At 34.8% G+C, this 492,218-nt stretch overlaps 2 protein-coding genes across 2 annotated transcripts; both read left to right on the forward strand.

Annotated features, from left to right (window-relative positions):
- Positions 1-73,228: 73,228 nt before the first annotated feature.
- On the forward strand, positions 73,229-73,660 carry LOC148944229 (hepatoma-derived growth factor-like). The gene has a single exon (XM_089099870.1). The coding sequence runs from the start codon at positions 73,229-73,231 to the stop codon at positions 73,658-73,660; it is 432 nt and encodes a 143-aa protein (XP_088955996.1).
- A 3,326-nt stretch (positions 73,661-76,986) lies between these two features.
- LOC148944230 (uncharacterized) lies at positions 76,987-481,306 on the forward strand. Its single transcript, XM_089099872.1, has 6 exons — positions 76,987-77,020; positions 203,669-203,765; positions 243,966-244,377; positions 248,714-249,093; positions 281,197-281,498; positions 480,788-481,306. The coding sequence occupies exons 2-6, from the start codon at positions 203,708-203,710 to the stop codon at positions 481,304-481,306; spliced, it is 1,671 nt and encodes a 556-aa protein (XP_088955998.1). The 5' UTR covers positions 76,987-77,020; positions 203,669-203,707.
- The last annotated feature ends 10,912 nt before the right edge of the window (positions 481,307-492,218 follow it).

A 492,218-nucleotide genomic window follows, 5' to 3' on the forward strand; every position in this document is an offset into this window, starting at 1 on the left:
GCAACTAGCCCCCAACCACTCCACGCCCTTTTTTCGCCTAACCCATCTGATAAGAACTTTGAGATGAGATGAGATAAGATGGGTTTTATTTACAACTAATAGTAACATCATACTTAGCAGGCACTTACCACATTTTTAAATAATATTATCAACAAAACATAGAAAATTGTAGGAACGTGTGACGCTTTATTAAGTCACTATTGTGGCTTGAGCAGCGTCACACAATCTTTCATCATAAACCAAACTGAGATAGCCAATTTTTTAGAAAATAGTTCAAAGATCATCTGACAAAAACTCCGGGGTCGACACCCCCACCCCCTGGCCCAAGGGCAGGCGCTGTAAATTATGCCCTGGGGGAATATATGGGTCTTATGGAAGGGATGCTCGTAAAAGCTTCAGAGAGGGATCATTTGATTGGAAACTGAAAGTTCTAGTTCAGTTTTTGAGGGTCAAAAGAGATTGGAGAGCAACTATCCCCCCCACTCCACGCCCCCTTTTCCCCAAATGCATCCGATAACAATTTTGAGATAGCTATTTTGTTAAAAATAGTTCAAAAGTCAGATAAAAAAAACATGCACGGAGGCAGGTGTTGTAAGCTATGCACTGGGGGCATGAAAGATGAAAGATCTTAAGCCGAACTCATGAAAGGGATGCTCGTATAAATTTCAGAGAGGGCTCAATTGTTTGGAAACTGAAAGTTCGGGTTCACTTTTTAAGAGTCAAAAGAGATCTAAGGGCCACTAGCCCCCCCCCCTACGCTTTTTTTCCAAACCCATCCGAAGAAAATTTTGAGATAGCCATTTTGTTAAAAATAGTTCAAAGGTCAGATAAGAAAAACTCCTGTGTCGATGCAACCCCCCAGGGCCCGGGGGTGTGGTTAAGTGGGTTTATGGTTGTTGTTAATTAATATTATAGTATCATCCAGCTGTTACTAGCTGGTATATCGTAGGTTTAGGTTGGAATCTTATTACCCTTATTTAGAGGGGATACAATTATGGTCTTAAGGTAAAATAAAGTAGGCTTTGACCTTTTTAATTTGGCAAACCGAATGGGATTATTCGAGAGACTTAAATAAGATTCTAGAGAGGCTGGCTATAACATAATACTTTTATTTATGCAACATACGATATAATGTTCTGCAGTATAAAACAGCTGGGACTAATTGTCCCAGAGAAATAAACCATTATAAGACTACTATGATAATATAATAAGACGCTTAAACACTTATGATTTTTCCAAGGTATTCCCAAAATATAATTCTGACCAGAGGTCAGTCCGATATAAAATTAGTATTTCCTCCCCGTTCCCATAAAATGTATCTTTATACCGTATATCAACCACATCTTCTCGGGCCCAATGACGCATATAGCAAGGAAGTAGTGATTTCTCAGTTTCCTTTTCAAACCGGCACATACCAGGATGTGCTATGTATCTTAATACAAAGTGGTATTTTAAAACTTTGTATTTTGCGTCATAATATTTTGACTAAAATCTAATTTTGACTTAATTAGTCAGCTTTACTACTATACTTCCCACCTTGATAAGAGTTGTCCCCAACTCTAAATATTTTACTTTTAAAACAACAAATTTTAAGCATTTTGCACATGCTTCTAATGCTGCCATTATTTATGGGCCATTCGGTGCATATAACCTTAATGGATTTCTTTAGGGTTATGTTTTATGGCCAAATGTTATGCCATGTCTGACTTTCCAAGGATATCAATTTTTGGAATTTATCCTCTTTATTCTGTTTTCTCTCTTTTTCTTTTTGTTTTGAAAACTATAATAATCTCTTTTCACACCCTTTCTAATATGCATCTTCTCTTTTAGTTTGACCCAAAATAGCTTAAGCATTTATATCAGTGGTTTTACTTAAAACAAATTTAAAGATATATTTGAAACTATATGCTTGATTTGAGTTAAAATTTAATTCCCATTATTAATCTAATTCTTGGATAATGTGGTTGATTTAATATTTATCGTCCGGGATTAGGAGTGCTTTGGATAATCATTACATAAATATTTTTAGCAACCACATATTTCACATAACACAACATATTACATTTTCTTTAACTTAATGAATGTCATTTAGGCTATAAGCCATCGGCATATACATCTTAAGCTTTGAATATTACTGATTTAAATTCACTTGTCAGTCCACAAACTGGATACTAAATTCGCACTAGTTACTGCATGTTGCTGATCTAATTGCACGTCTGATTTACTGATTGATGTCCATTGAGGTCAACGTTTGACATCGGTGAAACAAAATGAACCAACAGTTTGTTTGAAGTGCATCATAATTTGGTTGAGTTCGGCAAAATAAATGAACAAAAAGTTGGTTGTAAAAAAATAGGTCTGTGGTCTAAAGACAAATTTTAGATATCAAATAAAGCATAAACGTTTGTATACATAAGAGAAAAAACAACAAAAAAACACACGATTGTGTAGATTTTTTTGTTAAGCGAGAGTCTATCTTAATAGCCCAATAACTGTTGCACATTAAAATTACCATTAACTATTAAAAGGATTTATATATTGACCAGAAGTCACAAAAGTACCTTGTTAACTGATTATAAAGCATTAATATAGTATACTTCTTAAACAATACAAAAAGCAAGACTTAAAAAAAAAATACTAAGCATATTAATTCAATATATTTATATTGATAATTTAAAATGACATAAGTTATGTTTTTACATAGCCTAATTGTTTAAAAACAACCAATGAATACATACCCTTACAATTTAAAATTCAAAATAAAGTTTATTCTTCGTACAAATCTAATTAGACATATAATCAGATCAATCACTAAGCGGAACTACCCCACAGACATCCTTTATTTCCTATTTCTCTTATACAAGGCTTTTTCCGAAGAGCGGTGTGATTACAGCTCTTAGGGGCTATTCACTCTTTTTGTAACGTGATTTTACAAAGGTAAATGTTGTATTTGCTATTTATATAGGAAGAAGAAATCTACCCCAACAAATTGATTTATACATTATCACAGAGAACTGTGATTAGACAATATTTAAGGGCTTAGCAACATCTCTTACAACATAACTTGGTTATTACATTAAATTTATTACAAACACTAATAAAACTACTAATAATACACTTACTACTTGCTAAATACTAGATACTGTATTTTTTTTTCATTTTACAATTCTTGATTGAGCCTTTTTTCCATTTTTTCCATTGTACACAATTCTTTGATTCGACACAGTTCGAGCAAAGCTGCTCGAATTTTAGCTAATTCTAGTGCCGCTAAAATCAAAGTCCATTTGCTTTCCGCTTTTGATCAAGTAAATTGTTTTTTTTTAATTTTGCAACCTTATTTAGTCTTCTCAACCCAGTTTTCCGGCAAGCCACCAGCTGTGGTGAAGTGGGGTTAAGTTTGTTGTAAATTAATGTTATAGTGCCACCCAGCTGTTACCAGCTGGTATATCGTAGGTTAAGATTCAAACCTTATTACTCTCTTTATAGTGGAAATAATAATGGTCCTAAGGTAAAAAATAAGCTTTTGTAAGTGCCTTAGGCTTTGACCTGACTAATTTGGCAAACCGACTGGGATTATTCGAGAGAATTAAATAAATTTGTAGAGAGGTTGGCTATAACATAATACTTTTATTCATGCAACACACGATACAATGTTTGGCAATATAAAACCGCCGGGACTAATTGTCCCAGAGAATCAACAATTCTAAGAATACTATGATAATATAATAAGACACTTAAACACTTGTGATTTTTCAAAGGTATTCCCAATATATAAGTGTGACCAAAGGTCAGTCCGAGATAAAATTTGTATCTTCTCCCCGTTTCCATAATATTTATCTTTTATACCGTATATCAACCACAGTTTATCGGGCCCACTGACGCACATAGCAAGGAAGTAGTGATTTCTCAATTTCCTTTTCAAATCGACACATACCATAATGTGCTCGTTATCTTAATAAAAAGTGGTATTTCAAAACTTTGTATATTACATTTTAATATTTTTACTAAAATCTAATTTTGATTTAATTAGTCAGCTTCACTACAGGGGCAGGCGTTGAAAGTACTGCTCTGGGGGCATATATGGTTCTTATAAAAGGGATGCTCGTATAAACTTCGGAGAGGACTCATTTGATTGGAAATTGAAATTTCTCGTTCACTTTTTCAGAGTCAAAGGGATTGGAGGCTAACTAGCCTCCCCTACCCACGCCCTATTTTCCTCAAACCCACCTGACTAATTTATACCTGACTAATTTGGCGAACGACTGGGATTATTCGAGAGAATTAAATAAGATTGTTGAGAGGTTGGCTATAACATAACACTTTTATTTATGCAACACACGATACAATGTCTGGCAATATAAAACCGCCGGAACTAATTGTCCCAGAGAATCAACAATTCTAAGAATATTATGATAATATAATAAGACACTTAAACACTTGTGATTTTCCAAAGGTATTCCCAAAATATAATTGTGACCAGAGGTTAGTCCGACATGAAATTAGTATCTCCTCCCCGTTTCCATAAAGAGCTACTGAGCTTCCGCATTTTTTTCTTACTTATAAGGTTACTTATCTCTTTTTTCACATTTATCTTCTCAAGTAATTTAATTACAAATTTTTATATCTTTGTCTTCCCTTTGCTTTTGATGCTACAAAACTAACCTAGTATTTGAATTAGCTTTAAAAAAGGTAATTCTATTGCTTATTACGTCATAAAATGCCATATTTTCGAAGCACCTCTACTCTTAAGAACTCGGAAGTGGCAGCTTCTAACCTACAATTGTTCGGACCATAATTTATGTGTTTTCTTTGCTCAAATGTAGCAGTGTTATTCTCGAACGATAATTATATAGCCTGTACCTGTAGTAAGGCTGAATTAGAACCTTATTTACTACTATTATGCCTGAAATCGTTCAGTTTCTACCAATGTTTCCACGGTCCAGTTAGATTTTTGTTCACGTAGCCTATTGTCTTTTATTTTATTTTTTTAATTTGTGGTACAAATCCTTTATTATTTAGTGAAATACTGCACTACTACATTAAATTTATTACAAACACTAATAAAACTACTAATAATACACTTACTTCTACTTGCTACATACTAGATACTGTATTTTTTTCATTTTACAGTTCTTGATTGAGCCTTTGATTCGACACAGTTCGGGCAAAGCTGCTCGAATTTTAGCTAATTCGAGTGCCGCTAAAATCAAAGTCCATTTGCTTTCCACTTTTGATCAAGTAAATTGTTTTTTTTTTTTTTATTTGCCACCCTATTTAGTCTTCTCAACCCAGTTTTCCGGCAAGCCACCAGCTGTGGTGAAGTGGGGTTAAGTTTGTTGTAAATTAATGTTATAGTGCCACCCAGCTGTTACCAGCTGGTATATCGGTGGTTAAGATTGAAACCTTATTACTCCCTTTATAGGGGAAATAATAATGATCCTAAGGTAAAAAATAAGCTTTTGTAGCGTGCCTTAGGCTTTGACCTGACTAATTTGGCAAACCAACTCGGATAAGTCCAAAAACTTAAAGAAGATTTTAGAGAGGTTGGCTATAACATAATACCTTTATTTATGCAACACACGATACAATGTCTGGCAAAAAAAACCGCCAGGACTAATTTTCCCAGAGAACCAACAATTATAAGACTACTATGATAATATAATAAGACACTTAAACACTTGTGATTTTTCAAAGGTATTCCCAAAATATAATTGTGACCAGAGGTCAGTCCGACATAAAATTAGTATCTCCTCCCCGGTTCCATAATATTTATCTTTTATACCGTACATAAACCACATTTTATCGGGCCAACTGACGCACATCGCAAGGAAGTAGTGATTTCTCAATTTCCTATTCAAATCGACATATACCATAATTTGCTCGTTATCTTAATAAAAAGTGGTATTTCAAACTTTGTATTTTGCGTCTTAATATTTTTACCAAAATCTAATTTTGATTTAATTAGTCAGCTTCACTACAGGGGCAGGCGTTGAAAGTAATGCTCTGGGGGCATATATGGTTCTTATAAAAGGGATGCTCGTATAAACTTCGGAGAAGACTCATTTGATTGGAAATTGAAATTTCTCGTTCACTTTTTCAGAGTCAAAGGGATCGGAGGGTAACTAGCCTCCCCTCTCCACGCCCTATTTTGCTCAAACCCACCTGACTAATTTTGACCTGACTAATTTGGCAAACGACTGGGATTATTCGAGAGAATTAAATAAGATTGTTGAGAGGTTGGCTATAACATAATACTTTTTTGTATGCAACACACGATACAATGTCTGGCAATATAAAACCACCAGGACTAATTGTCCCAGAGAATCAACAATTCTAAGAATATTATGATAATATAATAAGACACTTAAACACTTGTGATTTTCCAAAGGTATTCCCAAAATATAATTGTGACCAGAGGTCAGTCCGACATAAAATTAGTATCTCCTGCCCGTTTCCATAAAGAGCTACTGAGCTTCCACATTTTTTTCTTACTTATAAGGTTACTTATCTCTTTTTTCACATTTATCTCCTCAAGTAATTTAATTACAAATTTTTATATCTTTGTCTTCCCTTTACTTTTGATGCTACAAAACTAACCTAGTATTTGAATTAGCTTTAAAAAATGTATTTCTATTGCTTATGACGTCATAAAATGCCACATTTTCGAAGCACCTCTACTCCTAAGAACTCGGAAGTGGCAGCTTCTAACCTACAATTGTTCGGACCATAATTTATGTGTTTTCTTTGCACAAATGTAGCAGTGTTATTCTCGAACGATAAGTATATAACCTGTACCTGTAGTAAGGCTGAATTAGAACCTTATTTACTACTATTATGCCTGAAATCGTTCAGTTTCTACCAATGTTTCCACGGTCCAGTTAGATTTTCGTTTACGTAGCCTATTGTCTTTTATTTTATTTTTTTAATTTATGGTACAAATCCTTTATTATTGAGTGATATACTGCACGACTACATTAAATTTATTACAAACACTAATAAAACTACTAATAATACACTTACTTCTACTTGCTACATACTAGATACTGTATTTTTTTTTCATTTTACAGTTCTTGATTGAACCTTTTTCCATTGTACACAATTCTTTGATTCGACACAGTTCGAGCAAAGCTGCTCGAATTTTAGCTAATTAGAGTGCCGCTAAAAGCAAAGTCCATTTGCTTTCCACTTTTGATCAAGTAAATTGTTTTTTTTTTTAATTTGCAACCTTATTTAGTCTTCTCAACCCAGTTTTCCGGCAAGCCACCAGCTGTGGTGAAGTGGGATTAAGTTTGTTGTAAATTAATGTTATAGTGCCACCCAGCTGTTACCAGCTGGTATATCGTAGGTTAAGATTGAAACCTTATTATTCCCTTTATAGGGGAAATAATAATGGTCCTAAGGTAAAAAATAAGCTTTTGTAGCGTGCCTTAGGCTTTGACCTGACTAATTTGGCAAACCGACTGGGATTATTCGAGAGAATTAAATAAAATTGTGGAGAGGTTTGCTATAACATAATACTTTTATTTATGCAACACACGATAAAATGTCTGGTAATATAAAACCGCCGGGACTAATTATCCCGGAGAATCAACAATTCTAAGAATAGTATGATAATATAATAAGACACTTAAACACTTGTGATTTTTCAAAGGTATTCCCAAAATATAATTGTGACCAGAGGTCAGTCCGACATAAAATTAGTATCTCCTCCCCGGTTCCATAATCTTTATCTTTTATACCGTACATAAACCACATTTTATCGGGCCAACTGACGCACATCGCAAGGAAGTAGTGATTTCTCAATTTCCTATTCAAATTGACATATACCATAATTTGCTCTTTATCTTAATAAAAAGTGGTATTTCAAATTTTGTATTTTGCGTCTTAATATTTTTACCAAAATCTAATTTTGATTTAATTAGCCAGCTTCACAACAGGGGCAGGCGTTGAAAGTAATGCTCTGGGGGCATATATGGTTCTTATAAAAGGGATGCTCGTATAAACTTCGGAGAGGACTCATTTGATTGGAAATTGAAATTTCTCATTCACTTTTTCAGAGTCAAAGGGATCGGAGGGTAACTAGCCTCCCCTCTCCACGCCCTATTTTGCTCAAACCCACCTGACTAATTTTGACCTGAGTAATTTGGCGAACCGACTGGGATTATTCGAGAGAATTAAATAAAATTGTAGAGAGGTTGGCTATAATATAATACTTTCATGTATGCAACACACGATACAATGTCTGGCAATATAAAACCGCCAGGACTAATTGTCCCGGAGAATCAACAATTCTAAGAATAGTATGATAATATAATAAGACACTTAAACACTTGTGATTTTCCAAAGGTATTCCCAAAATATAATTGTGACCAGAGGTCAGTCCGACATAAAATTAGTATCTCCTGCCCGTTTCCATAAAGAGCTACTGAGCTTCCACATTTTTTCTTACTTATAAGGTTACTTATCTCTTTTTTCACATTTATCTCCTCAAGTAATTTAATTACAAATTTTTATATCTTTGTCTTCCCTTTACTTTTGATGCTACAAAACTAACCTAGTATTTGAATTAGCTTTAAAAAATGTAATTCTATTGCTTATGACGTCATAAAATGCCACATTTTCGAAGCACCTCTACTCCTAAGAACTCGGAAGTGGCAGCTTCTAACCTACAATTGTTCGGACCATAATTTATGTGTTTTCTTTGCACAAATGTAGCAGTGTTATTCTCGAACGATAAGTATATAACCTGTACCTGTAGTAAGGCTGAATTAGAACCTTATTTACTACTATTATGCCTGAAATCGTTCAGTTTCTACCAATGTTTCCACGGTCCAGTTAGATTTTCGTTTACGTAGCCTATTGTCTTTTATTTTATTTTTTTAATTTATGGTACAAATCCTTTATTATTTAGTGATATACTGCACTACTACATTAAATTTATTACAAACACTAATAAAACTACTAATAATACACTTACTTCTACTTGCTACATACTAGATACTGTATTTTTTTTTCATTTTACAGTTCTTGATTGAACCTTTTTCCATTGTACACAATTCTTTGATTCGACACAGTTCGAGCAAAGCTGCTCGAATTTTAGCTAATTGGAGTGCCGCTAAAAGCAAAGTCCATTTGCTTTCCACTTTTGATCAAGTAAATTGTTTTTTTTTTTAATTTGCAACCTTATTTAGTCTTCTCAACCCAGTTTTCCGGCAAGCCACCAGCTGTGGTGAAGTGGGATTAAGTTTGTTGTAAATTAATGTTATAGTGCCACCCAGCTGTTACCAGCTGGTATATTGTAGGTTAAGATTGAAACCTTATTACTCCCTTTATAGGGGAAATAATAATGATCCTAAGGTAAAAAATAAGCTTTTGTAGCGTGCCTTAGGCTTTGACCTGACTAATTTGGCAAACCGACTGGGATTATTCGAGAGAATTAAATAAAATTGTAGAGAGGTTGGCTATAACATAATACTTTTATTTATGCAACACACGATACAATGTCTGGCAATATAAAACCGCCGGGACTAATTATCCCGGAGAATCAACAATTCTAAGAATAGTATGATAATATAATAAGACACTTAAACACTTGTGATTTTTCAAAGGTATTCCCAAAATATAATTGTGACCAGAGGTCAGTCCGACATAAAATTAGTATCTCCTCCCCGGTTCCATAATATTTATCTTTTATACCGTACATAAACCACATTTTATCTGGCCAACTGACGCACATCGCAAGGAAGTAGTGATTTCTCAATTTCCTATTCAAATTGACATATACCATAATTTGCTCTTTATCTTAATAAATTGTGGTATTTCAAATTTTGTATTTTGCGTCTTAATATTTTTACCAAAATCTAATTTTGATTTAATTAGCCAGCTTCACAACAGGGGCAGGCGTTGAAAGTAATGCTCTGGGGGCATATATGGTTCTTATAAAAGGGATGCTCGTATAAACTTCGGAGAGGACTCATTTGATTGGAAATTGAAATTTCTCATTCACTTTTTCAGAGTCAAAGGGATCGGAGGGTAACTAGCCTCCCCTCTCCACGCCCTATTTTGCTCAAACCCACCTGACTAATTTTGACCTGAGTAATTTGGCGAACCGACTGGGATTATTCGAGAGAATTAAATAAAATTGTAGAGAGGTTGGCTATAATATAATACTTTCATGTATGCAACACACGATACAATGTCTGGCAATATAAAACCGCCAGGACTAATTGTCCCGGAGAATCAACAATTCTAAGACTAGTATAATAATATAATAAGACACTTAAACACTTGCGATTTTACCAAGGTATTCCCATAATATATTTCTGACAAAAGGTCAGTCCGACATAAAATTAGTATCTCCTGCCCGTTTCCATAAAGAGCTACTGAGCTTCCACATTTTTTCTTACTTATAAGGTTACTTATCTCTTTTTTCACATTTATCTCCTCAAGTAATTTAATTACAAATTTTTATATCTTTGTCTTCCCTTTACTTTTGATGCTACAAAACTAACCTAGTATTTGAATTAGCTTTAAAAAATGTAATTCTATTGCTTATGACGTCATAAAATGCCACATTTTCGAAGCACCTCTACTCCTAAGAACTCGGAAGTGGCAGCTTCTAACCTACAATTGTTCGGACCATAATTTATGTGTTTTCTTTGCACAAATGTAGCAGTGTTATTCTCGAACGATAAGTATATAACCTGTACCTGTAGTAAGGCTGAATTAGAACCTTATTTACTACTATTATGCCTGAAATCGTTCAGTTTCTACCAATGTTTCCACGGTCCAGTTAGATTTTCGTTTACGTAGCCTATTGTCTTTTATTTTATTTTTTTAATTTATGGTACAAATCCTTTATTATTTAGTGATATACTGCACTACTACATTAAATTTATTACAAACACTAATAAAACTACTAATAATACACTTACTTCTACTTGCTACATACTAGATACTGTATTTTTTTTTTCATTTTACAGTTCTTGATTGAACCTTTTTCCATTGTACACAATTCTTTGATTCGACACAGTTCGAGCAAAGCTGCTCGAATTTTAGCTAATTGGAGTGCCGCTAAAAGCAAAGTCCATTTGCTTTCCACTTTTGATCAAGTAAATTGTTTTTTTTTTTAATTTGCAACCTTATTTAGTCTTCTCAACCCAGTTTTCCGGCAAGCCACCAGCTGTGGTGAAGTGGGATTAAGTTTGTTGTAAATTAATGTTATAGTGCCACCCAGCTGTTACCAGCTGGTATATCGTAGGTTAAGATCGAAACCTTATTACTCCCTTTATAGGGGAAATAATAATGATCCTAAGGTAAAAAATAAGCTTTTGTAGCGTGCCTTAGGCTTTGACCTGACTAATTTGGCAAACCGACTGGGATTATTCGAGAGAATTAAATAAAATTGTAGAGAGGTTGGCTATAACATAATACTTTTATTTATGCAACACACGATAAAATGTCTGGTAATATAAAACCGCCGGGACTAATTATCCCGGAGAATCAACAATTCTAAGAATAGTATGATAATATAATAAGACACTTAAACACTTGTGATTTTTCAAAGGTATTCCCAAAATATAATTGTGACCAGAGGTCAGTCCGACATAAAATTAGTATCTCCTTCCCGGTTCCATAATATTTATCTTTTATACCGTACATAAACCATATTTTATCGGGCCAACTGACGCACACCGCAAGGAAGTAGTGATTTCTCAATTTCCTATTCAAATTGACATATACCATAATTTGCTCTTTATCTTAATAAATTGTGGTATTTCAAATTTTGTATTTTGCGTCTTAATATTTTTACCAAAATCTAATTTTGATTTAATTAGCCAGCTTCACAACAGGGGCAGGCGTTGAAAGTAATGCTCTGGGGGCATATATGGTTCTTATAAAAGGGATGCTCGTATAAACTTCGGAGAGGACTCATTTGATTGGAAATTGAAATTTCTCATTCACTTTTTCAGAGTCAAAGGGATCGGAGGGTAACTAGCCTCCCCTCTCCACGCCCTATTTTGCTCAAACCCACCTGACTAATTTTGACCTGAGTAATTTGGCAAACCGACTGGGATTATTCGAGAGAATTAAATAAAATTGTAGAGAGGTTGGCTATAATATAATACTTTCATGTATGCAACACACGATACAATGTCTGGCAATATAAAACCGCCAGGACTAATTGTCCCGGAGAATCAACAATTCTAAGAATAGTATGATAATATAATAAGACACTTAAACACTTGTGATTTTCCAAAGGTATTCCCAAAATATAATTGTGACCAGAGGTCAGTCCGACATAAAATTAGTATCTCCTGCCCGTTTCCATAAAGAGCTACTGAGCTTCCACATTTTTTCTTACTTATAAGGTTACTTATCTCTTTTTTCACATTTATCTCCTCAAGTAATTTAATTACAAATTTTTATATCTTTGTCTTCCCTTTACTTTTGATGCTACAAAACTAACCTAGTATTTGAATTAGCTTTAAAAAATGTAATTCTATTGCTTATGACGTCATAAAATGCCACATTTTCGAAGCACCTCTACTCCTAAGAACTCGGAAGTGGCAGCTTCTAACCTACAATTGTTCGGACCATAATTTATGTGTTTTCTTTGCACAAATGTAGCAGTGTTATTCTCGAACGATAAGTATATAACCTGTACCTGTAGTAAGGCTGAATTAGAACCTTATTTACTACTATTATGCCTGAAATCGTTCAGTTTCTACCAATGTTTCCACGGTCCAGTTAGATTTTCGTTTACGTAGCCTATTGTCTTTTATTTTATTTTTTTAATTTATGGTACAAATCCTTTATTATTTAGTGATATACTGCACTACTACATTAAATTTATTACAAACACTAATAAAACTACTAATAATACACTTACTTCTACTTGCTACATACTAGATACTGTATTTTTTTTTTCATTTTACAGTTCTTGATTGAACCTTTTTATATTGTACACAATTCTTTGATTCGACACAGTTCGAGCAAAGCTGCTCGAATTTTAGCTAATTGGAGTGCCGCTAAAAGCAAAGTCCATTTGCTTTCCACTTTTGATCAAGTAAATTGTTTTTTTTTTAATTTGCAACCTTATTTAGTCTTCTCAACCCAGTTTTCCGGCAAGCCACCAGCTGTGGTGAAGTGGGATTAAGTTTGTTGTAAATTAATGTTATAGTGCCACCCAGCTGTTACCAGCTGGTATATCGTAGGTTAAGATCGAAACCTTATTACTCCCTTTATAGGGGAAATAATAATGGTCCTAAGGTAAAAAATAAGCTTTTGTAGCGTGCCTTAGGCTTTGACCTGACTAATTTGGCAAACCGACTGGGATTATTCGAGAGAATTAAATAAAATTGTAGAGAGGTTGGCTATAACATAATACTTTTATTTATGCAACACACGATAAAATGTCTGGTAATATAAAACCGCCGGGACTAATTATCCCGGAGAATCAACAATTCTAAGAATAGTATGATAATATAATAAGACACTTAAACACTTGTGATTTTTCAAAGGTATTCCCAAAATATAATGGTGACCAGAGGTCAGTCCGACATAAAATTAGTATCTCCTCCCCGGTTCCATAATATTTATCTTTTATACCGTACATAAACCACATTTTATCGGGCCAACTGACGCACATCGCAAGGAAGTAGTGATTTCTCAATTTCCTATTCAAATTGACATATACCATAATTTGCTCTTTATCTTAATAAAAAGTGGTATTTCAAATTTTGTATTTTGCGTCTTAATATTTTTACCAAAATCTAATTTTGATTTAATTAGCCAGCTTCACAACAGGGGCAGGCGTTGAAAGTAATGCTCTGGGGGCATATATGGTTCATATAAAAGGGATGTTCGTATAAACTTCGGAGAGGACTCATTTGATTGGAAATTGAAATTTCTCATTCACTTTTTCAGAGTCAAAGGGATCGGAGGGTAACTAGCCTCCCCTCTCCACGCCCTATTTTGCTCAAACCCACCTGACTAATTTTGACCTGAGTAATTTGGCGAACCGACTGGGATTATTCGAGAGAATTAAATAAGATTGTAGTGAGGTTGGCTATAACATAATACTTTTATTTATGCAACACACGATACAATGTCTGGCAATATAAAACCGCCGGGACTAATTGTCCCAGAGAATCAACAATTCTAAGAATATTATGATAATATAATAAGACACTTAAACACTTGTGATTTTCCAAAGGTATTCCCGAAATATAATTGTGACCAGAGGTCAGTCCGACATAAAATTAGTATCTCCTCCCCGTTCCCATAAAATTTTATCTTTTATACCGTATATCAACCACAGTTTATCGGGCCCACTGACGCACATAGCAAGGAAGTAGTGATTTCTCAATTTCCTTTTCAAATCGACACATACCATAATGTGCTCGTTATCTTAATAAAAAGTGGTATTTCAAAACTTTGTATATTGCGTCGTAATATTTTTACTACAATCTAATTCTGATTTAATTAGTCAGCTTCACTACAGGGGCAGGCGTTGAAAATAATGCTCTGGGGGCATATATGGTTCTTATACAAGGGATGCTCGTATAAACTTTGGAGAGGACTCATTTGATTGGAAATTGAAATTTCTCGTTCACTTTTTCAGAGTCAAAGGTATTGGAGGGTAACTAGCCTCCCCTCTCCACGCTCTATTTTCCTCAAACCCATTTGATATAAACTTTGAGAGAACCATTTTTTTCAAAATAGTTCAAAGATCATACAACGAAAACTCTTGGATTGACACAATCCTTCAGGGCCCGTGATAGGCATTGTAAGTTATGCCTGGGGGGCATATATAGCTGTTATAGAAGGGATGCTCGTATAAACTTCAGAGAGTGCTCATTTGATTGGAAATTGAAAGTTCAAGTTAAGTTTTTAAAAGTTAAAGTAGATCAAAGGGCAACTATCCCCCCACACCTCTTTCCCCCAAATGTATCCGATGATAATTTTGAGATAGCCATACTATTAAAAATAGTTCAAGATAAAAAACTTCGGTGGTGACACAACTCCCCTGGGCCTGGGGGCAGGCATTGCAAATTATGCCCCGGGGGCATATATGGTTCTTATGGAAGGGATGCTCGTATAAACTTCAAAAAGGACACTAAAACTTTCAATTTCAATTCAAATAATCCCCATCTAAATTTATACGACCACTCAGTCCATAGAAACATTACATGCCCTGAGGGCATAACTTACAACCCTTGCCCCAGGGCTTTGGGAGGCATGTCAACCCAGGAGGCGTAGTTATATATTCTTTACACTATTTTGAACAAAATAACCTTCTCAAAATGTCGACCATGAACGTTTGGGTGAAAGAGGGCGTCGGCGAGGGGGGAGGGCTAGTTGTCCTTCTATCAATTTTGACTATAAAAATTGTCAAATTTTGACAATCCAATAAGTCTCCTCTATAATTTATACTACCTAACATGCAACCCTTGCCCCCTGGCTCTGAGGGGTTGTGTTAACCCAAGAGGCCTTGTTATATGATTTGGCTATCTCAGAATTTCCATCGAATACATTTGACGAAAAGAGGACCCGGGTAGGGGGCTACTTGCCCTCCGATTACTTTTGAATATGAAAAAGAGCACCAAAACTTCTGATTTTCGATCAAATGAGCAGCTCCGGATTTTACACGACCACCCCTTCCATAAAGAAAACCTTATTGTAGTAGTAGTAGTAGTAGTAATATGCAAATATTGCATTTTTGGTCAATTGATTATTTCCCTTTTCATTTCCTGGAAGTTCTTAATTAATATGCTCAGTTATTTCTGAGTTATACCGTTTTGACAAACCGTTTATACAGAAACGTATACTGATTTAGTTCAGCAATACCTCCAACATTCTCTAAAAGGCTCATGTGAATGCCCTTCGTTTTTTTGGAGAGTAAAGGTCAAGCATGCCAACATTTCTCAGTAACATACACTATATGCCAACAATGGATTAATTACCTAACTTACAACCCCGAGGGCTGTGGGGAGGGGGTTGACATCCCATAAAAAGTAATTACATTTCAACAATGTGAACAAAATAGATTTCTTATAATTTTGAGCTGCATGCACCTAGTGGCTTTTGATTTAGTTCAAGTTTCCCCTCAATATTCTTTCAAATTTTCCCCTTCACGGACTTAGCCTTAGTAGTACTAGTACCATAATAGTAGTAGTGGTAGTAGGAGAAGTAGTAGCAACAGTAATGTTGTATTAGTAGTAGTAGTAACAGAAATAGCAACTGTATTTTTAACAGTAGTAGCATGTACATGGTGCCTCCAAGGTCATCTTTGAACACCGTTTATCTTAGATCTTTAATTTCCTTCAAATGACACATATAAATTCATAGACTATTTGAATTACCATTATTCCCTTTCTTAACCTTATTGACCTTTTGGCTATTAGAATCTTCCCCTCATTTTGCTCCAGAAATTTAGCTTTGATATGGCAAGCAGATCCAAAAATATTGCTGATGTGCCCTTTCGACCCCCTTTTGACGCCCTTTTCATCTTAATTTTCTCAGCCTTACAAGTAGTTGCAATTGAAGTCGTAATTGGAGTAGTTTAGTAGCAGTAGTAATAATAGTAGCAGTAGCAGTAAAAGTAGCATTGGTAGCAGTGTTAGTAGTAGCATGTGCATATTATATGGTGATCAGTCGATCACCCCCTTCAAGTATTCTCTGAAAACTTCAATTTAATATACATCGGTTCCTTTAACCTTTAAGCATTCTCTGAAAGCTCCAATTGAATAGTAGCAGTAAAAGTAGGAGCGGTAGTAGCGTTAGTAGTAGCCTGCACATATTATCTTTTAGTCAACTGTTCTCCCCCTTCAAATATTCTCTGAAAGTTCCAATTTAATACCCGCATCGGTTCTTGAGATACAACCTTCTGACAATCAGCATGCACGCAGTGTGTTTTTATTTAGTTCAAATTCCACCTCAATATTCTTTCAAATTTCAATTTCAAACGCGTAGCCTTAATTGTACTAGTATAAAAGTAGTAGTGGGAGCAGTAGTAGCAGTAACATTGTTGTATTAGTGGTAGTAACAGCAGTAGTAGCAGTAATATTAGCAGTAGCAGCAAGTACGTGTTGCCTTATGGTCAGTTAAACATCCCACTCATGATGCTCCAGAAGTTTAATCTTGACATGGTAAGACGTTCCAAGAATTTTGTTTAAACGCCTGAATTAGTTTGGTTCAATTTTTCCCACAACGGTTCCTCATATGTTCATTTCAATAGATTCAGCCTTGGCAGTACTCACTTTAGGAGCAGTAGGTTTAGCTGTGGTACTGGTAGTAATAGTAGCATCAGTAATAGTGGAGGTAGTTGTAGTAGTAGCAATAGCGTGCAAATATTGCTTTTTGGTCAATTGATTTTCTCTCTTATCGTTTCCTGAAAGTTCTAAATTAATTTGCTCAATCATTACTATGTTACGCCATTTTGACAAACCATATACACATAACGTGTTTTGATTTGGTTCAATACTACCCCATCAATTTTCTGAAAGACTCACCTGAATGCCCTTTGTCTTTTTTGAGAGTTAAGGTCAAACATGGATACCTTTCTCAATAGCATATACTATAGAAAAGCGTAAAGGTCATAAGCTTTTATTTCCCAAAGACACTTCATACGGAAGGGGTCGTCACATAAACTTCAAAGGGGGCTCATTCTATTGGAAATAAAGATTCCTAGCGCCCTTTTTAAGAGTAAAAAGTGATTGGAGGGCAACCAGCCCTCCCCCACATCATTCTTTTCCCAAATGTATCCGATAAAAATTTTGAGGTAGCCATTTTGTTTAAAATAGTTCAAAGATCATATAACAAAAACTCCAGTATCGACAGAGGTATTAGCTGGATTTCTGTGAGCAGCAAATTACTTAGTAAGATGATACTTCTTAGACTTAGAGACGCCGTCGACAAAATTTTAAGAGACGGACAGTGTGTTTATTTGGACGGGGAGAGGATACGTTGACCAAATTCTCCCTCTTAGATTAATAATTACCTGAATCATCAGACCCCTTTAGTTTTCAGTTTTATAAATTATGAGCAAATGTTTAATTCAGCAGATGAAAGAGCTTCAGCAAAGGTTCTTTCCTTGTATGGTATACCAGTTAAATAAATAAAAGGGGTTAGTGCTATGAACGAGGATGAACGTAGGAAGTGAGGTAAGTAACTGGTTTCGTATTTAACCACAAGTTAAACAGGACTGTGTCCTGTCCCTATTTCCATTGACTATTTAGATGAACTTTGTCCTAAGGAAAACAGCAAAGGCTATTGGCAAGCAAGGAATCGAACGGAAAAGGAAGACTCTCCTAGACTTGGATTATGCTGATGATTTGAATGGCCTAGATGAAAATTATTAACAAAATGAATTTTTTTAATCTTTCGGGACTTCAAGGGCGCAAGCATAAACTTTAAAATTAATGTTAAGGAAACTAAGTCACTTAAACTGTGAGAGTGAAGAGATGATGATGGGTATCGAGAAGATCGATCAAATTCATAGCTTGGATAGGTTTACTTACCAAGGTAGTCTTATAAGTGATGATGGTAGATGCAGTGAAAATGTTAAACGTAAATAAACAAGACCCATAGTTTTTACAATTGAAAAAGGCTTGGAGAATGAAAAGATAAGTATCTGAACCTGGATTAGAATTTTGAAAGCTACAGTGATGTTAGTGGTCAAACATGGTTTTGAAACGTGGGTCTCCGAAAGGAGGATTGGTTATATGTTTTCAGAAGAATTGTATACGGATTCCTTTGGGTAGCTGTCTGACTGACCGTATTTCTAACAATAACCTATATAACATATATATCTAACAATTTCTAACAATAACATTTCTAACAATAACCTAAAAAATGTGGTTCTATCCTGCTTTCTAGAGCTATAGTTAGAGAAAGGCTGAGATGCTAAGCTACTTTTTGTGGATGAAAAATTAGCAAAGATCCTCCTTTTCAGCCAACCATCTAGAGCCAAACAAAAAAGTCGTTCCCAAATAGGATAGGAGGAGGCTGTAAGGAACAATTTAAGGGAAATTAGAATTGGAAGGTCCCTTAAATTGTTGGAAAGCCTCCCTCTTAACAATTTAAGAGGGAGGCTTTGAACATATCGGGATGGAGATAGGTCGTTCGTGGCTATTTTAACCTTAGGCGGTTTGGTATTTCAGTAAATCGTTAGTATTAGTAGTAGTAGTAGTAGTATTAGCGGTATGCTTCTATGGACTTGTGTAAATGAACGGAGATGAGAAATTTATCCCCCCCCATACCTGTTTTGTCTATATTTCCCTAAAAGTTCCTTTAAGGTTAATACCCCCTCAATCTATTCCACAACACCCATAGCCAGTACTTCCACATCGCCCATAGCCAGTACTTCCACAACACTCATAGATAGTACTTTAACAACACCCATAGCAAAGATTTCCATGAAACACCCTGGTTTGTGCAACGATCTGGTTTCTTAAACGCCCTGGAAGACATGCCCTCTGGATTCCAGAGCGCCCTGGATTCCACAACATATCTAACCGTCATTACACGTCAGCCGGCAGGTGTTACATCATGGGAGTGTTCACATTTTGGTAAACACACCCCTGGATACCCGTGACAACCCTGTGTTAAATGGTCAGCGGGTGTTACGACAATGTTTACTTTTGGGAAAACACACCCCTGGATTCCCAAAACAGCCCTGTTTTAAATGGTCAGCAGGTGTTAGTTAAGTCAAAGGAGGGAAACTAAGAGATGCAGGTGTTAGTTAAGTCAATGTTTAAATTTGGTTGCTACATAATTGGGGTTGAGAGTCTTGCATGACTCAAAAGGTGTTATATTATAGGGAATTTTAAACTACGTAATTGGAGTTGAGGCTATTTCTATCGTACGTAGATTTATCTGGAATAACTTAATGACGGCGCACACACAGGTGTTACGCAATGACAGCGCACACATGGGTGTTACGTAATGGCAGTGCCAAGGCCGTAACCACGATATTTTTTTCGGAGGGGGTTAAACGCAATTTTTTTTTTTTTTTTGGGGGGGGAGGGTTTAAACAAAAAACCTCAAAAAAGGATAGGAAATTTGTTTATATCCATTTTTGATACGTTTTTACAAGTCAGACATGTCGGAGGGGATTCAAACCCCCCTAACCCCCCCTCTGGGTACGGCCTTGGGCAGTGCACACGTGAGTGTTACGTAATTAGAGCGCCCGCGTGAGTGTCAGATATTATTTTTTGAGATTTTATTTTCTTTCAATGCATTTTTCTTCGACATGTATGAGGCGTTTTTTTTATTTCAAGGTGTTTTTTTTTTCTTTACAGAATTTTTTCTTTAGTTATTACGTAATGGGGGATGTTTAAGGATAACAAATTCTAACGTACCCTATTTCTTCAGAGCTCATAGGGAACCTCTGCTTTTAACTGAGCACGGCACACTCGTAGGTCTTACATAATGAGAGCACCAGGCAGAGGAATTTTATTAAGACATTATTTTCTATGACATTTAAAGATATTAATTAAAAAAAAAACTTCCAAAAAATGAGTGTTTCAATGAAAAGTAAAGGCCATTTTAAACTTAAATTCAGCAGATACAAATACCTTTTAAAATTCAAACTCAAAACGACCAGAAATTACTATTAAAGAATAAATGAAACCCAAAACGAACAGAAAGTAAATAAACAATCATAGCAAAAAAAGACAAAATGTAATTGTACAGTCGAATACATAGATCTTAAAGCGAGTGGTGTATAGGTTGAGTATAAAAACCCAACATACAACGAAAAAAATATTTTGCAATTGATGTATATGTGGAGCTCAACATAGACACACGGAAGATGTGCAATCAACGCAAAGCAGCACGCCATATATATTGATGTACATGGGCAAATAAATCTTAAAATGAGTGAAACTTAAATTGAATATGCAAATCAAGCTTGAAACGAACAACAATCACCACAAACAAGAGTTTGGGTATAACCTCATTCTCTCACTGTAAAAGTCTAAAACCTACTGCGTCATTGGCGCTTTACTGAAAACCAATTTTATGACAAATATTTTCTTGTGTACTTAATATTGAAAATAAACATTAAAATTATAGTAATATTTTGAACTGATTAGCTTTCAGCAGCTAATATCATTATACATAAAATATTCAGTTTAATTTGTTAGCTCTTTTTAAAATTGTTAAAGACAAATATAGTTTCCCTACAAACAATCATTTGGATACTGCCTCCTTTCCTAACTGTGACTAAAAGCCAAAAGCCTTCTGTGTCATTGGCGCTTAACAAGGGGCTGTCGCCTCCTCAACGCCTCGCTCTTTACGCTAAAGTTTTTTATTGTTTTAAAAATAGAGTTGTGAGAAAGTCAAACTTTAGCGTAAAGAGCGAGGCGTTGAGGAGGCGACAGCCCCTTTCATATAAGGAATAATTTCTGTTCGTTTTAATTTTTAACGTCGTTCCTTACTTTCATTAAAAAAAAACTTGTTTTTTTATTTAATTTTTGAACGTTTTTGAGTTAATACAGATTTTGATCTTGGCTCACCGTAAATGAATAATTAAAACAAAATTTGCTTATTAATTTTACTTTTATTTGGTTAAATGGCTTTCTCGAAACTTGTTTTATTTTATTTACAAACGGTATTATTAGTAATAAATATACGTAAATTACGAATTAACTTACGTAACGAAATTCTATATTCATATATTTTTAATACGTATATTAGGGGGTTTGCTCCCTAGTCAATGCCTTGCTCTTTAAGCTAAAGTTCGAATTTTGTTCCAATTCTTTAAAAATGACCGCTTAATCACAAAGGCCGTTAATTAGAATAAATAGCTCTTATGAAAGTACTAAAAAATCTTTGGCTTAAAGAGACAGGTATTGACTAGGGGGTGAACCCAATCATATATGTAATATTTTTTGTTCGTTTTAAGTTTTGATGTTGCTGCTGTTACAGTTGAAAAACTTGTTTTTTTTCTATTTAATTTCTGACCTTTTTTTGAATAACGCTGGGAAATCCGGCGTCCCCTTCATAGCAACGTCCCTTCCCCCATGAAAACTTCCTTCATGGAAAGATCTTCCCATATAACCTCCGACCCAACCCCCCCCCCCCCCCACACTACCAGAAAAAATCCCCCCTGAAAACGTCTGTATAATTCCCAATAACCAATTCTATATGTTAACATTGGGTAAAGTTCATAACTTTCAGCCCTCCCCCGGAAACTTCGGGGGATTAACTCATCTTAAAAGACATAATTATCATATTTTCAACCATGCTGAACAAAATAGCCATCTCAAAATTTTGATCGGGGGACTCTGGGCAAAAATAAGCGTGGGAGGCCCGGTTGCCCTCCATTTTTTCGGTCAATAAAAAAGAGCTATGGAAACTTTTATCTCCATTACGCTGCGTAATCTCACGATATACTTTGCTAGTTTGGTTGTTATGAACACCCCTGGAAAAAAAAACAAAAAAAAAAAACAAATAGAAAAGCATCCGTGTTATTTCTTCTGGCAAAAAATATAAACTTCCAAATTTTTGTAGATAGGAGCTTTAAATCTCTAAAGTAGGGTTCTCTGATACGCTGAATATGATGGTGTGATTTTCATTAAGGTTCTATAACTTTTAGGGGGTCCTTCCCCCTTTTTTTGGAAATCAGCCAAATTTTCTCAAGCGCTTAACTTTTGATGGGTAGGACTAAACTTGATGAAACTTATATATTTGAAATCAGCATTAAAATCTGATTCTTTTGATGTATCTATTGGTATCAAAATTCCGTTTTTTAGAGTACCGGTTACCATTGAGCCGGGTCCCTTCTTACTTACAGTTCGTTACCACGAACTGTTTGAAACGGATTATATTACAAACACTTCCTTTTCCAGTTCTTACAGCATTGAAAATAAAAATACAGTTACAGTGAAATAATTTCTTAAACTGATGGATCTTTCAACAATTAATATCATTATGCATCAAATATTTAATTTGATGTTGTTTATACTTTCCAAAACTGTTCAAGACGCATATAGTTTTCAGTAAAGCACCAATGGTGCAGTAGGTTTTAGAATATTACAGTGAGAGAAGGAGGTCAGACGCAAATTCTTGTTTGTGGTGATTTTTGTTCGTTTTAAGCTTGATTTGCATATTCAATTTAAGTTTCACTCGTTTTAAGATTTATTTATTAATTTACATAAAAATGTATTGTATGTTTGTTTGCATTGATTGTTTATTTAATTTCTATTCGTTTTAAGTTTCATTTATACTTCAAGAGGCAAATATTTTTTTTTTTTTAAGCTTGATTTTCATATTCAATCTAAGCATTACTCGCTTAAGATCTATTTATTCATTTATATTATTACTTGTTGTATGTTTTTGCTATGATTGCTTATTTAATTTCGGTTTGTTTGGGTTTCATTTATTCTTTAATAGTAATTTCTGGTCGTTTTGAGTTTGAATTTTAAAAGGTATTTGTATCTGCTGAGCTTAAGTTTAAAATGACCTTTACTTTTAATAAAAAACTCATTTTTCGCAAAGTTTTTTGTTTTAATTAATTTTTGTTCATTTTTGATTGCAAAAAATTTCAAGTTTTTAAAAATTGCTTATTGCAAAATCAAACTTGAAAAATAAAAATAAAATATTCATCAAAGTATCAAAATTGATCAAAGTAACAATATCAAAGTGAAAAAATGGGTCTGTGTCAACCTCGGACTTTTTATTATCTGATGGTTGAACTGTTTTTAACAAAATTGCTATCTCAAAATTTTTATCTGATGGGTTTGGGGAAAAAAGACGTGGGGGGACTACATTAAGCTTCGGTCTCTTTTGACTCATTAAAAGTGAACTAGAACTTTCTATTTTCAATCAAATGAGCCCTCTCTGCAGTTTATACGAGTATCCCTTCTATAAGAACCATATTTACCCCCAGAGTATAACTTACAACGCCTGTCCCTTAGCCCTGGGGGGTTTTGTAGACCCTGGAGTTTTAATATCTGATGGTTGAACTATTTTCAAGAAAATGGTCACCTGAAACTTTTATCAGATGGGTTTGTCCATCCGATACCCCAAAAGACGCGGAGGGCGGGAGGGGCTAGTTGCCCTCTGATCTTTTTTCACTCTGAGAAAATGAACTACAACTTTTAATTTCCATCCAAATGAACCCTCTCTGAAGTTTATACTAGCACACCTTCCATAAGAACCATATATGCCCCAAAGTAATACTTACAACGCCTGCCCCGGCCCTGGGGGGGATTTCGACACAGAAGCTTTTTCTCATCTGACCTTTGGACTATTTTTAACGAAATGACCATACATAAAGGAGTTTTGTTATCTGATCTTTGAACTATTTTTAATAAAATGGCTACCTCAAATTGGGGGGGGGGGCAGGTGCCCTCTGATGACTTTTGACTCTTAAAAAGGGCACTAGAACTCTCGATTTCCAAACGAATGAGCCCTCTTTAGAGTTTATACGACGACCCCATCTATATGAAGTGCCTCTGTGATAAAATAAATGGAGTGGGGGAGGGGGATGCTAGCTGCCCTCCAATCACTTTTGACTCTTAAAAAGTGAATTACAACTTTTAATTTCCAATAAAATGAGCCCTCTAGGAAGTTTATACGAGCATCCCTTCCATAACAGCCATTTATGCCCCCAAGGTATAACTTACAACGCCTACCCCCGGGTCCCTGGGGGCTGTGTCGAAACCGGGGTTTTCGTTATCAGAACTCTGAACTATTTTTAACAAAATGTCTATCTCAAAATTTTTATCTGATGCATTTAGGGCGTGGAGGAGGGAGGATAGTTGCCCTCCGATTTCTTTTGAATCTTAAAAAGTGAACAAGAACTTTTAGTTTCCAATCGAATAAGCCCTCTCCAAAGTTTATACAAGCATCCTTTCCATAAGAACTATATATGCCCCTAGAGCATTACTCATAACGCCTGCCTCCGGGCACTGGCGGATTCCGTCGTCACAGGAATTTTTCTTATCTGACCTTTGAACTATTTTTAATGGAATGGGTAATATAAAAATTTTATCGGATGGGCTTGTGGAAAAAAGGGTGTGTGTGGGGGGGGGGGGGGCTAGCTGCCCTCGGATATCTTTTGACTCCTAAAAATTGAACTAGAACTTTCAATTTCCAATCAAATGAGCCCCCTCTAAAGTTTATTAAAGCATCCCTTTGATAAGAACCATATACGCCCCCCGGACAACACTTACAACACCTATTCCCCGGGCTCTGGGGGGCATTTTTGTTAAATAATTTTTTACAATTTCCAAAACACTGGCTATCTCAAAAGTTTTAGCGGACAGATTTGGGGAAAAAGAGCCTGAGGGGTAGGGGGCTAGTTTAACTCTCTTGACTCTTAAAAAGTGAACTAGAATTTTCGATTTCCAATCAAATGAGCCCTCTATGAGTTTGTACGAGCATCCCTTTCATAACAACCATACATGCCCTTAGGGCATAACTTAGAATGCCTTCCCCTGTGCCCTGGGGGGATCTATTGACACCATATTTTTTCTTATCCGACCTTTGAACTATTTTTAACAAAATATATATCTCAAAATTTTCATCAGAGGGGTTTTGAAAAAGAAGGCGTGGGGGGGGGGGGGGGCAAGCTGCCCATGGATCTCTTTTGACTATAAAAAAGTGAGCTCGAATTTTCAATATCCAATCAAATGAGCCCTCTTAGAAGTTTATACGAGCATCCCTTTCATACGAACAACATATGCCCCATGGCATAATTTACAACGCCTGCCTTCGGGCCTGGGGGGGTTGTGACGACACCTGAGTTTTTGTTATCTGACTTTTGAGCAATTTTTAACTTAATGGCTATCTCAAAATTTTTATTGGAAGCATGCGGGTAAAAAGGGGCGTGGGATGGGGGCTAGTTGCCCTCCAATCTCTTTTGACTTTAAAAAACTGAACTAGAAATTTCAATATCTAGTCAAATGAGCCATCTCTGAATTAGATTAGAATATTGAAAGCTACAGTGATGCTAGTGGTCAAACATGGTTTTGAAACGTGGGTCTCCGAAAGGAGAAATGGTTATATGTTTTCAGAAGAATTGCATACGGATTCCTTTGGGTAGCTGTCTGACTGACCATATTTCAAACAATAACCTATACAAAAAATGTGGTTCTATCCTGCTTACTAGAGCTATAATTAGAGAAAGGCTGAGATGCTAAGCTACGTTTTGTGGATGAACAAATTGCAAAGATCCTCCTTTTCAGCCAACCATCCAGAGCCAAACAAAACAAGTCGTTCCCAGATAGGATAGGAGGAGGTTGTAAGGAACAATTTAAGGGAAATTAGAACTCGAAGGTGTTAAAAGGGAGGCTTTGAACATATCGGGATGGAGAAAGGTCGTGCGTTGCTATTTTAACCTTAGGCGGTTTGGTATTTCAGTAAATCGTTAGTAGTAGTAGTAGTAGTAGTATTAGTAGTAGTAGTAGTAGTGGGATACTTCTAAGGCTTTGTCTAAATGAAAGGAGATGAGAAATTTATCCCACCCCCATACCTGTTTTTTCTATATTTCCCTAAAAGTTCCTTTAAGGTTACTAGTATCCCCTCAATATATTCCACAACCTCCATAGCCAATACTTCCACATCACACCCTGGTTTACACAACACCCATAGGAAGGATTTGTGCAATGACCTGGTTTCTTAAACGCCCTGGAAGACATGCCCTTTGGATTCCAGAGTGCCCTGGATTCCACAACATATCTAACCGTCATTCCACGTCAGCCGGCAGGTGTTACGTCATGTGAGTGTTCACATTTTGGTAAATGCACCCCTGGATTCCCGTGACAACCGTGTGTTAAATGGTCAGTGGGTGTTACGTCAATGTTTACTTTTGGAAAAACACACCCCTGGATTCCCGAAACGGCCCTGTGTTAAATGGTCAGCAGGTGTTAGTTAAGTCAAAGGGGGAAAACTAAGAGATGCAGGTGTTAGTTAAGTCAATGTTTACATTTGGTTGCTACGTAACTGGGGTTGAGGGTTTTGCGTGAATCAAAAGGTGTTATATCATAGGGAATTTTAAACTACGTAATAGGAGTTGAGGCTATTGCTATCGTACTTGGATTTATCTGGAAGAACTTAATGACGGCGCACACACAGGTGTTACGCAATGATAGCGCACACGTGGGTGTTACGTAATGGCAGTGCCAAGGCCGTACCCAGGATATTTTTTCGGAGGGGGTTTAGCTCAAATTGTTTTTTTTTGGGGGGGGGGGGGTTAAACAAAAACCTTAAAAAAAGGATAAGAAATTTGTTTATATCCATTTTTGTTACGTTTTTACAAGTCAGACAAACATTTCGGAGGGGGTTCAAACCCCGCTAACCCCCGCTTTGGTTACGGCCCTGGGCAGTACACACGTGAGTGTTACGTAATCAGAATGCCCGCGTGAGTGTTAGATAATATTTTTTGAGATTTTATTTTCTTTCAATGCATTTGTTTTCGACACGAATGAAGTGTTTTTTTTCTTTCAAGGTGTTTATTTTCTTTCCAGACTTTTTTGTTCAGTTCTTACTTAATGGGGGATGTTTAGGGATGAAGAATTCTAAAGTAACCTATTTCTTCAGAGCTCATGGGGAACCTCCGCTTTTAACTATGCACGGTACACTCGTAGGTCTTACTTAGTGATAGCACCAGGCAGAGGAATTTTATTAAGACATTATTTTCTATTACATTTCAAGATATTAATAAAAAAAAACTTTTCGAAAAATGACTTTTTCAAAGAAAAGTAAAGGCATTTTAAACTTAAGCTCAGGAGATAGGACATAACTTAGAACGCCTTCCCCTGTGCCCTGGGGGATTCTATTGACACAAGATTTTTTTCTTATCCGACCTTTGAACTATTTTTAACAAAATGTATATCTCAAAATTTTCATCAGATGGGTTTTGAAAAAGAAGATGTGGGCGGGGCGTTAGCTGCCCTTGGATCTATTTTGACTATTAAAAGGTGAGCTAGAACTTTCAATATCCAATCAAATGAACCCTTTCTGAAGTTTATACGAGCATCCCTTTCATACGAACAATATATGCCCCAGGGCATAACTTACAACGCCTGCCCCCGGGCCCTGGGAGTTGTGACGACACCTGCATTTTTGTTATCTGACTTTTTAGCAATTTTTAACTTAATAGCTGTCTCAAAATTTTTATTGAATGCGTTTGGGGAAAAAGGGGCGTGGGGCGGGGGCTAGTTGCCCTCCAATCTCTTTTGACTCTAAAAAACTGAACTAGAAATTCCAATATCAAATCAAATGAGCCGTCTCTGAATTTTTTACGAGCATCCCTTCAATACGAACCATATATTCCCCCAAAGCCTAACTTACAACACCTGCTCTCGGGGCCTGGTGGCTGTTTTTGCCCCTAAGTTTTCGTTATATAGTATTTTAACTATTTAAAAAAAAGCTATCTCAACGTTTTTATCGGATGGGTTTGAGGTAAAAAGGGCTTGGACGGGGGGTGGGGGAGGGGCTAGGTGCCCTCCAATCTCTTTTGACTCTTAAAAAGTGTAACTTCCAATCAAATGATCCTTCTTTGAAGTTAATACGAGCATCCATTCCATAAAACACATATATGGCCTCAGGGCATAACTTACAACGCCTACCCCCGGGGGGTGGGTTGTGTCGACACCGGAATTTTTGTTATATGATCTTTGAGGTATTTTAAACAAAAAAGTTATCTTAAAATTTTTATTGGATGCATTGGGGTGAAAGGGTTTGGGGGGGGGGAGCTTGTTACCATCCAATCTCTTTTGACGCTTAAAAAGTGAACTAGAACTTTCAATTCCCAATCAAATGAGCCCTCTCTGAAGTTTATACGAACATTCCTTCCATAAGAACCATATATGCCCCCAGGGCATAACTTGTAACCCTTGCCCCTGAAGACTGTGGGGTAAGTGTCCTGCTCAAACATATAATTTCAAGAACTTTCAACTCCGTTGAACAAAATGGCTGTATCAAAATTTTAATTGGATGTGTCTGGGGAAATGGTGGGCGTGGAAGGGGTGTCAGTTGCCTTAGAATCACTTTCGACTACAACCCTTGTAGTCGAAAGTGATTTGACTAGAAATACTTACATAACTTACAACCCTTGACCTGAGGGGTGTAAGGGAGTTGTCATCCTCAAAGACCTAATTTTCAGAACTTAAAACTACGTTTAGTAAAATGGCTGTCTAAAAATTTTGATTAGGTGTGTTTGGGAGAAATTTGGGGGTGAGAGGGGGGTTAGTTGCCCTCCAATCACTTTCGACTATTAAAAAGGGCACTAGTCCTTTGAATTTTAAATCGAATGAGCCTTTTTTGAAGTTTCTACGACAACGCCTTCTATAAAAACTTTATATGCCCCCAGGGCATAACTTAAAACCCTTGCCCTGAGGGTTGTGGGGGAGTGTCCTCCTCTAAAACATATTTTCTATCTGGAAATCAACTATGCTGTACAGAATGGCTATTTCAAAATTTGGAGGACACACACGTTGAATGTTACACAATACTTTTCGAGACTTAATTTTTTTTTCGATGTATTTCCTCAGAGGACCATTATATTCTAAAGATTTTTGCCCTCATTAGGACTCGAAAGTTCATTTCTATCCAATGGATAGAAATGACCATCATATCTACATGTCCAATGGACTTAACCGAGAGGATTTGCAATTTATTTATAATATCCTGTTTCGGCTAATACTTTCTAGGAAATCACGTAAGGATAGCCCCCTTTTCATGCACGCTAGAATTACGATTGTGTGTTTCCTATAGCTGCAATAATTGACATGCAGAGCGGGAAAATCGATTACTAGAAATTTGCAGTCACCTGACCATTTAGAAATAAGGGCGAGAGGGGTTACAAGACGCTTAAATTGTGTAAATGTTTACACATTGAACATTCCCCCTGGAATGTGGAATCTAAAAAGACACAGACCATTATAGATGCACAATTTATTGATAAAAAGCGTTATAAAATTATGAAATCGCAGAAAAAGCAGTTAAAAACAACACAAATGTGAAAAACAAATAATGAAAAAAAGGCTTACAAAAAGGATAAAATATACGCAAAAACATGCGTGAATTAAAGAAAGATGGCACTCCTAGCAATCATTTCCTGAGGAAGTGGGGTGGATACTGGAGGAAATTTTAAGCCCTATATTGAGGTATTTCTGAGAGCTTTAAATGATAATATAGCGTTTCCTTGGGGGCAAGAATATACACGACCAACTGAGAAATGCACATTTGAATATTATTTTCTCTACAAAGTACATATAATCTCGTTAGAGGTAAATTTCGACCCTATTGAGAGCTTTTTTATTTTCCTTTGTTTTTGTTTTGTAAAAATTGACTGCATGGCGGCACCCTGCGACACCCGTCATAATCATTTAAGCGTTTTCTAACGTTTAAATACCCACAATGGAAATATTCTCTATTGCTATCAGTTTTCAACAATTCCAAACCCATGTCAAACTATGACTGGTCCAGGAAACCCTCTAACACCTCCTCATCAAGAAACTTTCAGACATTTCTGGTCAAAAATTATGCATTCAACCCATTGATTCTAGTTTTTCGCGAACCAACCCTTTCATGATGCTCCTCAAAATACCTCAAACCACCGTGTCATTATGCTACTGTCCCTCTTTCCTTTACGTGGCACCCACCATCATCCCTAGGACGTTTTCAACCTTATCCTATGAAATATAAACTCCGAGGTGCCATTTTGATGTTATATTGTAACGTTCCGTGCCAATTCCTAATCTAAGACATTCAATGGCTAACATGTGACACCCTCTGGCGTACATTATCACACTTAAAGTTTTTACAGCTACTTTTCCTGCAAATATATCCGTTTAAATATGGGGTGTTGTTAGAGTTTTTGTGGTTTATAGCAAGTATTATGTGTTCTACGCTAAGTATTTTTCACTCTGTTCGAACTATTTTAGAATCATGTAAAGTGTTTTTTGCATTTTGTAATTTCTTATTTTGTAAGAATTATTTTGGATTATGTTTGAAGTTTTGTATTTTATAAGAAGTATTTGGGGTGCTGTTAGAATTTTGTGTTTTGTAGCAAGTATTTTGTGTCCTTGAACAAAAGTTTTTCGCTTTGTTATAACTATTAAATGATTCTGTAACGTATTTTTGTATTTAGTAGGAATAATTTCTGTTTTGTACGAGTTATTTTGGATTAGGTTTGAAATTTTTGTATGTGATAAGAAATATTTGGGGTGTTGTTGTAATTTTTGTTTTTTAGAAAATATTTTTGGTTCTGCAGCAACTATTTTCGTTCTGTTAAATTTATTTTAGAATTGTGTAAAGTATTTTTTGAATTTTGTAAGAGTTATTTTTGTTTTGTAGGAATTATTCGGGATTATATATGAACTTTTCGTATTCCATAAGAAGTATTTAGGGTGTTGTTAAAATTTTTGTGTTTTGTAACAAGTATTTTGTGTTCTGCAGCAGCTATTTTTCATTATGTTAGAACTATTTTGTAATTGTGTAAAGTATTTTTATATTTTGTAATAATAATTTGTTGTTTTGTAGGAATGATTTTGGATTATGTTTGAAGTTTTCGTATTCAAGAAAAATTATTTGGGGTGTTGTTAGAATTTTTGTGTTTTGTAGCTAGTATTTTGTGTTTAAGATCAACAATTTTTCATTCTGCTAGAATTATTTAGAATTATTTAAAGAATTTTTGTATCTGTAAGAGTTATTTTTGTTTTGTTGGAATTATTTGGATTATGTTTGAACTTTTTTGTATTCATTAAGAAGTATTTGGGATGTTGTTAGAATTGTATGTGTTTTGTAGCAAGTATTTTGTGTTCTGCAGCAACTATTTCTCGGTAAGATTTGTTTTAGAATCGTGTAAAGTATTTTTTGTATTTTGTAAGAGTTATTTCTGTTTTATAGGAATTATTTTGGATTATGTATGAACTTTTCGCATTCTCCGATAGCCATTTGGGGTATCGTTAAAATTGTTTGTTTTTAAAACGTTATTTTGTCCTCTTCAGTAGCTATTTTTCATTCTGTTAGAACTATTTTAGAATTGTGAAAAGTATTTTGATATTTTGTAAGAATAATTTTTTGTTTTGTAGGAATTATTTTGAATTATGTTTGAAGTTTTTCATTCTAGAAAAAGTACTGTGTTTTTTAGAACTTTGTGTTCTTTAGGAAGAATTTTGTGTTCAAGGCCAATAGTTTTTTATTCTGTTAGAATTATTTAGAATGGTTTAAAGTATTTTTTGTACTTGTAAGAGTTATTTCTGTTTTGTAGGAATTATTGTGATTATATTTGAAATTTTTGTACTCTATTAGAAGTATTTGGGGTGATGTTAGAATTTTTGTGTTTTGTAGCAAGTATTTTGTGTTCTGCAGCAACTATTTTTTGTTCGGTTAGAACTATTTTTTAATCCTGTAAAGTATTTTTTTTCATATTGTAGAGCTATTTCTGTTTTGTATGTGTTTTGTAGCAGGTATTTTGTCTTCTGCAGCAGCTATTTTTCATTCTGTTAGAACTATTTTAGAATTGTGTAAAGTATTTTTATATTTTGTAAGAATAATTTTTCGTTTTGTAGGAATAATTTTGGATTATGTTTGAAGTTTTTCATTCTAGAAAAAGTACTGTGTTTTTTAGAACTTTGTGTTCTTTAGGAAGAATTTTGTGTTCAAGGCCAATAGTTTTTCATTCTGTTAGAATTATTTAGAATGGTTTAAAGTATTTTTTGTACCTGTAAGAGTTATTTCTGTTTTGTAGGAATTATTGTGATTATATTTGAAATTTTTCGTACTCTATTAGAAGTATTTGGGGTGATGTTAGAATTTCTGTGTTTTGTAGCAAGTATTTTGTGTTCTGCAGCAACTATTTCTGGTTCGGTTAGAACTATTTTTTAATCCTGTAAAGTATTTTTTTTCATATTGTAGAGCTATTTCTGTTTTGTATGAGATATTTTGGATTATGTTTGATCTTTTTGTATTCAATAAGAAGTATTTTGTATTACGCAAGGAGAATTTTGCGTTTAGTAAGAACAATCTCTGATCTTTTAGTGTACTTTTGTTTTTTAGGAATTATTTAGAATGTATTTTCGTTTTTTAAGAAGTCATTCGTCTTGTAAGAATTATTTTTGCTTCGTAAGAAGAATTTATGATTTCTTTGGTTTCATTTTTATTTTATAAGAATTTATTTGTTTTGTAACAAGTATTTTGTATTTTGTAAGAAGATTTTGTGATCTTTTAGGATACATTTTTGTTTTGTAAGAATCATTTTTGTTTTGTAACAAGTATTTTGTATTTTGTAATAAAAATTGTGATTTCTTAAGATGTTGACCGCAAAGTGCCATAGGGGTGGTACATTTGGTTACACTGGCCGTAATTAGCAGTTCCCATCAGAAGAGGCACTATTAATGGTTTTTTGTCAAGTTTAAACGATCGATTCTAGTGTGAACGGATATTTTTGGAGGGGAAGTAACTGAAAATACTTTAGGTGTGATAATACACGCCAGAGGGTGTAACATGCTAGCCATTGAATGTCCTAAACAAGGAATTGGCACAGAACATTTTAATATAACAATAAAATGGCAAGTTTCCCGTGTTCAAATAAGAAATAGTGGTCATTTTTAGTTTATGAAGCTTTTTTTGGGGGGAGAGGAATGCTTGAAAAACCCTTAAGCGTGATAATGTGCACCAGAGAGGTGCCATTTGCCATTCATAGATTACCACGGAGGCAGCCACATACAAAACCTTGGAATTGGCGGAACTTGCAGTGAAATTGGCAGAATCGGAATTGTGGAATCAGGGTAGAAGTGAGGATTCTGGAACTGACGCAACCAGAGCTGGATTTCGGGTTGGGGTTGGAGGGGCATAGATGGAGCTGGAGTCGGTTGAACAGAGGTGGAAGCCAGCAGAATTGTAGGTTGAACCGTTGTAACCGGGGGTCAGAAGCGGGGAAAGTGGAATTGGTTAACACCCAATTAGAAAAAAATATCTTGAAATATCTTAGGGATGATAAGGTGATGTCAAAGGGGGCCAGAGAGCAGTAATAGTGTGTAGAAGTTGGGAATTGTTGGAAAATTATAGCAATAAAAAATATATCCATTGGGGTATTCAAGCGTTAGAAAAACGCTCAAATGATGATGACGGATATCGCATGGGTGCCACCAAGTAGTCAATTTTTATAAAACCACTGAAAATAAGGAGGAGGCTCATTCAAGAAATGTTTTAAATTCAAAGTGGCGTGAATTGCCTTGGAATATCACATTCTAACAATGAAATGCTAAGTCCGTTTGTTAAAATAAAACTAGTGTTAAATTTAGATTTATATGTTTACTTTTCATAGGAAAAGGTTGAAAATTTTCTAGGGGTGATGACGGATGCCACGTGGATGGTAGGCGGTGGGTGGGGGGGGGGGTGAGTAATGGCATTGCGGTGTGAGGTGTTTTGAGGAGCATATTGAAACGGTTGGCTCGTGAAAAACTTAAATCAATCGGTTGAATGCATAATTTTTAACAAGAAATGTCTGAAAATGTCTTGAGGGTGATGAGGAAGTGTTATAGAGTTTCATGGACCAGACAGAGTGTGGCATAGGTTGGGCATTGTCGGAAAATAATATCAATAGAAAATAAATCCATTAGGGTGTTCAAACGTTAGAAAACGCTTAAATGATGATGACGGGTGTCGGAAGGTGCCACCATGCAGCTAATTTTTATAAAAAACAATGAAAATAAAACAATTGAACTATCACATTCTAGCAATGAAATGCCAAGTCCTGCTGTTCAAATAAAAAAGCTCTCAATAGGGTTTAAAGATTTACCTCTAACAAGATTATGTGTAATTTGAAGAGAAAATAATATTCAAATGTGCCCTTCTCAGCTGGGGATGCATAGTCTCGCCCCCAAAGAAACGCTGTATATTCATCAAAAGCTCAACAAATACCTCAATATAGGGCTTAAAGATACCTCTTATATCAACACCGTTCCGTCTGGAAATGAGTACTAGGCGCCCAAACAAAAAATGAGCAAAAATAAAATCAAATAATCTACTAAGCGTAAAACTACCACAAATCAGCATCAATAATTAAATGAAACCCTAAACAAGCAGAAATTACAATAAATAACTGAGTCAAACTAAAAAAAAAGGTGAAATTAACATAAGTTGGACTCAAAACTCCTATGCCTTCCAAAGGCCAGAACATAATTTTCACTTTACTGAAAAAAAATATGAATGTTTTTACTTTCATAAGTTTAATAAATCAAATAATATTAACATTTTGATTACTAAATATCACCATATGTATATTAAACTGTATATGCACATTCATTTGTGTTATCTATCATCCTCAAAGACCTAATTTCCAGAGCTTTCCAGCTATTTTGCTCTACTACGTTGAGCAAAATAGCTATCTGAAAATTTTGATTTGATGTGTTTGGGGGAATGGTGGGCGTGAAAGGGGAATTAGTTACCCTCCAATCACTTTCGACTATTAAAAAGAGAACTAGCCCTTTCAATTTCCAATTGAATGAGCCCATTTTGAAGCTTTTACGACAACTCTATCTATAAAAACCTTATGTGCCCCCAGTGCATAACTTACCACCTTTGCCCTGGGGGCTTTTGGGGGTTTGTCATCCTTAAATACATAATTTCAAGAACTTTCAACTACGTTGAACAAAATGGCTATCTCTAAACGTTGATTGAATATTTTTGGAAAATGGGGGGCGTGAGAGGGGGGGGGGGGTTAAATACTCTCCACTAACTTTCAACTATTATAAAGGACAATTTCAATTTCCAATTAAATTAATACTTTTTGAAATTTATACAACAACTTTCTATATAAACCTTATATGCCCCCAGGGCATAAATTACAACCCTTGCACTGAGGGCTTTGAGGGGGTTATCATCACTAAAAGACCTAATTTCCAGAACCTTTAACTACGTTGAAAAAATGGATAGCTCAAAATGTGGATTGGAGGTGTCTGGGAAAATGGTGGGCGTGAGAGGGGGGCTAATTGCCCTTCAATCACTTTCGACTATTAAAAAGGGCACTAGCCCTTTCAATTTCCAATTGAATGAGTCCTCTTTTAAGTTTCTACAACATCGGTTTCTATTAAAACCTTATATGCCCCCAGGGCATAACTTACCGCCCTTACCCTTAGAGCTACGGGGGGGGGGAGGAGTTGTCATCATTAAAAACCTAATTTCCAAAACTTTTAACTACGTTGAATAAAATGGATATTTAAAAATTTTGATGGATGTGTTTGGGGAAAAAGTGGGTGGAAGAGGGGGGTTAGATGCCTTCAAATCACTTTTGACTATTAAAAAGGTCACTAGCCATTTGAATTTCCAATTGAATGAGCCCTTTTTGAAGTTTCTACGGCAACCCTATCTACAAAAACCTTATATGCCCCCAGGGCATAACTTACAACCTTTGTCCTGGGGGTTCTGTTTTTTTTCATCCTTAAATAAATTATTTCCAGAACTTTCAACTACGTTGAACAAAATGGCTATCTCTAAACTTTGATTGAATGTTTTTGGGGAAATGGTGGGCGTGAGAGGGGGTTAATTACTCTCCACTCACTTTTGACTATTAGAAAGGGCAATTTCAATTTCCAATCAAATTATCCTTTTTTGAAATTTATCAAACAACTTTCTATATAAAACTTATATGCCTCCAGGGCAGAAATTACAACCCTTGCACTGAGGGCTCATTTCATTCTAAAAGACCTAGTTTCCAGAACTTTCAACTAAGTTAAAAAAATGGATAGCTCAAAATGTTGATTGGATGTGTCTGGAAAATGGTGGGCGTGAGAGGGGGGTTAACTGCCCTTCAATCACTTTCGACTATTAAAAAGGGCTCTAGCCCTTTCAATTTCCAATTGAAAGAGCCTTTTTGAAGTTTCTACAACATCGCTTCCTATAAAAACCTTATATGCCACGAGGGCATAACTTACAACCCTTGCCCTGAGGGCTACGTGGGGAGGGGGGTTGTCATCATTAAAAACCTAATTTCTAAAACTTAACTAAGTTGAATAAAATGGATATCTAAAAATTTTGATTGGATGTGTTTGGGGAAAAGGTGGGCGGGAGAGGGGGGTTAGTTTTCCTCAAATCACTTTTGACTATTAAAAAGGGCACTAGCCCTTTGAATTTCCAATCAAATGAGACCTTTTTCAAGATTCTACGACAAAGATTTCAATGAAAACCTTATACGCCCTCAGGGCATAGCTTATACCCCTTGCCCTGAAGACTGTGGGGGGAGTGTCCTGCTCAAAAGTCTAATTTTCTGAACTTTAAATTGCGTGGAACAAAATGGCTATCTCAAAATTTTGATTGGATGTGTTTGAGAAAATTGTAGGCGTGAAAGGGTTGTTAGTTGCCTTCCAATCCCTGTCGACCATTAAAAAGAGCACTAGCCATTTCAACTTTCAATCGAATGAGCCCTTTTTAAAGTTTCTACGACAACGCGTTCTATAAAAACCTTATGTGCCGCCAGGACATAATTTACAACCCTTGCCCAGAGAGCTGTGGGGGGGGGGGGGTGTCATCCTCAAAGACCTAATTTCTAGAACTTAAAGCTACGTTAAACAAAATGGCTATCTCATAATTTTGATTGGATGTGTTTGGGGGAAAGGTGGGCGTCAAACGGGTGTTAGTTGCCCTCCAATCACCTTTGGCTATTTAAAAGTGCACTATCCATTTGAATTTCCAATCGAATGAGCTTTTTTTGAAGTTTCTCCAACAACACTTTCTATAAAAACCTTACATGCCCCCAGGGCATAACTTACATCCCTTGTAATGAGGGCGCGGGGGAATATCCTCCTCAAAAATATAATTTCTAAATGGAAATCAACTAAGCTGCACAAAATGGCTATCTCAAAATTTTGATTGGATGTGTTTCGGGAAATGGTGGGCATAGAAGGGGTGTTAGTTGCTTTCCAATCACTTTCGACTATTAAAATGGGTACAAGTCACCTCAATTTCCAGTTGAATGAGCCTTTTTCGAAGTTTCTACGACAACTTCTTCGATACGAAGTGATTTGGTCTAAGGGAAAAAATTATAAATAATACATTGTGCCAACATCGTTCTTATATGCCCCCAGGGCATAAATTAAAACCCTTGCCCCGAGTGTTGGGGGGGGGACTGTCCTCCTCAAAAACATATTTTCTATCTGGAAATCAACTACGCTGAATAAAATGGCTATCTCCAAATTGTGATTGGATGTGTTTGGGGAAACGGTGGGCGTGGAAGGGGTGTTAGTTCCCTTCCAATCCCTTTCGACTATTAAAGAGAGCACTAGCCATTTCAATTTCCAATCGAATGAGCCATTTTTAAAGTTTCTACGACAACGCGTTCTATAAAAACCTTATATACCCCCAGCCCATAACTTACAACCCTTGCCCGGAGGGCTGGGGGGGGGAGGATATCATCCTCAAAGACATAATTTCCAGAACTTAAAGCTAAGTTGAACAAAATGGCTATCTCATAATTTTGATTGGATGTGTTTGGGGGAAAGGTGCGCGTGAGACGGGTGTCAGTTGCCCTCCAATCACTTTCGGCTATTAAAAAGCGCACTATCCATTTGAATTTCCAATCGAATGAGCTTTTTTTGAAGTTTCTACTACAACGCTTTCTATAAAAACCTTACATGCCCCCAGGACATAACTTAAATCCCTTGCCCTGAGGGCGCAGGGGGAGTGTCCTCCTCAAAAATATAATTTCTAAATGGAAATCAACTACGCTGAACAAAATGACTATCTCAAAATTTATATTGGATATGTTTTGGGAAATGGTGGGCATGGAAGGGGTGTTAGTTGCCTTCCAATCACTTTCGACTATTAAAATGGGTACAAACCACTTCAATTTCCAATTGAATTAGCCCTTTTCGAAGTTTCTACGACAACTTCTTCGATACGAAGTGATTTGGTCTAAGGGAAAAAATGATAAATAAGACATTGTGCCAACATCGTTCTTATATGCTCCCAGGGCATAAATTAAAGCCCTTGCCCTGAGGGTTGCGGGGGACTGTCCTCCTCAAAAATATATTTTCTATCTTGAAACCAACTACGCTGAACAAAATGGTTATATACAAATTTTGATTGGATGTGTTTGGGGAAATGGTGGGCGTGGAAGGGCTGTTAGTTGCCTTCCAATCACTTTCGACTATTAAAAAGAGCACAAGCCACTCCAATTTCCAATCGAATGAGACCTTTTCGAAGTTTCTACGACAACTCCTTCAATACGAAGTGTCCTGGTCCAAAACCAAGAAAAAAATAATAATACATTGTGTCAACATCGTTCTTTACTTAGACAGCGCTATTGCGCTGCCTATGATAATGACCAGGTGATAACAAATTTCTAGTAATCGATTTCCCCTCTCTGCATGTCAATTATTGCATGTCAAGCTCTTCACTTCCATTCACTCTTATTTTTAGCGACTTAGTCCTCTTAAAATTAAGTTTCAAGCCTATTCCTGAAACTAGAACGCTCAAAAAATCTAAAAATTCATTCCTTTTGCTAGCATTTTCATCTAGGATGCTTAAATTATACGCATAATCTAAGTCTGGGAGAAACTTAGTTTTTTTTTAATATTGTAACATTCTAAATTGCCATTTTAAGACTCATTAATCAATAACTTTATTATTAATCCGGCTTAGAACCATACAGCAAGGAGTCCGTGGGACCTCCTATTGAATCGAGGTGTTGTGCAATCCTTGGTCCATCTTGGTCACAACATGGTTTTGCACTAGGCGATGCTCTTTTATTGACAAGAACCGAAATTCTGCATGACTATCTCAAGCTTATTACTGCCAACTCATTATATATTCATGCTTCAAAATATTATACTACTATGGGGAGCCAATCGATAATGGAAAAATTAGCTAGGAGGTTTTTTCCACCCGAAAAACCCACAAAAATATACCAAACCCAGGAGAACTATCCATAAATCAGAATCCACTGCAAATACTCTGTCGTTTACTAGACTGTAATTTCCTCGAGGGCACGCTGTCATACAGTTTTGGTTAAAACAACTTGTGAAAGGTCCACCCTGATGCCACGCAAGTAGGATTACCCTGTTGAGGATAGGGACGGAAAAAAGAACTTGTGACGGAGAAGAGAACCCAAACAATCTCACAGCACCTAAACAGGCCCAACCTTTTATATCTAGCCTATCCTTGTCAGTGCTTTCGTCACGGAACTGAAACAGAAATAACATTGAGCAGTCAGTTCAAACCTCACAAACAGGAATTATCTCGACCAGGATCGTCCAAGCCTTTCCTAAGCCTTGGTTATACTCCCTAAGCCTTCTAAAGGCCAATAACGCTTTCCTGAAAACAACTTGGGTTTCGACGATGGTGTTTTTATTTGTTATAAAATCAACAACAATACGACAAAAATTTCTAGCACATGGCTAATCTATGCTTACAAATTATAGACGTAAAATTAATACCCTTTTCTCTCTCTCTAAACACCTAAATTACGTCTATTTCATCTATACTCCATTAAAAACGATATATGTTTAGAAAAGTGTGATTTTATTTGTCAAAACATCTATAACAATAACAGAAAATAATAAATAATAATGAAAAGAGCTAAAAAAAAAGTAGACTTAGTGTTTACTAAATAATAATATTCATTACTAGAAGTCTTTGCAATCTTGGATGAAATATCTTATTTTTTATTTTCTATAAAGAGAAAATGTTCAAAATATTATTTGTTTTCAGTTACGTGCAAATGACGCTCTGGTCTTTGGATGGAGTAGGATGCAACCATACTCTTGTTTGTGGTAATCTTGATTCGTTTCAGTCTTTAATGGATTAGTAATTGTAATTTGTTTTCGTTTTGGGTCTTGTTGGATACCACAGATGTCATGCATTTTTTTTACCGCATAAATATCCTTTCTTCTTTTGCATAAACTCAGTCCAGCTTTTTTCCATTATTCTTTTAATAATACTACTACTAACAACTCACCGCAGCACCAAGCTGCCTGAGGCCAACACAGCTACGCATGCTCCACCTCCATCCCAATCTATTCAAAGCCTCCCTTTTTACACCCGCTCACGAAGTTCCCATTTCCTTTAAATCTTTCTTTATGACGTCCTCTCACCCCAGACGAGGACGACCTGCTTTCCGTTTAGCCCTAGACGGTTGGCCAAAAAGAACAATTTTCGGCAATCTGTCATTCTTCATCCGTACAACGTGCCCTAGCTACCTCAACCTTTCTTTCATTATAGCCCTAGAGAGCAGTATTGAACCACATTTTTCGTATAGCCTATTGTTTGAAATACGGTCAGTCAGCCGGGTACCCAGAACAATCTTTAAGGAATTTCTCTGGAAAACATCTAGCAAATCTTCATCCGCTTTTCTGAGCGTCCATGCTTCAGAGCCATATTTGACCACTGTCATCACTGTAGCTTCTAATCACACTACATAAATTATGTATATGTTTACTTGGATTATATTGCGTAGCAGGGGGTTTTGTTGCGCTATCTACTTCCAGTTATTTAGTATTGATGTTCCGTAGATAGATAGGTACACAGTATATAAATAATAGACAGTATGATCGTTCCCTATCTCACCCCTTATAAAAACCCGGACCGAGGTGCGTGTGCTTCAGAGAACGTAAAAACATAAGCTACATTAGATCTTTTCACGGGTAGACAAGTCAGATTTCTCTTGAACGCGAAACTTGGGTTCAACGTTGGAACGCTAAATTTTAAAGAATCTAATTTTAAATTAATTTATTCCAATACATATATGAAAACCGGTAATTAGTAGTGTAATGTTATTATTAGATGTTTTAGAAATTACAAGTAGGTTTCGAAGTCTCGAGTTGGTTTCAAAGGCATTTTGAGAAAGTTTTTGCCAAAATACGTGTTCCAGGGTAATCGGACCGATGATGGCAGATCAAATGAGAGGCAGATCAATATATATATATATATATATATATATATATATATATATATATATATATATATATATATATATATATATATATATATATATATATATATATATATATATATATATATATATATATATATATATATATATATATATATATATATAACTTATATAGACCTATATAAACTTATATAGACCTAGTCAATGAGTTATATATATTTATAAGTAGTAGGTTAAATATGTCACTGAGTTATATATTTCTATATATAACTCATATAGGCCTAGTCAGTGGGTTATATATATTTATAAGTAGTAGGTTAAATATGTCACTGAGTTATATATTTCTGTATATAACTTATATAGGCCTAGTCAGTGAGTTATATATATTTATAAGTAGTAGGTTAAATATGTCACTGAGTTATATATTTCTGTATATAACTTATATAGACCTAGTCAGTGAGTTATATATATATATATATTTATAAGTAGTAGCTTAAATTTGTCAGGGAGTAATATATTTCTGTATATAACTTATATATTCAGTGAGTTATACATATTTATAATTAGTAGGTTAAACATGTCAGTGAGTTATATATTTCTGTATATAACTTATATATTCAGTGATTTATACATATTTATAAGTAGTTTGCGTGTTTGGGTACCTCCATAGGAGGCACGGACCAAGGGGGGACCTTGTCCCTCGGGGTCCATAAAAGAATCTGGGTCACCCTCGCCCGGGGTCATAAATACAGGCGGAGGAGGAAGAAGGCCCCTCAAATGTACGCTCAAAAGGACCCAATGGTTTGTCCACAAGTCCCATGAGTTGCAAACCTTCTCCCAGTAATGGTTTATATTGCATGGTGATGCAGAACACCATCGCGGGAGGATCCTCTATAGGAGGACAACTGTGACAGGGCGTAAAATCCAGACCTATGGACAACGGCCTCTGCAAAGGGTTGCCTCGACCTTTTTGGGGTACCTGCAAGACTGGGGACCTTGCGAATAACTCTATTCCCACTTGAGGAGTGGAGCCCCTCGAGGAAATTATAGCCTAGTAAACGACACAGCATTCTCACGGGATTCTGACTAATGGACAATTCTTCTGGGCTTGGTATATTTTGATGGGCGTCTTTGGGCTGAAAAACCTCTTCCTAACTAATTTATCTATTATGGGTTACCTCCCCGTAGTAGCATAATATTTGTAGGCATGAATATATAATGAGTCGGAGGTAATAGGCTTGAGATTGTCTGTGCAGGATTTCGACTCTTGTTGATAGAACAGCATCGCCAAGTGCTGAGAACCATGTTGTGACCAAGATGGGCCCAGGATTGCACAAAGCCTCCATTCATAGAGGTCCCAGGGACTTCTTGCTGTACTGTTCTAAGCCGGCTTAAGCACTTCGGTGTAGAATTGAGAAGATATGTGATCCCCCGTCCTGCGCTGGTATCCGGGATCATTGCTTTTCCTGAGGCGAAAATAATTTCAATGATTTAAAGAACATGAATATTGGAACTTGGAATGTTACGACATTAAAAAATGACTATCGTATCGTCATTTTGACTGACGAATTCAGACGATTCGAGCTGGATTTATTGGGAATTTCAGAAACTCATATCCCAGGGGTAGGAAGCATGAAATTAGGTGATATAGAATTTGTTTACTCAGGCAGGAAGGATGGGGGACGTAGACAGGTAGTAGGGCTCATGATGAATAAGGAAGCTGCTAAGTCTTGTTTAGGCTGGAAATGAATTGATAATAAAATAGTAATCGCTCATTTTATGACTAAAAGTACAGGGTTTCGGTTATAGTAGTATATGCCCCTGTAGAACCGACCGACAGAGATACTAGGGACTCAGATGAATTTTACTTACAGTTACAGGAGCAAATAGACAGGGTCCCGGGTAGAAATATGACGTTATTACTGGGAGATTTTAATGCCCAGGTTGGTAGAAATAGGGATAGATGGTATCCCAGCCTAGGTAAATTTGGTGTAGGAAAAGAAAACAGTAATGGGTACAGACTGTTGCAATTTTGTAGGTATAACAATCTAGTTATAACCAATACGGTGTTTGGTCATAAAATGGCTCATAAGTTAACATGGTATTCACGTGATGGTAAGACAGCAAACCTTATTGATTATGTTATAGTAAACCAAAGACTGGCAGGATCAATACAAGATAATAGGGTATATAGGAGTGCTGTTATTGATGTTAAAAGTAAAGATCACCATCTAGTAGTGTCAAGAGTTAATTTAAAGCTGAAATATCGGAAGGTTAACTACCTCCCGAGAAGTTATGATGTTGGTAGACTCCAGGATGAGAATTTGAGAGAAACTTTCCAGGAACAGTTGATTACTAAACTTGAGAGTATAAAATTTGATAATGTGGAAGATAGTTGGAATAATTTAAAAAAAAATAATTTGTGAAGTTGCTGAAGGTGTTTCAGGGAAGAAAGCTTGAACTGCAGCTAAGAATATTAGTGAAAAAGCTTCATGTTTAATAGAAAGGAGAAAGGACTTGTACAAGAATTATCTGAGTGATAGATCGTATGAAAACAAAAGAAATGTAAAGAGAGTGGAGAAAGCATTAAAATATGAAGTAAGGAGGTGTGAAGTGGAGGTCATGGATAAAATTGCCGAGGATCTGGAAGATGCAGCTAGACGGCATAATGGTAAAATATTGTACTGGCAAGTTAACAAACTGAGAGGGAGTAGTCAATCCGGACTTGTCCCAGTTAAAGATAGGAATGGGGTCGCAATTAGCGAGAGATAAGGAAAAAACTAAAGAGAGATGGGCGGAACACTTTGAGAACTTGCTTAACCGAGATAGAGTTGCAGGAAAAAATATAGAGGAAAATGAAAAAGTTTGTGATACTTTGGATGTGAAAGAAGATTTGTTTTGTAAGGAGGAATTAGGAACAGTACTAAAAGGATTAAAGAAAAATAAGGCTCCAGGTACTGATAGGGTGGTAAATGAGTTTCTTAAATATGGTGGCGCTGAGGTTAGAAATAAGTTATTGAAGATTATAAATATGATTTTTGAAAAAGGGGAAGTACCTAACGATTTTAGGAAAACCTAAATTAAGCCACTTTATAAGAAAGGTGATAAAAGTAAGTGTGGTAATTATGGAGGCATTAGTCTGGTCTCTGTAGGTAGTAAATTACTTAGCAATATGATACTTTTTAGACTGAAAGATGCCGTAGACAAAGTTTTAAGAGAAGAACAGTGCGGTTTTAGGAAAGTTAGAGGATTTGTCGACCCAATTTTCACTCTTAGGCTAATAATTGAAAAGTACCTGACTTTTCAAACAACGTTGGTCTTCAGTTTTATAGATCATGAGCAAGCGTTCGATTCTGTTGATAGAAGAGCTTTAGTAAATGTTTTATCCTTGTATGGTATACCAGACAAATACATTAAGGTGATTAGTGCTATGTACGAGAATAACACTGCTACGGTTAAGGTAGGAGATGAGATTAGCAGCTGGTTTTGTATTAAATCAGGAGTTAAGCAGGGCTGTGTTCTATCTCCCTTTATATGGATTATTTTGATGGACTTTGTTTTAAGGAGCACAGGAAAGGCAATGGGAGACCAAGGAATCAAATGGGGAGGAAAAAGTCTCCTGGACTTGGATTATGCTGATGATTTAAGCATCCTAGATGAAAGTGTGAGCAAAATGAATGAAGTTTTAGAGGTTTTGCGAGTTCAGGGTGCTAGAATTGGTTTGAAAAGTAATGCTAGGAAGACTAAGTCACTAAGGCTAGGAATAAGTGAACATGAAAAGGTGACGTTGGGTAATGATAAGATTGATCAGGTGGGCAGCTTCACTTACCTTGGTAGTATTATTAGTAAAGATGGTGGGAGCAGTGAAGATGTTAAAAATAGAATAGCCAAGGCTCAGGGTGTTTTTTCACAGTTAAAAAAAGTCTGGAAGAATAGGAAGATAAGTCTGCTAACCAAGATTAGAATATTAGAAGCTACAGTGATGACAGTGGTCAAATACGGCTCTGAAGCATGGACGCTCCAAAAAGTGGATGAAGATTTGCTAGATGTTTTTCAGAGAAATTGCTTAAGGATTGTTCTGGGTACACGGCTAACTGACCATATTTCAAACAATAGGCTGTACGAAATGTGTGGTTCAATACCACTCTCTAGGGCTATAACGAAAGAAAGGTTGAGGTGGTTAGAGCGAGTTGTCTGAATGAAGGATGGCATATTGCCGAAGATCGCTCTTTTTAGTTAACCATCTAAGGCTGAGCAGAAAGCAGGTCGTCCCCGTTTGGGATGGAAGGACATCATAAAGAAAGATTTAAAGGAAATGGGAACGTCGTGGGCGGGTGTAAAAAGGGAGGCTTTGAATAGATTGGGGTGGAGGAGGATCGTGCGTAGCTGTGTTGGCCTCAGGCGGCTTGGTGCTGCGGTGAGTTATTAGTAGTAGTAGTAGTATATAAAGTTTTTACAGAAAGCGTTTTCATAGAAACTTCAAAAAGGGCACATTCGATTGAAAATTGAAATGGCTAGTGCCCTTTTTAATAGTCGAAAGTTATTGGAAGGCAACTAACACCCTTCCCAGCCCACCATTTCCCCAAAAATATTCAATCAAAATTTTGAGATAGCCATTTTGTTCCACGCAGTGTAAAGTTCAGGATATTATACCTTTGAGCAGGACACTCCCCCTTCAGTCTTCAGGGCAAGGGTTATAAGTTATGCCCTAGGGGCATATAAGGCTTTGATTGAAATGTTTGTGTTAGAAACTTGAAAATGAGCTCATTCGATTGGAAATTTAAAGTGCTAGTGAGTAGAAAGCTATCTTATACTCCGAACAGCACACCAAATATGGGCATAGAGTCATTAGGGAGAACACGTGGTTAATGGGGTCAATGATCTAAAGTCAGTCGTTAATCAAATTGTTTCCGGGCAAAGTTTAATAATGTCTGACAGGTACTGTCAATCATTAATCAAATTGTTTCCAGGCGAAGTTTAATAATGTTTGACAGGTGATGTCAAGATTGATTGATATGTCACGAAAGGGGAATTAATTTGTTGTTTTTAAAGGGAATTATTGATTCAAGAAAGGGGAATTAATTTGTTGTTTCTAAGGGGAAGGTGGGGAAGAGATATATTGATTGCGTAATCGAAGGGAGAGTATTCCCGAGAAATTGATTACATAATCGGTAGAACCCTATAAGGAGCTCGTGACAGGAATCCATTTATGGGCATAGAATGACGTAATCAACTAGGACAAATGGATTTCTGAGAAATTGATTACATAATCGGTAGAACCCTATCAGAAGGTCATGACGGGAATCCATTTATGGGCATAGAATGACTTAATCAACTAGGAAAAATTGATTTCGCAGAAATTGATTGCATAATCGGTAGAACTATATCAGAAGGTCATGACGGGAATTCATTTATGGGCATAGAATGACGTAATCGACTAAGACAATTGGATTTCCGAGAAATTGATTACATAATCGGTATAACCCTATCAGAAGGTCATGACGGGAATTCATTTATGGGCATATATTGAAGTAATCTAATATGACAAATGTATTTCTGAGAAATTTTTTACATAATCGGTAGAACCCTATCAGAAGGTCATGACGGGAATTCATTTATGGGCATAGAATGACGTAATCGACTAAGACAAGCAAGTTACTTTCTTAATGTCACTCCTAAATCCATTTTCTAACTTGAAGTACTTATCCTTTTCACACACGACAATACTTGACAGCTTTTTGGATACCTCAACACCAATAAATACTTTTCAAAGACCATTTAAGAGCAAGTGACTTTCTTAATGTCCCTCCTAAACCCATTTACCAACTTGAAGTACTTATGTTTTTCACCCACAACTATACTTTACGGCTTTTTGGATACCTCGACATCAAGAAATATTTTTCAAAGACCATTTCAGAGCAAGTTACATTCTTAATGTCCCTCATAAACCCATTTTCCAAATTCAAGTACTTATATTTTTCACTCACAACTATACTTTACAGCTTTTTGGATACCTCAACACCAAGAAATACCTTTCAAAGACCATTGCAGAGCAAGTTACTTTCTTAATGTTCCTCCTAAACCTATTTTGCAACTTGAAGTACATATCTATTTCACTCACAACTATACTTTACAGCTTTTTGAGTGTACAAACACCAAGAAATAATTTAAAAAGACCATTTAATAGCAAGTTACTTTCTTAATGTACCTCCTGAACCCATTTTTCAACTTGAAGTACTTATCTTTTTCATCCAAAACTATACTTTACAGCTTTTGGATACCTCAACACCAAGAAATACTTTTCAAAAACCATTTCAGAGCAAGTTACATTCTTAATGTCCCTCCTAAACCCATTTTCCAACTTGAAGTACTTATCTTTTTCACCCAAAACTATACTTTACAGCTTTTTGGATACCTCAACACCGAGAAATACCTTTCAAAGACCATTTCAGAGCAAGTTACTTTCTTAATGTCCCTCCTAAACCCCATTTTCCAACTTGAAGTACTTATCTTTTTAACTCACAACTATACTTTACAGCTTTTTTGATACCTCAACACCAAGAAATACTTTTCAAAGACCATTTCAGAGCAAGTTACTTTCTTAATGTCCCTCCTACACCCATTTTGCAACTTGAAGTACTTATCTTTTTCACCCACAACTATACTTTACAGCTTTTTGGATACCTCAACACCAAGAAATACCTTTCAAAAGGCATTTCAGAGCAATTTACTTTCTTAATGTCCCTCGTAAACCCATTTTCCAACTTGAAGTACTTATCTTTTTCAGCCACAACTATACTTTACAGCTTTTTGGATACCTCAACACCAAGAAATACCTTTCAAAGACCATTTCAGAGCAAGTTACTTTCTTAATGTCCCTCCTAAACCCATTTTGCAACTTGAAGTACTTATATTTTTTACCCACAACTATACTTTACAGCTTTTTGGATACCTCAACACCAAGAAATACATTTCAAAGACCATTTCAGAGCAAGTTACTTTCTTAATGTCCCTCCTAAACCCATTTTCCAACTTGAAGTACTTATCTTTTTCACACACAACTATACTTTACAGCTTTTTGGATACCTAAACACCAAGAAATACATTTCAAAGACTATTTCAGAGCAAGTTACTTTATTAATGTCCCTCGTAAACCCATTTTGCAACTTGAAGTACCTATGTTTTTCTCCCAATTCCATTATGGGCAGCTTTTTGGTTTACATTTCACAAAGAAATACTTTCATACACCTTGACATTTCACTCTACTGAATCAACGAACCACTTCAATCCATTTTCCTACATTAAGTACTTATCTTAATCACCCACGAATCTACTTTACAGCGTGTTGAATACCTCAAAACCAAGAAATACTTTTCAAACACCATTTCAGAGCAAGTTACTTTCTTAATGTCCCTCCTAAACCCATTTTCCAACTTGAAGTACTTATCTTTTTCACCCACAACTATACTTTACAGCTTTTTGAATACTCCAACCCCAAGCAATACTTTTCAAAGGCATTTCAGAACAAGTTCTTTTCTTAATATGCTTCTTAAACCAATTTTACAAATTCTAAATTTTTCCATAGTAGATAGAAAATGCTATATCATAGCTGTGAATATTTTCTCGAAAGATAAGCAGTTCTATTTCAATTTTAAATTTTCTCAATGAAGTGAAGAAAAGTTCAAATTTAAAGTTCAATTCTAAGTTTTTCGGTGGAAGATGGAAAAATTAATACCATACTTGTGAATATTTTCACGGAAGATAAAGATTTCTAGTTCAATTTGAAATTATCCCAACGAAGTGAAGAAAAGTTCAAGTTCTCTACTGAATTTTACCAAAGAACATATTTAAATTCTAATTTCTCCAGAGAAAATCAAAATCTTCCACTTAAGTTATTTATTTCACAAAGAAATAAAGAAATCTAAAGTTCAATTATAAATTTTTCAATGGAAGATAGAAAAAGTGATACCATAATTGTGAATATTTTCAAGGAAGATAAAAAGTTATAGTTCAATTTAAAATTTTCTCAACGAAGTCAAGGAAAGTTCAAGTTCATTCTGAATTTTCTCAATGAAAAAGAAATTAGTCATTGATCATTTCTATTTTTCCAAATAATATACAAATTTTCCACTTTAGTTCAGATCTGTCTCGAAGAGATGAAAAATTTAAAATACTGTTCCAAATTTTTCACAGAAGATAAAAAAGTTTAAGTTCTCTTCTGAACTTTACCAAAGAACACACTTCAATTCTAATTTCTCCAGAGAAAACAAAAATCTTCCACTTCAGTTCTTTATTTCACAGACATAAAGAAATTTAAAGTTCAATTCTAAATTTTTCTGTGGGAGATAGAAAAAGTAATTCCATGCTTGTGAATATTTTCATGGAAGATGAAAAGTTCTATTTCAATTAAAAATTTTCTCAACGAAGTGAAGAAAAGTTCAACTTCTCTACTGAATTTTACCAAAGAACACAATTCAATTCTAATTTATCCAGAGAAAATAAAAATCTTCCACTTAAGTTCTTTATTTTACAAAGACATAAAGAAATTTAAAGTTCAATTCGAAATTTTTCAGTGGAAGATAGAAAAAGTAATACCATACTTGTGAATATTTTCCCGGAAGATAAAAAGTTCTAGTTCAATTAAAAATTTTCTCAACGAAGTGAAGAAAAATTCAAGTTCTCTTCTGAATTTTACGAAAGAACACAATTCAATTCTAATTTCACCAGAGAAAATAAAAATCTTCCACTTCAGTTGTTTATTTCACAAAGACATAAAGAAATTTAAAGTTCAATTCTAAATTTTTCGGTGGAACATAGAAAAAGTAATACCATACTTGTGAATATTTTCATGGAAGATAAAAAGTTCTAGTTCAATTTAAAATTTTCTCAACGAAGTGAAGAAAAGTTCAAGTTCTCTACTGAATTTTACCAAAGAACACAAGTCAATTCTAATTTCTCCAGAGAAAACAAAAATCTTCCACTTAAGTTCTTTATTTCACAAAGACATAAAGAAATTTAGAGTTCAAATTAAATTTTTCGGTGGAAGATAGAAAAAGTAATACCATACTTGTGAATATTTTCCCGGAAGATAAAAAGTTCTAGTTCAATTTAAAATTTTCTCAACGAAGTGAAGAAGAATTCAAGTTCTCTTCTGAATTTTACCAAAGAACACAATTCAATTCTAATTACACCAGAGAAAATAAAAATCTTCCACTTAAGTTCTTTATTTCACAAAGACATAAAGAAATTTAAAGTTAAATTCTAAATTTTTCGGTGGAAGATAGAAAAAATAATACCATACTTTTGAATATTTTCTCGAAGAGATGAAAAATTTAAAATACTGTTCCAAATTTTTCACAGAAGATAGAAAAGTTAAAGTTCTCTTTTGAATTTTACCAAAGAACACAATTCAATTCTAATTTCACCAGAGATAATAAAAATCTTCCACTTAAGTTCTTTATTTCACAAAGACATAAAGATATTTAAAGTTCAATTCTAAATTTTTCGGTGGAAGATAGAAAAAGTAATACCATACTTGTGAATATTTTCCCGGAAGATAAAAAGTTCTAGTTCAATTTAAAATTTTCGCAACGAAGTGAAGAAAAATTAAAGTTCTCTTCTGAATTTTACCAAAGAACACAATTCAATTCTAATTTCACCAGAGAAAATAAAAATCTTCCACTTCAGTTCTTTATTTCACAAAAACATAAAGAAATTTAAAGTTCAATTCTAAATTTTTCGGTGGAAGATAGAAAAAGTAATACCATTCTTGTGAATATTTTCTCGAAGAGATGACAAATTTAAAATACTGTTCCAAATTTTTCACAGAAGATAAAAAAGTTCAAGTGCTCTTCTGAACTTTACCAAAGAACACACTTCAATTCTAATTTCTCCAGAGAAAACAAAAATTTTCCACTTAAGTTCTTTATTTCACAAAGACATAAAGAAATTTAAAGTTCAATTCTAAATTTTTCGGTGGAAGATAGAAAAATTAATACCATACTTGTGAATATTTTCACGGAAGATAAAAAGTTCTAGATCAATTTAAAATTTTCTCAACGAAGTGAAGAAAAGTTCAAGATCTCTACTGAATTTTACCAAAGAACACAATTCAATTCTAATTTCTCCAGAGAAAATAAAAATCTTCCACTTAAGTTCTTTATTTCCAAGACATAAAAAAATTTAAAGTTCAATTCTAAATTTTTCAGTGGAAGATAGAAAAAGTAATACCATACTTGTGAATATTTTCTCGGAAGATAAAAAGTTCTAGTTCAATTTACAATTTTCTCAACGAAGTGAAGAAAACTTCAAGTTTTCTTCTGAATTTTACTATAGAACACAATTCAATTCTAATTTCACCAGAGAAAATAAAAATTTTCCACTTCAGTTCTTTATTTCACAAGGACATAAAGAAATTTAAAGTTCAATTCTAAATTTTTTGGTGGAAGATAGAAAAAGTAATACAATACTTGTGAATATTTTCACGGAAGATAAAAAGTTATAGTTCAATTTAAAATTTTCTCAACGAAGTGAAGAAAAGTTCAAGTTCTCTTCAGAACTTTACCAAGGAACACACTTCAATTCTAATTTCTCCAGAGCAAATAAAAATCTTCCACTTCAGTTTTAAGTTCCCCAATGAAATAAAGAAATTTAAAGTTCTATTCTAAATTTTTAGATGAAAGATAGAAAAAGTAATACTATGATTGTGATTATTTTCCATGAAGATCAAAAGTTTCAATTTATTTATAATTTTTCTTAAATTCAGTTCTGATTTTTCTCAAAGAGAGGAAAAATTTAAAGTTCTGTTCCAAACTTTTCATAGAAGATAGAAAAAATTATACATTGATTGTGAATATTCAACATGAAGATAAGGAACTCCACTTTAATTCAGAGTTTTCTCGAAGAAGTGCAAAATGTTCAAGTTCTCTTCTGAATTTTCTTAAAGAAGAGAAAAAAGTTAGCTCAATTCTGAACTTTACCAATGAAAATGAAAAAACCTTCCACTTCAGTTCATAATTTCTCAAAGACATAAAAAATTTAAAGTTCAGTTCTAAATTTTTCTGTAGAAGATAGGAAAAGTTATGCTATGATTGTGATTATTTTCCAGTGAAGATAAAAAGTTTCATTTTAATTCTAATTTTCTTAAATTCAGTTCCGATTTTTTGCAAAGAGAGGGAAAATTTAAAGTTCTGTTCCAAATTTTTCATAGAAGATAGAAAAAGATATACATTGATTTTGAATCTTCGACATGAAGATAAGGTGCATCACTTTAATTCTGAGTTTTCTCGAAGAAGTGCAAAATGTTCAAGTTCTCTTCTGAATTTTCTTAAAGAAGTGCAAAAAGTTAGCTAAATTCTGAATTTTACCAATGAAAATGAAAAAAGCTTCCACTTCAGTTCTTAATTCCTCAAAAACATAAAAAATTCAAAGTTCTCTTCTAATTTTTACAAGAAAATAAAAAGGTTCCACTTCAGTTCTGTTTTTTTCTCAAAGAGATAAAAATTTAAAGTTCTATTCTAATTTTAAATTAAATTTTAGCTCCATTGTCTTATGGATTTACCCCTCAAATTTTTAAATTAGAAAATGAGTGACTCGTTCTATTATTAAAGACAATCGTTCAAACTCGTTAATCTAACCTCCAAAAAAATAGGTTAGTTTAGGTATAAATAAATATTAATAAATAAATAGAAACATTTCTACATGTTTAAGTTAGGTTAGGTTAGGTTAACTTATCATGAGCACTCATGATAAGTTAACCTAACCTTCTCCGGTGAGTATGGGTAGGTTAGGTTAGGCTAGATTAAGTTAGGTTAGGTTAGGTTAAGTTAGGTTAGGTTAGCCTACGTACGCTTCACTTAGGTTAGCTTAGGTTAGGTGAGAGACAGGCAAAAAGTTAGGTGTATGATTCGGTTAGGTTAGATTAAGATACGATAGGATAAGTTAGGTTAGGATAGGTCAGCCTCCCTACGCGCGCGTCCTTAGTCTCACCTAGCCTAACCTAACTTAACCTAACCTAACTTAATCTAACCTAACCTAACCTAACCATACTCACCGGAAAAGGTTAGGTTAACTTATCATGAGCGCTCATGATAAGTTAATCTAACTTAACCTAACTTAAACATTTATAAATGTTTCTATTTATTTATTAATATTTATTTATACCTAAACTAACCTATTGTTTTGGAGGTTAGATGAACGAGTTTGAACGATTGTCTTTAATAATAGAACGAGTCACTCATTTTCTAATTTAAAAATTTGAGGGGTAAATCCATAAGACAATGGAGCTAAAATTTAATTTAAAATTAGAATAGAACTTTAAATTTTTATCTCTTTGAGAAAAAAACAGAACTGAAGTGGAACCTTTTTATTTTCTTGGAAAAATTAGAAGAGAACTTTGAATTTTTTATGTCTTTGAGAAATTAAGAACTGAAGTGGAAGCTTTTTTCATTTTCATTGGTAAAATTCAGAATTGAGCTAACTTTTTTCTCTTCTTTAAGAAAATTCAGAAGAGAACTTGAACATTTTGCACTTCTTCAAGAAAACTCAGAACTAAAGTGACGCACCTTATCTTCTTGTCGAAGATTCAAAATCAATGTATATCTTTTTCTATCTTCTATGAAAAATTTGGAACAGAACTTTAAATTTTTCCTCTCTTTGCAAAAAATCGGAACTGAATTTAAGAAAATTAGAATTAAAGTGAAACTTTTATCTTCACTGGAAAATAATCACAATCATAGCATAACTTTTCCTATCTTCTACAGAAAAATTTAGAACTGAACTTTAAATTTTTTATGTCTTTGAGAAATTATGAACTGAAGTGGAAGGTTTTTTCATTTTCATTTGTAAAATTCAGAATTGAGCTAACTTTTTTCACTTGTTTAAGAAAATTCAGAAGAGAACTTGAACATTTTGCACTTCTTCGAGAAAAGTCTTAATTAAAGTGGAGTTCCTTATCTTCATGTTGAATATTCACAATCAATGTATAATTTTTTCTATCTTCTATGAAAAGTTTGGAACAGAACTTTAAATTTTTCCTCTCTTTGAGAAAAATCAGAACTGAATTTAAGAAAAATTATAAATAAAGTGAAACTTTTGATCTTCATGGAAAATAATCACAATCATAGTATTACTTTTTCTATCTTTCATCTAAAAATTTAGAATAGAACTTTAAATTTCTTTATTTCATTGGGGAACTTAAAACTGAAGTGGAAGATTTTTATTTTCTCTGGAGAAATTAGAATTGAAGTGTGTTCCTTGGTAAAGTTCTGAAGAGAACTTGAACTTTTCTTCACTTCGTTGAGAAAGTTTTAAATTGAACTATAACTTTATATCTTCCGTGAAAATATTCACAAGTATGGTATTACTTTTTCCATCTTCCACCAAAAAATTTAGAATTGAACTTTAAATTTCTTTATGTCCTTGTGAAATAAAGAACTGAAGTGGAAGAATTTTATTTTCTCTGGTGAAATTAGAATTGAATTGTGTTCTATAGTAAAATTCAGAAGAGAACTTTAACTTTTCTTCACTTCGTTGAGAAAATTGTAAATTGAACTAGAACTTTTTATCTTCCGAGAAAATATTCACAAGTATGGTATTACTTTTTCTATCTTCCACCGAAAAATTTAGAATTGAACTTTAAATTTTTTTATGTCTTGGAAATAAAGAACCTAAGTGGAGGATTTTTATTGTCTCTGTAGAAATTAGACTTGAATTGTGTTCTTTGGTAAAATTCAGTAGAGAAATTGAACTTTTCTTCACTTCGCTGAGAAAATTTTAAATTGAACAATAACTTTTCATCTTACAAAAAAATAATCAAAAGTATGGTATTACTTTTTCTATCTTCCGCCGAAAAATTTAGAATTGAACTTTAAATTTCTTTATGTCTTTGTGAAATAAAGAACTTAAGTGGAAGATTTTTGTTTTCTCTGGAGAAATTAGAATTGAATTGTGTTCTTTGGTAAAATTCAGTAGAGAACTTGAACTTTTCTTCACTTCATTGAGAAAATTTTAAATTGAACTAGAACTTTTTATCTTCCGTGAAAATATTCACAAGTATGGTATTACTTTTTCTATCTTCCACCGAAAAATTTAGAATTGAACTTTAAATTTCTTTGTCTTTGTGAAATAAAGAACTTAAGTGGAAGATTTTTGTTTTCTCTGGAGAAATTAGAATTGAAGTGTGTTCTTTGGTAAAGTTCAGAAGACAACTTGAACTTTTTTATATTCTGTGAAAAATTTGGAACAGTATTTTATATTTTTCATCTATTCGAGAAAATATTCACAAGTATGGTATTACTTTTTCTATCTTCCACCGAAAAATTTAGAATTGAACTTTAAATTTCTTTATGTCTTTGTGAAATAAAGAACTGAAGTGGAAGATTTTTATTTTCTCTGGTGAAATTAGAATTGAATTGTGTTCTTTGGTAAAATTCAGAAGAGAACTTTAATTTTTCTTCACTTCGTTGAGAAAATTTTAAATTGAACTAGAACTTTTTATCTTCCGGGAAAATATTCACAAGTATGGTATTACTTTTTCTATCTTCCACCGAAAAATTTAGAATTGAACTTTAAATTTCTTTATGTCTTTGTGAAATAAGGAACTGAAGTGGAATATTTTTATTTTCTCTGGTGAAATTAGAATTGAATTGTGTTCTTTGGTAAAATTCAAAAGAGAACTTTAACTTTTTTATCTTCAGTGAAAAATTTGGAGCAGTATTTTAAATTTTTCATCTCTTCGAGAAAATATTCAAAAGTATGGTATTATTTTTTCTATCTTCCACCGAAAAATTTAGAATTGAACTTTAAATTTCTTTATGTCTATGTGAAATAAAGAACTTAAGTGGAAGATTTTTATTTTCTCTGGTGTAATTAGAATTGAATTGTGTTATTTGGTAAAATTCAGAAGAGAACTTGAATTCTTCTTCACTTCGTTGAGAAAATTTTAAATTGAACTAGAACTTTTTATCTTCCGGGAAAATATTCACAAGTATGGTATTACTTTTTCTATCTTCCACCGAAAAATTTAATTTGAACTCTAAATTTCTTTATGTATTTGTGAAATAAAGAACTTAAGTGGAAGATTTTTGTTTTCTCTGGAGAAATTAGAATTGAATTGTGTTCTTTGGTGAAGTTCAGAAGAAAACTTGAACTTTTCTTCACTTCATTGAGAAAATTTTAAATTTAACTAGAAATTTTTATCTTCCATGAAAATATTCACAAGTATGGTATTACTTTTTCTATGTTCCACCGAAAAATTTAGAATTGAACTTTAAATTTCTTTATGTCTTTGTGAAATAAAGAACTGAAGTGGAAGATTTTTATTTTCTCTGGTGAAATTAGAATTGAATTGTGTTCTTTGCCAATGAAAATGAAAAAACCTTCCCCTTCAGTTCATAATTTCTCAAAGACATAAAAAATTTAAAGTTCAGTTCTAAATTTTTCTGTAGAAGATAGGAAAAGTTATGCTATGATTGTGATTATTTTCCAGTGAAGATAAAAGTTTCACTTTAATTCTAATTTTCTTAAATTCAGTTCCGATTTTTTGCAAAGAGAGGAAAAATTTAAAGTTCTGTTCCAAATTTTTCATAGAAGATAGAAAAAGATATACATTGATTTTGAATCTTCGACAAGAAGATAAGGTGCGTCACTTTAATTCTGAGTTTGCTCGAAGAAGTGCAAAATGTTCAAGTTCTCTTCTGAATTTTCTTAAAGAAGTTAAAAAAGATAGTTCAATTCTGAATGTTACCAATGAAAATGAAAAAAGCTTCTACATCAGTTCTTAATTTCTCAAAGACATAAAAAATTTAAAGTTCTCTTCTAATTTTTCCAAGAAAATAAAAAGGTTCCACTTCAGTTCTGTTTTTTTCTCAAAGAGATAAAAATTTAAAGTTCTATTCTAATTTTAAATTAAATTTTAGCTCCATTGTCTTATGGATTTACCCCTCAAATTTTTAAATTAGAAAATGAGTGACTCGTTCTATTATTAAAGACAATCGTTCAAACTCGTTCATCTAACCTCCAAAACAATAGGTTAGTTTAGGTATAAATAAATATTAATAAATAAATAGAAACATTTCTAAATGTTTAAGTTAGGTTAGGTTAGGTTAACTTATCATGAGCGCTCATGATAAGTTAACCTAACCTTTTCTGGCGAGTATGGTTAGGTTAGGTTAGGCTAGATTAAGTTAGGTTAGGTTAGGTTAAGTTAGGTTAGGTTAGCCTACGTACGCTTCACTTAGGTTAGCTTTGGTTAGGTGTGAGACAGTCAAAAAGTTAGGTGTATGATTAGGTTAGGTTAGATTAAGTTAGGTTAGGCTAAGTTAGGTTAGGCTAGGTTTGCCTACGATCGCGCGCGTTCGTAGGCTAACCTAGCCTAACCTAACTTAACCTAACCTAACTTAATCTAACCTAACTTAATCTAACCTAACCTAATCATACACCTAACTTTTTGCCTGTCTCTCACCTAACCAAAGCTAACCTAAGTGAAGCGTACGTGGGCTAACCTAAACTAACTTAACCTAACCTAATCTAACTTAATCTAGCCTAACCTGACCTAACCATACTCACCGGAAAAGGTTAGGTTAACTTATCATGAGTGTTCATGATAAGTTAACCTAAACTAACCTAACATAAAAATTTAGAAATGTTTCTATTTATTTATTAATATTTATTTATACCTAACCTAACTTATGGTTTTGGAGGTTAGATGAACGAGTTTGAACGATTGTCTTTAATAATAGAACGAGTCACTCATTTTCTAATTTAAAAATTTGAGGGGTAAATCCTTAAGACAATGGAGCTAAAATTTAATTTAAAATTAGAATAGAACTTTAAATTTTTATCTCTTTGAGAAAAAAACAGAACTGAAGTGGAACCTTTTTATTTTCTTGGAAAAATTAGAAGAGAACTTTGAATTTTTTATGTCTTTGAGAAATTAAGAACTGAAGCGGAAGCTTTTTTCATTTTCATTGTTAAAATTCAGAATTGAGCTAACTTTTTTCACTTTTTTAAGAAAATTCAGAAGAGAACTTGAACATTTTGCACTTCTTCGAGAAAACTCAGAATTAAAGTGATGCACCTTATCTTCATGTCGAAGATTCAAAATCAATGTATATCTTTTTCTATCTTCTATGAAAAATTTGGAACTTAACTTTAAATTTTTCGTCTCTTTGCAAAAAATTTGAACTGAATATAAGGAAATTAGAATTAAAGTGTAACTTTTTATCTTCACTGGAAAATAATCACAATCATAGTATAACTTTTCCTATCTTCTACAGAAAAATTTAGAACTGAACTTTAATTTTTTATGTCTTTGAGAAATTATGAACTGAAGTGGAAGGTTTTTTCATTTTCATTGGTAAATTTCATAATTGAGCTAACTTTTTTCTCTTCTTTAAGAAAATTCAGACGAGAAATTGAACATTTTGCACTTCTTCTAGAAAACTCTGAATTAAAGTGGAGTTCCTTATCTTCATGTTGAATATTCACAATCAATGTATAACTTTTTCTATCTTCTATGAAAAGTTTGGAACAGAACTTTAAATTTTTCCTCTCTTTGAGAAAAATCAGAACTGAATTTAAGAAAAATTATAAATAAAGTGAAACTTTTGATCTTCATGGAAAATAAGCACAATCATAGTATTACTTTTTCTATCTTTCATCTAAAAATTTAGAATAAAACTTTAAATTTCTTTATTTCATTGGGGAACTTAAAACTGAAGTGGAAGATTTTTATTTTCTCTGGAGAAATTAGAATTGAAGTGTGTTCCTTGGTAAAGTTCTGAAGAGAACTTGAACTTTTCTTCACTTCGTTGAGAAAATTTTAAATTGAAATATAACTTTTTATCTTCCGTGAAAATATTCACAAGTATGGTATTACTTTTTCTATCTTCCACCGAAAAATTTAGAATTGAACTGTAAATTTCTTTATGTCCTTGTGAAATAATGAACTGAAATGGAAGATTTTTATTTTATCTGGTGAAATTAGAATTGATTTGTGTTCTTTAGTAAAATTCAGAAGAAACAATGAACTTTTCTTCACTTCGTTGAGAAAATTGTAAATTGAACTAGAACTTTTTATCTTCCGAGAAAATATTCACAAGTATGGTATTACTTTTTCTATCTTCCACCGAAAAATTTAGAATTGAACTTTAAATTTTTTTATGTCTTGGAAATAAAGAACTTAAGTGGAAGATTTTTATTTTCTCTGGAGAAATTAGAATTGAAATGTGTTCTTTGGTAAAATTCAGTAGAGAACTTGAACTTTTCTTCACTTCACTGAGAAAATTTTAAATTGAACTAGAACTTTTTATCTTCCGTGAAAATATTCACAAGTATGGTAATAATTTTTCTATCTCCTGCCGAAAAATTTAGAATTGAACTTTAAATTTCTGTATGTCATTGTAAAATAAAGAACTGAATGGAAGATTTTAGTTTTCTCTAGAGAAATTAGAATTGAAGTATGTTCTTTGGTAAATTTCAGTAGAGAACTTGAACTTTTCTTCACTTCATTGAGAAAATTTTAAATTGAACTAGAACTTTTTATCTTCCGTGAAAATATTCACAAGTATGGTATTAATTTTTCTATCTTCCACCGAAAAATTTAGAATTGAACTTTAAATGTCTTTATGTCTTTGTGAAATAAAAGAACTTAAGTGGAAGATTTTTGTTTTCTCTGGAGAAATTAGAATTGAAGTGTGTTCTTTGGTAAAGTTCAGAAGACAACTTGAACTTTTTTATATTCTGTGAAAAATTTTGAACAGTATTTTAAATTTTTTATCTCTTCTAGAAAATATTAACAAGTATGGTATTACTTTATCGATCTTTAATCGAAAAATTTAGAATAGAACTTAAAATTTTTGTAGGTCTTTGTGAAATAAAGAAGTGAAGTAGAGGATTTTTGTTTTCTCTGTAGAAATTAGAATTGAATTGTGTTCTTTCGTAAAATTCAGAGGAAAACTTTAATTTTTCTTCACTTCGTTGCGAAAATTTTAAATTGAACTAGAACTTTTTATCTTCCGTGAAAATATTCACAAGTATGGTATTACTTTTTTTATCTTCCACCGAAAAATTTAGAATTGAACTTAAAATTTCTTTATGTCTTTGTGAAATAAAGAACTTAAGTGGAAGATTTTTGTTTTCTGTGGTGAAATTAGAATTGAATTGTGTTCTTTGGTAAAATTCAGAAGAGAACTTTAACTTTTTTATCTTCTGTGAAAAATTTGGAACAGTATTTTAAATTTTTCATCTCTTCGAGAAAATATTCACAAGTATGGTATTATTTTTTCTATCTTCCACGGAAAAATTTAGAATTGAACTTTAAATTTCTTTATGTCTTTGTGAAATAAAGAACTTAAGTGGAAGATTTTTATTTTATCTGGTGTAATTAGAATTGAATTGTGTTCTTTGGTAAAATTCAGAAGAGTAATTGAATTCTTCTTCACTTCGTTGACAAAATTTTTAATTGAACTAGAGCCTTTTATCGTCCGTAAAAATATTCACAAGTATGGCATTACTTTTTCTATCTTCCACCGAAAAATTTCGAATTGAACTCTAAATTTATTTATGTCTTTGTGAAATAATTAACATAAGTATAAGATTTTTATTTTCTCTGGAGAAATTAGAATTGAATTGTGTTCTTTGGTAAAATTAAGTAGAGAACTTGAACTTTTCTTCACTTCGTTGAGAAAATTTTAAATTGAACTAGAAATTTTTATCTTCCATGAAAATATTCACAAGTATGGTATTACTTTTTCTATCTTCCACCGAAAAATTTAGAATTGAACTTTAAATTTCTTTATGTCTTTGTGAAATAAAGAACTGAAGTGGAAGATTTTTATTTTCTCTGGTGAAATTAGAATTGAGTTGTGTTCTTTGGTAAAATTCAGAAGAGAACTTGAATTTTTCTTCACTTCGTTGAGAAAATTTTTAATTGAACTAGAACTTTTTATCTTCCGGGAAAATATTCACAAGTATGGTATTACTTTTTCTATCTTCCACTGAAAAATTTCGAATTGAACTTTAAATTTCTTTATGTCTTTGTAAAATAAAGAACTTAAGTGGAAAATTTTTATTTTCTCTGGATAAATTAGAATTGAATTGTGTTCTTTTGTAAAATTCAGTAGAGAACTTGAACTTTTCTTCACTTCGTTGAGAAAATTTAAAATTGAACAAGAACTTTTTATCTTCCGGGAAAATATTCACAAGTATGTTATTACTTTTTCTATCTTCCATCGAAAAATTTAGAATTGAACTCTAAATTTCTTTTTGTCTGTGAAATAAAGAACTGAAGTGGAAGATTTTTGTTTTCTCTGGAGAAATTAGAATTGAAGTGTGTTCTTTGGTAAAGTTCAGAAGAGAACTTGAACTTTTTATCTTCTGTGAAAAGTTAGGAACAGTATTTTAAATTTTTCATCTCTTCGAGACAGATCTGAACTAAAGTGGAAAATTTTTATATTATTTGGAAAAATAGAAATGATCAATGACTAATTTCTTTTTCATTGAGAAAATTCAGAAGAGAACTTGAACTTTCCTTGACTTCGTTGAGAAAAGTTTAAATTGAACTAGAACTTTTTATCTTCCGTGAAAATATTCACAAGTATGGTATTACTTTTTCTATCTTCCACCGAAAAATTTAGAATTGAACTTTAAATTTCTTTATGTCTTTGTGAAATAAAGAACTTAAGTGGAAGATTTTTATTTTCTCTGTAGAAATTAGAATTGAATTGTGTTCTTTGGTAAAATTCAGTAGGGAACTTGAACTTTTCTTCACTTCGTTGAGAAAATTTTAAATTGAACTAGAACTTTTTATCTTCAGTGAAAATATTCACAAGTATGGTATTACTTTTTACATCTTCCACCGAAAAATTTAGAATTGAACTTTAAATTTGAACTTTTCTTCACTTCATTCAGAAAATTTAAAATTGAAGTAGAACTGCTTATCTTTCGGGAAAATATTCACAGCTATGATATAGAATTTTCTATCTACTATGGAAAAATTTCGAATTTGTAAAATTAGCTTAAGAAGCCTATTAAGAAAAGAACTTGTTGTGAAATACCTTTGAAAAGTATTGCTTGATGCTGGGCATCCAAAAAGCTGTACATTATAGTTGTGGGTAAAATAGATAGTGCATCAAATTTGAAAATGGGCTTAGGGGGGATATTATGAAAGTAAATTGCTCTGAAATGTTCTTTTAAAAGTATGTCTTGGTGTTGAGGTATCCAAAAAGCTGTAAAGTATAGTTGTGGGTGAAAAAGATAAGTACATGAAGTTGGAAAATGAGGGTAGGAGGGCAATTAAGAAAGTACCTATCTCTGACCTAGTCTATGAACAGTATGTCTTGGTGTTGAGGTATTCTAAAAGCTGTAATGTATAGTTGTGTGTGAAAAAGATAAGTACTTCAAGTTGCAAAATGGGTTTAGGAGGGACATTAAGAAAGTAATTTGCTCTAAAATGGTCTTTGAAAAGTATTTCTTGGTGTTGAGGTATCCAAAAAGCTGTAAAATATAGTTATGGGTGAAAAAGATAAGTACTTCAAGTTGGAAAATGGGTTTAGGAGAGATATTAAAAAAGTAACTTGCTCTGAAATGGTCCTTGAAAGGTATTTCTTGGTGTTGAGGTATCCAAAAAGCTGTAAAGTATAGTTGTGGGTGAAAAAGATAAGTAGTTCAAGTTGGAAAATGGGTTTAGGAGGGACATTAAGAAAGTAACTTGCTCTGAAATGCCTTTTGAAAGGTATTTCTTGGTGTTGAGGTATCCAAAAAGCTGTAAAGTATAGTTGTGGGTGAAAAAGATAAGTACTTCTAGTTGGAACCTGGGAGTAGGAGGGACATTAAGAAAGTAACTTGCTCTGAAATGGTCTTTGAAAAGTATTTCTTGGTGTTGAGGTATCCAAAAAGCTGTAAAGTATAGTTGTGGGTTAAAAAGATAAGTACTTCAAGTTGGAAAATGGGGTTTATGAGGGACATTAATAAAGTAACTTGCTCTGAAATGGTCTTTGAAAGGTATTTCTTGGTGTTGAGGTAACCGAAAGGCTGTGAAGTATTGTTGTGGGTGAAAAAGATAAGTACTTCAAGTTGGAAAATGGGCTTAGAAGGGACATTAAGACAGTTACTTGCTCTAAAATGGTCATTTAAAAGTATTTCTTGGTGTTTATGTAATCAAAAGCTGTAAATTATAGTTTTGGGTGAAAAAAATAATTACTTCAAGTTGTAAAATGGGTTTAGGAGGAACATTAAGAAAGTAACTTGCTCTGAAATGGTCTTTGAAATGTATTTCTTGGTGTTGCGACACTCAAAAAGCTGTAAAGTATAGTTGTGGGTGAGAAAGATAAGTACTTCATGTTGCAAAATGTGTTTAGGAGGAACATTAAGAAAGTAACTTGCTATGAAATGGTCTTTGAAAGGTATTTCTTGGTGTTGAGCTATCCAAAAAGCTGTAAAGTATAGTTGTGTGTGAAAAAGATAAGTACTTCAAGTTGCAAAATGGGCTTACGAGGGACATTAAGAAAGTAACTTGCTTGTCTTAGTCGATTACGTCATTCTATGCCCATAAATGAATTCCCGTCATGACCTTCTGATAGGGTTCTACCGATTATGTAATAAATTTCTCAGAAATCAATTTGTCCTATTTGATTACGTCAGTATATTCCAATAAATTGATTTCCGTCAGGACCTCCTGATAGGGTTCTACCGATTATTTAATCAATTTCTCAGAAATCCAATTGTCTTAGTCGATTACGTCATTCTATGCCCATAAATGAATTCCCGTCATGACCTTCTGATAGCGTTCTACCGATTATGTAATCAATTTCTCAGAAATCCATTTGTCCTAGTTGATTACGTCATTCTATGCCCATAAATGAATTCCCGTCATGACCTTCTGATAGGGTTCTACCGATTATGTAATCAATTTCTCAGAAATATGTTTGTATTAGTTGATTACGTCATTCTATGCCCATAAATGGATTCCCGTCACGAGCTCCTTATAGGGTTCTACCGATTATGTAGTCAATTTCTCGGGAATTCTCTCCCTTCGATTACGCAATCAATATATCTCTTCCCCACCTTCCCCTTAGAAACAACAAATTAATTCCCCTTTCTTGAATCAATAATTCCCTTTAAAAACAACAAATTAATTCCCCTTTCGTGACATATCAATCAATCTTGACATCACCTGTCAAACATTATTAAACTTCGCCTGGAAACAATTTGATTAATGATTGACAGTACCTGTCAGACATTATTAAACTTTGCCCGGAAACAATTTGATTAACGACTGACTTTAGATCATTGACCCCATTAACCACGTGTTCTCCCTAATGACTCTATGCCCATATTTGGTGTGCTGTTCGGAGTATAAGATAGCTTTCTACTCTAGTGCCCTTTTTAATAGTTGTAAGTGATTTGAGGGCCACTAACCCCCCCCCCTCTCATGCCCACCTTTTCCCCAAACACATCCAATCGAAATTTTTAGATAGCCATTTTATTACACGCAGTTTAAAGTTCAGGAAATTATACCTTTGAGCATGACACTCCCCCCATAGTCTTCAGGGCAAAGATTATAAGTTATGCCCTGGGGGCATATAAGTTTTTTTGAAATATGTGCCATAACAGCTTGAAAAAGGGATTATTCGATTGGAAATTCAAGGGCTAGTACCCTTTCTAATATCTGAAAGAGATTTGAAGGCAACTAACCCCCCTCTCACGCATACATTTTACCCAACCTCATCCAATCAAAATTTTGAAACGGTCATTTTGCTACACGTAATTGAATGTTTTAGAATTTAGGTCTTTAAGGATGACAACCCCTCCCCCCCCCCCAACCATCAGTGCAAGGGTTGTAAGTTATGCCCTGGGGACACGTAAGGTTTTTATAGAAAGCGATGTTGTAAAAAATCAAAAACGGCTTATTAATTTGGAAATTGAAAGGACTTTTGCCCTTTTAATAGTCGAAAGTGATTGAAGGGCAACTAACCCCCCTCTCACACCCACCAATTCCCCAAACACATCCAATCAAAATTTTGAGATATTCATTTGTTCAACTAAGTCGAAAGTTCTGGAAATTAGGTCTTTTAGGATGATAACCCCCTCAGAGCCCTCAGTGCAAGGGTTGTAGGTAATGCCCTGGGGGCATATAAGGTTTATGTAGAAAGTTGTTGTGGAAACTTCAAAAAGGGCTTATTTGTTTGGAGATCAAAATTGCCCTTTTTAATAGTCGAAGGTGAGTGGAGAGTAATTGACTCCCCTCCCACGTCCACCATTTCCCCAAACACATTCAATCAAAGTTTAGAGATAGCCATTTTGTTCAACGTAGTTGAAAGTTCTGCAAATTATGTATTTAAGGATGACAAACCCCCCAGAGCCCCCAGGGCAAAGGTTGTAAGTTATTCCCTGGGAGCGTATAAGGTTTTTATAGTTAGAGTTGTCGTAAAACTTCAAAAGGGGCTCATTCAATTGGGGATTGAGAGGGATAGTGCCCTTTTTAATAGTCGAAAGTGATTGGAGGGTAACTAACCACCCTCTCACGCGCACAATTCCCCTAAACACATCCAATAAACATTTTCAGATAGCCATTGTGTTCAACGTACTAGAAAGTTCTTGAAATTAGGTCTTTGAGGGTGACAACCCTCCCAGCCCTCAGGGTAAGATTTGTAAGTTATGCCCTGGGGGCATAAAAGGTTTTTATTGAAAGGATTGTCGTGGAAACTTCAAAAGAGCTCATTTGATTGGAAATTAAAAGGGCTAGTCTCTTTTTTAATAGTTGAAAGTGATGGGAGAGCGACTATTGCCCCTCTTATGCCCATCCTTTTCTCAAACACATCCAATCAAAATTTTGAGATAGCCATTTTGTTTAACGTAGTTGAAAGTTCTGGAAATTATGTCTTAGAGGATGACAACCACTCTCACAGCCCTTAGGGCAAGGGTTGTAATTTATGCCCTGGGGGCATATTAGGTGTTTATAGAAAGTGTTGTCGTAGAAACTCAAAACGGGCTCATTCGATTGGAAATCGAAAGGCATAGTGTCCTTTTTAATAGTCGAAAGTGATTGGAAGGTTTGAAATTTTTATAGTAAAGATCAATATGGGTATAATGTATGATTTTTTGTTGTTGTTGTTGTTGTTTAGACCAGGGCACTTCATATCGAAGGAGTTGTCGTAGGAAGTTCGAAAAGGGCTCATTCGATTGAAAATAGAAACGGCTGATGCCCTTTTTAATAGTCGAAAGTGATTGGAGGGCAACTAATCCCCCTCCCACGTCCACCCTCTCATTTGCCTTTATGTTTAAAAACTAAATGTTGTCTTGAGATTAAATCAAAATGCACTGTGTTAATGCTAATTCACAATAAGACATCTCCGCAGTGTCCCAAGAACGACTGAGTTTATGATGTTCAAACCTTTGGGGTTACTTCTGCTAATAAAATTTAACCATGTCAAACTCGCGTTAAGTGTATACCAGCTATCACAGACATTAAGCAGATTTTTTTTTGCGAAAGGTATCAAGTTTTACATTTCAGGCCAACTAGAGGAGGTGTGAAAATAAATTTAACAGTACTATTTTTGTCCAGATTTTTAAAAGGGTGCATTTTGTTAAAAATTGCTGAAAGTTTTTCTCCAGCATACAAATAGCAGACCAAACTATAAAGTCTTAAAAAAAAACAAAAGATTTAAAGTATTATTTTCTTTTTCCCTGAAAATACTGTGTCAATATAAAACGAACAGAAATTAATTTAAATTTTTTTTTCCCACAAAATAAGTTTTTCAAAGAAAAGTAAAGAACTCGATTAAACCAAAAATGAGCAAAAATAAAATCAAATATTATACCAAGCGTGAAACTACCGCAAATCAGCATCGATAAATAAATGAAACCCAAAACGAACAAAAATTACAATAAATGACCGAGTCCAACTCAAAACGAGCAGAATTTAACATAAGTTGGGCTCAAAACCACTGTGCCTTCCCAAGGCCAGAACATAATTTGCACAGTTTAATATACATATACTGATATTTAGTAATCAAAATGTTAATATTATTTGATTTATTAAAGTTATAAATGTAAGAAAATTTATATTTTTTTCAGTAAAGTGCAAATTATGTTCTGGCATTGGGAAGGCATAGGGGTTTTGAGTCCAACTTATGTTAATTTCTGCTCGTTTTGAGTTGGACTATCAGTTAAGTCAACTTACACCAATCAGTTAAGTCTATTGTACATAAATGATAGATTAAGTCCTAGTTTGTATATAAATTGAGTCATACCTGTGAGATGGGACAGTTACAAACCACTTCGCCGGCTCACCAAGTTTATTTTTGCTTTCGCAATTACGAATAATACAATTTCGAACCATTTGTCAGTGACTGATAAACACATACTAACATTTTAAACCCGCTAATGAAAGAGTAAGTGGGAGGAGCTGTTTGTACGCACCGAGAATGAAGACCAGAAATAATCTGCGGTGCACTTATTGTTAATTATTTTTATACAGTGCTTCTAATATTCTAGTCTTGGTTTGAGATTTATCTTCCTATTTTTCCAAACTTTTTTTAACTGTGAAAAAACACCCTGAGCCATTGCTATTCTACTTTTAACATCTTCACTGCTCCCACCATCTTTACTAATAATACTACCAAGGTAAGTGAAGCTTCTCACCTGATCAATCTTTCCATTACCCAACGTTACCTTTTCATCTTCACTCATTCCTAGCCTTAGTGACTTAGTCTTCTTGACATTAATTTTCAAACCTATTCTAGCATACTGAAATCGCAGAACCTCTAAAACTTCATTCATTTCGCTCACACTTTCATCTAGGATGCTTAAATCATCAGCATAATCTAACTCCAGAAAACTTTTTCTTCCCGTTTGATTCCGTGGTCTCCCATTGCCTTTCCTGTCCTCCTTAATACAAAGTCCATCAAAATAATCCATATAAAGGGGGATAGAACACAACCCTGCATAAATCTTGATTTAATACGAAACCAGCTGCTAACCTCATTACCTACCTTAACCGCAGCAATGTTATTCTCGTACATAGCACTAATCACTTTAGTGTATTTGTCTGGTATACCATAGAAAGCTGAAACCTTTACTATAGCTCTTCTATCAACAGAATCAAACGCTTGCTCATAATCTGTAAAACTGAGGACCAAAGGTGTATGAAAACTCAGGCACTTCTCAATTACTAGTCTAAGAGTGAAAATTTTGTCGACCCATCCTCTACCTTTTCTAAAACTGAACTGAACTTCTCTTAAAACTTTGTCTACGGCATCTCTCATTCTAAAAAGTATCATATTACTAAGTAATTTACTACCTACAGAGACCAGACTAATGACTAAATAATTACCACTCTCACTTTCATCACCTTTCTTATAAAGTGACTTAATTAAGGTTTTCCTAAAATTTTTAGGTACTTCCCCTTTTTCAAAAAATCATATTCATAATCTTCAGTAACTTATTTCTAACCTCATAGCCACCATATTTAAGGAACACTTTTACCACCCTATCAGCACCGGGAGCCTTATGATTGTTTAATCCTTTTAGTATTGTCGCTAATTTCCCCTCACAAAACAAATCTTCCTTCACATCCAAGGTATCACAAACTTTTTCATTTTGTTCTATATCTTTTCCTGCAACTCTATCTCGGTAAAGCAAATTCTCAAAATGTTTGCGCCATCTCTCCTTACTGTTTTCCTTATCGCTAATTGCGGTCCCATTCCTATCTTTAACTGGGCCATGTCCGGATTGCCTACTCTCTCTCAATTTGTTAACATGCCAGTACCATATTTTACTATTATGCCGTCTAGCTGCATCTTTCAGATACTCGACAATTTTATCCATGGCCTCCACTTTACACCTCCTTTGTTCATATTTTAATGCTTTATCCTTTTTCTTTACATTCCTTTTGTTATCACATCATCTATCACTCAGATAATTCTTGTACAAGTCCTATCTCCTTTTTATTGAACATAAAGCTTTTTCACTAATATTCTTAGCTGCAGTTCTAGCTTTCTTCCCTAAGATACCTTCAGCAACTTTACAAATTATTTTTCTAAAACTATTCCAACCATCTTCCACATTATCAAATTTCAAACTCTCAACCTTAGTATTCAACTGTTACTGGAAAGTTTCTCTCAAATTCTCATCCTGGAGTCTGCCAGTATCATAACTTCCCGGGAGGTAGTTACCCTTCCGATATTTCAGCTTCAAATTAAACCTTGACACTACTAGATGGTGATCTTAACTTTTAATATCAAGAACGGAAGTCCTATATACCTTAGTATCTTGTATTGATCCTGCCCGTCTTCAGTTTAGTATAACATAATCAATAAGGTTTTGCTGTCTTACCATCACGTGAATACCATGTTACCTTATGAGCCCTTCTATGGCCAAATACCTTGTTGACTAGAACTAGATTGCAATGTCACCGGAATTCCAAAATCGTATATCCGTTACTGTTTTCTTTTTCTACACCAAATTTGTCGAGGATAGGATACAATCTCTCACTACTCCTACCGATCTGAACGTTAAAATCTCCCAGTAAAAACATCATATTTCTACCTTGGACCCTGTCTATTTGCTCCTGTAACTGTAAATAAAATTCATCTGAGTCACTAGTATCTACGTCAGTCGGTTTTACAGGGGCGTGTACTACTATAACTGATACCCTGAACTTTCTAGTCATAAAATGAACAATTAGCATTCTATTATTAATACCTTCCCAGACTAAAAAGACTTAACAGCTTCCTTATTCATCATGATCCCTACTCCCTGTCTATGTATCCCATCCTTCCTGCCCGAGTAAACAAATTCTATATCACCTAATTTCAAGCTTCCTACCCCTGGGATATAACTTTCTGAAACTCCTAATTAGTTCCTTTCGAATCGTCTAAGTTCATCAGTCAAAATGTCGATACGGTTGTCATTTTTTAACGTCATAACATTCCAAGTTCCAGTTTTCATGTTCTTTTAATAATTGAAATTGTTTTGGCCTCAGGAAAAGCAGTGATCCCGGATACCAGTGCAGGACGGGGATCACATATCTTCTCAAGTCTTTACCGAAGTATTTAAGCTGGCTTAGAACCGGACAGCAAGAAGTCCCTGGAACCTCCATGATGGGGGCTTTGTGCAATCCTGCGCCTATCTTGGTCACAACATGGTTTTCAGCACTTGGTGATGCTCTTCTATCAACACGAGTTAATATCCTGCACAGAAAATCTCAAGCCTAATACCTCTGACTCGTTATATATTCATGACTACAGATATTATTCTACTACAGGGAGGCAACCCATAAAAGATAAATTAGCAAGGAAGAGGTTTTTCAGCCCGAAGACGACCGTCAAAACATACCAAGCCCAGAAGAATTGTCCATTAGTCAGAATCCCGTGTGAATATTATGTCGTTTACTAGGCTATAATTTTCTTGAGGGGCGCCACTCCTCAAGTGGAAATAGAGTTGACCGCGAAGTCCCCAGTCTCGCAGGTACCCCGAAGGGGTCGAGGCAGCCCTTTGCAGAGGCCGTTGTCCATAGATATGGATCTTACGCCCTGCCGCAGTTGTCCTCCTGTATAGGATCCTCCCGCGATGGTGTTCTGCATCACCATACAATTTAACCCATTACTGGGAGAAGGTTTGTAGCTCATGGGACTTGTGGACAAACCAGTGGGCCCTGTTGAGTGTACATTTGAGGGGCCTTCTTCCTCCTCCACCTGTATTTATGACCCCGGGCGAGGGTGCTCCAGTTTCTATTATGAACCCCTAGGGACAAGGCCCCCTCTTGGTCCGTGCCTCCTATGGAGGTACCGTACATATCTGTAGAGCATTCCCCTATTGCCACCTGGGGACATGTTGAATCGCCTGAGGGAGGCCAGGAACATAAGAATGAAATTAATTAAAAATATTGTGTTTCCTTTAAACATGGAGAATGATATAGTCTTCTGTATGACTTTTTAAACATCAAATTATTATAGAGAAGTATGAATAAAGTTATACAGAAGACTTTTTGGTTTTCTTATTTCTTATTTAATCTTTCATGTTAGACAGAAAACCAAATTGCTAATAAGAGATTTGCGAACGCCCTGCGGCACCCATATTACAGGCTTAGTCTAAAAATATTCCCTGGAATGAATGGAGATTGTACATTAGTTTCTAGCCTCTTTCCCTTCTAAATACACCTCTATATTTATCTGAAGGCTCACAGAAGCTAAGTAATTCATGCATACAAATGTACTTTTTGTAGCTTCAGACGCACCACACCTTGCACACACAAATATTCACCAACCCCCTACCTTAAAGATTATGAATAAGCAGACACACCTGTGCCCGATTTCATGAAACCTCAAATGAACCACCGTGGTTCAATATAATATTATAATAACCGTATATATTAACGATGTATTTTGTATAGACTATGTACACCATTAAAAGTAATTGCGTCATCGCGCGGCATTACTGCCTCTTAAACATGGAAGCTACCTACAAGGCCGTTCCCAGAGGGGGGGTTAGGGGGGTTGGAACTCCTCCCCCCCCGAAATGTTTGTTTGACTCGTAAAAGCGTAACGAAAATGGATTTAAACAAATTTTGTATGCGATTTTTGAGTTTTTTTTTGTGTACGCCCCCCCCCCCTAAAAAAAATCTTTGAGTAAAACCCCCTCCAAAAAAAATCCTGGGTACGGCCTTGGCTACCCATATAACTCTTTGTTAATTTTAAATCGATTGGCTATCTCAGAATTTTGCATCGGTAGCTTTTTTCCCTCTTTCGGGTAAAGATAGCCTTTGTTGCCCGAACATGGTGGAATATACCACTTTGCTATGGTGCAATTTTTTTTGCTACTGGAACATCTTTCTTTTTTTTTATTGAAAAGGGCACTTTCTAACCTCCCCTATTGAAAGGGCATTTTATTATATGGACAGTTTATGGGCACTGAAAGGGCATTTTATCAATAAAGGGCATTTTATTATATGGGCATTTTATGGGAATTGAAAGGGCATTTTATTGAAAGGGCATTTTCTAAGTTCCCCTATTGAAAGGGCATTTTATTATATGTGCATTTTATGGGAACTGAAACTGGATTACAGTAATGAACTGGATTTCAGTACTGATCTGGATTTCAAAGCGTGAACACATAATTGAACTGGTTTCTTTGAGCTTGAAAATATAATTAACTCAGTGATTACGGAAGTGTAACAATACTTTAAAGGATTAAAGTCACAAGTGACTTTTTAATTCTTTGGATATCACTGACGGACAATTTTGATTTTGAATTACTAAATTTTATGAAATTCACTTCACGATCCACTGGGCCACCATTCCAACAAAGGTGATCGCCACTGCTTCCGTGGGCCTGCCCGCGTTAAGATAAGTTTCTTTTTGGATCATTGTTTTCAAAATGGTGGACTTCAAGAAAGGGGATTTAGCTTTGGCGTATTTCAAGGGATATCCACTTTGGCCAGTTCATATTGTAAATGTTATTAAGTCAAAAGAATCTATACTTAAGTTTACCGTTTTTTGCTACGGATCTCATGATTTTCATGTATTGATAGCTGAGAATGTTGTATCTTTTGAAGATAATTATGCCGACGCCTCAAAGCAAACACAGAAGGGCTTAATTCATGCCTTTCGGGAAAACGAGAGCAATCCAGACATTAACCTTGAATTTGTCAGGAAAAGAGATCGGAAAGTATCGAGTAAAACGGCTAATGTTTCAAACGATGCCTCAGGTCTCCACAATCAACTTGTTTCCACACAAGCTGAGGTGGGCGAAATTCGTACTGACATTGTAAAAGTCATTGAAAAAAAAGGTTCAAGAAAACGTTGCTGAATCAGCCGGCACAAAACAACAAAACTTCGTTGAGACGGAACTGATTGTTTCGCATAATTACGACTCAATCACCCTTGAGTATAGTGGGAAGTTCCAAAAATGGAGAGTGGAGTAATGGAGAACCCTAATAAAAGAAAGCAACTTCATCTATTGACTGCAACAACCATACACTCTAAGGAGGAAGGGCCCTTAGAAGACTGGGTGTTTTCCAGGTGAATCGGGCTCAGAAAGTATTTTATAGGGATGTGCGAGGAGGCCGATTTGTCGGAAAATTTCAGTTCGTACTTCAAATGAATAAAGGTGAAATAAAATAACAGTTCCAGCTAATATTCTCACCGGTTTATATGGATTCGTCCTATATTCATATGGAGAGGAGCCTTCAGCTCAATATTTCAAAAGTATGGGGCTACCAAGGACAGCTAGTGATTATGAAAGAATGCTCAAATTTATTCCAAAGCGATCTAAAAGAATTCAAAAGAATAATTAACTGGAAAATGATTGACTTTATAACCCTTGTAAACGATTCAACTAAGATACTCGAGAAACATAGCCAAGTCATGAATATACCAGTTGACTAGACAAGAAAAACACGATATTTGGAATACAAAAAAAATAACATTTTGTGCTAGGGGCAGACCGGTCCGTGCAAGTCAAACACACCTTAAAATGTCTAGTAAACTATATAATTTGCAACACCGAGTTTTTGCAAAATTGAAAATTTTCTGTATTGACCTCTGACAGCAGCAGTGTTTACTGTGTAGAGTTAAGTTCTTAACAAATATTATATTAAAGAAAAAAGACCGAAAATGAACTTTTTTGCTTCAGAAACTAATTGGACTTGGCTTACTGACATGGAGTCTAGTGACTTCATGTTACTAGACTCCAAATGTGAATAAAATTACATATACGCCGTGGAACAACCGGCTGAAAAAAAAAGCTGAATAAGGATACTTAAGGGGATTTCAGCGCCACAGTAATGGTGACGAAAATTGGAGGAGAATATGGAAAGGAGACCCACAAAAGCTTCCCATGCGAACAAGTGATTTTCCTTGTTGCTCAAGATTGGGGACAGTAATACCCAGGGTTTTCGGCTATAGAGATTTCAATGGTGCAGTTTTCATTTCAATTTAACCCATTTTTGTGGGGTATCAGACTAAGTTTCCATTATTTTTTTTTCATAATAAAATTTTACCATTAAGATCAATAGAAATCAGTGGCAGATCCACGGGGCGAGGGGCGCGCCCCCTAACGTAGTCTAAAGTAGTGTAGTTTACTTAATCAACGCAAGTTTGCGTTAATTAAACTTGCTTCTAACGCAAGTTTATCGGATCAACCTATTTTGCACCCCTATGAATATGAATCTAACATTGATTTAAAACATATCAAAATATTTTTAAAAATTGAAACAATTGCGTTAGATTCATATTTTTTAAAACATATTTTTTGGGGCCGGTATATGGATGACATAATTTCAGTATGGGAGGGGGAGGAGGAATTAAAAGAATTTTGGAACATCTTTATTGTTTGGGGGGGATTTAAAGTCTACAGTTGAACTAGAAGAGAATAGGAAACTTCCTTTTCTTGATGTTCTTCTTTTGAAAAAATGAAAATGGTGTGGATTTTAAAATTTACAGAAAACCGACAAATTACAATAGATTTTTGTCTTATAGTTCCGGTCACGCTCGCCAAGTAAAAATTGGTTTGATCATTTCTGTAACTGACCGGATCTTTAGTATTTGCTCTCCAAAATTTTTTGAGGAGGAATTGTCTTTTCTAAGGAAAATAATAATAAGCAACATGTATCCAGAGTGGTTAATTAACCAGACTTTTTCAAAAAGAAGAAAAAAGTTTCTAGAAATTTCTAAGGAAGTCTTGGAGACAACTCGGCAGAAGGATGTTTTTTGTTCCTTGCCATATGTACCCGGGCTAAGTGAAAAACTTAAAAGAATTTTACAGAGTAATGGTCTAAGGGTAGCTTTCAAGAGTAATAATGCTTTGGGTAGTTTTCTAAATTCTGGGAAGGATCTAACTTCATTAGGGCAACAAAGTGGGGTTTATCAGATCCCATGTACTTGCGGAAGCTAATATGTGGGACGTATTAACCAGAGTTTGGAAATTATGTCACTATAGTATAAAAATTCTTTTTCTTCGGCTTTAAAGCAATACTCTTAAGTTTAAAAACTTTACGTCAGCTATTACAAAACACATCTTCAACTTTACAGGCCATTTTATTTTGTTCGAGAATCCTTCTTTGATTTCTAGGGATCGGAGTTTAAAGCAAGATTTTCGTGAGACTCTTGAAATAAAGAAAAGAAAATCTTATTCAAGAATATTGCTCTGAATCGGGATACAGGTGAATTCGGGCTGAAATCTATCTAGGATAATCTATTAAAATCTGACAGAGTAAAGTTCAATTCACCCAATGTCATTGACCTTTGCCCAAATGTTATATCATTGAACGCTAATAAACCGAATCCAAGAAGGTCAAAGAGGCTAGCTTCCGCCTTCGCTTTGAAAAGAATTAGAGAATTAAACAATATGTAGTTTTATTTTATTTCGTATATAAACTTTTGTTTTAAATTTTTTTAGTTTAATTTTACAATGAACGCTAATACTACTGATGACGGTCACTGTATATTTGACCGAAATATCTGGTATTTTTTGTGAATTTCTATGCACTGTCTATTAAAAAGGATTTTATCCCTATTTTGAACTTTAATTTTATATAATAGTTTAGAAACAAAATTTTGGCTGTATATATGCACATTAGGGGGGTGGGGGGGGGGGGTAAAGCATACCATATACTAAATACGTAGCCTAACCTAACCCAGGTACCTTTTTTTGCCCCTTCAACCCCAAAAAACTAAAGTTTAAACATTTTTCACGGAGTGAGCAATACTTCACAAGACAGCGGAAACCTGTTTTTCATTAGGATTTCTTTAGATTTTAGATTCGGTTCTTCGTGTGTTTACTGGATTCTTAACAAGTACCCATATTTCTCTGCAGAAGTGTCCTCGCAAATATCAGTTCTCATATTGTTATTACATTTTGGTTATTTAATTTTTCATCAAACTAGAGAGTTGTAATCTCTAGCTTGTGTTATTCACATCATCGATTGTTAACGCAAGTGTTCATCCTAAATCTACTTCCTGACCAATAATAACAAAACTACATCATAAAACCGCAAAATTAATTTCTAACAGTTATATAAAGAAAGAATCCGGTATTAATCAAGTTTCTTGATAAGAAGAATCACAAACCTGTTTCTTTTTTTGTTTCAAGAACCTATTCAAAGAAAACATTCATTGTCTATTGAGATTGGATGGGTTCAATATTAAAATTGGATAAAATATTGCTTTGGTAAGAAAAAGAGCCGCAAGTGCAAATTCTTCTTTTTAGGTTAAATCTAAAAAAGACCTCGGTACTTCCTTGTTAGTTAGGACACACTCAAGAATTGAAGTTACGTTAATCACAATGAAATATACCTAAGTATGATAAAAATATAATACTTTAGAAACAAACTTTTCTAAAGTTTTTGGGCTATATATTTGCACATTCAGGGGGGTGGGGGGCGGAGGTGCGGTGAAAGTATAGAAGGTCTGCATACCTAATGTGTTAGGTACAATTATTCTACATATTATGAAGTAAGAATTGTTGGACCGGCTATACTTTACCCCCACCTCCCCTAATCTGCAGATGTATAGCTCAAATTTGTTTCTAAAGTATTGATATTTAATTGAAATATAGCTACAATGCAGTTTTCCACGGTTCCATTTTAACTGATCCACCGTGTAACTGAACCCCAAGCAACTGATCCCCTGTAACTGAGCCACCGTACAACTGAACCACCGAGCAACTGAACCACCATGCAACTGTACCATCGTGAAACTGAACCACCGTGCAACTGAACCCCCGTGCAGCTGAACCTCCGTGCAACGCAAACCTCGTGCTACTGAACCTTCATGCAAAGGAACCCCCTTTAACTGAACCCTCGTGCAACTCAACCCCCGTGCAACTCAACCCCATGCAAATCAACCCCATTTAACTAAACCCCCGTGTAACTGAACCACCGTGTAACTGACCCACCGTACAACTGAACCACGGTGCAACTGAACCACCGTCTAACTGAACCACCGTGCAACTGAACCACCGTGCAACTGAACCACCATGCAACTGAACCCTCGTGTAACTGAACCCTCGTACAATTCAACCACCGTACTCACATTGGGTAAAACACAAGTTAGAATCTTTACACAGTTACACACGCTCCTCCTCCATCACAATCGTTGGAAAACTTTCTTTTAAAACCCTCCCAAGAGGTTCTTATTTCCCTTAAATATTTCCTTATGACATCTGTCAACTTCATTAGCTGATAACCTGGTTTTCGTTTAGGGTACTTGTCCATTATTCAGAAAACTCCTAAGTTGATTCAATTTACAGATATACGGGTTGAAGCAAGTGAGACGCTTGGGGGATAGATAGGATAAATATAGTTCGTGCAATATATTTTCATATTAGGGGGGTGGGGGTTAAATATAACGGTGGTGCATGGAAAATGTAACTTAACCTAACCAAAATACCAACTCTATATATTAAATATTTCATTAAAACAAAACTACAACATGGTTTTGATAAATGTTTCGTTATTCATATTATTGACTTACAAATAAAGTAAACATACCATTCGATGCCTTTTTTTATGCTCTTTCCAAATATAATAATCATTTTTGTCGGAAATGAATTTTACCCCCACCTATATATATATATATATATATATATATATATATATATATATATATATACCAATTCAGGGTATATATTTGCACATTAGGGGGGTGGGGGGAAAGTTTTAACGTACCTCTCATTTACATCAGAAACAAAATTTACCCCCACCCCCCCCCTAATGTGCAAATATATACCCTGAATTGGTATATATATAGGGTTGGGTGTAAAATTCAGTATTCATCGGCCATTCAAAGCGATAACATCTATAAGTTTAAAACAGTTAATACACAATACAGTGCGCAAGGACGGGGAGAAGTTAGCCACGCCCCCTAGCATAGTAGCGTCTCCGGAATCCGGATAAAGATTCATTTCTTTGACAACTGAGGAAGAGAGTACTACAAAGCTGTTTCCCGGGCTGAAGCGGGAGTAGGGAATCAGGTATTACTCCGGAACCTACATAATTTATTCATGGATTATTGATCCACTAACGGGTCAATGATACCATTTTCAAGGTCAGTCAGGGGCTGTTTCTAAGTGTATTGATCCGGGACGAAGTTTGCGCATGCGCACTGAACACTAAAAGGGCAATGTATTGATCCGCTAATGGGACAGGATCACGTGTCTCTTTCTAGGCCAATCAGGGGATGTTTCTATGTGTATTGATCCACTAGAGGGGACAGGATTTCTGAAAAATTGATTATGTGATAATAGGGGCAATGTATTGATACGATAACGGGAACAGGATTGCAGTGAATATAAGGAAGGATTTTTGCTATAGTTGTTATTAGTGTGTGAATAGAATTCAAGGAGTGAGAACAGTTTGACTTTACTCATTAGGATATATTTGTAATAATAATGAGTGGAATGTTTATACTATTAGAAGTTGATAGTGGAGTTGGTAGCAATGATACAAGAGCACCAAACATTGCGGTGGAAATCACGAGAGGCTCACGACTTTGTCTGGAATGGATGAAGTATATGCAAGATATGTGATATCTTTGAGCAAATTTAAAATGGAGGATCAATTATGCTTTGCTGCAAAATTTGATATAGCACATATGAATAGATTTCAAAGTGCTTTAAGTGCAATAGTGAAGCATATCGAGGACAATAAGCTGTATCGCTTATTGTACATGTGTAATATTATTGTTGTAATTCTGCAATAAAATTGTTTTGAAATCGAAAATGTCCCTTTCTTTTTGTTATAATAAGTAGAATGATTCATGGTCAGTCTAGAGTCAGCGGTGAGAGTGATAGGATTGAAAAATGAATATATTTGAGAAAGAGAGAGTTAGATCGAATATTGTGATTATGGAAAAACATTTGATTCTGGATGATGATTTTCTCCAGTTATCCCTTCAATGGAAGATATTTTCACAGGGAACACTTGACAATATAATGAAAACTGATTCTCCCCCATAGGACTATTGTATGAAACTTTGTCGATGTGACTCAAATGCTTATACTCAATTTATTGATATATTAATCGAAAGAAAGCAGAATAATATCGGGGATATACTTTTGAAAACATTGCCATAGATTCAATGTAGATGGCTCCCCCATCGAAAGCGGTAGCGTCACGGAGTTACTCCTCTCCCATTCCCCACTGAATTTATCGAACGAGGATCAGTTTCTTTTTAACTGTGAGAGAGTTGACATCGAAAACCAAAAATGTTCTATACATGTCCACTATGCATGTACACTCTTGGCAATTGGTCATAATGTAAGAATTGTACAATTATTGATGACTATAATGAAAAGTATAAATTATGCAATCCTTGTAAATTGCATAGAGGATATGCAGCACAAATTAGAGGATGTAATTCATGTCTTGAAGAGATTTGTGTATCTCACCCTAGAGGGCATCTATGCTCCAATTGTCATTATGACAAATGTGATCAGTGGGAGAATACTTACCCCGGTATGAATGGAAAGAACCCCAAACGTGATTTTAGTTTATTTCTACGAGATTGGTATCGTCGGGGATTTAAACTATTTTGGGAGGAAGATTCTGGTCTACGACTCGACTGTTGGGGTAACAAGACAATTTGGTTTCTACGTTATCGTTGTGACGACACTGCCTATTATAACTATGAACATAGTAATTTTTATTTGGCAGTTACAGAATGTGATTCACCATTTGAAAACACTGTATGTGATATTGCTTCAAATAGACAAATTGAAACACGTGAATTTCACAATATGAATGCAAATAGTATAATTGACTATACAAAGAGATATGGCAAGAGTGAAGTTACATTCTACTGTAGAAAATGTGACCCTGACTTTGCAGCCAATCAAGATCAATATACAGTGAATCTAATTGATTTACCAGCATTAGTGGTTCACGACAGTTGCCTATACACAGAAGAAGAAATCTAAAGTGAAGAATAAAGACATTGTTGTATATACATTTTTCATTTATTAATAAACAAATTCGCATACACTTTTTATGCAATATTATACAGGTCTGAGAGGATATTTTCCACCATAAAGTCGTTCAGACGTGGATTGTCTACATAAATGTTGAGAAACTGCTTGTAAGTATAGCCGCGACATCTGAACACGTAATATAGTAACGCATGAAAGCCACAGCTTTTAGTCGTCAGATCCTGCACTCTCTTCTGAATTTGAATAATAGTTTTCCCACTGCTCTCAATATAGTTGCTGATGCGTGAAGTGTAGAATGTATAGGGTAGGCCAAGAGGATCAAAAAATTCAATCGTCTTCATTGTTTGAAAGATGTACAACCAATAGCTGGTATTCACAGTTAACAGACTGCTATTAATAATAAGTAGGGCACTTTTTACGCCTTGAAATTTCCCAAGAGATTCTACGGACAAACAGTTTGATCTTTATTTGTACGTTGAGGGGTCCATATTAAATAAATTAATTATTTGACTGACATGATGACCAACTGCCAAGAGTGTACATGCATAGTGGACATGTATAGAAAACTTTTTTTGGTTTCCGATGTCAACTCTCTCACAGATAAAAAAAAACTCATTTATTCAGTAGGGGGAATGGTGAGAGGAGTAACTCTGTGACGCTACCTCTTTCGAAGGGAGAGCCATCTACATTGAATCTTTGGTAATATTTTCAAAAGTACATCCATGATATTATTCTTCTTTGTTCCAATTAATATATCAATGAATTGAGTATAAGTATTTGAGTCACATTGACAAAGTTTCATACAATAGTCCAATGGGGGAGAATCAGTTTTTATTATATTGTCAAGTGTTCCCTGTGAGAGTATCTTACGTTGAACGGGTAACTCGAGAAAATCGTCATCCAGAATCAAATGTTTTTCCATAATCACAAGATTCGATCTAATTCTCTTTTTCTCAAATTTATTCATTTTTCAATCCTATCACTCTCACTGCTGACTCTAAACTGCCCATGAAACATTCTACTTAATCTAACAAATGGAGTACATTTTCGATTTCGAAACAATTTTATTGTATAATTACAATAATAATATTACACATGTACAATTAGCGATACAACTTATTGTCCTTGATATGCTTCACTATTGCACTTAAAGCACTTTGAAGTCTATTCACATGCGCTATATCAAATTTTGCAGCAAAGCATAATTGATCCTCCATTTTAAATTTGCTCAAAGATATCACATATCTTGCATATACTTCATCCCATTCTAGACAAAGTTGTGATCCTCTCGTGATTTCCACCACAATGTTTGGTGCTCTTGTAGCGAATGCGCAAACTTCGTCCCGGATCAATACACTTAGAAACAGCCCCTGATTGACCTTGAAAATGGTGTCATTGACCCGTTTGTGGATCAATAATCCAGGAATAAATTATGTAGGTTCCGGAGTAATACCTTATTCCCTACTAGCGGGACGCAACGAACAAACTCTAATGCCGGAGAATATTGCTGGCACAGAATAAGGTAGGCAATCTTAATTATCTTGAATAAGGAAGCAGAAATAGAGGGGAACCAGAATCAGCCACCTCAACTTCCGGATGCGTCAGATCCCGACGCTATTCTCAGTCTATGCGTGAAATAAATTTCAAACTGGATTTGATCCCACAGCTTTCAAACAGCCTATCCGGTATAGAGGCAAAAATGAATAATTTTAGTAAACAGCTAGATACTACAAAATCAGAAATTTCAAACGATCTAGCGGAAATGAGGAACAGACTCAGGGAGTCTGCACTGAAAATTGACTCATTGGAGGCAGAAATAAAGCGTTATAACCTCGTGTTTTCCAATTCCCCTACGACTGGTCCATCCCAGTCGAGTTTGAAGGATGAGCTTTGCAAGTTTCTTAGCTGGTGCCTCCCGAACCTACAGCTTTCTCTGAGGGACATAAAGGATGCTTTCCGCCTGAGATCAGGCTCTGTAATAGTTAAGTGGCACGACTTGGAAATACAAAATGCGGTTTTCAGGAAAAGTTTTGGATTGAAACAGAACGGCGTAGGGGCTGCTCCGGACTACACTACGTATCAACGCGACGCTAGAAAAATTTTAAGCCAGTGCTGTCCCAAGCCCTTGTAAAAGGTCAAAATGCGCGGCTCAAAGGCGATAGGCTTATCATTGAAGGTGAAAGGTACACATACGACCGTGAATGTCAAAAAGTAAAAGAAATGACGATAAGCCACCCAATTAGGCCCCCTAATCCAGCACAAAGTAACTCAGAGATCAGGGGTATAAATGCCACTAATGTGAATGAAAATAACCAGAGCTCAGTCCAGATTTGCCCTTCAGATCAGTCGGACTGTTCTGGTAATGAAGGTGACATTAACACGATAGTTGAAAGAAACAGCAACTTGTCGAAAACAATAGGAACAGGGAAAGGTCGTAAAAGTAGCGAGATTAGCCCCGTCGATAATACTTACAGTCACACCACTAGAAATGTACGGCAAAGAAATGAGGAGCCATTGACAAGCCGGGTTACTGAAGGGAATTGGCCACCAATTTACAGACAAAACACACGCCCGTTCAGGCAGCCACAGAAAAATCAGCCTTGGCAGTACAGGGGTATTAATAGGCCCAGGGGCGAAGATTATTACCGGTTAGCTTCCCCCCTCCCCCGAGTGATTACGGAGCCCAATAGCATCGACAAGGCCAAACCCTGAAGTTTGTATCTTGGAATGTAAAGGGTATAAAAAAATAAGTTCGGTTCTGCAGAAAGGGATTCGTCAAATTTTGAATTTGTAGTATTAATAGAAACCTGGTATTGTCCTAGGAAAAGTCCAAAAGTAAGAGGTTTTAATGTGAAAAGTGTATTCCGAGGGTTAGCTATAAACAATCGTTATTTTGGAGGCCTTGCAGTGTTGATAAAAGATGAGTCTTTCGAAAGTTATACAAAGCTGAAAAGTAAATCAGAAAATGTTATTTGGATTCGATTAGAATGTTTGGATGGACTGTGTATTGTAAAAGGATCGATTTATATTCTGCCTCAAAATAGCTTGTACCGAAATGAAGATACGTGGAATTTGTTGGTAAAAGAAATAGATGAAAAAAGAGCTCATTTTGAAAATGATAGATTGATATTAATGGGTGATTGTAATACTTATACTAGTGATGAAGTTGAATTTAAAGATGTGTTAATTCCAGGTATTCCGTCAGCAGTCCCAGCCGTCTACATGATTCCCAGAGCTAGCAGGGATGAAAAAAGAAGAATAAATCAATGGGGAAGAAGGTTGCTGACACTCTGCGCAGAATCGAGTTTGATGGTTGGAAATGGAAGATTTGGAAAGGATAAAAATCGGGGAGAGTTTACCTGCGTATCTGGGGCTAAAGCAAGTTTAATTGATTATGTTTTGGTGGATATTCGCTGGGATCCGAATTACCTTAATGTGGATGTCCTTAAGCTAGTAGGATCGGACCATCTACCGGAATTTTTAGAAATTAGATCAAGGAGTGCTCCCCATAAGAGGGATATTTCAAGTGAAAGTCGTATTTATAATAAAAATGTTAGACCTCAGATACCTAGGGAATTGTCTACAGAGGAAAATGTTAAATTAAGTGAAGCGTTTTCACAGGATGATACAGCTACAAGGCTAAATGATTTAGAGAAGATAAGTAACCAAGATAGTTTGATAGAAGAGTTCACGGAGATTTTACATGAAATAGCAGGTCCAATTCTAGGGAATATAGGAGACTTTAATGCTTTAGAATATTTTGATGAGGATTGTAGAATAAAAAAATTAGAATTGATAAAAGAATTGCATATTTTGAGGGAAGAGGAAAAAGAGGAAAATAGGCTTCGACCAGTAACAAGGTTTAAAAATGTTCGCCGGGAGTAAAAACGCCTTTTAAAACAGAAGAAGAGACTGGCTATTTAAAAAGGTAAGGAGGAGCTGATCCAGTTTTATGAAAAGAGCGATATGCGGTCTTGCGGTCTGGAGAAAAAAAAAAAAGGGGCCTCCATAGCTCAGCTAAAAGTACCTGACCCGAAAACATGGCCTACATACTACAACGACGCGGTTCAGGAAGACTATTCGTTTGACTGCTGGTTCAGCGACGAATTATCGAATACAGAGAATGAGATCAGTCTCCCACTGAAAGAACACGATTATGATCTGATAAAACCCGCATCGGAAGAAGAAATCGAAGAATGCATGAGCGCCATGGAAGGTGGATCAGCACATGGTAGCGATGGAGTCCCAACAAAGAACCTGAAACAATTCCAACTTTTATATATGCCCATCTTCTTGACTATCTTCAACTCAGTTCTGGCTTCTGGAGAATGGCCCTCGCCGCGGAAAACATCATTGATTTTGCCGCTATTCAAAAAGGGAGACCCAGCGGATCACAGTCATTATCGACCGATATCTTTAGTACCTAGTCTTAGCAAAATATTAGAAAGAATCTAGTCTTAGCAAAATATTAGAAAGAATACTAGATGCTAGATTAGCTCATTGGTTAGAAAAATATAGGGTTTTGAAGGAGGAGGAGGCAGGATTTCGAGATGGATATAATGCTATTGATAGGGTCTTAGTCCTAGAGGCGCTTGTAGAGAAATATTCAAAAGGGAAGAATAGGTTGTACGTTGCATTTTTAGATCTAGAAAAGGCCTTCAACAGTATTGATAGGATTTTCCAGTGCTTAGAACTGTTAAAGGTAGGCTTACCAAGACTTTTCGTTTGGATATTAGCTGATATGTATAGATAGACATTTGGTATAGTTAAAGTTTTAGGGAAGGGATTATCGTCGCCGTTTGAAATTAGAAAAGGAGTAAAACAGGGCAGTAGTATTTCGCCTAGGTTGTTCACGTTGTATATAAATGATATTGTAAACCATTTTAAAAAGGTATGGGCCCCTACGATGTCACTAGGGAGCCTGACGTAATCTCTGTTGCTTTTTGCTGATGATGCAGTGTTGATAGGCAAGTCACCAGAGGAGCTCCAAATCTTATTGAGTATATTGGAAGAATATTTAGATAGAAAGAAACTAGTGTTGAATATCAAAATGACTGAGATTGTGGTTTTTAGAGGAATTCGTGTGAATAATGATGATCAAAAAGTAGAATTTTATTATAAAGGTGAAAAAGTAAAAGAGAGCCAAAATTTTTAATATTTGGGGGTAACACTTTCAGCAAAAGGAGGATGGAAAGATCATGTAAAAGAGATGATTAAGAGAGGGAAAGCAGTTTCAGCTGCCATTTTACGCAATTCAAGGCTTTCAAGTATAAAAGATCTAAAAATGCATAAATATGTTTTTAATTCTGAAATTTTATCAACTATCCATTACGGAGCTGAACTCTGGGGGCATGACCCGGCACCACAATTGGAATCAATTCAGCTGCAACACATTAAAAGATTAATTGGTCTTCACGTAACGACCCACAATAAGACAATAAAAGGTGACCTAGGAATATTTTCGCTGAGAATGAGTAGATTAACACAGATGATCCGTTACTGGCAGTAGGGACCTATCAGGAGGTCCCACTTACACATAATCTATTCAAGGATTATTGATCCACTAACGGGTCAATGACCCCTTTTTCAAGGTCGATTTATTTGGCTCCGGGACGAAGTTTGCACATGTGCATTGAATTCTAACGGGGCAAGGATTATTGATCCACAAAGGGGGACATATTTCTGAGAAATTGATTTCATAATCGAATAGAACAAGAGGGGAACTAGATTTCTGAGAAATTGATTTGCATAATTGGTCGGGAATTATTGAACCGCGAAAGAGGAAGTAAGAAACATTATGGCTTCTTTGATCTTTAAATCTGAGGGATAAATGGTCTTTAGTGACAGAGATAAATTGATATTATATTTTTAAATATGGCTTCTCAGGTCTTTAGGCTTAGCGATAAATTAATATTCTATCGAAGCCTTAATAGAGTAACCAAGAACACCTTAGAGATGAAGAGATAACGCGGGAATTTTTTCCTGGGAATTTCAAACGTGACAGCGCAGGGATGCCAAAACAAAAGGAACACACATAAATTACGTTTAGAGATGATTTAGGCGAAACAATTTGAGAGATTTAGAAGATGATTTAGGCGAAACAGTTTGAGACATTTTAGAAGATGATTTAGGCGAAACAGTTTGAGACATTTTAGAAGATGATTTTAGAAGATGATTTAGAAGATGATTTCGGGTGAAACTCTGTGGTCATTATAATACACAAGTTCCATTTGAAAAGTGTTGTAAGGTCCCCTACCCCAACCCCAGAGGGTCCCCATCTCCCTGGGCCCCAAAGAGCCCCCCTCCCAATTTTTTGATACTTTTTTTTGTGCACTTGAGACAAAGAAAAGCCCCCACATTTGAAAAGGCTTTTTGGCACCCCCCGAATATATCTTTTCAGAACAAGTTCCTTACGTAATGTCCATCCTAAACCAATTTTACAAGTTGAAGTACTCATCTTTTTCACCACAACTTTACCTTACGACTTTTTGCAAACCCCAACACCAAGTAATACGCTTAAAAAAGCTCTATTATATCGTTACAAAACTAGTTCTTTACATAATGTTCATACTAAATCAATTTTACAAGCAGAAGTGCTCATCTTTTTCACCACAACTTTACTTTAAGACTCCTTAAATACCCCAACATCAAGCAATACGTTTCAAAAGGTTTTATTATATCTTTTCAGAACAAGTTCTTTACGTAATGTCCTTCCTAAACCAAATTTACAAGTTGAAGTACTCATCTTTTTCACCACTTAGAGTGGCGCGCCACGCTAAGTGAACCTAAATGAACTTAACGTGAATGTATTTACTTGAAAAAGAGGGTGGGATTGTAGGTTGGCTGCAGGTGCCCGGGTGAAGGAAAAATCAGTTGTGTCGCCATCTATACCTTAATTGGAATAGATGGTAGCACTTGCTTTAGTAAAAAATTCTTTTCTTTGAGAAAATTCAGAAGAGAACTTTTCTTCACTTCGTTGTGAAAACTCAGAATTAAAGTGGAACCTTTTCTCTTTTCTTTGAAAACATTCAGAAGAGAACTTGAACTTTCCTTCACTTCTTTGAGAAAATATAGAATTAAAGCAGAAACTTTTCTGTTCTTGGAGGAAAAATTCAGAATCAATGTATCTAAGGCAAAATTTAGAACAGAACTTTAAATTTTTACTCTCTTAGAGAAAAACCAGAACTGATCTGTAACGTATTTCTTTTTCATTGAGATAATTCTGAAGAGAACTTGAACTTTTCTTCAATTCATTGAGAAAATTAGAATTAAAGTGACACTTTTTATTTTCATTGAAAATATACACAATGATAGTATAACTTTTCCTATCTTCTATGGAAAAATTTAGAACAGAACTTTAAATTTTTTATGCCTTTTGAGAAATTAAGAACTGAAGTGGAAGCTTTTTTTCATTTTCTTTGGTAAAATTCAGAAGTGAGTTAACTTTTTCTCTTCTTTAAGAAAATTCAGAAGAGAACTTGAAAATATTGCACTTCTTCGAGAAAACTCAGAATTAAAGTGCTAATCCCCGTGCAAAATCATTGCAAAATCCTCCCCACTCGGAGGTTTTTTATTTTCTTTGGAGAAAATAGAATTGGACTATAACTTTTTTCTTTTCTTTGAGAAAATTCAGAAGAGAACTTGAACTTTTCTTCACTTCGTTATGAAAACTCAGAATTAAAGTGGAACCTTTTCTCTTTTCTTTGAAAACATTCAGAAGAGAACTTGAGCTTTTCTTCACTTCTTTGAGAAAATATAGAATTAAAGCAGAACCTTTTCTCTTCTTGTAGGAAAAATTCAGAATCGAAGTATCTACGGTAAAATTTAGAACAGAACTTTAAATTTTTCATCTCTTTGATAAAAACAAGAACTTATATGTAACTTACTTCTTTTTCATTGAGAAAATTCTGAAGAGAACTTGAACTTTTCTTCACTTCATTGAGAAAATTTTAATTAAAGTGGAACTTTTTATTTTCATTGAAAATATACACAATCATAGCATAACTTTTCCTATCTTCTATGGAAAAATTTAGAACAAAACTTTAAATTTTTCATCTCTTTGAGAAAAACCAGAACTGACCTATAACTTATTTCTTTTTCATTGAGAAAATTCTGATGAGAACTTGAACTTTTCCTCACTTCATTGAGAAAATTAAAATTAAAGTGAAACTTTTTATATTCATTGTAAATATACACAATGATAGTATAACTTTTCCTATCTTCTATGGAAAAATTTAGAACAGAACTTTAAATTTTTTATGACTTTTGAGAAATTAAGAACTGAAGTGGAAGTTTTTTCTCGTTATCTTTGGTAAAATTCAGAACTGAGTTAACTTTTTCTCTTCTTTAAGAAAATTCAGAAGAGAACCTGAACATTTGGCACTTCTTCGAGAAAACTCAGAATTAAAGTGTAGCTCCTTATCGTTATGGTGAATATTCACGTTCAAAGTATAACTTTTTTCTATCTTCTAAGAAAAATTTGGAAGAGAACTTTAAATTTTTCATCTCTTTGAGAAAAACCAGAACTAATCTGTAACTTATTTCTTTTTCATTGAGAAAATTCTTAAGAGAACTTGAACTTTTCTTCACTTCATTGAGAAAATTAGAATTAAAGTGAAACTTTTTATTTTCATTGAAAATATACAGAATCATAGTATAACTTTTCCTATCTTCTGTGAAAAATTTAGAACAGAACTTTAAATTTTTATGCTTTTTGAGAAATTAAGAACATAAGTGGAAGCTTTTTTCATTTTCGTTGGTAAAATTCAGAATTGAGTTAACTTTTTCTCTTCTTTAAGAAAATTCAGAAGAGAACTTGAACATTTTTCACTTCTTCGAGAAAACTCAGAATTAAAGTGTAGCTCCTTATCGTCATGGTGAATATTCACGATCAAAGTATAACTTTTTTCTATCTTCTAAGAAAATTTTGGAAGAGAACTTTAAATTTTTCATCTCCTTGAGAAAAATCGGAATTAAAATTAAGAAAATTTAGAATTAAAAATGAAACTGTTTATCTTCATGGAAAATATTCACAATCATAGTATAACTTTTCCTATCTTCTTGGAGGAAAAATTCAGAATCGAAGTATTTACGGCAAAATTTAGAAGTAAACTTTAAATTTTTCATCTCTTTGAGAAAAACCAGAACTGATATGTAACTTATTTCTTTTTCATTGAGAAAATTCGGAAGAGAACTTGAAATTTTCTTCACTTTTTTGAGAAAATTAGAATTAAAGTGAAACTTTTTATTTTCATTGTAAATATACACAATCATAGTATAACTTTTCCTATCTTTTATGGATAAACTTAGAACAGAACTTTAAATTTTTTATGCCTTTTGAGAAATTAAGAACTGAAGTGGAAGCCTTTTTTCATTTTCTGCGATAAATTTCAGAAATTAGTTAACTTTTTCTCTTCTTTAAGAAAATTCAGAAGAGAACTTAAACATTTTGCGCTTCCTCGAGAAAATTCAGAATTAAAGTTTAACTCCTTATCTTCATGGTGAATATTCACGATCAAAGTATAACTTTTTTCTATCTTCTAAGAAAAATTTGGAAGAGAACTTTAAATTTTTCCTCTCTTTGAGAAAAACCAGAACTGATTTCTTTTTCATTGAGAAAATTCTGAAGAGAAATTGAACTTTTCTTCACTTCATTGAGAAAATTATAATTAAAGTGAAACTTTTTATTTTCATTGAAAATATACACAATGGTAGTATAACTTTTCCTATCTTCTATGGAAAAATTTAGAACGGAACTTTAAATTTTGTATGCCTTTTGAGAAAATAAAGAACTGAAGTGGAAGCTTCTTTCATTTTCTTTGGTAAAATTCAGAATTGAGTTAACTTTTTCTCTTCTTTAAGAAAATTCATAAGAGAACTTGAACATTTTGCACTTATTCGAGAAAAATCAGAATTAAAGTGTAGCTCCTTATCGTCATGGTGAATATTCAAGATCAAAGTATAACTTTTTTCTATCTTCTAGGAAAATTTTGGAAGAGAACTTTAAATTTTTCTTCTCTTTGAGAAAAATCGGAATTAAAATTAAGAAAATTTAGAATTAAAAATGAAACTTTTTACCTTCATGGAAAATATTGACAATCATAGTATAACTTTTCCTATCTTCTATGGAAAAATTTAGAACGTAACTTAAATTTTTTATGTCTTTAATTTTCTTAATTTCTTAAAATTAAGAAAATTTAGAATTAAAAATGAAACTTTTTACCTTCATGGAAAATATTGACAATCATAACTGACAAACATGACAAATCTGAATGTTTTCTTTGAAAACATTCAGAAGAGAACTTGTACTTTTCTTCACTTCTTTGAGAAAATATAGAATTAAAGCAGAACCTTTTCTCTTCTTGGAGAAAAAATTCAGAATAAAAGTATTTACGGTAAAATTTATAAGTAAACTTTAAATTTTTCATCTCTTTGAGAAAAACCAGAACTGATATGTAACTTATTTCTTTTTCATTGAGAAAATTCTGAAGAGAATTTGAACTTTTCTTCACTTTATTGAGAAAATTAGAATTAAAGTGAAACTTTTTATTTTCATTGTAAATATACACAATCATAGTATAATTTATTCAATCTTCTATGGAAAAATTTAGGACAGAACTTTAAATTTTTCATGCCTTTTGAGAAATTAAACATTGAAGTGGAAGCTTTTTTTCATTTTCTTTGGTAAAACTCAGAATTGAGTTAACTTTCTCTCTTCCTTAAGAAAATTCAGAAGAGAACTTGAACATTTTGCACTTCTTTGAGAAAACTCAGAATTAAAGTGTAGCTTCTTATCGTCATGGTGAATATTCGCGATCAAAAGTAAATTTCAAAAAGTAAATTTGGTAAATTTCAGAATTGTGCTAAATTTTTCTCTTCTTTAGGAAAATTCAGAAGAGAACTTAAATATTTTGCACTTCTTCAGTTAAAGTGTAGCTCCTTATCGTAATGGCGAATATTCACGATTAAAGTATAACTTTTTTCTATCTTCTATGAAAGATTTGGAACAGAACTTGAACTTTTCTTCACTTCTTTGAGAAAATATGTAATTCAAGCTGAACTTTTTCTCTTCTTGTAGGAAAAATTGAGAATCGATGTATCTGGGGAAAATTTAGAACAGAAATTAAAATTTTTCATCTCATTGAGAAAAATCTGAAGTGAAATTATAAAAATTTAGAATTAGAGTGCAAATTTCTATCTTATTGGAAAATATACACAATCATAGTATAACTTTTCCTATCTTCCACGGAAAAATTTAGAGCAGAACTTTAAATTTTTCATCTCTTTGAGAAAAACCAGAACTGATCTCTAACTTATTTCTTTTTCATTGAGAAAATTCTGAAGAGAACTTGAACTTTTCTTCACTTCCTTGAGAAAATTAGAATTAAAGTAGAACTTTTTATTTTCATTGTAAATATATACAATCATAGTATAACTTTTCCTATCTTCTATGAAAAAAATTAGAACAGAACTTTAAATTTTTAATGCCTTTTGAGAAATTAAAAACTGAAGTGGAAGCTTTTTTTCATTTTCTTTGGTAAAATTCAGAATTGAGTTAACTTTTTCTCTTCTTTAAGAAAATTCAGAAGAGAACTTGAACATTTTGCACTTCTTCGAGAAAACTCAGAAATAAAGTGCTAATCACCGTGCAAAATCCTTCCACTCGGAGATTTTTAATTTTCTTTGGAGCAAATAGAATTTGACTATAACTTTTTTATTTTCTTTGAGAAAATTCACAAGAGAACTTGAACTTTTCTTCACTTCGTTGTGAAAACTCAAAATTAAAGTGGAACCTTTTCTCTTTTCTTTGAAAACATTCAGAAGAGAACTTGAACTTTTCTTCACTTCTTTGAGAAAATATAGAATTAAAGCAGAAACTTTTTTCTTCTTGGAGGAAAAATTCAGAATCAAAGTATTTACGGTAAAATTTATAAGTAAACTTTAAATTTTTCATCTCTTTGAGAAAAACCAGAACTGATATGTAACTTATTTCTTTTTCATTGAGAAAATTCTGAAGAGAATTTGAACTTTTCTTCACTTTTTTGAGAAAATTAGAATTAAAGTGAAACTTTTTATTTTCATTGTAAATATACACAATCATAGTATAACTTTTACTATCTTTTATGGAAAAAATTTAGAACAGAACTTTAAATTTTTTATGCCTTTTGAGAAATTAAGAACTGAAGCGGAAGCTTTTTTTAATTTTCTTTGATAAAATTCAGAATTGAGTTAACTTTCTCTCTTCTTTAAGAAAATTTAGAAGAGAACTTGAACATTTTGCACTTCTTTGAGAAAATTCAGAATTAAAGTGTAGCTTCTTATCGTCATGGTGAATATTCACGATCAAAAGTATAACTTTTTTCTATCTTCTAAGAAAAATTTGGAAGAGAACTTTAAATTTTTCATCTCTTTGAGAAAAACCAGAACTGATCTGTAACTTATTTCTTTTTCATTGAGAAAATTCTGAAGAGAGCTTGAACTTTTCTTCACTTCATTGAGAAAATTAGAATTAAAGTGAAACTTTTTATTTTCATTGAAAATATACACAATCATAGTATAACTTTTCCTATCTTCTATGGAAAAATTTAGAACAGAACTTTAAATTTTTTATGCCTTTTGCGAGATTGAGAACTGAAGTGGAAGCTTTTTCATTTTCTTTGGTAAATTTCAGAATTGTGCTAAATTTTTTTCTTCTTTAGGAAAATTCAGAAGAGAACTTAAATATTTTGCACTTCTTCGAGAAAACTCAGAGTTAAAGTGTAGCTCCTTATCGTAATGGAGAATATTCACGATTAAAGTATAACTTTTTTCTATCTTCTATGAAAGATTTGGAACAGAACTTGAACTTTTCTTCACTTCTTTGAGAAAATATGTAATTCAAGCTGAACTTTTTCTCTTCTTGTAGGAAAAATTCAGAATCGATGTATCTAGGGTAAAATTTAGAACAGAACTTAAAATTTTTCATCTCATTGAGAAAAATCCGAAGTGAAATTATAAAAATTTAGAATTAGAGTGCAAATTTCTATCTTATTGGAAAATATACACAATCATAGTATAACTTTTCCTATCTTCCACGGAAAAATTTAGAGCAGAACTTTAAATTTTTAATCTCTTTGAGAAAAACCAGAACTGATCTGTAACTTATTTCTTTTTCATTGAGAAAATTCTGAAGAGAACTTGAACTTTTCTTCACTTCATTGAGAAAATTAGAATTAAAGTAGAACTTTTTATTTTCATTGTAAATATACACAATCATAGTATAACTTTTCCTATCTTCTATGAAAAAAATTAGAACAGAACTTTAAATTTTTAATGCCTTTTGAGAAATTAAAAACTGAAGTGGAAGCTTTTTTTCATTTTCTTTGGTAAAATTCAGAATTGAGTTAAATTTTTCTCTTCTTTAAAAAAATTCAGAAGAGAACTTGAACATTTTGCACTTCTTCGAGAAAACTCAGAAATAAAGTGCTAATCACCGTGCAAAATCCTTCCACTCGGAGATTTTTATTTTCTTTGGAGAAAATAGAATTTGACTATAACTTTTTTCTTTTCATTGAGAAAATTCAGAAGAGAACTTGAACTTTTCTTCACTTCGTTATGAAAACTCAGAATTAAAGTGGAACCTTTTCTCTTTTCTTTGAAAACATTCAGAAGAGAACTTGTACTTTTCTTCACTTCTTTGAGAAAATATAGAATTAAAGCAGAACCTTTTCTCTTCTTGGAGAAAAAATTCAGAATCAAAGTATTTACGGTAAAATTTATAAGTAAACTTTAAATTTTTCATCTCTTTGAGAAAAACCAGAACTGATATGTAACTTATTTCTTTTTCATTGAGAAAATTCTGAAGAGAATTTGAACTTTTCTTCACTTTATTGAGAAAATTAGAATTAAAGTGAAACTTTTTATTTTCATTGTAAATATACACAATCATAGTATAATTTATTCTATCTTCTATTGAAAAATTTAGGACAGAACTTTAAATTTTTTATGCCTTTTGAGAAATTAAGCACTGAAGTGGAAGCTTTTTTTCATTTTCTTTGTTAAAACTCAGAATTGAGTTAACTTTTTCTCTTCTTTAAGAAAATTTAGAAGAGAACTTGAACATTTTGCACTTCTTTGAGAAAATTCAGAATTAAAGTGTAGCTTCTTATCGTCATGGTGAATATTCACGATCAAAAGTATAACTTTTTTCTATCTTCTAAGAAAAATTTGGAAGAGAACTTTAAATTTTTCCTCTCTTGGAGAAAAACCAGAACTGATCTGTAACTTATTTCTTTTTCATTGAGAAAATTCTGAAGAGAACTTGAACTTTTCTTCACTTCATTGAGAAAATTAGAATTAAAGTGAAACTTTTTATTTTCATTGAAAATATACACAATCATAGTATAACTTTTCCTATCTTCTATGGAAAAATTTAGAACAGAACTTTAAATTTTTTATGCCTTTTGAGAGATTAAGAATTGAAGTGGAAGCTTTTTCACTTTCTTTGGTAAATTTCAGAATTGTGCTAAATTTTTCTCTTCTTTAGGAAAATTCAGAAGAGAACTTAATTATTTTGCACTTCTTCGAGAAAACTCAGAGTTAAAGTGTAGCTCCTTATCGTAATGGAGAATATTCACGATTAAAGTATAAATTTTTTCTATCTTCTACGAAAGATTTGGAACAGAACTTGAAGTTTTCTTCACTTCTTTGAGAAAATATGTAATTCAAGCTGAACTGTTTCTCTTCTTGTAGGAAAAATTCAGAATTGATGTATCTACGGTAAAACTTAGAACAGAACTTAAAATTTTTCACCTCTTTGAGAAAAATCCGAAGTGAAATTATAAAAATTTAGAATTAGAGTGAAAATTTCTATCTTATTGGAAAATATACACAATCATAGTATAACTTTTCCTATCTTCCACGGAAAAATTTAGAGCAGAACTTTAAATTTTTAATCTCTTTGAGAAAAACCAGAACTGATCTGTAACTTATTTCTTTTTCATTGAGAAAATTCTGAAGAGAACTTGAACTTTTCTTCACTTCATTGAGAAAATTAGAACTAAAGTAGAACTTTTTATTTTCATTGTAAATATACACAATCATAGTATAAGTTTTCCTATCTTCTATGAAAAAAATTAGAACAGAACTTTAAATTTTTAATGCCTTTTGAGAAATTAAAAACTGAAGTGGAAGCTTTTTTTCATTTTCTTTGGTAAAATTCAGAATTGAGTTAACTTTTTCTCTTCTTTAAGAAAATTCAGAAGAGAACTTGAACATTTTGCAATTCTTCGAGAAAACTCAGAAATAAAGTGCTAATCACCGTGCAAAATCCTTCCACTCGGAGATTTTTATTTTCTTTGGAGAAAATAGAATTTGACTATAACTTTTTTCTTTTCATTGAGAAAATTCAGAAGAGAACTTGAACTTTTTTTCACTTCGTTATGAAAACTCAGAATTAAAGTGGAATCTTTTCTCTTTTCTTTGAAAACATTCAGAAGAGAACTTGAACTTTTCTTCACTTCTTTGAGAAAATATAGAATTAAAGCAGAACCTTTTTTCTTCTTGGAGGAAAAATTCAGAATCAAAGTATTTACGGTAAAATTTATAAGTAAACTTTAAATTTTTCATCTCTTTGAGAAAAACCAGAACTGATCTGTAACTTATTTCTTTTTCATTGAGAAAATTCTGAAGAGAACTTGAACTTTTCTTCAATTCATTGCGAAAATTAGAATTAAAGTGAAACTTTTTATTTTCATTGTAAATATGCACAATCTTAGTATAACTTATTCAATCGGCTATGGAAAAATTTAGGACAGAAATTTTAAGTTTTCATGCCTTTTGGGAAATTATGCAGTGGTGGGAGCTTTTTTTCATTTTCTTCGGTAAATCTCAGAATTGAGTTAACTATTTCTCTTCCTTAAGAAAATTTAGAAGAGAACTTGAACATTTTGCACTTCTTTGAGAAAATTCAGAATTAAAGTGTAGCTTCTTATCGTCATGGTGAATATTCGCGATCAAAAGTATAACTTTTTTCTATCTTCTAAGAAAAATTTGGAAGAGAACTTTAAATTTTTCATCTCTTTGAGAAAAACCAGAACTGATCTGTAACTTATTTCTTTTTCTTTGAGAAAATTCAGAAGAGAACTTGAACTTTTCTTCACTTCATTGAGAAAATTTAGAATTAATGTAAAATTTTTATTTTCATTGAAAATATACACAATCATAGTATAACTTTTCCTATCTTCTATTGAAAAATTTAGAACAGAACTTTAAATTTTTTATGCCTTTTGAGAGATTGAGAATTGAAGTGGAAGCTTTTTCACTTTCTTTGGTAAATTTCAGAATTGTGCTAAATTTTTCTCTTCTTTAGGAAAATTCAGAAGAGAACTTAAATATTTTGCACTCCTTCGAGAAAACTCAGAGTTAAAGTGTAGCTCCTTATCGTAATGGAGAATATTCACGATTAAAGTATAACTTTTTTCTATCTTCTAAGAAAAATTTGGAACAGAACTTGAAGTTTTCTTCACTTCTTTGAGAAAGTATGTAATTAAAGCTGAACTTTTTCTCTTCTTGTTGGAAAAATTCAGAATCGATGTATCTAGGGTAAAATTTAGAACAGAACTTTAAATTTTTCATCTCATTGAGAAAAATCTGAAGTGAAATTATAAAAATTTAGAATTAGAGTGAAACTTTTTATCTTATTGGAAAATATACACAATCATAGTATAACTTTTCCTATCTTCCACGGAAAAAGTTAGAGCAGAACTTTAAATTTTTCATCTCTTTGAGAAAAACCAGAACTGATCTGTAGCTTATTTCTTTTTCATTGAGAAAATTCTGAAGAGAACTTGAACTTTTCTTCACTTCATTGAGAAAATTAGAATTAAAGTAGAACTTTTTATTTTCATTGTAAATATACACAATCATAGTATAACTTTTCCAATCTTCTATGGAAAAATTTAGAACAGAACTTTAAATTTTTCATGCCTTTTGAGAAATTAAAAATTGATGTGGAAGCTTCTTTCATTTTCTTTGGCAAAATTCAGAATTGAGTTAACTTTTTCTCTTCTTTAAGAAAATTCAGAAGAGAGCTTGAACATTTTGCACTTCTTCGAGAAAACTCAGAATTAAGGTGTTAATCACCGTGCAAAATCCTTCCACTCGGAGATTTTTAATTTTCTTTGGAGCAAATAGAATTTGACTATAACTTTTTTCTTTTCATTGAGAAAATTCAGAAGAGAACTTGAACTTTTCTTCACTTCGTTATGAAAACTCAAAATTAAAGTGGAACCTTTTCTCTTTTCTTTGAAAACATTCAGAAGAGAACTTGAACTTTTCTTCACTTCTTTGAGAAAATATAGAATTAAAGCAGAACCTTTTCTCTTCTTGGAGGAAAAATTCAGAATCGAAGTATTTACGGTAAAATTTAGAAGTAAACTTTAAATTTTTCATCTCTTTGAGAAAAACCAGAACTGATCTTTAACTTTTTTCTTTTTCATTGAGAAAATTCTGAAGAGAATTTGAACTTTTCTTCACTTCTTTGAGAAAATTAGAATTAAAGTGAAACTTTTTATTTTCATTGAAAATATAAACAATCATAGTATAACTTTTACTATCTTCTATGGAAAATTTAGAACAGAACTTTAAATTTTTTATGCCTTTTGAGAAATTAAGATCTGAAGTGGAAGCTTTTTTTGATTTTCTTTGATAAAATTCAGAATTGAGTTAACTTTTTCTCTTCTTTAAGAAAATTCAGAAGAGAACTTGAACATTTTGCACTTCTTTGAGAAAAATCAGAATTAAAGTGTAGCTTCTTATCGTCATGGGGAATATTCACGATCAAAGTATAACTTTTTTCTATCTTCTAAGAAAAATTTGGAAGAGAACTTTAAATTTTTCATCTCTTTGAGATAAACTAGAACTGATCTATAACTTATTTCTTTTTCATTGAGAAAATTCTGAAGAGAACTTGAACTTTTCTTCACTTCATTGAGAAAATAAGAATTAAAGTGAAACTTTTTATTTTCATTGAAAATATACACGATCATAGTATAACTTTTCCTATCTTCTATGGAAAAATTTAGAACAGAAATTTAAATTTTTTATGCCTTTTGAGAAATTAAGAACTGAAGTGGAAGCTTTTTCATTTTCTTTGGTAAAATTCAGAATTGAGTTAACTTTTTCTCTTCTTTAAGAAAATTCATAAGAGAACTTGAACATTTTGCACTTCTTCGAGAAAACTCAGAATTAAAGTGTAGCTCCTTATCGTCATGGTGAATATTCACGATCAAAGTATAACTTTTTTCTATCTTCTAAGAAAATTTGGAAGAGAACTTTAAATTTTTCATCTCTTTGAAAAAAATTGGAATTAAAATTAAGAAAATTTAGAATTAAAAATGAAACTTTTTATCTTCATGGAAAATATTCACAATCATAGTATAACTTTTCCTATCTTCTGTGGAAAAATTTAGAAAAGAACTTAAAATTTTTTATGTGTTTGAGAAATTAAGAACTGAAGTGGAAGCTTTTTCATTTTCTTTGGTAAATTTTTAGAATTGTGCTAGATTTTTCTCTTATTTAAGAAAATTCAGAAGAGAGCTTAAACATTTTGCATTTCTTCGAGAAAACTCAGAATTAAAACGTAGCTCCTTATCGTCATATTGAATATTCACGATCAAAGTATAACTTTGTTCTATCTTCTAAGAAAAATTTGAAAGAGAACTTTAAATTTTTCATCTCTTTGAGAAAATCGGAATTAAAATTAAGAAAATTTAGAATTAATAATGAAATTTTTTAGCTTCATGGAAAATATTCACAATCATAGTATAACTTTTCCTATCTTCTTTGGAAAAATTTAGAACAAAACTTAAAATTTTTTATGTATTTGAGAAATTTAGAACTGAATTTGAAGCTTTTTCATTTTCTTTGGTAAATTTCAAAATTGTGCTAAATTTTTCTCTTCTTTAAGAAAATTCAGAAGAGAACTTAAACATTTTGCACTTCTTCGAGAAAACTCAGAATTAAAGTGTAGCTCCTTATCGTCATGGCGAATATTCACGATTAAAGTATAACTTTTTTCTAACTTCTACAAAAAATTTGGATCAGAACTTGAAGTTTTCTTCACTTCTTTGAAAAAATGTGTAATTAAAGCTGAACTTTTTCTCTTCTTGTGGGAAAAATTCAGAATCGATGTATCTAGGGTAAAACTTAGAACAGAACTTTAAATTTTTCATCTCTTTGAGAAAAATCTGAAGTGAAATTATAAAAATTTAGAATTAGAGTGAAACTTTTTATCTTCATGGAAAAAATACACAATCATAGTATAACTTTTCCTATCTTCCACGGAAAAATTTAGAACAGAACTTTAAATTTTATGTCATTTGAGAAATTAAGAACTGAAGTGTACCCTTTTTATTACTTGAAAAAATAGAATTGATCTGTAAGTTCTTTGGTAATTCCGAATTGAGCTAACTTTTCACAATCAATGTATAACTTTTTCTATCTTCTATGAATAATGTTGGGGTGTGCAAAAAGTCGTAAAGTAAAGATGTGGGTGAAAGGGATGAATACTTCAACTTGTAAAATAGGTTTAGGAGGGACATTAGGTAAAGAACTTTTCTGAAAAGATATAATAAAGCCTTTAAAAAGTATTGGTTGGTGTTGGGGTATGCAAAAAGCCGTAAAGTAAAGTTGTGGGTGAAAAAGATAAGTACTTCAACTTGTAAAATTGGTTTAGGAGAGACATTACGTAAAGAACTTGTTCTGAAAAGATATAATAAAGCCTTTTGAAAAGTATTGCTTGGTGTTGGAGTATGCAAAAAGCCGTAAAGTAAAGTTGTTGGTGAAAAAGATGAGTACTTCAAGTTGTAAAATTGGTTTAGGAAGGAAATTACGTAAAGAACTTGTTCTGAAAAGATATAATAAAGCCTTTTGAAAAGTATTGCTTGGTGTTGGGGTATGCAAAAAGTCGTAAAAGTAAAGTTGTGGGTGAAAAAGATGAGCACTTCAAGTTGTAAAATTGGTTTAAGAAGGACATTACGTAAGGAAATTTGTTCTGAAAAGATATAATAAAGCCTTTTGAAAGTATTGCTTGGTGTTGGGGTATGCAAAAAGTCATAAAGTAAAGTTATGGATGAAAAGGATGATTACTTCAAGTTGTAAAATTGGTTTATGAAGGACATTACATAAAGAACTTGCTCTGAAAGATACAATAAAGCCTTTTGAAAAGTATTGCTTGATGTTGGCGTATGCAAAAAGTCGTAAAGTAAAGTTGTGCTGAAAAAGATGAGTACTTCCACTTGTAAAATTGGTTTAGGATGGAAATTAAGAATAGAACTTGTTCTGAAAAGATAAAATTAAGCCTTTTGAAAAGTATTGCTAGATGTTGGGGTATGCAAAAGTTATAAAGTAGAGTGGTAGGTGGTAAGAATGAGAACTTCAACTTGTAAAATTGGTTTAGGAAGGACATTATGTAAAGAAATTGTTCAGATAAGATATAATAAAGCCTTTTGAAAAGTATTGCTTGCTGTTGGGGTAGGCAAAAAGTCGTAAAGTAAAGTTGTGGTAGAAAGGATGAGAACTTCTGCTTGTAAAATTTGGTTATGAAGGTCATTACGTAAGAATCTAGTTCTGAAAAGATATGACAAAGCCATTTGTAAAGTATTACTATTAGTTGGTGTATGCAAAGATACATAAAGTAGATCTTTGGTTGAAACGGATGATAACTTTAACTTGTAAAAGTGGCTTAGGAGGTACATTAAGTAGAAAACTTGTTCTGAAAAGATATAATAAAGACTTTTGAAAAGTATTGCTTGATGCTGGGGTATGCAAAAAGCCGTAAAGTAAAGTTTTGGGTGAGAAAGATGAGTACTTCAAGTTGTAAAAATGATTTAGGAAGGACATTATGTAAAGAACTTGTTCTGAAAAGATATAATAAAGCCTTTTGAAAAGTATTGCTTGATGCTTGGCTGTGCAAAAAGTCGTAAAGTAAAGTTGTGGTGAAAATATGAGTACTTCAACTTGTAAAATTGATTTTGGAAGGACATTACGTAAAGAACTTGTTCTGAAAAGATTAATAAAGCCTTTTGAAGAGTATTACTTGATGTTGGGGTATTCAAAAAGTCGTAAAGTAAAGTTGTGGTGAAAAGGATGAGTACTTCAAGTTGTAAAAAATTATCTTAGGAGGGACATTACGTAATAAACTTGTTCAGAAAAGATATAATCATCCATTTTCGAAGGTATAGCTTGACGTTGGGGTTTACAAAAATCTATAAAGTAAAGTTTTGTGGGAAATAAATGAGCACATAAACTTGTAAAATAGGTTAAGGAAGGACACTATATAAAGATCTGGCTCTGATAAGATATAGTAATGCCTTTTGAAAAGTAATGCTTGATGTTGGGGTGTGCAAAAAGTCGTAAAGTAAAGTTGTGGTGAAAAAGATGAGTACTTCAACTTGTAAAATTGGTTTAGGATGGAAATTACGTAAAGAACTTTTTCTGAAAAGATATAATAAAGCCTTTTGAAAAGTATTGCTTGGTGTTGGGGTGTGCAAAAAGGCGTAAAGTAAAGTTGGGGTGAAACAGATGAGTACTTCAACTTGTAAAATTGGTTTAAGAAGGACATTATAAAAAGAACTTGTTCTTAAAAGATATAATACAGCCTTTTGAAAAGTAATGCTTGATGTTGCGATTTGCAAAGAGCCATAAAGTAAAATTATGGTAAAAAGCATGCGTATTTCAACTTGTAAAATTGGTTTAGGATGGACATTACGTAAGGAACTTGTTCTGAAAAGATATATTCGGGGGGTGCCAAAAAGCCTTTTCAAATGTGGGGGCCCTTCTGTGTCTCAAGTGCAAAAAAAAAAGTATTAAAAAAAGTGAGAGGGCTCTTTGGAGGCCCGGGGGGCCTTTGGGGGCCGGGGGGCCTTTGGGGGCCCGGGGCCTTTGGAGCCTTGGGGGGATTTTGGAGGCCCGGGGGGCCCATTGGGGGCTCGGGGGGATGGGGGCCCTCTTGGGTTGGGGTAGGGGACCCTACAACACTGTTCAAATGGAACTTGTGTATTATAACGACCACAGAGTTTCACCCCAAATCATCTTCTAAATCATCTGCTAAAATCATCTTCTAAAATGTCTCAAACTGTTTTGCCTAAATCACCTTCTATAATGTCTCAAACTGTTTCGCCTAAATCATCTCTGAACGTAATTTCTGCGTGTTCCTTTTGTTTTGGCATCCCTGCCCTGTCACATTTGAAATTCCCAGGAAAAAATTCCCGCGTTAATCTCTTCATCTCTAAGGTGTTCTAGGTTACTCTATTAAGGCTCCGATAGAATATTAATTTATCGCTAAGCCTAAAGACCTGAGAAGCCATATTTAAAAATAGAATATCAATTTATCTCTGTCACTAAAGACCATTTATCCTTCAGACGTAAAGATCAAAGAAGCCATAATGTTTCTTAATTCCTCTTTCGTGGATCAATAATTTCCCGCCGATTACGCAAATCAATTTCTGAGAAATCTAGTTCCCCTCCTGTCCTAGTTGATTATGCAATCAATTTCTCAGAAATCTGTCCCCTTCGTGGATCAATATTCCTTGCCCCGTTAGAATTCAATGCGCATGTGCAAACTTCGCCCCGGAGTCATTACACCTAGAAACAACAAATAAATCGACCTTGAAAAAGGGGTCATTGACCCGTTAGTGGATCAATAATCCTTGAATAAATTATGTGTAAGTGGGACCTCCTGATAGGTCCCTACTACTACTGGCTAAAAGTTCTAAGTCTGCCAGAAGATAGGTTAGCAAAAGCAGCTTATGTGGAGATGCTACGGCCGAAACATAAAAGATCATGGCCGTATCAGATGGCAAATAAAAAACGTTTTAGATGGATTAGGATTATCCAAATTTGGAATGAGGGGCTAGGACCCTCAGATCAGGGTGAGCCGTTTTCGGCTATGATTGTAGAAAGGATTAAAGACCAGGAAGTCCAAATGTGGACCCAGGCAGTTAAAACATCTGAAACATTGAAGTTTTATTCCCAAGTAAAAGAGATATTTGGATTTGAATATTATTTTAAATTAGGATTACCGGGGGAGACATTGAGGACTTGGTTTTGGATCCGAGCAAATTGCCTGCCACTAAAAAATAGAAAAAGAGTATTTGAAAGAAAAAGGGTGGCCCCAGATGCAGTTGCGGAGTACTCTTGCCCCAGATGTAACCTAGGTATTGAGGATGTGGCCCATGTTCTCGCCGAGTGCTAGCAACTTTCTCTATCAAGGGAAAAGTATTTCGAGGGTAGTAACTTGGAGTTCCCGGGGATCCTGAGAACGATTGTAAAAAGAACAATCAGGCAGTTATGTAAATGAAGCGTTGACATCAATGAGTGAAACTTGATATTTATGTTATTTTTCTTGTGGAGTGTAATTAAGAATACTGTTCTGTATGGCCTGTTTTTTGGCTTATAATAAATTATTATTATTATTATTAATATGAATAACGAAAAATTTACCGTAGTTTTTCCCTTGAGCCTAACTTAATTGTCTCCGAATACAGACTGGCTAGTGTCTGATCTTGCAGATCCAAATTCTTGGTGTTTTCTGAATAATGCACAAGAACCTCGTTTGGTCCTAGATGGTTGGCAAACAAGGACAATCTTTGGCAATCCTTCAACTGCAACACGTGTCCTAGCCCTTACATTCTTTCTATCATTACAGCCCTAGAAAGTGAGATTGAACCACATTTTGTATAGCTCTAGAATAGCCCTACAACTTTTAACTTTATATATAATTAGCTCCTTTAAAAGTTTCAAGAATATTTCTAGCTATTAATTAAAAAAAAAAACTTTCCTAAAAATAAGTTTTTCAAGAAAAATAAAAGCCATTTTAAACTGAAGCTCAGCAGATACAAATACCTGTTAATATTCAAACTCAAAACGACCAAAAATTACTATTAAAAAATAAATGAAACCCAAAACGAACAGAAATTAAATAAACAATCATAGCAAAAAACATACAACCAGTAAATATAAATGAATAAATAGATATTAAAGCGAGTAAGGCTTAGATTGAATATGAAAATCAAGCTTAAAACGAAAAAAAATATTTTGCTATTGAAATATAAATGAAACTTAAAACGAACAAAAATTAAATAAACAATCACTGCAAACAAACATACAATAGACATTAATGTAAATTAATAAATAAATCTTAAAACGAGTGAAACCTAAATTGAATATGCCAATCAAGCTTGAAACGAACAAAAATCACTACAAACAAGAGTTTGGGTATAACCTCCTTCTCTCACTGTAAAAGTCTAAAACCTACTACGTCATTGGCGCTTTACTGAAAACTAATTCTATGGCAAATATTTTCTTTTTTACATAATATTGAAAATAAACAATAAAATTATAGTAACATTTTGAACTGATAAGTTTTCAGCCATGGATATCATTATACACCAAATATTCAGTTTAATTTATTAGCTCTTTTTAAAGTTGTTCAAGACGAATATAGTTTCACTGCAAACAAGTGTTTGGATACTGCCTCCTTCCTTAACTGTAAATAAAACCAAAAGCTAACTGCATCATTGGCGCTTAACTGAAAACAAATTTTATTACAAATATTTTCTTTTCCAGTTCTTACAGCATTGAAAATAAACATAAAATTACAGTGAAATAAATTCTTGAACTTATGGATCTTTCAACAATTAATATCATTATACATCAAATATTCAATTTGATGTTGTTTATACTTTCCAAGACTGTTCAAGATGCAAATATTTTTCAGTAAAGCGCCAATGACGCAGTAGGCTTTAGACTATCTCAAAATTTTTATTGGATGTATTTGGGGGGAAAGGGGCGTGGTGGGGGGGGGGCGATTCGCCTTACGATGTCTTTTGACTCTCAAAAACGGAGCAGGACTTTCAGTTTTCGATCAAATTAGTCCCATCCGAGGTTTATATACGGATACTTTCCATAACAGCCACATATTCACCCAGTACATAACTTAAACCATCTGCCTTCGGGCCCTGGCAGGCTGTGTCGACCCTGGAGTTTTCGTTATGTGGTCTTTGAACTATTTTTAAAAAAAGGCTATGTCAAAGCTCTTATCGGATGGGTTCGATAAAAAAAAGGGCGTGGAGTGGGGGGAGGGGGGCTAGGTGCCCTCCAATCTCTTTTGACTCTTAAAAAGTTAACTAGAACTTTCAATTTCCAATCAAATGAGCCCTCTTTGAAGTTAATACGAGCATCCCTTCCATAAGACCCATATATGCCCCCAGGGCATATCTTATAACGCATTCCCCCGGGCCCTGGGGGGTTGTGTCGACACCCAAAATTTTGTTATATGATCTTCGAACTATTTTTAACAAAATAGCTATCTCAAAATTTTTTATTGGATGTATTTGGCAACAAATGGTTTCGGGGGGGGGGGCGGAGCCGGTTACCCTCCGATATCTTTTGAGGTTTAAAAAGCGAACTAGAACTTTCAATTTACAATTAAAAGAGCCCTCTCTGAAATTTAACCGAGCATTCCATCTATAGGGCCCATATATGCCCCAAGGGCATAACTTAAAACCCTTTCCCTGAAAACTGTGGCAGGTGTGTCCTGCGCAAACATATAATTTGTAGAACTTTTAACTACGTTGAACAAAATGGCTATATCAAAATGTTGATTGGATGTGTTTGGGAAAATTGTGGGCGTGGAAGGGGTATTAGTTGCCTTCCAATCACTTTCGACTATTAAAAAGGGCACTATCCCTCTCAATCCCCAATTGAATGAGCCCCTTTTGAAGTTTTTACGGGAATGCTTTCTATAAAAACCTTATATGCCCCCACGGCATAATTTACAACCCTTGCTCGGAGGGCTGGGGGGGGGCGGATTGTTATCCTCAAAGACCTAATTTCCTGAATTTTCAACTACATTGAACAAAATGGGAATCTCAAAATTTTGATTGGATGTGTTTGGGGAAAAGGTGGGCGTGAGAGGGGGAGGTTGGTTGCCCTCCAATCACTTTCGTCTATTAAAAAGGGCACCAGGCCTTTGAATTTCCAATCAAATGAATCCTTTTTGAAGTTTCTATGACAAAGCTTTCTATAAAAACATGTAATTCCCTAAGGGTATGACTTACAACCCGTGTTCTAAGGTCTGTGGGGGAGTGTCCTACCCAAAAACACAATTTACGTTTGAACATCTAATGTGTTGAACAAAATGGCTATGTCAAAATTTTGATTGGATGTGTTTGGGGAACTGGTGCGCGTGAGTAGGGACCTATCATGAGCTCTTGACGGGGCTCCATTTATGGGCATAGAATCCCTCGAGGGGAGAGGATTTCCGAGAAATTGATTGCGTAACCTAACCTAACCTCATGAGCTCGTGACGGGACTCCATATATGGGCATAGAGTCCCTTGAGGGGAGACGATTTCTGAGAAATTAATTGCGTAAACTAACCTAACTTCATGAGCTCGTGACGGGAATCCATATATGGGCATAGAATCCCTCCAGGGAAGAGGATTTCCGAGAAATTGATTGCGTAACCTAACCTAACCTCATGAGCTCGTGACGGGACTCCATATATGGGCATAGAATCCCTCGAGGGGAGAGGATTTCCAAGAAATTGATTGCATCCCTCGAGGGGAGAGGATTTCCGAGGAATTGATTGCATCCCTCGAGGGGAGAGGATTTCTTAGAAATTGATTGCGTAACCTAACCTAACCTCATGAGCTCGTGACTGGATTCCATATATGTGCATAGAATCCTTCGAGGGGAAAGGAGTTCCAAGAAATTTATTGCATAACCTAACCTAACCTCAACAATTCGTGACGGGACTCCATCTATCGGCATAGAATCCATCCAGGGGAGAGGATTTCCGAGAAATTGATTGCGTAACCTAACCTAACCTCATAAGCTCGTAACGGGACTCCATATCTGGGCTTTAAATCCCTCGCGGGGAGAGGATTTCCGAGAAATTGATTGCGTAACCTAACCTAACCTCATCAGCTCGTGACAGGACTCCATATATGGGCATAGAATACTGACGGGACTCCATATATGGGCATTGAATATTGACGAGACTCCATATATGGGTATAGAATACTGACGGAACTCCATATATGGGCATAGAATACTGACGGGACTCCATATATGGGCAGAGAATACTGACGGGACTCCATATATGGGCATAGAAAACTGACGGGACTCCATATATGGGCATAGAATACTGACGGGACTCCATATATGGGCATAGAATACTGACAGGACATAATTTATTCAAGGATTATCGATCGAGTCTAATGAGGTCAAGGTCGATTTATTTGTTGTTTTCAAGTGTATTGTCTCCGGGTGAAGTTTGCACATGCGCATTGACGGTGGGGAGAATGTTATGATCTAGGACTCGAGGGGGAAGTGAATTTCCGAGAACTTGATTTACATAATCGGTGGGGAGAATGTATTGATTCACGAAAGGGAATTAGAAATGACATCACATGTTTTCTAGGAATTATGCGGGAGTCTAAAAAGATAGAAATTCTATTTTTAAATACGACTTCTCAGGTCATTAGACTTAGCGATAAATTGATATTCTATCGAAACCATAATAATGTAACCAAGAACATCTTAGAGATGAAGAGATTAACGCGGGAAATGGTTTCCTAGGAAATTCAAATGTGACAGCGCAGGGATGCCAAAACAAAAGGAACACATAGAAATTACTTAAGGGGATTATTTGGGCGAAACCGTTTTAGACATTTTAGGGAATTATTTGGGCGAAGCAGTTAGAGACATTTTAGAAGATGATTTTAGAAGATGATTTAGAAGATGATTTGGCGTGAAACTGTGGTCGTTATAATACACAAGTTCCATTTGAACAGTGTTGTGAGGTCCTCTACACCAACCCTAAAGGGCCCCGACCCCCCTACCCCAACCCCGAAGAAACCCCCCGGCCATCAAAGGCCCCCGAGCACCCAAAGACCCCCCCTCCCCGGGCCCCCAAAGGCCCCCGGGCCCCCATTTTTTAATATTTTTTATGTGCATTTGACACATAGAAGGGCCCCCACATTTCAAAAGGCTTTATTATATCTTTTCAGAACAAGTTCTTTACGTAATGTCCCTCTTAAATCCCCTTTACAAGTTAAAGTACTCATCGTTTTCCACACAGCTTTACTTTAAGGCTTTTTGAATACCCCAATGCCAAGCAATACTTTTCAAAATGCTTTTTTAATATTATTTCAGAACATGTTCTTTACGTAATGTACCTCCTAAGCCAATTTTACAACTTGAAGTACTCATCCTTTTCAACCACAACTCTACTTTATGGCTTTTTGAATATCCCATCACCAAGCAATACTTTCAAAAGGCTTGCTTAGCACTAACAAACCTTCTCATCAAAGTAATGACATTTTACCTTAATACTAACATACTTATACTGAACACACACAAATTTCTCTTAGAAATAATATTTTTCATCAGTGATAACACTTTTTCTGTTCGAACTAGCAAGTTTTCTACCAAAGATACCAAATATTTTTTTAGAAGTAAAATTTTTTGATTTTGATAACAACTTTTCTGTCAGAAGTAGCAAGTTCTGTTTAACACTAACAAACCTTCTCATGAAAGTAAAGACATTTTACCTTAATACTAACATACTTTTACTGAACACACACAAATTTGTCTTAGAAATAATATTTTTCATCAGTGATAATACTTTTTCTGTTCGAACTAGCAAGTTTTCTACCAAAGATACAAAATTTTTTCTTATAAGTAACATTTTTTTTATTGTGATAAAATTTTTTCTGTCAGAAGTAGCAAGTTCTGCTTAACTCTAACAACCTTCTCATCAAAGTAATGACATTTTACCTCAATACTAACATACTTTTACTGAACACACACAAATTTATCTTATAAATAATATTTTTCATCAGTAATAACACTTTTTCTGGTCGAACTAGCAAGTTTTCTACCAAAGATACCAAATTTTTTTTACAAGTAAAATTTTTTGATTTTGATAACAACTTTTCTGTCAGAAGTAGCAAGTTCTGTTTAACACTAACAAACCTTCTCATCAAAGTAACGACATTTTACCTTAATAGTAACATTCTTTTACCGAACACAAACAAATTTATCTAAGAAATAATATTTTTCATCAGTGATAACACTTTTTCTGTTCGAACTAGCAAGTTTTCTACCAAAGCTACCAAATTTTTTCTTAGAAGTAACATTTTTTTGACTGTGATAACAGCTTTTCTGTCAGAAGTAGCAAGTTCTGCTTAACACTAACAAACCTTCTCATCAAAGTCAAAGTAACGACATTTTACTTGAATACTAACTTACTTTTACTGAACAAACACAAATTATTCGTATAAATAATATTTTTCATTAGTGATAACACTTTCTCTGTTCAAACTAGCAAGTTTTCTGTCAAAGACACAAAATTTTTTCTTAGAAGTAAAATTTTTTGACTGTGATAACAACTTTTCTGACAGAAGTAGCATGTTTTGATTAACACTAACAAACCTTCACATCAAAGTAACGACATTTTACCTTAAAACTAACATAATTTTACTGAACACACACACAAATTTATTTTAGAAATAATATTTTTATCAGTGATAAAACTCTTTCTGTTCGACCTAGCAACTTTTCTTCCAAAGATACAAAATTTTTTCATAGAATTAACATTTTTTTTATTTTGATAACAACTTTTCTGTCAGAAGTAGCAAGTTTTGCTTAACACTAACAAACCCTCTCATCAAAGTAACGACATTTTACCTTAATGCTATCATACTTTTACTGAACACACACAAATTTCTCTTAGAAATAATATTTTTCATCAGTGATAACACTTTTTCTGTTCGAACTAGCAACTTTTCTACCAAAGATACCAAATTTTTTCTTAGAATTAACATTTTTTTTTATTGTGGTAACAACTTTTCTGTCAGAAGTAGCAAGTTTTGCTTAACACTAACAAACCTTCACATCAAAGTAATTACATTTTACCTTAATACTAACATACTTTTACTGAACACACGCAAAATTCTCTTAGAAATATTACTTTTCATTAGTGATAACACTTTTTCTGTTCGAACTAGCAAGTTTTCTACCAAAGATACCAAATTTTTTCTTAGAAGTAACACTTTATGATTTTGATAACAACTTTTCTGTCAGAAGTAGAAAGTTCTGTTTAACACTAACAAACCATCTCATCAAAGTAACGACATTTTACCTTAATAGTAACATACTTTTACTGAACAAACACTAATTTCTCTTAGAAATACTATTTTTCATCAGCGATAACACTTTCTCTGTTTGTACTACCAAGATTTATAGCAAAGCTACCAAATTTTTTATTTTAGGTAACATTTTTTTGACTGTAATAATAGCTGTTCTGACAGAAGTAGCAGGTTCCGTTTAACACTAACAAACATTCTCATCAAAGTAAAAGTAACGACATTTTACCTTAATACTAACTTACTTTTACTGAACACACACAAATTTCTCTTAGAAATAATATTTTTCATCAGTGATAACACTTTCTCTGTTCGAACTAGCAAGTTTTCTGTCAAAGATACCAAATTTATTTTTAGAAGTAACATTTTTTTTATTGTGATAACAACTTTTCTGTCAGAAGTAGCAAGTTTTGCTTAACACTAACAAACCTTCACATCAAAGTAACGACATTTTACTTGAATACTAACTTACTTTTACTGAACACACACAAGTTTCTCTTAGAAATAATATTTTTCATCAGTGATAACACTTTCTCTGTTCGAACTAGCAAGTTTTCTGTCAAAGACACCAAATTTTTTCTTAGAAGTAACATTTTTTTACTGTGATAACAACTTTTTTGACAGAAGTAGCATGTTTTGATTAACACTAACAAACCTTCACATCAAAGTAACGACATTTTACCTTAAAAATAACATACTTTTACTGAACACACACAAAGTTCTCTTAGAAATAATATTTTTCATTAGTGATAATACTTTTTCTGTTTGAACTAGCAAGTTTTCTACCAAACATACCACATTTTTTCTTAGAAGTAAAATTTTTTTTTATTGTTATAACAACTTTTCTGTCAGAAGTAGTAAACTTTGCCTAACATTAACAAATTTTCTCATCAAAGTAACGACATTTTACCTTAATACTAACATACTTTTACTGAACACACACAAATTTCTCTTAGAAATAATATTTTTCATCAGTGATAAAACTTTTTCTGTTCGAACTAGAATGTTTTCTACCAAAGATACCAAATTTTTTCTTAGAAGTAACATTTTTTGATTGTGATAACAACTTCTCTGTCAGAACTAGCAAGTTCTGCTTAACACTAACAAACCTTCTCATCAAAGTAACGACATTTTACTTTAATAACAACATACTTTTAATGAACACACACAAATTTCTCTTAGAAATAATATTTTTCATCAGTGATAACACTTTTTCTGTTCGAACTAGCAAGTTTTCTGCCAAAAATACCAAATCTTTCACTTCAGTTCAGGTTTTTTTCCAAATAGATGAAAAAATTTATGTTAATACCTAACTATTTTCGAAGAAGATCGAGAATTTCAACCTCAATACTTAATTTTACCAAAGAACATAATTTCATTCTAATTCCCCCAGAATGGGTGCAAAATCCTTAACTATAGTTGTAAGATCAATAAGGAATAAGGAAAATTAAAATTCTGTTCTAAATTTTTCATTAGTAGATAGAAAAAGCTATACCATAGTTGCGAATATTTGCTATGCAGATAAAAAGTTGTACTTCCATTTTAAATTTTCTCAATGAAGTGAAAATTAGTTCAACTTCGACTCTGAATTTTCTCAATGAAAAGAAATGAGTTATTGATCAATTCTATTTTTCCAAAATAATATATAAAAATTTTCCACTTCAATTCAGATCTTTCTCAAAGAGATGAAAAAAATTAAAATACTGTTCCAAATCGTTCATAGAAAATAGAAAAGTTCAAGTTCTCTTCTGAATTTTACCAAAGAACACATTTCAATTCTAATTTCACCAGAGAAAATGAAAAGCTTCCACTTCAATTCTTATTTCCCCAAAGTCACAAAAATTAAAGTTCCAATTCTAAATTTTACCGTAGAAGATAGAAAAATGTTTACCTTAGATGCGAATAATTACATTGAAGATACAAAGTTCCATTTTGATTCAGAATTTTCTCAAGGAAGAGAAATAAGCTATTATTCAATTATATTTTTCAAAAGAATATAAAAATTTTCCACTTCACTTCAGATTTTTCCCAAAGAGATAAAAAATTTAAAATAATGTTCCAAATTTTTCATAGAAGATAGAAAAGTTCAAGTTCTCTTCTGAATTTCACCAACGAACACAATTCAATTCTAATTTCTCCAGAGAAAATAAGAATTTTCCACTTCAGTTTTACATTCACCAAGACATAAAGAAATTTAAAGTTCTATTCTAAAATTTTCTCTAGTAGATAGAAAAAGCTACACCATAGTTGTGAATATTTTCCCGGAAGAAGAAAAGTTCAACTTCGATTCTGAATTTTCTCAATGAAAAAGAAATAAGTTATTGATCAATTCTATTTTCCCAAAATAACATTAAAATTTTTTACTTCACTTCAGATTTTTCTCAAAGAGATGAAAAAATTTAAAATACTGTTCCAAATTTTTTATAGAAGATAGAAAAGTTCAAGTTCTCTTCTGAATTTCACCAAAGAACACAATTCAATTCTATTTTCTCCAGAGAAAATAAAAAGCTTCCACTTCAGTTTTAATTTCACCAAGACATATCAAATTTAAAGTTGAGTTTTAAATTTTTCCGTAGAAGATAGGAAAAGTTAATACTATGATTGTGATTATTTTCTATGAAGATAAAAAGATTCACTTTAATTCAAAATTTTATTACATTCAGTTCAAACCTTCATTAAAGAGATGAAAAAATTTAGAAATTCTGTTCCAAATATTTTCCCGGAAGAAGAAAAGTTCAACTTCGATTCTGAATTTTCTCAATGAAAATAAAATAAGTTATTGATCAATTCTATTTTCCCAAAATAATATAAAAATTTTCCAGTTCAGTTCAGATTTTTCTTAAAGAGATGAAAAAATTTAAAATACTGTTCCAAATTTTTCATAGAAGATAGAAAAGTTCAAGTTCTCTTCTGAATTTTACCAAAGAACACAATTCAATTCTAATTGCTCCAGAGAAAAGAAAAAGCTTCCACTTCAGTTTTAAGTTCACCAAGACATAAAAAGTTTAAAGTTCAGTTCTAAATTTTTCCGTAGAAGATAGGAAAAGTTATACTATGATTGTGATTATTTTCCATGAAGATAAAAAGTTTCACTTTAATTCTGAATTTTCTTAAATTCAGTTCCAACTTTTCACAAATAGATGAAAAAATTTAAAGTTCTGTTCCAAATTTTTCATAGAAGATAGGAAAAGTTATACTTTGATCGTGAATATTCAAGTTCTCTTCTGAATTTAACCAGAGAACACAATTCAATTCTAATTTCTCCAGAGAAAATAAAAAGCTTCCACTTCAGTTTTAAGTTCACCAAGATATAAAAATTTAAAGTTCAGTTCTAAGTTTTTCCGTAGAAGATAGGAAAAGTTATAGTATGATCGTGATTATTTTCCATGAAGATAAAAAGTTTCACTTTAATTCTAAATTTTCTTAAATTCAGTTCCGACTTTTCTCAAAGAGATGAAAAAATTTAAAGTTATGTTCAAAATTTTTCATAGAAGATAGGAAAAGTTATACTTTGATTGTGAATATTCTTCATGAAGATATGGAGCTCCACTTTAATTCTGAGTTTTCTCGAAGAAGTGCAAAATGTTCAAGTTCTCTTCTGAATTTTCTTAGAGAAGAGACAAAAGTTAGCTCAATTCTGAAATTTACCAATGAAAATGAAAAAGCTTCCATTTCAGTTCTTAATTTCTCAAAGACATAAAAAATTTAAAGTTCAGTTCTAAATTTTTCCGTAGAAGATAGGAATGGTTATACTATGATTGTGATTATTTTCCATGAAGATAAAAAGTTTCACTTTATTTCTAATTTTTCTTAAATTCAGTTCGTTCATCTAACCACCAAAAACAATAGGTTAGGTTAGGTTAGGTTATGTATAAATAAATATTAATAAATAATTAGAAACGTTTCTCCATGTTTAAGTTAAGTTAGGTTAGGTTAACTTATCATGAGCGCTCATGATAAGCTCATGATAAGGAAAATTTCTATATTATTTTGGGAAAATAGAATTGATCAATAACTTATTTCTTTTTCGGTGAGAAAATTCAGAATCATAGTTGAACTTTTCTTCTTCCGTTAAAATATTTACAACTATGGTATAGCTTTTTCTATCTACTAGGGAAAACTTTCGAATAAAACTTTAAATTTCTTTATGTCTTGGTGAATGTAAAACTGAAGTGGAAAATTTTTATTATCTCTAGAGAAATTAGAATTGAATTGTGTTCTTTGGTAAAATTCAGAAGAGAACTTGAACTTTTATATCTTTTATGAAAAATTTGGAATATTATTTTAATTTTTGTCATCTCTTTGGGAAAAATCTGAAGTGAAGTGGAAAATTTTTATATTATTTGAAAAAATAGAATTATACAATAACTTATTTCTTTTCATTGAGAAAATTTATAATCAAAGTGGAACTTTTTATTTTCAAGGTAAGTATTCATATCTAAGGTATAACTTTTTCTATCTTCTACGGTAAAATTTAGAATTTGAACTTTAATTTTTGTGTCTTTTGGGAAATAAGAACTGAAGTGGAAGCTTTTAATTTTCTCTGGTGAAATTAGAATTGAAATGTGTTCTTTGGTAAAATTCAGAATAGAACTTGAACTTTTCTATCTTCTATGAAAAATTTGGAACAGTATTTTAAATTTTTTCATCTCTTTGAGAAAGATCTGAATTGAAGTGGAAAATTTTAATATTATTTTGGAAAAATGGAATAGATCAATAACTTATTTCTTTTCATTGAGAGGTTTCAGAATCAAAGTTAAACTTTTCTTCACTTCATTGAGAAAATTTAAAATTGAAGTAGAACTTTTTATCTTCATAGCAAATATTCACAACTATGGTATATCTTTTTCAATCTACTACGGAAAAATTTAGAACAAAATCTTAAATTTCTTTATGTCTTGTTGAACGTACAACTGGAGTGGAAGATCTTTCCATTTTTTCCGGAGAAATTAGAATTTAATTGTGTTCTTTGGTAAAATTCAGAAGTGAACTTGAACTTTTCTATCTTCTATGAAAAATTTGGAACATTATTTTAAATTCTTTCATCTCTTTGAGAAAATCTTAACTGAAGTGGAAAATTTGGTATCTTTGGTAGAAAACTTGCTAGTTTGAACAGAAAAAGTGTTATCACTGATGAAACATATTATTTCTAAGATAAATTTGTGAGTATTCAGTCAAAATTATGTTAGTATTAAGGTAAAAGGTCGTTACTTTGATGAGAAGGTTTGTTAGTGTTAAGCAGAACTTGCTACTTCTGACAGAAAAGTTGTTATCACAATCAAAAAATGTTACTTCTAAGAAAAAATTTGGTATCTTTGGTAGAAAATTGCTAGTTCAAACAGAAAAAGTGTTATCACTGATGAAAAATATTATTTCTAAGAGAAATATGTGTGTGTTCAGTAAAAGTATGTTAGTATTAAGGTAAAATTTCATTACTTTGATAAGAAGGTTTGTTAGTGTTAAGCAGAACTTGCTACTTCTGACAGAAAAGTTGTTATCACAATAAAAAAATGTTACTTCTAAAAAAAATTTTGTATCTTTGGAAGAAAAGTTGCTATTTCGAACAGAAAAAGTGTTATCACTGATGAAAAACATTATTTCTAAGATAAATTTGTGTGTGTTCAGTAGAAGTATGTTCGCTTTAAGTTAAAATGTGATTACTTTGATGAGAAGATTTGTTAGTGTTAAGCAGAACTTGCTACTTCTGACAGAAAAGTTGTTATCATAATAAAAAAAATTTTACTTATAAGAAAAAATTTGGTATCTTTGGTAGAAAACTTGCTAGTTCGAACAGAAAAAGTGTTGTCACTGATGAAAAATATTATTTCTAAGAGAAATTTGTGTGTTCAGTAAAAGTATGTTAGTATTAAGGTAAAATATCATTACTTTGATGAGAAGGTTTGTTATTGTTAAGCAGAACTTGCTACTTCTGACAGAAAAGTTGTTATAACAATAAAAAAATGTTAGTTCTACGATAAAATTTGGTATCTTTGGTAGAAAACTTGCTAGTTCGAACAGAAAAAGTGTTATCACTGATAAAAAATATTATTTCTAAGAGACCTTTGTGTGTGTTCAGTAAAAGTATGTTAGTTTTAAGGTAGAGTGTCGTTAATTTGATGTGAAGGTTTGTTAGTGTTAAGCAAAACTTGCTACTTATGTCAGAAAAGTTGTTATAACAGACAAAAATTTTAATTATAAGAAAAAATTTTGTATCTTTGACAGAAAAATTGCTAGTTCGAACAGAGAAAGTGTTATCACTGATGAAAAATATTGTTTCTAAGAGGAATTTGTGTGTGTTCAGTAAAAGTATGTTAGTATTAAGGTAAAACGTCATTACTTTGATGAGAAGGTTTGTTAGTTTTAAGCAGAACTTGCTACTTCTGACAGAAAAGTTGTTATCACAATAAACAAATGTTACTTCTACGAAAAAATTTGGTATCTTTGGTAGAAAACTTGCTAGTTCGAACAGAAAAAGTGTTATCACTGATGAAAAATATTATTTCTAAGAGAAGTTTGTGTGTGTTCAGTAAAAGTATGTTAGTATTAATGTAAAATGTTGTTACTTTGATGAGAAGGTTTGTTAGCGTTAAGCAGAACTTGCTACTTCTGAGAGAAAAGTTGTTATCCCAATCAAAAAAATGTTAATTCTAAGAAAAAATTTGGTATCTTTGGTAGAAAACTTGCTAGTTCGAACAGAAAAAGTTTTATCACTTATGAAAAATATTATTTCTAAGATAAATTTGTGTGTGTTTAGTAAAAGAATGTTAATATTAAGATAAAATTTCATTACTTTGATGAGAAGGTTTGTTAGTGTTAAGCAGAACTTGGTACTTCTGACAGAAAATTTGTTATCCCAATAAAAAAAAGTTGATTCTAAGAAAAAATTTGGTATCTTTGGTAGAAAACTTGCTACTTCGAACAGAAAAAGTGATATCACTGATGAAAAATATTATTTCTAAGATAAATTTGTGTGTGTTCAGTAAAAGTATGTTAGTATTAAGGTAAAATGTTGTTACTTTGATGAGAAGGTTTGTTAGTGTTAAGCAGAACTTGCTACTTCTGACCAGGGCCGTATCCAGGATTTTTATTCAGGGGGGGTTTTACTAATTTTTGACTTTTTTTTTGGGGGGGGGTTTACTAATTTTTGACTCAGTTTTCGACTAATTTTACTGCTTTTTACCTTGGTTTTACTAGTTTTCGACTTATTTTCGAGTCGGTCAAAAATTTCGGGGGGGGGGGGGGTTCAAACCGGGTAACTCCCCCCCCCTAGATATGGCCTTGCTTCTGACAAAAAAGTTGTTATCACAAAAAACAAACGTTACTTCTACGAAAAAATTTGGTATCTTTGGTAGAAAACTTGCTAGTTCGAACAGAAAAAGTGTTATCACTGATGAAAAATATTATTTCTAAGAGAAATTTGTGTTTGTTCCGTAAAAGTATGTTAGTATTAAGGTAAAATGTTGTTACTTTGATGAGAAAGTTTGTTAGAGTTAAGCAAAACTTGCTACTTCTGACAGAAAAGTTGTTATAACAGTAAAAAAATGTTACTTCTAAGAAAAAATTTGGTATCTTTGGTAGAAAACTTGCTAGTTTGAACAGAAAAGGTGTTATCACTGATGAAAAATATTATTTCTAAGAGAAAAATGTGTGTGTTCAGTAAAAGTTAGTTAGTTTTAAGATAAAATTTCGTTACTTTGATGAGAAGGTTTGTTAGTGTTAAGTAGAACTTGCTACTTCTGACAGAAAAGTTGTTATCACAATAAGAAAATGTTACTTCTAAAAAAAATTTGGTATCTTTGGTAGAAAAGTTGCTAGTTCGAACAGATAAAGTGTTATCACTGATGAAAAATATTATTTCTAAGATAAATTTGTGTGTGTGTGTTCAGTAAAAGTATGTTAGTATTAAGGTATAATGCCGTTACTTGATGAAAAGATTTGTTAGTGTTAAGCAAAACTTGCTACTTCTGACAGAAAAGTTGTTATCACAATCAAAAAAATGTTACTTCTAAGAAAAAATTTGGTATCTTTGGTAGAAAACTTGCTAGTTCGAACAGAAAAAGTGTTGTCACTGATGAAAAATATTATTTCTAAGAGAAATTTGTGTGTTCAGTAAAAGTATGTTAGTATTAAGGTAAAATATCATTACTTTGATGAGAAGGTTTGTTATTGTTAAGCAGAACTTGCTACTTCTGACAGAAAAGTTGTTATAACAATAAAAAAATGTTACTTCTACGATAAAATTTGGTATCTTTGGTAGAAAACTTGCTAGTTCGAACAGAAAAAGTGTTTTCACTGATAAAAAATATTATTTCTAAGAGACATTTGTGTGTGTTCAGTAAAAGTATGTTAGTTTTAAGGTAGAGTGTCGTTAATTTGATGTGAATGTTTGTTAGTGTTAATCAAAACTTTCTAATTATGTCAGAAAAGTTGTTATAACAGTCAAAAATTTTACTTCTAAGAAAAAATTTTGTATCTTTGACAGAAAACTTGCTAGTTCAAAAAGAGAAAGTGTTATCACTGATGAAAAATATTATTTCTAAGAGGAATTTGTGTGTGTTCAGTAAAAGTATGTTAGTATTAAGGTAAACCGTCATTACTTTGATGAGAAGGTTTGTTAGTTTTAAGCAGAACTTGCTACTTCTGACAGAAAAGTTGTTATCACAATAAACAAATGTTACTTCTACGAAAAAATTTTGTATCTTTGGTAGAAAACTTGCTAGTTCGAACAGAAAAAGTGTTATCACTGATGAAAAATATTATTTCTAAGATAAATTTGTGTGTGTTCCGTAAAAGTATGTTAGTATTAAGGTAAAATGTCGTTACTTTGATGAGAAGGTTTGTTAGTGTTAAGCAGAAATTGCTACTTCTGACAGAAAAGTTGTTATCACAGTCATAAAAAATGTTACTTCTAAAAAAAAATTTGGTATCTTTGGTAGAAAACTTGCTAGTTCGAACAGAAAAAGTGTTATCACTGATTAAAAATATTGTTTCTAAGATAAATTTGTATTTGTTTAGTAAAAGAATGTTAGTATAAAGGTAAAATTTCATTACTTTGATGAGAAGGTTTGTTAGTGTTAATTAGAACTTGGTACTTCTGACAGAAAAGTTGTTATCACAATAACAAATGTTAATTCTAAGAAAAAATTTGGTATCTTTGGTAGAAAACTTGCTACTTCGAACAGAAAAAGTGATGTCACTGATGAAAAATATTATTTCTAAGATAAATTTGTGTGTGTTCAGTAAAAGTATGTTAGTATTAAGGTAAAATGTTGTTACTTTGATGAGAAGGTTTGTTAGTGTTAAGCAGAACTTGCTACTTCTGACCAGGGCCGTATCCAGGATTTTTATTCAGGGGGGTTTTTACTAATTTTTGACTTTTTTTTGGGGGGGGGGGTTTACTAATTTTTGACTCAGTTTTCGACTAATTTTACTGCTTTTTACCTTGGTTTTACTAGTTTTCGACTTATTTTCGAGTCGGTCAAAAATTTCGGGGGGGGGGGTTCAAACCGGGTAACTCCCCCCCCCTAGATATGGCCTTGCTTCTGACAAAAAAGTTGTTATCACAATAAACAAACGTTACTTCTACGAAAAAATTTGGTATCTTTGGTAGAAAACTTGCTAGTTCAAACAGAAAAAGTGTTATCACTGATAAAATATTTTATCTACAATTGGTATTTGTGTGTTTTCCGTAAAAGTATTTGTGTTTAACGATATGGTTTTAGTAAGGTGATAAGAAGAGTCTTTTGTGCTAAGTAAATGATCGTACTTCTGTTAAAAAAATTTTTATCAAAATAAAAAAATTTCACTTCACAGAAAATAATTTATATATTTGGTAGAAAAGTTGCTAGTTTGAACAGAAAAACTGTTATCACTGATGAAAAATAATATTTATAAGATGAATTTGTGTGTTCAGTAAAAGTCTCTTATAATTAAGTTAAAATGTCGTTACTTTGATGAAAACGTTTGTTAGTGTGAATTAGAACTTGCTACTTCTGACAGAAAAGTTGCTATCCCAATCAAAAAATGTTACTTCTAACACAAAATTTGGTATCTTTGGTAGAAAACTTGCTAGTTCGAACAGAAAAAGTGTTATTACTGATGATAAATATTATTTCTAAGATACATTTGTGTGTGTTCAGTAAAAGTATGTTAGTATTAAGGTAAAATATTGTTACTTTGATGAGAAGGTTTGTTAGTGTTAAGCAGAACTTGCTACTTCTGACCAGGGCCGTATCCATGATTTTTATTCAGGGGGGGTTTTACTAATTTTTGACTTTTTTTTTGGAGTGGGGGGGTTTACTAATTTTTGACTCAGTTTTCAACTAATTTTACTGCTTTTTACCTTGGTTTTACTAATTTTCGACTTATTTTCGAGTCGGTCAAAAATTTCGGGGGGGGGGGGGGGGTCAAAACCTGTAACCCCCCCCCCCTGGATACGGCCTTGCATCTGACAGAAAAGTTGTTATCACAGTAAAAAAATGTTACTTCTAAGAAAAAATTTGGTATCTTTGGTAGAAAACTTGCTAGTTCGAACAGAAAAAGTGTTATCACTGATGAAAAATCTAATTTATATGATAAATTTTTGTGTTTTCAGTAAAAGTATGTTAGTATTAAGGTAAATGTCATTTTTTGATCAGAAGGTTTGTTAGTGTTAAGCAGAACTTGCTACTTCTGACAGAAAAGTTGTTATCACAATAAAAAAAATGTTACTTCTAAGAAAGAATTTGGTGTCTTTGGTAAAAAACTTGCTAGTTCGAACAGAAAAAGTGTCATCACTGATGAAAAATATTATTTCTAAGATAAATTTGTGTGTGTTCAGTAAAAGTATGTTACTATTAAGGTAAAATGTCGTTACTTTGATGAGAAGATTTGTTAGTGTTAAGCAGAACTTGCTACTTCTGGCAGAAAATTTGTTATCAAAATAATTAAAATGTTACTTCTAAGAAAAAATTTGGTATCTTTGGTAGAAAACTTGCTAGTTCGAACAGACAGAGTGTTATCACTGATGAAATATATTATTTCTAAGAGAAATTTGTGTGTGTTCAGTAAAAGTATGTTAGTATTAAGGTAAAACGTCATTACTTTGATGAGAAGGTTTGTTAGTGTTAAGCAGAACTTGCTACTTCTGACAGAAAAATTGTTATCACAATAAAAAAATGTTACTTCTAAGAAAAAATTTGGTATCTTTGGTAGAAAACTTGCTAGTTCGAGCAGAAAAAGTGTTATCACTGATGAAATATATTATTTCTAATAGGAATTTGTGTGTGTTCATTAAAAGTATGTTAGTTTTAAGATTAAATGTAGTTGTTTTGATGAGAAGGTTTGTTAATGTTAGGCAGAACTTGCTACTTCTGACAGAAAAGTTGTTATCACAATCAAAAAATGTTACTTATAAGACCACATGTGATATCTTTGGTAGAAAACTTGCTAGTTCGAACAGAAAAAGTGTTATCACTGATGAAAAATATTATTTCTAAGAGAAATATGTGTGTGTTCAGTAAAAGTGTGTTAGTAGAAAGGTAAAATGTCATTACTTTGATAAGACGGTTTGTTAGTATTAAGCAGAACTTGCTACTTCTGACAGAAAAGTTGTTATCACAATCAAAAATTGTTACTTCTAAAAAAAATTTGGTATCTTTGGTAGACAACTTGTTAGTTCGAACAGAACAAGTGTTATCACTGATGAAAAATATTATTTCTAAGATAAATTTTTGTGTGTTCATTAGAAGTATATTAGTATTAAGGTAAAATGTCGTTACTTTGATGAGAAGGTTTGTTAGTGTTAGGCAGAACTTGCTACTTCTGACAGAAAAGTTGTTATCACAGTAAAGAAATGTTACTTCTAAGAAAAAATTTTGTATCTTTGGTATAAAACTTGCCAGTTCGACCAGAAAAAGTGTTATCATTGATGAAAAATATTATTTCTAAGAGAAATTTGTGTTTGTTCAGTAAAAGTCTGTTAATGTTAAAGTAAAATGTCATTACTTTGATGAGAAGGTTTGTTAGTGTTAAGCAGAACTTGCTACTTCTGACAGAAAAGTTGTTATAACAATAAAAAAATGTTACTTCTAAGATAAAATTTGGTATCTTTGGTAGAAAACTTGCTAGTTCGAACAGAAAAAGTGTTATCACTGATAAAAAATATTATTTCTAAGAGACATTTGTGTGTGTTCAGTAAAAGTATGTTAGTTTTAAGGTAGAGTGTCGTTAATTTGATGTGAAGGTTTGTTAGTGTTAAGCAAAACTTGCTACTTCTGTCAGAAAAGTTGTTATCACAGTAAAAAATGTTACTTCTAAGAAAAAATTTGGTATCTTTGACAGAAAACTTGCTAGTTCGAACAGAGAAAGTGTTATCACTGATGAAAAATATTATTTCTAAGAGGAATTTGTGTGTGTTCAGTAAAAGTATGTTAGTATTAAGGTAAAACGTCATTACTTTGATGAGAAGGTTTGTTAGTTTTAAGCAGAACTTGCTACTTCTGACAGAAAAGTTGTTATCACAATAAACAAATGTTACTTCTAAGATAAAATTTGGTATCTTTGGTAGAAAACTTGCTAGTTTGAACAGAAAAAGTGTTATAACTGTTAAAAAATATTACTTCTAAGATAAATTTGTGTGTGTTCCGTAAAATTATGTGAGTATTAAGGTAAAATGTCGTTACTTTGATGAGAAGGTTTGTTAGCGTTAAATAGAACTTGCTACTTCTGACAGAAAAGTTGTTATCACAATCAAAAAAAGTTACTTCTAAAAAAAAATTTGGTATCTTTGGTAGAAAACTTGCTAGTTCGAACATAAAAAGTGTTATAACTTATGAAAAATATTATTTCTAAGTTAAATTTGTGTTAGTTCAGTAAAAGAATGTTAGTATAAAGATAAAATTTCATTACTTTGATGAGAAGGTTTGTTAGTGTTAAGCAGAACTTGCTACTTCTGACAGAAAAGTTGTTATCACAATAAAAAAAAGTTGCTTCTAAAAAAAAAATTTGGTATCTTTGGTAGAAAACTTGCTAGTTCGAACAGAAAAAGTGTTATCACTGATGAAAAATATTATTTCTAAGATAAATTTGTGTGTGTTCAGTAAAAGTATGTTAGTATTAAGGTAAAATGTTGTTACTTTGATGAGAAGGTTTGTTAGTGTTAAGCAAAACTTGCTACTTCTGACCAGGGCCGTATCCAGGATTTTTATTCAGGGGGTGTTTTACTAATTTTTGACTTTTTTTGGGGGGGGGGGGTTTACTAATTTTTGACTCAGTTTTCGACTAATTTTACTGCTTTTTACCTTGGTTTTACTAGTTTTCGACTTATTTTCGAGTCGGTCAAAAATTTCGGGGGGGGGGGGGTTCAAACCGGGTAACTCCCCCCCTAGATATGGCCTTGCTTCTGACAAAAAAGTTGTTATCACAATAAACAAACGTTACTTCTACGAAAAAATTTGGTATCTTTGGTAGAAAACTTGCTAGTTCGAACAGAAAAAGTGTTATCACGGATGAAAAATATTATTTCTAAGATAAATTTGTGTGTGTTCCGTAAAAGTATGTTAGTATTAAGGTAAAATGTCATTACTTTGATGAGAAGGTTTGTTAGTATTAAGCAGAACTTGCTACTTCTGACAGAAAAGTTGTTATCACAGCAAAAAAATGTTACTTCTAAGAAAAAATTTGGTATCTTTGGTAAAAAACTTGCTAGTTCAAACAGAAAAAGTGTTATCACTGATGAAAAATATTATTTCTAAGAGAAATTTTTGTGTGTTCAGTAAAAGTATGTTAGTATTAAGGTAAAAAGTCATTACCTTGATGAGAAGGTTTGTTAGTGTTAAGCAGAACTTGCTACTTCTGACAGAAAAGTTGTTATCACAATAAAAAATGTTAATTCTAAGAAAAAATTTGGTATCTTTGGTAGAAAACTTGCTAGTTCGAACAGAAAAAGTGTTATCACTGATGAAAAATATTATTTCTAAGATAAATTTGTGTGTGTTCAGTAAAAGTATGTTAGTATTAAGGTAAAATGTCGTTACTTTGATGAGAAGGTTTGTTAGTGTTAAGCAGAACTTGCTACTTCTGACCAGGGCCGTATCCATGATTTTTATTCAGGGGGGGTTTTACTAATTTTTGACTTTTTTTGGGGGGGGGGGGTTTACTAATTTTTGACTCAGTTTTCAACTAATTTTACTGTTTTTTACCTTGGTTTTACTAATTTTCGACTTATTTTCGAGTCGGTCAAAAATTTCGGGGGGGGGGGGGGTTCAAAAACGGTAAACCCCCCCCTGGATACGGCCTTGCATCTGACAGAAACGTTGTTATAAAAATAAAAAAATGTTACTTCTAAGAAAAAATTTGGTATCTTTGGTAGAAAACTTGCTAGTTCGAATAGAAAAAGTGTTATCACTGATGAAAAATATTATTTCTAAGAGAAATTTTTGTGTGTTCAGTAAAAGTATGTTAGTATTAAGGTAAATGTCATTTTTTTGATCAGAAGGTTTGTTAGTGTTAAGCAGAACTTGCTACTTCTGACAGAAAAGTTGTTATCACAATAAAAAAAATGTTACTTCTAAGAAAGAATTTGGTGTCTTTGGTAAAAAACTTGCTAGTTCGAACAGAAAAAGTGTCATCACTGATGAAAAATATTATTTCTAAGATAAATTTGTGTGTGTTCAGTAAAAGTATGTTACTATTAAGGTAAAATGTCGTTACTTTGATGAGAAGATTTGTGAGTGTTAAGCAGAACTTGCTACTTCTGGCAGAAAAGTTGTTATCAAAATAATTAAAATGTTACTTCTAAGAAAAAATTGGGTATCTTTGGTAGAAAACTTGCTAGTTCGAACAGAAAAAGTGTTATCACTGATGAAAAATATTATTTCTAAGAAAAATTTGTGTGTGTTCAGTAAAAGTATGTTAGTATTAAGGTAAAACGTCATTACTTTGATGAGAAGGTTTGTTAGTGTTAAGCAGAACTTGCTACTTCTGACAGAAAAATTGTTATCACAATAAAAAAATGTTACTTCTACGAAAAAATTTGGTATCTTTGGTAGAAAACTTGCTAGTTCGAGCAGAAAAAGTGTTATCACTGATGAAATATATTATTTCTAAGATGAATTTGTGTGTGTTCAGTAAAAGTATGTTAGTATTAAGGTAAAATTTCGTAATTTGATGTGAAGGTGTGTTAGTGTTAAGAAGAACTTGCAACTTTCGACAGAAAAGTTGTTATCTAAGTCAAAAAATTTTACTCCTAAAAAAAAATTAAATATCTTTGGTAGAAAACTTGCTAATTCAAACAGAAAAAGTGTTATCACTGATGAAAAATATTATTTCTAAGAAAAATTTGTGTGTGTTCAGTAAAAGTATGTTAGTATTAAGGTAAAACGTCATTACTTTGATGAGAAGGTTTGTTAGTGTTAAGCAGAACTTGCTACTTTTGACAGAAAAGTTTTTATCACAATAAAAAAAATGTTACTTCTACGAAAAAATTTGGTATCTTTGGCTGAAAACTTGCTAGTTCGAACAGAAAAGTGTTATCACTGATGAAAAATATTATTTCTAAGAGAAATTTTTTAGTGTTAAGCAAGCCTTTTGAAAGTATTGCTTGGTGATGGGATATTCAAAAAGCCATAAAGTAGAGTTGTGGGTGAAAAGGATGAGTACTTTAAGTTGTAAAATTGGTTTAGGAGGGACATTACGTAAAGAACTTGTTGTGAAACAATATAAAAAAGCCTTTTGAAAAGTATTGCTTGGCGTTGGAGTATTCAAAAAGCCTTAAAGTAAAGTTGTGCGGAAAACGATGAGTACTTCAACCTGTATAGGGGATTTAAGAGGAACATTACGTAAGGAACTTGTTCTGAAAAGATATAATAAAGCCTTTTGAAATGTGGGGGCCCTTCTATGTGTCAAGTGCACATAAAAATATTAAGAAATGGAGGCTTGGGGGCCTTTTGGGGCCCGGGGAGCGGGGGGGCCTTTAGGGGCTCTGGGGCCTTTGATGGCCGTGGGGTTCCTTCGGGATTGGGGTAGGGGGGTCGGGGCCCTTTGGAGCTGGGGTAGAGGACCTAAAAAAACTATTCAAATGAAACTTGTGTATTATAAAGACCACAGAGTTTCACCCCAAATCATCTTCTAAATCATCTTCTAAAATCACCTTCTAAAATGTCTCTAACTGTTTCGCCCAAATAATTCCCTAAAATGTCTGAAACGGTTTCACCCAAATAATCCCCTAAAGTAATTTCTGTGTGTTCCTTTTGTGTTGGCATCCCTGCGCTGTCACATTTGAAATTCCTAGTAAACCATTTCCCGCGTTAATCTCTTCATCTCTAAGATGTTCTTGGTTACACTATTATGGTTTCGATAGAATATCAATATATCGCTAAGTCTAATGACCTGAGAAGTCATATTTAAAAATAGAATTTCTACCTCTTTAGACTCCCGCATAATTCCTAGGAAACATGTGATGTCATTTACAATTTCCTTTCGTGAGTCAATACATTTTCCCTAGCGATTATTTAAATCAAGTTCTCGGAAATTCACTTCCCCCTTGAGTCCTAGATCAAAACATTCTCCCCACCGTCAATGCGCTTGTGCAGACTTCGCCCGGAGACAATACACTTGAAAACAACAAATAAATCGACCTTGACCTCATTAGACTCGATCGATAATCCTTAAATAAATTATGTCCTATCAGTATTTTATGACCATATATTGCGCCACGTCAGTATTTTTTTTCAATATATTGAATTCCATTAGGTTTTTATGCCACTATATAGAAATACGTCAGGATTATATGATCATATATGTTCTCACGTAAGTAAACAATGCACATATATTTAGTCACGTAAGTATTCTATGCCCATATATGGAGTCCCGTCAGTATTCTATGCCCATATATGGAGTCCCATCAGTATTCTATGCCCATATATGGAGTCCCGTCACGAGCTCATGAGGTTATCTTAGGTTACGCAATCAATTTCTCGGAAATCCTCTCCCCTCGAGGGATTCTATGCCCATATATGGAGTCCCGTCACGAGCTCATGAGGTTAGGTTAGGTTACGCAATCAATATCTCGGAAATCCTATCACCTCGAGGGATTACATGCCGATATATGGAGTCCCGTCACGAACTCATGATGTTATTCCACAATCAATTTCTCGAAAGTCCTCTCCCCTCGATGGATTCAATGCCCATATATGGAGTCCCGTCACGAGCTCATGAGGTTAGGTTAGGTTACGCAATCAATTTGTCTGAAATCCTCTCCCCTCGAGGGATTCTATGCCCATATATGGAGTTCCGTCACGAGCTCACGATAGGTCCCTACTTGCGTGGAAGGAATGTTAGTTGCCTTCCAAGCACTTTTGACCCTTAAAAAGGGCACTAGAACTCTCGATTTCCAATCTAATGAGCCCCCTTTGATGTTTCTACGACGAACCCTTCCATATGAAGTGCCTCTGGGGGAAAAAATAATACATAATAAATAATAAAACATTGGAGCCGTATGGCCTTTACTATAGGCCACGCTATAGCGTAGCCTCTGATATATACGATATCGCAGTACATGCAAATTAGCTGGAACCCACGCAAGAAGTGGAGTTTGGTTAATGCTAATGAAATAAAACAAAATAGGATGAAAATATAATAGTTTTAAAACATATTTCAGCTATATATTTGCACCGTAGGGGGGGGGGATAAAGCATAGCACACATTAAATACGCAACCTAACCTAGGTACCTTTTCCCCCCTAAACCCCAAAAATTTTAAGTATTGTAAATGCACTGACAAACCACGGTCTGCAATCCAATTCTCTATTGAAAGAAACCCGTTTGACTAGTTTTTTTTAAGTATCTTCCCTATATAATATATCGCGTGTGTTCCAGCTATTTGACAAGTACCGACAACGCTTATATGCCCTTTCGAAAACTTGCGTGCAAATGATATTTTTGTTTAACTAAAACATCCTCTAAACGTTCCTTAAAAGTATCATTTTAATACCCTTAGCGTTATTAGTTACAGTAATCGTAGTAGTATATTAGTAGCATATACATGGAGCCTTCTGGCTAGTTCGAAGTCTCCCACCCACAATTTATCCTGAAAGGTCTAACTTATTAATGGAAGCCATTCTTGAGATATTGCTGTGTAACCCTTTTGAGAATGTGCATAACCATAGTCAGTTTGATTCAGTTTAATATCTGCCGAAATATTCCTTGACAGCTTCACCTTAATACCCTTAGCTTGTGCATTAGCAGTAGTAGAATTAGTAGCAGTATGCAGATAGCACCTTTTATTTTCTTCAACACACCAAACTGTCCTTAGGATATTGCTGATGCGCCATTTGGCAACCTTTATACACATGGCGTGATGTGATTCAGTTCACCTTCCACCCTCAATATTCCCTGAAAATTCCACCTTCACACCGTTCTTTACCGTTAGGTACAGCTGTAATGGTAGTCACAGCAATAGCATTAGTAGTAGTATTCATAGTAATAGCACTAGTGTTAGTAGCAGCAGTAGTATTAACATATTGCCTTTTGTTCAGCTGACGGTTCCTCTCATCAAGTTGTAGAAGTCTCAACTTAATACAATTAGCTGTTGCTATCCCATTGCCGATACATTCTTTTGATAACCTATATGTTCATGTAGTTGCTTAATTTTCATCTTAATACTTTTAGCTTACAAGTGGTTGCAATAGAAGTAACAGTCGAACTAGTAGTAGTAGGAGTTGTTGTAGTTATAGTAGTACTAAGTGTAATTAAAATAGTAATAGCATTAGCAGTAGCGTGTACAGGGCCGGATTTAAAGCTTTGACGCTCAAAAACCAAGCGTTTTTGCCGCTCCGTTTTTGCAAGATTTTCGGGGTTATTCCCAAAAATTCGGGCCTCATGGGAGCAATTAACAGAACACAACTAATGGGCGTAAAGTGATGAAAGAGAGGGGTAATACCGAACTCTCAGCTACCATTCTTGGGAGACATCTGACAGTTTATAAGTGACCATGGAAATCCTGTGTTGCTTTAAAGTCGCTTTTCTGTGAATACGCAGCGTGGCGGCAGAGTACACCTGGCGTCGATAAATCACATCCGTCCAGTTTTTGTCAGGAAAAAATTACTCACTGATAATTAATTACATCCCTTGGCATTATGCGCCCCTAGGTCCGGGCCTAGGGACCTAGTGGTAAGTCCAGGCCTGAGCGCGCACATATTTCCTTTTGGTGAATTGACTTTCCCTTTAAGCACTCTGAAAGTTCCAACTTAATACACAAATCCCTTTTTGAGATACGCCACTTTGAAAATCTGTATGCACATAGTGTCTTTTGATTTAGTTCAGGTTCCACCTCAAATGCCCCATTCTGTCAAATTTTCAACTTGATCTGCATAGCATTAATAGTGCTAATTTAATAGTAGCAGAGGTAGTAGTAGTAATAATAGTGTTGAATTAGTAGTAGTAGCAGCAGTAGTAGCAGCAGTATTAATAGTAGCAGTAGCAGGTAGATGCCCCAGAAGTTTCATCTTGATACGCTAAGCTGTTCCAGAAAAAATTGCCGATACACCTGTATCAGCAATGTGTTTACTATTGCAAGTTACCAATTGTTAAAATTTAAGGTTTTTTATAGAAGGGATGGTCGTAAAAACTTTGAAGGAGACTCATTCGATTGGAAATTGAAAGTTCAATTTTGAAGAATCAAAGGTAATCAGAGGACAATCAGCCTGTCCCTCTTAACCGACATTCCCCCCCCCCAAATACATCCGATCAAAATAAAAATAAATATTCTGTTCAAAATAGTCTGAAAGTCAAATAACCATCCCTTTGGGGTTTACAACCCCACTAGCAGCATCTGGGGCAAGGGCTGTAAGTTAGGCTAGTTGCTCATTGCTAACACATAAGGTTTTTGTATTAAAACAAATGTATGAACTTTGGAGGGGGGGGGAGGGCTCATTCGATTGGAAATCAAAATTTCCAGTGAACTTTTTCAGAGTTAAAAGTGATCGGAAGGCTTCCACCTCACCCTATTTTTCCCCAGTTACATTCAATCTGAATTTTGGGACGGCCATTTTATTTAAAACAGTTCAAAGGTTAAATAACTATACCATAGTTAAATAACTATGGTTCATAACCCTCAGCCTCTGGTGCAAGGGCTGTAAGTTATACAAGTTGCCTATTGTTAGCCTATTAGTTTTTTTTATCAAGAAAAGATGACAAGTTTGATCCTATAAATAAATAAAAAACATGCAGCATTAAGGTCAAACCTCAGGGAAATGTCAAGAAGAATGCCAAACACAATCAGAAAGCATTAATTCCTTTATTGGTTGTGAAAAGGAAATACCAGGAATATTTACAATGGCTGATGGTATCAGCTGTCACATTGTTTGGAAAATACTTAGAAACCTCTTCAACTAAATCAAGAGGGACTATGTGCATCCAGTTTTAAAAGACGTTGTATCTGCAATGTGTTGAGAACAGCTAAGGGTACAAACCTGAGGATATGAAGTTAAAACTTTCAGGGCAAGTTGAAGGAATGTTGGGAAAAAAGGCTGGAGTACAACCAGTCCCCCTCCCATATCCATTTTAGTTGCAATCTCCTAAAGGATATGTGATCAAAATTAATTATCTAGATTCACAAAGGTGAAATATTTTCAAAACAAATGTTTATTACTTAGCGTCCAAAAGGTCTGATTATCTGAAAAACAGAGTAATAAATCAGCTTTAATGGTTTGTGACATCAGATCTTCTTTTTCTTTTGCAAAAATAAAACAAAGCTTTTTCATGAATACTTTTGACAGGCGTTTATATCATGAATTTAAGAAACAAACAATTTCAACAAGGTAGAACATGTAGCAATTCTAACTTGTGTTTTACCCAATAATATTGCTTAATACGAGAATATTGCTTAATGCTCGAATATTGCTTAATGCTCGTATTTTTAGAAAACTGAGAATCTGAGTTCAGTGTTTCAGTTGCACAGTTTTTCAGTTACACGAGGGTTCAGTTACGCGATGGTTCAGTTACACGGTGGTTCAGTTGCACGGTGGTTCAGTTGCACGGTGGTTCAGTTGCACGGGGGTTCAGTTACATGGGGGTATAGTTACCTGGGGATTTTGTTACATGGGGGTTCAGTTAAATGGGGTTGAGTTGCACGAGGGTTCAGTTGCACGAGGGTTTAGCTAAATGGGGCTCAGTTGCCCGGTGGTCCAGTTACACGAGGATTCAGTTGCAAGGGGTTCAGTTATGCGGGGGTTCATTTGCACGGTGGTTCAGTTACACGGTGGTTCAGTTACACGGTGGTTCAGTTACACGGTGGTTCAACTATAGGGGTTCAGTTACACGGTGGTTCAGTTACACGCACACGGTCTTCCACCGAGCCAAAGCTAATTTTCTGGTATAAAGACCATTAAAATCGGTAATTGTTTGATCTTCGCAATACAAATTCTCGAGTGTTTACTAGCTAACAAGGAAGTACCAAAACCTCTTTTCATGAAATTAAAGAGTAGCATTTAAAACGCGAAACGGAAATAAATTATCTTTTTTATATCAGAGCTATTTGTGAAGTTTAACTTTAATTAAGGTGAAAAAATATTTTAGAGTACATAAACGCGACCAGTCGATTTTTGCCAATTTACTTTCGCCAATTTTTTATTTTTATTTTTGCCGATTATTTTTTTTGCCGATTTACCTTCAAACCATTATGCTTGAAAGTTCTGTTATTGTTTAAAACAAATGCAGATAAATAATCCATTGCCCTCTTGAAGTATTCTTTGTTAGTAGGGAGCTATAATGACTTCCGGGAAGAGATTTAATGTCCTTGGTAAAAAGCCGGGAAGAGATGAGGGGAACTAGATTTCTGAGGAATTGATTTGCATAATCGGCGGAGAATTATTGATCCACGAAAGGGGAATTAAAAAACATTATGGCTTCATTGATCTTTAGGTCTGAGAGATATCATGTCTTTAGTGACAGAGATAAATTAATATTCTATTTTTAAATATGGCTTCTCTGATCTTTAGGCTTATTCATAAATTCTGGAATTAATTTTCTATCGAAACCTTAATAGTGTAGCTACGAACACCTATGAGATGAAGACAGATTGAATATATTTTACGCGGGAAAATGGTTTCCTAGGAATTCCAAATGTGACAGCGCAGGGATGCCGAAACAAAGGAACACGCAGAAATTTCTTTTAGGGGATTATTTGAGCGAAACAGTTTGAGACATTTTAGAAGATGATTTGGCCGAAACAGTTTGAGACATTTTAGAAGATGATTTGGGGTGAAATTCTGTGGTCGTTATAATTCACAAGTTCCATTTGAACAGTGTTGTAAGGTCCCCTACCCCAACCCCAAAGGGCCCGTTCCCCCCGAGCCCCCAAGGCCCCAAAAGGGCCCCGGGCCCCCGCGGCCCCCCTCCCCCGGGGCCCCCAAAGGTCCCACTGGCCCTCGGGCCCCCAACCCATTTTCTTAATACTTTTTTTGCGCAGTTGAGACACAGAAGGGCCCCCACATTTCAAAAGGCTTTATTATATCTTTTCAGAACAAGTTCTTTTCTTAATGTCCCTCCTAAACCCATTTTTCAAAGGCATTTCAGAACAAGTACTTTTCTTAATGTCCCTCCTAAACCCATTTTACAAGTTGAAGTATCCCATCCTTTTCACTCACAACTTTACTTTACAGCTTTTTGGATGCTCAAACACCAAGAAATAGTTTTCAAAAGGCATTTCATATCAAGTTCATTTCTTAATGTCCCGCCTAAACCCATTTTACAAGTTGAAGTACCCATCCTTTTCACCCCCAACTTTACTTTACAGCTTTTTGAATGCCCCAACACCAAGCAATACTTTTCAAAGGCATTTCAGAACAAGTACTTTTCTTAGTGTCCTTCCTAAACCCATGTTACAAGTTGAAGTACCCCTCCTTTTCACCCCCAACTTTACTTTTCAGCTTTTTGAATACCCCAACACCTAGCAATACTTTGCAAAAGGCATTTCAGAGCAAGTTCTTTACTTAATGTCCATCCTAAACCCATTTTACAAGTTGAAGTACCCACCCTTTTTACCCACAGCTTTACTTTACAGCTTTTTGAATGCCCCAACACCAAGCAATACTTTTCAAAAGGTATTTCAGAACAAGTTCTTTTCCTAGTGTCCCTCCTAAACCCATTTTACAAGTTGAAGTATCCCATCCTTTTCACCCCCAACTTTCCTTTACAGCTTTTTGGATGCTCCAACACCAAGCAATACTTTTCAAAAGGCATTTCATAACAAGTTCTTTCCTTAATGTCCCTCATAAACCCATTTTACAAGTTGAAGTATCCCATCATTTTCACCAACAACTTTACTTTACAGCTTTTTGAATGCTCCAACACCAAGCAATAATTTTCAAAAGACATTTCATAACAAGTTCTTTTCTTAATGCCTCCCTAAACCCCTTTTACAAGTTGAAGTACCCATCCTTTTCACCATAACTTTGCTTCACAGCTTTTGAATGCCCCAACACCATGCAATATTTTTCAAAAGGCATTTCAGAACAAGTTCTTTTCTTAATGTCTCTGAAACCCATTTTACAAGTTGAAGTACCCATCCTTTTCACCCACAACTTTACTTTACAGATTTTTGAATGCCCCAACACCAAGCAATACTTTTCAAAGGCATTTCAGATACCAGAAAAAATTCCCCCTGAAAACGTCTGTATACTTCCCAATAACCAATACTATATGTTAACTTTGGGTAAAGTTTATAACTTTCAGCTCTCCCCCTGCCGGCTTCGAGGGATTAAGTCATGCTAAAAGACCTAGTTATAACATTTTCGACCATGCTGAACAAAATGGCTATCTCAAAATTTTGATCGGGTGACTTTGGGAAAAAAATGAGTGTGGGAGGGGCCTAGTTGCCCTCCATTTTTTTGGTCACTTAAAAAGGGCACTAGAACTTTTAATTTCCGTTCCAATGAGCCCCTCCCACGATATTCTAGGACCACTGGGTCGATACAATCACCCCTAGGGGAAAAAAAATAAATAAACACGCATCCGTGATCTTTCTTCTGGCAAAAAATGGAAAATTCCACACTTTTGTAAATAGGAGCTTGAAACCTCTACAGTACGGTTCTCTGATACGCTGAATATGATGGTGTGATTTTCATTAAGTTCTAAGTTATTAAGTTCTCATTAAGTTGTATATTTGAAATCAGAATTAAAATCTGATTCTTTTGATGTATCTATTGGTTTCAAAATTCCCGTTTTTTAGAGTTTCGGGTACTATTGAGCCGGGTCGCTCCTTACTTACAGTTCGTTACCATGAACTGTTTGATCTTTTTCGTAGAAACTTGAAAAAGGGCTCATTCGATTTAAAATTCAAAGGGCTAGAACCCTTTTAATAGTCGAAAGTGGTTTGAGGGCAGCTAATCCCCCTCACGCCCACCTTTTCCCCAAACACATCCAATCAAAATTTTTAGATAGCCATTTTGTTCAACGCAGTTGAAAGTATTGGAAATTACGTCTTTCAGGATGACAACCCCCCCCTCCAGAGCCCTCAGGGCAAGGGTTGTAAGTTATGCCCTGGGGGCCTACAATGTTTATATAGAAAGTTGTTGTATAGATCATAGGCAGCGAAATCACGCTGCCTAAGTAAAGAACGGGGCGCTCGAGACCGAGACAAGAAACGGGGACTAAGTAAAGAGGAGGACACTCCCCACAACCCGGGAAGAACGATATTGGCAAAATGTATTATTTATTAAATTTTTCCTTTAAAGCAGGGCACTTCGTATCGAAGAAGTTGTCGTAGAAACTTTGAAATGGCTCATTTGTGCCGTTTTTATTAGTCGAAAGTGATTGGAAGGCGACTAACACCCCTTCCACGCCCACCATTTCCCGAAACACATCCAATGAAAAGTTTGAGATAGCCATTTTTTTCAGCGTAGTTGATTTCAAGATAGAAATTATGTTTTTGAGGTGGGTCCCTCACAGCCCTTAGGGCAAGGGTTGTAAAATATGCCCCAGGGGGCATATAAGGTTTTTTATAGAAGGCATTGTCGCAGAAACTTCAAAAAAGGCTCACTCGATTTGAAATTCAAAAGGCTAGTGCCCTTTTTAATATACGAAAGTGATTAGGGGCAAATATCCCGCCTCTCACGCACACCTTTTCCCAAAACACAGCTAATCAAAACTTTGAGATAGCCATTTTATTCAACGTAGTTTTAAGTTCTGGAAATTAGGTCTTTGAGGATGACAACCCCCCCCCCCCCAGTGCCCTAAGGGAAAGGGTTGTAAATTATGCCCTGGGGGCATATAAAGTTTTTATATAACGCGTTGTCGTAGAAACTTCAAAAAAGGCTCTTTCGATTGGAAATTGAAATGGTTAGTGCCCTTTTTAATAGTCGAAAGTTATTGGAAAGCAGCTAACACCCCTTAATTAGGTCTTTTATTATGGTAACCCCTTCAGAGCCCTCAGTGCAACGGTTGTAAGTTATGCCCCTTGGGCATATAAATTTTATATAGAAAGCTGTTATAGAAATCTCAAAAAGCGCTCATTTGATTGGAAATATAAATTACCCTTTTTAATAATCGAAAGTGAGTGGAGAGTAATTAACCCCTCTCTCACGCCCACAATTTCCCCAAAAACATTCAATCAAAGTTTAAAGATAGCCATTTTGTTCGACGTAGTTGAAAGTTCTGGAAATTATGTATTTAAGGATGACAAAAGTAGAAGTGGGGGTGCTACTCCGAACAGGGCTCCTTATATGGGCATAGAATACGGACAGGGCTCCTAATATGGGCATAGCCTCCCTAGGGAGAATGATTGCATAATCGGTCAATGACCTCTTTTTCCAAGGTCGATTTATTTGATGTTTCTATGTGTAATAACTCCGGAACGAAGTTGGCACATGTGCATTGAATTCTAACGGGAACAATGTTGTTGATCTAGGACTCGAGGGGGAAGTGAATTCCCGAGAACTTGATTGCGTAATCGATCGTGAATGTCATGGTGTCCAGAAATAGAATTTGCTGTTGTTGCTCTAGGCAATGTTATGAGTTTCCCGGAAACAGTTAGATCACATTTTTCCTTCTCAGCCAATCAGCGAGTCGGTTACATCCTCCTTCTCAACCAATCAGAGGCCTGCTTACACATAATTTTCCCCATTACATAACAATTCGCCCTTGAGATTTCGTATATAACGGACATGCAATGTGATTAAATTATCAGAAAGTATTGTGACACAATGGATAGAACACATGTAATTATTGATGAGCTTGAAGCCTTGGCAACTTCAATTTACCATGTAAGTTCTGTTTTCATTATTTTTATTTTCAAATAAAATTGTTTTCCGTGGTTACCCTCTCCTTTCTTCGAGTAAACCCCCCCCCCACATACAATACAAACACCTCTTTACAATCTTTATACTCACTAGGAAAACATAAAATATATTCTTTTACCCTCAAAACCTAACCCCATCCCCCATTGTTTTACAACCAAAATTCTAGCAAAAAGAAATAATTTTCTTTCAAAAAATTATAGCCTTTCTCTATTGTGATTTAAAGTGTCTACTGACTTCCGTCACTGTTGTTATTAACCCGCTCTGGTTTTGACATAATGCTCCAGCGCGAGGCCTAAAATTAGCTGTCACGCTTTTTAAAGTACTTCCTGTAAAAGGTTTCACAGATCAAAATGGGATGTTTTTCTCCTGTCAAATTAAAACGGTTTCATGCAGACAATTGCAATTTATTAAGCGCAGGCATATACAATCTTTTTTTGGAGAACTGGTGAAATCTCGTTATTTTCAAATTAAGATCTAACACTATATTGAGGACATTGGCGAAAGAGGGTGGGGGCCATGCCTCAATTCTATTGCCATCATTTCAAAATGAAAAACAAAACTGTTTCTTTGCGTTTGGGCAGTAAGAGGATCGAGGGTTTCTAAGAAAAAAAGCTTTATTATGTGTACATTTACATCCAAGATTGTAATTTAGGCCTATAAGCTGCTAGGCTAACAATCTTTTTTCTATTTTAAAGACCTATAGACGTGAAACATTTAAAACTTTTTCTCAGCATGGTAAATATAACGTCATTTCCTGCAAATTTTACCTCTTGCTGTACTTTTGGCGTAGAGGTGCTTTCTTAGTGATAAATGCATTTCTATAAAAAATTACATGGATGAGGGTACTAATTTTCTTTCTGTAAAAAAGGGGCAAATTATTTTGATATTCTCCTGTCAAATTAAAACGGTTTCTTGCAGACAATTGCAATTTATTAAGCGCAGGCATATACAATCTCTTTTTGGAGAACCGGTGAAATCTCGTTATTTTCAAATTAAGATCTAACAATATATTTAGGACATTGTCGAAAGGGGGAGGGGGCCATGCCTCAATTCTATTGCCATCATTTTAAAATGAAAAACAAAACTGTTTCTTCGCTTTTGGGCAGTAAGAGAACCGAGGGTTTCTAAGAAAAAAAGATAGCTTTATTATGTGTACATTTACATCCAAGATTGTAATTTAGGCCTATAAGCTGCTAGGCTAACAATCTTTTTTCTATTTTAAAGACCTATAGACGGGAAACATTAAAAAAATTTTCTCAGCATGGTAAAAATAGGGGCATTTCTTACAAATTTTACCTATTGCTGTGCTTTTGGTGTAGGGGTGCTTTCTTAGTGATAAATGCTTTTCTAGAAAAAATTATATGGATGAGGGTACTAACTTTCTTTCTGTAAAAAGGGGGAAATTATTTTGATACTAATTTTTTCTCTTCTTTTTAAGACAAATTATGAAGAATGTATGGCGCCGCCGCCCGCTAAGAAAGCGAGAGTGGACGAGACAAGACCATCCATTATTAAGTACGCTGGCTTGACCCCAAAACATGTGCAATCATCTGTACAAGAATGTAATGCCGCCGGCCCGTCCGCCTTCCATCATACGTTGCCTGGGCCTTCAAGAGCTACCCCACTTATGCAAGGTCAGGAAGTGGCCCTCCAGCATGCACTACCTGGTCCTTCGGACACCCAAGTGCAGCCGGGATATGCAAATGTAAGCATTTTTTCCTACCTATCTATTTCTTCCATTGTTTTTTTCTTTTTCAATCCCAATATAAACATATCTCAGTGGGATATTAACCCTCACCCCCAACCATTGTTTTAAATTTCTCTCCCTCGGAGAAATCTAATTGTAATTTTTTGCATAGAAATCACTCTTTTCTAATCTTTGCTATCACTTCGATATCACATAAATGAATATTGTTAGGTAATTTCTATTAATAATCACCTCCTTTGAAAGTCAAAATGCTATTTTTTATTAACACTACTATTTTATATGCATTCACCCATCTCTCATCGCCAATATCTCATAAGCGACTATTTTTCATGGGTAATTTCTAGTCAATTAATGCTCACCATTTGAAACTCAAAATCCCCTATTTTTCACAATTGAATATCACAAAGTTTTAAGAGAAGGAACTGCGAGATTATTCACATTTATCTATTTGTCACATATGGACCCCATAATTTATGCAAGGATATTTTAAAATAGCCTTCAATCTTAAAAACCCTTACCAATATTTTAGTGATGGGGAAATATTGTTGACGATATACTGAGTTAACGGTTTACAGCATTTAATTGTACTGTTTTCTCGTCTGAAGTTCGGTCTTGGAAACCGGAACACTCACGCGGCGGCTTACAATAATTGTGAGCTAATGAAGAGTTCACCGAACCTGCAGAACGGAATTAGAGAGAAACTTGGACTTATGCAGTCTAAGCGAATATTTCAACTTTTGGCGGGCATTATGTAAATGGTCGGGGGGCGCGGGGCCGGTGGGTCCCGGAAGTGCCGGGGGGGCAAGGTTAGGGAAGCGCCGGGGGATGCGCCACGGGTCAGGGAAGGGCCACAGGGATGCGCCACGAGTCAGGGAAGCGTTGGGGGAAGCGCCACGATGACTGGCTCGGGGGGGGGTTTAATAGTGGAAATTGGGAAGGGGTGGAGTTGTTTGAACAAAATCAAATTGTCAATTCTATGTAAAGCGGCGTTTTAGATTGTAAATATCTTATATTAAGTTGGAAATTGGAACTTTCAGAATATCGACAGTTGTGGGGAACAGTTAATTAACTAAATGCTACTGTGTACATACTGCTACTACTACTACTACTAAATACGTTTTTAAAAATATATCAATAATAATCGAAATTTTAAATAGTAGGGGATGAGTGGAACACTTTGAAAATCAGCTATTTTTCATTTATAGACTGCCCTGTTTCCATACTCACCATCCACCCCCTGCTCGTCAGTTGGAGACGGAGAGGAAGCACATGTGGAGTCCCCCAACAATTTAACATGGGATGATAGCATTGAAGTACCTTTTAACATTGATGAGTTTTTAGATTATTTTTTTAATTTAGATAATAGCGCAGTTGAGCAGGGGGACTTGAGCCAAAATACCTTGAAATTTTTGGATGATTCTACCCGGGAATTAACAGGGAATCCACCACCACCAACCTCCGATCCCGTCATGACTCCACTTTGAACAACTGACGTGGAGCCTGCCACCGATTTGGCTGAACAAGTGGGGAGAGGGGTAAATCTCCAAGAGGGGGAGGAGGGTACAACTCTTCCCGATTTTCAACTGTCCAACATAATATTAAATAATATAGTTGTTTTCACAGCAACGGTTGGGGATCCTTTTGATTCACTAATGGTTGGGAAATTTGTTTATGACCCTGTAGAAATTTTGCATGCATATGTAAACAAAATCCGTGCACTTCCGGAGAATCAAATTCAATTGTGGGGGAGGGAATCAATTAAGGTCTCCATTGTTTTAAAAGTGTTTTATTTGAATGAGGGAAAAAGCGAAGTTTACTATCATTTTATACATTCCGAGATGCGTTTGGTTTATTCAAATTTGAAAAATTTTGGGGGTGTTTTCATGGATTGGGTCGATCAAATTATAACGCATCTAGAGAACTTTAATGAAAATGGGAGTGGCTCTCTAGTTCTTTTTGTCGAAAATTTAAGTGTTAATATTTGTAAATTTAAGAAAGATTTTATTTTAAGAGGGGGGCATAGGGACACGGGGACAGTTTTAAATTATAATCCAGATCTAGTAGCTTGTAAAGGTGTCCAGTGGATCTGTTTTGAAACAGATCATATGTTTTTTCGGTATGCTTTTCTCAGATCAGCATTCGAGCCTCTAGCTCTTGACACTAGTATAAAGTATTTAAACACTTGGGCAATGGATAGGAAGGATGGGTCCCCTTTTCCCATTGCAGATTTCTCATGCTTGGAGGGACACTATCCAGTCACGCTTCGATCCATTGACATTTTTGAAAGGGCTAATGCCCACTTAAATATCGGCGTTACTGTGGTACAATACGAAGCAGAATTTGAAGATGGAACTCACTCTAAAAAGAAGGGGGTGGTCTTCCCTGTAAGGAGCCCGTCAGTTGATTTGGTTAAACACTGGGTTTGGTTGCTTTACACGCCACCTAGTCAACCGAACACAATCGGTCATTTTAACCCTATCACTGACATTAGTAGAGTTCTGGGGGGTGGTAAGCATAGGGGGAACCGTTTCGACGGTCGAAAATACCTGACAAAAGTCTGTGGTTATAAGAAACTGCGGAGTCACACGAAGAATTTCGACAAGTACTAATATTTGACAGGGGACATGGTTTCGGGGGATGAGGCCGATTTCTAATATAAAGAATTTCAGAATACACTCCTCCACTGTAACACAATATCTATGGACTGTGAGGCTAAGCTGGAGGTGGTTAACGACCCACAATTTCCAAACCGAGTCAAAGAACATCAGGCTATTGCAGTGTCCTACGCCCACGCGCAAAGAGACAATTCTAACACCATGCGGTTGTTAGAAATAGTTGAAACATTGGATGAGGATGAGTGCATGGTCAAGGCACTGACTAAACTGATTGGCAATGCTAATGGTGCTATTTCTAGTTTGATAAATACCAATTATCCATTGGTGCTGTGTGAAGAGTATTGTATCGCGTTTGAAAATAAAAAAAGAGTTGGGGTTTTTCAGGTATTGTCTGCATAGGAGTATAAGGGGACTAATGGGAAACGGGGGGGCAGGGGGAAAGTCAGAGATCATAATCCCTGTTGGCAGGAAATATCATCGGGGGGTAGTACTTTTAGGGGGGTTGCGCATCAATCGTGTAATTTAAATGTTAGCCAGCAGTTTTTTATACCTGTTTTTATTCATAATTCCAATTATGTTTTAAAATTTATTTTACCGGCACTGGCACGTTTGCATAGGGTGGGAGGGGGAGTAGATTGTCCATGGGTAAATAGTTCATTTACCCACAACATTATTCCCAAATCAGCTGAGAAGTTGTTGCTTCTCAAACTGAAATGGCAGGCAGTGGATAATGGGCATATGTGCTATAATAAAATCAGGTTTTTATATTCCTTTAGTTTTTTCCCCAAGGAATTGAGTCAATTGATTCAAGTGCAAAAAAGCGACAATTTTGATAGCTTTCCCTTGCTTAAACAGCACTTTCCAGACAGTGAAATGTATGACATGTTGACCTGCAAAGGTATATACGCATACGACTATTACTGTTCTGGCGCACGCGTAAGTGAGGAGAAACTACCTCCAATTGAAGCTTTTTACAATTCACTGACCAACAATGAATGCACAGCCGAGGAGTATGAGTTTGCCAAGAAGGTGTGGTCCAAGGGGGATTGTAAAAATGAGTGGAATTATTGTACACTTTACTTGGCCAGTGACGTTTTAACTCTGTTAGATATAATCTGTAAGAACACAGACCAGATCTATTCAGAGTTCGGGTAAGATATACGCTATTATTTTTCTACACCCAATTTAGGAATGGATTTAATTTTAAAAATTAGCAGGGAGGAAATATGCATAATCACAGACATTGATCTGCACATTTTTTTAGTGCTTTCAACGAGGGGTGGGTATGTTTTTCATGGGGACTACGTCTTATCAACCGATCCGAGTGGACAAAGCAGCAGTGTAAATTCAAATGCAGTGTTCTTGGACATGAAGTCATTGTACCCCTCGGCAATGTCCAACTACTCTTTGCCGTGTGGGAACTATCAATGGCTTGAGAATCCTTGTGAGTTCCCCGACATTACAATCGTCGAGGACAATGGGCCACAAGGATGGTTCTTTGAAGTTGACGGGCACATTCCGCTGGCGCTTCACGACTCAGTCAAAGATTTTGTCTTTCCCTGTATCAGTCGGCCAGTGAGAAGGGACTCTCTGAGCCCCTCCATTCGTTTATTGGTTGAGGAGATGGGGATGCACTGGACTCCCTCCAAACAGAAACTGATTGCTGATTTGGACCCTAAGGAGAATATCGTTGTTCACCATGTGCTTTTGCACTGGATGGTGAGAAATGGTTTCAAGATCACAAAAATACACAGGGTCCTGCAGTTCAATCAGCGACCTTACTTGAAAGCGTTTATCGACACCTTTGTCAATAAACGCTCTAAGACAAATTCAAAGGAGGACAAGGAAATGTATAAGCTCATCCTAAATTCAGCGTTTGGCAAAATGTGTGAAAGCGTTCGTAATAGATCTCGCTGCGACGTTGTGACTGACCCTCTAGAGTGTGCACGAATTATTGCCGATCCCAATTTTACATCGTTCACGAGCATAGAGACTGGCATGGTTCTTCTACACAGGCGAAAGCGAAATGTAGTACTGAACAAGAATATAGCTGGCGGCAGTTCAGTACTGGAAATTTCAAAAAAGCTCATGTTGTCGTTCTTTTACAATGTGTGCAAGGTGCAATGGCCACGGGAGGGGGAGGTTCAAGTTTACTATGGTGATACAGATTATCTGCTGTTAAAGGTAAATGGGCCTGAATTGGATTTATTTGGTGATTTGCAAAAGGGGGTGCACATCAGCTCGCGGATGGATTTCACCAACTGGACTCCATCTCTCTACCGCGAGCTGTTGAAACATCAAGCCCCCAACCAATTATTAATGTTAAAATCAGAGACGGGGAGTGATTTGATATCCCGGGGGGTGTTCCCAGGTCCCAAAGTCTATCGCGCGGACACACACCTTGGGGAAGACATGAAGGCATGTAAAGGGGTGCCTACACATGTTGTAAAGAGTAATTTCCAACTGAGCTTGTATAGAGACTGTTTCGAAAGTAGCCTAGTGCCGAGAGCACAAGTGCTTGCAATTCGCTCTCTACAGAATAGAAATTATGCTGTAAGAGTGGAAAAGAATGTTACGTCACGTATATCAGACATGGCATATGTTTTCGAAGATGTTTTGAGCGTTGTAACTTATAGCCACGCTCGTATTTCGGATAGGTTGAACTACGTTGACTATCATACGAATCTACGTCCTGCTACATTAAAATCACCTGACTAACCACCACTCACCCTGTTCATAAATTAACTAATCCCAATCTCACTACCTTAACCTAACCACTGACCCAACTCACCCCTCCACTAGCCTGCAGTGACGACAACTATTCTTTTTCCACCGCCGCTCCCGGGGGGAGGGGGGGGGTCCCTTCCCGCAGCCGGCCGGCCTGCGGCCCCGCGTTCCCCGGGGGGGGACACCACCTTTAAATTCAATGTAATGTTCAACTGTTCTCGTTCGTGTTCCCGGGTGTATTTTTTATTGTTGTATAGAAAGTGTTATTGTACAGAAAAGTGTTGTACAAAAAGTGCTGTAGATGGACAGAAAAGTGTTGTACAGAAAAGTGCTGTATAGAAAAGTGTTTTCTTAAAGACAGAAAGTGCTGCTGATGGACAGAAAAATGTTTTATATTGTACATAAAGTGTTATCATTGCAGTTCATGTTGAAAAAATAGAGTTTTCATGTTGACCAGAGAAATTTTGTCAACTGTTCTTGTTGAACAAGTGTTATTATTTTTATCGTTGTGCAGTTCATGTTGACTGCAAATATTTGTTTTCATGCAGTGTCGAAATAAATGCTGCCATGAAATATTGTTTTTTTGTTGTTCTTGAATAGATAGATCCATGGGGAAAATTACTACTTATTCATTGAGCACATATGATTTACAGTTAGTTGTAGTCCGACTGTTGTCCCCAACAGCAGCATGTATCAATTTAAAAAACGCTTCAGATCATTTCTGTGTGGTCCCTCAATGTCGGGGAAAACAACGCTTTTAGCTAAAATAATTCAAAATTGCGATAAAATATTTTTGCAAAAACTAAAAAAAATCTACTATTTCTATAGTATTTGGGAGGAGTCCTATGATGAAATAAAAGCTATTACCACAACCATACCAATACAATTCATACGAGGAATTGATGTTTTCAATAGTATTGAATCGAACTCGTGGTTGATTATTGATGATTTGGCTGAATCCATTGAACAGTTCTCACAGGAAATGTTACAACTGTTCACTGTTCGCTCCCACCATGAACACATGTCCATAACTCTAGTTCTACACAATCTGTTTCATCAAAGCAGATGTATGCAAGCCCTTGCATCGAATTGCTCTGTTTATATTATCTATCGAGTCGTCCGGGTTTCGCGCTCACGACGAAATATAAAAAAGACGAAATACACCGGTACCCCAAACATTATATTTTAAGCGTAAACTCAAGCGACAAGCAAGCCCAACGGGTACATTTTGCTGGATCTTAATCAGAGCACGCCCGAGGATGTACATGTAGTCACCGACATTTTCGACAATGAAATTACAGTATATTTTCTGGTGAACAGTAGAAAAGACTATCAGTCACCATTATGACACTGAAGAAACTACATGAACAACGGTATCTCTTTTCCGTTTTAAGCACTTCAAAACAATTGCTTCGGAAGTCTGTACTCAAACATGGTATTGACAATGATTTAATTAATCTAATAACTGAACTTTTTATAAATTTAACCGCTGGCAATTGTCAACTGCCAGAAGGTGTTAGAAAACATACAAAGCAATATCGTTCCAGTTTACGCGCCTTGGCTTTAAAAAACAAGGTAAAAAAATTAAAAACAACACGACTCCTTCAGGCGGGCGGTAGCTTTTTCACACTTTTACTACCAATAATTGCAGGACTTGTAAACAGTTTTCTCTAGGGAGAGAATGGCAAAACCCTATAAATTGACACCATTTGAACTTGTCCTCTCGCCCATCGAACATTTTGAAGACAATCTAAGCAAATTCATTAACGACGAGAATATTGCCGATGACAAAAACTGCTTTTACTTCAAGATGCATTGCGACGTTTGGACAAACATAAACCTTATCGTGAGAGACCCACCGTCGCCGATCCCTCTAAACAGGAAACATCTCCTCAAGAGTCTGCAGCATCATCAAAGGAGAAATAATTGAACTCAAGTGTATTGAAAATTGGAAACCTAGTGCCACTAACCTATCGAGAACAGAGTAAATGAGTATTATCTCATGAGTCTTATCTCATGTTTGAAACTGACAATCAAGTTCAAGTCAGGAGCACAGGAAAACAAATTATAATTCAGGGAAAAAGTTATAATCTAGTTGATTTAATTTATGATATGGTGACGAATCGTAAAGGACTCATATCCTTTGACAATAATCGATACACCTTTCTCTGTGTATAAAACTTTCCCAAAAGTCTTATTGGCAATAGGCAAATTATAAACAAACTAAGAGAATATAGTCCACCAACATCACCATTTAAAAAAAGAAGAAGATTCAATATATGAAGATACAAGCAGCATCATTGATTTTAAAACACCAGTGGCTGCTAGTCCAAAGCGAAAACGAAGTGATTCGCCCACCAGTATGCAAAAGGGGAGTTGACATTACACTACGTATTTACCCTCAAAATGGTTGAAGTTCCGAAAGGTTTCTATAAAAATATTGGTGAGGTAGGGCGTTTAAGTTACCCCAAAACGCTTTCCAAAGCTGTCCCCGGCACCACATTGAAAAAAGCAAAAGAGTATCTAGAGAATGAACCGAGTTAAACACTGCATCGGAATCACAGGCTTCGCGGCAACCAATATCGACAAACTAATGGCTTTTTCCCTCTGCATATAATGCAAACGGATCTTTTATCTCTAGAAACAATTCAACATCGTCAAAATGCCCCCTACCAACATATTCTGGTGGCAATCAGTGTCTTTAGTTGCTATGCATATGCCATTCAAATGCGATCAAAGAGAGGCGTTGAAGTTGCTCGGGTCATTGAAAGTATTCTAGACCAGGATTCATATAAAAAAATTTAAATGGATCGCGTTAGTGAATTTGCTAATCCCCATTTGCAAAAGGTTCTTTTCAAATATAATACAACACTTTATCATAGTCACAGCCCGATAAAGGCTGCATTGGCTGAACGATTAATAAGAACGATTCGTTTATTAATTTCAAGATATTGTACCCTGAAAAATACACCGGCTTTTATTCATGATTTACATAAAATCATGTTGATTTATAATCAACGACCCCATCGAACTCTGTCCAACTCAACACCAACGGATTTTCACTATAGTGAAAATACATTTTATACCTTTCTAATGAAATACTCCAATGGTGAAAAAGAGAAAAAAAAAGAAGAAATTAAATGTTGGTGATACTGTTCGAATTAATAGAACCACCAAAATTTTTGAAAAAGGAAAGTATTTATGGAGCACCGAACTTTTTAAAGTGTCCAAAATCCTTGACACCGAGACCACGATACATGGACTGCGAGACACCAAAGATGATGAGATTCTCGGCGGTTTTATGAATATGAACTGCAAAAAGTTAGAAACACTAGTGAAATTTATCAAATTGAAAAGATATTAAAGAGTCGTACACACCCTCACAAGAGACAGGTACTTGTTAGCTAGATAGGATACAACTCAGATTTTGATTTTTGGGTCAGTGCTGAAGATATTGACAATGCTCAATGATTTCTATATAACTTTTATGTCCAATTTTTCTGATCCTCTCTATAATGACTTGAATAGAACAAGTAATTTTTGGACGAAACTCTCCCCCACCATCAAATTCGATGACGGAAAGTATGAAGTGGCTCTTGTCGACTGTATTCTCAAAAACACCTATGACATCCTGAGAAAGGATCTTAAATATGAAATAAAAACTAGACACTATGATTGGCCGCCGCCCCCAACAAGTGATCAAGAACAAATTCAAAAAATCAATTGGATGGATTATCCATATATTGAATTACCCTACGAGGAACTCACCTGTATGAATGATTTATGTCGTTCTATTAATAAAAGAATTTCCGCTCGTAAAAAAGGAGCTTTTCATTTCAACTATTCAAAGGAGGAGGGCAAGATCTACATTAGTTCACCTATTGCCAGTGAAAAGGTTATTCTCAACGACAATCTAAAGGATGTTCTTTGATTTAACCTCAATATAATTAATGGCAAAAGTACCGGAAACACTAATTTCATTTTTTCTGACAACCCGCCTTCCTTCAGCACTGACAATTGTATATTTCTCTACGCTTCATTTGTGGAAACATCTCGGGTTGGTAATTCAAATGTTCCCGTCCTACGAGTTCTTGAACGAAAAACCAATCAAGAACATGTTAACCACTACAATATAAAGCATCTTCAGTATATTCCCGTAAACACTTCCTATTTGGAACTCTGTCAGTTAACATTAAGAACCGAATTAGGTGATCCCATAGCAATTTCAAAAGGTTTAGCAGTGATTACATGCCATTTTCGACCCATCGTTCAAAAGCAAGATGTCTAATAAAAAAGTGGTATTCACTTGTCCTGATATTGACTGCTATGTTAATACTCTTGGCCCGAGACAACAGGGCAATGGAATGGACTATTACAAAGGATGCTCGTCAATGTCTGGCTATGGTCTTGGCAGTTAGTTTGCGAAGCTGTTTCGCTCTTCACTAACACTGGCTAGAAGATATCTTGTACCGGCTGCAACAGATTTTGCATCCTCTACACTATACGATTAGGGCTCTGGCAAGGATTTTAAAAAAGTGCTTCGGAAAATCTTAGGTCCAGTGCGCGAACCCTTGGTAAGAGATTAAAACAAAATGGTAAAGGCTTAAAAAGGTCAAGAAACAACGCATCACTCATCAGTCTCCACTCAGGTCGGAAACGAAAGACATCCCTTTTATCAAAGAAAAGAAGAAAAAAGCCAATATGTGGTGTAACCAGCAGTCACAGGAAGAAGAAAGTTGTTAGATCAAATATATAGTCCGTCAACTAAACGGACAGACAGACTATCTCATGACGATATCAATAAGATAACTGTCACTGATTCTATAGTCAATACCTAATATATTTTGGTTTGATTCTAGCTTTTAGCCACTTAACAATTCTATACACACAGACAAATCTATGACCAGCTCCCTTTTCAATTATATTACAAAGTAAACTACTTTTTGGACATGTCTTCAACATTTATAGATTTACAAATGAAAGTTCGGAAATCCGATAATACAATGCCAATTCGGGCCGATGGGATATCCTATGAAAATTGTATATTACATAATTTATTTCGTCAAATTAGTGTCTACATCAATGGCACGCTGGTGAGAACGAGCACCACACTCTCAAATTATGCAAGCTAAATGCAATTCATGCTGATGACACCCAAGTCATTTAAGTAATTGAGAGACATCTCCATTTGTCATAAATAGATTACCAATACTAATAGTACAGATGCACTTAAAAATGTTGCAACTAGTGAATTATATCTAGTTGGAGAATTATATCATGGAATATTTTATATACCCCAATGGCTGCCGCCCAATGTTAAAATGGATATAAAACTAACGCTTGCATCCCTCCAATTTCATATTGAGAAAAGAACTTGCTGCCAATCCCGATATAAGTCTTTCCCTCACCTCAGCAATACTACATGTTCGCAAAGAACAGGTCATGAGTTCTGTTACTTTGGCCTTGGAAAAACTGAGAGCCAATGGCAACAATATTAAACTACTTGTTCCTCATACAATCACCAATCAGCGTCATATTGCAATGGGCTCACGCACCTTCACCGATTCATCCTTTATCAATGGTGAAATCCCGTCAAAACTAGCGTTGGTTTATTTGTAAAAAGCGCCAGTGCAATTGGATCGTGGCCAAGAAGTAAACATAACTCCGAGAGGTCCTGGCTTTCATCAAGAGTTTGTACAGTGGTCGTCATCCCACTCAACACCATATCCTTTGAGCGAACCTATATAACTTTTTATAAGATGGCAATGCGCACATGAGACCACGATACGCATGTAATCGGCCCTGGACCACAAGACGATATAGTCGATCTGTAACATGGTAGCGTTGTTTTGGATTTGTTTGTCAAACATGATACGAGCACAGTCCGTACAGGGAGTATGCGTTTAGAGTGTACATTTGCCAACCCATTGGCTGAGAGTATTGCACTAATCTCACTAAATCAATATGAAACCTATTGGGAAATCACTCCCGATGGCAGTGTTCTACTAGACTTGACACCATGAACACCAGTCAAATAATCAATGTATTTAATATGGACCCCTACATGTCCCAGTACAAATCCTAGTGTCTGCCCTCGGACTGTCTAATAAAAATTCAAAGTGTCAACAAGACCTTGATTATTGTTAATAGCAGTCCGTCGACTGTGCTGACGGGTCATTGGTTGTGCATCTTTCAAACAATGAATACGATTGAATTTTTTGATACTATTTGTCTACACTAAACATTATTCACACCACACATCATCAACTATATTGATAGCAGTGGGAAAACTATTATTCAAAATCGGAAGAGGGTGCAGGATCTAACGACTAAAAGCTGTGGCTTCCATGCGCTACTATATTTTGTGTTCCGATGTCGCGGCTATACTTAAAAGCAGTTTCTCCACATTTATGTTGACAATCCACGTCTGAAAGACTTTCTAGTGGAAAATATCCTCTCAGACCTATATAGTATTGATTTCAGTGCCCTAAGAGTAAAGTGCTTAAAAATTTTTTGTGAATTTGTTTATTAATAAAATGCATATATATATATACAACAATGTCTTTAAATCTTCACTTTAGATTTCTTCATCTTCGATGTATAGGCAACTGTCGTGAGCCACTAATGCTGGTAAATCATTTGGATCCACTGTATATTGATCTTGATTTACTGCAAAGTCAAGGTCACATTTTCTGCAGTACAATGTAACTTCACTCTTGTCATATCTCTTTGTATAGTCAATGATACTATTTACGTTCATATTATGAAATTCACGAGCTTATATTTGTCTATTTGAAGCAATATCACAAACAGTGTTTTCAAGTGGTGAATCACAGTAGGTCATAGCCAAATAAAAATCAGTTATCTTACAGTCATAGTAGTTGGTGACATCACAATGATGACGTAGAAACCAGATTGTCTTGTTACCCCAACAGTTGAATCGTAGACCAGATTCCTCTTCCCAGAATAATTTAAATCCACGACGATACCAATCTCGTAGAAATAAACTAAAATCACGTTTGAGATTCTTTCCAATTATTGCGGTGTAAGTATTCTCCCACTTATCAAATTTATCATTGAAACCATTGGAACACATGTGTCTTCTAGGGTGAGAGTCACACACCTCTTCAAGATGCGAATCACATCCTTTAATTTGTAGTGCATAACCTCTATGTAATTTACAAGGATTAAATAATATATACTTTTCACTATAGTCTTCAATAATTGTACAATTCTCACATGGATTCCAACTGCCAAGAGTGTACATGCACAATGGACATATATAGAACATTTTTCGGTTTCCGATGTCAACTCACTCACAGCTAAAACGAAACTGATCCTCTTCGATCGAAAATTCAATGAGAGGGGAATGGGGGAGAGAGGAGTAGCTTTGTGACGTTAGCTCTTTCGAATGATGGGTGAGCCATCTACATTGAATCCATTGGCAATGTTTTCAAAAGTATATCCACAATATGATTCTGCGTTGTTCCAATTAATATATCAATAAATTGACTATAAGCACTTGAGTCACATTTTAAAAGTTTCATACAATAGTCCAAGGGGGGAGAATCACTCCTCATTATATTGTCAAGTGTTACCTGACAAGAGAATATCCTGCGTTTAAGAGATAACTCGAGAAAATCATCATCCAAAATCAAATGTTTTTCCATAAACTCTAGATTTGATCTAATTCTCTCTTTCTCAAATTTATTCATTTTTCAATCCTTTCACTCCGACTGCTGACTCTAGACTGACCCTGATTCTTTAGCCCTAACCAGAAAATAAAGAGAACATTTTCGATTTCTAAAGGATTTTATTGAATAATTAAAACAAAATCAATAATAGAGAGCATGTAAAATTAGTGATACTGTTTATTGTCTTCGATATGTTTCACCAATGCACTTAAAGCACATTAAAGTCTATTCACATGTGCTATATCAACTTTAGCGGCAAAACATAATTGATCCTCCATTTTAAATTTGCTCAAGGATATCACATATGTTGCATATACTGCATCCCATTCCAGACAAAGACGTGATCCTTTTGTAATTTCCACCGCAATGCTTGGTGCTCTTGTACCATTATCATCAACTCCACTATCAACTTCTAATAGGGTAAACATTCCACTCATCGCCATCACAAATATATATCCAAATGAGTAAAGTCAAACTGTTCTTCTTCTCACTCCTTGAATTCTATTCACAGACTAATAAAACTATAGCAAAAATCCTTTCTTTATATTCACTCCACCGCTAATATGTAAACAAAGCCCTCTGATTGGCTGAGAAGGAAAAATGTGATCTAACTGTTTCCGGGAAACTCATAACATTGCCGAGAGCAACAACAACAAATACTATTTCTGGACACCATGACATTCGCGACCGATTACGCAATCAAGTTCTCGGAAATTCACTTCCCCCTCGAGTCCTAGATCAACAACATTGTTCCCGTTAGAATTCAATGAACATGTGCAACCTTCGTTCCGGAGTTATTACACATAGAAACATCAAATAAATCGACATTGGAAAAAGAGGTCATTGACCGATTATGCAATCATTCTCCCTAGGGAGGCTATGCCCATATTAGGTGCCCTGTCCGTATTCTATGCCCATATAAGGAGCCCTGTTCGGAGTAGCACCCCCACTTCACTGACAAACCCTTCAGAACCCCAAGGGCAAAGGTTGTAAGTTCTGCCCTGGGGGCATATAAGGTTTTTATAGATAGACTTGTAGTAAAACTTCAAAAGGAGCTCATTCGATTCGAAATTAATTAGTTTGACTCTGTCTCACAACTTTCTTTTTTAAAACAATAAAAAACTTTAGCGTAAAGAGCGAGGCGCTGAGGAGGGGACAGCCCCTTTCATATACGGAATAATTTCTGTTCGTTTTAAGTTTTAATGTCGCTCCTCACTTTCAGTTTAAAAAACTTGTTTTTTTATTTAATTTCAATAAAAACCTTATTTGCCCCCAGAACATAACTTATAATCCTTGCCCTGAGGCTTGTGGGGGAGTGTCCTCCTCAAAAATATATTTTCTATCTTGAAATTAACTACGCTGAACAAAATGGATATCTCAAAACTTTTATTGGATGTGTTTGGGGGAATGATTGGCGTGAGGGGGGGGGGGGTGTTAGTTGCCCTCCAATCACTCTCGACTATTAAAAAGGGCACTAGCCCTTTGAATTTCCAATCGAATGAGCTTTTTGGAAGTTTCTACGACAACGCCTCTTTTAAAAACCTTATATGCCCCCAGGGCATAACTTAAAACCCTTGCACTGAGAGTTTCGGGAGCGTCCTCCTCAAAACATATTTTCTAGTTAGAAATCAACTATGCTGAATAAAATGGCTATCTCAAAATTTCGATTAGATGTGTTTGGGGGAATGGTGGGCATTGGGGGGGAGCTACTTTTGAAGTTTCTAAGCTTTCAATAAAAACCTTATATGCCCTCAGGGCATAACTTACAACCCTTGCCCTGAGGGATGTGGTGGTGGGGGGGGGGGGTGTCTTCCTTAAAGACCTAATTTCCAAAACTTTCACCTTCGTTGAATAAAATGGCTATCTAAAATATTGATTGGATTTGTTTGGAGAAAAGATGGGCGTGAGAGTTAGTTGCTCTCAAATAACTGTCGACTATGAAAAAGGGCATTAGCCCTTTGAATTTCCAATCGAATAAGTTCTTTTTCAAGTTTATACGACAAAGATTTCAATAAAAACCTTATATACCCCAAGGCATAACTTATAACCCTTGCCCTGAAGACTCTGGGGGGAGTAACCTGCTGAAAGGTATAATTTCCTGAACTTTGAACTGCGTGGAACAATATGGCTATCTCAAAATCTTTATTGGATATTTTTGGGGAAAAGGTGGGCGTGGAAGGGGCGTTAGTTGCTATCCAATCACTTTCGACAATTAAAAAGGGCACTATCCATTTCAATTTCCAATCGAATGAGCCTTTTTTGAAGTTTCTACGACAACGCTTTATATAAAAACCTTATATGCCCCCTTGGCATAATTTACAACCCTTTCCCTTAAGGCTGTGGTGTTGGTGGGGGGGGGGGTTGTCATCCTCAAAGGCCTAATTTCCAGAATTAAAAAATAAGTTGAATAAAATGGCTATCTCAAAGTTTTGATTAGATGCGATTTGGGAAAAGGTGTGCGTGAGAGGCGAGATAGTTGCCCCTAATCACTTTCGACTATTAAAAAGGGCACTAGCCTTTCGAATTTCAAATCGAGTGAGCGTTTTTTGAAGTTTCTGCGACAATGCCTTCTATAAAAAATATGCCCCCCGGGGCATATTTTACAACCCTTGCCCTAAGGGCTATGGGGGACTGTCCTCAAAAACATAATTTCTATCTGGAAATAAACTACGCTGAACAAAATGGCTATCTCAAAATTTTCATTGGATTAGTTTCGGGAAAATGGTGGGCGTGGAAGGGGTGTTAGTCGCCTTCCAATTACTTTAGACTAATAAAAATGGCACAAATGAGCCCTTTTCAAAGTTTCTACGACAACTTCTTCGATACGAAGTGCCCTCCTCTAAAGGAAAAAATTAATAAATAATACATTTTGCCAACATCGATCTTCCCGGGTTGTGGGGAGTGTCCTCCTCTTTACTTAGTCCCCGTTTCTTGTCTTGGTCTCGAGCCTCCCCGTTCTTTACTTAGGCAGCGTGATCTTGCTGCCTATGATTATACAACAACTTTTTATATAGCCCATGTATGCCCCCAGGGCATAACTTACAACCCTTGCACTGAGGGCTCTGAGGGGGCTATCATCCTAAAAGACCTAATTTCCAGAAAGTTAAACTACGTTGAACAATAGGGATATCTCAAAATTTTGATTGGATGTGTTTGGGAAAATGGTGGGCGTGAGAGGGGCGTTAGTCGCCATCCAATCACTTCCAACTGTTAAAACAGGCACTAGCCCTTTCAATGTCCAATTGAATGAGAACTTTCGAAGTTTCTACGACAACGCTTTCAATAAAAGTTTTATATGCCCCCAGGGCATAACTTACACCCCTTGCCCTGGGGGCTCTGGGGGGAGGGGCTGTCATCCTTAAAGACCTAATTTCCAAAACGTTCAACTACGTTGAACAAAATGGCTATCTAAAAATTTTGATTGGATATGTTTGGGGAAAAGGTGGGCGTGAGGGGGATTAGTTGCCTTCAAATCACTTTCGACTATTAAAAGGGTACTAGCCCTTTGAATTTTAAATCGAATAAGCCCTTTTTCAAGTTTCTACGACAAAGATTTCAATAAAAACCTTATTTGCCCCCAGGACAAAACTTATAATCCTTGCCCTGAGGGCTGTGGGGGAGTGTTCTCCTCAAAACTAAATTTTCTATCTGGAAATCAACTACACTGAACAAAATGGCTATTTCAAAACTTTAATTGGATGTGTTTGGAGGAATGATTGGCGTGAGGGGGGGGGGGGTTAGTTGCCCTTCAATAACTTTCGACTATTAAAAAGGGCACTAGCCCTTTGAATTTCCAATCAAATGAGCATTTTTTGAAGTTTCTACGACAACGCCTGTTTTAAAAACCTTATATACCCCCAGGGCATAACTTAAATCCCTTGCTCTGAGGGTTTCTGGAGCGTCCTCCTCAAAAACATATTTTCTAGTTAGAAATTAACTATAATGAATTAGATGGCTATCTAAAAATTTTGATTAGACGTGTTTGGGGAATGGTGGGCATTGGGGGTGGGGCTACTTGCCCTCCAATCACTTTCGACTATTAAAAAGGGCACTAGCCCTTAAAATTTCCAATCGAATGAGCCTGTTTTGAAGTTTATACGACAACGCCTTCTGTAAAAACCTTATATGCTTCCTGGGCATAATTTAAAACCCTTGCCCTGAGGGTTGTGGGGGGAGTGTCCTCCTCAAAAACATATTTTCTATCTGGAAATCAACTACGCTGAACAAAATGGCTATCTCAAAATTTTAATTGGATGTGTTTGGGGGAGTGATGGGCATAGGGGGGTTACTTGCCCTCCAATCACTTTCGACTATTAAAAAGGGCACTAGCCCTTTGAATATCCAATCGAATAAGTTCTTTTTCAAGTTTATACGACGAAGATTTCAATAAAAACCTTATATGCCCCAAGGCATAACTTATAACCCTTGCTATGAAGACTTTGGTGGGGAGTAACAGTAGACTAGTACCTACCATTTCTGTAGAAGCTATACGAATTACCATGTTATTCTATAGAAGCTCTACACCTTTTCAAAGAGAGTGAGTATCCTCTCACATGGCCTTATACTTCTATAGAAGCTATACGAATTACCATGTTATTCTATGTTCCTTCCATTGTTATTCTATGGGAACCTCTACACATGATTAAACACGTTATGAAACTATGTGCTATTTGCTTATGTCCCGTTGGTACCATTCCAAACGAGTGGGATTCCCCGCCTGTTCCTAAACATTGCAAAAAAGATAACAATATGAACGGGGATTCCCCGTACAAATTTGTTTCAACTCCAAGTTTTTTTTTTTCAACCAGAGTGTTTTTGTTTACAAGTTTTAATTGTTTTGAAACAATTCTTTTTTCGTTCAAAATGTCCATTTTCCAATCGTGCGTTTAAAAATGTGCTGTCATAAAACCATTTGTGTTTAACCTGTTACCAAAGAGGGGATGATTTCAAAACAACATTTGGCATACACCTTATCTGAAAAACAAACGGAAACATGTCATTCCAAACGCAGTTTGTTTTCTTGCCAAATTAGACAGATATTTTTTAATTGTATTTGATGAAATCAAATCGATTTCACAGATGATTAAGAGGCGTTTATAAAAAATATATGACAGGGAAGGAGGGGGCAATGTATCAATTCTAACATGGTTTTTCTTTGCTTGGGACCCGTTAAAAACGAAATTTTTTTGTTAAATAAGTAATTCTAGTATCTTTTAAAAGAGCTTTAAGGAGTTTGAGAGAGACTCTGTTCCCTGAGTCCGTGTGGTTAGAGGAGGAATCTTTGTGCAGACTAATTTTCTCTTCTGTAAAAAAAAAGCTTTATAGTTTAGTTTTTACGGAAATGGCATATTTTCGTTCCAAAGCTTGGCTTTTTCAGGGCTTGAGTTGCACGGAAGTTGAGTTTCACGAGGGTTCAGTTGCACGGGGGGTTCAGTTACTTGCGGATTCAGTTACACGGGGTTTAGTTAAATGTGGTTGAGTTGCATAGTCTCGTTGGAAAAAATTGGAGTTCATACTTAAACAGTTCTATTAAGAGCTATTGCTATGGAAATGGCTTATTTTTGAATCGAAACTATGCTTTTCTGACTGAAGATACACATTTGAATCAGAAAATGTGAAAATGTACACAATTGAAACAGAGAAGTGTGTTTTGACGATATTTTCTATAATTTCGTCTGAAAAATAGGAGTTCACGCTTAAAAAGTTCTAAACAGCTATTTTTATGGAAATGGTTCATTTTTGAACCAAAACTACGCTTTTCTGACTGAAGATACACATTTGAATCAGAAAAAGTGAAAATGTACACAACTGAAACAGAGAAGTGTGTTTTGACTGTATTTTCTATAATTTCGTCTGAAAAATAGGAGTTCACACTTAAAAAGTTCTATTAAGAGCTATTTTTATGAAAATGGTTCATTTTTGAACCAAAACTACGCTTTTCTGACTGAAGATATACATTATAATCAGATAAATGTGCTTTGATAGTATTTTCTATAGTGTCATAGGAAAATATTGTAGTTCATGCTTAAACAGTTCTATTGCGAAGTATTTCTACGGAAATTATACGTTTTTGAGACGAAAATACGCTCTTCTGACTAAAGATATAAATTATAATCAGAGAAATGTGTTTTGATAGTATTTTCTATATTTTCGGTGGAAAAAATTGGAGTTCATACTTAAAAGGTTCTATTAAGAGCTATTTTTATGGAAATGGTTCATTTTTGAACTAAAACTACGCTTTTCTGACTGAAGATATACATTATAATCAGAGAATTGTGTATTGATAGTATTTTCTATAGTCTCGCTGGAAAAAATTGGAGTTCATACTTAAACAGTTCTATTAAGAGCTATTGCTATGGAAATGGCTAATTTTTGAATCGAAACTACGCTTTTCTGACTGAAGATACACATTTGAATCAGAAAAATTGAAAATGTACACAGCTGAAACAGAGAAGTGTTCTTACAGAAACTAGTGTTTACGTTCAAAAAAGCTTTATAGTTTAGTTTTTACGGAAATGGCTTATTTCGTTCCAAAGCTGCGCTTTTTCATAACCAAAGGTTCACATCTGACCCAGCGAAATGTATTTTCTTTAATTTTCTTACAAAAACTAGTGTTTACGGTCAAAAAATCTTTATACTTTAGTTTTTACGGGAATGGCTTATTTTCGTTCCAAAGCTGCGTTTTTTCATAACCAAAGGTTCACATCTGACCCAGCAAAATGTATTTTCTATAATTTTCTCACAGTCTTATTCTTTGTGTGTTTTTTTTTGTTTACTTGGTGATCATTCAAAAAGTGAGGATTTTTGTTAAATAAGTAATTCTTGTACCTTTTAAAATAGCTTTACGGGGTTTGAGAGACTCTGAAAGGGGTAATTAGTGATTGAATAATTTTTTAACGTGAAATCTCTGAATAAAATATTTTTGGAGAAATTATTTAAAAGGTATAGTTTATTTATTCTAAAGATAATGACTTATGCCTCAACAGCAAATCATTTTAATACTTTTCCACAGGGGGATTTCCACTAGGTATGTTAAGATTCAAGCTAATTCTTGTAGGCTACCTTTTAAAATAGCTTTACGGGGGGGGGGGGGGGAGGGAGAGACACACAACACTCTGCTCATAAATTTGACATCGTGTCTGATATTTTTCTGAAGGACTTTAGACTACTGTAATTATTTAAAAGGTATTGTTTATTTATTCTAAAGATAATGACTTAGGCCTCAACGGCAAATCATTTTAATACTTTTCCACAGGGGGATTTCCACTAGGTATGTTAAGATTCAAGCTAATTCTTGTAGGCTACCTTTTAGAATAGCTTTACGGGGATTGAGGGTGTCGTCTTATTCTGTGTGTTTTTTTTTGTTTACTTGGTGGTCATTCAAAAAGCGAGGATTTTTGTTAAAAAAGTAATTCTTGTACCTTTCAAAATAGCTTTATGGGGTTTGAGAGACTGTGAAAGGGGTAATTAGTGATTGAATAATTTTTTAATGTGAAATCTCTGAATAAAATATTTTTGGAGAAATTATTTAAAAGGTATAGTTTATTTATTCTAAAGATAATGACTTAGGCCTCAACCGCAAATCATTTTAATACTTTTCCACAGGGGGATTTCCACTAGGTATGTTAAGATTCAAGCTAATTCTTGTAGGCCACCTTTTAAAACAGCTTTACGGGGGGGGAGGGAGATACACACTACACTCTGCTCATAAATTTGACATCGTGTCTTCTGAAAGACTTTAGACTACTGTAATTATTTAAAAGGTATTGTTTATTTATTCTAAAGATAATGACTTAGGCCTCAACGGCAAATAATTTTAATACTTTTCCACAGGGGGATTTCCACTAGGTATGTTAAGATTCAAGCTAATTCTTGTAGGCTACCTTTTAAAATAGCTTTACGGGGTTTGAGGGTGTCGTCTTATTCTGTGTGTGTTTTTTTTTGTTTACTTGGTGATCATTCAAAAAGCGAGGATTTTTGTTAAATAAGTAATTCTTGTAACTTTTAAAATAGCTTTACGGGGTTTGAGAGACTCTGAAAGGGGTAATTAGTGATTGGATAATTTTTTAACGTGAAATCTCTGAATAAAATATTTTTGGAGAAATTATTTAAAAGGTATAGTTTATTTATTATAAAGATAATGACTTATGCCTCAACCGCAAATCATTTTAATACTTTTCCACAGGGGGATTTCCACTAGGTATGTTAAGATTCAAGCTAATTCTTGTAGGCTACCTTTTAAAATAGCTTTACGGGGGGGGGAGGAGGAGATACACACTACACTCTGCTCATAAATTTGACATCGTGTCTGAGCTTTTTCTGAAAGACTTTAGACTACTGTAATTATTAAAAAGGTATTGTTTATTTATTCTAAAGATAATGACTTAGAATGCTAATACCTAAAAGATGACGATTGGATGTATCAGTAGGTAATGTGTTACCTGCAACAGTAGCAAGGAGTTGTCTTTATGTTGGCATTCTCTTTGAGTGCAATTATCTCCGGAGATCTCAATCTCGCATATCCACCATTTGTACAATGGAATCTTTTCGGTATTCCAAAAAAATTTAATTCCTTACTGTCATGACAATGCATGCATACATTTCCAATAGTGCTACCACTTGTACTTGTTTCATAGTTTAAATACTTCTCCTTGTTGGCATTCAATGCTACAATAACATTGTCATGTGAACATACTTTATTAAAATGTTCCATCTTCACTTTTTTTTAAAGATATGACTCATGTGTTTATCGTTCCACTGCGTAAAAAATACTGATTTAATGCATGCAATAAACTAGGTAGTGTCGATAACCGGCCATAGAGTACCAGTGGGAAAGCCGCATCGTTTCTCTGAAAAATCCTCGCTTTTTGAATGACCACCAAGTAAACAAAAAAAACAAAAACAAAACACACAGAATAAGGCGACACCCTCAAACCCCGTAAGGCTATTTTAAATGGTAGCCTACAAGAATTAGCTTGAATCTTAACATACCTAGTGGAAATCCCCCTGTGGAAAAGTATTAAAATGATTTGCCGTTGAGGCCTAAGTCATTATCTTTAGAATAAATAAACTATACCTTTTAAATAATTACAGAAGTCTAAAGTCTTTCAGAAAAAGCTCAGAAACGATGTCAAATTTATGAGCAGAGTGTAGTGTGTATCTCCCTCCCCCCCCGTAAGGCTATTTTAAAAGGTAGCCTACAAGACTTAGCTTGAATCTTAACATACCTAGTGGAAATCCCCCTGTGGAAAAGTATTAAAATGATTTGCTGTTGAGGCCTGAGTCATTATCTTTAGAATAAATAAACTATACCTTTTAAATAATTTCTCCAAAAATATTTTATTCAGAGATTTCACGTTAAAAAATTATTCAATCACTAATTACCCCTTTCAGAGTCTCTCAAACCCCGTAAAGCTATTTTAAAAGGTACAAGAAATACTTATTTAACAAAAATCCTCGCTTTTTGAATGATCACCAATTAAACAAAAACAAAAAAAACACACAGAATAAGACGACACCCTCAAACCCCGTAAAGCTATTTTAAAAGGTAGCCTACAAGAATTAGCTTGAATCTTAACATACCTAGTGGAAATCCCCCTGTGGAAAAGTATTAAAATGATTTGCGGTTGAGGGCTATGTCAGTATCTTTAGAATAAATAAACTATACCTTTTAAATAATTTCTCCAAAAATATTTTATTCAGAGATTTCACGTTAAAAAATTATTCAATCACTAATTGCCCCTTTCAGAGTCTCTCAAACCCCGTAAAGCTATTTTAAAAGGTACAAGAATTACTTTTTTAACAAAATTCCTCGCTTTTTGAATGACCACCAAGTAAACAAAAAAAACACACAGAATAAGACGACACCCTCAAACCCCGTAAAGCTATTTTAAAAGGTAGCCTACAAGAATTAGCTTGAATCTTAAAATACCTAGTGGAAATCCCCCTATGGAAAAGTATTAAAATGATTTGCCGTTGAGGCCTAAGTCATTATCTTTAGAATAAATAAACAATACCTTTTAAATAATTACAGTAGTCTAAAGTCTTTCAGGAAAAGCTCAGACACGATGTCAAATTTATGAGCAGAGTGTAGTGGGTATCTCCCTCCCCCCCGTAAAGCTATTTTAAAAGGTAACCTACAAGAATTAGCTTGAATCTTAACATACCTAGTAGAAATCCCCCTGTGGAAAAGTATTAAAATGATTTGCGGTTGAGGCCTAAGTCATTATCTTTAGAATAAATAAACTATACCTTTTAAATAATTTCTCCAAAAATATTTTATTCAGAGATTTCACGTTAAAAAATTATTCAATCACTAATTGCCCCTTTCAGAGTCTCTCAAACCCCGTAAAGCTATTTTAAAAGGTACAAGAATTACTTTTTTAACAAAAATCCTCGCTTTTTGAATGACCACCAAGTAAACAAAAAAAACACACATAATAAGACGTCACCCTCAAACCCCGTAAAGCTATTTTAAAAGGTAACCTACAAGAATTAGCTTGAATCTTAAAATACCTAGTGGAAATCCCCCTGTGGAAAAGTATTAAAATGATTTGCCGTTGAGGCCTAAGTCATTATCTTTAGAATAAATAAACAATGCCTTTTAAATAATTACAGTAGTCTAAAGTGTTTCAGAAAAAGCTCAGACACGATGTCAAATTTATGAGCAGAGTGTAGTGTGTATCTCCCTCCCCCCCGTAAAGCTATTTTAAATGGTAGCCTACAAGAATTAGCTTGAATCTTAACATACCTAGTGGAAATCCCCCTGTGGAAAAGTATTAAAATGATTTGCTGTTGAGGCATAAGTCATTATCTTTAGAATAAATAAACTATACCTTTTAAATAATTTCTCCAAAAATATTTTATTCAGAGATTTCATGTTAAAAAATTATTTAATCACTAATTACCCCTTTCAGAGTCTCTCAAACCCCGTAAAGCTATTTTAAAAGGTACAAGAATTACTTATTTAACAAAAATCCTCGCTTTTTGAATGATCACCAAGTAAACAAAAAAAAACACAAAGAATAAGACTGTGAGAAAATTATGGAAAATACATTTCGCTGGGTCAGATGTGAACCTTTGGTTATGAAAAAGCGCAGCTTTGGAACGAAAATAAGCCATTCCCGTAAAAACTAAACTATAAAGCTTTTTTGAACGTAAACACTAGTTTTTGCAAGAACACTTCTCTGTTTCAGCTGTGTATATTTTCACTTTTTCTGAGTCAAATGTGTATCTTCATTCAGAAAAGCGTAGTTTTGATTCAAAAATGAGCCATTTCCATAGCAATAGCTCTTAATAGAACTGTTTAAGTATGAACTCCAATTTTTTCCAACGAAAATATAGAAAATACTATCAATACACAATTTTCTGACTATAATGTATATCTTCAGTCAGAAAAGCGTAGTTTTTGTTCAAAAATAAACCATTTCCATAAAAATAGCTCTTAATAGAACTTTTTAAGTATGAACTCCAATTTTTTCCAACGAAAATATAGAATATACTATCAAAACACATTTCTCTGATTATAATGTATACCTTCAGTCAGAAAAGCGTAGTTTTGGTTCAAAAATGAATCATTTCCATAGCAATAGCTCTTAATAGATCTGTTTAAGTATGAACTCCAATCTTTTCCAATGAGACTATAGAAAATACTATCAAAACACATTTCTCTGATTATAATGTATATCTTCAGTCAGAAAAGCGTAGTTTTGGTTCAAAAATGAACCATTTCCATAAAAATATCTCTTAATAGAACTTTTTAAGTGTGAACTCCTATTTTTCAGACGAAATTATAGAAAATACGGTCAAAACACACTTCTCTGTTTCAGTTGTGTACATTTTCACTTTTTCCGAGTCAAATGTGTATCTTCAGTCAGAAAAGCGTAGTTTTGGTTCAAAAATGAACCATTTCCATAAAAATAGCTCTTAATAGAACTTTTTAAGCGTGAACTCCTATTTTTCAGACGAAATTATAGAAAATATCGCCAAAACACACTTCTCTGTTTCAATTGTGTACATTTTCACATTTTCTGATTCAAATGTGTATCTTCAGTCAGAAAAGCATAGTTTCGATTCAAAAATGAGCCATTTCCATAGCAATAGCTCTTAATAGAACTGTTTAATTATGAACTCCAATTTTTTCCAACGAGACTATGCAACTCAACCACATTTAACTAAACCCCGTGTAACTGAATCCGCATGTAACCGAACCCCCGTGCAACTGAACCCTCGTGCAACTGAACCCTCGTGCAACTCAACTCCCGTGCAACTCAAGCCCTGAAAAAGCCAAGCTTAGGAACGAAAATATGCCATTTCTGTAAAACTAAACTATAAAGTTTTTTTTTTTTTACAGAAGAGAAAATTAGTCTACACAAAGAATCCTCCTCTAACCACACGGAATCAGGGAACAGAGTCTCTCTCAAACTCCGTAAAGCTCTTTTAAAAGATACAAGAATTACTTATTTAACACGAAAATTTAGTTTTTAACAGGTACCAAGTAAAGAAAAACAGTATTAGAATTGATACATTGCCCCCCCCCCCCTTCTCTGTCATATATTTTTATAAAAGCCTCTTACGTATCTGTGAAATCAATTTGATCACATCAAATACAATAGAAAACTATCTGTCTACTTTAGCCAGAAAACAAACTGCGTTTAGAAATACATGTGTCCGTTCGTTTATTTTCTTAATCCAAATAACGAGTATACCAAATGTTGTTTTGAAATCATTCCCTCTTTTGTAACAGGTTAAACACAAATGGTTTTATTACAGCACATTTTAAACACACGATTGGAAAATGGACATTTTTGAACGAAAAAAGAATTGTTTCCAAACAATTAAAACTTGTAAACATAGCTGTGGAGGAGAGATTTAATTTACATAATAGAAAAAAACATACTTAGCCATTTCTAGCGAATATACTGATCATACTTTGAAGTTTTGTATTGCTGGAGGGGAGGGGGGCTAAGGCCCCTTAAAATTTGAATTTACTACTAAAATACCATTTATCTGGAAATAAATTCAGTAAACTATACTCACATTGAAAATAGAAACATCCATTGTTTCAGAGTTAATAAAATCCAGTGTACTATGCTCGATATGTTAAAACATAATGAAAATAATTCCAATGCATGAACATTTTATATGGGGTTTCAATGACGAATTGGTAAGCAGTTCTCTGATTGGCTGCCTAAAAAACAGGTGTCAGCTCGAAAAAAAAAAATCTGGTTTAAAAAAAAAACTTGGAGTTGAAAAAAATTTGTGGGGGGAATCCTCGTTCATATTGTCATCTTTTTTGCAATGTTTAGGAACAGGCGGGGAATCCCCACTCGTTTGGAATGGTACCAACGGGACATAAGCAAATAGCACATAGTTTCATAACGTGTTTAATCATGTGTAGAGGTTCCCATAGAATAACAATGGAAGGAACATAGAATAGCATGGTAATTCGTATAGCTTCCATAGAAGTATAAGGCCATGAGAGAGGATACTCACTCTCTTTGAAAAGGTGTAGAGCTTCTATAGAATAACATGGTAATTCGTATAGCTTCTATAGGAATGGTAGGTACTAGTCTACTAGTAACCTGCTGAAAGGTATAATTTCCTGAACTTTGAACTGCGTGGAACAATATGGATATCTCAAAATCTTTATTGGATGTGTTTGGGGAAAGGTGGGCGTGGAAGGGGCGTTAGTTGCTTTCCAATAACTTTTGACTATTAAAAAGGGCACTAACCATTTCAATTTTTGAATCTCAGCATTGAATCTCAGCAGCGTGGGTTTTGGAAACTTTTTATTTTAAGCTGGAAAAAGGATTTTTAGTGGAAAGACTCAATGATAAAGGTTCTCCCGTTGGATAATATAAGAACAAGGATCATTATACATATTTTAAAATGTTCATTTAGCTCTTGCCGAGACAAGACGTGATGTGAATTGCCTGCCTAGATAAACCGCTTTAAAGCGGACTATGAGTGCTGCAAGCGATAATGACAGGTATGTTTATTCGCCTGTTTTGAACTCTATCCAAGTGAATTTTGAAGCGGGAATTGGTGACGATATCATCGTGAGTCATGCGGTGGATTTTTTCGAGTATTCGGCTGTTTCAACTGCAAAGATTGAACTTTAGTCAGCTACAGTTCCAGATGACTGTTGTCCTAAGCACGTTGGCAATAAAGCAATTAAAAAGAATATCAGAGATATGATTTATTTAATCCGAAAATGTGATTCTGAGAACATAACTATTCCTATTTATGTGATCCGACTTCCAACCGAAGTTCCTACTATACCGGCTTAGCATATTCATGCTTAGCTACCAAGATTAATAAAATTGGCCGAACTATAGAAGTTATTGATTCTAAGCTCACAAATTATGATATGAAATTCCCGGCATTACCTACTGTCCCCGCGAATGATAATCTAGCCACAGTTGTTATCTCGAATGTGCCTAAGGTTTTGAATAACCCAGCAAAACATAGAGAGGTGATTGACAAGATCTCTGGTCATGAGGCAATTAGTAACATATGGTCGTCTAACGATAAACTTGTTGTAAGAATCGATAATGTGACCATGAATGATTTTTGCAAGGCTGTGCCCTCAGTTTTAGCGAACTCTAAAGCCAAACTTATCGAAAAGAAATATTTTGGTCTATTAAAGGGTACAGACACTGACTATGATATCCCTAGCCTTAATGAATACCCTGGAGTCTCTGACGTAACAGGGCTTGGAACTTCCCATGTACTCAGAATTTCGTTTTTAGATGTTGCAGCTAAAATCAATACCATTAAAACTGGATTGAAAGTTGATTCTGAAGTGTAGCACATTTTTGAGTATTTTTAGATCCCGCGTTGTTGCCATAGATGCCGTTCTCCTGACCACGTAGTTGCCAATGGCAGAAGCCAAGTCGTGAAATGCTCCCGATGCTCCGATCCCCACGAATCATCAAAGGACTCTCCCTGTCAGTTGTCCCCTAAATGCGCTAACTGTGGTGGAGACCATGTGTCATATAGTTTGCGATGTCCCAAGTTGCGTGCTATTGCTACCAAAGGTATTGCCAAATGATATCTTTGCCTATCTCTATTTGTTCTTTTAATATTAATGGGACCAAAGATAAGGACATTTGTATTGATAACCTTCTTGATACATTTGATGTAGTCCTTTTTTCAAGAACATTTATTGCCGGCTGTGAGCGTAAATTTCCTTCGACGTAGCCCCGGCCACATTGTTTTTTCTGCAAATGCCCGAAGAACTCGTGGTCGTCCCTCCGGTGGGTTGGCTTGCGTGCTGAATCGGAAACTCTCTTCCCTTTCCCCACAGTGTTACGGATCTGATGATATTTATTTAGCCGTCAGGATTGGTGATCTTGTACTAGTCAATGTTTATTTGGCGTATAATAAGAATAATCTTGCGTCATTCACCCATTTTGCTAAAGCGTGCAAGAAATTGAAAAATTTGGTATCGGGTATTGAGAAACTTGGTTATGATTGGCTACTAATGGGTGACATGAACTATGATATGACAATGTCCTCTCCCCGATCCGATTCACTGCTCGAGTGCCTCCCCCTTGGTTTCTGGATTCTGACAAAAGATCTTCCATTTACTTACATACATGCCAGCGGCTCCGGGTCTAACCTTGACCACTGTGTATGCTCTGCTGGTGTTACAACTTCAACTGTCCACGTTGATGAAGATGAAAGAGATTATGACCACATACCCATATCTCTGTGTGTGTCAGTCACATCTAAACTAGTAATAAATGCTCCCCAATCCGTAGAAAAAAAGTGGTTTCAACGGCGAAATTGGAATCGTTGTGATTGGCCTCTATATGTGGCCACGCTTGCAAGCCTGCTGAGTACCATTAATGTGCCTTATAACCTCCTCTGTTGCGGAGTTACCTCACCCAGTGCTCGTTTGCAATTGAATACGTATTATCATCAAATTATTTTATGTTTGAAAAAAACCGAACAAGTAGCTGTCCCAATTGAACGTATTCGGTCCAACACGCAAAAGTTTGCTTGGAATTATGACCCTCTTTTGAAAAAAGTGAAAAATCAGGCCAAGCTATGGTTACGTATTTGGATTGCTTGTGGGCGTCCCTCTCGTGGTACTGTTTTTGATATTAAACGTAAAACGAAAACGGCTTATAAAAGACAACTGCGGTCCGTCCGTGAAGCTGGAGTTAATTTTCCAAACAGTTCGAAAGAGTGGAAGTTTGTGACGAATTCTTCTATGTTTACTGATTATAAGAGTGATAATATTCCGCAATCAGCTTGGATCCAACATTATTCTAATATTTTTTCCCGTGTTAATTTCGCTGTACATAGCCGATATTCCCAACTCCTTGCTAAGTGCCTTCCCGAAAAAATGCAACAAAAGCACGTCCCTCCTGTGTCAGCTGAAATAATTACTGATTCGATCAGGCGGCTGAAGTCTCAGTCTATTGATATTGATGGTATAAGTGTTTTTCATTTACGGACAGATTCTCGGGAACTTGTAAAACATTTGCAGCTACTTTTTCAAATGTGTCTTTGCTGTTCTTTAGTGCCTGATAGTTTCCTATGTGGTACTGTTACCTCAATTGTAAAGAGAGGAAAAGACGTAAATAAATGTGATTCTTACAGGCCTATTACTGTCGCCTGCAATATTAGCAAACTTTTTGAATATGTGCTTCTTCCTTATATTATTGATTTTGTGAATTATGATGCTAATCAGTTTGGATTTAGAAAGGGGATTTCTTGTCAACATGCACATCGGGTGCTGGCTCTCCTTTTTAAGGATGCACAAACGAAAGGTCAATCATTACATATATGTGCTTTAGACATATCTAAAGTTTTCGACAGTGTTGTGCACCCTCAGGCTTTTTATTCTTTACATCAGCTTGGTATAAACCAATCGATTATTTCTCTGCTACATTTTTGGTATTCGAATTCATATGTGAGATTGAAATCGAATGGATGTGCTTTTGGAAATATTCCTGTTAAATGCGGGGTTAGGCAAGGAGGAGTTCTTTTGCCTCATATTTTTAATGCTTGCATTTCGAGTGTGATTAATAAGATTCCCTCCAATTGTTTTTTTGGTTTTTAGGAAGTGTCTTATTTAGCATATGCTGATGACCTCCTCCTGATTAGTCGTTCCAAAAGGAGGCTTGAACGGAATGTTAGCATGGTTGGATCTATGCTTAGTGAAATAGGCCTATCATTAAATACTTCGAAATGTGAATATTAACTCTTCAACGCTGTTAATTCCCCTGCTACTCCCCTTGTTTGCATCAGCTTTATGGTACCTAGTGTCCCTGTTATCAAATGGCTTTGTATTTCCATATGTGAATTCGTAGGAAGCATCCGGCGTAAATTTATTTGTGATTCAAAGGATGAGCTTAAAGCTTGTTACGCGAAAATATTTGCAAACCGTGGACGTTTTAATAGGCATGGTCTTGCTAAACTCTACTGTAGTTTCTGTGACCATGCGATTTTATCCGCTTCTGGGCTGTATCCGATTTTTACTAAGCATGATCTGAAACAAATGAAGGTTAATTATTTTAGATACTGTAAGTTCCTATTGTATTTGCCGCTTGCTGTGCGCAATAGGCGCCTTGTTGGTCGTTATGGTGCAACAACAATTCTGTCCTCGCTTGAAACGGTGCAAGCGAAGATCCGTCAGGATGCTAGTTTTCGGTTGGGCCCACATCACAGTCTTATCCGTTTTTTTTATTAGTGATTATATTTGTGGTTAGATTGTCGTTGTTCTTTTTCTTTTTTTGTTTGTATTACTCCACTATTTTACATTTATTGTACAGTGGGTTAAAAATAAAATAAATAAATATAAATAATTTCCAATCGAAAGAGCCTTTTTTGAAGTTTCTACGACAACGCGTTATATAAAAACCTTATATGCCCCCTGGGCATAATTTACAACCCCTTCCCTGAGGGCTGTGGGGGGGGAGGGGGGTTTGTCATCCTCAAAGGCCTAATTTCCTGAATTTAAAACTACGTTGAATAAAATGGCTATCTCAAAGTTTTGATTAGATGTGTTTGGGGAAAAGGTGTGCGTAAGAGGCCGGTTAGTTACCCTAATCACTTTCGACTATTAAAAAGGGCACTAGCCTTTTGAATTTCAAATCGAGTGAGCCTTTTTTGAAGTTTCTGCGACAACGCCTTCTATAAAAAACCTTATATGCCCCCCGGGGCATATTTTACAACCCTTGTCCTAAGGGCTGTGGCAGACTGTCCTCAAAAACTTAATTTCTATCTGGAAATAAACTACGTTGAACAAAATGGCTATCTCAAAATTTTCATTGGATGTGTTTCGGGAAATGGTGGGCGTGGAAGGGGTGTTAGTCGCCTTCCAATCACTTTCGAATGATAAAAACGGCACAAATGAGCCCTTTTCAAAGTTTTTACGACAACTTCTTCGATACGAAGTGCCCTGCTCTAAAGGAAAAAATTAATAAATAATAAATTTAACCAAAATCGTTCTTCCCGGGCTGTGGGGAGTGTCCTTCTCTTTACTTAGTCCCCGTTTCTTGTCTCGGTCTTGAGCGTCCCCGTTCTTTACTTAGGCAGCTTGATCTCGCTGCCTATGATTTATACAACAACTTTCTGTATAAACCTTGTATGCCCCCAGGGCATAACTTACAACCCTTGAACTGAGGGCTCTGGGTTATCATACTAAAAGACCTAATTTCCAGAACGTTCAACTACGTTGCACAATATGGATATCTCAAAATTTTGATTGGATGTGTTTGAGAAAATGGTGGGCGTGAGAGGGGCGTTAGTCGCTATCCGATCACTTTCAACTATTAGAAAAGGCACTAGCCCTTTTAATTTTCAATTGAATGAGCCCTTTTGAAGTTTCTACGACAACGCTTTCAATAAAAGCTTTATATGTCCCCAGGGCATGTATTTGATTGGATATGTTTGGGGAAAAGGTGGGCGTGAGGGGGATTAGTTGCCCTCAAATCACTTTCGACTATTAAAAGGGTACTAGCCCTTTGAATTTTAAATCGAATAAGCCCTTTTTCAAGTTTCTACGACAAAGATTTCAATAAAAATCTTATATGCCCCCAGGGCATAACTTATAATCCTTGCCCTGAGGGTTGTGGGGGAGTGTACTCCTCAAAAATATATTTTCTATCTGGAAATCAGCTACGCTGAATAAAATGGCTATCTCAAAACTTTTATTGGATGTGTTTGGGGGAATGATTGGCTGGGGGGGGGGGGTTAGTTGCCCTCCAATCACTTTCGACTATTAAAAAGGGCACTAGCCCTTTGAATTTCCAATCGAAAGAGTTTTTTTTAAGTTTCTACGACAACGCCTACTTTAAAAATCTTATTTGCCCCCCAGGGCATAACTTAAAACCCTTGCCCTGAGGGCTGTGGGGGAGTGTCCTCCTCAAAAACATATTTTCTATGCGGAAATCAACTACGCTGAACAAAATGACTATCTCAAAATTTTGATTGGAAGTGTTTGGGGGAATGATAGGCGTGGGAGGGGGCTATTTGCCCTTCAATCACTTTCAACTATTAAAAGGACCCTAGCCTTTTGAATTTCCAATTGAGTGAGCCTTTTTTGACGTTTCTACGAAAACACCTTCTATAAAAACCTTATATGCCCCCAGGGCATAACTTAAAACCCTTGCCCTGAGGGTTTCGGGAGTGTCCTCCTCAAAAACATATTTTCTAGTTAGATATCAACTATGCTGAATAAAATGGCTATCTAAAAATTTTGATTAGATTTGTTTGGGGGAATGGTGGGCATTAGGGGGGGGGCTACTTGCCCTCCAATCACTTTCGACTATTAAAAAAGGCACTAGCCCTTTGAATTTCCAATCGAATGAGCCTGTTTTGAAGTTTCTACGACAAATCCTTCTGTAAAAACCTTATATGCCCCCTGGGCATAACTTGAAACCCTTGCCCTGAGGGTTGTGGGGGGAGTGTCCTCCTCAAAAACATATTTTCTATCTGGAGATCAACTACGCTGAACAAAATGGCTGCCTCAAAATTTTGATTGGATGTGTTTGGGGGAATGATGGGCGTGGGGGGGGGGGGGGCTAGATGCCCTCCAATTGCTTTCGACTATTAGAAAGGGCACTAGAACTCTCAATTTCCAATCGAATGAGCCCCTTTTGAAGTTTCTACGACGACCCCTTCCATATGAAGTGCTCTGCTCTAAAGGAAAAAAAAATAATAAATAGTACATTGTGCCAACATCTTTCTTATATGCCCTCTGGGCATAACTTAAAACCCTTGCCCCGAGGGTTGTGGGGGAGTGTCCTCCTCAAAAATATATTTTCTATCTGGGAATTAACTACGCTGAAAAAAAATGACTATCTCAAAATTTTGATTGGATGTGTTTGGGGAAATGATGGGTGTGGGGGGGGGGAAGCTAGTTGCCCTCCAATCACTTTCGACTATTAAAATGGGCACTATCCACTCCAATTTCCAATCGAGTGAGCCCTTTTTGAAGTTTCTACGACAACTCCAACGATACGAAGTGCCTGGGTATGGAGAAAAAAAAAACACATTGTGCCCACATCGTTCTTTACTTAGGCAGCGCTAGCGCGCTGCCTATGATTCTATCTAGTTTCGGTGTCATATTATTTATTGACGGTGATTTGTGGTCATTTTATGCTTTATAAATTACTTGATTTAATTTATGCTCATTTTTTGTTTAGGGGAGCTTTCCTTTTCTTGGAAAATTTATATTGTGGAAAATGTTTTTTGGATTAATTACTATTAAAGAATAAATTAAACCCAAAACGAGCAGAAATTAAATAAACAGTCAAAGCGAACAAGCATACAACAGATACTAATATCAATGAATAAATAACTCTTAAAACAAGTAAAACTCAAATTGAGTATACAAATAAAACTTAAATTATTAAAGTATAAACGAAACCCAGAACGAATAGAAATTAAATGAGCTATCATAGCAAACAAACACAGAACATGTACTAATATAAATGAATAAATAAATCTTAAAACGAATAAAACTTAAATTGAATGTACAAATCAAGATTAAAACGAACAAAAATAAGTCTAAAATAAGTGAATCGCTACTGCCCCCTCCCCTAGCTGTAAAAGTCTAAAACCTACTGTATCATTGGCCCTTTACTGGAACCGAAATATATTACAAATATTTTCTTTTGTGCTTATTATCACATTAAACATAAAATAAATATTACAGTGAAATAAAATCTTGAAATGATGAGATTTCAGTAATTAATATCATTACATATCAAACAGTCAGTTTAATTTTATTAGTTGTTTCCATGACAATCAAGAAACTGGTTGTTTTCACTACAAAAGGAGTTTGGCTACTGCCCCTTTCCCAAGCTGTAAAAATCTAAGGCCTACCGCGTTATTTACACTTTATGATAACAAATTATATTAAAAGTATTTTCTTTTGTACTTACTGCAACATTGAAAATTAAAATAAAAATCTCAGTGAAATAAAATCTTGAACTGATCAGCTTTACGCAATTAATATTATTATCTGTCAAATATTCAATTTAATTTTATTAGTTCTTTCAAAGACTATTCAAGAGACATATAGTTTTCGGTAAAGTGCCAACGACGCAGCAGGTTTTGGACTTTTACAGTTAGGGAAGGAGACAGTAGCCATACTCTTGTTTGTAGTGATTTTTCTTCGTTTTAAGCTTGGTCTGCATGTTCAGTTTAAGTTTTATTCGTTTTAAGGTTAATTCATTCTGTATGTTTGTTTGCTATGATTGTTTATTTAATTTCCGTTCGTTTTGGGTTTGATTTATAATTTAACAGTAAAAGAATTTGTTTGTTATAAGCTTTATTCCCATATTTGATCTAAGTTTTACTCGTTTTAATATTTATTTATTAATTTATATTACCACCTATTGTATGTTAGTTTGCTATGAAAGTTCATTTAATTTCGATTCGTTTTGGGATTCATTTATTCCTTAACAGTAGTCTCTGGCCGCTTCGCCTTTCAAAATCAACTTTTATCAACATCAAAGATTTACCAAAGTTTCAAAACTAGCATCAAAGTAACAATATGAAGGTAACAGAGTATAAAAGAAAAGAGAATATCAAACTAAGCAAATTTCCAAAGTAAAAATAAGCAAATTGCATAACTTACATACCTTTTCCCATAAATGAAAGTTGTCCGGTAAATCAGTAAATCAAAGTATCAAAGTAAACCAGCTATCAAAGTAACATTAAGCAACTTGCATAACAGGATTTAAGGAGCAGGGGCATGATATATTCTGCAACAGCCCTCCCAGGATTTCCACAGCAGCCCTATGAACGTCACAACATCCCTGGCAAGATTCCTTCGGGAGCCATATCCCTTTCCATAGGATTTCCACAACAGCCCTCTGACGTCAAAATATCCCTGGCAAGATTCCCGCGAGAGCCCTCTCCCGGATTCCTATGACAGCTTTCTGATGTCACAACATCCCCTGACAAGATTCATATCACAGTCCTGGCACGATTCCTATGAGAGCCCTGTTTCCAGCTGGCAAGATTCCCACCCCTGGCAGGCTTCCCAGAATTTCAGGTGCTCTGACACAATTATGCTTCAGTATAATTAATCGGAGTGTGGTCGGGATAATACCCAAGGAGTAATAAATGATGTTACTAGCACCTGTGCAACGTGGTCAGCTGGCAAGATTCCCATCCCTGGCAAGATTTTCAGATTTCCAGTATTTTTTTTTTAATGATTAATCGGAGTGTGGTTGGGATAATACACAAGTAGTGATAATAAGGGTTACAAGTCAATTTGTTCTAATATAGGGACCACAGCTAGCGAGATCCCCACGACAAACCCCCCTGAACTCCATTGACGTCTCACGACCTACCCCGTTTTAAATGGTCAGATGTAAGGTGCTTGACCCAATTTTATATAACCTTGCGAGAGGACCCATAGAGAATCCCGGCTTGTAACTAAACGACAGCACACACCTTAAGTGAGGTCACCTAATGACAGCACAACCATCAGTATCACATAATACCTTTTTTGGCATTATATTTTTCACCCGAAACGTTCAAAGCGTTTTTTCTTTTAACCTAATGGCGGCACACACTTTATGTAATGACGGCACTCATCTTACACTATGTCAACGCACAAGTTGCGTAAAGACAGCGCAACCATCGCTGTCACATAATACATCTTTAGTATTTTCTTTTCTTTCTTTCTTTCAAAACGTTTCTTTTTCTATTTTTTTAGTTCTTTATCCTCGCTAGGACTTGAAAGGTCAATTTTCTTCCAATGGGTCAACGCCTCAAGTAAGAGGACTAATAAGCCATTTCCTGTAATCTGTCCAACTCATTACTTTCAAGAAATAACACATATCCTTGACGTCACAAGACACACCTCTGTTTATTCCATGACACATCTGGCAGGAATCTGAGCTCGTGCCAGCCTTCTCCTGGTCAGGTTTAATATCGATGATGCAAAACACGCGAAGGGTATATTTATTTTTAGACAAAATGACTCTAAATTATTTTCTAGCAATAAAGACGAAGGGAATCTTAAATTATGTAAACACTTTAGTCGTGCTAAACAATAAGTCTTGAAAACACAAACACTGTAAACAAAAGTTTTATTATTTTATACAAATTAACAACAATATTAAAACAATGAAAAAAGTAGTAAAAAAATACAACAAACAAAAAATAAAAGGTAAAAAAGGATTATCGTAACATATGCAAAAAAAGAACCGTGTATTATAGAAAGTCAAAGATCCTAGCATGCAATACCAGGGGATATGGCTGACGTTATTTGCACATTTATGCCCTATTAAGAACTTTTTAACGAAAATGCATTGTTTCTTTGAGTGGGATGTTAGATTTCACACCATCGTGACAATACGCCCCATCTTCCCCCTAGCAATCATTTCCACAGGGCGCGTTGAATTAATGTTAAGTTTAAGCCATATTAAGAGCTTTTAAGGAAAATACTCCAGTTTACTTTGAGCTAAACTTATGAATATTTCACAATATCCTGACCATACACCTCGCCCCCTAGCAATCCTTTCCAGAGGGTGCGTTGATATTAGAGTAAAATCTAAGCCATATTAAGAGCTTTTTAGCAAAAATGCATTGTGTCTTAGACTAGGATGTTAGATTTCAGTCCCCCTCTGCTGAAAAATTTCTTTAACGCCCCCATCCTATCTTTTACGCTGTAAAAACATTTTACTCGAAGGCAATTCACGCCACTCTGGCAAACTATGGATGACACCCTTTGAAACTCTCAAGATTCCAAGGAGATTTACTGTTATATTCAAAATAATAGAAATGCTTTTAAATCCAATGATTTATGTTTTAGCAATCCACCCTTAAATTATACAAATCGGTTATAAATTACAAATTTATTTAAAAGAACCTTTAAAGCAGGACTATGAAATTGGACTTTTAGTAATGTTTCGCTGAGTGGAGTCAGAGTTGGAGTCGGTATATTGAAAATGTCTTGAGTTAGAGTCGAAATCCGTCATAAATTGCAAATTTAGCCAAAAGTATCTTTTGGAAGAGGGCTCTGAAGTTGGAGCTTTAGTAATTTTTGCTGAATGGAGGTGGCATTGGACTTGACACATTAAAAATGTCTGGAACTAGAGTCAAATCGGTTATGAATTGCAAATGAAGTTCAAGGAACCTTTAAAACAGGACTCTGAAGTAAGTGTTTTACGCCATCTCCCCACCTCCCTAGCAATAATTTCCAGAGGGCAGGATTGATATTAGATGCAACTTTTTAGGCATTGTTGAGATAATTCCGAGAGCCCTTAACGAAAATACAGCGTTTCTTTGAGTGCAAGCTAGATTTTCACCCCCTCCCCCTCCAGGGTAAAAATTCTTTAATGCCTCCAGCCCTAACTTTTAAGCTTTAGAACATTTTAAGCCACAGTGACATTACTTGACTGCCCCCCTGACATCACATCATCATCTCCAAGACATTTTTCAGACATTTCTTGTTAAAAATTATGCTTCAATTGGGTGATTCAAGTTTTTGCAAAGATAGTTTATCATAATCACCTCCAAAACATAACACAATACCGTTGCATTACACACCTCCCCTCCATCATTCAGGTGGCACAAACCTCTTATGACTCCCCCTCCACCTAGGTCTTTTAAACCTTTTCCGAGAGAAAATAAGCTCATGAATCTAAATGAAACACCGTTTTTACTTCAAAAGTGGAACTCGGCATTTCATTGCTAGAGTATGATACTCCAAGCAATTAAAATCAGAATGCCACACTATTGCCCCCCAAGACATTTTTTCAGATATTTCTTGTTAAAAAATTATACTTAAATCGAGTGATTAAAGTTTTTGGGATCCTAGACTTTCATAATAACCACCAAAACACTCCACATCATCGTAAAATTACACGCCTGACCCCTAACTCCACGTGACATTGAACAGTGGAAATCGCCATGCAATTCACTCCACACAACCACACTGTTACTTCCCTGCAACACCTTGCGACACCCATCATCAAGATTTTAAGCGTCCTCTAGAGTTTGAACACCCTCAATGGATATATATACTATTGTTATTATTTTTGAAGGATTCCCAGTCCTCTGCCACACTATTACTGCTCTGCGGCACCCTCTGCAATCTCTTCATTATTTCGAAGACATTTTGCAGACATTTCTTATCAAAAATTATAGCAAGTTTTTCTTAACAGTAAAATTTTTTTGTGTAGAAGATAGAAAATCTATACTTCAATCCTGAATTTTCTCCGGAGTTGATAGTGTACCCAAAAAATGGTGGAAACAAGACAAAATAATGCAATAAAATATTTTTATTGAAATAATTGCGTGTTGAATATCATAATAAAAAATGAACACCTTAAATCTACTCATAAAATACCTCATCGTGTTTTGTCATGAGACGTCAAAAATTTCCATTTTTATTCTGAGGGGGGAGGGTATACACAACTTTCAACAACCTCATTATACATTTTATTGTCAATAATACCGGCTTCATGAACTGCATCTGTTGGTAAGCCCATAATGGTAACAGTAACGTTTGCTGATGCTTTGTTTTCATCAATCATCTTTAATTTCCTTGGTGGTATAATCTGTCAATGCCCTTTTTTAATTTACTTACAGTTTCATTGTCCATTACGGCATTATTTTTGCATAGGTCAAAGTTTTGACACTTGGTTATGATATGACTTATGATACAGTTACAACGATATGTATCTCTTCTTCTTGTATTTTTTGAATGGTAATACCTGAAAGATGACGATAGGATCTATCAACAGGTAATGTATTACCAGGGACGTCGTTTGGGGGTGTCAAGAGGGGGCAGCTGCCCCCAATAATGTGGAGAAAAAACATTATATATCCCATGACATTTGACTATCCAGATATGGAACCCTCTTGCTCCCCACCCCCAGTAAAAATGCTGGTGAATCGCCCCTGTGTATTACCACAAGCAGTAGTAAGAAGTTGACCTTCGTTGTCAACTATAAGTTTTAGAGTAGTATTCTATTTGAGCACTATCATCTCTGGAAATGATACTCTCGCTTATCCACCATTTTGACCAATTCCCCTCCATGTTCCATCAATTCTAAGATTTTTTTGCGGCTGCCTCAATTGTAATCCATGGCTGGTCATCAAGTATATATACTTTATTATATTGTTTCGATCAGTATCACTTGTAAATGGGAAGGATACACATCTAAAACCTACTTTAAAAAAAAATGAAGATAAAATATTCTAAGAAGACGTATTTACATGATAAAGTTATTGTTACATTGAATGCCGATAATAAGAAATATTTGAATTATGAAACAAGTGCTAGTTGCGATCTTATTGGAATTGTATGCGTGCGTTGTCATGACACTAAGGAGTTAAATTTCTTTGGAAGACCGAAGAAATACATAATTACTGACGGTGGATATGCAAGAGTGACGTTTCCAGAGATGATAGTGCTCAAAGAGAATGCTAGTCTAAAAATTCTAGTTGACCACGAAGGGTAACTTCATGCTTATACATCTGGTAACACTTTACCTTCTGATGAACCTTATCGTCATATTTCAGGTTCAAGCATTCAAAAGAATACAAGAAGAAGACAGGCCTACTCTCCTATCAATATAATAAACTATGACATATCCAGATGTCAGAACTGTGACCTTTGCACAAAATAATATCGTAATAGACAATGAAACTGCAAGTAAAATAAAAAAAAACACTTCACGCATTATCCACCTGAAGATTAAAAATGGTTTGATGAAAAAACTCCATGCAAACACGTCACTAGCACCATCATGGAAAAGATGAAGGTGGAGTATTTCAATAAAGCCTGCCCACATAATAAAGTTATTTTAGCATTGAATGCTAGCAAAGAGAAATATTTGAATTATGAAACAAGTGTTAATGACGATCTTATTCGAAATGTATGCGTGCGCCGTCATGACACTAAGCAGTTAAATTCCTTTGGAGTACCCAAGAATTTCTACTGTCAAAATGGTGGATATGCGAGAGTATCATTTCCAGAGATGATAGTGCTCAAAGAGAATGTTAGTCTAAAACTTTTAGTTTACAACGAAGGTCGACTTCTTGCTACTGCTTGTGGTAATACATTACCTGTTGATAGATCCTATCGTCATCTTTCAGGTATTACCAATCAAAAGAATACAAGTAGAAGTCATATATATCTTTGTAACCGTATCCTAAGTCATATTACATGCAAGTTTCAAAACTGTGACCTATGCAAAAATAATGTCGTAATAGACAATGAAACTACAAGTAAAATAAAATGGGGATTGACAGGTAATATGACCAAAGAGATTAAAGATGAATGATGAAAAACAAAGAATCAGCAAACGTTACTGTTACCACCATGGGTTAACCTACAGATGCAGTTCATGAAGCCGGTATTATTGACAATAAAATGTATGACGAGGTTGTTAAAGGTTGTGTATCCCCCCCCCCCAAAAAAACAAGAAATCTTTGACATCTCATATGAAAAAATGTTAGTGGTGTTTATTTTTTATGATGATATTCAACACGCAATTATTTCAATAAAAATATTTTATTGCATTAATTTGTCTTGCTTCCACTATTTTTAGGGTACGCTATCAACTCCGGAGGATTTTCAGAATCGAAGTATAACAATTTCTGTTTTCTACGCAAAAATTTCTTGGTGTTATGAAAAAATTGCTACTTCTGACAGAAAACGTGTTAGCATGAACAGAAAATTGTTACTTCTAAGAGAAATTTGTCACGTTTGACGGAAAGCTTGCTGCTTTTAGAAAAAAATTGTTACTATTAAAAATAACTGTTGCTTCCAAGATTAATTTGATAGTATTAAGCCAAACTGTGTTAGTATTAAGGAAAAAGTTGTTACTTCTAAGAAAAAATTTGTTAGTGTTAAGAAAAACTTGCTACTTCTAACAAATTTTTTTTTTAAATTTAACAGAAATTGTTACTTCTAAGAGAAATTTGTTATTTATGACGGAAAAATTGCTGCTATTAGAAAAAATTCCTATTAGGGAAATAAATCTGTTACTTCCATGATAAATTTGATTGTATTGAGTAAAACCTTTGTTTGTATTAAGAAATAACTTGTTGCTTCTGAGGAAATAAAGTCCCGTTGTTCAACAAAAGTATAGTGTTAAATTTAGATTCATAAGCTTATTTTTGAAGTGAAAAGGTTGAAAATATCCTAAGGGTTTTTTGGAGGTGTGTCATAGGGATGGTTGGCATGTAATGGCTTGGTAGTGTGGGAGTATTTTGAAGGTTATGATGATGGGCTTGCCTCGTAAAAAACTTGGATCAAAGGGTTGAACGTATAATTTTTAACTAGAAGTGTTTGAAAAATGTCTTGGGAATAGTGATGTGATGTCAGAAGGGTTTGTAGAGTAGTCATAGCGTGACACGCTGCCGAGATTGGCTTGAAGTTTCATGTTCTGGTAATGAATTGCATGACAGGTATGTAATCTCGTGGTGGGGGTGGGAATGTGTCTTTCGGAAGTTATTATGAAAGACTAGGCTTGCGAAGACTCAAATCAATGGATTGAAAGCCTCATTTTAACAATAAATGCCTGAAAAATGTCTTAAGTGGCACATAGCCGAGAATCCTTTGAAAATAATAGCAATAGAAAATATATCCATTTAGGGTGTTCAAACGCTAGAAGACGCTTAAAATGTTAATGGCGGGTGTCGCAAGGTATTGCAGGGCAGTGAGAGCGTTTTAGTGTGGCGTGAATTGCTTGGAGTTTTACATTCTGGTAGTGAAATGAAGAGTTCCACTGTTCAACGTCACGTGGATGGTAGGGGGCAGGCATTTAATTTCACGATGGTGTGGAGTTTTTTGGTGGTTATCACGAAAGTCCAGGATCACAAAAACTTGAATGACCCGATTGAAGTAGAATTTTTTAACAAGAAATATCTGAAAAAATGTCTTTGGGGGTGATCGGGTGATGTCAGACGGGTGCCACAGAGCAGTATTAGTTTGATGTTGTGGCTTAAATTTCTTGGAGTATTATACTCTAGCATTGAAATGACGAGTTTGACTCTTCAAGTAAAAACAGTGTTTAATTTAGATTCATGAGCTTATTTTCACTGGAGAAAGGTTGAAAATGTTCTAAGGGGGGGGGGATGATGAGGGGTTAGTGCCGCGTGGATGATGGAGGGGTAGGTGTGTAATGCCACGGTGTTGTGGTGTGTTTTGGAGGTTATTATGATAAGCTTGCCTTGCAAAAACTTGAATCACCCGATTAAAACATACTTTTTTAACAAGAAATATCTGAAATATGTCTCGGAAGTGATGAAGTGATGTCAGGGGGCAGTCAAGTAGTGTTAATGTGATGTGAATTGCTTGGTGTATCATGTTATTCATCTTAAAAGCTAGGGTGGGGCATTAAATAATTTTACCGTAGAGGGGGGGAGGGAGAATCTAACTGGCACTCAAAGAAACACTATATTTTTTAAGGGCTCTGGCAAATACCTCAACAATGCCTAAAACGTTTGAACTAACATCAATCTTGCCCTCTGGAATGATTGCTATGGAGGTGGAGGGCAGGTGTAAAATTCCAACTTCAGAGTCCTGTTCTAATGGTTCTTTTAACTTCATTTGTAATTTATAACCGATTTGATTCTAGCTCCAGACATTTCTAATATGTCGAGTCCAATTCTGCCTCCATTCAGCAAAAAGTAATAAAACCCCACCTTCAGTGCCCCCCTTCTAAAAATTTCTTTTGACCATATTTGCAATTTATAACCGATTTTGAACCTAACTCCAGACATTTTCAATAAACCGACTCCAACTCCAACTCCATTAAGCAAAAATTACTAAAACTCCCACTTCAGATTCGCGTTCTACAAGGTTCCTTTAACTACATATGTAATTTATAACCGACTTCGACTCTAAATCCAGATGTTTTTAATACACTGAGTTCAACTCTGATTCCATTCAGAGTCCTGTTTTAAAGGTTTTTAACTAGATTTGTAATTTATAACCAAGTTGTACCATTTTTAGGGTGGATTACTAGAACATAAATCATTGGATCTAAAAGCATATTTTTATTGTGAAAACATCTGTAAATGTCCTTGGAATAATGAGAGTTCCAGAGGGTGTCGTATGCCATCCATAGTTTGCCAGGGTAGCGTGTACTGCCTTGGAGTAATATGTTTTTACTTCTTAAGTGTTAGGGTGGAGGTGTCAAAGGACTGTTTTGGCAGAGGGGAAATAAAATCTAACATTCCAGTCTAAGAAACGATGCATTTTGGTTAAAAAGCTCTTAATACGGCTTAAATTCAACTATAATATCAACGCACCCTCTGGAAATGCATCGTTTTCTTCCCGCTAAACTCATGAATATTTCATAATATCCTGACAGTATACCTCACCCCCTCCTCTCTAGCATTTTCCTTAAAAGCTCTTAATATGGCTTAAATTTAATTGTAATATTACCGCGCCCTCTGGAAAGGATTTCTAGGGGAAGGTTTTGGCGTATTGTCACGATGGTGCGAAATCTAACATCCCACTTATAGAAACGATCCATTTTCGTTAAAAAGCTTTAATAGGGCTTGAAATTGCATGTAATATCAGCCATATCTCCAGGTATTGCATGCTATGATCCCCGACATTCAATAATACACGGTTTTTTTTTTGATTATATTACGATAATGATTTTCTTACCTTTTGTGTTTTGTTTGTTGTGTTTTCTAACGGCCTTTTCCATTGTTTTAATATTTTTATAAATTTGTTTGAAATAATAAACTTTTATTTACAGTGTCAGTGTTTACAAGATATATTTTTTTTAGCACGACTATGGTGTTTACATAATTAAAACACCCCTTCCTTCTTTATTGCTAGAATATAATTTAGAGTAATTTTGTCTAAAAATAATTAATCCTTCTGCGCGTTTTGCATCATCGATGTTATACTTGGCCAGAAGAAGACGACAAGAGCTTGGAATCCTGCCAGATGTTTCACGGAATAGAAAGAGGTGTGTCTTGCGTCGTCAAGGAAATGTGTTGTTTCTAGAAAGTATTGAGTAGGACAGATTACGGGGAATGGCTTTTTCGTCCTCTTGCTTGAGGCGTTGACCCATTGGAAGAAAATTGACCTTTCAAGTCCTAGCGAGGACAAAGAACTAAATGAATAGAAAAAGAAACGCTTTGAAAGAAAGAAAAAAAATAAAATGCTAAAGAAATATTATGTGACAGTGAGGGTTGTGCCATCATTGTGTAACTTACGCGCCGACACTGCGTAATATGAGCGCCGTAATTACATAAAGTTTGTGCCACCATTAGGTTAAAAGAAAAAAAACCGCTTTAAACGTTTATGGTGAAAAATAAAATATAAAAAAGGTATTACGTGACGGTGATGGTTGCGCTGTCATTACCTGACCTCACATAAAGTGTAAGCTGTCGTTGAGGTGTAAGTTACTTGCGGGAATTTCCCATGGGTCCTGTCGCAAGGTTACATAAAATTGGGTCAAGCACATTACACCTGACCGTTTGAAACGGGTTAAGTTGTGTAACGTCATTGGAGTGCAGGGGGATGTGTTATGGAGATCTCACCTGCTGGATTCCCTATATTAGAACACATGGGCTAGTAACCCTTAATTATCACTACTTGTGTATTATCCCGACCACACTCTGATTAATCATATAAAAAAAATACTAGAATTCCTGGAAGCCTGCCAGGGGTGGGAATCTTGCCAGCTGACCGAATTGCAGGGGTGTTAATAACCTCATTTAATACTACTTGTGTATTATCCTGGCCACACTTCAATTACATATACTGAAATATAATTGCGTCATAGCCACTGGAATTCTGGGATGCCTGCCAGGGGTGGGAATCTTGCCAGCTGGAAACTGGGCTCTCATGTAAATGTTGCAGGGCTGTCATAGGAATCCTGCCAGGGATGTCGTGACATCAGAGGGCTGTCATAGGAATCCAGGGGAGGGCTCTGGCGAGAATCTTGCTAGGGATGTTCTGACATCAGAGGGTTGTTGCGGAAATCCTTTGGTAAAGGGATAGGGCTCCCGTAGGAATCTTGCCAGAGGTTTTATGATGTCAGAGGGCTGTTTTGGAAATCTGAAGAGGGCTGTTGCAGAATATATTTTGCCCCTACTACTTACTTACCCCGGGGCTAGGGGGATTTCAACGCCGGAAGCAGAGTTATTTGGCCTTTGGACTATTATAAACAAAATGACTACCTTAAAATGTTGACCAGTTACTTTTGGGAAAAAGGGAGGGGCTGGTTGCCCATGGATAACTTTTGACTATTGAAAAAAGAACCAGAACCTTAAATTTCCTATCGAATGAGTCCCCTCCAAAGTTAATGCGAAAACCCTTTCCACATACACCTTATTTATTAACAAAGGGCAACATGCTTAACTTCTGGCCCTTGCCCTGAAATCTGGGGGTTATCAAGCCCCAAGCCGTAGTTATGTGATATTTCGGCTATCTTAAAAAAATGGCAATCTAAAAATTTTGATCGGATGTATTTGAGAATAGAAAACATGGGGGGGGGGGAAGGACTAATTGCCCGCTGATCATTTTTGACTCTCAAAAATAGCACCAGAGGTTCCGATTTTTAATCGAACGAACCCTTCATCCCTTCCATAGGAAATGCCTCTAGGAAAAAACAAAACAAAAATTGAGAAAATCTATGTGTCAGAGTGATACTAGTGATACTTTTACCAGAATCTTCATAAACTTCATCACTGCCTTGGATTCGGCCCCCCGTAATGCAAAATGGGAAGCAATGAAAGAGGATTCCTGTACTGGGGAAGACTATTTGTTTGCTCAGGGCATACTATGCTGGAACAAAGGCTCGATTCAGAGTCGAGAGCGAGGTATTAGATCTGGTCCTGGTCGAGGAGGGTGTACGTCAAGGCTATGATCTCTGAACAACTTTGTTCAACAACATCATGGACTGGATCCTCATGGTCCTGGACAAGTTAAAAGGTGTTGCAGCAATCCCGATTTCCTCTGTCACGGATCTTTACTATGCTGACAACGAGGACATGCTTGCTAAATCTGGTACAAAAGCCAAGGCTATCATTAATTACGTGGCAGACAAGGCATTCTTGACTGGCATCCAAATAAGTCTAACAAAAACAACAACCATGCGAATGGCTGGGATGGATATAACTCCTGTGACCCAAAGCTGTAATCAGATCGAACGCATCCAGTCACTCAAATGCTTTGATCCAATCGCAAATCTTCTGCAGAGATCCGGAGCCTCATAGCGTCAGCCCGAAACGTCTTCCTTCATCTACGGAAGGCTCTCTAGAAGTAGAGTGAAATTCCGACACAGTGGAAGCTCCAAGTGTATGAAGCTATGGCTCTCTTTGCTCTCCTCTATAGATGTAGAACGTGGTACTGACAGCAGCCGAAGCATTTATCTTGAATTCACTCAACCACAACTGCCTGTGTTATATCCTGGGCATTCGCCTCTCAGATAAAATCTTGAACGACGGAGTCAGAAGAAGATGTTGGATCGCCCACTTGTCTCTGATATTGTCAAACAGAGGAGACCGAGAGGGTTTGGCCACAGAAGAAGCAGACCAGATGACAATATAAGGATAAGCTGCCTCAAATGCCTATCATTACCGGCATGGTTGAAGAGAACAGGAGGCCACAAGAAGACATGACTTGCGACAGTGAAGTTTCATCTGGAGGCAACCGCAGGTTTCAAAAAATACGGTTGTCGTTGGGATGGTCAGTAGCTGAAGATCATAGAGCCTGCCATTCTGAGCAAAACCTCTAGAAGGAGACATGTTGTCGGCTGCGGGGTGTTGAAGTGAGCCTGGATGGGGCTTGAATGTATAACAAGCACAAGTAAGAAAGTAAGATTCTATCGGTCAGATTCCAATATGACTGATACTGAACACTTTTTAGTCATAAAATGAGAAAAAAATATATTATATTATTGATACCTAATAAGTCCATTTTATGAGTAATAAAATCCTAAAAAGTCCAGTTCAAAGCAAATGTCAATACAATAGATGTTTTTTAATGTTGTAATATTCCAAGCTGCCATTTTCATATATTTTGAGTCATTGAAATTATTATTAAGCCAGCTTAGAACCAGACAGTTAGAAAATACTGGGGTTTCCAATTGAATTGAGGATGTGTGCAATCCTGAGCCTATCTTGGTCACAACGCGGGTTAACACATTCGGTGATGCTCTTTTATCGACAGAAGCTGAAATTCTGCATAGGAAGTCACAGGATTATTACCTCCGACTCATTATACATTTATGCTTCAATAATTCTGCTGTTATGGGAAGAAAACCTATAGTAGATGTTTTAGCTAGGAAGAGGTTTATAAAAAAAAACCACGAAAACAGGCCACACCCAGAGGGATTATCCATTAATAAAAATTAAGTCCAACAACCATGTCGTTCACCTATAAAGTGATCAAATACGTTTTGAAAGTATGATTGAGATTCTATATCGCAACCAGATGGGTTTTTGAGGCACTTTCATCATAACGTGTTTTTTTAAAGCAAAAACTAGAAATTGTCAAATTGCGTAATCAAAGAATGGTCTCATTCTAGAAATACCGGTTTACAGCTAGTTATAATCATTTTTTTAACCAAAAACTAGAAATTGTCAGACGGGTTTCTGAGACAACACCTATTTTTTGGACAATTGCCTTAACTCGAGACTAGTTTCTTAGGAATGTCTCATTGCTAATTACAAAATCGGATGCTACACTCAGAATTGTTTGATTGACATATGCTGTTAAAAGCTAACTCTATTTGCAAAAAGGGATAAGGGATTCGCGAATTGGACTGTACGGACAATCTTATTCGAATAATAAGGGGAAAAACAGAGCTAGATAGCATTTTCGAATTGGATCATATGAATGTGGAGAAAAAGGGTTAAACTGATTAGCAGTTGAGGTAACCCCGAAGGGCTTGTTAACTCAATCTATGAAAATGGCTAACGATGATAGGACATTGTGAGTTGACCTAGCTTTACCTTTCCGATGTGTTCTGTATAATACACAAGTGGTGTTTGAACAGGTTGTCAATTTAAAATAGGGTCTAACGTTCTAGTAAACTAAAAATTTGATACTAAGAGAGATGTAGATGGGAAGAAAAGAATTTTAATAATGAGAATTCAGAACAATCCATAGAAATCCTTGCAAATCAAGTAGTTAGGTGTATGTGAGTACGAACCGTCAATGATCATAAGCACCAACGACCCTAACCACCAGAGACCTCAACCCCCAAAGGTCCCCTATCCCCAAACTCCAAGGGGGCCACCTCCCCTTCGGCTTTTGCCCCCCCCCACCCATTTTTTTATACTTTTTTTTAAGTTTTTTTTAACTTTTTTATTATTTTTTTAACATGGTATTTTTTTCAACCTTTTTTTTACATTTATTAGAATTATATGTACCATACTTAAAAAAAAAAAAATCACATTTAATATTTTTCAAATTCAAAATGAGAGTGATATAGAAATGTTAGTCGCAACTTTTACTATTAGAAAAATATTGTTTGTAGTAGCACTTTCTTCATTGGACTAATTTTTTTTTTGGACTTCAAAATTATTCAACTTTTTTTTCACGTATCTTAAAATGACATGAAATATGCTTACGGCTCTAAAAAATGTAATCTATGCTTATTCAGAGACACGATACAGCTTTCCCACTGGTACTCTATGTCCAGTTATCGACACTACCTAGTTTACTGGATGTATTAAATCAGTATTTTTTACACAGTGGAACAATAAACACAACTCATATCTCTAAGAAGTGAAGATGAAGCATTTTAAGAAAATATAACCACATGATAGTGTTATTTTAGCATTGAATGCTGACAAGAAGAAGTATTTAAACCATGAAATAAGTAAAAGTGGTAGCACCATCGGAAATATATGCGTGCATTGTCATGACAGTAAGGAATTAAATTTCTTTGGAGTACGAAAAAAATTCAACTCTTATGATGGTGGTTATGCGAGATTGAGATCTCCGGAGATGATTGCACTTAAAGAGAATGCCAACGTAAAAATAATAGTTGATGAAGAAGGGCATCTTATTGCTAGTGCTTGTGGTAATTTGTTACCCAGTGTTAAACCATATCGTCAGCTTTCGGGTATTAGCATTCGAATTAAATCAAAGACGAAAAAAGGCCTACTCTTCTACCAATATCATAAGCCATATCTTGTCTACGTGTTGGAACTATTACCTATATAATATTTGTGTGATAATACACAGTGAAGTTGCCAGAAAAATAAGAAGGGTATTGGCAGAAAATATCACTAAGGAATATAAAGATTAATCGATAAAAAACAAAGTACCAGCAAACATTACTGCTATTGATCAAACAGTCAATGAACCAAGTAATACCAAAGACAAAAAGCATATTGAGCCTGTCGATGACACACCTGTAAAAATTGTGTATGACTCAAAATGGAATAATGAATATTCTACTGATTATGAACTAAGAGAAGACAACAGCTATAGAATCAAGAGAAAACATGGTGAACCATTTTATGGAACAGATTCAAAATGTCCAAAGTTGTAAAATTGATATTAATAATGTATAATAATAATATATTTTTTGTATTAATATTCTACATGACATTATTTCATTAAAAATATGTTATGATTACATTGTTATGTTTTCATTATTTTTAGACTAAGCCAGCATATCAAACGTTTAGAATGTCTATTAAAACATTGGAGATGTAAGAAAAGGAATTTGCATACATCATATGTCGGATAGATAGGTTAACATAGAGAAGATCTAAGTATAAGAATGAATAAATTCTCTATCAACATCTTTTAACAGATACTTGGGATAGCTTTGACGGAATCTAAGTATTAGAGTGAATAAATTCTTTATCAATGTCTTTTGACAGATACGTTTGACAACACTGACATAATCTAAGTATCAAATTGAACAAATTCCTTACTAAAATGCTTTACCAATATCATTTGCCAGGCACATCAGATAACATTGACAAAATTTATCTATTAGAATGAATAAATTTTTCATCATCAGCCATTGTTGGATTTGTCATCACGAAAAAATTGTAAGTAAGTAAGTAACCAACTCATTCTTTAATTTGCCTCTTGGATACACAATATAAAAATTATAAAAAAAATAATTGCAATTTCCAGACTTCATTTGCATGAAATAGATACCAAGAGTTCTATGACTCCTCCCCACAATGAATTCTAAGGGTTATATGACTCCTCTCCACAATAAATTCAGATGTGAATTCACAATGAATTTAGAGTGGCACGCCACTCTAATTGAACCTAGATCAACCCAACTTTTTGGATATCTCTCTCACTATGACTGTGCGTCTGAGCGAGAGTTTGCCTATCTCAATGCCTGTAATTGTTGGTTTGAAAGGTAGAATCTATACATAAATTTGTGTTTTCTTCTCTCTCACTTCTTATCCGTTTTGGTCTGGGCTGGTGTTTTTCTGTCTCAAAACCTGTGTTTGTTGGTTTTTATGTCTAAATCAATATCTTTGCATTTGTTTTTTTGTCTCTTTCACTCTCTGGGCCTATGTGTCTGGGTGGATTTTTGCTTATCTCAGTGTCTGTCTTTGTCGGTTTGTATGTGAGAATCCATTTATTTATTAGTGTTTTTGTCTCTCTCACTTCCTCTGCTCATGTGTCTGGGTGGATGTTTGCCTATCTCAATGCCTGTGATTGTTGCTTTTTATGTCAGAATCCTTAAATTTATATGTATTTTTGTCTCTCTCACTTCGTCTGCTTATGTGTCTGGGCGGATGTTTGCCTATCTCAATGCCTGTCTTTGTCGGTTTGTATGTCAGAATCCATATATTTATATGTGTTTTTGTCTCCCTCACTTCCTCTGCTTTTGTGTCTGGGGGGGTGTTTGCCTATCTCAATACCTGTCTCTGTCGGTTTGTATGTCTGAATCAATATATTTGCATGTGTTTTTGTCTCTCTCACTCTCCTTGCCTATGTGTCTGGGTGGATGTTTGCTTATCTCAGTGGCTGTCTTTGTCGATTTGTATGTCAGAATCTATATATTTATATGTGTTTTAGTCTCTTTCACTTCCTCTGCTTATGTGTCTGGTCTGGTGTTTGCTTAGCTCAGTACTTGTCTCTGTCGGTTTGTATGCTTTAATCCTTACATTTATACGTGTTTTTGTCTCTCTCACTTCCTCTGCTTATGTGTCTGGGCGGATGTTTGCCTATCTCAATGCCTGTCTTAGTCGGTTTGTATGTCAGAATCCTTACATTTATGTGTGTTTTTGTCTCCCTCACTTCCTTTGCTTATGTGTCTGGGTGGGTCTTTGCCTATCTCAATACCTTTCTCTGTCGGTTTGTATGCCTGAATCCATATATTTATATGTGTTTTTGTATTCCTGCGGGATTCAAGAAAGAATTTGCTACTTACTTACAATTTTTTCGTAATTTCTTGAATGGAATTTCTGCATTGTGTATCCAAGTGGTGAGTTCAAGAAAGAAATTGTTACTTACAATTTCTTCATAATTTAATGAAATGAATGGAACTATTCTAAAGAAAAAAGACGGGTTAAGCTTAAAGATATTTATTGCTTAAACACATTAATAGATTTTTTGAGAAAAAACAGACATTTACATAAAAATAGTACTTAAAGTTCACCGTGTCTTATGCATTTATTGCGATCAGGTATTTCCTTAGGTATCCACTGCGCGAAGAACCTAACCTCGTCTTCAGGACGGCGATAAGCCCATTCAAATTTAGGAAACTTAAATTCTTATAGATTAAAAGTGGAATCCTAGGGTCACACTTTTAAATTAAAACTTTATCTGTAGGTACATTACCCTTTACATAGAGTGCTTCAACCCCGAAAAAGGTGCAAATCTCACCTTTCCTTCCTGACTTCCTCCTGAAAATTTCTCAGTTCCTGACCACTATTATTAATTGGCGTAATCACTCTATTGTAGAATCCCAGTCTGTTTATATAACGTAGTGTAGTACTCCACAAGCTTTTATCATACTCAAACATATTGTAGTTCACTATCCACTGATAACAGTCAATTTCTTCAAATTCCATCGACAATAATAAAAATGCACATTCATATATAACACCACAAGATGATTTTTTGAACCGATTAATTCTGTGTCATACAGTCCTATCATCTCGGAAGCTATTAATGTAGTTGTTACGTAGAGAAGTACTTCATCAATTTTTTATACCTTCGCTCAAGGTTGAATGGAGTTATGGCTCGGGGGATGAGTCCTAAAGCATTCTGAATTCATTGTGGAGAGGAGTCATAAAAGCCTTAGTAAACTATGTAGAGTCGATAAACAGACATAGATTACCATTGTGAAAGCCGCATCGTGTCTCTGAGCAAGCATAGAGTACAATTGCTAGAGCCATAAGCATATTTCATGTCACTTTAAGATACGTGAAAAAAACCTTGAATAATTTCGAAGTAAAAAAAAAATTTCGTCCAATAAAAAAAAGTGCTTCTACAAACAATATTTTTCTAATAGTAAAAGTTGTGACTAACATTTCTATATCACTCTTATTTTGAATTTGGAAAATATTAAATTTAATTTTTTTATGTTTTAATTATGTTATATGTCATTCTAAGAGATGTAAAAAAAAAAGTTGAAAAAATATATGTTAAAAAATAATAAAAAAAGTTTAAAAAAAAACTTAAAAAAAACTATAAAAAAATGGGGAGGGGGGGGCAAAAAGTTGGAGGGGAGGTGGCCCTCTTGGAGTTTGGGGATCGGGGACCTTTGGGGTTTGAGGTCTCTGGTGGTTAGGGTCGTTGCTGCTTATTATCCTTGACGCTTCGTACTCACATACACCTTACTACTTGATTTGCAAGGATTTCTATGGATTGTTCTGAATTTTATTTTTAAAATTCTTTTCTTCCCATCTACATCTCTCTTAGTATCAACTTTATAGTATACTATAACGTTAGACCCTATTTTAAATTGACAACACTGTTCAAACACCACTTATATATTATACAGAACACATCGGAGAGGAAAAGCTAGGTCAACTCACCATGTCATTCTATCATCGTTAGCCATTTCCATAGATTGATGTTGTCCCAAATCTATAGCAAATTGTCTGAGTTAACAAACCCTTCGGGGCTACCTTAACTGCCAATCAGTTTAACCCTTTTTCTGCACCTTCATATGATTCAATTCGCAAATATTATCTAGCTCTGTTTTTTCCCCTATTATTCAAATAAGATCGTTCGTATAGTCCAATTCACGAATCCCTTATCCCTTTTTGCAAATAAAAAGAGTTAGCTTTTAATAGCAGATGTCAGTCAAACAATTTTGAGTTTAGCATCCGATTTTGTAATTAGCAACGAGACATTCCTAAGAAACTAGTCTCGAGTTAAGGCAATTGTCCAAAAAATAGGTGTTGCCTCAGAAACCCGTCTGACAATTTCTAGTTTTTTGTTTAAAAAAAATGATTATAACTAGCTGTAAACCAGTATTTCTAGAATGAGACCATTCTTTGATTACGCAATTTGACCATTTCTAGTTTTTGCTTTAAAAAAGACACGTTATGATGAAAGTTCCACAAAAACCCGTCTGGTTGCGTTATACAATCTCAATCTACTTTCAAAACGTCTTTGATCACTTTATAGGTATATAATATAAAAGGATTGGTCGCTTTTTGCAATGTGCACGTTAAACTGCACTGTATATTCATACCTCAGGTGTAAGTTTCCATGTAAGTTTCATTTCAATAGGACTATCACTACCTCTAGCTATCTAGACCTTTCTCTCATTGTAGCCCTAATAGAACTGAACCACTTTTTTCGTACAGCTTGCAGTTTGAGGCACAGTCAGTCAGTGTGGTAGCCAAAACCACCCGTAAGCAGTTTCTCTGGAAAACATCTAGTAAATCCTCCCCCGTTTTCTGGATTGCCCTTGTTTCAGAACCATTCTTTACCATTTTCATTATACCGTGGCTTCCACTATTCTAATCTATATTATATTTTTATCTCTTATTTTTTTCAATCTATCACTCAATTTATTGTCAATATATACAAAGAAACACAATTTAAGCTGTGGCCCAGCAAAAGGGTCTTTGGCAAGTGTATTTAGGGGATACAACTACAGAGCTAAATCAACACATAAATAAAAAAAAAACAAAAAAAACACTCAAATGAAAACTGTCATCAAAAGCAGGCCACGAGAGATCCTGCACATAAAGCAAACGACACTCACAACAAAAATTTCCAACCCGGCTTAGAGACATCCATCCTAATAGTTTAATATTGTCTAAATGTAAGTTGAATTTTTAATGAATTTGGCACAATCTTCTTCTTCTTTCAACTGCGAGAAGAAGCAAAATTGAAGAAATCAAGGCTTTGAATGAACCCTGTTAATAAACCCTCTAAGTCAATGAAGCGGAAACTATGTGCGACCCAGAAGTAATTATTTTATTTTGTATAAGTATAGTTTGTTTTAATTGCAATACTTTAGTTTGTCTTCTGTTGACGATCACTGATGTATGCGGTCTAAATATCCAGAACTTTTTGTATCTGTTTTTCACTGTCTAATAAAAGTTCTTATCCCTATTTGAACTTTTATTTGTTGGTCATAGAAAGGCAGTGTCGTATTCTAAGAAAATACCTGCATCGTGTAATCTTGAGTACACGATTTCTGGCCTCGGCCTCGATTTCTCGCCAGTTCCTGACTAGCCATTTGGTGCAACTTACGGTTTTTGGATCCAAATTGAGCACATGATTTCTTATTCTCAGCAAATGGGGAGCAATTTTCTCTGAAGAAGTGTCCCCGCAAATGTTGGTTCATATATCGGTTGTCCATTTAGGCTCTTTAATTTTCACCAAACTAGAGAGTTGTGATGAAGGCCAAGACATCTTTGGTTTTTTGACCCTATTTTGCTAACAGAAATGTTCATCCTAGACCTCTTCCAGAGCAACAATGGCAAAAACCACATCATAAAACAGCAAATTAATTTCTAAGTGTTATAAGAAAAGAATACGGTTAACCAAGTATCTTGATAAGAAGAATTGCAAACCTGTTTCTAATTTTGTTCCAAGAACCTAATCAAAGAAAATATTCACTTCCTATTGAGATTGGATAGGTTCAACTTAAAATTTGATAAAATTTTGCTTTGGCAAGAAAAAGAGCCTCAAGTGCGAATTGTTCATTTTAGGTCAAATCTAAAAAAAAATCTTCTCATGAAAGTAAAGAGCAGCATTAAACTCGAAAGAGTCCAAAAATTTGGCCTGTGAATGACTACGAGTATTTTTTTTGTTATTTATACATTTATTTTTTTTTGCCAATTTCCGGAAAGTTATATTGTTGTACAAATGTTATATATGTACAAATGCGGATAAATTTGCCTTCATGAGGCATTCTTTGATGAAGCCTTGATGGAAAAAAAAGGTTAGCGTAAACAATTGGGAAGATTGAGAGCGTAGCAGAGTTGCGTCGTTCGTATGGGGGAAGGCGATTGTCCGCCAATAATTTGGATAAAAAAATATAATTTATTAAGTAACTTTAAAACTGTTGTTTGTTTTAAGTTTAATTATTTCTGTCTGTTTGTATGTCCGAATCTATGTATTTGTACGTTTTTGTGTCTCTCAGTCTCTTTACCTGTTTGTTTAGGTGGGTATTTGTTTGTAAGTGTCTTTCTTTGTTGCTTTGCATGTCTGAATTTATCTGTTTGTATGCGTTTTGTCTCTCTCACTCTCTGTGCCTGTGTGTCTGGGCGGAATTTGCTTGTCACAGTGTCTGTCCTTGTCTGTTTGCATGTCTGAATTGTGTATTTGCACGTGTTTTGTCTCTCTCACTGTCTAAGGTTGTGCGTCTGGGCGGGTTTTTGCTTGTCCCAGGGTCTGTCTTTGTCTGTTTGTATGTCTAAACATATATGTTTTTATCTTTTTGTCTCTCTCACTCTTTGTGCCAGTGTGTCTGGGCTGGTGTTTGCTTGTCCCAGTCTCTGTCTTGGTCTCTTTCTATACCTGAATCTATGTGTTTGTATTTGTCTGTGTCTGTTTGTATGTCTGAATCTATGTATTTTTGTGTGTTTTGTCTCTCAGTCTCTTTACCTGTTTGTTTGGGCGGGTATTTTTTTGTGCCAGTGCCTGTCTTTATTGGTTTGCATGTCCTAAATTATATGTTTGTATGCGTTATTGTCTCTCTCACTCTCCTAGCCTGTGTGTCTTGGCGGATTTTGCTTGTCAGAGTGTCTGTCCTTGTCTATTTGCGTATCTAAATTGTGTATTTGTATGTGTTTTGTCTCTCTCACAGTCAAAGGCTATGTGTCTGGGCGGGTGTTTGCTTGTCCCAGTGCCTGTATACGCCTTCGTGTCTCTCACTTTTTGTGCCTGCGTGGCTGAGTGGGTGTTTGCTTGTCCCAGGGTTTGTCTTTGTCTGTTTGTACGTCTGAATTGAAAAAATAATCCGTGACGTTTTTTTTAAACTAAAAAGGGCTTTTTTTCTTCGAGACTTTGTTTTTAGCTTGGAGACGTTTTGTTTTCTTTTCGACGATATTTTTTAATTCGTGACGTCTTTTTTTACTTTGAGAAGTTTTTTTTATTCGAGACGGTTTTTCCCTTTGTGACGTTAAGGTTTTTCTTGGAGACATTTTTGTTTTTCTTGCGACGTTTTTTTGCTTTGTAATGTTTTTGTGACATTTTGTTTATAGTTTAAAAGTTTTTTTCTTCTTGAATCATTCTAAGACATGAAAAAATAGTTTGAAAAAACTTAAGTTCTAAAACTTTTGTTCTTTGCTACGTTTTTTCCTTCGAGACTTTGCTGTTTTACTTTTAGACATTTTGTTTTATTGCGACGTGGTTTTTTGCTTTGTGACGTTTTCTTATTTGTGACATTTTAATTTTGGCTTAGACTTTTTTCTTCGCGAATCATTTTAAGACGTGAAAAAGTTTGAAAAAACTTCAGTTCAAAAAAAATTAAATGTTCGGAATAAAAAACAAGTAAGATTTGCCTCAAGGGCTAAGCTCGCAAACCATTCAAAGGCATCTTTTATGCACTTTGTAGTTTCTGTATAGATAAGATAAGATAAGATAAGATTTATTCAAAAAATGAACTATCACTAGCATTTTAAGGCCAAATTCGCATTCTGAGTCAACTAACATAAAATAACACACAAAAAAAACAAAAAACAAAACAAATCAAGTCAAATAAAAAGATAAAAATTCTGAGGTCAGGTAAAAGATAAAAAATATGAAGTAAAAAATAAGTTCGAACATGAAATTAAAATAAAAATTTATGAAACACTTGCTACACTGGCAATACAAGAAATTGGTTAGGTACAAATTAGAAACTATTAATTGTGTCAGTTATAGCTAAAGATAAGATAAAGATAAGAAAGTAAAAAAAAAAAGAAACTATTGGACATTTTATTCAATTTTCCTGTAATAAAGGGGATAAAAGTTTTTTCATATCTCGAAGTAACGCAGTGAATGGGGGACAAAACAGGGATGGGATCAGAAACAGCTCGAGGTGGCCGTAATCTGGATGGGGAGTGACATTTGGGGAAAATACTTGCCGTCCGAGGGTTTGTTATGGCATTTTTGCAAAACGGAGGCACAAATTATTTCTTCGTCTCTCGAGGGTGTCTAGGTTTGAAATATTTAAAAAATACAAATAAGGTATCTTGACCTCTTTAAAAATAATTTTTAGAGCTCTCTTTTGGACATTTTCAATTTTTTTTGTTGCTTGATTAGAGAGACCAGGGTGCCACACAGGACAAGCGTACTCTAATAAGGGACGCACAAAAGAAATGTATACTTGTAGTAAATGTGATTGGGGGCAACTGAATTTATTTAAAAGTTTAAGGAGGGAAAGCGAGGAGTTTGCTTGTCGTAGGATATTATTTATATGGGCATCCCATTTCAAATTAGAAGAAATTGTAACACCAAGGAGTTTAAGAGATGTGACAGAGGTTTCAGGAAGTACAGGAGCAAGAAAAAGGGGAGGGGATTTAAGGAAACTTACTGAGACTATTGCGGATTTAGAAGGGTTAACAGTCATGTCAAGGGACGAGGCCTCACAGGCAATATCTTGGAGTATGCCCATTGGGTTGCCATTGGGTTGCAAAAGATGTTTTTATGACATATCTCTAAAACTGTCAAGTCATCGACAAATTTCCATCTATTGTCATAAAGGGTTGAAAGGCTATTAATCATAAGTGAAAAAAGAAGAGGGCCTAGAATAGTCCTCTGAGGAATGCCATTAAATATGGGGAGATGATCTGAGAAATAATTTAGATATTTAACTGCTTGAGATCTATTAGAAAGAAAAGAGGCAACGAGCTTAACAAGGAAAGTTTCAATGTGGAATTCATTTGTAAGTTTATCTATGAGTAAATTGTGGTTAATCAAATCAAAGGCTTTTTGAAGATCAATAGAAATTAGATTAAGCCAAGTGTTGGGTTTTTCAAGTAATTTACCCATGGTATCAACAAGATGAATCAGATAATGAGAGGTTGACGTGGATTTAAGATTACCAAACTGTCTAAGATCAATGAGGGGGAGAACTTTCATCTTAGGCCAGTCTGCGAGAAAACTTTCATACAATTTTGAAAAAATCGAGGTGAGGGTAATAGGACGAATGCCGTCAAAACCAGGCTTGCCATTTTTCTTTTTAATTGGGGTAATAAAGCCTTGTTTCCAATATTGAGGGAACTGTCCAGATTTGGTAATTTCATTAAACAGGGTGGATAGGGGTTTTGAGAGGTAATCACTGAAAGATTTAATCAGAGGAACAGGAATATCTAAAGGGCAAATGCTTGATTGTTTTAGTTTTTCAATTTTTTTTACAACATCAAGTGGAGAAATATTTGGGAGTGAAAAAGGAACAGGAATATCTGGAAATTCGTAAGATAGTGGTGGGAGACTGTGGACAATAGAAGCCAAAAACTTATTGAGGTTATTAGCTGTGGTCTTTGGAGGTTCATTTATATTAAAATTTAGTTGTTCTTGACTCTTGCCGGTAAGTTTTTTAATTTCGGAGTACCAGTTCTTTGGTTTATCATGGCACAAGTCTTTAATTTTATTTTTATAATAGGCTCGGGCAGCTTTTCTAATTTGACTTTTTAATTCCTTTCTTAACTTATTTTCTTCAGCAAAATTACCCCTCTTAAATAAGCTTATTTTCGGACGAATTAATGTTTTTATGTGATTATTTATGTAAGGTTTATCACTGGAGCACTTTCTGATTTTTTTTTTTCCGGGAAACATAATGAATAGGAATCAATTAGTTTTTTGTGAAAAATCAAAATTTTGTCATCAAGGTTATTAGATTTATAAAGGTCTGACCAACTTTCACTGGTCAGCCATGATCCAAAAGAAAAAAGTCCTGCGTCACTGAGGGGACGGCAAACCCCAATGGAGGTAGTAAAGCAATGTTCAATGGCTGAGGAGGGAGAAAAAAGAAGACAATAGTGGTAACTGCCTCCTAGTGGTGGCAGTGCTTGCGGGGAGTTGTAATACTTACTCATGTTTGAACAAATAAGATCGAGAGAGGTGTTACCTTTTGTTGTAGATATTTTAACCAGTTGTTTAATATTAAGAGAGGTGCAGATAGAGTCTATCCTCAGGTCGTTCGCATCGCCAAGTAAGCAAATACCAGCTTTCGGATACTTTGATAACACAAAGTCAGCACTTGTAAGAAATTGTTAAATAAATTTACATTTCTGGTCAATACTTTGGTTAGGGGAATGATAAAAAACAGCGGTTACAATTAAATTGAAAGGGCGGGGAAGTACTTTTGGTCAAAGGCTCAGCCATAGAATTTCATCATAATCTGATAAGTTGGGGGTGGGGATGAGTTTAGGTTGGAGGTTATCTCGGATAAAAAATAATATACCACCCCCTTTTTTCCCGAGAGGGTGATCGGGAGAGTGAAGTTTTATAAACTGAGTATAATTGCTAATTTTTAGGAAATCTGGGTTCTGGGACTGAACCTCTGTCACAGCAATAATATTAATTTTATGAATTTCATAGATACCCTCAAGTTCAGTAATTTTGTCAAAATTCAGGCTCTCAGCATTGGTGAGTAGGAAAGTTGGAAATTTAAACCGAGTTGGGTATTGGGATTTTTTTTCAATTCGGGATGGAGTTATTTGGGGTTGAAGCTTATGAGAAGGGTGTTGTGGATAAGGGTGTGGTTTTGAGGCATTATTAAAAGGCGGGACTGGACCGGGTTTGAGAGAAAAGGAGGACATCGAACAAATTATGGGAATATTATTAAGTTGGGATGGAACTACGGTGGAATTCGTCTTACTATTTGAAGTTTTAGAAATTTTGCATGGATGTGTTACCTGTGGAACATTCTGCCTGCTTACTCTTAAACCAGAGTCATACTGGTAGGGTAGCCAGGGGGGATAAAGCGCAAGGGAGGTGAGATAGGTTTCCTGGTGATCTGGGAATAAGTCAAATTGGGAGTGATCTTTTTATGGGGGTTGGGGGTGGGGGCAAGATGATGCTGAGGGAGTGAGGTAAGGTGGGGGGTGTCTGAGAGGGGAGGGGTTGGGTTTGTTTCGGCAAATAACGGGTGGAGTCCAGAACCGGTTGGTAACTTCTTGGACGCACGGAGAAAAACGGAGTCGAAAGGAAGGGGTTTTTTGGGAGGAAAATGAATAAGGGGGGGGGGGAGGTTTGGGGATGGTCCCAATTGAGTAAAGTGATTGTGGGGGTTGGACTGACTGGGCAGGCGTAAGTACATGGGGCGGAGGATTGTTTCGAGGGATGGGTTTTCGGCGTCGCCCTAAAAAACGTTGGTTTTGTGGCCCAGTTTTGTGGAACCTACTACGACTCTTAATGGGCAATTTGATATGATGTTTTGCACAGCCAAAGCATCTTCCACTTGAAAAGCGTTTGCAGATATCAACATGGGGGTATTTGCAAAAATTATTCATACAACGGCTAAAAACATGAAACTTTCAAATGTGTAGATATTTACAATTACTAGACATACATCTACTGTCTAAAAATCTAAAGCACACATTCGGTTGATTACACTTAAGATCACTGAACTCATTTTTTTGAATATATGATTGCATTGGGTGATAATTTCCGCTTGTAAGTTCGACATCATTGTCAATCTTTAAAGATGTGTCATTACCACTAGATTTCAAGAATAAATTATCTTCAGTTAAAGCAAGGTCAGAAGGATTAGTTTGCGTAACCTTTTTAATCCCTTGAAAAAATTCTGACGAAGGAAGTTCACTAGCTTCCTTAAACATTGCTTTTTTTCGTTCCCTGAAAGTCCAGGTTCAAAAATATTTCACGAATTGAATTATAAGCTTAGAGACCCACTAGTAGGGAAGGGAGTTTTTTTTAAACTAAAGATGGTATATGATATACAAACACATACAACTCAATGGCATAGCAAGTGCATGAAACCTATCGCTTAGAATGTATTTGTAAGAAAATAATAATATCATCGACATGTTGGTTTAGATGGCTACGGCAGCGTAAGGAATCTCAGGCCCTACATTCAATTCCTACACAGGCCAAATAATTCTTGATTTTAATTGTTAATTCCGAAGGGGATATGCGAGGGGTTTCTGTCTGTATATTTCTATGAACAATTTTTTAGCATCGACTTATTCAAGAAAACAATTCTAAGCCCCCTTCACCCCCCCCCCCCCCAAAAAAAAAAAATTAATGTTCGCAATCAAAAATAAGTAAGATTAGCCTCAATGGCTAAGCTTGCAAACCATTCAAAGGCATCTTTTATGCACTATTCAGTTTTGATATTACTCTTTATCGTCCCCTTAGGGTCCATGTTCAAAAATATTGCAAGAATTGAATAAAAAGATCCAAGAACAACTAGTAGGGAAGGGAGTTTTTTAAAACTAAAGATGATACATGATATCGTTCGAAAAAAATTAAAATGTTTGGAATCAAAAATAAGTAAGATTCACCTCAAGGGCTAAACTCGCAAACCATTCAAAGGCATCTTTTATGCACTTTGTAGTTTCTGTATTGCTTTTTTTCGTTCCCTGAAAGTCCAGGTTCAAAAATATTTCACGAATTGAATTATAAGCTTAGAGAACCACTAGTAGGGAAGGGAGTTTTTTCAAACTAAAGATGATATATGATAGGCAAACTCATACAATTCAATGACATAGCAAATGCATGAAACCTATTGCTTAGAATGTATTTGTAAGAAAATAATAATATCAATGACATGTTGGTTCCGATGGCTACAGAATCGTAAGAAATCCTAGGCCCTACATTCGATTCCTACACCAGAAAAATAATTCATGATTTCAGTGGGCACGATCAGACCTATTTATAGCTTACTATTGATTTCATTTAATTGTGAATTCATAAGGTGATATGCAAAGATTTCTGTAAATATATTTCTATGAACAATATTTTACCATTGAATTATTCCAAAAACAAATAATTCTAAGCCCAAGCCAAAAAATAATTCTAAGCCCCCCCCCCAAAAAAAAATCGAAATGTTCGGAAACAAAAATAAGTAAGAATTGCCTCAAGGGCTACGCTCACAAACCATTGAAAGGCATCTTTTATGCACCTTTTAGTTTTGATATTGTTCTTTCATCATTATGCAACTAACACTCAAAACCATAGAAATCAGTAAGAGCTCACCAGAGTGCCTTAGGGATATCAAGACTACACAAGCCAAATGATCCTGAAATTATCAGAAAATCCCTAGCGATCATCTTAGATCATTATGCAATCTGTTTCACAATTTTTCGGATACTTTCAGAGTTCATTGATCCTTAAAAGGGCCTTAGAGCTATATCATTGCGCAACTAAAGTTCGTTTAACCTCAATAGAGGATGGCTTTGATAAAGTTCGTTCAACCTCAGCTAGTCAAAATTTATGAAATCATCAGAAAATATTTAGCGAATATCTTAGATCATTATGCAATCTGTCTCACAATTGTCCAGGTTTTTTCAGAGTTCATTGCTCCTTAAACGTGCCATAGAGCTATATCATTGATCAACTAAAGTTCGTTCAATCTCAATAGAGGATGGCTTTGATAAAGTTCGTTCAACTTCAACTCTTCAAATATTTCTGAAATCATCAGAAAATCTTTAGCGAACGTAGTAAATCATTGTGCAATCTGTTTCACAATTGACCGGGTTTGTTCAGAGTTCATTCCTCCTTAAAAGACCCATAGACCTATATCATTGCGCAACTAAAGTTCGTTCAACCTCAATAGAGGATGGCTTTGATAAAGTTCGTTCAATCTCAACTAGTCAAATATTTCTGAAATCATCAGAAAATCTTTATCATACATCTTAGATCATTATGACATCTGTGTCACAATTGTCCGGATTTGTTCAGAGTTCATTGCTCCTTAGAAGTACCTTAAGACCTATATCATTGCGCAACTAAAGTTCATTGCTCCTCAAAACCGCCTTAGGGCTGTATCATTGCGCAACTAAAGTTCGTTCAAAAGGTGTATAGGCCCCATAGAAATGGAACCTATATAAAAGGGGCTATTTACTCCCTTTGAAAAGGTGTATAGGTCCTATGGAAATGGAACCTATATGCAAGGGGCTGTTCACTCTCTTTGAAAAGGTGTACAGGTCCCATAGAAATAAAAACTATATGCCAGGGGCTACTCACTCTCTTTGAAAACGTGTAGAGCTTCTATATAAATGGAGTCTATATGCCAGGGGATACTCACTCCCTCTTAAAAGGTGTAGACCTTAAAAGGTCTATAGTAGTGAATCAAGAGCACCTTAGAACTATATCATTGTCCAACTAACACTCAAAACCAGAGAAATCTGTAAGAGTTCACAAGAGTGCTTTAGGAACATCAAGACTACATCAGTCATATATTTCTGATATCATCAGAAAAGCTTTAGCGAACATCTTAGATCATTATTCAATCTGTTTCACAGTTGTTCGGGTTTGTTCAGAGTTCATTGCTCCTTAAAAGCAACTTAGAGCTATATCACAGCACAACTAAAGTTCGTTCAACCTCAACAGAGGATGGTCTTGCTAAAGTTCGTTCAGTCTCCAGAGTACCCTATGGGATGACCTTGATGAAGTTCGTTCAACCTCAAGAGTGCCCTAAGGGAGGGACTTTATAAAGTTCATGGATCCTCAAGAGTGCCCTAGGGAAGGGCATTTCAACCTTCTTCAAGATATTAAACCAGTAAGGAAGAAAAGAGCAGTGTCTATAGGGCCAAGAAAAGTATAAGGTCACATTCTACTGGTACCACGCTTATTCAGATTTTGACTTCCCAAAGCTTTTACTGTGAATTAATTATAAAATCTTTGTTTTCAGTAATTATTCTCGGACAAAATAAGAAATATCTGGACTGGAATGAATGTAGAATCAACAACACAAATGCTGCTTCTACTATTTTTTACCGTACTTGCAGGTAGGCACAATTTTGAATTTGAGTGGCTATGTAAATTTGATTGCGGACTTAACAACTATCAAAAGGAATTTTTTGTAATTTGTTTTTGTCACAAATTTGTTTGTCTAACTTAACCGATGATACAAGAAAAGGTCAACAAGAGTTTTCGTTACAAGAAAGCATTAAATGTAAGTTCTACTTCTGATCCCGTTAAAACTTTCCCATGCACATACACTGGTTTGCTATCATAGCCAGGGCAATAACAGTGCCTAAGTCATGAGCAGAGTGGCTAAAAATATTACTTTTTTTTCTCCTTGTTTAACCATGCCGCTTCGCATGGAATACTTTTTCATAAACTTTAGAGGGAGTAATTCGACTGGAAATAGAAAGTTCTAGTGCTCCGTCTAGTGAAAAGTGATGGGAGAGCAAAAATCCCCTACGCTCTCTTCAGCTGCCCTACCCCAGAAGATTTACGATGAAAATTGTAGAATAACAATTTTCTTCAAAATAGTCAAAAAGCGCAATAGCAATATGCCTCTGGGCATGATATGACCCCCAAAGCCCCTGGGTTAAAAGGTTGTATGCTATGTGAGTTGCCCATTGTTTAGATATAGGTTAAGATATTGGGAAACGGGGTAAGATTATTCCAGAGTTTCAAAAAAGGCTGAATATGAAGGCGCAACTTTCGGGAAATGCTGTGGGGGGCAGTTGAACTAAATAAAAAAAACTAAGGGAGTATCCAAAGGGAGCATCTGCAAAATATCAGAAACAGTTAATCGTATCAGAGGCAACGCTATAGCGTTCTATAGTATTGGTCATACGGCTCTAATGTATTATTATTTATTATTTTTTTTCTCAGAGGCACTTCTTACCGAAGGGATTGTCGGATAAACTTCGGAAAGGTCGCATTCGATTGGAAATCGGGAGTTCTAGTTCCATTTTTATGGGTCAAAAGTGATTGGATGGCAACTAATACCCCTTCCACGCCCACCATTTCCCCAAACATATCCAATCAAAAGTTTGATATTTTCATTTTGTCTACGTAGTTGATTTCCAGATAGAAATTATGCTTTTGAGGAGGACACTCCCCCACATCCCTCAGGGTAAGGGTTGTAAGTTCTTCCCGGGAGAATATAAGCTTCTTATAGAAAGTTTTGCCGTAAAAACCTTAAAAAGGGCTCATTCGATTGGAAATTCAAATGGCTAGTGCCCTTTTTAATAGTCAAAAGTAAAAGGCATGCAAACTAGCTCCCGAATGGACTTTACCAATTGGGACGAGTCCATTTACCCGGAGCTAGTGAAGCGTCAGGCCCCAAATCAGTTATTAATGTTAAACTCAGAGACGGGAAGTGACTTGATTTCTAGTGGTGTGCTTGCAGGTCCAAAGGTGTACTGTGTGCAAACACACAACGAGGTAATCCAAAAAGTCTGCAAGGGGGTGCCTAGACACTACGTGAATAAGAATTTCGCCATGAATGTATATAGAAACTGTGTGGAAAATAGTATAGTTCCAAGGGCGGAATTCATGGCTATTTGCTCTTTAAAATTTATAAACCACACAGTTTTAGTTGATAAAATAGCCATGTGTCCCGTTTCGGATAAAGTCTATATGTGTGCGGATGGTGTGAAGGTCCTACCCCACGGACATTATCTAACTTCTGACCGAAGTGTATGTCGAGATTATAGACATCGCCTTGGTCGGGAAAAAAATTCAATAGTAAATGGTTGGGTGGTGGGATTCTTTTTAATAGATATATTTTCCCAACTCAGCATTCGTTTTTTCCCCCAACTCTGCAGTAGTTTTTTATAGCAACGTAGAGTCATTTTTTTGTAAATAGAAAAGTGTTCAAATTGTTTTTTGGCCCCGCGCCCGCGCCGGCCGGGGGGGTAGCAGCCTTCGTCTGGAGGCCGCCAGTGGCCGCCATGCCCTTCCGGGGGCTGGGAGGGGGGGGGGCAGCCCTTTTTCGAATTGTGATAGGTGCTTTTTTTAGTGCCTTGTTTTGAATGTATTACATGATAGTGACTTTTTCATGTTTTTTATGTGTGTGTATGTGCATTAATAGAAAATTTAGTATTTTTTGTAGTGATGTTTTTTATTCTGTAAATAAAAAACATGTGTCATTCTTAAAAAAAACGTTTTCATGTTCTCGAATCTGATTAGGGAAATTACTATTATTATTTATTGAAGGGAATGATACAATCTACAGTCAGTTGTGTTTTGACATCGATTCAAGTGGGGACTATGTATCAATTTAAAACTCCATTTAGATCGTTTCTTTGTGGGATAACAATGTCTGGCAAAACGACACTTTTAACAAACATAAATCAAAATCGTGATAACATTTTTTTAGAAAATCCAACAAAAATTTACTATTGCTACAGTATTTGGCAAGAATCCTATGATAGAGTAAAAACTATTGCCCCAGACACGAAATTCATACATGGACTTGACATTTTCAACAGTATTGAATCAAACTCTTGGTTTATTATTGACGATTTGTCTGAGTCCATTGAAGAATGGTCTCAGGAGATGATACAATTGTTCATTGTCCGATCTCATCATCAACGGATCTCCGTAACCCTAGTTCTACACAGTCTCTTTCAGCAGAGAAAGTGTAAGAGAACACTTGCTTTGAACTGCACCTACTATATCATCTACAGGGTTGCTCTTGATTCCAGTTCCCTCATAACCTTAAGCAGACAGGTGTATCCGGGTGAACCAAAATTCCTACTCTCGGCCTACAATCAGGCTACCAACAAACCCTACGGATATATTCTATTGGACCTGAATCAGAACACAACCGAGGATCTGCGTGTAGTCACCGATATTTTTGACAATAAACTTACCGTATATCTGCTAGTGAACAGTAAAAAAGTTACTTGTAATCTTGACACTGAAGAAACTACATGATCATCAACATTTATTCACCGTCCTGGGTAATTAAAAACTACGACTTAGGAAGGCCATACTCAAACATGGTTTCGACAGAGAATTCATTGATCTAATAGCTGAACTTTGTTTATATCTAACTGAAGGCAATGTTCAACTGACAGAAGGTGTTAAGCAACATATACAAAGCAACATCGTTCCCTTGTACGCTCCCTATAATCAGCAGCAAGCAAAAATAAAATAAACGATTTAAAAAAAAAAACGACTTCTTCAAGCGGGCGGTAACTTCTTTACACTTTTACTGCCAATCGTTGCAGGGCTTGTAAACAGTTTTTTCTAGAGCGAGAATGTCCAAACCCTATAAATTGACTCCAATTGAACTCGCCCTTTCGCCAAAGAAACATTTCGAGGACAATCTCAATAAATTCATTAATAATGAGACAATTGCCGACGATGAAAAATTAGTTCTGCTTCAAAATGCACTTCGCCGAGTCGACAAACATAAACCCTATCGTGAGAGACCGCTCAAAGTAAATGTCATTGATCGCAATAAGGAAATGACTCCATCATCATCAACATCATCATCATCACCATCAACGATAATACCAAATAATAAGAAGATTTGTCTAAAGTTATGAAAAGTATTGCAGATCTAATGCCACATTCATATCGCGAACAGTGTAAAAGACTCTTGACATATCTCAATGACAGTGAACATGTTCAAATTGATGGCAATGGGAATCAAGTTGTAAAGGCGAGACCTATATTCTACTAGAGTTATTATCAGATTTGGTTAAGAATCGTATAAGACTTGTTTGATTTGACAGCCATCTGCAAAAATTTTCAAACTCATCAAACTTCCCCAAAACCTTTATTGTAAATAAACATATTAAAGGAATTTAGTCAAATATCTAACGATGTTTTTAAATTATTTTCGGAAATACTAGCCCGCCAAGTGGAAATGATTTGAAAGAAGTTCTTAATGGTGGAGTCAAGAAACAAAGTCTGTAACTTCCATAATTTCCCTTGCCCTATCTTACTAGCACGCGGATGAGAAGTTGGAACTTCACTATGTACTTACGTTAAAAATGGTTGAAGTATTTAAACTTGCTTAGGAGAATATTGTTGCAGTGGAAAGTTTAAATTCATCCACCATACATGCTCAAGTCACTGAACTTGAAAAGAATCGGGAGGCAGAGCATCTACAGAGTGAATCAAGTTACACTCTACATCGTAATCGTAGAGTTCGTAATCGTAATCGTAATCGTAGAGGTAATCACTATCGAAAAACTAAAGCCTTTTTCCCATTACAAATACTACAAGCAGGTTTTTTGACTCTGGATGTGATTCAACGGCGTCACAATCACCCATACAAGTACATTCTACTTGCAATCAGTGTTTTTAGTCGCTATGCTTATGCCATTCCATTCTAGTCAAAGAGAGGCGGTGAAGTTGCTAAAGCTCTTGAAATCATCCTTGAACAGGATTGCTATATAAATATTCAAACGGATCGGGGTAGTGAATTTGTTAATCCTCATGTAAATAAGGTTCTACTGAAACATAATACAATCCTCTATCATAGTCATAGTCCAATAAAGGTAGCATTGGCCGAACGGTTGATCAGAACTATTCGACTTTTAATTTCTAGATATTTCACTTTAAAAAATACTGCTACTTTTATTCATGATTTGAATAAAATCATTTTGATTTACAATCAACGTCCATATCGATCACTGTCCAACTCAACCCCACAAGAAGTTCATCAGGATGTAATACACTTGACACTTTTCTTGAACAGTATTCTAGTGGTGGTGGTGGTGGTAATAAGAAGAAAAACAAAAAGTTCAATGCTGGTGATACTGTTTGAATCAATCGAACTGCTAATGTTTTTGAAAACGGTAATTACTTATGGTCCACTGAACTTTTTAAAGTCTCCAAACTCTTGGACACTACATCCATAACGTATCGTCTACGGGACATGAAAGATGATAAGATTCTTGGCGGCTTTTATGATTATGAATTACAGAAAGTTAAAAACACATAAATCTATCAGATTGAAAAGATATAAAGACTCGTACTCACAGGGGCATGGAACAGTTGCTTGTTCGTTGGCTAGGATACAACTCTGATTTTGATTCTTGGATCAGTGTTGAAGATATTGACAATGCCCAATGATTTTTATGTAACGTTTATGTCCAATGTCTCCGATCCTCTCTAAAATGATTTGAATGAAACAAGTTATTTTTGGACCAAACTCTCCCCCACCATCAAATTCAATGATGGAAAATATGAAGTTGCTCTTGTCGACTGCATTCTCAAAGATACATATGATATTCTGAGAAAAAATATCACATGTATGGGGTAAAAGTTATACCATTCGATTGGTCACTCTTTGTCGAGTATGAATGGGTTGAAGCACTTAAATCTAGTAAATATCCCAATGTCAGATTGATATATAAAGAATATGGTACTATGACGGATTTGTGTCGTGCAATCAATAGAAAAATCTCATATAGTAGGAATGGTACATTCCATTTTAATTATTCAATGGAACACGATAGGATATACATTATCTCTCCTGTTGACACTGAAATGATTCATCTCAATGATAATCTGAGAGATGTTCTTGGCTTTAAACAGAATATGATCAATGGGAAAAACGCAGAAACTGTTAGCGGGATGTATAAAGTTATTTTTGCTGATTATCCACCTGGTCTTGCCTCGGACTCACGCATATTTGCTTATGCATCCTTTGTGGAAACATCGAGAGTTGGTAATTCAAATGTCCCCCTCCTACGTGTTCTTGAACGAAAAACAACCCATGAACATGTTCATTAATACATGATAAAGCATCTTCATTATGTAACTGTAAGTACTTCGTATCTGGACCTGTGTCAGTTAACACTAAGAAGTGAATTAGGTGATCCTTGAGCAATAACAAAAGGTTTGGCCGTGATTACATGTCATTTTCGACCCACTCGGCAACAACAAAATGGCTAATTGAAAAAATATATTTGTATATCATGATATTGATTGCTATGTTACTGCTCTCCAACCAAGACAATTGGGTCATGGAATGGACTATTATAAAGGCTGTTCGTCAATGTCGGGATATGGTCTTGGCGGTTGGTTTGCTAAGCTGTTTTGCTCTGCGATACCGCTGGCTAAAAAATATATTGTGCCGGTTGCTGCAGATTTTGCATCCTCTACGCTACACGATTGGGGGGATGGTAAAGATTTTAAGGAAAGTGTTACAAAAAATCTCTGGTCGAGTGCACGATCCCTTGGCGAGCGATTGAAATCTCGACAAAGTGGAAAAGGTTTTAAAAAGAGGAGAAACATCTCTTCACTCATCAGTCTCTACTCAGGTCAGAAGCGAAAGACATCATCATCACTCTTGTCAAAGAAAACTAAGAATAAGAAAAAGAAACCAAGAAGAAAAATTGTTAGATCGAAAAGGGATTTCTTTTCCTAGATGGTATATCTACTGCACAAGGAATCTCATCCCAGTGTCACCACATCTCTAAATCTTTTCAATGCAGAAAGTGTGGATGTCAGTGTAAAACACGGGTACTATGAACAATTCTATTCACAGCAACCCCTCTCTGAAAACTACATTTTCAAATTTATTCCAATGAAGACTACTTCTTAGATTTATCATCCGCATTTATTGATTTAGAAGTTGTGGTGAGGAAACAGTCTGACAATTTACCTCCCTCCAGCGTCGATGGCCTATCCTATTAAAATGGTATACTACACAAATTATTTAAACAAATATGTGTCTACATAAATGGAACATTGGTGAGCACTAGCAACAATATATCAAACTATGCTAGTTACATACAATTTATGTTGATTACTCCAATGGCCTCTAAGAAATTGAGAGGTCTGCCAATGGGCTATGACTATAGATCAAATGTTGATACTGACGGTGAACTCACTTGGGCAGTGAGCAAGGAGTATCATTTAGTTGGTAGACTCAATCATGAAATATTTAATATATCCCAATAGATGCCCCCCAATCTTAAAACTGATATAAAGTTACAACTTGCATCGTCCAATTTCATAGTGAGAGAAACACTTGATGCAGCACCCGATGCCAATGTCAATCTCACCTCGGCAAAACTTCATGTGCGAAAACAACAGGTTATGAGTTCTGTTGCTTTGGCAATTGAAAAAGGATGAGCCTATGAGAATAATATTAAATTGCTCGTTCCTCAGACAATGACCATGTAGTGCCATATTGTCACTGGATCAAGTACCTACGCCGATTCTTCATTTATCTATGTTGAAATTCCTTCGAAACTTGCCTTGGCTTTTGTAAAAAGTGCCAGTGCCATAGGATCATGGACAAGTTCACCACATGAATTTAAACTATCTGAACTTTTTCCTCTTGTATGTAAAGTAAATGGAATTCCTCTCTACAATTTATCCTTTGAAAAATCCTTTAGGACCCTATATGAATTGACAATGAAATCCCTAGGTCGAGATTCTCAACTATATGAGAACGGTATTACCGATTCAATGTTCGCAAAAAGTCTTGGTATCATTGTTTTGGACTTGTCTGGTACTCAAGATATGAGTATTGTCCGAACGGGTACTGTACGTTTAGAGTGTACCTTTGACAAACCGTTGACAGAGAGTGTAACATTAACCTCACTTAATCAATTTGAAACCTATTGGGAAATTACCCCCGACGGTAGTCTTCTATTAGACTTGGCACCATGAACACCAATAAAATAATCGATGTATTTAACATGGTTCCTTTTATGTCCAAATACAAATCCTATTGTATACCCTCAGATTTCCTTGATTATATTCATACTGTTAACAAAACCATTATCATTGTTAATAGTAGTCCATCGACTGTGCAGACGGGTCATTGGCTATGCATCTATCTAACAGCGAAGAATATAGAATTTTTTATCCTCTTGGTCTACCATATGTATTCTACACACCACACATCAAAAACTACCTTGAAGGAAGTAGGAAAACAATTATTCGAAATCGGATGCGAAAACAAGATTTATCAATCAAAAGCTGTGGTTTTCATGCGTTACTTTATTTCATTTTTCGATGTCGTGATTATACTTTCAGTGAATTTCTCAACATTTATGCACAGAGTCCACGTTTGAATGACTTTCTAGTAGAAAATACGCTCTCAGACCAGTACAGTATTGATTTCAGTGCCCTAAAAATAAAGTGTTTAAAAAATGTATGTGAATTTGTTTATTAATAAAATATATATGCACTATAAAAAAGTCTTTTCTCTTCATTTGTTTAGATCTCTTCTTCTTCTTCTTCATAGTCATTTAGATTGTCATCATCAAATTCGTCGTCGACAACGATTAGTAGTGGCAGATCATTTGGATTCAACTTGTACTGATCCTGTTGTGCAAAGTCAGGGTCACATTTTCCACAATATATTGTAACTTCATTTTTATTAAATCTTCTTGTGAAAACAATGATACTATTACGATTCATATTGAAAAATTCACCTGTTTCTACCTGATTTTTTGAAGTAATGTTGCAAACAATATTCTCATATGATGAATCACTTTCTGTCACAATCAAATAAAAATCATTAGGTTTATAATCATGGCTAGCATTGTCCTCACAATCATGACACAGGAACCACTCTATTGAAACTTTTGCATTTGAGACACGCTCCAGATTCTTCCTTTCAAAATATTTTAAAGCCACGTCGACACGAATCTCTTAAAAATAAACTAGATTCATGAGTAGGGTTTTTCCAATCATACCAGGGTAAGTATTGTCCCACGGGTCGCACTTATCATAATGACAATTGGAGCATAGATACCCATTACGATGAGAGTCACAAGTCTCTTCAACACAAGTATTACAGTCCTTAATTTGTACAGCATATCCTTTATGCAATTTACATGGATTGCATACTCTATACTTTTCATTACAGTCATCAACTGTAGTACAGTTCTCACATGATGACCAGCTGCCCAATGTATATAAACATAATGAGCATGAATGATACATTTTTTCGATGTTGTCCGTCTCACTGCCAAAAAAAAACTGACTCAAAATCAATAAAAAAATAACATTGTCTTCTAGGAGGAAGAGGAGGAGGAGGAGGATTAATCGAGTATCGTCACAAAACTTATATCCTACTGTTTTAAAGAATGAATTTCCAGGTAGTGGTTAAAAGCAGAATCACAATGTCATTTTGCTTCCTTTCAATTAATATATGCATAAATTGAGTAAATGCGTTTGATTCACAACGCATAAGCTTCATACAATAGTCCAAAGCTGGGGAATCAGTTCCCATTATACTGTTAAGCATTTCTAGAGAAAATATTTTCCGTTGAAGAGATAATTCCAGAAAGTCATCATCTAACACTTAACATTTTTCCAATTTGACTAGATTCCGTAAGATCTTCTGTTTCTCAAATCCAATCATTCTTGATACTCCCACTACCAACTATAAACTAAAATAACAATTGCAAGTTTCTACATTGTGCACAATCTCAATACTTTTTGGACACCACCACCCACCATAGAGAGAGAGAGAAAGTGGAGTAAACGATCATCTAGAGTGTCTAATCAAAAAAAGCATTATAAAAAAGATTTTTATGGACAGAAATGTAATAAAAGAATATATTTTCACTCTCTTTGCGTTAGGCGAGTCAATCCATTTTCCTCAATGTGCTTCATAATAGCATTCAATCCATGCTGTAGTCGTGATAAATACATTATATTCACTTTTGTGGCAAAGCATAATTGTTTATCTCACTTAAATTTACTCACTGATATAACGTATCTGCCAAACATCTCATCCCACTCAAATGTTAGTCGGGAATCCTTTCCAATTTCAACTGCTACATTGGGGGCCCTTGTCTTCACAACATCACTGTCATTTCCTTCGAGGTTTAATAGTGTGGAATTACTCATTCTTATGATATTTAAATGTTTATTTCTCCAATTTGAAATAATGTAAACTAGTAAGATTCAACTAATTTACTGTGATAAAAACTCAGTATCCGGCTTTTTATGTCCACGCTCAATGTCAGGGTAAAAGCGTCATGTCCTATAATCATGCTACAATGAAGAATCATCTCCAACATTAAAACATCCATAACAGCCTGAAAAACTATTAAATACCTTATATCCATACAATAAAACATCCATACAAAAAAAACATTAAGTAAAACACCAACCTTATCACAAAACCAGGAAAAAAAACCATCAATGCATAAAAACAATCACGACTTTTAACAGAAAACATGATATTTAACACCAGTACAATGAGCAATAAAAATCCATAAACATAAAACATCCATAAACCTGTCTTCTCTCTTTAATTGATATATTAATGTCCTATCTGTCTGCTGCCTTTAATTGACACTATAAAGGAGTACTGTCACTATAAAGGAGGAGGACACTATAAAGGAGTACTATAAAGGACTGCTTGTATGGCGGGGGGACTGTCTGCTTGTAAGCATTTTAGCTACACTACTCTTATTGTATGTTTTTTGCTATGATTGTTGATTTAATTTCTGTTCGTTTAGGGTTTCATTTATTCTGTAATAGTAATTTCTGGTCGTTTTGAGTTGGAATTTTAACAGATATTCGTATCTGCTGAGCTTAAGTTTAAAATGGCCTTTACTTTTCTTTGAAACGCTTATTTTTCGATTTTTTTTTTTTTTTTAATAATTAAGTTGAATTTGTCATAGTATGACATTATGTGTATCCACGTTGTCAAAATGGTATGCCTGCAACATTTCAAAAACCGCTATTCGCATTAAGTTGAAACCTTCAGTGCGTGATGAGATAAATCAAAACACAGCATATTCGTAATGGTTGTCAAAAATATATACCTGCTAAATCTTAGCAACATCTAAGGATAATGAGTTGAAACTACTGATACATTTTGATCAAACAGTTCGTGCTAACGAACTGTTAGTAAGGAGCGACCCGGCTCAATAGTAACTGAAACTCTAAAAGACGGGATTTTGATACCAATAGATACATCAAAAGTATCAGGTTTCAAATATATAAGTTTCATCAAGTTTATTCCTACCCATCAAAAGTTACGCGCCTGAGAAAATTTGGCTGATTTTCAAAAAAGGGGGAAGGACCCCCTAAATGCTATAGAACCTTAATAAAAATCACACCATCAGATTCAGTCCATCAGAGAACCCTACTATAGAGGTTTCAAGCTTCAATATGCAAAAATGTGGAATTTTGTATTTTTTGCCAGAAGAAAGATCACGGATGCGGGTTTATTTGTTTTTTGTTTGTTCTTTTTCCCAGGGGTGATCGTATCGACCCAGTTGTCCTAGAATTACGTGGGAAGGCTTATTGGAACGGAAATAAAAGTTTCTTGTGCCCTTTTTGAGTGACCATGAAAATGGAGGGCACCTAGGCCCCCTCCCACGCTCATTATTTTCCCAAAGTCACCCGATCAAAATTTTGAGATAGCCATTTTGTTCAGCATGGTCAAAAATATGATAACTATGTCAAACGAAACTCAGAGAGGAGAGAAAGTTTAACTATGTCTATGTCTTTTCTATCTTTTCTAACTATGTCTATCTTTACATGAAGGAAGTTTTTATGTGGGAAGGAACATTGCTCTGAAGGGGGCGATGGATTTCCCAGCATTATTTAAAAAAAGATCAGAAATTAAAAAAAAAAAACAAGTTTTTCAACTGAAAGTATGGAGCAACATCAAAACTTAAAACGAACAGAAAATATTACGTATATGATTGGGTTCGCCCCCTAGTCAATATCTCGCTCTTTAATCTAAAGATTTTTTAGTACTTTCATAAAAGGTATTTATTCTAATTAACGGCCTTTGTGATTAAGGGGTAATTTTTAAAGAATTGGAACAAAATTCGAACTTAAGCGTAAAGAGCGAGGTATTGACTAGGGGGCGAACCCCCTAAAATACGTATTAAAAATATATGAATATAGAAATGCGTTACGTAAGTTAATTCGTAAGTTACGTATATTTATTACTAATGAAAACGTTCGTAAATAAAATTAAACAACGTTCGAGAAACCCATTTAATCAAATAAAAGTAAAATTAATATGCAAATTTGGTGTTGATTATCCATGTACGATGAGCCAAAATCCAATCCCACATTAATTCAAAACCGTTCAAAAATAAAAAAAACAAGTTTTTTTAACTGAAAGTAAGGAGCGATGTTAAAACTTAAAACGAACAGAAATTATTCCGTATATGAAAGGGGCTGTCCCCTCCTCAACGCCTCGCTCTTTATGCTAAGGTTTGACTCTCCCACAACTCTATTTTTTTAAACAATAAAAAAACTTTAGCGTAAAGAGCGAGGCGTTGAGGATGGGACATCCCCTTTCATATACGGAATAATTTCTGTTCGTTTTAAGTTTTAATGTCGCTCCTTACTTTCAGTTAAAAAAACTTGTTTTTTTTTAATTTAATTTTATACATCAATACAGACCATATGCTTGCAGGTTGTCAAAACCGTAGCATATTAGGATTGGCTAAGGATACAAAGCTGAAATTTCAGGGAATATTGAGGTGGATATGGAACTAAATCATAAGACACTCTGTGCGTCCAGGTTGTCAAAACGACATATTTGCTCTCAGGAACTCCTAAGGATATTAAGTAGAATTTTTTTGGAGAATCGTGAGGAGGGTACTGAAAAAACTAAAAGAAACTATGTGATTTAAGGTAGTAAAAAGGCCGATCAACAGTATCTCAGGAACAGATGATGGTATTATATTGAAACTTTTGGAGCTATTACTAATAATACCGCTGGTGCTACTACTACCGTGGAACCAAATCAAAAGGATTCTCGGGAGTTGAATAGGATATTAACTTTCATTTTTCAGAGAAAGGTGAGTGCGGTGCAAAACTAAATAAAATGTCACTATGTAAATCCAAACTTGTCACAAGGACGTACTTGTGATTTGTTAGGAACGGCTAAGGGTATTAAACTAACTTTCCAGGAATGTTGATCGGGATTTTAATTATATATGAATATTGAAAGGGTTTGTTGGAAATATGTGTGGAATAGCTACAGCCAATTAGGTGAAACTTTCAGGGCAAAATAGGGTGTATGTTGAACTAAACCAAAACTAACTAGATGCTATCCCGTTGTCAATAAGCCATATAAGCAAAATGTCAGGAATTTCCAAGGGTTTTAAGTTGAAACTTTTAGGGAAGCTACGACCACCAATACTACTTTTACTACAACTAATATTACCACATCCCTACTTCTACTACTATTAATGCTATTACTTCTACAACAATGACTACTGCTACTACTACTATTGCTACTGCTGCTGCGACTATCTATGGCTACAACTGTGACTATTTACGACTGTGACCGCTTGCGTCTGGGACTAATTATGCCTGACCAATTGCGATTCCAACTTCTTGTAACTATGACTTTAGCCAATTTGACTGTGATTGTGAATGCTTTGAACTGCTATTGCGACTTCATGTGAATGGGACTGCGACAACTTCTTACATCTGCAGGTACTGGCGACTGCAATTTCTACTGCTTGTAACTGTAACTATGAAAACGTGACACAGAGACTGTGACCAATAGTGCCTGTATTTTCGACTACTTAGAACGGTGAGTACGACTACTTGCGAGTGTGAATACTTGTGACTGAAAAAAAAAACTATCTAAGGGGAAGGGGGTTTTGTGATTAATCAAAGAGTAAATTTAATGCCCAAATTTTCTTAATCTCCATGAGCCATTTACTGCTTAGGTGACAGAAATACGTTTGAGCTTTCCAAATATTACTTATATGACAAGCCCGATTACCTGTCCTTAGCTTTTCACGAGGTGTAAATGACGTCAGAGGTTGGTAGGATTACTACTTGAAACGGCCTGGATCATTTGTTGGATAAGTTACACCTGCTAGCCCTGGGAAATGCAGGATAGCTTAAGATGAGTGACGTTACCTTTTAACAAAAATTTAATCTTTTCAGAAATTGTAAAAATACTTAAAATTATGCGCAGAGAAAAAAAGGGACAGTAATTTTGAAATAAGGTACAGCTTCGGGGTTTCTAAATAAGCAATGTTCACAGTGGAGTACACGTGATTAATATTGTTATTCGCCTATTTTTCAATAGTGTTTCAAATGACAAGTTGCCGGATAAGTATTTACTGTTATCTTTTACAGAATACGTCTGTAAAAATTAATATCCAGCGGATAAGTCAGATATGGGATGCTTAAACCCATTCCAGAGAAGTATAAAAAAGAGTAGGGGAGGGAGGGAGGGGTTAATATATCATCTCCCTTCATTTAGACCAGCGGTTCCCAAATAATTTTTGGCCATGCCCACCTAGGAATTTCTTGAGCCCACCTTTTGATATCTACATTTTGTTATTCAAAATTGTGTGTGTATTCAAGTGAAGGAAGCTTAAAAGGCCATTCGTTTGGTTTCTTTTTAAGGGTCGTCCAAATAGACATATTTTAAACTAATGATAAATATTGACAAAATGTTTTATACAATGTATGACTTCATTACAGGATTATCATGCTTTATAAATGTATGTGAATGTGACGCCATTCGCATATTTTTTTTTAAATTAAGGCTCTAAAGTGTAATCAGGCAAAGGGTGTGCATCTTGCCCACCAACCATCAAAATAGTGCCATGCCCCACCGGTAGGGTCTGCTCCACGTTGGGAATCACAGATTTAGACTAAGCCCGAATAAGGGTGCTGCTGGGTAATGGCTTCCTTCTTATTACAGAAAAACGTTTCTTACATTTATTTAAAGTTTCATTTACCTAAAATGGTTCGGTTTACGTTTCAAAGGATTATATACTACTGCTAGTACAACTAACAAGTTGGTCCTGCGCCAAACCGCCTGAGGCCAACACCACTGCACAGGTTCCTTCTCCATCCCAATCTATAAAAAGCTTCCCTCTTTCATCCTCCCAAGAAGTCCTAATTTCCTTAAGTCCTCTTATATGACCTATTCCCATCTTATCCGTGGACGGTCTGCTGTTCGTTTGGTTCTAGATAGTTAGCCGTAAAGAACGACGACTGGCAGTCTGTCCTCTTTCCTCTACAGACGTGTCCTAACAATCTCAATCTTTCTTTCATTATAGCCCTAGAAAGCGTGATAGAAACACATTATTTTTACAGCTTACCTTGAAATGCGGTCATTCACATAGATAAGCAAAAAACTAGAACATGGGCAGTTCCTTCGGAATACATCTAGAAAATTCTTTTCCGTCTTTCAAAGTGCCTACGTTTCGGACCATACTTGACAACTGTCATAACTGTAGTTTCCAATATTATTATCTTGGTTCGTAGACTTACCTTCCTATTCTTCCAAACTTAAAAACGCCATGAGACTTGACTATTCTGCTTTTAACATCTTCACTGCGTCCACCAACTTTGCTGATAATACTACTGAAGTATATGACACTATCTACTTGATCGATCTTCTTGTAAACAAACATCACTTCTTGATCTTTAATTATCCCCAGTCCAACAGACTAGTTTTTACACCTATTCTTGCACCTTGCACTTTCAAAACCAACGAAAAAGCATTTACTTTCCTATCATGTCCTTCTGGGATTTTCAAATCATCAGCATAATCTAAGTCTAGGGAAGTTTTATCTTCCCGTTTGATTCCATGCTGTCCCACAACCTTTGCAGTATTCCTTAGAATCGAGTCCGTCAAAATGATCCAGGTAGATGCTATATAATTCAGTGTCCATTAAAATGGACACTGAAATTAAACTGGAACAAATTCCAGTCTCTTAAAGAAATACAGTGCATAAAAATTCAGGCAATTCAGGCAATTTGTTCCGCCTTGACACAACACTTTGATCACCTTAACTTTCTTCCCTTTCACTCAAAAGAACCTAAAAATCCCAAGTCGATCATCTAGGCCATTCTTGAGATACTAGTGATGTGATACTTTTATAAAAGGGCGCTCAAAAAATAGTCCCAGTACCGAACCAAAATGTGCAATCATACCTGTAGCTCATTATTCACAAAAACCAAATATTAATTTTCCCCGTTTTCCAAATGACCACAACTATCTTAAACAAATCATAAATATCTGAACGTTATACCAGAAATAATCCATAAGCCAGAAAGAGTAGTCTCAAATGATTTTCTATTAATAGAAAACTGACTGAGGGTTAGATTCTCCCTGTAAACGAGAACCCTGAGTACTTTTATTCCTGACAATCTTCGCAAAATGCTGTCATTTAGTGGCACATCATTTAGTAGTATAAGTATGTAATGGAGTTTACTTAGCCATTTCTATTGGCTTTAATTCCAGAGTTTAATTTAAGCTGCTAGATAATCTTCCTACTAATTAAAGATCTAGCCTCTCGGACAGCAAGTTCACGGCTGCATATACTCAGCTAAGCCGTTTCGTGAAGAATTCTAGGAATAAAAAGTTCTATTAATAGGGGACTTCAACTCTGACCTACTTAATACCGAATCTGAAAGGACTCAAATCATTATAGGTTCCCTTCCTGATCAATTAAATGTCGTTGATAAGGACAAAACTTACACATTTATCAGTGTTGCCAACACCGTCTCAAATCTTGACCATGTGTTAACGAACTTCCCGGTGAGTGACGAAGTAAAAGTTGCAGCTGAGGGTTCATACTCTGACCATTTGCCTTTGTCATTGATAATAACACTGGACAGTCCAAAGTTGTTCTGTCCGTGCAAATCCCAATGGAGAGTATACAGTGACTGGAAGTAAGTGTCGAATGATCTCTTTGCGGACACTTCTGGCGATATCCTGAGTAAAATAAAAGTTCCCTTCCATCTGTTGCAGAGAAATGCAAACTCGTATTGCAGTGAAAGTGAAATACGTCTGCAGATAAACATGTGCTGTGCAGAAATATCGCATGCTCTGAGTATCACGGAGAGTAGCAGTTCCTGTGAAGCGTATCCATAACAGATCGCAGGTGAAAGGGTGGTCTAGAAATCTGGAGCTAGCGGTGGCTTGTGCGTCAGCGAAGCTGTGGCTGAAAGTTTGGTATGATAGCGGGAAGCCACGGAGTGGAATAGTGAATGAGATTCGAATCCATACTAAACGAAAGTTCAATAAAACGTTAGATGCCCACCGTGCAACCCTCAAAGAAAATTTTGTGCAAAAGCTCAGTAAGAATCCGAACCTTATTTGGTCGATTCGGTTTAAGCCTGAAGAAGCTAAGCCTACGTCTAATATTTCTGCTAATCAGTGGAGTGCTTACTTTGAGTCCGAGTTCAAAGCGACTGATCCGGTTCTGCAGTCTAATTACGAGAATGAGCTGGTTTCTATACTTACCGACACCTTCAACGATTTCTCAGTGTCACCGGTCTTAATTTGATAGGCCGTTAAAAAGGTGAAAAAGGTATACTCAAAAGGCTGCGATAGTATTTGTGCTCTACATATCTCTTTAAAAGGTTATGTTCTTTACCATCACATTGCCCTTCTGTTTCAGATGATTTTGACACAAAGGATAGTCCCGAGTTGCTTTAGTCTGGGTATGGTCATCCCGATATTAAAGAATCACAGATTTAGACTAAGCCCGAATAAGGGTGCTGCTGGGTAATGGCTTCCTTCTTATTACAGAAAAACGTTTCTTACATTTATTTAAAGTTTCATTTACCTAAAATGGTTCGGTTTACGTTTCAAAGGATTATATACTACTGCTAGTACAACTAACAAGTTGGTCCTGCGCCAAACCGCCTGAGGCCAACACCACTGCACAGGTTCCTCCTCCATCCCAATCTATAAAAAGCTTCCCTCTTTCATCCTCCCAAGAAGTCCTAATTTCCTTAAGTCCTCTTATATGACCTATTCCCATCTTATCCGTGGACGGTCTGCTGTTCGTTTGGTTCTAGATAGTTAGCAGTAAAGAACGACGACTGGCAGTCTGTCCTCTTTCCTCTACAGACGTGTCCTAACAATCTCAATCTTTCTTTCATTATAGCCCTAGAAAGCGTGATAGAAACACATTATTTTTACAGCTTACCTTGAAATGCGGTCATTCACATAGATAAGCAAAAAACTAGAACATGGGCAGTTCCTTCGGAATACATCTAGAAAATTCTTTTCCGTCTTTCAAAGTGCCTACGTTTCGGACCATACTTGACAACTGTCATAACTGTAGTTTCCAATATTATTATCTTGGTTCGTAGACTTATCTTCCTATTCTTCCAAACTTAAAAACGCCATGAGACTTGACTATTCTGCTTTTAACATCTTCACTGCGTCCACCAACTTTGCTGATAATACTACTGAAGTATATGACACTATCTACTTGATCGATCTTCTTGTAAACAAACATCACTTCTTGATCTTTAATTATCCCCAGTCCAACAAACTAGTTTTTAGACCTATTCTTGCACCTTGCACTTTCAAAACCAACGAAAAAGCATTTACTTTCCTATCATGTCCTTCTGGGATTTTCAAATCATCAGCATAATCTAAGTCTAGGGAAGTTTTATCTTCCCGTTTGATTCCATGCTGTCCCACAACCTTTGCAGTATTCCTTAGAATCGAGTCCGTCAAAATGATCCAGGTAGATGCTATATAATTCAGTGTCCGTTAAAATGATCCATACAGATGATCTTTATAAGTCAGTAGATACAGTTAAGCGGAGATAGAGCGTAATCCTGTTTAACTCCTGATTCAATCTGATCCAGGTATTAACCTCGTTTGCCATCTGCTGAATGAAATGATTTTTCCTAATATATAATATTCAGGACTAAATCAATGTGACGAACCTGTAATTGATTCAGACATCTAATCTTTTGTGCTGTTCTCAACTATTAACTAAAGAGTGAAAATCTGGTTGCCGCATCCCTTCCCTCCCTTAAGGCCGCACTGTTTTTCTCTTGAAATTTTATACAGAGAATCTTCAAGTCTAAAAAGTATCATAAAATTTACCTCGTACAGAAACCAAGACAAGAACACAAGAACAACAAAAAATATTTTCACTCTGCAAAAAAAAATAAATAATAATTTCACACATAGTAGAAAACATATTTTAACTAACCTAATGCGCACTTTAATACACTATAACACATAAAACTCAAATTTTAAAAATATACAATGCTAAATTACTCTAACTTGGCCTAATACCATTCAAAAGAAAGTCAGCTATTTTGTCAGATCACTTAATAACCGATAGGTCATCCGTCTTTTCACTAATTTCAAAAACACCGTACCACCTAGAAATATAACTAAATATGTAGAAAATCGAAAAAGACAGAACAGATTTGTTTGCATTCAGTTGCAGAGAAAAATCGCTAAACTGTTGTAATAAAAATACACGGGGCGCAAAGAATGAAGTAAAAAGCCTACCCAAAATCCTTTTATCAAATTGTCCCTTAATTTTAGCAATTAAACTGTAAGATTTTTTTCATTTTTTCCTTTAGAGCATTTATAATAGGTGTCCTTGTGGCTTTAGTAGACCCACCAAACAGAAGACTAAGGTACTTAAGTAAAACGGAGGCACACATTTTGGCAGGGCCAATTTGAATAATAATATTTGGAGGTTGTTGGAAACCAAAAACAAGGAATTCAACACACCATTCACAGCAGCCACATCAGTCATAGGTTAACAGCAGTCTTTAGTGCCTGAAGGTCGTCAGATATAAGGAGAATGTCATCGGTGCTGAAAAGGTGACTTGTATTTAACTATGTATGCATGGTAACTATGTAAGACTCAATAAGGTAAGGGGGAATATAACACGTAGTAACCTAAATAGCCCGTGAGGACTCAACACAGAACCCTGTTTTACTCTAGGACGGACACAAATGGGATTATTGGTCTTGCCGCCTAGCTTTACGCGAAACAATACGCCCTGGTACCAGTTCCAAAGGCAAGAACATATGAAAGGGTTACTCAAAGCAGCCATAATAGAGGCGTAAAACTAAAGGCATTCCCAAGAACCATGAGGGATTGTTTATTAAGTTATACTCTGTCGTTTTCGCAACACTTAATCTACATATATCAAGGTCTTCCAGGAAGTTATGACGTTGATGGTCGACTTCAGGATGAGAATTTGAGATAAAGTATCCAGGAAAAATTGACTATTAAACTAGAGATTCTAAAATTGAACGATATAGAAGATGAATGGAATAATTTTAGGAAAATAGTTTGTAAAGTAACAGATGATGCCTTGGGGAGGAATGTTATAACCACATCTAGGAATATTAGTGAAAATGCTTCAGTTTAGTCGAAAAGAGGAGGGGCATATACAAGAAGTATTTCAGTAATAGATCAGAAGAGAAAATAAAAAAGGAGGATTAGGAAAGAAGAAAAAGTATTAAAATATGAATTAAACAGCTGGGAAATGTAGACCAAAGGACAAAAGATCTTGAAGATTTAGCCAGGCAGCATAATAATAAAATATTGTATTTGCAGGTTAAAAATTTGAGAGGAAATAGTCATTCGGGACTTTCCCCTGTTAAAGAAAGGGACGTGCTTTAATTAATGATAAGTAAGGAGTAAGAGAGAGATGGGCAGGCCTTACTGAGAATGTACTAAACGTCGAAAAAGTTACGGGAACTGATATACAAAAGAATAATAAAGTTTGTGATACTTTAGAAGTGAAGGAGGATTTATTTTGCGATGCTGAATTGGAGAGAGTAATAAAAGGATTTAAAAAAAAAGTCCCAGTGTTGGTAGTTTGGTAAATATGTGTGTTTTATTTTAAATAAGGTGGTTGTGAAGCTAGAAGAGTATGACCATAATTTTTTGAAGAGGAGGAAATTAATTTTTTGAAGAAGAGGACTTAGGAATTTTTAGGAAATCAGTAGAAATGCATATTTACATACAGACGGGACAAGATCTTTGACCCCCAACGAGGTAGAATAAAGGAGGGACAAGATGACAGCCAATCAGAGGCATAAAATCTGTGTACGAACAAGACCACATCCTCTTTCTAGGCTATTAACGGGAGTCGAAAATACTAACTAGACAAGATTATACGCCTATTTCTAAAGAGATAGAAATTTTATTTTAATAAGTATTCATTTCCTTTAGGCTTAGAGATAAATCCCAAAATTGTTATTATTTCGAAGCCTGGACTCTAAAGGGATAGAACTTCTATTTTAATAAGGTTTCATTCCCTTTAGGATGAGAGATAAATTCTGGAATTATTATTTGGAAGCATAATAGTGTAACTAGGACATCTTAGATAATTTTCAGAAAATTCAAACGAGATACAATGAGATTAAGACAGATTGAACATATTTAACGCGGGAATTGTTTCCTGGGAGTTTTAAATGTGTCAATGCATGGTTGCCAAAACAAAGGAACATTCAGAAATTACTTTTAGGGGTTATTCGGGCGAAACAGGTTAAGACACTTTAGGGGATTATTTGGGTGAAACAGATTGAGATATTTTAGAGGTTTTAGAGGACTATTTGGGTGAAACAGATTGAGATGGATTATGAGAGATTAAGAAAGATTGAGAGATTAAGAAATTAAGACAGATTGAGAGAAATGAAAAGAATGTTGGACAAATTTAGTAACTGGATTTAGTGATTTGATGAGTTTGGGCTTATAAATAACGCCTAAAATGCCTTATTTTTCTACTAATGTAAATTTAGGCTAATGACATGCCTTTTTGAATATTCTCGTTTATTTGATTGAAACTTTTTAATAGTAATAAGAATGGGGGTATTATTTTCCTCCACTAGGTTTAGTTTCTGAGAGCTGTTAAGGAAGTTTGGTATAGGTAAATCATATATTATTGAGATATCTTTAGCGAGGAAATATATATTTTAGAGAATACAGCTCAGAGGTCTAAAGCAGCATGTTAAGCTTTCTTATGGTATTTGAAGCATATTTAGAATTGATACATATAAGTAATATTTAAGATAATTCTTCGCATATATTTTAATTTGTTTATTTCTGTTACAAGTAGTCGTTTTTTTTAATTTATTTTATTAAGGCATCTGAAACATATTTAAAATAGAGACATGTAAGTAATGTTTAAGATAATTCTTCGCATATATTTAATTTTTTTTTTTAAGTAGTCGTTTGTTTTTAATTTATTTTATTAAGGTATCTGAAGCATCTTTAGAATAGATACATGTAGATAATATTTAAGATAATTCTTTGAATATATTTTAATTTATTTATTTTTGCTACAAGTAGAATTGTTTTTAATTTTCTTGTATTCTGGTATCTGAAAGCATCTCTAGAATAGATAAAGTTAAGTAATATTTGAGATAATTCTTCATATTTATATTTTAATGTATTTATTTTGTTACAAGTAATGTTTTTTTTGTTTATTTTTATAAAGGTATCTAAAGTATCTTTAGAATAGATACATGTAAGGATTATTTAATATAATTCTTAGTACACACACAGCCACACAGACGAACATACACAGACACACAAACAAATACACAGACACACGCACAGACAAACACACACACACACACAAACATAGACACACACACAGACACTAGGCATTGTGACATACAAACACGAACCAAGACACATATGCAAAGAGAGCGAGAGAGACTAAAACACATAATAATACATAGATTCTGACATACAAACATCCAAACTGACATATTAACCCAGACACGTAGGCAAAGACAGTTAGAGAGACATAAAAATACGCAAATATATCGATTCAGACATACAAACTGACAGAGACAGTCACTGTGAAATGCAAACATCAGCCCATATACATATGCAAAGTTAGGGAGAGAGACAAAAAAACACATACAAACCAATGATTACGACATAAAAACATACAAACTGATACAGCAACCCAGACAAACAGGCAAAGAGAGTGAGAAACACATACAGATGCATAGATTCAGAAAACTCCCGACTAGACACACAGGCAAGGAGAGTGAGAGACAAAAAATGTCTACAAATACATAGATTCAGAACACCCGCCCAGACAAACAGGCAAAGAGAGGGAGAGAGACAAAAACACATACACATATATAGATTCAGACATACAAACCAACAGAGACAGGCACTGTGACATGCAAACATCAGCCCTGACACATAGGCAAAGAGAGTGGAAGAGACAAAAACACATACAAAGACAAAGATTCCGCCATAAAAAACATAAAAACTAACACACCAACCCAGACAAACAGACTAAGAGAGTGAGAAACACATACAAATACATAGATTCGGACATACAAACCGACAAAGACAGGCAGTTGGGCAAGCAAACACCCGCTCAGACACACATACAAAGAGAGTAAGAGACAAAATGCATACAGACACATAAATTTAGACATACAAACCGAGAAGGACAAGCATTGGGATATGCAAACACCCACCCAGACAAACAGGTGTAAGGTTGTCCCTACTATCAGGGCTAATAATTTTGGCAGCGTGTTACAAACTGAAGCTTTGCGTAAGAAATCGGTACTCAGAATTCAGTGACAACTGATTTTTATTACAAAAGAAGATAAAAGAAAAATATTCTAATTCTGATTATATTGAATATTTCTAGACCTCTTCTAGGTCTAATGTCTATGGTCTACTTGTTCAATCCACCAATGTTACCGAAAAGAAAAAGATTAAGTTAATTCTAGGCTATTGAATGTTTCTACTTAAAAGAGTTATACTTGAATAGTTAGTCAAGGCTTGAGTTCTGGGGTATTAAAATCCTTTAGTTCAAACTATTGCTGAGCCAAGCTCGGAATAACTGTACCTGATTTTATTCTAATTTACATTAACCCTTTTTTCTTGAAAAAAGTTGTGTGTTCCTTGGACCTTTAGTAAGCTTTAACCTTAGCAATGAAAACTCTCAATTGAAAATATCTGGACATAAAGGTCTGGAAATTCTTAAACTGACAATATTATTCCCTTTTCCCCTAACCTATCTGTATAATTATCGAGGCCACCTTTGAATAAACATGCAGTACGGGTTTAACGAAATGAAAGAATCATTAAAAAGGGAACAGTGTTCTCCGACGTATAAACGTCTGAAGATTGCACAGAGGGGGGGGGGGGCAAGTAAGGTTGTTGTCCGATAATTCCAATTTTCGGATATAAGGTCTTTATACAGTCAAGCTAAGTTCCAAGGAACTCTAGGCTGAAAAAGGGGAGCACAAAGGGTTCTTCTAACGTTTACTCCTTGGTTAAGGTTTCTTTCCTCTTTGAACCCTCAATTATTCAAATTTTAAATTTCTGGGAAGAAATTTAATTTAGCTTATTTTAACCTTAAAATGCTGTTTTGTCCAAATGGCTCAAGCCTTGTCTAAGCGGAAATTTTCTTCTTATTTCAATTTTATCTTCCAACTTTTATCTCCAAGTGACAGAAATCCTTAGAGGTTTTCTTCTTATTTTAATTTTATCTTCAAACTTTTATCTCCAAGGGGAATTCAGACAAACAGTGGTGTTCTACCTTAATTACAAAGTAAAATACTTACTCGCTGTTAATTCCGAAAAAGACTACCTTGTTTCCGAGGCAAAACTACCCCGATTTGTCTCCCATCCGTAAGTTATATTCCTTTTGCTACTTGATCCGTTTAGCAACCTTCCCTCTCTCTTAGCCAATCAACCACTTTTTGTTAAAAAGTAGTTTCTTTTCCAGTCTTTCAAGGCCTTGCTTTCCTTTTTGTTTTATAACCAAACTGGTCTAAATTAGGTCTTTAAATATTTGTCACAGGCTCATAGTTCGTTTGATTCTTGTGAAGAGGAGTGTCACTACAAGATTTATGGCTAGCTACGAAAAGAGCAGTTATTTTCAAATTCAAGGTATTTTGAAATTTTCGCTATATTTCTTATCCAAGAAGCGAAAGGGAATTCCAAGCTATAATAATACTGAGGTACGAAATTTACACAAAATAAGGCCTCCTTACACAGGAAAGATTGTGAGAAACACACACAAATACATAGATTCAGACATACAAACCAGCAAAGACTAGCAATGGGCAAGCAAATATCGGTCCAGACACGCAGGCAATGAGTGTGAGAGACAAAATGTATACAAACACGTAGATTCAGACGTACAAACCGAGAAAGACAAGCTTTAGAATAAGCAAAAACCCATCCAGACACACAGACAAAGAGAGTGAGAGAGACAAAAATGCATACAAACACATAGATTCAGACACACAAATCCTGAAAGACAGACATTGGGATAAGCAAACACTCACCCAAACACATAGGCAAAGAGAGTGAGAGAGACAGAAACACATACAAATATATAGATTCAGATATATAAACCAACAGAGACAAGTACTGTAACATGCAAACACCACCCCAGGCACATAGGCAGGGAGAGTGAGAGAGACAAAACAAATGCAAATATATAGATTAATACATACAAACCGACAGAAACAGGCACTGTGACATGCAAACACCAGCCCTGACACATAGGCAAAGAGAGTGGGAGGGACAAAAACACACAGAAATACATAATTTCCGACATACAAACTAAGACACCAACCCAGACAAACAGACAAAGAATTTGAAAAACACATGCAAATACATAAATTCAGACATACAAACCGACAAAGACAGGTAGTGGGACAAAAAAACACCCGCTCAGACACACAGGCAAAGAGATTAAGAGACAAAAAATGCATACGAACACATAGATACAAACCAACAAAGACAACCCAGTCAAACAATATAAACTGACAAAGACAGGTAGTGTGACAAGCGAGTACCCGCCCAAACACACAGGCTTAGAGAGTGAGAGAGACAAAAACACATACAAACACATAAGCTCAGACAAACAAACCGACAAAGACAGGCACTGGGACAAGCAAACACCAACCCAGACACACATGCGTAGAGAGTGAGAGAGACAAATACATAAACATATAAATAGATTTATAAATAGAAACCGACAGAGACAGGCACTTGGGCAAGCAACCACCTGTCAAGACTCATACCACCCAGACAGACAGACCTGGAGAGTGATAGAGCCAAAACATATACGAACAGAGAGAGTAATATATACAAACCGACAAAGAAAGACAGTGGAACTAGCAAACACCCACCCAGACATACACGTAATGAGAATAAGAGACACAAAAACACACACAAATATATAGATTCTGATATACAAACCGACAGGATTTATACACACAAACCAACAAAGGCAGGTAATGGAACAAGCAAAGACCCGCCCAGACATACAGGCAAAGAGAATAAGAGAGACAAAAGACACATACAAATAAATAAATTCAGATATACAAACCGACAAAGACAGGCAATGGGACAAGCACGTACCCCACCCAGACTCACAGGCATAGAGAGTGAGAGAGACAAAAACATATACAAACACATAAACTTAGACATACAAACCGACAAAGACAGGCACTAGGACATACAAGCACCAACCCAGAAACTCAGGGCTAGAGATTGAAAGAGACAAAAAAAGATATACAAACAAATATATCTATACATACAAACCAATAAAGATATGCCCTAGGACAAGAAACCACCTGTCCAGGCACATAAGATTAAAGAGACGAAAATATATACAAACACATAGATTCAGACATATAAAACAACAAAGACAGACAGTGGAAAAAGCAAATCCCCGCCCAGACACACAAGCAAAAAGAGTGAGAGACACATACAAATACATAGATTCAGATATACAAACCGTGAAAGACAGGCTCTTCAGACTTACAAGCGAACAAAGACAAACACTGGGACTTGCAAACCCCAACCCTGAAAAACAGACAAAGAGAGTTTCAAACACATACAAATACATAGATTCAGACATACAAACTGAGAAAGACAGGCAGTGGGATAAGCAAACACCCGCCCAAACACACAAGCAAAAAGAGTGAGAGACACATACAAATACATAGATTCAGATATACAAACCGAGAAAGACATGCCCTGGGATAAGCAATCACCTGCCCGCACACACTGGCAAAGAGAATTAGAAACACATACAAATACGTAGATTCAGACACACAAGGCGAGAAAGACATGCACTGGAATAACAAAACCCTCGCCCAGACACACAAGCAAAAGGAGTGAGAGACGTACACAAATACATAGATTCACACATACAAACCGAGAAAGACAGACACTTCAGACTTACAAAGCATCAAAGACAAACAATGGGTCATGCAAACGCCTACCCAGACAAACAGACAAACAGAGGGTAAAACACATACAAATACATAGATCCAGACATACAAACCGAGAAAGAAAGGCAGTGGGACACGTAAACACACACCCAAAGAAACAAGCAAAGAGAGTGAGAGACACATACAAATACAAAGATTCAGAAATACAAACTGACAAAGACAGGCACAAGGACAAGCAAACACCTGCACAGATACACACAGGCAAAGAGAGTGAGAGAGATAAAAAAACACATACAAATATGTAGATTCAGAAATATAAACAAACAGAGACAGGCAATGTAACAGGCAAACACCTGCATAGACACATAGACAAAGATAGTGAGAGGGACAAAAAATGCATACAAACACATAGATTCAGGCATACAAACCCTGAAAGACAGACATTGGGATAAGCAAACACTTACCGAGACACATAGGCAAAGAGAGTGAAAGTGACAAAAACACATACAAATATATAGATTCAGATATATAAACCGACAGAGACAGGTACTGTAACACGCAAACACCAGCCCAGGCACATAGGCAGGGAGAGTGAGTGAAACAAAAACACATGCAAATATATAGATTAATACATACAAACCGACAGAGACAGGCACTTTGACATGCAAATACAGTCCTGACACATAGGCAAAGAGAGTGGGAGGCACAAAAACACCTAGAAATACATAGGTTCCTACATACAAACATACAAACAGACAAGGAATGTGAAAAACACATACATATACATAGATTCAGACATACAAACCGAGAAAGACAGGTAGTGGGACAAACAAACACCCGCTCAGACACAAATGCAAAGAGATTTAGAGACAAACAATGCATACGAACACATAAATTCAGACATACAACCCGAGAAAGACATGCATTGGGATAAGCTAACACCAGCCCAGACACACAGGCAAAAAGAGGGAGAGACACATACAAATAAATATATTCAGACACACAATCAGAGAAAGACAGGCACTTTAGACACACAAACCAACAAAGACAACCCATTCAAACAATATAAACTGACAAAAACAGGTACTTGGACAAGCGAGTACCCACCCAAACACACAGGCTTAGAGAGTGAGAGAGACAAAAACACATACAAATACATAAACTCAGACATATAAACCGACAAAGAAAAACCATCGAAGACATGCACTGGGACAGGCAAGTACCCACCCAGACACATAGACAAAGAGAGTGAGAGAGACAAAAAATGCATACAAACACATAGATTCAGACATACAAACCCTGAAAGACAGACATTGGGATAAGCAAACACTCACCCAGACACATAGACAAAGAGAGTGAGAGAGACAAAAATATATACAAACAAATAGATTCAGATATACAAACCGACAGAGACAGGCACTGTAACATGTAAACACCAGCCCAGGCACATAGGCAGAGAGAGTGAGAGAGACAAAAACACATACAAACACATAAACTCCGACATTCAAACCGACAAAGACAGACACTGGGACAAGCAAGCACCCACCCAGACATACATGCTTAGAGAGTGAGAGAGACAAAAATATAAACAAAAAAATAGATTTATACATAGAAACCGATAAAGACGGGCACTGGGACAAGAAACCACATGTCAAGACACGTACCACCCAGACACAGAGACCTAGAGAGTGAGAGAGACAAAAGCAAATACAAACAGAGAGATTTATATATACAAACACATAAAGACAGGGAGTGGAACTAACAAACACCCGCCCAGATATACACACAGAGTGAATAAGAGACACAAAAACACATACATAAGCATTTGTTCAAAATTAAAAACTGACAGTATTTATACATAAAAACCAACTAAGACAGGCAAGGCAACAAACTAACACGCGCCCAGACATACACGCAAAGAGAATAAGAGAGACAAAAATAAAACACATGCAAATATATTGATTCAGATATACAAACCGATAAAGATAGGCAAAGGGACAAGCAAGTACACCGTCCAGACACACAGCCTTAGAGATTTAGAGAGACAAAAGCACATAGAAAAACATAAACTAAGACACACAAACAGACAAAGACAGGCACTGGGACATACAAGCACCAACCCAGACACTCAGGGCTAGAGATTGAGAGAGACAAAAAAAGATATACAAACAAATATATCTATACATACCAACCGATAATGATATGCCCTAAGACAAGCAACCGCCTGTCCAGACACATAGGATTAAAGAGACGAAATATATACAAACACATAGATTCAGACATATAAACTAACAAAGACAGACAGTGGAAAAAGCAAACCCTCGCCCAGACACACAAGCAAAAAGAGTGAGAGACACTTACAAATACATAGATTCAGACATACAAACCGTGAAAATCAGGCACTTCAGACATACAGACCAACAAAGACAGACAGTGGGACAAGCAAGTACACGCCCAGACACACAAGCAAAAAGAGTAAGAGACACACACAAAATACATAGATTCAGACATACAAACCGAGAAAGACAGGCACGTCAGACTTACAAGCCAACAAAGAAAAACACTGGGACTTGCAAACACCAACCCTGACAAACAGAAAAAGACAGTTTCAAACACATACAAATACATAGATTCAGACATACAAACTGAGAAAGACAGGCAGTGGGAAAAGCAAACACCCGCCCAAACACACAAGCAAAAAGAGTGAGAGACACATACAAATACATAGATTCTGACATACAAACCAAGAAAGACAGGCACTGTGCCTTTCTGTTTAAGCAAACACCTGCCCGCACACACTGGCAATGAGAGTGAGAAACACATACAAATACATAGATTCAGACATACAAACAGAGAAAGACAGGTACTTTAGACATAAAAAACCAACAAAGACAGACAGTGGGATAAGCAAACACCCGCCCAGAAACACAAGCAAAAAGAATAAGAGACAAATACAAACATATAGATTCAAACATACAAACCGAGAAAGAAATGAAACGCAGATATACAATCCATAAAAGACAAACACTCAGACTTGAAAACAATCACCCAGACACATAGACAAAGAGAATGAGAGAGACAAACAAATACATAGATTCAGAAATACAAACCGAGAAAGACAGGCAGTGGGACAAGCAAACACACGCCCAAAAACACAAGCAAAAAGAGTGAGAGACACATACAAATAAAAAGACTCAGACATACAAACCTAGAAAGACAGACACTGGGATAAGCAAACACCCACCCAGACACACACAGGCAAAGAGAGTGAGAAACACATACAAATAAATAGATTTAGACATACAAACTGAGAAAGACATGCACTGGGATAAACAAACACCCGTCCAGACACACAGTCAAAGAGGGTGAGAGACACATACAAATACATGTATTCAGACATACAAACCGAGAATGACAGGCGCTTCAAACACGCAAACCATCAATGCCAGACAGTGGGACAAGCAAACACCCGCCCAGATACACAAGCAAAAAGAGTTAGAGACATACAAAAACATAGATTCAGACATACAAACCGAGAAAGACAGGCACTTCAAACATATTAACCAACAAAGACAAACAATACGACTTGCAAACTCCAACCCTGACAAACAGATAAAGAGAGTGAGAGACACACACAAATACATGGATTCAGATATACAAACCAAAAAAGACAGGCAGTGGAACAAGCAAACACCATCCCAGACATATACACAAAGAGAAAAAGGGAAACAAAAACACATACAAATATATAGATTCATATATACAAACCGACAAAGAAAGGCACAGGGACATGCCAGTACCCAGTCAGACACACAGACTTAGAGAGTTAGAGACACATACAAAAATATGGATTCAGACATACAAACCGAAAGGCACTGTGACATGCAAACACCCACCCAGAAACATAGGCAAAGAAAGTGAGAAACACATACAAATACACAGATGCAGACATACAAATATACAAAGCCATGCACTGGGAACATGGAAACACCGATCCCAATTTAAGTTCATTTAGGTTCACTTATCGTGGGGCCACGATAAGTGAACCTAAATGAACCTAACTTGGGAACGGTGTTTCTTGGTTTGTATGTGTGAATCTGTATATTTGTATGTGTCTCTCACTCTTTTTGCTTGTGTGTTTGGGCGGGTGTTTACTTATTCCAGTGCATTTCTTTCTCAGTTTGTATGTCTGAATCTACGTATTTGTATGCGTTTCTCACTCTCTTTGACAGAGCGTGCGGGCAGGTGTTTGCCTATCCCAGTGTCTGTCTTTCTCGGTTTGTATGTCTGAATCTATTTATTTGGATGTGTCTCTCACTCTTTTTACTTGTGTCTTTGGGTGGGTGTTTGCTTGTCCCAGTGCCTGTCTTTCTCGGTTGCTATGTTTGAATCTATGTATTTGTATGTGTTTGATACTCTCTTTGTCTGTTTGTCAGGGTTGGTGTTTGCAACTCCCAGTGTTTGTCTTTGTTGGTTTGTAAGTCTGAAGTGTCTGTCTTTCTCGGTTTGTATGTCTGAATATTTGTATTTGTTTTTGTCTCTTACTCTTTTTGCTTGCTTGTTTGGGTGAGTGTTTGCTTGTCCCACTGTCTGTCTTTGTTGGTCTGTATGTCTGAAGGGCCGGATTTTCACGGTTTGTATGTCTGAATCTATGTATTTGTAAGTGTATCTCACTCTTTTTGCTTGTGTGTCTGGGCGAGGGTTTGCTTTTTCCACTGTCTGTCTTTGTTAGTTTCTATGTATTTGTATATGTTTTCGTCTCTTTAATCCTATGTGTCTGGACAGGCGGTTGCTTGTCTTAGGGCATATCATTATCGGTTGGTATGTATAGATATATTTGTTTGTATATCTTTTTTTGTCTCTCTCAATCTCTAGGCCTGTGTGTCGGGGTTGGTACTTGTATGTCCTAGTGCCTGCCTTCGTCGGTTTGTATGTCTGAGTTTATGTGTTTGTATATGTTATTGTCTCTCTCACTCTCTATGTCTGTGTGTCTGGGCGGTGTACTTGCATATCCCTGTGCCTGTCTTTGTCGGTTTGTATATCTGAATATATATATATATTTGTATGTGTTTTTTTTTGTCTCTCTTATTCTCTTTGCGTTTATGTCTGGGCCGGTGTTCGCTTGTTCCACTTTCTGTCTTTGTTGGTTTGTGTGTATAAATCTTGTCGGTTTGTATATCAGAATCTATATATTTGTATGTGTTTTTGTCTCTCTGTGGATGTCTGGGTGGGTGTTGGCTTGTTCCACTGCTTGTCTTTGTCGGATTGTATGTACAACTCTGTTTTTTGTATATGTTTTTGTCTCTCTCACTCTCTAGGTCTGTGTGTCTGGGTGGTATGTGTCTTGAAAGGTGGTTGCTTATCCCAGTGCCTGTGTTTAACAGTTTGTATTTATAAATCTATTTGTATGTTACTGTTTTTGTCTCTCTCACTCTCTGCGCATATGTGTCTGGGTGGGTGCTTACTTGTCCCAGTGTCTGCCTTTGTCGGTTTGTATGTCGGAGTTTATGTGTTTGTATGTGTTTTTGTCTCTCTCACTCTCCCTGCATATGTGTCTGGGCTGGTGTTTGCACTCTCTAAGCCTGTGTGTTTGGGTGGGTACTCGCTTGTCACAGTGTCTGTCTTTGTCAGTTTATATTGTTTGAATGGGTTGTATTTGTTGGTTTGTGTGTCTAAAGTGCCTATCTTTCTCTGATTGTGTGTCTGAATATATTTATTTGTATGTATCTCTCCCTCTTTTTGCCTCTGTGTCAGGGCTGGTATTAGCTTATCCCAATGCATGTCTTTCTCGGGTTGTATGTCTGAATTTATGTGTTCGTATGCATTTTTTGTCTCTTAATCTCTTTGCATGTGCATCTCAGCGGGTGTTTGTTTGTCCCACTGCCTGTCTTTGTCGGTTTGTATGTCTGAATTTATGTATTTGTATGTGTTTTGCACATTCTTTGTCTGTTTGTTCGGGTTGGTTTGTTAGTTTGTATTTTTGTATGTCGGAATCTATGTATTTCTGTGTGTTTTTGTCCATCCCATTCTCTTTGTCTATGTGTCAGGGCTGGTGTTTGCATGTCACAGTGCCTGTTTCTGTCAGTCTGTATGTCTTTGTCTATATATTTGTATGTGTTTTTGTCTCTCTTACTCTTCCTGCCTATGTGCCTGGGCTGGTGTTTGCATGTTATAGTGCCTGTCTCTGTCGGTTTTGTATATCTGAATATATATATTTTTGTTTTTTTTTGTCTTTCTTACTTTCTTTGCATATGTGTCTGGGTCTTTGCTTATCCCAATGTCTGTCTTTCAGGGTTTGTATGTCTGAATCTATGTGTTCGTATGCATTTTTTGTCTCTCTCACTCTTTTTGTCTATGTGTCTAGGCAGGTGTTTACCTGCTACATTGCCTGTCTCTGTTGGATTGTATTTCTGAATCTATATATTTTTATGTGTTTTTTGTCCTTATCACTCTCTTTATCTCTGTGTCTGGGTGGGAGTTTGCTTATCATAATGCTTGTCTTTCTTGGTTTGTATGTCCGAACCTATGTTTTTGTATACATTTTGTCTCTCACTCTCATTGCCTGCGTGTTTAGACGGATGTTTGCTTGTCCCATTGCCTGTGTTTGCTGGTTTGTATGTCTGAAAATATATATTTGTGTGTGTTTCTCACTATCTTGCCTGTTTGTCTGGGTGGGTGTTTGCATATCCCAATGCTTGTCCTTCTCGGCTTGTATGTCTAAATTTATGTGTTTGTATGCATTTTTTGTCTCTTACTCTCTTTGTATATGTGTCTGAGCGGGTGTTTGCTTGCCCAACTGCCTGTCTTTGTCGGTTTGTATGTCTGAATCTATGTATTTGTATGTGTTTCTCACTCTTTTAGTCTGTTTGTCTGGGTTGGTGTGTTAGTTTGTATGTTTTTATGGCGGAATCTATGTCTTTGTATGTGTTTTTGTCTCTTCCACTCTCTTTGCCTATGTGTCAGGGCTGATGTTTGCATGTCACAGTGCCTGTCTCTGTTGGTTTGTATGTCTGAATCTATATATGTGTATGTGTTTTTGTCTCTCTCACTCCGTTTGCCTGTTTGTCTGGGCGGGTGTTCTGAATCTATGTGTTTTTATGCATTTTTTGTCTCTCACTCTCTTTGCCTGTGTGTCTAGGTGGGTGTTTTCTGAATCTATGCATCTCTATGTGCTAGTTTGAATGTTTGTATGTCGAAATCTATGTGTTTGATGTATTTTTTTGTCCCTATCCCTCTCTTTGCATATGTGTCTGGGCTGATGTTTACATGTCACAGTGCCTGTCTATGTCGGTTAGAATGTCTAAATCTATATATTTATATTTTTTTTGTCTCTCTCACTCTCTTTGCCTATGTGTTTGGGTTGATATGTCAGTTTGGATGTTTGTATGTTGGAATCTATGTATTTGTATGTGTTTTTGTCTCTCTCACTCTCTTTGCATATGTATCTGGGCTGGTGTTTGCATGTCGAAGTGCCTAGTGTCTGTGTGTGTCTATGTTTGTGTGTGTGTGTGTGTTTTATGTTTGTGTCTGTGTATGTTCGTCTTTGTGGCTATGTTTTTGCGAAGAATTATCTTAAATAATACTTAAATGCATCTATTCTAAAGACACTTCAGATGCCTGGGTGAGTGTTTGCTTATCCCAATGTCTTTCTTTCAGGGTATGTATGTCTGAATCTATGTGTCTGTATGCATTTTTTGTCTCTCTCACTCTCTTTGTCTATGTGTCTGGGTGGGTACTTGCCTGTCCCAGTGCATGTTTGCCTGTCACTTGTCTCTTGCGGGTGTCTTAATCTATGTGTTCGTATGCATTTTTTGTCTCTTAATCTCTTTGCATGTGTGTCTGAGCGGGTGTTTGTTTGTCCCACTGCCTGTCTTTGTCGGTTTGTATGTCTGAATCTATGTATTTGTATGTGTTTTTCACATTCTCTGTCTGTTTGTCTGGGTTGGTGTGGTAGTTTTTATTTTTGTATGTCGTAATCTATGTATTTCTATGTGTTTTTGTCCCTCCTATTCTCTTCGCCTATGTGTCAGGGCTGGTGTTTGCATGTCACAGTGCCTTTCTCTGTCGGTCTGCATGGCTTAGTCTATATATTTGTATGTTTTTTTGTCTATATTTGTATGTGTTTTTGTCTCTCTCACTCTTCCTGCCTTTGTGCCTGGGTTGGTGTTTGCATATTATAGTGCCTCTCTCTATCGGTTTGTATATCTGAATCTATATATTTGTATGTGTTTTGTCTCTCTCACTTTCTTTGCCTATGTGTCTGGGTCTTTGCTTATCCCAATGTCTGTCTTTCAGGGTTTGTATGTCTGAATCTATGTGTTTGTATGCATATTTTGTTTCTCTCACTCTCTTTGTCTATGTGTCTAGGCAGGTGTTTGCCTGTTACATTGCCTGTCTCTGTTGGATTTCATTTCTGAATTTATATATTTCTATGTGTTTTTTGTCTCTATCGCTCTCTTTGGTATGATTCTCCTATACCAATTTTCCTTAACAGCTCTCCGAAACTATACCTTGTTGAGGAAAATAGTACCCCAATTTTTATTATTATTAAACAGTTTCGATCAAATAAACGAGAATATTCAAAAAAAGTCATGTCGTTAGACGAAATTTACATTAGGAGAAAAATAAGGTCTTTTAGGCGTTATTTATAAGCCCAAACTCACTAAATCACTAAATCCAGTTACTAAATTTGTCCAACATTCTCTTCATTTCTCTCAATATCTCTTAATCTCTCAATCTCTCTTAATCTCTCAACCTCTCTTAATCTGTCAACCTCTCTTAATCTCTCAATCTCTCTTAATCTCTCTCAATCCCTCTCAATCTGTTTCGCCCAAATCATCCCCTAAAATGTCTCAATCTATTTCGCCCAAGTAATCCCTTAAAAGTGACTTCTGAATGTTCCTTCGTTTTGGCAACCATGCATTGACACATTTAAAATCCCTAGGAAACAATTCCCGCGTTAAATATGTTCAATCCGTCTTCATCTCATTGTATCTCGTTTGAGTCTATTAAAATTATCTAAGATGTCCTAGTTACACTATTAAGGCTTCAAAATAATAATTCCAGAATTTATCTCTCATCCTAAAGGGAACGAAACCTTATTAAAATAGAATTTCTATCTCTTTAGAGCCCAGGCTTCGAAATAATAACAATTCCGGAATTTATCTCTAAGTCTAAAGGATGAAACCTTATTAAAATAAAATTTCTATCTCTTTAGAAATAGGCTTATAATCTTGTATAGTTAGTATTTCCGACTCCCGTGATTGGCCTAGAAAGAGGATGTGGTCTTGTTTGTACACAGATTGTACTCCTCTGATTGGCTGTCATCTTCTCCCCCCTGTATTCTACCTCGTGGGGGGTCAATGGTCTTGTCCCGTCTGTATGTAAATAAGCATTTCTACTGAAATCTTACTTTGGCCCGTCTATAAGAAGGTTAATAAGTGTGACTATGGTAATTATAGAGGCATTAGTTTGGTTTCTGTAGAAAGTAGATTCCTAAGCATGTTTATACTTTTTAGAATAAAAGATGCTGTAGACACTTTTTAAATAGCCTTGCAATAAAACAATTTTCTATTAACCTTGGTACTTTTCCTCTGAACAAATTCCAGTCTCTTAAAGAAAGACAGTGCATAAAAATTCAGGCAATTCAGGCAATTTGTTCCGCCTTGACACAACACTTTGATCACCTTAACTTTCTTCCCTTTCACTCAAAAGAACCTAAAAATCCCAAGTCGATCATCTAGGCCATTCTTGAGATACTAGTGATGTGATACTTTTATAAAAGGGCGCTCAAAAAATAGTCCCATTACCGAACCAAAATGTGCAATCATACCTGTAGCTCATTATTCACAAAAACCAAATATTAATTTTCCCCGTTTTCCAAATGACCACAACTATCTTAAACAAATCATAAATATCTTAACGTTATACCAGAAATAATCCATAAGCCAGAAAGAGTAGTCTCAAATGATTTTCTATTAATAGAAAACTGACTGAGGGTTAGATTCTCCCTGTAAACGAGAACCCTGAGTACTTTTATTCCTGACAATCTTCGCAAAATACTGTCATTTAGTGGCACATCATTTAGTAGTATAAGTATGTAATGGAGTTTACTTAGCCATTTCTATTGGCTTTAATTCCAGAGTTTAATTTAAGCTGCTAGATAATCTTCCTACTAATTAAAGATCTAGCCTCTCGGACAGCAAGTTCACGGCTGCATGTACTCAGCTAAGCCGTTTCGTGAAGAATTCTAGGAATAAAAAGTTCTATTAATAGGGGACTTCAACTCTGACCTACTTAATACCGAATCTGAAAGGACTCAAATCGTTATAGGTTCCCTTCCTGATCAGTTAAATGTCGTTGATAAGGACAAAACTTACACATTTATCAGTGTTGCCAACACCGTCTCAAATCTTGACCATGTGTTAACGAACTTCCCGGTGAGTGACGAAGTAAAAGTTGCAGCTGAGGGTTCATACTCTGACCATTTGCCTTTGTCATTGATAATAACACTGGACAGTCCAAAGTTGTTCTGTCCGTGCAAATCCCAATGGAGAGTATACAGTGACTGGAAGTAAGTGTCGAATGATCTCTTTGCGGACACTTCTGGCGATATCCTGAGTAAAATAAAAGTTCCCTTCCATCTGTTGCAGAGAAATGCAAACTCGTATTGCAGTGAAAGTGAAATACGTCTGCAGATAAACATGTGCTGTGCAGAAATATCGCATGCTCTGAGTATCACGGAGAGTAGCAGTTCCTGTGAAGCGTATCCGTAATAGATCGCAGGTGAAAGGGTGGTCTAGAGATCTGGAGCTAGCGGTGGCTTGTGCGTCAGCGAAGCTATGGCTGAAAGTTTTGCATGATAGCGGGAAGCCACGAAGTGGAATAGTGGACGAGATTCGAATCCATACGAAGCGAAAGTTCAATAAAGCGTTAGATGCCCACCGTGCAACCCTCAAAGAAAATTTTGTGCAAAAGCTCAGTAAGAATCCGAACCTTATTTGGTCGATTCGGTTTAAGCCTGAAGAAGCTAAGCCTACGTCTAATATTTCTGCTAATCAGTGGAGTGCTTACTTTGAGTCCGAGTTCAAAGCGACTGATCCGGTTCTGCAGTCTAATTACGAGAATGAGCTGGTTTCTATACTTACCGACACCTTCAACGATTTCTCAGTGTCACCGGTCTTAATTTGATAGGCCGTTAAAAAGCTGAAAAAGGTATACTCAAAAGGCTGTGATAGTATTTGTGCTCTACATATCTCTTTAGGAGGTTATGTTCTTTACCATCACATTGCCCTTCTGTTTCAGATGATTTTGACACAAGGGATAGTCCCGAGTTGCTTTAGTCTGGGTATGGTTATCCCGATATTAAAGAAGGGGAAGCCAGCCGAACAGCCTTCTTCGTATCGGCCAGTAATGATATCTTCAGTATTTTGTAAACTATTCGAGATTGTTTTGTTTGATGAGATTTATGATAAGTGTGAGATGCTTCCACACCAGTTTGGTTTTCGAAAAGGCCTTGGGTGCAGCCATGTACTTTATCTTCTTGCTAACATATTACTTGATGCTCATCTCTCGCGAGAAACTTTGATATTAGGTCAATATGATGTCAGGAGAGCTTTTGACTCTGGAATTCATGCCCAGATTTTGGTTGAGCTGTGTAAGCGAGGCGTGCGTTCTTCTATTGTAAGGTCACTACATGATATGTATAGGAACCTCAAGGTTCGTGTTCGTTTGCAAGATGGTGACCTTAGTGGAGAGATATCCGTACATAAGGGAATTAAGCAAGGGGCTATAACGTCTCCTACTTTGTGTAATAACAGTGTTAATGATGCACAACAGGTTATCTCTCCGAGTTATATTTGCAAGCATATTGACTTGTCACTTCTGGGTTTTGCAGATGATCTTTTAAATCTGTCTCGGTTGCTTTCTTCATTAGAAAATAATTTCTCGCGTCTTGAAAAAATTTATGCTGATATTGGTTTGCAGTTTAATGTAGAAAAGTCTACTGTTTTGTTTTTTAATTGCCCTGAAGATAATGCTACAGTCAGGCTTAGTGGAATTACCGTAACACCGTCTAGTCACATTACATACCTTGGCCTGCCGATTGGTCGTAATCTTCGAGAGACCCAGTCTTTGCTTATTGAACACCTTTCTAAAAAAAAGTCCGCATTGCCTATGCGGGTGTTGTCACTAGCCGTCGCAACTCAAGCCGCAAATATTTGGCTCGTCTTTATAATCCAGTAGCTTTGCCTCATGTCTTGTACCTGTCTCCTTTTTGGAAGCTCCTGAGTGCACGAAACAAGAAAGACATATGGTCGGTATTTTTCAAGTATGCCCGATATCTTCTTCAAGTACCACCTTTTGTTAGAAACTGCCATATTGTTGCGAAATATGGAATTATTGACCCTCTGAGGTAATTCAGAATTACGTGAAAAAACTAGAGCTTCTGGATCACGAGTGGGCCCACCTTCTCAAATAGTTATATTATTATGTAGTTCTTTCTGTTTGTATTTGTTTTTCTTGCCAGTTTTGCTTTTTTTCTTTCTCTGCTCTGTCTTTTTCTGTTGATTGTAAGACAGGTTATTAATAAAATTCATTCATTCATTCATAATATTTAAAACTATTTAATTAATTTGTCCTAAGCCAAACATGAGGGAATAGCCATGTAATAGTTTAAGATAAACTAAAGTATATAGTTATTTTTTTTTACATATTTCAACTATGAAGTAATGTCGTTGTACAAATTATCAATATTTTTTTAATTTCCGCATTAAAAATTTCAATAAAACAAGGTGATGGTAATGCAAATTTACTTATTGGGTATAAACCTTGCTTTTTTCTAGCAATAATTTTCACATTAGCCAGTCTGTTTGTTTATTAGGTCACCATCCATTCTTGACTAAAATATTTTAGTATTAAAATAATTTGTAAATTTATAATTGATAGTTTTAAAGGCCAACTGACGTAGGACGACGACGAACTTCGTCATTATAAAAATCTTTTAAGTTTTTCAAGTTAAGCTAGGTCAGTGTCAGGCAAAAAAGTGTGCTCTGCAAATTGTGTGGCCTCAAGTCACAAAAATGTAAAGGGGAAGAAATATGTTTTTCTAAATCTTGAGAGGGAAAATTATGTTGTTTTATTTAATTTTTTTCAACAAAAATACATCAATAAAAGAGTTTTTCAAAGAAACGAAAAAAAAAAGTTGTTTTTTTTCATAATTTTAGAGAAAGGGGAGGCTTATAGTTTTTTTTAATACTGTTGTTGTTAATTCGGCAGTTTTCTTAAGAAGGCTTGTAAGCTCAAATACTTGAATAACTCTAATATTTTACAGTTTTTGGTGGTGACGGCACCGTTGCCCAAGTCACACCTTCAATCTATATTAGTCCTTTTATTGCTGGAGGTGAAGAAACAGACATTCGCATTTATCCTTTTACGGTATCGATCCAATACAAAATGCGCCATAGATGCGGTGGTGTAATCATTAATAAGAATGTGGTGCTAACCGCTGCGCATTGTATTGACGATGATATGACTGCAGACACCAATGGTTGGGAAGTAGTTGCAGGTAGAAGTAATTTGCTGAATAATGAAGAAGGCCAAAGACTGAAAGTACAAAGCACAAAAATCCATCCTGATTACACATACAATAAAACCGTACTTCTGAATGATATTGGATTGATTTGGCTCAAACGGCGTTTTGTGTGGTCAGATTCTGTTCAGCCTGCAAATCTATCACAGACATGGTAAGTTGATTATAATCGTTAAGAGATCAGTTAATGGAAACTATCTTCTAAGAAGATTGTTTACTCCATATTGGTTGATTGCTTGTTGGTAATCTATTTATAATTACCAGAAAATCAAGATCATCAAGAATGTTCTGTTCGATAATTTGTAGTTTAAAATTTTCACTGGCTAAAATCTTTTCTTCTGCACTCGTTCTTTTTCAACGGTCAACAATTTTTTGTGGCTTTGAGCGTCTTAAATCCCATGAAGGCTTTGTCTGTGACAAGCGCTCTTGCTCACTTTTAGAACACTTCGGAAAAAAAATATATTGAAAGAACGGCTTCAGTCAGAAGTAACGAAAAAAAAGAACAAGGAAGAAAAAGACAATTAATCCTGGCAATGAATGGCAGCACAAAATACCAGAAAAAAAGGCAACAGAAAAAAAACTAACTTTTCCCCAGACTTTTACCATGGTTGTGACTAGGTTAGATTTGGACAAAATCTAGCGTAGCCGTAATCATGCAAGGGTTATGCTCAGATGATGGAGGGGGAGTTCCGCCGTCTTGCCATTGTACAAAAAACAACTCATAGAATCGCATAAATAAATATACTCCAGGTGTATTAAAGTTAGAAAGTTGTTATTGTTTTGTTTTGATCAGAAGAGAGAATGAACTACAGTGTTACTAAATATAATTTATTCAATCGCTAAATCGTAATATTAAGAAATTTACAGGATGTACGAAGAAAGAGCAAAAATTTAAATTTTCTACATTTAGCTTTAATTTAGTTTCGCCCAGGAAGAGCTAAATATAAAATGACTGGCTAATTTTACGAGAAATAATTTAAAGAAGAAAGGAAAAAAGAGAAAAAAAACGTCACTGAATGACATAGAATATGAAAACTGTCTTTGTTCTAAACATTCATTTATCAACGGCTGGGTGTTGTGGTTGATATTTCCAAAAATATGTGAGTTATATTGAAAAAATAAGAAATTATCTACAGGGAAATTCTGGGAGGATGTCAGGGTCCCTTTATTTGAAACTGTCTTTTTGTGTTAGAAAGGACTGACGTCTTAGCAAAAATGCATTAAATCCCTTCGGAGCATGACGTTTAATACACCCGTAAATTTATAAGAACAACCTTACCTGTTCATTAACTATTGCAGCTATGGAAGGGGGTTCTACCCACCGCTCCTTCAGCTATCATAATTAGTTACAAATACTAGAAAAAAAGGAAATTTATTTATGTTATATTCTATTTTTCTGCCTCTGTACTATATGCTCACATTCAGTTTAGGTCACTGAAAAGAAGTGAAATGATAGTTTTTTACTGCTATAGTTTTTTACTGATAGTTTTTACTAATTTTGCTCCTAATTTGATTTGCTTCCTAGCAAAGAAGTCTGAGATTTGAATAATAAAACTGAAATATACTAGCTTGGGAATTTCTAAATTCTATTATACATTCAAGTAAAATTATCGTCTGTACTAATTGAACATCTCTACCTGTCTTCAAAACATCTTGGATAAAGAAGTAAAACATAATTTCAAGTTATTTCGTGGCGAAAAAACTCGATTTAGCTATGGTTTTCTCCTTTTCTCTTTTCCTCCTTTAACCTAGTCATGCAAATGCTCCCGTAGCTAGTTTGTGATTGGGGAGTATTTTCTTATTTCCCAGAAGGGCCGGGTACAGGATAGTTTTTGTGGAGCCGGGGGTTATCCTAAAAAAAAAATTACGTGAACTTTCTTTAACGGTAGACCGTGCAGACCTTTCAGTTCGGCCCTTGCGAACGAGGACGGGTCCACTAAGCATACTGTTGTATCTTTAAGGGGTGTCTTTTTTCTTTCTGTTTTTTTTTTTGTCTTTTCTTTTTTTGCAGCAAGGCATTAGAAAACTAAGTTTTTGTAGTCATAGCCTAATATATTTACAGAACCGACCAAGAATTTGGTCAAGTAAAATACGTACCTACAAAAAAAAAAAAAAAAAATCTAAACGGTGACTTTTCCTCCCGGCAAAAACATCTATAAACTTTTCAGGACAGATATCAATGTCTCTATGGATGGCAAGCAATAGTAAACCACTCAGCCCTTGTTGTTCAATTGAATTTCTTAGCCAGGTTTTCAGCCTATTAAGCGTAGAAGCTTCTTTCCTGAGAAGCAGTACTAAGAGGTAGTATGGCAAGGACAGTCAAAAGAAGAGAAATATTTGGGAAAAAGTCGGAGTTGGATTTGCGAATGTAAGATGGAGCCCAAGGAGGCCCTTCTGTGATCAAAATTTTTCCAATTTGATTTTCCAAAGTTCAGCTTTTTCCTTCAAGCAGTCGAGCTAGAGAAGAATATCACCATATGAGTCAAGCAAAGACTCCCGTTTCACGGTTTTAGGATCAAGAGATACAACCTTCGGAGGAACAAGGATACTAAGAAGAGACAGCACATTTTTTAATGCGCTACTTCCAATTCGAGATGATGTGATCTAGAAAAGGAATAAACAGAGAGGTTCTATAGTAAGCGAGTAGTTCAGGAGCGTCAAGATGATACTTCTTACTCTCTTTTGTTCTTGGGCGAGTCATCTCAATCCCTAAAGTGATTGCAAAAGACTGGGTATTGTTGAAAACAGCAGTAAAGGCAAGGGCATTATCATGACACTTTTTAAGTTTCTGAATTGCGGTTTCCGTCCAGAGCTTCAAAAAACAAAAAATTGGACGATAAAGCCCTTTAAAACAGATCACTGAATCGTGGCGCTCGACCCATCTTGTTGCGCAGAGTCTAGTCAGGTTCAGTTTTTGTGAATCCAAGAATACTTCATTAATCTTTTCTTTTGGATTTCAGGTTCTGAGTGGTGAAGAACCGTAGAAATTGCAAATTTGAGATAGGGTTCCAAAAAAATGCTTAAGATTCTTAACAATTCTGAAAAATGGTAAAATAGAGCAAACAGACAAAATGACAAGATAAAGACTATGTGCGACACAGTGTACGTAAAGTGGCTGCAGATACTGTTGGCGTGTACCGACCTGAACTTCCCTCAGATAGCCGTTCATCACTGCCATGCCATCATAGTCCTGGTCTACCTTTTTGTTTAGGTTAACCCCAAGGCTGTGAAAAAAATGCAGAATTGACGCAGCGAGGCCTAGACCAGTCAGAGCTGTAGCTGAAACAAAACCTAGAAAATCCTCGTAAAGATTTCCAGCAGAGATGTAGCGAAACCAAACAGATAGTTGCTCCATATTGGAAATGTCTGCCGTTGCGTCAGCTCGTACTGAAAAGAAAGAGCTTGCGTTTACTTTTTTGACGATGGAATGTTGAAGTATTTATCCACAAGCAGCAATCATACCATTCTGAATAATTAGAGAAACAAATCTGAAATTTGCTGCTGAAGAAGGAAGGTGTTTTGCTAAGCTTGTATCACCACTCCTTGCCCTTAATCGTAAAAGTACTCAGAAATTCTCATCATTCTGAGATAGCACTGGCTTTGCAACTGAAATTGGCGCCGGGATCATTCGTACTCCGAAGGCCAAGCTGTTGCCCTCTGCAAAATATCATTGTTTCAGCAATCTACATCAATTTTTGACGATTCTCTTTAATCTGGGCTGCCCTTGCTGATTCTATCTGGTTAATGATATAATCCTGTCTTTTCTCCGCAGCAACAACAAAGTTGTCTGCGGTTCCATTAAAGTTTTTATGAAATTGTGTGGTATTTAATTGCATCCTTTCAATCTCTGAAGGGTTTTCAGATAAGTCCACCTAAGCCCTCAGGGTTACCTTTGCCTTCTGTTTCGGACGAAAAAAAATAAAATCGACAAAAAAAATCACCGTTCTTAGATGGAGAATAAAATTAGCCAGATGAAAAAAATTAGCCAGACAAACTGAAACTGAAACTTTCTTTCCTAGATACAGTAAAACTGTGTGAAACGGATGTAGCCCAAGAGCTCTGTAGCAGGCGAAGTCTGGACGCTGGGTCGAGTTGGGACAATTTGTTTAAAAACCATCCAATGTCGTTTATAGCCAAAGAAGACTGTCGGTTAATGCGCTGTGAAGCGACTGAATCGAGTGGGCTGGAATCTGAATCAGGTTCAGAAGAATCAGTAGTCATTTCCATGACATTACGTGCAGGGGCAAATGAACGATCTGCAGATGATTTGCAAACTTTATCATTAGAAATACTTAAACTTGTTCACCTGGGTGCAAAAAACTAAGTTATATTACATTTTCGTTTCATTCTTCAAATCACTCTTCACTTAACAAAGTCAGAAACCCCCCGAACCCAACATCTGTATACGGCCCTGGTTCCCTGTCATAAAATTAAAATGACAAAACCTTATTGCCAAATCAAAAATAAGAAATCATCATTTTCCTTTTCAGGAACATCGACTTAAGACCCTTCGTATCATATTTTGCTTCATTTGTTGTTACAACAATTGGCTGGGGCCGACTTCAAGATAATGGTGCTTTACCTGGCTTACTGCATCATGTTAATCAAACTATAAACATCGGAGACGATTGCTTCAACACCTTGCAAAGTGAAGAAGCTAGGTCTTCTTATGGTTCGATTATGTTCTGCACAAACAACAAGGGGAAGGAGGCTTGTGAGGGTGACAGTGGAGGACCAGTGGTTTATAATGACGAAGTTATTGGAATAGTTTCCCATGGGTATGGTGAAGAAAAGGGATGTGAGCATGTAGTTGGGTGGAAAATAAAAGTTGCCACTTACTACAGCTGGATAGAGGAAGAACTGAAGCAAGGTGACATTTTATAGATTCTTTTCGGTATAAATTAAAAGGCTTTTAATAATCATCAAATCAAAATTCTTACCACGCCCCTATATCCTTGATATGTTAATTTTGCAGGCTTATGATAGCTGGTTTTAACAAGTCAAAAACTCAAAATTTTCAGCAGACTCTAAAGCCCTGCAGTAGCGCAATTTCGTCAAAACCTCCGATGGTGGGGGGGAGTGCAAAGTTGGAGCCAATATTCCCAAATCAAGTGAAAATGGCAGTGAAAACAGAAAAATGAGCCATATCATAGGCAGAGCAATAGCGCTGCCTAAGTAAAGAGCGATGTGTGCACAATGTGTTATTTATTTTTGGGGTTCTTTGTTTCAGACAAGGGCATTTCGTATCAAAAGAGTTGTCATAAAAATTTCTAAAAGGACTAATTCACTTGGAAATTGGAAGGGCTTGTGCCCTTTTTAAAGCCGAAATTGATTGTAAGGCACCTAACACCCCTTCCATGCCCACCGTTTGCCCAAACACATCCAATGAAAATTTTGAGATAGCCATTTTGTTCAACGTAGTTGGAAGATCTGGAAATTATGTCTTTCAGGAGGACACTCCCCCCACAGCCCTCAGGGCAAGGGTTTTAAGTTATTCCCTGGGGGCATATAAGGTTTTTATAGAAAGCGTCGTCATACAAACTTCAAAAAGGGCTCATTCGATTGGAAATTGAAATGGTTAGTGTCCTTTTTAATAGTTGAAAGTAATTGGAGGGCATCTAGCCCCCCTCTCACACCCACGATTTCCCCAAACACATCCAATATAAATTTTGAGATTTTTTAACGTAGTTGAATTTTCTCAAATTTCAAATTTCAAATTTGTGGGCAAAGTGAGCCAATTGGCAAAAATGTAAAGAGGAGGACCTGAGCTTTTTTTAATTTTTATTTAATGAAAATAGCGTTTTTATAGAGGTATCGCCAGTTTCTCTTACATTTTAATTTTTGTCAAAAATTACTAGTAAATAGTTCAAGACAGTAAGAAATTAGTAGCCGACTTACTAGTAGGCTGCTGTAGCCACTAATCTTCGACTTGTTTTATTTTAAAGGATTTGAGTCTTTATCGTAGTGAAAAGGGACACAAGATAAGTTTGTTTTAAAGCAATATTAATGCAAATAGCAAATTTTATTTATGAAAAAGGACAAAAAATAAGCTATAAAAATAGCAATTAGAATTTCATCGAGTTTTCAAAATCTTTTTCTGAGTTTAGCCATCTTTAATTTCAAGCTTGAAATGAAGAGTTCTGGCCTAGTTTACTTAAGTTCATTTTAACCATAGAAGAACGGCTTAGAATTGTTGATGAGTCCTCAACGGAAAAATGAACACAAAACAGATATTTTTGTTTAAAAAAAAAGACAAGATAAATTGTTCTAAAATAAGATTAATAACTGATAATTTTGTCTTGCTTTGCATGCGAATTGGCAGGCAAAGTATGCCAATTCGCAAAATATAAAAATATGATCGATATCAGCAAATTAACGGCAGAAAAACAAGCGGAGAGAGACATGGGCTTTTGAGTTTCATCATAGTGAAAAAGGACACAAAGCAAAATAAGTTTATTTAAATTAATATTAATAGAAATAGCAAATTTTGTTTATGAAAAAGAGACAAAAATAAGCTATAAAATAGCAATTAGTATTTCATCGAGTTTTCAAAAGCTTTTTCTTATAATTTTTATAATTATAACTTTTATTGTAGCTATTAAGCGATTATGTTGAGGAATTTATATTTTTGGATATACTATATTACTGAAAGATTAATACAATCTTAAGACTGTAAAAAATTGATAGTTGAGCATTTAATTTCAATCTGAATAGTGTACAAAGAATATTCCGCTTTGTTGCTACTTTTGTTGTCCTTTCTGGTAACGGGGAATGCTGACTTAGTTTACTCAGGTCGATGGCTCCTCGAATAGGCTCTTTTATGGGCTCCCTTTCAGGTATAGGTTCCGTAGAGTAGCATTCCAGTCCGTTTTCACGCAGTTTAATGCTTTATTTTTTCGTTCTTTCGTTACTTTCAAGGTAAGTAAAGTTTTTCCATCTTAAATTGAAAGAAGACTTTGAAAAAAAGATCTATCCATGTATAAAAAAAGACAAGATAAGTATTCTAAAACAAGATTATTAACTAATAATTAAAATATCACTTTGCATGCAAATTTGTAGGCAAAGCAAGCCAATTGACAAAAATGCAAAGAGGAGGAGCTTTTCTTTTCTTTTGTTTTTATTTAATAAAAATAGTGTTTTTTAAGAGATACCGCTAGTTTGATATAGCCATTTCGTTAAGCATATTTGAAAGGTTCCAAAACTATATCTTTAGATTTAATATGACCCACCCAGGCCCTGAGAATAGGTCTGGGGATGAAAGTATGCTAGGGGAATTTGTCAAGGATAATAAGGACAATGCACGATCTATTAAAATCAGTTTCTTGAAAACCAAGACACCTAATGGGTGACGGAATGCATTGAGCTTATAAAAGTTGGGCTACATATTTGTACATTAGGGGGGAGGGTTGGTGTAAGGTTATTTTACTTTACCCCCAAACCCCCTAAGGTGGAAATATACTGCCCAAATTATATTATTATAATATAATATAGTTATATTATTAAAAATAAACAAAAGTATTATATTTTCGTCAGATTTTGGCATATTCCTCTAGGACTAACGTAACTTTACTTCTTGGGTGTGTTGCGTATTAACAATTAACAAGTACCTCTTTTTTTTATTAAAGAATCAATAAGACCAATGCTCATCGAAATTTGTGAAGGGTGGGATAAATTTTTTCCATGAAAATATAAAAGGGTTATATTTAAAATCGTCGCTGGTGTCCCAGTAATTACACCAGATCAAATAGGGTAAAAAGAAACCAGTTTTTTATATTTTTTTGAAGAAAAAACTTATTCTTAAATCGACAAGGAAAAAAATTAAAAAGAAAAAGCAAATATTTCGATTAGATGACCGATAACCAATTTTCGGTGATTGGGGTATAAGCCAATGGTAGCAATTCCGGAAAATACAGCGAGGAAGCAATGATTTTGTTATATTGTCTGCATAAAGATGCAAAAAGGCATTTTTCAAGATTACAAGGGTAATTTTCGCTTGAGAAAAAACAAAACGTCAATCTAAAGATATTTTTCCACATCTAGGGGGGTGATTTTCCCTTCCTGTAGATGCGCCTGTATGTTAAAGAAAATTCATAATTGCATAATTGCATTTTCATAGATTGCATAATGATATAAAATGTTCGCTTAGCATTTTCCGATGATTTCAGAAATATTTAACCGGTGGAACTCTTCCATGGCTGATTTTCTCTGGTTTTGAGTGTTAGTGTGTCTTAACTCTCATAATAAGTATTTAAAAAAAATTATGGTTGGGCTACCAAACATTAAACCTCGCTAGGCTCTCAAGACAGATTGTCAACAATATAAGTAGAAGCCCCATTATGGATACGACAGGTCCACCTTTCCTCAATTTGTTGCCAATGTTCTAGAAATAAATACATGCGTTATCATAATTAAGATGACTGGGCCACATACCCCCCCCCCCCCATTAAAAACGTCTCAAAGTTAACAAAACGTCTCAAAACGTCACACGTCACAAAAACGTCTCAAAGTTAAAAAACCTCACATATCACCTTATGAATTAAATGATCTAAGATATTTGCTTAGCATTTTCCGATAATTTCAGAAATATTTAACCGGCAGAACTCTTGCATAACTGATTTTTTCTGGCTTTAAGTGTTATTCTGTCTTAACTCTCATAACAGCTATTAAAAAAATTATAATTGGGCTACAAGACAGACAACTTCACTCGGGTCTCTAAACAGATTGTCATGAATATTAGTAGTACACCCTTTTATGGATACAACAGGTCCAACCTTCCTTAATTTTTTTTGTGACTGTTATAGAAATGAATATATGCATTATTATAATTAATATGACTTGGCCCCATACCCCCTTCCCACTTAAAAAAACGTCACAAAAAAAGTCTCAAGGCTATAAAACCTCATATATCACCTTATGAATTAACAATTAAATGATAGGCTCTCTAGACAGATTGTCATGAAATTTAGTAGTGCACCCATTATACATTTGAGAGATTCACCCTTCCTCAATTTTTTTATGAATATTCAAAAAATGAATACATGCATTATTGTAGTTGACTTGACTTGGTCTGCATCTCGAAGAAGGTTCTCGGAATATTTCTCTAGCCAAGGCAAGATTTCAAGTGGGGCCCTATCCTTATCTCAAGCGAATGTTTTGATTGCGTAATGATCTAAGATTTTCGCTATGTATTTTCTGATGATGTTAAAAATACTAGTAGTATGGTGTTAATACGATTAACGACCTAAATAGAGCATTACTTTCACGACACACATAGGGCATTACTTTAACGACACACATAGGGCATTACTTTAATGACACACATAGGGAATTACTTTCACGACACACATAGGACATTACTTTAACGATACACACAGGACATTACTTTAACGAATTATCATTCCTTTGTATCCTCTCTCTGCTTTTAATAAGATCCATAACATTGTCCTGGAAACAATTATTCTCAAGGAAAGATTGTTTTTAGTTTAACGACACACATATGACATCATTCGTAGGGCAAATTTTTATCTCAAGTTCTGTGATGTGGATTCTAGAAATTTTTCTCTAGCAAATCCGAAATTTCAATTGGGGCCCTATCCTTATCTCAAGCGAATGTTTTGTTATAAAAGAATGGACGAGGACATAGTATCATAATGAACATGACAGGGAGGGCCCGAGTTCCGATTCTATGGCTCCCTCCAGACTCCCAACCCTTTCCCTCTAGGGCAACACCTTGGAGGGGGTAGGTATGTGGGGCTGGACATATTTCAAAGTGTATCCTATGTTCTATCTATTTTAGACTCTAGTACACTACTTGTGAGCCTGGTAGTATTGTTTGCGTTTGACTGTATTTTGATCAATTCCCCCTTAACGTGTCTCTAACTCTAAAAAGAATCCGTTTATTTTCTCTCTCTTAGACTTTGGTAAAAACTTTATCGACCTATTTCAGACTTTAGTACAGTGCTTGTGAACTTGGTAGTAGCGTCTTTGTTTGAAAATTCTTATCGTTGCATCTCTAACTTTTGAAACGTCTCAAAGTCAAAACAAAAACGTCACGAAAAATACGTCTCAAAGTTAAAAAAAAGTCTCGAAGTTAAAACAAAACATCACGAAGAAATAAAAACGTCTCGAAGTAAAAAAAATATCTCGAAGTTAAAAAAGAAACATCACGAAGATAAAAAAAATATCTTGAAGAAAAAAATGTCACAAAGAAAAACTAACGTCTCGAAGTTAAAAAAAAGTCTCGAAAACAAATATCTCGAAGTAAAAAAAAATATCACAAAGAAAAAACATTTATAAGTTAAAATAAATGCCATGAAGAACTTTATTTCTAATGAGCTCAATAATACCAATAACAAAATACATATTGAACGTTGACTGAAATCATGCTAAAAGTTGTCTAAGGCCCAGAAACGGAATAAGTGTCATGTCAAAAGAAAACATGATTAATCATTTTATGGATCGAATTAAAAACATTCAATTTGTTATGATGATATTAATAAACATATAATATTTTACAAGCTAAGTTGCGTAAAATTTACATAACAATTTCCACGCTTCACTTGCATGCAATAAATACCGAGAGTATTATGACTACTCTCCGCATTGAAGTCTGCGGGTTTTATGATTCCTCCCCGCAATGAATTCAGATGGTTTTACGACTCCTCCCCTTAAAAATTGGAGAAAGAAACCAGCTGAGTAAATATTGGAGTCAATGAACTCTTTCACAATTAATTTCTCTGACGCTGAATGTTAGTTGCACAATGATTAAACCTCTAGGAACTTGGATTCTGTGGGAGTCAATGGACTACTGCTTTCGCTATTGTGAATCAAGTCTTTTCAATCTTGATCAAAGGAAAAAAGTTTGATTGAGCTGTTTTAGTTGTGCAATGAACTGCTAAATTTCTTTTGTAAAAAAACCCTTTTAACCTTAAGCAAGGGAATAAATGTTTGATGGAGTATTTCTCTGCTTAAATAACGTCTCAAAGTTAAAACATCCTGAAGAAATAAAAACGTCTCGAAGTAGAAAAACATCTCAAAGTTGAAACAAAATGTCTCGAACTTAAAAAAGAGACATCATGAATAAAGAAAACTTCTCTAAGCAAAAAAAAATCGTCACAAAGAAATAATAACGTCTCGAAGCTAAAAAACATCTTTAAAAAAACCGTCTCGAAGAAAAACACGACTCGAAGTAAAAAACAATTAAAGATAAAACAAAAATAATCATGAAGAAATAAACACGTCTCGAAATAAAAAAAATATCTAGAAGAAAAAAACATCTCGAAATAAAAAACATCTCAAAGTTAAGAAACGTAATTAAGAAATAAAAATGTCTCAAAGTAAAAAAAACCTCGAAGAAAAAAATTTATTGATGTTAAAACATAAACGTCTCGGAGTTTAAAAATATCTAGAAGTTGAAAAAACGTCACAAATAAAAAAAACTTTTCGAAGCTAAAAAAAATGTCATGAAGAACTTTATTTCTAATGAGCTCAATAAAACCACTGAAGAAACACATATTGAACATGTGACTGAAACTATGCTAAAACGGTGTGACCTGGAAATAGTATAAGTGTCTTGTCAAGAGAAAACATGATGAATCATTTTATGGAACGCATTAATAACATTCAATTTTTAAATGATATTAACAAACATGCAATATTTTACAAGCTAAGTTGCGTAACGATTTCCAAGCTTCATTTTCATGCAATTGATACCGACTGTTTTATGACTCCACCCCGGAATGAATTTTATGGGTTTTATGGCTCCTCCCCGCAATGAACTCAGATGCTTTTAAGACTCCTCTCCCTAGCCATAGCAAGAAAAAACCAGCTGTGTAACAAGTGGAGTCAATGAAAACTTGCACAATCGATTTTTCTGGCCTTGAATGTTAGTTGCACAATGATTTAACCCTAAAGAAATTGGATTCTTTGTGGGTTAATGAGCTACTACTTTCTCTATTGCAAAACAAGTCTTTTTAACAATGAGCAAAGGAATAAAAGTTTGATGATGTACTTCTAATTGCACAATGAACTACTACTTTTCCTATTGCGAAAGAAGTATTTATAACCTCAAGCAAAAGCATAAGAGTTTGATGAAGTACTTCTCTGCTTAAGTACTGCCTTAATAGCTTCCAAGATGATTGGACTATATGACACATAATTTAGTAGTCTGGAAAAATCCTCTTTTGGTGTTATTTTTGAAAATGCATTTTTGTTATTGTCTATGGAACTCGAAGAAATTGACCGTTAGCATTGGAAAGTGAACTATAATATGTTTGAGTATGATAAAAGGTCGTGGTGTATTACATCAAGCTATATGAATAGACTGGGATTCTATGACAGAATGATTAAAGCTCCTAATATATATGCTAAAAAACTGAGCATTATTCAGGAAGAAGTCAGAGAAATATGCAATTTATTGGGTTTGAAGCACTGTAAGTAAAGGGTAATGTACCTACAGATAAGGTTTTAATTCAAAACTGTGACCCTAAAATTCTAATTTTAAATTTAGAAGAACTTTAAATGTCCTAAATTTGAAGGGGCTTATCACCTTCCCGAAAATGAGGTTAGGTTCTTCGCTCAGTGGATACCGAGGGACATACCTGGTTGTAATAAGTGTATAAGTAAAATACACAGTAAAACATATTCTATATCATGGGATCCATGTCTGTGGATGTTTAACAGTGAACTTTAAGTATTGTTTTTATAAAAATATGCGTTTTTTCAAAAACCTCATTTTTTAATATGTAGAATCAATAAATATCTTTAAGCTTAAACCATTTTTATTCTTTCGGAAAGTTCTAGCTCATAAGTACAATCCTACTCTAGGTATACCCCCCCCCCCCCACTTCACCAGGAGTCTGAAATAGATGAACAGGATATTTTCTTGACTTCCAAAGCCTGAGAGGCGCGAATTGAATTTTTCTCAAAAACTCAGAGAAATTTCAAGGGGAATTTTCAGGGTTTTATATATATTTCAGGAGTACCCACTGTCATTTTTGCAGCATGTTTCAAAGAGTCTGTTACCAAAAGTAATGGCTCTGCGAGTTTCAAACTAAGCTATGATGAATGAAAATATTGAAATAAAAATATATTTTTATTTCGACTGTAGCATCTGTAAAGGCGGTTATCATCATTTCATCAATTTTTATGTATCTAATGCAGACAATTTTGAACACGTGGATAGAGGAAATCCTAAAGAAAATCTGGAAGAGATAAGGACAAAAATATTGAAAGAAATAGAAACAACTAGAATGGAGCGACACTCTGTTTTGTATTGGTCAAGTAAGAAATAAGTGGAAGAAAGGATACCCTTACCGCCCCCAAAAAACTTGAAAGCATAACAAAAGTCTTGGAAAAGGAGGTACAGTATACTAAAAAGGGACCATGAAGAGCAAAATAAAAGATCAAGAAAAGTAGAGTCCCCCTACGGGAATTTTTCACGTTCTTTGAGAAATGACAGAGAAGCTTCATATAACAGAATTAGGGCACACACAAATTGATCATCGTTGTAATTATTGGTGACCATGAATAATTTTCGTTTTGTTTTTATGTGGGTTATACATTGGAAGCATAAACAGTTACATCTTTATTTATTACGATGAAATATTTCAAGAACGTTTGTGTTTATGATAAAGTTATCGTAGCATTGAATGTTGACAAGTATTGAATGTTAACAAGGACAAATATTTGAACTACGAAACAGTTACTTATGGTAACATTATTGGAAACGTATGTTTGCGTTGTCATGACAGTGAGAGATTAGATTCCTTCAGTGTATTTAAAAAATTAACATTTATGATGGTGGATATTCCAGAGTAACATTTCCAGAGATGATAATACTCAAAGAGAAAGCAAGTCAGAAACTAATAGTTGATGACGAGGGGCAACTTCTTGCATGTGTTTCTGATAACACATTACCTGTTGGTAGATCCCATTGCTATCTTTCTGGTATTAGCTTTCAAGCGAAGAAAAAAGGAAAAAGAAGAGAAAGAAGAGTCTACTGCTTCAACGATACTATAAACGATATCCAGCCTACATGTCGAAACTGTTACCTTATGTAAAAGTAGGGTTATAATAGACAATATAATCGCAAGTAAAAAAAGAATGGCATTAGTATAAAATGTCACCAAGAAAATGAAAGACAATTCAACGAAAAGCAAAGCATAAGTGAATGTTAAGAGTAAAGTAAAAACATGATGTATTATTTTTGGAGTGAATTCAAAACATTCAAATTTTTATTACGATATTAATAACATGTAGTATTGTATGTGCCATTATTTCAATAAAAAATATTTCATTGAATAACTTTCTTAAGTTCCAATATTTTTAGGATACACCAGCAACTCCATGACTTAGAATATCTATTCAAAAGTCAAAGATGCAAGAACAGGAATTTTCAGGCACATATACTACTATCAGACACACTTCAAATATTTCATTTACGGCCATCTATTCATTTATGCTCATAGATGGCAATATTGTTTTACTAACCCAAGTGCTGCCATCTACTTCGATTTAAATATAGATGGCAGGACAACATATTTTGTACCTTCACTCGGACACCTGCAGCAAACCTTTAATCATACCCTTTTTTCAAATAGCTCCATTCGAGTTATGTTTATTTAGGTTCACTTAGCGTAGCACGCCAAGCTAACTTAACTGCCAGCAACTCCATCATTTGGAATATCTATTCGAATGTCAGAGATACAGGAGGAATTTTAAGACACAGACACTACTATCAGGCGCACTTCAAATATTTTATTTGCTGCCATCTATTCATTTAAAGTAATAGATGGAAATATTTTTTTTCTAACCCAAGTGCTGCCATCTATTTCAAGTTAAATATAGATGACAGCACGACTTGTTTTTTACTTTCACCTGGGTACCTGCAGCCAACCTACAATCACACCATTTTTCAAATAACTGCATTCAAGTTAAGTTCATTTAGGTTCACTTAAGGTAGCGCTTCACGCTTCTAGTATTTTAGGTTGGCTGCAGGTAACCGGGTGAAGGTAAAAAACTTTCATATCCACCGTCATAAGTGTTGAATTTTTTGATACTCCAAAGGAATTTAATCTCTCACTGTCATGATATCGTACATATACGGTTCCAATAGTTTTACCACTAGTCCTAGTTTTATAGTTCAAATATCTGTCTTGTCAACATTCAATACTACGACAACTTTGTCATGAACACACACGTTCTTTAAATATTTCATCGTAACTTTACAAAAAGATGTAACTGTTTATGCTTCAAATGTACGAATAATTCTGTTAGAAAAAATATTATAAACTACTTATTTTCAATGACCAACCATAGAGTACCACAGGGAGCACCCACATAAAAAATAAAACAAAAAGAAATCATGTTCACGAATGATTACAACGATGATGAATTGTTGTATGGCTGATGAATTGTTTTCTTTTATATGAAGCTTCTCTATCATTTCTCAAAGAACGTGAAGAATTCCTGGACGGGGACTCTACTTTTCTTAATCTTTTATTTTTCTCTTCATGATCTCTTTCTATTATACTGTACCTCCTTTTCCAAGACTTTTGTTGCACTTTCGAGTTTTCTTGTTGCTGTAAGGATATCCTTTCTTCCATTAGTTTGTTTCTTGACCAATCTAAAACTGAGTTTCTATCCATTCTAGTTGTTTTCATTTCATTCAATATTTGGGCCCTCATCTCTTCCAGGTTCTCCTTATGATTTCCACTGTCGACGTGTTCTAAATTGGTCACAGTAGAATAATAAGAATTGGTAAAATCAAGATGACGGCCTTTACAAATGCTACTAGTAAACAGATATTTTTATTTCAATATTTTCATTCATCATAGCTTAGTATGAAACTTTCAGATCAATTGCTTCTGGTAGCAAACTCTTTGAAATATGTTGCTAAAATGACAGTGGGTTGTCCTGAAATATAGATAAAACCCTGAAAATTCCAATTGAAATTTCTCTGACTTAAAAAAAAATTCATTTCACGCCTATTGGGCTTTGGACGACAAAAAATATCCTGTTCATCTATCTCAGACTCCTAGTGAAGGAGGGGGTATACCTAGAATAGGATTTTACTTATGAACCAGAACTATTCTAAAGAATGAAGACGGGTTAAGTTTAAAGATGTTTATTGCCTATACGTATTAAAAAGAATTTTTTGTAATTACATATTTACATAAAAATAATGCTTAAATTCACTGTTAAACATCCACAAACGAGGATCCCATGATATAGAATAGTTTTTACCGTGTCTTATGCACTTAATGCGATCAGGTATGTCCCTCGGTATACACTGCGCAAAGAACCTAACCTTGTTTTCGGGACGGTAATAAGTCCCATCAAATTTAGGACATTTAAATTCTTCTAAATTAAAAAGTGGAATTATACAGTCACAGTTTTGAATAAACCTTGTCTGTAGATACATTACCCTTAACGTAGAGTGCGTAACCCCGTAATGATTTCATATTTCTCTGACTTTTTCCTGAACAGTTCTCAGTTCTTTACCGTTTTTATTATGTGGTGTAATTACTCTGTCATAAAATCTCAGTCTGTTCATATGGCGTAATGTAGTATTCCACAAGCTTTTATCACACTCAAACACATTATAGCTCACTTTCTAAGGATAACAGTCAATATCTTCGAGTTCAATAGACATGAAACAAAAAAACACATTCAAATATAAAACTACAAGATGATTTTTTCAAACCAATAAATTCTGTGTCATATAGTACTATCATCTTGGAAGCTATTAATGCAGTATTGAAGCAGAGAAGTACATCTTCAAACTCTTATACCTTTGCTGAAGGTTAAAAAAACGTGTTTTTCAATAGCGAAAGTAGTATTTCATGGCGCAACTTGAAGTATTCCATCAAACTTTTATTCCTTTGCTCAAGGTTAAAAAGACTTGTCTCGCAATGGCAAAAGTAGTAGTTCATTAGTACCCACAGAATCCAGGCGCTTTAGGTTTAAATTATTGCGCAACTAAAATTCAAGGCCAGAGAAATCAATTGTACAAGTGTTTACTGACACTGCTGGTTTCTTTTACCTATGGCTAAGGGGAGGAGTCGTAAAACCATCTGGATTCATTGCGTAGAGAAGTCCTAAGACTCTCGGTATCAATTGCCTGCAATTGAAGCTTGGAAATTGTTACGCAACTTTTACGCAATTTAGCTTGTAAAATATTAAATGTTTGTTAATGCCATCATAAAAATTGAATGTTTTGAATACGTTCCATAAAATAATTCATCGTATTTTCTCTTGACATGACACTTATTCCGTTTCCGGGTCATACACAACTTTTAGCATGGTTTCAGTCACATGTTCAATATGTATTTTGTCAGTTGTATTTATTAAGGTCATTAGAAATAAAATTCTTCATGACTTTTTTTTTAACTTCGAAATGTTTTTTTCTTACCTATTTTTTTTAACTTCAAGATGCTTTTTTTACTCTGACACGTTTTTTAACTTCAAGACGTTTTTTCTTCGATATAATTTTTTTACTTCGAGACATTTTCATTTCTTTATGACGTTTTTTGTTTTAACTTTGAGATGTTTTTTTTTACTTCGAGACGGTTTTTTCTTCGAGACGTTTTTTAACTCAGGGAAGTTGTTTTTCTTTGTGACGTTTTTTTGCTTCGAGATTTTTTTTTTATTAGTGACGTTTCTTCGTTAACTTCGAGACGTCTTTTGCTTTAACTTCGAAATGCTTTAATTACTTCGAGCCGTTTTTATTTCTTCGTTACGTTTTTTTTAACTTCAAGACGTTATTTAAGCAGAAAGGTACTTCATCAAACCTGTATACCTTTGCTCAAGGTTAAAAAGACTTGTTTTGCAATAGCGAAAGTAGTAGTTCATTGATCCCCACAGAATCCAAGTTCTCTAAATTAAATTTTTGTTCAACTAACATTCAGGGCCAGAAAAATCGATTATGCAAGATTTCATGGACTCCAACGGTTACGCATCTGGTTTATTTTTCCTATTACTAGGAGGAAGAATCGTAAAACAATCTGAATTTACTGCGGGGAGGAGTCATACGACCTGTAGAATTCATGTTGGAGAGGATTCATAAGACTCTCGGTATTTATTGGATGCAAATGAAGCTTGGAAATGGTTACGAAACTTTTACTCAACTCAGCTTGTAAAATATTACATGTTTGTTAATAGCATCATAAAAAATTGAATATTTTTAATTAGTTCCATAAAATGATTCATTATGTTTTCTCTTAACATGATTCTTATTCCGTTTCAGGGTCATACACAACTTTCAGCACGGTTTCAGTCACATATTCAATATATGTTTTGTCATTGGTGTTATTGAGCTCATTAGAAATAAAGTTCTTCTTGACATTTTTTTAACTTCGAAATGTGTTTTTCTTTGTGACATTTTTTTAATTTCGAGATATTCTTTTTTATTCAAGACGTTTTTAACTTCGAGACATTGTTTTTCCTTGTATTTTTTTTTCTTGGAGACTTTTTTCTTCGTGATGTTTCTTTTTTAAGTTCAAGACGTCTTGTTTTAACTTGAGATGTTTTTATTACTTTGAGACGTGTCTATCTTCGTGACGTTTTGCTTTATCTTCGAGACGTTTTTTTACTTCAAGAGAATTTTTAGATTCGAGAAGTTTTTTTATTCGTGAAGTTTTTGTTTTAACTTTGAGACGCTTTCAAAAGTTGGAAATGCAAGAGCAGGAATTTTCAAACACAGACACTACTACCAGGTTCACAAGTCGTGTCCTAATGTTTAGACACAAGATAATCTTTTCACCAAAGTCTAAGAGAGAGAGAGATGAAACGGATGTTCTTTAGAGTTAGAGACACATTAAGGGGGAATTGGTTAAAATTCAGTCACCCGCAGAAAATACTACCAGGCTCACAAGTGGTGTACTAGAGTCCAAAACAGATGGAACATAGGGGACAATTTGAAACATGTCCAGCCCCACACAACTACCTCCTCACAGGTGTTGCCCTGGAGGGTATGGGCTGGGAGTCAAGGGGGCCATGGAATGGGAATTTGAGGCCCTCCCTCTCTTGTTTATTATGATACTATGTTCTTGTAAAAGTTTCAGGTTTCAAGAAAAATTTATAAAGTTTAAAGAATATTTCTGGCTATTAATTAAAAAAAAACTTTCCGAAAAAGAAGTTTTTCAAGAAAAGTAAAGGCCATTTTAAACTTAAGCTCAGCAGATACAAATACCTGTTAAAATTCAAACTCAAAACCACCAAAAATGACTATTAAAGAATAAACGAAACCCAAAACGAACAGAAATTAAATCAACAATCATAGCAAAAAGCATACAATAAGCAATAATATAAATGAATAAATAGATCTTAAAGCAAGTAATGCTTAGATTGAATAAGACAATCAAGCTTAAAACGAAAAAAGATATTTTGCTATTGAAGCATAAATGAAACTTTTATTGATGCATAAATTAAATAAACAATCAATGCAAACAAATAAACAATAGATATTAATTTAAATGAATAAATAAATCTCAAAACGAGTGAAACCTAAATTGAATATGCAAATCAAGCTTGAAACGTATGACTTGGAATATTTTTGTAGTATTTTGTCGTAGTTTATCTCGTCAGTGTTACATTCTGTTGATGTTTCAAAGTGCATTTTGTAATTTTTTCCTTAAAATGTATGACTTGGATTATATTATCCATAAATTACTATTAAAGAATAGATGAAACCCAAAACAAACAGAAATTAAATAAACAATCATAGCAAAAAAATACAACAAGTAACAATATAAGTGAATAAATAGATCTTAAAGCGAGTAATGCTAAAATTGAATATGAAAATCAAGCTTAAAAAGGAAAAAAATATTTTACTATTGACGTATAAAAGAAACTTAAAACGAACAGACATTAAATAAACAATCAATGCAAACAAATAAACAATAGATATCAATGTAAATGAATTAATACATCTTAAAACGAGTGAAAATTAAATTGAATAAGCAAATCAATCTTGAAAGGATCAAAAATCATTACAAACAAGAGTTCGGGCATCGCCTCCTTCTCTCACTGTAAAGTCTAAAACCTACTGCGTCATTGTCGCTTTTCTGAAAACTATATGCGTCTTGAACAGTCTTGGAAAGTAATAACAGCATCAAAATGAATATTTAATATATAATAATATTAGTTTTTGAAAGATCAATCAGTTCAATAATTTATTTCACTCTAATTTTATTTTTATTTTCAATGCAGAAAGAATTGGAAAAGAAAATATTTGTAATATAATTCGTTTTCAGTGAAGCGCCAATAACGCAGTAAGCTTTTGGGTTTTATATACTGTTAAGGAAGAGGGAAGTATCCATATTTTTATTTGTAGTGAAACTATATTCATATTGAACATTTTTAGAAAGAACTAATAAATTAAACTGAATATATGATGTATAATGATATTGATTGCTGAAAGCTGATCAGTTGAAAATTTTACTATAATTTTAATGTTTATTTTCAATATTAAGTACAAAAGAAAATAATTGTAATAAAATCGGTTTTCAATCAAGCGCCAGTGACGCAATAGGTTTTAGACTTTTACAGTGAGAGAAAGAGGCGATACCCTAACTCTTTTTTGTAGTGATCTTTGTTCATTTCAAGCTTGATTTGCATGTTCAATTTAAATTTCACTCGTTTTAAGATTTATTTATTCATTTACATTAATATCTATTGTATGTTTATTTCAATTGATTGTTTATTTAATTTCTGTTCGTTTTAAGTTTCATTTGTACTTCAATAGCAAAATATTTTTTCGTTTTAAGCTTAATTTTCATATTAAATCTAGTATTTCTTGCCATAATATATATTTATTCATTTATATTATTACTTGTTGTATGTTTTTCCCTGTAATTGTTAATTTAATTTCTTTTCGTTTTGGGTTTCATTTATTCTTTAATAGTAATTTCTGGTCGTTTTGAGTTTGAATTTTGACAGGTTTTTGTATCTGCTGAGCTTAAGTTTAAAATGGCCTTTACTTTTCTTTGAAAAACTTATATTTCGGAAAGTTTTTTTTAATTTAAAGCTAAAAAGACACCAGCTTTGGTACCTACAAAATTTATTGATAAAAGCGTTATAAAAAAGTGAAATCAAAGAAAAAGCAGTTAAAAACACGACAAAACATGAAAAAACTTTAAATTAAGTTAACTACTTTTCAATAAGGTTCTTTCAGGTTAGGTTAGCGTGGTCGGCCACGCAACCTTACCTTAAGGAACCTAATTCAAAAGTATTTAACTTAATATAACCTAACCTATTCAGATATGCTGCACTTTGAAACATCAACAGAGGTAACACTGACAAGATAAACCACGACAAAACATTAAAAAAAATATTCCAGAACACATGTTTTAACAAAACAATTCCAAAATGTACTTTGAAAAATCAACAGAATTTAACAGTGAAAAGATAAACCACGACACAACAGTACAAAAATATTCCAAGTCATAGGTTTAAGCTAAAAAATTCCAAAATGTACTTTCAAAGATCAACAGAATGTAACACTGACAAGATAAACCACGACACAACACTGCAAAAAATATTCCAAGTCATACGTTTCAACGAAAAAAATCCAAAATATACAGTGAAACATCAACAGAATGTAGGCCTGACATGATAAATCATTACACAACACAACAAAAATATTCCAAATCGTACGTTTCAACCAAAAAATTCCCAAATGTACTTTGAAAGATCAACAGAATCAGAGAAAAACAAATACATCAGAGAAAAACAAAACACTGAGAAGATAATCCATTACATAACACTATACAAATATTCCAATTCACACGTTTCCATGAAAAAATTCCAAAATACACTTTAAAACATCAACAGAATGTAACACTGACAAGATAAACCACGACGAAACATTACAAGAACAATTCAAGTCATACGTTTCAACGAGAAAATTCCTAAGTGCACTTTGAAACTATAAATGAAATAATAATTGATGAACGAAAAAATTCCTAAACGCACTTTGAAACTATAAATCAAATAATATTAACATTTTGATTACTAAATATCAGTATATGTATATTAAACTGACAATTCATATTCATTGTTATTTTTTTCAGTAAAGTGCAAATTTTGTTCTGGCCTTGGGAAGGCATAGGGGTTTTGAGCCCTACTCATGTTAATTTCTGCTTGTTTTGAGTTTGACTCGGTTATTTATCTTAATTTCTGTTCGTTTTGGGTTTCATTTATTTATCGATACTGATTTGTGGTAGTGTCACGTTCTGTAGATTATTTTACTGCATTTTTTCACATTTTTGGTGTAATGGGCTTCTTCATTTTTCTTTGAAAATCTTATTTTGTGGGAAAAGCTTTTTATTTAATTGCTGTTTGTTTTGTATTGAGATAGTCTTTTCAGGGAAATAGAAAATGATACTTTAAATCTTTTCTTTTTTGAAAGACTTTATAGTCTGGCCTGCTGTTTGTATCCCAGAGAAAAATTTTCAGCCATTTTCAACAACATACACCCTTTTAAAAATCTGGACACAAATAGTAGTGTTTAATTTAGTTTCATACCTCCTCTAGTTGACCTGAAATACAAAACTTTATACTATTCGTAAAAAAATCTGTTTATTTTCTTTCTTCGCTTGGATACACTTACGCTATTTTGATTTGGTTAAATTTTAAAAGCAGAAGTAGCCCCAAAAGTTTGAACATAAGAGCGGAAGTAGCCCCGAAAGTTTGAACATAATACCCTTAGTCTTTCTTGGGATACGGCTGAGATGCCTTATTAGGAATTAGAACTAACACTGTGCATTTTAATTTAATCTTAAGGAAACATTTAGTTTTTAAACATGACGGGTAAATGTAAGGGTGGGCATGGGAGGGGGAATAGTTGCTCTCCAATCCCTTTTGACTATTAAAAGGGGCATTAATCCTTTCTATTTTTCAAGCGAATGAGCCCTTTTCGACACTTTGAAACAAAAAAAGTACGTAAGACTGACCAGATAAACCACGAAAGATCATTACGTGGTGGGGTGTTCTGTGGAGCATCATGAATGGCTTGGGTTGTGATAAGGTTGAATCAATGAGATGAACCAAAAACTTTAACAAAAAAATGTGTGAAAAATGTCTTAGGACTGAAGATTTGATGTCAGAGGGTGCCAAAGAGTAGTAATAGAGTGGCGCTGTGATGTGAAATGGTTGGAGTATCACGCTCTAGTAAGGAAAAGGTGACTCCACTCTGTTCAAAAACATAGGGTTTAAATAGATTCATTAGTTTATTTTCGGAGAGAAACGGTGGAAAATTTCTTAAGGGGCGGAGGGATGGTGTCTTTTGGATGACGGATGGGGCAGGCACGTAAAGCTATGATGGTGTGGAGTGCTTTGTGGGGGCATCATGATAGGCTTGATTTGCAAAAACTTGAATCACGGGATTTAAAGGCATAGTTTATTTATGAAATGACTGAAACTGTCTTAGGATTGATCATGTGATGTCAGAAGGTGCCATAGAGAAGTGATAGTGTGGTTCTGTTGCACGAATTTTTTGGAATATCAAGCTCTAGCAAAGAAAAGGTGACTTCTCTCTGTTCAAAAAATATACTGTTTAATTAGATTCACTGTCTTATTTTCGGAGTGAAACGGTTGAAGATTTCTTAGGGGATGGAGGACTGGTGCCGTGTGGATGACAGATGGGGGCAGGTGCGTAAAGCTTTGACGGTGTGGAGTACTTTGTGGGGGCATCATGATAGGCTTGGGTTTTGAAAACTTGAATCACGGGATTTAAATGCGTAATTTTCATTATGAAATGACTTAAAATGTCTTAGGAAGGATGATGGGATGTCCGAGGTTGCCACAAAGCAGTGATTGTGGGGTTCTGTGGCACGAACTGGTTGGATTATCACGCTCTAGCAAATGAAAAGCTGACTTCTCTCTGTTCAAAAACATACTCTTTAATCAGATTCATGAGCTTATTTTCGGAGTGAAACGGTTGAAAATATCTTAGGGGTGATGGTGCCAGTTTGATAATGGATGGGGCAGGCGCGTATAGCTCTGATGGTGTGGAGTGCTTTGTGGGGACATCATGATAGGCTTGGGTTGCAAAAACTTGAATCAAGGGATTTAAAGGCATAATTTTTATTATGAAATGACTGAAAAACGTCTTAGGAATGATGATGTGATGTCAGAGGGTGCCATAGAAAGTTGATGGTGTGGTTTTGTGGCGCAAATTGGTTGGAGAATCACGCTCTAGTAAAGAACAGGTGACTTCTCTCTGTTCAAAAATATACTGTTTAATTTAGATTCATGAGCTGATTTCTGGAGTGAAATCGTTGAAAATGTCCTAGGGTGGGGGGATGAAGGTGGTGCCACGTGTAAGACGGATGGGGCAGGCGCGTAAAGCTGTGATGGTCTGGAGTGCTTTGTTGGGCATCATGATAGGCTTGGGTTGCAAAAACTTGAATCACCGTATTTAAAGGCATAATTTTTGTTATGAAAATATCTGTAGATGCATTTGGAATAACGAGAGTACCTGAGGGTACTTTATTCCATCCATGGTTTGCCAGGGTGGAATGCATTGCCTTAGACTAGTACACTGTAGAGCTTAAGGATAAGGTAGTAGGTATCAAATGAATTTGTCGGTAGAGGGGGAGTGAAATCTATCATCCCTGTCTAAGAAACGATGCATATCGTTAAAAAAAGCTCTTAAAATAGCATAAATTTAACTCTAATATCAAGTCTTGCCCTCTGGAAATGATTGCTAGGGAGGTGGAGGGGCACCCATATGTTGTCATGGTGGTATGAAATATTCATAGGCTTGGCTCAAAGAAACGATGTATTTTCATTAAAGCTCTCAGAAATAATAAATCATGATGTAATAGGTGTAATAGGGCTTAAATTTAGCTCTAAAATCAACCCTGTCCTCTGGAGCTGCTGGCTGCTAATGCACATACCTTTATTTAATTCACGCATATTTTGCTTATATTTTAGTCTGTATCAGGTTTTTTCATGTTTTGTCATGTTTTTAACTGCCCTTTCTGTGAATTCATTGTCTTATAGCGTTTTTATCAATAAATTTTGTATGTACAAAAGTCTGTGTCTTCTTAGCTTTATTAATCTAGGACAATTCTTCAATAGATAATTATTTACATAATGAAAAATCTAACAGCAAAACCACGTAATATCTGCGTGTCTAGATCGCATTTGTGCGGAAAACTGTCAGGTGCATTTAATAATACAGGAATCAATAGGACTGGGGATGATTGTGCTCTCATGCGGAAAGGGTTGAAAATCATTTAATCGATTGGGGATTGTTATTTCATGGTAATGGATATCATGTGAAAACTATTTCTTGGAACAGAATAAAGGGAATGGGAGTTTAGTCGTGTTGCTTGGAGCGCTTTCCCAATCGTAGAAAATTGACCTTTCTACTCATTTCATGAGTACTCATTCAGTCTCTGACCAGTTCACATCTTAAAATAAAAAGTACATTTCATGGATTAATTTTTTGCTTGTGGATAAACCTGGGCACGGAGCCAATTGATTTTGCGTAAGAAATTATTAAGCTAAAATCTGATTACACAAGTGGGTTGTATCTGATTACGGCTTAAGGATTATTTATGGAATGTGGCTTTGGATTAGTATTCAGCTCTATTATCATCTGAATCGTGCATTGAAATACTTGGACTTCTCGCAATTACTTGAAATTATTTGCAAATTACTGGATTAGTTGGCCCACTCAAAGATAAGTAATTATTTATTTTCAGTGCTAAGCTCATGTCAAAATTCAAGCCTTTTGACATTGTTCTCGCTAGTTTCAAAAGTTACCCCCCTTGGCCAGCAATTGTTTTGCAGTCAAAAAGTGGTGCTAAAGGATTATGGATATATACAGTTTTTTGCTACGGCGACCATTCTGAGCACCAAGTTTCAGAGTCTAATTTGAAATTACTTTCGGATAACCCTAGTGTTCGCAAAAGAACGGAAAAAGATGTTGGTAAAGCATTGACCGAATTAGATTCGTGTCCAGACATTTATAAATCGTCATCACCTACTTATCTAGCATTAAACCCAGCGAGCGTTATTGCAGAAGACTCACTGGCACCTAGCCTAATCCTGCAAAAAATAGCTTTTACTCAGGATGAATTAAATCGGACACAAGTGAATCTTACAGCTGAGATTTCCCGTCAAGTTAAGGCTAAACTATCAGACCCTGATACAGCAAATCAAGCAATTGATATTATAGTAAAAAAAATTCATGATGCTATTTCCATTGATTACAACCCAAAATTCCAAGAAATAGAAAAATCACTCAAAGGACTATTTGCAATGGTTAAAAGTTTAGAAAGTAGGATTTTGTCATTGGAATCGAAAGTGGATGATTTTGAACAAGAAAAGATGTTGGATTGCTTAGTGATGAATGGAGTAAGGCAGAGGCCTGGAAATGACCTAAAGAAAGAAGTATCGGTTATCATTAAAGACAAGATGCTGGTCCCTGGTTTTGAAGTTAATAATATTTTAAATGTTTATCGATTTAGTTTGAATGACTCTAACGATCAATATAAAGTGTCTCCAGTGCTAATACGCTTCGAAAATGTGGAATTAGCTCGAGTTGTTTTCAAAGAAAAGACTAGACTAGCAAAGAGTGGAATATTTTTATCAGAATCGCTAACAAAAAAGCGTCATGAAATTTTAAATGCGGCAAGAGATTGCTTCGGTAAATTTAATGTATGGACTGACCGCGGGCAAATTTTGGCCAAACCCCCGGGTCAATAAATTATACGAAATTTTCGATCATTCGCGGTTTTTGGTTATATTTTTTTTTTTTTTTTTTTTTTTTTTTTTTTTTTTTGTGCATGTATATTTTATGATTTAATGCCATATCTAAAATCGATTGTCTTTTTTTACTGGCAAATTAGAAACGCCCCCAGTTGTAGGACGACTTTCTGAGCTTGAAAATAACCCGTTAGATGTTTTAAGCATTATCAATAATTCTATCGGACATGTCAACAGTGATTTGGTCACAGTGAACCACACAGTAATAAGTAAATATGTTTCTAGTCTGAGGGAGGCTGTCAAGCGGGATGGATATTTTTCAGTGCTCCAGTTGAATATCCAGGGTCTTTGTTCTTCAATTCACCATCTAAAACAGATTGTTTCTGATGGGCTACCTGACGTTGTTGGTTTATGCGAGACTTTTTTAGAGTCTAAAAATGATATGCTTTTGGATTTGCAAGGTTATAAAATGGAACGACTGAATCGACAAAAGATGGCGAAGGGTTGTCTTGCTTTGTATATTTCTAATAATCTCCCATATTCTCTTAGAATGGATTTATCCAGAAATATCGAAGGTGTCTTTGAGTCACTTTTCGTAGATATTAAATGTGGAGGTAAGGATTTAATTGTTGGTATTATTTATCGATCTCCTAGTGGCTCTATTCAACTGTTTCTACACACCCTTAATGATCTACTGGATACCATCCTAAGACAGTCGACTGAATTAATTATTATGGGAGATTTTAATATAAAATTGATGGATATAAAGTCTTCTGTATCTTTGGATTTTCTGTCGTCCATGCTTGCCACAGGTACTTTACCTTCTGTATGTATCCCATCTCCCATAAAAGAGAGTACGTAATCTCTGATTGACAATATTTTCTGTACGGCCACCTTGATCCAAAATTATGTTTTAGTGAGCGACATTTCCGATCATTTCCCTGTTTACTCTAGATAATGTTTTGATAAAGTGACTATTGAGAGGACTTGTGAGTCTGGTAAGAGGCCTTTTAGGTTTGGTGAAGTGGAATTGATGCTTCTTAGGTCAAGATTGGCAGAAATTTCTTGGGGTGGTTTTGAGAATGATTCTGATTTTTGTAATTTATTTGATACTTTTTATGAGTCTATTAAAGACGCTGTTCTTGATATTTGCTCTGTTTCACCTTCTAATCGTAAGTCTAAGAATGCTTTTCCTCTAAATCCTTGGATGACCCCTGGTCTCCTTATGAGTTGTAGGAGTAAAAATAAGCTCTGGAGGGCCTTTAAGTCTGCTAGCCCCTCAGTGACAGCTATTTACTTTCAGCGATTTAAAATTTATAGGAATATTTACAATTCTGTATGTCGAAATGTCAAGTCCCAGTATTATTTTAATTGTTTTTCAGATTGTGGAAAAGATATACGAAAAACATGGCAGGTTATAACTTCTGTACTTAGGCCCTCTTTTCAATCTCCATCAGCCCCTTCTTTTTTGGATCTTGATGGCAAAATCATCGAAGGTGAACTGAATGTTCAAGATGCATTTACTTTATATTTTGCGAATATTGGTAATACGACTGCTTCGGCTGTTGGTTCTTCTCCTTCAGGATCCAACTTCAGGTCATATCTTGGGCCACCTTGTATGAAGTCAATGTTTTTGGAACCAGCGACGGAGAAAGAAATAGCTAACATTGTTATGGGATTGAAAAATTGTTCGTCGTCTGGCCCTGATAATATTCCTACTAAAGTAATTAAGTTCATACTTCCTTCCATTATTTATCCCTTAACAAAACTTATTAACGTCTCCTTTCAGCATGGTATTTTCCCGAGTAGTCTCAAGCGTGCTCGAGTCATCATATTATATAAGGGGGGACACGAAATGATCCAGCCAACTATCGGCCAATTTCTTTGTTGTCTGTGTTTAGCAAAATATTTGAGAAGGCGATGCTTTCTCGTCTTAATAATTTTCTTACTTCTAAAGATTTTTTTCACAATTTTCAATTTGGTTTTCGAGCACATCATTCGACTGAGCATGCTTGTGTAGTTTTACTGAATTATCTTCATTCTGCCATAGATTCCCATTTGATTCCTGCTGCTTTGTTTCTGGATGTTCGTAAAGCCTTTGATTCTTTAACCCACAGTGTTCTTCTATTTAAACTTTCTCATTTTGGCGTAAGGGGTAGTGCGTTTGATTGGTTCAAGTCTTTCTTGTATGGTAGAATAAAATCTGTAGATAAACTTTTTTGCTCACCCGCAAGGGTTGACCAGGAGGTCCCTCAATGGTCAGTTTTAGGGCTGGCAATGTTTTTAATTTATAGAAATGACCTAATTTTTTGCAGTTGGAAATAAAAATTCTCTTTATTGCTGTCATCTATGTCATCCAACAGTCTCCCTTACCCACAACTATAGTTTGCGTACCTCGGATTCTCTTATTACTTTTGCCGATGATACCACCCTTATTACTTCTGGGAGAACAGAGGATGAGGTTCGTACAAAGTTAGTGGACCTCTTTGAGAGAGTTTCAATTTGGTTTGATGCTAACTCTCTTGCCTTAAATGTTTCTAAAACTAGTTTTTTAGTTTTTTCTCGTATATCCCAGGCTTGCCCTCAATTATCTGACATTCATATAACCAAAGGCTTTATTAGTAGACCAAATCATGGCCATGTCCGTTTCCTAGGAATCCTCCTAGATGAAAATTTATCTCTTGAACACCATATTGATTTGATTAAAATGAAGGTATGCAGAAACCTCGGTATTCTAAGAAAACTCAAACATATTTTTCCAGGACCAATTCTAAGAATCCTATTTCATAGCTTAATTCATTCTTATGTTTCCTATTGTTCAGTCATATGGATGTCTACTTTCCCTTCTTTTCTCAAACCGCTTTCGAATACTTATGCTAAAGCTATAAATCTTATCCAGGATGTAAATCGTTCGGCAACTAAACCGTTACTTGATATTAAAAAACTTTATATTCTTTCCTGTGCGTCTTTCGCTTTTCTTCAGCTCCATGGTGATATCCCTAGGCCCCTTAGATTTACGTCTTCTTTTGTATCTGATCGGTCAAATAATCAGCTCCGTATTTCTCTAAATTTCCAGATTCCGCATACACCAGCAATAAGATCCGATTTTAATCCTCTTATTGTTTGTCATTTGACATGGAACACTCTTACCGATTCGGCTCGAGAATGCCACTCGTTTGGCACCTTCAAAAGACTAGTAAAAAAATATTTGTTTTCATGTGATTAATTTTCTTTACTTTTGCCTGCTGCCAATATTTTTTTTCATTTAATTTTTTTTATTTTTTTTTTATATATATATAGATGTTGTGATTCAATGTGGTTTGATAAATCTCATTTAGTGAACTCTCCTTTTTTTTATAGATGTTGTGATTCACTGTAGTTTGATAAAGCTTATTTAGTGAACTCTCCTTTTTTTTTTTTTTTTTTTTTTTTTTTTTTTTTTTTTTATTAAGCAAATGCTTTACATGTTAAAAGTTAAAATGCTTATGTTTATACGTTTAAATATTATTGTTATGTTTATATTGTTTAAATCTTAAGCGTTTAAATGTTTAATGTTTATTTGATCTTTTCATAATCCCCCTCCTACAGGCCATGGAGCCTTTGTGGGGATTTGTAGATTGTTATGTAATTATTTTACTGTTATATGGAAAATAAATCTATCTATCTAAAAAAAAAAAAAAAAAAAAAAAGTCCTAGCGAGGACAAAGAACTAAATGAAAGAAAAAAGAAACGCTTTTGAAGAAAGAAAAAATAAAATGCTTTGAAAGTTTCGGGCAAAAAAATGCCAAGAAATGTATTAAGTGACAGGGATGCACGCCGTCATTACATAAAAATTGTGTGCTGACCTTACATAAAGTGTGCGCCGTCATTAATTTAAAAAAGAGAACAAAAAATACTTTCAACATTACGGGTGAAAAAGAAAATCTCAAAAAAAGGTGTTATGTGACAGTGATGCGCGCCGTCATTGTATGACATCACATAAGGTGTTTGCCGTGCTCGGTTACAAGCGGGGATTCCCCATGGGTTCTGACGTTAGGTTACATGGAATTGTGTCATCCACATTAGACTGGAGTGTTTGAAACAGGGTGTGTTATGACGTCATTGAAGTCCAGACGGGTGTGTCAGGGGAATATTCTCAACTGTCTGCGCTTTAATTGAACCGGTGACCGGAATCGATAAAAATGGGCAAGGGTGTTTCGTGACGTCAGGGGGCTGCGTTTAGAATCCCATGTTATTATCCCTATGGATGTTGCACAAATCCCATCTTAATTTCCCTATGGTTGCGTTTAAAACCCCATCTTAATTTTGGCGATCGCATTAAACAGGTGCGAGGGATTAGGAGCTCCCCTATCTGACTTCCTATTTGACTCGTGTAAATCCCTTGTTAATTTCCTATCTGACCTGCAGAAATCCCATGTTAATCTACTATGGACTTATTTGAAGCGCAATGGTGTGTTCCCTTTAATAGAACCCGCGACCACATTACACAGGTGCTAGTACCCCTATTATTACTTCTTGTCTATTATACCGACCACACTCCAATTAAAAATACTGAAACACTTAGGAGTCGTACCAACTATGTTTGCGATAAAAAAATGGGCGAGGGTGTTTCGTGTGAGGTCAGAGGCCTCCGTTTATAAGGAACTAGGAGCTATACTTGTACACCCCATATCTGACTTCCAGAAATACAATGTTAATCAGCTATCTGACCGCTTGTATTCCGGGGGACTGCTTGTATTCCGGGGTACTCACTGCTTGAATAAATCAGGCCTATACTACTCTCCGTATATGAGGGTAAATTACCCGTCTTCAGACTCTATAATTTGCGCTAAAATTTTATAGTATTATCTTAGAAGCATTAATGAGTGCACTTGTGAGTAGAAGACAAGGGATCCATCAAAAGATATTTGCGTGTCTAGCTGACCCAATTGTACCATATTACATAAAAACAGGTTTCACTTCTCTGAAAACTAAAGTCACACTGTAAAAGTAGGTTTGACCTTTCTGAAAACACCTATTCTCATTATGTACTAGTCATTTGATTCATTTCCTACTTTATCTCCGTCTACAAATTATGTGTAAAAATAGGTTTTTCATCTGGAATCATCTACACCATTATGTACTACAGTTTTTCCTTGTCTGAGAACACTCCCCCATAGTATAATATATTGCTTTCCCTATCTGAAACCCCAATCTTTACTTTTTAATCGCCACCCATCATTTTTCTTTTCTGTTCCAGTCTGGTTTTATTTTTTAAATTATGTTAAACAACAATCCCAGTTACAATCACGGTAAACCTGTGCACACTCATGCTGCACTCAAACCATCTTCTTTTTGTCTTTCTTTTCAAGTCTATTTTAATTTTTGATGGTATCTCATTCTCCCAAGAGCTCCATTGCATTTATGGATATTCCTTTTAAACTCTAGTCTTCCTATTTTTTTATCTTTTCTATTAACTCTTTTCTAAATCTTAATAATATCGGTGCTTGTTAATTAAACGAAACACACTCAAGAATTACGCTTGGATAAGATCTCAGAAAACCGGTTTTATAGCAATAACGGCAAGTGACGGGTGATAGAATGCATTAGAGATGAATAATTTGGACTACATATTCGCACATTAGGGGGGGGGGTAGGTTGGGTTATGTTAGGTTATGGGCGATATCCAAATACATTACCTCCCATCCCCCTAATATGCAAATATATAGCCCAAAATATATTATTGTATAAACTAAAGGTCAAATGAAGGTTATATTTCATTTGGATTAACCTAGCTTCACTTCTTGGGTGTGTTTCATTTAATTAGCAAGTACCATACTATCTTATCAAAGCACCTATTAAAGTTCGCTATGAACCTTAATCATATCTTTTAAATTCATCACTCTTATTTTCCTCTTGTTTTAACTTTCTTTTAAACTGTAATTCCACTTTTTAAATAGTAGTGAGAGAAAGTCCTAATTAAATGTGCGATAGATCTCTGTACGCTCCTGTTTTCGTCCAATTATTTTCCAAAGATTGTATTTTCTTTTCAACTCTAATTTTCAATAATATCTACATCTAATCCTGTTAAAGAGCTCTAGCGCAACTATTCGCTTTTGCCCCCCCCCGCCTACCGTCAACTTCCTCCTATGATTTTTATTTTTTCTTTTGAATCTAATTTTATCTTTCCTTCGAACTTAATTTTTTTTTCAAATAGAAGAAAGAACTAATGCTGTTAGCAAGATCAATTGAACCTAATTCAACACGCCCAAATATGAACAACTTATCCATATTCCTAATCGCAAATGAATCAGTAGAAGAAATTCAACATGCCAAACACCAAATTCGTTATATTCAACTAACTATAGGAAACTCGAAATGAACTGAAAATTGAAAAGAGCAGGTCCTCAGCCCGATAAATACACCACAAAAAAAGGCAAACTGAAAAAATTATAACATGACATTAAAAGCAAAATTTCAAAGTGTAAGTTTAAAATGCAAAGAAAGTAAAGAAATGCGAGAGTAACTCAATATGTTAGAAATTAAAACCGCTTGACTCAATATAGGAAGCTCAATACATTTCGTCGGGAAACCAGCATAGACAACAGAAAACAGTAAGTACTCAAGCACATTAGCCCATAGCAGACAAGATAACTTAGGCAAAAATACACAACGAACAGGATAACTAAACAAACCCAACTAAGCCCAGAAAAACTGAGAAAAAGTCAACATGCTAATAAATAAATAAAAAAAATAAGCTCAGCAAATCAGCAACTCAATCCACACTACTCAAAAACTCAAATTTCATACAGACAATACGGGAGACTCAGCACAAATAACTGAGAATAGCAAATACTCGCCTAAGTTAACCAAACAGAGACAAAACACAACAAGACAGCCTAGACACAACTAAACTATAAAAAAATTCAACACGCATAGAGAGCTAAGAAACAAAAAATAAACTCAATACATTAGAAATTACACTCTCTCAATTTAATAAGGAAAACTTAACATAGGAAATTGGGAAACTTAGCAGAGACAAGTGAAAAAAATAAGTACTTGAGCTTATTCAGCCTGCCACATTTAGACAACCTAGGTAAAATCATAAAACAAAAAGTACATCTTAAAATAGCTAACTAATCTAGAAAAATTTGAGAAAAAAGTCGAAACCACAAAAATAAATAAATAGGGAATTGAGCCCACTCATCTCTAACAGAAGATACTCTAAACATATCTTTATTGGGTCAATTTATTACAAGATACACAAACAGCAAGAAATTTTCCACGGTTAAAAATTCCACAGTTCGACAACTCTAAAAACCTATAAAGACTTTCAATAATTTTTTCGAAGTCAACATTCCTCATGCTTTAAGCTTCTAAAACATGACAACTAGAACCCTTCATTAAAGAAACTTATCAATTCTCACAGCTTCAAAATTCTTACATTTTAATTGTCTTATGTTCAACTACTAAAAGACTTTATATTTCAAGAAACTTGCCCAATATCAAAATTTCACAATCCTTAAAATAAAAATTTGTACAATTCGTTTACTCACAGATTTCACCGTTCAAGACAATCACAAACTTTCGAAAATCCACGTTTATTACACTATTGAAATCTTCAATGCAAAAACTTAAAGCTTTCACGTTTTTCTTGAAATCTACTAAATTTCACAATTCCACATTTCCAAGAATGTAGATTTAGAGATATTACAAATTTACGATTCTAACACTTTCACATTCGTCAATTTGGCAACTCAAAAAGTTGCCTATATCTAGTATATAAATATATATATATATATATATATATATATATATATATATATATATATATATATATATATATATATATATATATATATATATATATATATATATATATATATATATATATATATATATATATATATATATATATATATATATATATATATATATATATATGTATATATATATATAGTATACATCTAGCAGTCTCCTTCAAGAAACTCACCGACTTTCAGAACTTAACATTTCTTATGCAGTAGTTCCATAATTCATCAACACAAAGATTTCATTATTTAAGACAGTCCCCAAATTTTACAAGTTCAAACTTCTTAGACTTTGAAATTGTAAAATTCGACAACTCAAGGATTCCTGTTTTTCAAGAAACTGTACCGTACAATGTAAAATTTGAAGAGAGAATATTATTCAAATATGCGCTTCTCAACTGGATGGGGGGGCATAGTCTTGGTCCCAAAGAAATGTGATATTTTCCTTTAAACTCTCAATAGGACCTAAGAAATTACCTCTAGCGATTTTATGTGAAATTTAAAGAGAAAATACTATTCAAATGTGTGCTTGTCAACCAGAGGGGGGGGGAGCATAGTCTTGAAACCCCAAAGAAACGCGGAATTTTGTTAAAGACCTCATAAGGAATAAATAATAAAGTATTATGAATGATACGGCTTAAATTTACCTCTGATATACCTTTCTTTAAATCACTCATGTTTTGCTTTTAGTTTAGCCTATATAAGGCGTTCGTACGTTTTGTTTCTCCCTTGCATAGTCTTGTCTGAAAAAACACTGTATTTTCGCTAAAGGCTCTTAATATGGCTTAAATTAGCTTTAATGTCAACCCTACCCTGTAAATGATTGCTAGGAGTCCCATCTTTCTTTAATTGACGCATGTTTTGTTTTTCCTTTGTCTTGTTTTTAACTACATTTTTTCGTGTTTTGATAAAGCTTGTCAATTTGTTTTAATAATAAATTTTGTATTTACAATGGTCAGCGTCTTTTTTATATTCTTTGTTCCAGGACAAATCATCAATATGTCAACGTTTACACTGTTAAAGCGTCTTGTAGCCCCTCTTTCGCCTTTATTACTAAAAATACATTGAGAGCAACCCGCAATATTATCTGGTATCACTCCCTAAAAAGCATTACTTAATGAACAGACGTAATGTCTAGTAATTGATTTTCCCCGTCTGCGTGTCAATTATTGTTCTTGCAGGAAACACGCAATCATGATTCTAGCATGCACGAAAAAGGAGATTCTTTTTGCGTGGAATTCGTTATTTCCCATAATGTATTCCTCGGAACAGAATATTGGAAAGGGTTTCATGGACGAGTTGATCAAGGCTGAGTTCTATTGGATGGAAATTGGTCTTTCGAGTCCTAATGAAGACAAAAAATCGTTAGAATATAATGATCCTTTGAGAAAAAATGCATTGAAAGAAAAATAAAGTCTCAAAAAAAAGTATTATGCAACAATCACCATGTTTGTTCTTCTCAGTTAAAAGCAGGGGGACACCCCTTGGGTCTGAAGAAACAGTTTGCGTGAGAATGCGTCATCTATAAACACTCCTCATTACGAAAGAACTACAGAAAGAAAGCCTTGAAAGAAAGAAAAAAATGTCTTGAAAGAAAGAAAAAACCTCCTTGGAAAAATCTCTTAGAAAACATCGCGGGATGTCTTCAAGTGTATTGAAATGTCTTAATAAAATTACTCTGCCTGATGTTGTCATTACGTAAGAGCCCACGTATGCGCTACCATTCAGTTATTCCCAATAAATCTACTAAGTGACACGTGATTGTGTGATTCCCTATTACATAGCAACCGAATGCAAACATTGTCATTACACATGTTGAGTCACACAAGATTGCGTCATCCTCTATTACATAGCAACTCAATGTAAACATCGATGTAACACCTGCTGGCTCCCATGGAATGGCCTAAGACCTACACCTCTTAAAAGCCTCAAAAAAAATTGCCAGGATCGGAATTCGAATGGAGTGGGCTCATGTGGGCCCTGGAGCCCCCCCCCCCCACCTTTACTTGGGTGCTAAAATGCTAATACATTCCTGATTGATGATGTGAGAGAAACTTTCCAGTTAAAAAAAATTCTCAGGCTATTTAAGTTTGCTGGTTAGCCTTGAACTTAATGAATTTTACGTATTTAGAATCACTATAAAAAGCTTATCGTTTGGATGTATAAACATTGTCAAAACTTTTTCTTCTAGAGTTAGGGTTGCTATTGATACGACTCAATCCTTACCAACAAGTTGTTACCACACTGTTTGGATTTTATTTGAGTCTCTATTCCCGATACTCGTTTTTCACTAGTGACTTGGATTTACTTTCTGAGCTCGATAAGCTATGTCAGAAGCTTACCCTTTTGTACAAAAGTAAGATTGAAACTAGCTGGATTTGTTCACTAATACTTTGCATATAATGAATGTTTTTAATCTCTAGAGCAAATGGAATAAGTAACCAAAGACTGTTTTATTCTAGGTCCGTCCGCTGAGAAGAAGAGAATTTTCTGTTATTATGGAAGTTGGTCCATGTACAGAAATACCTTGGGAAAACTGGATATTGAAAATATAGATCCGTTTCTTTGTACAGATATCATTTATACATTTGCTGGATTAGACTCAAACAACAAGATTTTTAGTTTAAACAATGATATTGACCTCTATGATAACGGAGGAAAAGGTGGATTTAAACGTTTCACATCATTGAAAGAATCAAACCCTCTGCTGAAAACATGGATATCAATTGGAGGATGGGAGGAAGGATCTTCAAAATACTCCAAGGTAAAGGACAACAATACAAACATAAATATGCAAAACTTCAGCCTTTTATATTTTGTTCTCAGGTTCCTTACAATATTACTTTTGTTGAATTCTGCTACTACTGACTATATCGTCCAATAGGCACGTTTTAGCGTCTTAGCAAAATATTAATAATTGTGATCCCAGTTCTGATAAGGGTTTGAAATTAAGTGATTATTTATCTTTCAAGATGAAGAAATGTGTTTCGAGGAAGAAGATTCCTGTGGAGTTGAGTAAGCAAACTAACCATACAGAAGGAAAATTATATAATCTATTAAGAAAGATTCCTTAATTTCTCTCTTAGTTAATCATATGCCCGCATGATTAACATGAATCCTGTGCCAGCATTCCTGTGCCAACCTAAAAGAGTCTTCTAGAACTTGGAAGAAATGAATCTTGATCTCATTCTATTTCAAGATAGTGTTTTCAATATACAAGTTTTCAATATATTTCAATATTTTCAATGTTTTCAATATATTTCAATATTTCAAGATAGTCTATTTCAAATTTTAACCAGGCAAAATGAATCTATACTGCTCCTGTTTTTATTAGATTAATTTAAAAAAATTCCCACAATAACATTAACATTTTGATTACTAAATATCAGTCTATGTATATTAAACTGACAATGCACATTCATTTGTATTTTTTCAGTAAAGTGCCAACTATGTTCTGGCCTTGGGAAGGCATAGGGGTTTTGAGCCCATCTTATGTTAATTTCTGCTTGTTTTGAGTTTGACTCGGTTATTTCTTGTAATTTCTGTTCGTTTTGGGTCTCATTTAATTATCAATGCTGATATGCGGTAGTTTAACGCTTGGTAGATTATTTGATTTGATTTTTGCTCATTTTTGGTTTAATGCAGTTCTTTACTTTTCTTTGAAAAATTTATTTTGTGGAAAAACTTTTTTAATTAATTTCCGTTCGTTTTTTATGAGATAGTCTTTTCAGGGAAAAAGAAAATAACACTTTAAATCTTTTCGTTTTTTAAGACTTTATAGTTGGGCCTGCTATATGTGTGCCGGAGAAAAATTTTCAGCGATTTTTAACAACATACACCCTTTTAAAAATCTGGAAACAAATAGTAATATTTAATTTAGTTTCATACCTCCTCTAGTATACCTGAAATAGAAAACTTGATACCATTCGCCAAAAAAATCTGTTTAATTTCTCTGATAGCTTGGATACACTTACAATATTTTGATTTGGTTAAATTTTAAGAGCAGAAGTATCCCCTAAAGCTTGAATATAATACCCTCAGTCGTTCTTGGGATACTGCTGAGATGCCTTATTGGGGATTAGCATTAACCCTGTGCATTTTGATTTAATCTTAAGGCATCATTTAGTTTTTAAACATAATGGGCAAATAGGAGGATGGGGCTGGGAGAGGGATTAGTTGCCCTCCAATCACTTTCGACTAATAGAAAGGGTATTATCCCTTTCTATTTTCAATCGAATGAGCCCTTTTTGACGTTCCTACGACAACTTCTTCGATACGAAGTGCCCTTGTCAGTAGGAACCTATCATGAGCTACTGGGCTTACATAATTTATGCTCGGTTTGATGGTTTTCCTCACTGAGAATGTTTTTTCATGGTTTTTCTCACTGAGGATAATTTATTCATGGTTTATTGATCCACGAAGGGGAGAGAATTTCTGAGAAATTGATTTGCATAATCGAGGGGAACTAGATTTTTGAGAAATTGATTACATAATCGACATAATCGAATTGATTGATTACATAACTAAGAAACAATATGTTGTTTCTAAGCGTATTGATCGAGTCTAACGGGACAAGATCACGTGTCTCTTTCTAGCCCAATCAGGGAGTTGCGTTAGGTTTCCCATTACATCAAAATTCACCCTTGAGATTTTGTATATAATGGAGATGCGTTGAGGTTAAATTATCATCTAGTCTCAAGCCACCATGGATAGAGCATTAAATATTGATGAGTTGGAAACTTTGGCTACATCGATTTATAATGTGAGTTCTGTTTTGTAATTTTTCTTACTTTATTTCCGAATAAAATCATGTTACATAGTCCCCCTCCAGTATATTCAAATTCAGGGTATACCCCCCCCCCCCAATACAGAATCCACTATGCTTTGTTTATAGTCGATAGAAAGCGTAAAATACGCTCTTTTTTACCATGTAAAAACCCCCCACCCAACCCCGTGAACGATTTTAATTCTTTCATTGGAAATAACTCTCTTTTTTGATAAATTCATGCCTTCTGTATCCTAGCTAAAAGTGTCAACTGACTTCTGTCAACCCTTAGCCATTAATATGCTGATTCCATTTAAGCCGTAAAGATTTAAATAGGGTTAAATATCGCATCCTGTCAACACACATCCGCTATGTAGGATACCAGAGAATTAAGCATTACGATTGTTTCACAGAAAGACACTTTTTTTTCCAGTCGAATTAGTGATACAGTAAATCTTATAAATCGCAAGGGGGAAAGGTGACAGTTACGATAAATATTTTAATATGGAAAATTTATCTTCCATTTTGAGTACTCAGTGTTTATATGGAGGAGGGGGAAGGGGCAGTGCATCGCTTCTAGCAGCTTCGTTGTAAGGTGAAAAAAAACTGCCCCCCCCCGGTGAACTGGAAAGAGAGGGATTCATTGTGCAAACATGTACCCCCTTTTGACAAGCTAACTAATTTAGCATTTCCTATATATATATATATATATATATATATATATATATATATATATATATATATATATATATATATATATATATATATATATATATATATATATATATATATATATATATATATATATATATATATATATATATATATATATATATATATATATATATATATATATATATATATATATATATATATATATATATATATATAACCCTGAAGTTTAGTGTTTGGTTAGCTTTGAATTATACCATATTTATGGATGGCTATTTTGAGATCTATATTTTAAATCATTGGCCTGGATTTGATGCAGCTGTTGACCCTAAAGAATAATGCTAGTTTTTTTAATTTTTTTTCTAAATGGTAAAAATAGGATTTCAATGTTTTTTTGGGTTTATTTCTCACATGTTATGTATTTAATTTTTTCTCTAAATGGCAAAAATAGGATTTCTATGCTTTTCGGGTTTATTTCCAAATCGGAATGTATTTAATTTTTTTCCTTAGTTGTAAACGTAGGAGAATTTCTAACTGTCACAGATTTATACTTTTTGCTTTGGTGAAAAGGGGGGAGGGGCTTCTTTGAGACAAATGCTTTCTAGACAAAATTATGCCTGACAATAAATTCTTTTTTTCTTCTCTAACAGGGGATAATTTTTTTCTAAATGGTAAAAATAGGATTTCAATGTTTTTTGGGTTTATTTCTCACATATTATGTATTTAATTTTTTCTCTAAATGGCAAAAAAAGGATTTCTATGCTTTTCGGGTTTATTTTTCATAAGTTGCGTATTTAATTTTTTCTCTAAATGGTAAAAATAGGAGCATTTCTAAATATCGCAAATGTTTACTTTTTGCTTTGCTGAAAAGGGGGGGTATTAATATCTTTTCTTCCATAACAGGGAGACATTATTCTATACTAAATTTTCTCTTCTTTTTAAGGACAGTTTTGAGAAATGCGCACCTCCCCCTGAAAAGAGAGCTAAGGCTAATGGCGCTACTCCAATGCAACAACTGGAGATAGCTGGCCCATCGAGAACCACCCACATCCATTCCGAACCAGCGCTGCCTGCCCAAGCTTCATCTGCGCAGGCAACAATACAGCTAGGCCAAGAACCAAAAAGATAGTGGATGGCTGCTTTCAATGCCGCAGCACCGCCTATACAAGATTGTGAGCTTGCCCTCCAACATGTGTTACCCGAATTTTCAAGACCAATCTCGTCTATTCAAGGTCATGAGGTTTCCCTGCAGCACGCGCGACCAGGACCTTCGGGCGCCAATATACAGTCAGAATTGAGAAGTTTTGGCATTTTTTCCTCTATTTTCTACACGGTTATAAAAAAATATCTACCTATTTCTTCCAACTTTTTAAGGCCTTTCTTTTCGCCATTTTTTCAACACAGTAAAAATATGTCAGAGATATTAAAAGGCATTTTTCTCCCAAAGGATATATAATGTTCCCCGTTTGAATCATGTCAAGTGCATGCATTCACCCTGCTAAATTAGGTTAGTGAACCCAAAAAGGACACTATATTCTTGTAATAGTAGGGTTAGGTAATTTCTATTACGATATAAACGAAAGGTTAATCTTGCCTCTACAAATTTCTTAAAAAGCAACTTTCCATCGAAATGAGTTGTGTATCATGAAAGGGGTAGGCTATCCATTTCAAATCATGTTTTTTTCCAAAGCAGATAAAGAGTATTAATATGAAATTTTGTTGGAGGGATTGTTTGAACAAAATCATAACCTACTATGTAATGTTTAAGATTGTAAACATCTTATATTAAGGTGGAACTTTCAGGATATATAAAGTTGTGAATTAAGCAAATGCTACTAAGCACATGTAAATAATAATCCAATTTTAAAAATAGGGTGATTTAGACACTTTGAAAATAAGGTATTTTCTTGTATAGATTGCATTGGTTCCATATTCCTTGTAGCCGTCCTCATCAGTTGGAAAAGACACATCAACGGCGTTTTGCAACAATTCACCATTCAGTGAATGGCAGGGTATTGGTAATGAAATACCTGTCACTAGCGATGATTTTTTAAGTAATTATTCTAGTGTATATAGTAGCAAAGTTGAGCAGAGAGATTTGCCTTTGCTAAGTCCAAACACTATGCAGCTTTTAGAGTATTTTACCAATGAATTAACAGGGAACCCTCCCCCTCAGATTACACGAATATAGTTCAAACAAATGAAATGACTTCTCACAATCCTATTGTTGAACAAAGTGGGTCTGGGGGTGGTGATAATATACAAGAGGGGGAGGAGGGTGACAATACCCAATTTACGAGACTTCCCGAAATCCAGCGGTCAAATTCAATATTAAATACAATAGTCGTCTACAATGCGCCTGTTGGGGATCCATTTAATTCGCTTATGGGGGGTAATTTAGTATTTGACCCTATAGATATTGTCCATATATATTTAGATAAAATTCGTGCACTCTTAGAAAACCAGATTCAATTGTGGGGGGGTAGGGAGGTTATTAAGGTTTCAATTATTTTAAAGGTATTTTATTTAAATGAGGGTAAAAGTGAGGTTTATGACCATTATGTACATACCGAGATGCTAGTGGTCTATCCGCATTTAGAAAATTACGAAAAAGTTTTTATGGAATGAATAGGCCATATTATTAAGCATCTCGAAAATTATAACGAGAATGGGAGTGGATCTGTGGTTCTTTTTATTAAAAAATTAAGTGTTAATATTTGTAAAGTTAAAAAAGATTTTATTTTAAGAGGGGGTGGGGCGTGGGAGAGGGCTATAGTTTTAAAATATAATCCAGATTTAGAGGGTTGCAAAGGCGTTCAGCGAATCTGTTTTGAAACAGGTCAAAAATGTTTCATGTATGCTTTCCTCATGTCAGCTTTCCGACCTTTGAAATATGAAGCCAGAAAGAAAAATTTAGAATACTGGGCTGTACATGGGAAAATAGGGTCCGATTTCCCACTGTAGATTTCACTTGTTTAGTGGGAAAATACCCAGTAACGCTAAGATCTATAGATATTTTTGAAAGGGCCAATGCCCATTTAAATATCGGCGTTACTGTGGTCCAGTATGAAACTGAATTTCAAGATGGGGCTCGCTCTAATAAAAAGGGGGTGTTATTCCCAGTAAGGGGCCCGTCAATTCAAGTGGTGAAGCACTGGGTTTGGTTGCTGTACACACCACCTAGTGAACCCAATGCAATTGGCCATTCCAATCCTATTACAAATATCAGTAGACTTCTGGGGGAGGGTAAGACTAGGGGGACATGTTTCTAATGTCCGACATCCCTGTCTAGATTTTTGGACTGAGTTAAAGTTTCAAAATCATATTAAGCACTGTGCACGGCATGGTTATCAGTCAGTGGAAACAGTTTGAGGTGGTAGGGCCATTTTAAGTTTTAAAAGTTTCCGAATTACCCTCCTACAAAGCAATAAAATCTCTTAGGATTGTGAAACAAAGCTAGTGGAAGTGAACGATCCTCGATTTCCGAATCGATTCAAAAAACATCGAGGCATAGCGGTTTCCTATGCCCATGCGCAAAGAGACAGTTCTAACACTGTGCACCTGTTAGAAATAGTCGAAACGTTGGATGAGGACGAGTGCATGATCAAGGCACTGACCAAATTAATTGGCACTGCAAATGACGCTATTTCTCGTTTGAGAAATACCCATTACCCAATGTTGTTGTCTGCAGAGGATTGTCCCGAGATTAAAAATTAAAAAAATATGCTGGGTTTGTCAGGGAGAATTTGAAGAGGGGACTAAGGGGAAAGGGACTAGGGGGAAAAGTTGGGGGAAGGAGAAAGTCAGAGATCATAAACACTTGTGGCAGGAAATATCATCAGGGGGTAGTAATTTTAGAGGGGTCGCACATCAATCGTGTAATGTGAATGTAAGCCAGCAGTTTTTTATACCGATTTTCATTCACAACACAAATTATGATTTAAAATTCATTTTACCGGCTTTGGCATGTATGCACAGGGAGGGAGGGGTAGTAGATAGTCCATGGGTAAACAATTCATTTACCTGTAAGATTCTCCCCAAATCAGCCGAGAAGTTGGTGGTTGTCGAGCTGAAATGGCAGGTAGTGAATAATGGGCATACGTGTTGGAATAAAATCAGGTTTTTAGATTCTTTTAGTTTTTCCCCATGGCATTGAGTCAATTGATTCAAGTGCAGAAAAGCGACAATTTTTATAGTTTTCCTCTGCTTAAACAGCACTTTCCAGACAGTGAAATGTATGACCTACTGACTTGTAAAGATGTATATGCATACGACTATTACTGTTCAGGCGCTCGGTTAGGCGTGGAGAAACTACCTCAAATTGAAGCTTTCTATGATTCACTCACCAACAGTAAATGCACTGCCGAGGAATACGAATTTGCCAAGACGGTCTGGACTAAGGGTAATTGTAAAAATGGGTGGAATTATTGTAGACTGTACTGGGCCAGTGACGTTTTAACTCTATTAGATATTGTCTGTAAAAACACAGACCAAATTTATTCAGAGTTTGGACTAGATATAGGCTATTATTTTTCCACATCACATTTGGTGATGGACTTGATTTTAAAAATTAGTAGGGAATAAATTGGGTTGATCACTGATGTGGATAAACACCTTTTTGTAGAAAGATCAATGAGGGGTGGGTATATTTTTCATGGAGATCGCGTTTTGACAACAAATCCAAGTGGGCAAGACTTTGGTGTAAAGTCAAATGCAGTTTCCCTTGACATGAACTCGTTATATCCATCCAGCAATATCTCACTACTCTTTGCCGTGTGGAAACTATAAATGGCTTGAGAATCCTTTTGAGATCCCCGACATTCACACCGTCGAGGACAATGGGCCACAAGGATGGTTCTTTGAAATTGACGGACACATTCCATTGGCGCTTCATGATTCAGTCAAAGATTTTGTTTTCCCCTTTATCAATCGACCAGTGACAAAGGACTCACTGATCCCATACAATCGATCATTGGTTGATGATATGGGGATGCACTGGACCCCCTCCAAGCAGAAACTGATTGCAGATTTAGACCCTAAACAAAATATTGTTGTTCACCATGTGCTTTTGCGCTGGATGGTGAACAATGGTTTCAAGATCACCAGAATACATAGGGTCCTGCAATTCAGTCAAAAACCTTATTTAAAGACGTTGATACCTTTGTCGATAAATGCTCTCAGGCAAAAAGTAAAGTGGAAAAGGAAATGTACAAGCTCATTTAAAATTCAGCGTTTGGCAAAATGTGTTAAAGCGTACGAAACAGATCTCATTGTGACGTCGTGACTGACCCCCAAGAATGTGCACGACTTATGGCAGACCCCAATTTTACATCGTTCACAAGCATAGAGGCAAGCCTGGTTCTTCTACACAGGAAAAAGAGAAATGTGGTACTGAATAAGAATACAGCGGGAGGTAGTCCAGAACTTGAAATTTCCAAAAAGCTCATGTTGTCCTTTTTTTACAATGTGTGCAAGGTACAATGGCCAAGGGAGGGGGAGGTTCAACTTTATTATGGGGATACAGATTCTCTGCTGTTTAAAGTAAAACCGAGGATTTATAGGGGGATTTAGAAAATGGGGAACACATCAGCTTGCGGATGGCTTTCACTAACTGAAATGCATCCCTCTACCCCGAGTTTGTGAAACGTCAGGCCCCCAATCAGCTACTCATGTTAAAATCAGAGACGGGGAGTGATTTGATATCCAATAGGGTGTTCCCAAGTCCTAAAGTTTATTGCGTAGAAACTCACAACAAAGATGTAAAACAGGCGCGTAAAGGGGTGCCGAAACATTTTGTAAAGAACAATTTCAAAACGAGTGTCTACAGAACCTGTGTAGAGAGTATCCTATTGCCGAGAGCACAAGTGCTTGCAATTCGCTCTCTGCAGTATAAAACTTATACTGTTAGAGTTGAAAAGAATGCAATGTCTTGTATATCCGACAAAGTCTTTGTGCTCAATAATGGTGTAAATGTACTCCCCCACGGCCACTATCAAATTTCAGACCGGGTTGAATGTGTAGACCATCGCAACCAACTCGGTCTGGATAAATTAAATTAACCTAACCACACCTGATAAATTAAATTAACCTAACCCAACCTAACCCAACCTCACCTGATAAATTAACTTAAATACTCAAACCTAACCTAACATGATAAAATAACTTATATGCTCCAACCTAACCTAACCTTTCATTAATTAACTTAAATGCTCAAACCTAACCTGCTATAGCAGCGACGACGACTATTGTATTGTGTTTCGACCCGCGATTCCCGGGGGAGTTAGGGGGTCCCGCCCGCGGCCGGCCTTCGGCCCGTGGCTGGGTATGTTTAGGCCCGCGGCTTAGGGATGGAGGGTATCTTTTAAGTTCATGGTGTTCAACTGTGCTATTTTAAGTGTCTTTTTATGTGAATAAGTGTTATTGTTGTACAAATAGTTCTATTGTACAAAAAAATGTGTGTGTGTACAAAAAGTGTTGTTCTTGATGGACAAAAAGTGTTTTTTATGACAATAAATGTTATTGTAAAAATAGTGTGTATGTTGTTCTTGTTGAACAAAAAGTGTTTTTTATAATAAATATTGTTCTTGTTCTTGTTGAACAAGTGTTTTGTTCAATAAATGTTCTTGTTGAACAAGTGTTGTTGTTGTTGCTATACAAAAAAAGTGTTTTTGTTAATAAATGGTGTTTTATGTTGAACAGAAAAGTGTTTTTATGATAATAAATGAATGAAATATTGTTTTTTTGTTCTTGTTAACGTAGATAGATTTATGGGAAAATTATTATTATTACTTATTAATTGGACAAGTATGGTTTACAGTTAGTTGTAGTCTGACTATTGTCAACTGCAGTATGTACCAATTTAAAACACCATTCAGGTCGTTTCTGTGTGGCCCATAAATGTCTGGGAAAACGACACTTTTAGCTAAAATAATTCAAAATTGTAATAAAATTTTTCTGGAAAAACCAAAGAAAATTTATTATTGCTATAGTATTCGGCAAGAGTCCTACGATCAAATAAAAGCTATTGCCACATCCATACCAATATAATTCACACGGGGACTTGATGTTTTCAATAGTATTGAACCAAATTCATGGCTGATTATTGATGAGTTGGCTGAATCCATTGAACAGTTCTCTCAGGAAATGCTTTAGCTGTTTACCGTTCGCTCTCATCATGAACACATTTCCATAACCCTAGTTCTACACAATCTGTTTCATCAGAACAAATGTATGAGAACCCTTGCTTTGAATTGCACCATCTATATTATCTACCGAGTTGTTCGTGATTCTAGCTCGCTAATAATTCTCAATAAGCAAATATATCCAGGGCCTCCAAAATTTCTGCTGTCAGCGTACACTCAGGCAACAAATAAGCCCTACGGGTACATTTTGCTAGATCTTAATCAGAGCAAACCCGAGGATCTACGTTTATTAACAGATATTTTCGACAAAGAAATTACTGTATATCTTCCATTGCGCCGTAGATAAGGCTAATAGTTATCATCATGACATTGAAAAAACAACGTGAACAATGGCGTTTATCTACCGTTACAGGCACTTCAAAACCTTAACTCAGGAAGGCCATTATCAAATTCGGGTTTCACAATGATTTCATTAATCTAATATCTGAACTTTGGTTAAATTTAACCGAGGGTAATGTACACTTGCCAGAAGGGGTTAGACAACAGACAAAGCAACATCGTTCCACACTACATGCCTTGGCGTGCAAAAACAAGGGAAAAATTTTCAAAAGAAAACGTCTCCTTAAAGAAGGCGGTAGGTTTATCAAACTGTTACTGCCAATGATTGCAGAACTTGTAAATAGTTTTCTCTAGATGGCTAAGCCCTATAAATTGACACCATTTGAACTTGTCCTCTCACCCGTGGAACATTTTGAAGACAATCTATGAAAATTCGTTAATGAAGAGAATATTACCGATGATAAAAAGCTAGTTTTACTTCAAGATGCTTTGCGACGTGTGAAAAAATATAGACCTTATCGTGAGAGATCCACCGCCACCATCACAGATCCCCCTAAACAGGAAACATCTCATCAAGATTCTGCACAATCAAAGGAGAAGGAATTGAATTCCATAGTGACATCAATTTGAAACCTATTGTCAATGACCAATCGAGTGCAGAGTAAAAGAGGATTAGCATATCTCATGCCGGAAAGTGGTGGTGATCATCAAGTTCAAGTCGATAGCACAGGGAAACGAATTTTAATTCAGGGAAAAGTTATAATCTAGTTGGTTCAATTTGTGATATGGTGACGAATCGTAAAGGACTTTTTTCGGTTGACAATAATCTATACACCCTTCTAAATGCATCAAACTTCCCAAAAAGTCTTATTGGCAATAAGCAAATTCTAAAGAAAGTAAGAGAATATTTTCCTCCAACAACGCCAACACCACCATCTAAAAAATAAGAAGATTCAATCTTAGAAAATACTAGCGGCAGCAGCAGCAGCAGCAATGATTTGATAACACCAACGATGACGGCTAGTCAAAAGCGAAGACGGATTGATTCACACTCCAGTGTGCAAAAGGGGAGTGAACATTACACTAAGTGTTTGCCTTCAAAATGGTTGAAGTTCTAAAGCATGTCTATGAAAATATTGATGAAGTGGGAAGTCTAAGTTCCCCCACAACGCTTTCTAAAGTTGCCTCTAACATAGATGGTAGCACATTAAAAAAGGCAAAAGAGTATCTAGAAAATGAACCGAGTTACACACTGCATCGGAATCGCAGGCTTCGTGGTAAACAATATCGACAACCTAAAGCCTTCTTTCCTCTGCCTATAGTGCAAACTGGTCTTTTAGTTTTAGACAAGATTCAACGGCGTCACAATGTACCTTAAAAATAGATTCTAGTGGTAATCAGTGTCTTTATTAACTATGCTTATACCATTCCTTTGTGGTAATATAGAGTCATTGAAGTTGCGCATGCTTTAGAAAGTTTTCTTGAACAGGATTGCTATAGAAAAATTCAATCGGATCGCGGTAGCGAACTTGTTAATCCTAATGTGCAAAAGGTTCTATTGAAATATAATACAACGCTATATCATAGTCACAGCCCGATAAAGGCAGCATTGGATGAAAGATTGATAAGAACGATTTGTCTATTAATTTCAAGATATTGCACACTGAAAAATACTGCTGCTTTTATTCATGATTTAGATAAAATCATAGAAATATACAACCATCGACCCCATCGATTCCAGTCCAACTCAAGCCCTCGGGGCATTCATTGCAGTGAAAATATTTGATGCTTTTCTTAAAACAATATTCCAGTGAAAAAGAAAAAAATGTTTAAGAAGAAATTCAATGTTGGTTCGAATTAATAGAACTACCAATATTTTCGAAAAGGGGAATTATTTATGGAGCATTGAACTTTTTAAAGTGTCCAAAATCCTAGACACTACACCCGCGACATATCGAATGCGAGACACCAAAGATGATGAGATTCTCGGCAGTTTTTATGAATATGAACTACAAAAAACTAGAAACACTAGTGAAATTTATCAAATTGAAAAGATATTAAAGAGTCATACTCGTAGGGGCAAGAGACAGTTGCTTGTTCGCTGGCTAGGATACAACTCTGATTTTGATTCTTGGGTCAGTGTTGAAGATATTAACAATGCCCAAGGATTTCTATGTGACTTTCAAGTCCAATGTTTCTGATCCTCTCTACAATGACTTGAATAGAACAAGTGATTTTTGGACGAAACTCTCTCCCACCATCAAATTCGATGATGGAAAGTATATAGTGGCTCTTGTCGTCTGTATTCTCAAAAATAAATATGACATCCTCAGAAAGGATCGTAAACATGATATAAAAATTAGATCCTATGACTGTCCACGACCCCCAGGTGATCAAGAACAAATTAAAAAGATCAATTGGATGGATTATCCATATTTTCAATTACCTTGCGCAGAACTCACCTGTATGAATGATTTACGTCATTCTATTAATAAATTAATTTTCGCTCGTAAAAAAGGAGTTTTTCATTTCAACTATTCAAAGGAGGAGGGAAAGATCTACATTATTTCACCCATTGCTGATGAAAATGTTATTCTCAATGATAATCTAAAGGATGTTCTTGGCTTTAAGCTCAATATAATCAATGGTAAACGTGTTGGAAACACTAATTTTATTTTTGCTGACTATCCGCCTGCCTTCTCCACAGACACTTGTATATTTCTCTACGCTTCATTTGTGGAAACATCCCGGGTTGGCAATAGCAATGTTCCCTTCCTACGAGTTCTTGAACGAAAAACCAATCAAGAACATATTCACTATTACAATATAAAGCATCTTCAGTATATCCCCGTAAACACTTCCTATTTGGAACTCTGTCAGTTAACAATAAGAACTGAATTAAGTGATCCCCTGGCAATATCAAAAGGTTTGGCTTTGATTACATGCCATTTTCGACCCATCGTTCAACAACAAGATGTCTAATAGAAAAGTGGTAATCATTTGTCCTGATATTGATTGCTATGTTAATATTCTTGGCCCAAGATAACTTGGCAATGGAATGGACTATTACAAAGGTCGATCGTCAATTTCTGGCTATGGTTTTGGCAGTTGGTCTGCTATTCTGTTTCGCTCTGCACTTCCTCTGGCTAGAAAATATATTGTACCGGCTGCGACCGATTTTTCCTCCTATACACTATACGATTGGTGGGATGGCAAAGATTTTAAAAAAAGTGCTTCGGAAAATCTTAGGTCCAGTGCGCGAACCCTTGGCGAGAGATTAAAACAAAATCGAAAAAGTTTAAAAAGGTCGAGAAACCAATTCTTGCCAATTCTTGCCGATGGAATATCCTATGAAAATTGTATATTACATAATTTATTTCGTCAAATCTGTGTCTACATCAATGGCACACTGGTGAGCACAAGCAACAATCTCTAAAATTATACAAGCTATATGCAATTCATGCTGATGACACACAAGTCATACAAGGAATTGAGGGGCATCTCCAATGTATATTAATATATTACTAATACTAATAGTACAGATGCACTTAAAAATGCTACAACTAGTGAATTACATATAGTTGGAAAAATATATCCTGAAATATTTAATATACCCCAATGGCTACCACCCAATATTAAAGTGGATATAAAATTGACGCTTGCACCATCCAATTTCATTTTACAAAAAGAACTTGCTGTGAATCCTGATGTAACTCTCTCCCTCACCTCGGCAATACTACATGTACGCAAACAACAGGTTATGAGTTCTGTTGCTTTGGCAGTGGAAAAACTGAGATCCAGTGGAAATAATATTAAACTACATGTTCCTCATACGATCACCAATCACGTCATATTGCCACCGGGTCACACACCTTCACCGACTCATCCCTTATCAATGGCGAAACTCCGTCAAAATAGGCCTTGGAATTTGTAAAAAGCGCTAGTGCAATAGGATCGTGGACTGGATGCCCACATAAATTTGAAATGTTTGGGCTTTCATCTCTTGTCTGCAAAGTAAATGGAATCCCACTCTATTATCTACCTTTTGATAAATCTTATAGAACATTGTATGAGTTGACCATGCAAACCCTAGATCATGATTCACAACTATTTGAAAATGGTATAACCGAAGAAATGTTTGCTAAAACACATGGTATCATTGTATTGGATTTGTCTGGCACCCAGGATATGAGTATAGCACGTATGGGGAGTGTGCGTTTAGAGTGTACATTTGCCAACCCATTAGCTGAGAGTATTGCACTAATCTCACTAAATCAATTTGAAACCTATTTGGAAATCACTCCCGAAGCCAGTGTTCTATTAGACTTTGCACCATGAACACCAGTCAAATAATCAATGTATTTAATATGGACCCCACATGTCCAAATACAGATCCTATTGTCTGCCCTCGGACTTTCTTGGAAAAATTCAAAGCGCCAACAATACCCTAATCATTGTTAATAGCAGTCCATCGACTGTGAATACTGGCCATTGGTTGTGCATCTTTCAAACAGCAAAGAATATAGCATTTTTTGATCCTCTTGGTCTACCCTAAACATTCTACACTCCACACATCAGCAACTATATTGAGAGCAGTGGGAAAACTATTATTCAAAATCAGAAGAGAGTGCAGGATCTGACGACTAAAAGCTGTGGCTTCCATGCACTACTATATTTTGTGTTCCGATGTCACGGCTATACTTACAAGCAGTTTCTCAACATTTATGTAGAAAATTCACGTCTGAATTTATGGTGGAAAATATCCTCTCAGACCTTTATAATATTGATTTTAGTGCCCTACGAGTAAAGTGCTTAAAAAATGTATGTGAATTTGTTTATTAATAAAATGTACATACAACAATGTCTTTATTCTTCACTTTAGATTTCTTCTTCTTCGGTGCATAGGCAACTGTCGTGAACCACTAATGTCGGTAGATCATTTGGATTCACTGTATATTGATCTTGATTGGTTGCAAAGTCAGGGTCACATTTTCTACAGTATAATGTAACTTCACTCTTGTCATATCTCTTTGTATGATACTATTTGCATTCATATTATGAAATTCACGTGTTTTAATCGGTCTATTTGAAGCAATATTACATACAGTGTTTTCAGATGGTGAATCACATTCGGTAACTGCCAAATAAAAATCACTAGGTTTATAGTCATAATAGTCAGTGTCGTCACAACGATGACGTAGAAACCAAATTGTCTTGTTACCCCAACAGTTGAATCGTAGACCAGATTCTTCCTTCCAAAATAATTTAAATCCACGACGATACCAATCTCGTAGAAATAAACTAAAATCACGTCTGTGGTTCTTTCCATTCATACCGGGGTAAGTATTCTCACACTGATCACATTTGTCATAGTGACAATTGGAGCATAGATATCCTCTAGGGTGAGAGTCACAAATCTCTTCAAGACATGAATTACATCCTTTAATTTGTACTGCCAAGAGTATATGTCCAACTGCCAAGAGTATACATGCATAGCGGACATATATAGAATTTTTTTTTGGTTTCTGTTGTCAACTCTCTCACAGCTAAAACGAAACTGATCCTCGTTCGATACATTCAGAGGGAGGAATGGGAGAGGAGTAACTCTGTGACGCTACTTCTTTCAAATGGGGGGAGCCATCTACAATGTTTTCAAAAGTATATCGACGATATAATTCTGCTTTGTTCCAATTAATATATCAATAAATTGAGTATAAGCATTTGAGTCACATTGTAAAAGTTTCATACAATAGTCCAATGAGGGAGAATTAGTTTTCATTATATTGTCAAGTGTCCCCTGTGAGAATATTTTTCGTTGAAGGGATAGCTCGAGAAAATCATCATCCAAAATTAAATTTTTTTCCATAATCACAAGAATTGATCTAATTCTGTCTTTCTCAAATTTATTCATTTTTTAATCCTATCACTCTGACTGCCGACTCTAGACTGACCGTGATTCGTTAGCCTAACATTCTAACAAAAAAAGAGAACATTTTCGATTTCGAAACTATTTTATTGTATAATTACAGCAATAATATTATACATGTACAATTGGCGATAGAGCTTATTATCTTCGATATGCTTCACTAATGCACTTAAAGCAGTTTGAAGTCTATTCACATGCGTTATATCAACTTTTGCATCGAAGAATAATTGATCCTCAATTTTAAATTTGCTCAAAGATATCACATATCTTGCATGTACTTCATCTCATTCCAGACAAAGCCGTGATCCTATCGTGATCTTCACCGCAATGTTTGGGGTTCTTGTATCATTGCTACCAACTATACTATCAACTTCTAATAGTGTAAACATTCCACTCATTATTACAAATATATCCTAATGAGTAAAGTCAAACTGTTCTCACTCCTTGATTTCTATTCTCAAACTAATAACAACTATAGCAAAATTTTTTTCCTTATATTCACTGCAATCCTGTCCTATTAATATTTCCGACTCCCCGATTGGCTTAGAAAGAGACACGGGATCTTGTTCCCGTTAGCGGATCAATAGACTTGGAAACAACAAACAAATTGACCTTGAAAGAGATGTCATTGACCCTGTCCCGTTAGGCAAGATCAATAATTCCCCGCCGATTATGTAAATCAATTTCTCAGAGATCTAGTTCCCCTCGATTATGAAAATCAATTTCTCAGAAATTCTCTCCCCTTCGTGGATCAATAAACCATGAATAAATTATCCTCAGTGAGAAAAACCATGAAAAAACATTCTCAGTGAGAAAACCCATTAAACCTTGCATAAATTATGTAAGCCCAGTAGCTCAGGATAGGTTCCTAATCTTGGCTTAAAAAAATATATATATATACATTGTACCTACATCGATCTTTACTATAAAGTTTACTATACAGGGGTTTCGGACAAGGCGATTCTAATGGTGTACTTTTGAATTTGATCTGACTCCTTTTTTAGGAACTATGGGTTTTTATATTTCTTAACATTGGACGCGATCGTCTCTTACTAGGTTGCTAGCTACCGCTGCAACCCAGATTTACTATACAGGGGTTTTGGACAAGGCGGTTCTAATGGTGTACTTTTGAATTTGATCTGACTCCTTTTTTAGGAACTATGGGTTTTTATATTTCTTAACATTGGACGTGATCGTCTCTTACTAGGTTGCTAGCTACCGCTGCAACCTGGATTTCTTAACATTGGACGTGATCGTTTCTTCCTACCGTAATTTAATGCAATATTGTCGAAAGAACGTGTATAAATATTGCATTCACTTATTACGTCACTTATGGTTATCTTTTAATGTATTATTACAAACAGGAAAAAGCCTACGGCTTTTTCTTCTTTGGAATAGTAAGAGACGAACCTCAAAGAATCAGACAGCTAACTAAGTCCAATATAAGCAATGGTTTGTTCTTCTAATGATCATCTTTTAATTTGGCGTTTCTTACTAGGTTGCTAGCTACCACTGCAACCCGGATTATGTAATTAATAGGTTGCTAGCTACCGCTGCAACCTACATATTCTTATTTCTGCTACTATGGGCTAAGGTTCGTTCTTTACTGTAAAACTAGCAAAACAGTTTTTAAGTCTGATGAAGATTTAACTGATGTGTCAAAAGTAAGGTTGCAAGTCGACGATTTTGTTTTGGCCTTATTATAATTGGTATTGTGAAATAATAATATGCATATGGTTCTTAAATCATACTTCTTTATGGTCTAATATGGTCTTACTCTTACTAGGTTGCTAGCTACCGCTGCAACCCGGATCTTCTTTGGATTAGTAAGAGACGACTCTCAAAGAATCAGGCAGCTAACTAAGTCCAATGTATGCAATGGTTTGTTCTTTTAATGATCGTATTTTAAAATAACTTTGCCACAAACTGTTTGATTGCTTTCAAAAATCAAATATCTTTGAAAAGACTGCAGTATGAAAAGACATCAAAACTGTAGTTTATATTGGAAAAATTTATTCTTGTTTTAAAAATAATTTGTTTAAGTTACAAAAGATTTTTAACCCCATTAATTTCCTTTAAAATGAGCCATTGAACAACTCTCAATTATGTTCCAGTGCCAAGTTATCTGTGGAAAAGAAAAAAAAAGAAAATAAACATGCCGTTTAGGCAGAATGCTGTAATAGCTGCCACTTTTCTTGATTTTCAAGGAAATATATTTCCCTTGATTTTCAAACCAAGTGGCAGAAAGTTTCCTATACAGGTATTTCGAACAAGGCGGTTCTAATGGTGTACTTTTTGTTTTGATTTTACTCTTTTCTTAGTAGTTATGGGTTTTTATATTTCTTAACATTGGACGTGATCGTTTCTTACTAGGTTGCTAGTTACAACTGCAACCCGGATTAGATTCATAAATTATATTACAGCTAAAGCTGCAACCATGATACTATAATCACTCCACATGTTAACTTTAAATAAAACTTTACCAGCCTATAATATAGTTAAGTTGCCTATGCAAGCTAGTAAATTCTTTATTGTAATAGCTCTGGATACAAAAGAAAAAAAAATATCCCATTTAGGCAGAATGTTGTAGTAGCTGCCACTTTTCTTGATTTTCAGGCCAATATATTTTCCTTCCTGTTCAAGCCAAGGGACAGAAAGTTTACTATACAGGGTTTTCAGACAAGGCGGTTCTAATGGTGTACTTTTTGTTTTGATCTGAATCCTTTTTTAGGAACTAGGGGTTTTTATATTTCTTAACATTGGACGTGATCGTCTCTTACTAGGTTGCTAGCTACCGCTGCAACCCGGATTGTTTTGATCTGACTTTTTTTTAGGAGTTATGGGTTTTTATATTTCTTAACATTGGACGTGATCGTCTCTTACTAGGTTGCTAGCTACCGCTGCAACCCGGATTAAAAATTATTATCATATCTTATATGCAACTTAGATTTTATAAATCGTCGATAGTCTAATGGTATGCATGCCTACTTGCTACCTGGGAGAAGAGGTTCGATTCCCCTTCGGGGAGAACTTTTAATTTCTTGAATTAAAAGCACTATCTTTTCATTTTAAAATTTAAAAAAGAAACTTGTTTATTTACATTCTAGCTAAAATAATGAAGATAATATGAATGAACCACAGGGTTCAGTTTCTTTGGGCTTGAGTTTGTTTTTTAACTATAAATACAAACAGGAAAAAGCCTACGGCTTTTTTTCTTTTAAATAGTAAGAGACGAAACTCAAACAATCAAGTAGCTAACTAAGTCCAATGTATGGAATGGTTTGTTATTTCAGTGATCGTCTTTTAATGTATTTTTGACAAAATTAGGCAAAATGCAGTAGCTACCACTTGTCTTGATTGTCAGGCCAATATATTTCCATTGCTGGTCAACCCAAATGACAGAAAGTTTCCTATACAGGGGTTTCAGACATGGCGGTTCTAATGGTGTACTTTTTTGTTTTGATCTGACCTTTTTTTAGGAGTTATGGGTTTTTATATATCTTAACATTGGACGTGATTGTCTCTTACTAGGTTGCTAGCTCCCGCTGCAACCCGGAAAAAAGTGACTAGATGTGGCAATTTCCTTTAAAATGAGCCATTATACAGCTCTCAATGATTTTCCAATGCCCAGCTAGCTGAAAAGAAAAATCAAACGGAAAGAAAAAAAGCTGCCGTATGTGGAGAATATCGTGGTTAAAGTGAATTTTCTAGTTTTTAATGCTAATATATTTTCCTTGTTATTCAAGCCAAGAGACGGTAAGATTGCTATAAAGAGGTTTTTACTGTAAATTTCCCTTGTATCACTTAGAATAAATAGCACTTGTTATCACCAGCGTTGCTATCAAAAAGTTATGTACAAACATCAAATATCTTTGAAAAGACTGCAGGATGAAAAGACATAAAAAATGCAGTTTTTAATTGAAAAATTTATTTTCTCTTGGAAATAATTTATTTTAGTTACAAAATATTTTTAACCCAATTAAGTTCCTTTAAAATGAGCCATTGAACAACTCTCTACGATGTTCCAGTACCAAGCTATCTGTGGAAAAGAAGAAAAAAATATCCCGTTTAGGCAGAATGTTGTAGTAGCTGCCACGTTTCTTGATTTTCAAGCCAATATAATTCCCTTGCTGTTCAAGCCAAGGGACAGAAAGTATCCTATACAGGGGTTTCGGACAAGGTGGTTCAAATGGTGTACTTTTTGTTTTGACCTGACTCTTTTTTTAGGAGTTAGGGGTTTTTATATTTCTTAACATTGGACGTGATCGTCTCTTACTAGGTTGCTAGCTACCGCTGCAACCCGGACTATTTAAATATATATTATTATCAAACCTGATTAGAAACAGGAAAAAACCTACGGATTTTTCTTCTTTGAAATAGTAAGAGACGAACATCAAACAATCAAGTAGCTAACTAAGTCCAATGTATGCAATGGTTTGTTATTTCAATGATCGTCATTTAATGTAACAGCAACCCGGATCAATTAACATTAACATGGGTTACAGGCCGTTCTTTACTATAACTAGGCTTACAATTTGTTCTTTAACATAAACTTCATTATTTGGATATTTTAATATATCCTATATGGTCTAGAGGTTGGGATAGCTCTCACCCAGTAGGCTTGAGTTCAATTTCTGTATGGGAAATTTTTACTTATATTGATTTCTTAAGGAACATAATTAAAATGTCTTAATATAATAAAAATAATTTGTTTTAATTACAAAAGGTTTTTAACCCCATTAATTTCCTTTAAAATGAGCTATTGAAAAACTCTCTACGATGTTTCAGTGCCATGCTATCTGTTGAATTACTAACCAATACTATAATTAAGTGGCGTATAAAATTTAGTATAGGAAAGAGGAGGTCGTTCTTTATTATAATTCGTTCTTTATTGTAATTAAAATGAGCTATTATACAGCTCTCTATGATTTTCCAGTGCCCAGCTAGCTGAGGAGGAAAATCAAGCGGAAAGAAAAAAATATCCCGTTTGTGGAGAATAACTTGGTAAAAGTCAATTTTCTTGATTTTCAAGCCAATATATTTTCTTTGTTATTCAAGCCAAAGGGCGATAAGTTTCTTTTATAGAGGTTTCGGACAAGGCGGTTCTAATGGTGTACTTTTTGTTTTGATCTGACTCTTTTTTTAGGAGTTGAGGGGTTTTATATTTCTTAACATTGGAGGTGATCGTCTCTTACTAGGTTGCTAGCTACCGCTGCAACCCGGATTTGAGTTCATAACACTGTGTGGTAACGATTAATCTTAAATGATAAAAACTTGATGAAACTTTTATATTTAAAGTTTATTATATACATTTGGTTATCACGAACTGTTTGATTATAATTAACCAGAACAATTCCTTATATAATTTTTTTTGTATTAAAGAAATTATTATCATGTCTTTTATGTAACTTTTATATGATAAGTCTTCAATAGTCTAATGTTAAGCATACCCACTTGTCATTTGGAAAAACAGGGTTCGATTCCCCGTCGGGGAGAACTTTTAGTATGTTGAATAAAAAGCATTATCTTTTACATTTCAAATTTAAAAAAGAAACTCGTTTTAGTTACATCCAGGCTAAATTAATGAAGATACTATAAATGAACCACAAGGTTCAGTTTCTCTGGGCTTGAGTTCGTTCTTTACTATGTTATTATTACTAACCTTTAGTCTCCTTAGGGATCTTTCTATTCCTTCTTTACTTTAAACATATCGATCCTTTATGGATTGCTCGCTACCACCGCAACCCGGATACCAGTTACTATGGGCTATAGTTCGTCCTTTAATGTAATCATGCGGAAGACCTGGGTTCGATTCCCCGTCAGAAAGTTTTTTTAATATATTGAATTTAAAGTAGTATCTCTTAAATTTACAATTTAAAAAAGAAACTCAGTTTCCCTACCTCTTAGCTAAATATAACAATTTTAATATAAATTAATAAAGGCAAGAGGTCGTTCTTTATTATAATTATTTTCCAGTTAACATTGGCTAGATGTCGTTCTTTATTATAATTCAACCCAATATATTTCCCATTTTCGTAAAAAAAAACTGATTCTATTGTAAAGATAATTTGTTTTAATTACAAAAATTTTCAACCTCATTAATTTCCTTTAAAACGAGCCATTGAACAACTCTCTACGATGTTCCAGTACTAAGCTATCTGTGAAATTACTACCATATACTATAATTAAGTGGCGTATAAAATTTAGCATAGACAAGAGGTCGTTCTTTATTATAAACTTTGTTATTCAACCCAAAGAGTGATAAGTTTCCTTAATAAGGGTTTTGTACAAGGTGGTTCTAATGGTGTAATTTTTGTTTTGATCTGACTCTTTTCTCAGGAGTTAGGGGTTTTTATATTTCTTAACATTGGACGTGATCGTCTCTACTAGGTTGTTAGCTACCGCTGCAACCCGGATTTTGTTTTGATCTGACTCCTTTTTTAGGAGCTATGGGTTATTATATTTCTTAACATTGAACGTGATCGTCTCTTACTAGGTTGCTAGCTACCGCTGCAACCCGGATTAAAAAATTATTATCATATATTATATATAACTTTTATTTTATAAGTCTTAGATAGTCTAATGGTAAGCATGCCCACTTGTTACTTGGGAGAAGGGGGTTCGATTCCCCGTAGAGGAGAACTTTTAATATGTTGAATTAAAAGCACTATCTTTTCAGTTTAAAATTTAAAAAAGAAACTTGTCTATTTACATTCTAGCTAAAATAATGAAGATAATATGAATGAACCACGGGGTTCAGTTTCCTTGGACCTGAGTTCGTTTTTTAACTATAAATGCAAACAGGAAAAAGCCTGCGGCTTTTTCTTCTTTTAAATAGTAAGAGACGAAACTCAAACAATCAAGTAGCTAACTAAGTCCAATGTATGGAATGGTTTGTTATTTCAGTGATCGTCTTTTAATGTAACAAAATTAAATTAGTTACTATCGCCTAGCGTTTGTTCTTTACCATATCGTAACAGTTTGTTTTACAATAATAATTAATTTGTTAATTACAAAAGGTTTCTATATACAGCAGTTTCCTTTAACATGAACCATTACACAGGTCTTTATTATACTTAAGTTTCTATGGGTTCAGTTCATTCCTTATTGTAATTACAAAAAATTGCCTAAACGTTTTATGCTATATCATTACGAACAGGAAAAAGCCTACGGCTTTTTCTTCTTTGAAATAGTGAGAGACGAACCACAAGTAACTACCCCTGGAACCACCATATATCAGTTACTATGCATGAGCGATCGTTCTTTACAGTAATTTTGGTGGAAAAATAATTTATTCTCTTTTAGAAATAATTTATTTTAGTTGCTATAGATTTTTGACCCAATTAATTTGCTTTAAAATGAGCTATTGAACAACTCTCTACGATGTTCCAGTGCCAAGCCATCTGTGGAAAAGAAAGAAAAAAGAAAAAAAAGAAAAAAATATCCTGTTTAGGCAGAATATTGCAATAGCTTCCACTTTTCTTGATTTTTAAGCCAGTATATATCCCTTGCTTTTGGAACCAAGGGACTAAAATTTTTCTACACTGGGATTTCGGACAAGGTGGTTCCAATGGTGTACTTTTTGTTTTGACCTGACTCCTCGGTTAGGAACTATGGGTTTTTATATTTCTTAACATTGGACGTGATCGTTTCTTACTAGGTTGCTAGCTACCGCTGCAACCCGGAGTTGCTAGCTACCGCTGCAACCCGGATTTCTTGATTTTCAAGCCAATATATTTCCCTTGCTGTTCAAGCCAAGGGACAGAAAGTTTCCTATAAAGGGATTATAGACAAGGCGGTTTTAATGGTATACTTTTTGTTTTGATCTGACTCCTTTTTTTAGGAACTATGGTTTTTTATATTTCTTAACATTGGACGTGATTGTCTCTTACTAGGTTGCTAGCCACTTTTCTTGATTTTCAAGCCAATATATTTACCTTGCTGTTCAAGCCAAGGAACAGAAAGTTTGCTATACAGGGGTTTCGGATAAGGCGGTTCTAATGGTGTACTTTTTGTTTTGATCTGACTCCTTTTTTAGGAGCTATGGGTTTTTATATTTCTTAACATTGGACGTGATCGTCTCTTACTAGGTTCCTAGCTACCGCTGCAACCCGGATTACTGAGTTCGTTCTTTAAGTTATCATATACTGTTGTATTATTGACTCTTTATTATGAATAAGATCTGTTTGATTTAATACTTCAGTTACTATGGGTTACAGTTCGTTCCGTATTGTAATTACGAAAAACTGGATTTTGGTACAAATGATCGTGTTTACTACAAAAGCTGTCATCTAGTAATAGACAAACACGACTATTAGTAACCTAACAAAATAGCGCAAACCTCCTAAAAATGGTGTCTAATCAAAGCAAAATTACAGAAAGTTGTTAATAATTAAAGATTTATAATACGTCAGGTTGGCCGAGAGGTTAAGGCGCCAGATTTAAGATCTGGTACTGAATGGGATCGTGGGTTCAAACCCCACACCTGAAAAAATTTTTTACTAAGGCTTACTAATCTGGTAAAGGAAATTTCTAAGGCGACAAGTTGAATCTAGCAGTAAAAATATTCTATGACTGAATACGTAAAAAAAAACAAATAGGAAAAGGCCTATGGCTTTTTCTTATTTGGGATAGTGAGAGATGAAATTAAGAGAGTCAGGCAGTTAGCTTAGTCTAATATGTGCCATGGCCATGATACTGATGAAAATTACATAATCCCTATTTATGTTTCACTTAACATGGGCGAGATGTCGTCACTTAATAAATTAATATAGTAACCATTAATTCATTTACTATGGGCTACGGTTCGTTCCTTAATTTAACTCTTTTAGAAATAATTTATTTTAGTTACTATAGATTTTCAACCCAATTAATTTCCTTTAAAATGAGCTATTGAACAACCCTCTACGATGTTCCAGTGCCAAGCTATCTCTGGATACAAAAAAAGAAAAAAAAAGAAAAAAAAAAAGAAAAAAATATCCCGTTTAGGCAGAATGTTGTAGTAGCTGCCACTTTTCTTGATTTTCAAGCCAATATATTTCCCTTGCTGTTCAAGCCAAGGGACAGAAATTTTACTATGCAGGGGTTTCGGACAAGGCGGTTCTAATGGTGTACTTTTTGTTTCGATCTGACTCTTTTTTTAAGAACTATGGGTTTTTATATTTCTTAACATTGGACGTGATCGTCTCTTACTAGGTTGCTAGCTACCGCTGCAACCCGGATCTGTGGAAAAGAAGAAGAAGAAAGAAAGAAAAAAATATCTTGTTTGTGGAGAATAACGTGGTTAAAGTCAAATTTCTTGATTTTCAAGCCAATATATTTTCTTTGTTATTCAAGCCAAAGGGCGGTAAGTTTCCTTTATAGTGGTTTGGGACAAGGCGGTTCTAATGGTGTACTTTTAGTTTTGATATGACTCTTTTTATAGGAGTTAGGGGTTTTTATATTTCTTAACATTGGATGTGATCGTCTCTTACTAAGGTGCTAGCTACCACTGCAACCCGGATTATTCTATATCATTACAAACAGGAAACAGCCTACGGCTGTTTCCTCTTTGAAATAGTAAGAGACGAACCTCAAGTAGCTACCCCTGGAACCACCATATATTAGTTACTATGGATGAGAGATCGCTCTTTACTGTATTCCTTTAAAATGAGCTATTGAACAACTCTCTACGATGTTCCAGTGCCAAGCTATCTGTGGAAAAGAAGAAAAAAGAAAAAAAATATGCCGTTTGTGGAGAATAACGTTGTTAAAGTCAATTTTCTTGATTTTCAAGCCAATATATTTCCCTTGCTGTTCAAGCCAAATGACATAAAGTTTCCTATACAGGGGTTTCGGACAAGGCAGTTCTAATGGTGTACTTTTGGTTTTGATCTGACTCCTGTTTTAGGAGCTATGGGTTTTTATATTTTTAACATTGGACTTGATCGTCTCTTACTAGGTTGCTAGCTACCGCTGCAACCCGGATTTTTAGGAGCTGTGGGTTTTTATATTTCTTAACATAGGACGTGATCGCATCTTACTAGGTTGCTAGCTACCGCTGCAACCCGGATATAAGTGAGAGTTCCTCTTTTCTATTATAATACGGTGCAACCTGGATCTTCAGTTACTACAGGCTACAGATCGGTCTTTACTGTAATTTTAGAAATAATTTATTTTAGTTACTAGTAGATTTTTAACCCAATTAATTTCCTTTAAAATGAGCCATTGAACAACTCTCTATGATATTCCAGTGCCAAGCTATCTCTGGAAAAGAAGAAAAAAAGAAAAAAAATATCCCGTTTAGGCAGAATGTTGTAGTAGCTGCCACTTTTCTTGATTTTCAAGCCAATATATTTCCCTTGCTGTTCAAGCCAAAGGGCGGTAAGTTTCCTTTCAAGGGGTTTCGGACAAGGCGGTTCTAATGGTGTACTTTTAAATTTGATCTGACTCCTTTCTTAGGAACTATGGGTTTTTACATTTCTTAACATTGGACGTGATCGTCTCTTACTAGGTTGCTAGCTACCGCTGCAACCCGTATTACCATTGAGCCGGGTCGCTCCTTACTTACAGTTCGTTACCACGAAGTGTTTGATTACTAACTTTTAGTTTCCTTATGGTTTTTTTTTATTCATTTTTTAGTTTAAACCATATCGATCCTTTATGTAAACTATGATGACGTTCATTATTTATCTAGTAGGGTTTCAGACAAGGTATTTCTAATGATGTACTTTTGTTTTGATCTGACTCTATTTTTAGGAGTTTTGGGTTTTTATATTTCTTAGCATTGGACTGATCGTCTCTTACTAGGTTGCTAGCTACTGCTGCAACCCAAATTCACATGTATATTTATTTATGAGAGGCAGCCTGGCCGAGTGGTCCAAGGCACTGGTGTTAGCCACCAGTCTCTTCAGAGGCGTGGATTCAATTCTTACCGCTGGTATACGATTATGTTTGAAAGACTGCAGTGTGAAAAGACATCAAAATGCAGTTTTTGGTGGAAAAAATTATTCTCTTTTAGAAATAATTTATTTTAGTTACTATAGATTTTTAACCCAATTAATTTCATTTAAATTGAGCTATTGAACAACCCTCTACGATGTTCTAGTGCCAAGCTATCTCTGGATACAAAAGAAAAAAAAAAGAAAAAAAAAGAAAAAAATATCCAGTTTAGGCAGAATGTTGTAGTAGCTGCCACTTTTCTTGATTTTCAAGCCAATATATTTCCCTTGCTGTTCAAGCCAAGGGACATAAATTTTACTATGCAGGGGTTTCGGACAAGGCTGTTCTAATGGTGTACTTTTTGTTTTGATCTGACTCTTTTTTTAAGAACTATGGGTTTTTATATTTCTTAACATTGGACGTGATCGTCTCTTACTAGGTTGCTAGCTACCACTGCAACCCGGATGCTAGCTACCACTGCAACCCGGATTACCACGAAATGTTTGATCCTTGGTGTATCAGCATAAAAATCCAATTCTTTTGATGTAACTATTGATATTAAAATTTTTTGTTAGAGTTTCAGTTACTATTGAGACTAGTCACTCTTACTATACAGTTCGCTACCACGAACTGTTTGAAAAGCAACCCGAATAGTATAGAACAAACCGCAGCCCTTAGTAACAATATAGGATGTAAACCTGATTATCGGTCCTTTATGTAAGTTACTAGCTACCGCTCCAACCTGGATAATAAACTGATTACAAACAGGAAAAAGCCTACGGCTTTTTCTTCTTTGAAATAGTAAGAGACGAACCTAAAACAATCAAGTAGCTAACTAATTCCAATGAATGCAATTGCTTGTTATTCCAGTGATCGTCTTTTAATGTAATTCTTGGTCTAATCTGATCCCTTCTTTGTTTGATGTTAAATTACCAACAGGAAAAAGCCTATAGCTTTTTCTTAATTCGAATAGTAAGAGACGACCTGGCTACAAACTATGATTATGATATCGTTGATCAATCTTTAACATGAAATGACCTTTACTGTAATGGTTTGTTCGTTCTTTACTGTATAGTATAGGCAAGAGGTCGTTCTTTATTATAACTTTCCTTATATACTAATTATGACGTCACTCTATTCACGTCATAGCTCTAATATAAAACTATGATGACGTTCATTATTTATCTAGTAGGGTTTCAGACAAGGTATTTCTAATGATGTACTTTTGTTTTGATCTGACTCTATTTTTAGGAGTTTTGGGTTTTTATATTTCTTAGCATTGGACTGATCGTCTATTACTAGGTTGCTAGCTACTGCTGCAACCCAAATTCACATATATATTTATTTATGAGAGGCAGCCTGGCCGAGTGGTCCAAGGCACTGGTGTTAGCCACCAGTCTCTTCAGAGGCGTGGGTTCAATTCTTACCGCTGGTATACGATTATGTTTGAAAGACTGCAGTGTGAAAAGACATCAAAAATGCAGTTTTTGGTGGAAAAATTTATTCTCTTTTAGAAATAATTTATTTTAGTTACTATAGATTTTTAACCCAATTAATTTCCTTTAAAATGCGCTATTGAACAACCCTTTACGATGTTCCAGTGCCAAGCTATCTGTGGAAAAGAAAAAAGAAAAAAAAAGAAAAAAAAAAAGAAAAAAATATCCCGTTTAGGCAGAATGTTGTAGTAGCTGCCACTTTTCTTGATTTTCAAGCCAATATATTTCCCTTGCTGTTCAAGCCAAGGGACAGAAATTTTACTATGCAGGGGTTTCGGACAAGGCGGTTCTAATGGTGTACTTTTTGTTTTGATCTGACTCTTTTTTTAAGAACTATGGGTTTTTATATTTCTTAACATTGGACGTGATCGTCTCTTACTAGGTTGCTAGCTACCGCTGCAACCCGGATGGAAATTACATAATCCCTATTTATGTTTCAGTTAACATGGGCTAAGTGTCGTTCTTTATTGTAAAACTTTTAATATGTTGAATTAAAAGCACTATCTTTTCAATTTAAAATTTAAAAAAGAAACTTATTTATTTACATTCTAGCTAAAATAATGATGATAATATGAATGAACCACAAGGTTCAGTTTCTTTGGACTTGAGTTCGTTTTTTAACTATAAATACAAACAGGAAAAAGCCTTTGGCTTTTTCTTCTTTTAAATAGTAATAGACGAAACTCAAACAATCAAGTAGCTAACTAAGTCCAATGTATGGAATGGTTTGTTATTTCAGTGATTTACTAACCTATACTATAGTTAAGTGGCCTATATAATTTAATATAGGCAAGAGGTCGTTCTTTATTATAACTGCAACCCAAATTCACATATATATCTATTTATGAGAGGCAGCTTGGCCGAGTGGTCCAAGGCACTGGTGTTAGCCACCAGTCTCTTCGGAGGCGTGGGTTCAAATCTTACCGCTGGTATACGATTATGTTTGAAAGACTGCAGTGTGAAGAGACATCAAAAATGCAGTTTTTGGTGGAAAAATTTATTCTCTTTTATAAATAATATATTTTAGTTACTATAGATTTTTACCCCAATTAATTTCCTTTAAAATGAGCTATTGAACAACCCTCTACGATGTTCCAGTGCCAAGCTATCTCTGGATACAAAAGAAAAAAAGAAAAAAAAATATCCCGTTTAGGCAGAATGTTGTAGTAGCTGCCACTTTTCTTGATTTTCAAGCCAATATATTTCCCTTGCTGTTCAAGCCAAGGGACAGAAAGTTTCCTATACAGGGGTTTCGGACAAGGCGGTTCTAATGGTGTACTTTTTGTTTTGATCTGACTCCTTCGTTAGGAACTATGGGTTTTTATATTTCTTAACATTGGACGTGATCGTCTCTTACTAGGTTGCTAGCTACCGCTGCAACCCGGATAACCTCTGATTGGCTAAGAAGGAGACACGTGATCCTGTTTCCTATTCCTGGATCTTAACATTCGCCCCGAGCGTGCACTTGACCAAAACAACAACAACAAATCAATTGATCTTGAACGAAGTGTCATTGACCCTGTCCCCGTTAGACTCAATAATCCAGAAAACATCCATCAAAGTGAGAAAATTCCTGTTTTTTCATTCTCACTTACAAAAACCATAAAACATCCATAAATTGATGTTGACATTCGTTAAAAACATTAAATAAATTGACCAACACACATAACTGTCCAAAAAATATCCATAAAAGTGAGAAAATTCCTGTTTTTTCAAGTGAGAAAAATCCTGTTTTTTCATTCTCAGTGAGAAAACCATCTCCCTAGGGACTCTATGCCCATATATGGAGCCCCATCACGAGTATAAGATAGCTTTCTACTTTGACTTTTCTTATATACTAATTATGACGTCACGGCGTAATGATTTTATTTCATGACGTCATGGCGCAATGGTATTATTTCATGACGTCTTCAGATTCAACAATATAATTTCGCGTTTTTCTATTCACGTCATAGCTCTAATATAAAACTATGATGACATTCATTATTTATCTAGTAGGGTTTCAGACAAGGTAGTTCTAATGATGTACTTTTGTTTTGATCTGACTCTATTTTTAGGAGTTTGGGGTTTTTATATTTCTTAGCATTGGACTGATCGTCTCTTACTAGGTTGCTAGCTACCGCTGCAACCCGGATAACCTCTGATTGGCTAAGAAGGAGACACGTGATCCTGTTTCCTATTCCTGGATCTTAACATTCGCCCCGAGCGTGCACTTGACCAAAACAACAACAACAAATCAATTGATCTTGAACGAAGTGTCATTGACCCTGTCCCCATTAGACTCAATAATCCAGAAAACATCCATCAAAGTGAGAAAATTCCTGTTTTTTCATTCTCACTGAGAAAAACCATAAAACATCCATAAATTGATGTTGTCATTCATGAAAAACATTAAATAAATTGATCAACACACATAACTTTCCAAGAAATATCCATCAAAGTGAGAAAAATCCTGTTTTTTTCAACTGAGAAAAATCATGTTTTTTTAATTGTCAGTGAGAAAACCATCTCCCTAGGGACTCTATGCCCATATATGGAGCCCCATCACGAGTATAAGATAGCTTTCTACTTTGACTTTTCTTATATACTAATTATGACGTCACGGCGTAATGATTTTATTTCATGACGTCATGGCGCAATGGTATTATTTCATGACGTCTTCAGATTCAACAATATAATTTCGCGTTTTTCTATTCACGTCATAGCTCTAATATAAAACTATGACGACATTCATTATTTATCTAGTAGGGTTTCAGACAAGGTAGTTCTAATGATGTACTTTTGTTTTGATCTGACTCTATTTTTAGGAGTTTGGGGTTTTTATATATCTTAGCATTGGACTGATCGTCTCTTACTAGGTTGCTAGCTACTGCTGCGACCCAAATTCACATATATATTTATTTATGAGAGGCAGCCTGGCCGAGTGGTCCAAGGCACTGGTGTTGGCCGCCAGTCTCTTCGGAGGCGTGGGTTCAAATCTTACCGCTGGTATACGATTATGTTTGAAAGACTGCAGTGTGAAAAGACATCAAAAATGCAGTTTTTGGTGGAAAAATTTATTCTCTTTTAGAAATAATTTATTTTAGTTACTATAGATTTTTAACCCAATTAATTTCCTTTAAAATGAGCCATTGAACAACTCTCTACGATGTTCCAGTGCCAAGCTATCTCTGGATACAAAAGAAAAAAAGAAAAAAAAAATATCCCGTTTAGGCAGAATGTTGTAGTAGCTGCCACTTTTCTTGATTTTCAAGCCAATATATTCCCCTCGCTGTTCAAGGCCAGATACAGAAAGTTTCCTCTATAGGGGGTTCGGACAAGGCGGTTCTAATGGTGTACTTTTTGTTTTGATCTGACTCCTTTGTTAGGAACTATGGGTTTTTATATTTCTTAACATTGGACGTGATCGTCTCTTACTAGGTTGCTAGCTACCGCTGCAACCCGGATTAAAAAATAACTTTCTTGTCTTATATGTAACTTTTATTTCTTAAGTCTTCGATAGTCTAATGGTAAGGATACCCACTTATCACGTAGGAGAACGTGGTTCGATTCCCCGTCGGGTAGAACTTTTAGTGTGTTGAATTAAAAGCAATATCTTTCAAATTTAAAATTTAAAAAAGAAACTCGTTTTATATACATCCTAGCTAAAATAATGAAGATGATATTAATGTTACTATAATCTTTTAGAAATAATTTATTTTAGTTACAAAAAGTTTTTAACCCAATTAATTTCCTTTAAAATGAGCTATTGAACAACCCTCTACGATGTTCCAGTGCCAAGCTATCTCTGGAAACAAAGAAAAAAAGAAAAAAAGAAAAAAATATCCCGTTTAGGAAGAATGTTGTAGTAGCTGCCACTTTACTTGATTTTCAAGCCAATATATTTCCCTTTCTGTTCAAGCCAAGGGACAGACAGTTTCCTATACAGGGGTTTCGGACAAGGCGGTTCTAATGGTGTACTTTTTGTTTTGATCTGACTCCTTTTTAGGAACTATGGGTTTTTATATTTCTTAACATTGGACGTGATTGTCTCTTACTAGGTTGCTAGCTACTGCTGCAACCCGGATGCTGCAACCCAAATTCACATATATATTTATTTATGAGAGGCAGCCTGGCCGAGTGGTCCAAGGCACTGGTGTTAGCCACCACTCTCTTCGGAGGCGTGGGTTCAAATCTTACCGCTGGTATACGATTATGTTTGAAAGACTGCAGTGTGAAAAGACATCAAAAATGCAGTTTTTGGTGGAAAAATTCATTCTCTTTTAGAAATAATTTATTTTAGTTACTATAGATTTTTAACCCAATTAATTTCCTTTAAAATGAGCTATTGAACAACTATCTACGATGTTCCAGTGCCAGGCTATCTCTGGATACAAAAAAAAGAAAAGAGAAAAAATATCCCGTTTGTGGAGAATAACGTGGTTAAAGTCAATTTTCTTGATTTTCAAGCCAATATATTTCCCTTGCTGTTCAAGCCAAGGGACAGAAAGTTTCCTATACAGGGGTTTCGGACAAGGCGGTTCTAATGGTGTACTTTTTGTTTTGATCTGACTCCTTTGTTAGGAACTATGGGTTTTTATATTTCTTAACATTGGACGTGATCGTCTCTTACTAGGTTGCTAGCTACCGCTGCAACCCGGACAAGCCAAGTGACAGAAAGTTTCCCATTTAGGGGTTTTGGACAAGGCGGTTCTAATGGTGTACTTTTTCTTTTGATCTGACTCCTTTTTTAGGAGCTATAGGTTTTTATATTTCTTAACATTGGACGGGATCGTCTCTTACTAGGCTGCTAGCTACCGCTACAACCCGGATCAAGAAAAAACAGGAAAAAACTTATGGTTTTTTCTTAGATGGAATAGCAAGAGAGGATGCTCTTACTATCTTAACTTTTAGTTACTATTTGCCGTGGTTTGTTCTTTAATAGGTTGCGGCTATATCCGATTAAACTTACATAGTTCCCATTATAATGAGATGTATCGAACCTCTATGTATCAAATTGTTAATTTTACAACTTTACCAAATGACGTTGCGGTGTCAGGGGCTATCACGATCGGCCGTTAACCGAATGGTTGGTGGTTCAAGGCCACCCGGGGTCAATTTCTTTAAATTGTAATTCAGCTATTATTAAAACCATGATACGGATGATACTTACAAAAAAACCATTTACAGTATCGATCCTTTATGTAACTATAATTAAGTGGCGTATAAAATTTAGTATAGGCAAGAGGTCGTTCTTTATTATAAAACAATCAAGTATCTAACTAAGTTCAATGTCAGCAACGGCTTGTTATTCCACTGATCGTTTTTTATTGTACATGTCTATAATCTTCATCATTGTGATAACACATCTTGCTGTTTTCTTTTGCTCTCTCAATTATTACTTCTCGATAGGCCTGGTCGGTTGAATACCTTTGTTTTGCTCTCTCAATTTTTACTTCTCGATACGCCTGGTCGGTTGAATACCTTTGCTTTTCTCTTTTCAAGATACTAGCTCTGTTGTTTGTGTAGTACTCTTTCTTCAAATTGCGTATAGCTTGCTTCGATCTAACCATTATTCTAATCAAGAATGAGAGAATTTTCAGTTTTGACTTTCCTTATATACTAATTATGACGTCACTCTATTCACGTCATAGCTCTAATATAAAACTATGATGACGTTCATTATTTATCTAGTAGGGTTTCAGACAAGGTATTTCTAATGATGTACTTTTGTTTTGATCTGACTCTATTTTTAGGAGTTTTGGGTTTTTATATTTCTTAGCATTGGACTGATCGTCTATTACTAGGTTGCTAGCTACTGCTGCAACCCAAATTCACATATATATTTATTTATGAGAGGCAGCCTGGCCGAGTGGTCCAAGGCACTGGTGTTAGCCACCAGTCTCTTCAGAGGCGTGGGTTCAATTCTTACCGCTGGTATACGATTATGTTTGAAAGACTGCAGTGTGAAAAGACATCAAAAATGCAGTTTTTGGTGGAAAAATTTATTCTCTTTTAGAAATAATTTATTTTAGTTACTATAGATTTTTAACCCAATTAATTTCCTTTAAAATGCGCTATTGAACAACCCTTTATGATGTTCCAGTGCCAAGCTATCTGTGGAAAAGAAAAAAGAAAAAAAAAGAAAAAAAAAAAGAAAAAAATATCCCGTTTAGGCAGAATGTTGTAGTAGCTGCCACTTTTCTTGATTTTCAAGCCAATATATTTCCCTTGCTGTTCAAGCCAAGGGACAGAAATTTTACTATGCAGGGGTTTCGGACAAGGCGGTTCTAATGGTGTACTTTTTGTTTTGATCTGACGCTTTTTTTAAGAACTATGGGTTTTTATATTTCTTAACATTGGACGTGATCGTCTCTTACTAGGTTGCTAGCTACCGCTGCAACCCGGATGGGTTCAAATCTTACCGCTGGTATACGATTATGTTTGAAAGACTGCAGTGTGAAAAGACATCAAAAATGCAGTTTTTGGTGGAAAAATTTATTCTCTTTTAGAAATAATTTATTTTAGTTACTATAGATTTTTAACCCAATTAATTTCCTTTAAAATGAGCTATTGAACAACCCTCTACGATGTTCCAGTGCCAAGCTATCTGTGGAAAAGAAAAAAAAAGAAAAGAGAAAAAAATATCCCGTTTGGGGAGAATAACGTGGTTAAAGTCAATTTTCTTGATTTTCAAGCCAATATATTTCACTTGCTGTTCAAGCCAAGGGACAGAAAGTTTCTTATACAGGGGTTTCGGACAAGGCGGTTCTAATGTTGTACTTTTTGTTTTGATCTGACTCCTTTGTTAGGAACTATGGGTTTTTATATTTCTTAACATTGGACGTGATCGTCTCTTACTAGGTTGCTAGCTACCGCTGCAACCCGGATATTTTTTAGCAGTTAAGGGTTTTTATATATCTTAACATTGGACGTGATCGTCTCTTAATAGGTTGCTAGGTACCACTGCAACCCGGATGATGTGAAATTACAAACAGGAAAAAGCCTATTGCTTTTTCTTGATTGGAATAGTAAGAGACGACCTGGCTACAAACTTTGATCATGGCATCATTGATCAATCTTTATCATGAAATGTTCTTTGCTGTAATGGTTTGTTCTTTACTAGGTATCAGCCGTCTCTACAGCCATGATACTGATGGAAATTACATAATCCCTATTTATGTTTCATTTAAAATGGGCTAGGTGTCGTTCTTTATTGTAATTTTTTTGTTAAAACCCCCAAAACATTACTGCATTTTAAATAATAATGGATAATTATATAAAATGAAACCGTATTGACAAACACCATTTATGATGAACTATATCGTTTCTTTATGTAAATGCTAGCTACCGCTGCAACCCTGCTTCGTTCTTTATTATAATTTTGTTTTGATCTGATTCATTTTTTAGGAGTTATGGGTTTTATATTTCTTAACATTGGACGTGATCGTCTCTTACTAGGTTGCTAGCTACCGCTGCAACCCGGATTACAAACCGGAAAAAGCCTACGGGTTTTTCTTCTTTGAAATAGTAAGAGACGAACCTCAAACGATCAAGTATCTAACTAAGTCCAATGCATGCAATAACTTTTAATTCCAATGATCGTCTTTTAACGTAACACATCAGTTACTATGGGAGAGAGATCGTTCTTTATTGTAAATCAGAAGAGAACTTGAACATTTTGCACTTCTTCGAGAAAACTCAGAAATTAAGTGGAGCTCCTTATCTTCATGTCGAATATTCACAATCAATGTATAACTTTTTCTATCTTCTATGAAAAATTTGGAACAGAACTTTAAATTTTTCATCTCTTTGTGAAAAATCGGAACTGAATTTAAGAAAATTTTAATTAAAGTGGACATTTTTATCTTCACTGGAACGTAGCCGGCTTTCAGCCCCTTGGCCCCGGGGGTATAGAGTCAGCATGTCAGAGAACACACTTTCAGGTTCATCATGTCGGAGAACCCTAAAAGGTCAACCCTAGAAGGGTAAGTTAACTCTAAAAGGTTAAAGAATCTCTTGGAAAATTACACTTTCAGATTCAGCATGTCGGAGAACACAGAGACCCCCAAGCCCCCGTCGCTCCTTACTTTAAGTTAAAAAAAATAGTTTTTTAATTAATCTATTAAAGGCCCGAACACTTTAGGTTCTGCATAAATACTTTTACAGAATTTATTTAGTGAAATCATAAGAGATAATGAAAGAAAAAAAGTACATAAGAAAAAAATTGTCAGGTGTGGGGTTCGAACCCACGACCCCGTATGGGGACCAGATCTTGAGTCTAGCACCTTAACCACTCGGCCAACCTGACTTGTAAACAATTTTTGATCATATTCATATTGTAATTCAGTTTCATTGGTAAAATTCAGAATTGAGCTAACTTTTTTCTCTTCTTTAAGAAAAAACCCTTTGGATACGTCCTTGAATGTTATTAATTTACTTTAAAATGATCCATTGAACAACTGTCTACGATGTTCCAGTGCTGAGCTATCTATGGAATATAAATTTTAAAATACAACCTTACCACGAACTATTTGATTGCTTCAAAAATCAAATGTCTTTGAAAATACAGCAGTATGGAAAGACATCAAAAATACAATTTTTAGTGGAAAAATTTATCCTGTTTTAAAATAATTTGTTTTAGTTACAAAAAGTTTTTAACCCAATTAATTTCCTTTAAAATGAGCCATTGAACAACTTTCTACGATGTTCCAGTGCCAAGCTATCTCAGGAAACAAAGGAAAGAAAGAAAAAAATATCCCGTTTAGGCTGAATGTTGTAGTAGCTGCCACTTTTGTTTGTTATCCGGGTTGCAGCGATTTTCAAGCCAATATATTTCCCTTGCTGTTCAAGCCAAATGACAGAAAGTTTCCTATACAGGGGCTTCGAACAAGGCGGTTCTAATGGTGTATTTTTTGTTTTGATCTGACTACTTTCTTAGGAGCTATGGGTTTTTTTATTTCTTAACATTGGAGGTGATCGTCTCTTACTAGGTTGCTAGCTACCGCTGCAACCCGGATTCCCAAAACTTCATGGTAATATCCAAAAGAAATGTTGCATATTTAGTTAAAAGCTTCCAAGGTATGGACCGGCAACTATGGAACAGTTTACAGATGTAATGGGAAATCTTATACATCACTGTGAATATACGGAGGCATAATTGTCCTTTACTTAGTTTCAGCTTAAATTCGATGATCGAGCCTTTATTTAATTAATATATTGACTCTAAATGTAACTGTACTAGCCTATACTATAGTTAAGTGGCCTATAAAATTTAAGATAGGCAAGATGTCGTTCTTTATTATACTCTCTACGATGTTCCAGTGCCAAGCTATCTCTGGAAACAAAAGAAAGAAAGAAATATCCCGTTTGTGCAGAATACCGTGGTTAAAGTCAATTTTCCTGATTTTCAAGCCAGTTTATTTTCTTTGTTATTCAAGCCAAAGGGTGGTAAGTTTCCTTTATAGGGGTTTCGGACAAGGCGGTTCTAATGGTGTACTTCTCGTTTTTATCTGACTATTTTTTTTAGGAGTTAGGGGTTTTATATTTCTTAACATTGGACTTGATCGTCTCTTACTAGGTTGCTAGCTACCGCTGCAACCCGGATCTAAACAAAACTTCTATCAATGACTACTACACGCCACTGCAACCCGGATACCGCTACAATCTCGATAGCTTGTAGCTACCCCTGGAACCACCATATATCAGTTACTATGGGCGAGAGATCGTTCTTTACAGTACTGATAACAAACAGGAAAATATTACAAACAGGAAAAAGCTTACGGCTTTTTCTTCTTTGAAATAGTAAGAGACGAACCTCAAACGATCAAGTAGCTATCTAAGTCCAATGCATGCAATAACTTTTTATTCCACTGATCGTCTTTTAATGTAACTTATCAGTTACTATGGGAGAGAGGTAGTTCTTTACTGTAATATTTTTAGGAGTTTTGGGTTTTTATATTTCTTAGCATTGGACTGATCGTCTATTACTAGGTTGCTAGCTACTGCTGCAACCCAAATTCACATATATATTTATTTATGAGAGGCAGCCTGGCCGAGTGGTCCAAGGCACTGGTGTTAGCCACCAGTCTCTTCAGAGGCGTTGGTTCAATTCTTACCGCTGGTATACGACTATGTTTGAAAGACTGCAGTGTGAAAAGACATCAAAAATGCAGTTTTTGGTGGAAAAATTTATTCTCTTTTAGAAATAATTTATTTTAGTTACTATAGATTTTTAACCCAATTAATTTCCTTTAAAATGCGCTATTGAACAACCCTTTACGATGTTCCAGTGCCTAGCTATCTGTGGAAAAGAAAAAAGAAAAAAAAAAGAAAAAAAAAAGAAAAAATATCCCGTTTAGGCAGAATGTTGTAGTAGCTGCCACTTTTCTTGATTTTCAAGCCAATATATTTCCCTTGCTGTTCAAGCCAAGGTACAGAAATTTTACTATGCAGGGGTTTCGGACAAGGCGGTTCTAATGGTGTACTTTTTGTTTTGATCTGACTCTTTTTTTAAGAACTATGGGTTTTTATATTTCTGAACATTGGACGTGATCGTCTCTTACTAGGTTGCTAGCTACCGCTGCAACCCGGATAACTACCACTGCAACCCGCATTACAAACAGGAAAAAGCCTACGGCTCTTTCTTCTTTGAAATAGTAAGAGACGAACCTCAAAAACTTAAGTCTCTAGCTAAGTCCAATGTATGTAATGGTTTGTTATTGTAATGATCTTCTTTTAATGTAATTTCATGAGAAATATGATTCTATTTTAAAAATAATTTGTTTTATAAATGCAAAAGGTTTTTAACCCCATTAAATCTCCTTTAAAATGAGCCATTAAACAACTCTCTACGATGTTCCAGTGCCAAGCTATCTGTGGAATTACTAAACTATGCTATAATCAAGTAGCGTATAAAATTTAGTATAGGCAAGAGGTCGTTCTTTATTACAAACTTCTCGATACGCCTGGTCGGTTGAATACCTTTGTTTTGCTCTCTCAATTTTTACTTCTCGATGCGCCTGGTCGGTTGAATATTTTTGCTTTTCTCTTTTCAAGACACTATCTCTGTTGTTTGTGTAGTACTGTTTTTTCAAATTGCGTATAGCTTGTTTCGATCTAACCATTATTCTAATCAAGACTGAGAAAATTTACATCTTTGTTGTTCTTAAGTAGTAATTATGACGTCACAGCGTAATGATTTTATTGACGTCATAGCGCAATGATATTATTTCATGACGTCTTCAGAAACAACAATATAATTTCGTGTTTTTCTATTCACGTCATAGCTCTAATCTAATATAAAGCTATGACGACATTCATTATTTATCTAGTAGGGTTTCAGACAAGGTAGTTTCAATGATGTACTTTCGTTTTGATCTTACTCTATTTTTAGGAGTTTTGTTATATTTCTTAGCATGGGACTGATTGTCTCTTACTAGGTTGCTAGCTACTGCTGCAACCCAAATTCACATATATATTTATTTATGAGAGGCAGCCTGGCCGAGTGGTCCAAGACACTGGTGTTAGCCACCAGTCTCTTCGGAGGCGTGGGTTCAAATCTTACCGCTGGTATACGATTATGTTTGAAAGACTGCAGTGTGAAAAGACATCAAAAATGCAGTTTTTGGTGGAAAAATTTATTCTCTTTTAGAAAAAATTTATTTTAGTTACTATAGATTTGTAACCCAATAATTTCCTTTAAAATGAGCTATTGAACAACCCTCTACGATGTTCCAGTGCCAAGCTATATGTGGAAAAGAAAAAAAAAAGAAAAAAGAAAAAAATATCCCGTTTGGGGAGAATAACGTGGTTAAAGTCAATTTTCTTGATTTTCAAGCCAATATATTTCCCTTGCTGTTCAAGCCAAGGGACAGAAAGTTTCCTATACAGGGGTTTTGGACAAGGCGGTTCCAATGGTGTACTTTTTGTTTTAATCTGACTCCTTTGTTAGGAACTATGGGTTTTTATATTTCTTAACATTGGACGTGATCGTCTCTTACTAGGTTGCTAGCTACCGCTGCAACCCGGATTTGAAAAATAGTAAGAGACGAACCTCAAACAATCAAGTAGCTAACTAATTCCAATGTATACAATTGTCGTCTTTTAATGTATTTTTATTGGAAAATTTTAATATATTGACCTTAAATGTAACTGTACTAGCCTATGCTACAGTTAAGTGGCCTATAAAATTTAGTATAGGCAAGAGGTCGTTCCTTATTAAATTCTTCTTTTAAATAGTAAGAGACGAACCTCAAGGAATCAGGCAGCTAAGTAAGTCCAATATAAGAAATTGTTTGTTCTTCGAATGATCATCTTTTAATTTGGCGTTTCTTACTAGGTTGCTAGCTACCACTTAAACCCAGATTATGTAATAGGTTGCTAGCTACCGCTGCAACCTAGATATTCTTATTTCTGCTACTATGGGCTAAGGTTCGTTCTTTCATGTAAAATCTGACTCCTTTGCTAGGAACTCTGGGTTTTTATATTTCTTAACATTGGACGTGATCGTCTCTTACTAGGTTTCTAGCTACCGCTGCAACCCGGATTATATTTCTTAACATTGGACGTGATCGTCTCTTACTAGGTTGCTAGCTACCGCTTCAACCAGGATAACCTATACTATAATTAAGTGGCGTATAAAATTTAGTATAGGCAAGAGGTCGTTCTTTATTATAAAATTTGTTATTCTAGCAAAAGAGCGGTAAGTTTCCTCTATAGGGGTTTTAGACAAGGCGGTTTTAATGGTGTACTTTTTGTTTTGATCTGAATCTTTTTTTAGAATTTAGGGGTTTTTATATTTCTTAACATTGGACGTGATCATCTCTTACTAGGTTGCTAGCTATCGCTGCAATCTGGACTTTACTATAACTACTGCTTGAACCCGGATTATAAATTACAAACAGGAAAAAGCCTACGGCTTTTTCTTCTTTGGAATAGCAAGAGACGATCCTCAAATAATCAACCAACTAACTAGGTTTATAATTTGTTCTTTGACATAAACTTCATTAATCGTCTATTTTAATATATCCTATATGGTCTAGAGGTCGGGATAATTCTCACCCAGTTGTCTTGAGTTCAATTTCCGTATGGGAAATTTTTTACTTATGATGATTTCTTATGATAATTTCTTGATGATTTTTTACTTATGATGATTTCTTATGATGATAACATAATTAAAATTTCTTAATGTAATAAAAATAATTTGTTTTAATTACAAAAGGTTTTTAACCCCATTAATTTCCTTTAAAATTAGTCATTGAACAACTCTCTAGGATGTTCCAGTGCCAAGCTATCTGTTCAACTACTACCTATACTATAATTATGTGGCGTATAAAATTTAGTATAGGCAAGAGGTCGTTCTTTATTATAATTTTTTTTTACTGCTTCCCTCAAGAAATGTGTTCGGATCTATTATTTCCTTGTTAAAAATGTGGTAGGTCTAAAACTTAAAAAAGAAAAGAAAATAAGGGAGCTCTAACTGACGAAATAGATCGATGAAACGCCCATTTAAATTCCTTGCATCGGTAAATATTTCAGCAGAGTATAAGTAGTAAGTACCCTACCATTTTGCGTACGCCCCCGTACAAACAGGTTTTTCTGGTAGTCCTATTCTACAGGTCATTACACCTTTCAAAGAGATGGGTTTTCTATTGTGACATCGATTTTTTGGAAGTCAAACTCATGGATACATGTTTATTTTTTTTTTTAAACTGGCATTTTTTCAATGAAGTCCATAGCACTTTGCAGAAACCCGTGAATGTAGGACTGAAAGTCCAATTACTAATCAACTTAGTGTGACCGAAATTTTTGATCTGGTTAAGTGGATATAATCTGATTTGGTTTGTTATTGCGAGAGGATTACTCAATTTACATCTTAGTGTTAACTGAGCAATGACTAAAGGAACATTTGAAGGTGGAGAAAAAAAGGGGTAATTAGCGATTGGATAATTTTAGCAAGAAATGACCGAAAAGTGTTTTGGTTTGCACAGTGTTGTCAATTTTAAATAGTTTAGAAATAAAAAAATTAACAAGAAATGGCTGAAAAGTGTTTTGAGGGGTTCAGTTGCACGAGGGTTCAGTTAAAGGGGATATAGTTGCACGGGGGTTTCGGTTATACAGGGGTTCAGTTACAAGAGGGATTCAGTTGCACGGGGGTTGAGTTAAATGGGAATTGAGTTCCACGAGAGTAGTGCTTTGTCGTGGTTTAGCCGTGAGGTCCCTTACCACAACTCCAAAGGGATCCGATCCCCCCCCCCACCCCAACCCCGAAGGAACCCCCCGGTCCTAAAAGGTTCTCTAGGCTTCCAAAGGGGCCGTGGTTTACCTTGTAACTTTTACATTCTCTTGATTTTCAAAGTTCCGTTTGAAGGACTCTGTTGTTTTACGGGGGTTCAGTTAAAGGGGATACTGTTGCACGGGGGTTTGGGTTATACAGGGGTTCAGTTACAAGGGGGATTCAGTTGCACGGGGGTTGAGTTAAATGGGAATTGAGTTCCACGAGAGTAGTGCTTTGTCATGGTTTAGCCGTGAGGTCCCTTACCACAACCCCAAAGGGCTCCGATCCCCCCACCCCAACCCCGAAGGAACACCCCCGTCCTCAAAGGTTCTCTATGCTCCCAAAGGGGCCGTGGTTTACCTTGTAACATTTACATTCTCTTGATTTTAAAAGTTCCGTTTGAAGGGCTCTGTTGTTTTAAGCCAGTGTGATTTTTTCTTTACATGGTGTTCGTTCAAAAAAGCGAGAATTTCTGTTAAATAAATAATTCTTATATTTTTTCCGTTCAATTGAAGGCGAGGATTTCTGTTAAATAAATAATTGTTATACCATTTAAAATGACGTTACGGGGTTTGAGGGGGCTCTATTGTTTTAAGCCGTTTGATTTTTTCTTTACATGGTATTCGTTCAAAAAGCGAGGATATTCCGTGTGATTTTTTTGGGAAGTTTAATGAAATTATTACTTACCGAGAGTTCAATGACTCCCCCCCCCTCAATGACTTCCAGGGGTTTTATGACTCTTCCTCACACTGAATTCAGATGGTTTTAGGTCTCATACCCCTAGCCAGAACTCCATTCAACCTTGAGCGAAGATATAAAAGTTCGATGAAGTATTTTTCTGCTTAACAACTACATTAATAACTTCCAAGATGATAGCTTTTTGTACATAACTTAAAATGTCAAAATATGCTTACAGTTCTAATAATTGCGCTCTGTGATTGGTCAGAGACACGATGTGACTTTCCCACTGGTATTTTATGACCGGTTATTGACACTACCTAATCTATTGCATGTATTAAATCAGTATTTTTCCACCTGCCCAACGAGCTGAAGAACAATATGTTCATCGTAAATAAGGCCAGAAACACTTAGTGCAATAGCCCTACTAGCGATATTCTAGATACTGAGCAAAATAATTCAAAAATTGAATTGAATTTATCAAGGTGCACTCCATAACTGCAAGTCCACTCTTGTTTTCGCTAGGGTCGAAAAAAAATTGAGATTAATTAATTTAATTAAATTATTTAATTACTGAAATTAATTTAAATTAATTTCAGTAATGAACATTATAATTTGAATCTAGTGCTAGAAACTACTAGCCAGAACTAGCACTTTCTACTAGCCCGTACAGGTCTGGGTTATTCTTGTCTTCTCAAGAATACATTGCTACTAGTTACGAATATCAAATGGAAAGCTGAACTGGCTTTGCTAGCAAATTCTCATGACCAAAGATCAATCTTTTCAACTTTTCCTTACTCCGGAAGTTTATTTCTGCGTAGAAAAATAAGATAGGGCGACTTGTCTCAATAGTAGCCGAAACTCTAAAAAACGGAATTTTAATATCAATAGATGCATCAAAAGAATTGGATTTTTATGCTGATTTTAAATATATAAGTTTCATCAAGTTTACTCACATTCATCACAAGTTACGGGCCTGAAAAAACGTGCCTTATTTTCCAAAAAAAGGAAAAACACCCCCAAAAAGAATCTTAAGGAAAATCACACCATCAGATTCAGCGTATCAGATATCCTTACTGTACATCGTTCAAGCTCCTATCTGCAAAAATTTGGAATGTTGTATTTTTTTCCAGAAGAAAGATTACGGATGTGTGTTTTTTTGCCCCTTTATTTTCTTTTTCCCAGGGGTGATTGTATTGACCCAGAGGTCCTAAAATTTTGCAAGAGGGCTTATTTGAACAGAAATAAAAGTTCTAGTGATTTTTCGATCAAAAACAAAAATTAAATAGATTCACCTTTTACAAAAAAAACTGCATTTAAGATGTCTTTTCATATTTTCAAAGATATTTGATTTTTTAAGCAATCATAACCATATATGAAGTAATAAGTGACGTGACGTAAGATCTAACACCGATTGTGTACTAATAACAATATATGACATAATGAGTGACGTTACATAAAAATTGAAAAAATCAATTTTTATTTTATTTTTAGTTCAGAATTGATAAAGTTATAAACTGCAAAAACATTTATGGTATATGAGCAATAATTTTAATCTTGTAATTTAAAATCGAAAAATACCTGAAAATTTTTAAATTAGTTTCTTTTACAAGCCACTTTAATAAGCATTTTACTTTAACAAGCAAAGTTACTTCAACAATCATCTACGACAATATGATTAAACGTATTATTATTGGAAGTTTCGTCGCATTTTCCGGCATATCTATTTGGTGGGGTGTTAGAAAATATGGAAATTCAAAAGCAGATTCAAGAGAAAAAAGGAACTCTCATACTAATGAAAAGGGTGAAGTCAAGCAATGTTATGATAAGACATTATGCTCTGAAATTCTGGTGATGCCCGGGAATCCTGTTGCGGATTCAACTGTGCCTGTTTCAAAGAACTCAATTCCCTTGACAGTAGAAGAAAATGAAGAAAAGGAAGGAATGATGATTGTGGCTAAGGAATCTTCTAGCCAAGTATTGAGCTCTGACATTCTGGTGATGCCCGGGAATCCTGTTGCAGATTCAACTGTGCCTGTTTCAAGGAACTCAATTCCCTTGACAGTAGAAGAAAATGAAGAAAAGGAAGGAACGATGAATGTGGCTAAGGAATCTTCTAGCCAAGTATTAAGCTCTGACAGTCTGGTGATGCCCGGGAATCCTGTTGCTGATTCAACTGTGCCTGTTTCAATGAACTCAAGTCCCTTGCCATTAGAAGAAAATGAAGAAAAGGGAGGAACGATGAATGTGGCTAAGGAATCTTCTAGCCAAGTATTAAGTTCTGACATTCTGGTGATGCCCGGGAATCCTGTTGCTGATTTAACTGTGCCTGTTTCAAGGAACTCAGGAACGATGAATGTGGCTAAGGAATCTTCTAGCCAAGTATTAAGTTCTGACATTCTGGTGATGCCCGCGAATCCTGTTGCGGATTTAACTGCGCCTGTTACAAAGGACTCAAGTGTTACAGAAAAGAAAGTAATGGAAGAACAAAATATGACGATGGATCTAGAAGAGCCTAAGAAATTTAAACTAAAATCCATAAGGCTCCCCTACAAAGATAGCATGTACAAAATTCGCAGAGAGAGACCATCCTGGTTTATCTGAAACCTCCACCATTTCCATAAGCCCCTCTGCCAAACCATCCTCCAAAACATTCTCCTCCCCCGTGCATGCCACCTATTTTTTCCTGGACCACCTCTTATGTTTTAAGTAGTTAGAGTTTTAGTTTAGAATTTAAGTGTAATATTAGTTTAGAGTTTTTATTTAGTGTTTTAATTTAGCTTAATAGTTTGGAGGTTTAGTTTAAAGTTTTAGTTTCGAGTTTTAGTTCGAAATTTTAGTTTAGCTTATTAGTTTACAGTTTAAGTTCAGATTTTCAGTATAAAGGATTAGTTTAGAGTATTAGTTTATATTTTCATTTTATATCATTAGTTATAATTTATATTTTAAAGTTTATTTTAGATTTTTAGTGAACAATTTTATTTTATATTTTTAGTTCTAAATTTTAGTTTATCTTATTAGTTTAAAGTTTAATTTAATATTTTCAGTATAAATGATTAGTTTAGAGTATTAGTTTAGAGTTTAAGTTTAGAGAATTAGTTATGAGTTATAGTTTACAGTTTAGTTTAGATTTTTAGTGAACAATTTTAGTTTAGAGTTGTAGTTCAAAATTTTAGTTTAGCTTATTAGTTGACAGTTTAAGTTCAGATTTTAATTATAAGGGATTAGTTTAGAGTATTAGTTTAGAGTTTTAGTTTAGAGTTTCAGTTTAGAGCATTAGTTCTACGTTATAGTTTAGAGTGTAGTTTAGATTTTTAGTGAATAATTTTAGTTTAGATTTTTAGTTCAAAATTTTAGTTTAGCTTATTAGTTTACAGTTTATGTTCAGATTTTCAGTATATAGGATTAGTTTAGAGTATTAGTTTAGAGTATTAGTTTAGAGTTTTAGTTTAGAGTTTCAGTTTAGAGCATTAGTTCTGCGTTATAGTTTAGAGTTTAGTTTAGATTTTTAGTGAAGAATTTTAGTTTAGAGTTTTAGTTCAAAATTTTAGTTTAGATTATTAGTTTAAAGTTTAAGTTCATATTTTCAGTATATATGATTAGTTTATAGTATTAGTTTAGAGTTTTAGTTTAGAGTTTCAGTTTAGAGCATTAGTTCTACGTTATAGTTTAGAGTTTAGTTTATATTTTTAGTGAACAATTTTAGTTTAGAGTTTTAGTTCAAAATTTTAGTTTAGATTATTAGTTTACAGTTTAAGTTCAGATTTTCAGTATAAAGGATTAGTTTAGAGCATTAGTTTAGAGTTTTAGTTTAGAGTTTCAGTTTAGAGCATTAGTTCTAAGTTATAGTTTAGAGTTTAGTTTAGATTTTTAGTGAACAATTTTAGTTTAGAGTTTTAGTTCAAAATTTTAGTTTAGCTTATTAGTCTACAGTTTAAGTTCAGATTTTCAGTATAAAGGATTAGTTTAGAGTATTAGTTTAGAGTTTTAGTTTAGAGTTTCAGTTTAGAGCATTAGTTCTACGTTATAGTTTAGAGTTTATTTTATATTTTTAGTGAACAATTTTAGTTTAGATTTGTAGTTCAAAATTTTAGTTTAGCTTATTAGTTTACAGTTTAAGTTCAGATTTTCAGTATAAAGGATTAGTTTAGAGTATTAGTTTAGAGTTTTAGTTTAGAGTTTCAGTTTAGAGCATTAGTTCTGCGTTATAGTTTAGAGTTTAGTTTAGATTTTTAGTGAACAATTTTAGTTTAGAGTTTTAGTTTTCCAAAGCCACCAGGAAAAAATCAATGGTAGTTTTTAAAAATACATATTGTGATTAAGAAGATCAAATATTTTTTGGAAATTAATCGAAATTTAATTTGACCAAGTATTAGGCTTGTCAAGAGTTTTTCCAGTGGTTTGGGGAAGATTTTCCTTTTGTGATGGAGTGATTGTATCATTGCAACTAGCTAGCTTAAGCATGTGACTTCATTCAACGTGGATCAGCTGAAATAACTAACCAACTAAAATTAATTATTCAAGCTCTGTAACGCGACTTTAGATCATTTACAAGAACAGTATGAATTGGAAACCCTTACCGCAAAAGATATAGACATCTTTCTAGGTGATCGTTTTCTTGTTCAGTTTTCTAAAAACGTTCTTTTGGCTTCAATGCCAGAAATTATCGGTGTGATGAATGAACTTGAGAATAAAAAAAAGTATGAAGTATATGCAGATGTATTGCACAGGTCTCCAGAGCATCGGAAAACGCCACATGGAGCAACAATAATCTACGGAAAGTTTAACCAAATGGGATGCAATATCCAAATGAATCAAGCGTGCAGATTATTTCGAGAACATTTACGTTTTGCAGACATTTCGGTGTCCTTTGAAAGTAAAAAATTAGAGTATGTTCAAAATTATATTTCAGCAACAAACCTAACAAAAGATTTTTCTTCCACAAAAGAGCTGTTAGTTGATAATATTAACGAAATAACAGGAGATATTAAAAAATCTTGTGAGTCAGGTATTAATGTTCGTGAAAGAAAAATCGAAGATTCCTCTCAAAGTTCATCTCAACATTCTGTTTTGTTTACAGAACTAACCAAGATGTTTCTTCTGTTTTTGATGTTTTTGATGGGTTCAGGTTGATTGTTCTGTTCAATTCATCTCAATATCCTGTTTTGTTTACAGAATCAACCAAGATGTTTGATCTGTTTTTTATGGGTTCAGGTTGATTGTTCGTTCAATTCATCTCAACATCCTGTTTTGTTTACAGAACCAACCAAGACGTTTGTTCTGTTTTAGATTTTTGATGGGTTCAGGTTTAGATTTTTGAGAACGTTACAGGGTGAATTCATAAATGTATGTTTAAATCATTGCACTTGAAGAGGGCCTAGTTTATGGTCAGCTACTTTTTTGTTATGTTTTGCAAAACTGCAAGGAGGTGTGGAAAAAGCTCCAAAGCTGCCAGTAGCAGAATTTGACAGAATTCCAAAATCTGCTGACACTTTAGCTGCGCAACTTGTGTTTTGACAGCTTTTCTTTGAGAAAAAATTATTTTTATATGTAAAAGAAAAAATATGTCAACAAATTTCACTAGGCTATGAAAACTGCCAAGTAGCATTGCTACTAAGCTACCCCCCTTTTTGCACAGCGGACCGCAAGCAATAACTAGTAAAGGGCCTGCAATTTTGTATTTTTTAGATTATTCCTTTGTTTCTTTACCAAATTGGTAGATCAAGTTAGTATTTTGCAAATGGAAAAACGGCAAATATATTTGTGATTTTGTTAGGATTTCCCCAAATAGGGCAATAGGGAGGTCAGGCTGAACCTGGACGCGATTTTTTAAAATGGTTCATCTTCTAAGCCATTAGTTTTTTCTGTAGTTCTGACATAATTAAATTTCAATAGGATACAAATGGCTCTGCGTATCTAGATCCAAACCAGCAGGATAAAAGGGTAATAGATGATGCACCTGTCTTGATTTTTTGAAAATTTTGGCTAAGCCAATAAGGTTTCGTACTTGACTGTCCAGATCATCCCCGTGTCTGGGTCAACCCCGATAAGCCAGTAGGGGTTCATACTTGACTGTCCCGACCAACCCCATGTCCGGGTCGACCCCAACCTCCCCTATATAAATTATGAGGGATGCTAAGTACTGCATTGTAAAGGCTAGTTAGCAGATGATGGCTAAAGTATGATTTATGTTAAAAATGGAGGCAAAGATGCTACTTAAGCAGAGGCATAAGATGCTTAAATTCAACAGTTAAGATAGTTAATGAGGAGTGACTGCAACAACTTCGGAGTGCAACTGACTTTCAAGATGTCATCTGTATAACCAACTGAGGACAAACTGGTTGATTTCAACATCAAGGAAAAAGGGCATTGGTTTTCTTGCTGTCATCTTGTCTTCAGAGGAAAATGTCTTCATGGAACATCTATTGAACTGTCACAGCATTTAAAATAAAAAAGGTTCTAAGCTATTGGGTTGAAATTGTTTCTCCACAGGCAGCATCATTTTAAAAGTGTTTACATTCTTCAATTTGATATACTTTCAAAGTAACAAAAGTATTAGTGATTTCTAGCTATAAACAGTAGGTAATAAAATAGGATATACAAAATGTTGCCCCCTCCTCAATCCTTTGGTCTTCACGCTGAAGATCTTAGTACCATACTTTTAAGAAAGCCTCTTATTCTAATTATAGAATATAATTATTGTGTTTTCAGGAATCGTTCTTAAAGAATCGGGACAAAAAGTCAAACTTTAGCATAAAGAGTGAGGTATTGAAGAAGGGATAATCCCCCTCGAATATGCAATAATATCTGATCGTTTTAAGTTTGAATGTTGCTCCTTACTTTCAGCTGAAAAATAAAACTTGTTTTATTTTTTTATGGTTTATCAAGTAATACCATGAAATCTGGCTCCCCCTTCATGGAAAATTTCCTCCCCCCACGGACAACTAAATTACCTTGGATAATTCCATCCTTGAAAATTACCCCTTGAAATTTCCATGCAGTCGATTTTCTATTAAAAATTCTACTTAGCATAATTTTATTTGAAAAAAAACTTTAGTTTCTGTTAAATTTTAAAAACTTAATGGAAATCCCACCACCGGTAAAATATCTGTCAACCCAATGGAAAGTTGTCCCACGGAAAATTCTCCCGTGAAGAATTTCTTCCGTGGAAATCCTCCCCATCCCTACGAAAAAATCCTCCCGACAACATCTCCATGTGTTAAATTGAGTCGGTACTAGTAGGAATGACCTAATGACTCGTGACATTACATAATTTATGCATGTTTTTATGGTTTTTGTCAGTGAGAATGAAAAAACAGGATTTTTCTCACTTGAAAAAACAGAATTTTTCTTACAATGATGGATGTTTCTTGGACGGTTATGAGAGTTAGTCAATTTATCTATTGTTTTTCTTGGATGTCAACAGTAATTTATGTCTGTTTTATGCATTTTGTCTGTGAGAATGAAAAAACAGGATCTTTCTCACTTTGATGTATTTCCAAGGAGAATTGTCTCCGGGCGAAGTTTATTAATGTTTTTGGAGTTTGTCCAGGAGAATTGTTTCCGAGCGAAGTTTATTAATGTCTGACAGATGATGTCAAGGTTGATTGATTTGTCACGAAAGGGGAAGTATCTCCGGGCGAATGTTTCGATCTTAGAGACGAAGAGATTAACGCGGGAAAGGGTCTCCTAGAAATTTCAAATGTGACTGTGCAGGGATGCCAAAACAAATGGAACTCGCAGAAATTACGTTTAGGGATTATTTGGGCGAAATCGTTTTAGACATTTTAGGGAATTATTTCGGCGAAACAGTTAGAGACATTTGAAAAGATGATTTTAGAAGATGTTTTAGAAGAGGATTTGAGGGTGAAACTCTGTGGTCGTTATAATGCACAAGTTCTATTTGAACAGTGTCGTGAGATCCTGTACCAAAGCCCCAAAGGACTCCGACCCCCCTACCTCAACCCCGAAGGAAGCACCCGGCCCCTAAAGGTCCCCCGGACCCCCCAAGACCCCCTGGGCCCCCAAAGAGCCCGCGCACCATTTTGTTAATACTATTTTTATGCACTTGAGACACAGAAGGGCCCCACAATTAAAAAGGCTTTATCATATCTTTTCAGAACAAGTTCCTTTCTTAATGTCGTTCCTAAACCCATTTTACAAGTTGAAGTACCCATGCTTTTCACCCACAACTTTACTTTACAGGTTTTTGAATACCCCAAGACCAAGCAGTACTTTTGAAAAGGCATTTCAGAACAAGTTCCTTTCTTAATGTCCCTCCTAAGCCCATTTTCCAAGTTGAAGTACCCATTCTTTTCCCCATAACTTTACTTTACGACTTTTTGCACACCCCAACATCAAGCAATACTTTTCAAAGGCATTTCAGAACAAGTTCTTTTCTTAATGTCCTTCCTAAACCAATTTTAAAAGTTGAAGAACCTATCTTTTTCACCACAACTTTACTTTACAACTTTTTGCATACCACAACATCAAGCAATACTTTTCAAAAGGCTTTATTATACCTTTTCAGAACAAGTTCTTTACGTAAAACTATATAAGAAAACAAATATATTTCGTTAAAAAATGTTTAGTAAAGAACGAACTCCAGCTAATAGTAACCAATTTAAAAACAAATATAAAAAGTAACTGCCAACTGAGGAAGAATCCTAATTTGAAGCTGATTTAGGAATGGGTAACTTTATAAATTAGTTTTTGCTTTTTTGTCCGAAATAAATTAAATATAGCGACGTATCTGATATATATAACCTGATCACAAACAGGAAAAAGCCTACGGCATTTTCTTCTTTGAAATAGTAAGAGACGAACATCAAACAATCAAGTAGCTAACTAAGTCCAATGCTTCCAATGGTTTGTTATTCCAATGATCGTATTTTATTGTAATAATTGACAAATAATATTTATGATGAACTATATCGGTCCTTTATATAACTTTAAAATGAGCCATTAAAAAACTCTCTGTGATGTACCAGTGCCAAGTTATCTGTGGAATTACTAACCTATACTATAATTAAGTGGCGTATAAAATTTAGTATAGGCAAGAGGTCGTTCTTTATTATAATTTTTTCAAGGAATCGAGCTGCTAACTAAGTCCACTATATGCAATGGTATGTTCTTTGAATGATCGTCTTTTAAATAGGTTGCTAGCTACCGGTGCAAACCAGAACTATTAAAAAAATATTTTATCTTTAATTACAGAAGGAACTAGATGTAGCAACTTACTATTGAGACGAGTTGCTCTTACTATACAACACACAGTTCGTTATCACGAACTGTTTGCTTTGATGTATCTATTGGTATCAAAATTTCGTTCCTTAAAGGTTTGGTTACTCTTGATATAAGTAGCAATTATTGCTATAGAGTTCATTACCATGAACTTTTTCATTGCTAGATGTAGCAATTTCCTTTAAAATGAGCTATTATACAGCTCTCTATGAATTTCCAGTGCCCAGCTCGCTAAGGAGGAAAAAAGCGGAAATAAAAAAATATACTGTTTGTGGAGAATATCGTGGTTAAAGGTAATTTTCTTGATTTTCAAGCCACTATATTTTCTTTGTTATTCAAGCCAAAAGACGGTAAGTTTGCTTAATAGAAGTTTTGGACAGTGCGGTTCTAATAGTGTACTTCTTGTTTTGATCTGAATCTTTTTTTAGGGGTTATGGGTTACTTTAGTTTTTACTATGGGGCGTGATCGTCTCTTACTAGGTTGCTAGTTACCGCTGCAACCCGGATTTTTCTATTATAAAAAGCATGTAGACATAGTTATGTAAAATGAAGTAATTTTTGGGGATTTTACAAAAAATTCGATTTGTCACCGATGCTAGAATAACTCCTGAAAGTTTTAAATCAAATAGTATTTTTTAACTGCAAACTGCAAAAATATTTATGGTGTCAGAGCAATAGTTTTAATTTTTCAATTTAAACCTGAGAAATACCTGAAAATTTTTAAATTAGTTTTTTTTTTGTTAGGCTCTATTTACTCAACGCGTGGGTATTCTTATTTGAAATAAAGCAATTTAAAAAATGACATTCCCTCTGCTTTCTACTCCTACAAGCTATGCTCCTCCGGTGGCATTAGTGCTACCTGGACGAGATCCTACTCATATGGTGTGTCCACATTGTAATGCTGAAATTGATACGTCTATTAGAGAAGAACCTACTCTCCTTGCCTGGATAAGCGGAGGCATTCTTGCTCTCATTGGATGTGTGTTTGGCTGCTGTTTAATTCCATGTTGTATTCGATCTTGCATGAATGTTGTTCATTCTTGCCCAAATTGCAAAGCCCATTTGGGAATCTTCAAGTCACAATAGAGATATTTGCAGAGGTACAGCTAAAAAGCCCTTTTCTAAATTTATTCTGGTTGTGAAATAGCTTTCTGGATTTTCTATTTTGATCTGTAATAAAGAAGTCTTGGAACGAGAAAGGCCTCTTAAATGTATTGTGTTTGTGGTTTATTTCAGCTATACTCTATGAAACTTGCATGAACTGGAACTTACTTAGTCCCCATTTATAATGAACCTTATTGATTCTTTGTGTTCCTCAGAGAATTAGCCAGCTACAAAAGTTAAATAAATGTTCTTTTCTAGGTTTTAGCTATCTCCACAGCGATAATACCAATGAAGCTTGTGTAACCTCCATTCATAACTGACTATAAGGATCCTTTATATAACTTTGGTAATACATGACAACACTAAAGAGATACGTACTTTATGGGTTAAGCCAAAAAAACTTTGGTTCCAGGAGACAAAAAGGAAAACTATATCAAAAATTTTCATTTATTTTTCTAGTTTGAATTAAAAAATTAGTATTATTAGTTACACATCATAAATATTTTTGCAGTTTACATAATAGTCTTAGCGACTATGAACTAAAAACTGAAATAAAAAGATCTCATTCTTTTTTCTTTGGATATATAGGACTATAATATAAAGATTCGTACACTATGGATTAAGCCAAAGTTTGGTTCCAGGATCGTCTTTTAATGAAATCAAGCCAGTATATTTCCCTTGCTGTTCAAGCCAAGGGACTGAAAGTTTCCTATACAGGGGTTTCGGACAAGGCGGTTCTAATGGTGTGCTTTTGAATTTGATCTGACTCCTTTTTTAGGAACTATGGGTTTTATATTTCTTAACATTGGACGTGATCGTCTCTTACTAGGTTGCTAGCTACCGCTGCAACCCAGATATAGCTAGTTGTTTAATGCAATACTTGTCGAAAGATGAACGTGTATAAATTTTGCATTCACTTATTACGTCACATATGGTTATCTTTTAATGTATTATTACAAACAGGAAAAAGCCTACGGTTTTTCTTCTTTGTAATAGCAAGAGACGAACCTCAAAGATTCAGGCAGCTAACTAAGTCCAATATAAGCAATTGTTTGTTCTTCTAATGATCATCTTTTAATTTGGTGTTCCTTACTAGGTTGCTAGCTACCACTTAAACCCGGATTATGTAACAGGTTGCTAGCTACCGCTGCAACCTAGATATTCTTATTTCTGCTTCTATGGGCTAAGGTTCGTTCTTTCATGTAAAACTAGCAAAAAAATTTTTAAGCCTGATGAAGATTTAACTAATGTGTCAAAAGTAAGGTTGCAAGTCGACGATTTTGTTTTGGCCTTATTATAATTGGTATGGTGAAATAATAATATACATATGGCTCTTAAATCATACTTCTTTATGGTTCCATATGGTCTAGTGGCTAGGATAGTTAACTTTCACTTAACAGGCTCGGGTTCGATTCCCGGTGTGGGAAAATTTTTAACTCTATAATCTTCGAACATTTGAACCTTTTATAATCTATAATGATGTATAATATAAATACTGTAATCTTAACTATAGTGAAGTTGCGTATGCAAGTTGGTATAGGGAAGAGTTCGATCTTTATTATATATTATTATATATTATAATTTTTTTTTTTATTAATTATTTTTACGAAAAACTTAATTTTTTATATACAATATTAATCAATGACGTCATAGTCTTTGGATGTAGTTAGTACATAAAGTCTGGATCATCGAATTAAAGCTGAAACTAAGTAAAGAACAATTATGCCTCCATATATTCAAAGTGATCTATAAAATTTCCCATTACATCTATAAACTGTTCCACAGTTGCCGGTTCATACCTTGGAAGCTTTTCACTAAACATGCAACATTTTTTTTGGATATTACTATGAAGTTTTGCGAAAGCATCTCTAGCTGACTTTTCAACAAAATCCATTCTTTCAGAGATAATTTTAATCTTTAATTTTGAATATTTTTCGTAATCCCGGTAAAAAATTCGTAAAATTTTTCTAAATTTACTAAGATCAGCCAGCATTGTTGCCATGTTTTTGGACTTCTGAATATAATTTTTAATTTTGCCCTTATGCGTTCTTTGCAGCTTGTGTAAACTGCAAAATATCCATGGTATCCGAGCAATAGTTTGAATATTTCAATTCAAGCTAGAAAAATACCTGAAAATGTTAAAATTAGTTTTATTTTTAGTTAGGTTCTAACGACCCGATGTGGAATTTACTATGTATTTTCAGACCAAAAAATTCAATTTTTTAATATATTTCATTTTTCAGTTTAGAATCGCTAAAGTTATTATGTAAACTGCAAAAATATTTATGATATATGAGCAATAATTTTAATCTTTTAATTCAAACTAACAAAATACCTGAAAATTTAAAAATTAGTTTTATTTTTTGTTAGGTTATGGGTACATGATACGAGTCTTAAAAAGTTTCAATTAGATTAGAATATTATTTCTTGTTTTGTAATAAGATGCGTTCTAATAGAGTTATACGTAATTTAAAAAAACATTACTATACAAAAAACAGAGACAACATCTTGAAAAGAGAAAAGCAAAGGTATTCAACCGACAAGGCGTATCGAGATGCGAAAATTGAGAGAGCCAAACAAAACAGCAAGGATTGTTATGTTAATGATGAGGATTATAGACATGCAAAAATTGAGACAGCCAAACAAAAGAGCAAGGAACGGTATGATAACGATAAAGATTACCGAAACAAACATAAGAAAAAAGTTGCTACCAGAATAATGGGTAGATACTGGGGTGACAAAAGCTATAATGAAAAAATTAAATTCTCTGCGAGGTTGTACCGAAGAACGCATAAGGACAAAGGGAAAAATTACATTCAGAAATACAAGAAGATGGCAAAAATGAAGGCTGATCATTGTAAATTGAGAAACATTTTACGCATGTTTTATCGGGATCATGAAAAGTATTCAAAATTACAGATTAAAATTCTCTTTGAAAGAGCGGATGCTGTTGAAAAGTCGGCTAGAAATTCTTTGGCAAAGCTTCATAGTAATATCCAAAAGAAATGTTGTCAGTTTAATGAAAAGCTTCCAAGGTATGGATTGGCAACTGCGGAACAGTTTATAGATGCAATGGAAAATGTTCGACAACACAGTGAATATACGGAGGCGTACTTCTTAGAAAATTCGTATGTACCATTGAAGAATTGGCTCGTGGCGATAGAGATTTCTCCTATAGCGCCACTTGGAGATCAGATTCCTTTGGGAGCATTTACCTTGGAGACTGGCGAACTAGTTACCTATTATCGGACTAGACTCAGACATACAAGAGAAACAAACACATATAAAAGACAATAGATTTATTAAACTTACATGCTTAGTTGTACAGCAATGGGTCACTTCTATGACAATAACGGTGACCAAAATAATTTCGTACTAAACGTTTCAGGTCTCACTTCATATTAAAATTAAAAAACACATTGTCCCTACTCCCAAACGCAGTTCTTTCGTCCTGCGCTCTAGGGACTGCCTGCCATTGGCTCACGGGCCCCAAGGACGCGAACCCTCGTCCAATAATACGTCTTAAATATTTTTGATGATTTAGGCGTTCACACGGTTCTTATCGTTTAAACTTCCTTAAAAATATTGTGCGTAGCACTTTTCTTATTGCTCACTGTCTTAGCGAAATCCAAAGATTGCAATTTCTTTTCTTTGCTGATTAAAGACTTTTTCATTTTTGAAACTAGATTTAGCTTAATTATAGGAGTCCGAATTAAAGAAGGAACTTTATTTTGGTATTTCAAATATATCGTGTTTTACTCCCGGTACATATCACCCTTCCCATGAAATAATGACGCCCCGTCATTAGTTACTGCCCATCAGGAGTTTTAAAATTTTTCAATCATTTTTTTCTTATTTTATTCTAAATCCCTATCTAAAATTCATCTGCCGGACTAAGATTATTTTTGGTTATAGGTTAGCTACTATACTAAAGATTTTTTTTTTTCTTTTTCTATATCTAAAAATGATTAATTTTACTTTTAAAAAAATTTTTTGACTATTATACTTTTAGTTTAGTTATATTTTTTTTTTTTTTGCTGTCTATATTAAGTAATACGTACTAAATAAACAACGTTAAATTACTAAAAAAAAAAAATTACACCTAATTATACTTTTGGTACATAAATAAATGATTTATAAAATACAATATTTGGTTCACCATATTCACAGATGACATTAAAATACTTTCACTATTTAGATTTTTGCATTGTCAGAGCTGTTAGGAAGTAACACATGTAGCTTCACATCTATTCATCACCTTTCGTGTCCTTAGTGTACTACACCCTTCTGTTGTAAATTACTGTCCTTCATTCCTTTTGTCCTGGCAAAAATTTTGAAGCACTTACGTTATGGTTTTTTCATGGAACAGTTTGAGTCTAGTTGTCTTCACACGGTAAGTTTTCCCTAATAGTCAACTGGGAAATGACAGTTAAATATCGTTCTAATAGTCAACTGGGAAATGATTCTTCCCACTGCAGGGGTTGGTGTTTTTATTATCAGCATATCATTTTTAGGATTTTTGAGGCACTTAGAGAATGTATTTTCGCGTAAAATTGTTCATTTGTGCCTTTTGAAACGGGTTGTAGTCATACTATAGTGACTCTCTCAATATATTGTCTTTAACTTCAACTTCGAACCTCTTCAACTATCATTTAACTTCAAATATCGTTAAATATCGTTTATCTTGTACTGCTCGATGGTGTTCTCAGAGTTAAAGTTCAAATTGTCTTTAATTTCTGCTTCAAATATCTTCAAATGTCTTTAAGTGTCATTTAACTTCAAATATCGTTTATCGTGTGCTGATCGATATGAAAGTAATGTTTAACACAGCTGTAGGACAGCATACGTCATAGATATAATATAATGAAATTAAAACGCTTTTTTTTTCTCGGAGCTATAAGAAAGTAAACTCTCTGTTTCTCTTTCAAAGCATTCTGATTCAAAAACGAAAACTTAACTAGCTCACTGAAGTTTATATTCAACCTTTAAGTATTGTTTTTACTGGCCCTAGATGTCATAAAAATACTAATTTTTTACACTTGAAGGACTGAGAAATATCCCTTTCTACGATCGTGTTAAAAAACAAATAAAGAAAAAACAAAATGGGCTTTTGGTACTATCCCGGCGTACCCCCGCTACTGGTCCAACCCGCGGTGTCGGTTTCTGTAGACCACAATCTTCCTACCGTTTGCTATTTTCTGTTCCAACCTTTCTAGTATCCTTTGAAAGGGTATAGAAATAAAACTAACAAAAATAAAACATTCAAAACTTAATCAAATACTTACTTGGTTAACTCTAAATGCAAACTGTTGAATTTTTTAAGGTGTTAAATTTATCATCTTTGAAATTTGTCTTTACATTAATTAGGTATATTTCCATCTGTCAGGTTTTTTAACAGTTCTACCTGACTGTGTCGTGCGTATATCCTCTGTTTGTTGTGGTTTTTTCTTTTTGGGTTTTTCTATCGAGATAATGTCAAATTTTTTGTATTGTTTTTTAAAAAATTATTTCCCTTTTAATTTCGTTTGTTTACCGTGTGAGGCTGCTGAGGTCGGCATTGATTTCCCTATTTCTTTAGCTACTATTTGGTCTGATTCACCATCAGACTCTTCTGAACTGGTTTCCGACGAATCCGGATTAGAACTGTTTGAGGTGTCACCTGCCCTTCCTTCGTAAATTTCGTCTCCTCTGGAAGTAGAAGGTTTATTCTCTAAGTCCTCGCCTTGAGTTCTCAACTCGGGGGATTTGAAAGATTCTTGAGAGTTTTGGGAGGAATCAATAGGTTTTGCGGGGTTCCTCCATTGTTTGAAGGCCATGTCTTCAGGGGGATGGGGCATTCTTTGCAATAGGGATTCCCTCCGTGAAGACCACGTCCAGTCGTGTTTAGGTTTGACCTTGGACACAGTTATATCATGATATCGACCTTGCTGGTCATCCTTTGGAGTTTTATTCCCGGGCAATGTACTTTGACTCGTTTTTATGGGAAAATTTATTAAATCCATAGCTTCTCGCAGGTTTGTTTTAGTTAAATCTTTGGGAGGAGTTTTCTTCTCAGTAATACCGGGGGTTTCTACGGCTCTGTTTAATTCTTCCTGTAAGGACAGGGGCCTTTCTATTGGTGTTGCAGGGGAAACCATATCGTCTGGAAATCTGGTGGGGGGACATGGGGACGAGATTCTATCGGGGAAAAATTGGGTTTTTGGAGATATTGTATAATCCAAATCTCCCGCGCTCCCCGATGAATAACTTTTTGGACTTTTTGGCGTTTTTATTTCATGAAAAAATCCTGGTATTAGGGATTTTTTCTTAGGAACAACTAGATTTTCCATTTCTAAAAATTGTTCAAAGTTTTGTTCATAACTTTCGTTTTCAAAATAATCTTGTTTGAAATTAAAGGGTTTTAGCTCTGCCAGTCTTGACCTAGGGGGCTCATTTTCCGAATCTGACGAATCAGTCGAAGAGGGATGTGACATCCATCTCTCTGGAAATTTTGCTCTTTTTATTCGGCTAACATGCGCCTTGTAAGTTTTTCCACTATCGGGGTTCTCCATTTTAAAGGTATATTCATTATCGTACTTTTTGACTATTCTGTACGGCCCAGAATATTTGTTGGAAAGTTTTTTTCCTTCCGTTTTTGCCTCGATCTTTAGGTAAACGAAGTCTCCTACTTTGAAATCTATATTCCCCTTAACTTTGGGTTGGTTTCTTAGTTCTTTGTTTATTTTACATTTTTACAATTCTTGCCTAACTGTCTTATAAGTTTTCCTCATCCTATTAATGAATTCTTGTTTATAATCTTCTGAGTCGTTATAATACTTTCGAGACTAAATAATATAATAATAAGGGATTATAAAATATCGACCAAAAAGTAAAAAAAATGGATTTTCTCTGGTTGTTTCGGAATAAGCAGTGTTGATTACGTTAGTTAAATAGGGTAAGAATTTATCCCAGTCACTCCTATTGTCTTTTGTATAAACACTTAGAACGTTCGAAAATATTTTATGTCTGTTTTCTATTTTGCCATTAGCTTGTGGATGGTACGGCGCTGTCACCATTTTCTCTATATTAAGGAAACTCATTAAATCTTTTGTTACTTTTGCAACAAAATTGCTCCCGTTGTCACTCAAAATTTTGTTAGGAATGCCAAATTTTAAAAATAATTTTGCTAATTCCTTACTTGTGGCATAATCACCTTTATTTTTCAATGCTTTTGCAAAAGTAAATACGGAAAAATGATCTACAACCGAAAGAATACACGTATGGCCTCCGCTAGAAACAGGTAAGCCTCCATTTGTCCCGTACAGGTCAAATGAGATAATATCGAAGGGGTACTTTGCTACTGGGACCCTTCCCATTGGAGGATTTGGATAAGCTGGGGGGATTTTTCTCAAATTACATGGTTCGCATGTACTTACAAATTCTTTAAGTTTTGTCAGTGTCGATTGTACGTAAAAGTATTGTTTTAACTTGTGAAACGTTTTCATAACTCCTGAATGTCCACCTGTGTCCGAATGAAAATATTCAAATGCAGGCCCTATCAAGCTTTGTGGTAATACAGGTATTATCGAGGTTTGGTTTCTATTTGTCTCAGTAGTCACAATCCTACACAGTATTTCTTCATCAAGGTCGTAGTAGAAATTATCTATCTCTTTTCTAAGAGTTTTGAATTTATCCGGTAACGCCTCATCATTCACAAAATAATCAATTAGTGCTACGCACATTTCGTCCTTTTTTTGCTTTCTTTTTATATTTTCCAAAGACAAGGGACAATAGTTAATCTTATTTTCTTTTACTGCGTCTTTGACTTTGTTTTTCTTATATCCATGTTTGCCTTTAGCATTGATAGCATTAACTTCATTTTTTTCAGTTTCCGACGGATCATTTTCTGGATATCTACTCAAAAAGTCGCAAGCTGCGTTTTGTTTTCCCTTTAAGTGTTCAAATTCGTTATCTAGGTCTTGGATTTTCATAATCCATCTATCTAGAATGCCCGGGGGGTTTTTAAATGTGCGCAGGTACTGCAAGCTTTTATGTTTTGATCGTAGTATAAATTTTCTACCAATTAAATAATGTCTAAATTTGTCCAAGTGGTAGATAATAGATAATAATTCTAAGTTAGTGGCGGAATAGCTACTTTCGCCCTTCGACACAGTTTTACTCGAATAGCATATGACTTTTTCACTTTGTTTGGGCGTTCCCTGTAGTGGGTTATTGTTTTCTTCTGGTATTATGTGCGAAAGAGTTGCGCCTATCCCCTTCGAGCTAGCATCAGTGGTAACGATGAATTTTCCGTTTTAGAAATCAGGGAGTGATAAAATTGGTTCAGAAGTGAGCGCCTTTTTGAGTTGGTCTAGGGAAGTTTGAGCTTCCTGGGACCAGGTAACACTATGGGAGTTTCCTTTGGTTAGTTCCGTGAGGGGTTTCGCAATTTGGGCATAATTGCGTACAAATTTTCTAAAGTAGCCAGTAAGTCCTAAAATTCCCCTTAATTCTTTCATAGTTCTGGGGGGCTTGAGGTTTTCAACACATTTTATTTTATCAGGGTCTGGGGATATCTTTCCCTGGGTAACTACTACCCCTAAAAATTTAATTTTGGATTGAAATAAATTTACTATCTGGGGCCGGCATTTTAAATTGCCTTGACTGAAATTCTCGAACACATTAGCTAATGTTGCTAAGTGCTGCTCAGTGTTTTCACCCACGCATATAATATCATCGACAAAATGAATTATATTATTTAATCCTCTTAACAGGTGCAATAGGGGTCTACATAACGCGCTTGAACTTGTTTTAAGCCCAAATGGTGCCCTCAAGTATTCATAAGATCCATATTCGGATGCTGAAAATGCAGTTTTATGGACATCCTTTTCGGCTATTTTCACTTGGTGGTAGCCTTGGGTAAGGTCCAAAGAAGTAAAAATTTTGTTTTTGCTTGAAATTGAGTCAAGGATTTCGTCTATTTTTGGTAGAGGAAATTTATCGCTAACTACTTGTTTGTTGAGAGCCCTATAATCTACAACGAGCCTAAAATCTCCATTCTTTTTTGGTACTAAGATTATTGGTGCACTATACGGACTTATACTTGGGCGTATAATCTCGTTTCTTTCTAATTCATGGATTTTATTTTTTAACAACTCTTTGTGCTTAGATGGCACGCGATATGGCTGTTTTGCTACGGGATTACAAGTCGTTAAAATTGAATGCTGGTAAAATGGGATCATCCCGATTTCATTTTCAGATTCAGAAAATAAATCCATAAAATTCCATAATAATTAGCATAATTTTTTATTAAGTTCCATATTCGGAATATGATCCATTTTAAATTTCTTTAAAAACTGCGATTTAGTTAAAGGATATTCTTTATTTGAAGTTTTAATGCAGTTAACTAGGTTTCGTTTTGAATTTTACTATTTATTTAAATCATTTTCTGTTAAAAAATCGATTTTTACTAAAAAAGTCCCCTTTTTAATTGCAATTGTATTATTTTCATGGTTATTTGTTACCCAAATAAAACCTTCTCCTTTGTCATAATATATAATCTGTTCCTCGCATAACAGATTTTCGGGTATTTCCGATGGTGTCGCAAACCATATTTCTGATTTGCTAATCACTGGCTCGATCATCTGTGATATTTGAATTTTTTGCATCGTTTTGGGAGGGATTTTCGTTTTCCTTATCGCAAATCAGTAATATTTCTCTTTATTTTCCTTGTTTATTAGATTCATGCTGGCGCTATGCTGCGCCATTGCGGCATCTTGTGGCGTCACGTTGGGTTTTACTATGTTTTTCCACAATTCCACTATTTTCTTAATTTAATTTGATCTGTACTGTAGCATATCTCCTATTTTTATTTTCGCAGATTCAATACTGTTATTATTTAAATTTACTTCATTTCTGCGATATTTCTCAGGATAATTGAATAAATTTCCAATTATGCTCTGTCTTTGCGAGACATGAGTTTCGAAGTACTTTGACATTATACCATTAGAAATTTTGTTTACTGTTCTGTTATTTTCGTAACCTCTGTTACGATTTCTTAAGGTAGAAATATTTTCCCCCACCTTAGCTGGGTATACCAACTTCTCGTTGGCTACGTCTAATAGTATTTTATTAGACCTTAGAAAATTTGCCCCTATAATAGCTTCATATGGGAGATTATCACATATAATAAAATTTGTCGTGAAGGCTCTGTTGTCTCTTTTTACGTTTAGGCAAATTGACCCTTTTGCATTTAATTTATGGCCTGTAACACTTGTTAAATTGGGATTATTAGGGTTCTTTTGTCGCCTAATGTGCAGAGGTAACGTATTAAATACGCAAGAGTTTATGATATTTACAGTAGCTCCACTGTCAACTAAGGCCGTAAAGTAAACGTTTTCTACAAAAAAATCATTAAATATAGGTAACTTGTTAATAATATCACTACAAGAAGGCACTAGTATTGTTCTGGACCTACTAAATATCCCTGGCACCCTCAAGGTCCAACTTATGTTTCTGAGGGGCCTGAAACGTTTCCCTGAGAATTTATTTCATTTCTCGGTGCCTGTAACAGATATTTAGACGTATTAGGTTCCGTAGGCCTGTTTAAATGATTTATGTCTGCGTGTCTTTGCAATGTATTAGTATGTTAAAGTGGACGTATCGTGTCAGTGAGGTTTGCAGGTGATGTTAGCCCGTGCGTTTGGATTGTTCTATTTTCAATTCTCATCGGCACATCGTCGTGATTCCCATAGTGCATTCTTTCCGTATATTTACCTTGGTGAATATTCGGGTTTTCAGACAGGTAATTAAGGCGCCATTTGTGGAGAGGGTTAGCAAAATTGTGTTGGTGCACAGTATATGGGGCTGAGTGGTGTAATCCCCTCTGTATATATCCTAGTGCAAGACCGGTGCCGAAATTTGTCCTTTTGAACAAATGTTTATCTTAATTGTGAGTATTATTGACATCATTTTTCGGTCGTGTCTTGTTGACATAGTGGCACTCTCTTGCTCTGTGGCCAACATAAGTGCAGTTAGAGCAACTTATTCGTGTAGGGTTAATTGGCTGAAAACGTATTGTTTTCTGCCTAGCGGGCTCTTGCGTGTTTTTTCTTTTTTTTACTGGGGAGTTATCCCTTGGAAAGAAATTTGGGGATGCCTGATCGCCCGTGATAAGTAGGGTCGCGTTTGAGTCGCCTAGGCTGTATATTTTTGTATTAATATGATTAGCAATCATTTTATCAACTTCGATTAATCGTTCTACCTCTTGGACTTCAAGATCCAACGTCTGAATATTCTTGGATATTACTACTCGACATAGTTTTGGGGGTAGCCCTTGCAAAAAGGTATTTAGTATGACTTTTTCATACAGTTGCCCCGAGCCACTTCCGTATTTTGCTTCTACGGAAATGCGTATCTTATCCAGATATTCCCTTATATTTTGTGAGAAATCAAAGTTCACTGCTCCATTTTTTAATGTTTTTATTGAACTGGTTTATATAAATCTCTTTTTCAATGATTTTAACATTCCATATCACGGCGTTATTTTAACGTTGGCTTTACTTCATCGGTTCCAATCTACCTGTGTTATAAATGTTAATTCCTGTCCTCTTAGTATTAGAAGTAGCATGTCTTTTAACGCTTCAACGTCTGTTTTTGTTAATTGTACAAACTGGGTCAATTTGATATTAAATTAGTCAATATATTTTTTACAATTTTTTTCGGGTATAGTTTTCGAAATTTCTATATTTTTTGCGAATAAATTTTGAAATATTATTATTTAATTATTATTTTCAATGTCTTTTTTCTTTTTTTTTTTTGCGTTTATATCAAATTAAAAATTTAATTAAACTGTTTTTTGTTTTGCAATTTTATACAATTATATATAATGGGTTTACTAAAGTATCCTATCTGTTTTATGCCAAATAAATTTTATTATATGTCTGTATCTTTCCAAAAATTAAATTTGAATTACAAAGTTTAAACAGCCTAACTAGTTCGCAGTTTTCCTCCAATTTCCGACTGCACCATTTGTACCATTGAAGATTTAGTTGTAGTAATAGCAAAGGTTTGCTCGTGGCGATAGAGATTTCTCCTATAGCGCCACTTGGAGATCAGATTCCTTTGGGAGCATTTACCTTGGAGACTGGCGAACTAGTTACCTATTATCGGACTAGACTCAGACATACAAGAGAAACAAACACTTATAAAAAAGGGCAAGAGATTTATTGAACTTACATGCTTAGTTGTATAGCAGTGGGTCACATCAAAGACAATAATGGTGACCGAGATTGCTTAGTAATCAACGATTCAGATCTCATCTCATAGTCAAATTAAAAAACACATGGAAACTAATCAAAAAATCAGTTCTTTCTACATGAGCTCTATTGACGGATTGCAATAGTCTCCCTTGCCCCAATAACGCGACCCCTAGTCCAATACACCGACTTAAATATTTTTGATGATTGAGGCGTTCACACGGGTATTATCGTTTGGGCTTCCTTGAAATTATTGTGCGTAGCTCTTGTCTTATTGCTCACTGTCTTAGCGAAATCCAAAGATTGCAGTTTATTTTCTTTGCTGATTAAAGACTTTTTCATTTTCGAAAATATATTTAGCTTAATTATAGTAGTCCGAATTAAAGAAGGAACTTTATTTTGGTATTTCAAATATATCGTGTTTTACTCCCGGTACACGTATATTAATTTTGGAAGGAGCAATTGCAGTTTATGTAGCAGCAATAAAATTACATAAAGGATCGATAAAGTTCATCATAAATGATGTTAGTTAAGTAGATATTAATAGAAGTTTTGTTTATACGGGTTCCAGCGGTAGATAGCAACATAGTAAGAGACAATCACGTCCAATGTTAGGAAATATAACAACCCATAACTCCAAAAAAAAAAAAAAAAAAATCAGATCAAAATAAAAAATACACCATTAGAATCACATTGTTTGAAACCATTACATAGGAAACTTACTTTCCCTTGGCTTGAAGAAAAAGGGAAATATACTAGCATTAAAATCAAGAAAAATGGCAGCTACTACAGCATTTTGCCTAAATGGTATCTTTTTTTTTTTTCCACAGATAGCTTGGCACTGGAATATTGCAGAGAGGTGTTCAATGGCTGATTTTAAACGAAATTACCAGATCTAGTGCCAGTAGTAATTAAAAAGTTTTTTTTAAATAAAATCAATTTTTCCACTAAAACTACATTTTTATAGCCAATCTTGATGAATGACGTCATAATCGTAGGTAGTAACCACATCAGAGACAACGCTATAGCGTTGCCTATAGTAAAGGCCATATGGCTCCAATGTTTTATTATTTATAATTATTATTATTTATTTTTTTCCCAGAGGCACTTCATATGGATGGGGTTGTTTTATAAACTTCAAAGGGGCTCATCAGATTGGTAATCGAGGCCCTTTTTAAGGGTCAAAAGTGATTGGAAGGTAACTAACACCCCTTCAACACCCACCATTTCCCCTAACACATCAAATCAAAATTTTGAGACAGCCATTTTGTTTTACATAGTTGATTTCCAGATAGAAATTATGGTTTTGAGGAGGACACTCCCCCCACAGCCCTGAGGGCACGGGTTATAAGTTATGCCCAGGGGGCATATAAGTTTTTTTTATAGAATCCTTTGTTGTAGAACTTCAAAAATGACTCATTTGATTGGAAATTCAAAAGTGATTGGAGGGCAACTAACCCCCCTCTCACGCCCACCTTTTCCCAAAACACATCCAATCAAAATTTTGAGATAGCCATTTTGTTTTACATAGTTGATTTCCAGATAGATATTATGTTTTTGAGGAGGACACTCCCCCCACAGCCCTCAGGGCACTGGTTGTAAGTTATGCCCAGAGGGGCATATAAGTTTTTTTATAGAATCCTTTGTTGTAGAAATTTCAAAAATGACTCATTCGATTGGAAATTCAAAAGTGAATGGAGGGCAACTAACCCCCCTCTCACGCCCACCATTTCCCCAAACACATCCAATCAGAATTTTGAGATAGCCATTTTGTTCAACGTGGTTGAAAGTTCTGTACATTTAGTCTTTGATGATGACATCCCCCCCACAGCCCTCAGGGCACGGGTTGTAAGTTATGCCCTGGGGGAATATAAGGTTTTTATAGAAAGCGTTGTCGTTGAAACTTCAAAAAGGGCTCATTCGATTGGAAATTTAAATGGCTAGTGCTCTTTTTAACAGTCAAAAGTGATTGGAAGGCAACTGACACCCCTTCCACACACACCATTTCCCCAAACACATCCAATAAAAATTTTGAGACAAACATCAAGTTAAAAATTGTTCAAAAGTCAGATAATAAACGCTCAGGTGTCAACACAACCCCCCAGGTTCCAGGGGCAGGCGTTGTAAGTTATGCCCTGGGGCCTATATGGTTTTTATGAAGAAATGCTTGTATGAATTTCAGAGAGGGCTCATTTGATTGGAAATGGAAAGTTTTTTGGGGAAAAATGGCGTGGCCCCCCCCCACACCTTTTTTCCCCAAGCCCATCCACTAAAAATTTTGAGATAGCCTGTTCTTTGAAAACTGTTCAAAAATTAGATAACAAAAACTGGTGTCAACACAACCCTCCAGGGCCTGGGGGGTAGATGTTGTAAATGTTGTCCTGGGGGCATATATGGTTCTTATGAAAGGGATGCTTTTAAAAACTTCAGGGTTCATTTTATTGTAAATTGAAAGTCCTAGTTCACTTTTTAATAGTAAAAAATTATCTGAGGGCAACTAGCCCCCCCCCCCCTCAAACACCCTTTTTTCCAAAGCCCATTTGATAAAAAATTTAAAATAGCCATTTAATTAACAATAGTTAAAAGGTCAGATAAGAAAAACTCCTGTGTCGACGCAACCCCCAGGGCCTGGAGGCACACATTGTAAGTAATGCTCTGGGGGCATATATAGTTCTTATAGAAGGGATGCTCGTATAAACTTTGGAGAGGGCTCATTTGAATGGATACTGAAAGTTCTTGTTCACTTTTTAAGAGTCAAAAGAGATTGGAGGGCAACTAGCCCTCCCCCCTCTGCACCCTAAATGCATCAGATAAAAATTTTGAGATAGACTTTTTGTTAAAAATAGTTCAAAGCTCAGATAACAAAAATTCTGGTGTCATTACAGCCCCCCAGGGCCCAAGCGTAGGCGTTGTAAGTTAGGCCCTGGGGCATATATGGTTCATTATGAGAGGGATGCTTGTATAAACTTCAGAGAGGGCTCATTTGATTGGACATTGAAAGCTGTAATTCACTTTTTAAGAGTCAAAAGTGACCAGAGGGCAGCTAGCCTCCCCCACACTCCATTTATTTTTTTCCCAGAGGCACTTAATATAGAAAGAGTTGTCATATAAACTTCAAAGTGGGTTCATGCAATTGGAAATTGAAAGTTCTAGTGTCCTTTTTAAGAGTCAAAAGTGATCCGAGGGCAAGTAGCACCCCCCAAGCCCTTTTTCCCCAAATGCATCTAATAAAAAATTTGAGATAACTATTTTGTTAAAAATAGTTCAAAGATCATATAACAAAAACTCCTTTACGTATGAACATTTCGTTAAAAATAGTTCAAAGGTCAGATAAGAAAAACTCCTGTGTCGATGCAACCCACCTGGGCCCGGGGTAGGTGTTGTAAGTATTGGTCTAGGGGCATATTTGGTTCTTATGGAAGGTATGCTTGTATAAACTTCAAAGAGGGCTCATTTGATTGGAAATCAAAAGTTCAAGTTCACTTTTAAAGAGTCAAAATATATCCGCGGGCAACTAACCCCCCCCCCCACTCCATCCCCTTTTTTTCCTCAAACCCATCCAATAAGAACTTTGGGATAGCCATTTTTTTAAAAATAGTTCAAAGATCATATAATGAAAACTCCAGGGTCAACACAACGCCCCAGGGCCCAGAGGCAGGCGTTGTAAGTAATGCTCTGGGGGCATATATAGTTCTTATGTATGGGATGCTTGTATAAACTTTGGAGAGGGCTCATATGTTTGGAAATTGAAAGTTTTTGTTTACTTTTTTTAAGAGTTGAAAGAGATCAGAGGGCAACTATCCCCCCACGCTCCTTTTCCCCCAAATGCATCCAATAAAAATTTTGAGATAGCCATTATGTTAATAATAGTTCAATGGTCAGATTAAAAAACTCCGGTGTTGACACAACCACACAGGGCCCAGGGGCAGGTGTTGCAAGTTATGCCCTTGGGGCATATATGGTTCTTACGGAAGGGATGCTTGTATAAACTTCAGAGAGGGCTGATTTGAATGGAAATTGAAAGTTCTAGTTCAATTTTTAAGAGTCAAAAGAGATCAGAGGATATTTGTAATATAATTTGTTTTCAGTTAAGTGCCAACAATACAGTAAACTTTGGGTTTTTATTTGCAGTTAAGGAAGGGGGTAGTATCCAAACTCTTGTTTGTAATCAAACTATGTTTGTCTTGAAAAACTTCAGAAAGAACTAATAAATTAAACTGAATATTTGATGGATAATGATATTAATTCCTGAAAGCTCATTAGATTAAAATTTCACTATAATTTTAATGTTTATTTTCAATATTAAGTACACAAGAAATTATTTGTAATAAAATTGGTTTTCAGTAAAGCACCAATGACGCAGTAGGTTTTAGACTTTTACAGTGAAAGAAGGAGGCAATACCCAAACTCTTGTTTGTAGTGATTTTTGTCTTGTTTGTAGCGAGTTCAAATCCTAGTATGGGAAATTTTTTACTTGATGATTTCTTAACAAATATAATAAATATAATCATGTAAATAATGATTCCTTTTATTACTTGAGTTACTTCGGGCTACAGTTTGTTCCTTAATGTAACTACTGCTGCAACCCAGATCCTTCAAAATGAGCCATTAAACATTTTGTATATGATGTTTTGATAGTCTTCTAGTCCTTGTGAAAAAAATATAACCTCGTAAGATGATATATAACACAGACCTCTTCTTCTTTTACATGTTGCATCAGTTATTATGATGTACAACTATACATCATATAGAGTAGTTGCAGTAAGGAACAAATCATTACTGTAAAACTATTTTTATGTAGATTATAGGTTGACATCATTACTTCTTGTGTTATGATGTCAGAATTATAACCATTTTTGATCCAAGGTAATGTCATAATATGCATTCTTCTTCTTCTTCTTCAATTTAACAGCAGGCGGGCTTTTCAGTAAAACTATTTAGCCCTTTTCCTTTTGCTTCACTCTGTGAGCTACAGAGCTACTGGCTTGATTGCCTCATATTTATTAGATATATTCAGATATCTTTTAGCAGATCTTTCGATTCTAGGAGTTCAAATATAAGATGATAGATGTCGATTTCTATACTCTGTGTGCAGGTGTACTTTTTGTTTTGATCTGACTCTTTTTTTAGGAGCTATGGGTTTTCATATTTCTTGACATTGGACGTGATCGTCTCTTACTAGGTTGCTAGCTACCGCTGCAACCCGGATTATGTATTCATGAATGAGACCATTTATAGTTTTGACGTTTCTTATATAGTAATTATGACGTCACTGCATCAAAAATACAGTTTTTATTGGAAAAATTTATTCTCTTTTAGAAATAATTTATTTTAGTTACTATAGATTTTTAACCCAATTAATTTCCTTTAAAATGAGCTATTGAACAACCCTCTACGATGTTCCAGTGCCAAGCTATCTCTGGATACAAAAGAAAAAAAAAAGAAAAAAAAAGAAAAAAATATCCCGCTTGGGGAGAATAACGTGGTTAAAGTCAATTTTCTTGATTTTCAAGCCAATATATTTCCCTTGCTGTTCAAGCCAAGGGACAGAAAGTTTCCTATACAGGGGTTTCGGACAAGGCGGTTCTAATGGTGTACTTTTTGTTTTGATCTGACTCCTTTTTTAGGAGCTATGGGTTTTTATATTTCTTAACATTGGACGTGATCGTCTCTTACAATTTGTTTTAATTACAAAAGGTTTTTAACCCCATTAATTTCCTTTAAAATGAGCCATTGAACAACTCTCTACGATGTTCCAGTGCCATGCTATCTGTTGATGTACTAACCTATACTATAATTAAGTGGCGTATAAAATTTAGTATAGGCAAGAGGTCGTTCTTTATTATAAATATTTCTTAACATTGGACGTGATCGTCTCTTACTAGGTTGCTAGCTACCGCTGCAACCCGGATATTTTCAAGGATATCAAAAAGAATTTGACATAATTCAATATCCGTCGGATAGAGCTTGCAGATATCAGAGTGACATTGCCAAATAACCTGCTGCCCAATTTTTGGTTTTGAATGTTTACTCAGATTGTTATAGGTGACTTCAGCCATCATAATTTCCTTGTCAGATCTAGTTTTAAAGCATTTTTCAATAGTTGTCTCGTACTCTTCAGGACAGTTTGTTCTACTACACAGAGAATTTTTTGCCAAATATTCAGTAGAACTAAAAGAACTGTTTAAAACACAGTTAGAAATTTTTTTTTCCTGAGTCGGTGTTCCAGGAATTTGTTCTAAATCTTTAGTCTTACAAACACATTTACTAATAACCCTAACAGGCTCGTTTTCGCCATAATTGAAAAACATTGCTTTTCCTTCGCTGTTGATAGGTATGCTTGTATATATATTTCTATTGCTGCTACATAAACTGCAATTGCTCCTTCCAAAATTAATATACGAATTTCCTAAGAAGTACGCCTCCGTGTATTCACTGTGTTGTCGAACATTTTCCATTGCATCTATAAACTGTTCCACAATTGCCAATCCATACCTTGGCAGCTTTTCGTTAAACTGACAACATTTCTTTTGAATATTGCTATGAAGCTTTGCCAAAGCATGTCTAGCCGACTTTTCAACAGCATCCGCTCTTTCAAAGAGAATTTTAATCTGTAATTTTGAATACTTTTCGTGATCCCGATAAAACATGCGTAAAATGTTTCTCAATTTACAAAGATCAGCCTGCATTTTTGCCATCTTCTTGTATTTCTGAATGTAATTTTTCCCTTTGTCCTTATGCGTTCTTCGGTACAACCTCGCAGAGAATTTAATTTTTTCATTATAGCTTTTGTCACCCCAGTATCTACCCATTATTCTGGTAGCAACTTTTTTCTTATGTTCGTTTCGATAATCTATATCGTTATCATACCGTTCCTTGCTCTTTTGTTTGGCTGTCTCAATTTTCCCTTCTCGATACCCCTGATCCGTAACATACCTCTGTTTTGCTCTCTCATATTTCATTTTCTTAAATCCTAGATCACAAGACATCTTAGTAGCAATCCTTACGCGTTCTCGAGCTTTATTGCGTTCGGTGGCATTTTTATCTCTTTTAAATAAACTTTTCTGATATTTCAGGACGTTAGCTTTATTTTTTATGTAGTAAAGTTTTCTATTAGTAGAAATTTGGATTTGTCTATTTTGATATTTTTTTTGGTTATTCTTTCTTTTTTTCCACTCGCGTGAGACCATATTTTTTCAATGTTTAAAATTATTAAGTACACAAAATCCCGTGTCGAGTATCTAAAACCTAGCATAAAACAAAACTAATTTTAAAATTTTCAGGTATTTCTCAGGTTTGAATTACAAAATTAGTATTATTGGTTAGACACCATAAATATTTTTGCATTTTACATAATAAGTTTAGCGATTCTGGACTGAAAACTAAAATAATTGCAATTATGAGACAATAATATGGAGATATGTACTTTACGGGTTACAAACCAAAAAAAGTTTGGTTCCAGGATACAACAATAAATTTGAACTGAGATGAAAAAAATTTTTCTTCCAGGAGACAAAAAGCAAAATTAATTTTTGAATTTTCATGTATTTTTGTTGTTTAAATTAAAAAATTACTATTACTGATTAGGCATCATAAATATTTTTGCAGTTTACATAATAATTTTAGCAATTAAGCCAAAAAAGAAAATTTTGGTTCCAGGAGTTTCGGTTACTATTGAGACAAGTAGCTATTATTACTATAGAGTTCATTACCATGAACTGTTTTATTGCTTCAAAATTCAAATATCTTTGAAAAGACTTCAGTATGAAAATACATCAAAAATGCAATTTTTTTGACAAAATTGATTCTACTTTAAAAAGTATTTTATTTTTAAATACAAAAGTGAATAGATGTTGCAATTTCCTTTAAAATGAGCTATTATACAGCTCTCTATGATTTTCCAGTGCCCAGCTAGCTGAGGAGAAAAATCAAGCGGAAAGAAAAAATATCCCGTTTGTGGAGAATAACGTGGTAAAAGTCTATTTTCTTGATTTTCAAGCCAATATATTTTCTTTGTTATTCAAGCCAAAGGGCGGTAAGTTTTCTTTATAGAGGATTCGGACAAGGCGGTTCTAATGGTGTACTTTTCGTTTTGATCTGACTCTTTTTTTAGGAGTTGGGGGGTTTTATATTTCTTAACATTGGAGGTGATCGTCTCTTACTAGGTTGCTAGCTACCGCTGCAACCCGGATTTACCTGATGACGTCGTGGTGTAAGGGGCTAATACGATCGGCCATTAACCGAAAGGTTGGTGGTTCAAGGCCACCCGGGGTCAAATTTTTTAAAAAATAATTCAGCTATCATTAAAACCATGATACGGATGATACTTACAAAAAACCATTTACAGTATCGATCCTTTATGTAATTTTGCAGAACGTATGCAAGCATGGCAGTTTGACCGGTTTCACGAATACATCAGTGCAAATGCTACAAGACAGGTCTGAATTTAACAGGTCAAGCCGTGTCTCTTTTTCCTTGTCTATCTGTTTCGACACCATTATTTTATAAGTGTTTTTTTTTTAATTCACATAAAACGACGTGCCGAGTAGTTGGAACCGAGCAAAAAATGGTCCCGATTTAAAAATTTTCAAGTGTTTTTCTAGTTTGAATTAAATAATATAATTTATCGCTCATACACCACAAATAATTTTGCAGTTTACATGATAACTTTAGTGATCCTGGAATGAAAACTAAAATAAGAAAAAAATTGATTTTTTTTTATAGAAATACACATTAAATCACGCGTCGAGTAGGTAGAACCTAACAAAAAATAATGCTAATTTAAAAATTTTCAAGTGTTTTTCTAGCTTTACTTAAATATTGAAATTATTGCTCAGACACCAAAAGTATTTTTGCAGTTTACATAATAACTTTAGTGATCCTGAACTGAAAACTAAATTAAGAAAAAACGATTTTTGTTATGGAAATTCACATTAAATCACGCGTCAGGTAGTTAGAACCTAACAAAAAATTAAAGTAATTTTAAAATTTCCAGGTATTTTTCTAGTTTTACTTAAAAACTTAAATTATTGCTCATATACCATAAATATTTTTGCATTTAACATAATAACTTTTGCGATCCTGAACTAAGATAAACTGGTTTGTCTGTTATTAGCCAGAGTTTAATTGTGCTTGGACTGGCTTATGAAGCAAATTGTGTGTTTTTCGTCAACCTAAGGCTTCTATAGAAACTCTAGTAGAATTTAATCACTTTTTTCTTGTTTTCTCATCTGTTCCTAAAAAAAAAATAATCCCTTTGTATCTTTTCAACATATTATTGTAAACAGTATTCTTTTCAATATGATTTCTCCGACACAAATCATCACTCGTGCCTCTGGATCGATATAGACTTGATAGTATTCAGGCGATAAGCCTGGTCATCTCTGTATTTGATGTTTCTCCGGATTGATGCAGACTTGATAGTATTTTGACAATACTGTTTATTATCTCTGTGTTTGATACTTCTGGGGATGGATCCAGACTTGACAATTGAAGTGATCGTCTCTTACTAGGTTGCTAGCTACCGCTGCAACCCGGATTACTCCAATGATCGTCTTTTAATGAATCTTTATTATAATTCTTTACTCTAACAACCAGGATGACATCAGTTATTTCTTTTTCTGCTATATTATTACAAACAGGAAAAAGCCTACGGCTTTTTCTTCTTTGAAATAGTAAGAGACGATCCTCAAGCAATCAAGTAGCTATCTAAGTCCAATGTATGCAGTGGTATGTTATGCCAATGATCGTATTTTAATGTAAACTAAGTCCAATGCATGCAATAACTTTTTATTCCAATGATCGTCTTTTAATGTAACACAACAGTTACTATGGGAGAGAGATCATTCTTTAGTGTAATATTCATGTCATAGCTCTAATATAAAACTATGATGACATTCATTATTTATCTAGTAGGGTTTCAGACAAGGTAGTTCTAATGATGTACTTTTGTTTTGATCTGACTCTATTTTTAGGAGTTTTGGGTTTTTATATTTCTTAGCATTGGACGTGATCGTCTCTTACTAGGTTGCTAGCTACCGCTGCAACCCGGATCTTACTCTATTTTTAGGAGTTTTGTTATATTTCTTAGCATTGGACTGATCGTCTCTTACTAGGTTGCTAGCTACTGCTGCAATCCAAATTCACATATATATATTTATTTATGAGAGGCAGTCTGGCCGAGTGGTCCAAGGCACTGGTGTTAGCCACCAGTCTCTTCGGAGGCGTGGGTTCAAATTTTACCGCTGGTATTATGTTTGAAAGACTGCAGTGTGGAAAGACATCAAAAATGCACTTTGTGGTGGAAAAATTTATTCTCTTTTAGAAATAATTTATTGTAGTTACTATAGATTTTTAACCCAATTAATTTCATTTAAAATGAGCCATTGAACAACCATCTACGATGTTCCAGTGCCAAGCTATCTCTGGAAACAAAGAAAAAAGAAAAAAAAATATCCCGTTTAGGCAGAATGTTGTAGTAGCTGCCACTTTTCTTGATTTTCAAGCCAATATATTTCCCTTGCTCTTCAAGCCAAGGGACAGAAATTTTACTATACAGGGGTTTCGGATAAGGCTGTTCTAATGGTGTACTTTTTGTTTTGATCTGCCTCCCTTTTTAGGAGCTATGGGTTTTTATATTTCTTAACATTGGACGTGATCGTCTCTTACTAGGTTGCTAGCTACCGCTGCAACCCGGATATGATTTATGTCTAATATTCATGTAAACATCTTTAATTCTCTGTTAATAACAAGAGTTCGTAGCTCAGAGGTAGAGCAATTGACTGCAGATCGATAGATCACTGGTTCGAATCCGGTTGGACCCTTATTTTTCAGAAAATAATTATGGTTTAAAATCTATTAACTGGTCTTTTACCCTAAACAAGATTTTAATTTATGTCTAATATTAATCATTAAGGAAAATTCATCATCTATATAATGATTTCTTATAATGCTACAAATACTATGGACGAAAGTTCGTTCTTTAATGTAAAAAATTAAGTTCAAAAGGCGCTAGATCTAGAGATTTCCTTTAAAATGAGCCATTGAACAACTCCCTACGATGTTCCAGTGCCAATCTATATGTGGAAAAGAAGAAATAAAAAAAAAATATCCCGATCGACAGCGATCGACATGAGCTAGATTGGGACCCCATGTGAAAATGGAAAACAAAAATAAAAATATATTGTTGGTATGTGTGTAGAGCAAGGCATGGTTACCGCTAGGGCAACAGTCTAACCGTTGACGGTTTTAGGTATCCGTGAATAAGTTCTAAGGCGAGAGTGGAAGTTGGGAAAAATTTTTGAAGGTGCCCACCTCACTTGCCCAGAATCTCGGGCAAGTGACCCAAAAATTTAAAAAATGTGTGAAAAATTCAAATTTTTTTCAGAATGTTGGGCTAAGCTTAGGCAACGAATAGGTACTATTTGATAGATAAAAATGGCTTTAAACGAGTGTTTTGCCTGTTATTTCAAGCAAATTTATAGTCCTATGTCAATTTTAAATTCTTGGTCAACCTTCTTAAGACCATAGGCGGGTCTGCCTTGGTTGCCTCTTTTTTGAATTCTTGATCAGCATGCCTAAGGCTGTAGGCAGTGGGCCTCTCAGACACCCCAGAACATCATAGGATTGCATATTAGTGCTTATAAAGGTGTTCCAAGAATGTACCTACACCTTAGCTAACGCTTCAGTAAATTTTTTTACATAAGGCCAACTTCATGACATATCTCCTAAATTCAAGACCTATCTCAAAACTTTGAGATATGTCATGTCAACCTAGCGCGCCGAACATGTTATACCCTCAACAGGGTCTTCTAGGCTCAAGGCTCTAGGCAGGCATGCCTTTCTAAAAACTAACCTGACAAGTATGTGTCCAATAAGAGAGTCATTCATACTCCTGCTATTTGCCCGTGCCCCAGCCATTTAAACATTTGCCTCTCAATTACTTGGACTATCTGTCTTGGCTTTTCTCTGTCTACAATTACCCAGCCCAGTCTTGATGCAACCTATTGCCCAAAATACTTGATAAATTCAATTCAAAATCACCGGACTCGGTTCTGTCCCTTGGCTTGAACAGCAAGGGAAATATATTGGCTTGAAAATCAAGAAAATTGACTTTAACCACGTTATTCTCCCCAAACGGGATATTTTTTTTCTCTTTTCTCTTTTCTTTTGTATCCAGAGATAGCTTGGCACTGGAACATCGTAGAGGGTTGTTCAATAGCTCATTTTAAAGGAAATTAATTGGGTTAAAAATCTATAGTAAATAAAATAAATTATTTCTAAAAGAGAATAAATTTTTATAATACGAGCCTTTTGTATTTGATCTGACTCCTTTTTTAGGAACTATGGGTTTTTATATTTCTTAACATCTTCTCTTACAAGGTTGCTAGCTACCGCTGCAACCCGGATAAACATCCAAAGACTATGACGTCATTGATCAATAATTTATATAAAAAATTTAGTTTTTCGTAAAAAATAATTAATAAAAAAAAAAAAATTAAGTTCAAAAGGCGCTAGATCTAGAGATTTCCTTTAAAATGAGCCATTGAACAACTCCCTACGATGTTCCAGTGCCAATCTATATGTGGAAAAGAAGAAAAAAAAATATCCCGTTTAGGCAGAATGTTGTAGTAGCTGTTACTTTTCTTGATTTTCAAGCCAATATATTTCCCTTGCTGTTCAAGCCAAGGGACAGAAAGTTTCCTATACAGGGGTTTCGGACAAGGCGGTTCTAATGGTGTACTTTCTGTTTTGATCTGACTCCTTTTTTAGGAACTATGGGTTTTTAGATTTCTTAACATTGGACGTGATCGTCTCTTACTAGGTTGCTAGCTACCGCAACCTACGCAACCTAGGTTGCGTGGTATAGTTTACTGTAATGGTTTGTTCTTTACTAGGTTTCAGCCATCTCTACAGCCATGATACTGATGGAAATTACACAATCACTATTTATGTTTCAGTTAACATGGACTAGGTGTCGTTCTTTATTGTAAACTACCGCTGCAACCCGGACTATGGACTAAAGTTCGTTCTTTAATGTAAAAATTCGATGATCGAGCCTTTATGTACTTCATCATTATCATACCGTTCCTTGATCTTTTGTTTGGCTGTCTCAATTTTTGCATGTCTATAAACTACATCATTATAATAACGCTGTTTGTCACTATCAATTTTCGTATCTCGATACGCGTGGTCGGTTGAATACCTTTGCTTTTCTCTTTTCAACATACTATCTCTGTTGCTTGTGTAGTACTGTTTTTTTAACTTGCGTGCAGCTTGCTTTGATCTAACCATTATCCAATTATGAATGAGAACATTTACAGTTCTGACGTTTCTTATATAGTAATTATGACGTCACGACGTAATGATTTTATTTCATGATGACGTCATGGCGCAATGATATTATTTCATGACGTCTTCAGAAACCACAACATAATTTCGTGGTTTTCTATTCACGTCATAGCTCTGATATAAAGCTATGACGACATTCATTATTTATCTAGTAGGGCTTCAGACAAGGTAATTCTAATGATGTGCTTTTGTTTTGATCTGACTCTATTTTTAGGAGTGTTGGGTTTTTATATTTCTTAGCATTGGACTGATCGTCTCTTGCTAGGTTGCTAGCTACTGCTGCAACCCAGATTCACATATATATTATTTATGAGAGGCAGCCTGGCCGAGTGGTCCAAGGCACTGGTGTTAGCCACCAGTCTCTTTGGAGGCTTGGGTTCAAATCTTACCGCTGGTATAATGTTTGAAATACTGCAGTGTGAAAAGACATCAAAAATGCAGTTTTTGGTGGAAAATTTATTCTCTTTTAGAGATAATTTATTTTAATTACTATAGATTTTTAATCCAATTAATTTCCTTTAAAATGAGCCATTGAAAAACTCTCTACGATGTTCCAGTGCCAAGCTATCTGTGGAAAAGAAAGAAAAGAGAAAAAAAGAAAAAAAAATATCCCGTTTAGGCAGAATGTTGTAATAGCTGCCACTTTTCTTGCTTTTCAAGCCAATATATTTCCCTTGCTGTTTCAAGCCAAGGGACAGAAAGTTTCCTATACAGGGGTTTCGGACAAGGCGGTTCTAATGGTGTACTTTTGAATTTGATCTGACTCCTTTGTTAGGAACTATGGGTTTTTATATTTCTTAACATTGGACGTGATCGTCTCTTACTAGGTTGCTAGCTACCGCTGCAACCCGGATAATTTTTTTAGGAGTTATGGGTTTTTATATTTCTTAACATTGGACGTGATCGTCTCTCACTAGGTTGCTAGCTACCGCTGCAACCCGGATTTACATACTTTCTATTTATAATGAACTATTTCGATTCTTCATGTAGAAATCCAATATATGCAATGGTTTGGTGTTTTAGTGATCGTCTTTTAATATAAACCTCAAACGATCAAGGAGCTAACTAAATCCAATGCATGCAATAACTTTTTATTCCAATGATCGTCTTTTAATGTAACATATCAGTTACTACGGGAGAGAGATCGTTCTTTACTGTAATTGCTACTTAGACACCATAAATATTTTTGCAATTTACATAAAAGCTTTAGAGATTCTAAACTAAAAACTAAATGATCTTATAGTTTTTGATTTTTCTATAGAATCATATCCAGTTACAGCTTCATACAAAGGTGGCTTGATAGCAAAACACATCGAAGAGTTTAAGTTTTAGTTTAGAGTTTTAACTTAGAGTATTATGGCGTTTATAATGGCATTATAACGGCATAGTTATGTGAGGCAGCGTGGTCGAGCGGTTTAAGGTGCTGGTGTTAGCCAGTCTTCAATTCGGAGGCATGGGTTCGAATCCCACCGCTGACAGTATTTTATACCAAAGCTAATTATAATCTTGTTTTAGTTACTATGAACTGAAGTTCGTTCTTTACTATAATTTGAAAATAAATTGTTGTAATTACAAAAAGTTCTTAACCCCATTAATTTCCTTTAAAATAAGGTATTGAACAGCTCTCTACAATGTTCTAATGCCAAGCTATCTATGGAATTACTAACCTATGCTATAAGTATATGTCACTTATTACGTCATATATGGTTATTAGTAGATAATCGGTAAAATATTCGTTCTTTATTATAAATTATTTATGAGAGGCAGCCTGGCCTAGTGGTCCAAGGCACTGGTGTTAGCCACCAGTCTCTTCGGAGGCGTGGGTTCAAATCTTACCGCTGGTATACGATTATGTTTGAAAGACTGCAGTGTGAAAAGACATCAAAAATGCAGTTTTTGGTGGAAAAATTTATTCTCTTTTAGAAATAATTTATTTTAGTTACTATAGATTTTTAACCCAATTAATTTCCTTTAAAAGGAGCTATTGAACAACCCTCTACGATGTTCCAGTGCCAAGCTATCTGTGGAAAAGAAAAAAAAAGAAAAAAAGAAAAAAATATCCCGTTTGGGGAGAATAACGTGGTTAAAGTCAATTTTCTTGATTTTCAACCCAATATATTTCCCTTGCTGTTCAAGCCAAGGGACAGAAAGTTTACTATACAGGGGTTTCGGACAAGGCGGTTCTAATGGTGTACTTTTTGTTTTGATCTGACTCCTTTTTTAGGAGCTATGGGTTTTTATATTTCTTAAAATTGGACGTGATCGTCTCTTACTAGGTTGCTAGCTACCGCTGCAACCCGGATTGTCGTGTTTTTTTATTCACGTAATAGTTCTAATAAAACTATGACGACATTCATTATCTAGTAGGGTTTCAGACAAGGTGGTTCTAATGATGTACTTTTGTTTTGATCTGACTCTGTTTTTAAGTTTTCTGGGTTTGTATTTTCTTAGCCTTGGACGTGATCGTCTCTTACTAGGTTACTAGCTACTGCTGCAACCCGGATTCACATAGTTATAAGGCGCAGCGTGTTCCAAGGCTCTGGTGTTAGCTACCAATCTCTTCGTAGGCGCGGGTTCAAATCTTACCACTGGTAGTATTTTATACCAAAGCAAACAAATTACTTGTTTGAGTATTAAAATATAATCTTGTTTAAGTTACTATGGGCTGGAAGTTTGTTCTTACTGTAATTTGTGGTAGTTTCAAGCTTGGTAGATTATTTGATTAATTTTTTTATATTTCTTAGCATTGGACTGATCGTCTCTTACCAGGTTGCTAGCTGCTAAATAACTTATTTTAGTTACGAAAGATTTCTAACCCAATTAATTTCCTTTAAAATGAGCCATTGAACAACTCTCTACGTTGTTCCAGTGCCAAGCTATCTGTGACCAAGCTTTATTCCAATGATCGTCTTTTAATGTAACTTTACTATAACAACCAGGATGACGTCAGTTATGACTTGGGTTTCGTTTTATGCTATATCATTACAAACAGAAAAAAACCTACGGCTTTTTCCTCTTTGAAATAGTAAGAGACGAACCTCAAGCAATCAAGTAGCTAACTAAGTCCAATGTATGCAGTGGTATGTTATCCACTATATTGACCATAAATACATTGACCTTAAATATAATTACTATACAGGGGTTTCGGACAAGGCGGTTCTAATGGTGTACTTTTTGTTTTGATCTGACTCCTTTTTAGGAGCTATGGGTTTTTATATTTCTTAACATTGGAAGTGATTGTCTCTTACTATGTTGCTAGCCACCGCTTCAACCCGGATTAATATAATGTTACTACGGGTGAAGATTCGTTCTTTACTGTAAATATTATATTTTCAAGCCAATATATTTCTCTTCCTGTTCAAGCCAAAGGACAGAAAGTTTCCTATACAGAGGTTTCAGACAAGGCGGTTCTAAAGGTGTACTTTTTGTTTTGATCTGACTCTTTTTTCAGGAGTTAAGGGTTTTTATATTTCTTAACATTGGAAGTGATCGTCTCTTACTAGATTGCTAGCTACCGTTGCAACCTGGATTACTAACCTATAATATAGTTAAGCGGCCTATAAAATTTAGTATAGACAAGAGGTCGTTCTTTATTGTAATAAATCAAATATATGTAATGGGTTTTTATTCCAATGGTCGTCTTTTAATGGAAAATTTTAATATATTGGCCTTAAATATAACTGTACTAGCCTACACTATAGTTAAGTGGCCTATAAAATTTAGTAGAGGCAAGAGGTCGTTGTTTATTATAAGAACTCAAAGAATCAGGCAGCTAACTAAGTCCAATATAAACAATTGTTTGTTTTTCTAATGATCATCTTTTAATTTGAAGTTTCTTACTAGGTTGCTAGCTACCACTTAAACCCGGATTGTGTAATAGGTTGCTAACTACCGCTGCAACCTAGATATTCTTATTTCTGCTACTATGGGCTAAGGTTCGTTCTTTCATGTAAAACTAGCAAAACATTTTTTAAGTCTGATGAAGATTTAACTAATGTGTCAAAAGTAAGGTTGCAAGTCGACGATTTTGTTTTGGCCTTATTATAATTGGTATGGTGAAATAATAATATGCATATGGCTCTTAAATCATACTTCTTAATGGTCCCATATGGTTTAGTGCCTAGGATAGTTAACTTTCACTTAACAGGCCAGGGTTCGATTCCCGGTGTGGGAAAATTTTTAACTCTATAATCTTCGAACATTTGAACCTTTTATAATTTATAATGATGTATAATATAAATACTGTAATCTTAACTATAGTGAAGTTGCCTATGCAATTTAGTATAGGGAAGAGTTCGATCTTTATTATATAATACCGCTGGTATACGATTATGTTTGAAAGACTGCAGTGTGAAAAGACATCAAAATGCAGTTTTTGGTGGAAAAATTTATTCTCTTTTAGAAATAATTTATTTTAGTTACTATAGATTTTTAACCCAATTAATTTCCTTTAAAATGAGCTACTGAACAACCCTCTACGATGTTCCAGTGCCAAGCTATCTCTAGATAAAAAAAAAGAAAAAAAAAAGAAAAAAACAAAAAAATTTCCCGTTTAGGCAGAATGTTGTAATAGCTGCCACTTTTCTTGATTTTCAAGCCAATATGTTTCCCTTGCTGTTCAAGCCAAGGGACAGAAAGTTTCCTATACAGGGGTTTCGGACAAGGCGGTTCTAATGGTGTACTTTTTGTTTTGATCTGCCTCCCTTTTTAGGAGCTATGGGTTTTTATATTTCTTAACATTGGACGTGATCGTCTCTTACTAGGTTGCTAGCTACCGCTGCAACCCGGATATGTAATGATGGAAATTACACAACCCCTATTTATGTTACAGCTAACATGGGCTAGGTGTCGTTCTTTTTTGTAATTCCAGATACGAAAGAACTTTTATCCCCTTCATTACAGAGAAAATGAATAAAATGCCTCAATAGTTTCTTTTTTTGCCTCCGTTTTGTTTATTAGCTGATGGTACTGCCCAGGTTCTTGCACTCTTGTGCTTGCCCCCCCCCCTTTCGTGACCAGTTTTTATTGTTTTAAACTCTTTTATTGATTTACTGTATTTTAATTGCTGACACTTTCTTAGTATCCCTTTTAATTTAAATGCATTTATGTCTCGTTCTAAGTTTAGTTTGACCAGTTTTTAATGCATTTATGTCTTGCTCTAAGTTTATTTTGACCAATTTTTGTTTTTTTTAATGTTTTAATTGACTTTTTACAGTTTTAATTATTGACTTTTAAATGATGTTCATTATGGTTTTCTGTATTCTGTTGTTGTTCTTTGCATTTTTAGTCTAACGATTTATTTGTTGTCGACTCCAAAGTCCGAATTCAGCCCTTTGTGGGCTTTTGATAGCAATTTTTTTGGAAATAAATATCTTATCTCCTACCGCTGCAACCCGGATAACTAAATCAAATATATGTAATGGGTTTTTATTCCAATGGTCGTCTTTTAATGGAAAATTTTAATATATTGGCCTTAAATATAACTGTACTAGCCTACACTATAGTTAAGTGGCCTATAAAATTTAGTAGAGGCAAGAGGTCGTTGTTTATTATAAGAACTCAAAGAATCAGGCAGCTAACTAAGTCCAATATAAGCAATTGTTTGTTTTTCTAATGATCATCTTTTAATTTGAAGTTTCTTACTAGGTTGCTAGCTACCACTTAAACCCGGATTGTGTAATAGGTTGCTAACTACCGCTGCAACCTAGATATTCTTATTTCTGCTACTATGGGCTAAGGTTCGTTCTTTCATGTAAAACTAGCAAAACATTTTTTAAGTCTGATGAAGATTTAACTAATGTGTCAAAAGTAAGGTTGCACGTCGACGATTTTGTTTTGGCCTTATTATAATTGGTATGGTGAAATAATAATATGCATATGGCTCTTAAATCATACTTCTTAATGGTCCCATATGGTTTAGTGCCTAGGATAGTTAACTTTCACTTAACAGGCCAGGGTTCGATTCCCGGTGTGGGAAAATTTTTAACTCTATAATCTTCGAACATTTGAACCTTTTATAATTTATAATGATGTATAATATAAATACTGTAATCTTAACTATAGTGAAGTTGCCTATGCAAGTTAGTATAGGGAAGAGTTCGATCTTTATTATAATTCCAAATATATATTTGTAATTCAAAAATTTTTTTTTTAAATAGAATCAGTTTTTTACGAAAAACTACATATTTAATGTTAAACACTGATCAATGACGTCATAATCGTAGGTTGTAGCCAGGTCGTCTCTTACTATTACAATTGAGAAAATGCCATTGGATTTTCCCTATTTGTAATTTTAATCCGGGTTGCAGCATTAGCAGGCAATTTTTACACATTTGTCAAAATAAAGTCTAAACAAAACTACTATTAATAACTACTACATGAGATTCTCTTGACTAACTTCATTAATGAGAAACTTTATCGATTCTTTATGTTAAAATTTTTGGGAGTTATGGGTTTTTATAATTCTTAACATTGGACGTCATCGTCTCTTACTAAGTTGCTAGCTATCGCTGCAACCCAGATGAATGAACCACAGGGTTCAGTTTCTTTGGGCTTGAGTTCGTTTTTTAACTATAAATACAAAAAGGAAAAAGCCTACGGCTTTTTTCTTCTTTTAAATAGTAAGAGACGAAACTCAAACAATCAAGTAGCTAACTAAGTCGAATGTATGGAATGGTTTTTTATTTCAGGGATCGTCTTTTAATGTAAATAATTTTAAAAAACAGTACTATACAAAAAACAGAGACAACATCTTGAAAAGAGAAAATCAAAAGTATTTAGCCGACAAAGCGTATCGAGATGCGAAAATTGAGAGAGCAAATTGAGAGAGCAATTGAACAAAAAGCACACTAATTGAGAAAATTGAGAGAGCAAATTGAGAGAGCAATTGAACAAAAAGCACACTATTAAACTAATATGAAGGAAGGGTATAGTTAATTACAGTGTGAAAAGACATCAAAATGCAGTTTTTCGTGGACAATTGTATTCTCTTTTAGAAATAATTTATTTTAGTTACTATAGATTTGTAACCCAATTAATTTCCTTTAAAATGAGGTATTGAACCATTCTCTACGATGTTCCAGTGCCAAGCTGTGTCTGGAAAAGAAAGAAAAAAAAAATATCCCGTTTAGGCAGAATTTTGTAGTAGCTACCACTTTTATTGATTTTCAAGCCAATATATTTCCCTTGCTGTTCAAGCCAAGGGACAAAAATTTTACTGTACAGGGGTTTCGGATAAGGCGGTTCTAATGGTGTATTTTTTTTTTTTTTTGATCTGACTACTTTTTTAGGAGCTATGGGGTTTTATATTTCTTAACATTGGACGTGATCGTCTCTTACTAGGTTGCTAGCTACTGCTGCATCCCGGATAGCCACCAGTCTCTTCGGAGGTGTGGGTCCAAATATTACCGCTGGTATACAATTATGATTTATGTACAAAAATCAAATATCTTTGAAAAGACTGCAGCATGAAAAGACATCAAAAATGCAGTTTTTGGTGGAAAAATTTATTCTCTTTTAGAAATAATTTATTTTAGTTACTAAAGATTTCTAATCCAATTAATTTCCTTTAAAATGAGCTATTGAACACTCTACGATGTTCCAGTGCCAAGCTATCTGTGGAAATGAAGAAAAAAAATATGCCGTTTGTGGAGAATAACGTGGTTAAAGTCAATTTAGTTGATTTTCAAGCCAATATATTTCCCTTGCTTTTCAAGCCAAATGACAGAAAGTTTCCTGTACAGGGGTTTCGGACCAGGCAGTTCTAATGGTGTACTTTTTGTTTTGATCTGACTCTTTTTAAGGAGTTAGGGGTTTTTTTATTTCTTAACATTGGACGTGATCGTCTCTTACTGGGCAGCTAGCTACCGCTGTACCCCGGATTATATTTTTTAACATTGAACGTGATCGTCTCTTACTAGGTTGATAGTTACCGCTGCAACCCAGATTATAATAATGCTGTTTGTCACTATTAATTTTCTTTATCTCGATACGCCTTGTTGGTTGAATACCTTTGCTTTTCTCTTTTCATGATGTTATCTCTGTTTTTTGTGTAGTACTGTTTTTTTTAATTACCTATAGCTTGCTTAGAAGAACTCTTATTACTATTTTAATTATCCTATTATAATTTTCTTGTATCAAGCACCAATAACCTAGCAAAAAATGAAACTAATTTTTAAATTTTCAGGTATTTTGTTCGTTTGAATGAAAAGATTAAAATTATTGCTCAGATATCATAAATATTTTTGCAGTTTACATAATAACTTTAGCAATTATAAACTGATCAATAAGATATATAAGAAAATTAGATTTTTTGGTCTGGAAATACATATTAAATCTCACGTCGGGTAGTTAGCATGTACAAACTACTTCCAACGACTATGACGTCATTGATCAATATTGTACATACAAAATTAAGTTTTCGTAAGAAATTGATTCTATTTAAAAACAAAATAAGTACAAATGTCACTAGATCTAGAGATTTCCTTTAAAATGAGCCATTGAACAATTCTCTACGATGTTCCAGTGTCAAGCTATCTGTGGAAAAGAAAGTTTCGGAAAAGGCGGTTCTAATGGTGGCGGTTCTTTTTGTTTTGTTCTGACTCTTTTTTTAGGAGTTAGGGGTTTTTAAATTTCTTAACATTGAACGTGATCGTCTCTTACTAGGTGGCTAGCTACCACTGCAACCCAGATTGCTAGTTACCACTGCAACCTGGATAAGATTTTAGCTACCGCTGCAAACCGGAACTATTAAAAAAATATTTTATCTTTAATTACAAAAGGAGCTAGATGTAGCAAGTTTTACTATTGAGACGAGTTGCTCTTACTATACAACATACAGTTAGTTATCATGAACTGTTTTCTTTGATGTATCTATTGGTACCAAAATTTTTTTCTTTAGAGTTTGGTTACTATTGTGACAAGTAGCTATTATTTTTACTATAGAGTTCATTACCATGAACTGTTTGATTGCTTTAAAATTCAAATATCTTTGAAAAGACTGCAGCATGAAAATAAATCAAAAATGCAATTTTTTTTTGACAAAATTGATTCTACTTTAAAAAGTATTTATTTTTAATTATAAAAGTGGCTAGATATAGCAATTTTCTTTAAAATGAGCTATTATACAGCTCTCTATGATTTTCCAGTGCCCAGCTAGCTGAGAAGAAATAAAAAGCGGAAAGAAAAAAATATCCCGTTTGTGGAGAATAACTTGGTTAAAGTATATTTTCTTGATTTTCAAGTCAATATATTTTCTTTGTTATTCAAGCTAAAGAATGGTAAGTTTGCTATATAGAAGTTTTGGACAAGGCGGTTCTAATATTGTATTTTTTTTATATGAATCTTTTTTCAGGAGTTATGGGTTACATTAGTTTTTACTATGGGGCGTGATCGTCTCTTACTAGGTTGCTAGCTACCAATGCACCCGGATTATAACCCAATTTCCTTTAACATGAGCCATTGAACAACTCTCTACGATGTTCCAGTGCCAACCTATCTGTGGAAAAGAAAAAAAAAGAGAAAGAAAAAAATATGCCGTTTTTGGAGAATAACGTGGTTAAAGTAAATTTTCTTGATTTTCAAGCCAATATTTTTCACTTGCTGTTCAAGCCAAATAACAGAAAGCTTCCTGCACAGGGTTTTCGGACAAGGTGGTTCTAATGGTGTACTTTTTGTTTTGATCTGACTCCTTTTTTAGGAGCTATGGGTTTTTATATTTCTCAATATTATATTATCTCTTTACATTGGACGTGATCGTCTCTTACTAGGTTGCTAGCTACCGCTGCAACCCGGATAGCAATTACATAATCACTATTTATGTTTCAGTTAAAATGGGCTAGGTGTCGTTCTTTATTGTAATGCTAGCTACCGCTGCAACCCGGATTGACTAACACCATTTATGATCGATCCTTATGTCCCACTATACAAGTTTGTATAGGCATGAGTTCGTTCTTTATTGTAAATAACAACATAATGTCGTGTTTTTCTATTCACCTCATAGTTCTAAAAAAAACTATGACGACATTCATTACTTATCTAGTAGGGTTTCAGACAATGTGGTTCTAATGATGTACTTTTGTTTTGATCTGACTCTATTTTTAGGAGTTCTGGGTTTTTATATTTCTTAGCATTGGGCGTGATCGTCTCTTATAATATTCGAATGATCGTCCTTTAATGTAATTTCATGCTATATTATTACAAACAGGAAAAAACCTACAGCTTTTTCTTCTTTGAAATAGTAAGAGACGAGCCTCAAGCAATCAAGTAGCTAACTAAGTCCAATGTATGCAGGGGTATGTTATTCCAATGATCGTCTTTTAATGTAAACAGCCATGATACTGATGGGAATTACATAATCCCTATTTATGTTTCAGTTAACATGGGCTAGGTGTCGTTCTTTATTGTAAAAATTTTCTTCCAGGAGACAAAAAGCAAAACTAATTTTAGAATTTTAATGTATTTTTGTTGTTTAAATTAAGAAATTACTATTACTGATTAGGCATCATAAATATTTTTGGAGTTTACATAATAATTTTAGCGATTAAGCCAAAAAAGAAAATTTTGGTTCCAGGAGTTTCGGTTACTATTGAGACAAATAGCTATTATTACTATAGAGTTCATTACCATGAACTGTTTTATTGCTTCAAAATTCAAATATCTTTGAAAAGACTGCAGTATGAAAATACATCAAAAATGCAATTTTTTTGACAAAATTGTTTCTACTTTAAAAAGTATTTTATTTTTAATTACAAAAGTGACAAGATGTTGCAATTGCCTTTAAAATGAGCTATTATACAACTCTCTATGTTTTTCCAGTGCCCAGCTAGCTGAGCAGAAAAAAAAAGCGGAAAGAAAAAAATATCCCGTTTGTGGAGAATAACGTGGTAAAAGTCTATTTTCTTGATATTCAAGCCAATATATTTTCTTTGTTATTCAAGCCAAAGGGAGGTAAGTTTCCTTTATAAAGGATTCGGACAAGGCGGTTCTAATGGTGTACTTTTTGTTTTGATCTGACTCTTTTCTTAGGAGTTGGGGGGTTTTATATTTCTTAACATTGGAGGTGATCGTCTCTTACTAGGTTGCTAGCTACCGCTGCAACTCGGATTTCTTTCCTTATATACTAATTATGACGTCACTCTATTCACGTCATAGCTCTAATATAAAACTATGATGACGTTCATTATTTATCTAGTAGGGTTTCAGACAAGGTATTTCTAATGATGTACTTTTGTTTTGATCTGACTCTATTTTTAGGAGTTTTGGGTTTTTATATTTCTTAGCATTGGACTGATCGTCTATTACTAGGTTGCTAGCTACTGCTGCAACCCAAATTCACATATATATTTATTTATGAGAGGCAGCCTGGCTGAGTGGTCCAAGGCACTGGTGTTAGCCACCAGTCTCTTCAGAGGCGTGGGTTCAATTCTTACCGCTGGTATACGATTATGTTTGAAAGACTGCAGTGTGAAAAGACATCAAAATGCAGTTTTTGGTGGAAAAATCCCGTTTAGTATACTGGAAACAAAGAAAAGAGAAAAAAATACCCCGTTTAGGCAGAATGTTGTAGTAGCTGCCACTTTTCTTGATTTTTTAGTACTGATTTTTTAACTTGTGTGTAGCTTGCTTTGATCTAACCATTATGTATTCATGAATGAGACCATTTACAGTTTTGACGTTTCTTATATAGTAATTATGACGTCACTGCATTAAAAATACAGTTTTTATTGGAAAAATTTATTCTCTTTTAGAAATAATTTATTTTAGTTACTATAGATTTTTAACCCAATTAATTTCCTTTAAAATGAGCTATTGAACAACCCTCTACGATGTTCCAGTGCCAAGCTATCTCTGGATACAAAAAAGAAAAAAAAAGAAAAAAATATCTCGTTTGGGGAGAATAACGTGGTTAAAGTCAATTTTCTCGATTTTCAAGCCAATATATTTCCCTTGCTGTTCAAGCCAAGGGACAGAAAGTTTCCTATACAGGGGTTTCGGACAAGGCGGTTCTAATGGTGTACTTTTTGTTTTGATCTGACTCCTGCTTTAGGAGCTCTGGGTTTTTATATTTCTTAACATTGGACGTGATCGTCTCTTACTAGGTTGCTAGCTACCGCTGCAACCCGGATATGCCGCTGCACTGGAACTGTGTCCTATACAGGGGTTTCGGACAAGGCAGTCCTAATGGTGTACTTTTTGTTTTGATCTGTCTCCTTTTTTAGGAACTATGGGTTTTTAATGTTCTTAACATTAGACGTGATCGTCTCTTACTAGGTTGCTTGCTACCACTGCAACCCAGATATAATTTATAATGATTATGATGAATCATATCGATCCTTTATGTAATATTACGTCACATATGGTTATCTTTTAATGTATTATTACAAACAGGAAAAAGCCTACGGCTTTTTCTTCTTTGGAATAGTAAGAGACGAACCTCAAAGAATCAGGCAGCTAACTAAGTTCAATATAAGCAATGGTTTGTTCTTCTAATGTTCATCTTTTAATTTGGCGTTTCTTACTAGGTTGCTAGCTACCACTGCAACCTAGATATTCTTATTTCTGCTACTATGGGCTAAGGCTTGTTCTTTACTGTATCTTTTAAGAAGAATAGTAGGCGTCTTTATTATCTTCTTTGCGTAAGCATTTATCTAGTATAGGCAAAAGGTCGTTGTGTTTTCATCTCTACTATTTCATTTTTCAAGATGTTGTCTCTGTTTTTTGTACTAACTCGCTTCTTATGACTCGTCATAATACTTTATTTAAACTCATAACACTTCTTATGACTCGTATCAAATATCCATAACCTAACAAAAAGTAAAACTAATTTTTAAATTTTCAGGTATTTTGTTAGTTTGAATGAAAAGATTAAAATTATTGCTCAGATATCATAAATATTTTTGCAGTTTACATAATAACTTTAGCGATTCTAAACTGAAAATTAAGATATATTAAAAAATGGAATTTTTTGGTCTGAAACTACATAGTCAATCCCACATCGGGTAGTTAGAACCTAACAAAAAATAAAACTGATTTTAACATTTTAAGGTATTTTTCTAGCTTGTATTGAAATATTCAAACTACTGCTCAGATACCATGGATATTTTTGCAGTTTACACAAGCTAATAAGAATATTAATTTATATAATTTATAAAGAATATAAATTAATATAGGTAAGAGGTCGTTCTTTATTATATTTTCTTATGTTTGTTTCGGTAATCTTCATCATTATCATACCGTTCCCTGGTCTTTTGTCTAGCCTGCTCAATTCTTGCTTCTCTGTAATGTTCATCATTACCATACCGTTCTTTTGCTCTCTCAATTAGTACTTCTCGATACGCCTGGTCGGTTGAATACCTTTGTTTTGCTCTCTCAATTATTACTTCTCGATACACCTGGTCGGTTGAATACCTTTGCTTTTTTCTTTTCAAGTTACTATCTCTGTTGTTTGTGTAGTACTCTTTCTTCAACTTGCGTATAGCCTGCTTTGATCTAACCATTATTCTAATCAAGAATGAGAGAATTTTCAGTTTTGACTTTCCTTATATACTAATTATGACGTCACTCTATTCACGTCATAGCTCTAGTATAAAACTATGATGATCTTATATAGTAGTTATGACGTCAATGTATAAAATACAGTTTTTATTGGAAAAATTTATTCTCTTTTAAAAATAATTTATTTTAATTACTATATATTTTTAACCCAACTAATTTCCTTTAAAATGAGCTATTGAACAACCCTCTACGATGTTCCAGTGCCAAGCTATCTCTGGATAAAAAAAAAAAATAAAAAAATATCCCTTTTGACGAGAATAACGTGGTTAAAGTCAATTTTCTTGATTTTCAAGCCAATATATTTCCATTGCTGTTCAAGCCAAGGGACAGAAAGTTTCCTATACAGGGGTTTCGGACAAGGCGGTTCTAATGGTGTACTTTTTGTTTTGATCTGACTCCTTTTTTAGGAGCTATGGGTTTTTATATTTCTTAACATTGGACGTGATCGTCTCTTACTAGGTTGCTAGCTACCGCTGCAACCCGGACTACCTATCACTGCAACTTGGAGAACCATGACTACGAGACGTTCTTATCTCTTACTAGTTTGCAGCAACCCTTAGAAATATCATATATAAATTACTATGGGCTAGAGTTCGTTCTTTACTGTTAATTTCGTCCTTATGCGTTCTTTGCATCTTCTGTAAACTGCAAAAATAACCATGGTATCCGAGCAATAGCTTTACTCCTTCAATTCAAGCTAGAAAAATACCTTAGAATTACTACCCTATACTATAATTAAGCGGTGTCTAAAATTTAGTATAGGCAAGAGGTAGTTCTTTATTATATTTCGCCATAATTGAAAAACATTGCTTTTCCTTCGCTGTTGAAAGGTATGCTTGTATATATATTTTTATTGCTGCTACATAAACTGCAATTGCTCCTTCCAAAATTAATATACGAATTTTCTAAGAAGTACGCCTCCGTATATTCACTGTGTTGTCGAACATTTTCCATTGCATCTATAAACTGTTCCGCAGTTGCCAATCCATACCTTGGAAGCTTTTCGTTAAACTGACAACATTTCTTTTGGATATTACTATGAAGCTTTGCCAAGGAATTTCTAGCTGACTTTTCAACAGCATCCGCTCTTTCAAAGAGAATTTTAATCTGTAATTTTGAATACTTTTCGTGATCCCGATAAAACATGCGTAAAATGTTTCTCAATTTACAAAGATCAGCCTGCATTTTTGCCATCTTCTTGTATTTCTGAATGTAATTTTTCCCTTTGTCCTTATGCATTCTTCGGTACAACCTCGCAGAGAATTTAATTTTTTTATTATAGATTTTGTCACCCCAGTAACGCTCCTTGATCTTTTGTTTTGCTGTCTCAATTTTTACTTCTCGATACACCTGGACGGTTGAATACCTTTGCTTTTGGTTTTTCTTATATTTGATGCGGTAATCTTCATCATTGTGATAACTCTCCTTGAACTTTTGTTTGGCTGTCTCAATTTTTGCATGTCTATAATCTTCATCATTGTGATAACACATCTTGCTGTTTTGTTTTGCTCTCTCAATTATTACTTCTCGATACGCCTGGTCGGTTGAATACCTTTGTTTTGCTCTCTCAATTATTACTTCTCGAGACGCCTGGTCGGTTGAATACCTTTGTTTTGCTCTCTCAATTTTTACTTCTCGATGCGCCTGGTCGGTTGAATACCTTTGCTTTTCTCTTTTCAAGATACTATCTCTGTTGTTTGTGTAGTACTGTTTTTTCAAATTGCGTATAGCTTGCTTCGATCTAACCATTATTCTAATCAAGAATGAGAGAATTTACATCTGTGTCGTTCTTAAGTAGTAAAGAGACGAACCTCAAGCAATCAAGCAGCTAACTAAGTCCAATTTATGCAGCGGTATGTTATTCCAATGATCGTCTTTTAATGTAAACTACTTTGTTAGGAACTATGGGTTTTTATGTTTCTTAACATTGGACGTGATCGTCACTTACTAGGTTGCTAGCTACCGCTGCAACCCAGATTAGACGTAATCCTCTCTTGCTATGTTGCTAGCTACCGCTGTGACATGGAAAAAATAATTAATAAAAAAAATTAAGTGCAAAAGGCGCTAGATCTAGAGATTTCCTTTAAAATGAGCCATTGAACAACTCTCTACGATGTATAATCTTCGAACATTTGGACCTTTTATAATTTATAATGATGTATAATATAAATACTGTAATCTTAACTATAGTGAAGTTGCGTATGCAAGTTAGTATAGGGAAGAGTTCGATCTTTATTATATTATTTCCTTTAAAATGACCCTTTGAACAACTTTCTACGATGTTCTAGTGCCAAGCTATCTCTGGAAAACAAGAAAGAAAAAATAAAACAAAAATATCCCGTTTAGGCAGAATGTTGTAGTAGCTGCCACTTTTCTTGATTTTCAAGCCAATATATTTCCCTTGCTGTTCAAGCCAAGGGACAGAAAGTTTTCTAAATAGGGGTTTCGAACAAGGCGGTTCTAATGGTGTACTTTTTGTTTTGATCTAACTCCTTTTTAGGAACTATGGGTTTTATATTTCTTAACATTGGAGGTGATCGTCTCTTACTAGGTTGCTAGCTACCACTGCAATCCGGTTAGAGAAGGTAGTTCTAATAGTGTACTTCTTGTTTTGATCTGAATCTTTTTTTTAGGAGTTATGGGTTTCTATATTTCTTAACATTGGACGTGATCATCTCTTACTAAGTTGGTAGCTACCGCTGCAATCCAGTTATGTTTCAGTTACAAAAGTTTTTAACTTCATTAATTTTCTTTAAAATGAGCCATTGAACAGCTCTCTACGATTTTTCTGTGCTAAGCTATCTGTGGAAAAGAAAAAAAGAATAAAAGGTGCCGTTTAGGCAGAATGCTGTAGTAGCTGCCACTTTTCTTGACATTCAAGCCAATATATTTCCCTTGCTGCTCAAGCCAAGGAACAGAGAGTTTCCTATACTGATATCCGGGTTGCAGTGGTAGCTAGCAACCTAGTAAGAGACGATCACGTCCAATGTTAAGAATTTTGGACAAGACAGTTCCAATGGTGTATATTTTAATCTGCTCTGACTCTTTTTCTAGGATTTAAGGGTTTTTATATTTGTTGACATTGGATGTGATTGTCTCTTACTAGGTTGCTAGCTACCGCTGGAACCTGGATCAAACAATCAAGTCGATAACTAAATCAAATGTATACAGTGATTTGTTATTCCAATGATCGTCTTTTAATGTAAATACTTACAAAATTCCTATTTATAGTATCGAGCCTTTTGTAAACTTCTAAGGATCGTATTTTACCATAAATTTGATCTAAGCTATTTACTGGAGTTTTTAGCTATTACATAACTTAGTATTGTACGTTATCGTCTCTTGCTAACTTGTTGGCTACTGCTGCAATCTGGATATGCTAGGTTGCTACCTATCACTGCAACTTGGAGAACCATGACTACGAGACGTTCTTATCTCTTACTAGTTTGCAGCAACCCTTAGAAATATCATATATAAATTACTATGGGCTAGAGTTCGTTCTTTACTGTTAATACTATGAAACTCGTTACCACGAGCTGTTTGATAAATGACACCATTTATGATTGATCATTTATGAAATGGTTATAATAACTTTATATTAGTTCTTTATTATAATACTATGGGCTACAGTTCGTTCCTTATTATAATTTTAGAAATAATTTATTTTAGTTACTAGTAGATTTTTAACCCAATTAATTTCCTTTAAAATGAGCCATTGAACAACTCTCTATGATATTCCAGTGCCAAGCTATCTGTGGAAAAGAAAAAAAAACGGAAAAAATATATGCAGTTTAGACAGAATGCTCTAGCAGCTGCCACTTTTCTTGATTTTCAAGCCAATATATTTCACTTGCTGTTCAAGCCAAAGGGCGGTAAGTTTCCTTTCAAGGGGTTTCGGACAAGGCGGTTCTAATGGTGTACTTTTAAATTTGATCTGACTCCTTTCTTAGGAACTATGGGTTTTTACATTTCTTAACATTGGACGTGATCGTCTCTTACTAGGTTGCTAGCTACCACTGCAACCCGTATTACCATTGAGCCGGGTCGCTCCTTACTTACAGTTCGTTACCACGAAGTGTTTGATTACTAACTTTTAGTTTCCTTATGGGTTTTTCTATTCATTTTTTACTTTAAACCATATCGATCCTTTATGTATTACCACGAAATGTTTGATCCTTGGTGTATCAGCATAAAAATCCAATTCTTTTGATGTAACTATTGATATTAAAATTTTTTGTTAGAGTTTCAGTTACTATTGAGACTAGTCACTCTTACTATACAGTTCGCTACCACGAACTGTTTGAAAAGCAACCCGAATAGTATAGAACAAACCGCAGCCCTTAGTAACAATATAGGATGTAAACCTGATTATCGGTCCTTTATGTAAGTTGCTAGCTACCGCTCCAACCTGGATAATAAACTGATTACAAACAGGAAAAAGCCTACGGCTTTTTCTTCTTTGAAATAGTAAGAGACGAACCTAAAACAATCAAGTAGCTAACTAATTCCAATGAATGCAATTGCTTGTTATTCCAGTGATCGTCTTTTAATGTAATTCTTGGTCTAATCTGATCCCTTCTTTGTTTGATGTTAAATTACCAACAGGAAAAAGCCTATAGCTTTTTCTTAATTCGAATAGTAAGAGACGACCTGGCTACAAACTATGATTATGATATCGTTGATCAATCTTTAACATGAAATGACCTTTACTGTAATGGTTTGTTCGTTCTTTACTGTATAGTATAGGCAAGAGGTCGTTCTTTATTATAACTTTCCTTATATACTAATTATGACGTCACTCTATTCACGTCATAGCTCTAATATAAAACTATGATGACGTTCATTATTTATCTAGTAGGGTTTCAGACAAGGTATTTCTAATGATGTACTTTTGTTTTGATCTGACTCTATTTTTAGGAGTTTTGGGTTTTTATATTTCTTAGCATTGGACTGATCGTCTATTACTAGGTTGCTAGCTACTGCTGCAACCCAAATTCACATATATATTTATTTATGAGAGGCAGCCTGGCCGAGTGGTCCAAGGCACTGGTGTTAGCCACCAGTCTCTTCAGAGGTGTGGGTTCAATTCTTACCGCTGGTATACGATTATGTTTGAAAGACTGCAGTGTGAAAAGACATCAAAAATGCAGTTTTTGGTGGAAAAATTTATTCTCTTTTAGAAATAATTTATTTTATTTAATATATATTTTTAACCCAATTAATTTCCTTTAAAATGCGCTATTGAAAAACCCTTTACGATGTTCCAGTGCCAAGCTATCTTTGTAAAATAAAAAATAAAAAAAAAAAAAAAAAAAAGAAAAAAATATCCCGTTTAGGCAGAATGTTGTAGTAGCTGCCACTTTTCTTGATTTTCAAGCCAATATATTTCCCTTGCTGTTCAAGCCAAGGGACAGAAATTTTACTATGCAGGGTTTTCGGACAAGGCGGTTCTAATGGTGTACTTTTTGTTTTGATCTGACTCTTTTTTTTAAGAACTATGGGTTTTTATATTTCTTAACATTGGACGTGATCGTCTCTTACTAAGTTGGTAGCTACCGCTGCAGTCCAGTTATGTTTCAGTTACAAAAAGTTTTTAACTTCATTAATTTTCTTTAAAATGAGCCATTGAACAGCTCTCTACGATTTTTCTGTGCTAAGCTATCTGTGGAAAAGAAAAAAAGAATAAAAGGTGCCGTTTAGGCAGAATGCTGTAGTAGCTGCCACTTTTCTTGACATTCAAGCCAATATATTTCCCTTGCTGCTCAAGCCAAGGAACAGAGAGTTTCCTATACTGATATTTTGGACAAGACAGTTCCAATGGTGTATATTTTAATCTGCTCTGACTCTTTTTCTAGGATTTAAGGGTTTTTATATTTGTTGACATTGGATGTGATTGTCTCTTACTAGGTTGCTAGCTACCGCTGGAACCCGGATCAAACAATCAAGTCGATAACTAAATCAAATGTATACAGTGATTTGTTATTCCAATGATCGTCTTTTAATGTAAATACTTACAAAATTCCTATTTATAGTATCGAGCCTTTTGTAAACTTCTAAGGATCGTAATTTACCATAAATTTGATCTAAGCTATTTACTGGAGTTTTTAGCTATTACATAACTTAGTATTGTACGTTATCGTCTCTTGCTAACTTGTTGGCTACTGCTGCAATCTGGATATGCTAGGTTGCTACCTATCACTGCAACTTGGAGAACCATGACTACGAGACGTTCTTATCTCTTACTAGTTTGCAGCAACCCTTAGAAATATCATATATAAATTACTATGGGCTAGAGTTCGTTCTTTACTGTTAATACTATGAAACTCGTTACCACGAGCTGTTTGATAAATGACACCATTTATGATTGATCATTTATGTAATGGTTATAATAACTTTATATTAGTTCTTTATTATAATACTATGGGCTACAGTTCGTTCCTTATTATAATTTTAGAAATAATTTATTTTAGTTACTAGTAGATTTTTAACCCAATTAATTTCCTTTAAAATGAGCCATTGAACAACTCTCTATGATATTCCAGTGCCAAGCTATCTCTGGAAAAGAAGAAAAAAAGAAAAAAAAATATCCCGTTTGGGCAGAATGTTGTAGTAGCTGCCACTTTTCTTGATTTTCAAGCCAATATATTTCACTTGCTGTTCAAGCCAAAGGGCGGTAAGTTTCCTTTCAAGGGGTTTCGGACAAGGCGGTTCTAATGGTGTACTTTTAAATTTGATCTGACTCCTTTCTTAGGAACTATGGGTTTTTACATTTCTTAACATTGGACGTGATCGTCTCTTACTAGGTTGCTAGCTACCGCTGCAACCCGTATTACCATTGAGCCGGGTCGCTCCTTACTTACAGTTCGTTACCACGAAGTGTTTGATTACTAACTTTTAGTGTCCTTATGGTTTTTTTTTATTCATTTTTTAGTTTAAACCATATCGATCCTTTATGTATTACCACGAAATGTTTGATCCTTGGTGTATCAGCATAAAAATCTAATTCTTTTGATGTAACTATTGATATTAAAATTTTTTGTTAGAGTTTCAGTTACTATTGAGACTAGTCACTCTTACTATACAGTTCGCTACCACGAACTGTTTGAAAAGCAACCCGAATAGTATAGAACAAACCGCAGCCCTTAGTAACAATATAGGATGTAAACCTGATTATCGGTCCTTTATGTAAGTTGCTAGCTACCGCTCCAACCTGGATAATAAACTGATTACAAACAGGAAAAAGCCTACGGCTTTTTCTTCTTTGAAATAGTAAGAGACGAACCTAAAACAATCAAGTAGCTAACTAATTCCAATGAATGCAATTGCTTGTTATTCCAGTGATCGTCTTTTAATGTAATTCTTGGTCTAATCTGATCCCTTCTTTGTTTGATGTTAAATTACCAACAGGAAAAAGCCTATAGCTTTTTCTTAATTCGAATAGTAAGAGACGACCTGGCTACAAACTATGATTATGATATCGTTGATCAATCTTTAACATGAAATGACCTTTACTGTAATGGTTTGTTCGTTCTTTACTGTATAGTATAGGCAAGAGGTCGTTCTTTATTATAACTTTCCTTATATACTAATTATGACGTCACTCTATTCACGTCATAGCTCTAATATAAAACTATGATGACGTTCATTATTTATCTAGTAGGGTTTCAGACAAGGTATTTCTAATGATGTACTTTTGTTTTGATCTGACTCTATTTTTAGGAGTTTTGGGTTTTTATATTTCTTAGCATTGGACTGATCGTCTATTACTAGGTTGCTAGCTACTGCTGCAACCCAAATTCACATATATATTTATTTATGAGAGGCAGCCTGGCCGAGTGGTCCAAGGCACTGGTGTTAGCCACCAGTCTCTTCAGAGGCGTGGGTTCAATTCTTACCGCTGGTATACGATTATGTTTGAAAGACTGCAGTGTGAAAAGACATCAAAAATGCAGTTTTTGGTGGAAAAATTTATTCTCTTTTAGAAATAATTTATTTTAGTTACTATAGATTTTTAACCCAATTAATTTCATTTAAAATGCGCTATTTAAAAACCCTTTACGATGTTCCAGTGCCAAGCTATCTGTGGAAAATAAAAAATAAAAAAAAAAGAAAAAAAAAAGAAAAAAATATCCCGTTTAGGCAGAATGTTGTAGTAGCTACCACTTTTCTTGATTTTCAAGCCAATATATTTCCCTTGCTGTTCAAGCCAAGGGACAGAAATTTTACTATGCAGGGGTTTCGGACAAGGCGGTTCTAATGGTGTACTTTTTGTTTTGATCTGACTCTTTTTTAAGAACTATGGGTTTTTATATTTCTTAACATTGGACGTGATCGTCTCTTACTAGGTTGCTAGCTACCGCTGCAACCCGGATTACGTCACGTCGCTCATTAAGTCATATATGGTTATTAGTACAAAATAGGTTTTAGATATTACGTCATGTCACGTATTACGTCATATATGGTTATTAGTAGATAATCGGTAAAATATTCGTTCTTTATTATAACTTAACATTGGACGTGATCGTCTCTTACTAGGTTGCTAGCTACCGCTGCAACCCGGATACACCTGGAACCACCATATATCAGTTAGTATGGGAGAGAGATCGTTCTTTACTGTAAATAGCTGTCACCCAGCAGGCTTGAGTTCAATTTCCGTACGGGAAATTTTTACTTATGATGATTTCTTAAGGAACATAATTAAAATTTCTTAATGTAATAAAAATAATTTGTTTTAATTACAAAAGGTTTTTAACCCAATTAATTCCCTTTAAAATGAGCCATTGAACAACTCTCTACGATGTTCCAGTGCCATGCTATCTGTTGAATTACTAACCTATACTATAATTAAGTGGCGTATAAAATTTAGTATAGGCAAGAGGTCGTTCTTTATTATAAAATCTTAACTATAGTGAAGCTGCGCATGCAAGTTAGTATAGGGAAGAGTTTGATCTTTATTATATATGTTTCAGTTAACATGGGCAAAATGTCGTTCTTTATTTTAATTCTATTTTAAAGATAATTTGTTTTAATTAAAAAAATTTTTTAACCCCATTAGTTTCCTTTAAAATGAGAAATTGAACAACTCTCTACGATGTTCCAGTGCCAAGCTATCTGTGAAATTACTAACCTATACTATCGTTAAGTGGCGTATAAAATTTAGTATAGGCAAGAGGTCGTTCTTTACTATAATCTTACTAGGTTGCTAGCTACTGCTGCAACCCAAATTCACATATATATTTATTTATGAGAGGCAGCCTGGCCGAGTGGTCCAAGGCACTTGTGTTAGCCACCAGTCTCTTCGGAGGCGTGGGTTCAATTCTTACCGCTGGTATACGATTATGTTTGAAAGACTGCAGTGTGAAAAGACATCAAAATGCAGTTTTTGGTGGAAAAATTTATTCTCTTTTAGAAATAATTTATTTTAGTTACTATAGATTTTTAACCCAATTAATTTCCTTTAAAATGAGCTATTGAACAACCCTCTACGATGTTCCAGTGCCAAGCTATCTCTGGATACAAAAGAAAAAAAAAGAAAAAAAAGAAAAAAATATCCCGTTTAGGCAGAATGTTGTAGTAGCTGCCACTTTTCTTGATTTTCAAGCCAATATATTTCCCTTGCTGTTCAAGCCAAGGGACAGAAATTTTACTATGCAGGGGTTTCGGACAAGGCGGTTCTAATGGTGTACTTTTTGTTTTGATCTGACTCTTTTTTTTAAGAACTATGGGTTTTTATATTTCTTAACATTGGACGTGATCGTCTCTTACTAGGTTGCTAGCTACCACTGCAACCCGGATGGACGTGATCGTCTCTTACTAGGTTGCTAGCTATCGCTGCAACCCGGAAAAAAAAACACATTGTGCCCACATCGTTCTTTACTCAGGCAGTGCTAGCGCGCTGCCTATGATAATAAACTGATTACACACAGAAAAAAGTCTACGGATTTTTCTTCTTTTAAATAGTAAGAGACGAGTCTCAAATAATCAAGTAGCTAGCTAATTCCAAAGGTATTCAATTTTTGTTATTCCAATGATCGTTTTTTATTGTAACTAGGTTTCAGCCATCTCTACAGCCATGATACTATTGGAAATTACATAATCCCTATTTATGTTTTAGTTAACATGGGCAAGGTGTCGTTCTTTATTGTACAACCCGGATATGATTACAAACAGGAAAAAGCCTACGGCTTATTCTTCATTGAAAGAGTAAGAGACGAACTTCAAACAATCAAGTATCTAACTAAGTTCAATGTCAGCAACGGCTTGTTATTCCACTGATCGTTTTTTATTGTACATGTCTATAATCTTCATCATTGTGATAACACATCTTGCTGTTTTCTTTTGCTCTCTCAATTATTACTTCTCGATACGCCTGGTCGGTTGAATACCTTTGTTTTGCTCTCTCAGTTTTTACTTCTCGATACGCCTGGTCGGTTGAATACCTTTGCTTTTCTCTTTTCAAGATACTAGCTCTGTTGTTTGTGTAGTACTCTTTCTTCAAATTGCGTATAGCTTGCTTCGATCTAACCATTACTCTAATCAAGAATGAGAGAATTTTCAGTTTTGACTTTCCTTATATACTAATTATGACGTCACTCTATTCACGTCATAGCTCTAATATAAAACTATGATGACGTTCATTATTTATCTAGTAGGGTTTCAGACAAGGTATTTCTAATGATGTACTTTTGTTTTGATCTGACTCTATTTTTAGGAGTTTTGGGTTTTTATATTTCTTAGCATTGGACTGATCGTCTATTACTAGGTTGCTAGCTACTGCTGCAACCCAAAGTCACATATATATTTATTTATGAGAGGCAGCCTGGCCGAGTGGTCCAAGGCACTGGTGTTAGCCACCAGTCTCTTCAGAGGCGTGGGGTCAATTCTTACCGCTGGTATACGATTATGTTTGAAAGACTGCAGGGTGAAAAGACATCAAAATGCAGTTTTTGGTGGAAAAATTTATTCTCTTTTAGAAATAATTTATTTTTGTTACTATAGATTTTTAACCCAATTAATTTCCTTTAAAATGAGCTATTGAACAACCCTTTACGATGTTCCAGTGCCAAGCTATCTGTGGAAAAGAAAAAAAAAAAAAAAAGAAAAAAAAAAGAAAAAAATATCCCGTTTAGGCAGAATGTTGTAGTAGCTGCCACTTTTCTTGATTTTCAAGCCAATATATTTACCTTTCTGTTCAAGCCAAGGGACAGAAATTTTACTATGCAGGGGTTTCGGACAAGGCGGTTCTAATGGTGTACTTTTTGTTTTGATCTGACTCTTTTTTTAAGAACTATGGGTTTTTATATTTCTTAACATTGGACGTGATCGTCTCTTACTAGGTTGCTAGCTACCGCTGCAACCCGGATAGCTATCTAAGTCCAATGCATGCAATAACTTTTTATTCCAATGATCGTCTTTTATTGTAACATATCAGTTACTATGGGAGAGAGATAGTTCTTTACTGTAATATTTTTAGGAGTTTTGGGTTTTTATATTTCTTAGCATTGGACTGATCGTCTATTACTAGGTTGCTAGCTACTGCTGCAACCCAAATTCACATATATATTTATTTATGAGAGGCAGCCTGGCCGAGTGGTCCAAGGCACTGGTGTTAGCCACCAGTCTCTTCAGAGGCGTGGGTTCAATTCTTACCGCTGGTATACGATTATGTTTGAAAGACTGCAGTGTGAAAAGACATCAAAAATGCAGTTTTTGGTGGAAAAATTTATTCTCTTTTAGAAATAATTTATTTTAGTTACTATAGATTTTTAACCCAATTAATTTCCTTTAAAATGCGCTATTGAACAACCCTTTACGATGTTCCAGTGCCAAGCTATCTGTGGAAAAGAAAAAAGAAAAAAAAAGAAAAAAAAAGAAAAAAATATCCCGTTTAGGCAGAATGTTGTAGTAGCTGCCACTTTTCTTGATTTTCAAGCCAATATATTTCCCTTGCTGTTCAAGCCAAGGGACAGAAATTTTACTATGCAGGGGTTTCGGACAAGGCGGTTCTAATGGTGTACTTTTTGTTTTGATCTGACTCTTTTTTTAAGAACTATGGGTTTTTATATTTCTTAACATTGGACGTGATCGTCTCTTACTAGGTTGCTAGCTACCGCTGCAACCCGGATTGATCAATCTTTAACATTAATTATAATCTTATTTTAGCTACAATGGGCTGGAAGTTTGTTCTTTAATGTAAACAAAGTCTAATGTATGCAATGGTTTGTTATTCAAATGATCGTCCTTTAATGTAATGTCTACTCCCCCTCCCTCCCTGTGCATACGTGCCAGTGCCGGTAAAATAAATTTTAAGTCATAATTAGAGTTGTGAATAAAAACAGGGATAAAAAACTGTTGGCTAACATTTAAGTTACACGATTGATGCGCTACTCCCCTAAAATTACTACCCCCAGATGATATTTCCTGCCACAAGTGATCATGGTCTCTGACTTTCCCCTCCCCCCTCTTTTCCCTTTAGTCCCCTTATCCTCCTCTACAAACTCCTCCTTTAAAACCCAACATATTTTTTTATTTTTAATCGCGAGACGATCTTCTGCAGACAACACCATTGGATAATGCGTATTTCTCAAACGAGAAATAGCGCCATTAGCCGTGCCAATTAGTTTAGTCAGTGCCTTGACCATGCACTCGTTCTCATCCCATGTCTCAACTATTTCTAACAAGCGCATGGTGTTAGAACTGTCTCTTTGCGCATGAGCATAGGACACTGCCATGGACTGGTGTTCTTTGATTCGGTTTGGATATTGGGGATCGTTCACCTCCACCAGCTTAGCTTCACAGTCCAAAGATATTTTGTTGCATTGGAGAAGGGTGTTTTGGAAATTTTTAAAGCGTAGAATGGCCCTATCCCCTGAAACCATTTCCACTGTCTGATATCCATGCCGTCTACAGTGTCTCATGTGATTTTGCAACTTTAATTCAGTCCAAAATCTAGAGAGGCATATTGGACAGTAGAACAGTACCCCCCGCCCCGGGGCTCCCTACCCCCCACATCTCCTCAATGAAGGGAGAGGGGTAAAAAGGCCCAATTCCTTAGGGTCAATATGCGGGGTGTATAACAAACCAACCCACTGGCTAAACAAATCAACTGACGGGTCCCTGACCGGGAAAACCACCCCCTTCTTTTTAGAACGAGCCCCATCTTAAAATTCAGTTTCATATTGAACCACAGTAACTCCGATATTTAAATGGGCATTAGCCCTTTCAGAAATATCAATGGATCTTAGCGTTACTTGGTATTTCCCTTCTAAACAAGAGAAATCTACAACTGGGAAATTGGACCCATCCTTCCCAGGTACAGCCCAGTGATCTAAATTCGTCTTGGTAGCGTCACGTGCTAGAGGCTCGTATGCTGATATGAGGAAAGCATACTTGAAACATTTTTGATCTGTTTCAAAACAAATCTTCTGGACACCTTGAAAGCCTACTTGATCTGGATTATATTTTAAAACTGTATCCCTTTCAGCCCAACCCGTCCCCCCTCTTAAAATAAAATCTTTCTTAAATTTACATATATTTACACTTAAATTTTCAATAAATAAAACTACAGGCCCACTCCCGTTTTCGTTATAGTTCTCGAGACGCGCTATAATTTGTCCTAGCCACTCGGAAAAAACTACCTCAAAATTTTCTAAATTTGGATAAATTACGCGCATCTCGGAATGCATATAATGATACTAAACCTCATTTTTCCCCTCATTTAAATAAAAAACCTTTAAAACTATAGAAACCTTATTTGAATCCCTACCTCCCCACAACTGAATTTGCTTCTCCAGTAGTGCACGAATTCTATATACATATTCATGCACAATTTCTACTGGATCAAACACAAAATTTCCCCCAATAAGTGAATTAAAAGGATCCCCAAACGTTGCAGTGAAAACAACTATATTATTTAAAATTGCATTCGACAATTGAAAATCGGGAAAAGTTGTGTTCCCCTCTTGTATATTACCCCCTCCCCCAAGTTGTCCAACAATATTTGGGCTATGCTCCACTTCAGTTGTTTGAAGTGGAAGTAGGTAATCAGTGGAGGGAGGGTTCCCAGTTAATTCGTTTGTGAAATCCTCTAAAATTTGTAAAGTGTTTGGGATCAAGTCCCCCTGCCCAACTGTGCTAGGTTCTACATTTAAAAATTTTTCTATAATCTCATCAATATTATATGGCACTTCAATGGAATTAATAATACCATGCCATTCGGTGATAGCTGATGTTTCATTGTTCTGAAACTCCATTGCCCCTTCAATGAGTTCTTCCTCTTCTTCACTCGATGGTGAGTAAGGGACCAATGCACCAACCTATAAATGAAAAATAGCTTATTTTCAAAGTGTTCAAATCATCCCTACTGTTAAAATTTGGATTACTATTATTTAAAACACGCTTAATAGCATTTGGTTAATTCAACTGAAAGTTCCAACTTAATATATTTACAATCTAAAACAACGCTTTACATAGAAGGCGGCATTTTGTTCAAAAAATAGTTTATTTTCAAAGTGTTCAAATCAGCCATGCTTTTTTTTGCGGTGCTTTTCGGGCCCGCAGCGCATCCTTGCGGCGCTTCTTGGGCCCGCAGCACATCTCGCGGCGCATCTTGCAGCGCATCCCCGCAGCACTTCCCGCAGCGCTTCTCGGGCCCATAGCATATCTTATATTAGTATAAGGTATTTACAATCTAAAACGTCGCATGACATAGAAGGCGGCAATTTGATATTGTTCAAACAATCTCTCCAAATAAAATTTCATATCAATACTCTTTATCTGCTCTGGGAAAAAAAACATGATTTGAAATGGATAGCCATCTCCTCTCATGATACACAACTCATTCCGATAGAAAGTTGTTTTTTTATAATATTCCAGTGCAAATCTATCTCTGGAAAAGAAGAAAAAAAGGAAAAAAATATCCCGTTTGTGGAGAATAACGTGGTTAAAGTCAATTTTCTTAATTTTCAAGCCAATATATTTCCCTTGCTGTTAAAGCCAAAGGGCGGTAACTTTCCTTTCAAGGGGTTTCGGACAAGGCGGTTCTAATGATGTACTTTTTGTTTTGATCTGACTCCTTTTTTAAGAACTATGGGTTTTTACATTTCTTAACATTGGACATGATCGTCTTTTATTAGGTTGCTAGCTACCGCTGCAACCCGGATTACTGTAAAACTATCAAAACACTTTTTAAGTCTGATGAAGACTTAACTGATGTGACAAAAGTAAGGTTGCAAGTCGACGATTTTTTTTAGCCTTATTATAATTGGTATGGTGAAATAATAATATGCATATGGTTCTTAAATCATACTTATTTATGGCCCCATTTGGTCTAGTCGCTAGGATAGCTAACTTTCACTTAAGAGGACTGGGTTCAATTCCAGGTGTGGGGAAATTTTTAACTCTATAGTTATCGAACATTAGAACCTTTTATAATTTATAATGATGTATAATATAAATACTGTAATCTTCACTATAGTAAAGTTGCCTATGCAAGTTAGTATAGGGAAGAGTTCGATCTTTATTATAAGCAATTGGAAGCTGTGAAAAAGAAACTGTTTGTCAAGACGAAACTTAGTATGTCTGCTAAGAAGCCTTGATTTAAAATATTCTGCATTCCTAATCCGAAATGGTCTTGCCTTGTCACGCAAGCCATATTTGCCTTTTGGGAAAAGATTTGGAAACACTTTTAGATCAAGTTCTTCCTGAAATAAGTCTTCGCTCTCATCTTTTAGTTTCTTGATTTGAAATTGGTCAGTACCAAGATCTTTCATCTGCTTAAAATCTTCAATGAAGTCTTTTGGAACCGCTGAATTGAGAGGCTGGACAGAAGAATGTTCAACCAATGTAGATTTTGCACTTTCTGTCAGTTTCTGAAGGATTGCAGCTTCCGGTATTTCAGGTAAATTATCAACACCAACCGCTTATTCAGCAAGACGTGCTTCAAGTATTTTACTTACATCTTCTAGGGTGTATGCACGGATTGTTTTATAGAGACGGTTGTTCTCTCTTAACCACAACAGTGCTCCATGGACTTTTCTCAAATCTATTAGTGCAGTCCAATCATTCTTGTTGTAAGTAGGCTGACCATTGACAATGACTACAAAACTATCAATGTTAAGAAGTTTTTGAGGCTGAATATCTGCATTTGCTTGCACATCAACAGGTAGATATACTATTCTCCCCTTAAGAGCGTCAACAATTTCTGTTCTAGGTCTCTTCAATGCAGTTACCTACCCTAATCTGACGATCGTAAGACAAGGCATTACAAATCGAATCATTGCCATTTCAAAATTATTTAAACACTTTATACATTCCGGTGTACAGTCTATATGAAGGTTATTTAATACTGATCGGATATTCTCCTGACTTTCCAACATTTTCTCAGCACAGTAATCACAGACAGAGAATGAATCTATGACATCCTCTTTCCAACCTGTACAATGAATTAGCTGTTCTCTGTCATCTTTGGGTATTTCCTGTTGTAGGTGTTCTAAAGTCGTGGCCATCATTACATCAAAACCTTTCTTATTTGAAAGGGATCTTAGACTCTTCAATTGGTATTTTGTCTTTATCTGCTCGCAACTGTCACAATGCATTGTGGGGTATACATCCCTGATGTTAGCTACCTTATCAAGGCTCTCATCAAATAATTTTATTATTGTATTTTCATCCACAGAAACTCTAATATTGCTATCACCGTAGATGAAGTCTTGACTATTATTACGACAGAGTCTACTTGACACTTCTTCTATAGAATGACTTAGTTCCTTTTACGAGCCCTCGACTTTTAGTAGATTAATATGTTGTATAATCTTACATTTTGGTACTGCCTTATATACGCTATTAATGAAACAGTGCAAGACAGGAAAATGTGGAGCTAGTGCCCTTAGAGAACGCAAATAGCTCTGACATCCCTCATTTGGGCTACAGTATAATGAGTTCCCATGCTTTCTTGTGTCCCTGTAATTGATTTCACAATAATCCAAGCCGCCAAGGTAGAAATTTACCACTTTGTCAGTTGAATATTTTAATGCTATATTATTTTCAAGAATATCAAAAAGAATTTGACATAATTCAATATCCGTCGGATAGAGCTTGCCGATATCAGGGTGACATTGCCAAGTAACCTGCTGCCCAATTTTTGGTTTTGAATGTTTACTCAGATTGTTATAGGTGACTTCAGCCATCATAATTTCCTTGTCAGATCTAGATTCAGAGCATTTTTCAATAGTTGTCTCGTACTTTTCAGGACAGTTTGTTCTACTACACAGAGAATTTTTTGCCAAATATTCAGTAGAACTAAAAGAACTGTTTAAACTACAGTTAGAAATGCTTTTTTCTTGAGTCGGTGTTCCAAGAATTTGTTCTAAATCATTAGTCTTACAAACACATATACTAATAACCCAAACAGGCTCGTTTTCGCCATAATTGAAAAACATTGCTTTTCCTTCGCTGTTGATAGGTATGCTTGTATATATATTTTTATTGCTGCTACATAAACTGCAATTGCTCCTTCCAAAATTAATATACGAATTTTCATAGAAGTACGCCTCCCTATATTCAGTGTGTTGTCGAACATTTTCCGTTGCATCTATAAACTGTTCCGCAGTTGCCAATCCATACCTTGGAAGCTTTTCATTAAACTGACAGCATTTCTTTTGGATATTACTATGAAGCTTTGCCAAAGCATTTCTAGCCGACTTTTCAACAGCATCCACTCTTTCAAAGAGAATTTTAATCTGTAATTTTGAATACTTTTCGTGATCTTGATAAAACATGCGTAAAATGTTTCTCAATTTACGAAGATCAGCCTGCATTTTTGCCATCTTCTTGTATTTCTGAATGTAATTTTTCCCTTTGTCCTTATGCGTTCTTCGGTACAACCTCGCAGAGAATTTAATTTTTTCATTATAGCTTTTTTCACCCCAGTATCGACCCATTATTCTGGTAGCAACTTTTTTCTTATGTTTGTTTCGGTAATCTTCATCATTATCATACCGTTCCTTGCTCTTTTGTCTAGCCTGCTCAATTCTTGCTTCTCTGTAATCTTTATCATTATCATACTGTTCCTTGCTCTTTTGTCTAGCCTGCTCAATTGTTGCTTCTCTATAAAGTTTATCATTTTGATAACGCTCCTTGATCTTTCGTTTGGTTGTCTCAATTTTTACTTCTCGATACGTCTGGTCGGTTGAATACCTTTGCTTTTCTCTTTTCAAGATACTATCTCTCTGTGTAGTACTGTTTTTTTAACTTGCGTGCAGCTTGCTTGATTGAAACCATTATGTAATTATGAATGAGAACATTTACAGTTCTGATGCTTCTTATATAGTAATTATGACGTCACGACGTAATGATTTTATTTCATGATGACGTCATAGCGCAATGATATTATTTCATGACGTCTTTAGAAACAACAATATAATTTCGTGTTTTTCTATTCACGTCATAGCTCTAATATAAAACTATGACGACATTCTTTATTTATCTAGTAGGGTTTCAGACAAGGTAGTTCTAATGATGTACTTTTGTTTTGATTTGACTCTATTTTTAGGAGTTTTGTTATATTTCTTAGCATTGGACTGATCGTCTCTTACTAGATTGCTAGCTACTGCTGCAACCCAGATTCACATATATAGTTATTTATGAGAGGCAGCCTGGCCGAGTGGTCCAAGGCACGGGTGTTAGCCACCAGTCTCTTCGGAGGCTTGGGTTCAAATCTTACCGCTGGTATACGATTATTTGTTTGAAAGACTGCAGTGAGAAAAGACATCAAATATGCAGTTTTTGGTGGAAAAATTTATTCTCTTTTAGAAATAATTTATTTTAGTTACAAAAGGTTTTTAACCCAATTAATTTCCTTTAAAATGAGCCATTGAACAACTCTCTACGATGTTCAAGTGCCAAGCTATCTGTGGAAAAGAAAAAAGAAAGAAAAAATATCCCGTTTAGGCAGAATGTTGTAGTAGCTGCCACTTTTCTTGATTTTCAAGCCAATATATTTCCCTTGCTGTTCAAGCCAAGGAACAGAAAGTTTCCTATATAGGGGATTCGGACAAGGCGGTTCTAATGGTGTACCTTTTGTTTTGATCTGACTCCTTTGTTAGGAATTATGGGTTTTTATATTTCTTAACATTGGACGTGATCGTCTCTTACTAGGTTGCTAGCTACCGCTGCAACCCGGATCATAACTAGCTTGCGCCTTAACCTGGATTTAACCTAGCGCTTTAACCAAAAATTAAACTAATTTTTAAATTTTCAGGTATTTTTCTAGTCTAAATTAAAAGATTAAAACTATTGTTCAGACACCATAAATATTTTTGCAGTTTATAACTTCAGCGATTCTGAACTAAAAACGAAAATAAAATAAAAATTATTTTTTTCAATTTTTACGTCACGTTGCTCATTAAATCATATATGGTTATTAGTACACAATAGGTTTTAGATATTACGTCATGTCACTTATTACGTCATATATGATTATTAGTAGATAATCGGTAAAATATTCGTTCTTTATTATAATCAATTTACGAAGATCAGCCTGCATTTTTGCCATCTTCTTGTATTTCTGAATGTAATTTTTCCCTTTGTCCTTATGCGTTCTTCGGTACAACCTCGCAGAGAATTTAATTTTTTTATTATAGCTTTTGTCACCCCAGTATCTACCCATTATTCTGGTAGCAACTTTTTTCTTATGTTTGTTTCGGTAATCTTCATCATTATCATACCGTTCCCTGCTCTTTTGTCTAGCCTGCTCAATTCTTGCTTCTCTGTAATGTTCATCATTACCATACCGTTCTTTTGCTCTCTCAATTATTACTTCTCGATACGCCTAGTCGGTTGAATACCTTTGTTTTGCTCTCTCAATTATTACTTCTCGATACACCTGGTCGGTTGAATACCTTTGCTTTTTTCTTTTCAAGTTACTATCTCTGTTGTTTGTGTAGTACTCTTTCTTCAACTTGCGTATAGCCTGCTTTGATCTAACCATTATTCTAATCAAGAATGAGAGAATTTTCAGTTTTGACTTTCATTATATACTAATTATGACGTCACTCTATTCACGTCATAGCTCTAATATAAAACTATGATGATCTTATATAGTAATTATGACGTCACTGAATCAAAAATACAGTTTTTATTGGAAAAATTTATTCTCTTTTAGAAATAGTTTATTTTAGTTACTATAGATTTTTAACCCAATTAATTTCCTTTAAAATGAGCTATTGAACAACCCTCTACGATGTTCCAGTACCAAGCTATCTCTGGATACAAAAAAAAAAGAAAAAAATATCCCTTTTGGGGAGAATAACGTGGTTAAAGTCAATTTTCTTGATTTTCAAGCCAATATATTTCCCTTGCTGTTCAAGCCAAGGGACAGAAAGTTTCCTATACAGGGGTTTCGGACAAGGCGGTTCTAATGGTGTACTTTTTGTTTTGATCTGACTCCTTTGTTAGGAACTATGGGTTTTTATATTTCTGAACATTGGACATGATTGTCTCTTACTAGGTTGCTAGCTACCGCTGCAACCCGGATTAGTATAGGGAAGAGTTCGATCTTTATTATAAATGTAAAACTAGCAAAACATTTTTTAAGCCTGATGAAGATTTAACTAATGTGTCAAAAGTAAGGTTGCAAGTCGACGATTTTGTTTTGGCCTTATTATAATTGGTATGGTGAAATAATAATATGCAAATGGCTCTTAAATCATACTTCTTTATGGTTCCATATGGTCTAGTGGCTAGGATAGTTAACTTTCAATTAACAGGCTCGGGTTCGATTCCCGGTGTGGGAAAATTTTTAACTCTATAATCTTCGAACATTTGAACCTTTTATAATTTATAATGATGTATAATATAAATACTGTAATCTTAACTATAGTGAAGTTGCATATGCAAGTTAGTATAGGGAAGAGTTCGATCTTTATTATATTTTCTTGATTTTTAAGCCAATATATTTCCCTTGCTGTTCAAGCCAAGGGACTGAAAGATTCCTATACAGGGGTATCGGACAAGGCGGTTCTAATGGTGTACTTTTGAATATGATCTGACTCCTTTTTTAGGAACTATGAGTTTTTATATTTCTTAACATTGGACGTGATCGTCTCTTACTAGGTTGCTAGCTACCGCTGCAACCCGGATATCTGTTGAATTACTAACCTACACTATAATTAAGTGGCGTATAAAATTTAGTATAGGCAAAAGGTCGTTCTTTATTATAAATCTTGATTTTCAAGCCAATACATTTCCCTTGCTGTTCAAGCCAAAGGGCGGTAAGTTTTCTTTCAAGGGGTTTCGGACAAGGCGGTTCTAATGGTGTACTTTTGAACTTGATCTGACTCCTTTTTTAGGAACTATGGGTTTTTACATTTCTTAACGTTGGACGTGATCGTCTCTTACTAGGTTGCTAGCTATCGCTGCAACCCGGATTATAATATAGTTAAGTGGTGTATAAAATTTAGTATAAGTAAGAGGTCGTTCTTTATTGTAATTAACATAAAATTCATTAATCGGATATTTTAATATATCCTATATGGTCTAGAGGTTGGGATAGCTCTCACCCAGTAGGCTTGAGTTCAATTTCTGTATGGGAAATTTTTACTTATGATGATTTCTTAAGGAACATATAAAATTTCTTAATGTAATAAAATTAATTATTTTAATTACAAAAGGTTTTTAACCCCATTAATTTCCTTCAAAATGAGCCAATGAACAACTCTCTACAATGTTCCAGTGCCATGCTATCTGTTGAATTACTAACCTATACTATAATTAAGTGGCGTATAAAATTTAGTATAGGTAAGAGGTCGTTCTTTATTATATATTTGAAAGACTGCAGTGTGGAAAGACATCAAAATGCAGTTTTTGGTGGAAAAATTTATTCTCTTTTAGAAATAATTTATTTTAGTTACTATAGATTTGTAACCCAATTAATTTCCTTTAAAATGAGCTATTGAACAACTCTCTACGCTGTTCCAGTGCCAAGCTATCTCTGGAAAAGAAAGACAAAAAAATATCCCGTTTAGGCAGAATGTTGTAGTAGCTGCCACTTTTCTTGATTTTCAAGCCAATATGTTTTTCTTGCTATTCAAGCCAAGGGACAGAAGGTTTACTATACAGGGGTTTCGGATAAGGCTGTTCTAAGTGTGTATTTTTTGTTTTGATCTGGCTCCTTTTTTAGGAGCTATGGGTTTTTATATTTCTTAACATTGGACGTGATCGTCTCTTACTAGGTTGCTAGCTGCCGCTGCAACTCTTGATATTGGACGTGATCGTCTCTTACTAGGTCACTAGCTACCGCTGCAACCCGGATTTTACTATGGGGCGTGATCGTCTCTTACTAGGTTTCTAGCTACCTAGTAACAAACAGGAAAAAGCCTACGGCTTTTTTTTTTTGAAATAGTAAGAGACGAACCTCAAAAACTCAAAGGGCTAACTAATTCCAATATGTGCAATGGTTTTTTATCCCAATGATCGTCTTTTAATGTAACTTCAAAATTCAAACATCTTTGGAAACAATGCAGTATGAAAATACATCAAAAATGAAGTTTTTGGACAAAATTGATTCTACTTTAAAAACTATTTTATTTTTATTTTTGTAAAACTCTCTTCGATGTTCCAGTGCCAAGCTATGTGTGGAAAAGAAAGAAGAAAGAAAAAATATGCCGTTTAGGCAGAATGTTGTAATAGCCGCCACTTTTCTTGATTTTCAAGCCAATATATTTCCCTTGCTGTTCCCATTAATTTCCTTCAAAATGAGCCAATGAACAACTCTCTACAATGTTCCAGTGCCATGCTATCTGTTGAATTACTAGCCTATACTATAATTAAGTGGCGTATAAAATTTAGTATAGGTAAGAGGTCGTTCTTTATTATAAAGATTTTTAACCCAATTAATTTCCTTTAAAATGAGCTATTGAACAACCCTCTACAATGTTCACTCTCTACAATGTTCCAGTGCCATGCTATCTGTTGAATTACTAACCTATACTATAATTAAGTGGCGTATAAAATTTAGTATAGGTAAGAGGTCGTTCTTTATTATAAAGATTTTTAACCCAATTAATTTCCTTTAAAATGAGCTATTGAACAACCCTCTACGATGTTCCAGTGCCAAGCTATCTGTGGAAAAGAAAAAAAAAAGAAAAGAGAAAAAAATATCCCGTTTGGGGAGAATAACGTGGTTAAAGTCAATTTTCTTGTTTTCAAGCCAATATATTTCCCTTGCTGTTCAAGCCAAGGGACAGAAAGTTTTCTATACAGGGGTTTCGGACAAGGCGGTTCTAATGGTGTACTTTTTGTTTTGATCTGACTCCTTTGTTAGGAACTATGGGTTTTTATATTTCTTAACATTGGACGTGATCGTCTCTTACTAGGTTGCTAGCTACCGCTGCAACCCGGATAACTAGACTGATCCTTTGTATAAGCGTGGCTACAACCTATGATTAAGAAGTCATTGATCAATCCTTAACATGAAATATGCAGTTTTTCATAGAAAAATTAATTCTAATATAAAAATTATTTGTTTTAATTACAAAAGATTTTTAACCCCACCAATTTTCTTTAAAATGAGCCATTGAACAACTATCTACGATATTCTAGTGCCAAGCTATCTGTGGAAAAAAAATAAAGAAAAACGAAAAAAAAGATGCCGTTTAGACAGAATTAGAAAAACTTACCATTGCATATATTGGACTTAGTTTAAGTCCAATGATGTACTTGCTAAGAATACTTTTTTAAATTTTCCCAATTTCTCTGAAACTTTTTGGGAGACCAACGAAATTATCAATTATTTTTATTTGATCAGACATAATAAAACTTTACTAGCCTATAGTATAGTTAAGTGGCCTATAAAATTTAGTATAGGCAAAAGGTCGTTCTTTATTTATATAAAATGAGCTATTAAACATAAACTGAACCATTAACCATTAATAATAGCCTGATTACAAACAGGAAAAAGCCTACGGCTTTTTCTTCTTTGAAATAGTAAGAGACGAACCTCAAACAATCAAGTGGTTGGTTAACTAATTCCAATGCATGCAATGGTGTGATATTCCAATGATAGTCTTAATATCTCTTCAGCACATTGTAAACAGTAACCTTTGATTACTGTAAGCATCATCTATATAATGGTTCCTTATAACACTTCAGTTACTATGGACTGAAGATCGTTCTTTAAAGTAATGGGTTCAAATCTTACCGCTGGTATACGATTATGTTTGAAAGACTGCAGTGTGAAAAGACATCAAAAATGCAGTTTTTGGTGGAAAAATTTATTCTCTTTTAGAAATAATTTATTTTAGTTACTCTAGATTTTAACCCAATTAATTTCCTTTAAAATGAGCTATTGAACAACCCTCTACAATGTTCCAGTGCCAAGCTATCTGTGGAAAAGAAAAAAAAAGAAAAAAAGAAAAAAATATCCCGTTTTGGGAGAATAACGTGGTTAAAGTCAATTTTCTTGATTTTCAAGCCAATATATTTCCCTTGCTGTTCAAGCCAAGGGACAGAAAGTTTCCTATACAGGGGTTTCGGACAAGGCGGTTCTAATGGTGTACTTTCTGTTTTGATCTGACTCCTTTGTTAGGAACTATGGGTTTTTATATTTCTTAACATTGGACGTGATCGTCTCTTACTAGGTTGCTAGCTACCGCTGCAACCCGGATCTTCATCATTTTGATAACGCTCCTTGATCTTTTGTTTGGCTGTCTCAATTTTTACTTCTCGATACACCTGGACGGTTGAATACCTTTTCTTTTGGTTTTTCTTATATTTGATGCGGTAATCTTCATCATTGTGATAACTCTCCTTGAACTTTTGTTTGGCTGTCTCAATTTTTGAATGTCTATAATCTTCATCATTGAGATAACACATCTTGCTGTTTTGTTTTGCTCTCTCAATTATTACTTCTCGATACGCCTGGTCGGTTGAATACCTTTGCTTTTTTCTTTTCAAGTTACTATCTCTGTTGTTTGTGTAGTACTGTTTTTTCAACTTACGTATAGCTTGCTTCGATCTAACCATTATCTAATCAAGAATGAGAGAATTTACATCTTTGTCGTTCTTAAGTAGTAATTATGACGTGACGGCGTAATGATTTTATTGACGTCATGGCGCAATGATATTATTTCATGACGTCTTCAGAAACAACAATATATTTTCGTGTTTTTCTATTCACGTCATAGCTCTAATATAAAACTATGATGCCATTCATTATTTATCTAGTAGGGTTTCAGACAAGGTAGTTCTAATGATATAGTTTTGTTTTGATCTGACTCTATTTTTAGGAGTTTTGGGTTTTTATATTTCTTAGCATTGGACTGATCGTCTCTTACTAGGTTGCTAGCTACTGATGCAACCCAAATTCACATATATATTTATTTATGAGAGGCAGCCTGGCCGATTGGTCAAAGTCACTGGTGTTAGCCACCAGTCTCTTCGGAAGCGTGGGTTCAAATCTTACCGCTGGTATGCGATTATGTTTGAAAGACTGCAGTGTGAAAAGACATCGAAAATGCAGTTTTTGGTGGAAAAATTTATTCTCTTTTAGAAATAATTTATTTTAGTTACTATAGATTTTTAAACAAATTAATTTCCTTTAAAATGAGCTATTAAAAAACCCTCTACGATGTTCCAGTGCCAAGCTATCTTTGGATACAAAAGAAAAGAGAAAAAAAAAGAAAAAAATATCCCGTTTAGGCAGAATGTTGTAGTAGCTGCCACTTTTCTTGATTTTCAACCCAATATATTTCCCTTGCTGTTCAAGCCAAGGGACAGAAAGTTATCTATACAGGGGTTTCGGACAAGGCGGTTCTAATGGTGTACTTTTTGTTTTGATCTGACTCCTCTGTTAGGAACTATGGGTTTTTATATTTCTTAACATTGGACGTGATCGTCTCTTACTAGGTTGCTATCTACCGCTGCAACCCGGAAAAATGTCAAGCCTTCCAATCACATAGTCCCCTCGATTATGTAAATCAATTTCTCAGAAATTCTCTCCCCTTCGTGGATCAATAAACCATGAATAAATTATCCTCAGTGAGAAAAACCATGAAAAAACATTCTCAGTGAGAAAAAACATAAAAACATGCATAAATTATGTAAGCCCAGTAGCTCAGGATAGGTTCCTAATCTTGGCTTAAAATATATATATATATATACATTGTACCTACATCGATCTTTACTATATAAATGTCAAGCCTTCCAATCACATTCTACTATTAAAAGTGGCACTAGCCCTTTCAATTATAAATCAAATAAGCGTTTTTGAGTTTCTACGACAACGCTTTCTACAAACACCTTATATGCCCCCAGGGCATAAACTATAACCCTTGTTCTGAGGGCTGTTAGGGTTTTGTCATCCTCAAAGACCTAATTTTCAGAACTTTCAACTAAGTTAAACAAATTTGCTATCGCAAAAAATTTGATTGGATATGTTTTGGGAAATGGTGGGTGTGAGAGGGGCGTTAGTTGCTCTCCAATCACTTTCAACTATTAAAAAGGCACTAGCCCTTTCAATTTTCAATCGAATGAGCCCTTTTGAAGTTTCTACGTTAACGCTTTCAAATAAAAATCTTATATGCTCCCAGGGCATAACTTACAACCCTTGCGCTGAGGGCTGTGGGGGAGGGGTTGTCATCCATAAAGACCTAATTTCCAGAAATTTCAACTACGTTGAACAAAATTGGTATCTCAAAATTTTGATTGGATGTGTTTGGGGAAATGGTGGCTGTAAAAGGGGGTTAGGGTAAAGATACCGATGAGTGGACAGTGCAATTTTTGAACCCCTGCCGAAATTTTCCTTCAAAACGGAATAACTCTTCTTAGCCTTGACTTGAATTGCCGTCTCTTGAAGAGGTTTTTGTATTTCAATGATAGGAAACGTTGAAAAATTATCCGGTACACCAAGGTAAGAAAAAAACATTTAATTCAGTCAGTTTCCTGTTTTCGACAAGAAAGGAGCTCCCGACTATTTTTGATATATGTAATGTTCAAACTGCTGCTACTTGGTTTATTTATTGCAAAAAAAAGCTAGGATTAGCACCAATGCATCAAGATACATCTGATTTTATCTCAATTCTTGTCATATTAACTTTTCCTTGATAAATTTAAATTAGAATGGCAACAAATTTTACATTGCCGAAGCTAGGTTCGACTATGGTTCGAGCTATGAATTGATTTATTTCTTTTGCGAATATTTTGTAGTAACCTTGTCGAAATTTTCAACAGAAATCTTCAGGTCCTTTTGAAATATAGGTGTCTGTCGAAACGTCACAGAACATGTAAAACAAATGATAAATAATTGATGTCGAAGTTCCGGGGTCCACTGAGGTAAATATAGCTGTCAAATTTATGGAGGAAAAATTAAAGAGGTTCACATGGAAGTCATTTTTCCCTTTCCTTAGCACTTATCAATGAAACTAAAAAGAAATTATCAAGTTTGGAAAATCTTATTTTCTGGGGAGGGGTGGGGGGTTAAACACCTAGAACCATGTCATAGAAATATCAAAATGCCCCTCCCCCCCCCCCAAAAAAAAAAAAATCCTAAGCTATGTTTTGGATGAAACTAAGAACCTGCAAATGAAAATAAAATCCTCTAAATCAGATATAATGACAATGAACTTCTTAAATTTCTTGGAATCCATTCCCGTTTTCCAAGAACCTATCCCTTCTGAAGTGCTAGTGAAACAATTTTGTTCTACTAAATTTGTTATACTAAATACTAATTGTATTTAATACTGTATATTCATTTATACTTCAATAGGAAAATATTTTTTTTCGTTTTAAGCTTGATTTTCATATTCAATCCAAGCATTACTCGCTTTAAGATCTATTTATTCATTTATATTATTACTTGTTGTATGTTTTTGCTATTATTTTTTATTTAATTTCTTTTAGTTTTGTGTTTCATTTATTCTTTAATAGTAATTTCTGGTCGTTTTGAGTTTGAATTTTAAAAAGTATTTGTGTCTGTTCTCTCCAATCTCTTTTGACTCTTAAAAATTGAACTAGAACTTTAAATTTCCAATCAAATGAGCCCTCTTTGAAGGTAATACGAGCATTCCTTCCATAATAACCAGATATGCCCCAAGGCATAACTTAAAACGCCTGCCCCCGGGCCATTGGGGGTTGTGTCGACCTCGAAATTTTCGTTTTATGATTTTTGAACTATTTTTAACATAATAGCTATCTCAAAATTTTTATTGGATGTATTTGCGAAAAAATGATTGGGGGGGGGAGCTGGTTACCCTCCAATATCTTTTGAAGCTTAAAAAATGAACTATAACTTTCAATTTCCAATCAAATGAGCCCTCTCTGAAGTTTATATTATATGAGCATTCCTTTCATAAGAACCATATATGCCCCAGGGCATATCTTATAACTCTTGCCCCTTAAGACTGTGGGGGGAGTGCTCTGCTCAAACATACAATTTCCAGAATTTTCAACTACGTTGAACAAAATGACTAGATCAAAATTTTGATTGGATGTGCTTATGGAAAATGGTGCGTGTGGAAGGGGTGTTAGCTGACTACCGATCACTTTTGACCGTCAAAAAGAGCACTAGAACTCTCAATTTCCAATCAAATGAGCCCCCTTTGAAGTTTCTACGAAGACCCCTTCCATATGAAGTGCCTCTGGGAAAAATATAATCAGTAAATAATAAAACATTGAAGCCGTATGGCCTTTACAATAGGCAACGCTATAGCGTTGCCTCTGACTGTATAAAATGATGTCATTTCACTTGTTGATAGTCTATCTTCAATCAATCATAGGGCAAAACTATGGTTGATAGGCATTAAGTAAAAATAATTCAAATAATCTATCAGTTCTATGATGCATTTGAAGGCAATTGGTAAAGGTAAAGGTAAAGAATAAGACATTGAACTTCACAGTTTCTACCGGTCGTGCTGATCTCCGTTTGTTTGTCCTTCAGCCAGATAGTGCAATGGGGGTTTGGGGCAAACCATTCTGTGCTTTCACACATCCTTCCAGTTTACCTTGCCCAGATTTCCAGGTGCCCATTAAAAGCTGGGTGGAGTCTTGCTGAGCCAACAGAGTCACGCTAATGGCCCCGTTCCAAACCAAATAATTGGATACACTAAGATTCGAACCCTCTTCCTCTCGGACAAAGAATCCAGCGGCAACTGGAGGCCCCAAATAAAATAATTTTCTAAAATATATGACTGACCATGTCCACAGGACTTGCAGGCCATTGGGCGACTGAGATTGTCAAATATTATGTGAGCTTAGCCTACTAGGAAAATCTACTGGAATTGCAATTGGGATGACAAAGATTTTTGGGTTGACTCATGACAAATAATTTCCACTGGTGTATGCAAAATGGGGGACTGAATTTACTTGGGCTTGCGGGTGAACAAGCAACCAAAGCCTAATAGGGCCCGGCCACTTAGAGTCTCAGGCATGTTACCCAATTTATAAGCTCAGGCTGATTACCCTGATAGGATAAAAAAAATCAATATTAGTTCACCGAGAGGTAGCCTGGACTTACAGGCAAACAAGTGGCCCAAGTCTAACAGGGGGCCTGTCCGCCTAGAGTCTCAGGTGAGCGAGCCGAGTCATAAGTAGAAATACATCTCTAATTACTACCAGTTCAAGATCACAAGCCTATTTCTAGACCAATCAAGGGCTAGAAATACTAACGAGAGTGACATCACTTGACCTCCGTGAATATAGCTTGAATTTACGTAATATGCTCTGTCGAAATCAAGATACGCAATATTTGCTTTGTTATGGTTTCAACTGTATAAGTTTACTGTACTTCAAGCTGTGCATAGTTGTCGATACACATAGGAAGAGACAGAAATTACTTTTAGAGGATTATTTGGGCGAAAAAGATTGTGACATTTTAGAGGATTATTTGGGTAAAACAGACTGAGACATTTTAGATGATTATTTGGGTGAAACAGATTGAGAGAGATTATTTGTGCGAATCAGATTGAGATAGTTTAGAGGATTATTTGGGCGAAACAGATTGAGACATTTTAGAAGATTATTTGTGTGAAGCAGACTGGAAGAGATTGAGAGAGATTATTTGGGCGAAACAAATTGAGACATTTTAAGGGTTTATTTGGGCAAAACAGATTGAGACATTTTAGGGATTATTTGGACAGGAAGAAAAGAATTTCTAGGTTGTGGTCGCTATAATACACAAGTTCCGATTTTCAATATAAAGCTCCATTAAGAGTTATAAATGTGTAAAAACAAGTTATCAGAACATCTTTCAGACCCCATCTTTGAGAGTTAGACAAGCAAGCGAATTGAACATTCAATTCTGACACTTTCTTGCTTAACATTATTAAATATGGCAATTTAGAATGTTATCTTTTTAAAAGTTCCCCATGGTCTGAATGTTTCCTGATTATGACTTCTTCATTTACTAACCTTAGACACTTCCACTTCAGCAATTCTTGCAAACATCCAGCAACAAAATCAATATTAAAAAGAAAATTATCACCGTTTTAAAAATTATGCTTGCCGAAACCTATATGTCCAAACATATTGTTGACCAACTAATTTAAACGGGCAGAAAATGCGATACAGATTGAAGACGTTCGGGAATTTTTGAATTGTTCCTTATTCTTAATGCGCGAACTATAGACGCAGAAATTAAACTTTAAATGAATCTACAGAGTTTAAACTTTGTTCATTTTAAGCGTTTTTTTCATATTTTTTATTATTTTTGCGCATCGGACATTTGAGGTGAAGATTTATTTTTAAGGTGGGTATGAAAAAAAATTAAATAAAGTTATTAATTAAAATGAGAGCTGTGAGTTTGCGACTGGGCCAAAGAAGAAAGTTTATCAGGAGGGGAGGTTAATTACACGTTTCATCTTTTGAATCAGTTCCATAAAATAGTTCATCATGTTATCTCTCTTGATAATAGAGTTACTCTCTTCTAATAGTTCATAAGCAGATGAATAACCATTATCCCATTTTTGAGTCACAGACAATTTGTACTCTGAAAATATTTAAGGTATAGAATAAATGGTTTACAAAAAAAGACCAAAACTACTATTATTACTACTAACAACCCGCTTCTTTTATCAAGAAAATATCTGAAACTGTTTAAGGTATAGTATGGAAGGCTTGCAAAAACACAATAATACTACTAGTACTAACAACTTACTGCACTACTAAGCCTCCTGAGGTAAAAAAAAAGTACGTTTTATCAAGAAAATATTAGAAAATAGATAGATTATAGTATGAATGTCATGCAAAAAAATGAAAATACTACTATTAATAGCAACTCGCTGAAACATAAGGACACCTGAGGTGAATACAGCTGCGGTTTATTAAGAAAATACCTGAAAACGTGTAATGTATAGTACAAATGGCTTGCAAAAAACATGAAAATAAAACTAATACAAACAACTCACTGTAACATAAAGCTACCTGAGATCAATACAGATACGTTTTATCAAGATAATATCTCAAAATGTTTAAGATATAGTATGAAAGGCTTGCAAAAACACGATAATACTACTAGTACTAACAACTTTCTGCACTACTAGGCCGACTGATGTCAACAAAAGTAAGTTTTGTCAAGAATATACAAGAACATTACTATGTTATAGTACGAATGGTATGCAAAAAACTTGATACTACTACTGGTATTAACCAATTGCTGTATCCTTAGGCCACCTGAGGTCAATGCACATACGTTATATCAAGAAAATATCTGAAAATATTTAAGGTATAGACAAATGGCTTGCAAAAAACCAGAAAATAGAACTACTACTAACAACTCACTGTAAAATAAAGACATATGAGGTCAATGCAGATACGTTTTTATCAAGAAAATATCTGAAAATGTTTATGGTATGGTACAAATGGATTGCGAAAAACGTGAAAATGGAACTACTACTAACAACTCACTCGTTTTATCAAGAAAATATCTGAAAATGTTCAAGGTATAGTACAAATGGCTTGCAAAAAACACGATAATACTACTAGTACTAACAACTTACTGCACTACTAAGCCACCTGAGGTTTTATCAAGTGTATTATGAGGTTTTATTTATTTTACGTTCTATGAAGAAAATATTAGAAAATTTATAGATTATAGTATGAATGACATGCAAGAACATGACAATACTACTACTACTAACAACTCGCTGCAACATAAGGACACCTGAGGCCAATATAGCTACGTTCTATCAAGAAAATATCTGAAAATATTTAAATTATAGAGATTATATAGATTATTTAAAGATTATTTATAGAAAATTTATAGATTATAGTATGAATGGCTTGCAAAAACATGAAAATACCACTACTACTAGTAAGTCGCTACAACATAAGGACACCTGAGGTCAATACAGTTTCATTTTACCAAGAAAATGTTTAAGGTATAGTACGAATGGCTTGCAAAAAAACACGAAAATAGAACTAATACTAACAACTCACTGTAACATAAAGACACCAAAGGTCAATACAGATACGTTTTATCATGAAAATATCTGAGAATTTTATCAAGAAAATATCTGAAAAGGTATAGTACAAATGGATTACAAAAAATGTGAAAATGGAACTACTACTAACAACTCACTCGTCCTATCAAGAAAATATATGAAAATGTTTAAGGTATAGTACAAATGGCTTGCAAAAAACATGAAAATACAACTACTGCTAACAACTCGATGTAGCATAAAGCCACCTGAGGTCAATACATATACGTTTTATCAAGAAAATATCAAAAAATTTTTAGATATAGTATGAATGGCTTGCCAAAAATATGAATATAGAACTACTACTAACAACTCACTTTAACATAAAGCCACCTGGGGTCAATACAGATGCGTTTTATCAAGAAAATATCTGACAATGTTTAAGTCATACGATGAATGGCTTGCAAAAAACATGAAAATAGAACTACTACTAACAGCTCACTGTTGCATAAAGCCACCTGAGGTCAATATATATACGTTTTATCAAGAAAATATCTGAAAAGGTTTAAGGTATAGTATAAAAGGCTTGCAAAAACACGATAATACTACTAGTACTAACATGAAACTGCACTACTAAGCCACCTGAGATCAACAAAAGTACATTTTCTTTAGAAATTATTAGCAAACTTATAGATTATAGTATGAATGGCATGCAATACATGAAAATACTACTACTACTACTAACAACTCGATGCAACATAAGGGCACCTGAGGCCAATGCAGCTACGTTTTATCAAGAAAATATCTGAAAATGTTTAAGGTATAGTACAAAACGGATTGCAAAAAACATCAAAATAGAACTACTACTAACAACTCAAGGTAACATAAAGACACCTAAGGTCAATACAGATACGTTTTATCACGAAAATATCCGAAAATATTTAAGGTATAGTATGAAAGGTTTGCGAAAACATGAAAATAGAACTACTACTAACAACTTACTGCACTACTAAGCCACCTGAGGTCAACATAAGTACGTTTTATCAAGAAAATATTAGAAAATTTATAGATTATAGTATGAGTGGCATGCAAAAACATGAAAATACTACTACGACTAACAATTCGCTGTAACATAATGACACCTGTGGCTAATACAGCTACGTTTTATTAAGACAGTATCTGAAAATATTTAAGGTATAGAATAAATGTTTTACAAAAAAACACGAAAATACTATTAGTGCTACTGCTAACAATCAACTCGTTTTATCAAGAAAATATCTGAAAACGTTTATAGTATAGTACAGATGGATTGCAAAAATATGAAAGTAGAACTATTACTGACAACTCAATGTAACATAAAGCCACCTGAGGTCAATACAGATACGCTTTATCTAGAAAATATCTGAAATTGTTTAAGGTATAGTATGAATGCCTTGCAAAAAAAGTGGAAATACAACTACTACTAACAACTCACTGCACTACCAAGCCACCTGAGGGAAACAAAGGTACGTTTTATACAGAAAATATCTGAAAATGTTTAAGGTATAGTACAAATGGCTTACAAAATAATGAAAATAGAACTACTACTAACTAAGGGTTCAAACCATCATATTTTAATTTCACTGTCCTTGATACTTTGGATCATTCTGCATAGGAATAGTTTAAAGGTAGAAAGAAGGAAAGCTTCAGAGGACAGCTACTTTCACTAAAGATTGACATTCTGATTCTTTCTAATTTTTAAATATATAAATGGTATTGTTAGTTTCTACTTAACTGGTTCAAAAAATCATATTTTAATTTCACTGTCCTGTACTTTGAATCATTCTGCATAGGAATAGTTTGACGACATAACGAAGGAAAGGTTTGGATGTTAGCTTCTTTCATTAAAGATTGGCTTCCCGATTCATTCTATTTTTTTAATATTTGAATGTTATTGTTATTATCTAATTAAATTGTTCAAACAACCATATTTTTAATTTCAGTGTCCTTGGTACTTGTTTTATTAAAAACTGAAATAGGTTACCTTTAAGCCTGAACAAAATGATCCCAAGGAAAATACAATGCGTTTAACAAGAGAAGGACAACACTTCATCTGAACGAAAAAAGTACTCAGAGTAACATTACCAAAGACATTACCAAAGAGAGTTCAAAGAGAATACAAACATAAAATTGTACTCTATGCGTGCTCATAGACACTACGCGGCTGTCCCAAAGGTACTCTATGACTAGTTATCGACACAACCTAGTTTATTTTTTGTATTAAATCAGTAATTTTCACACATTGGAAGGATAAACACATGCATCATATTTTCTTAAAAAGTGAAAATGAATTATTCTAAGAAAGTGTGTTGTATATGTTACAGTGACAGAAACGTTATATATTTATTTAATTTAAGCTCTTTTAAGATTTAACAATTTTCGGTGTGATTGACACAGAATATATTGGTCTGCAATATTCCTCAACTGGTGTTATTTTCGAAGCGTCACTCTTATTGCTAGATGAACAACGCTGTGAAATTCATAGCTATAAATGGAATGTTAAATACAATATGTTTAAGTATGATAAAGAAGATGGAGTCCAACTTTAAATTTTATAAATTGAAACGGCTTTTACGATAAAACTATAAGACCACGCAATGAAAATGTTTATGAAATAAAACATGTACAAGAAGAAATTCAGGATATTTGCAGTTTTTTCAGCGTGTAAGCTGTTTATGCTAAGGGAAACGTGCTGCTTGATAAGCTCTTACTAGGAAAATGTGATAAAGACATGCCATTATTCACCTTAGAAGACTTCAAGTGTGAGAAATACCTGCATTTGGTACATGATCCGGAAGATGAAGTTAGATATTTTGCTCAAAGGGTACCTGAAAAGATACCTGACATGAAAAAATGCATCAGATATCCAAAGACCTAACCTCCTGTTCCTTCTATCAAATGTATCCTGTTCCTTCTATCCTATTCCTTCTATAAACATATTGTATTTGACATTCCATTTATAGCTATGAATTTCACGGCGTTGTTCATCTAGCAATAAGAATGCCGCTTCACAAATAACTCCAGTTGAGGAATATTGCAGACCAATATATTCTGGGGTTGTGTCTATAAACTAGGTTTCGTCTATAACTAGTCATAGAGTACCATTGGGACAGCCGCGTAGTGTTTATGAGCATGCATAGAGTGCAATTTTATGTTTATATTCTCTTTGAGCACTAACTTCTCCGGTAATGTTACTCGTAGTACTTTTTTCGTTCAGATGAAGGGTTGTCCTTCTCTAATTAAACGCATTGTCCTTTCCTTGGGATGATTTTATTTAGGCTTAAGCGTAACCTTTTTCAGTTTCTAATACAACAAATACCAACGACAGTGAAATTAAAAATATGGTTGTTTGAACCAGGTAAGTAGAAACTAACAATAACATTCAAATACTAAAAAATTAGAATGAATTAGAAAGCCAATCTTTAATGAAAGAAGATTTCTTCCAAACCTTTCCTTCTTTCTGTCGTCAAACTATTCCTATGCAGAATAACTCAAAGTACCAAGGACAGTGAAATTAAAATATTATTGTTTGAACCAGTTAAGTAGAAACTAACAATAACATCCAAATATAAGAAAATTAGAAGGAATCTGAATTTCAATCTTTTTGTGAAAGTAGCTGTCCTGTGAAGCTTTCCTTCTTTCTACCTTCAAACTATTCCTATGCCAAATGATTCAAAGTACCAAGGACAGTGAAATCTTGATAAAACGAGTTGATTGTTAGTAGTAGTAGTAATAGTATTTTCGTGTTTTTTTGTAAAGCATTTATTCTATACCTCAAATATTTTCAGATATTGTCTTGATTAAACGTAGCTGTATTGGCCTCAGGTTCCCTTTTGTTGCAGTGAGTTGTTTGTAGTAGCAGTATTTTCATTTTTTTGCATGCCATTCATGCTATAATCTATAAATTTTCTAATATTTTCTTGATAAAACGTACTTATGTTGTCCTCGGGTGGCTTAGTAGTGCAGTAAGTTATTAGTAGTAGTTCTATTTTCATTTTTTGCAAACCGTTCATGCTACACCTTAAACATTTTCAGATATTTTCTTGATAAAATGCATCTGTATTGACCTCAGGTGTCGTTATGTTACATTGAGTTGCTCGTAGTATTTCTACTTTATATTTTTTAGCAATGCATTTGTACTATACCTTAAACATTTTCAGATATTTTCTTGATAAAACGTAGCTATATTGGCCTACGGTGTCCTTATGTTGCATCGAGTTGTTAGTAGTAGTAATATTTTTATGTTTTCGCATGCCATTCATACTATAATCTATAAATTTTCAAATATTTTCTTTAACAAAGCGTACTTTTGTTGACCTCAGGTGGCTTATTAGTGCAGTAAGTTGTTAGTACTAGTAGTATTATCATGTTTTTGCAAGCCTTTCATACTATACCTTAAAAATTTTCAGATATTTTCTTGATGAAACATATCTGTATTAACCTCAAGAGGCTTTATGTTACAGTGAGTTGTTAGTAGTAGTTGAATTTTCATGTTTTTTTGCAATCAATTTATTCTATACCCTAAACATTTTCAGATACTTTCTTGATAAAACGTATCTGTATTGACCTCAGGTGGCTTTATGTTACAGTGAGTTTTTAGTAGAAATTCTATTTTCATTTTTTTGCAAGCTATTTGTACTATACCTTGAACATTTTCAGATATTTTCTTGATAAAACGAGTGAGTTGTTAGTAGTAGTTCTATTTTCATGTTTTTTGTAATCCATTTGTAAAATACCTTAAACATTATCAGACATTTTCTTGATAAAATGTATCTGTATTGACCTCAGGTGTCTTTATGTTACAGTGAGTTTTTAGTAGTAGTTTTATTTTCGTGTTTTTTGCAAGCCATTTGTACTATACCTTAAATATTTTCAGATATTTTCTTGATAAAACGTAGCTGTATTGACCTCAAGTGTCCTTATGTTCCAGCAATATGTACTATACCTTAAACATTCTCAGATATTTTGTTGATAAAACGAGTGAGTTGTTAGTAGTAGTTCCATTTTCAGGTTTTTTGCAATCCATTTGTACTATACCTTAAGCATGTTTAGATATTTTCTTGATAAAAAGTATCTGTATTGACCTCAGGGGTCCTTATGTTACAGTGAGTTGTTAGTAGTAGTTCTATTTTCATGTTTTTGCAAGCCATTTGTACTATACCTTAAACATTTTCAGATATTTTCTTGATAAAACGTAGCTTTATTGGCCTCAGGTGTCCTTATATTGCAGCGATTTGTTAGTAGTATTAGTATTTTCATGTTTTGCATGTCATTTTTACTATAATCCATAAATTTTCTAATACTTTCTTGATAAAACGTACTTTTGTTGACCACAGGTGGCTTAGTAGTGCAGTAAGTTGTTAGTACTAGTAGTATTTTAGTGTTTTGCATTCCATTCATACTATAGCTTAAAAATTTTCAGATATTTTCTTGATAAAACATACCTGTTTTGGCCTCATGTGGCTTTATATTACAGCGAGTTGTTAGTAGTCGTTCTATTTTCATGTTTTTTTCAAGCTATTCATACTATACCTTTAAAATTATCAGATATTTTATTAATAAAATGTATCTGTATTGACCTCCAGTGTCTTTATGTCACAGTGAGTTGTTTATATTAGTTCTATTTTCATATTTTTTACAAGCTATTTGTACTATCCCTTAAACATTTTCAGATATTTTCTTAATAAAGCGTAGCTGTATTGGCCTCAGGTGTCCTTATATTGCAGCGAGTTGCTAGTAGTAATAGTATTATCATTTTTTTTGCATGCCACTCATACTATAATATATAAATTTTCTAACATTTTCTTGATAAAACGTACTTTTGTTGACCTCAGGTGGCTTAGTAGTGCAGTAAGTTGTTAGTACTATTAGTATTATCGTGTTTTTGCAAGCCTTCCATACCACAATTTAAACATTTTCAGATATTTTCTTGATAAAACAAGCGGGTTGTTAGTAGTAGTAATAGTATTTTTGCGGTTTTTTTAAACCATTTATTCTATACCTTAAATATTTTCAGAGTAAAAAATGTGTATGACTTAAAATGGGTTAATGATTATTCTACTGCTTATGAACTATGAGACGAGAGTAACTATTGTATCAAGAGAGAGAAAATGATGAATTTGTTTATGGAACTGATTCAAAAGATGAAACGTATACTGAACCTGTAGGTGACACCCCATAAATTAAAAAAACGACTAATTGTAACAAAATAATGATCTTTTTAAAATCCCTACGCTGACTTCCCCTCCAGATAAATTTTCTTCTTTGGTCCAATGGCAAACTAGCAGCTCTCATTTCAATTAATAACTTTATTTTTTTTCATACCCTCCTTAAAAATAAAACTTCACCTCAAATATCTTTTTGAACTCGATCCGCAAAAATAATAAAAAATATGAAAAAAAGCTTAAAATAAAAAAATTATAAATTCTGTAGATTCATCCAAAATTTAATTTATGTGTCTTTAGTTCGCGCATTAAGAATAAGGAACAATCCAACGTTTCACGAACGTCTTCAATTTGTATCACATTTTCTATCAGTTTAAATTGGTTGGTCAAAAAATGTGTTTGGAAATAGAGGTTTCGACCAGCATAATGTTTAAAATGGTGATAATTTTCTTTTTGATATTGATTTTATTGCTGGATGTTTGCTAGAACAGCTGAAGTGAAAGTGTCTAAGGATAGTAAATAAAGAATTCATAATCAGGGAACATTTAGACCATGGGGAACTTTTAAAAAGATAACATTCTAAATTGCCATATTTAATAATGTTAAGCAAGAAAGTGTCAGAATTGAATGTTCAATACGTTTGCTTGTCTAACTCTCAAAGATGGGGTCTGAAAGACGTTCTGATAACTTGTTTCTTACACATTTATATCTCTTAATGGAGTCTCTATATAGAAAATTGATACTTGTGCATTATAGCGACCACAAACTAGAAATTTTAGCTTTTTCCTATCCTAGTAATCCCTAAAATGTCTCAATCTGTTTTGCCCAAATAATCCCTTAAAATGTCTCAATTTGTTTCGCCCAAATAATCTCTCTCAATCTCTTCCAGTCTGCTTCACACAAATAATCCCTTAAAATGTCTCAATCTGTTTCGCCCAAATAATCCTCTAAACTATCTCAATCTGATTCGCACAAATAATCGCTCTCAATCTGTTTCACCCAAATAATCATCTAAAGTTTAAACACAGTAATAACCGAAAGAAACATATTTAATATTCTCCATAAACAGTTCTCTCAATCTGTTTCACCCAAATAATCCTCTAAAATGTCTCAATCTGACTCTCACAAATAATCGCTCTCAATCTGTTTCGCCAAAATAATCCTCTAAAATGTCTCAATCTGTTTCACCCAAATAATCCTCTAAAATGTCACAATCTGTTTCACCCAAATAATCCCCTAAAAGTAATTTCGTTCTCTTCCTATGTGTATCGACAACTATATACAGTTTGAAGTACAATCAACGTATACAGTTGATACCAAAACAATACAAATATTGCGTAGCTTGATTTCGACAAAGCATATTACGTAAATTCAAGCTAAATTCATTGAGGCCAAGTGATGTCACTCCCGTTAGTATTTCTAGCCCTCTGATTGGTCTAGGAATAGGCTTTTGATCTTGTAATGGTAGTAATTAGAGATGCCTCCCTACTTAGGGGGCCTGTCCGCCTAGAGTCTCAGGTGAGCGAGCCGAGTTATATACTCAGACAGGTTCGAATATTTTGTAGCAGACATAAATAGGCCGTTCTATGACTGTGCATGTTGGGCCCCGTGCTCAAGCACACGGGGCCAATCCACTTTTACATAGGCCTTATATAGGCCAACGGGTTGGGCAAACTCGATATAGGTCACAGCACAGCTTTGGAGAACATCCAAGGCCACAAACTAGTATATTAACAATAGTTGTATGATGGGTTGAGTTAATTCGTTGAAGTCCAAGGACTGGTTTAAAAAGGATTTCATATTTGGATCTTTACGTGATAGATTATTCATCCATCGTCAATTTTTTTGCACATGTTCTTCGATTGATCGCACATCTGTCCTTGGTTATTTTTTTACACAAATTAGTTAAAAATAAACTTTGTCCACAAAATAATTCTTTTCAAAAAAATTTGAAGAACTCCATTTAATCAAAAATGAACAAAAATAGAACCATGAACCCTTTTTTATCATGAACCCCTTAGAGATCAATCTGATCAACTTGGAGAAAGTTCAAATAGAATCGTTACTGATATTGATATTAGTGAGTAAACTACAAACTGCCAAAAACATCCAGAACTTTTTTCTTATAGCCTTGACTTTGAGACTTTTTGGGATTGTTTCTTTCCGTTTTTTGCAAATAAGTAAAATTTTATCAGGCTGGGTTGTTTGAGTCTGTTTGGTCTGTGTTTGTCTCTTTGGGTCGTGTGTGTATCTTTGGGCTGTTTGTGTTTCTTTGGGCTATGTGTGTCTCTTTCGGCTGTTTGAGTCTTTTTTGTCTTTTTGTGTATATTTGGGTTGTTTGTGTCTTTTTGGTCAGTTTGTGTTTCATTGGAATCTTTGCGTCTCTCCGAGCTATTTTTGTTGTTTTTCTGGTCTGTTTTTGTCTATTCTCGCTGTGTCTGTTTGTTGGGGGTGTTTGTGTCTAGTTTGGCTGTGTGTGTCTCTTTAGACCGTTTGAGTATTTTTGGAGTATGTTTGTATCTTTGGGTTGTGTTTCTCTTTGGACTGTGTGTGTCTCTTTGGGGTGTTTGTGTCTCTTAGGGCTGTGTGTGTCTTTGGGCTGTTTGAGTCTCTTTGGTCTGTTTGTGTCTCTTGAGGTTGTTTAAGTCTTTTTGGTCTGTGTTTGTCTCTTTGGGCTGTTTGCGTCTCTTTGGGCTGTTTGAGTTTTTTTTTGGTCTGTGTTTGTCTCTTTGGGCTGTGTGTGTCTCTTCGGGGTGTTTGTGTCTCTTTGGGCTGTGCGTGTCTCTTTAGGATGTTTGAGTCTTTTTGGTTTGTGTTTGTCTCTTTGGGTTGTGTTTCTCTTAGGGCTGTGTGTGTCTCTTTGGGATGTTTGTGTCTCTTTGGGCTGTGTGTGTCTCTTTAGGCTGTTTGAGTCTTTTTGGTATGTGTTTGTCTCTTTGGGTTGTGTTTCTCTTTGGGCTGTGTGTGTCTCTTTGGGATGTTTGTGTCTCTTAGGGCTGTGAGTGTCTCTTTAGGTTGTTTGAGTCTTTTTGGTTTGTGTTTGTCTCTTTGGGTTGTGTGTCTCTTTGGGCTGTGTGTGTCTCTTTGGGATGTGTGTCTCTTTGGGTTGTTTGAGTCTTTTTGGTCTGTTTGTGTCTCTTTAGATTGTTTGAGTCTTTTTGGTCTGTGTTTGTCTCTTCGGGCTGTGTGTGTCTCTTTAGCCTGTGTGTGTCTCTTTGGGCTGTGTGTGTCTCTCTGTTGGATGTGTGCGTCTCTTTGGGCTCGTGTACGTCTCTTTTGGGTGTATGTGTCTCTTTTGGTTGTGGGTGTCTCTTTGTCATGTGTGTGTGTCTCTTTAGGCTGTGTGTGTCTCTTTGGACTGTGTGTCTTTTTTTGGGGTGTTTGAGTCTTTTTGGTCTGTATGTGTCTCTTTGGGCTATGTGTTTCTCTTTGGGCTGTTTGAGTCTTTTTGGTCTGTGTTTGTCTCTTTGGGTTGTGTTTCTCTTTGGGCTGTGTATATCTCTTTGGGCTGTTTGTGTCTCTTAGGGCTTTGTGTGTCTCTTTGGGCTGTGTGTCTCTTTGGGCTGTTTGAGTCTTTTTGGTCTGTTTGTTGGGTTGTTTGAGTCTTTTTGGTCTGTGTTTGTGTCTTTGGGTTGTTTGTGTCTCTTTGGGCTGTTTGTGTTTCTTTGGGCTATGTGTGTCTCTTTGGGCTGTTTGAGTCTTTTTGGTCTGTTTGTGTCTCTTTGGGCTGTTTGAGTCTTTTTGGTCTGTGTTTGTCTCTTTGGGCTGTTTGCGTCTCTTTGGGCTGTTTGAGTTTTTTTGGTCTGTGTTTGTCTCTTTGGGCTGTGTGTGTCTCTTTGGGGTGTTTGTGTCTGTTTGGGCGGTGTGTGTCTCAATAGGCTGTTTGAGTCTTTTTGGTCTGTGTTTGTCTCTTTGAGTTGTTTTTCTCTTTGGGCTGTGTGTGTTTCTTTGGGCTGTTTGTGTCTCTTAGGGCTGTGTGTGTCTCTTTGGGCTGTGTGTCTGTTTGGGCTGTTTGAGTATTTTTGATCTGTGTTTGTCTCTTTGGGCTGTTTGTGTTTCTTTGGGCTTTTTGTGTTTCTTTGGGCGGTGTGTGTCTCAATAGGCTGTTTGAGTCTTTTTGGTCTGTGTTTGTCTCTTTGAGTTGTGTGTCTCTTTGGGCTGTGTGTGTCTCTTTGGGCTGTGTGTGTCTCTTAGGGCTGTGTGCGTCTCTTTGGGATGTGTTTCTGTTTGAGCTGTTTGTGTCTATTTGATCTGTGTGTGTCTCTTTAGGTTGTTTGAGTCTTTTTGGTCTGTGTTTGTCTCTTAGGCCTGTGTGTGTCTCTTTAGCCTGTGTGCGTCTCTTTGGGCTGTTTGTGTCTCTTTGGACTGTGGGTGTCTCTTTGTTATGTGTGTGTGTCTCTTTTGTTTGTTTGTGTCTTTTTGGACTGTGTGTCTCTTTGGGGTGTTTGAGTCCTTTTGTTCTGTATGTGTCTCTTTGGAGTGTGGGTGTCTCTTTGGGCTGAGGTCCCTAAACAGTTCATGATAAAAAAATAGTTTGGGACAAGAAAAAAAAAGGTTCGGCAATACGTATTTCATGGGCTGTGTGTGTCTCTCTGTTGGATGTGTGCGTCTCTTAGGGCCCGTGTGCGTCTCTTTGGGCTGTATTTGTCTCTTTGGGCTGTGGGTGTCTCTTTCTGATGTGTATGTCTCTTTAGGCTGTGTGTGTCTCTTTGGACTGTGCGTCTTTTTTTTGGGGTGTTTGAGTCTTTTTGGTCTGTATGTGTCTCTTTGGGCTATGTATGTCTCTTTGGGCTGTTTGAGTCTTTTTGGTCTGTGTTTGTCTCTTTGCGTTGTGTTTCTCTTTCGGCTGTGTGTGTCTCTTTGGGCTGTTTGTGTCTCTTAGGGCTATGTGTGCCTCTTTGGGCTGTGTGTCTCTTTGGGCTGTTTGAGTCTTTTTGGTCTGTTTGTGTCTCTTTGGGTTGTTTGAGTCTTTTCGGTCTGTGTTTCTCTCTTTGGGGCTGTTTGTGTCTCTTTGGGCTGTTTGTGTTTCTTTGGGCTTTGTGTGTCTCTTTGGGCTGTTTGAGTCTGTTTGGTCTGTTTGTGTCTCTTTGGGCTGTTTGAGTCTTTTTGGTCTGTGTTTGTTTCTTTGGGCTCTTTGCGTCTCTTTGGGCTATTTGAGTTGTTTTTCTGGTCTGTGTTTGTCTCTTTGGGCTGTGTGTGTCTCTTTGGGGTGTTTGTGTCTCTTTGGGGATGTGTGTGTCTCTTTAGGCTGTTTGAGTCTTTTTGGTCTGTGTTTGTCTCTTTGGGTTATGTTTCTCTTTGGGTTGTGTGTGTCTCTTTGGGCAGTTGTGTGTCTCTTTGGGCTGTGTTTTTGTTTGGGCTTTTTGAGTCTTTTTGGTCTGTGTGTGTCTCTTTAGGCTGTTTGAGTCTTTTTGGTCTGTGTTTGTCTCTTCGGGCTGTGTGTGTCTCTTTAGCCTGTGTGCGTCTTTTTGGGCTGTATTTGTCTCTTTGGACTATGGGTGTCTCTTTGTGATGTGTGTGTCTCTTTTGGCTGCGTGTGTGTCTCTTTGGTCTGTGTGTCTTTTTGGGGTGTTTGAGTCTTTTTGGGCTGTGTGTGTCTCTTTGGGCTATGTGTGTCTCTTTGGGCTGTTTGAGTCTTTTTGGACTGTGTATGTCTCTTTCGGCTGTTTGTGTCTCTTTGGACTGTGGGTGTCTTTTTGGGCTGTGGTTTGATTGGCAGAAGGATTTATTAGCGAAGTTATAGTGGAGGGCGAGTTGCTAGCGAAAAATCTAAGCTAATAAGGGTTTTTGACCGTAAACTCTAGTTTTTGTCAGTTTGTAGTTTACGCACTAATAGGATTGAATCATAGAGAAACAATGAATTTACCTTTTAAAAAAAGTGTGACTCAAAGACGTTTCGTTCTTTTCACTAGCTTGAAATTGCATACAAATGAGCCAATCAGATGTTACAATCCTTTTGTTTGCTCAAAATTCGACAAAGCAACGACGGTTAGGCTAGTTTATTATGCATGATATTTCTAAAGCCAATTAAGATGAAGAAATGTCTTCATAGTCAAGGCTATAAGAAAAAAAAAGTACTGGATGTTTTCGTCAGTTTTTAGTTTACGCACTTATATCGAAAACAGTAATGATTCTATTTGAACTTTCTCCAAGTGGATCAAATTGCTCTCTAAACAGTTCATGATAAAAAAAAATAGTTTGGGACAAGAAAAAAAACCTAAAATAATGTCGTGAAATCATTTTCAACACTCAGAGCAGGGGGGTGTTGGGATTGAATCATAGAGAAACAACGAATTTACTTTTTTTTTAAATGTGACTCAAAGACGTTTCGTTCTTTTCACTGGCTTGAAATTGCATACAAACGAACCAATCAGATGTTACAATCCTTATGTTTGCTCAAAATTCGACAAAGCAACGACGGTTAGGTTACTTTATTTTGCATGTTATTTCTAAAGCCAATTAAGATGAAGAAATGTCTTCAAAATCAAGGCTATAAGAAAAAAAAGTTCTAGATATTTTTGTCAGTTTGTAGTTTACGCACTAATATCAATATCAGTAACGATTCTATTTGAACTTTCTCCAAGTTGATCGAATTGGTCTCTAAACAGTTCATGATAAAAAAAATAGTTTGGGACAAGAAAAAAAAACCTAAAATAATGTCGTTAAATCATTTTCAACACTCAGAGCAGGGGGGTGTTGGGATTGAATCATAGAGAAACAACGAATTTACCTTTTAAAAAAATTTGACTCTAAGACGTTTCGTTCTTTTCACTGGCTTGAAATTGCATACAAACGAGCCATTCAGATGTTACAATCCTTTTGTTTGCTCAAAATTCGACAAAGCAACGACGGCTAGGCTAGTTTATTTTGCATGTAGTTCTAAAACCAATTAAGATGAAGAAATGTCTTCAAAGTCAAGGCTATAAGAAAAACAAGTTCTGGATATTTTTGTCAGTTTGTAGTTTACGCACTAATATCAATATCAGTAACGATCCTATTTGAACTTTCTCCAAGTTGATCAAATTGATTTCTAAACAGTTCATGATAGAAAAATAGTTTGGGACAAGAAGAAAAACCCTAAAATAATGTCGTGAAATCATTTTCAACACTCAGAGCAGGAGGGTGTTGGGATTGAATCATAGAGAAACAACGAATTTACTTTTTTTTTAAATGTGACTCAAAGACGTTTCGTTCTTTTCACTGGCTTGAAATTGCATACAAACGAACCAATCAGATGTTACAATCCTTATGTTTGCTCAAAATTTGACAAAGCAACGACGGTTAGGCTACTTTATTTTGCATGTTATTTCTAAAGCCAATTAAGATGAAGAAATGTCTTCAAAGTCAAGGCTATAAGAAAAAAAAGTTGTGTTTATTTTTGTCAGTTTGTAGTTTACGCACTAATATCGATATCAGTAACGATTCTATTTGAACTTTCTCCAACTTGATCAAATTGGTCTCTAAACGGTTCATGACAAAAAAAAATAGTTTGGGACAAGAAAAAAAAAACCTAAAATAATGTCGTGAAATCATTTTCAACACTCAGAGCAGGGGGGTGTTGGGATTGAATCATAGAGAAACAACAAATTAACTTAAAAAAAAATAAATCATTTTCAACACTCAGAGCAGGGGGGTGTTGGGATTGAATCATAGAGAAACAGCGAATTTATTTTTTTTTAAATGTGACTCAAAGACGTTTCGGTCTTTTCACTGGCTTGAAATTGCATACAAACGAACCAATCAGATGTTACAATCCTTGTTTGCTCAAAATTCGACAAAGCAACGACGGTTAGGCTACTTTATTTTGCATATTATTTCTAAAGCCAATTAAGATGAAGAAATGTCTTCAAAGTCAAGGCTATAAGAAAAAAAGTTCAGGATATTTTTGTCAGTTTGTAGTTTACGCACTAATATCGATATCAGTAACAATTCTATTTGAACTTTCTCCAAGTTGATCAAATTTGTCTCTAAACGGCTCATGATGAAAAAAATAGTTTGGGACAAGAAAAAAAACCTAAAATAATGTCGTGAAATCATTTTCAACACGCAGAGAGGGGGGTGTTGGGATTGAATCATAGAGAAACAACGAATTTACTTTTTTTTTTAAATGTGACTCAAAGACGTTTTGTTCTTTTCACTGGCTTAAAATTGCATACAAACATGCCAATCAGGTGTTACAATCCTTTTGTTTGCTCAAAATTCGACAAAGCCCCTAAAATAATGACCCCCTCCGCGCGAGGGGGTCATTATTTTAGGTTTTTTTCTTATCCCAAACTATTTTTTTATCATGAACTGTTTAGAGACCAATTTGATCGATTTGGAGAAGGTTCAAATAGAATCGTTACTGATATTGATATTAGTGCGTAAACTACAAACTGACAAAAGTATCTAGAACTTTTTTTTCTTATAGCATTGACTTTGAAGACATTTCTTTATCTTAATTGGCTTTAGAAATATCATGCAAAATAAACTAGCCTAACCGTCGTGTTTTTGTCGAATTTTTAGCAAACAAAATGATTGTAACACCGGAATGGCATGTTTGTATACAATTTTAGGCCAGTGAAAAGAACGAAACGTCTTTGAGTCACATTTAAAAAAAAAATTAAATTCGTTGTTTCTCTATGATTCAATCCCAACACCCCCCTGCTCTGCGTGTTGAAAATGATTTCACGACATTATTTTAGGTTTTTTTTCCAGTGAAAAGAACGAAACGTCTTTGAGTCACATTAAAAAAAAAAGTAAATTCGTTGTTTCTCTATGATTCAATCCCAACACCCCCCTGCTCTGCGTGTTGAAAATGATTTCACGACATTATTTTAGGTTTTTTTTTCTTGTCCCAAACTATTTTTTTTTATCACGAACCGTTTAGAGACAAATTTGATCAACTTGGAGAAAGTTCAAATAGAATTGTTACTGATATCGATATTAGTGCCGAAACTACAAACTGACAAAAATATCCTGAACTTTTTTTCTTATAGCCTTGACTTTGAAGACATTTCTTCATCTTAATTGGCTTTAGAAATAACATGCAAAATAAAGTAGCCTGACCGTCATTGCTTTGTCAAATTTTGAGCAAACAAGGATTGTAACATCTGATTGGTTCGTTTGTATGCAATTTCAAGCCAGTGAAAAGAACGAAACGTCTTTGAGTTACATTTTTTAAAAAAGTAAATTCGTTGTTTTTCTATGATTCAATCCCAACACCCCTCTGCTCTGAGTGTCGAAAATGATTTATTTTTTTTTTTTAAGTAAATTCGTTGTTTCTCTATGATTCAATACCAACGCCCTCCTGCTCTGAGTGTTGAAAATGATTTCATGACATTATTTTAGGTTTTTTTTCTTGTCCCAAACTATTTTTTTTATCATGAACTGTTTAGAGACCAATTTGATCAACTTTAACATGTAAAATAAAGTAGCCTAACCCTCGTTGCTTTGTCGAATTTTGAGCAAACATAAGGATTGTAACATCTGATAGGTTCGTTTGTATGCAATTTCAAGCCAGTGAAAGGAACGAAACGTCTTTGAGTCACATTTTTTTAAAAAGTAAATTCGTTGTTTCTCTATGATTCAATCCCAACACCATCCTGCTCTGCGTGTTGAAAATGATTTCACGACATTATTTTAGGGTTTTTTTTTTCTTGTCCCAAACTATTTTTTTTATCATGAACTGTTTAGAGACCAATTTGATCAACTTGGAGAAAGTTCAAATAGAATCATTACTGTTATTGATATAAGTGCGTAAACTAAAAACTGACAAAAATATCCAGTACTTTTTTTTATAGCCTTGACTTGGAAGACATTTCTTCATCTTAATTGGCTTTAGAAATATCATGCAAAATAAACTAGCCTAACTGTCGTTTCTTTGTCGAATTTAGAGCAAACAAAAGGATTGTAACACCTGATTGGCTCGTTTGTATGCAATTTCAAGCAAGTGAAAAGAACGAAACGTCTTTGAGTCACATTTTTTTAAAAGGTAAATTCGATGTTTCTCTATGATTCAATCCCAACACCCCCCTGCTCTGAGTGTTGAAAATGATTTCACGACATTATTTTAGGGTTTTTTTTTCTTGTCCCAAAGTATTTTTTTATCATGAACTGTTTAGAGACCAATTTGATCAACTTGGAGAAAGTTCAAATAGAATCGTTACTGATATTGATATTAGTGCGTAAACTATGAACTGTCAAAAATATCCAGAACTTTTTTTTCTTATAGCCTTGACTTTGAAGATATTTTTTCATCTTAATTGGCTTTAGAAATAACATGCAAAATAAAGTAGCCTATCCGTCGTTGCTTTGTCGAATTTTGAGCAAACATAAGGATTGTAACATCTGATTGGTTCGTTTGTATGCAATTTCAAGCCAGTGAAAAGAATGAAATGTCTTTGAGTCACATTTTTAAAAAAAGTAAATTCGTTGTTTCTCTATGATTCAATCCCAACACCCCCCTGCTCTGAGTGTTGAAAATGATTTCACGACATTATTTTAGGTTTTTTTTCTTGTCCCAAACTATTTTTTTTATCCTGAACTGTTTAGAGACCAATTTGATCAACTTGGAGAAAGTTCAAATAGAATCGTTACTGATATTGATATTAGTGCGTAAACTACAAACTGACAAAAATTTCCAGAACTTTATTTTTTTTATAGCTTTGACTTTGAAGACATTTCTTCATCTTAATTGGCTTTAGAAATATCATGCAAAATAAACTAGCCTAACCGTCGTTGCTTTGTCGAATTTTGAGCAAACAAAAGGATTGTTACATCTGATTGACTCGTTTGTATGCAATTTCAAGCCAGTGAAAAGAACGAAACGTTTTTGAGTCACATTTTTTTTAAAAGGTAAATTCGTTGTTTCTCTATGATTCAATCCTATTAGTGCGTAAACTACAAACTGACAAAAAACTAGAGTTTACGGTCAAAAACCCTTATTAGCTTAGATTTTTCGCTAGCAACTCGCCCTCAACTATGACTTCGCTAATACATCCTTCTGCCAATCAACCCACAGCCATCCACAGTCCAAAGAGACATCCACAGTCCAAAGAGACACAAACAGCCGAAAGAGACATACACAGTCCAAAAAGACTCAAACAGCCCAAAGAGAAACACATAGCCCAAAGAGACACATACAGACCAAAAAGACTCAAACTCCCCAAAAAGACACATAATCCAAAGAGACACACACAGCCTAAAGAGACACACACATCACAAAGAGACACCCACAGTCCAAAGAGAAACATACAGCCCAAAAAGACGCACACAGGCTAAAGAGACACACACAGCCCGAAGAGACAAACACAGACCAAAAAGACTCAAACAACCTAAAGAGACACAAACAGATCAAAAAGACTCAAACAGCTCAAAGAGACACACATCCCAAAGAGACACACACAGCCCTAAGAGACACAAACAGCCCAAAGAGACACACACAGCCCAAAGAGAAACACAACCCAAAGAGACAAACACAGACCAAAAAGAATCAAACAGCCTAAAGAGACACACACAGCCCAAAGAGCCAGAAACACCCCAAAGAGACACACACAGCCCAAAGAGACACACACAGACCAAAAAAACTCAAACAGCCCAAATAGACTCAAACAGCCCAAAGAGACAAACACAGACCGAAAAGACTCAAACAGCCCAAAGAGACACAAACAGACCAAAAAGACTCAAACATTCAAAAGAGACACACATAGCCCAAAGAAACACAAACAGCCCAAAGAGACACAAACAGCCCCAAAGAGACAAACACGACCAAAAAGACTCAAACAACCCAAAGAGACACAAACAGACCAAAAAGACTCAAACAGCACAAAGAGACACACAGCCCAAAGAGACACACATAACCTTAAGAGACATAAACAGCCCAAAGAGACACACACAGCCCAAAGAGAAACACAACGCAAAGAGACAAACACAGACCAAAAAGACTCAAACAGCCCAAAGAAAAACACATATCCCAAAGAGACACATACAGACCAAAAAGACTCAAACACCCCAAAAAAAAGACACACAGTCCAAAGAGACACACACAGCCTAAAGAGACACACACATCACAAAGAGACACCCACAGCCCAAAGAGACACAAACATCCCAAAGAGACGCACACGGGCCCTAAGAGACGCACACATCCAACAGAGAGACACACACAGCCCATGAAATACGTATCGCCAAACCTTTTTTTTTCTTGTCCCAAACTATTTTTTTATCATGAACTGTTTACAGACCTCAGCCCAAAGAGACACACATAGCCCAAAGAGACACATACAGACCAAAAAGACTCAAACACCCCAAAAAGACACACAGTCCAAAGAGACACACACAGCCTAAAGAGACACACACATCACAAAGAGACACCCACAGCCCAAAGAGACATATACAGCCCAAAGAAACGCACACAGGCTAAACAGACACACCCAGCCCGAAGAGACAAACACAGACCAAAAAGACTCAAACAACCTAAAGAGACACAAACAGACCAAAAAGACTCAAACAGCTCAAAGAGGCACATATCCCAAAGAGACACACACAGCCCTAAGAGACACAAACAGCCCAAAGAGACACAAACAGCCCAAAGAGAAACACAACTCAAAGAGACAAACACAGACCAAAAAGACTCAAACAGCCTAAATAGACACACACAGCCTAAAGAGACACAAACACCCCAAAGAGATACACACAGCCCAAAGAGACAAACACAGACCAAAAAAACTCAAACAGCCCAAAGAGACGCAAACAGCCCAAAGAGAAAAACACAGACCAAAAAGACTCAAACAGCCCAAGGAGACACAAACAGACCAAAAAGACTCAAACAGCCCAAAGAGACACACAAAGCCCAAAGAAACACAAACAGCCCAAAGAGACACAAACAACCCAAAGAGACAAACACAGACCAAAAAGACTCAAACACCCCAAAAAAAAGACACACAGTCCAAAGAGACAAACACAGCCTAAAGAGACACACACACAACACAAAGAGACACCCACATCCCAAAGAGACACATACACCCCAAAGAGACGTACACGAGCCCAAAGAGACGCACACATCCAACAGAGAGACACACACAGCCCAAAGAGACACACACAGGCTAAAGAAACACACACAGCCCGAAGAGACAAACACAGACCAAAAAGACTCAAACAATCTAAAGAGACACAAACAGACAAAAAAGACTCAAACAACCCAAAGAGACACACATCCCAAAGAGACACACACAGCCCTAAGAGAAACACGACCCAAAGAGACAAACACAGACCAAAAAGACTCAAACATCCTAAAGAGACACGCACAGCCCAAAGAGACACAAATACCCCCAAGAGACACACACAGCCCAAAGAGAAACGCAGACCAAAAAAAAAAACTCAAACAGCCCAAAGAGACGCAAACAGCCCAAAGAGACAAACACAGACCAAAAAGACTTAAACAACCTAAAGAGATACAAACAGACCAAAGAGACTCAAACAACCTAAAGAGACACAAACAGATCAAAAAGACTCAAACAGCTCAAAGAGACACACATCCCAAAGAGACGCACACAGCCCTAAGAGACACACATCCCAAAGAGACACAAACATCAAAAAGAGACACACACCCCACATAGACACACATGCACCACACAGACTCAAATAGACAAAAGAGACACACACAGCCCAAAGAGACAAACACACCCCAGAGAGACGCACACAGCTCCCAGAGACCCAAACAACCCAAAAAAAACTCAAACAGCCTAAAGAGACTCAAGCAGCCCAAATAGTCAAACACAGACCAAAAAGACTCAAACAGCCCAAAGAGACACAAACAGACCAAAAAGACTCAAACATTCAAAAGAGACACACATAGCCCACAGAAACACAAACAGCCCAAAGAGACACAAACAGCCCCAAAGAGGCAAACACGACCAAAAAGACTCAAACAACCCAAAGAGACACAAACAGAAAAAAAAGACTCAAACAGCCCAAAGAGACACACAGCCCAAAGAGACACACATAGCCCTAAGAGACACAAACAGCCCAAAGAGACACACACAGCCCAAAGAGAAACACAACCCAAAGAGACAAACACAGACCAAAAAGACTCAAACAGCCCAAAGAAAAACAAATAGCCCAAAGAGACACATACAGACCAAAAAGACTCAAACACCCCAAAAAAAAGACACACAGTCCAAAGAGACACACACAGCCGAAAGAGACACACAAATCAGAAAGAGACACCCACAGCCCAAAGAGACACATACATCCCAAAGAGACGCACACGGGCCCAAAGAGACGCACACATCCAACAGAGAGACACACACAGCCCATGAAATACGTATCGCCAAACCTTTTTTTTTCTTGTCCCAAACTATTTTTTTTATCATGAACTGTTTAGAGACCTCAGCCCAAAGAGAAACACATAGCCCAAAGAGACACATACAGACCAAAAACACTCAAACACCCCAAAAAGTCACAGTCCAAAGAAACACACACAGCCTAAAGAGACACACACATCACAAAGAGACACCCACAGTCCAAAGAGACACATACAGCCCAAAGAGACGCACACAGGCTAAAGAGACACACCCAGCCCGAAGAAACAAACACAGACCAAAAAGACTCAAACAACCTAAAGAGACACAAACAGACCAAAAAGACTCAAACAGCTTAAAGAGACACATATCCCAAAGAGACACACAGCCCTAAGAGACACAAACAGCCCAAAGAGACACACACAGCCCAAAGAGAAACACAACTCAAAGAGACAAACACAGACCAAAAAGACTCAAACAGCCTAAAGAGACACACACAGCCCAAAGAGACACACACACAACCCAAAGAGACATACACAGCACAAAGAGACACACACAGACCATAAACACTCAAACACCCCAAAGAGACGCAAACAGCCCAAAGAGACAAACACAGACCTAAAAGACACAAACAGCCAAAAGAAACACAAACAGACCAAAAAGACTCAAACAGCCCAAAGAGACACACACAGCCCAAAGAAACACAAACAGCCCAAAGAGACACAAACAGCCCAAAGAGACAAACACAGACCAAAAAGACTCAAACACCCCAAAAAAAAGACACACAGTCCAAAGAGACAAACACAGCCTAAAGAGACACACACATCACAAAGAGACACCCACATCCCAAAGAGACACATACACCCCAAAGAGACGTACACGAGCCCAAAGAGACGCACACATCCAACAGAGAGACACACAAAGCCCAAAGAGACACACACAGCCCGAAGAGACAAACACAGACCAAAAAGACTCAAACAACCTAAAGAGACACAAACAGACCAAAAAGACTCAAACAACCCAAAGAGACACACATCCCAAAGAGACACACACAGCCCTAAGAGAAACACGACCCAAAGAGACAAACACAGACCAAAAAGACTCAAACATCCTAAAGAGACACACACAGCCCAAAGAGACACAAACACCCCAAAGAGACACACACAGCGCAAAGAGACAAACACAGACCAAAAAAAAAACTCAAACAGCTCAAAGAGACGCAAACAGTCCAAAGAGACAAACACTGACCAAAAAGACTCAAACAACCTAAAGAGACACAAACAGACCAAAAAGACTCAAACAGCCCAAAGAGACACACATCCCAAAGAGACACACACAGCCCTAAGAGACACAAACAGCCCAAAGAGACACTCACAGTCCAAAGAGAAACACAACCCAAATAGACAAACACACACCAAAAATACACAAACAGCCTAAAGAAACACACACAGCCCAAAGAGACAAAAACACCCAAGAGAGACACAAACAGCCAAAAGAGACACAAATAAACCAAAAAAAAACACACACAGCCCGAAGACACGAAAACACCCCAAATAGACAAACACAGACCAAAAAGACACAAACAGCCCAAAGAGACACAAACATACAAAAAAGACTCAAACAGTCCAAAGAGACACACACATTCAAAAGAGACACAAACACCCCAAATAGACACAAACCGCCTAAAGAGACGAAGACAGACCAAAAAGAATCAAACAGCCCAGCCTGAGAAAATTTGCCTTATTTTCAAAAAACGGAAAGAAACACCCCCAAAAAGTTTCAAAGTCAAGGCTATAAGAAAAAAAAAGTACTGGATATGTTTGTCAGTTTTTAGTTTACGCACTAATATCAATATCAGTAACGATTCTATTTGAACTTTCTCCAAGTTGATCAAATTGGTCTCTAAAGAGTTCATGATAAAAAAAAATAGCGCACGCCATGCTGAATGTGCTTTCAAAAACCCATCTGGTTGAAAACATGTTTGTTATCGTTAATGATTTCCAAAGATGTAAGAAAATTATGGAAAATACAATTCTCTCATTCAAATCTGAAACTTTAGTCTATTTTCGGATCGAAAAATAAAACTATTTCTATAAAATCTGAGCTAATAAGGGTTTTTGACCGTAAACTCTAGTTTCTTGTAAGAAAATTATGGAAAATAAAATGCAACCGAGTCTCTCAATCCCCGTAAAGCTTTTTTAACAGATACAAGAACTACTTATTTAACACAAAAATTTCGTTTTTAATGGGCACCAAGTAAAGAAAAACCTCACGGAATCAGGCAAACGAGTCTCTCAAACCCCTTAAACCTCTTTTAACAGATAAAAGAACTACTTATTTAACACAAAAACTTCGTTTTTCATGAGCACTAAGTAAAGAAAAACCACACGGAATCAGGCAACTGAGTCTCTCAAACCCCATAAAGCTCTTTTAAAAGATACAAAAACTACTTATTTAACACAAAAATTTCGTTTTTAATGGGCACTAAGAAAAGAAAAACCACACGGAATCAGGAAACCGAGTCTCTCAAACCCCGTAAAGCTCTTTTAAAAGATACAATAACAACTCATTTAACACAAAAATTTCGTTTTTAATGGGGATCAAGTAAAGAAAAACCACACGGAATCAGGCAACCGAGTCTCTCAAAACCCGTAAAGCTCTTTTAAAAGATACAAGAAATACTTATTTAACACAAAAATTTAGTTTTTAATGGGCACCAGGTAAAGAAAAACCACAAATTTCGTTATTAATGGGCACCAGGTAAAGAAAAACCACATGGAATCAGGCAACAGAGTCTCTCAAACCCCGTAAAGCTCTTTTAAAAGATACTAGAACAACTTATTTAACACAAAAATTTCGTTTTTAATGAGCACTAAGTAAAGAAAAACCACACGGAATCAGGCAACAGTTGACAACACTGTCTAAACATCACTTGTGTATTATACAGTACACAATCAACCCATCTCCCCCAAAAAATATTTTTTTTCTGAGATTTCATGTTAAAAATTATCCAATCACTAATTAGAATCAATCACACTCCTATTATTCAAAACATTAATTAATATCGTTCATAGTGTCCAATTTGCGAATTCCTTATCCCTTTTTGCAAAAATATCAATCAAAACAATTCCTAAATACGCAATTTGACAATCTCTAGTTTTCGATCTAAAAAAAAAACAGCGGGGAATCCCCGCTCGTAATTGCTAATCACTCTAACCCTTTTTCTCCAAAGGTGCCAAGGAACGTAATCTCCTCAAAATACTCACTTTCTTTGAAAAGGTGTATATGTCTTGTAGAATAGCATGGGGATTCCTGTACGTCTTGTAGAAATGTTTTCCTTTATGTCTTGTAGAATTCAATAGATGCATTCTACTAATTTCTTAGACCACACTGCTTTTCCATTTACGAAAAATCAAGCAAGAAAAACGGGTTTTAATTTTTATAAAGCAGTGAATACAATAAAATAAACACTTAATTAAACAAAAATACTCCGAATATTTCGGCCCTACGTCCGGGAACCTTTCTCAACGTAAAAAAAAGAAAAGAATAAAATGAAACAAAAAAGGTTCTATTTTTAAAACCTTAACTTACATCAAAATAAAAACATACTAAACACATAAAGAGAAAGAAAAAAAGAAAAAATATGAATAAATAGAAAACAAAACTCACATATTAAATAAACACTTCCATTCACTGGTGAATAAACAAAATCGAATATCTATATTGATTCAAACACGCCTCCTCACAGTATATAAATGGGAATCTATCAAAAAATGAAGAATATATTTATACTTAAACCAAAACAATAAAGGTCAACTAACCCCCGGGCCAAAACCCGTAATTAAATCTCACAAGTTCATCAACCAATGTTTGAATTATAAATTGAATGGATGCGTTTGCTTTCAAGCTTAGCTGCAGTTCTTTTACTTTTCCCAGCATTTAACCCATTCTGACCTTTGTTCCCAAGGTCATTTTTCGTTTCAAAACTAGTATTAGAATCAGTACTAGCTGAAAATCTTATCTTCTTTTTAATTAAAATATTATAAATTGAATTGATCCTAAATTCCCCTTCATCTCTGTTGACACTAATACCCCCATATATTATCTTTTTTATTTCTATAGTTTCCCTGAAGCTTTGTAAAAGTCCTACAGACGTATCTACTATTTTGTTTGATCAAATAAAATACTGTAATGAGGAAAATAATATACATGTTCTGCGATAGTTGACTCGGAAGTTTCCGGGGTTTTATATTAAGTTTTATAGAGCAATCTGTGGCGTTACTGTGATGCTGGAGCCTATTTTCTAAGATCTGTTGTGTTCTTCCCACATAAAATTTACAACAAGAGCATGGAATTTTGTATACTCTCTTTTGCATATTTCTCGGTACCTCTAATTAGGGGATTGGCAATGGGAGGGCCTTTAAGTCCGTTGTTAGCAAATATTTATGTAGAGTATGTAGAAAATTTAGCTATAGAAACATATCTTTTGAAACCTAAATTTTGGGGCAGATATATGGATGATATTTTGGTTATTTGGAATTATGGGGAATCACAAATTGAAGGTTTTTTGGAACATTTAAATAATCAGGGAGGAGAATTAATTTTTACAATTGAAAAGGAAAAAGAGAATAAGTTACCGTTTCTAGATAATTTGATCCATAAAAAATAATAACGAACTAGCGTTTTCAATTTACCGTAAACCGACTAATAACAACCGTTACTTGTCTTTCGCATCAAATCATCCGATCCAGGTAAAAAGGGATGTGGTTATTTCTTTAGTTGATAGGGTATTAAAATTAGCATCACCAGAATACATAAGCAATGAACTAATTTTTATTAAGGATATTCTAGTAGGTAATGGCTATCGAGAAAATATGATTTCTCAAATAGTTAAAAAAAGGAAAAGAAAAGTTGAAGGAACCAGAAATATTAGAAGTAGATGGGTCAAATCAAGAAACAAATTACATGACATTGCTTTTTATTCCAGTATTGTCACAAAAATTGAGAAGAGAATTAAAAAAATATAACATAAATACAGCATTTAAAACAGGACAAACTATAAGCTGTTGGTTAAATAAAGGGAAAGACAAGGTACCGAGAAATTTGCAAAAGGGAATGTACAAAATTCCATCCTCTTGTCTTAATTTTATATGAGAAGAACACAACAGATTTTAGAAAAATTTTGATTGGATGCTTTTGGGAAAATGGTGGGCGTGAGAGGGGGGTTAGTTGAGGATGTCATCCTCAAAGACAAAATTTCCAGACGATTCAACTACGTTGAAAAAAATGGTTATATCAAAATAATGATTGCAAATGTTTGGGGAATGATGGTCGGGGGGGGGGGGGATTCTCCCTCCGATTACCTTCGCCCTTTTTGAAGTGTCTACGACAATGCTTTCTATAAAACCTTATATGCCCCCAGGACATAACTTACAACCCTTGTCCTGAGGGGTGTGGGGAGGGGGGCTGTCATTCTCAAAGACCTAATTTTGAGAACTTTTGACTATATTGAACAAAATGGCTATCTCAAAATTTTGATTGGATGTGTTTGGAAAAATGGTGGGCGTGAGACAAAACTTCCAGACGTTTCAACTACGTTGAAAAAAATGGCTATATTAAAATGTTGATTGGAAATATTTGGGGAAATGATGGGAGTTGGGAGGGGGTGATTCTTCCTCTGATGACTTTCGACTATTAAAAAAGGCAATAGCCCTCTGAATTTCCAATTGACTGGGGCCTTTTTGATATCTTTACAACAACGCTTTATATAAAAACCTTATATGCCCCCAATACATAACATAAAACCCTTCTCGTGAGGGCTGTGTGTGGGGGGGGGGGAGGGTATAATCCCCAAAGACCTAATTTCCAGAACTTTCAACTACGTTTAACAAAATAGATATCTAAAAACTTTGATTGGATGTGTCTAGGGAAATGGTGGGCGTGAGAGGGGGGTTATTTGCCCTCCGATCGCTTTCGACTATTTAAAAGGGCACTAGCCCTTTTAATTTCCAATCAAGTGAACCCTTTTTGAATTTTCTACGACAACGCTTTCGATAAAACCTTATATGCCCCCAGGGCATAACTTAGAACCCTTTCCTTGAGGAGTGTGGGGGGGCTGTCATCATCAAAGACCTAATTTTGAGAACTTTTAACTACATTGAACAAAATGGCTATCTCAAAATTATGATTGGATGTGTTTGGAAAAATGGTGGGCGTGAGAGGGGGGTTAGTTACCCTCCAATCACTTTCAGCTATTAAAAACGCCGCTATCCCTTTCATTTCCAGTTTTGATCCTTTTTTAACCCTTTTTAAGAGTTTGTACGACAACGATTTCTATAAAAACCTTATATACCCCCATGGCATAACTTAACACCCTTGCCCTGAGGGCTTTGGTGGGAGTGTCATGCTCCAAGACATAATATCAAGACCTTTCAACTACGCTGAACAAAATACCTATCTCAAAATTTTGATTGGAAATGTTTGGGGAAATAATGGGCGTGAGAGGAGGGTTAGTTACCCTCCAATCACTTTCGACCATTAAAAAGGGTATTAGCCCTTTCAATTTTCAATCGAATGAGCCCTTTTTGAAGTTTCTATGACAGTGCTTTCTATGAAAACCTTACATGACCTCAGGGCATAACTTACAACCCTTGCCCTGAGGGCTTTGGGGGGAGTTTCATCCTCAAAGACATATTTTCCGGACCTTGCAACTACGTTGAACAATATGCCTATCTCAAAATTTTGATAGGATGTGTTTGGGAAATGGTGGGCATTAGAGAGGGGTTCGTTACCCTCCAGTTACTTTCGACTATTAAAAAGGACACTAGACCTTTCATTCTCCAATCGAAAAGACCCTTTTTGAAGTTTCTGCGACAACTCTTTCTATAAAAAACTTATATGCCCCCGGGGCAAAGCTTGCAACCCTTACCCTGAGGGCTCCGGGGGATTTGTCATCCTCAAAGACATAATTTCCGGATCTTTCAACTGCGTTGAACAATATGGCTATCTCAAAATTTTCATGGGATGTTTTAGGGGAAATGGTGGGCGTGGGAGAGGTATTAGTTGCTCTCCAATCACTTTCAACTATTAAAAAGGGCACAAGCCCTTCCAATCTTGATTCCAACCTTTAAATATGCTTATCGAGATGAAACCTTCTAAGATTATTAAAGGGATAAATTTTGAAATAAATATATAGCTTTTTTCGTGTTTAGACTGCAAAGTAAAGAGCAATATCAACACTTAAAATATTCATTTTAATATCTCAAAATATGTTATAAACTAAACATTTCCAATGGTACAAAAGACAGGTTCATAGATTCTGACGAAAAACTACCGAATTTAGATTACCATGAGTCAAAGAAGGATATATCCATATGCAAATCAGACTTTTCAATTACAATTTTACATAATTGAGATGATATAACTGTCGCAGTAGAATGAACAGAAGAATCTATCATACGCTTTGTTGTTTGAGACAACACATAATCAAATTCAGGAAGGCGAGGCTATCATCAAACCAAACACTGTATTCATAAAATATATTCTGCACTCAGCGGTTATCCTTTAAATCATTTAAGAAACCTTGATCGGTTAGATCTCAATCCTGACAAATAAGGTAACAATATTGCAATACATATTCTTTAGATCGTATTCATAACCATCATTTTAGCAAATCAGACTTGTCATTCGCAATTTTTCGATATTTTGAAATGACATATCTGTCACACTATAATGATTAATATACGATTAGAAAACATAATATGAAATCTACTTCATTTAAGTAATTAAACATATATATTTTCAGATTAGAAATCCATGATGAAATATATTCAAAATAAAAACCTGTTAATTTTCATGGTGAACACATACACATTACATTTCCTCCGTATATCATGGTTGCAGCGGTAGCTGCAACCTAGTAAAGAGCGAACCATAGCCCATAGTAACCAAAAGTCAAAAATGCATTTTGAAAAAAACTTGCCATCTGACCCTGACTCAGGAATGGTAACTTTTATTTTGGTTCGTCTTAAAAGTAAAAGTTTATTGCAGAATGAAATTTATCGTAATTTCGAATAAAAACCTCAAACCTCTCGAAAATGGCGTCAGATCAAAGTGAAAGTATACCATTGGAATCAGAAAGGTCGAAAACCTTGTACAGGGAAATTACAGTTCCCCTTCTTGAAAAACAAGGAAAATCCCTTTTTTGCATCGGTAGCACTGATCTGTCTCCCGTATTTTTTTTTTTTTTTTCAACAGGCCTAGAGGGCTACCGACCATCATAGAGAAATTCTTAATAACTCATTAAAAAGATATTTCTCATATCTACGTTCTTTTTATACATTAATTAAAAAAAACTTTCCGAAAAATAAGTTTTTCAAAGAAAAGTGAGGGCCATTTTAAACTTAACCTCAGGAGATACAAATACCTGTTAAAATTCAAACTCAAAACGATCAGAAATTACTATTAAGGAATAAATGAAACCCAAAACGAACAGAAATTAAATAAACAATCATAGCAAAAAACCTACAACAAGTAATAATATAAATGAATAAATAGATCTTAAAGCGAGTAATGCTTAGATTGAATATCAAAATCTAGCTTAAAACGAAACAAATATTTTGCTATTAAAGTATAAATGAAACTTAAAACGAAAAGAAATTAAATAAACAATCAATGCGAACAAAACATACAATATATATTAATGTAAATGAATAAATAAATCTTAAAACGATTGAAACTTAAATTGAATATGCAAATCAAGTTTGAATCGAATAAAAATAACTACAAACAAGAGTTTGGGTATCGTCTCACTGCATAAGCCTAAAACCTACTGCTTCATTGGCGCTTTACTGAAAACTGATTATATTACAAATGTTTTCTTTTGTACTTAATAGTAGAAAGGCCTTATTGACTCCCGTACGAACCACGTGGTTTATGGTTTTTGTCAGTGAGAGTGAAAAAACAGGAATTTTCTCACTTGAAAAAACAGGAACTTTGTGACATTTATGTCTGTTTTCATGGGCGGTTATGTGTGTTGATCGATTTATTTGATGTTTTTATGATTTTTGTCAGTGAGAATGGAAAAACAGAAACTTTCTCACCTTCATGGATTATTGAGTCTAATGGGGGCAGGTCAATGACACTTCCTTCTTGTTTTTGCTCGGTACAAATGTTATGATCCAGAAATAGTATTTGTTGTTGTTGCTCGAGCCAAATGTTATGAGTTTCCCAGAATTTGGAACACCTGTGCTGTCGACCTCAATTCACCTATCGTGAATCAATAATTCCCCTTACAAACAACAAATTAATTCCCCTTTCTTGACAGATCAATCAACCAATGACATCATCTGTCAGACTTTAAAAATTTTCGCATAGAAACGATTCTCCAGGAATAGATCCAAGTCATTAATGTCTTTGCCTCGGAAACAACTCTTTTGGTCGAACTCCAAAGGATATTAATAACCAAACGCCATGGAAAAAATTCTCCAAGAAACATCTTAGCGATGAATTGTTTTAGCTCGGGAATCAGGTTTCTTATTAATTTGAAATCCATTAGCGCAGAGATGTCAAAAACAAAAGGAACACGCTGAATTACGTTTAGGGATTATTTGGGCGAAACTGTTTTAGACAGGTTATGGAATTATTTCGGCGAAACAGTTAGAGACATTTTGAACGGTGATTTTTGAAGAGATTTTGGAAGAGGTTTTGAGTGTGGTCGTTATAATACACAAGTTTCATTTGAACAGTGTTGTGAGGTCCTCTACCCCAACCCCAAAGGTTCCGATCCTCCTACTCCAATTCCGAAGGAAGCCACCGGTCCTCAAAGGTCCACTGGGCTCCTAAAGGGCCCCCCGGCCCTCAAGGTTCCCCCAGACCCCCCCTGGGGCCCAAAGGGCCCCTCCCCCTTTGGCCCCCCAAAGGGGCCCCTCTCCCTCCATCTCCTCCCTCCTCCTCCCCTCCCCCTCCCCTCCTCCCCTCCCCTCCTCCCCCCCTCATCCTCCTCCCTCCTCCTCCTCCTCCCTCCTCCCCCTCCCCTCCCCCTCCCCACCCCTTCCCTCCCCCATTTTTTATACTTTTTTTGTGCATTGAGACACAGAACGACCCCCTCCCCCGGCCCCTCCCCCTCCAAAGGTCTGATTTTTCAAAGTTCATTTTGAATTTCCTTCGTTGAAATGCAAGAGTTGGAATGTTTCAGTAGTGTTTGGTTGTGGTTTACCTTGTCACAGTTACATTTTCTTGATTTTTCAAAGTTCATTTTGAATTTCTTTCGTTGAAATGCAAGAGTTGGAATATTTCAGTAGTGTTTGGTTGTGGTTTACCTTGTCACAGTTACATTTTCTTGATTTTTCAAAGTTCATTTTGAATTTCTGTCATTGAAATGCAAGAGTTGGAATATTTTAGTAGTGTTTGGTTTACCATGTCACAGTTACATTTTCTGGATTTTTCAAAGTTCATTTTGAATTTCTTTCATTGAAATTCAAGAGTTGGACTATTTCAGTAGTGTTTGGTTGTGGTTTACCTTGTCACTGTTACATTTTCTTGATTTTTCAAAGTTCATTTTGAATTTCCTTTGTTGAAAGGCAAGAGTTGGAATATTTCAGTAGTGTTTGGTTGTAGTTTACCTTGTCACAGTTACATTCTTTTGATTTTTCAAAGTTCATTTTGAATTTCTTTCGTTGAAATGCAAGAGTTGGAATATTTCAGTAGTGTTTGGTTGTGGTTTACCTTGTCACAGTTACATTTTCTTGATTTTTCAAAGTTCATTTTGAATTTATTTCGTTGAAATGCAAGAGTTGGAATATTTCAGTAGTGTTTGGTTGTAGTTTACCTTGTCACTGTTACATTTTCTTGATTTTTCAAAGAGACCGGAGGGGAACTATCCCCACCCCCTGTTTTCCACGCCCTTTTTTCCTCAAACCCATCCGACAAAAACTTTGATACCAAAAACAAAAGGAACACGCTGAATTACGTTTAGGGATTATTTGGGCGAAACTGTTTTAGACAGGTTATGGAATTATTTCGGCGAAACAGTTAGAGACAATTTAAAAGATGATTTTTGAAGAGATTTTGGAAGAGGTTTTGAGTGTGGTCGTTATAATACACAAGTTTCATTTGAACAGTGTTGTGAGGTCCTCTACCCCAACCCCAAAGGTTCCGATCCCCCTACTCCAATTCCGAAGGAAGCCACCGGTCCTCAAAGGTCCACTGGGCTCCCAAAGGGCCCCCCGGTCCTCAAGGTTCCCCCAGACCCCCCCCCCGGGGCCCAAAGGGCCCCTCCCCCTTTGGCCCCCCAAAGGGGCCCCTCTCCCTCCATCTTCTCCCTCCTCCTCCCCTCCCCCTCCCCTCCTCCTCCCCTCCTCCTCCTCCCCTCATCCTCTTCCCTCCTCCTCTTCCCTCCTCCTCCTTCTCCCACCTCCTCCTCCCCTCCCCTCCTCCCCTTCCCTCCCCCATTTTTTTTACTTTTTTTGTGCATTGAGACACAGAACGACCCCCTCCCCCCGGCCCCTCCCCCTCCAAAGGTCTGATTTTTCAAAGTTTATTTTGAATTTCCTTCGTTGAAATGCAAGAGTTGGAATATTTCAGTAGTGCTTGGTTGTGGTTTACCTTGTCTCAGTTACATTTTCTTGATTTTTCAAAGTTCATTTTGAATTTCTTTCGTTGAAATGCAAGAGTTGTAATATTTCAGTAGTGTATGGTTATGGTATACCTTGTCACAGTTACATTTTCTTGATTTTTCAATGTTCATTTTGAATTTCTTTCGTTGAAATGCAAGAGTTGGAATATTTCAGTAGTGTTTGGTTGTGGTTTACCTTGTCACAATTACATTTTCTTAAACCATGTCACAGTTACATTTTCCTGATTTTTCAAAGTTCATTTTGAATTTCTTTCATTGAAATGCAAGAGTTGGAATATTTCAGTAGTGTTTGGTTGTGGTTTACCTTGTCACAGTTACATTTTCTTAAACCATGTCACAGTTACATTTTCCTGATTTTTCAAAGTTTATTTTGAATTTCTTTCGTTGAAATGCAAGAGTTGGAATATTTCAGTAGTGTTTGGTTGTGGTTTACCTTGTCACAGTTACATTTTCTTAAACCATCTCACAGTTACATTTTCTTGATTTTTCAAAGTTCATTTTGAATTTCTTTCGTTGAAATGCAAGAGTTGGAATATTTCAATAGTGTTTGTTTGTGGTTTACCATGTCACAGTTAAATTTTCTTGATTTTTCAAAGTTCATTTTGAATTTCTATCATTGAAATGCAAGAGTTGGAATATTTCAGTAGTGTTTTGCTGTGCTTTACCTTCTCACAGTTACATTCTCTTGAATGACGCGCGCGTACGTAGGCTAACCTAGCCTAACCTAACTTAACCTAACCTAACTTAATCTAACCTAACCTAACCTAATCATACACCTAACTTTTTGCCTGTCTCTCACCTAACCTAAGCTAACCTAAGTAAAGCGTACGTAGGCTAACCTAACCTAACCTAATCTAACCTAACTTAATCTAGTCTAACCTAACCATACTCACCGGAAAAGGTTAGGCTAACTTATCATGAGCACTCATGATAAGCACATGTGTGTACATGTGTATACATGTGTGTAAATGTGGCAAGGTAAACCACATCCAAACACTAGTGAAATATTCCAACTCTTGCATTTCAACGAAAGAAATTCAAAATGAACTTTGAAAAATCAAGAAAATGTAACTGTGACAAGGTAAACCACAACCAAACACTACTGAAATATTCCAACTCTTGCATTTCAATGAAAGAAATTCAAAATGAAGTTTGAAAAATCAGGAAAATGTAACTGTGACATGGTAAACGACAACCAAACACTACTGAAATATTCCAACTTTTGCATTTCAACGATAGAAATTCGAAATGAATTTGAAAAATCAGGAAAATGTAACTGTGATAAGGTAAACCATAACCAAACACTACTGAAATAGTCCAACTCTTGCATTTCAACGAAAGAAATTCAAAATGAACTTTGAAAAATCTCAAAAATGTAACTGTGACAAGGTAAACCACTACCAAACACTACTGAAATATTCCAACTATTGTATTTCAACGAAAGAAATTCAAAATGAACTTTGAAAAATCAAGAAAATGTAACTGTGACAAGGTAAACCACAACCAAACACTACTGAAATATTCCAACTATTGCACTTCAACTAAAGAAATTCAAAATGTACATTGAAAAATCAGGAAAATGTAATTGTGACATGGTAAACGACAACCAAACACTACTGAAATATTCCAACTCTTGCATTTCAATAATAAAAATTCAAATTGAATTTGAAAAATCAGGAAAATGTAACTGTGATAAGGTAAACCATAACCAAACACTACTGAAATAGTCCACCTCTTGCATTTCAACGAAAGAAATTCAAAATGAATTTTGAAAAATCACAAAAATGTAACTGTGACAAGGTAAACCACGACCAAACACTACTGAAATATTCCAACTATTGCATTTCAACGAAAGAAATTCAAAATGAAATTTGAAAAATCAAGAAAATTTAACTGTGACAAGGTAAACCACAACCAAACACTACTTAAATATTCCAACTCTTTAAATTCAACGAAAGAAATTCAAAATGAACTTTGAAAAATAAAGACAATGTAACTGTGAGAAGATAAACCAAAACCAGACTCTACTGAAATATTCCAACTCTTGTATTTCAACGAAAGAAATTCGAAAGAACTTTGAAAAATCAAGAAAATGTAAATGTGACAAGGTAAACCACAAGCAAACACTACTGAAATATTAAATCTATTTATTTTAATATAAATAATAACAAAATGATAAATTTAATAAAAATATAATGTATATTTGAAAATGTAACAATAAAAATTACTATAATGAAATATTAATAAACTTTATTTTAAAATAAAGAAATTAAAAATGAAATTCGAAAAATAAAAAAAAAGCAACTTTGACAAGGTAAACCACAACCAAACACTACTGAAATATTCCAACTCTTGCATTTCAACGAAAGAAATTCAAAATGTAGTTTGAAAAATCAGGAAAATGTAACTGTGACATGGTAAACGACAACCAAACACTACTGAAATATTCCAACTCTTGCATTTCAATGATAGAAATTCAAAATTAATTTGAAAAATCAGGAAAATGTAACTGTGATAAGGTAAACCATAACCATACACCACTGAAATATTCCAACTCTTGCATTTCAACGAAAGAAATTCAAAATGAACTTTAAAAAATCAAGAAAATGTAACAGTGACAAGGTAAACCATAACCAAACACTACTGAAATATTCCAACTCTTGCATTTCAACGAAAGAAATTCAAATGAACTTTGAAAAATCAAGAAAATGTAACTGTGACAAGGTAAACCATAACCAAACACCACTGAGATAGTCCAACTTTTGCATTTTAACGAAAGCAATTCAAAATGGGCTTTGAAAAATCATGAAAATGTAACTGTGATAAGGTAAACGACAAGCAGACAGCACTGAAATATTCCAACTCTTGCTTTTCAATGAAAGAAATTCGAAATGAACTTTGAAAAATCTCAAAAATGTAACTGTGACAAGGTAAACCACGACCAAACACTACTGAAATATTCCAACTATTGCATTTCAACGAAAGAAATTCAAATTTAACTTTGAAAAATCAAGAAAATGTATGTGTGACAAGGTAAACCACAAACAAACAATTATGAAATATTCCAACTCTTTCATTTCAAAGAAATAAATTCAAAATTAACTTTGAAAAATCAAGAGAATGTAACTGTGACAAGGTAAACCATAACCAGACACTACTGAAATATTCCAACTCTTACATTTCAACGAAATAAATTCAAATGAACTTTGAAAAATCAATAAAATGTAACTGTGACAAGGTAAACCACAAGCAACCACTACTTAAATATTCCAACTCTTGCTTTTCAACGAAAAAAATTCGAAATGAACTTTAAAAAATCAAGAAAATGTAACTGTGGCAAGGTAAACCATAACCAAACACTACTGAAATATTCCAACTCTTGCATTTCAACGAAATAAATTCAAAATGAACTTTGAAAAATCAAGAAAATGTAACTTTGACAAGGTAAACCACAACCAAACACTACTGAAATATTCCAACTCTTGCGTTTCAACGAAAGAAATTCAAAATAAACTTTGAAAAATCAAGGAAATGTAACTGTGACAAGTTGAACCACAACCGAACGCTACTGAAATATTCCAACTCTTGCATTTCAATGAAAGAAATTCAAATGAACTTTGAAAAATCAAGAAAATGTAACTGTGACAAGGTAAACCACGACCAAACACTACTAAAATATTCAAACTCTTTCATTTCAACTATAGAAATTCAAAATGAACTTTGAAAAATCAAGAAAATGTAATTGTGACAAGTTAAACCACAACCAAACACTACTGAAATATTTCAACTCTTGCATTTCAACGAAAGAAATTCAAAATGAACTTTGAAAAATCAAGAAAATGTAACTATGTCAAGTTATACCAAAACAACAAAATACTGAAAAATTCCAACCCTTGCATTTCAACGAATGAAATTCAAAAAGAACTTTGAAAAATCAAGAAAATGTAACTGTGACAGGGTAAACCAAAACCAAACACTACTGAAATATTCCAACTCTTGCATTTCAATGAAAGAAATTAAAAATGAACATTGAAAAATCAAGAAAATGTAACTGTGAAAAGGTATACCATAACCAAACACTACTGAAATAGTCCAACTCTTGCATTTCAACGAAAGAAATACAAAATGAAAATTTAAAAAACAAGAAAATGTAACTGTGACAAGGTATACCATAACCAAACACTACTGAAATATTCCAACTCTTGCATTTCAACGAAAGAAATTCAAAATGAACTTTGAAAAATCAAGAAAATGTAACTGTGACACTTAACAACACAAAAACAAAAAAAACACCTCAACAAAATATTGAAATTAAATGAAAGAAAATCAAAATGAACTTTGAAAAATCAAGAATATGTAACTATGACAAGGTAAACCGCGACCAAACACTAGTGAAATATTCCAACTCTTGAATTTCAACGAAAGAAATTCAAAATGAACTTTGAAAAATCATGAGAATGTAACTGTGACAAGGTAAACAACAACCAAACACAACTGAAATATTCAAACTCTTGCAATTCAACGAAAGAAATACAAATGAGCTTTGAAAAATCAAGAAAATGTAACTTTGACAAGGTAAACCATGAGCAAACACTACTGAAATATTCCAACTCTTGCTTTTCAACGAAAGAAATTCAAAATGAGCTTTGAAAAATCAAGAAAATGTAACTGTGACAAGGTAAACCACAACCAAACACTACTGAAATAGTCCAACTCTTGCATTTCAACGAAAGAAATTCAAAATGAACTTTGAAAAATCACGAAAAATGTAACTGTGACAAGGTAAACTACGACCAAACCCGACTTAAATCGTACACCTAGTGAAAAAAAAATAAATAATATAACTATTAAAAATTAAAAATTATGAATCTGGATATGTTAAAATTTATATAATGAACCAACTCTTCTGAAAGTTTACAACTCTTGCATATCAACGACTGAAATTAACTATTAACATTGAATTATCAAGAAATTGTAACTGTTTAAATGTCTTAAAATGACAAACACAACTGAAATATTCCAACTCTTGCATTTCAACGAAAGAAATTCAAAATGAGCTTTGAAAAATCAAGAAAATGTAACTGTGACAAGGTAAACCACAACCAAACACTATTGAAATATTCCAACTCTTGCATTTCAACGAAAGAAATTCAAAATGAACATTGAAAAATCAAGAAAATGTAACTGTGACAAGGTATACAACAACCATACACTTCTGAAATATTCCAACTCTTGCATTTCAACGAAAGAAATTCAATATGAACTTTGAAAAATCAAGAAAATTTAACTATGAAAATGTAAACCACAACTACACACTAGTGAAATATTCCAACTCTTGCTTTTCAACGAAAGAAATTCAAAATGAATTATGAAAAATCAAGAAAATGTAACTGTGACAAGGTAAACCACAACCAAACACTACTGAAATATTCCAACTCTTGCATTTCAAAGAAAGAAATTCAAAATAAACTTTGAAAAATCAAGAAAATGTAACTGTGACAAGGTAAACCACAACCAAACACTACTGAAATATTCCAACTCTTGCATTTCAACGAAAGAAATTCAAAATGAACTTTGAAAAATCAAGAAAATGTAACTGTGATATGGTTTAAGAAAATGTAACTGTGACAAGGTAAACCACAAACAAACACTACTGAAATATTCCAACTCTTGCATTTCAACAAAAGAAATTCAAAATGAACTTTGAAAAATCAAGAAAATGTAACTGTGACATGGTTTAAGAAAATGTAACTGTGACAAGGTAAACCACAACCAAACACTACTGAAATATTCCAACTCTTGCATTTCAACGAAAGAAATTCAAAATGAACAATGAAAAATTAAGAAAATGTAACTGTGACAAGGTATACCACAACCATACACTACTGAAATATTCCAACTCTTGCATTTCAACGAAAGAAATTCAAAATGAACTTTGAAAAATCAAGAAAATGTAACTGTGACAAGGTAAACCACAACCAAACACTAATGAAACATTCCAACTCTTGCATTTCAACGAAGGAAATTCAAAATGAACTTTGAAAAATCAGACCTTTGGAGGGGGAGGGGCCGGGGGGAGGGGGTCGTTCTGTGTCTCAATGCACAAAGAAAGTATAAAAAATGGGGGAGGGAAGGGGAGGGGAGGAGGGGAGGGGAGGAGGAGGTGGGAGGAGGAGGAGGAGGGAGGAGGAGGAGGGGAGGAGGAGGAGGGGAAGGGGGAGGGGGAGGAGAAGGGGAGGAGGAGGGAGGAGATTGAGGGAGAGGGGCCCCCTTTGGGGGGCCAAAGGGGGGAGGGGCCCTTTGGGCCTCGGGGGGGGGTCTGGGGGAACCTTGAGGGCCGGGGGGCCCTTTGGGAGCCCAGTGGACCTTTGAGGACTGGTGGCTTCCTTCGGAATTGAAGTAGGGGGATCGGAACCTTTGGGGCTGGGGTAGAGGACCTCACAACACTGTTCAAATGAAACTTGTGTATTATAACGACCACACTCAAAACCTCTTCCAAAATCTCTTCAAAAATCACCTTTTAAAATGTCTCTAACTGTTTCGCCGAAATAATTCCATAACCTGTCTAAAACAGTTTCGCCCAAATAATCCCTAAACGTAATTCAGCGTGTTCCTTTTGTTTTTGGCATCAAAGTTTTTGTCGGATGGGTTTGAGGAAAAAAGGGCGTGGAAGACAGGGGGTGGGGATAGTTCCCCTCCGGTCTCTTTGAAAAATCAAGAAAATGTAACTGTGACAAGGTAAACCACAACCAAACACTACTGAAATATTCCAACTCTTGCATTTCAACGAAAGAAATTCAAATGAACTTTGAAAAATCATGAAAATGTAACTGTGACAAGGTAAACCATAACCAAACACTACTGAAATATTCCAACTCTTGCATTTCAACGAAAGAAATTCAAAGTGAACTTTGAAAAATCAAGAGAATGTAACTGTGACAAGGTAAACTACACAACACACTACTGAAATATTCCAACTCTTGCCTTTCAACAAAGGAAATTAAAAATGAACTTTGAAAAATCAAGAAAATGTAACAGTGACACGGTAAACCACAACCAAACACTACTGAAATATTGCAACTCTTACATTTCAATGAAAGAAATTCAAAATGAACTTTGAAAAATCAAGAAAATGTAACTGTGACAAGGTAAACCACAACCAAACACTACTGAAATATTCTAAATCTTGCATTTCAACGAAAGAAATTCAAAATGAACTTTGAAAAATCAAGAAAATGTAACTGTGACAAGGTAAACCACAACCAAACACTACTGAAATATTCCAACTCTTGCATTTCAACGAAGGAAATTCAAAATGAACTTTGAAAAATCAGACCTTTGGAGGGGGAGGGGCCGGGGGGAGGGGGTCGTTCTGTGTCTCAATGCACAAAAAAAGTATAAAAAATGGGGGAGGGAAGGGGTGGGGAGGAGGGGAGGGGAGGAGGAGGTGGGAGGAGGAGGAGGAGGGAGGAGATGGAGGGAGAGGGGCCCCTTTGGGGGGCCAAAGGGGGAGGGGCCCTTTGGGCCCCGGGGGGGTCTGGGGGAACCTTGAGGACCGGGGGGCCCTTTGGGAGCCCAGTGGACCTTTGAGGACCGGTGGCGTCCTTCGGAATTGGGGTAGGGGGATCGGAACCTTTGGGGTTGGGGTAGAGGACCTCACAACACTGTTCAAATGAAACTTGTGTATTATAACGACCACACTCAAAACCTCTTCCAAAATCTCTTCAAAAATCATCTTTTAAAATGTCTCTAACTGTTTCGCCGAAATAGTTCCATAACCTGTCTAAAACAGTTTCGTCCAAATAATCCCTAAACGTAATTCAGCGTGTTCCTTTTGTTTTTGGCATCTCTGCGCTAATGCATTTCAAATTAATAAGAAACCTTATTCCCGCGCTAAAACAATTCATCGCTAAGATGTTTCTTGGAGAATTGTTTCCATGGCGTTTGGTTATTAATATCCTTTGGAGTTCGACCAAAAGAGTTGTTTCCGAGGCAAAGACATTAATGACTTGGATCTATTCCTGGAGAATCGTTTCTATGCGAAAATTTTTAAAGTCTGACAGATGATGTCATTGGTTGATTGATCTGTCAAGAAAGGGGAATTAATTTGTTGTTTCTAAGGGGAATTATTCATTCACGATAGGTGAATTGAGGTCGACAGCACAGGTGTTCCAAATTCTGGGAAACTCATAACATTTGGCTCGAGCAACAACAACAAATACTATTTCTGGATCATAACATTTGCATCGAGCAACAACAAGAAGGAAGTGTCATTGACCTGCCCCCATTAGACTCAATAATCCATGAACGGGACAAAGTTTCTGTTTTTCCATTCTCACTGACAAAAACCATAAAAACATCAAATAAATCGATCAACACACATAACCTACCATTAAAACAGACATAAATGTGACAAAGTTCCTGTTTTTTCAAGTGAGAAAATTCCTGTTTTTTCATTCTCACTGAGAAAACCATAAACCACGTGGTTCGTACGGGAGTCAATAAGGCCTTTCTACTATTAAGTACAAAAGAAAACATTTGTAATATAATCAGTTTTCAGTAAAGCGCCAATGACGCAGTAGGTTTTAGGCTTATGCAGTGAGACGATACCCAAACTCTTGTTTGTATTTATTTTTATTCGATTCAAACTTGATTTGCAAATTCAATTTAAGTTTCACTCGTTTTAAGATTTATTTATTCATTTAAATTAATATATATTGTATGTTTTGTTCGCATTGATTATTTATTTAATTTCTTTTCGTTTTAAGTTTCATTTATACTTTAATAGCAAAATATTTGTTTTCGTTTTAAGCTAGATCTTCATATTCAATCTAAGCTTCAATCTAAGAATATTTCAGTAGTGTATGGTTATGGTATACCTTGTCACAGTTACATTTTCTTGATTTTTCAATGTTCATTTTGAATTTCTTTCGTTGAAATGCAAGAGTTGGAATATTTCAGTAGTGTTTTGTTGTGGTTTACCTTGTCACAGTTACATTTTCTTAAACCATGTCACAGTTACATTTTCTTGATTTTTCAAAGTTCATTTTGAATTTCTTTTGTTGAAATGCAAGAGTTGGAATATTTCAGTAGTGTTTGGTTGTGGTTTACCTTGTCACAGTTACATTTTCTTAAACCATATCACAGTTACATTTTCTTGATTTTTCGAAGTTCATTTTGAATTTCTTTATTTGAAATGCAAGAGTTGGAATATTACAGTAGTGTTTGGTTGTGGTTTACCTTGTCACAGTTACATTTTCATGATTTTTCAAATTTAATTTTGAATTTATATAATTGAAATGAAAGAGTTGGAATATTTCAGTAGTGTTTGGTTGTGTTTTACCTTGTCACAGTTACATTTTCTTGATTTTTCATAGTTCATTTTGAATTTCTTTCATTGAAATGCAAGAGTTGGAATATTTCACTAGTGTTTGGTTGTGGTTTACCTTGTCATAGTTACATTTTCTTGATTTTTCAAAGTTCATTTTGAATTTCTTTCGTTGAAATGCAAGAGTTGCAATATTTCAGTAGTGTATGGTTATGGTATACCTTGTCACAGTTACATTTTCTTGATTTTTCAAAGTTCATTTTGAATTTCTTTCTTTGAAATGCAAGAGTTGTAATATTTCAGTAGTGTTTGGTAGGGGTTAACATTGTCACAGTTACAATCTCTTGATATTACAAATTTAATATAGAAATAAGTTAGTTTAAATTAAAGAGTAGGAATATTTAAGAAGTGTTTGGTTGTGGTTTACCTTGTCACAGTTATATTTTCTTAATTTTTCAAAGTTCATTTTGAATTTCTTTCGTTGAAATGCAAGAGTTGGAATATTTCAGTAGGGTTTGGTCTTGGTTTAAATTGTCACATTTAAATTTTTAGTTCTTTGAATATGTTAATTTTGATTTTTCTTTATTATAATACAGGAGTTGGACTTTTTAGGTAGTGTTTGGTTGTGGTTGGCCTTGTCACAATTTCACTACCTTGATTTTTCAATTCTCAATTCGTTTTTCTTTCGTTTTAATTATATAGCTGGAATATTTAAGTAGTGTTTGCTCATGGTTTACCTTGTCACAGTTACATTTTCTTGATTTTTCAAAGTTCATTTGAATTTCTTTAGTTGAAATGAAAGAGTTGGAATATTTCAGTAGTGTTGGGTTGCGGTTTACCTTGTCACATTTACATTTTCATGATTTTTCAAAGTTCATTTTGAATTTCTTTCGTTGAAATGCAAGAGTTGGAATATTTCAGTAGTGTTTGGATGTGGTTTACCTTGTCACAGTTACATTTTCTTGCTTTTTCAAAGTTCATTTTGAATTTATTTCGTTGATATGCAAGAGTTGGAATATTTCAGTAGTGTTTGGTTGTGGTTTACCTTGTCACAGTTATATTTTCTTGATTTTTCAAAGTTCATTTTGAATTTCTTTCTTTGAAATTCAAGAGTTGGAATATTTCAGTAGTGTTTGGTTATGGTATACCTTGTCACAGTTACATTTTCTTGATTTTTCAATGTTAATTTTTAATTTCTTTCTTTGAAATGGAAGAGTTGGAATATTTAAGTAGTGTTTGGTTGTGGTTTACCTTGTCACAGTTACATTTTCTTGATTTTTCAAATTTCATTTTGAATTTCTTTCGTTGAAATGCAAGAGTTGTAATATTTCAGCAGTGTTTGTTTGTGTTTTAACTTTTATCAGATACTTTAAATAGTGTAATATTTTATAATTTTGAATTACATACTATGTAATGAACGATTTGTAATATTTCAGGAGTTTTTGGTTGTGGTTTACCTTGTCACAGTTACATTTTCATGATTTTTCAAAGTTCATTTTGAATTTCTTTCGTTGAAATGCAAGAGTTGGAATATTTCAGCAGTGTTTGGTTGTGGTTTACCTTGTCAGAGTTACATTTTCTTGATTTTTCAAAGTTCATGTTGAATTTCTTTCGTTGAAATGCAAGAGTTGGACTATTTCAGTAGTGTTTGGTCGTGGTTTAACTTGTCACAGTTACATTTTCTTGATTTTTCAAAGTTCATTTGAATTTCTTTCATTGAAATGCAAGAGTTGGAATATTTCAGTAGCGTTCGGTTGTGGTTTAACTTGTCACAGTTACATTTTTTTGATTTTTCAAAGTTTATTTTGAATTTCTTTCGTTGAAATGCAAGAGTTGGATTATTTCAGTAGTGTTTGGTTGTGGTTTACCTTCTCAAATTTACATTTTCTTGATTTTTCAAAGTTTATTTTGAATTTCTTTCGTTGAAATGCAAGAGTTGGAATATTTCAGTAGTGTTTGGTTATGGTTTACCTTGTCACAGTTACATTTTCTTGATTTTTCAAAGTTCATTTTGAATTTCTTTCGTTGAAAAGCAAGAGTTGGAATATTTCAGTAGTGTTTGCTTGTGGTTTACCTTGTCACATTTACATTTTCTTTATTTTTCAAAGTTCATTTGAATTTCTTTCGTTGAAATGTAAGAGTTGGAATATTTCAGTAGTGTCTGGTTATGGTTTACCTTGTCACAGTTACATTCTCTTGATTTTTCAAAGTTCATTTTGAATTTTTTTCGTTGAAATGCAAGAGTTGGAATATTTCCGTATTGTTTTGTTGTGGTTTACCTTGTCACAGTTACATTTTCTTGATTTTTCAAAGTTCATTTTGAATTTCTTTCGTTGAAATGCAATAGTTGGAATATTTCAATAGTTTTTGATCGTAGTTTACCTAGTCACAGTTACATTTTTGTGATTTTTCAAAGTTCATTTTGAATTTCTGTCGTTGAAATGCAAGAGTTGGACTATTTCAGTAGTGTTTGGTTGTGGTTTACCTTGTCACAGTTACATTTTCATGATTTTTCAAAGCTCATTTTGAATTTCTTTCGTTGAAAAGCAAGAGTTGGAATATTTCAGTAGTGTTTGCTTATGGCTTACCTTGTCACAGTTACATTTTCTTGATTTTCCAAAGTTCATTTGAATTTCTTTCGTTGAAATGCAAGAGTTGGAATATTTCAGTAGTGTTTGGTTATGGTTTACCTTGTCACAGTTACATTTTCTTGATTTTTCAAAGTTCATTTTGAATTTCTTTCGTTGAAATGCAAGAGTTGGAATATTTCAGTAGTGTTTGGTTATGGTTTACCTTATCACAGTTACATTTTCCTGATTTTTCAAGTTCATTTTGAATTTCTTTCGTTGAAAAGCAAGAGTTGGAATATTTCAGTAGTGTTTGATTGTGGTTTACCTTGTCACATTTACATTTTCTTAATTTTCAAAGTTCTTTTGAATTTCTTTAGTTGAAATGTAATAGTTGGAATATTTCAGTAGTGTCTGGTTATGGTTTACCTTCTCACAGTTACATTATCTTGATTTTTCAAAGTTCATTTTGAATTTCTTTCTATGAAATTCAATAGTTGTAATAATTCAGAAGTGTTTGTTTTTGTTTTACATTGTCACAGTTACATTTTCTTGATTTTTCAAAGTTCATTTTGAATTTCTTTCGTTGAAATGCAATAGTTGGAATATTTCAGTCGTGTTTGCTTGTGGTTTACCTTGTCACAGTTACATGTTCTAGATTTTTAAAATTTCAATTTGAATTTCTGTCGTTGTAATACTAGAGTTGGACTATTTCAGTAGTGTTTGGTTGTGGTTTACCTTGTCACAGTTACATTTTCTTGATTTTTCAAAGCTCATTTTGAATTTCTTTCGTTTAAAAGCAAGAGTTGGAATATTTCAGTAGTGATTGCTTATGGCTTACCTTGTCACAGTTACATTTTCTTGATTTTTCAAAGTTAATTTGAATTTCTTTCGTTGAAATGCAAGAGTTGGAATATTTCAGTAGGGTTTGGTTATGGTTTACCTTGTCACTGTTACATTTTCTTGATTTTTCAAAGTTCATTTTGAATTTCTTTCGTTGAAATGCAAGAGTTGGAATATTTCAGTAGTGTTTGGTTATGGTTTACCTTATCACAGTTACATTTTCCTGATTTTTCAAATTCATTTTGAATTTCTATCATTGAAATGCAAGAGTTGGAATATTTCAGTAGTCTTTGGTTGTCGTTTACCATGTCACAGGTACATTTTCCTGATTTTTCAATCTACATTTTGAATTTCTTTCGTTGAAGTGCAAGAGTTGGAATATTTCAGTAGTGTTTGGTTGTGGTTTACCTTGTCACAGTTACATTTTCTTGATTTTTCAAAGTTCATTTTGAATTTCTTTCGTTGAAATACAAGAGTTGGAATATTTCACTAGTGTTTGGATGTGGTTTACCTTGTCACATTTACACACATGTATACACATGTACACACATGTGCTTATCATGAGTGCTCATGATAAGTTAACCTAACCTTTTCCGGTGAGTATGGTTAGGTTAGACTAGATTAAGTTAGGTTAGATTAGGTTAGGTTAGGTTAGCCTACGTACGCTTCACTTAGGTTAGCTTAGGTTAGGTGGGAGACATGCAAAAAGTTAGGTGCATGATTAGGTTAGGTTAGGTTAGATTAAGTTAGGTTAGGTTAAGTTAGGTTAGGCTAGGTTAGCCTACGTACGCGCGCGTACGTAGGCTAACCTAGCCTAACCTAACTTAACCTAACCTAACTTAATCTAACCTAACCTAACCTAATCATACACCTAACTTTTCGCATGTCTCTCACCTAACCTAAGCTAACCTAAGTGAAGCGTACGTAGGCTAACCTAACCTAACCTAATCTAACCTAACTTAATCTAGTCTAACCTAACCATACTCACCGGAAAAGGTTAGGTTAACTTATCATGAGCACTCATGATAAGCACATGTGTGTACATGTGTATACATGTGTGTAAATGTGACAAGGTAAACCACATCCAAACACTACTGAATTATTCCAACTCTTGCTTTTCAACGAAAGAAATTCAAAATGAACTTTGAAAAATCAAGAAAATGTAACTGTGACAAGGTAAACCACAACCAAACACTACTGACATATTCCAACTCTTGCACTTCAAGAAAAGAAATTCAAAATGAACATTGAAAAATCAAGAAAATGTAATTGTGAGAAGGTAAACGACAACCAAACACTACTGAAATATTTCAACTCTTGCATTTCAATGATAGAAATTCAAAATGAATTTGAAAAATCAGGAAAATTTAACTGTGATAAGGTAAACCATAACCAAACACTACTGAAATATTCCAACTCTTGCATTTCAACGAAAGAAATTAAAAATGAACTTTAAAAAATCATGAAAATGTAACTGTGACAAGGTAAACCATAACCAAACATTACTGAAATATTCCAACTCTTGCATTTCAACGAAAGAAATTCAAATGAACTTTGAAAAATCAAGAAAATGTAAATGTGAAATGGTAAGCCATAAGCAAACACTACTGAAATATTCCAACTCTTGCTTTTCAACGAAAGAAATTCAAAATGAGCTTTGAAAAATCATGAAAATGTAACTGTGACAAGGTAAACCACAACCAAACACTACTGAAATAGTCCAACTCTTGCATTTCAACGAAAGAAATTCAAAATGATCTTTGAAAAATCTCGAAAATGTAACTGTGACAAGGTAAACCACTACCAAACACTACTGAAATATTCCAACTATTTCATTTCAACTAAAGAAATTCAAAATGAACTTTGAAAAATCAAGAAAATGTAACTGTGACAAGGTAAACCACAACCAAACACTACTGAAATATTCCAACTCTTGCATTTCAACGAAAGAAATTCAAAATGAACTTTGAAAAATCAAGAAAATGTAACTGTGAGAAGGTAAACCATAACCAGACACTACTGAAATATTCCAACTCTTACATTTCAACTAAATAAATAAAAATGAACATTGAAAAATCAAGAAAATGTAACTGTGACAAGGTAAACCACAAGTAAACACTACTGAAATATTCCAATTCTTGCTTTTCAACGAAAAAAATTCAAAATGAACTTTGAAAAATCAAGAAAATGTAATTGTGACAAGTTAAAACATAAACAAACACTAATGAAATATTCCAATTCTTGCATTTCAACGAAAGAAATTCAAAATGAACTTTGAAAAATCAAGAAAATGTAACTTTGACAAGGTAAACCAAAACCAAACACTACTGAAATATTCCAACTCTTGCATTTCAACGAAAGAAATTCAAAATAAACTTTGAAAAATCAAGGAAATGTAACTGTGACAAGTTGAACCACAACCGAACGCTACTGAAATATTCCAACTCTTGCATTTCAATGAAAGAAATTCAAATGAACTTTGAAAAATCAAGAAAATGTAACTGTGACAAGGTAAACCACGACCAAACACTACTGAAATAGTCCAACTCTTGCATTTCAACAAAAGAAATTCAACATGAACTTTGAAAAATTAAGAATATGTAACTATGACAAGGTAAACCACAACCAAACACTGCTGAAATATTCCAACTCTTTCATTTCAACGAAAGAAATTCAAAATGAACTTTGAAAAATCAGGAAAATGTAAGTGTGACAAGGTATACCACAACCAAGCACTACTGGAATATTCCAACTGTTGCATTTCAACGAATTAAATTCAAAATAAACCTTGAAAAATCAAGAAAATGTAGCTATGATATGGTAAACCACAAACATACGCTACTGAAATATTCCAACTCTTGCATTTAAACGAAAGAAATTCCAAATAATATTGGAAAAATCAAGAAAATGTAGCTGTGACAAGGTAAACCACAACCAAAGACTAATTAAATATTCCAACTCTTGCATTTAAACGAAAGAAATTCAAAATGAACATTGAAAAATCAAGTAAATGTAACTGTGACAAGGTATACCATAACCGTACACTACTGAAATATTCCAACTCTTGCATTTCAAAGAAAGAAATTCAAAATGAACTTTGAAAAATCAAGAAAATGTAACTGTGACAAGGTAAACCACACCCAAACACAACTGAAATAGTCCAACTCTTGCATTTAAAAGAAAGAAATTCATAATGAACTTTGAAAAATAAAGAAAATGAAAATGTGACAAGGTAAACAACAACAAAAAACAACTGAAAAATTCAAAATCTTTCATTTCAACGAAAGAAATTCAAAATGAACTTTGAAAAATCATGAAAATGTAACTGTGACAAGCTAAACCGCAACCAAACACTACTGAAATATTCCAACTTTTGCATTTCAACGAAAGAAATTCAAATGAACTTTGAAAAATCAAGAAAATGTAACTGTGACAAGGTAAACCATGACCAAACACTACTGAAATATTCCTACTATTTCTTTTCAACGAAATAAATTCAAAATGAGATTTGAAAAATCAAGAAAATGTAACTGTGATAAGGTAAACCACAACCAAACACTACTGAAATAGTCCAACTCTTGCATTTCAATGAAAAAAATTCAAAATTAACTTTGAAAAATCACGAAAAATGTAACTGTGAAAAGTTAAACAACGACCAAACACTACTGAAATATTACAACTCGTGCATTTCAACTAAAGAAATTCAAAATGAACTTTGAAAAATAAAGAAAATGTAACTGTGATAAGTTAAACCACAACCAAACACTTCTGAAATATTCCAACTCCTGCATTTCAACGAAATAAATAATTAATTATCAAATTTATAAAAATTAAATGAAACAGTTACAATCTAAACCACAACCTAAAACTTCTTATAGTTTTCAAATCTTGCATTTGAATGATAGATTTTCAAAATGAGCTTTGTAATATATAATTAATCAAACCCTAACAAGGTAATTCGTAACCATACGCAAATGACCTATTCCAACTCTTGCATTTCAACGAAAGAAATTCAAAATGAACATTGAAAAATCAAGAAAATGTAACTGTGACAAGGTATACCAAAACCAAACACTATTGAAATATTCCAACTCTTGCATTTCAACGAAAGAAATTCAAAATGAACTTTGAAAAATCAAGAAAATGTAACTATGACAAGGTAAACCACAACCAAACACTAGTGAAAAATTCCAACTCTTGCATTTCAATGTAAGAAATTCAAAATGAACTATGAAAAATCAATAAAATGTAACTGTGACAAGGTAAACCACAAACAAACACTACTGAAATATTCCAACTCTTTCATTTAAAATAAATAAATTAAAAATTAAAATTTAAAAATCATTAAAATGTAACTTTTACAAGGTAAACCCCAACCAAACACTACTGAAATATTCCAATTCTTGAATTTCAACGAAATAAATTCAAAATGAACTTTTAAAAATCAAGAAAATGTAACTGTGACATGGTTTAAGAAAATGTAACTGTGACAAGGTAAACCACAACCAAAGATTACTGAAATATTCCAACTCTTGCATTTCAACGAAAGAAATACAAAATGAACATTCAAATATAAAGAAAATGTAACTTTTACACGGTAAACCATAACCATACACTACTGAAATATTCTAACTCTTGCATTTCAACGAAAGAAATTCAAAATGAACTTTGAAAAATCAAGAAAATGTAACTGTGACAAGGTAAACCACAACCAAACACTACTGAAACATTCCAACTCTTGCATTTCAACGAAGGAAATTCAAAATGAACTTTGAAAAATCAGACCTTTGGAGGGGGGAGGGGCTTGGGGGAGGGGGTCGTTCTGTGTCTCAATGCACAAAAAAAGTATAAAAAATGGGGGAGGGAAGGGGAGAGGATGAGGGGAGGGGAGGAGGAGGTGGGAGGAGGAGGAGGAGGGAGGAGGATGAGGGGAGGGGAGGAGGGGGAGGGGAGGGGAGGAGGAGGGAGGAGATGGAGGGAGAGGGGCCCCTTTGGAGGGCCAAAGGGGGGAGGGGCCCTTTGGGCTTCGGGGGGGGGGGGGTCTGGGGGAACCTTGAGGGCCGGGGGGCCCTTTGGGAGCCCAGTGGACCTTTGAGGACTGGTGGCTTCCTTCGGAATTGGAGTAGGGGGATCGGAACCTTTGGGGCTGGGGTAGAGGACCTCGCAACACTGTTCAAATGAAACTTGTGTATTATAACGACCACACTCAAAACCTCTTCCAAAATCTCTTCCAAAAACATCTTTTAAAATGTCTCTAACTGTTTCGCCGAAATAATTCCATAACCTGTCTAAAACGGTTTCGCCCAAATAATCACTAAACGTAATTCAGCGTGTTCCTTTTGTTTTTGGCATCAAAGTTTTTGTCGGATGGGTTTGAGGAAAAAGGGCGTGGAAGACAGGGGGTGGGGATAGTTCCCCTCCGGTCTCTTTGAAAAATCAAGAAAATGTAACTGTGACAAGGTAAACCACAACCAAACACTACTGAAATATTCCAACTCTTGCATTTCAACGAAAGAAATTCAAAATGAACTTTTAAAAATCAAGAAAATGTAACTGTGACAAGGTAAACCACAACCAAACACTACTGAAATATTCCAACTCTTGCATTTCAACGAAAGAAATTCAAAGTGAACTTTGAAAAATCAAGAGAATGTAACTGTGACAAGGTAAACTACACAACACACTACTGAAATATTCCAACTCTTGCCTTTCAACAAAAGAAATTCAAAATGAACTTTGAAAAATCAAGAAAATGTAACAGTGACACGGTAAACCACAACCAAACACTACTGAAATATTCCAACTCTTGCATTTCAACGAAAGAAATTCAAAATGAACTTTGAAAAATCAAGAAAATGTAACTGTGACAAGGTAAACCAAACACTACTAAAATATTCCAACTCTTGCATTTCAATGAAAGAAATTCAAAATGAACTTTGAAAAATCAAGAAAATGTAACTGTGACAAGGTAAACCACAACCAAACACTACTGAAATATTCTAAATCTTGCATTTCAATGAAAGAAATTCAAAATGAACCTTGAAAAATTAAGAAAATGTAACTGTGACGATGTAAACCACAACAAAACACTACTGAAATATTCTAACTCTTTCATTTCAAAGAAAGAAATTCAAAATGAACTTTGAAAAATCAAGAAACTGTAACTGTGACAAGGTAAACCACAACCAAACACTACTGAAACATTCCAACTCTTGCATTTCAACGAAGGAAATTCAAAATGAACTTTGAAAAATCAGACCTTTGGAGGGGGGAGGGGCCGGGGGGAGGGGGTCGTTCTGTGTCTCAATGCACAAAAAAAGTATAAAAAATGGGGGAGGGAAGGGGTGGGGAGGAGGGGAGGGGAGGAGGAGGTGGGAGGAGGAGGAGGAGGGAGGAGATGGAGGGAGAGGGGCCCCTTTGGGGGGCCAAAGGGGGAGGGGCCCTTTGGGCCCCGGGGGGTCTGGGGGAACCTTGAGGGCCGGGGGGCCCTTTGGGAGCCCAGTGGACCTTTGAGGACCGGTGGCTTCCTTCGGAATTGGGGTAGGGGGATCGGAACCTTTGGGGTTGGGGTAGAGGAGTTCACAACACTGTTCAAATGAAACTTGTGTATTATAACGACCACACTCAAAACCTCTTCCAAAATCTCTTCAAAAATCATCTTTTAAAATGTCTCTAACTGTTTCGCCGAAATAATTCCATAACCTGTCTAAAACAGTTTCGCCCAAAATAATCCCTAAACGTAATTCAGCGTGTTCCTTTTGTTTTTGGCATCTCTGCGCTAATGCATTTCAAATTAATAAGAAACCTGATTCCCGCGCTAAAACAATTCATCGCTAAGATGTTTCTTGGAGAATTGTTTCCATGGCCTTTGGTTATTAATATCCTTTGGAGTTCGACCAAAAGCGTTGTTTCCGAGGCAAAGACATTAATGACTTGGATCTATTCCTGGAGAATCGTTTCTATGCAAAAATTTTTAAAGTCTGACAGATGATGTCATTGGTTGATTGATCTGTCAAGAAAGGGGAATTAATTTGTTGTTTCTAAGGGGAATTATTCATTCACGATAGGTGAATTGAGGTCGACAGCACAGGTGTTCCAAATTCCGGGAAACTCATAACATTTGGCTCGAGCAACAACAACAAATACTATTTCTGGATCATAACATTTGCATCGAGCAACAACAAGAAGGAAGTGTCATTGACCTGCCCCCATTAGACTCAATAATCCATGAAAGTGAGAAAGTTTCTGTTTTTCCATTCTCACTGACAAAAACCATAAAAACATCAAATAAATCGATCAACACACATAACCTCCAATGAAAACAGACATAAATTTCACAAAGTTCCTGTTTTTTCAAGTTAGAAAATTCCTGTTTTTTCATTCTCACTGAGAAAACCATAAACCACGTGGTTCGTACGGGAGTCAATAAGGCCTTTCTACTCTTAATATAGTCGAAAGTGAGCAACTGAGCATGTTTTGAAGTTTCTACGATAACGCCTTCTATAAAAACCTTATATATCCCCAGGGCATAACTTAAAACCCTTGCCCTGAGGGTTGTGGGGGAGTGTCCTCCTCAAAAAGATATTTTCTTTCTGGAAATAAACTACGCTGATCAAAATGGCTATCTCAAAATTTCTATTGGATGTGTTTAGGGGAATGATGAACGTGAGGGGAGGGGGCGAGTTGCCCTCCAATCATTTTCGACTATTAAAAAGGGCCCTAGAACTCTCAATATCCAATTGAATGAGCCCCCTTTGAAGCTTCTACGACGACCCCTTCCAAATGAAAGGTCTCTGGGAAAAAAAAATAATAATAATAATAAAACATTGGAGCCGTATGGCCTTTACAATAGGCAACGCTACAGCGCTGCCTCTGATTTCGCCATCTGCAAGTGCCATATGGCACTAATTTGGCACTTTATGTGCCATTTCTGAAGGGGTGGCACTAGCAGGCTACCTGAACATCATAGAAAGATCTTGTACAGCTCTTATAAAAGATATAGCTCATATCTACCTCTTTCATATAAATTACACCATCAACAAGTTCCAAATGGCACTAAAAACGGCACTTTTGGTGCCTAGCTTCAAGTGGAAAAGCTGTGGCTATTTGGCTAGCAGAACTTATAACAGTTATGTATTTTTTTTTTTTTCTTCTTCTTCTTTTTCATCCAGGCCTAGCGGGTTACTAGAAAATCCTAGAGAGATTCTTAATAGCTCATTCAAAAGTTATTTCTCATATGTAAGTGGTTTATATCAATTATGCCGTCTTTAAGTGCCATATGGCACGAAAAAAGGCACTTTTTATGCCGTTTATCGAGGGGTGGTGCTAGCCGGCTACCAGAACATTTTAGATAGATTTTTGATAGCTCATATAAAAAGTATTACTCATATCTGCGTTCTTCCTGTAAATTCCACCATCTTCAAGTTTCAAATGGCACTTAAACGGCACTTTTGGTGCCATGTCTCAAGTGAAAAAGCTGGGGCTAGTGGGCTACCAGAACTTTTTAGAATGATGTTTAATGGCTCATTTGAAAACTTTTGCTCATATCTACGTGCTTTTTATCAATTAAATAAGAAAAAATGTTTTTTTTAACTGAAAGTAAAGAACGACGTTAAAACTTAAAACGAACAGAAATTATTCCGTATATGAAAGGGGCTGTCCCCTCAACGCCTCGCGTTTTACGCTAAAGTTTTTTATTGTTTAAACAAAATAGAGTTGTGAGAAAGTCAAACTTTAGCGTAAAGATATATATATATATATATGTATATATATATATATATATATATATATATATATATATATATATATATATATATATATATATATATATATATATATATATATATATATATATATATATATATATATATATATATATATAAATGTTTTTACTTTTATAACTTTAATAAATCAAATAATATTAACATTTTGACTACTAAATAAATATATGTATATTAAACTGACAATGCACATTCATTTGTATTTTTTCAGTAAAGTGCAAATTTTGTTCTGGCCTTGGGAAGGCGTAGGGGTTTTGCGCCCAACTTATGTTAATTCCCGCTCGTTTTGAGTTTGACTCGGTTAATTATTGTAATTTCTGTTCGTTTTGGGTTTCATTTATTTATCAATTCTGATTTGTGGTAGTTCCACGCTTGGTAGATTATTTGATTTTAGTTTTGCTCATTTTTTGTTTAATGGAGTTCTTTAGTTTTCTTTAAAAAATTCATTTTGTGGAAAGAGTTTTTTTATTTAATTTCTGTTCGTTTTATATTCACATAGTCTTTTCAGGGAAGAAGAAAATAATACATTAAATCTTTACGTTTTTTAAGACTTTATAGTTTGGTCTGCTATTTGTATGGCGGAGAAAAATTTTCAGCAATTTTTAACAGCATACTCCCTTTTAAAAATCTGGACACAAATAGTACCGTTTAATTTAGTTTCATAACTCTTCTAGTTGACCTGTAATGAAAACTTGATACCATTCGCAAAATAATCTGTTTACTTTCTTTGACAGCTTGGATACACTTACGCTATTTGGATTTGGTTAAATTTGAAAGAGCAGAAGTAGCCCCGAACGTTTGAACATAATACCCTCAGTCGTTCTTGGGATACTGCTGAGATGCCTTATTGGGAATTAGCATTATCACAGTGCACTTTGATTTAATCTTAAGTCAACATTTAGTTTTTAAACATATACAAATTGTATCTGAGGAAGACTAAAATCTATTCTATAATTCATATACAACAACTTTCTATATAAACCTTATGTGCCCCCAGGGTATAACTTAAAACCCTTGCACTGAGGGCTCTGAGGGGGTTATCATCCTAAAAGACCTAATTTCCAGAACGCTCAACTACGTTGAACAAAATGGATATCTCAAAATTTTGATTGGATGTGTTTGGGAAAATGGTGGGCGTGAGAGGGGCGTTAGTCGCTATCCAATCCCTTTCAACTATTAAGAAAGGCACTAGCCCTTTCAATTTCCAATTGAATGAGCCCTTTTGAAGTTTCTACGATAACGCTTTCAATAAAAGTTTTATATGCCCACAGGGCATAACTTAAAACCCCTGCCCTGAGGGCTGTGGGGAAGGGGTTGTCATCCTTAAAGACCTAATTTCCAAAACTTTTAACTACGTTGAATAAAATGGCTATCTAAAAGTTTGGATTAGATGTGAAAGTTTTGGGAAAAGGTGGGCGAGAGAGGGGGGGGGTTAGTTGCCCTCAAATCACTTTTGAATATTAAAAATGGTACTAGTCCTTTGAATTTCAAATCGAATGAGCCCTTTTCAAGTTTCTACGACAAAGATTTCAATAAAAACCTTATATGCCCCCAGGACGTAATTTATAATCCTTGCCCTGAGGGTTGTGGGTGAGTGTCCTCCTTAAAAGTATGTTTTCTATCTGGAAATCAACTACCCTGAACAAAATGGTTATTTCTAAATTTTTATTTGATGTGTTTGGGGGAATAATGGGTGTGGTGAGGGGCTAGTTGCCCTCCAATCACTTTCGACTATTAAAAAGGGCACTAGCCCTTTGAATTTCCAGTCGAATGAGCTTTTATTGAAGTTTCTATGACAACGCCTTCTTTAAAAACCTTATATACCCCCAGGGCATAACTTAAAACCCTTGCCCTGAGGGATGTGGGGGAGAGTCCTCCTCAACAACATATTTTCTATTTGGAAATCAACTACGCTGAACAAAATGGCTATCTTAAAATTTTGATTGGATGTGTTTGGGCGAATGAAGCGCTTGAGGGGGGGGGTCTCTCTCAAATCACTTTCGACTATTTTAAAGGGTAATAGCCCTTTGAATTTCCAATCAAATGAGCCTGTTTTGAAGTTTCTTCGACAACACCTTCTATAAAAACCTTATATGCCCCCAGGGCATAACATAAAACCCTTGCCCTGAGGGTTGTGGAGAGTGTCTTCCTCAAAAACATATTTTCAATGTGGAAATAAACTACGCTGAACGAAATGGCTATCTAAAATTTTTGATTGGATGTTTTTGGGGGAATGATGGTCTTGGGGGGGGGGCTAGTTGCCCTTCCAAAAATTTAGACAATTAAAAACGGCAAAAACCTTTTGAATTTCCAATCGACTTTGCCTGTTTTGAAGTTTCTACGACAACGCCTTCTATAAAAACCTTATATGCCCCCAGGGTATAACTTAAAACCCTTGCCCTGAGGGTTGTGGGGGAGTGTCAGTAGAAAGGCCTTATTGACTAAAAACGGGAGTCCATATATGGGCATAGAACCACGTGGTTTATGGTTTTCTCAGTGAGAATAAAAAAACAGGAATTTTCTCACTTGGAAAAACAGGGATTTTCTCACTTTGAAGGATGTTTCAAGGTCGATTTATTTGCTGTTGTTTGTCCAGATGTAATGACATTGGAGTGATTTACATAATCGATGGTGGAATTATTGGTTCACGAAGGGGGAATTAAGAAACAAACATGGCTTCATTGTTGTTTGGCTAACCTAACCTGAGAGCTTGATTTACATAATCGCTAGGGAAAATTATTGATTCACGAAGAGGGAATTAAGAAACATTAAGGCTTCTTTAATCTTAGGTCTGTGGGATAAACGTTCTTTAGGTCAGAGAGAAAAATAAATATTCTGTTTTTAAATAGAGCTTCATTGATCGTTAGTGTCAGGAATTATAAATGACATCACTTGTTATCTTGGAATTATGTGGGAGTCTAAAGAGATAAAAATTCTATTTTTAAATAGGGGTTCACTGAGCTTTAAGTCGGAGAGATAAATTGATATTCTAACGAAACCTTAATAGTTTAGCTAGGAAAATTTATGAGATGAAGAGATTAACGTAGGAAAAGGGTTTCCTAGAAATTTGAAATGTGAAAGCACAGAGATGCCAAACAAAAGGAACACGCTGAAATTACTTTTAGGGGATTATTTGGGCGAAATCCTTTTAGACAGCTTATGGAATTATTTCGGCGAAACCGTTAGAGACATTTTAAAAGATGATTTAAAAGATGAGTTTAGAAGAGGTTTTGAGTTTGTTCGTTATAATACACAAGTTTCATTTGAACAGTGTTGTGAGGTCCCCTACCCCAACCCCCAAGGGCTTCAATCCCCCTACCTCGATCCAAAGGGTTCCAATCCCCAAACCCCAAACCAGAAGCTACCCTCTGCGCCCCCAAAGGGTCCCAGGGCTCCCCCCCCGCCCCCCCGACCCTCCAAGGCCCACCCCCGGCCCCAGCGTTTGGTGTTGTATGTCGTCTGAAACCGATGATTTGGGGTGGATGGGTTGCTATTTTTGACTTTTCTGAGTTGGATTTCTTAGTCTTTCATAGGTATGTGCTGTCTGAAACCTATGATTTGGGATGGGTGGTTTGCTATTTTGACCATTCTGAGCTGGATTTCTTAGCCTTTCATAGGTGTGTATTGTCAGAAAATTATGATTTGGGATGTGTAGTTTGCTATTTGGACTTTTAAGAGCTAGGATTCTTAGTCTCTCAATGGTGTTTGTTGTCTGAAACTTCTAGTTTGGGATGAGTAGTTTGCTATTTCAGGCATTTATGAGCTGAGCTTTCCTAGTATATCGTAGGTGAATGTTGTCAGAAAATTATGATTTTGGATATGTAAATTACTATTTCGGGCTTTTCTGAGCTAGATTTCTTATTCCCTCATAGGTGTTTGTTGTCTCAAACGTATAGTTTGGGATGAGTAGTTTGCTATTTTTGAATTTTCAGAGCTAGGTTTCTTAGCCTTTCATAGGTGTGTGTTGTCAGAAACTTATGATTTGGGATATGTAAATTACTATTTTTGACTTTTCAGAGCTAGATTTCTTAGCCTTTCATGGGTGTTTGTTGTCTCAAACCTATAGTTTGGGGTGAGTAGTTTGCTATTTGACTTTTAAGAGATGTATTTCTTAGACTTTCTTGGGTGTGTGTTGCCTGAAACTTACGATTTGGGATATGTAAATTACTATTTCGGGCTCTTCTAAGCTAAATTTCTTAGTCTCTCGTTGGTATGTGTTGTCTGAAACCTATTATTTGGGATGTGTAGTTTTACTTTTTGGACTTTTCAGAGCTAGGATTCTTAGTCCCACATAGGTGTTTGTTGTCTGAAACCTATAGTTCGGGATGAGTAGTTTGCTATTTCAGGCTTTTCTGAGCTAAGGTTTCTTAGTATTTCATAGGTGTGTGTTGTGTGAAACTTATGACTTGAGGTGTCTAATTTGCTATTTCAGGCCTTTCTGAGCTAAGTTTTCATAGTATTTCGTAGGTGAATGTTGTCTGAAACTTATGATTTGGGATATGTAAATTACTATTTCGGGCTTTTCTAAGTTAGATTTCTTAGTCTTTTGTTGGTGTGTGTTGACTGAAACCTATGATTTGGGATATAAGGTTCTTAGTCTTTCGTTGGTGTGTGTTGTCTGAAACCTGGTGTGTGTTGACTGAAACATATGATTTAGGATATAAGGTTCTTAGTCTTTCGTTGGTGTGTGTTGTCTGAAACCTATGATTTGGGATTTCTAGTTTGCTTTTTGGACTTTTCAGAGCTAGGATTCATAGTCCCTCATAGATGTTTGTTGTCTGAAACCTATAGTTTGGAATGAGTAGTTTGCTATTTCAGGCTTTTCTGAGCTAAGTTTTCCTAGTATTTCGTAGGTGTGTGTTGTCTGAAAATTATGATTTGAGGTGTGTAATTTGCTATTTCAGGCTTTTCTGAGCTAAGGTTTCATAGTATTTCGTAGGTGAATGTTGTCTGAAACTTATGATTTGGGATATGTAAATTACTATTTTGGGTTTTTCTAAGCTAGATTTCTTAGTCTTTTGTTGATGTGTGTTGTCTGAAACCAATGATTAGGGATGGGTGGGTTGGTATTTTTGACTTTTCTGAGCTGGATTTCTTAGCCTTTCATAGGTATGTGTTGTCTGAAACCTATGATTTGGGATGGTTAATTTGCTATTTTTGACTTTTCTGAGCTAGGTTTCTTAGCCTTTCATAGGTGCGTGCTGTCAGAAAATTATGATTTGGGATTTGTAGTTTGCTTTATAGACTTTTCAGAGCTAGGATTCTTAGTCCCTCATAGGTGTTTGTTGTCTGAAACCTATAGTTTGGGATGAATGGTCTGCTATTTCAAGCTTTTCTGAGCTAAGGTTTCTTAGTATTTCATAGGTGTGTGTTGTCTGAAACTTATGATTTGAGCTATGCAATTTGCTATTTCCGACTTTTCATAACCAGATTTCGTAGTCTTTCGTAGGTATGTGGTGTCTGAAACCAATGATTTGGGATGTGTGGGTTGCTATTTTTTTACTTTTCTGAGCTGGATTTCTTAGTCTTTCGTAGGTGTGTGTTGACTGAAACCTATGATTTGGGAAGGAGTGGTTTGCTATTTTTGACTTTTCTGAGCTAGATTTCTTTGCATTTCATAGGTGTGTGCTTTCAGAAAATTATGATTTGGGAGGTGTAGTTTGCTTTTTGGACTTTTCAGAGCTAGGATTCTTAGTCCCTCATAGGTGTTTGTTGTCTGAAACTTCTAGTTTGGGATGAGTAGTTGGATATTTCAGGCTTTTCAGAGCTAAGGTTTCTAAGTATTACGTAGGTGAAGCTTCCAAGTCAGTTTTAAGTTCACCAAGACATAAAAAATTTAAAGTTCAGTTCTAATTTTTCCACAGAAGATAGGAAAATTTATACTATGATTCTGATCATTTTCTATGAAGATAGAAAGTTTCACTTTAATTCTAAATTTTCTTAAATCAAGTTCCGACTTTTCTAAAAGAGATGAAAAACTTTAAAATTCAATTTAAAATTTTCTCAACGAAGTCAAGGAAAGTTCAAGTTCTCTTCTGAATTTTCTCAATGAAAAAGAAATTAGTCATTGATCATTTCTATTTTTTCAAATAATATAAAAATTTTCCACTTTAGTTCAGATCTGTCTCGAAGAGATGAAAAATTTAAAATACTATTCCAAATTTTTCACAGAAGATAAAAAAGTTCAAGTTCTCTTCGGAATTTTACCAAAGAACATAATTCAATTCTAATTTCTCCAGAAAAAACATAAATCTTTCACTTCAGTTCTTTATTTCACAAAGACATAAAGAAATTTAAAGTTCAATTCTAAATTTTTCCGTGGAAGATAGAAAAAGTAATACCATACTTGTGAATATTTTCACGGAACATAAAAAGTTCTAGTTCAATTTTAAATTTTCTCAACGAAGTGAGGAAAAGTTCAAGTTCCCTACTGAATTTTACCAAAGAACACAATTCAATTCTAATTTATCCAGAGAAAACAAAAATCTTACACTTAATTTATTTATTTCACAAATACATAAATAAATTTAAAGTTCAATTCTAAATTTTTCAGTGGAATATAGAAAAAGTAATACCATACTTGTGAATGTTTTCACGGAACATAAAAAGTTCTAGTTCAATTTAAAATTTTCTCAACGAAGTGAAGAAAAGTTCAAGTTCTCTTCTGAATTTTACCAAAGAACACAATTCAATTCTAATTTATCCAGAGAAAATAAAAATCTTCCACTTCAGTTCTTTATTTCACAAAGACATAAAGAATTTTGCATTTCAATTCTAAATTTTTCAGTGGAAGATAGAAAAAGTAATACCATACTTTGGAATATTTTCCCGGAATATAAAAAGTTCTAGTTCAATTTAAAATTTTCTCAACGAAGTGAAGAAAAGTTCAAGTTCTCTACTGAATTTTACCAAAGAATACAATTCAATTCTAATTTCTACAGAGAAAACAAAAATCTTCCACTGAATTTCTATATTTTACAGGGACATAAATAAATTTAAAGTTAAATTCTAAATTTTGTCGTTGAACGATACAAAAATAAATCCCATACTTGTGAATATTTTCCCCGGATGACAAAAAGTTCTAGTTAAATTCAGAATTTTCTCAACGAAATGAAGAAGAATTCTAGATCTATTCTGAATTTTTCCAAAGAACACAATTCAATTCTAATTTCACCAGAGAAAATAAAAATCTTCCACTTAAGTTCTTTATTTCACAAAGACATAAAGAAATTTAAAGTTCAATTTTAAATTTTTTCGTGGAAGATAGAAAAAGTAATACCATACTTGTGAATATTTTATCGAAGAGATGAAAAATTTAAAATACTGTTCCAAATTTTTCACAGAAAATAAAAAAGTTCAAGTTCCCTTCTTAATTTGACAAAAGAACACAGTTAAATTCGAATTTCTTCATAGAAAACAAAAATCCTACACTTCATTTCTATATTTCACAAAGACATAAAGAAATTTAGAGTTCAATTCCAAATTTTTCGATGGAAAATAGAAAAATTAATACCATACTTGTGAATATTTTCTCGGAAGATAAAAAGTTCTATTTCAATTTAAAATTTTCTCAACGAAGTGAAGAAAAATTCAAGTTCTCTTCTGAATTTTACCAAAGAACACAATTCAATTCTAATTTCACCAGAGAAAATCAAAATCTTCCACTTAAGTTCTTTATTTCAAAATGACATAAAGAAATTTAAAGTTCAATTCTAAATTTTTCGGTGGAAACAAGAAAAAGTAATACCATACTTGTGAATATTTTCCCGGAAGATAAAAAGTTCTAGTTCAATTTAAAATTTTCTCAACGAAGTGAGGAAAAATTCAAGTTCTCTTCTGAATTTTAGCAGAGAACACAATTCAATTCTAATTTCACCAGAGAAAATAAAAATCTTCCACTTCAGTTCTATATTTCAAAGACATAAAGAAATTTAAAGTTCAATTCTAAATTTTTCGGTGGAAGATAGAAAAAGTAATACCATACCTGTGAATATTTTCTCGAAAAGATGAAAGATTTAAAATACTGTTCCAAATTTTTCACAGACGATAAAAAAGTTCAAGTTCTCTTCGGAATTTTACCAAAGAACACAATCAATCCTAATTTCTCCAGAGAAAATAAAAATCTTCCACTTCAGTTCTTTATTTCAGAAAGACATAAAGAAATTTAAAGTTCAATTCTAAATTTTTCGGTGGAAGATAGAAAAAGTAATACCATACTTGTGAATATTTTCCCGGAAGATAAAAATTTATAGTTCAATTTAAAATTTTCTCAACGAAGTGAATAAAAGTTCAATTTCTATTCTCAATTTTACTAAAGAAAACAATTCAATTCTAATTTCACCGTAGAAAATAAAAATCTTCCACTTCAGTTCTTCATTTCACAAGGACATAAAGAAATTTAGAGTTCAATTCTAAATTTTTCGGTGGAAGATAGAAAAATTAATACCATACTTGTGAATATTTTCACGGAAGATAAAAAGTTCTAGTTCAATGTAAAATTTTCTCAACGAAGTGAAGAAAAGTTCAAGTTCTCTTCTGAACTTTACCAAAGAACACACTTCAATTCTGAATTTTACCAATGAAAATGAAAAAACCTTCCACTTCAGTTCATAATTTCTCAAAGACATAGAAATTTAAAGTTCAGTTCTAAATTTTTCTGTAGAAGATAGGAAAAGTTATACTATGATTGTGATTATTTTCCAGTGAAGATAAAAAGAATCACTTTAATTCTAATTATCTTAAATTCAGTTCCGATTTTTTGCAAAGAGATGAAAAATTTAAAGTACTGTTCCAAACTTTTCATAGAAGATAGAAAAAGTTGTACATTGATTTTGAATCTTTGACGTGAAGATAAGGTGCATCAATTGAATTCTGAGTTTTCTCGAAGAAGTGCAAAATGTTCAAGTTCTCTTCTGAATTTTCTTAAAGAAGATAAAAATTAGCTCAATTCTGAATTTTACCAATGAAAATGAAAAAAGCTTCCACTTCAGTTCTTAATTTCTCAAAGACATAAAAAATTCAAAGTTCTCTTCTAATTTTTCCAAGAAAATAAAAAAGGTTCCACTTCAGTTCTGGTTTTTTCTCAAAGAGATGAAAAATTTAAAGTTCTATTCTAATTTTAAATTAAATTTTAGCTCCTTTGTCTTATGGATTTACCCATCAAATTTTTAAATTAGAAAATGAGTGACTTCTTCTATTATTAAAGACAATCGATCAAACTCATTCATCTAACCTCCAAAACAATAGGTTAGGTTAGGTATTAATAAATATTAATAAATAAATAGAAACATTTCTACATGTTTAAGTTAGGTAAGGTTAGGTTAACTTATCATGAGCGCTCATGATAAGTTAACCCAACCTTTTCTGGGGTGTATGGTTAGGTTATGTTAGGCTAGATTAAGTTAGGTTAGATTAGGTTAGGTTAAGTTAGGTTAGGTTAGCCTACGTACGCTTCACTTAGGTTAGCTTAGGTTAGGTGAGAGACAGGCGAAAAGTTAGGTGTAAGATTAGGTTAGGTTAGGTTAGATTAAGTTAGTTTAGGTTAAGTTAGGTTACGCTAGGTTAGCCTACGTACGCGCGCGTACGTAGGCTAACCTAGCCTAACCTAACTTAACCTAACCTAACTTAATCTAACCTAACCTAACCTAATCATACACCTAACTTTTTGCCTGTCTCTCACCTAACCTAAGCCAACCTAAGTGAAGCGTACGTAGGCTAACCTAACCTAACTTAACCTAACCTAATCTAACCTAACTTAATCTAGCCTAACATAACCTAACCATACACCCCAGAAAAGGTTGGGTTAACTTATCATGAGCGCTCATGATAAGTTAACCTAACCTTACCTAACTTAAACCAGTATAAATGTTTTTATTTATTTATTAATATTTATTTATACCTAACCTAACCTATTGTTTTGGAGGTTAGATGAATGAGTTTGATCGATTGTCTTTAATAGTAGAAGAAGTCACTCATTTTCTAATTTAAAAATTTGATGGGTAAATCCATAAGACAAAGGAGCTAAAATTTAATTTAAAATTACAATATAACTTTAAATTTTTCATCTCTTTGAGATAAAACCTGAACTGAAGGGGAACCTTTTTTATTTTCTTGGAAGAGAGCTTTGAATTTTTTATGTCTTTGAGAAATTAAGAACTGAAGTGGAAGCTTTTATCATTTTCATTGGTAAAATTCAGAATTGAGCTAACTTTTTTTTCTTCTTTAAGAAAATTCAGAAGAGAACTTGAACATTTTGCATTTCTTCGAGAAAACTCAGAATTAAAGTGATGCACCTTATCTTCATGTCGAAGATTCAAAATCAATGTATAACTTGTTCTATCTTCTATGAAAAATTTGGAACAGAACTTTAAATTTTTCATCTCTTTGCAAAAAATCGGAACTGAATTTAAGATAATTAGAATTAAAGTGATACTTTTTATCTTCACTGGAAAATAATCACAATCATAGTATAACTTTTCCTATCTTCTACAGAAAAATTTAGAACTGAACTTTAAATTTCTATGTCTTTGAGAAATTATGAACTGAAGTGGAAGGTTTTTTCATTTTCATTGGTAAAATTCAGAATTGAAGTGTGTTCTTTGGTAAAGTTCAGAAGAGAACTTGAACTTTTCTTCACTTCGTTGAGAAAATTTTACATTGAACTAGAACTTTTTATCTTCCGTGAAAATATTCACAAGTATGGTATTAATTTGTCTATCTTCCACCGAAAAATTTAGAATTGAACTCTAAATTTCTTTATGTCCTTGTGAAATGAAGAACTGAAGTGGAAGATTTTTATTTTCTCTGGTGAAATTAGAATTGAATTGTGTTCTTTAGTAAAATTGAGAAGAGAACTTGAACTTTTCTTCACTTCGTTGAGAAAATTGTAAATTGAACTAAAACTTTTTATCTTCTGGGAAAATATTCACATGTATGGTATTACTTTTTCTATCTTCCACCGAAAAATTTAGAATTGAACTTTAAATTTCTTTATGTTTTTGTGAAATAGAGAACTTAAGTGGAAGATTTTTATTTTCTCTGGAGAAATTAGAATTGAATTGTGTTCTTTGGTAAAATTCCGAAGAGAACTTGAACTTTTTTATCTTCTGTGAAAAATTTGGAACAGTATTATAAATTTTTCATCTCTTCGAGAAAATATTCACAAGTATGGTATAACTTTTTCTATCTTCCACCGAAAAATTTAGAATTGAACTTTAAATTTCTTTATGTCTTTGTGAAATATAGAACTGAAGTGGAAGATTTTTATTTTCTCTGGTGAAATTAGAATTGAATTGTGTTCTCTGCTAAAATTCAGAAGAGAACTTGAATTTTTCCTCACTTCGTTGAAAAAATTTTAAATTGAACAAGAACTTTTTATCTTCCGGGAAAATATTCACATGTATGGTATTACTTTTTCTTGTTTCCACCGAAAAATTTAGAATTGAACTTTAAATTTCTTTATGTCATTGTGAAATAAAGAACTTAAGTGGAAGATTTTGATTTTCTCTGGTGAAATTAGAATTGAATTGTGTTCTTTGGTAAAATTCAGAAGAGAACTTTAATTTTTCTTCACCTCGTTGAGAAAATTTTAAATTGAACTTGAAATTTTTATCTTCCGAGAAAATATTCACAAGTATGGTATTACTTTTTCTATCTTCCATCAAAAAATTTAGAATTGAACTCTAAATTTCTTTATGTCTTTGTGAAATAAAGAACTGAAGTGTAAGATTTTTGTTTTCTCTGAAGAAATTAGAATTGAATTATGTTCTTTGGTAAAATTCCGAAGAGAACTTGAACTTTTTTATCTTCTGTGAAAAATTTGGGACAGTATTTAAAATTTTTCATCTCTTCGAGAAAATATTCACCAGTATTGTATTACTTTTTCCATCGTCCATGTATAAATTTATAATTGAACTTAAAATTTTTTTATGTCTTTATGAAATAAATAACGGGAGTTGAAGATTTTTATTTTATCTATTTAAATTGGAATATGCTCGTGTTCTTTGTAAAATTAAGGAGAGAACTTGAATTCTTCTTCACTTCGTTGAGAGACTTTTGAATTGAACTAGAACTTTTTATCTTCCAAGAAAATATTCACAAATATGGGATTACTCCTTCTATCTTCCAACTAAAAAATTTAGAATTGAACTCTAAATTTCTTTATACTTTTGTAAAATATAGAACTTAAGTGGAAGAGTTTTTTTTTCTCTGTAGAAATTAGAATTGACTTGTATTCTTTGGTAAAATTCAGTAGAGAAGTCGAAATTTTCTTCAATTTGTTGAAAAAATTTTAAATTGAACTGGAACTTTTTATATTCCTGGAAAATATTCCCAAGTATGGTATTACTTTTTCTATCTTCCACTGAAAAATTTAGAATTAAAATGTAAAATTCTTTATGGCTTTGTGAAATAAAGAACTGAAGTGGAAGATTTTTATTTTCTCTGGATAAATTAGAATTGAATTGTGTTCTTTGGTAAAATTCATAAGAGAACTTTAACTTTTCTTCACTTCGTTGAGAAAATTTTAAATTGAACTAGAACTTTTTATGTTCCGTGAAATCATTCACAAGTATGGTATTACTTTTTCTATCTTCCACTGAAAAATTTAGAATTGAAATTTAAATTTCTTTATGTCTTTGTGAAATAAAGAACTTAAGTGGAAGATTTTTATTTTCTCTGGATAAATTAGAATTGAATTGTGTTCTTTGGTAAAATTCAGTATTGAACTTGAACTTTTCCTCACTTCGTTGAGAAAATTTAAAATTGAACTAGAACTTTTTATGTTCCGTGAAAATATTCACAAGTATGGTATTACTTTTTCTATCTTCCACCGAAAAATTTAGAATTGAACTCTAAATTTCTTTATGTCCTTGTGAAATAAAGAACTGAAGTGGAAGATTTATGTTTTCTCTGGAGAAATTAGAATTGAAGTGTGTTCTTTGATAAACTTCAGAAGAGAACTTGAACTTTTTTATCTTCATTGAAAAATTTGTAAAAGTATTTTAAATTTTTCATCTCTTCGAGACAGATCTGAACTAAAGTGTAAAATTTTTACATTATTTGAAAAAATAGAAATGATCAATAACTAATTTCTTTTTCATTGAGAAAATTCAGAAGAGAACTTGAACTTTCCTTGACTTCGTTGAAAAAATTTTAAATTGAATTTTAAAGTTTTTCATCTCTTTTAGAAAAGTTGGAACTTAATTTAAGAAAATTTAGAATTAAAGTGAAACTTTTTATCTTCATCGAAAATAATCAGAATCATAATATAAATTTTCCTATGTTCTGTGGAAAAATTAGAACTGAACTTTAAATTTTTTATGTCTTGGTGAACTTAAAACTGACGTGGAAGCTTCACCTACGTAATACTTAGAAACCTTAGATCTGAAAAGCCTGAAATATCCAACTACTCATCCCAAACTAGAAGTTTCAGACAACAAACACCTATGAGGGACTAAGAATCCTAGCTCTGAAAAGTCCAAAAAGCAAACTACACCTCCCAAATCATAATTTTCTGAAAGCATACACCTATAAAATGCTAAGAAATCTAGCTCAGAAAAGTGAAAAATAGCAAACCATTCATTCCCCAATCATAGGTTTCAGTCAACAAACACCTAAGAAAGGCTAAGAAATCCAGCTCAGAAAAGTCAAAAATAGCAACCCACACATCCCAAATCATTGGTTTCAGACACCACATACCTACGAAAGACTAAGAAATCTGGTTATGAAAAGTCGGAAATAGCAAATTGCATAGCTCAAATCATAAGTTTCAGACAACACACACTTATGAAATACTAAGAAACCTTAGCTCAGAAAAGCTTGAAATAGCAGACTATTCATCCCAAACTATAGGTTTCAGACAACAAACACCCATGAGGGGCTAAGAATCCTAGCTCTGAAAAGTCTATAAAGCAAACTACATATCCCAAATCATAATTTTCTGACAGCACGCACCTATGAAAGGCTAAGAAACCTAGCTCTGAAAAGTCAAAAATAGCAAACTAACCATCCCAAATCATAGGTTTCATACAACACATACCTATGAAAGGCTAAGAAATCCAGCTCAGAAAAGTCAAAAATAGTAACCCGCCCATCCCAAATCATTGGTTTCAGACAACACACATCAACAAAAGACTACGAAATCTAGCTTATAAAAGCCCGAAATAGTAATTTACATATCCCAGATCATAAGTTTCAGACAACATTCACCTACGAAATACTATGAAACCTTAGCTCAGAACAGCCTGAAATAGCAAATTATACACCTCAAATCATAAGTTTCAGACAACACACACCTATGAAATACTAGGAAACCTTAGCTCAGAAAAGCCTGAAATAGCAAACTACTCATCCCAAACTATAGGTTTCAGACAACAAACATCTATGAGGGACTATGAATCCTAGCTCTGAAAAGTCCAAAAAGCAAACTAGAAAATCCCAAATCATAGGTTTCAGACAACACACACCAACGAAAGACTAAGAACCTTATATCCAAAATCATAGGTTTCAGTCAACACACACCAGGTTTCAGACAACACACACCAACGAAAGACTAAGAGCCTTATATCCCATATCATAGGTTTCAGTCAAGACACACCAGCAAAAGACTAAGAAATCTAACTCAGAAAAGCCCGAGATAGTAATTTACATATCCCAAATCATAAGTTTCAGACAACATTCACCTACGAAATACTATGAAACCTTAGCTCAGAAAGGCCTGAAATAGCAAATTAGACACCTCAAGTCATAAGTTTCACACAACACACACCTATGAAATACTAAGAAACCTTAGCTCAGAAAAGCCTGAAATAGCAAACTACTCATCCCAAACTATAGGTTTCAGACAACAAACATCTATGAGGGACTATGAATCCTAGCTCTGAAAAGTCCAAAAAGCAAACTAGAAATCGCAAATCATAGGTTTCAGACAACACACACCAACGAAAGACTAAGAACCTTATTTCCTAAATCATATTTTTCAGTCAACACACGAAATGTATCAGACAACAGACACCAACGAAAGAATAAGAACCTTATATCCCATATCATAGGCCTCAGTCCACACACACCGACAAAAGACTACGAAATCTAACTCTTAAAAGCCCAAGATTGTACTTTGCATATCCCAAATCATAAGTTTCAAACAACATTCACCTACGAAATACTATGAAACCTTAGCTCAGAAAGGCCTGAAATAGCAAATTAGACACCTCAAGTCATAAGTTTCACACAACACACACCTATGAAATACTAAGAAACCTTAGCTCAGAAAAGCCTGAAATAGCAAACTACTCATCCCGAACTATAGGTTTCAGACAAAAAACACCTATGTGGGACTAAGAATCCTAGCTCTGAAAAGTCCAAAAAGCAAAACTAAAAATCCCAAATCATAGGTTTCAGACAACACACACCAACGAAAGACTAAGAAATCTAGCTTAGAAAATCCCGAAATAGTAATTTACATATCCCAAATCATAAGTTTCAGTCAACACACTCCCACGAAAGTCTAAGAAATCCAGCTCTTAAATCCAAAACCAAACTACTCACCCCAAACTATAGGTTTGAGACACCAAACACCCATGAAAGGCTAAGAAATCTCGCTCAGAAAAGTCAAAAATAGTAATTTACATATCCCAAATCATATGTTTCTGACAACACACACCTATGAAAGGCTAAGAAGCCTAGATCTGGAAATTCAAAAATAGCAAAATACTCATCCCAAACTATAGGTTTGAGACAACAAACACCTATGAGGGACTAAGAAATCTAGCTCAGAAAAGCCCGAAATAGTAATTTACATATCCCAAATCATAATTTTCTGACAACATTCACCTACGATATACTAGGAAAGCCTAGCTCATAAAAGTCTGAAATAGCAAACTACTCATCCCAAACTAGAGGTTTCAGACAACAAACACCTATGAGAGACTAAGAATTCTAGCTCTGAAAAGTCCAAATAGCAAACTACACATCCCAAATCATAATTTTTTTGACAATACACACCTAAGAAAGGCTAAGAAATCCAGCTAAGAATGGTCAAAATAGCAAACCACCCATCCCAAATCATAGGTTTCAGACAGCACATACCTATGAAAGACTAAGAAATCCAACTCAGAAAAGTCAAAAATAGCAACCCATACCCCCCAAATCATCGGTTTCAGTCGACATACATCACCGAACGCTGGGGCCGGGGGTGGGCGTTGGAGGTTCGGGGGGGCGGGGGGGTAGCCCGGGGACCGTTGGGGGGCCGAGAGGTTTGCTTCTGGATTGGGGTATGGGGATTGGAACCCTTTGGATGGGGGTTGGGGTATTGGGGCCCTTTGGGGTTGGGGTAGGGGACCTCACAACACTGTTCAAATGGAACTTGTGTATTATAACGACCACACTCAAAACCTCTTCTAAAATCATCTTTTAAATCATCTTTTAAAATGTCTCTAACTGTTTCGCCGAAATAATTCCATAAGCTGTCTAAAATCGTTTCACTCAAATAATCCCCTAAAAGTAATTTCAGCGTGTTCCTTTTGTTTGGCATCTCTGTGCTTTCACATTTCAAATTTCTAGGAAACCGTTTCCTACGTTAATCTCTTCATCTCATAAATTTTCCTAGCTAAACTATTAAGGTTTCGTTAGAATATCAATTTATCTCTCCGACTTAAAGCTCAGTGAAGCCCTATTTAAAAATAGAATTTTTATCTCTTTAGACTCCCACATAATTCCAAGATAACAAGTGATGTCATTTATAATTCCTGACACTAAAGATCAATGAAGCCCTATTTAAAAATAGAATATTAATTTTTCTCTCTGACCTAAAGAACGTTTATCCCTCAGACCTAAGATTAAAGAAGCCTTAATGTTTCTTAATTTCCCCTTCGTGAATCAATAGTTTCCCCTAGCGATTATGTAAATCAATTTCTCAGGTTAGGCTAGCCAAACAACAATGAAGCCATGTTTGTTTCTTAATTCCCCCTTCGTGAACCAATAATGCCACCATCGATTATGTAAATCACTCCAATGTCATTACATCTGGACAAACAACAGCAAATAAATCGACCTTGAAACATCCTTCAAAGTGAGAAAATCCCTGTTTTTCCAAGTGAGAAAATTCCTGTTTTTTTATTCTCACTGAGAAAACCATAAACCACGTGGTTCTATGCCCATATATGGACTCCCGTTTGTAGTCAATAAGGCCTTTCTACTAGTGTCCTCCTCGAAAACATATTTTCTATCTGGAAATCAAGTACGCTGAACAAAATGGTTATCTAAAAAATTTTATTGGATGTGAATGGGGGGGGATGATGGGCGTGTGGGGGGCTAGTTGCCCTCCAATCACTTTCGACTATTAAAACGGGCACTAGCCCTTTGAATTTCAAATCGAGTGAGCCTTTTTTGTAGTTTCTACGACACCGCCTTCTATAAAAACCTTATATGCCCCCAGGGCATAACTTAAAACCCTTGCCCCGAGAGTTGTGGGGAGTGTCCTCCTCAAAAACATATTTTCTATCTGGAAATCAACTACGCTGAACAAAATGGCTATATCAAAATTTTCATTGGATGTGTTTGGGGGAATAATGGGCGTGTGGGGGGATAGGTGCCCTCCAATCACTTTCGACTATTAAAAAGTGCACTAGCCCTTTGAATTTCCAATCGAATGAGCCTTTTTTGAAGCTTTTACGACAGCGCCTTCTATAAAAACCTTATATGCCCCCAGGGCAAAACTTTAAACCCTTGCCCCGAGGGTTGTGGGGGAGTGTCCTCCTCAAAAAGATATTTTCTATCTGGAAATCAACTACGCTGAACAAAATGGCTATCTCAAAATTTTGATTGGATGTATTTGGGGGAGTGATGGGCGTGGAGAGGCTAGTTGCCCTCCAATCACTTTCGACTATTAAAAAGGGGATTAGCCCTTTGAATTTCCAATCGAATGAGCCTTTTTTGAAGTTTCTACGACAACGCCTTCTATAAAAACCTTATATGCCCTCAGGGCATAACTTAAAACCCTTGCCCCGTGGGTTGTGGGGGAGTTTCCTCCTCAAAAAGATATTTTCTATTTGGAAATCAACTACGCTGAACAAAATGGCTATCTCAAAATTTTGATTGGATGTGTTTGGGGGAATGATGGGCGTGGGGGGAGGCTAATTTCCCTCCAATCACTTTCGACTATTAAAAAGGGCACTAGCAACTCCAATTTCCAATCGAATGAGCCATTTTCGAAGTTTCTACGGTAACTCCTTCGATACGAAGTACCCGGGTGGAGAAAAAACACATTGTGCCCACATCGTTCTTTACTTAGGCAGCGCTAGCGCGCTGCCTATGATACGTTCTCTGGAGCACTCGCACCTCGATCCGGGTTTTTATAATGGGTGAGAAAGGGAAAGATCATAGTGCTAATTATATATACAGTGACTGAAAGTTACTAATGTCACAACTGGTGTAAGACTATGAAAAGCTTTATAGCATCGTTTTTGTTGTCAGGCTACATCCTCACCTTTGACTCCTGTTTTTTATGCTTGACTTTTGTATTTTCAGTAAAGCGCTAGTTTTTTATAATCCTAAAAGCATAGGAAAAACATAATTAGTTGGTTTATTTATACTAGTTTTATTGATATATATTTAATAGGCTGTGAAGTAATAATTTTTGTCCGTTTTAAGTTTCAACTTCACTCTTTACTTCCCTCGGAAAAACTTTGTTTTTTAAAATTATTAAAACAGTCAACAACACGAACTTGTATGAATATTTTGACAATTCAAACGCAAGTAACAAGCTGTCAAATGAAAGAACAGAGTTTTTTAATTTTGAGATAGCCATTCAATTTTAAATCATCGAAAAGCCATATATATCAAGCTTTCCCGTTTCTAAAACAATAATGCCACATGGTGACGCATTTGTCCCTATAGATATGCAAAGTCATACCAAATTAGCATATCATTTAGCTATTTATTTCAAAGCTTCATTTGAAATAAATAAGAGTTCCAAATAGGGATTAGTCCCTATTATATTAGACAGTGAAACAAATATATAAAAAAAGCTCTAGATATATAGATGACGTAGTTAGTCATCATCTCAGTAGAGTAACTACTTTATCAAAATCAAAACAAACTATATTTATACTGAACAAAATAATAATTTCCGGGTCACAGTAAGTTTCCGGTTCATTGACTTAGAGGGTTCACAAACTGTCTTGACTTCTTTAAGTCAAGCCCCTGAGTGGGGCTAATGCTCCTGCTTTATTGCAGAGACGGTAGTTTATTCTGGATAATTATACTTTTTTTTAGAATAGATGGACTAAATAAGCTACTTTCTCAAAGTATTGCTGTGTGAAAATTGCCTTTTGATTTAAGGAGTCTCGTTTGAGGGGGTGGCAGCCCTTCTTGCATTTAAGGCAGCTCTAAGGTTTCAAATGAAAGTAAATAGCGTAATTTAAACCTAAAATGAGCATAAGTTATTGTTTGAGGGTATGGGATCCTCCTCAGTCCCCTACACTTTACTTTAAAGTTAATTCTTTGTCCCATTCGTTCAAGAACGATTGCTATAACAACAAGGGTCATTGAAATTACATAAGAAGTATTCTTAAAGCAATATAAAATTTTAGCATAAAATCCGGGGATTGAGGGAGGGCTCTTCTTACCAGAATAAATTCTGTCTATCTTAGGTTTTGATTTCGCTCTTTACTCTCGTTTGAATTTTTTTTTTGTAAACTTAATTTCTAGATAGGGTTCTTGGAGGCTGAATGCAACAGATTGACCAGTTGAATCACCTACGAAAGACTTTTCTGTTCCGTATCAGAGCACAGATCTCTAGATGAAGATTGCCGGTCAGGCTAACTGCAGCTTTTACAGCTCCCTTCTGGGAGGTCTTTTGAGGCTTCATATTGGACGAAAGTGAGTCTCCACACAGAAGAACAGTGAGAGAGGCAAAGAAAAGTGACCGAGATTTGTAGTGTTGTCATGGTTGTGTAATTGAGAAGTTTGCTGGACATGTAAAGCGGTGAGGTTTGGCAAGAAATAATTGCTCGCACCCATTTTACAGATATAATCCAAAAATTTACCCGCAAACAAAAGAAGATAATAGATAAATTTCACCCTGCTCCCTTCCCTAAAACAAATTCAACCTATATTTAAAACCATCCTTAATTCAATACCACTTTAAGACTGCAGAGTACCAATGCTGAATTAAAAAAAAAAAAGGTGTTGGGGCAAGTAAAGTATTTTTACATCATAAAAAAAATACGACTAAATATTCACTTGTATATCAGTGCCTTCTTGATTAATTCTTAACCTACTAATCCCAGCTAAGCCTACTTCAGAATGTATATATGTGTTTTGTTTTTTTAGATGGCATCCGAAACGGCGTCACGTGCAGTTTTTATTGAGAGTGTGGTTGCATTTTTTCGAAAATATGGCTTCGATGGAGTAGATATTCATTGGCTATATCCTGGCATGCGAGGAGGGTCAAGCATTGATAGATTTTTCTTTGTTTTTCTATTGAGGGAGCTTCGTGAGTCTTTAGATAAACACGGTTTTTTTTTATCAGTTGCAACAGGTAGTGTAAAAGAGCAGATTGCTCTGTCTTATAATATACCAGAAATATCAAGCTCAGTGCACTACATAATTCTTTTAACTTACGCATATCACGGACACTGGGAAAAGTTTACGGGCCTGAACGCCCCACTTTACCCACAGGAAACTGACACTTCAGAAGTTGACCTATATAATAATGTAAACTGGACCGTTAATCACTGGATAGGCAATAAGGCTGAAAGGGAGAAGCTCATTCTGGGTATTGCAGCATATGGGCGAAGTTGGATACTGGAAGATCCTATGGTATGTTTGTTTTTGATCAAGATTGATTGAGCGGCCAGGTGTTTATTAGGTAAGGAGTAATCAGTATAGAAAATATGCTTTTCTAAATTTCTTTTAGTATAATTGGTTTTTGTACCTAAGATGTAGCCCAAGAGCAATCTTTTTCTCCAAGTACGACCCAAAGAGTTGAAGATAAATAAACTTTTGACATACAAGAAAACAAGTGGAAAAATAAGATATTTTGCGGATTTGGAAACAAAACCTCACGTAAGGATCGTATCTGGGTTCACGTTGGGCTATATTGAGCTATAGTCACGAGTAAGTAACACAAACAGTCACGATCAGCAGAATTGTAGTTGCAGTTACAGTCACTGAATAAAGTGGTCACAGTCGCAGAGGGCAGTAGCCACAGTCTCAGTCAAAACTAGTCACATCCACAGTCATAAGTAGTCACAGTCACAAGTAGTTTTATTCACAAGTAGTCGCATTCACAAGTAGTCACAATCGTAAGCATTTCCAGTTGCAAATAGACGCAGTTGCAAGTAATTGCGTTCGCATTAGTTGTAGTCACATGGGTTGCAGTTGTATGTGGTTGCAGCCACGAGTAGTTAGAGTTACATCTGCAAGTAGTCACAGTCACAAGTTGTCGCAGTCGTAGTTAGAATCATGGTAGTAGTAGTAGTAGCAGTAACCTTGAAACTTTCAGGTTAATACCCTTAGCTGTTTCTAAGATATTGCAAATAAACCCTTTTGATAGCCTGGATTCACATATTTTCCTTGATTTAGTTCAACATCCTCCTCAAAAGACCACAAAGTTTCACTGAAACACCCTTAGCCTTTTGGATACACCCAGGATAAAACATTCCCCTTTCCCAATAACAAATACTATAAGTAAACAATGGGTAAATTGTATAATTTACAACCCTTGTCCCGGGGATTTTAGAGGGTCATAACATCCCCGGAGGCATGGTTATTGGACTATTTACTACTTTGAATGATATATAAGTTCTCAAAATCAGTTTTAATCAGCGTTGAGCGGGCATCTAAAAAGGTGGCGGGGATTGTTGCCCTTCGATTACTTTTCAACATTCCCTTTAGCATGCTCTGAAAGTTTTATCATAATACTCTAGGCCTTTCTGGGGATATAAGATTAAACATGTCCCCTTTTTCCCAAAAACAAACCCAATATGTAAGCAATGGGCGACATGCATAGCAAAGTTGCCCTTCAAACAGGATGATTGTTAAAAAAGAGTAAATTAATCACATATGTAGGAGTTTTTCCATTAATCTTAGTTTTAGGAATATGAGCTCTAACCACTTTATTTTTAATTATTTCAAATAAACTAATTTTAACTCAAATTGTAAGCCTGATCTGGATGTATTCTCTATGATTAATGTGTGTATATTCTTGTGTTTACTATTTTTATAAAATAGTATTTGTGTTTACTATTTGTTCCATGTCACTATTTTTATAAGTTTATATAGATTTAATTTTTTTTTTAGGTAAATTTTGTGGAAATGCCCAATCATATACATTATTAGCATCTAAATACATTAAATAATTTGAAGGTTGTGTTTTATAGAAGTTTTTCATATATTTAATATTTGCTTTAGCAAATCTTTTCATACACTGAAATACACCTTCTCTTATTCATTTTCAATAAAGGTATACATTTCTTCGTCAGAAAATAATGGAGTTTCAGCTTGTGAGTGTCTTAGAAAAGCTTCCCATGTTGAAAAATGAATATTTCCATGAAACACTTGTCGTATTGGGTTTTATTAACCGTAATCCTTGTATAAAATGATATAAAGCTTTCCGCTGAATCAAACATGCCGTTATCAGGTACTAATTTTCTAAGAAATAAATACAAGTCATACTTGAGAGGTTTTGCATTACAATAGGGATATTTTTAGGAGCTCTAAATTTTTTATTACATTCAGCATGGGCAAATCCACAATTACCAGTCATGTGGTTGGGATCTAAATGAAATTATTATCTACCATTTCCTTTTCACAAATATGGCAGCTTTTATTAGTTGTATTATTCCATTTTTTACTTGCTCTTTGTATAACCATTATCTTTCTGTCTATTTTCATACTCATTAGCTATATCTTCACAAACACCTGTTCTGGTAGTAACAAAATGCCTGCTAGGATATTCTAGCAGGCCAAAGGTACGAATACCAAAGTATTCGTAATATTTATTATTCGTATTTGAACATATATTATTCGAATACCAAAGTATTCGTAATATTTATACCAACAGAACAACATACTTGGAATCCATAAGCAAAAGGCATTTGCTCTGCTACTTTAATTGTCTTTTTACCTTTCTTTTGCTTAAATTTTTCATTATACGATTCAAAATCAGATATTATGCAATAGGGTAATTTTATTTGTTTAGCAGTATTTTTAAATTTCATTTTTAATTTTGGTTGTGGCATAAAGATGTCAGAATCTTCAGAATTTTTTTATCATGCTTTTCAAATTTTTCTTGTTCATTAAAGTGTCTTCCACCAAATGTACATAGATGAATTTTTTGACAGGGTTTAGTTATTTGAACTCTTATTAACCTACTTATATCTTTAATTCAAACATGATGATTATTAAAAAAGAGTAAATTAATCACATATATAGCAGTTTTTCCATTAATCTTAGGTTTAGGAATATGAGCTCTAATCACTTTATTTTTAATTATTTCAAATAAACAAATTCTAATATTGTATTTGTTTTCAAATTTACAAATACCTTGAATATCCATTGGAAAATTAGTAATCCATTTAAAGATTAATTTATTTTCAGGTTTTTGATAGTTTGATAGTCTATCTACATAATTTTTAGCTGGATGAAAATAAGCGAATATTGACCAAAGAAAGCATTTATTATCATTATTTTTTATGTTAATGCAAGCTTTTTTATTTTTTACAGAATCAGGCAATTCTTTACAAGTACCTCCAACATAATTTGGTAATCTTGTCATTCGATAATAGATTTTATCGACTCTTTCAAATTGTAAGCCTGATCTGGATGTATTCTCCATGACTAATGTGTGTATTCTCGTGTTTACTATTTAGATGGCTTTGTTCCATGTCACTATTTTTATCAAAAATCCATGAAGAGCTATGATATTGGTTAAGTTCGAGTTCTTCATTATCCTTCTGAGAACATAATATTGGAATTATTGTAAATTGAACTCGGTAACTCTCTCTATCACTCATTGTAATTTTTAAAGCTCTAACAACAGTAGTAGAAAGGGGGGTGCTACTCGTGACATGACCACGTGGTTTATGGTTTTCTCAGTGAGAATGAAAAAACAGGAATTTTCTCACTTGGAAAAACAGGAATTTTCTCACATTTATGTCTGTTTTCATGGATGGTTATGTGTGTTGGTCAATTTATTTGATGTTTTTCATGGATGGTTATGGATGATTTATGGTTTACGTCAGCGAGAACGAAAAAACAGAAGCTTTCTCACATTTATGTCTTTTTTTATGGTTTTTGTCAGTGAGAACGGAAAAACATGAACTCTGTCACATTTATGTTTGTTTTTATGGATGGTTATGTGTGTTGGTCAATTTATTTGATGATTTTATGGTCTTTGTCAGTGAGAATGGAAAAACAGGAGCTTTGTCACTCCCTTCTTGTTGTTGTTCGAGCCAAATGATATGAGTTTCCGGGGAACACCTGTGCTGTCAGTCATTAATCAAATTGTTTCCAGGGACTGTCTGACAGATGACGTCAAGTTAATTAATGTATTTGGTGCATTCCCAAAGAGAATTGTCTCCGGGACAAAGTGAAAGCACAGGGATGCCAAACAAAAGGAACACGCTGAAATTACGTTTAGAGATTATTTGGGCGAAACCGTTTTAGTCATTTTATGGAATTATTTCGGCAAAACAGTTAGAGACATTTTAAAATATGATTTTTGAAGAGATTTTAGGAGAGAATTTGAGGGTAAAACTATGTGGTCGTTATAATACACAAGTTCGATTTTAAAATGGTTGTGAGGTCCTCTACCCCAACCCCAAAGGGTTCCAATCCCTCTACCCCAACCCCGAAGGAAGCCACCGGTCCTCAAAGGTCCACTAGGCTCCCAAAAGGGCCCCCCGGCCCTCAAGGTTCCCCCAGACCCCCCCCCCCGGGGCCCAAAGGGCTCTTCCACCCTTTGCCCCCCCAAAGGGGCCCCTCTCCCTCCATCTCCTCCCTCCTCCTCCCCTTCCCCTCCCCTCCCCCTCCCCCTCCCCTCCCCTCCTCCTCTCCCCTCCTCCTCCTCCCTCCTCCTCCTCCTCCCCTCCCCTCCTCCCCTCCCCTTCCCTCCCCCATTTTTATAACTTTTTTTGTGCATTGAGACACAGAACGACCCCCTCCCCCGGCCCCTCCCCCCTCCAAAGGTCTGATTTTTCAAAGTTCATTTTGAATTTCCTTCGTTGAAATGCAAGAGTTGGAATGTTTCAGTAGTGTTTGGTTGTGGTTTACCTTGTCACAGTTACATTTTCTTGATTTTTCAAAGTTCATTTTGAATTTCTTTCGTTGAAATGCAAGAGTTGAAATATTTCAGTAGTGTTTGGTTGTGGTTTACCTTGTCACAGTTACATTTTCTTCATTTTTCAAAGTTCATTTGAATTTCTTTTTTTGAAATGCAAGAGTTGGAATATTTCAGTAGTGTTTGGTTGTGGTTTACCTTGACACAGTTACATTTTGTTGATTTTTCAAAGTACATTTTGAATTTCTTTCGTTGAATTGCAAGAGTTGTAATATTTTAGTAGTGTTTGTTTGTGGTTTACCTTGTCACAGTTACATTTTCTTAATTTTGAAAAGTTCTTATTGGATTTATTTCGTTGAAATTAAAGAGTTGGAATATTTCAGTATTGTTTGGTAGTGGTTTACCTTGTCACAGTTACATTTTCTTTATTTTTCAAATTTCATTTTGAATTTCTTTCTTTGAAATGAAAGAGTTGGAATATTTCAGTAGTGTTTGGTTGTGGTTTACCTTCTCAGAGTTACATTTTCTTGATTTTTCAAAGTTCATTTTGAATTTCCTTCGTTGAAATGCAAGAGTTGGAATATTTCAGTAGTGTTTGGTTGTGGTTTACCTTGTCACTGTTTCATTTTCTTTATTTTTCAAAGTTCATTTTGAATTTCTTTCGTTGAAATGCAAGAGTTGGAATATTTCAGTAGTGTTTGGTTGTGGCTTACCCTGTCACAGTTACATTTTCTTGATTTTTCAAAGTTCATTTCGAATTTCTTTCGTTGAAATGCAAGAGTTGGACTATTTCAGTAGTGTTTGGTTGTGGTTTACATTGTCAAAGTTACATGTTCTTGATTTTTCTAAGTTAATATAGAATTTCTTTCTTTGAAAAGCAAGAGTTGGTATATTTAAGTAGTGTGTGGATGTGGTTTACCTTGTCACAGTTACATTTTTCTGATTTTTCAAAGTTCATTTAGAATTTCTTTCATTGAAATTCAAGGGTTTGAATATTTCAGTAGTGTTTTTTTGTTGTTGAAATTTTCTAAGATAAATATTAATTATTTTTAATAGTTTATTTTTAATTTCTTTAATTGAAATGAAAGAGTTGTACTCTTTAAGTAGTGTTTGTTTGTGGTTTACCTTGTCACAGATAGATTTTCTGGATTTTTAAAAGTTCATTTTGAATTTCTTTCGTTGAAGTGCAAGAGTTGGAATATTTCAGTAGTGTGTTGTTGGAGTTTACCCTGTCACCGTTACATTCCCTTTATTTTTCAAAGTTTATTTTGAATTTCTTTAGTTGAAATACAAGACTTGGAATATTTCAGTCGTGTTTGGTTGTGGTTTACCTTTTAAGAGTTACATTCTCATAATTTTTCAAAGTTAATTTTGAATTTCTTTAATTGAAATGCAAGAGTTTGAATATTTCAGTAGTGTTTATTTTTTGTTTAACTTGTCACAGTTACATTGTCTTTATTTTTAAAAGTTCATTTTGAATTTCGTTCATTAAAATGCAAGAGATGGAATATTTCAGTAGTGTTAGTGTGTGATTTACCTTATCAAAGATACATTATCTTGATTTTTATAATTTTAGGTTGAATTTCTTTCGTTGACATTCAAGAGATGGAATATTTGAGTTGTGTTTTGTTGTGGTTTACCTTGTCACAGTTACATTTTCTTGTTTTTTCAAAGTTCATTTTGAATTTCTTTCGTTGAAATGCAAGAGTTGGAATATTTCAGTAGTGTTTGGTTGTGGTTTACCTTGTCACAGTTACATTTTCTTGATTTTTCAAAGTTCATTTTGAATTTCTTTCGTTGAAATGCAAGAGTTGGAATATTTCAGTAGTGTTTGGTTGTGGTTTACCTTGTCACAGTTACATTTTCTTGATTTTTCAAAGTTCATTTTGAATTTCTTTCGTTGAAATGCAAGAGTTGGAATATTTCAGTAGTGTTTGGTTGTGGTTTACCTTGTCACAGTTACATTTTCTTGATTTTTCAAAGTTCATTTTGAATTTCTTTCGTTGAAATGCAAGAGTTGGAATATTTCAGTTGTGTTTCGTTGTGATCTACCTTGTCACAGCTACACTTTCTCGATTTTTCAAAGTTAATTTTTAATTTTCTTTCGTTGAAATTAAATATTTGGAATATTTAAGTTGTGTCTCGTTGTGGTTTACCTTGTCACAGTTACATTTTCTTGATTTTTCAAAGTTCATTTTGAATTTTTTTAGTTGAAATGCAATAGTTGGAATATTTCAGTAGTGTTTGGTTGTGGTTTACCTTGTCACAGTTACATTCTCTCGATTTTTCAAAGTTCATTTTGAATTTCTTTCGTTGAAATGCAAGAGTTGGAATATTTCAGTTGTTTGGTTGTGGTTTACCTTGTCACAGTTACATTTTCTTGATTTTTCAAAGTTCATTTCGAATTTCTTTCGTTGAAATGCAATAGTTGGAATATTTCAGTAGTGTTTAGTTGTGGTTTACCGTGTCACAGTTACATTTTCTTGATTTTTCAAAGTTCATTTTGAATTTTTTTCTTTGATATGCAATAATTTGAATTTTTCTGTTGTGTTTGGTTGTGGTTTACCTTGTCAAAGTTACATTTTATTGATTTTTCAATGTTCATTTTGAGTTTTTTTCATTGAAATGCAAGAGTTTAAATATTTCAGTTTTGTTTGATCGTGGTTTGCCCTTTCAGAGTTACACTCTCTTGATTTTTCAAAGTTCATTTTGAATTTAATTCGTTGAAATTCAAAAGTTAGAATATTTCAGAAGTGTTTGGTTGTGGTTTACCTTGTCACAGTTACATTTTCTTGATTTTTCAAAGTTCATTTTGAATTTCTTTCGTTGAAATGCAAGAGTTGGAATATTTCAGTAGTGTTTGGTTGTGGTTTACCTTGTCACAGTTACATTTTCTTGATTTTTCAAAGTTCATTTTGAATTTCTTTCGTTGAAATGCAAGAGTTGGAATATTTCAGTAGTGTTTGGTTGTGGTTTACCTTGTCACAGTTACATTTTCTTGATTTTTCAAAGTTCATTTTGAATTTCTTTCATTGAAATGCAAGAGTTGGAATATTTCAGTAGTGTTTGGTTGTGGTTTACCTTGTCACAGTTACATTTTCTTGATTTTTCAAAGTTCATTTTGAATTTCTTTCGTTGAAATGCAAGAGTTGGAATATTTCAGTAGTGTTTGGTTGTGGTTTACCTTGTCACAGTTACATTTTCTTGATTTTTCAAAGTTCATTTTGAATTTCTTTCGTTGAAATGCAAGAGTTGGAATATTTCAGTAGTGTTTGGTTGTGGTTTACCTTGTCACAGTTACATTTTCTTGATTTTTCAAAGTTCATTTTGAATTTCTTTCGTTGAAATGCAAGAGTTGGAATATTTCAGTAGTGTTTGGTTGTGGTTTACCTTGTCACAGTTACATTCTCTTGATTTTTCAAAGTTCATTTTGAATTTCTTTCATTGAAATGCAAGACTTGGAATATTTCAGTAGTGTTTTGTTGTGTTTTACCTTGTGACAGTTAAATTTTCTTTATTTTTAAAAGTTCATTTTGAATTTCTTTCTTTGAAATGCAAGAGTTGGAATATTTCAGTAGTGTTTGGTTTTGGTTTACCTTGTCACAGTTACATTTTCATGATTTTTCAAAGTTCATTTTGAATTTCTTTCGTTGAAATGCAAGAGTTGGAATATTTCAGTAGTGTTTGGTTGTGGTTTAACCTTTCACAGTTACATTTTCTTGATTTTTCAAAGATTATTTAGAATTTCTTTCGTTGAAATGCAAGAGTTGGAATATTTCAGTAGTGTTTTGTTGTGGTTTACCTTGTCACAGTTACATTCTCATGATTTTTCAAAGTTCATTTTGAATTTCTTTCGTTGAAATGCAAGAGTTGGAATATTTCAGTAGTGTTTGGTTTTGGTTTACCTTGTCACAGTTACATCTTCTTGATTTTTAAAAGTTCATTTTGAATTTCGTTCATTGAAATGCAAGAGTTGGAATATTTCGGTAGTGTTAGGTTGTGGATTACCTTCTCACAGTTACATTTTCTTGATTTTTCAAAGTTCATTTTGAATTTCTTTCGTTGAAATGCAAGAGTTGGAATATTTCAGTAGTGTTTGGTTGTGGTTTACCTTGTCACAGTTACATTTTCTTGATTTTTCAAAGTTCATTTTGAATTTCTTTCGTTGAAATGCAAGAGTTGGAATATTTCAGTAGTGTTTGGTTGTGGTTTACCTTGTCACAGTTACATTTTCTTGATTTTTCAAAGTTCATTTTGAATTTCTTTCGTTGAAATGCAAGAGTTGGAATATTTCAGTAGTGTTTGGTTGTGGTTTACCTTGTCACAGTTACATTCTCATGATGTTTCAAAGTTCATTTTGAATTTTTTTCATTGAAATGCAAGAGTTGGACTATGTCATTAGTGTTCTGTTGGGATTTTCCCAGTCAGAGTTACTTACTCATGATTTTTGAAAGTTAACATTGACTTTATTTCATTGAAAATAAAGATTTTGTATCTTTCAGTAGTGGTTTTTTGTGGTTTACATTGTCACAGTTACATTTTCTCGATTTTTCAAAGTTCATTTTGAATTTCTTTCGTTGAAATGCAAGAGTTGGAATATTTCAGGTGTGATTTGAAGTGGTTTACCTTATCACAGTTACATTTTCTTGATTTTTCAAAGCTGATTTTGAATTTCTTTCGTTGAAATGCAAGAGTTGGAATATTTCAGTAGTGTTTGGTTGTGGTTTACCTTGTCACAGTTACATTTTCTTGATTTTTCAAAGTTCATTTTGAATTTTCTTTCATTGAAATGCAAGAGTTGGAATATTTCAGTAGTGTTTGGTTGTGTTTTACCTTGTCACAGTTACATTTTCTTGATTTTTCAAAGTTCATTTTGAATTTCTTTCGTTGAAATTCAATAGTTGGAATATTTAAGTAGTGTTTCGTTGTGGTTTACCATGTCACAGTTACATTTTCTTGCTTTTTCAAAGTTCATTTCGAATTTCTTTCGTTGAAATGCAATAGTTGGAATATTTAAGTAGTGTTTAGTTGTGGTTTACCCTGTCGCAGTTACATTTCCTTAATTTTTCAAAGTTCATTTTGAATTTCTTTCGTTGAAATGCAAGAGTTGGAATATTTCAGTTGTGTTTTGTAGTGGTTTACCTTGTCACAGTTACATTTTCTTTGATTTTTCAAAGTTTATTTTGAATTTCTTTCGGTGAAATGCAAGAGTTGGAATATTGCAGTAGTGTTTGGTAGTGGTTAACCTTGTCACAGTTACATTTTCTTGATTTTTAAAAGTTGATTTTGAATTTTTTTCATTGAAATGCAAGAGTTTAAATATTCCAATAGTGTTTTGTAGTGGTGTATCATGTCAGATGTACATTCCCTTGATATTTTAAAGTTCATATTGAATTTCTTTCGTTGAAATGCACGAGTTGGAATATGTCTGAAGTGTTTGGTTGTGGTTTAAACTGTCACGGTTACATTATCCTTATTTTTCAAAGTTCATTTTGAATATCTTTCGTTGAAAAGCAAGAGTTGGATTATATCAGTTGTGTTCGGTTGTGGTTTACCCTGTCACAGTTACACTTTCCTGATTTTTTCAATGTTCATTTTAAATTTCTTTCGTCGAAAAGCACGAGATGGACTCTTTACGTTGTGGTCGGTTTTGATTTACAGTGTCACAGTTACATTTTATTGATTTTTCAAAGTTCATTTAGAATTTCTTTCGTTGAAATGCAAGAGTTGGAATATTTCAGTAGTGTTTGGTTGTGGTTTACCGTGTCACAGTTACATTTTCTCGATTTTTCAAAGTTCATTTTGAATTTCTTTCATTGAAATGCAAGAGTTGGAATATTTCAGTTGTGTTTCGATGTGGTTTACCCTGTCACAGTTACAGTCTCTTGATTTTTCAAAGTTCATTTTGAATTTCTTTCATTGAAATGCAAGAGTTGGAATATTTCAGTAGTGTTTGGTTGTGGTTCACCTTGTCGAAATTACATTTTCATGATTTTTCAAAGTTCATTTGAATTTCTTTCATTGAAATGCAAGAGTTGGTATATTTCAATAGTGTTTGGTTGTGGTTCACCTTGTCACAGTTACATTTTCTTGATTTTTCAAAGTTCATTTTGAACTTCTTTCGTTGAAATGCAAGAGTTGGAATATTACAGTAGTGTTTGGTTGTGGTTTACCTTGTCACGGTTACATTTTCTTTATTTTTCAAAGTTCATTTTGAATTTCTATCGTTGAAATGCAAGAGTTGGAATATTTCTGTTGTATTTCGTTGTGGTTTACATTGTCACAGTTACATTTTCTTGATTTTTCAAAGTTCATTTTGAATTTCTTTCGTTGAAATGCAAGAGTTGGAATATTTCAGTAGTGTTTGGTAGTGGTTTACCTTGTCACAGTTACATTTTCTTGATTTTTCAAAGTTAATATTGAATTTGTTTCGTTGAAATGCAATAGTTGGAATATTTCAGTAGAGCAATACATTTGCTG

This window comes from Artemia sp. Qi Xiang Cuo, chromosome 14 (assembly GCF_049724085.1).
Source record: "Artemia sp. Qi Xiang Cuo chromosome 14, ASM4972408v1, whole genome shotgun sequence".
Classification (NCBI taxonomy): Eukaryota; Metazoa; Arthropoda; class Branchiopoda; order Anostraca; family Artemiidae; genus Artemia; species Artemia sp. Qi Xiang Cuo.

Bases quoted from the DNA above. Each gene is read 5' to 3' on its own strand.
- LOC148944229 (XM_089099870.1), top strand. From the start codon at position 73,229: ATGGTGGACTTCAAGAAAGGGGATTTAGCTTTGGCGTATTTCAAGGGA.
- LOC148944230 (XM_089099872.1), top strand. From the start codon at position 203,708: ATGAATGTAGAATCAACAACACAAATGCTGCTTCTACTATTTTTTACC. The intron at 203,766-243,965 runs GTAGGCACAATT...AATATTTTACAG, and splicing joins ATTTTTTACCGTACTTGCAG to TTTTTGGTGGTGACGGCACC. The intron at 249,094-281,196 runs GTGACATTTTAT...GTTTTATTCTAG, and splicing joins AGAGGAAGAACTGAAGCAAG to GTCCGTCCGCTGAGAAGAAG.